The sequence below is a fragment of the Hippocampus guttulatus genome, chromosome 12 (assembly GCF_054856545.1).
Source record: "Hippocampus guttulatus isolate MCC_2025c chromosome 12, RoL_Hgut_1.0, whole genome shotgun sequence".
NCBI lineage: Eukaryota > Metazoa > Chordata > Actinopteri > Syngnathiformes > Syngnathidae > Hippocampus > Hippocampus guttulatus.
Window position 1 is genome coordinate 16,136,601 of NC_141272.1, and position 565,042 is coordinate 16,701,642.

Consider the following 565,042-nt stretch of genomic DNA (forward strand, 5'->3'; position numbering starts at 1 on the left):
ATGTACAGGCTGGTCAATTTTAAACAGCACGTCAATGCTTGGGAGTAAAATGTCATTAAAAAAAAAACCCAGAAGGTGGTCAAGAAAGTGATTGCCTGCTGTTTGTTTCTTCCATAAAAAAGAAACACACGATTAAAATTGCACTAAATTTAATAGTAATTCTGATTATATTTTTATATTGTTTTCACATAAATGTATTTTCCTTGTTTAGAAACAAAACAAAACAAACAAAAAAGTTCAGGGTTGAGCAATGTTGTGTTATACCCTGGTTGCCAGTATAACACAACATTGCTCTCATGTGTGGAACAGCTTGATGTGCAATAATATTTAGCATCTCTCTTCTTTTGTGTGTGCAAAATTAAAATGACAACAACAACAACACGGGTTTTTTAAAATTGCATAAAAGTCATTAGGCAGTAAGTGGCGTCGTGCTTGCCAAGAATGAGCTCAAATTCGGTGGTTTTGCTCAGGCCTTTCATTCGTTATAAATGCAAGCGCAGGATTACAGATTCAACAGAACATATCAATGGAAACCAAACAATGAGCCAATAAATTCCACTATTGCTACCGCTGATAAATAATTTAATGTATTATTTAAAATGTAATTTCCATTATCCTGTATTTATATATGCTTTACAATGGTCCAATTATTGTAAAGTGTTCAATGATTATGTCATTATTTTGTGAATACATACGATATCTTATTGACAGAAATGTTATTGATGCATACACAGTGTAGCACACATCGCCCTGTTCAAAATAGCTTTACCGGCCAGAACTTAGGCCTTCTGTGAACTGAAATGCAACAGACGAGGTGTGTATTTTACCCTATACTGTACTTGCTTAAGGGGGACAAGAGTTAGGGTGGTACTGTTCTCACAAAACTTGCATACAGTATAACATTACAATATCTTGTTCTGAATCTTTCCGCAAATCTATATATTAGACCTCACCGTACTGTACTTATAGTGGTGTGGCTGGCTAGTGTTTTAGTCACTTGACCTTTTTATACACTCCTGAGACAGCAGTTAAAACTCCAAGTTCACTCTTGACAAACTTGGGAGAGTATACCAACAAACATTATTGTGACTATTTTTGCTTTCATACAGAAATATTAGACGTTAACAATGTCTTGCTGTTTTGTTAATTCATCAGCAGCGATGTGAAAACATCATCACATAGAACACGGTTAACGTGATGACAGAAATCCCTCCATGGGTGAACTGAAGCAGAACTATGGAGGGCATTGTAAGAGTGAAACTTTTAATATTTGAGCTCCGAGAAAGGGGAACGGAAAGAAACACTCGTGCTGATTCAAACAATTGCCGGATTTTCTGTGAATCAAATGGTTGCATATTTTCCTGTTTGGAGCAGATGTATAGCAAACAGTGGTGACACCCCCCCCCCCCCCCCTCTCTTTTTGAAAAAGAGGTGATGTGGGAAACACTTGCTCCTCATTCTGAAACATAAAGAGAGAAAATATGTATTTAAATTTGTATGGGAAATAGACGACCCGAGTGTGACTTGACCGGCCGAGTCGCATCGCATGTCTCCCGTGGAGCATGCAAGCTGTCACAACCGGAACGAGAGCAGGTACAAGTGCATTTAAGGGCTAGCGCATGCGTGCGAGACAAAGGGAAACGTGGCGGGTCAGGGGGGCATGGGGTGGATCCAAATTCGTTGCCCTGAATGGGACTTGACCTCGTTTGTCGTCTTGATTGTAATCTGTCATCTGGGAGCGCGCGACAAAGGATACAATCACGGTTATTCATACGCACTCGGCGGAAAAGACGCAAGCAAACAAAACCACACGTTATTCCAAATTTAGGAGTCACGGAGGGGTGACATGATGTGAATGTGCTTTTCATTTCCACTCATATTTAAATGTGTAAAATATTTAGGCGCAAGAAATGTGCTTGTCTTGACGCATTTAACGCTCTTTTGCAATTTTCGCGCAAACAACTCAGTGAAAATAAATACGTAAATATAAAATGCCCACTGGAGCCGAGTTAATTTATGGCCTAATAGGAGGCTTACGTTTCATATAATGCGGTACATTTACAGTTTTATATTGAGAAAATACAGGTTTTACTTGGGGCTATTTGTCTCGAATGACCCACACTGTTTCAATAAGCACGTTTTCCGAGCAGCTACGCATATAAATAACCCTCGAAATACAGTATTGTTTCATCTTTTCATCCTGATTCCGCTGACGTTATTCTCAATGAGTGATGTTAATTTTATTAGGCCCATTTGTAAAACATGCACACACGCACACGTGCACACAAGGTGACAGGTTTATTCAATAGGTTGGTCATGTATGTAGTGCAATCACGGTTATTATGCAAAAGCAGCTAAAAGGCAACAATTCTATGCAAGAATTCTTCAGGACAGTTTGTCTGTTGTTTGTCTCGCTGCACGCATTCCAACAGCATAGCATGTTTTGTGAACAGCAAATAATTAAAGATTGCTGATTAATTAGACCAGTGCCATTCAGGGGGAGCTGTGCATTTTAAAATGTTGTCATGATACAATGAATGTTTATTTGTGAAGACCGCCGACTCAATGTTGATCTTAATGCATGGCTTATTGTTAAAATACAGCACTTGTGCACAAAGATAAACCACGTCCAAATAATTGCATGCAAAAAAAAAACCCCAGGGAAAAGTATTTGTTTATTTATTTATTTGTTAATTTATTTATGTGTTTGGACTCATAGCCAGTGGTCAGTTTCTGTTGGAGACTTGCCTTTTATTTATGGGGATATGTTTATTGTCTTGATGCATGCCTCATAACGTCACAGCATGTTTTACAGCCTGCAGAATATCAACTCCTGCAGTGCAGCACGCAATTAAGCAAGAAGGGTCACGTGATCTGCGCCTAAATGCTATACGTTCAGGTTTTGTATAGACTGTAGAATGTGGCATGGATTTCATGTTTTGATGCTACCTTATGCACGCAACGAATTTTTATATGATTCGGTTTAATTGCATTCAAACATTTTGCAACTGTACTGTTATTAATAATATTTTGCTTCTGTTCATGAGTAATACCTGAAAATCAACGCGGCTAAGTGGTTTGGTTGACTTGTGCGCAATGTCATTTTACAGTATCTAATAGAGTTCATGTCTGACTGTATACGTCTAGGATAATGCTCTTCCAATATACAACCATGTCATATACTCGCAGCGCTAGATGGATGTCTGGGTCAGGACCAAATCTAAGCCTGTGTTGGAGCCATGAACCTCGACTGGCCTTATCTCCCTGAGCCCCTGAGACATCCTGTATGCAGGCCCATTGTTCCAGACCTCCCGGGTGAACTGTCAACCTCTGTGAGCACATGCACACCTGCCATGCACTCAGCTTCACCGACACGCTCATTTCATACACGCATTCGAGTATCCTCTGCTCTTTATGTACATCTTTATTCTCTTGAGCTGCGCAGCTTTAGAGGACATATTTCAGTGCGTAGAGGAACTCTTTTGAACTCGTTGTCTCAACCTTAACAAAAAAAAATCATAAACTTCAAATTGAAAATGAAATATTTTGTTTTACTCAATTCAAATTCCGTCCTAAACAGAAATGTTGCAGTACTGCTAAAACATCTTCATTATTTTATAGTCACAGCTATATGACTAAATAGCTCATTTTCGTGCGTCAAAGTAAAATGTTTCCAAAGCGTCGTTTTGTTTCATAATTCTAATTTACTACCGTGTACTGTGAACCGTGAATCACACGCCTCCAAAAACTCAGATGCCCGTCCGTGCCTGATGGTTTACATAGTTGCCCGTCGCACACCCGCTAAAACATACTTTTAAACACTTGTATTTGTTGTTCTAAGAGGGGTGTTTGGCATACATTTGTCATTCAAACGCGTCCTTATCTCCTGCTTGTTTATAAAACATAAATGTGAGGAAACAGAGAATGTACACTGCTACATGCTCCCCTTGTGCACATGGATGCAGAAGTGCTGTTGTTGGTTCTATTTCGTTATGTAATAGAATAGTATGATGAACCGCGCGCAACAAATTGAAGCGATATTCTTTTGGGAGATGATCCTTGCAGAACACTGGGAAAGAAACATATCGATTCTGCCGACATGCACATTATCATATAGGTACAAAGAATAATCAATATAGCAATAATAAAAGACGTTGGACTGGTCGCCATTCAGTAATAATAATAATAATAACGTATTTGAAAATCAAATTTTTGCAAGGAAAAATCGAATGTCTATATTTCATTATTGTTGATATGCTGCTAGATAAAAATGTTTTTTTAAAAAAAGGTCAAATTTTCAAACTGTTACAAAGTTCCCATTGGTTTCCTTATTTCTTGACACTACTAATATAAGCTGTGATGTTTTGAAAAATGATGCTATGTCGTCTCAAATTAAGATGGTACAACACACGCAAAGTAAAAAAAAAAAAGAGGAAACACTGTTATTCCTTCACATGGACCGTAGATTTAATAAAGATTCCCCTTGGAGCAGACACACAGGAGTCTGTGTGTGCATTGATGTTGCACTTGGATGAAAAGTGTGTTGGACAGTCGCAGGCTGAAAATGAATGTGAGTGTGTGTCTGCACCTCAGAATGAAAACACGGCTGAGTTTCACTTTGAACATGGGCGCCAAATTCATGTGATCTCAGAGGGGTGAGCCCATAACTTCATTAATATTGAACTACATAAAATAGACTACACCTATCCACTTTCCTCCAAACAACAACCAAGTGGGCTCTAAATTTGCATCTGGGACTGAATAGAGCCTTAAGTATTGATTGTGAAGTCCCCGAAAGTTCAACTCAAACAGCAAACGTGCCAAACACAATAATTCTTATTTTGGAAATATGATCACAACGTCAAAGTGTTTGAAGTTGTAGCACAATATATCGCTTTATTCGAATGCTGTCACAACACAGCCGGGTTCCCGTAGGGGATTTAAATCTGTCTCACAAAAATACAGCCAGAGGACATGCCTTCTCTGTGGGAATGTCGCGCACGGATTCTCCAAATAGTTGCATGCGCGCAGAGAGCAGGACTGACATCTAACTTTATTGTTATTATTATTATTATTGGTTTTTGGCTTTGTCGTAATTGGCGTCCCTTGGGATTGGTGTGCTTTTAGCGTTGGCATGCATAAATTCGTCAATGTGATTGATTCTTATCATATTTCGAAAATTAGAAAAGGTTGAAAATATATGCATGCTTCATGTCTAATGTTAAATCGCCTGTTTTCAAATTTGCACAGTAATATACAGTATTTATCTTGCCTTTAATCTAATTTTATCCGCGGAGGAAAAAAAATGAAGCTGATGTTTTATGAGTTCAAATTAAACATTTTCCCCGGTACTATTACTAAGTATCAAGCTGAAAATGTGAACAACCCATGAGCATTTTTAAAGACTTAAAAAAAACCAACAAAATATTTATATTGTTAATGTGCCAGTGTTATTATTTTATTATAGAAACATCTGAAATTAAAGACCATAAAGCTTATCTGCAAATTATAATCAATACTCATTTAGAGTCATTTTGCGTGGATTTTGTAAAGTTCAAGTTGAGCTTTTTTTAAATTCTGGTGCAGTTGTAAAGGTTTTATCACCTAATGTGGTCGCCATTGTCTAATGTTTAAAAGAGATTGCTTCAAGAACACTGACCATATTTTATCAAACACATGTTTATTAAAACAATTCACAAATCTAGAAAATATGGAAAAGTGCTAATTAAAATTAAACATGGTCCCAAGATGAATGAAACAATATACAGTATCAAGTTTATTAAAAAAAGATAATGCAAAACCTGCTCCTGGCCTATTTCACGTAATTGGAAATTAATATTGAGGGATGGGGGGGGGGGGGACAAGAGAAAACATGGAACACCCTGAATTGTCTTAGCGACAACGAATCATTTTTTGAACTAAAGACTTACAACCATGAAAGGCCGGTTCGGTCAAAGTTTTTAGAAGGCTGAAGTTGAGATTCGATTCTAGATTTTAGCTGTTGGTCAAGCCGCGCGTAAAGTTGAGAAGTACGCATTGTCACAGTTCCGCAATCATTTCTCGGTCGAAATAAAATGAGTTGACACAACAAAATCATACACAGGCAGTCCAATTACAAATGTTGCGCTACCTGATGCGCCCTGGCGACCCTGTTTACACCCAGACTCCGGTTTCTCAACATCGGCACCTCCGCTGGCTGCAACCAAACTCGGTGTCCCAAAAAAAAAAAAAAAAAAACCCATTACGATCAAAATCACAGGAAACGACACCAGGTATCTCTCCGAAGAGTCACTTCGCATTTGTACACGGGTTACGTTTAGATATCAATCCTCGTATGCAAGGCCGAGTGTTTGCTCTCGTGTTCCCAGTACGAGCAGTGCATCATAGACAGCTCCGCCGGCTGGCGGGAGCAAGCGAACTGAAGCCCGGCTCCGTTACCGGACGAGATCGGGGGCGGCGTGGCGGTGGCTGGGCTCAGCTGCTGAGAGTGGTGCGGGTGGGCCGGGTGGTGATGGTGGCTCATGCCGTTGTAAGAGTTCACCATACCCGGGAGCGCCATGCTCTGCACCCGCGAGTAGGGGTTGTAGGAGGCAGGGGCGGACAGAGCCTTGACCGGGCTCACGTTGCCGCTGGCCATCTGACAGGAAGTGTATGGCATCGGGGTGGGCGGTTGGCCCAGCGACCACGAGTTATTCATGAAGCTGGACTGCAGGTACTTGGGTGGCGACAGGTAGCCGTATCCGTCCCCTCCGAACAAGGACTTCCCCGGCTGGAAGTGCGTGGGTGGCGGCCTGAAGGGTCGCTTCATTCGGCGGCGCCTCCGGTAGTTGCCCTTCTCGAACATGTCCTCGCAAGCCGGGTCAAGAGTCCAGTAGTTGCCCTTCCTTTCCCCGCCGCCCTCCCGCGGAACTTTGATGAAGCATTCGTTGAGACTCAGGTTGTGCCGGATGCTGTTCTGCCAACCTTTTTTGTTTTTCTCATAGAATGGAAATTTGCTGATGATGTACTGGTAAATACCAGAAAGGGTGAGACGCTTCTCGGAGCTCTCCCGGATGGCCATGGCGATGAGGGCCACATAGGAGTACGGAGGCTTCTGAGACGGATCCGGCTTCTCCGCGACTTTTTCCTGGACCGGCTCTTCTTTGGGTCGCTCTTTCTCCTTCGCGGTGTTGCTATCGTGGATCATCAATGCCACCGCGTCATCGTCCGGGTTTTGGTAAGTGGCCATCATTTCCCAGCGAAACCAAACCGGTCCAGTCCAAAAGCGCAAAAGCAAACGTGCTTGTCCCCCGATGCTTCCGTGGTGATGCGTGCACACAGCGGTGGCGGATGCACGGGCGAGTCTTTCTTTTGCGGCTCTGTAGGTGGCCACACATGAGGCTCTTTTTTCCCCCCACCAAATTGGTTTATGACCAAGGCGCAACTCAAGTTGTGATATGTGACTCGGTAAGCCCAACCCTTTCCTCGTTTTCCCCCCACGTCCACACTCAGGCTGCGTTCTCGCACTGAACGACGTAGTGCCTCGTGATTTGTGCACTTGAGAGTTCCGCCTCTACTTTCACAGTCAATTCAATAATATGTTTCTGCAACACCTACTTCATTACAGTAAGTCACTTTAGTACGTAACTAGCATGTGTACATTTTTACAAGCTTCTAAAAAGTCAACATGACCATGACATTTACGGCATATTGTTTATTATATGATGATGATAACTACTGCATGTAAATCGCTGCGATTTATTTTGTGTCTCAGAGCTATACAAACACTTTTTGATAAAGGGCTAATTATGCAATATTGCAACGCAATCACTTTTGCAGTTAATTGTATATTATCACTGTTGCAGAACAGCGCAAACCGGTTTAGCAGCTTTCGGTTTCAAAGAAGCACACCAGACTTTGCAGCACATCTGAAAGTTCTTATTCTTTTTTTATATCAATATGAATTTGTAACTAACTGAAAAGAAATCCACACAGCTCAAACTGCTGCTCCTACAATAAACACAATTACACGAGTACTACCCCTGACAGGTCCAATCAAAACTTTATCACATTTGCAAACGCAGAGCGTATTAAATGTAGCACTGTATAAGTGCAGGTCATAGCGTCGTGTGCAGAAAGAGAAAACGTATACAACAAGGCTCAGGGGTAATGGACTAAACAACAACAAGAACAACAACAAACACACGCATTGATGACAAAAAGAGTAATAATATAAAAGCCTATATGCATATGACGAACACGAGCAGCTATTTCGAACGTGCTTAGTGTAATTATGTTAGTGCTATTGTATAACAGACACAGACAAGCTTGTTACATATACTTATTGTAAAAGGTGCAGAGCAGAAATTGCTGTTGCACATGAAGGGCCAGCAAAACTATAAAAGATTGCTTCAAAGTAATTAATAGACTGAAAACGGGGGAACTTTATTACTGTCATCTTCCTAAAATAATAGCTCGAATATTTTTCTCATCGGAAAACACAATCTGTAGCATATACCGAATATATTTTATTTATTCGAAATTCCGCTAAAGTGGTAGATTTATATGATGTGTCTAGGTGATTTTCAGAGGTGGTTGCAGCATCGTGAGATTTGTTTGGGGAGGGTTGTCAATAATGACTATCGGACTCTTTTAGGACGGTAACAATGTATGGGCATGCACTTACTGAAAAATATTAAATAAATGGACAAAAAAATAATAATTACAAAACAAACAAAAACGAAACACACAAGAAAAAACCCCGTTGCGGATATAACAGGTCTTCAAATCTTTCCACTCGCATCATCATCATCATCCGCTTGGAAGCGTATTCGGCAAAGCTGCGAGAAGTAAAACTGAACAGAGCTTAATTAACGACGTTTAGAGAGGATGGAAAAGTCTACATTTTTCTGGCCACCCATGAGGGTCCCACCGGGGCCTCGTGGAGTGTATTTCCGTGCTGTGGGACTGTACGCAGGTGGAGCAGCATTGGCATGTGTGTCATCACCATGCAGACAGTCTGCACTCTGCAGCTTGGCCGCAGCAGCTGAACTGCGCTGAGAGCCAACAGTCTTTCAACGTGCAATTACCGCCGACTGGCACGTTCACGACTTCCACCCTGCATGACTTCTTTCTGTTCAAAGACTTAACGGCTCACGGAGATCATTTCAACACGGTTATTGTGCACTTGCACCGGCTTCAATAAACGGTACATTCTCCAATAATTTTATATGAAACCTCGGGAAAGATTCAATCACAAAGGCTACTCGTTTAGTATACGTTCCGAATAGGCCCTACGTCGTTCTGTGATTTGCTTTTAAAAACTAGGCGTTTGAAATCAGCTGTTGCTTCATTAGAAGACAGTCGATTTTCAAGTGATATTTTGAACATACAGTACTTAATTGTCCTAGAAGTTGAGCGGTCTTTATACTGAAACGTAAAAACAATAAAACAGCCCATCTTAAATGACTTACTGTCAATTACGATGCGTCCTGCAGTCGAGGGCAAATTACAATACAAAACAGCATCATATTTGAAACATAACTGCAACTAATAATCATCATCATCATATTAAAATATAAGTACAGCATACAGAATATTTAAAGCTTATTGCTAATTCTCACAGGGAACTTGCAGCGATGCACGACGATAAATGTAAATTGACCACAAATCTCTGTCTCTCTCTCTCTCTCTCTCTCTCTCTCTCTCTGTCACGCGCGCCACGTCACAACAATTGCACGTTTACCAGTGTGTCAACAATGTGTAAATAAAACAAAGGGTTTGAAACACGAACCGATTGAGGCGCTGAGGAATGTTAATTTGACATTAGCTTGTTTTCGTGTTACCGCCTTATAGCCTAAAAATAACATTTGGAATAAAGTCAATAACAGTACATGGCAGTATTTGTACCACCTGGAAGGGATTTGTTTCTTACATTTTTTATTTTAATGTGTCTATTTTTTAATAATTTTTTTCACGAAAATACAATTAGACGGAAGTAGTTTTAATAATGATATACGACTACTACTATCTATAAAGGTTATTACGCCCCCTGGCCCCCCAAGAATATTCGAGCACACTGCTCAATTTAAACGCATCACCAGCAGAAGACGTTTTTTATTTTTAGGATGGTCTAGTTGTTGCAGGTTTAATATTTAGACTCGGCAGAGTACAAAAGAGAATAATGGAATGTCAACATAAAAAAATACTGAGGTGCCTTCTTTAAATTATAAATAGAGACACTGTAATTGTATTGCAATTAATCTCCATCATCAAATGCATGTAGTCAAATCTATTAATTGTTTCCGAGCTGCAATTAACACACCAAGTGAAAATCAACAAACGTTTTGACAGTTTAGAACAAAATATGTTTTAGTGAGTGGCTTTCATTACAGCATTTAAAAAAAAATCATAAATCTTTGCTCTAATGTTTACTTGACAAAGAACCAATTGTCTTCTTGCCCTTTTTTTTCCTTATAGACCTATAAGGCCGTCACTGCAAAGGGCCATAATGTAATTTGAAAGTGTGGAATTCCTGTCCTCTTGCACTTCCTGCCCTTGCAGATCTGGGACTAGGATGTTTATCATTGCGCGTGCGGGTGGAATGTGGCGGACGGATCCGCCGGGTCAGGTCGGGACTGGAGAACAACCACCCGGGGTGGAGAGAACTCATCAAGGCAGTGACCGCATGTTTGCAAATAAAGATAATGAGGTTGTTGATAATTAGTACCACCAATATTAGCAATAACATAAATTGTGAGACAGTTTATTACCATGGCATCAAACATCCGAATGGGAAATGACTTGTGTGGATCAGTGGACTATTCAGACAGTGTGTATCCCTTGCAGGATTTATGTGCTTGCATGGAATATTAGGTTTGATGCAATTGAACGCAATGTAATTTGATGCAAGAGAATCTTTTTGAGATGCAAGAAAAGCATGTCAAAAGGAAGGATGGATGAACGGCAGGACGAGGGAAGGGTAAAAAGTGCGATGGACCCTCAGCCCTCATGCAGTTCCTTCAACATGGTCTCTCTCAAAAGAGATGATAGAGCAAATAAACAGTGACCGCCAGGTTTCCTCCTGCAGCTCGACAGCCCCCAACACAGATTACGTTTGAGGGAAGGATGAGGGCGCCTGGGAACACATTGTTAAAAAGTGATTTGACTCAGGTGGGGAAATACTTTTGTGATGTTGTATGTATTTATATCAGCAATAATTAAAATAAGATAAGATAAGATAAGATAACCTTTATTTGTCTCACAATGGAGAAATTCTCAATTTACAGCAGCAAAATTAGTAACAAAAAGTATATAAATAAATATAAATATAAAATATAAAATTAATTTAATAATTCTTATAAAAAGAGGATGTTCAGTGTCGGTGAGTGGTCTACAGGGAAAATGTCCTTTTTTGTTGTCTAGTCCATCTCCTCAACCTCAAACATAAATCCTCATAATCCCATCAGATTTTATTCATTTTATTTTGAAGGGCATGGTCTAATTTTGTACCCACGGTTCTTATTGGTTACAAACGTCAGTTGGTTCCAGAGAGTGAAGTATCACCATTTTCATACAGGTTCAGCACTATTGAGCTGGGGAAAAAAACAAGACATTCACTCTGAATGTCTACTAATAAAACCAAATAATGTGACATTAGACAAGCAAAGACATAAGAAAAGCAATGACCAAAAGCAACACAAGACATATTGTTTTTTAAATTCTCATGACACATTTTATACCTGAGGACAAAAAAATATATTTTGTATGACTTCATAGTCAGATTCTTCCCAAAAGTGTTGAATTACCAGTCGTACAAGACCTCGGGGTTATTCGGGTTTGGAGGATTCAGTGTATTACCTGACATGGAGATTAAAAATATGAAAAGATCTAATGAGGACAGTTGGAGGTCCAGACCCTAAACTGGTCAGATACAAGGTGATTGTGGTTAGGGCAGTGGGTCAGGTGCCCTAAAATCAGTGATGTGAACCACTGCCCTCCCCATGATGCTCATGTCCGTGTATTGTACTCCTACCACTACTACTATTACTACGACTATTACAACTAATAATAATAAAATGAAAAAACACACACAAATTAAAAGCAAAGTAGCTGGAGACATAATATGACACAGAATAACCCCGAAAACTGATTTTAATGCATACTGCATGTCCATATGAAATGTTCAGTATGGCAAGCATTTTCTTGCATGTGCAAGAGCAAGAAAATGACTCATAGTTGATAGTGGACTGATGGAATGGATAAAGAACCGGAGGAGAAAGGTGAAAAAAGAAGAGACACATTGCATTCTTGCTAACCTTAGTGAGGGTTGAAGTGCTGCAGCCTCATGCCTCATGATTTTCTTTGAGCTTTTCCTGAACTGCCGTCAATACTTAAATGATTCACAGGAGCAGAGCGACTGTATGTTCTGTACTAAAATGATGGGTCGATTTGCGTTCCCTTTCTGTTTTTTCCTGTTCTTGGTGTGCAAATCTCATGAGAAAAACAAAGGGTGTGAGGAAAAAATGGAGGAGAAAAAGGTGTGCTACGTAGCAACCGTCTAAACGCAGGCAGGGTGTGCAAAAAAAAAAAAGCATCAAGACCGACACATACTGAGCCAACATGTTCTCCTCACATATACACTTCCTCACCCGAGGAACTTCTTTTCACCCTGCCAACTTAACAAGCTACAGCCACAGCATTGCTCACACTTGAAAATCCCCAAGTAACCTCACACCCATTTCACATCCTGATCCCAGTTTGGGATTAGATTTCAGGCCAAATCAAAACAAGTCACTTCGTTAGAGGTAATTACACAGGTAGCCTACCTCGCTGGGCAAACAAACATGGCTGCCAGCTGACACTCTGAAGACAGATCAAAGCTGCAGACTGACAAGAAACAGGAGAACATTCAAACAAGGGCTTGTTAACCACTCCAATACTTTCATTTTCCCTCACACATGCACAGTACTCACTCTTCCTCATACCTCTCTTCAGTCTTCGCCTAATAGACAGACAACTGTGCGCAGTTGAAAGATGTCTCAGACATGAACAGAGTGATCTTTGCAGTGAGCTGCATCTGAAAACAATAATGCACGTTAGTGGTGCAGAACAGTGTGGAGTTGTGTTGTGCTGTGCTGTGCTGTGCTCTGCTTTGGTGGTCTGCTTGTCTCATAATCAACAATGTCTTTCTTTACCCAGTGGTGGTGACTGGTGGATTTTTCACCAGGGAGGGCGCTAGCTGGCTAGCTAACTAGATAGATAGATAGATAGATATCCATCCACTTTCAATATAGTCTTGGGGAGGTGCTGGAGCCTATCCCAGCTGTGTGATCGGCTTAAGGCGGGTCACACACATTAGGGGCAGGACTTGCTTATAAATCTCAATTCATTAATTGCAATGATTCTGTTCATGACTTTTATGGACAGAATTTCTAGGCACAGCTGAGGCATGAAGGGAGTCCAGTTCGGTGGCATCAGTATTGCATCACTGCTGATGTGGTATTGGTGGCTTCTTCAAACCATGAAGTCTAACTCTCACTGGAGCGATTTGCAGTAAAGTGGAAAGCGGTTGGCATGAAAATCAACAGCTCCAAATCTGAAACCATCGTCCTCAGATGGAAAACAGTGGAGTACCCTCTCCAGGTCGGGGATGAGATCGTACCCTAAACGGAGGAGTTCAAGTATTCTTGGGGTCTAGATCACAAGTGAGGGTGGGATGAAGCAGGACATCACCAGGCAGATCAGTGCAGCTTTTACTGTGATGCGGACTCTGTAGTGGTCCGTCTTGGTGAAGAAGGAGCTGAAAGGCCAAGCTCTCAATTTGCTGGTGGTTCGACATTCTTACCCTCACCCTTGTTCTCGAACTGTGGGTCATGACAGAAGAATGTCATCCCCGATACGAGTGGCCAAAATGAGTTTCCTCCGCACGGTGTCCAGGCTCTCCATGAGAAATAAATTGAGAAGCTCGGTTATCCGGAAGGGCCTCAGAATTGAGCCACTTCTGCTCCACATGGGGAGGAGCCAGTCAAGGTGGCTCGGGCATCTGGTTAGGATGCCTCATGGACGCCTCCCTTGTGAGGTATTACAGGCATGTCCCACTGGTAGGAGGCCTCAGGAATGACCCAGGACATGCTGGAGAGACAATGTTTCACCGCTGGCCTGGGAATGTCTCTGGAAGACTTGGTAGAAGCGGCTTGGGAGAGGAAATTCTGGGCTTCCCTGCAAAAGCTGCTGTTCATACAACATATGGAGCCTACTATATATGTTTTTCCACCAGCATAAACACAGCAAGCACTCTTACAGGCATTCATAAAGCAAAGCACAAAACACAACTATTAAGCTCTTACACTTTTGTGTTGTTTAGAATAACGTAATATAATGTGAAGGTTTCTCTCAGTCTCTCAGAATTGGTACTGAGGGCGCTCAATGAATAAAGCAAAGAGTCTGGAGGTCTACCACAGATAGTTTTGCACACACACACACACACACACACACACACACACACACACACACACACACACACACACACACACACACACACACACACACACACACACACACACACGCACACACACACACACACACACACACACACACACACACACACACACACACACACACACACGTACACAGCCACGCAAACTTCCATTTTAAAGACTGTGATCGATTAATTACATTTGTTTGAAGAGTCATTTAATTAGTTATCGATCAATCAAAATTGTAGACTGAAACAAAAAATCTCAGAACTGTGAGGTAGATAAGATAAACACTCATCCGAGAAAGCCAGTATCATTGGTTCATTTATTGAACCCGGTTCCCTTTCATATCAACAAATATGTATATATATAGATATATATATATATGTATATATCTATATATATCGTGAAAGTACCAAATGGGCTCACAGAAGACCCCATTAACAGTCCACAGTAAGATGCCATCATAATTTCAAAATAATGTCATTATCAAAAATCATCATAAAACAATGTTAATATCGCAATAGTTAAAGGACCTTTGAAGTTGTATCGGGCATCTGATGTGATTTATAATCGCTGAGCAATACTATTATCTCAAATATTTTTATTTATTATGTTTGTATTTTGGAAGAGGACTTTGTAGGAATTCTTTTCTTACTTTTGTAGCCTTTCTCACATGTGTATAGCTCTTCTCTGTTACCTTTATTATTATATTTTTTTCTGTTTTGCTTTGGCACACCTTCTTCTAAAACCACTGCTGTCCGGGCAACCACAAGGCTTTTCTTAATTTTCCTAACATGGCAACCAATTGGTGTTTAATACAACAGAGTGTAAGTAGATTTCACTGAATACGGTAGCTGATGTTATCTGATCAGTAAATGGAAAGAGAAGCACCCGAGATCAGACAAGTCTTCACAAAGCACCAGCTGTCCATTAGTGATTGTCATAGTCTTTACCCATATCACTTAATCTCTCTTTCTCTCTTTATTTGTTTATTTATTTATGATTGCTTTTTTTTCATTTTGAATGAAGCAAACAAGTCACACAAACACTGTATTTTTCTAGGAATCCAATACTTTGCCTTCTTGTTGCGCTACGAGCTTCATGAACGGTACAGTGAACATCAAGTCATTGGCACATTTAAAAACAAAACTGAAAATATGGTTTGGAGTCTTGATTGCTTTGATTTTACATGTCAGGAGACAATGGCAGCCAGTGTTACGACTTCAAACGGACACTGCAGACTGAGTAAAATAATATAGGCATGAGATTTTAAAACCACAAATAGACACACACTAGTCAAGCACACTGAGCTCTGCCAACAGTGTGTCACTCTCTGCAGGATCAGATTGCACATAGCACACCACACAAACCTCCTCAATTCCAGCTCTACTGCCGCTGTCATGACCACAATAACAAACAGGAAAACCAGGCAGTCGAACACACAGGCATGAAAGACAGCACACATCACACACATACACACGCACACGCACTCAGAGTGTGACAGTGACTGAATAGATGTGTTTGATTGATTATTTGGCTTATTTTAGAAAATACCCACAAAGATACAATATGAATAATATCATGACCGCTATTCTTTTTCTTCGTCTTGTTTTTATTATTTCAACAGTTTTATTTGTAACCAGCACATTAACTATTCCTTCAAAATAAATTAAATTCAAGTGTTGCCCCGCGATTGACTGCCAATGAGTCTCTCTCCAAATGTCTGCTGGGATAAGTGCCAGCTTCGTGGCCACAAGGAAAAGCGGTATAGAAAATGGAAAGATGGATACATTGAAATTCTACCAACATTAAAGCTATACCGTAGCTCATGATTTGCTGCTCATGAACTCAAATGTGAGTTTAGGCACGCATACCGCACGCCATAACGTTTAAATTCAGGACAATCTGCATCTTTCTTTTATAACGGTAACATTTTCAGTGAGTGGCTTGGATCTCCATAGACTGTAGGCGTGATCATGAAGAATAAAAAATATGTATCGGAGAAATGGGAAATATCAAATGTAAAAACAAATTGAACCTCATAACCCTCATTAATTGGGCTGTTAATGGGTTTATACATTTTCCATTCATTGCTGAGACAACAAATGCAATACAATATAGCAGCTGTCGAACATTTGGAGAAGAGGAGAAGTTATTTGGAAGGAGAACATGTCCCATGGAGAGTGGAGCAAATGCGAGGGCAGAAAGTGGGGGGATAAAAGGAGGGTGAGAGAGAACACTTCCTCTGGTGCATTGTCCCCCGAGGGCAGAGGGAAAGAGATGGCCGACTCCCCTGACAGATCTGAAGATGTCCTGTTTTGCTTTTCCTCAGCTCTCCCTCTTCCGGCAGGAAGCAACATCATGCTGGGCACCAAAGCTATGGCAAGTGTAGGACAGTCAGCTCTGGTACCGATATGTGCTGTCCACAAATGGGATGAGACAGTGCAGATGTGCGGAATGTCAAATGCGATCAAGATGAAATGTTGACAAAGGCCTCTGAAATGCCGAGTTTGTCCATATTTGGTAAATGGTAGAATGCCATTAGATGTATGGAATATAAAAAAAGATTAAATAAATAAACTCAATGACAAACCTCTATTACATGTTTCTCAAAATGTAGAAGAGAGTTCAACTGGTGTTTAATGAATCTAATTCAATAAATACATTCAAATATACTCTTCTGAGATATTTTTTAGCCTTCAGTTCCCATTAAAGAAAACATTTGCATCTCCAAAGTAAAGTGTATTACAGTAATCCGGCCGGGATGTGATGGAGGAATGAATTAACTTTCAAAAGGGGGGACAGACAAAGAGAACAGAGAAAAAAGAAAACAATGGAGAACAATAACAGTTCGTCATTTGACAAAAGGAGTTGGATTCTATCCATAGTATGAGGACTAAGAAGGCAATGAATGCTATGAGGATGCAATGAGTAGCGAATAAGGCAGGGCAGGACAGAACAGAACAGAACAGGACAGGGGTAAAGAGGCTATAAAGTGCATAAACACCTGTAAGAAATATCAGTGCAAGCGAGCAGACAGTCCTAGAAGTTGACATCATCATCAGCTTAAGAGCGGCCCTATACCAAGCGACTAAATCCCAAAAGTGTGTCTCCGGAGGCACGCGTGTGAATCAGCCAGCACAGGTGCATGTTTGTCATCGGAGTTGCTGTGCAGGCACATTGAAAACTGGCAGACTTAGCCTCACCCAGCGGAGGGACAAGCAAGCCGAGACGCCTACCCTGAGGGGACCATCAACACTCAGCGACCCAGGGTGGTCGTCCAGCATCATCAAAGTGCTCCCACAAGCCACCCTGAACAGGATGCACAGATCCCACTGCTGTAACCTCAGCCACCACCGCAACCCTCCACCAATCAATGAAATCGTAATTATCAGTGCTTATAATGTCACTCTTCCATCATCAAGTAAATTATTATATGAATTATTTCTCAATCTTGAAGTCCTTTTCATTCATCAACCGAGTTGCAAAATACTATATTATCATATCCATTGTCACCTTTATTTTTCTTTCCAGACGTTCGTCTCCCTAGACCAGGGGTGGCCAACCAGTCAGAGACTAAGAGGCAATTTTTTTACTGTGTTACTGCAAAGAGCCACACACACACACACACACACACGCGCGCCCACACACACACACACACACACACACACACACACACACACACACACACAAACACACACACACGAGCAGCAGTGGTTACATACTACTTTGGAAGCTACGAAACTCCCGCGATCGACCCGATCGCGCACGTACACACACACGTGGGTGCCCAACCACGCATACGTGTGCATACGCAAGCATGCACGCACGCCGAGATGAGCAACAGCCGGAACGTCACCGAACATGAACGAAATCGAAACACACAGACACACAAAGTTTTTTTCGCCCCCATTTCTCCCTCTCAACGCTCGCGCTCGACATGAGACCTGTCTGCTGGCTCCCGGTCGATCATGATTGACGTATTGGTCACCCCTGCCTTAAAATCGGAGGTAATTCGCTGACTACCTTGGCGCTGAGCACTGTTGTTTGCGCATGAGCGGTGATTAAGTTGTCATCTGATTGTCCGGCTTGTATGTCAATCAAATAACGGGATTGATGATAGGCTGATGTAGTAAGCTCTGTGTATTTAGCGCCGTTGTTTGAATGGCAGCGCCACCACCGAGGCGTTTTCGACGCTTGTCATTTGAAAGCCCGGGAGCCACATTGAGCCAGCCAAAGAGCCGTATGCGGCTCGCGAGCCGCGGGTTGGCCACCCCTGCCCTAGACCAACTCATTGTCTTTTTTTCTCCTCACATCAACCACATCGCACCTCCGCTCATGGCTATTCATTCACACTGGCTGCCTCTGTGTGCATTTTCCTCTCATTCTTGGTGTGAGACCTTATCTCTGGATCAGATAAGGCTTCAGTACTGGTTTTAAAACTTCAGCAGATCTGTCCAAACACATGAGCTCATGCCAAAGCCCTGCTGCTGCCTGTTAACTCCATGATCTAATATGTAGTCCATGTGTTGGTGGGTCATGCTGCTTGGAGGTGTGGTGGATTCTTTCTGCATCTCTCACTTCATTTTCCCCCTCCATTTTCCCCATTCCCTGTCCCTCTTTTACTAAATGTTTTTTCTTATCTTCGTCACTCTTATTGTCTTTCATAGTGTCTGTGCTAGATGGCTCTAACAGCATGAATGTGATCATGCTACCACTATCAGATGTGGGGATCTCAAACAAAAATGGAGTTGTCAGGACAACGTTTTGAAGCCACACAGGTAGCTGAGTCAAACCTGCTTGATGGTTTCCTTGGTGATCAGCGTCTCTTCCCGTAGGAGAGCAAAATGCTGCGAGTGCGAATGGATGTCAGTCAAAAAGCACTTGATGGGTTTCGGGTCTTTCTGCGTGCATCACCCTGTGTGGCTGCTCATGTGGACATATGCATTATATCCCTGCGGGAGGGGGTTCAAGGTACTAAGGTTACCCCCTGATAGAGGCAGTGTGGGGTCATCTCGTTGCAGGACATCTCTCTGGGGTGACCTCGCCGCCCCTCATGGCCCCATGAACAGACGAGACTTCTGAGGAGAGAGGAGGAATAGAGACACCCCCAGAGAACGGGACCCCTGGATTGCCCCAGACCCTAGACCCCAGCTCTAACAGAGTCCGACCCAGGCCCAATGTGTTCCCAATCAGGAGAAACACAAACAATTCTTTTATTAAAGAGATCGCTATGGCCAGCCGCTCGCACACAAAATCACACGTGGTACACAACGCGACCTGTGATGCATTAACACTGAAATAATGAGAACAAAACCTTTGAGGTATTTATCAAGAGGAGGATTATACATGTGTAAATCAATGTTGGCAAATAGCTGTCATATCACCAATAACACAGACGACCCCCCCCCCCCCCCAAACCTGTACCCTCCCTTTCCTATTCTGCCTGTTTTCTTCCCATTCTTCTTGGTCTCTATCCAGGAAAACAAACTGAGGGATTAGGGATTTGAGGAGGTGTAATGAGTGCCAGGTGGAGAAGTGTGACTGTGGGGGTCCTGTGCCAGATTAGGGGCGATGGGGTGGGGTTAGGGCTTGGGGATGACCCACCAATCCCTCACACTCCTTCCTAAAGGCAGCTAATGTTTCTTTTGAAGAAATAATCCTGTTTGGCCATCTAATAGCACTCGGCAATTATGAGCCTTTTCAGGGCATGTATGGTATTACCAGAGGTGGCTACCAGCGTGCGGAGGTGGAGTGAGCTTGATCAAAAGTCATAAAGGGGTTAGAGATGTTTTTGAACATGAAACTAAATACAGCTATGTGATAATAAAATAACAGAAATATTTTTTTAATCCCCTTTTCTGTGATACAAGGTCACCGTGTCATAAATATCGCCTGCGACCCTTGTGAGGATAAGCGGCTTGGATAATGGATGGATGCACTGCAAAAGTTTGGTCAGAATTGAGTGTTTTGGGCAAACGTGAAACTTAAATCATGAAATTTGACGAAAAGGAACAATTATTCCTCTACTCTACAAAGTCAATCAATCACATTACAAAGTAATGTTGGTTAGATGTACTGCAGGTAGGCAACAGAAAATTGAATATTAAAAGCCATACTTTTACATTCGGGGCGGCCCGGTGGCCCAGTGGCTAGCGTGTCGAAACTCACAGTGCAGAGGTATCGGGTTCAATTCCAGCTCCAACCTCCCTGTGTGGAGTTTGCATGTTCTCCCCGGGCCTGCGTGGGTTTTCTCCAGGTACTCGGGTTTCTTCCCACATTCCAAAAACATGCATGGCATCCTGATTGAACACTTCAAATTGTCCCTAGGTGTGAGTGTGAGCATGGATGGTTGTTTGTCTCTGTGTGCCTTGCAATTGGCTGGCAACCGGTTCAGGGTGCCCCCCGCCTACTGCCCGGAGACGGCTGGGATAGGCTCCGGCACCCCCGCGACCCTTACGTGGCAGTACATTGGGAAATCTTGGGCAAACATGTGAGATTCAATTTGTGCAATAACCTATCACGCAGTGTTGAAAAATAATCCTCAATAATAAAGATGTTGTCAAAACTTCAAGGAAGCTCATCTGTTGGCTGTATTTATATTGTGCCGCTATAATCCTAATTTCAATAAAGTTAATAAACAGTTCATTTATACCAAATTGAAAACACAGTTTTAATTTTGTAAATCATCCACGGAATACCAAAACACATGAATGAAACTGTTAAATATGTTATCATTTCGAAGCAACTCTTCACACATACACACGTATGTATGTGTGTATCTATCTATCTATCTATCTATCTATCTATCTATCTATCTATCTATCTATCTATCTATCTATCTATCTATCTATCTATCTATATATACAGTATATATATATACTGTATATATATATGCAGTGTTATACATCCCTAATACTTTCTTGACAACAATTTTTTAAAATATGATTTAAAATGTCATATGTACAGTATTTGTTATGATACATACATTCGGTCACAATAATAACACGAAGCGACAAAGTGAGACTTCAAATATTGCCCCCTTGTGGACCACTGGAAAGCAAAGAAACTGATCATTTAGTCATTGTGACTGCGCTATACGACTTTATTTGATCACGTTACAGTAGTGTATATGGCTAAATGAGTTGCCCTTAAAACGAGGAGTTGTACATGGTGACTGCAAAAATAATCTTTTCTCACTTGGAAGAAATAATGTGTCCATGAAAGAAAGTAAAAAAAAAAAAAAAAAAAAAGACCTTTCCCTTCAAGTTTGCTGTATGGAGAGGAAGAATTGCCCTAAGTGCAAAGCAGAAGGAGGCAAATGAGAAGTCAGACTTTTCACACCCACAGTGATCTACATTCACACACTCAAACACACACTCACGCACATGCGCATACGCACACACACGCACACAAACTCATGCATTCTCTATGCTAGCCCAAGCGTGATATCCACCAGACGATGAAGAGGTGCATGTATGTGTGTTTGTTTGGGCGGGGGACTCATGTAACAGAGCCTTATCTACCCCTGTCTATTCAATGTCTACAACATCAACAATTGAAGACAAAACTATGGGCTTTACGATGGACTTTACTTTAAGCCAAACTTGATTACTACGACTACTAATAATACAAAACTAAGAATTGCAGTCATGATTTACTGTTTTTGTGTGCTTAAATTAAAATGTCTTCTGTATTTCTCAAATGGTGGCCTTCACACCATGGATCCTATTTGTGTTCAAACCGTAAGCGTGGTGCAAATCACAGTCTAACTGTGCGCATGGGTGGAGTTTTCTTTGTTTTAGTATTTTGCTTGACTTTGTGCAGGTAGAATTGGGCGTAACAGGACGTTTGTGGCTTGGTGAGCTGTTGTGAGATGGACATACTTTTTTCCCAGCCAATCATCATGGCATCCCTCATTTGCAGAGGTGGGCAAAAAAAAAAGATACAACTTGTCAGTCCATCATTTGTCAGCATTTCCGTCATCATCAGTCCATCATTTTTTCAACTCGAACCAAACTGTAATCATCAGTCGGTCAGTCCGTCACGTTATTTTAACCGCACTTCCGTCATTGTTTCTGTCAGTAAATTTCATCAGTCAGCCCATCTATCGATCTTCAGTTTGTCATCTTCTTGTTCTCCTTCTTGGTTCATGGCACTTTGGTGCACACCTACTATCCAGGAAGCACAAAGCGTTTCCATACGTAGTCACTGGAGGCAACCCTGCTTCTATTCAGTGCCGTGAACAAACACACGAGACAGGAGGGGCATACTTCTGTCAGTCATCAGCAAAACCGGTCAGTGACGGACCGAGAGATTAGTGACGATTACACTGACGGATGTGCTAAGTCCATGATTTTTTTAAAGTTCCCCAGCTATCGTCAATTTTCATCAAAACATGCGTTCGTTAGTGATGGACTGATGGACCTTCCATCCACTGATCCTTTGCATCAAAATCAGGGCGTTCTGAGTGCAGTATGCCATGTTTAATATTGCGGAAAATAAGAAATGCTCGCTGGGGTCCATGCATGACATTGGCAGGTAAACTGCAATCTTTCCCCTTGCAGAGGATGAAGTTGGCCGTGCATGTGACAAGGGCAAAGACCAACGATTGTGCATCTGTGTGTGACACCCCACTGAGCGCAGACTGTTCCCAAATTTTCAGATGAATCAGGGGCGAGGTAACAAGATGCTGGAATGCCTAGAGCAGGGGTGCCCATTACGTCGATCCTGATCTACCGGTAGATCTAAGACAGGTCCCAAGTAGATCCGAGGAGTGTCGAGGAGAAAAAAAACAAAACAACCAGTTGTGTGTCTTTGTACATGTTAGTAATATATTTTTTTGTGTTAATGTACGATGCACCCTAATCATCCTATCGGTCTCATTTTCACAAAAAACGTTTTAAAAATAAAGCAGGTAAATCTTGAATTTACGATGGCGCGTGATTACGTCACCGGAAGTTGTTAGCGCTCAGCAGTCTGCAATTGCAGCTTGTGATCAGAGCTGTTGCACTCTATCTTTGATCGTCATTATTCTCATTCAGAGTTTGCTTCGTGTACAATTCACAGAGGGCACGGGCAAAGAATAGGAATCTAGGAGGGCCCAGGGAAGCACTTTAAAATGGTACGTGTGAGCTACGATGGTTAACAGGCTGCAAAAGTGCATTGCATGCCTCAGTTTCAAGCTGTTTCTCATCATGGCCTAGAGATACAACATGGCCTGAAACATGGTAGACTGGACTTGTGCCAGCACCCAAATGAAGTCACAGCTATTTTACCAGCAAGCACACGGGTGCCAGTCGACCAAAATAGGGCCCCAGGTCTCATTTAATCACTGGAAGTGTGGTAATCATATTAGACCATCAAAATAGACCTGTTTTACAGGTAGCGAGAAGTTATCTTCATTGACAGTATCACTAACCAAAATAGCAGACATCTAGCAGAACGCCCAAGCAGTCTCTTTGAGTTGAGAGGTGATGTCTGGCAAACTGCACATTGTATTTCGTGAACACGTTTCCCACAACAGTGCTTCTCAAAATGTTTGCACCAAGTGTCACAAAAAAAAAATCCTCGCTCTCCAAGTATCACCATCATGATCAACGTTAAAAAAACAGTAGAGCAGTAGTCCCAAGTGTTCATCAAAGATAAGACAAAGTACAGTAACTATTCCTAAAAGGTACATTGAATAGGGTATTAATGTATGCCACTGTGAAGGTGGATAGATGGCTCCGTGCGCTTCAGATAATGGGGACTGAGTATCAAATCCTGGTCTAGGCTAAAAGTAACATCAAGTTGGGTCCCTTGGCAAGACGATTTACGGTATTTGCCATTTCACAGCCACTTTTGAGGGTGGGCTGTGTCAGGAAGGGAATCCGGCGTAAAAACTCTGCTAAACATATCATGAGTAACTCGCTATGAGGACCCCCAACTAAAACGGACAAAATGAAAAGTCCATTGTCACATCATGCAATGTTTCAATCGTAACACTGCTCGGAAACACAGGAAAATAAAAATCTCTACTTACACATTAAAGTTAAATAAAAAAAACTTTAATTGAATATTTAGAAAAATAGATTATTAACTATTAAATGCAAATGTATTGATTTTAAAAGTGCTAACTCCGCAACAATGTGTCCATGTTTGCAGTAGGTTGCAAAAAGGTCCAGTCTAACAGACTCTGTGTATCGCCGGCACATAATTATTACCTTTAGTCTGCATTTTCTTGATTAAAATGTATACATATTTATAAACTGTTTTAAATTTTTTTTAATTATATTTCATTAGAATTATCTTAAGTGATTTAAGGTGATTTACCAAATTTTCAACCTTACCTATGAGAAAAACCTTCGAATCAAAAGTAACATTGTATATAATGCACTGGAAACTGAGAAGGAAAACATTCCTACTTCTGCCGAAGGCCAGGACTCTTTGTTGAGGAAAGGTTGAGACAAATATTAGTGTGTTATACATCAAAGGCCAACACACGCAAGCGCGGTAACACCCTAAACGAAAGCTGTGTAAAAAATAAACATCACCCTTTGTTCTGACAGCTGAGCCCTGTCTCACCCATGATTAGAGAAAGACCAAGAGCAGAGGAGGATACGGTGTGCAAGCGATGTAATGAGAGGCCCTATTGGCTATTTCTAATTCAGTATGTGTAAGAGTGGAACAACCGGAGGGTGTCAGTCAGCAGTGACCCCGTCGGCAGGAAATGTTACTGTGGCGGGGCGATGGTGGTGGCACGGCATAGCAAATCACAAATTGCTAATTTGGTCTCCCGGGCGTGATAGCTGCTGGCCATGCATTGTCGCTGCAGAGAAGGAAGAACTTGATGGGAAAACAAAAATGCATAAACAAACACATTGATGTGTACCATAAGAGTCTCTCTTTCATTTTATGAAGATGCTTTGAAGTCATTTGCTTAGTGCGCGTGTCAAAATTCCCATTTGTGCTTGTTCTGCCACTACCTCATTTTAGGCAGCTAAGGTCTCTTAAACAGGCAATGCAGTGATCCCCCTAGTGATTTATTTTTCACACGGCCACCATATCGCAGACTTTTAAGCAATTCTTTCTGGTGGGTTTTTGCAGCATACAAGTCCAAATTGAATTCAATTGAGTTACATATTTGTGATACGGCGCCAAATCCCAACAGAAGTTGTCGCATGGAGGAGGTCTATAACATTCCTCACACAGTAAGAGACCAACTAAAATTTAGATTTGGACAACTTCAGATAGTAGCATGCTATGCTGAGCAGCAACGTGCTAGATTGGATGAAGATTCCGCGTAATTAAAAGCAGGAAGAGACAGACAAGGGCCCTTCCTTTGTTATGGTGACAGTTGATGTTCCCACAACGCTGAGAGAGCGCGGGCTTGAAAGTGATGTTTTCTTTTATTGGTATGTGTTGCTGCTCTGTGTGTGTTATAGTCGTGGCAGAGAAGGTTTGAAGGCCCTGACGGCACACCGCCAATGTGTGTATAGAAGTCAATGAGTCTTGCATTCAACTCGCCATATATACACGTGCAGAGGTAAACAAACACGGCAAATATCATGACGCAGCTCAGAATCACACTTGTGGGTCAAGCAGTAAACCTTTCAAGTCAAGTCAAGCAAAGTCAGCTTTATTGTGAAATATGCTCTATGTGCAACATACAGCACAGATGCCATTTTTTTTCTCTCAACCACAGTGCAAACATGCAGTGTATTGAAACACACATTTTTATTTATTTCTGTGGCGAGTGATTTATTGACGGTTGAAAGCAAGAAGCGGAAAGGATGTCTATTTGCATCTTGATGTTAGCCGTAGGTTGCCTTTTTGGATCAAGCTATGCCAACCGATCACAATCACCATGTATACGGGAGGAACTCTGTCTGCTCACGCATAGAAATGAGCTACCCAGAATGTTCCAAAAAACGGAATTTTGACCTTAACCCGAATATTGTTGTTGTTGATGGCGGTGCGGGCACCCGCAGCGGCTCCTCTCTCTCCTGTGGTCGAGAGAAAATAAATTTCATCTGTGCTGTATGTTGCACATAGGGCACATTTGACAATAAAGTTGACTTCAACTCGAACTTGAATATTGACTGTATGTAAATATAGACTCTGATAATCTCCCATTTCTTGAACGCGAAAGAGTGAGAACTGGGCCTAATGAATAGTTTCAATTAGTTTTAGCATGTTTGAATAACTAAATGTGTTTAAAGCAAGTGGGAGGGGTAGAACTCTACTCTATAAACATTTTATATATATAGTCTCTCTAAATTCATTTCACCTGTGTCTGTAATGTTTCCTGATTGTAAAGGTGGGTTCAGTTTTCAAATTTCATTACACTGGAGAACATTTTTCTCTGAAAGCATTTTCCTGAACTTCAATTAATTACCCAGGGCTATTTTGTATAGTGTACAGTACAATAGAGGCATTGCCCTCTTTGTCTCATATCTGTTGTAGGATATGAAGAACAGACCACGTGCTATGCCAAAATCTTTAAGTATTTAATTTTGAGGGGGGGGGGAGCAAAAAACATAACAATACTGTATCACCCTCTTCAGGGGGATATTATATCTGACCGTTGTAAATCAAATACAGGTGGATGAACTCCCCTTTTTCCTTGCCAGACTTCCAACATGACCCTTCTTTTCTTCTCCCCTGTCAATCTTTTTTCTTCCAGTCCATATACACGGACACACACATCACTGAAGGGTACACCAGGGAGGAAAAACAAAGAAAGACATTTTGGTAGAATGAAAACATCCACGTAATCGCACATTTTGATTGATATTAATAGAAAACGTGTCAAGATTAAACATGTTGCAAGTTTATTTACTTCATCAGCTTTGGCTTTCCTTTTGCAAAGGCAATCCAATCTGAAGTTAAACATGCAGATAAAATGTGCTCGTAACTTATTAAAACACTTGTTTGTAGAATACAAGAAAAGAATCTGTGTTGAAATACGCTCCATGTGAGCCTCACTGACCAGGAACGTCTTTGTGTAGTCAAATTCGTCCAACAGAGAAACAATTCTCCCACCGGTTATTTGATGGCATTTTTTTGTGCAAGCTTTTAAGTTAAACGGGTCAATACATCTGCATTGGAGTGTTTTTTTGGGGGGTGGGGGGAACAAGTCGCAGAATGAAAATTATGAGTTTAAAAGTAACAGTCCTTCCTATTTTAAATTGCACAGTGTTCACAATTCAAAACAGAACAAACCTGAAATAAAGAAAGAAGTAAATGTGAAGCAATGAAAAAATATGACAAAAGGTTAATACGAATGAACATCTGAACCAGTTCAAAACAAAAATTAGAGATGGATGGAGCCACAAGAAAAGATGCCAACAGTAGAAATGTCGACTAAACAAAAATAGAAGAGAAACAGAAACAGCAGGATTATCCAAACAAACAGACAAACAAATGGAAACCAGCCATAAACAAAGAGTAGAATCCGATTCGCCAGCAGCAGTGACACAACTACAACGAAGTGGCAAATAATGCAATAACCTTGAGTCTTTCTTCTACCTCTGGTGCAACCTATCAACCCATCTGACTGCGAATGTCATTATGTGTGGCGCAGGAGGCCCCCAAGGAGATTGGGGAATCCAAATGCTATACAAAAAGATGTACTGTATTGTTTTGGCTGGATGTCACTTCTTACCGCAACCCTAATTTTTGGTTGTGAAACCTTGCATGCAATCGGAGACACGACATGTTTCACTTTTTCAGCCTCAGGTGCATATGAAATTATGAAATCCGTTAGGTATTATTGTCAAACACAATATGTATAATGTATACACCTTACTGGTATGGCTTTCAATGGTGGCAGCCTGCTGACTATTTCTTATACTTGAAAATGTATCTTTTGGTTGTTGAAGCTCACGTGAAAACGATATGCCATTTTGGATTTGTCCTTCCACCTGTAAGGTTCCATTCCGTCCAATGGTGAGTGAAATCTTGAATCACAGCAAAATGACTTGATCTTGAATCACAGCAAAATTACTTGTGAAAACTGTCATGTTCTGCTCTGTCTTTGTTTTTGTTTTCAGTACCAGCCGGAGTGGAGGGCGTGCCTCTTGAGCAGTGCACCCCTTTCTCATTCCCCAGGACTAAGGACTGTCAAATTTCCAAATCTGGTGGATTATTGACATTGCATACCATTATGCTCAAGTGACATTTTCTAGACTTCATAGTCATAAGGGGTGTTCACACGGCAACTTTTACTCCGGTGTAGCACCGGGGCTGCCCCCCGTAGAGCGTTCACACGTACAAAGTTATACCGGTGTAGCCCCTGAAAATAGCTTAAACTGGAGCATATGTAATTTTATTTTTAAACCACTCAGGAGGTGGTTTAAAAAATCTTTATCCGGAGTAAATTCTAGTTTGTGGGGCAGCGCCGATATAAAATCACTATGCGTGAGAAGAGTTGATTACATGCAGGTATTGCTTAACTTGCATTCTGGGTATTCTGCACTTTTTTCCTTTCTCTCTCTCATCCTTTTACGGTGTCTGATAGACCACAGCGTTGATTTGTCTGGAGGAGTGACATGGTTTTCGATATGTCACAAACAAGGCAGGGAAAAGGAAGTACACTTTATGCATGCGCATGTTTTATCGTATTGCACGGCCACAGAAACTGCCGTGTGAACGCAAGTGGGGCTGCACCGGGGTTAACACGCTTCTCTTTAGTAAGCATCTTTCTACGTGTGAACGCTCCACAAAATTTACACCGGTGTAAGATATATCGCAACAAAATACATCGGTGCAGCACCGATGCAAATGTGCGCCGTGTGAACACCCCTATCGTTGCTTCTTTTCTGATAGAACCTTGTTTTGTAATAATTTTGATTTACCAATTATTCTTGTCTGATTTAAGTTTCGTGTGTTTGAGTATTTGCCATTTAGTGTTCGGGTTTGTATGTCACACCAATTGCACGACAACAGGCAGTTTTGGTGTAAGCCAACACTTGGCGTTGTTTGTTAGAGTCTTTGCAAAGTTAACTCGGGATGCGAAACCCTCACTCAGGGAAAAAACTGTGACTTACTCGAAAGTTCAGGGAGAGCCACAAAGAGTCACAAGGAAATGTCTGCACAGGAAACGAAAACTTCAGGAGATGCCAACAGAGTTCACTATAAGTGGTAATGGCACAAACCTGCACAAGATCATGATCTACTCATGGCTCATGCAAAACTCAGATTCTTCATTGACACAAATCGCATCACATGGCTGATTGTTCCTCATCAGCACAATTCCCCTTTTGTCCCATTTATGTTATGTAGGCTACAGATGAACAATATTTTAAAAGCACAAATATTTTCCAAGCTGTTTTTGCTTCTAAGGCTAAACATTCCACATCGAAGGCCATCAGCTCAGACAGTGTCCTGTCATGAGCGGTGTACCAATGGGAGGGGGAAAGAGATTGCCACAGACATCAGATATTGAGCCAACTGTTCTCCAAATGCTTCTCAAGGCTAAAACCTTGATGATCTGTGCCATAGTCTGGCCTTTTAGGACAGTTTATTATCGAAAATTTCAGACATGACACATTTTGCATGGGGCATGGTTTGACAGGTGTTCTCATTCAATAGGATGAGAAAGTGTGTCAAAACCTTTGACCGTTAGTTTATTTATACTATTTAAATTGTGGGCGGCTTGGTGAGGTAGTGGTTAGCACATAGGACTCACAGTTCAGCAGCCTCAGGTTTGAATCTCGATTCAGGCCCTCCTGTGCCTGTGCGAATTTTTCTTGGTCCACCAGCTTCCTTCCACATTCCACAAACATACCTTGAGGTCAACTGAAGATTTTTAATTATCCATTGATGGGAATTTATGTCTTAATTTATATTTGTGACCAGTCCAGAGTGTACCCTGTCTCTCTTGCCCCAAGTCAGCTTCGGCTCCAGCGGCTCACCTGCAAACCTAATGAGGACCAGCGGTATAAAAAATGGACGGATAGTGAACATTTTTGGATGTGGGTTCATTGCAAGCCAATGGGACGTCCGTGACCTCTGCAATAACACAATTTGCAATGGGGTTGAACAATTGTGAATGTAACTGTACAAGCCCCACATCTAGCTAGCTCAGCTTCGTGACAAGTGATAAAAGGTGTATGTGGAACACACAAGGAGTTTGTCTCTGTTAGTACAGGCCAAAGTAGTATTGCGATGTAAAGCAACTATGGTCATGACATCTAAGTATCGAAAGACTTCGAAGGGTACCGTTGTGCAGTAGTACCACCCAATGACAGCTATGCAGAGTCATTGAGCAGAGCTAAAGTGATCAGTGGTGCAATACAATACTATGACTCTTATTCCAAGGAATAGACTCGCACACCCCATTGTGCAATACGGCTTTACGGTGCAATACTTTTGACGTGCAATACTGTCTTTACTGTGCCCTTACTGTGCAATACTGCTCGACGTGCAATACTGTTTTGTTGCTGGAACCACTGCCTCAAGACCTCAAGTGCTAAGCCTACAGCCCTACTCTCATCCTATGTTTTCCTTTGCTCTGACTGTCTCTATAATAAGCCGCTCTCGCACAACTCTAATTGCCCCACAGGGATAAATAAAGTTTCTGAATCTGAATCTGAATGACGGTTGTACAGTTGATGCAGAGAATTGTTGCACCATTTTTTAAGTGACCAGTAGCAGTAATTGTAGAACCACTTGAGGTGTGCAATGATCCCGAAAGTCCTTGAGCGCTTTAAAGTGTCTGGTGCTGTGGAATATTGATCAAGGGCAAATGTTCAAGTTTGCAGAGAGCTGTCAGCTACAATGATCATTGCGGTAATACTGTTCCACAGGGGGTGTGCAAAAAGGCAAAGAGCCACTATTTTTGCATCACTGTGAAAAGTAGTTTCCTGGGTAATCATGGCTGCGTATTTTGACAGATCCAACACCGACATTATGACACTCTGGAATGTTGAAAAAGCCTTTCATTGCTAATGTGATGGGACACCGCAAGAAACTCTATCCCCAGCTTTGCCCATCAGCTGTATTTGCATAAAAAAAAAATGGCAACAATAAAAATGAAAATCATAAAGGAAAGACATTTTTGATGCCTAATCTATGTAAAAGCATCAGATTATGACAGAAGCCTGGCAAGCGTATCCCTTATGACACACTCCTGAGCGGCTGTTACACAGGGTGTTATGAAAACATTTCGACTATTTGATGGATTGAGAGGAGTTTGTTCAAACAAACACACACAGTGTCAGTAGTCCTTCACTTCACCCGTCGGGTCATTTAAGAGCACATTTCTATGTACAAGGACAACGGGAGGGGATCGCGCTCTTAAACGGGAGTGGGAGTCAAGAATTTAGACAGAAGGAAAAAAAAACATTAATTATCGAAGGACAAAAACACTGAAGATAGTCACACGGAAAGAATAGCAATGCCAAACACTCTCAAAAAAAGGTCGGCGAAAATATGGTTCATTGGTGACAGAACGTGTGATAGAAGTAGGCAAGAGATTTTGCATCAAGCTAATCCTGCTGAATTTATGCATTTTACAGTCACATCCATCCATCCACTCATTTTCTGTTCCTCTTTATCCTCACAAGGGTCGCGGGGGTGCTGGAGCCTATCCCAGCCGTCTTTGGGCAGTAGGCGGGGGACACCCTGAACTGCTCGCCAGCCAATTGCAGGGCACACAGAGACGAACAGCCATCTGCGCTCACACTCACACCTAGGGACAATTTGGAGTGTTCAATTAGCCTGCCATGCATGTTTTTGGAACATGGGAGGAAACCGGAGGACCCGGAGAAAACCTACGCAGGGTGAACATGCAAACTTCACACAGGGAGGCCAGAGCTGGAATTGATGGTTGATGAGCTGGTTGATGAGCTAACTACTGGATCACTGGGCCGATTTTACAGTCATAAATGTTAAAATTTTAAAAACTAATTGAAAATCAACATCTTCATTGTCTATTATTATTATTATTATTATTATTTTTGGACAATTTTCCTTTTCACTTTTGGGGAACTGAAATGCCGGACATAGCTCAGTCCAAATAAGTGTTGTGCCGCAGCAGCCCAAGCAGAAAGGACTTTAATGTGTCAAATCAAATCACGGCGACTATCACTCGTCTGTTACATCTTGACCTAATTGTATCTGTCCCACTGGCGCTGTTGACACTCACAATGTTCCTGATAATTGGTACAACTAATTCTACAATGCCCCTCATCGCCCCCGATGACTTCTTCCTCATTGCTGCTGAGGCCTTGGGCCTCATGGGAACAGCCTATCTCTACCCAGTGCCCTATCAGATTGTTGACACAAACAGATATTCTGGCAATGAAAATATTTTGCTTCCCCTAACGCTGACATTGGCCTACATGGTCCTACATCTTTCCTTCTGTTGGGATAAACAGCTCCCGTGTAGTGTGTATGTGTGTGTGGGAGGATGTAAATTCTTGTGGGGGTCTGTATTTGCTGACAGGTGCGTTAAATACACTGCTCAGCATACTTGATATCGCTGATAGTAAAGAGTTTAGAAGTGTGTGCGTTCATAGCTTGCTTTAAGACCATAATTTAACAGTGGGAAACTAATGTTAAAGGACACATACTAGGCATTTTATTCCAGTTCCCATGTGTGTAATAGTTATCTGACATTCTTTGGTCAAAAGACACAAAGGCGAGGTAGATATGCGCGTCCATCTGTGTATCCAACATCATTGCTGTTCTGAGAAAACCAAGATACCCAACTATTTGTATACAAACAATTAAAAAGTCATTTTCTAGAATAATATACCTTTTTTAAAGGCGACCGCACCTCTCTCTCTCTCTCTCTCTCTCTCTCTCTCTCTCTCTCTCTCTCTCTCTCTCTCTCTCTCTTCTCTCTCTCAACTCAACTCAAGTCAACAGTATTTATAGAGCACTTTCAAACAGCCATCGCTGCATACAAAGTGCTGTACATGGAGCAATTTAACATATACAATAAACAGTAAAACAAATCGGTAATAAAGACGGTAGAAAGCACCGAACAGTAAAACCAAGAACAAATCTAAGTCATGCTGAGTCGAAGCCAAAGAATACAAGTGAGTTTTGAGGAGGGTTTTGAAGATGTTCAGTGGGAGGTCATTCCAGAGAGAGGGACCAGCAACAGAAAAGGCTCGATCCCCTCTGAGCCTCAGTTTAGTTCTTGGTACTTCTAATAAAGTCTCTCTCTCTCTCTCTCCTCTTGCATGATGCAATGGCGAAAGTACACCAAAGTAGGCACGCTGGGCGATATGCTGCAGATTGAAGCAAACCAAAACAACAATAAAGCAATTACAGTAAATGCAATAAGTCATGCAGGAAAAATGAAGGCTATGCACCTTTATTTAGCCTCCCCCCTGGTCTATTCCTCCACTTCTCCAACATGTTCATGACGGAAAGTGCAGGCCTGCATTTTAATAAATAAATAAATACATAAATAAGCCTTTTTGTCAATTATGTCAAAACTACCTAACAATCGTATATAAGGAGTATTCATCCATCCATACAATCATTTTCGGATCCATTTTATCCTCAGAAGAGACGAACAACCATCCGCGCTCACACCTCGGGACAATTTTTGACTGTTCAATCAGCCTGCCATGCATGTTTTTGGAATGTGGGAGGAAACCGGTGTACCCGGAGAAAACCCAGGCAAACTCCACACAGGACGGGCGGGGCTGGAATCGAACCCACAACCTCTGCACAGTGCAATCGACCACCTGCCCGCCCTGTAAGGAGTACGATCTCTGAAATGTATTTGTTTGCATAAGATACACCGCAACATTCATTGACTGCATCGCATTCACTGTCAAGGGTGCAGGTTGATACTCCAGAAAAGATAGACATTGCAAAAAGATGCACTGTAATCAAGCCTTAAATGGAATTCCATTTAGGCAGAAACCTTGCCAAATGAAACTTGGTGGAAATTGTCAGTTAATGCTGGCGTACTGGTTTTGCTTATCACATGTGACACGTTAGCGACCTTTTTCACCATCAGCACCATTCTGCGTGCTCGTCCTTCTGACTCACTCTCTCATTCATCCGATAAGCACAATGTTGATGCACTTTTTCCCACTATTGCTGTCATCTGTTTTATTTAAATTTGGTGACTTATCAAAGATATTCAATGGATGGTTGTATTGTCGTGTTTTTTGAATATGTAACAGTGATCAGAACCTCAGTGACTATCCTGAGGTATAGCGTGTTTTGAGGGTGACCACTAATCCCCAATCTGCTCAGAAAACGGTCGGGGCAATCGTATCGTCCATGATCAAGCTGTCCGTGCAAATCCTTAGGTGCGGCTTTGACCGAGCCACTCAGTGTGATGAGAACGTGAAATGGAACCGCAGCCAATTAGAACGGGACTGAGAGCTTGCGCTGTTGCCGGAGCAACAGGTTGTCTGTCTTTGTATGTCATGACTAGAAGACCGGCGGCCCGGTAGTCCAGTGGTTAGCACGTCGGCTTCACAGTGCAGAGGTACCGGGTTCGATTCCAGCTCCGGCCTCCCTGTGTGGAGTTTGCATGTTCTCCCCGGGCCTGCGTGGGTTTTCTCCGGGTACTCCGGTTTCCTCCCACATTCCAAAAAACATGCATTGGACGCTCTAAATTGTCCCTAGGTGTGAGTGTGGGCGTGGATGGTTGTTCGTCTCTGTGTGCCCTGCGATTGGCTGGCAACTGATTCAGGATGTCCCCCGCCTACTGCCCGAAGTTGGCTGGGATAGGCTCCAGCACCCCCCGCGACCCTCGTGAGGATCAAGCGGTTCGGAAAATGGATGGATGGATGGATGGACTAGGAGACCAGTTTGCGATTGCAAATTAATAATACAACCGTTGGCTTAGATGCTTTTATTTCTTCATTCAACACGTTCTTGATGTTTTTGAGAGGTCTGAATTCCCTTTGCACCATGCTACTGCTCACAGGTTAGTTTTGCGACTCGTCGTGCGTGTGGTGGGCTGCGTGGGTCATCTCGACACACAGTCAGCTCTTCAGTGTAATGTGTGGGCCACTCAAATAAAAAAAAAATCAGTTCAGGGGTTAAAAACTGGTATGTGTGTAGGCCAATTAAGCTGGAGTCAATGAGCATTCCCTACTCTTACCCAGAAATCAGAGGTTGCTTCAACTTAGTCTTATACAGTCTGTCCAACATTTCCCCTCAGAGACTCAGCAATAAAAACAAATCTGGACCCGAGCGGTCAAATGCATCTCTGGGACAACACGATTATTTTTACCTAACACAGGAAAGAGTCCTTTCATAATAAACACAGGCCGAGGTGCTGACAGATTGTGTTAACCTCAATCTGAATGAAAGAGGAGGAAGCTTAACCATGTCCTCAATGTTCTTTTTTGATGTTTAGCAGACTGATGAACACTTTTTTTCTTATAATATGAATATCTCATGGGAACTCTTGATGAATGAACCCGCTTGATAAATAGAGTTTTGTCTGTAATTATCGGGTGAGCCTCAATCTGTAATAAACTTCGCTTGGCATCTTACACCATCATGTATTTGTTCATGTTTTTAAATGACCTCAATGTAATCCATGTTGAAGGCCCCCGGGTTTCACATATGTTTGTTCAGTCTAATGCTGTACCAGCTACATCAACAGTAATTTTAGTGCAGCAAGTCACTGACAGATGTTATATGCGCAACGGCGGGTCAATCATACCTGATTCCAATAAATAAACAGAGAGCATATGGACACAGTATGTGTTGATAGAGCATCTGGTGTGATAACCTTACAAGGCAGGGTTATGGGTTTTCTCACTCTTACTCACTGATGGATTGCTTAACACATCACCGTATAGCAAATCCAGGATATTTTCAATTTATGAGTTGTCAATGTAAAAACGCTGACCCAAGGACACACCAGACAGGTGTATCAACCACAATTACATCCAGAAGTATTTGGACAGTGGCAGAATTTTCAATGTATGATTATTTGCCCTCTATATACCACAACAATTGATTTGAAATAAAAATAATAACCTCTCCTGATTACATTGAATAGGAAATTGATTCACAAATACGGGTGCAATGTTTTCATAGATTGAAAAAAAACAAAAAAACATTTTAGGACAATAGAATCCATCCATCTATTTTCTAACCCGCTTATCCTCACAAGGGTCGCCGGGGGCTGGAGCTTATCCCAACTGTCTTTGGGCAGTAGACAAGGTACACCCTGGAGTGGTTGCCAGCCAATCGCAGGGCACACATAGACGAAGAACCATTTGCGCTCACACTCACACCCAGGGACAATTTAGAGGGTTCCATTAACCCGCTATGCATGTTTTTTGAATGTAGGAGGAACCTGGAGCACCCGGAGAAAACCCACACAGGCATGGGGAGAGCATGCAAACTCCCCACAGGAAGGTCTGAGCCAGAATCAAACCCTGCACCTCTGCACTGCAAGGCACACGTGCTAACCAGTTGACCACCCTGCTTCCCACAGTAGAATGCTAGAAAATAAACGAAACATATCAAACTACTCGCGTGATTAAAATCTTCTTCAATTTCACAAGGAAGTAACACAGTATATATGGGGTTGAAGCTCTGAATGTCGTTTGATACACTGTTAGCAGGCTTTGATTCCCCTCTGTTATGCTGTTTCTTCTACTTGTACTTTTGTATTTTTAAAGAAGCATCATTGTTGACATCACCATTTAAATCCATCCATCCATTTTCTATACCACTGATCATGTGAAGGGTCATGGAAAGTTGGAGCAATCCCACTTTGGACAAAAGGCTGACAACCTGGACTGGTCTCCAGTCAATCTGAAGGCACATATGGAAAGAGCTAAACCTTTCTCACTTACATTCCCACTGATAATGAGTGGGCATTGAACCCATGTGGCCTGCATGGAAGTCAAGGGAGTCATCAGATTTCTTGAGCACCACAACTTTCTCTTTGCATTCAAAACATGTCGGGGGGCTGTCATGGTTCTGGATGAGTCAGAAACAAAATCGAATGACACAAATGTAGATAAGGATAAGATCTTTTATAACAAATTTTTATTACAAAAAAGGCAAGATTGGCAAAGTACAACAAATAACTCTGGTGACAACAAACCAACACAAAACGACATAAAGCAAAAATCTACGAAGCATGGTCAGGGACATCTAGAAAATACAAACACTTTCTACGAGAGTAGTGAGCATGGCTGAATAATCCGACAACCAGCTGTCGGCTTGGCAGCCCTTTAAAAGGCAGGTGATGATGATCATGATGATGAACAGGCTGGAGGATACGCCCTCCGATCCCACCTACTCAGAGAACAAAACAAACAGAACCATGACAGGTGCCCCTGTGCTCAACATAAAACATGCCGGATCCTGTTTTTTCTTGAATATGGCTATTCTCGTTGCCAACCATTTTCTAAATGGCAGTTTTTGAAAAAGACTTGACTGGGAATGGGTGATAGGATATTTTATTCTTCAACTTGGTGTCACTTTAGAATCAAGTGCAAAAGCTGTCATGAGCCAAAGCTAGAGCACCCCATAAGTGATTTAATCAACCCCTCCACCCCCAAAATCCCAAAAAACAAAAGCAAAAAAACAAAACATGCCAAGCAAGATGGCTGTTTTACTACCATAACCTCTTAGAAGATATTTCGTCAGCTAAATATTTGGAGTTTGGCTCTTGGTTAAAATAAAATAAAATAAAATGGGCAATTAATGTAAAATCAAATACAATGCAAGAAAAAAAAGGGGAAACATCACACTGACGACATTGTGTACTTGGCAGCTGGCCATTGTTCTGATGAGTGTCCGCTAGGAAATGAACTGATTCCTTCGCTGAGAGTTTAAACCAATTTCCTGAGGCTTGTCAACTCCTTTGATGAAGGCTGGTACTGAGAGGTTCCGTGTGCCATTGGGTTGCCAAGGTGATGGGACATCCTGGAAGGATAAACAGGAGGTCAGGCGGATCAAAGACTGATTTGAACCCCTCTTTGGGCGAATGCAGTCAGAGAAGAATCATGAGGAACAAGCGTACTTTGAAATTCAACAAAAAGACACACACACACACACATCCAGCCCAACCACATCACCAACATGGATGAGGTGCCGCTAACTTTCAACATCTCGGTGAACCGCGCTGTAGAAAAAAAGGGGACTAGCATGGTAACGATATGTAGAAGTCGGTTTTTACCGTTGTGCTTGGTTGCCATGGTGTACGAAAAGAGAACGTTTTTTTTCCTATGTGTCACCGTCTCTGTTGATCTGGGACTCCGTGCTCGGCCATCTCATCTCAAATGATCGTCTCGTCAGCAAACTGTACAGAAGTCTGATAACAAACTGATCATTTGAATCAGGTGTGTTGCAGGAGGGAAACATGTAAAATAGGTTGGCTTGTTACTCTTGAGGACTGGAATTGGGAACCCTAGACGTATAGACTTGCCGAGTGCGCTCTACCTGAGTCGAACTGTGTCAGATGCATCAAAACATAAAGTCTGCAGGCTGGAACATACAGGTATGTTCATTATTTGTTGGACCATTACTTGTTGTTGTGTCACCAGCAAAACAGCAACAAGCGCCAAGCGCGTCAGAGGCCCCGCTGGTCTTATTGCAGGCGGAGGAGGAGGAGGAGAAGGAGGAAGATGTGGTGGTCTTATTGGGGGAAAAGGAGGAGAATGGAGCAGGACCCAGCCAATAACCAGATCGGTACAGATGTGGGTTAGGATGCTGTAGTGTAGACAGTTGTATTATGCATGATAGAGTACATTACAAAACCAATGAGACCTAAAATTACGGTCACCACTCATTATGTATATATATATATATATATATATATATATATATATATATATATATATATATATATATATATGTATATATATATTTTTCCTCCCACATTCCAAAGAAATGCAAGGTAGGCTGATTGACCACTCAAAATTGTCCCGAGGTGTGAGTGTGGGCGTGAATGGTTGTTCGTCTCTGTGTGCCCTGCGATTGGCTGGCAACCAAAGACAGCTGGGATAGGCTTAAGCACCCCCCGCAACCCTTGTGAGGAAAAGCGGCTCGGAAAATGAATGAATGAATGAATGAAAAAAAAAGTATCTATATATCTATCTACAGTCTCTCTCTCTCTCTCTCTCTCTCTCTCTATATATATATATACTGTATATATATTCATTCAGTCATTCATTCATTTTCCGAACCGCTAGATCCTCACTAGGGTCGCGGGGGGTGCTGGAGCCTATCCCAGCTGTCTCCGGGCAGTAGGCGGGGGGACACCCTGAATCGGTTGCCAGCCAATCGCAGGGCACACAGAGACGAACAACCATCCACACTTACACTCACACCTAGGGACAATTTAGAGCGTTCAATCAGCCTGCCACGCATGTTTTTGGAATGTGGGAGAAAACCGGAGCACCCGGAGAAAACCCACGCAGGCCCGGGGAGAACATGCAAACTCCACACAGGGAGGCCGTAGCTGGAATCGAACCTGGTACCTCTGCACTGTGAAGCCGACGTGCTAACCACTGGACTACCGGGCCGCCACTGTATATATATATATACATATGTGTGTGTATATATATATATATATAGTATATATAATACCATTCAAAAAAACCAAAGGGGGGGGGGATTTCTACTCAGTCAGTAGTTTTAGATTTCTCAAAGTCAGGAAAGGTCGTCAAACCTTTGCATCAGGTTTAAAAAAAAAGTTTCCATACAGTGAGTTTTAGAACCATACACACCTCATTTAGTAGATCATTTTACTTTGTAAAATACAAGTTAGATAGTTAGCTGATGAGCTAGAAAAGTAGACAACCATACAGACAGCAAGACAGACAGACCTATCTTTTCTGTATATTTACATTCCCTAACCACGTCTTCAGTGACTTCTTTCCTCCTCCCACCCAATCTAGGTCTTTGACATACCAGTCAACGATACGGTAAAAGGCTAGAGAAGGTCAATGTTAATTCAAGTATCTCCAGCCTCTTTATTATCACACTCTTGAGTTCTCTACTGAGACCTTGGGCCCATTATCAGACACAACACCTGGCTGCCGACGAAAAGGACAAGCTCTCAGCAAAATGGAGGTTACAGAATAAAAACAATTGTTCCAATGTAAAAGCTATATGATTTGTCAAATTAAGAAATTGTTCTTAATTTTATTAAAACATCCACTTTCTAGTCGGAGCAAAAACCAAATGAGACGATCATTGCCATCCATATTTACCCTGGAAGTCTCAAGTTTTAATATTCAGTCATCTGGGTCTGCTCCACAAGTCTTTATGGATCCATGTAGAAAGGATACTGTTCAGACATGATATAAAACTTATGCATGCTCTTTGGATGTGTGTTACAAGGATATATTACTTCTTGTCATGTTACTATCCATCCACCCATCCATCCATTTTCTGATCTGCTCATGCTCACTCGAGTCGCGGATTGCGTTATACAAAATATTTTTCTCTGCTCTTGCCTCGCGATGAGATTCACTACAACAAAGTCTAATTCAACAGCGACCTCGACTGTTTCGTTCGGAAACGGTAACAGCAACCACCACACTGGTTTACACATGCGCAGTAGTCCAGGAAGTATTTGTTATTGTTAGTTTCAGACCCAGCAAGAACGTTGCATTGCTAAAATGGCTACAAAACGGACCTTTGGATGTCAAGCAGCTAAGACAAGAAGAGCTCTGACGCTGGAAGAGAGGGTAAAAGTGATCAAAATGAAAGTCGGAGGAAGCACAATAAAAGACATCATCCAAGAAATTGATGTAAGTGTAAGTGAATGCCGATCGTAAATTTCGCAATTTCTTTCCCTTTTTTTCTTTCTACACTGACTATATGAAGTGTCAAATAAGTTTATGCTCATTCTTATGCACTATTGGAATAAAAATAAAGAGTACACATCTGTTTGTGTGTGCGTGTACACATCCGTTTGTGTGTGTGTGTGTGTATGTGTGTCTGTGTGCATGTGTGCGTGTGTGTTTACATCTGAGTTCAAATTTGCTACAGTGAAAAACCTCTTGTTGTGAAAAACTTCTTGCTGCAAACATGATTTCGTTGTAGAGGAGTTTCACTGTACCCAGAGAAAATACACGCAGGCACGGGGAGAACATGCAAACTCCACACAGGAAGGCCGGAGCCCAAATGGAACCCAGCACCTCTGCACTGTGAGGCGGATGTCTAACCAGTCGCCCATGGTACCACAATGCCATGTGACCATTTGCCAATATTTTATACAGTATGAAATTTGTCTTTTAGACACCGGCACCCATTTGAAATAATCTCACACACTGTGCGATTATTGTTTTGTTTTCAATGTAGAGGTTTCATGAATATGCCATTTGGAATTACAGTACATCCATTTTATACAGAATGACTTCCTTTGTGTGGCTCAGAAGCGCAGTGGTTGACATAATAGCTTCATTTGTTCCATGACTACGCTTCTAACTGAAAACACGCGTATCTCAAATAATTTTCCACATTGAAATAAATAGATAAATATATGAAATGAATTATAGAAGTGTGATGGGGCCTCATTGTACTTGAACCTTACAAGTGGTTTTCCAGAGACTTATATTTCCATTCATGAACACATTCCTTGAATTTAGATTTTGACAATGATACAGGGTACCTTGACGTGAATATGATTGACTTCAGATGATATTCCGAAGGGTTTTTTTTCTTCACCCATCGCATGAGTGCTACGCTCAAGCCACCCCACAAAATGTATCCTGAGATCCAACGACACCTGTAAAAGGTGACAGTGAGGTGTTTGAGGGCTCATCACAACACTGAGCTGCTCATACATGTCCAAGGACAAAGACCTCAACACCTGTGCGTGCATAGGTCAGGGATGGGGTGGTTGGGTTGACTGCTTCTGTTTCTATGAGTAAATTTCAAGATGTCTGAAGGTAGGAAACGAGTCCATGTTACGGAGTCAAGTGTTTTGTAGGGAAAAGGATGTGTGTGTGTGTGTGTGCGTGTGTGTGTGTGTGTGTGTGTGTGTGTGTGTGTGCGCGCTGGAAGCTTACTAGAGACGGAAGGAAGCAAATGAGAAAGTGTTGAACGCTGAGACCCCTGGGTGCATGTGTGTGTACGTGTGTATGTGTGAATGGGGGGTGGGGGTACCGAGTGGGTATACACAGCTCTCTCCACGTCACTGCCTTTCCATACAGTCCAGGTGTGCATTTGAGTCTATTGTCACCCAACTGGACTTATCAGCCCCTCTTCCTCTTGACAGCTAGTCTTTGATGTCTGGGAAGTCTTTCACCCTTTTTCTGTGAAGGTCATAGAAACCTCGCACAGCCACAATGATGTATCCACACACACACACACAAACACACACACACCTGCACGTGCGCACACAGACATGAAGAAGCATGTGCAGAAATTCACACACACATGCAAACGCTTAGAGGGGAGTCAGAGAAGAGGAGAGTGAAGGCAGGAATAACAAAAGGGCGGGGGGGGGAATACAAGTAAACACTTGCTCTATTAAAAGCACACGCTTTAAGTTAGCTCCTAGTACGAAGTTCGTGACAGTGAACCAGTGGCTGTGGGATATTTCTTGGCTCATATAAAACCAGAAACTTTTCACATTATGACACGAATTTTGCATGCGGACGTTCAAAGGATGAATAAATATAATAGCAACGAGCACTGGACATGGATTCTGTCTGAGTTTGTCTCTTTTTCTGTAAGTGCCCACTTCACAGCGGTAATCTGTGATCAGCAGTTGGAGAGCCATTCCTTATGAATGTATTAATTATCATAATTCATGCTTGTCGATCTCCTGCATGGACTCCAGCAATGTTTGTCTGTTGTGCTGAATTTAAACTGAATGAGAGAAGCCACCTCCATCGGCCGGGAGGCAAGTCAGCTGTATTCATACCCACAACGGTACAAACGTCCTTTTCTTACTGAGCTTATTTGCGTAAACATTAAAGGAAAGAAAATTCCACCCATGTGCACAGTTAGACTGGTGCTGGGCATGATACTAGTTAAGTAGTTAAATAGTTAATATGTCTTGGAATTGGGTTTTATTTGAGGTTGTACAATTCTGGATTGCATGAACATTTTCTGAAAAACCCGACTTCCATCATCCCGAAAGAAGTTTTCAGCATGCCTCACATGAGTTTATTTCAGCAAACATCAAATGTCGATTGCTTTTGCTTCCACTTTTCAATCCTCCCCATTAATCAAAAGAATGCCAAATATTTCTAATATGACATTTGACACCAATGAAACGGATGCTCCTGACATTGCAACACGTTGCTTGAAAAAAATAAACAGCAGTTGGTGTCATTGCTGATAAGAAGAAACGAAAAAACATTTCAATAGAAAATGCCCCTCATGCTTGCCATTACTATAAAAGGTATCAATTTGTTATTATCCGCCTGTAAACGCCATGATGTTTTGTCTACTGTGATTCTCCCACCTCCTCACACTGAGCCAAAGTCTGTGATTATTTTCTTAGTGCTCCTGATGACCCGTGATGACAGATGACAGACTGTCAAGAGGGTCTAATTGCACAAACAGCTTCAGCAGCACACTTTCACTAACTATTAAAATCACGTTTTCATTCACTGTTTTACTGTATCGCCGTCCAATGTAAAGGCTGCATTTTTTAATTTGGATTTTTATGAAATGCATCTGAATCAAGGAGTCTTATTGTTTATAACATGCAGTTGGAAAACGAGTCTCATTTATAGGAAAATCCCAGGATGTAACTGTGATCATTTTTGAACCCAAGGTTCGTTGTTAGAATCCAACATGACATACATTTACATTACGTTAAATGTAAATGCCAGATGAGTTATCTCATTTTCACTTGGTGGCATGAGAGGAGGTGGCCCTCTGGTTCAATTTTACAATTTGACCTTTGAACTTCATAGTGTTGTTTTACAACTCAGGTTAATTGGTGTCCCTGTCAGTGTGCGTGCCGTGTGTATGTGTGTATGTTTGCGTGCACGTGTCACTCTCTCTCTCTCTCTCTCTGTCTCTTTCTCTCTCTTTCTCTTTCTCTGTCTCCCCCCCGCCTCTCTCTCTCTCACCAGGTGCACCAGAGCAGCAGAGACCTTTTATCCCAGGCATATCCCTGAGAATGTAGGGAATTTCTCCCAGACCCTCCTGGTCACACTGCCCTGGCAGCTCCTGCTCACTCATGCACACACACACACACACATGCACACGCACGCACGCACGCACACACACACACACACACGCACGCATACAGACACACACACACACACACACACATGCGCGCGCGCACACACACGCACACACACACACGCGCACACACTGCATTTACACCACCCCCACCCTCCCAACACAATTGATAGACACAGACCAAAGAGCAGACACCTGGCTGTACATGCACACACACCCACACACACCCTGGGGAACTGCAGGGATCAGCAGAAACACTCTAGAGAAACAGGAGAAGACAGAAGGAACCAGATGCAAGCTAGCACTCAACAAAACGGACTGAGTAGGGGGCAAAAAGGGTGTGCAGTGAGGCGTGGGTAAAAGGGTGACAGGAACAGACAAATAAAGGCAATTGAAATGTCAGTGTGTCAAAATGCTAAACAGTGTCAACTGTTATTATTATTATTATTATTATTATTATGTTCAGTGTGAATTATTTGTTAAATGGGCAAAATACAGTGTGGCACAAGCAGTACACGAAGTGAACGAAACAAGCAGCTCTTGCCCCGAGAGTCACGCCATGAAAGTGTGAACAGTTTATCCATGCTTGTCAGCGAGGGTGCAGCCTACCTGTCATTTCAGCGTTAACACCACCTGAGTGTTCTGTCAGCTTCACTTCCTCTCCTTTCTACTGCTTGCCAATCAAACATACACCCCACAAACCGCACTTGTGTGTGTCCAACGAGAGAGTATGCTGCGTGTGTGCGTGCATGCGCGTGCGCATGTGTGTGTGTGTGTGTGTATGTGTGTATACGAAGCTCACTTTTGATAGGGGTTTCATAGCCCCAGATTTTTGGGGAGTCGACACGAATGTCATGAAAGTCCAGTCTGTATCGACGAATCTCTGATGACATTGTGATTTCTTTTTCAGTACAGTACTACGATTACAAAAATAACAAGAGAAGGAGGGAAGCTTTTTTTTTTGCCATAATCGATAGTCACTGACTATTGGGAACCTCATACACCAAATGTCAACAGAACATACGCATTGAATTACATTTGACTTGGGGTGGGGGACGCCCCCTGTGGCGTGATGGTATTTCTCGCCTCTCGCATTTGGAAAACTTGGCCGAACCAAGAAACATATCCACATAGTAGGCCAACCACAGCAGTGGGTTCTGAATTGTGGGAAATTGCGGCATTTGCAAATAATCACAGACCTCTTCGTGTGTGGTGCAATTCCCCACTCTCCTCTCACTTTGATAGTGTGGGCTTGAAAAAAAAAAGTATTGAATGGAGCTTGTCTTTGTCCCATTTTCTTATTCCGCTGTCTCTTACGAAAGCTGCTCAATCTGAAGCAGAAAACATTTTGCAGTAAATCAATTAAGATGGCAGACTAATTTCACTTGGAACACACACACGCATCCGTTGTTGCTGCAAGCCTCACTGCCACCTCCTCCAGGAGGGCAACAAGAGCTGATTAGCAAATAGCTCACATCAAGTTCTGAATGGCATTGTGGAGTAATTAAGTCAACGAGACGATTTGTCTGAATATTGTTGTATAATTTATATGGAGAGAGACCAAAAATTGTGCAGTAGAATGAACAAATGCCATTAAGCACAAACACACACGCACACGCATATGCACACACACAATTTACTGTCCAAACACTGCGGGCATAGTTCCAGTCATCATCTCTTCTCTTCTCTCCAACTGCGTCTGAACCTTTGGGGCCAAGGTAAACACTACGTGTGTGTGATACAGTCACATGTCAACATCTAAATGTTGACATGTGGTCCAGAATGCCGCTGCTAGCCTCTTGACTGGTACTCGTAAGAGGGAGCACATAACTCCTACTCTGGCATCCCTTCACTGGCTCCCCATTCATTTTAGAGTTATTTTCAAGATCCTCTTATTTGTTTTCAAATCTCTGAATAATCTCGCGCCACCTTACCTCTCTGAGCTCATCCGCCCCTACACACCTGCCCGGCGCCTCAGGTCTGTGGACCAGACATTATTAGAAGTACCAAGAACTAAACTGAGGCTCAGAGGGGATCGAGCCTTTTCTGTTGCTGGTCCCTCTCTCTGGAGTGACCTCCCACTGAACATTCGGCAAGTCTCCTCGCTGCCCATCTTCAAAACCCTCCTCAAAACTCACTTGTATTCTTTGGCATTCGACTCAGCATGACTTAGATTTGTTCTTGGTTTTTCTGTTTGGTGCTTTCTACCGCCTTTATTACCGATTTGTCTTACTGTTTATTGTGCATGTTAAATTGCTCCATGTACAGCACTTTGTATGCAGCGATGGCTGTTTGAAAGTGCTCTATAAATACTGTTGACTTGACTTGACTAAATCTAAGACAGTGATTCTGCTGGTAAAGTCAAATTTGAAGGCAGGTGCAGTATGTTCATCTTGCTAGTGGTGAAGATCCAATCATACCTATAAATAAAAATACATTCCTTTGTGTGAATATAGATCCAGCAAACATAAATAAATTAAGGACTAGAGCTCAGGGTATGTGCTATGATTTTTGTGGGCGATGCCATGACATTACTGTTTTTCCAACCGAGATATCACCTATGATCTTCTTTCAGAAATGAATCGGAATATTTTGGTTGCAATACATATTTGGCCGACAAATATCCCGATCAACTCACATGTTTGCTTTTAGACTGACACTCTTATGAATTGTGGGTGTCCCGGTGGACGACTGGTTAGCCCATCAGCCTCATAGTGCAGCCTTTCAGGATCAAAATCAGAAACATCTTTATTGGCCAAGTATGTAGAACACACAAGGAATTTGTCTCCCTAGTATCATCAATAACAAGCAACTACGGTAAACAAGGACATGACAAATAAGTATGGAAAGACATTCCATAATGCAAGGGTCCCGTTGTGCAGTTGTACCACCCAATGACAGCTGTGAGACAATGTGCAAAGTATCAAGCAGAGCTAAAATGATCATTACTATAAATGGTATCGATTTATTATTATCCGTCTGTAAACGTGGTTGTGCAGTTGGTGCAGAAAATCATTGCACCATTTTAAAGTGACGCGTAGCAGTATTTGTAGAAAAAGTTTAAGTGTGCAATTGTACAGAAGTCCTTGAGCACTTGAAAGTGTCTGGTGCTGTGGAATCGAGATCAGTGACATTGGTTCAATAAGTACAGAGCTGGAGCTACAGTGATTATTGCGGTAATGCTGTTCCATAGGGTTGTGCAAAATTGCAAAGAGCCACTATACAGGTAGATTTGGGTTACTGTTTAGGGAGTTAATGGCAAAAGGGAAGAAGGTGTTTAAGTGTCTTCTGGATTTAGTGCGCATGGATTGGTCACGCTTGCCTGAGGGGAGTAGCTGGAAAAGGTGGTGGACAGGGTGCGGGGGGTCCAGTAGGATTTTCCGTGCCCTTGTCTTGGTTCTTGCGGTGTGGAAGTCCTCAAGAGTGGGTAGGGCGGTGCCAATGATTTTTTGTGTGGATTTGCATGTTCTCCCCGTCCGCGTCTGCGTCGGTTTTCTCCGGGTACTCCGGCTTCCCCCAACATTCCATGTTGGCAGGTTGATTGGATACTCCAATTTGTCTCTAGGTGTGATTATGAGTGTGGATAATCATTTGTCTATGTGTGCCCCGTGAGTGGCTGGCAACCAGTTCAGGGTGCACCCCACCTCCTTCCCAAAGACAGCTGGGATAGGCTCCAGCACGCCCCGCGAGCCTCGTGAGGATGAAGTGGCTCAGATAATGGATGTATAAATTGCTAAAATGTGATGCATCATAACAAATGGGCGGCTATAAGAATTATTTTTAGGATATTATCTTCTAATTAAAGAAAAAAAAAACAATCATTTGTATATTTGAATCATTGCCTAACGTGACACTCTTGAAATAGTCATTGGTGAGGAACGATTTGACAAATGATCATGGGGTATAAAAAAACACATCGACAAAAAAACCAAGCGCACGAAGGTCTACAGCATGTGAGTGACACTGTCGCCATGCAGCTGTGCGCTGTCTTTGTCAGTCGTCTGGTCTCTGTTTCACAGAGAATTCCTCTGTGGCTCTCTAATAGACTTGCAAACACCCAACCATTCCTTCGGTTCAAATCTTGACCTGCTATTGGTTCCCTGGGGTTCCGGGACCTCCTCCGCACTCACTGCACTTAAGGTGGTTGTGCAAAGGTGAAAGATCGAGTCATTGAACAGCTGTTTTGTTCCTGTGCAGACTGCGTTTTAATCGTGTGGGGTATGAAGTTGGCGTGACAAGCCGTCAATCCAACATTCATCTTTTCTTTATATGCACAGAGACATTTTGAAACAAAAATAAAGAAGAAACAGCTGAATGAAAATCGTGGCTGTGTTCCGAGGAGAACAATCTGTCATGTTTTATGCTGCGGTCTCATCCTGTGGGTAAAGGAGCGTCTTTAGAAAGCTCAACTTTGGAAACGATTATGCATGTTAAGCTGTTTCAATCCATAAAAATGCTGTAGGTGGAGTTTTCCTTTGACCTCAGATGATCCGGTTCAGCTTTCTGACACATGCTTTAGTTGCATGCTCGTTTCTTACATGAAGAAGGTATCCCAAGAGTGGATTCTCAGGTCAAGGTCTATGGGTCGGTTGAGGCTTTTAGTTGGAGAAGGTACCAAAAGTTCATCCTAACTGTGAACCGAGCAGCGTCTTTCGCCACATTTCCACCAAGCCATACATTTGAGTTTGCTTTTCCGCTGCACAGTTTGAATGCAAACTCTGATCTACTGTAGCTTTCGTTTCCCCAATTGGGCCTTTGGGGAGAATGGTCCTCATTGTGCCAGAAAATAACATGACAATAAAACAGTTGCACCAGTGCTAATCCCACCGAGACATGCTTTGAAAAATGGTGCATGTTGACAGGATCCATTAACAACAAACTCTAGCCCTGATGAAGAAGTCTCTCTCAGTTCTCCATCCGATGGCGAAGGCTTGTGAGTGTTAGCGAATGTTCTTTATTCGTCAGAGTTCATTCATGGTTGCAAAAGGGTGCAAAGATGTTCGCCAGACCTCAGCAAACAGTTTTAATGGTCGCGAAGAATTTTTCTCGTGGCAAAGAAAATATGAACATGTTCAAAATGTTCATTCGGGATGTGCGAACCTTTGCTGCTCGGTGAGCTACGGGCTTTGGAATTGGCTTCACTTGAGAGCACGGTGGGGGAGTGGTTAGCACACCAGCCGCACATTCACAACGTTCCGGTTTCGAGGACCTGGTGGAGTCGTTTTTCTCCACATTGCAAAATCATGCATGTGAGGTGACCTGAAGACGCTAAATCAGTGGTGTCAAACATATGGTATGCGGGCTGGAACCGGCCCCCAAGGAGGTTCGATCATTTCAAAGTGAAAAAAATGCATAAAAGACACAGAATAAATATTTTTAATAAGGTGCAATTCGTGGAGTATCCGCTAGGGGACACACTGTTTTGACCAGAGTAGAAGACAACATTGTTTTGATCAGAGAAGAAGACAACAGCAGTCTCAGTCTGTCACTGCGACAGACCCAACACAGCAGATGCTATCAAGGACATGTGAATACTTCTTTCCACATTTAATTGCACTCTCCGTAGTTTGTGAGGTGTAAGCAGGGATTGCATCAAGATTTCATATGCACATGTGTAAATGGTTGAAAAATTCCTTTCTTTATAAATCTCCTTTAATCTTAAAGTGCATGACTATATTTTTCAATACCAATTACTTGTTAAAGTTTTGTGCATTTTTACAATCAGTGGGATCAGTTGCAATGCATATATGTGAATGATAAAAGTAAATTGCACATTTGTATAACGAAATCTAAGGTGCTTCATGAAATGTTTTTTAAAAGATATGTTCATTACATTTCAACATTTTCCTAATGTTCTTGTGCTTCTTTAGACCAAAACAAAGGAAAGACATATTATTTTGGTTATTTATAGAAGAGTCTGGTATAATTTTAATGGTCCGGCCCACTTGACATCTACCGAGGCCGTATGTGGCCCACAATGTGAAATGAGTTTGACACCCCTGCTCTAAATTGTCCACCGGGGGATGAACATAAGTGTAAATGCTTGTCTCAATGTGCCCTGCGATTGACTGCCGACCAATCCTGGTACGACCAATGGAATGAATGGATGCTTCAAAAAGTTCCAGAGGGAATTGAAGAAAAAAACGGGTAAGTGGGAGGTTAGGGAATAAGAGACAGCGTTCCATCATTGAAATTTGTACTGGCAGCATTCTGACAGGAGCTCTCACAACATGAAGACAGAGGGGCACAAGAGGAAGTAGGAGTCAGCCATCCTTGATCATCAATCACCGTTTGTGGCGCTGACAGTAATTGTTCACAGACAAGACGGAAATTTGCTGGATACGAGCGGCAACAACATTTTGGCTTGGAAGCAGAGCTATGAAATCTTGGTAATATAATACTGTCCTTTTATTTTATTCATCCAATTTTTTCCCCCTTGTTTCCTTCGTATCAGATTGGATGGGAAAACTGTCACATAAAAAGTGAAACATACTGACTGAGTGAAGAGTGTAATTCATAGCAGTCAAGATAAATATAGACGAGTGTCGAGGGGACTCATGGAAAAATAAAACAAACTCTTCTCTAATCCTTTCTGTTTGTATTATACAGTGTGTGGCTGCTGGATGATCCCACTGAGGTAGTGCCTCTTTACCAGATTTTTTTTGTTTTTTTTAAAATCTGGGATCTCTGAAAAAAAAAATCCTATCAAGTATGTAAGCATGCTTTTCTATTATTTCTACTGTAAAATCAGACTTTGATTGACACTTTCATATTTTCAAATGAAATTAGTATTCATTCAAGTAATTTTCAATTGTTATGATTTAGTTTTATGATTTCTTAACCATCATCTCACCCTTCCCGGGAGACTTGTTTCATATAATCGTTTGATTTGCAGCTTTATTTCTCCTATTTTTTTAATAAACATTTTTAAATGATGAAGGCATAATTTGAATTTTGATACTAAAATATTCCCAAAACACGATAAATAAAACATTTCTTTGAGAATATCTGCAACAAAACAATTTTTAAAAACTTTTCTTTTTCTTTTTTTTTCAAAATAAGGATGGCCATTCTAAATCGTGCATACCCATGCAAACAGGAACAGGATGAATGTATGCGAGGGTGAAAATTAAAGACGGGAACTCAAGGACTGTGGCTCCTCACCGAGCGCTGAACAATATCTCCATCATCATCATGTCATCACTCAATTAAAAGGTTAGGCATGTTTATTCTTTCTATCAGCAAGATTTACAAAACATCAACAAGCACCTATTACTGAGACTCACTGCCTCCAGGCAGTGACCGCTAATTGTGGTTCTTATGTAACAGTCTGAGTGAGGGTGTTTGCATTCTCTGGAAATTATACGATGGGCATGTTTAATTTATTTTATAGCACACATTCAGAGCTTTTAAATTGCTTTCTTAGCTAAATCAATTCAAAAAAGGTGCACTTTGTTAAGTGCTACCGAAAATGTACATGGTAACACTATTTTATTATTAAATATTTTTTTAAATTAGACCCACCAGCTTTTATTCTGATATAGTGCTCTGGTTTTTAAATGGTCAACTAAATTAATTGGGGTCTTCTTCCTCCTCAACAAGTTGTAAATATAACACCTAAAAAGGCTGTATGAACCAAATGTAATCAAATGAAAACATCCATCCATCCACCCATTTTCTAATTTGCTTATTCTCAGGAGGGCCGCGGGCATCTTGGAGCCTATCCCAGCTGTGTTCAGGCCGTAGGCGGGGGGCACCCTGAACTGGTTGCCAAAATTCAATTGACAATTGTAATACGAGTACTTCCATCCATCCATCCATCCATTTTCCGACCTGCTTAATCCTTACAAAGGTCACGGAGGGTGCTGGAGCCTATCCCAGCCGTCTTCAGCCAGTAGGCGGGGGACACCCTGAACCGGTTCAGGGTGTTCCCACCCCCTCCAGCCAATCGCGGGGCATACGAGACGAACAACCGTCCGTGCTTATAGTCATACCTAGGGACAATATCGAGTGTTCAATCTGCCTGCCATGCATGTTTTTGGAATTTGGGAGGAAACCGGAGTGCCCGGAGAAAATACGAGTACTTATAATTTATTATTTATAAATATGTATTGTTATTGATAATGGGTGGGAATATATTTGACAGCAGTATGAGCCTCTGACTGTGTTACACTGCTCATCATGAGAACTACAGACAGACCTCGCTCGGATGCTTTAGCTTTTTGAATTAAAATAACGACTGTGGTTCAAGTCTAATTTAATTTTTTCTTGTGAATGAGTTTTTAATGAGAATAATTTTTGAAACATAAAACAAAAGTTGTTGTAAAATATGAAATTGAAAATATTGATTCTGAAAGGTAACACAGGATTTCCTCACAAATCTGTCTTGGTGTATTCATTTGCTAGATTTTGAAGATTATAGATTTGGAATATTGATGAAAATCTATTGAAAAAAGTTAAAAGTTATAAAATTTCAGCCCCTCCAACATTTTATTTGATATTCTAAAACATATTTATAAATTGTTTTTAGAGCCCCACCCCCATGTCCTTGTCAAGCCTCACTTTAGCCCCAGAAGAGAAAAAAAATCCTCAAGCCATGTCTGTCACTCTCTCCTCTCTCTCGCTTTCTCTCTGTCACACACACACACACACACACACACACACACACACACACACACACACACACACACACACACACACACACATAAAATAAACCCTTTTATTATTTAGGTTTTATTTGGTGTAAGAAATGGAAATGTCTTATACTCCTCCCACAGACCAAAAGCGTCAGTCATTCCAGGAAGATCTTGTAGTTGTCCTTCCAACCGTCGTGTTCATGCATGTGTGTCTGCATGTCATGAATAAGAGGCACTGCTTCAATTGTATTCTTATCTCCCTGTTCCCACGTGCACACACACACACACACACACACACACACAAGCGCGCACACTCACACACACACACACTCACACACACACAAGCGCGCACACTCACACACACACACTCACACGCACAGGGGATCTGGTGAACCTGCCTGTGTAATCCAATAATGTGGATGAAATAGTGTCACTGTTGTAAGCATGTTAAATGTTGTGTATCTGTGTGAGTTAGGCAGGAAATTAAGCACCCTGCATCATTACATCGGTGGCAATGACACGTGTGTGAACATGTGGATTTCTCCGTTGTGTACATGCGTGCGTGTGTGCGTGTGCGTGTGTGTGTGTGTGTGTGTGTGTGTGTGTGTGTGTGTGTGTGTGTGTGTAGACATAGTTTAGTCATATGGGAGGTGGGACCGGGTTCAGTGGAAGGACACTCTCAGCCATGCTGGTATTCGTGAGAGGCTCCCAAAACCTGTGGTGGTATGAGGAGGGAGCGGGCATAGGATGGTTGTGGTAGGGATGTGATCAAAACTTGGTATTTTATCTCTTTGAGATCAAAAGAAGCTCACTGCTGTAATACTATCATCCAATTGTGTTTACTTCCACTAAGGGCTACATGTTAATGTATGACATTATATACAGTATGTACCGGGTACTATATACTGTACACGGTTGAATCCATCCATTATCTGACCTGCTTCATCCTCACAAAAGTCACAGGCGTAATGGAGCCTATCCCTGTTGACTTTGGGCAGTAGATGGGATACACCCTGAACTGGTTGCCAACCAATCACAGGGCACACATAGACAAACAACAACCATTTCCACTCACTAGAGAGTGTTTGAGTCATCTACCGTGCATGTTTTTTGGAGTGTGGGAGAAAACCGGAGTACCCAAAGAAAAGCCACGCAGGCACAAGGGGACAACATACAAACTCCATGGATGGATAAAGTTGAGTTGATATTTTACTAAATTATTACATGACATCTGAGTTATTAAAAGCATTTCAATGTTTTTAAGAAGCCAAAAGTAAACACAATGTAATCCCGGTGAAACAGTAAAATCATCAACAATCACTGCTGACGATATTGATTCTACAATTCAGCCACAGAGCGACAGTCGTGACCTGCCACCAGATGGCATTCTTTAAGCAAGGCGTTGGATTTTAAGTGTATGTTGTCCATAGTTGATTAATTAGGTGCCTTCAATCGTTTTGACGGGAATGGCCCCCGACAACATGCCATCTATCCCTTAAGTGTACAAATTTAGCATATTTTTTTCTGACACTCTATTGTGGTACCTTGATTTATCATTTTGATTTTGTTTCATGAACATGCTTATAACGCAAATCACTCCCATTTAAGTTTTTCCCCCCATGAAAATACAAAACACACTGGAGTATATTCATGTGTTGTGGCTTTAAATGGTGTGGCCACCCTGATGAGTGCCTTCGAGCTCCCCCCCCCCTACATGGCAAGCAGGGATTGACGAGGGTTAACCACCAAGAGTTCCACAGATGCGGCACAGACGTTCCAGAGTTTCTTGAGAGCACATTCATTTGTATGTTTCACTCTCTTGAGAGCCAAACTGAGACACAAAGTCCAGCAATAAACAAAGATACAGTACCTGAAAAACATGAGAGACGGAGAGAAATATGTTTATACTGTGTGAGAGAAGGGATAAGTGAGCGTTGCATGTGGAATCATAGTTTTTGAATCCAAGCAATATTGGTCTGAAAAACATTTGTTCTTCAACATCTTTAGTAAATCTAAATAAAAACATTTGTAAAACCGCTCCAAGAAGAGACAAGTGTCAAAGTCTGGTCCTCGAGTGCAACTGTCCTGCATGCTGTGGATGTCTCCCTCCTCCAACACTCCCCATTCAAATGATCAGGAATGCAGATGATTGAAATTGACACCTGTGCAATAGGATGTACAGGGATCTAAAATGCAGATGTATATATTTTTGTGTTGGTACACACTGCACCTTTAGTATTCAATACACATTCACAAAAAAAGTATTTAAAAAATAAAAGAAAAGAAAAGAGCAGATCACCTTTAACCGGCGGTGGTGCATTATCTGCATCACTGGAATTTGTTTGCGTTCAGCAGTCTGCTGTTGCGATATATCTTTTTTCTTTTTTTTTTTAATGATGATTATTCTCATTCAAAGTTTGTTTTGTACAATCTGGAGCGCCAGGAGAAGCATTTGAAAATGGTACATATACTGTACGTACGATAGTTTCTGCACTTCACATGCTGCAAAAGTGCGTCCCATGCCTTGGCCTCAAGTCTCTACTCAAGTAGACAGTGATTTCTCATCTCAACAATTTGTGTTAAAAAACAGTTTCCCGTAAGCATATTTTTGGTGATGCGACCAATGAAGAGTACAGATGAGAGTAAAGAGAAGAAATTGGACAATAGCCTTAAAAATATAATGAGTTGTCTCCAACCTTGGAGATTTTTACGATGGCGTCATATTAGGATGCTTTTGTGCATTTGTGTGTGTGTGTGTGTGTGAAGTTTTTTTTTTCAAAAATTGCTTTGTTTATGTTTTAATCTATTTGATGATCTTAAAAATTGAAGTGAAGGAAAACTATGCCAAAAAGAAAGGATTTTAGAAGAGGGCCAATACTTTTTCAGAGCACCGTATATACCTACATATTCCCCGCCACAACTCAATCATGGGTACTCCTTCACAATCATTGAAGAAATAACTGTCTTTTTAAAATCCAATTAAGACTTAATAACCCAAATTGAAATCAGCTTCATGTGGTTCACCTTGATACAGTAGACACCATATGCACCCATTTGGACTGGATTTGCACCTTTCAAAAAACGTTTTAACACAGACCAAATTAAAAAAAAAAAAAAAACACCCAAAGTTACCGAACATCCATGCACACATTAACTTGGCACAGACAAGAGCCAAAGAAAGCTCCAGTGCCCCAAAACAAACATACAAAAACAATGAACAATACGAGAGAGTAAATCTTGCCATTTTTGGTTTAAAGCCAAGCATATCCTTTTTTTCCCCACTTTCCAAGAAACCATCTTGCTAATGTACCATGTGGTCGCTTTGGAAAATACACCCAACAGTCAAAGTTGTGCTCAACTACTCACTTGGGGGGCGGGGGGACGCATCAAGACACTAAATACCTCTCAAATCATCTCAAGTATTCAAGTTGATGCATGCTGTTGCTGATTTTTCGGGTTACAGTTTTCATGCAAAACGAGTGCATACGGGAGGGGCTATTTTTTAAGATAATGAAACCGCACTCCACTGTTTATTTCAACATAAATATCATTGATTTTTGTTTGCGCATATTTACTGTTCTTTGGAGAAGTTGAACAGAAAAATGAACAGGACAAAACATTGATAAATTGGTCAACTTCAAGTTGGAGGTGCTTATATAACAGGTAGGAGAAGTTGAGCTGTTTGTCTCCGTCCTCTTCCTTGTGTGAGGTTGACTACGAGATAAAGACCGCTCTCCTCTTAGATATGAAGATAAAGAGTGAGGGAAGGATATCAAAACAAACATCAAGCTAAATAGAGAGTGTCGCCCGAAACTCCTATCTCTCAAAAACGTTTGCTGTACTGTGGCACAACAAATAATAAGGCGACAAGTGAGAAAAATACAGTATAAAAGACTCCAGGTATATTTTGTTTAAATTTAAATGTGTGTTTAATTTTATGGCTTGGTTATTGCTTTCATTTTTTTTTTTTTTAATTTGACCAATAGCGAAATGGAAAAGGAAGGAAAAGCTAAAAAAGAAATTTTGTGGGCTGCCGTTTAGGCGAGAGGACAGGGTTGGAACATGCCGACAAGGAGAAAATGAAGCAGAGACATAAGATGTCAAGATAAAAAGCAGCCGGAAAATGGAGAGCGGTTCAGGCGGACCGAAGATGGAGAGATAACTTAGCCAATAAGGCCTTGAGAGTGGAAGAAAGAAACTTTTCTCTGCCGTTCAGGGTTCAGGTTGTCAACCCAAAACACGCCTCGTGCCAAGGGAAGGTTTATTCAATAAATAAAATCAAAATATTTCTTAGAAAAATATGATGAATTTGATGTTGAATTTTCAATGTATTAATGGTTGCCGAAACTGAGGATCATTGTACAGTATATTAATACAACATGAGAAATATATGAATATGGATTGTATGCCCACAATATATACTTAGAACAGCCATTCTCGTCTTGTCCAGGTGGTCCTCATTGAAAGTTTTGGTTTGTGACTTTGAATTTATTTTTTTTTGGAATAGGTTCATTGATTTATTTTTGTATTCTTTCCATTAGTGAGTTTGCCATTTTGTTCTTTTGCGACTAAAGTCTTTGGAATCCCTTTTGCTCACCGCCGCTTTTGCCTACCTGCTTGCCTGTAACCCGGGTCCTCAACCATGCTAACTCAGGACAGAAACGTGGCAAAATAAACAGATTGGATTTCCCGTATTGTAAATCTCGACTCTTCTGAGACCATCTCTCGCTCGAAGCAGCAAATCTACCAATTCTTGTTCGTTGTTTCACAATTAAGAAATCGGGGATTAATCATATCTTAATGAGAATTAGCCTCCGCTTCAATACAGTAGTGTCAACCAGCTCAACAAGAAGCAGATCTACTCGGCGATTGCTTCTCAACTCCCCGCTGTTTGACCTGAGTACTCTATCGGCCACCATCAGCAACCGAGCGTGCTCTTTGATTAATGTACGTTGCGTCAACACAAACACAAAAGCAGAACAACAAACTGCTTGCTACTGCACTGTTAACTATTTTTGCTTGTTATGAATAATATCAAACTCCATTTGCATTTTTGGGAGACAGGAAGATTGACCATATCTGAGTAGCATTGGATTTCTTACTCATTTGTGCCCCGAGGGGGGAAAAAAAAAAATCAAGAGAAATTAAAAGTGGAGCAAGAGTTTGGAAGCCAGGAAGTGTCCATTGAATGGGGAAGCAGCTTTAAAATATAATGACACACTTCGTTGCATTTGGCTTCAAGTGTGTATGGCGCGAGACCTCGGGATAACCCCGCATGACCCTCCGAGCCGTTGAACTGCGGCACCATCAAAACAAGGCCTCACCGGTCGACGCTCTCCTCTCTCTCCTCTTGTTATTTGCTCAGTATGAAGTACAAATTTCCCCATGTTGCATTCATAGCGGGATCAGCGCAACGAACTGTGCCCTACCTCGGTTTACCTTTTGGAGCTTGTTACGATGCCATAGAGAGTTCATGCCTGACAGATCCAATAACCCTTCCTCTGTTGTTCTCAAAGAAATTGCTCCGAGCTATCCTTTTTGGAAAAAAAAAGAAACCCCAAAAAAACTCTTGCTTCACCCCACGTTAAAGGTTATGATCCTTATCATAATTAATTCAATAAAGAGGTAATGTGCTGCAAAACCCGGCCCCCCCCCCCCCCCCCCACCCCCCTGCCTTGTCCAGTGTGCAGGGCCATATAAACTTTCAGGTCTGGGTTCTGGAACTGACTTTAGTGTCAGAAGTAATATGGAGCAGACAGGAGTTAGACGGCGATAGGTATGTCTGCACTGGTGCAAGTAAAGAGCCCTAATTGAATTTGTTTTAGACTTTAAAAAGATACTTTCAGGGGTTTGCGTTAATAACCTAATAAGGAGAAGAAATGGAAAGCTGATACAAGGGCAACGGTGGATGGAGGTCATTTCTAATTGGAAAAACTCGAGCGGGCTCGAAATAATTTGCTACCATCCTGTGTGATGCACGGGCACTAAATATGCAGGTTGGCACAACATTAAAGGGCCACTTGGTCAGGAACGGAAAACTGATGCCATTGAGATGAAAACGTGTATTGATTCACCTTGATCAGGGATACAAAAAAAAAATTAAAATAGTATATAAACGTAAAAATTGGTTATAATATCATATCAATGTGAAAATGTTGATTAATTGAGACATCGTTGAAATGTTGAAAGAAACAAATCACGTTGCAAAATACGCAAAACAGTTCACGTCGCCTCTTTACTCTGTCACTGGTCACGCTGGTAAGACATTTATCTGAAAATCTATTGACATTTTCTGTGAAAACATCATACTTGCAATCACAACATTTTTGTGTAATTGTGACCTGGCTTTAGTGAAAAAAAACCCCCAACCATTTGTACATATTGTTTCATATGGGCCTTTATTATTACTACAACTTTGAGTAGCACAGGAACAGTGATGCCAAATTAAAAATAAATTAGAGAGGACAGATCGACATTTCAGCTTTTATTGCCGGGTGTGGAAATCTGATAAACAACTCGGCGTGATTTGTCACATAACATTTTTACTTGAGCCAACGTATTGGAACCCATAGACCAGATTAAAATTAGATTAACACGAATGAGAACGAATAGTTAGTCGCAAATCCTTTGCTTACAAGAACTTGAGCAAACCTTGCTCACAAATTCTGGCATCCTTCTTTTGCTTTTAACGGGCTTTTGCCGCAACCTCTTTCAGTGGTCTTTTGTTTTTGCATTACTTCCTCAGTCTCCCCTTTAGCAGGTAAAAATTCTTGCTCCGGGTTTGATTTGACAAGTCTTGCACTTCCTTCTTGCCGGTTCGCTCTTTTTCTCACAGCATGGTGTGGATTTGCAACTTTCTTTCAATTCACAGAGAAACTGCTGACATTGATATCTGAGTGAATTGCGTTTTATTGCCGAGCTTATGGTTTGGGTTGAACTATCATGAAGTAGATATTGAGAAAAAATTTGAAAATGAAATATTGATCACTCGCTAATAATCATTTATATGTTTTCAGTCTACATAATAATAATAATAATAAAGTATTGCAAATATCTCCATTGTGAGACAAATAAAAGTTTTTTATTCTTATTCTTTTCTTATTCACTGTACCATTACCTTTTGGTGTGAAATATTTCAATTTTAAGTTGTTTATTTTTTTTCTTACTTCTCCGAATGTATGTTTTATGTTTCGGAACCAGGTACACATATGAAAAATTTAGATCAATGTCATTTTATGAAGGGTGTGTGAGTGACAACAAATTTCGACAAGTAAAGCCCAATTATAAAGGGAAAAGGCAAAAACATAAAATAGATTGTCAACAACTTTTCAGCTATGATGGGTTCGATTCTTGATCAGACTTTTGAGTGTGCGTGCGAGAATTTCTCTCAAATGACTTCTGTCCACATTTAGTTTCGTACAACTGTCAAGGTTTTCTTGTTTGTATTTGATCGCGGTCAAAAAGAGGAGACCGGTCAAGAGAGAGCACCACACAGCCTCTCAGAAATGAACTCAAGAACTTGTACTTGCGTGTTGATGGAATGACAGTGGTTGTGGGGTCGGCTTATTTCTTAGCCAGATCAGGTTAACTGACCAACGTTTGCACCCTCACACCACTCCAACCCTTCCCTCACTGCTAAATTGGATCAAGATGACACCAATAATTGGCTCAAGCTGGAGCCGGTGCGCAGAACCAATGATGCATATCTAACTCCTTTTGTTGCAACGGTGTCCCTTTTCCTGTGCCGTACTCCATTTGGAAGGGTTTACCTTGGCTCCCTCACAAGCGTTTTAGCCCAATCCCCTGCTGAACACAACAGCCAACTGACATCATGAGAGCAACGGAAAGGTTACATTTTTCACAGATGTCTGGGAAATTATCGGCAAGCTTGGTTTTTGATGGTCGCACAATGATTCCCTTTTGTTCAATATCTCATGGGGGGGCACACGCAGAGAGAGGATGAGGTGTTTTGGTATAAAATGTCCTGCCTTGATATCAATATCTATGACCTCTGGGGTGAAAATAGATTCGGAGCCACATGGAGTATTCTTCTGAGCGCTAAGAAGTACAGTGACTGGAATCTGTGTCGTATAAAGCAATTACAGACGAGAAAATAAACAAGAAATTGTACCCTAGAAAGTCCAGAAAAATTATATTAACCTAATAATGCCGAATAATAATTAAATAATGGAGAGGGAAAAAAATGTCTAAAGCCCAGGTCTTAAGTAGCTCACTGATTCATTCCTTTGACGGGACTAATTTATTGTTTTATGGATATGACAAAGTTAAATGTTTGAAACTTCAATGAATACAAAGTAAATTGTGAAAAAGTGCAGCGCGGAGAATGTTAGAACGCTTAATTAATAATAATATACACCTCACGGCACCAGCTCGCGACATGTGTTAAATTAAATAGAGATGACATGTTTGTTATGCTTGGACATTCCTGACTACTGGAATCTACTTACAGTCTTCGGGTTGCCGAATTTCCTGGCCACAACATCAGCTTGGCCTCGATCTTTTCCCCACTTCTTAAAAGGTACCTAAAGAAAGTCAAATTGTTTGATATTTGATAGCCACGCGAACAGCGCTTTGGCAAAAAAAACACAAAAAAAAGGTGACCTTCTACAGCACGGAGGAACTGTCTCAGGATGGTGTAAATTATCAGTGCGCAATCAGCGTTGTCTTTCTAACCCTGATTGATACATTCAATTCGGCTCCGTTAATTTATGCAAAGCTCGCGTGGGGCCTATTAGATGCTGAAAGTGATGTTGTAGATGGGACTGTGCACAAAACTTACCCCGTGATTGAATCAAAGCCTCGTGGATCCCAGCGCTTCTTGACCACAGAAACCAATGAGATTTCCACCTAGGAGAGGATTTTCTGATCAAAACGCTGTGACTTGACCATTAACTAACATGCATTTTATGTATGCAGGGTCAAGCACAGTGTAAAGGCTCAGGGAGAAACACTATCCTTGTCTTTGGGGAGCAAGCTGTGGGTAAAGCCACCAGTTGGATAAAAAGGCAAGAAATTGATCTCAAGAGGGTCAAAGGAAGGCCTCGGCTCTACTCACATCAGGGGACAATTGCAAAGTAACCCTGAAACATATGAAGATTTGCTGCAGTCGGGAAGTTTGGCGAGTGAAGTGAACGATGATGCAGGTTGAGCAGATTCATGCCATCGTGTAATAATTGCCTGCAATTCCCTGACACCTCGATCAATTCAGGGCCGGTTAGCGTGCCTTTAAAAGCGTCAAGGAGGGCTACAGTAATGCTTTCAGTCAGAGTGAAGCCAATCACTTGCTCCTCTGTTTATTGACACACGACTGACCTTTGAGCCTGACTTGTGTGCCAAGATGTACGACATTAGTCATGGTAATGCAAAGTGTGTGGACGTGCGGATGTGTGTGCGCGTGTCCTCGTGAATAGAGAGGGCATTTGTGAGCGAGGTAAGTTGGCTGAAAAATATTGGGCAAAGCCAAAACCGCACGAATTCCCAATATGATAGCTTTAAGAGGTGTAAACAAGCAGAAACTTAACTGTGACAAAATGTTAGCTTTATAAGAAAACCGTTTTTAAAACTGCCAACATCCGAAACTCTTGAAATTTGCCTGGCCAGCTAGTGTAGATGGGGGGAGCAGTCTTGTTGCATTGAATGCATGGATTAGTCATTTTAGAAAGTAAAATAGCTGTTTAGAGAATCTCTCTCTCTAGCTATCTGTCTATCTACAGTGAAACTCCTCTACAACAAAACCTACATGGGCGAAAATACCCCCTAGTGTGAAAAAAATCTTCAAGCATTAACACTATTTCCACTTTCCTGCCCCTCCTACAAAGAAAAAACCCCTTGTTGCATTATATGAAATCTTTTTCTCTGCTCTTGCCTCGCGACGAGATTCACTACAACGAAGTCTAATCCAACAGCGACCTCTACTGCTCCGTTCGGAAATGGCAACAGCAACCATCATACTGGTTAACACATGCGCAGTAGTCCAGGAAGTATTTGTTATTGTTCATTTCAGACGCAGCAAGAACGTTGCATTGCTAAAATGACCTAATGCTAACCGACCTTTGGATGTCAAGCAGCTAAGACAAGAAGAGCTCTGACAGTGGAAGAGAGGGTAAAAGTGATCAAAATGAAAGCTGGAGGAAGCAAAATAAGACATTATCCAAGAAATTGATGTAAGTGAAAGTGAATGCTGATCGTAAATTTCACAATTTCTTTCCCTTTTTTCTTTCTACACTGATTATATGAAGGGTCAAATAAGTGTATGCTTATACTTATGCACTATTGGAATAAAAATAAAGAGTACACACACGTTTGTGTGTGTGTGTACACATTCGTTTGTGTGCGTGAGTGTGTGTGTGTGTGTGTGTGTGTTTACATCTGAGACCAAATTTGCTACAGTGAAAAACCACGTGTTGTGAAAAATTTCTTGCTGCAAACATGATTTCGTTGTAGAGGAGTTTCACTGTATCTATTATTGGATATACAAACCCAGGCTAACTGGGAACAGGTGGGTGCCACAATGGGGTATATAAAAGGAGCTTCCCTGATGGCTCAGTCAGTCACAGGCAAAGATGGGGCAAGGTTCATCCATCCATCCATCCATCCATCATCTACCACTTATCCGGGGCCGGGTCGCGGGGGCAACAGCTTTAGCAGGGAAGCCCAGACTTCCCTCTCCCTAGCTACTTCTTCCAGCTCTCCCCGGGGGATCCCGAGACGTTCCCAGGCCAGCTGGGTGACATCGTCTCTCCAGCGTGTCCTGGGTCTTCCTCGGGGTCTCCTCCCGGTGGGACATGCCCGGAACACCTCACCAGGGAGGCGCTCAGGGGGCATCCGAATCAGATGCCCAAGCCACCTCATCTGGCTCCTCTCGATGTGGAGGAGAAGCGGCTCGACTCTGAGCCCCTCCCGGATGACCGAGCTTCTCACCTTATCTCTAAGGGAGAGCCCGGACACCCTGCGGAGAAAACTCATTTCGGCCGCTTGTAGCCGGGATCTCGTTCTTTCGGTCACGACCCATAGCTCGTGACCATAAATGAGGGTTGGAACGTAGATCGACCGGTAAATTGAGAGCTTCGCCCTTTGGCTCAGCTCCTTCTTCACCACGACAGACCGATACAACGTCCGCATCACAGCAGACGCTGAACCGATCCGCCTGTCGATCTCCCGCTCCCTCCTGCCCCCACTCGTGAACAAGACCCCAAGATACTTGAACTCCTCCACTTGGGGCAAGATCTCCTCCCCGACCCGGAGGGGACACTCCACCCTTTTCCGACTGAGGACCATGGTTTCAGATTTGGAGGTGCTGATCTTCATCCCAACCGCTTCACACTCGGCTGCGAAATGCTCCAGTGAGAGTTGGAGAGCCCTGTTTGAAGGAGCCAACAGCACCACATCATCTGCAAAAAGCAGGGATGCAATACTGAGGCCCCCAAAACGGATCCCCTCAACGCTTCGGCTGCGCCTAGAAATTCTGACCATAAAGGTTATGAACAGAATCGGCGACAAAGGGCAGCCTTGGCGGAGTCCTACCCCCACTGGAAACGATTCCGACTTACTGCCGGCAATGCGAACCAAACTCTGACATCGGTGGTATAGTGACCGAACAGCCCGTATCAGGGGGTTCGGTACCCCATACCCACGAAGCACCCCCCACAGAACTCCCCGAGGGACACGGTCAAACGCCTTCTCCAAGTCCACAAAACACATGTAGACTGGTTGGGCGAATTCCCACATACCCTCGAGGACCCTGCTAAGGGTGTAGAGCTGGTCCACTGTTCCACGGCCGGGACGAAAACCACACTGCTCCTCCTCAATCTGAGGCTCGACTTCCTGACGGACCCTCCTCTCCAGCACCCCTGAATAGACCTTACCAGGGAGGCTGAGGAGTGTGATCCCTCTGTAGTTGGAACACACCCTCCGGTCCCCCTTTTTAAAAAGAGGGACTACCACCCCGGTCTGCCAATCCAGAGGCACTCTCCCTGTTGACCACGCGATGTTGCAGAGGCGTGTCAACCAGGACAGCCCCACAGCATCCAGAGCCTTGAGGAACTCCGGGCGGATCTCATCCACCCCCGGGGCCTTGCCACCGAGGAGCTTTTTAACCACATCGGTGACTTCAACCACAGAGATAGGAGAGCCCACCTCAGAGTCCCCAGGCTCTGCTTCCTCCAAGGAAGGCGTGTTGGTGGAGTTGAGGAGGTCTTCGAAGTACTCTGCCCACCGATTCACAACGTCCCGAGTCGAAGTCAGCAGCGCCCCATCCCCACTGTACACAGTGTTAGTGGTGCACTGCTTCCCCCTCCTGAGACGTCGGATGGTGGACCAGAATTTCCTCGAGGCCGTCCGGAAGTCGGCTTCCATGGCCTCACCGAACTCTTCCCACGCTCTGGTTTTTGCCTCGGCGACCACCGAAGCTGCGTTCCGCTTGGCCAGTCGATACCCGTCAGCTGCCTCTGGGGTCCCACAGGCCATAAAGGCTCGATAGGACTCCTTCTTCAGCTTGACGGCATCCCTTACTGCTGGTGTCCACCAGCGAGTACGGGGGTTGCCGCCACGACAGGCACCAACCACCTTACGGCCACAACTCAGATTGGCCGCCTCAACAATAGAGGCACGGAACATGGTCCACTCGGGCTCAATGTCCCCCGCCTCCCCCGGAACATGGGAAAAGCTCTGTCGGAGGTGGGAGTTGAAACTCCTTCTGACAGGGGATTCCGCCAGACGCTCCCAACAAACCCTCACAATACGTTTGGGTCTGCCAGGACGGACCGGCATCTTCCCCCACCAGCGGAGCCTACTCACCACCAGGTGGTGATCAGTTGACAGCTCCGCCCCTCTCTTCACCCGAGTGTCCAGAACATGCGGCCGCAAATCCGATGATACAACTACAAAGTCGATCATCGAACTGCGGCCTAGGGTGTCCTGGTGCCAAGTGCACATATGGACACCCTTATGTTTGAACAAGGTGTTCGTTATGGACAATCCGTGGCGAGCACAGAAGTCCAATAACAAAACACCACTCGAGTTCTGATCGGGGGGGCCGTTCCTCCCAATCACACCCCTCCAGGTCTCACTGTCATTGCCCACGTGAGCATTGAAGTCCCCCAGCAGAACAAGGGAGTCCCCAGCAGGAGTACTCTCCAGCACACCCTCCAAGGACTCCAAAAAGGGTGGGTATGCTGAGCTGCTGTTTGGTGCATATGCACAAACAACAGTCAGGACCCGTCCACCCACCCGAAGGCGGAGGGAGGCAACCCTCTCGTCTACCGGTGTGAACCCCAATGTACAGGCACTGAGCCGGGGGGCAATGAGTATGCCCACACCTGCTCTGCGCCTCTCACCTTGAGCAACTCCAGAGTGGAAGAGAGTCCAACCCCTCTCGAGAGAACTGGTACCAGAACCCAGGCTGTGTGTGGAGGCAAGTCCGACTATATCCAGTCGGAAATTCTCTGCCTCACACACCAGCTCGGGCTCCTTCCCTGCCAGAGAGGTGACATTCCATGTCCCAAGAGCTAGCTTCTGCAGCCGAGGATCGGACCGCCAGGGTCCCCGCCTTTGGCTGCCGCCCAGCTCACATTGCACCCGACCCCTTTGGCCCCTCTCATGGGTGGTGAGCCCATGGGAAGGGGGACCCACGTTGCCTCTTCGGGCTGTGCCCGGCCGGGCCCCATGGGTGTAGGCCCGGCCACCAGGCGCTTGCCAACGAGCCCCACCTCCAGGCCTGGCTCCAGAGGGGGGCCCCGGTGACCCGCGTCCGGGCAAGGGAAACCTTGGTCCATATATATTTCTCTTCATAAGGGGTCTTTGAGCCGTGCTTTGTCTGGCCCCTCACCTAGAACCTGTTTGCCATGGGTGACCCTGCCAGGGGCATAAAGCCCCAGACAACTTAGCTCCTAGGATCATTGGGACACACAAACCCCTCCACCACGGTAAGGTGACGACTCACGGAGGGGGGCAAGGTTCATCTCTTTGTCAATAACAGCATGAGAAATTAGTGAAACACTTAAAGCCCAATGTTCCTCAACATACAATGGCAAGGAATTGAGGGATTTCATCATCTTCGGTCCATCATAGGTTCATCAAAAGGTTTCCGAGAATGTGGCGAAATCACAGCATGTCAGCGGCTAGGCCAAAAACCAACACTGAATGTCTTTGACTGTTGATCCCTCAGGCAGCGCTGCATCAAAAACCGACATCAATGTGTAAAGCATATTATCACTTGTGCTCGGGAACACTTCAGAAAACCAATGTCAGTAAATACAGTGGGGTGCTACATCCATAAGCGCAACTCCACTATACAAAGCAAATGTCATTCATCAATAATACCCAGAAAAGCCACCGGCTTCTCTCGGGCGGAGCTCATCTCAGATGGACTGATGCAAAGTGAAAACGTTTTCTGTGGTCTGATGAGTCCATGTTTTAAATTGTTTTGGGAAATTGTGGACATTGTGTCCTCTGGGCCAAAGAGGAAAAGAAACATCGAGACTGTTATGGACATAGTTCAAAAGCCAGCATCTGTGATGACATGGGTAACTTACATATCTGTGAAGGCACCATTAATGCTAAAGGTAGGTACAGGCTGCGATTGGCTGGCAACCAGTTCAGGGTGTCCCCCGCCTACTGCCCGAAGACAGCTGGGATAGGCTCTAGCACCCTCCGTGACCCTCGTGAGGACAAGCGGATTAGAAAATGGATGGATGGATGGTAGATATAGGTTTTGGAGAAATATTCTGCAATCCAAGAATAGTGTTTTTAAAGGACACTCTTATTATTTCAGCAAGAGAATGGCAAACCACATCCTGCATGTGATGCAACAGCGTGGCTTGGTTGTAAAAGAGTGCGGGTACTGGTTTGCCTGCAGTCGAGACCTGTCTCCCATTGAAAGTGGATGAAAAATCCCTGAGGTTTATTTGGCTGAAAATTAAACCCAGCTGTACTGTGGACTTTTTTTTTTGTATTTGAACTACAAAAAGGAGCGCGTGTTACCTAGCATCATATGTCGAGCTGACTTAAGTGACAAAAGCAGGGCAGAGTGACATTAGAAGAAACGTCACCTCGTGGCATTTTTTTATTGGCTGCCACCGGATGTCGTCTGTTGTAGGTCGCTATATATATATATATATATATATATATATATATATATATATATATAGGGGCGGCCCGGTAGTCCAGTGGTTAGCACGTCGGCTTCACAGTGCAGAGGTACCGGGTTCGATTCCAGCTCCGGCCTCCCTGTGTGGAGTTTGCATGTTCTCCCCGGGCCTGCGTGGGTTTTCTCCGGGTGCTCCGGTTTCCTCCCACATTCCAAAAACATGCATGTCAGGCTGATTGGACGCTCTAAATTGTCCCTAGGTGTGAGTGTGGGCGTAGATGGTTATTCGTCTCTGTGTGCCCTGCGATTGGCTGGCAACTGATTCAGGGTGTCCCCCGCCTACTGCCCGGAGATGGCTGGGATAGGCTCCAGCACCCCCCGCGACCCTAGTGAGGATCAAGCGGTTCGGAAAATGGATGGATGGGGTATATATATATATATGGTGAGGATAAACAATACAGACAATACAGAGAATAGATGGTTTATTTTGACAATGTTTTTAATGAGCTTATAATGGCCTAAGCGGCTGGACATATCTGGTCTTAATACTTTTGTGTTAACATTACCGTCATCTACTAGAAGGTGCCGTGTGGCAATTGAAAATGTGTTAAAGCGACTTGCATACCACAGACATTTTGCCACAACTCTGTTCATGGAAAGAGAACTGATAGATAGAGGTAGGAAAATTGGTGAGATGGAATAGAAGACAGAGACGCAGAGTGTTGAGTGGTGAGAGTTCGACTGATTCTATTTCACTTAATGTAACCATGGAGTGCTGGGAGCCCCAGTGCTGCCCGCTCTGGGCTCTTTAATGTAAATAGCCGTCACTGGCCCAATGCTCGGACACATGTGAATGCACCGGAGCCGTGTTATTTGACTCTGTCTAACCAAACAGCACTCACAGACCCCAAAAGAAATTCTTGCTCCTGCTCATTTCCCATCACTGACACAGAGGAGGAATGAAGTGAGACAGACAGAGACAGAATAAGAGAGAGAGAGATCATGGCGTTAAGGGAGGAAGCAGTTCTTCGGTATGAGGCAAAATACAATAGCAAGGGAGACATACTTTTCCAAGGCAGGAAAAAAAATCTATTTATGGAAGTAGACATGGAAACAGAGCTCTCCTGGAATGAAAGGTTCATGATCATGGTCCTGCATTGAATTTAGTGGTCCCGCAGAGGCCTGAATTGCCACGACGTGATTGGCTGTTGGCCTGAGTTTGAGACGCCTGATTGGCTGTGGCACATTCCATAATATGACCCACTCTGGATTACATTCTTATTAATCTGTTAATATGAGTTTACTGAAGACAGTTAAAACAATGCTAAATTTGTCCGCAGATCATGTTTAACAGGATTTACAAGCAATCATTCTCAAGTTACTATTAAGTAATAGTCACCATCATAATGGTACTATTCTTTACGATACTGACAACATCAATTTACAGACATCGCTCAGAAGTTCAACTTTAAGGTTCAGATTAGTTTCCACTTCCACCAGGTCAGCTCTTACTATGCCGTCAGTCATCGGCCTCATCACATGTGTCAAACCTTGACGTTTGCCTGTGGTAGCGCTCGCGCCCTCACCCGACAAGCTAAAACAATAGCACACATCCTTCCATTGTGCTGGGATGCCAAAGCTTCAGAGCAAGAGGGCCCCGAGCAACGTGGGCATATATGTGGGTGCCCATCCTGTCCCAAGGCATCATGCCTGACCACGCGCGTCTACCTCCGCTGGACCGGCGGTTAAGGGAAGTGGACATTCGCACATGCAAGCATAAGTGGGAATCCATTAAGTTCCATGATAAACAAACTCAAATCGTGCTGCTTCCTTTTCCTATAATGGAGAATTTTGATCAACTTTGACAGCTGGAGGCCCTGAGCCAGCACGCAGAGTGGAAAGACAGGGCAAGCCAGCGGGTACAGTGTATAGGTGACAGGTCAAAGACAATACCAATTACCACGCTTGTTATATAGTGATTGATGTGGCTGAGGGGCGGCTTTCTGTGCTCTGAGGAATTCATTAAACTGGGACTGTGTCAAAAGATTTTCTTTGCTAATGCCTTCTGTCCAGCCTCTAGAATCAAGTACTTTCCTGTATTAATCCAGTTACTGAGCTGCCTCATTACTCATACAAAATATTTCCAAAACCTCGTCGCATGTGCTCTAAAACTGGCAGGGCAAACAAATGGATCTTTTGGAAGGGAGGAAAGTCAAGGCCAGAGGTGAATTCATGTAACAAGTTCAACAAAAGAATGTGCATGTGCGGTCACTTTCTGTCAGCCTTAGCTTAACAAAAGGTTATTCTTCACTTGACATCATGATAAGAAGCGGAAGAGGTTTAGTCCAACACGTCCAGCAAATGGAAACAAATGGAGCCCTGAAGAAACTAAAAGTTTTCCACCACGCACTCCGATGACAACTTCAACCCACCAATGCAAACATCCCCATCACACAATGAAATGCGCAGTACAGTCCACACGTGGATATTATTCACAACAGTAACACCAGGCCCTCCCTCTGCAGTGCACTAAACTGAGCGAGAAATTTCCCAAACCTTTGTGGACCTTATCTCTACCACATCTTGGACTTCCACTCTTCATGTTAGAGGCACACATCCGAAATGGTCAAATGTACCACATGAAGATTGCATGTCAGTCAAACAGCCACATTAACACGCCATTTAAAAGAGATTTCTCCTTCCAGTTTGCACAAACACACACACACACACACACACACACACACACACACACACACACACACACACACACACAAAGTGTGGTTCTAGTGCTGTTTCCATCGTAACTTGAGACCGGAGAGGACTTTTCAAAGGAAGGCAGCTCAAAGCTAAGTGAGAGCAGCTGATGTTGCATCATACTTCAAACATTCTTCAATTTAACAATATGTCAAAGGCTATGGAGTGTTCCTTGGGGTGCAGGCACACACACACACACACACACGCGCACACACACGCACGCACACTTGCACACACGCACAAGCACTCTTAAGGATCTCGTTTAAGATTGGGAATAACCCCGACACCTCGACAAATAAGTCCACTCTATGTGTCAAGCACAATGATTCGGATGAATGGCTGTCACAAAGCACTATAAGACATCCAAATAAAAACAGGAACTAAAAGGTTCTCTTTCTACGCTATCAACCAGTTGTGTTATTCCAGGGATATGTTCTTAAGCAGCAGGGGGTGAGATTCTCGCCAGTGGTGGACATTGCAGATGTTTCTAGGACCTTCTGAAGCCATCTGTTGCAGTGTTTTCCCACCACATGAAGACGCAAGGCCAACATCAGTATCAACTGGCCCACTGTGTCACGTGACCCACTTTAAAGTGACCAAGGAAGGCCTGTTCGATGACCGTCATTGCGGCGGTCATCTCAACCGGGTCGGCCCACGCAAGCCCCGGGCCACTGATCTGAGGCTAGACGGAGAGAGGAGGCAACTGTCAGCAACATCAAACGCATGAAACCTCCCACTGGCGAGGCACTCTGCTGGCCTGCAGATACACACAGCATTGGTGAGCGAGACTGAGGTCAGCCACACAACTGGACAGCCGTACAACCACATTCTTCAAGACATGTACACTGGGTTCAACCAGCCAAATGATCAAATCTTGTTCTCTCATGTGCTTTTCAGGACTGTATATGCAGAATTCTAAATTGCTTTGCAATTGGCAAGTTATTGGCAACTTTTTGGGAAGCTCTCTGATCCTTCCATGGTGACTTCCCAGAAGTGGCCGAAGGATTTGTTTCCCGCGCTTTGAAACCCTGCGACTTTAAATGTCCATCCATTCATTTTCCGATCCGCTTATCCTCATAAGGGTCGCGGGGGCTGTTTGAAGCCTATCCCAGCCGTCTTCGGGCAGTAGGCCGGGGAAACCCTGAACCAATCAGCCAATCGCAGGGCACATAGAGACGAACAACCATCTGCGCTCACACTCACTCCTAGGGACAATCTAGAGTATTCAATCAGCCTGCCATGCATTTTTTTGGAATGTGGAAGGAAACCGGAGTACCGGAGAAAACCCACGCAAACTCCACACAGGAAGGCCGGAGCTGCAATTGAACCCGGTACCTTTGCACTGTGAAGTCGACTCGCTAACCACTGGCCCACCGCCTGACTTTAAATGTAACAAAGTTAATTTATGGATTTTTATGAACAAGCTTGATCCTGCCAATACTTTTACCAAATTTTGTCACAGCGGACCACTGAAAGGGTTTCATCCTGAATCTTCATATCAATCATGGGTTGCATGGAGCCTTGTATTCTGAGTCGAATGAAAATTCACGACCAAACGGAATTACTCTTTACATGTGACGTGATCTATTCCAATCTGCCGTTTACAGCGACATGAATCGGACCAGCCGTTTTACAGCCGGGTGACACGTGGAGATTGTGGTAAAGACCACGTGATTTATCAAGATGATGGGATTGTTTCAACACTTTTATCGAAGCAATCGCATTATCAAAATAAATTACAAGTAGTTTAGAACAAGTTCTCCCGACGAGTAGGACGCCAATTTCTGTTGATCTGTTTGGGACCAACAAGTGACTCTGTCAGGCTCCTCCCACAGCGGCACACCTGTTGATCATTATGTCATGAGTAGGTTTTCTGTTAAAAGGACTCCCGGCCTGACCACTCAGTGTTGGGTCATTGTTGCTGTCACTGTTTTTGTGAGTGTCTGTGTGCTCCTGACACATTCTGGTTTCTGTCATAGGTTTTTGTTACTTTGGTCCCTTGTGGTTTTCGGGACTTTGTTTGTGGACTTCAGTTAGGGTTTTTTTTCCAGGGTACTCCTGCAAGTGTTTTTTTTAAAATACATCTCGGTCAACCTGACTTTTCAAGGGCATAAACGACGACTTTTTTACGTATTTACGTTGAGTTTGCGCAGACTGGATGCAGCGGCGGATTACTTTTCTGCGACGCTACTGCGTACTTAGCCACGTTTGGCCTTGTTTGGAAAAAATAAAATAAGCTTTGCCAGTGGTTAATGCGTGTGACACCTTATCACTTGGCTAAAAAAGTGGCCTATATAAGGACATGTTCTTTTAATGGCTAAATTCAGCTGTTGCTGCTTTAAATCAGTTATGCTTTGTAATCCTGAAATTAGGTGAAATGGCTCTTTGCAAGATGTACATTAAACACAAACATTTTTTGTAGCCATTAACAAGTTCCCAACATAATTCTGGAAGGACATTTGACCGCTTTTCTTGGCAGATTTGGTCAAATGAATTTAAACTTCTGGCACTAACTGACTTTTCAGCACAGTCCACAAATGGGGTTGAGGTCAGGGGTTTGGGTAACATTTCAAGAATCTTAATGGTAGCCTCCTTTATGCATTCCCAAACCAGTTTTGTTAATTTGAGCTACGCATGAATAATCTGGATTTAGAACTCATTTGTCATTATTCCTTACATTTTGTGCAATGCACCAATATCAGTGGCAGCAAAATAAAGCCAAGGCACAGTAAAATGTACCGTCACCATATTTGACAGTTGGTGAGCCGCAGGTTGACTCCTCTCAGCATGATTTCTGTCTTCATGGCTAAATGAAATATTTGTGGAAGAGTAAGGGTGGTGTTTCCTCATTTTCCAGTCCATGGCAGGCATGAGGCCTCACGGTTTCTGGGCTGTTACTGAACATCCCCGCCAGTTTCCTTTCATCAGCTAACATGCTTTTGTGTGGAGAAAATATTTGAACCAATAGCGAGATTTTTGTTTCATCCTGCTTGGATTAGACAAAATCCGTAATTAATTCAAAATTGTGCACACATTGCTCTTAAAAACACACAAACAAAAAACCAAACAAAACGTTATTGAAGATATAAGAGGCATAATCCTTCAATCCTGGGAAAAAGAACAGTTGAATTTAATTATTGTAAAATTCTGAACACAACTGCAGCTGTAGAGAATTGGTTTATTTTCATCTCAGACCGCATCAGAATTATGGGCGAGTATATTTAAGTCGACATTCCCATGATCAGATTGGTTTTGCTTTTAGCGACAAATTAATGTATAACACATTTTAGAAGGGGAATTTAACTTGAAGCAGATTTTATGGGTGTTGTTCAAACAACAGTAGGCTGAAGTCTGGAGAAGGCTGTGAGCAATGAGGCGTGTGATGGTGTGGATCAAGGGGCACAGTGGGATTGAATATTAAATATTACACATTAGGGCACATTTCCTACCATTGAATTACTGCGCACAGTGGCCCTGCACAATGAGCTGACAGGAACATTAATACATTTCCCAAACACCACACATTTGAATAACTTGGAATCCACTGAATGGAATGTGACATTTACACGTTACATACAAGATAATAATGTCAAAGGACATTATGGGCACTATTTCATATGTCCAACACAATTCTAGTGCAAAGCGTAATCTGATTGTGTGCATTGGCGGAGTTTTTGTTCTTTTGGAATTTCACCGACCACACAGTTAGAAACGGGCATTTGCGCCGTAGTGGGCATGAACACAGCAGTCTTGCTTCCAAGCCATTGGAAGCGGCTCCTCTCATTCTATTTAAATTCAGTGCGAGAGAGGCGCAAGGTCTTCACGGCTGGAGTCCATGAAGGAGATCAACGGTTGCAAGGTACGTTTATAAGGAACTGCCAGAGGATCTCCATTTGCGAATGATGTAAATTTGGTCGGTACGATCACAGATCACTTCGGTTTAGTGGTCACCTGCAGACTGTCTCTCAGCCTCATCATCAGTCATTGTTTTTTGTAAAGCTATGTTCCATTTACTCCATACCAAATTTAATGAGAGACCTTCAAAAAAATTCAAATTTCATCTTGTCAGTCTTGGGAGTGCATAACATGTGCCTTTATGTTCTTTTGGATCATCAGTGGGTTTTACCTCAGAACAAATGCAAAAACAAGCATGCAATCGATCAAATGGCAATAATAACTGTTTTCGTCATTTTGCGTGTACCTCAGTTTCGCCCTCAGCATCAGCACCACTACATCCTCCTTCTTTTGCGTAATTCTACCGTGACAATCATGACAGTTATAAATCACCTCTTCTTCCGCCTTTTCCCTTCTGGTGATGGGATGTAAACGGCTGTGTGCGGGAAGCTGGCGCCCTGAGGCTAAACTTAGAGGCTGTCTCAATCAACAGCCTAATTAAGAGCTGTGCTTGCGTGCGTGTGCGTTGTGTTTGTGTGTGCGCCTGAGCACATCTGACTACTGATCTCTCGGTATTTCCTTCAATGTGACAAGGCTTCTGTTCGAAGATGCCATCCACCTTGTTTTTACCTAAAGGGTCTTTGTACAGATATTATATATGCTATATAAAGGAGGCCTCTTTATCTCTCCAAATAATTGTGGTCTCTCAAAACAACCCAAACATTCCCCAGTGGAGCACTGGTGACCTTTAACCTTTTTAGAAAGCAGAGTATTAGCTTCCTTATCAGTGCCACACTCCTCCTGTCACTTCATCCCTTGGTCAACGCAATCTTAAATTATTAAAACAACAAAGTAAGAGTGAAGGAGGGGGTCCTTGGACTGGCAGGCAGCCCTCGTGTTCCCTGCAAACCTGTGAACTCAGCCAGTTGTGAGTTTAGTTGGAAACAAATGCAACGCAGAGGTCTTTCTGATGTGCATGTATCTCAGTTGGTCTGACTTGCAACTTGATGGACTAAGGTGAGCTCCGATACGACAAGCTTGCATGTGTGGTTTATGGCTCCCCTGCTTTGCTCACTTGACTCAGCCCGAAATGCGACACTAAGTAACAAGTGCTCTCCTTTTTTTGGTTCAGATATGAAAAAAAATATAGTTGTTTATATAAAAAGTAGTACACAGTGCAAACATGTTTAATAATTCTCAACAGGAATTCAAGCCACAAATCCATTTTAGAAGTTGGCAACTTGGCAAACATGGGACGGAAAGTGAGACTAGCCTGGCTTTATTTAAGATGTTTGGATTGTGATGCATCTAATTTGAAACGATATTATACTTTACCTGTATTTGATTTGTGCATGGTTGTTTTAAAAGTGTTTTTAAATGATATTTTTAGGGGTTTTTTTTGTCACACTAAACTTACTGTGATATTTTTTTAAATCTTGCACAGAAGAAATACACACACACAAAAAAAAGATTGATGAAAAAACCCCTCCGAGACTATAACATAGCATTTGGGGAAATCATAAAACTAATAAAAACTAACAAACCTAGCTAACAAACTAAATTTAAAATACAAAAGTCAAAACGAAATAAAAACAAACCATCATGAAAAATCACCAACTCTGATAACCTTGTCACATCCAGAATGAACGGGCTTGTTGGCTGCGCACTGAGCTGTGCCAAATCAAGTGTGGCTTACTACAATGAGAACGCCCAGATCTTGTCGGATCTTGGAAAGGGAGATAACAGTTTGAGAGCCACAAATATGTGACCTGAGTGCAGCCAATTGAGCACCCCTGGTTGAGGTGAAGTCAATGTTTATTCCTTCCTCACGTCAACCCTCAGATCGACCAATTTAATTTGACATAACGTTAGCCCAGTGGTTCTTAACCGGGGTTGGATCGAATCCTAGGGGTTCAGTGAATCGGTCTCATGGGTTCGATGGAGCCTCTGCCATGAAGGTGAAGACACACCCAACTCAACATATCAATTAGTTATGACGCGCCCGCTTGGCCATCACTGGCTGCAGATGATCACATGACATTGCTTATACAATCAGTGCTGCGGGAAATTTAGTTCGCTTCGTCAGCGTGATTGTCATGATAGTACGTCGTAAAATAAAAACAAAAAAAACAAAAAACTTTTCTCTTGAAATTTTATTTACCGGTACTTTTTTCTGTTTTTAATAAATGTGTTTTTTAATGTCTTGAGTTTGTAAATATGCAGATTCGCCGAACCCTTCATTAGTGAAAAATAAATAAATAAATAAATAAATCTATATATATATATATATATATATATATATATATGTGTGTGTGTGTGTGTGTGTATACTGTATATATGTATTTATTTATATATTTTTTTCACTAATGAAGGGTTCAGTGAATCTGCATATATTATAATATATATATATATATATATTTAAATATATATATATAAAATGTATATATATATATTTTATTTTTATTTTTTTTTTCACTAATGAAGGGTTCGGTGAATCTGCATACATTATAAAATATATATATATATATATAAAATGTATATATATATATATATATATATATATTTTTTTTTTTTTTTCTCTAATGAAGGGTTCGGTGAATCTGCATATTAACTGGTTGGGTTCGGTACCTCTCAGAAGGTTAAGAATCACTGTGTTAGCCCTTTAAAGTGATGATGCCTCTCGTGAACCAAAATAATGTTTGTAAGGATTTATACTACCGGTAATCGGTTTCTCTGAAAAAAAAAAAGCTTTTGAATCAAATATGGTAAGTGTGTCACCATTTTCAGTTTTCAAATTCACACGTAGATGTTCCCATGTTTCCTACTTTTCTTGGTGCTATTTTTTTCTGACTTGCTGTCCTTTTAAATCTCTCTGGCCACGGCCCCAAGTTAGTCATTCAGTATAATAATAACTTAAAAAATGTGAAGGTGTTGCACATTCTCATTCTAATTATCAAATGGCTTCAGAGGGATCTTTTGGAGGCCAGATGTACAGTAATGTCACAGTGCCCCCTTGTCCACCCAAACTATCACCCCACTCTCCCCCTCACTGCTCCTATCATTGTGCCTCCTCTAGCCTTCAGTCTGCTCTCTCCCCATCCTCATTCTTCCTCCCCTATGGGGGAGGAGGGGGCAGGAGGAGAATAAAACTGACCTTGAGTGCTCACTCCCAAGCCACAACTTCTCACACACAGGTGCGCAGTCACACACCCACCCACACACACACACACACACACACACACACACACACACGCACACACACACAAAGACTTTGGCAAGTTGCTGGTGTGATCACGTTTTCACCAATGAGAGATTTCTAACTCTTATCGAGTGCTCTCCAATCATCTTAACAGAATAATTAAGCATTCGCTTTATATACAGCTTATCTTTGACAGGGTCGCAAGTCAGCGGAGCCTTTCCCAGCTGCCTTTGGGCGAGAATCGTGGTGAGGCCTGGACTGGCCGCCAACCAATTGCAGGGCAAATATAGGCAAAGGAACAATCATACTAACATTTATCCGAACGAACAATTTCAGAATCTTTAATGAACCTAACAAGCGTGGTTTTGGGATGCGGGAGGATGCGTGAGAAAAATAATCTTGCAAGAATGGGAAGAACGTGCAAACTCCTCATAGGAAGGATGGAGCCAAGCCTCTAACCCTCAATTTCAGAACAATGAGGCAGTTGCCATTGGATTGCTGTGCCAAAAGGAAATGCAAGATCTCCACTTCCAGATGAATTTGGGCCGCTGTGATGTGGGCACTTGGAGATTGCCTTCCACCCTGATCGTGTGTCCGTGTGTGACAATCGCAGCAGTCCCCCACCCTCACCCATAGTTGAGCCATGATCAGTGGGGTACTTTTGAAAATATATTAAACATCATATTTTACACACGTTAACTATTTTGTAAAGCGCTTTGTTACAGCTGCAGCTGTTGTGAAAGCACTATATAAATCAGGATGTATTGTATTTTAATGTATCATAATGATAATTTGTTCAATGAATTGATTCCTCCAATGATTCAGTGGGTTTGATGTATTCCATTGTCATAATTACGAATTAAATATGGTGACGTCCACCACACACGCCCGTGCAGCTCAGTATCTGTCTGGCTGCGCCTCGATCAAATCTACAGTAATCACGCTACACCACCTGCGCCACAACTTAGACCTCGTTTGACCTCATCTAAAATCAAGTCTACTTTCTATCACCAAACTAGTGTGAAATAGAAAAGAGCCCTCGGTCCTCTGGAATGCCCATGAAGGTAGAGAGCACGGTCTGCAAAATTCTCAAACACAATAAACTGGAGATACACTGGCACTTAAATCAAGATGAGCCCCCACTACAAAAAAACCAAAACAAAATTAAAAACGAAGAGCCTTTATTGGCATCCGTGGCTGTGGCACAAGTGCAAGTGACTTAGTTCATTTCTTCCACTGCAGCATGTAGTTGGCGAGTTATATGTCTGTACGCTGGAAATTCATCTTCCCAGGATGCCACAATTTATGGAAAAGGTCGGTGTCCTGATTTCAATTCCCAAGTGTGATGTATTCTGTGTTAATCGGTGTGACTCGAGATATGAGGTGGATGTGAGGTTCCCGTGGACCTGAGAAAGAACTGCTTTCACAGATGGGTCAACCTGCGGCTCGTTATTTCACGAAACGAACTCTTATGCTGTTTTCACTAACATTGTACGACACCATACTGTGCAAGACATGAATGTTGCCCACTCAACATATGTTGCCGCCTTGCTATCCCGGAAGGGGGATTTCTCCAGAGGTTTCTCCTTTTATTCGCCAAATGTCTTTTTGAGTATTTCCTTGCCCCCCATTGGGAGGTTTAGAACAGAGGATGCCACCCATTTGAGTCAACTGTGGGCTTGTGAAGCCTTTGAGATTCTTGTGATGATGGGCTACACAAATAAACTTGACTTGATTTAGACATTAATAAGTTTAAAACAAGTCCATCTGTTGGATCTCAATTTGGCATATCTACAAAATGCATTAATCCACTTTGCATTTCATCTCTTTCACTCTCTCTCTCTCGCTCTCGTGCACACACACACACACACACACACACCCACACACGCACACACACACACACACACCCCACACACACACACGCGCATGCACGCACACGCGACACATTTCCGTTTCACCCCACTCTGAACCTGTTCTCTGTTCAACATGAAGAAAGCTAAATAAACAAAGGAGGCAAGTCAGTGCCCTGCTATCACCACCGCCGCTCATTCGCCTGCCTGACTACCTACCAACCCACTGCCTTCCTTCTACGCTGCCTGGACCCCCATCCAGCCCCTCTTCCGCACTCAGGTTTCTCCACTCAGCTTCCTGCTGCTCCCAGTAAGGGTGACACATATTGCAGTTTGTGTGAAAACGACAAAAATGAACAAAAGTAGAATTTTATCAGGTTCGTGTAATTTTTACACAGTCATCTTGTTGACATGAGCATTGATATGGTTTGTTTGACATGAATGCAACAGATTGCAGCAAAATGTTATATTCACCTCCTTTTCTGATTTGCTGGCTCACGGAGGTGGCTTGTTCCGTATGAGCGCAATCATGAACAAAAGGATTTTCATTTTATGCATTGTTGTAACATTGTCCACTTATTATTTTATTCACATTAAGTTGTCATCAATGTTGATGAGGATCAACCTTTTTTGTCACACACAGGCTTCCTTCAAACACAAACATACACACGTGTGTGCTCTCTCTCCCTCTCTCACACACACACACACACACACGAAACCCACGAGTTCACACACAAGTGCTTTTGCTTCAGTGATGCATTAACTTTCCATCTGTAGTCCAGATGGAAAATAGATTTTTGCTAAATGTGCTGCATCTCTTCATTTCATCTTTGGTATTGATTAATGTGTGCACACAACATCCACAAATGTGAGACAAATTCTGCCACTTTTTCCTAAAATTAAATTATTGTGACTGTATCCACACACACACACACATGCATATCTATCTATATTTATCTATCTAGATAGGCAGATAGAGAGATTCAGGCTGATTCCATGAAGCACTATCACTGGATGAATAATGTTATTCAGGTAGGATGGGCTTGTCACTGTACTATTCACAAAGTGTAGGGTAATTCTGTACCAACTGGACATACCTGCCCACACTGTAACACCGCCACCACCATAAGCTCGTCTGCTGACAACAGTGGCTGATGCATACGCACTCTTTTTCTGCTTAACGTGAATCGACTTTCATGACAGAACAGCACTGAGGCCCACTGGTCCCTCGTCCAGCGTAAATGCTCCCTGGCCCATGCAAGACGAGACGTCTGTGCCTTCTAGTGTGGTCAGGTACCCTTGCAGGTCATCTAGCACGCAGTTCACGCTGACGTAAACGGTTTCGAATGGCCTGGCGTGACACTTCTGTGCCTCTCACCTCCTTGCGCCTGGAGTTGAGTGGGCATTCTTCATCCGGTTCCTCAGGGCATTGTTTACAATGTAGCGGTCATCAGCATTGGATGTGGCCACTTCTCCATCTTTCTGTCACTCTTACACTCTCTCGGTATCTCCATTGAAACCTGCTGATGACACTCTGTGACACTTTGAGCTCAGTGTCCACTTCTGTCTGAGAACGTCCTGTTTGAAGCATCACAGTGGCAAGGTACTGTTGAACCATTGTTAGGTGTCGTCTTGGTCTCATAATGTCAAAATGGGAACAGCATGATGAGGTCGACTGGTGAAACACCAGCTCTAATTGAACCAGGACATTTATTGTCAACGTTTGTTGTGAATTGAATTAAATTGAATACCACTTTATTAAATTCAATTAAATTATTTTGCCATTTACCTCCTCGTTGGAGAACAGCAACTTGTGCAAAAAGTACTGAAACATTTAACAGTTGAACATTTGCATTCTAAAGCTTAGTAAAGATCACATTACGTTCACGTGTAAAGGTTTGAATGCATTTTAGTCTCGTCTTGAAATCTCACCCCAAAGCCAATATCCATAACTTTTTGTGAGTGGTGTGTGTGTGTGTGTGTGTGTGTAATGGGTTGTGTTGTGTATTTCCAATAAAAGATAATTCTCTCTATATTTTCAAGTGGAACAATTTGATCGAGTTCGATTCTGTGCAATCAAAGCAATATGATGACTGGGAGAAACAGACAGACAGACTGACTGACCTTTGGGTGACATTGTAAAAAAAATGAGTGAAGTCAAAATGTAAAAGCAGCAAACTTTGATAACATTTGAAGATGGGCAGTTCAACAAAATATTTTAAATTTTGCTAAAGTGAAAATTTGCTACAACATTTTCAACAAAGAAATAAAAAGCAAAGTGTTCATAACTAATTGCCCTGTGTATATTGTCTCCCAGACATCAACTCAGCAAACTGGTTTGGAGCAAACAACTGCTTGCTTTGATGTGCTGACTAACATTGTTGCCATGAATGTCAATAATTTTGATTTTAAAGTTGTTCCAAACTTAATGTTTGTTTTAGCACCATCCATCCAAGTAGTGTTTATTACAGTGTGGTTACTTGTCTTCTTCTTTCAGCAATGTGACAGCTGGATACATTTGGTTGTGTTGTAGGGGCCTCTTGCAGCTCAATCAACACATCATTCCACTGTTGTCTGTGCTTCTGGCCTTACCACCTAACCATTCACCTCATTACCCACTTAAGCCACACCCCCATCTATCCCATTCATTTAAAATTCCATAGATTCGTGAGCGAGTGAGGAAATGGCAGAATAAGGTAATTTTTATAAGCTGCATTTGTTACATCCATAAAAAGTGTGTACATAAACAAACTAACAAATCAATCAATCAATCAAAAAACAAATAGTCGATTTATGATCCATTTACAAGGAATAGCAAAACAGAATAACTTACATCTTAGAAATAGAATGAATCTAAATTAAAACAAAAAACAATAACACAACAACAAAAGTAAGTGAAAACAGTCCATTAAAACCCATATTAATGATACATATTCGGCAGACGCCAGAAACGAATAGAAAGACTTGTATCACGATGCCAACCAATTGGGGTGGCAGTATTTGTAAGGACTTGGCTTTGGAACTGGTTTGAGATAAGCTGGGGACAAATGTAAAAACAACAAGTCGTTGTTGAAGAGATGCTAGTCTGTTTCCTGACGACTGTTGAGTGGTCCTTGAGCAAAGCACCATGAACCCCCCCACCCCCCAACAGCCTTCAGTTCAACTGGTGAAACTCCACTCCGCCCTCCGGTTCAAGTGGTCCTACACAGTTTGCACACCCCTTTCACTCTGACTTCACTTTGCATCCCTGCGTGTGCGTGTGCGTGTGTGTGCGTGTGCGTGTGCGTGCGTGGGTGTGTGTGTGCGTGTGTGTGCGTGTGTGCGTGTGTTCTCTCTGCGGTGTGCAACACGAATGTACCGGTACAGCAGAGTATGAGTTGAGGGTAAGACATTTAAATTAAATCAATTTAAGACTTTTACTGATTGTGGTGCACTTGCTTGAGTACAGTGCAGGAAGCCTGATGAGCGTCACTGAACAGACATTGAACCGTGGTGTGTATGCTAAGTGTGAATGCTTATCCGTTTCGATATGACCTGCAATTATCGACCGAACAGTCCCGGAAGTCAGTTGGGACATGCGCAAGCTCCCCGTGACCCTAAACAAGATATTCCATTCAATTCAATTCAATTGTATTTATAGAGCACTTTCGAACAGCCATCGCTGCATACAAAGTGCTGTACATGGAGCAATTTAACATATACAATAAACAGTAAAACAAATCGGTAATAAAGACGGTAGAAGATAAGCGGTTGGATTGCTGTAATTTTTTAAACTCCTACTAATAATGATAGTTGTAGGGCTACCGTGAATGGAGAAGGTGGTAACACTAAGACGTACACATTAAACAGCATATGGGAACACAGAAGACCTTTGGTGCTATGAGATTTAAAATAGTAAAATGAGTGCCTTGGCTCAATAATTTTTTGGGGAAACACTAATGACAGCTGGGATAGGCTCCAGCACCCCCCGCAACCCTAGTGAGGATCAAGTGGTTCGGAAAATGGATGGATGGATAATCTTAGGGACGAGTGTGACTTTTTAAGGAGTAAAAATAGCTTTGAAATTTCCAAACGTGAGTCATTATGCTCTCGCGTGTTATCATAGTGCCATCTTGTGGACAGATTACAGTATTTAGGACAACATTATTTTCCGTTTTGATATTTTTAAATCAGTTTTTTGTACATTAGTATATCATTTTCAACATACAATAAATAAATAAATAAGACAGACGCCACTTTTACAGTAAATACACGGGCCTAGATGAGATTCGGTATCCCATGATGCTTTATCGCTTGGAATGTTGTTCACTCTTGGGGTGAAATGTTATTTTACTCAAAATCATCACTTAAAACTCATTTAATGTCAAAACGTTTGCGAAAACTCAATCATTTCGTGCCGAAAAATATGAATAAGTTTTGGGTGTTTTTCATTAAAAATATATATAAATAAAGGGCTTCGCGCACCTCCTCGGTCAGTGTCGAGGCTGTGGGAATGATGTCAGTGTGATAAATCGCCATTAGATAGCAGGAGTGGCTTTGATCAGATATTGGTCGCACACAGCGTGAGTGGGTGTTGGGTGTGGTCCGGCGATACACACACACACACACGCATACGCATACGCACATGAAGTTCAACGTTCATGAAAAGGTCATGCATAGGTCATGAATCGGTGCAGTGTTTATCTTGCAATAAACTGTTATTTCGCAATCAAAATGGCCTTTTTTGTGTTATTTAGCAGGAAAATATTGATGAGATTTTTGAGGTATCACAAATGCAAAAATAATAACATCAAAGTAAAAGTGTTGCTTTAAATGCATACTTTCACAAAACAGGCTTTTTCTCTGAAATTTTCCTTGTAAACGAGTATTTTCAAGAAACTTACCAATGTTCAATGCTGTTTTCAAAAGAATTATAAAAGGTAGAAATGTGCTTTTCCCCCCTTGAAAAAAAGAGGTAAAGCCTTATTTTGGTTTGTTCCATGCAGCGAGAGAACTCAATTTTCTGTCGGCCTTCCACAATTAGTCAAGACGGTCAAAAATAACTGGCACAGGCTCTCCCAATTTGAGAAAAACAGCTGACATTTAATGAATTTTGAGGAAATTCAACAACGCATGATTATAGGCTAATCAGCATTATTGGTAGAAATGCAGGGTTACTGGATGACAATTTTTACATTGTACCTTGAACATGTCATTGAATTTCTGTATTTTTACATTTTACATTTAGGTGTCAATCATCTATCTCTCTGTCTGTCTGTCTGTTTGTGGTAGAGTGGTCGATTCCCAACCCACAAATTGTTGGTTCGATCCCTGGCCATTGCGGCCATGTCGAAGTGTCCCTGAGCAAGATACTGAACCCCAAATTGCCCCTGATGCTGCGTCATCAGTATTTGAATGAGGTAACAGTGTAAAGCGCTTTAAGGACCCCAGGTAGAATAGCGCTATACAAGTGGCCCATTTACCATTTACCATTTACCGTTTTTTTTTGAGTCACTTCTGTTTGACCTTTCCTGAAACAGAAGGTGGCAGTAATGTGATAAAAGCAACCGTGTGTGTCTGCGAGGCGTAAGAGAAGAAGAAAAATAAACGAAGAAGAAAAAATATGGCGGCCTTCGGAAAGGCACGGTGCTTATGTCGAGGCTACTCTTGGTTGCAAACTGTTAAGAGAAATAAAAACTTGCATGTAAAATGCGTCACCAGGACCTTTTGCCGCGATCCACAAGACAGCGGTATGTATTCAATGCATCATAACGTGCTGAGTAAAATATGTAAATATCAAGCTGACCTTGTCGTGTGTCGCAAGTACAAAACATCCACGTTTGGATTTGTTGTACAAACTATTCTGTTTACTGTTCACCATCCATAGCTTCTGCATTTTTCAATTGTGAAAAAGTACGTTATTTTTTAGTATATATTGCAATGAAACATTGTTTTTACAGCTGATGTTGTTTGGTTGGTGGAGCTTGATAGAAAAATAAATTGCAATTCAGAGTACCGGTAGCGTTCTACATTTATTATGGTGAAGATAGATTGACAATTGTGTCATGTTGCTCGTCAATTAAGTTCAGTTAACTGAATTTAGATGAATGTTTACCTTGAGCAGTCAGTCGGATGCATAATTAGGATTGCATATTTTCTTTTTCTTAGGGCAAAACACCGAAAAGCCCCAGTTCACAGACCCAGTTGTGCAGGACATCCTCACCAGGATAACAGGCCTGGATCTGCAAAAGGTGTTCCGATCACTTAAACAGGAGCTGAGCCCGCCAACGTATAAACTCATGACCGATGAACAGTTGGAGCAGGTGCCTTCAATTTTACCCTTTTTTTTACTTGTAATCTCATATGTGACTTTTTACTCAGTAGTCACTATATGCTTTCAGGCGATGAAGTTGGCCAAGGTGAAGGCAAAAAAGCTGCTCCAAATGTCACCCGTTTTACCTGAGAGGAAGCCCATCAGTGACATACTGTCTGTGGACAAAATTCTAGATGGGATGGATACAGCCAAATATGTCTTCACAGACATCACCTACAATATTCCACACAGGGTAAGTACATTCACCTTCATTATCTAAACAAAAAAAAAAGAGCAGGGAACATTTTGGTTAGACATTGCTTCAACCTATATTGGTGTAAAACTTCATTGAAGGCAAGGCAGCTTTGTACACCACATTTCATACACAAGGCAACTCAGTGTACTTCACATAAAAAAGAAACAACACCGAGGCCAACACCTGAAAGCCACAAAATATCAGAAATACTTCAGAATTCACAATAATGCACAGTAAATCAAATCTACCATACTGTATTTTGAAGACCATATTTGAAGACCTGTATTAAAAGGTGCATTGTCAGTTACAGGTGCTATTTCTGTATTGAACGCATACAAAAGACGCACTGCATTATTGGACACAAGCATGGTAAAACGTACGCTACCACAAAAATATGGTCGCATGCATGCACTCTAGCATATGTTTTTAAAAAGGCAATAGGAGCAAAACAGAGTTCGGTTCTTCGTGAAGAATTTCCCAATCCTCGATCCTCATCCACAAATTAATCAAAGTCCTCATCTTCTGGATCCGAAATGAACAGCTGGGCAAGTTGTCCATCAAACACGGCAAGTTCCCTCTCGTCATGGTCAAGGTCAGTATCGTTGCCGTGCGGCTCCTCAGAAATGATGCCGGCTTTTGCGAAAGCTCGAACATCAGTGCAAACAGACACGTTAACCCAAGCATCCCCAAACCATTCACCAAGAGTGGCGTATACGCTGCCTCCCAGTCTTAGTAAAGCTGTGTCACTCCCACGCCGCTCGCACCGATGTCCAACGGTTGGAGTTCCTTTGTCAAGCCTCCCGGATTGATAGTGAAGCCCAAGTGGGTAAGCTAGGAATGTGAAGATTGGTTGAGAGAACAGTCGGTAATGGAAGCCATAGTGGCAGAATAAAGAATTAAAATCTCCAAGAAAGCGTCTTAATTTAATGCAACGCAGAGCGTTACACGTTTTACTGCAGTAGGAGCGGAGGAATTGTAGACTGACATTGCTCCAATTCTTCATCAAGCAATGGATATGCATTGTCAGCTGATTACGGAAGGACTGCAAATCTTTTTCAGACACGCACAAAAATGTAATACGCTTTTGATTTATTTATTATTATTATTATTTTTTAAATCACTTAGTCTTCATGTATGACTTTGTTCTCCCCTCAGGAAAGGTTCATCCTTGTGAGGGAGACCAACGGCACTCTAAGAAAAGCCACCTGGGAAGAGCGGGACCGACTCATTCAGGTCTACTTCCCAAAGGATGGACGCAAAATCACTCCGCATCTGCTCTTCAATGAAGAGAACCTAAAGGTTGAAAATAGCCAACTCAAATATCCCACCCGAGCTGCGTTTTACTGTCAGTCATGTTTGAAATTGTATTGTAGCTGTTAGAGCTATTAAGGGGTAGTCCACCTCCAAATTTTCATTACAAGAATAGGTTCTCTGCAACCCGACACGTCTAAACATGGAATTCTGATACATATTGCCTTTATGGAATATGAGCCCCTTTCCGTGGTGGAGGGGCTTGTGTGATCCTAGGAGCTAAGTTGTCTGGGGTTTTGTGCCCCTGGTAGCGTCGCCCGTGGCAAACAGGTCTTCAGGTGAATGACCAGACAAAGCATGGCTCGTATGACCTCTTATGATGAAAACAAAAATAAGACGGCATTTTTCCTTTCCCGGACGCTGGTGACCGGGGGGACCCGGTCTGGAGTCAGGCCTGGATATGTGCCTCGGTGATGCCATTGTCTCACCGCTTGTCTGGGAACGCCTTGTGATGCCCTCAGGAGAGCACGAAGAAGTCTCTGGAGAGAGGGAAGTCCGGGCCTCCGTGCTAAAACACCTGTCCCTGCGACCAAACCCAGATAAGCGATCGAGAAAGGATAGATGAATGGATGGATGATTGAATATGAGTTAAGCAGTACTGTAACAAGTCACCTGAAAAGGACATCAAAGTTGCTCAGGGCTCACTTAATGCCCAAACATGGTTCAGCTTCAGCAATTTGGCTGAAAACGTGTGAATTTAGCTGCTTTACTCATTTTCCACAAATGGAATATGGACCAGAATGCGCCGTGTTTAGACGAGTGGAAGCACAGGGAACATATTGGAAAGACAATATTTGGGCTGACTTCCTCTGAAAACAACCATAACATGATGTAGCTGTATGTATTTTATTTTGCTACGGGCAGAAAATTAAAGTTCACACTGAGTCCCTTGCTTTTATTTTCTGTTTTACTTGCATACTCCTATTTTCTATTAGATGGTGTTCGCTCAGGACCGACATGAGGATGTTTTGGACTTGTGTCTAGTCCAGTTTGAACCCGACTCTTCACAGTACATCAAGGTCAGCGGACTGCTTCGCACACCATCTGAGCTCCAATTTTTAGACGGCCAAGTAAAGCAATGTTGCATTCACCAAACGTTTGTGTCAGGTGCATGCGGCCACCTATGAAGATCTGGACAAACACGGGAAATACGAGCTTCTTCGTTCTACGCGGCACTTTGCAGGCATGGCCTGGTACCTGGTCAACGCTCGTAGGATTGATGGCCTCATCGTGGACATGTTGAAGAAGGAATTGTGAGTTTGAGTGTGCTGAAATTGTAAGATTGATTTCACATCTGTACATGGGGTCGGCTTAATCCCAGGGAAGCAAAGTTTTTAAGAAACGATAGAAACAAGACAATATAAGATATGAATAATTGTTTTTCTTGTTTTTGTTTGCATAAAATCATTTTGTTTTAATTTATTAAATTCACATTGTGTATAGCAGTAAACCTTTTCCTGTCTAGGAGCAAAGCTAAATTGATTATCAAAAGCGCTGCTATAATGTAATTTTACAAATCAAAATTATTTATTTTTTAAAAATTCCTTGATATATTTACCCCATAAAAAAGGTCATGGTACAAGAAGAACCTGAACTGTTTTCTATTGAACAGTTTATAATTTAAGACCGGCATGTCCAGCTGTTGTCCTTGACGGCTGCTTTCCTGCGTGTTTCAGAATTTTTTTTCGTCCGCCAACACACCTAATTCAAATGATCAGCCCATAGGCAAGCTCTGAAGAAGCCTGATCATGATCCCGATCATTTGAATCCAGACTACTTTAAAATAAAACAACACAGAATCACTCCAAAACATGACAAAATATCAATTCGAATTTGTAAAAGAAAAATGTGGGTGAGGAATGGCATCCAGATAACGTTTGTATAGTAAGGATAGGGAATGCGAAAAACTGAGTGTCTCTGCTTTGAGCAGCTTTCGTCAGTCAGAAATTAAATGCCTTGTTTTGGAGAAGATTCTCCCAGGAGGGACTGACATTGCTGCAATTCTTCATCAAGCAACAATTGCGTTAGGGCCTTGTTTCATCACATAGGTCTGTATTATGTTATGTATTCTGTACAAAACTATGCTTTTTTTTTAACACTCCATTTGAACTGTGTACAGTTCTTTTCTGAAACGTTTATTTTGTGCAATGAAACACTTTTGTTTGTTTTTTCTCCCCCCCGCCCAATTTTGCTGCTGTAGACTGCAAATTTCCCCAGTGTGGGACAAATAAAGGTTATTTTATCTTATTACCAAGTTATAAAGAAAAATTTGCTGTCGCATATAGATTGTCACACAATTCATTTTAGGGAATGAATGAAAGGCCATGTATGGTCACACACCGGAAAAAGAAATGCGTTTGTGTGATTCAGGGTGGAGGATGCAGTCAGCCTCGTGTCTCTCTTCCACCTGCTCCACCCTCACAGCGAGTCGGCACAGGAAGCTTCCAACCGTCAGGCGACAAACACCGACCTTCTCAAGGTGAGAACGCCGCCGTCAGGAGCATTCAAGGTTAGGTTCATAGGCAGTACTCATTACTGTGGGAGTGCTTTTTCATCGATGGATTTACACTCTCTTTTTCGTTGCTTATTTATTTATATATATATATTTTTTGCATCAACATTTTCCCACATGCACCACAAATTGTCAGTGTACGTTGCAGCACGTTCCAGTCTCATCAGTTTTGAAGTTAATTCCGTGATGAGTTTGGGTTACTTCAAGAAAAGAATTCCAACAATTTTGACTGTGCCGTGTGTACAAAGAAAGGAACATTCCTTTCCACTCCTCCCCCCAGACTATTTTCATTAGTTTGCTTTTTTTTTTTTTAAATATCATTTGGTTGGATCCCAAAAATAAATCAGTGCCTGATTTTCAGGACTGCAGTTTATTTTACTTAACAATTTATTTAACAATTTGGTGTTTGTGTACATATGCCCATGAAAGTCATAAATAAATATATACCCCTGTCTCAACAGATCTATGCCCAGAAGGAATCCCAGAGGTCTGGCTACATTGAGTTGACCTTGCAGGCGTACGAACAGTCTGAGTCGAACAGCGCTGCCGTCTAATCGACCCGTTCCCATTTGGAATTCTGCAAATCAGCAGAGCAAGATAACCGCAGGCTGAAGGTAGCCATCTCATTTGACGGCTATGCAGCGAGCTCTGCCATTGTGGAGGAACGTGTGCTTCATAAATTAACAATTTATGGAGACATAATACATGATGTAATTGTGCTGAGAGTTGTCGTCCTAACCGCTTTGTGTACATAACGGAACAAAATTAAAGTCACTGTAATTAAAAGAAACATCTCTTTGTAGCCCTGGGTAAGTGGAATATCTCATGGCTCAAAAAGTCTCATCTTGTTATTGTCAGACCATAATCAATTTTTCAAGAGATTTCAAGTGTGCTTTTGTAAAATTTTGAAACCAAGGTTGAACCTTTATGCCTGAAAGAGGAAGTCAACACCAGCATTTTCTTGTTATCGTATGTTCTATGCACCTTCACAGGTCTAAACACAGCATTCTGATTCATATTGCGTTGGTGGAATATAAATGAAGTTGCAAAATCTTCCCGTTTTTAGTCATCTCGGGGTGGCCGTTTTGACACTGTCAGCTGAAAATGACATCACAGTTGCTCAGGGCTCAGGTCACGACGCAATGATTGGTCGTGACCTGAGCCCTGCGAAACTGGAGTCATTTTCATTCGACAGCAAGTGCCAAAATGGCCGCCCACTGAGATGGCTGAAAACAGCTGTATTTTACTGCTTAACGCATATTTGACTGAACGCTATATGAATCATAATGTCGTGTTTAGACTTGCGTCATGTCACTAAAATCTGGCATTTGAACAAAAGTGTATTACGGGTTCATTGTAATCCGAACTCAAGTACAAAGTAAGCACGGAACGTATCGTAATCGCTTGGCTGCCTCAAGTCAATGATGTAACGATTGAGCCAGGTCAGTCGATAAGTTTCTCTCCGCCTAAACATTGAAACATTTATATGAATTACTGTGTGTGCGCGCCATTCCGACCCAAAAACAGCTTTCCGTCTTGGCCTCTAAGCTACACTCAAATAAATAATACAATAACAGTGTAAATGCGAGCCTAACAGGAAATCTAAATAATGCACAATGTTTGTGAGTGGGCTGTTTTCGCTTTGATACGAATACATACAAAATAAGAGCCAAAGAGAACCTTATGTTTGGGATATAAAAGCACTGAGCAAAAAGTTCCATTGTCAGTTTATTACTTTCATACATTATAAATAGACTGCATTATGCAACATAGGACAACGTGAGACCTGAGCTCATCTTACTGGGCCTTCTTAAATACTTGGTGGCAGACTTTGTCCAGCACATGGATTTCCTAAAAGAAAGGACAGACACCTTTAGACCAACAATATAAGATATGGCAACCTTTCTCTTACATGTCAGATATTTTATCTGTAATCATCTGTTAATACAGCATCTTTTTATTGTTATTGCCTCAGACAGTGTAATGTAAGTGTGTGCTCGGAGAGATTCCATCAAGTGAATTGGGCACTAAACATGTTTTATCTTGCTCTCTCTTTCTAGTTTTTTTTTTTTTGAGCTCTCCAAATAATGAGGTTGGCCGTAATAACGTGTTCGTATTGTTTTTCTGTCAAACGTTGCTCCTTTCGCACCAGATGTAGAAGATCTTCCTCAATCCAGTGTTTCCAACCACGATTTTCCTTTTCCCCCTTCTGAACACACACCAGTTTGTCCCCGTCCCAGTTAACCAGGGTCTGCGACATTGCAAAACGAACAAATAGAAACATCCATGAATGTGATCCGCTGTTACAGTGATCCCTCACTTATCGACTGTGAGCACATGTTCAGGAGTTTTCTTTAGAGCAGGTGTGTCAAACACATTTTTGTCGCGGGCCACATTGTCGTTAGAGTTTCCCTTGGAGGGCCGTTATGAGTTTTGGGAAACCATATAAATGTTTAATCCCCTCCACATATTACATACACAGCGCACAACAAATTGATGAATAACTAGTTTTAAACTCAGAAGTCAAGAATAATGACAGTTATTGTGGATTACATATGAGAGTTTGAAATTTTGGTTCAGGCTTTAGCAAGCATCTTGGAACTTGACATGCTTGATTTGCTTTCGCAGGCCACATACAATGATGTGGCGGGTCAGATCTGGCCCCCGGGCCTTGACTTTGACACCCGTGCTTTAAAGTTTGAAGATGAGAAAAAAAAAGCATTACGGCGACCTGTTTAAAATTCAGTCAGCTGTTCTTACCATGACTTTTCGGTTGTCAAGACCCTTTGTCTGCTCCTCAAACTCCACTCCAACGGTAAAGTTGACCTCATAGTTTCTGAAGGTGCTCAACGTCTTGGTTTCAAACTTGTCTCCATTCTGAACAAAGACTTTTGTCTGATGCAGATGGGAAGCGATCTTTCTGGTGGCAAAGTCGATATCTGCGTGCATGGATGACGGAAGATCGAATGTCACTTTGTTGTCCTTTTTTCAGGATGCACATTTCATACTTCAATGTGTGGACTGAACACACACCGCACACCCGCTGTGATTCCTACGTATGCTTTGAAATCTTAATCAAAATGCAAAAACATTCGATGGGATAGTTGAGCGAAGTAATAAATCCACAGTTTGAAAAATTGGCCACGCTCTATAGTAATTAATGACTATTAATGAAAAAAGTGTGGCGGGGTAAGATATATTAACAGATATTGTTTGATCAGCAGACAAGCGAGCATATTAATAATTGTGTGAGTCTTTGTATGAGTACAATTCAAAGTGATGCCATGGAGGAGTCATGTTCCAGTGGCCATGATAATTCTCAAAGACACATGCCACTAATTTGGTGCCCTCGGACACCAGGTAGACCCCTCCCAAGAATCACATGAGGAGCCCATGGGCCTGTTCTAAAAAAAGCTCACCAGCAATGAGACATTTATTTTCTAGGAACGTTCTAGAAGAAAAATGTAAATAACATGTTTCTTTGCCAGATCGATGTCTTCTTGTCCTTGCATGATGATTAAAAAGTTGACCCATATTTAATTGCCACCCAATGAAGAAAGTGGGGAGCGGTCTTTCCTGACTCTTCCACTCATTGTGTGACACTAAAATTCTTTTACTCAACACTCCAACTTTATAAGGCTGTATTCCTAAACGTTAACACCAGTGGGTGTTTTTAATCCACCCCCTTGTGAACGGCTTCTTCTTTGCCAATCACCACATTGAGGAAATGAGAAGACCAACTTACCGAGTGCTTTCATGACCTCCTCAAAATTTTCATTGCTCACCATCTCCCACCGTCCATTGTAGTCTGCAGGCATGTTGAGTGTGTGTGTGTGGGTCGAGGTCGTGGTTGCTTCTTGAGACGGTTGTTGTGCAGAGAGAGAGAGAATTATCCACTTCAAACCTTTTTATGGACACTGTGTGCATGTGTGTGTTTGTACCAAAGGACAGGGTCCGCCTGATAATTTCCTTGAGTCATTAAAGGTTCATTGCGATATAAAGGTCAGGTGCTCCGTGAACACTATTTCACCACAGAACCGTGACTACATGTAGCGCAATCTCCACTGAAGTGTGTGTGTCAGTCAGTATGCTTTCACGTTCATTCATGATTCAACATTGTAATTCAAACTCCACTCCATCCAAGTGACCTGGCAGCAGAACCCACTGTACTTATTCCGTTTCAAGTGCCGGATGTAATAAAATATGATTTGACTTGTTAGCACAGTGGCACATCAGACGACACTGCAGTTATAGAAATGCTAGCAGTAACTGTGCATCACATACATTTGTGTAGAGGTTCAGACTTGATGTCCTCTGAAACAGGTGGCAATCATCTCTTTTACAGAATTTTAACATGGCATATTTTGATACAGACAAGCTTCCCTCCGCTCTAAAATACTGATGTATAATGTAGTGTAATCTTTCAGTGATAGCGGTTTGATTTTCTGCTGAGGCAGGTAGTGCGTTGTATCCATTGTCAGATAAGATAGGATAACTGATCCGCAGTTACACGTACACACACTGATATTAACTGAGATGAGAATTTAAAAACGGCATTATTTCCCCTCTGCAACGACAAAGGTCATCAGGACACACCCTGTGAAGAAAGACCACCAAAACTGTAGCGCTGCTCACTATTGTTTTTTTTTTTCCCCTGAGATTTTTTGAATAGATTTTTTTAACCTCAACCCGTTTTCGATTAGTTTTAGTAGCATGAGATAATTAGCAGTAGATTGTTCACACAAACAGGCCGAAAACTATGCCCATGAGCCAGATGGCCAAACAAAGCTGAACTCTACGAACCCTATGCATTTAAATATGGCTTTATTTATTTTTTCTTCATATTAGAGTACACGTAGAGTCTATTAAAAATTAGCAGGAATGACCAGTATAGGATTTAAATGGATTGGATTTCTTTTTTTAACTATAACATCCTCTCTCTATTTATGTACTACACAAGTGAATTCCCTTGTCTGTGGAAAGGGCTTATTATCGTGCCCTTATCTGTTCACTGTGGTACCTTAATTTGATGCCTTAATACATTTATTAATCCACCAATCCATCCATTATTATCTGCTTATCTTAGATTGGGTCACAAGGGCAGTAGCTTTAGCAGGAAAGCTCAAGATACCCCCAGACCAGCCGGGGGACACAGTCTCTCCAGTTTCACCTGGGTCGTCCCCTGGGCATCCTTGTGATGGGACATTCCCAGAACCAGTCATCAGGTAGGTGTCCAGCAGTCATCCAAACCAGATTTCAGGGCCACCTTATCTAGCTCCTCTTTAAGCATTGTCTCCTCCCTGGATGACACAGCTTCTCACCATATCTCTAAGGTAGAGCGGGTTGCCACGGTGACACGTGTCCAGGCAGAGGGAAATTGTCTTCCAAAACAGGTTCATCAAAGGCAGTTTCAAGCACGTGCTTTGTTTGGTCCCTCACCTACAGCAGGACCGATTTGCAAGGGGTGAAGGTCAGATCATGGGGGCAGCAGCTTCAGCAGGGAAACCCAGACTTCCCTCTCCCGAGCCACTTCGTTCATCTTCTTCTGAGGGATCCCAAAGCCAGCCGGTAGCCATAGTCTCTCTAGCGTGTCCTGGATCGTCCTCAGGACTCCTACCAGTGGGACATGCCCGTAACACCTCACCACTGAGGCGTCCATGTGGCATGGTAACAAGATGCTCGAGCCACCTCATCCTTTCAATGCAGAGGATCAGCGACTCGATTCTTATCCCACTTGGATCACTGAGCTTCTCACCTTATCTTTAACCCAGACACCCTGAGGAGGAAACTAATGTTGGCACTTTATATCAGTAATTTCATTCTTCCGGTCACGGCCCACAGCTCATGACCAAAGGTGAGGGTAGAAACTTAGATCAACTGGTAAATCGAGAGCTTCGGTCCTCGGCTCAGCTCCTTCTTTACCACGGCAGACCGATACAGAGTTCGCGTCACAGCAGACGGCGCACCGATTCGCCTGTCAATTTCCGACTCCTTCGTGAAAAAGAGCACAAGATATTTAAACTGCTCCACTCGGGGGAAGATCTCATCCCCTACCCCAGGGGTCAGCAACCCAAAATGTTGAAAGAGCCTTATAGGACAAAAAAACAAAAAACAAATCTGTCTGGAGCCGCAAAAAAATAAAAGCCTTCTATTAAACTTACAATGAAGGAAACACATGCTGTATGTATGTAGGAGACTCTACTGTCTGTACTTGTTTGTTATTCATTCCTTTGTTGTGTGTTCACAAACTCCCCCATAGAATTTATTTTGTGATTTCCTTGCTTTATTTTTTGTTTTGGGGCATTATTTTCGCTGTCAGTGAAGTGATCATGGATTTCCGTTTTTAGGCACGGAGTCGGAAGTAGACGTGTCTGTGTTTGTCGAGACCGTTAAAAGCATAAATAAAGTGTATGTTTTAAAAAACCAACACCACAGCTCTCCTTTTTCGGAGCTGCAACATGTATCTATATCTATTTGAGCTATATTAGCCTACTATCAAAATCTTTTTCCATTTTCAAACATTGTTTATAAAGCTCCAGGGAGCCACTAGATGTCGCTAAAGAGCCGCATGCGGCTCTGGAGCCGTGTGTTGCCGACCCCCGCCCTACCCGGAGAGGGTACCCCACCCTTTCCTGACTAAGGACCATGGTCTCAGATCTGTAGGTGCTGGTTTTCATTGCGTGCATTGCGTCTCATCCAGTTCTGGGTTGGAGACGAGTCCGACTATTTTTCGCTGGAACTTCTCTGCCTCGCACACCAACTTGGGCTCGTTCCCAGGCGGAGAGGAGACATTTCACATCCTTAGAACCAGTTTCTGTAGCCGGGGAGCAGAGCGCCAAGGTCCCTGCTTTCCTGCCACCCAGCTCTCTCTGCACCTGACCCCTTTGAGGTCTCTGCTCCCACACGTGTCTGACTGGGTGACCCTGCCAGAGCATAAAACCCCAGACAATTTAGCTCCTCGGATCATTGGGGCGCACAAACTACTCCACCACAATAAGATGACGGCTCACGGAGGGGCATTACAAATAATGGTAATAATAAATGAGCAGCTTTTCGGGCACGGTTTAGATTCAGACAAGGCCTCACTCAAATATGGTAGCTTACTTAGTTACAATAGCTTGTCTCTGGCCTTCCTCCGGGGAGGCTAGATGTTCTCCCTGTGCTTTCATCGGTTTTTATCAGGTTCTATCAGTTTCGTTCCACATTCCTTCCAATTGACTGGCAACCAAAGCAGGGAGCACTGTATAGACTGCCTCCCACTCAGTTGGCTGGGAGAGGCTCCAGCTCACCCACAGTCCTAATGAGGACAATCAGTATAGAAAATGTCGGGATTGATGAGTCACTTTGGCATCATAATGGCACTCCTCGTCTGTTCTTCATCCTCCATGAACCATGTAGTACTCTATTCACTAATGAGCAGATGGACAAACAAATTCAAATTGAACTGCTCAGCAATTTCATTCACCTTTAATAGCTGTTTGGTATTGGAGGTGGAACATAATAGAACAATATAAGAAATATGAGCAAGTAAAAAGTAACAAGGTTGTAGTGATGGTGACCTGACAAGCAAGGAGTGAAGGTGAAATAGGTGGAAATAGAAATATACTGTCCTGTCTAATTATTGTAATTTTTCCCCACAGTGATTTTTTTACCTACATGTAAAAAAATATATTACAGTAGTTATAATAAGAGTATTGTCCGGAAGCATGTACTAGTTATAGTTTTGACCTCTCGATAGTTGTATTCACCTTGGCTCACATTCACCAACATAAAAGCTTTTTCCCCCCAATTTGACCACACGGGAGCAATGTTGCTACACAGGAGCCAAGTCCTTGAGCTTTCATGCAGCCCTGAGTTCCGAGTGAAACAGCACCGCATGTTATCCTGTGATCTATGTTCAGACAACACAAAACCATCTGCCAACCAAGGGCCAACATGGTCGAAATCTGTTCACTGTGGCGTGTGATGTGGTCAGGTTGAGTGGAGTCTCTTTGCTATTGTAACTTCTGTAAATTGAAAACACATTTTTTATTTAACAATGACATCCTGGCGACATAAAATGAATAATCACATCATGTTGAATGTTTTCAAACATATTCAACTCAAAATATTAACTGATGGCAGAAGCTTGCACATGTATGCATGGATCTATGCTTACAAGCATGCACCAGGGCATGTGAGTATCCTTAATTTGGTATTTAGGGTATTTTTTTCTTTTTAAATAATGAAGCAGTTTCATATTTATTTCTGCCAAACCGGCTCCGAAGGGCACATCCTGTACCTCATAACCTTGCGGGAACGCGTCCGCACCGTGTTGTGGTCCCTTGAGTGTTGATCTTTTTAGCCTTCAATTTTAATTGAATACATTCAACAGAGATGCAATACACCTGTGATGTCCTGTGCGATTGCATAACATGTATTTCATTAGCATGGTGTTGAGATCTCTGCATACGTTTGCATCCCCTATCAACTCCACTGGTGTGGCCTTGTCAGCTCTTCTATCTCATTCTTGTTTGAAAGCATCAAAAGCTTCCATGAATCTCTGTCCTCCAAGGAGACAAATGACTGCGAGATCTGCTCTTTGTGATGAAGGCGTACTCGTGGACTCTCAGCGGTGACGCAATATAAATTTGTCATGTATTTTCCTCCCACTCATGGACGTGACTGGTGCACGACTTGATTTTGCCGTGTACTTTGATGTCCCAGCAAGAATACAAAGAGCCCTAGTGTTCCTACACATTTTAATGGCGTTGCCTTTTATCTTCCTTGTTGAAGCTATTTTTCAGGGTGGGGGGGGGGGGCACACAGCAGTAATGCTGCATGCATCAGTACTACATGAAAAGGAGAAAGATATATGCTACACACAAGCACAGAAAATGGCAAGAGGAAGACACAAATTGGATTAATGTTGCGGAACAACTTTTGTGCTGTTTTTCTTTTTTTTTGTTTTGTTTTGGTCACCGAGCAGTCCAAAGAGGTTTATTTGCGTTAGCAATTTTTTTGAGTTTGCATCTTCAAAAGTTGTTCAATTTGTGCTTTGTAATGCAGGACTCGACACGAACGTTTTCACTGGTAGCATTGGGGCAGCCAACTTAGGTGCTACCAGGAGAAAAAGTCATAGGTACCTCAAAAGAATTGGTCACATCCGTTCTTTTTTGGGGGAGGTAAAGCATGGCCATTTTTGCTGATGTAGAGTTGTCTTAAGATTGACAGTGACTCAAGCTATTGTACATTTTCCAAATATTTTACTGGCACAAAAAGTTAGTCTGCAACCAAAAGTGGCTGACAAAACAGGTAAATTATTTGTATCCAATTTTAAATGAAGACAATAGACCACAGGCCTTTGCTTTAATGTGAACATTATTTTGTGTAACTCAAGGGAGCAAGCTCTCACATTGGGGCCTCCTAATCCGCTTCCCCCCTAGCATCAAAGACTGGTCCCTCAAATTTGATTCAGATTAAGTCCTGCGCAATATCAATTTGCAGGCTTGCCGTGACATCGGACATAACTCTGTTTTGTGTTAAGAATTAGGCCATTGTGGTTGAAAGCAGTACTTTTTTTTTCTTAACCTATTGGCCAATTTATCCTGGACTTAAATTATCCTCAGAAGAGGATAGTTCGAGCGTGTTTTTTTTTCCCTCTCCCTACCCAGTGTTTTCCTCTCTGAATTCTGGCTAATTCGTAATTTCCCCATTGCGGGACAAATAAAGGGATATCTTAATATCTCCCTTCCCATCATCAGGGCCTTCTGATTTTGCCCCTCTTGCTAGCTCTCACATAAAAATCCACCTCTCTCTTGTTTTTGTTTGTCTCTCTTTGTAAAAAAAAAAAAAAAAAAAAAAGGCGATAGACCGCTTAATTTTCCTAATTAGCAAAGCTTGTTGTCATTCCGGTGGTGTGATGCGCGTGTACGTGGATGCAGCAGCCCTCCAATCATATTGCACCGGGTGGTGTCTAACTCGAATACAAAGTGTATTCAGAGAGGCAGCGTGCACTCCCCTCTCATTAATTCCAAACACATCCTCTGTTTTAACCAATCAGCAGTTCCAGCTCAAACTATTTGCATCTGTAGTGCCTGACGCACTGGGCACTGCTTGTCCTCAGTTGGAGCGGCTGCGGAGCACTCCGAAAAACCGAATGGGACCAAGCGCGCAGGAGGAGAAGACTGACTAAAGCTGTGTAAAAAGACATTGACTTTCAACCATGTCTTAAGCATCAGACTGCAGAAAACATCAGAGTGCATGAAAACATACACTCGCGCTACTGCGATCGGATTAAATTTTTACCCTCACGCACTGAAAACTTGGCCGCATTTGCGAGCATTTTGGCGGCAGGCCCTGTTATTTGAATTATTATTTTCCAAGATGGCGCCCGAGTAGGCAGCCTTCGGCAAGTGCTCTTCAGGAGCCTTGCTTTTTTGTTCTTTTTTGGTGTTTTTGTCTTTTGTTTTGTCACATGTTGTTTGTTGTTTCATCGTGTGGACCTGATATGGACTGTTTTCGGCGTTTTTTGGCCACGACATTCGTCAAAGGAGAAGTATCTGTGCTTGGTGGTTGCGCCTTCTTGGCAGCACGCCTGTACCAACACAGATTTTGATTGGGAGGAATGTCGGCGCCATTGACTGTCGGTGCTGGACAGACCTGGGGCGCTTGTGTTTTTTGCGCCTGTAATGGGCAGCATTTTTCACAACCCCATTTTGTTCAGTGGAGATGTCGGCGCTGTGGGACAGTCGGCATTGGTGCGGCTGGATGGATGGCTGCTGAAGTTGAGGATGAGGAGAGAGGAGCGTTGGCGCAGAGCGCCGATGCGTATTTGGAACCGAGAGTCGCCGCTTGGAATTGAAATGGATTTCCATGGGACAGGAGAAGTGAAGCAATCTCTTTTTTCGTCAATGGATGTTACAGCTTCTTGTTGACTTTGAAACTTAGCTTGTAGCCGACGTGTGCACATTTTGAACATGACATCTCTGATCCACTGGTTAAAGGACACTTTGATTCTCTCTTCTTTCATCTCAAACTGCTTCAAACAACAAAGCGTGTGACGGAAAAGTGGTTAGGACTGCACGACTGTCCGTGTTTTATGTTATGTGTTGTGTTTATTATTTTACTTTATGTTAACTCATTTGTTAAGCGCTTTGTTACAGCTGCCGCTGTTGTGAAAGCGCTATATAAATCAGCATGTATTGTATTGTATTGTATTGAATGCTAGAACCGAAGAGATGTTAGGTGATCACTTTGGCGACTGTGACCAGTTCAGGGCGCCTACCGCCCGGAGACAGCTGGGATAGGCTGCAGCACACCCGCGACCCTTGTGAGGATAAAGCGGATCGAAAAATGGATGGATGGGTGGGTTATGTAATATTTAGCAATTATGGGTGAGTTTAAACAACAGGTGGAATGTTTTTCTGAACCGTCATAGCAATAAATTACAACTCATGGTAGAATCTGTGTTGCGCAAGCTTTTTTGGTCAAACTTAAAAAAAACTTGAGGCATTTTTAAAATCTCTGCCAAAAACATTTCAAGGGACACATAAAGCTGCTGTTGACCAGTGTTATAGTTTGTGTCAAGGCTTTATGTACCATTACCATAGTCAGGGCATTTAATTTATTACTTTATCCCCTGACTTAATTAACCAGTGCCTCAATGATTATGTGAACGACACTTCAGAATTTTTCATTCAACTTGTTAAATGGAAATTTCGATGCACCTGCTTTTGATATCCCCTCCAAGAAATTTGTCTCATGTAGCTTATCTTCTTTTTGACTTGACATTTCATATATACTCTCAATGCCACCGTGCAAGATGAAAGCCATTCATTCAAACTATTTGTCCCGTTTTCACAATTGCTTGGCCTTGGTCAAATGACATGCAAGGGTTTGAGTGGTGTCAAAGGAAAATGCTTCAGCTATTCTCACTTGGAAGAAATTGCATTATTGTCGTGAAGTTGAGTGGCACGGTAGACGACTGATTAGCGTGTCCGCCTCACAGTGCAGAGGTACCAGGTTCGATTCCGGCTACGGCCTTCCTGTGTGGAGTTTGTATGTTTTCCCTGTGCCTGAATGGGTTTTCTTCGGGTACTCCGGCTTCTTCCCACATTCCCAAACCATGCATGGCAGGTTAATGGACACTCTATGCTGTCCCTTTGTGCAATTGTGTGCGTGAATGACTGTTTGTCTATGTGTGCCCTGCGATTGGCTGGCAACTAGTTCAGGGTGTATCCCGCCAGCTGCCCAAAGACAGCTGGGAAAGGCTCTAAGCACGCCCGCCACCCTTGTGAGGATAAGCGGATTAGAAAATGGATGGATGGGCTGTTGTGAAGTCATGGTGAATTGTTGTTTCCTCAAGTTGTTTGTCTTTGCCACTGGTCGTAACTTTGAAGATGTATTAGAAGATGTCCGATTATCTTGTCATAAATATTTATACATTTTCCATCTGCTCTTGCCGTTGGTTGTTTATCAGTTATGGATGTTAAATGGCTCGGCTTGCCTGACCATCATCTCTCAGCAACAAGTTTGCTTTGATCAAACCCTCAGCAGCCTCCATCCGAGCCCCCTCTTCTGACTACTTATAAGCGGCACAAATCAATCCCATGTTCCACCTCTGCAAAGTGCCATCCTGTTCCTTCAGGATAAATGTTGCCATCTAACCTCCACCAATGCATGTAATGTGCCCTCTCCTGCATCATCCCTAGAAAGCAGCAGAATCCTCATAATCATGTCGAGAAAACACCATACAAGCACTGTGACATCTTCTGTCCCCCCCGCCCCCCACCCCTCCCTCCCCTCTTGCATACACAACTTTTTGGAAGTTTGAGTCGGCATGTTCAGTGCGAGACTATGCTAAATTTTTCATGGTTTCTCCTTGGTAATTCTATTCGGTCGCAATGAGGCCTCGTTTCCCACAGAAACCATGGGACTGATTGCGGGAACCTGGAAAGAGTTTCTCTTATTTATTTATTTTTTGCGTCTCGGCTCCGAAATTGGCCTGGATAGTGATGCATTATGCATGGGGTTTCCTATGTGGAGCAAGATAGGGCTGTGGGTCCTAAGGGATCAACCGAGGAAAGGGTGCCCAGATTCACATTCTGCACTGTGCATCGGGCACGTCAGATGGAAGAGAAAGATTACTTTACTGTACGGCTCTTACTGTCATGTTTGGCTGTCAGAGGGCTACGGAATGGAAGTGTTATTTTGATATTTGTTTTGAAAGGTGAAATGTGGAAAATATGCTGATGTATTTTCTCTGTCTCGAGATTCATTACTTGATAAATATTCAGTACAGTGACCTCCTCCTTATGTATGCTAATGAAATTGCATGCTGTTGTAACAATCTGTTATACAACAGTTGCAAAAGCTGCACTTAAAGCTGGGATCTCTCTGAACAGTGCAGGCGAAGGTAGACAGGGTTGAATTTGTCAACGTTTTTCCACAAATGTTACTTCTGTCATTTGTAACTTTTAGTGATGCTTACAGACAACACGCGGATATTTGGGAACATGTTTATGAAAGACAGACAGGCAACTATTACAGGCTATTTGGGACATTATTTTATAGATAAGACACTATTCACCACTCCTTTGCCACTGTTTGGGAACCTTTTGGACAGTTGGCCAGGTCCTGGAGTAGCATCCATACTTTCACCAAATCTATGCACACAACTACACGAAAAGGTGTGCAAACCATCTCCAGGATTCAGTTTTCTGCTTTCCACCATGTTACAGATGTTATATTTACAGTTCACCACCACTCTTTGCGGGGAATAGAGACATACGGACTGCAAGTAGCAAAAATCTGCTTAGTATTGATGCCAATTTTTATTAAGTTACCGTAATGGCCCGAATATAAGACGGCCCTGATTATGAGACGACCCCCCCTTTTTCAAGACTCAAGTTTGAAAAAAAGACTTTTTGAACACCAAGTTCATTTTTATACAGAACATAATTACAGTACATCCTAAACAAATTATTATAACAATATATTTGAGAGAAAAAGCATGTTATTTTGCCTCATTCAAATCTAAAGTGCAATCACATTCGTAAATGAATGGATTCTGGTTTTTGAAATGTAAATTGCATCATACTGTAACTTCTCCTCAGTTGCCGGTTAACCTGGCCGATCTTCGACCCACTTTTCTCCAGATTGTCACTACGTTTCTCCATTTTCTGTTATCTCTTCTATTATTTTTTTCTCTTTTCCTTCTTACCGGTATTTTTTATTTTTCTTCTTCGTGCTACCGCTATTTTTATTTTTATTCTTCATGGCAGGGGTTCACTTTGGCCTGTGGAGTCAAGTTCAGCATTTGCTTCAATGACATCTGGTGCCATCTAGCGTCGTGAATGGGTATAATGTCTAGACCCCGAATATAAGACGACTCCAACTTTTCAGTCTTATTTCAATGCAAAAAACACCGTCTTATATTCGGGCCAATACGGTATATATCATGAGTACGGTCCAGTGGTTAGTGCATCGACTTCATATAGTGCAGAAGTACTGGGTTCAATTCCGCTAAAATGCTTGACACCCCTGCTCTATAGTGATCAACATTACAGGGGAAACAAAGCACACACAGAAAGGCAATGAAGAGTATGTTTTACAATGCCTGTTTAAAACAGTTTAAATGACTCAAATAGCAATACAGTATCTCGAAAACGCCTTCGTCAACACAAGATCCTCTTCGATAATTCATTGTTCATGAGATTCAACTCAAAACTCCCCAACGGCTATGGCATTTGTGACACCTGCCTTGCAGTGGTTCAAAAGGTATCGTCGGCATGTGTTTTTGCCATGGTTTTGAAGAAATTCCAATGTGCAAATAAATTCAATACATGAGTAAACAAACTTGATGGAAGTCAACGTGAAAGACAGCAGGCAGAAAGAGAAGAAAGGAAGGAGAAAGAAGAGCTCGAGTAAAAGCATACTTAGTGTATATTCTTCCGCATGGCAGCGAACATCATCAGCACCACGAAGATGCGAGCCGTAGGAGTTGAATGAGGAAGCCATGGTCCAGGTTCACGTCTAATTTTTCTTACTTATTTGGCCTTTCCGCTTGCGAAGCTTTCAATCTTGCAGGCCTTTAGGGGGTCCAGATTATCTCTTTCGTTTGGAAGAAAATGAGCTGAGCTGAAGGCTACATTACCCCAGCCTTATGTGAAGTCATTTTTTCCCACACCACCATTAGCTCACTAAAGCCATTTGGAGATGCACAGTGAAGTGGCTACATGCTCATCAGAGAGTGCCTGGCATTCCTTCAGTCAATTACCATCCAAATGGTCTCCGGGTGATTATTCTTTCCCCAGGCTTTTGTCTCCGCATCCCAGTGGATATATATATATATATATATATATATATATATATATATATACTGTATATATTCAAAATATTTGTTGTATATATATATATATATATATACAACAAATATTTTGAATCGAGTTTTGAATATATACAGTAAGTTTCTGTTGGTTTTACTTTTAGCCTTTATCAAGTCATAACTTCTCCAAGCTGCCTGACTGCGATTTGTAGTTTGATGACGTAGTTAAAGTGGAAAAAAAAAACCTTACCATCCGCCACACCTGATCTCATTCCAGTTGAGAACCTGTCGATCATCCTGAAAAGAAAGATCGGCGCGTGGTGAGCAGCACACCTCCAAATGGCTACTGTGGCAGGAAATTCTTGCCTGGGCCCAACTTGCTGCCTGCCATCATAGTCAGGGTTGCCCTTATCAACCCTAACAAAAAATAAAAAAGCAACATTCCCTACTTGCACACACACTTGCAAATCGTCACCACGCAGTCATATACGGGCTTTAGCGCTCACAAAGTGATGACTTGCACACATGAGCTCAAACTTTGAATTGGCCATGGAGGTCGGCCCAGCAGATACTATTCAGCAACTTTGCTTGCCGTGTTTGAAATCTCTTCTGTCTCCAGGCCCTGATGCATAATGATCTTCAGAATCTGAAAGAAACCTTTTTTTTTCTCTTGGCGTTATTATATCACCCAATGACAGAGCAAGAATGTATCATTGTAAGAGCAACCGAGCCGCGTGTTACGCAATCAAATGCAAACATTTGAATGCGATCCACCAAAGACGGTGAGAGAAAAAATAAATAAATGTATATGCTACGTATTCTCACTCATTCTCAAAATTCTAATTTGGCATCCGATTTTAGTGGGGGGTGGCCCGGTAGTCCAGTGGTTAGCACGTCGGCTTCACAGTGCAGAGGTACCGGGTTCGATTCCAGCTCCGGCCTCCCTGTGTGGAGTTTGCATGTTCTCCCCGGGCATGCGTGGGTTTTCTCCGGGTGCTCCGGTTTCCTCCCACATTCCAAAAACATGCATGGCAGGCTGATTGGATGCTCTAAATTGTCCCTAGGTGTGAGTGTGGGCGTGGATGGTTGTTCGTCTCTGTGTGCCCTGCGATTGGCTGGCAACTGATTCAGGGTGTCCCCCGCCTACTGCCCGGAGACGGCTGGGATAGGCTCCAGCACCCCCCGCGACCCTAGTGAGGATCAAGCGGTTCGGAAAATGGATGGATTGATGGATTTTAGTGGCTAATTCGCATCTCATTTGGAGTCACCATGCACAGCCTTCATGGATGGACGGATACATTGATAGACGGATACTGAAGACATCATGTTCACAGAGATACACGATCTACGATGGCCACATGCCTCAATGTCTTCAGTTCAACACAAACAAATACAACAAAATAATCTCTTCCGTATTTGTTGCACTAATGACGTTGACCTTTTTGGCACCATCGGACACAAATACAATTCAGTTCTGCATCTGCTGTTTCATTATTTGATCAACACAGTCATTGATTTACTCAGTTGTTTTTGTGATATTTTATATAACTAGCATGCATCTCTCTATATTGTAACTAAACTTTGGTGTATGTTAAGACTAAGTAATAACATCCAGGGTAAAAAGAAACAAACAAAGAAACCGTTTTCATTTGACTTTGTCGCTGCCTATTTTATCCTGTCCTGAAATCTGGAGTATCTATTTCAGAATCAGAACACATTTCAATTATGGTGTTGACATGAATCATTTGTTTGTGCTCTGTTGTTACCCCATCATGCATTATGACATGAGTTCTTTGTCTTTCCAGACTTGGATTTGTAATAACAATTCGGCTCTGCTTTTGGTAAGCAGAAAATGCTGCGCATTTGGCTTTGTCTTTCCTTGATTATATTGATTTCCAATTACCTCAGCTCATGTCTATCTCCGCTCCTTCATGTTGGTCTTTTAAAAGTGGTGCAATGGTGATTCTCTGTTTTGTCCAGTAGTTTTTGCCTTTTAAAATTTGCTTCTATCTCTTTGTTGGCTGTCCCTGACCCAGGCTGCACTGTCTTGGCTAACGTTTATTGCCAGTTATGGACCCTATGAATAATTGATCCTGAATCTATTTAAGAACCTGACTAGGACAAATGGTATAGGGCAGCACTGGCCAATAATCTCTCCCTCCACTGCACAAATAGGGCTCTTCTATACCAGCACTACAGCAGTCATTGTTCTTGCCTTTTATATTCCATCATCTGCTTTGCTTTCCATTCCTTTCCTATTCTCTTATCACACCCTAACTTATTCCTGTTGCCGTACAATATGCCTTCGCAAGCACTTCCGGGACAAACAAGCACTTTCTGTGTGGTCCCATAGTGGACTGGTCCTCCAGGGTCAAAACCAGGTGTGATCATTTGGAAATAGCATTACAGCTGCAAAATGCTGTGTATGTTGCACAAAGCCAATCGATACTTGCTGGCTGGCACCTTGTCTGTGTCAGGCGTAGTGATCCAATTTATTTAGTGCACGTGTGTGTAGCATATGAGAGTTAGCCTGCAAATAGGCACGCCGGAGTTCGGAGAATAGTTATCACACTCAAAATTTGAGATGCGAGTGCTGCATGGTTGCAGTGAATTCAACTCACTTCACAACAAGCAACAGTTTGGTGGATCGTGAACAAATCTTTATTAATACCCCCAGTTAAAGTCAAACTAAAACAAAAAGATACATCGACATTGTTACACAGTATATTTTGAACTACCATGTAGCTTTGTCTTTTAAAAAGCTAACAAATAATGCAAAATACCATAAATGGGCTCACAAATATCATCAGTGTTGCAATGTTTCAGAATAACTCTTTCAGCAATGGTGGACCAGCACATGTAGCTAGATAATGTAACCATACTCAGTGGCAAATATTCTTTATCCTCTGCGAAGATTAACTAATATTACTACGGAGGAATTGTGATGTTGCTTCCATCTACATGTACCTGTACAGTATATCTGTATGTCTATATTATACTGTCCCCAGGTGACCACCAGAAGGAACAGAACAATGCTCATTGAATTGAACCAAAAATGTGGCGAAAACTGTTTAATTGTGTAAAAAAATGTAATTGTGTATAAAATATTTAATCATGTAAATTTGAGCAAAATGTACATGAGTGCTTATTTTTAATTAAAAAACATTCTAAAAAATGTTTTTAGCGAGGCTGTATTCCATTGGGGAAAGATTATTTTCGATAAATCAACTTTATTTATAAAGCACTTTAAAACAGCCATAGCTGCAAACAAAGTGCTGTACATAGAGCAGAACATTGTCATACAGCAGTATTTCTCAAATAGGGGGGCGCGAGGCTCTGTCAAGAGGGGCGCGTTTGACCTCGGGGAACATGCTTTTTAATTTTTTTACTGTCCTAAAATAACATGCAGTTGCACCTCCACTACGTTAGGGGGCAGTGGCGCTCTCATTGGCAGAGTTTGCGCAGGGAGCATTCTCAGGGAGGAAATATGACGAGGCGTATGTAGAGCTTGGCTTCAATGTGCCTGCGGTGGCAGACGAGGGAAGATCGATGTGCTTACTTTGTCTAAAAATTTTGGTAGCAGACGGCATGAAGCCAAATAAATTAAGGCGTCACTTAAAGACAATACACCCCAATCACGTTGATAAGCTGCTTGAGTTTTTTTCAGCGAAAACGTGCCGAATATTGCCAACAATCATGCCGCTTTGTGACTGCTACTTCATCCATCCATCCATCCATCCATTTTCCGAACCGCTTGATCCTCACTAGGGTCGCAGGGGGTGCTGGAGCCTATCCCAGCCGTCTCCGGGCAGTAGGCGGGGGACACCCTTAATCAGTTGCCAGCCAATCGCAGGGCACACAGAGACGAACAACCATCCACGCCCACACTCACACCTAGGGACAATTTAGAGCGTCCAATCAGCCTGCCATGCATGTTTTTGGAATGTGGGAGGAAACCGGAGTACCCGGAGAAAACCCACGCAGGCCCGGGGAGAACATGCAAACTCCACACAGGGAGGCCGGAGCGGGAATCGAACCCGGTTCCTCTGCACTGTGAAGCCGACGTGCTAACCACTGGCCTACTGGGCCGCCCACTGCTACTTCAGTAAACTAATAATACAGGTCCCCGCTACACATTGAGCAGGAGCCGAGAGTTGCTGTGCCCTGCTTCAAACCTCGCTTTGAAAAGCTGTGCATTGCAAAATGTGCTCATTGTAGAAATTAATCCAGACATCATCTTTGATTTTTTTTAAAAGTACAAATTATTTTATGTTTTTGTTTTGCTGCTTAAAGCTTTTTAAAAATATTGTGCTCCTGAGATAATGTTGAATAGTTTGAATGCATTATTAGTTATTGATTTTATGTAATTCTATTTTTCAGTATTGCATGGTTTGACATGGTCAGTCCAAAAATATTTGTTAAATTAAGGATTTAATGTTATTTTTGAATTTCAGATGTATTTTAAATCTTTTCTGTTCCAGTTACTAAAGCTATTCTTTGTTGTAAGTTGGTCCATATTTCTTTCTTTTTTTATTCTCTTATACGTTAATAAGGATACAGTGTTATGAAAAGGTGTACTTATAACAATTTCATAGACAAATGATACTATTTATAGTCGTGCGGGGGTCGGGGGGGGCGCGAGATGTTTTCCTCTTCTTGGGGGGGGGGCATGACAGAAAATAATTGAGAACCACTGTCATCCAGGAACAAGAACAGTGACAACAATAATTTACACAAAAACAGTAAAAGATGATCAAGTCTGAACCTCCTCAGTACCTCCAGTAGCATCTGATCCGCTGACCTGAGGCACCGGCCGGGTACGTAGGGGTGGACGAGCTCAAGATTTGAAAACACATAAAACTATCCAAAAATGAATTCTTAAATGTACAGAGAACCAGTGAAGGGAAGCCAGAATTGGAGTTATGTGCTCCCTTTTACAAGCACCAGTTAGGAGGTGAGCAGCAGGACTAACTGTAGATGCTTGAGGGAGGACTGCTGACTCCAAAATAAAGTGTGTTGCAGTTATCCAGCCGAGATGTAACAAAAGCCTGAATTACTGTTTCAAAATGCTATTGAGAAAGGAGTGGCTTGACCTTAGCTGCCTAAGATGAAAGAAGCTGGATTCAATGACAACACTGATTTGCCGGTTCAATTTGAAATCACTGTCCAATCGAAAACCCGAGTTTCAGACTTTTGGTTTTAGCTCAGAAACCAGTGACCTGGGTCAACAGAATAGATGTATCAGGGCCAATGGGACCAAACATGTTGACTTTAATTTTTTTTTTTTTTTTTTTTTTTTACCAAGCTTTGATTTCATCTTGACAGGACAATGGTGCTCTTAAGGAGAATGCAGTCTTTTTGCTCAGCAGTTTATAGATCTGACTGTCACATAACAGTGGATGGCAATCCCATATTTCTTAGAATGGAACCTAGGGGCTGCAAATACAGTGAAAACAGCAGGGGCCTTTAAATAGAACCCTGTGGAACACCATTTGACAGAGGTACAGAGCAGGACACAGAGTAACCTCGGCTAACACAAAAGTCCTGCCAGTCAAACACAAACCCAATTCCAATAAATTTAGGACCATGTAAATAAAAACAGATGACATTGATGATGATAAAATCTCTCTATTCCTTGTAATTTTACATTCAGGAACATTGTCCTTAAACTGTTTGATCATTTCTTTCATGCAGTTGTTGAAAAAGAGGTGAACTTCGCCCAATTTTTGCGTGTGACTTACTGAGCAATTCAGGGGAGTATACAACACTGTATGATGACAAGACAAGCCTCTACTTCATAATCAAGCCCTCTGAATACTTTAAATTGGCCTTTTCTCTCTATGCAACATGAATGTATCAAGTGAATTAATTCCATTCCCTCTGCTACTTTGGACCAAACTGAAAGGTGATTGCACTCCTTTGCTATAGTGATTACACAGTATGACTAAATATCGTAAGCGCATCTTAGGATATGCTGCAATGCTCCTGCTATTTCTGCAACATGAGCCAGAATCGCCATGTTCTATTAGTGCAGGAGAAATCCTGGTTGTGTTTGTTTAGTGTCCTAATACAAGCATTGGACCAACCAAGCTTACATTTGTTTACTGAGGTGCTGCCATAAAACTACTCTGATGGTTGGGTCAGCGGGGAGACTTATGACAATGTCACAATCTTAGAATTTACATCACCAAGTTTTATTCAGTCACACATAACACTTAACGGGAACTGCTTCTGAAAAAATCAGCCACAGTGTGATGCTGAGACTCTTGTTCCCTCCACGATATGTTTTTCCCCACTTTTGTTCTCTTCTCAACATTCATTCCCTGCATTAATACCTCCCTGTGGTACAATACATGTAAAATGACCATTCTGAAAAAATAAATAAAAAGAATTGTGTACACCAAGAGTATTTTTTTTGACATGCCGAGTTCCAAGTTCTATCTTTGCCTCTATTTTATATGTAAAAATATTTTAAATATATATCATACCACGTAGTGAAGTTTGTCATAACATTATGGTAGCTGTCATAAACCTGGCATCCATCTATCCATCTTCTGTTCTGCTAATCGTCATTAGGGTCACAGATGAACTGGAGCCTATCCCAGTTGGCTTTAGGAGGGTACACCATTAAGAAGCAGGGTACACCATCATTTGTACAAAGACCAAAAATGTGAGTGTTTCAGTTTGTTGGAGTGCAATTCATTACATCTTGAATTTTTTACGAGGTCAACTGTGATTTTGAATAATTCAAAGAAAATCTGACTGCTTTCTTTCCACCACGTTGAAAGAATGCAACCAATAAATCCGTTCTGTCTGAAAACATTCATAACTTGTGTGGTGGAGCATGAGGGTGATGATTTGAGTCCTGCTACGATAGAAAAATATTAATGGTTTTGATTGGGTTTTGGCATACTTTGTGGTCTGTTTAGAGCAGAGGTGTCAAACATACGGCCCACGGGCCGGAACCGGCTCCTGAGGAGTTAAGATCAGGCCTGCAGGATAATTTAAAAGTGAAAAAATGCATAAAAGACATGGAATGAATATTTTAAATAAGGTGCAATTCATTGAGTATCTGCTCGGGGGACAACATTTTTTTGATCAGAGAAGAAGACAACCGCAGTCTCAATCCATCACTGAGACACACCCAACACAGCAGATGGTATCAAGGACATGTGAATACTTTATTCTTTACACATTTAATAGCACTCTCCTTAGTTTGTAAGGTGTAAGCAGGCATTACATTTAGATTTTATATGCACATGTGTAAATGGTTTAAAAATTCCTTTCTTTATTAATCTTGTTTAATCGTCCTGAGAGTTGCCTGACACTGGATCCACATCAAAGACAACACAGTGGCATTGGTTTTGACACTTTAACGGTAGCATGTCAAGAATCCCCCTGCATAGTGCCCCTTAGTTGCTCTTGCTGGCGGGTGACTCGTAGGGGGCCATGGCTGATATTGGTCCATATCTGTGGCACAAATGTAAATCCCATAGGCACTGAAACGAAACGTCTGGATTGGGGAATCTCCCCAATGGGGACTTTACGAGCATGCTTGTTAAAAAACACACTGACAACAAAATGAAGCCAAATAATCACTCTGGGCCTGCAGAAAGTATTTAAAACAGTGGATGAAATGTGAAAGTCGCCTTTAGTGTATGGTGGTTAATGTATTGGGTTTTCATTTTATGTACCAATTATTTGACACAAGATATCTTTGCTTATCCATCGTCCTGGTGGTACCGGGCTGTCTGGAGACACCCCTACTAATAGCAGTCATTACGGTACAGTGTGACGACAAAAAAGCCAACTACCGTTGAAAAAATTGTCTGATAGTCAATAATCGAAACACATCAGTGCGCGAGTTAACTTTCAGCAACAGCCCTGCAGACAGCATGTTTATCACTTTCAGTGTCTTTAGTGGTTAGTGAACACGTTGAAGTGACATCTCAGTGATGAGCACTGATCAATAGAGTTCTCTGACAATACCCTAGAGAGACAAAGACAAAGCAGCTTGATTTGCATACTAAGTGATAAAGACTAATGCAAAGACAGCAGAAGCCTGCATACACCTTCAAGTCGTTTGCATTGAACAGGTGTTGTTTTGCTTTCCAATTGAATTGAGGAGACAGTTGCTCGGTCTGTATTTGGCAGGTGAGCGGTTGGCGGTTTGAATCCCTATTCAAATTCACCCGCACAATCCATCCATCGAAACCTCCGACTTCAGAACCATGTGCATACATCTGTTTCCTCCCTTATTAAGCCATTAATTTTGTTCTTGTTTTCCCTTCAATTTCGAACTAATATGTAATATAAAGAAAGAAATGTGATCCATCCATCGATTTTCTGATCCGCTTATCCTGACAAGGGTCATGGGGCGTGCTGGTGCCTCTCCCAACTGTCTTTGGGCAGTCGGTGGGGGGGACACCCTGCCAGCCAATCGCAGGGCACACAGAGACGACCAACCATCCTCGCTCACACTCACACCTAGGGACAACTTAGAGTGTTTCATCAACGTAGACGGGGCACACCCTGAACTAGTTATCAGCCAATCGCAGGGCACAAAGACCAAAAAACATTCGTGCTCACACTTACACCAAGGGACAATTCAGAGTGTTCCATTAACCTCCCACACATGTTTTTGGAATTTGGGAGGAAACCGGAGTACCAAGAAAAAAAAACACGCAGGCATGGGATAACATGCTAATTCCACACAGGAAGGCCGGAGTCAGAATTGAACCCTGCACCTCTGCACCATGAGCCCACCGCGCTAACCAGTGGACCACCGGGCCGCCAGGAAAGTGATGCATAATGAAATAATTTTTGCAGCACCATCCCGCACCAATCCTCCCCCTACCCATTGGCTCCACTCACCTCCCCTCAACCCATCTCACATACCCCACCGAATTAATTAATTAATCTATGTAATATAGGTACTCATCAATGTTTAGAATTATGAAGTCATGGTTGATAATTGTTTTTCATGAATCTGTCACACAGTCAACAAATGTCCTTGTAATAGACACAAAGATAGAAAATGAACAATGAAGCTTGTACAATCAGACACAATATTACAAGCATTGGTTTCCAGAATATACTCTTCAGTCTAGTTTTGCTCACCTATTGTCTAGTTTTACACTCCAATGTGCAGAGGTGTGATGAAGAGGTTTTTATTTAAAAAAAAAAGTTGAAATTAAACCAGTTTTCTAAATGAGGCCCGGCATTCCTGGGGCTCTGACAGTGGGGTGCTGCTTTGGAAAAACTTTCACAGGAAACTGAAGAGCCACTTGGTGATTGTGCTCTAAGACATTTGGCCTGTTGTTTACTGTTTGTATTTGTATTTGAGAGCGAGCGAGGGCAAAGAGACAAAGTGACAGATCGAGAAAGAGAAAACCAAAGTAGTAAATGCCATGCAAAAACGATGGAAACAACCCCTACAGAGCCTTCCTTAAAAATGAGAAACAAAGCCATGTGCTTTATTCCAGTTTCTTCTTTCCCCGTGCATTCCTCTGAATTGATTTATTTATTGAGCCATCTGTGTAGAAATGTTCTGTCTCTGTTCTGCAGTACAACTTCTGATGCCCTTGTTCCAACTGTGCTGGATTCAAAACTATCAGAATAATTTGGGTTCAGTTATGACAAGCGTCTGTCCTTTCCATATGAGTGAGTGTGTGTGTGTGTGTGTGTGTGTGTGTGTGTGTGTGTGTGTGTGTGTGTGTGTGTGTGTGTGTGTGTGCCTACATGAGTACATGTGTAACCATGACGAAAGAACAAGGCAGGGATTGCAAGGCGAGGTGGAGAGAGGGCCTGCCTGAGAAACCTCTGTTGTGTGGTGGGGGAAGTGATAGCTTACAGCCTGGCGGTCTTTTATTTGACAATACATCTGTCCTCTCTATAAAAGTTAACGACATTTTCTCTTTGTAGTCAACTTTTTTTTTTTGAACTGTCAAAGAAAGTGAAAGTTTTCCTCTTTGTGGGTCGGAAGGAAATGGAAGAGCAGAGCTGCAGCTTCAGTTTGAGAAGGTAACAAGGGTAAAATGCCTTTGAAGGAGGCCGTTGAGACCAACAGGGAGCAACGTTCACGCACCTGCACTTGTTTGTAAAAAGTTGTTTCTCTCCCTTCAAACTTTTACCTGATAATTTCGGAGCCTCATATCTATATTAAGAAGAGTGAACTTTTCTGAGATGAGTTTAAAATATGTTACCCCGAATGCCTAAACACAGACGACAAACTGTCCCAACAGGCGCCATCACACACCTGCCACATTTTAAAGGTTGTTTTTTATTTTTTTTTACATTGATATTGCTTTTAAGCAAAAGGCTGAAAGTTGTGATTGTTGAACTGTTCAGATTTCCCTCCACATTGTCTACATCACATATCTCACTGAGCGATGGATGCTTGTGAAGTTAGTGAACGTTTTTCAACTTTTCTGACAAATGCTGGTGAGAATCATGGGGTGGCCTCTTTTGTTAGCAACATTCACATTCACCATATCAAATATATATTTAGACAACATGGAAATGAATTGTGTAACTGGTAACATTTAACAAAAAACAAAAACTTAATTACTTACAGGTTTGTGCAAGGTGGCCCTAAATTGTGCCGTCATCTCCGCTGAAAAATCGGGGCTGTGAAAAATGCTGCCCATTACAGGCACAAAAAACACAAGCGCCACGGGGCTATCCAGCACTGACAGTCAAATGGCGCTGACATTCCTCCCAATCAAAATCAGTGCTGGTGCATGCGTGCTGCCGAGAAGGCCCAACCATCGTGGCCAAAAAAACGCTGAAAACAATCCACATCGGGTCCACACAATGTAACAACAAACACCATGTGACAAAACAAAAGACAACAACAATAAACCCCAACAAAAAAAAGCAAGGCTTCCAACTACGGCACCATCTTCGGCATTGCACACAGAGTCGTGAGCAAGGCTTGATAATCCGACAGCCAATTGTCAGCATGGTATGTCTTTTAAAAGCAGCTAGGTAACGAGGATGATTGTTGTCAAGTGCGGCTCATGAGGGAACACCCACTCTCCAGCTGAAGACTGAAAAAATAAAGCAAACATAAAATGATCAAGTCATATTTGTTCTGATTTGACACTCCCACCAACATGCTTGACCGTAGAAAGACACATTCACCTTTGTATGGCTCACCTCATTGCCGCCGTGCATGCTTGACATCTTCTGAATCAAATCATGTTTCTTGGTTTCATCAGTCCGCTGGACAAACTTGCATAAATGCATGTTTTCAGTCCACTTGATGTCAGCAAACTCTTTGCGAGCTTTACTGTGCACAGGGCTGAACTTCCAGTGACCAGTACAGTATAATAGAGTGAGAGAGCGATAACACCAAATTTAATACACCTGCTCCCAATTCACATCTGAGACCTTGTAACACGAACAAGTGACATGGCTCCAGGGAGGGAAAATAGCTAATTGGTCCATTTTTGACATTTTCCCTTTGGGTTGCACTCACTTTGGTTGCCAATGTTATCGCCATTAATTGCTGTGTCTTGGGTTATTTTTAGGGAACATTAAATTGACACCGCGATGCAAGCTGCATGCAGACGATTTTATTTGTAGCAAAGTGTTATTTCTTCACTGTCGATAAAATGTTTCCAAAAATATGAGGGCTATGCTGTACTCAGTTTCGAAAGAAAGTGTACGTAGGAATGGCCACATTCTTCTTAATTAATTAGTTGCTAGTATATATTACTGTACATTGTAATTTCTAGACTGTAAGCCGCTACTAGGTTCCCCAAACTTTTAATGTCATGTGCTTTATTTATGAATTTTAACTGATGAGCTTCAAGCCGTCAATTGATTTACCCATAGTCTCGTCACAGCTGACCCATTAAATTACCGAACATGTCACAGTGGACCAATAAAACTGTCCGAGTGTGCCCTCATACTGAATATTCATCAGTTATTTGCAGTTAGAGTGCACACACGTGAGGGCACAGCGGGCTGCTTGAGCAGAGAAATGAGGACGTTTGTACACTGTAAAATATAACACATTGACTTTACTCAAAAAAAATATGCAAAGCTGTTGCCTCCCAAAATTTTTATTTGAACTTAAATTAGATTTCACTTTGTGAATATGTAGAACTTAATTACATTAGACTATATTTATTTACGGTGGCCTAGTGGTCGACTGGTTAGCACATCGGCCTCACAGTGCAGAGGTGCAGGGTTCGATTCTGGCTGCGGCCTTCCTGTGTAGAGTTTGGGTGTTCTCCCCGGGCCTGCGTGGGTTTTCTCTGGGTACTCCAGTTTCCTCCAAAAACTTGCATTGCACGTGAATGCAACACTCTACATCATCCCTAGGTGTGAGTGTGAGCACGGATGGTTGTTTGTCTATGTGTGCCCTGTGATTGTCTGGCAACCAGTTCAAAGTGTACCCCACATATTGCCCATGACCCTTGTGAGGAAAAAGCGGATTAAAAAATGGATGGATGGATAAAATGTGTTACGAGGACACGTGCCATCACTACTGTATCCACACGGCCAGTATGTCCCAGCTTTTTAATGTAACTGCACATCCACAGAGCTTTTCTGTAGAATGAATGAATCATGCGTTAATTCCTCGAGGCATTGCAGATCGTAGATTATTTGTGCATTGATAAATCCCAGACTTTGTGTGCGAATGTTGGTACGTGCGTGTTATGCACACTTCTGTGCATACACATGCTTGATAAATGAGAAGCATCCAGTTGCTAAAGCACAGCAGTAGCATGAAATAGATATCGGACTAGACATACAATTTTTCCTTGACATCACGCACCGCCATGTTGGAGGTTGATGCATTGTTTTGTTCAAGCGCTTATTGTCAGAGTTTGTGGAGTGTTCAAATTGTTTCTTTGAATACCCAGTATAACTGGGGGTGGCAACGGAGTGATCTGTAGTCGGAGCGTAAGAAGATTCAGTATGTATTCAAGGTAAATCTCCGTGAGATCAAAAAAGTTAGCCACCTAACAACTCCACATAGAGCGTAGACCGTAGGTCTCAAACTCCGATCCTCGAGTGCCGCTTTCCTGCAAATAATCGGGATTGTTCCCAGGCTGCGGTCCGGTGGTCCAGTGGTTAGCGTGTTCAATTTCAGCTCCGGCCTCCTTGTGTGGAGTTTGCATGTTCTCCCCGGGCTTGCTTGGGTTTTGTCCGGGTACTCCGGTTTCCTCCCACATTCCAAAAACATGCATGGCAGGCTGATTGAACACTCTAAATTGTCCCTAGGTGTGAGCATGCATGTGGATGGTTGTTCGTCTAAGTGTGGCTTGTGATTGGCTGGCAACCAGTTCAAGGTGTCCCCCGCCTACTGCCCGAAGACAGCTGGGATAGGCTCCAGCACCCTTGTAAGGATAAGCGGATCAAAAAATGGAAGGATAGATGGATGTTACCAGGCTGCTGCTGCAAGCTGATGAGCTGATCATTTGAGTCAGGTGTGTTGGAGGAGGGAAATATATAAAATATTCAGGAAAGGGGCCCTCAGGAGCAGAGTTTGAGAGCTCTGCCGTAGATAATCGGGCGATAGGTTGGCATCCCAGAGCGCCATAAGAAGGAGCAGCAGTAATTAGGAAGAAGAGCCTCAGGTGCTGACAACTCCAACACACACACACACACACACACACACACACACACACACACACACACACACACACACACACACACACACACACACACACACACACACACACATCCCTCAGAGTGCTGAAGTAGCACACCTGACAGCAGCTAGCTCATGGTATATTTGAATGGAAGATTTCCAAAATGGCAGACAAATACTGGTCATGTGTTGAAAAGCGTAGCCTATCCCAGCTGGCTAATCTTTGGACTGTTGACCAGCCAGTCGCAAAAAGAAAAGGCATGTGTTTCATAAATTAAGCTTAAAATACGCCTCCACACTCGAATGATATTGAAACTTAAACACACTTTTAAGTACATAAAATATTATTGATGTTCAACAGAAAATTCCGTATCGCTGAAGATAAATGATTCTGTGCCTTATTTTTGTTTTTTGTTGTTGTTTTTGTTTACTGCCATGACTCGCATCCAAATCGTGCCATTTGTGAGCATAAATTTTGGAATGTTGTCACCTCCACACACTTAACTGTATATCAAGCCCCATTTGTGGAAATATGCGTCCCACAGTCCAGAACAAAGCAGCAACACTGTAAACTGTGAAATAATTCTAATATCAAAAACCTGCTCGGACATAGTTCCGTCTCAGTAAATTTTCAAACTTGGGCCAAGGTCCAACACAAATGTTTCGTTTATAAATGACGGTCACTTTGTGCTGTTGCATCCTTTAATGTCTCTGGCGTATTTGTTATCTTTGTTTGACCAAGCAGGATATATCTGTTGTCAATCCACCCCCATTGATAGCTTTATGGTGGCTTTTCACTCATTTGCATAAGTAATCAGCTCATTGGTTTAGAACTTGTTCAGACTTCCAATGGCAGCAACTAATTGGAAACGGGAAGGCCATAAATAGTGCTATTTGAGGTGGCGTTCTCAACTTTATGGGGAGTGCTTGACTTGTTTTGTTTTTCTGGAAGCATATTGAAATACGAGCAGGTTTATTGCCTTGGCCGAGCTGCTAATAGTACAGATGTTTTCTGAAGTATCATCAGATAAAATCTACGGCTGCGCCATAAATGCTGACTTCAACTGTCTTTTCCTAGTTGCTTAAAGGGGGAAAAAAAACTGACAGGAAGTGAGAGTGACAAAAGCCCACTGTGTTTTCAACACACATCTGTGCCCAAATGAATAGACGGCAAAAACAGAAAAATAATCTCTTTGTCCGTAATCATAACAATTTGTGCTCATCATTACTTCCTGCTCCACGCTCACCCATAAACACCGTCCTGCAGGTCACAGTAAATTCATTTTAGACACACTCACACACACTACCTTGTGGCTCCACATGTGTCAGGGAACACAACTCTGTAAAACACCTGCTGGTTAACAAATGGGAATTTTAATCAAGTGTGCACAGTGGAGGATATACTGTACCATCACCTGGATTTACATTCCTGGAGCGACAGAATACCATTTTAGCCACACTGCTCCGAAATGGACCAATGATTTCTTTAGAAATAGAAACAAATACAACCGCAAACTTAACCCGGTGTTATCCTCCGCTCTCCTTGTGTCCTAGATGTGAAACCAAGAAAATGTGGGAATAAAACCTCATTTGACCTAATTTCCTCAAGATTTCCCTAATTTCCTTTATTTGTGAGCTGCCTTCTTAAACAAATGGACAATCTTTAAGATTTCCAATGCAAACTGTTAGACTATTAGAGATTAAAACAGTCATGAAGAAATATCACCGGTGATTTAGAAAGTAGCATCGTGTAAATGTGTGGCTCTAAATTGGTAATAATAATAATAATGTGTACAATTGTTTTTTTTTGTTTGTTTGTTTTCATTTGTCCCAATGTCAACGTATTCTATTGCCGCCGTACATTATGCTGTATGCTGCTTGGAATATTTCTGTCGATTGGGCAGCCAACAGAGGATTGTGGTCATCGCTATCCATATGCCACGGGAGAATTGTGAATACAAAACAGACTAGAGACGGGACAAGCGCTTTGAGAAAAAAAGAGAGATACCATTTCATAAAAGTTACAAGCAAGCATACTGTCATCTTCTGTCTGTTTGATTGTGTTTCAGCTCCAGCTGGAGTGAAGGGCGTTTCTCTCCAGCAGGCACACTTGTTCCGCAGTTCCCCATCAAGCCTTGCCAAGTATTTAAGGACTGCCAAGCTGCCTTGTCTCTTTTCGGATTTTTTGACCTTTGGCTTCGCGTTATTGGCTTCTTGGCATTTTGTTTGTTTATTCTTGGTGTTCCCTGGTATCTTGCCTTTTGCAAGCGCTTTTGTTTTTGCATTGTTTCTCTTGGCTCCTTGTGGCCAGTGATTTCTGTTTGTACTTTGTCGGTGCCCTTCTCCGTAAATAAATATTTTGTTATCGCACTTTGTCAGAGCCTACATTTCTGGAATCCCAAAAAATGATTCGGTTCGGTTCAGAACCTGACACATACAAGGAGACATTTTAAATACAGCTGGCTGGCAGCTGCAAAGAAATGCTTGAATATTTTGGTGAATTGCAAACATAAATAGAAAGTTATCTTTTCCCTTTGACATAACTGGCCTCCACCAAAGCTAGCATGTTATGTCTGTTTTGTAATACGATAATAATAAAGAAGAGAGGAATGAGACAGGAGTGAGGCAACCTTTCTTGCCTTCACAATAGAGCGGAGTTAATAAGATTTTACAATTGACAGAATAGTATACTTAGATTTTTTTAAGGGCAAATAATTCTTGATGACCCTTGACATTTTATACGGAGTTCAGAATGCACACGACCCCAACAAGCAGAACAATGGAATGCTCAACCATTAGATGACAATTAACGAGCGCCTTGGCTCAATAAAAGTAGGGCAACACTGATCCACTCTTGGCAATCTGGTGACTGTATGTTACAAAAATGCACCAGAAATGCTTACTCCTCCTCCTAACATGATCAATATTTTTAATTACCCCCATGACCATGAGATGTTAAGCATGCATTGGTTGCTTTAGAGGCTCTGGAAAATTGTTGTTGTCGTTGTCGGCATCATTGGCACAGCTTTATACTGGTTCAGATCCCACCTCCATGACAACTAAATCATGCAGTTGCTCCCATTAGGTGCCCCAGGGACAGTTTTTTTCTTAATATATTCAACAGGCGGCCTCCCTTGAGAAAAAAAAGAAGAAGTTGTTCTCAGGTCACTTCATACTTGCTGATATAAATATTCCACTAAGACATATTGTTCTTCATTGTTATAATGTAGCCTTCATCTTGTTTGTCAAATCAAAGTTCTGCAATGTGGTGACTACCTAAAATAGAATTTTCTTTGCATTTCATTTATGATTAAATGTCAGGATTCATTGGGCTCACCAAATTATTTTAGCAAGTTACTAACTTGTAAATGTTAGTTTTCAGTTCCTTTCACTGAATCCGTTCAGTGAACAGAACTCTGAAAAATACGTACGCAAACACACCATTTTATGTTCACCAAACTCAGAGTTTATTTGTGTTGGAATTGCTTTCTGTCGGCAGTATTCAAAAATGTCGAGTTTACTCAAAAACATGTCAGGTTCCGGTGTGAACCAGAAAGAATGGGATCCCACAAACTTTGATGAGGTGAAAAAAGAGATTCATTTCAGAAAAAATATATCCCACAATGAACTAGAACCAGGATAAAACAAAATAAACACAAAGTGCTTGCAGACGGCGAGGAGAATAGAGAACGCAAAATCACTTGCAACAAAGGGACAAGGAAGTCCAATTACGCAAAACTATGAACGAGCATGAATAATGAAATATAATCAAGACGCATAGTTGAAAATAAAGCAAGAAAACTAGAGGACATGAACAAGAATGTCTACGGAGTCGAACACTTGGCACTTGGATAGTGAGCAAGGTTGGATAATCCGACATCAAACTGCCCGAGTCCAAGTCCTTCTCAAGTCCTTTGACGCTGGAGGTAATTGCCCGTCACTCGCGCAGGAAACTGCAACAACAAAACAGAAATCAAAACATGACACATTCCAATCAAAACTGTTTTCTTGGGCAAATGACTGACTATTTATTGCTTCAACCAAGTCTCGCTGAAATTCCGTGCATTCAAACTTGCATCAAGTCCAGGGGCGCTGACAGCAGCTGTGTAGTAAATATCGGCAAATGTCTCAGCTTGCTTCAATGTCCACTACGCTGAGACCGCGTTCAGTTTTCTCCTTCTGTTTTTTTTTTTCTTCAGTAGCCATTAGCCGATACATGCATCAGCACCACCTTCTACCTCCGAGGGTGAATGAGTTTGGTGGAGAATGAGAAATTAATTTTGAAAAAAACAAACAAAAAACACGCGGCTGTTATTTTCATAAAAAAAAACAAAACGTCTTTATTTATTGAATCTTTATTTAACCAAGTCAGGAAATTGAGAACAGTTTTATGGCTGCAGACAGAGTAAATATTTGTAAATATTACCCTTTTTGAAACAATAGAAACAAGGCTTTATCATTAAATCCATCCATCCATCCATTTTCCGATCCGTTTATTCTCACAAGGGTCGCGGGCGGTGCTGGAGCCTATCCCAGACGCCTTTGGGCAGTAGGCAGGGGACACTATGAACCGTTTGCCAGCCAATCACAGGGCACACAGAGATGAACAACCATCCGCACTCACACTTATACCTAGGGACAATTTAGAGTGTTCAATCAGCCTGCCATGCATGTTTTTTTGGAATGTGGGAGGAAACCGGAGTACCCGGAGAAAACCCACGCGCGCCCGGGGAGAACATGCAAACTCCATACAGGGAGGCCGGAGCTGGAATTGTGAGTTCAACGCGCTAACCACTGGACCACTAGGCGCGCACCTATCTTTAAATGACTTAGTATTATTAAGTTAGACTTAATTGATGTTTTTAAGTTATGCATACCCCAAAAAACTACAATACAATACAATACATCCTGATTTATATAGCGCTTTCACAACAGCTGCAGCTGCAACAAAGCATTTTACAAAACATCCATCCATCCATTTTCCGAACCGCTTAATCCTCACTATGGTCGCAGGAGTGCTGGAGCCTATCCCAGCCGTCTTCGGGGCAGTAGGCGGGGGACACCCTGAACCAGTTGCCAGCCAATCTCAGGGCACACAGAGACGAACAACCATGCGCGCTCACACTCACACCTAGGGATAATTTAGTATGTTCAATCAGCCTGCCATGCATGTTTTTGGAACGTGGGAGGAAACCGGAGCACCTTAAAAAACAGTTAACATAAATTAAAATCATAAAATAGTTCCACCAACTTGACATCGGTTAGTAGTACTTTTTGTAAAGCTTTGAATAGTGTGTGCTTAATTTATTTAATTATTTTGAACATTCGGGCAAATAGTCTAATTAATGAACAGTCACAGTGTTTAATTGGTCTGATTTGGTGTGAAGTCTAATGGCTTTCAAATTGCAGATATCTGTGGAGCACAGACACATAGTGCTTCTTGAATTGTTCAAACAAACCAATTTGAACGGAATAAATGTTCTTTATCTGGAATGGTGATTTTCTCCTCTCTCACTAGTTCAGGATAAGTGGGGCTGTCTTCACGCCATTTTGTTGGCGGAACGCCACTTGAAGCCAGACTCAGAGGAGGGATAACAATAAACCGTCTGAGGCAGATGTGTGTTTATCGAGTTCATTTCTGCGGTTGGAATATAATTTCTCACTTTTCATACACGTGTGTGTGTGTGTGTGTGTGTGCTTTTTTCTCATTGATGCACACAACCCAACGAACTTCAGGTTTGCCCGCTGGCATTGTACGAGCTCTGCCTTTTTGATCCATCGCTGTGTCCACTCAAGGAAGTGTCTCTCCTGATTGATATCCTCTTGTGTACATCTGGACTGTAGTGCTGGATTTAGAGCAATCGAGTGATTGTGGAACATTTCTCACTCTGGTGACAGCAGGAGATCTAGCTGATTCTCTTGGATATGCTATAGACACTCAGGACCTTATTTTCATGCCCAGTGCAAGTCAAGTGCACAGCATTGTCTAACTGTGTGCATGAGTGTCGTTTTCTTTCTTTTGGTATTTAGCTAGACCGGCACAGGTAGAAGGGAGGGTTGGCGCTGTTGTGAGAGGGTAAGGAACCAACCTGTGTGCCATTAAGTGGAAGTGGCTCCCCTCATTTCCTTTCAATTCAGGGCCAATAGAGGCCCACGGTCTACATGGCATGTAGATGCAGGAGATTTGGCACGCAAAGTACATTTAAAAGGAACTCTAAGATCGCCACTCATGGATGATGTAAAGTTGGCCGCTCAGTGGGCACTTGCAGACAGCCGTCATCACGATCATGCGTCCATGACTGACATGCCCAATGAACCACCCACACATAATTGGGCCACGGTCAGGGTGGTATCATAAATAATGTGTTCAATGAATTGATTTCTACAATGACTCCCACACTGTTGTCACATTTATGAATAAAATATGATGACATCCAGCACACACATGCCTGCACCTACGACCCACCCACCCATACTTGTGCCATGGTCCGGGGCGCTTTCAAAATATTTTAATGATAATAATATTAATAATAGGCGGCCTGGTAGTCCAGTGGTTAGCACGTCGACTTCACAGTGCAGAGGCACCGGGTTCAATTCCAGCTCCGGCCTCCCTGTGTGGAGGTTGCATGTTCTCCGCGGGCCTGCGTGGGTTTTCTCCGGGTACTCCGGTTTCCTCCCGCATTCATGGTAGGCTGAGCGAACTCACTAAATTGTTTCTAGGTGCGTGTGTGGGCGTGGATGGTTGTTCGTCTCTGTGTGCCCTGCGATTGGCTGGCAACCAATTCAGGGTGCCCCCTGCCGACTGCCCGAAGACAGCTGGGATAGGCTCCAGCACCCCCCGCGACCCGTGTGAGGTTAATGCGGTTCGGAAAATGAATAAATGAATGAATGAATAATGTTAATAATAATAATACTAATATTTATCATCATAATGTGTTCAATTAATTGATTTCTACAATGATTCATAGGGCCTTTGCCTCGCTGTTGTCATATTTATGAATGACATACAATGACATCCAGGACACACGTCCGCTGAGCTCAGAATCTGTATGCCTGCACCTCGATCAAATCCAACAAAATCACGCTACACCACCTGCACCAAAACTTAGACCTACTTTGCGCTGGCATAAATTCTAGTCTACTCTCTGGCACCAAATTATCAGGTGCGCTGGGGGCGTGTCATGACAAATGCCCTTGGTCCACCCGAACACCGAGCAAGGCGCGACATAGATTGCTAAATTCCCCAAACATGGCAAATGAAACTGCGTCCGTTTTTATACCAAGCGTGCATACGGTAGTCCACCAAAATAAAGCCCCCATTTCAAAGTGGCAATCTGTATTTTGAATAATGTTGCTGGGTGCAAATTGGTGTGGAAGAGTTATATTTGGAGATGAAGGGAGTTATCCTGACCCTACTCCTGGTGATGAGGCTTTATCCTCTGACTGCGGTGATCCAGATGATCCTCCTTATAATCTGCGTAGCAACTGGAAGATGAACATTTTGTCTGGGGCGTGCACCATGAGCACGCATGCAAGCATAAATGGGATTTTCTCACAGAGGTAAGCCGTATACATCACTGCTCAAGACGGTGCAATCCTTTAAGAAACAAAGAGGCCTTGCTTTTTAGCTTGGCCTCCCATCCCTTTGCTGTGTCACTGTGGATTCCGTAATGTGCCACGGCTTGAAATCTCTCAGTGAATTCTTTATGTCCAAATATCTGAAATTGGACCTACTGCTTCTATCCTATCAGGATTTGCTTTACCATTTTTCCTCTGAGAAACGTGGCATCTTGATTTCAATGCACTTTCATAGAGCGCCACCTTCACCAGCTTAAATCAGCTCAATGAGTGGGCTGCCAATGGAAGGAAATCTTTTGACAGATGCTGAGCTCATTTGGCTGTGTGTGTAGTGAACATCCCAGAGAGTGTGGCCTTTTCAAGATATCGCAACAGCTTCAATAAAACAACCTGCTTTGAATTTCATGGACTGGAGCTGCATCAATCAGCAGTGGTTTATTCTGAGCATGCATTAGTGTTGATTCAGCTGGCAGCCAATACAGCGTCCACTTCTTCAGGTTCACGGACTCGGTGAAAGGATCTGAGGGACACTTTGAGGATCGACAACAAGGTTCATGTTTTAGTTCTTGCTGTCTTAATTTGCAGATGATCACTGTGCTTTTCTTTCGAATGTCCTTGGCTGCTTTATCAAAACTATGGACTGTTGAATCTCTCATATTCCTTGGATCTGTCAAGACTGTCAAGATGCACTTTTGTTTTATATACAGTGTTGGTACGTGAGGTCAGAGAAGGCAGGGTAGGCAGCGCCTCACCTGCACCATTAATAATTTGAGCAGGTATTCCAGTTTGAGGGGGCCAATGGCTTGAAGGCTTTCATGCCAATTTCTATAGTAACAAAGGGGACTATAAAGAAAAACTGGTCTGAATTTTATAATGTTTAATTGGATAACTGTGGAACAAAATATTGTTCCAAACAGTAAGGGAACTCAAAATGAATGCATTTAGAAAGAAACGGAATCCAGTGAAAACGTCGTCGATGTTCAAAAGAAAGCCACCCCAGTGTATATTACAATACACAATGGTGTGTAAAAAAAGAAAACCCGAATATAAACCTACATATTTTATTCTAGACCACGTGACTTCCCCTTTAAAAGGATGGAAATGCACTTGTCAACGTCAGCATAAACAATTTGATGTGACATGATGTTGCCGTAAATACCCAGCACGCCACAATAAGTGAATCATATCAATGTTCTATTTTGAAAATCCAATTCATCTTACCCAGAACAACTCCAAGCAAATATTGCATTAGGTTGTGAGTGCAGGTCCATATTATGTTTGAAACTGAACACGTTAAAAACATCATGCATATATATATATATATATATGTACAATATGTGGAGTACATTTGAATCATTTGCGTTTTTATATTTGAATAAATCCAAATTTAAGTTGATTTTGGTGTCACATTGCATCGATTTTGCTTTGCTCCTCTAAACATGCTATTCTCCAAGTCCATCCATCCGCCCACCTTCCATACCTCTTATTCACACGCCGGTCACAGGTCTGCTGGAGTCTCTCCCAGGTGACTTTGGGCAAGAGAATGGGCACATCCTGAACTGATCATCAGTACTTCACAGCACCTACAGACAAACAATGATTCACGTTCACATTCGCACAATCTAATTTATTTTAAAACATTACTGCAACGATTCTAAATCAAACACTTTCGCAATGAAATACAACAGAGAAGGTGAGCCAGGTCACCCTCTCTTGAGGCCAACATCCGTGAAATCTGATGTCACAAGCATACTTTCTCATTGATGAATGGACATACATTCCCAGAGGCACACTCCAGCGTCTTGGACAACATCTCATATGAGGAGTAGAATTATCAAGGCATGAATTGTTTATAAGCAATGAAATAGATTAAGAGAAAAGTTGTTTTGTTACACCGTATTAGTGCAACAATTTTTTTTTTTGCTGTTGTTCTCTTCTTACTTGAATATGAACATTGAAGTCACCCAGAAAAGGAATAACTAATATTCCACTTTTTGTTGGACAAGATAATCGCAATGTTACAACTTACCCATGTGACTTGTTGTCACATGGGTAAGTTGACTAATGGTTTTTTCGACCTCTGCATGATGTAGATAGCACTTGATGCACTTACTCTGGAAAGCTAGGGGGCAAACACCAGGTGGATAATGTTTTTGAGTCTCTCTCCCTCCTGGGCCACCTGTCAGTGAGAGTATCCTGAGTCACTGCACTTTGTCACACACACTTACAAGAAGGTAGGGTTGGAGAGGTGCTGACAGAGAGATGTGGATGCATTGACAATGGAGTGATTAGGCCATGTGGCGACGACCAGAAAAGGCCGAGACATTGGAGCAGAGCGGCTGCAAAAAGAGATACGGGAAGAAAGATGGAACACATAGAAATGGTGACTGGGGATCTCTGGAAAAGAATGAGCTCTCTATTAAGGGATTAATGAGGAGAGGAGGAAGGCGCTCGAGAAGGGAGATAAGGGTTTAGAAAAACAAGTTGAGAGGAGGAACAATTTGAGCAATAAGAACAGAAGGTTATGTGACTTTGACATGTCGAGCAAACTGAAGTTGATTTAATTTCCCAGCTTTCCACGGAAGGCAGGGTAAAAGCCCTGCCATACACTCAGACTAAAATGCTCGACTAAAACGTGACTAAATGAGAACGGAATGAAGTCGGCTAAATGTGAAAAACTCATAAGCATGATTGATACTGGACTAAAACTGAAACAAAATTTTAAAATGGCTGACAAACACTACACATCATACTCAAGTGGAGATATTCTGGTAGTTTCTTTGACTTTGCACATGCCAATATCATGCACAGACTCCTGCAAGTCTGTTTATGCTCCCACCTTGTAGACTGCACATCTCTCCTGTACTGAATTTGAAGGGAATGAAGGGAACCATTTGAATTGGCCAGGAAAGAAACTAGGAAGGGGTGCTCACTCCCACAATGGCGCAAACACCCCTTTGAAGCTGCAAGTCCACGAAAATACCAAGAGAAAGAAAACTTCCCATGCTCATAGTCAGACTGTACTTTGCGCTAGACTTGTGCTAGGCATCAAAATACGGCTCTTGGTGTGAAGTGAAGATCCATCGTCAGTTTCATGCTTATCGCGCAGTTTGCACACGGACAACCATTCACAGCTGAGGGCTATTTAGAGTCTAGTGCACATCTTTTTGGAATGTGAGATGAAACTACAGAGAGTACCTGGAGAAAGAAAAATACATGCAAACATGAGAGGAACATAACACACAGAAAGATATGGCAGATTCGCGTGTTTTCTGAGTCTAGTCATGTTTGGTTGTTAGCCCAGCCCTGAACAACAAGTGATCATGGTCGATAGTAAGTGGCAAATTGGCCACCCGCTGAGATGGTTTAAAACGGGTGGATTTTGCTGAGTAATTCATACTCCACAAAGGTAACATTAATCACAATACCGGGCTCAGACAATTTTTGACCTGACTTTCCCTTTCATTAGACAAAGAAAATGTTTCTGTAGCCTTCTGAGTTCATTTTGCTGCTATCGTCCGTCCATAAAATTCAGCCCCAAATGTTTTTATGCTCGTCTGTGTAAGCTGTACCTTGTATCTATAGCTGAAGATAAAAGTTTAAATGTCGATCTATTGTCTCATATTCACCTTTCGCAATCAAACTGCCCAACTGCAATAATAAAGGAATATACCGGTACTTCACTGCGGCGGCCCGGTAGTCCAGTGGTTAGCACGTCGGCTTCACAGTGCAGAGGTACCGGGTTCAATTCCAGCTCCGGCCTCCCTGTGTGGAGTTTGCATGTTCTCCCCGGGCCTGCGTGGGTTTTCTCCGGGTGCTCCGGTTTACTCCCACATTCCAAAAAAAAACATGCATGGCAGGCTGATTGGACGCTCTAAATTGTCCCTAGGTGTGAGTGTGGGCGTGAATGGTTGTTCGTCTCTGTGTGCCCTGCGATTGGCTGGCAACTGATTCAGGGTGTCCCCGCCTACTGCCCGAAGACGGCTGCGATAGGCTCCAGCACCCCCCGCGACCCTAGTGAGGATCAAGCGGTTCGGAAAATGGATGGATGGATATACTTCACTGTTCCCATAACTTACTTGTGGAGGGAAAGCGTATTCGGGTAAAATAAAATGTAGACATTTGCCAATAAACCATTATCAAAAACAAAATACAACAGAAATATAGATTTCTAGGATCAGTGCCCTAGAGCCACAAAACAAAGCACTGACTCTTATATCTCCTCACAGTGGAAAGAGAATCCTACTCGAATTTCTCCTCGGAGATCAGGGAAGTGTAATAAATATTTGGATACCGCTGTTTTACTCTTACTCATAAATCTCTGCAAAGCACTAAAAATATGTACTGCGTTCTGCAGCAGCAAAACAACTCATGTAAAGCATTATCCGGTGACTCACTGGATCCTTCGCGCTCTGTGGCAGAATATTATAGACAAAGGTCAAATGTAACTAATCTGGAGGCGAAAGAAGGCGAAGTTACTGTATGCTTCTTTTGCAAGAAAAAAGTGCAACTATTGCGAACACATTACACGGCACAATAAATTGCTCAATCATCGTATGTTGCTTGGAACACAACAGTGCAATGGCTTTACACATTAAACTGCTTTTACGCTGTGACCCCCTCAAACCCCCCTCCCCGCCCCCCCCCCACGACTATAAACACCTAAAGAAAAAAAGAAAAACACATTAATGTATTTGCGTGTATATACAGTGTGTATACAGAAATACATACACTCGTTAAAATGCATATATTTCCCTCGTCTGTGCACAAAATATCAGTCACCATATTTGTCTATTTTTTTTTTTAATCATTTAAACAAGTTTGGAAAACATCATCTTCCTAGTTCCATCCAGAACAATTCTTAACTTGCAGCGATGAAACCGAGAGAAATGTGGTTTTGCTCATAGGGCTACTCAGTAAAGTTGAGAAACGTAATGTTTTATTAATCCTTCTGGGTGGGTGGGGGGTGGGAAGCACTGGCACTCTCACACACATGCCAATAAAAGCCTACGCACACATTTAATGTTGAAAAACGGTATTATTTATTCATTGGTTTGCATATTTCAGAAAGCAATGACATGGTCTAAACATAGAGAGCATTTTAAAGCCTCACTGCATTAAATAACTTGATGCGAGGTTAACTATCTGAGCACAGTAAACAGAATACCAATAATATTTTTCTTATTTTTATTTGAAAGGCGAAGTCATGCCTTTGGAGAGGATATATTTTTTTAACGTCAGCAAAGAAAATACACTTTGTGCTTGGAATTGCAGTGGTGTAGAACTACATTTTTTAAAAGGAAATAATTACATGAGAAGAGCCAAATGTCTAAAAACACACCTCAGAATAATGTACATGCATTACATTTTATCCATCCATCCAAAACTGGAAGTACAGGGAAAACATGAAAACAACCACATGGGAAAGGCTTGTGCTGAATTACAAACCCCTCAACCTCAGAACTGTGAGGCAGAAATTCCAATCACAATTACACCGTTTGGCCCAGAATGCATTTCTACACCACTCCTAATTGCAACACAAAAGGCTAGTTTAGCCTCCCATCTCTCTCTCTCTCTCTCAAACCAGAGTACCGGGGAAAACCCCACGCTGGCACGGGGAGACCATGCAAACTCCACACAGGAAGGCCGGAGCCGGAATCGAACCCTGCACCTCTGCACTGTGAGGTGGAAATGCTAACTCACGTTTTTAAATTGGTCAAAAATGATAAAACTCCCCTGGATTAAGTGTTACAACTGAAGTAGTCACTGAAAAAAAATAGGCATATAATGGTCCGCATAACTACACAGTGTAATAGAAATTTGACACTTAACAATGTTAACTTCCATCTTCAAATTAACTGTTAAATTGTATCACACATACTGCTGCTATCTGTAAGTGTTGCTATGCAAGTTCATTGCCGTGCAAGGTTGTGCGTCAGACTTCAACCCTTTAAAAAAGAAATAAAATGGTATAAGAGGGGAGTCGCTCCATCACAGATCCGTAAATGGTGTTTCACCATCACTTGTAACCAAAGTAAATCTCATCATTGTACAAAGAGTTTCGTTGTCCTGGTTTCCCTGGACAAGACAACCGCAAGACAGAAATCAAACAAATCCCTTCCCATTTCATGCTGGAGTGAATACTACGAATTTGTAGTTTGGCTGTACTTCTCATGACTCCCCGAAATGACTTAAATAGTGCTTGTGAAGAAGTTTTTCGTGTTTTGAACCAAGGAAAACTACTTTTAAAAAATACATTCGCCTAACACTCGAAAATAATGGTTTTATTGTTTACAATTCAACTTCACACTATCCAACCATTTTAAAAAAAGCTGAAGATGACTTTTTTCAGTGTATACAATGGAGTGTTTTCATTGAAAAGCAGAAAATCTTCTAGTTCACACCAAACTTTGGAATCGTTCTGCGTAAGGCATATAACATAAAGCTCAACAACGAACTTGGGTATATTGTGTCGCCCGACCGTGCTGCCACGCATAGATCTCTTGTGAGCAAGCTGCATTAAACATACGGCCCACGGGCCGGAACCGGCCCCCAAGGAGGTTCGATCAGGCCCGCAGGATAATTTAAAAGTGGAAAAAAAGTATAAAAGACACGGAATTAATATTTTTGATAAGGTGCAATTAGTGGAGTATCCGCTAAGGGACATGCTGTTTTGATCAGAGAAGAAGACAACAACAGTCTCAGTCTGTCACTGTCATGATTCGGTTTAGGGACCAACAGGTGGCACTGTAGGGCTCCCCCGGCAGCTGCACACCTGTTGGTCATTTGGTAATTAGTTGTATAAAAGGACTCCTGCCCGAACACTCGGTGTCGGGTCATTGTTGCTCTTGCTACTGTCATGTGTGTTGCTGTTTGCTCTTAGTTTCTGTCATGTTTAGTTCATTGTTATGTTTTAGCTTTAGTCATGGTTTTTTGTTTGATACTTTGGACTTTGTTTGTTTTGGATGTAGTTTTCTTTGTTTTAAATACAATTCTTCAAATACACCCTGCTCCTCCCTCCTGCCTGCTTTTTGGGGTCCACCACCACCTTGCTACGTGACAGAATGACCCGACCACCTGGACCCCGCAGGTACTAAGGACTGGTCCCTGTTCCACCATGTGCCTGGCGGAGCGCGTCTGCGGCCGACACCCCTTTCCCCTTTCAGGCAGCGCTGGGGATGCGGCTGTCCTGTTTTCGTCTCGTCAAGCCGCGTCTACGGTGGGCCGAGCCCCGTCCGCGTCTACGTTGAGCCGAGGCTCGTCACGTGTCTGTTGGAGCTGAGTCGCATTCACGTCGACGACGAGCCGTGCCACGTCCACGCCCACGTCAGGCCGAGCCCCTGTTCACGTCCGGCTGTTCCATGTCCCCCGTTACGTCGAGCTCCGTCCACGTCAGGCCACGCCCAGCCAAAAGGATTGCCGTCGCTTTTGCTCCTGTTCCCTGGCGAGGTGAAGGTCACCGTCGCTTATAGTTCCTGTATTTCGACGAGGCGAAGGTCGCCGTCGCGTTTGTTCCCGTTTTGCGACGAGGCAAGGATTGCCGTCGCTTTTAGTTCCTGTTCCCCGGCGAGGCAAGCTTTTGGACAACTTTGGGACGTCTGGGATCCGTCCCTTGAGGGAGGGGTACTGTCATGATTCGGTTTAGGGACCAACAGGTGGCACTGTAGGGCTCCCCCGGCAGCTGCACACCTGTTGGTCATTTGGTAATTAGTTGTATAAAAGGGACTCCTGCCCGAACACTCGGTGTCGGGTCATTGTTGCTTCTTGCTACTGTCATGTGCGTTGCTGTTTGCTCTTAGTTTCTGTCATGTTTAGTTCATTGTTATGTTTTAGCTTTAGTCATGGTTTTTGTTTGATACTTAGTTTGTTTTGGATGTAGTTTTCTTTGTTTTAAATACAATTCTTCAAATACACCCTGCTCCTCCCTCCTGCCTGCTTTTTGGGGTCCACCACCACCTTGCTACGTGACAGTCACTGAGACAGACCCAACACAGCAGATGCTATCAAGGACATGTGAAAACTTTATTCTTTACACATTTAATAGCACTCTCCTTAGTTTGTAAGGTGTAGACACGGATTACATTTAGATTTTATATGCACGTGTAAATGGTTTAAACATTCCTTTCTTTATGAATCTCGTTCAATCTTAAAATGCATTACTATGTTTTTCAATACAGTAATCCCTCGTTTCTCGCGGTTAATGGGGACCAAAACCACCCGCGATAAACGAAAATCCGCGAAGTAGCGACCAATTAACATATATATATATTTTTTAATTCCACAAACGGTCCGCGAGAAGCTGCGAAAGTCAGCAAAACAACACCGAGTCGCATAGAGCAACATATAGAGTACTGTACTCCATGTACTGTATATGAAAAAAAATTATGAATATGTTTGAAAAAATCCGCGATGCACTGAAGCCGTGATAAATGAACCGCGGAATAGCGAGGGATCACTGTACCAATTATTTGTTTTGCGCCTTTGTACAATCAGTGGGATGAGTTGCAATGCATATATGTGAATGATAAAAGTAAATTGCACATTTGTCCAAGGAAATCTAAAGTGCTTCATGAAATGTTTTGTCAAAGACATGGTCATTAAATTTCAACATTTTCCTAATGTAAAACAAATGAAAGACATTTTATTTTGGTTATTTATAACCGAGTATGGTGTATCTACCGGGGCCACAATGTGAATGAGTTTGACACGACTGTAATGTAAGCAATATGCAATAAGCAATAAACCCCACAAAGGTGGCAACCATATCAAGAGTTTTTGTAACGAACTATTGCTCGTAAATTCATGTGTGAGCGTGTGGCGATGCGTGCAGCGGATAGGAGGAGGGTGAGCGATAACGAGGGAGGGCTTTTGCAAGGAGAAAGCGAAAGAAGGCATGGCTCTCCTCCCTATGACGTGTACATCGGTCCAGTCCCGGGCTATTGCCGGCTTCTCGTCCAGTTTCCACCAAAAGCTCTCCACTTGCTCCCTTTCCACCGACGCGAACGCTCCCCCACCCGCGTTTCCGTCTTTCAACAGCACGCTGCCAGCCTTGTCCCGCATCTAGTCAGAGAGGAGTGGAAGGGGTGAACAACAGAGTAAGAGCACGAAAAGAGGAAGGAGGAAGGAGGAGAGGAAAAATAGAGAGAAATATCCAAAGGAAAGTAGAAGAGGAAAAGAGGTCTCCGCCTCGAAGATGCTGACAGTAGCCGGTGTGTTGGCTGTTGTCGCTGTGAGCTTGAGCACGGCTCACTCCAAAGGTAGGAAAGACTGACTCTACTCGTAGTGCTTGGGATGTATGTGAAGGGCAAAACGTCACCGTACTGTGTGGTGGGATGCTCACTCGCTGGAGCCCATGTTGGTACAGAGATGCCCTTTCTGATGCAGACAACTAATTGCTGCTGTTTGCTCTCACCTCTGTTATTTCACCTCCTTGTCTCACCTGATAATAAATTGCACCCAATATTGAGTGCACTTACACAATGGAATACAATTTAATACACAATATATTATTATTATTATTATTATTATTATATGAAACTGAGAGCAGTTTATAATATGATGGCACTGTCATTAAGCCTATAGAGAGAGAGATATAAACCTATATGATACATTGTAATTCCACACGACTGCAAAACTACACCTGCAGTCCTAATCAGGCTGTTAAATTGAATGCAATCAATCACATTCAACGCTGAGCATTGCTGTTTATGCAACATCGTCAATACAACTCTCGGTTTTTAAATTCATTTCGGGATCGTGCAGGTGTACCACAAAAAGTGTCTGTTGAGAGTACATGGTGCTTTATAACACTCCGGGGTATCATTTTTGTCTGACAGCATCAGGACGGTAGTTAGATCATCGTTTCTTTATTATAGCCATTTTTTGGACTGATCTGGGTTTGTATTTGATTTGTAACATCGCTCAAGTTTAAAGTGAAATTCTTAGTTCATTTTAAAATAGTTGTTCTCCTCCAAGGTGTTGGGTAGATTTACTTTTCGTCCATAATATATATTATTGTAGACATTATATAATCCTTAGGGCGGCCCGGTAGTCCAGTGGTTAGCACGTCGGCTTCGCAGTGCAGAGGTACCGGGTTCGATTCCAGCTCCGGCCTCCCTGTGTGGAGTTTGCATGTTCTCCCCGGGCCTGCGTGGCTTTTCTCTGGGTGCTCCGGTTTCCTCCCACATTCCAAAAACATGCATGTCAGGCTGATTGGACGCTCTAAATTGTCCCTAGGTGTGAGTGTGGGCGTGGATGGTTATTCGTCTCTGTGTGCCCTGCGATTGGCTGGCAACTGATTCAGGGTGTCCCCCGCCTACTGCCCGGAGATGGCTGGGATAGGCTCCAGCACCCCCTGCGACCCTAGTGAGGATCAAGCGGTTCGGAAAATGGATGGATGGATATAATCCTCATTCTTTAGAGATAAGATTTATCTTATTTAATTACCTAGACCTATAATTAAGGGTACTGTTGTCAATTTCAGTGTGTTTGCATTTGAAACAACTGGATAAGACATACACAACAGTGCTATCATGCTGCACGGGAGGACATATTTTTCTTATCAACTGAAGGCGAAAGCAACGTTAAAATTTATTGAATTCAGTTATATCGTGATCTGTGGTTTGTTTGAATCACTAGTGTTACAGAAAAAATATATAAACAGATGCTTGGACTGTGTATATGTTTGTGGTCTCAAAAACTCATTACCACCACAGTAACATTGAAGTAATTTGGTTTTGTTCCGAGATCAATCTAGATTGTCTTTAGTTTACTTTAATTAAAATAAGATAAGAAAACAATTTGCAATCTATAGCAGCAAAATTGAAAGGGGTGAGGGGTAGAAAAGAAAAACGGGGTATTGCATGTACAAAGTAATGTTCAAGAAAAATGAACTGTAGACAGTACAGAATGCAATGTGAAATATAAAATATAGATACAAGCATATACATGTATGTTACTGCATATATGCTGCATAAGGTGGCTGTGCTATTTACAATGGGTGAATGGGGTGAGTCCAGGTTTTCATATGTGTTTGTTCAGCAGCCTGACAGCAGTCGGTAGGAACATACTGTATGTCGGAAGTCAGCATATGTATTAAGTACACTAGACGTAAACGAAACATTGATGGGATTTATCAACACACTAATTTAATATACAACTGGGATTCGCAAATGAGAATTTTAGATAATGGTGTCCATATGTCATAAATATGTGCCATACTGTTGGCAGTCTCACTTCATCGCTGAGCTAATTTTAGGTCTACCAGTGTCCCCGATGCGGCTTGTCTGCTCAATTCTCTCATGAGCTTGGCACTGTGCCGTGAGTAAATGTGGCAACAGGTTCTTGCTAATCAACTCCCTGCAGACTGAGCTTTGGCACTGGAGAATAATAACAAGGTGACACCTGTCAATTTGGTCTGTCTGCCCCGAGACACTACGCGTGTATAAAGGTGTCACCCTTGGGGTCTTGTGACACAGGTAAGAACCTCCCTGTCGGTGCTTGGCCAGCTGCAATGAAAACACACGCAGGCCTTGACCTGGCCTCCACTTTTAAGCTTTAACCTTGCATCTGTTGAACAAGCATCGTCAGACTGATGCGTATGTTCTATCTCCTGAATTGCTTTATTCGTCCATTTATCAGGGACTGAATGACCTTGCTTGTGGAAAGGAAAATCACTGATCACAACTTTTACACTGTGACATTCATTTTAGATGAGAGAACATTAAAAGAGTGAGCCCCCCCACCCCCCCAAAAAAAGCGATGGACTTTGATGTTGGCAATGCATTTTAAAAATATGAGCGTTGTGAAAACAAGCTAAAAATTACATAGAGCCACTCTGAAGGTTTCAAAGTTGCCTGCTAATTTTGTCAGGCTGGAAAACCCAGCGCCATTCACCGCTGATTAGAGACTGTACCTTTTTTGTTATGCACGATTGTTGATATGTGTTTTGATGTTGTCATTTTTTAAGTCAATTTGGGAAGATTTCTTGTGTGGAACATTTTTCCTTTGACCCATTTCACAATTGTGTGTTTACACTTTCCTAAATGCCAAATTTCCAGAGGCATCCACAAAATATTCAAATTTATGTCTTGTGAGAAGAAGAGAAACGAGAAGTTAAAAAATGCACTGTACTAATCGTTAAAAAAAAAATAAATTAAGCCAGGCATAGTTTTTTCGGATTATACGTCGCTCCCAATTATAAGTTGCGCCAGTCCAAAAAAATGCATAATTAAGAAGGAAAAAACATTTACAAGTCGCGCTGGAGTATAAGCATTTTTGGGGGAAATTTATTTGATAAAATCCAACACCAAAAACATATCCAATCCAATACATGTCATCTTGAAAGGCAATTTAAAATAAAAGTAAAATAGAGAACAACAGGCTGACATGCCAGGTAATGTCAGTAACGAAGCAACATATTAAGAGTTATTCAGATAACTCTAGCATGAAGAACATGCTAACAGGTTTACCAAACTATCAGTTTCACTCCAAATCACTAAATGCAATGAAATCTTCATCCTTGGTGTCACTTTTAAACAACTCCCCCAAATCGGGAGGTAGACGATGCGCCGCTTCCTCTTCTATGTCGCTTACGTCAGACTCATCGTTGATTTATCAACACAGGCCAAGAGCGCCCTCTTGTGGTTTAATTTGAAAATAACATGTGAAATGACATAATCATGTGTGAATAATTTCACGCATAAGTCGCTCCAGAGTATAAATTGCACCCCCGGCCAAACTATGAAAAAAAATGCGACTTATAGTCCGGAAAATACGGTACTATTTTACACATGTAGCTGACACTCAGTTAAGTGAAGTACTTGTATACAAGGACTCAACTGCCTTTTGTTTCTTTCTCCAGTCAAGGATAAAGAAACATCTTGTAAAAATGTACCAACCTAATACCTCTGACAGTTTTTGATATTAAAACCAAAATAGTGCTTTCATTTCATTTGCGTTGCAGGCTGCACTATTGTAGCGCTCGTCCGCAATGCTGTTTTCCAGATAACTTTGAAGAGCCGGTACTGCTGTCATTTTCTGTTTAGCCACCGTTTCGTTCCAGGAGAGCGTGGCTGTGCAGCCTCCTTTAACCGCTGTCACCCTCGAGTCATCCTTTTAAAGTTGCCGCGTGTGTCTAAATGTGTGTGTATCCACTTAGTATGTGCTTCAGAGTTGTCAGCAATCAGAGCTTAGAGTGCTAACATCCTGTGCTGTGCATGCAAGTGTGTTTAGGTGTGTTTGGCCAAGCACATGGGGGAGAGCGACAGATTGCGGCAAACATGTTGACAGCCACCAAGTATGCAGAAAAGATGTTGGTATAAACTAAAATATTGCCCTGCAGATACATTCAGCGGCTCGGACGCTTTCACCAGGACCGACCGTGTGTTGCCTCTCGACAGGGAGAATCATGAGGCAGTGAAGCAGAAAAAGCTGCCGAATTTCTGCCAGTGCTGCCTGGAGCCACGCTTTTGTGTAATTCCCAGCAATATAAACTCTGAATTTAGATAGCTCATTATCGACACAGTGTATTTTAATTCAGCTTCCCACTGCTTCTCTTTGTTGGTGGAACCATTTTGCTGCTTCCTTATGTCCAGATAAAAATGTGGTACATTTCTCCTGTCAGTTGTGCATGTAAGAAACAACAAGCAGGTTTTAACAAGCTTTTGACTCGATAATGATGTTGGGGAGATCTGATTTAATTGACACGGTTCTGGAATTTTAATACACGGCTTCTGTATGTGTGTGATGATGTGTCTCTGGTTGTCGTGTTTATGCAACATATGAAAAAGTGGGAGGAAGATAAACCCCGGTGCATTCATCTTTGCTTATTGTCAGGAGAATGTGCATTATATATATATGTGCATGCTATAAATCCTCCAGCAAGGCTTTGAAACAAGATGTGGGCCAAATCCAAGCTGGGCCATTGCAGTTAGTCGGGCAGGGCTCAGCTATATGGAGGAACATCACAGATATTGAATAATGCTGCTTTGCTCTGCGCCGAGGGCACAGATGGGATTTTGGAACTGGTGGCAACCAAGCTTGTCAATGTGCATGTATACATCATATTTGATACAGAATATATATGACAATAATATATATTTGTGCGTTTTAATATATATAATTGCTTTTATATTAATATTGGTGGCATGTGGGCCTCATGCACTTAACCGGTATCTGTTTTACACCTTACTATTTCTTGAGTAAATATTTATGATCAAAGAAACATTTTCAACACACAATGATCTTTTTTGTATTGTCGCCACAACTGACATTTTCAACAAAGCAAACTGCATGGAAATGGCTTAAAAATTCAGGGATTCATAATTTATTTTTTTTTAAGCGTGCTAATGACACAGATCTACAATACATGGAAATAAATGAAGTGGAGGTCCTGGATCATTGCGGGTCTCCGCCTTCAAAATGGCGGCCGCTGCACATCACTCCAATCCTTTCTCCAAATTGAAACATCTAGTGTTGCCTCTGGGCACACAGCGCAAAAGGGGCATTTTGTTAAATAAAAGGGGCACTAATTAAGTTATATCTATGATAGTGGCTCCATGTACAGCACTTTGTATGCAGCAATGGCTGTTTGAAAGTGCTCTATAAATACAGTTGAGTTGAGTTGAGAAATACAGTTGAGTTCACGTATATCGATGGTAAAAGTGAGTTCAGCGGCATATAGAATTCATGATTGAGAATGGAGAAAAACTGAAAAAAAGAATGAACTTTTTCTCAAAATCTACTTGATTTCTAGCAACAACAAAAAAACCCATAAGTTTTGTGTACACAAAACACGTCCATGTGACCTCCCAACACTCGAGCGTGGGAGGAAGTTGACACAGGGATTTCCATCATGCTGAGTGGCATTTCACAAATAATAAGAAGTAAGAATTACATTTCTAGTCAATGTTTGATGTTTATTATTCTCTGGTGGTAGTAGCAGATTTGTGTTCACCCATCCATCATTGTTCTTTTTCTGTTGGAGTATTTAATTCAACACCATGAATAAGTATTGAGTTTACATATATATAAACACGCACACACAGTGCTGTGAAAGTATTTGCCCCCCCCCCCTTTGATTTCTGTGTTCTTTGCATATTTATCACACACAAGATTTCAAACCAATTTTACTCAACTCAAGGAAATACAAAATGCAGTTATAAGAATAACTATATATATACAAACCAAAAGGTGTATAAATAGAATAGTATAGTATACATAAGGGTAAAAGCATTTGATGATATGTAGATTTTTCTTTTCTTCTTTGTTTTGAAAAATGATCAAATCAAATTGCTACAAAACAAGGGGTAGGACTAGATAAGTTACTTACTTCTTCCTACTCCCTTGAGCATACAACCGTGATGATGTGTGTTTTCTTCTTTTATCTACTTTCTAATTTTCCTTACATAATTTTTGTTTGACCTTTGTCAACCTGTTATTGTGTATACTATATATGCTCAATAAACAATAAAACAACAACAAAAACAGTTTTTGAATGCCAATTTAATTTATCAGGACACATGCACACACACACACACACACACACACACACACACACACACACACACACACACACACACACGCGCACAAAGAAAAATCGAAGCCTACTCGTCCCTATGTGAAAAAGTAATTGTCCCCTGAACCTAATAATGGGTTGTGTTGGCAGCAATAACTGAAATCAGGCGTTTTTGGTTACTTGGTGATGAGTCGTTCACATCGCTGTGGAGGAATTTTGGAGCACTTTTCTTTGCAGAATTGCTTCAACTCTGGCATATTGGAGGGTTTTCTAGCATAAACTCCCTGTTTAAGGTCACATCACAGCGTCACAATTGGATTGAAATCTGGACTTTGACTTGGCCACTCCAAAACCTGAATGTTGTTTTTTTTCCAGACATTCAGAGGTGGACTTATTTGTGTTTCTCAGATCGTTGTCCTACTGCATGATTCAAGAGCGCTTGAGTTTGAGGTCCCAATGTGATTGCCGGGCGTTCTCCTTCAGGATTTTCTGGTAGACAGCAGAATTCATTGTCCAATCAATCACAGTAAGTTGTCCTGGTCCTGAGGAAGCAAAGCACCAGACCATCATACTGCCAACAACACGCTTCACTGTTGGCATAATAGTCTTTTTATTAAACGCTGTGCCATTTTTACCCCAGATGTCACGGGCCACACATCTTCCAAAAAGTTCAACTTTTGACTCTTCAGTCCACAGAATGTTTTTCCAAAAGTCATGAGATCATGTCTGTTGGCAAATGTGAGGCAATCTTTTGTGTTCTTTTTGGACAGCAGTTGTTTTCGCCTGGGGACTCTCCCAGGGATGCCATTTTTGGCCAGTGTCTTTCATATGTTTGGGCCGTGAACTCTGACCTGAACTGGAGTTGTTGTCACACTCTTGGAGTAATTTTTGATGGTCGACTACTCCTGGGAATGGTTGCTACTGTTCCCAGTTTTATCCATTTGTGGATGATGGCTCTGACAGTGGTTTACTGAAGCCCCAGAGTCTTGGAAATGGCTTTGTAACCTTTTCCAGACTGGCAGATTTCAAAAACTTTTTTTTTCCCGAATTTTTCAGATCGTGCCTTGAGATCTTGTAGCCTCCTTCACTTTGTCTGACAGATTCTATTTATGTGTTTTATTGATTCAACAAATGTAGTGCTTGGGTATTGCCTGTGAAATTGAACTCAGCTTTCCCAAAATTGGGAAAGCTGAAAAATTTAACAAGGGGGGGGGGGTCAATTACTTTTTCACAGCATGAACTTGATGAACTGAAACCTTTGTATGTGATAAATATGCAAAGAACACAGAAATCAGGAAGCGGGTGAATCCTATTTTTTCACACCACTGTACCATTGATAAATATGATGGAGTTTGAAACTCTGCTCCTGCTTGATGTATGAATACAATACGTCATAAAAAAATGAAAGCTAAAACACACACACACACACACACACACACACACACACACACACACACACACACACACACACTCACACACACAAATACAATGTTGCTGCCAGAGAAAATATTCCTCTTGGCACCACCACTTCAATGCCACAAATTGAAAATACGGTCTTATGTCCTTTTTCATTATTGGTCATAATCACTTCATCCCACACAACGCACTTAAGAAAATTATAAAATCAAACATTTAGAATCACATTTAGTCGATGCAATTTGGAAAAACAGCCATTAAGTCAAATTAATTTCATGAATGTTATGTCGTTCTGTTTACAAGGATTATTGCTTGAGGATAAAAGCTGTTTATTAATCTTGCAGTCCTTGTGTTATTGGAACCCACACAAATGGCCGAATTTTGACTGAGGATTGTGAGCCCCGCAAATGTGGCCAAGAAAACAACAAAGCAAGTCTCTGGATTATGGAAGAAAGATAACAAGGATTTTAAAAACAATATTGTTATTTAAAAAAAATAATGATTAAGAATCTGTGTTGCTGTGACTTGCATACTTGGAAATCTTTCAACAAAAAAATCAACGGCAATAAAATCTGTCCAGTCTTCCAATGCCGCACTCTCTTTGGACAAATCGACAAATACGTAGTACCTTCTTTGCAAACACCATTAGTCTATATTTTTTTTCTTGTCAACGTGTATTTTTTCCCAAAAGCAAATTTTCTCTTCAACTACATAACACACTCACACATTCAGTCAATTCCCTGAAATCAAGTTAAAACACAACAGTCTTGTTGTTTATTTATTTATTTATTTACAAAATGAACCAATTCACATTCATTTGGTTGCATAGTAATTCTGCTTTGGTGAGTGAAAGGAAATAAAAACCTTGAGCCACCATTTAATCAACATTGATTTTGGCAGCACGCTGAGTCGACACATCTGTCTACCAGTCAAGAGATTGTGGGTTTAAGTCTTGGCTCAGGCCCTCCTGGGTTAAGTTAGCATGTTCTCCCCATGCTAACGTGTTTTTCCAGGTACCCAGGCTTCCCTCCGCATTCCAAAAGTATGCAGGTTAGGTGAATTGAATAGCATTTTTACGTTGTCACTGGAAAGGAATTTTTAAAAAAGCATTGGAAGACAACAAGAAACATGGCATAGTTTTCCTTGACTACTTGCTGGAAGTGGTTGCAGCGCCACATTTTCTTTTCATATAAGAGTACCACAGACAATTTCCTTTCCTTTTCTTTTCTTTTTGATGCTGATGGGGGTTTTTTTTCTTCTTCACCTTCCTTTGTCGTTTTAAATGTCAAAGCAGGTTGCTTCGTAACAGCCCAAGAATGTGTGCAAGCACATTGTTCAGTCGCTCGGAGTCCTGGCTGCATTGCACAGCGAGTGGGCGTCTCCTCATCATATTTTCCTTTTGTCCGTTCTCGGCAGCGGATAGTCATTCAGACAGCTAAGCCTAATTGATTTGCCGTACGAATTGGAGACCCATGCTTAATGCTGGACATTGGTGTAAATTTTTTTAAAAAGCTGACAAATTGATCAGGTGTATTTCATTCATTCATTCATTCATTCATCTTCCGAACCGCTTGATCCTCACAAGGGTCGCGGGGGGTGCTGGAGCCTATCCCAGCTGTCTCCGGGCAGTAGGCGGGGGACACCCTGAATCGGTTGCCAGCCAATCGCAGGGCACACAGAGACGAACAACCATCCACGCTCACACTCACACCTAGGGACAATTTAGAGCGTTCAATCAGCCTGCCACGCATGTTTTTGGTATGTGGGAGAAAACCGGAGCACCCGGAGAAAAGCCACACAGGCCCGGGGAGAACATGCAAACTCCACACAGGGAGGCCGGAGCTGGAATCGAACCCGGTACCTCTGCACTGTGAAGCCGACGTGCTAACCACTGGACTACCGGGCCGCCAGGTGTATTTCATGTAGCAAAATATTTTTGTCATTTGATTATATTTAAAAAAAAAATATATATATATATATATACAGTATATAATGTGATGGTTTTACATAAAGTTGGGTTGGGCACCCCCATTATAAAGGCCAACGTGACATGCGTTTCAATGTCCCTGGTCAATGTGTAGAAGTATCATTTTTTTCCCCATGCACATCAGGTTTACCCAATAATAATCATAATAATGAGGATGATGAATTTAGGTTTACATTAGCAAATGTTGGATTTTTATTTATTTATTTATTTATTTAGCTACAAATGATGGTACATGGTAAAATCGGCATTGCGCAAGATTTTAGATTTCCAAAATGTTGATGTGCTGGAAAAAAAAGGAACGACATTTTTTAAAATCAGCATCAAACAGACAAAGTTAGTTCAGCGACACAAGGTTATTTCTGATTAAATGTTGCTATTCACCAGTGTTCCAAATATTATCCAGTAAAAACCTGATGTGCTTGAGAAGATACAAGGGCAGATTCAGAATCTACTAAAACTAATTGTTTCTTTTTAGCAGATTCTGAATGTAAAACATTTACTTGCATTTTTGAGAAAAAGTAGTAAACAAAATCCTGACCAGTCTATTCAACACATTTAAAAACCTGTCATGAATAACATGTCACTGGGAAGTGAGACAAACAAAAGATGTGGAGGAGATATTGCCACTGTGCCGCTGAACATATCTACAAAAGAAAAGGGCAAGAATATTTATTAGAGCCATTCTCTGTTGAGGTTAATACGGTCCATAAACATGACTGGGCACAGGAGTGAACACGAGCCACATTCTTCCACACTACTCTTAAGTCGTGCAACACATTTGGGCGGTCAAAACATTTTTTGAGATTTATTTGACTCTGTGATAGCATTTTCTACCACAAGACTGTCAAAGCTATTTTACAAGAGACATTTTTTATTGACAAAAAAAAATTAAAAAAAAGAAGTCTTGTCTGGAGTTACGCTTGTACCCACTTTGAAATTATGGTAAAATATTAAATGAATGCTCTCAGCAGTATGTCTGAATGCATCATTGTAGGATTTATGCATGGGTGAATTATGCATGTTCATGAACACACACTGATGCAAATTACTGGAACCATTTTCCACTACATTTAGTGCTGGATGATTGTCTCCTCATATATTGATTTCTTGCAAAAATACAATATTCAGCTGGTTAACAGCGCTCAATGTTTTGACAAAGACCGAGGAGAATGTCTTTTTGTTCTTGAGGCCAACACCAATTTTATAGTAGATCAGCCTCTCCAGATTATCAGATCCCCATTTCCTCCGTGCTACTGCTCGGTCTTCATTGGCAGTCAACACACACGACTCAAACAAACACCATTATCGCTGCCTATTTGCTAATGTTTTGCAAGGTTGATGATTATCGACAGGTACTGGCAGCGCGCTCAAACATATTAATCAAGCGTTCATTGTTTCCTTCTTATTGCACGTTCCCACATGCCGCGAGCTGAGAAACACACGCACATGAACCCATCTCCATTATCCCTCGATGTTAAATGCTCACACATTGTAAATCTGCTTCCTTATATGTACTCGGTAACGACTCCATCAATTTTCGCAAAAAAGTAATTTGTTCTCATCACATATTCTAGCCTTTGACAACCTGAAGTTGGTCTGGCAGAGCTGATGGACTTGTACAGATCATCACAAGCATTTGTACAATACATCTTTATTTATATCATGCTTTCACAACGGCTGCAAACGTAACAAAGCGCTTTCCAGAACAGTTCACATAAAAATAACAAAATATGGTCATGTAACACAACACATGGACAGTCATGCAATCCTACCCATGTTCCAGCCTTTGCCTTGTTGTTTGAAGGAGTTATGAAAGAGGAGAGAATCAAAGTGTCCTTTAACCAGTGGATCAGAAATGTCATGCTCAAAATGTGCACACATCTACTACAAGTTAAGTTTGAAAATAAACTAGAAGCTGTAGCGTCCATTGATGAAAAAAAGAGATTGGTTCACTTTTCCTGTCCAATGGAAATCCGCTTCAATTCCGAACGCCGACTCTCAGGTCCACAATCCACGCCGACACTCCTCTAAGTATTTGAGCAGTGAATGCAGACATGGTTTCTATAAGCCATAAAAAAACGCAAATTATCCGTACATGGTTACTCAGCTTTGAAAATTCATCCTGCTTGACTCCACTTACACATTGATAAAAATGTTATTTAAGTATGAGCATCTTCTCAGTGTCTGTCCCGCTGGCAGTCATCCAGCAAATAAGTACAGTCGGTACATTATTAGCTGACGATAGCAGATCAAAATATTGATTAATATTGAAATATGACATTTTCCAAATGAACGAGAAAGATGTTGAAACGTTAGGTGCTTCCTTGGGAATGACACAGAATATTTTTGGGGAATAATCATGCTGCAGTGGGATAAATAGCAAGACGGAAAAGTGGAACACTGTCCTTGGTGCTGAAACGATCCGGAAAACAGCAACGGAGCAATTCATTGTCCAAACATAAGATGACTTTGCATTTGTCTCGTTACTTGTGCATTTTCTACGGGCGCCCGTGTGCATATAGCACTGTGCATGATGATTGGAGGGGTGGAGATGAGTGAGAAAACACTTGGGACTTGACAGGCGGTCACAGTTATGATCAGCTCCAGCAGTGATTGACGAGTGACAAATGGGTGGGCATAAATGGTGCGGGAATGTGCGACGTTTCAATGATAAAAAGCACTTGTGGCTCACAAAGTGACACCTGATGGTCATTTTTCTAGATGATAGGGTGCTCTCCTTGCAGACATGCAAAAAGGGAATGGAGTATGGAGGACAAGATCCTTCTTTTTTTTTTATTGCTACTACCAATCTATTATATATATATATAAATATGTATATATATAAAAAAAAATATATATATATATATATATATATATATATATATATAGAGCGTGACTCCCATTCGAGGCAGAAAGTAACAATTGCTCCATAAATGTTTCCCTTCAAATGCTTGCACTTAATAGGTGTTTATCATTGAGCAGTATATTGTGTTTGCTAATGAGCGGATGATGATTATACGTAACTTTCTTCATCTTAAATCATCTCAAAATAAGCAGGTGGGCTTTTAACGATGCATGCCCAGACTGTGTTTATACTGGAAATTGTCTTTCACTCTGTTATTGAGGCTTTGTAGTAGCTGCAAAGGAATAAACAAGTGGAGGAACTGTGTTTGTGTATGAGTTTCCTGTTGCCCATGAACTTGTCTTTGGTCTGGGTTGTTTTTGGTTTCAACATTATGCTAAAGACCCCATTACTCCCTCCGTGCTGCGAAAGGAAACCATGCGGGATGGGTGCCAACGCATGCATTTGTCCTCAATTAGAGCTAGTTATTGTTAAAAGAACACACGACCCCACACATTTGTAGGAGTGATATGGTCTAGTTGTTGGACTTTTAATGTGCCCCCTGTTTTCTCGGTGGTGTATTTGTTGCTATTCCTATGCAATATGTCTCTTCTTCATCCTGTATTCCCGCTCTGCAGACGCTGCCTTAGATTCCCTCCCATGCTAACGTGCAGGAGGATCTGGGTCACTGTGTACTTGCTCCTCCCACTACTTTGCATCCATTCACTCCACTCATTCAGCCATTGTTCTGTCATACCGCCATCTATGTATTTGACATCTCTGCCTTTGACAATGATATCACAAATGTAATCTCCTTCGTCATCTTGGGCGATCATCCTCTTTCACTCTCCCACTTGGTTTCGTGGTGAAGCATTAGCAAGGAGGCAATTACAGAGAGCAAGACTTACCCAGGTCTTATCACTATTCCTCACTTCCCTCAGGATGTGTCTCGCGCTTCATCTTTCACTCTCAATTTCAGCCTTTCCCTGAGAATTCACTGATATTCTCCATATCTGGAAAGGTTGAGAGTGAGAGCACTTATGAACTTATGAGGTTTTAATAAATCTCTCTCTCTCTCTGGTAGAGAGAGCGAGAGAGAGAGAGAGAGAGAGAAAGAGAGAGAGAGAGACTTCTGCCTACATCCTCTTCAAATTCTTGTTTGAATGGAGGTGTTAATCAAGGCTAAATGTTTATGACTGAGCCACATTGGTGTTTTCGTGTAAGAAAATGCTTCACAGCCATGTACAAATTCTTGCAATTTACGTAATGAATCATAAAAACATGGTAGGTCAGACATCTAATAGCTGAATTTTGTTTTCATGTGAATGTAGTTTCATGATTCCCTCAGTCATGAACAATCCTGTATTAGTGGAGGCTGGGAGCAACCCCGCGCACACCCACACACACACATGAGATTCTGATGGACCTTCCCTTGCCCTCAAAATGAATATCTTGTCACTTGGATACCCTGGAGTTGATGTGTGTGTGTGTGTGTGTGTGTGTGTGTGTGTGTGTGTGTTATTTTCTCACAAGCGCACCTTTATTGCTAAATAATGTATCCGTACTTGCCGCACAATGGTCATTGCAGTGCCTCCCTTAAGTGTCTTGTTTGTATGTGGTCACCTTTAAGATATTTGCTCTTGAGGTGTTTTGGGCATATCCATGCCTGTGCACAAGTGTTTGGACCGGCTACCCCCAGGAATCCTACCTTCACTCCCAGCCCCGGTGTTCTTATTACGGTAAGTGTAGATGGCTGAGCCGAGCTCAACATCTGTCTCCGAGAGTGTAGTGGCCCTGCACACCAACACCCTGAGCGCAAGTTACTTTTTGCTGCATAACAAGTTGCAGCATTTTTCAAATACAAGGTCATCCATGCGGCCCGGTGGACGACTGGTTAGTGCGTCGGCCTCACAGTGCAGAGGTGCAGGTTTCGATTCCGGCTCCGGCCTTCCTGTGTGGAGTTTACATGTTCTCCCCAGGCCTGCGTGGGTTTTCTCCGGGTACTCCGATTTCCACCCACATTCCAAAAACATGCATGGTAGGCTGATTGAACACTCAAAATTATCCCTAGGTGTGAGTGTGAGCACGGATGGTTATTCGTCTCTGTGTGACCTGCGATTAGTCCCCGCTACAAGTTCAGGATGTCCCCTGCCTACCGCCCGAGGACAGCTGGGATAAGTTCCAGCACGCCCCGCGACCCTTGTGAGGATAAAACGGATCAGAAAATGGATGGATTGATCCATGTAATTCAGTATATTCAAAAGCTACATTTTGTCATCCGATTACAAGCAATGATGACCTGTTATGATTGCAAGTAGTCCTTGGATTAAAGAACTGGCAAATAAAAACATGTTTTACATTGCATGATCAATAAGCATCTCTATTGGCTGCCTGCGGTATGCATCAAACACATTTCTGTTGAAGACCACAACACCCAATTTACTTTAGCTGTGACCCAACCCAGGAGTTTCAGAAACTATTCTGCATCAAAGTCTTAATTTATTGTTTCATCATAAGAAGGCAGAATATGCGAATGGGAAACTTTTTCTTTGTCCTTTTTTGTACCGCATTTCTTGTTTTATCTAGCAAGGGAAGACACCTACAGCATTATTTCACTTAATAATTTTCCATATTTATGGAGGCTTTCAAAAAGCAACAGTGTGTGAAGTGTTCATTGAGACATTGCCTCTGATAAAAAACAAGATACTTTGATGGTGCTATAGCCCTGAAACTTGTATTATTTAAAGAAATGTTTGTTTCTGTAATGACCCTCCTGGCCTCGCGGTTGAAAGTAATATAACATGGAGGAAGAGAAAGATTTCTGTATGTGGTATATGGAGACCTGCATCGAATGCTTGTGTGCCCTCCGTACATCTACATCTAACATGCACTGGGTTTTGTTTTTCTTTGACCTAATGCCACCATTCGAGTTTTGTGATGAGATTTTAGTCGATATCTATCCATCCATTTTCTGATCCGCTTAACCCCACAGGGGTCGAGGGGCGTGCTGGAGTCTATCCCAGTTGCTTCGGGCAGTAGGCGGGGTACATCCTGAACTGGTTATCAGCCAAGCGCTATATAAATCAGCATGTATTGTATTGTATTGTATCAGCCAATCGCAGGGCACAAAGACCAAAAAACATTCGTGCTCACACTTACACCAAGGGACAATTCAGAGTGTTCCATTAACCTCCCACGCATGTTTTTTGGAATGTAGGAGGAAACTGGAGTACCCGGACAAAACCCAGGTAGGCACGGGGGGACAATGCAAACTGCTCACAGGAAGGCCGGAGCCAGAATCAAACACTGGACCTCTGCACTGTGAGGCTGACATGCTAACCAGTAGACCATCGGGTGTGTGTGTGTGTGTATGTATAAAATAAAATAATTAAAAATAAAAATACATGAAAAATGCAACCAAATAATTTAGCGGGGACTTGAAAGCAATTTCGCGGGCCTTCAACCTCCATGTAACCTCTCTCTCTCTCTCTCTCTATATATATATATATATATATATATATATATATATATATATATATATATATATATATATATATATATATACATATATACAGTATACTGTACGTACATACATACACACACACACACACACACACACACACACACTGCTTACTATATTATGTGGTTGTGCTGTTTTAGTTATAATGGCTGTGATATGACAAAGCTTGTGTTGTCCAGATAGTTTGTACAAAAATGTGTGCACTTCTGTAACTGATCCTAAAAAAAACAGTGAACCAAGGTGTTTGCAAGCGTACCCGCATTCTGCATCACGTGAAGGTCTTTAATGTAATGCAGAGCTACTTGTTATAATCACTTTGACTCTGCTTTTGTTCAAAAGGCAAAGTCATGTAAGTGGGAAATAATGGGATGAATTGATTCATGTGCAGTTGCTTTTGGAAGTAAATTATTTCCAAAGTCAACTTTTTTATTATGGTATCCGATTTGCCAGATCACACAGGTTGCCGGAGGACACGCAGCTGCCACCCCATCTCCTCCACAATACACACAAAGCTGCACCATTTAAATATCAATGACCTCTCTCTTTTGTATGGCATCCTGCAGGTGCCCGAAATCATAGATTTTCTCGTGCTGTTATTTGACATTCTCCCGCTGGGATTTTGAAGCACTCCAAGCGTAAGAAATGGTTATTGGTTTCTATGTTTTATTTATGGGTCTGTGTCCAATGGGGGCTTTTGTGTTATGGAAGTGGTCTACAGTCATTTTGTGTCAATTTGAATAGGGAAAAGCCACACTTTGGCTGTCTCCCTCCCGTCATGCCAGACGCTGGAGCGGATGTCGTCACACATCCAATTATTAGTTTGCGGGAAGCCACTTCCGTGTGAATCACACACAGACAAAGACAAATCCCACTCGAGCGGGTTCTGTGTGACAGGCACTGGGTGATTAATTCCGGTTTGACTAGTATGTCTGATGAGTAAATTTTGCAGGGACCTGTTGTGAAAGAGGCTCCCGGTGGTCTTTATGGCCCTGCTGTTTTTCACTTTGTTCTCTTTTTGCCACCTCTGAATAAGTTGCCTTCATCTTATGTTTACTTGTGTGCGCCACGGCCTGATGTTTGTTGTGGTGCTCCACAGTTTGGCTGAGTGTGTCACATTCGCAATCGCTTTTGGAGCAATGTTTATTTTGAATTGACATCGTGATCACACGTTCCTCCCTATTTCCAGCGCCTTGAAATATCAGTTTTCATGAATATAGTAGAGAAAAACGATGGCAATCCGTGACTGTTTCAAGAGGGCGTCAGAGGCGAGGGTAGTGAATTGGTGAGGAGATGACTGACAGGTTGAAAATGAAGGAACGCCAGAAAAAAAAAGTGTTAGCGAAGAAATTTGCCTCTGCAAATTGTAGAGAGACATAGCTGAATTACGTTTAAAGGTGCTATCTGTTGAATTTTCATATGAATAACGGCTTTGAATTATGTGCCGCTGGTATGAATAAACATGAGATTCTTTTTTCTCCGGTTCTCCTGTCGACGTACACGTCGATGGTAGTTTATGGCTTGCAGAAAAATACCAGTGACCTCATTATTCCAAGTGCGTGCCAAAAGAGTTTTCAGTGTTTGCGCAAGAATACTCATGGAAACAAGAAAGTGATTATGAACAAGTGTATGCAGAAAAGTGGTGAAGATTGCACGACTGTCTGTGTCCTATGCGTTGTGTTGTGTTATTTTTGTTATTTTGACTTCAAAATGGCGCCGCGAGAGTGGCTGCCTTTCCAGCAGCTCCTATATTTTGTTGTTCTACTTCTTCCTTTCATAACTTTGCTGCTGTGAATTGGGAGTTTCTCCATTGCGAGACGAATAAAGGTTTTTCTTATCTTATCTTAACTCATTTGATCTTTACACCTCCTTCAGAGCATCATATAGCTACAACAATGGAGTGGAAATGCTCCTGAAAGTCACACAAAATGCCAGAGGCGAAACCACTATTGTGCTTGACATCTCATGAGAACTCCGATGAGACTTACACTAAAAAAAAATAAAAAAATAAAAACAGCAACTCTGAATTTGTGCATATTTCTAATTATTATTGGGCTTACAAAGGGGGGGGGGGGGAGAAGAAACCGAAGGTGCAAATGAACAAACATGGTAAAATAAAAACTAATTTTACATGAAGTCGGGCATGATTGCTTGTGTTTTTGCACATTTTAGAGACTGGCATTACCATTGGGAGTGTATTTGAATTGCCTTTCTTTTCCAGGTGCCACTCCTTTCTGCCGCCATAAATGAACCTTCAGTGGCAACCACGGCGTGTTTAGCTCCTCTATTCATTTGTTTTCATCTCTCCTGTATTCCCTGGAGTCTCTGGAACTGCATGATGAAACATAGAGGTGACTTTGGTCGTGTCACAGACGCAAAGGAATACTGTCGCTATAAAAGTGGAGTGATGCAAACAAGAAGCCATAATAATTAACGGGAGACACAATATTTAACAGTAGGCTTATTTAGAAAAGGTTTATACTGCCTTACAACTGTAGCTCATTCATGTGTGTGATTCAGCTGCCTTGGGTTGAATTCACTGTTAACTGAAACTCGTTATCAGGGCTGTAAGTAGTTAGTACAAGCAGCTCCACACAGGCCTTTACTTACTGATACGTTCTTGCTCTTCTCGTAATAATGGAGCATTGCGGAATATTCGGGTATTGGTAATGAAATGGCAGAGAGAGGATTTGAGTTAATATTATTTGCTATTTTATAGGCTCAACAGTCCCAGTGCCATTCCCTGCCCTTTTTTTCATTCTGGACATATGCTCTATAACATTACATGGGTGACTGAAATTGGCACAGTAGGATACATGTCAGACACTAAGCGTCTACTCAGATTGCCCCAAAATTCAACCTCCACAGTTTGTACCAGCCATTCAACGTCCCTCTTCATTCCTATTCAATGTTGCTGAAAACCAATACAATATTTCATAATAATTGTCATTGTTTACCCTGTAATTCACTGAAAACACACTTTCACCAGAATGTCATTTCCTTAACACATTTTAGCATTTGCATGGAACGCAATTAATGCGATTGAAGCAAAAACTAAATGAATCATCAGCATCAGCAACAGCAAGGTACTGTAAATTAGAGGCTGCCCAACTCCAGTACTTTCCAAGTACCCAGATGATGCTGATGTCCTTTCCTTCTGACGTGCTAGTATGGCATACTTGCACAAAAATATACAGTACATCAGGGATGTAATGAGAGCATCACAGAGGGGATTTTTATCATGAATCCAATACAGGCACCCATCTATTATTTATCAACAGATGCAATGTATCATAGGAGTGCAATGTGCCACCACAGAGAATAGAGTCTATTCCTTTCTGTATGTTTAATACAGAGTAGAGATTAAATTGCAACATTTAACTGTGTTACCAAGCAGATTTTAGAGTCATTTTCTTGGTGTGTTTTGAGCAGACATGCTACCAATATATTTATGACCAAATTATTCAAAACAAAGCAAAAAGCACAAAGTGGATGCTAACATGACACGACCCCCTTAGAGCACTTAGAATAGAGACGATCATAAAATAATGCACACTTGTTTTCCATTTGGATTGATCTTTTTCCTGCGGTTATGTTAAAACACAGGCACAGAATCATCTTCAAAAGTATCAACACCATGCATCTAGAAAGTACGTAACCATGAACCCATGTTACATGAATGACTGCATTCAATAATGACATTATTCATCACAAACAAATGACCTACAGATGAGGCTAGTATTGCTTCACATATCCATCCATGATCTGAGACGCTTTTCCTGATGAGGGTATAACCGTGCTGGAGCCTATCCAGCCGTCTTTGGGAAATAAGCGAGGTACATCCTGACATGCTTGCCAGCCAATCGCAGGGCACATAAAGACATCATAGCTAGGGACAATTTTGAGTGTTCAATCAAGCTTCTATGCATGTTTTTAGAATGTGGGATGAAACCGGAGTACCCGGAGAAAAGCCGCACAGGCACAGGCCACAAACCATGGAGTGCTGCACTGTGAGGTCGACGTGCTAACCAGTTGACCAGCGTGCCACCTGTTTCACATATTGGCCTTTAAAAACATATCTGCGTAAACTGATGTGACGTTACACGTGGCAAAGAAAAATATGAATATGTGCACTACCACTTTATAAATCAGTTCACTCAACTTTTGTCATTTGCACACAATACTAAATGTTAGGAAAGAGTGGCAAATTATAACAGCAAAGTAGTAAGTTGCACAAAGCCTGTTTAGGCCTTTTTGGATTAAATGTTTTCAATACAGGAAATGTTCAGTTTAAATTTAAATTAATACATTTTTGAAATTACCCCACTGAAAATGCTTCTACACAATAAAATACAGTTTGCTGCTATGCACGGTGTGGATTTAACAAATAAAGTCTGTTGATTACATAAAAATAGAAACAAATTTGTTGTACGTTATGAACTGAGATGTGTTAAGTAAATATCTTTTACCTGGAATACACAATTATTCTAGAGAATTTTCACTAGGATACTCGAACACTGAAATATTGAATAGATGCATCCCTACATTACAAATGCTCCATGAAGTGATTTAATAAAATCCTCGCTTCAGGTCCCTTGGACTAACCGGCAATAAATAAATAAATAAATAAATAAATCAGTCCTCAAAATTAATAATTTGTGTGCGTGTGTGTGTGTGTGTGTGTGTGCGTGTGTGTGTGTGTGCGTGTGTGTAAGACAAAATGCGATTGATGGCTCCTCACTTCTGACATATGTTGAACTTTGAACAACTTTATGGTTGAAATAGGTATTGATCTCCTTAATGAGAGGCAAGATGCCTCCATTGGTGTGGTGATGTCACAGGATAATCACTGCCACGTTTCCATCGCGGCTGCCTGAAGAAGACACCAATATAATTGATCCGTCACTTTGGTATACTTTCTCCTCGCATCGATCGAGCCACCTGAACGAAGACAATGATCTGAAAAAGATTAGAAATGGAAGAGAAGCTGGGAGAGCTACTTTTAAGCCTGCAACATAGTGTTCTTCCTTAACAAGCGCATTCACGGGTCACAGAAGGGCCATCCGACATGAAACACTTGCTTCATTTACTGAATACCATCTTGGCAAACGACAGTGAAGAATCAATGCTGTTCTCATTGGGCAGAGCATCTCTAAAAGCATTTTATATACGGTTCTACTGGTGCCAGCTAGTCATCTCTTAGCAGCCGACTGCCCGCCTATCTCACTGCATGTAGGATGTGAGCCTGAAGTGGTTTTATGCTTCCTTTACCCACCTAACAACCTTTTGGACTACATCTTGGTTTCCCACTGTTCCGTTTTTTCATCTTTTTCCCATAATTGCATGCTGATTCTATGAGCTATACAGTAGGTAAGAACTGGCAAGCGAGGAAATGGCTATTTTTTTTCCCATCAAAACATTTGAATGCAGCAGAGGTTGGCAACCACAGGCCCACGTGCCACAATTGGCCCAGGTGATATAGATGGAAAAAAAAATTATCATCACATTTACATTATGGTGGCCCGGTGCTCCAGTGGTTAGCGCGTCGGCCTCACGGTGCAGAGGTACTAGGTTCGATTCCAGCTCCGGCCTTCCTGTGTGGAGTTTGCATGTTCTCCCTGGGCCTGCGTGGGTTTTCTCCGGGTACTCGGGTTTCTTCCCACATTCTAAAGACATGCATGGCAGGCTGATTAACCACTCAAAATTGTCCCCAGTTGTGAGTGTGAGTGTGAGTGCGGATGGTCGTTTGTCTCTGTGTGCTGTGCGATTGACCAGCAACCGGTTCAGGGTGTCCCCTGCCTACTGCCCAAAGACAGCTGGGATAAGGTCCAGCACGCCCGCAAGCCTTGTGAGGATTAAACGGATCAGAAAATGGATGGATGTTTACATGATCTTTCATCTATAACTGCTTCAGACAACAAAGTGTATGCAGAAAAGTGGTGAAGATTGCATGACTGTCTGTGTCCTATGTGTTGTGTTGTGTTATTTTTGTTATTTTGACTTCAAAATGGCGCCGCGAGAGTGGCTGCCTTTCCAGCAGCTCCTATACTTTGTTGCTCTACTTCTTCCTTTCATAACTTTGCTGCTGTGAATTGGGAGTTTCTCCATTGCGAGACTAATAAAGGTTTTCTTATATTTTCTTATGATGTGTGCTCATGGCCAGACACTTGTTAATCCTCAAAATAAATAATCAAAAAGATTAATGCTCTTGTTATTTTTGAAAACTGCTAATATAAAGGAAATGGGCCAGTCTCCCCAGCCCTCCTTTTACCTGAATCCAGCTCAGTTTGACAAAATTACTTCAAATTGATGAATACGCGTTAAAAAAAAAAATCAAGCTCATATCCTAAATGTAGGATATGATTTCATCTGTTATTGTACAGTACATTTCCAAAAACACCGCACTCCCCACTGAAAAAAATAAATAAATTCCTGTCAGCCAAAGTGTAAATGAAGAAAAAAGAATATAAACAAACATAACCCTCCCCACAACTGCTCTGACAACTTGGCCTCACTGTCCATAAGTAAACATTCAAGAGAAACAGAGGAAGACCTCGGGAAAGTTGCCAAATCAAACTGCTTGGGTAATTTTTACATAAACATAGAAACAGCTGTTTTCCTTTTCAGAATGTGCAAAATGTTACATCAGAGGCGCACGGATTGTAACTCAATGGCTAGCTGAGAAGATCTCTCGGTCTGTCCATCCACATTTTTTTATAAGTGATGACCGCATCGGGGACTCGGTGGTGAAAGCCTGCGGCCGCGGCTTATTACGCTGCTCCGACGCAGACGGCTCCTTGAGATGGTGTTTCCATCATGCAGATGTCCTGCGCTGAACCTCAGGTTTCTTTGGTCAGTGTGTGTGTGTGTTGATTTTTGTGAGTTCGATTGGTTTGGGGTGGAAGGGTTGGAGGGTTGTTCTTAAAACAATTTGAGTTGCATACATGGTCTGAAAAGTGCTAAATAAATTAAGATTGATTGATTGACAATGATTGACCCGAGCGGGACCTGAAAATGTTGCATACTATTTTTCAGTTGTGAACACAGGGCGAAGCAAGAACGGATTCTTGCTCTGCGGCCTGGTGGACTTGTTTGTTTTGCTTGTTTTTCTAACTTGTCAGATTTTGCCATTGATGAAGGGGTTATTAGCTATGGGAGCAAGCATGACGAGCTGCAGAGTGGGGGTGACATGAGGGATTTTTCTTTCCAGCGCCTGATGTCCCGCTTCCACCGAGTGACAAAATAATCCCACGAGTGAAATCCTTGATGGAGAAAATCCCCCGTTTACTGAGCTTTCCCTGGCGCCGGGTGGAATCTTTGCACCACCAAAATCATCATTTTTAAGAAGACCCCCAAAACGACATGTTTGTTCAACCATTACCATGACATTGTCAAAGAGTGCAAGTCAATTTCAACACGTTAGATTTGTTAAAAATGTCTAAAAATTACACTTAGACATGTGGACAGACCGATAACATAGATATAATAATAATAATAATACATTTTATTTATAAGCGCCTTTCAAGACACCCAAGGACACTTTACAATAACAAAATGTCAAAAAACATAAAATTTACCAAATTGTGACATCGGAGGTTTCGGCCGAATGCCAATAATATAAAATTCATCATATTGTGGGATTTTTGCTCCTTCCGCTTCTATTTGTAATTTATTTTACATCTGCCTCGGCAGCAGTGATACAACTCACACACACACACACACACACACACACACACACAAAAACAAACCTTTATGAGGCAACAAATTTTGTTTTTAAGTTATATATTCCAGATACTGGACTGATCACACAATCCATCGCAACTCCATTGTGATAGGACGTTGGGACAACTACAAATAAATTGCCCAACATTGCTGCCGCTAATGGTGTGAATTTAACGTAAAAAGGAGGAGGGGAACGATGGAAACTCCATTTACATATCTGAAAAACTGTAAAGGACATAAAACCAAAAGGTCAACGCAGAGATGGAGTGTGTAAGCTCACATTCTAACTGAGTTGTCAAGCCCAGGTCCAGAAAAGTCCTGCCGCAGTTTGGCTTTTGCCACCAATGCTTCTACTCAAGCAGTCCCCGGGGGAGCTTGTTTACCTGCCCATTGAGTAGTAGCACCACTGGCGAAAAGCAAACTGTGGCAGTCTTTTTATTAACACTCTGCACCTCGGACTGCCACTGCAATCTAACATTTCAAATGAACACTGCTGCTTTCCACGCAAGTCCCTTCTCAGCACTGTGCACTTCTCTGGGAAATGCTTTTTAAAAAGTCTGAATGACAGAGTCGGGGGTGTGATGGAAATTTATGGAATATGGAGTCGGTTAGCCAAAATGTAGAGGAAAGCCGAGCAGTGAATAAGACTTCGTTTGATGTTGATGTGTTGGTGTACACTGAATACCAGTATTGTATCTTCCTTCACTGTATGGCCCAGTTGCAATGTACTTCATCTTTGCAGGTCAAACAGAAATGGGCTACTGCGAGTTGGAAAGCCTATAATGATCTCATTTGTTTCCTGTCATCTCTGAGGAGAACAGAATGGTTGTTCTACAAAAGTTGTGCAGATCTTGATTCAAGTTTTCCGGCTCGTCATGAGTACGATAACAATTAATTGGAGATATTATGTCATCTCCCGGTTGTGTTTGTGGGTAGAGGCAAGCTGACGTGTGCCTGCTCTTGCATGGGAACATTTCAACGCTGATGTCATGCATCATACAAACAGTGCTGCTGCGTTGCAGACATTCATGTAAAACATCTTCAAAGGCAATTTGGGTGGAGGCGACACAGAAAGCGATAGCAGAGGCGTCATACTTTGTCCTTCCCACTTTTACTTGCTTGTTGTCGGCTGCTTGGTCTGAGCCTCTTTCGGATATCCATGCAGTTAGAACCAGTATTCCGTTCGAAGATGAAAACGCTGAACGGGGAAACACGGAGAGTGCGCCGAGTCAAAAAAAGGGATTGATCCTCAAAGATTGGAGGCTAAAAGGAGAACTTTTTCCTTGTGATGCAGCTGTTGTAAGATTAAAGATGAGCACAAGCAATTTGACAGGATTATGCATTTGTTATGATGTTACGAGGACGTAACCTGAAACAAATCCATCCCTTGTGCTTCTATGGATGCATGGCATGAAACGCGCTGTGAACTTCCATTTTAATTTTTTTTTCAGTCAAACTGGTGTTAAAATATTTTCAAATGAAAATCGGGAACAAGATCCAGGTCAAAGTTTAGTCTGCTAATTAGCAGCTGCAGAGTGAAAGTAGAAAGGAGTGAAAAGCAGATGCGGAGCATCTTGAAATGAGATCTTTTGCCCCTTCTTCCTCTTGAATTAAATGACTCATTGGGCCAGCGCTTTAAGAAAAGGGGAATCAGCATCAGGTGATGAAAGGCAGCCCTCTGATGAAAGATTTTGATTTCATCACAGCGTGTCTCTCTCACCGACCAACAATTCCTCCTTCCTTTTTGTAAGCTGTGTGGGGCCACATCATCGAACTCGCAGTGGGGGTGTCAAACGGATTTTATTTGTTGTTGTCAGTGAACACAATCCACAATGGCTGCGAGTTCTACTCGGGCATTGTTGCATGTTTAGCTGAGCTGTTAAGAAAAATGTATGCGAGAGAGTGTCTGAGCGGCTCTGTATCATCGTGTGCAACTTTTGGCAAGCAGTCTGGTGCTTCTTATTGTGGCATTTCCTTCTGCCATTTCTGTTTCAGAGACTAATCCGGTCTATTCTGCGCCCCGCTGCGTAAAAGGGCTAAAGTCAGGAAGAACTTTGTCAAAGCCTTGACAAATGCTTTCTACATTTCAAGCTCTTGTCCACACAGGGCTGTGAACAACAGCTCAATAGCCACAAACAACACAACCATTAAGCCTCTTGTTGAGTACGGCGAGTGAAAGTTGAAGCTGCTGCTCGAGGCAGCATTCAACTAGAGCTTTGCCAGCAGACTAAAACCCATCAGCATCTGGACTGGTGCAATGTTTGCAGAGTCTATTACATTGATAAGCATCATTACACTGAATTCATAATGGAATCTGCTCCCTCCAATGACAACAATTTGGGGCCATTATGACTCCGGCCTCCATTGACTCATGTTATTCTCTTGTGTTTTTAATGCATTTCACACATGTATTCCCACTGAAATTTCCCTTCAGACTTTTAGCTGCAGAGTGTTACATCGATGTAGTGTGCTGTGAAAAACACATGCACCTCACAGTGCAGAGGTACCGGGTTCAATTCCAGCTCTGGCCTCCCTGTGTGGAGTTTGCATGTTCTCCCCGGGCCTGCGTGGGTTTTTTTCGGGTTCTCCGGTTTCCTCCCACATTCCAAAAAGATGCATGGCAGGCTGATTGAACACTCAAAATTGTCCTTAGATGTGAGTGTGAGCGTGGATGGTTGTTCGTCTCTGTGTGCCCTGCGATTGGCTGGTAACCGGTTCAGGGTGTTGTCCCCCACCTACTGCCCGAAGGCGGCTGGGATAGGCTCCAGCACCCCCGCACGACCCTTGTGAAGATAAAGCGGATCGGAAAATGGATGGATGGATATAGCTGAAGCTCTTCCAAAGCTAGAAAAAAAATGTACAGTACGTACACTAGAAGATTTCTTTTGAGAAGTCAAACACTGATCATGAGGTTGGAGCTTCAGTAGATAAGATGAGACCAGTGGTCGTTATTTTTTTGGGGGGGCGGGGGGGTCTTTGGCTTCCTTTCTCGCTCATAAACATGGACTCTTCATTTTCTGCATGTATGAATGAGTGTGAATGGTTTTCTGTCCATTAGGGTCCTACTTTGGTTGACAGGCTCCCGTGCGCTCTGTGTGAAAACAAACCTATTTTGGTGCCGGAGCAAATGTGATCTACCGTGTTTGTGACTGCAAGTAGACTACTCCTGGTGTAAAAATGGGCACAGCTTCATTTTTGTGGTGGTGGGAGTGTCGTTTCACATGTTTCTGAATTTGGTAGTGCACCTTTTCGATAGGCGTTCCAACATATTCAATTGCACGACTAGATTTTAGACTACCTAAAACAAGGTCCAAGTTTTGGCGCAGGTGGTGTAATGCAATTTTGGTGGATTTACACAACATGGATGTCATCATATTTCATTCCTAAACATGACAACAGCGTGGAACAATCCCTCTGAACCATTGGAGAAACACTGTAAATTCATTCAATGAATTATGATCATTACCATGTTAAAAATATTTTTATAGCACCACTATGGGCGGTGGTGGTGGGTGGGACGGGACATGGTGGTAGTAGTTTGGTGGTTCTAAACCCATAAAGTCCTCTCCACCCATGGCCCAGTACACATAGAACATAGATTGATGGATAATGTACGGTAATTCTATTATGAGGACAAAAAACAATACATGGCCAAAAAGCTTGGCGTAAATAGTCACTGCATGAATAGGTTTCTCATCTAGTGTTTTGTGAGCAAACCTTTGAATAATTCTCACTGACAAAATTACATGTTATTTTTTCTGTTAATTCACTGACAGCATAAAAGGTAAAGATGCATGAATACCCAATTGTTCTATCAAGAAGATGTCACCATAGATTGCTATGAGGAACATTTTTTTTTTCTGGGTGTGAGCAAGAGTCAGATTGTTGTTTGTCATAAGCTACAGCACTTGCACATCAAGCCTTTTTGATGCATATTGTTCCCCTTGGAGCAACTTTCAGCTTGCTAATGTGACTGTTTCAGGAAAGTGTAAAGTGTTTAATGGGAGAAAATGCCTACGCATAAGTGTGTCTATACAAATATTGTGTAGGAGTGACATTTAAACAAATATGCCTATATAAATACTTGAAATTGCTGTTGCTCAAACTAATGAGGTTTAAATAATGCATTTTAACTCCTCATTTTCCTTTTGTATCCCCGAGACACATACATTACTGGTTTAAAATGGAATATTTTATGATGTTGAGAACGTTCTAAAAATACATCGAGCATGTATAATCAAAGCGGGGGAAAAAAATGAAACAACTAAGGTGGGGGTAACACATCAGTCGATATCATATAGGCTATTTTCAAGTCAGCTCTGTGAACACCTCCACAATAAATTACCCAATACACTTCCAGTTGTTTCTTCAGTTATCACTTCATTAAATTTAGGTGGTGGTGGAGTATGGGGAGGGACTTGTGGAGTCGGGTGGGGTGGGGGGTGAGTTTGAAAGTTCTTCACACCATGGGGACCAGACTGGCGGGAGTTTATGGAAGTTGAACAGACGAGGCTGAGTTGTGAAAACGGGTGGGTTGTGATGAGATATTGAGGAGCAAGGTGATTGATGGCTTTGAATTGTAAGGAGCAGGATCCATTCTCTGATGATAGTGTGTAACAAGCAGCCAGTGAAGTTTCTGAAGACAGCACAGGGTATCTTGACTCTGGATAAGGTAAAGCTAAATCCCAAAGACTACCGAGGCCTTAAGAAACTTGGTCTCAGCTGGTGTTCATGGGTACTTCAACAGGATAAAGAGTAAAGACCCAAAACATACATCAAAATCTGAAGGGCTACGGAAAACACGTAGTCTGGAGAAGGCACCTTTCAAAACTGGTGCAATTTGCTCACAGAATGTGGTCGAAAATGAACAACTCAGACTGACAGCCTCATAAAATTGTTCACGGAAAATAATTATGTTAACATACTGTCACAGGAAAAAAATGTTAACACTCAAGTAGACAAGAGACAGGACAAGCCCTCGGAGAATAATGAGGGATACAATTGAATAAAAACTTAAATGCAAGGAGACAGTTCAAAGATGGCTGCTGCGAAGAAGTGTCAAAATGTTTCTCTTAAGTGAGGTCACATGCACAGATTAAAAGAAAAATGATTATCGAATATCAGAAAGCAAGGGACAGAGAAAAAGGCTTTTCGTGTCTTTGCACAAAAGCTAAAAGTTAAATGAGGTTATCATGAAACTAGAATGAATTTATAAGTGCAAAGGCAGATATTCTTCTCCCACGTATGTGAAGGATACCATCAACCAGAGCGGTTGAAATAAAGTACATGAAATAATTGCAAATAAAAACTTAAATTTCATTCGTTTTCCCTTTTGTCCACACACCTATTACAAGACGTGGGAATTGCATAACATTTCACGGGTTCGTCATTCGTCAGCGGCCTGGGCACATATCTGTCATTTTTCCAAAGCAAACTGTAATCATCAGATGATCAGTCCATTGTGTTATTTTAATAGCAATTCTGTCATTGCTTAATTTCACCTGGCCATCAGTAAGTGCATCAGTCCCTCGCCTAAAAACAAAACAACAAACATCATAGTCCAACAGAGGAAAAATCCAATTAAACTGGCAAATAGAATGCACTATCAGTGAATCTACTCGATACGGCGAATGCCCAATGAGCTCGACACATACATACACTCACATAGATTTCACATATACTTATTATCATATCAATTGAACTGGTGGCTGCCTGCATCTGATTGAAGTCCTAAAACATCAGAAAGTTTAAAATGACTTACCTGACCCAGAATCCAGGACCGTATTGTGACCAAGGGTAAAATCCAAGTAGATTGCACACCTACTCCTGTCTTTAAATGTACATAAACAAGATCAATACTTGGAACAGAAATGCAAAATGTGAACAAGAGCGCTGAGGGCACGTACATCGGGATAATCAAACACTTGCGACAAGAGCCGTGAGCAGGGCAAGTGAATCATCCCACAGAGACTTGGCATCATGGAAGTCCTTAAATACTTGCCTGATTAATATTGGCAGCAGGTTTGCAGGCTGGAGGGAAGGCACTCCTCTGCCACATGCTGGAGACATACAAAAAAAGAATCATGACAAATATTAGGGGAAAATATGCAAATCCAAGGACTGATGACAAAAGCAACTAATTGTTGGTGAGACACTACTCTGGTCCTTGGCTACTGTCGAGGTGTACTTTAGTAATGTTAAAAATAACAACAACCCGAACCACACTTGCCAGCCAATTGGTTTCTGGCATGTGAGCAAACTTTGGCGGCATTGTCCAGGGCCGTAGCTAGTCATTTGGATGCCCATGCACTTTTCAACCATTTTTAGAACCACGTATTGCTGATGAAAAGTGTCACTCATGTCACCCTCCTCTTCATTTATGTTGTTTGATGAAATAGCAAATATTGAAGCCATTTTTTATTAAAAGCATGATGACTAAGAAATTAGCTTTCATTGATTTTTGGACATTTCAAGGCAATTTGGGATGGTTCACAACAATCCTTAACCAATTCTTAGAAACTTGGGCTCATTTTATCCACATCACAAATCTCTATTCAATCGTATCCTCTATTTCGAGATATAGGTGGTTTGATTATTATTTTTTGTGTGTGTGTGTGAAATACCTATGTCAGCTAACATATTATGATCTCAGATTTTTGACAGGTGGGATACTGGTTTGGCCACCTTGTGATTGACACAAAAATTGCCCTGTGCGTTGGCTGTCTATCCGTAAAGGTACACGGAATTGCTCTCTGTCGGAGATATGCATGGTGACACTTTTCCAGAGTAAATGCAAATCTCAGGGCTGACGCTGAATCATGGACAATTCTTCTGAACGATTCTTTAGAATAAATTGATTCTACCGAGTGAAAAGGGGTCTCACAAGGGGCACCTTGCAAGCAAGGACCACCACTGTTCTCAGCTGAAGAGCTGCGGCCCTATTTGCGCCCGTGTTCCTTTGACTCCGACATCACTTTCCGTGGCTGCATGTGGTGATCTATGCAACACAAATATTCAGCAGTACGAGAGTGGAATTTCCCCTTGAGGGATTACCCCGAGTATAATAGAAATGCATGAAGTGGGTACCACCTACCATACACTACGAGCAATTCTCGTTCTTCATGGTTATGGCGATGGTGGTAATAATCCTCCATTTTGATTGCCTATCGAAGTCAGCGCTACAGTTTATAAATTAATATGTGAAATACAGTATACTGTGATAGAGGTCTCATTGTAATCTGCGGTGGTGCATTTTGTTATATTCATTCGATTTTTGGCTCCGGGAGATATTAAACATTTGAAAACATCTTAATATCCAAGGTGTCATAGATGTTTTAGTGTGTCCTGCTTTTTTATTTTCAGCTTAGCTGACTACTAACATCCGTAGTTCCAATGTTATTCCGCTTGGGAGGTTGATGATGGGCTATTACCGCAACAAAGCTACTGACAATGGACAACTAGACACACCAACATTTTCCTAAAAGTACTTGCACACCCCTGAGATGCTATCAAGGTCCTCAGAGGATGGGCTGTGATTAGCATGGTTACTGTGATTGCTATCATCTTGGCCCATCACGGTCGTTATCAGCAGAGCATTTCCCAGTATGCTCTTTTGAGCTCAGTGATGTTTCCCCTAATGTGAGCTTGGGGGAATATTGCAGGGAGGCATCCTCCATAAACACCTTGTTATCTCTCAGTCCTTCTCTAATTTTCTCGCCGTTCAATCACTCTCATTCATTTCCACATCTTTCAATGAGCTGTGTCAGGCCGCACAGCACGGTGGGCGACTGGTTCGCGCGTCGGCCTCGCGGTGCAGAGGTGCTGTGTTCGATTCCGGCTGCGGCCTTCCTGTGTGGAGTTTGCATGTTTTCCTGCGTGGGTTTTCTCAGGGTACTCCAGTTTCCTCCCACGTTCCAAAAGCATGCATGGCAAGCTGATTGAACACCCAAAATTGTCCCTCGGTACGATTGTGAGTAAGAATGGTTGTTTGCGTATGTGTGCCCTGTGTTTGGCTGGCAACCAGTTCAGGGTGTTTCCTGCCCGAATACAGCTGGGATAGGCTCCAGCACGCCCGCGACCCTTGTGAGGGTAAGCGGATTGGAAAATGGATGGATGGATATCTGGTATATATGGTATATAGTAACTACGTTTCTAAAGCAGCTCATTGCAGTACCTCACAAGTACAAGGGTATTTTTTGTTTTTGTTTTTTTGTAATTTAGAGCTTGGTGGGCCATGTGGCTGACATGTCCTCTTCACAGTAAATGGTCCTGGTTGGACATGTTGACCTTTCTAGATTGATTATGTTCTTCCCGAGCTTGGGGGATTTGGGTTTCGCTCCTAAATTCCGTACACGCTGCAGGTTCATTTGAAACTGTAAATAGCTTCTGAATGGTTGCTTGTCTAGCTTTCACGATCATGATTCACTGGTGTTCATTCCATGCTATATTCCTTCTCTTGCCCAAATTTAGCTGGACTAGGCTCCATCCCACCTGTTAAATGGTAGAATGGACAGATGGATGTGATTGATTGGCGATCATTTCATGCAGTGTCCCATCTTTCACCTAAAATCAACTTGAATGGGTTTCATTTTCCCCATGACCTCCACCACAATTGATATAGAAATTGGATGGATTTCTTTTATTTATTTTTTCCCCCCAAAATACAACTGTGGTCAAATATATTTGGAAATATGCATCCATCTATTTTAGGTTAAGGATGTGATCGAGCTGGAACCTGTCGTGAAGAGTGGGTGCGCTTTTAAGAAATTTACAAACCGTCAAAACTGGAGGTGTTCAAAGGTGTTTTTCATGCCTTTTCCAGTGTATGCCCGTGAGAGGTGAGCGACATTGCCATTTAATGTGTTTATTGGTTAAGTTTAACTCCTCCTCCTGGAGTTAAACATCACTGAGTTCCATTCATCCATCCATTTTCCCATCCGCTTTATCCTCCCAAGCATTGCTGGAGCCTATCCCAGCTGTCTTCGGGCAGGAGGCGAGGGACACCCTGAACCGGTTGCTAGCCAATCGCAGGGCGCACAGAGACGAACAACCATCCACGCTCACACCTAGGGACAATTTAGAGTGTTCAATCAGCCTGCCATGCATGTTTTTAGAATGTAGGAGGAAACCGGAGTACCCGGATAAAATCCACGCAGGAAGGCCATAGTCGGGATCAAACCCACAACCACTACACTGTGAGTTTGATGCGCTAACCACTGGATCACCGGGCCACCCACGTCACTGAGTTGTTGTATCAATATTTTATTTTGTTAGTGTCACAGTCTTTTTCATCATTTCCACAACATTTTGTAAATGTTGTCACTGCAACTAGAGAGGCCAGCAATCAACAAAAGAAGAAGAATATTGTGACAATATTGCGTTAGTCTTGTAGGGTCATCGGTCGATGCTACTTACTCATTTTTAGAAATTGTTCATTAGTTTCTTCAATTTCCTTTTGTCCATTCGGGGTGTTAATGGAAGCCCTTGTCAATTTTGAACAAATGGGATAGTGGCAATCTAAATAAGAGTTGATGGAGCTTGGAAAGGCAAATATTTAAACGAAGTGTGCTTGTCATGGGAATGTGTAATCCACTTAACGCTTACTTAAACAAACATAAACCGGAGATCCAAAAGTAATATGAAGTCTTGGTATCTTTGAGGACTGTCTCCTGCTGCTCTGTCAGGCTGAGAGAATAGAGACCTCCCACAATTATTGCCGGCAAAATACAGGCAACTGATACCTGTTTTAAAGGAAGTTGTTTTTGGCATGTCTGATAGCATGATTTCATGTGAATTGGATAATGTTTCCTGAATTGAATAAAAATGGGAGGAATATTTGATATCCCGCAATACACGGATATGCAAGCAGAACCATAACATTTGTATCAAGATGTGGAGTTTTTTATTTTTTATTTTATTTTCCCCCCCTGAAAGAAAACAGCCTGGTGTGACAAATTGAGGAACAAGGTCGTTCCGGTACCATTTATTACATTATTTCCAGGTGGGGGATCATAAATAAATGGCTCTTCATTTAAATAACAACGCTACTTTGAGCCGAAAACCACAAGGCTTTAAAATGTGCCTGACCCTGGAGGTTTTCACACAGCTAACATATTGTATAAATGGCAACTGAGCATTTGCGGTTATAATGCTGCTCCAGCTGTTCCTGCCTTGCTGTATATGCAGTAAAATTTCAACCCACAAGACAGTGAAGGATTTTTCCAGTTAGGTCGAAAGCCAGGAGGATTAGCAGTTGGTGTGCATTCATTTTTGTCTTCATTATTATAAACCATTCAGTTTACAGCATGCTTAGTACTTTTTGAATGTCCATCAAACATTTGAGTTGTGCATTTGAGGCTCCCCAAAAAAAAGTACAGCTACCCTCAGTATGTGAATGAATGTGTCTGTTTGCATTGGAACTTGCAGTGACATTTCATCGCAATCTACCATGTTAGCCCCCTGTCAGTCCGTGACGTTATACACACGTTACGACGGACTGATGTGTGGACGAATGTGTGAAGGTGTCATTTCAAGATGTGATCGTTTGTGATGTCGCAGATGGAGTCTGGTTTGTGTCGTCGTGTCATCCCACAAGGTTTTAGCAGCGAGGTTTAGATCTCTCTCTCTCTCTCTCTCTCTTTCCTATTACACACACGCACACACACACATATACACCGTGCGACCTTTCTTACCCCGAGCTTTTATCAGCAATTCATTTCTCATTATCTCAGCCATCAATCATACCCATTTGTCCTCAAATTCTGATCCTAAAGATGAAGAACAGATGAGATGTATACATAAGGAGAAACAGGCAGGCAGTCAAAGAGAAAATGGGCTTTTTAATTAAGATGACAATCGACAGGCCCGCTTTCGAGGTGAAACTTTGCTTGTCTCAGTTTGGGATTAGTTTGACCCCGATACTTTCCATCAAACCTGCAGAGCACTTTGTCGTGGCAGCCCCAGTCGCTCATATCGAGGACTCTTGAGGACATTGTTGTTAAGCCAAGATGGCACATGAATGTCACAAGTGTCAAACGAATTGGATGAAAAGTCAAGTACCACATTACTTGTAGTTATGAGCTAATTACTTTATTACTTAAATTGTGTGTGGAATCAACCGTTATGTAGTCATATTACATTCTAATTTCTTTTGCTGCTTCTGCTAAAGAGACATTTATTCAGAACCAAAATAAGCCTTGACTCACCACAACATTAACTCCACCTGCAACGTTACGCGATCTGACATAAAAATTGCTTCGATAAAACTTTTTTTTTTGACTGGCCCGTTTAGAAAGTCTTGCTTAAACATTGTGATCCATCAAAATGTGTCATCAAATTACAAACGGTACGACCAATTTCGATTTAATGTATGATTGAAGACCCTCTGTCCTATTATTTACTACTACCAATAATGTCTGTCCAACACTTTTCATTCGCGTATATTTCTCTCTAATGTCTGAAATTATCTCCTCGCTATGAGCCGCCTAATCTCATCAATGCTCTCACAACTCTAAATTTGCGATTGCCGATGTGCGACAAGTCATTGGCTTGATTATCAAGTGCCACCTATGAGTGAAAATGGCCACCGCTACACTTGTGTTCGTTGAGCAGAGCTGGGTGAGCAGCGGCTCATTTGCATGACATAGGACGGCTGGCTGTGCTGTAATTCTTGATCATTGGGGTATTTTGACCGAGGCACCTGGGAACATTTTTATAATTGTAGAGGGGTACGTTAAGATCATAATATCCATCCATCCATTTTCCGATCCACTTTCACTCACAAGGGTCGCGGGGGGTGCTGGAGCTGATCCCAGCTGTCTCCGGGCAGTAGGCGGGAGACACCCTGAACCAGTTGCCAGCCAATTGCAGGGCACACACAGACGAAGAACCACACACTCTCACCTAGGGACAATTTAGAGTGTTCAATCAGCCTGCCATGCATGTTTTTGGGAGGTGGGAGGAAACCAGAGTGCCCAGAGAAAACCCACGCAGGCCCAGGGAGAACATGCAAACTCCACACAGAGACGGCGGAGCTTGAATTGAACCCGGTACCTCTGCATCGTAAGGTCGACACGCTAACCGCTTGACTACCGGGCCGCCCAAGATCATAATATGTCTTCTTTAAGTACTCACGCTGTAAACAGTGAGCTTTCTGCCGCTGTCTTCTCAGGTTCTCAGCTCCGCACGACGATGATGCATGGAACGCAAAACATCTCAAGTTTTGTTTCTAACAAACTCAACTGGCCGTTACAGTAGCCTCTGTGTGTGTGTGTGTGTGTGTGTGTGTGTGTCTAAGTTCATATTTGCAGTGCATGTTGTACAAACCTCAATTCCAATAAAGTTGGGGATGTATTCTAAAATGTACATGAATTCAGAATACAAGGACTTTCAAATCCTTTTCAACCTACCTTCAATTGAGAATCCAATTTAAAAAAATTGTAAGTAATAACTGCAATAACTGAAGGGTGGGGCACTAACCAGTTGAGAATCTCTTTTGGAGAGAATATTTTCGGGACTTGATTTTGCCAGATGTGAGGACAGCATATTGGAAACGGCTCCAGTGCAAACTGCATCTGCAACGCACTGGCAATTAAAATGATAAAAACAATTAGCAAGATGCAGTTCTCAGAGCAGAACGAATACGCTGTATACACTGTGTAAAGACAGAAAAGCGCATCAATGCCGTTTATAGGGGTTATAATGGTGGTTCTTATTCACGCTGAAGATGAAGACAGATAGTGCAAAGTTTTTAATCTAAGATAGCCGCTTTCAGGGAAGACTATTTATCGAATATTTATGAACAGGGTACTCCTTTGTAGCCCAAGAACTTTCCTTCCTGTACTGAATGAAAGCATTCTTTTTCATTTCAAATATGTTGTTCTTGCAGTTTGCTCCGTTGGGTGCGGTATGTGCATTTTAGTACCTTTTTGAAGTATTGCCTTGTGACTTGTCAGACGTTACACAGATTGGTGCATAAAGTTTGTGTATAGTAAGTGCCGAAGCTGAATCTTCAGGTCATGCTGCAAGAATAAAAACAGTGTAAAAGCAACTTTTTTGCTGTGCATAGAGGTTCACGTTTCAAATAATAATACAAAAAAAACAGGCCCATTATTTGTCCCTGTCAATTGCTGTCCTTCAGCAGATGATAGAGGAAACTCGCACACTGACAAAGGAAAGATGACTTTCATCTATCTCCATTAGGCTTCCTCATTCTTCATTCTTCATTAGAACGGCGCAGTATTCTATTGTTCTGAGGCCGGCTGGCAACCACTTCAGGGTGTACGCAACGGAATGCCCAAAAGACAGTTGGGATGTGCTCCAGCACCCATGAAGGGATTTAACACTGCAAGGCTGTTGCATTTTGAAAATTTGTCTATGGTGTTTTGCATCGTTTGGTAGGATTAAAGTAAACCGAAAATATGAAGATAAAGCTTTGGGGTTGTTTTAAATACACAATGTGTAATTCTCTTTGTTTATGTTCAGTTTGGTAGTAAACTTTAACTGGATGTGTCATTAAACAGCTTCAAACCTCTCTTGGGAAGAATTGTTCCTCATATATCCGCCAAGCTGTTGCTTGTTGTGAAGTCAGTTACCGTGAGTTGAGTTTACTGCCACCGTGCAGCCGGTATGTGAAGCCGGAGGTCGGGTGACTCATATCTCAAGGCACAAGTGTAATGTAATGTTTTGGGTTACGAATCACACGAAACTTAAGTAGCATGTCAACCTCACAGTGCAGAGGTACCGGGTTCAATTCCAGCTCCTGTGTGGAGTTTGCATGTTCTCTCTGGGCCTGTCTGGGTTTTCTCCGGGTACTCCGGTTTCTTCCCACATTCCAAAAACATGCATGGCAGGCTGACTGAACACTCTAAATTGTCCCTAAGTGTGATTGAGAGGGTTGTTCGTCTGTGTCTGCCCTGCAATTGGCTGGCAACTGGTTCAGGGTGCCCCCCGCCTACTGCCCGAAGACGGCTGGGATTGGCTCCAGCTACCCCCGCGACCCTTGTGAGGATAAAGCAGATCGGAAAATGGATGGACAAAACGTACATTTTTACCAGAGTATCAGCTGCCAACAGTGTCATGGAAAGACTCATCGATGCTCTGAGTCACAATTTCATTTGAAATAAAACACTATTAATACACAAGCAGCTTTGTAGCTGAGAGTGAAAGCAGTGCCGCACCTCGTTCTTCTGCACTTTATAAGCAAAGGAGACTTGAATGTATTTTTTTTCAGGAATTCTGTTCTGTAAATATACATGTACAGTAACTTTAATAGCCAGCCCACGAGCATCATATTTCATCCTTGACATCAAAAAGGTTTCTTAACATCAAAGGCACAGCTAATAACACAATCTGAACTTCAATCTGAGATTTTCCTGAACCCCACGTAACGGAGGATGAGATTTATCCCCAGTCTTCATCAGAGACAGGTATGGATCTTTGAATCTTTGATTGGCAGCTCAAGGGTCTTACCCATTTCCTGTGTCTATATCTGTCTATAATACAGAACAGTGCAAAAGTCCGAAGTCATCGGAAGCTTATAACAACCTTGCAACATTGCATTCACATTAATGTCAAAGCACAGAAAATAATAGGCCATCCCGGTGTTAGGTTTCAACGCTGTGCATTGTATCTATCGCAAGGGAGGTCACACTACAGAGCAAATATGTTCTTATCTTACATTTTCATTATGTTCTCACATCATATCAGCCATACACACAAATGTATAAATCCATTTCAAAAGTGTGTACAATACAGATCAAACTCAAAACATGGATGTGCAAAATACCATTGAGAATCGTTTGTTATTTGAAATGGATACATAGTAGGACAGATCAGTTCTAGGAGTTTTTTGTCACTAGGGTGTCAGTGTATACGAAAATTATAATGGCACTGCCCATCTGCTTCTTATCCCTCCATTAGCTAGGAAGTAACAAACCTATCAAACAAAATGTCATACTGTGTAAGCAGTTCTTGAATGGACGCCGTACCAAAGGTTGCAAGGGACAAATTTTCCAAAAGTGTTTGTTTTTGCTTCCACACACAAAATAAATACGTAGGATTGAGATTACGGTACTTGATCGTTCGAGCGGCTATATAGAGATTAAGTTTTACACAGATGCCAAACAGCATTCATAATTCCACGTGTGGAATGAAATAGATAGGCACAGTCTTTTTCACCAAAATGCATCCAGCGCATCAAACCTTATTCATGAAAAAGTATAATTCCCAAAATCCAACCCATGTTTGTGTCCGCTGAAATGAACGCTGAAGAATCACTATATTTGTCTTGTTTACGAGCTGATGAAAAGGTATCATTTGAATGTTGTTGAAGCACACTTGTTATTAAGATGAGCATCTAAGGATGTTCCCCATTTGCAAATCTGACGCTTCAAGCAGTGACTTTGACAGGGACACAGACAATCTTCTTTTCCAGGAGCCCCCATCACTCATGGATCCGTCAAAAAGTTTTTGTACAAAAACGCAATTTTGTACGGCTTCTCTATTTGCAGTGCAAGGAAATGGGGAAATGTGATTCTTTTGTTGATAGCAGAACAAGTTAATCAGCTTATTTCCCCCCATTGTGGATTGACTTTGTGATGGAAAAGAGGCAGGTGATAAAAAAAAAAGTACAAAAATTCATTTGACTTTCAGTATTTTGCTGTTCCCTGCTTCTCCTTCTCTTGCGATACTTACTCTAGCTGTTGCAGGATTATCCTGATGCCTCCCGCTCCCCATCTCACCGCTTTCAGTTTCTCTCTGCTTTGGCTGGGCTTGGAAATGATCCCATACTCCTCGAACTGCTGAAGAAGAGAACAAGACCCTGCCAAATCCTCTGCCAGCCTGCCAAGCTGTGGGGGGTAGATAGAGGTGTTGTGTTTATACATGTGACCTGCTGTTTTCTGTTTGCCGATACAATCGACTGAGTCAAGAAACAACAACAACAAATGGGAAAATTCACCTCATCATCTTTGGGTAAATATAGGGGGCCTTTCACCATTCTCGATGACATCACAAGGCAGAACAGAAGTAGATAGGGGGTTTTAAAAATCATTGTTGCAGCACAATGAAATGTACTTTAGCAGCACACGTAGTTAAAGCACGAAAGCTTCACCGCAACCACGAGAACTATACTTATACAAGACAGGTGATAACAGAATAAGGACGATGCAAAATAGATTTTTCTCAGGTGTATTTGACAATGTTTCTTCAACTTTAAAATTCTTCATGGGACTGACGTGCTTTACAGAAAACTGTAGTGGAATTTGAATGGTCTGGTCGATAAAAAAATATATATTTTACCTTTTGTTGTTAATTGATATTAATTTTGATGAGTCTTTTTGTTTTGCTGATATGATGCACAAACCTGGCAGTTTTTGGCTCAGTTTTACACTCAAGTCTCTCTCTCTCTCTCTCTCTCTCTCTCTCTCTCTCTCTCTATATATATATATATATATATACCTGTATATATACAGTATATATATACACACACACACCGTAGCTAGCTAGCTAGATAGCGAGATAAATAGATGTTACTTGTGCTTTTACTTGTACTTACTATGTTTGCAAAATACTCACATTCTTTTTGACTTTCCATTTCAGAAATAGTGACCCCCATGATACATACATTTCGAAAAAGACTGTTATGATCAACGGAGCCTTTTAATAAAATGCTGAATCTGATGCATTTTTCTGATGTAAACACCAGACGTTCAGGCATTGTTACTGTGCAAATGTGCTGACAAAGTGATAGCCATTTGGGTAGGCACATTATCTAACATATGCCATAATATGCAAGATTTGCAGCTCTCAGCATTGTGTGGCACAGAATGATCCCACTGAGGAATGCTTTATATTTCAACAAACATTTCTCTTCCTGTTGCAGACAAGTATTAAACGAAGTGCTGTTTTCCTCTGGCTATTCAAATGACTCACCAATGTCATGAAGTGTACCCGACTTCATCAAATAACCACAGCAGCATAACATCCTGGGTGGCTTTAAAATGTAAACATCCTGCTATTCAAAGGTGAAACAGCATTAAAACATAGCCAACCCTAGTTGGCGCATTATGATGGAATCATCCATCCATCAAATGTAAAGCGGGATAGAAAACTGTAGTTTGTACTTTATTTGTTTTAGGATTGAAGAATTTACAGCGTAACCTCCCGAAGTCTAAGGTCATGTGGCATGGAGTTAAAAATATTGCCATAAATACAAAACAGAATAAAATGGCCACACAACACCATGGGCCTGATTTTCTGACTTTGTACATGGGTGGAATTATCTGGGTTTTTTTTTGGGGCATTTTCACAGACAGGCACAGTTAGAAATTGGTGTTTGCGCCATTGTGGGACTGAACACACCTAGCTTGATTCCTGGCCAATCAAAGTAGCTCCCCTCATTCCTTTTTGAATCAGCGAAGTAGAGGCACATGGTCTATTTGTCGGAAGCATAACGGACTTGCTGCGGCCGTGTAGGAGATCATCAAGCAAAAAGGTACATTTGAAAGGAACTGCAGAAAGATCTCCACTTGCGGATAATGTAAAGCTGCCAAGTGAGCACTTCAAGACAACCTTCAACACCCGATCATGCATCTGTGTGTGACAACCACCCCAATACACACTGTGTGTGTGTGTGTGTGTGTGTGTGTGTGTGTGCGTGTGCGCATGTGTGTGTGTGTGTGTGTGTGTGTGTGTGTGTATATACTGTATCAGTCCTAGCCAGGGAAATACTACAAGTTGAGAAAGTTCTCATGTGATTAAAAAAAAAAATCACATTGTGATATGACAAATTCATTAATTTATTTTTAAATCTAACCCTATGACTAGCTTTGGGCTCTGGACTCCAGAACTCAGCCTGACAATATTCTTTTGAAGTATTGAGCTCACCCTGCGATTGGTTGGCAACCGGTTCACCCTACTGCCCGAAGACACCTGGCATAGGCTCCAGCACCCCCCGCGACCCTTGTGAGGATAAGCGGATCGGAAAATGGATTGATGGATGGAAGTATCGAGCTCATATCAGGAGGAGCAGTGACAGGATAGGAAACACGAAGACACCCATAAAGGTGGAAGGATTTGCTGCTTATCATTTTACATATGGATAGTGTCAAGGCTACAATACAGCTTGATGGAGTAAACAACAAGACAAAAAAACCCAAAAACATGAGCTGTAAAGAACCAAAATGTTTACAGCCACAAACAAAACATCACTTCCTGGGAACCCTATTTTCTCTTCATCTTGAGACATTTATCACTTGTCTGGCATCCTGCCAACACTCCAAAAAGTCACACATGCTATTTGCAGAAGCCACGGCAAGTGTGAACACCGATGTGCATCACAGTTGTGCACCTTTTTGTGACTACAGAGAAATTGAATATATGAAGACAGCCTGCTAGGAAAATGGCATGTGAACACACATACTTACCTTATGTCCTCAAGGTCAAAGTGAAACACACACACACACACACACACACACACACACACACACACACACACACACACACACACACACACACTCACGGCATTAACACACTCAAGTCTGTCCTCTCAGACAAACATCTTGAAACCTTGAGGACCTTTTTTGTTAATACTCCCCATTACCTGTCCTCGCCTGTGGTAAATGGGAATTCTGTCAGCAGGCACTCTTCCTGTGTGGAGCATTTTGGGCCGAGTAGTTCAAATACTATAGCCTTAAAAGCCTTGAGATCAGCTTTTACAGCTTGTTTGTACTTCCTGACCACTTGCCTGCTCTATTTCCTGCCCACTTAAAGCCTTTTACCCATTTTTGAGGCCCTTTCACCCTACATGCATTGCAGCGTTATCAAAGGACACCACCCTGAGTTGTTAATCATGCTGATGGAAGTGGCAAATGGAGTGGTTGCACTCATTGTTGGAGTGGCTATGCTGTGAGGAATCAGACATTTTGGAACACACATAAAATGCCCTTGAGCAAGGTATCTTCTAAAACACCCTGGAAAGCTGTATACATGGGGATAAAAATCGATCTACCGTATTTTCCGGACTATAAGTCACATTTTTTTTCATAGCTTGGCCGGCGGTGCGACCTATACTCTGGAGCGACTTGTGTATGAAATTATTAACACATTATTGTGTCATTTTACATGTTGTTTTCACATTTAAACCACAAGAGGACGTTCTAGGCCCGTGTTGATGATTTCAAAATTGACATCAACTTAAAATAATACGACCGGTACTGAATAAAAACAACTGAGAAGGGCTGAACAAAAACGGCACCAAAAAGAAAACCATATTCTGCAGATTACAAGCTGCAAGTCGTAAAATATGCAGCCGAAAACAGTAATCGAGCAGCAGTAAGAAAGTTTGGACCATCCTGTCAGGACTCAGAATAGGCTGGAATGATTGGAACTGAAACTGACGATGACTCGGACATAAACGACGTAGAAGAGGAAACGCCGCATCTTCTAGCTTTGGAGTTAGCGGAGTTGTTTAAAAGTGATACGGAGGATGAAGATTTCATTGGATTTTGAGATTTGGAGTGACACTGATGGTTAGGTAAACTTGTTAGCATGTTCTTTATGCTATAGTTATCTGAATCATCTTAATATGTTGCGTGAACATACCAGGCACGTTCTCAGTTCGTTGTTTATGCGTCATGTAACATTAGCATATCAGTGCGACTTATATATGTTTTTTTCTTCTTTATTATACATTTTATGGCTGGTGCGACTTATACTAAGGAGCGACTTAAATACAGTATCTATCTATCTATCTATCTATCTATCTATCTGTCTGTCTGTCTATATATAGACTTAAGCTTGAAACTACTCAAACGTTGCTGTAATTTAAAAGTGCTTTTGGAGATAAAAAGTACATTCAACTCTCCTCTTGCTTCAGTCTTTCAACTTTAGTCTACCCCAGACCCACAAGGTTATAAACTCCAGGTTGAAGTGAATTTTAATTTGAGGTAATGATCACATCATCATGTGATCCGCTCTTTGAGGTCATTTGTGTTTTCACCCTTGACTGTCTCGGGCTGGCAAACTGCCATTAGGATTTTAACAGGTGGTGCGAGATGACTTCCACAGATGAGAGATAAAAACAACCTTCATTCTTTTAAAAATATTTGGTGTGGTATATCTGTGTATTTGGAACAATTGAATATTTAGATCCGTGTTGATAGAGAATTCTGCACATAATTTATGTCAACATATTTGCAAGTATAATTAACTCTCGCTGAGAAAGGACATTTTACATTATAGTGTTTTACAATGGTATCATTTTAATCTGATTCACTCTCCCCAGGGGTGGGGGGTCCTGCCTGTGGTCCTGACTCGTTCATTGGCTTAAGGCAGGGCATCACTTGTGCCACTGATCTCCGCCGCTTTGAGATGCACATGGCTCCTGTTGCTGATGGCGCTCCACGGTGGCGATTTTTCACTCCACTCTATGCTCATCCTCTCCTCGACAGCCATGTTATGTATTTCACAATCTTTTAAAAATGCAGGGACTTTTACCCACGGGTGTTGGGTATACCACGGGTCCGCAGATTGCGGGTGCATGAGAAGGAATGTGTTTTGTGAAGCACTTTGTGCCACTATAAATTGCGCTATATAAAATATATATAAGGTTTGATTGATTGATACATTTGTCGATCAAATGTTTTTTTTGAGGCTTGGACTTTGGGGATGTGAAGAAAGGCAGTCATGTAGAGTCAAACATTTGTATGACATGAGAAGCCAGCATTCCTCAAAATAGCATATGCTTTTTGAAACGAGTTGTTCTTGCTTTCTTGACACAGTGTCAGGACTGTCAAATCATGTCTACGCTGCACTACATCACATCTCAAAAAGGTTGCTAAGGATGTAGAGAAGTTGTGAATCATTTCAAATGAAATTCTCAAGCCTGCTTTTAAATAACAGTGAAAGCTGTCTATGATGTCAACGTCTTTAAAGATGCCTATACTTGCTGTCATAACATGATCCCGACAGAGGGCTTGGTTTCTGTTCACTAGGGCCTCTGTTGTGGCTTGTTTGTTACAACGGTTGTTACGTCCACATTTTTCCGGATATTTGAGAGCGAGGAAAAAGAAAACATGGGTCAGATGCTCACAAAGGTATAAAACAAGCACAAATAGTTGCAAGATAATCGCAATGTGTTTGACTTCACGCCCAGTTAGAACTATGAAATGAGTGCCAATGTTTGTGTCATTTACGGTTCTTTTAATTAAAAAATGGTGGAAGCATCTCCTAAAGCAGGGGTCCCCAAACTTTTTCCTGTGAGGGCCACATAACTTTTCCCTTCTCTGATGGGGGGCCGGTGTCAGTTTGTAACAGAAAAAGTGTGACGATCGTAGGGGAGCTTAAAAAATTTATTGTTTTCCAGAAAGCCACACATAACCAAATAACCTTTTCCAGGTTCTTTACAGAAAAAAAGTCAGGAAACAAATAATAACACTATTAATGAAATAAATAATAACTAAATAACCCTCTCTGAGTTCTTCACAGAAAAAAACAGGAAATAAATAATAACTAAATAACTCTCTCTGGATTCTTCATAGAAAAAAAAGCCATGGAACATTAACTTTCTGTTGTGCCATGCACAATCTTAACAGATAAAAGTTCAGCTCAGGTGTCAGAGCAGAATCTCTCTGACACATATGAGCAGTCTCTTAAAGTTCTTGTGTTCCTTCCTTATAATCCTTTTGTAGGTTCCAGTAGGCTTGTAGACACCACTGTTTGCAGTTAGGGTTTTTTTTGGGGCGTTTTTAACACAGTGCCGGGTCATTTTGACCCGAGGACAACAGGAGGGTTAGAGGGCCGGGCCAAATGTGCTGACGGGCCGTATCCGGCCCGCGGGCCGTAGTTTGGGGACCCCAGCCCTAAAGAGTTGTAATGATAGTCCTCATCACAAGTGAGTGATCCATAGAGTAGAGATAGTTGGAAGTAATTTATAAGGATTTATGAATATGTTTGAGTAACGTCGTGCCTGACTTCATGCGGGGAAGCTGTTTGTCTTCCGGAAAAAAAAAATGACGCATACAAAGGAAAACACACTTAGAGATGATAGAACCAGTGGAGGGAACATTAGCCTGTCAGTCATCATTCCTTCATTTTTTTCAAGCTTCATATAACCTATTACTATCTAACCAAAAGTGCAATTTTAGGTAAGGTGAAAATATACACGTGTAATTTAAAGTTCAGGACTGTCGTACATAACAGCATATTTACGTGCCACTAAATTAATAGATGCTCTTAGGGATTTACAGGATTTGCTCTCAGCCAGACCAAATCCCGGATAAGAAAACATTGGTAAATGTCAAAAGCACCTCTGCTAATTAGAATGATGCGCCATGTGCTTCCATGCTGATAAATTGTATTAATGAATCCAACATCAAACTTGTAGTGAGAACTTTCTTCTGAACAGACTAAAAAATACATGTAAAATTTAATGGTGACTTTATTTTTTGTGTCATCGCCTCAGGCTAACCAGAACTTCATGTGTAGGAGTGGGATAGCGATGTGAGTATACAGCCAGTTGACAAGGTTACATTGCTTGAAAAAAAGCCATATTGCCCTTCGTAAGGTAAATTAGCGTAATAGCTATCCAGGGTGGTCTAGTGCGTTGACCTTTGTAGTTAATAAGCACTTAAGCCACTTTATGACTCATATTTCGAGGGGGTACGTGTCAGCTGACATGAGCAGATATGAATGTATTTTATAACCTTCATAGATACATGTCAGAACAATTACCAATAGCCCTAACGTTGAGTTAGGGTTGGGGCAAGTTCATATACAGTCAAACCTCGGTTTTCGAACGTCTCTGTTATCAACCAAATTGGTTTTCAACCAGAAAATTCAAGATTTTTACGCCTCGGGTTATGACCGAAAACCGGTTTTCGACCAAAGTGAGCAAACCCGAATACGCCACTTGACTCCTCTTGGCTTCCTTACACGAGGAAGTGTCGCTTCCTCGTGTAGCGTTCATTGTGAGCAGACGTGTTTGTTGTGATTTAAGCAAATCTGACTGTTTTTAGGTGATTTCTGCTTAGTGTATTAGCCCCTAATCAGGGGCTAATAAAATAGTTTCGGATTTCGAACAGCCTTCTGGAACGGATTATGGTCAAAAACCGAGGTATGACTGTATCTCATTCCTGAATGGTAATATCATTCATTTCTGCAATCTACGTTCATCTTTTATTGGGTTTCACTTCATGGGGTTTTAAAAAAACAAAGGAATTGGAATCATTGTAACTAAGGCTTAGGGGAGTTTCCATGGCCAACACCAGGGATAGGCACATGCCCACATTTCGAGTGGCTGTCGATTAATTTACAATTGCTGAGCCATAGAACGAAGTAATCACAGTGTGACGTGGCAGACATCGCTCACCAGCACCTCCATTCCCGAGAGTGGAATTGTCAAGAAGTGCGTGTCATGGCTGCCACAACATCAATTCCACTAGTACATAAACACCAATGATGTATTTTTTTTTTCATTCATTGATAGTTCGTTTAAAGTGAATGAAGATTTTTTTTTTATTTGTGTCCTCCAAAAATCGGATTATATTCAATGCCGAACAGTGTTTCAAACGCATGTGATGGTTGAAAATTCTAACCCTATGACTAGCTTTGGTCTCTGGACTACATAACTCAGCCTGACAATATTCTTTTGAAGTATCGAGCTCACCCTGCGATTGGTTGGCAACCGGTTCACCCTACTGCCCGAAGACAGCTGGCATAGGCTCCAGCACCGCCCGCAACCCTTGTGAGGATAAAGCGGATCGGAAAATGAATGCTTATTGAATTTATTTTTTTGGTTGTTGGATATATGGGCTGACTTGCTTACATTCATAAAAATATGGGAGGCTGTTTATTTGTTGATAAAGACGGATCGCCTTGCGCAAGGACAGGCTCATGTGAGATTGCATTCAAAAGTAGACTCAATTAACGGATAAATAGCGCATTCATGAATTTTTTTGTGTCTCTTGAGCTTGACTGTGTTGTTTGTCGCCAGAGACTATCAATTGAAATGGAAAACCCGGAGATAAACGGATAGCACTTGAAAAGAAGAATCTACGTGGATTTGGCTTGAGTCAGCATTAAATGATGGAGGAACTCAGAGTGCTGCCAGGAAAACGGAGATCACTCAGCCTGCGCAGATAGACGTGAAGGCATCTTTTGGAATTCGAGCACACAGATGGTGGTGTTCCTGCTGAAGTGCACAAGCAAAACGTCTGCCCGCGGTGGGGGTAGAGTCACAAAAAACACCAATATTTCTTTTTGAGATTGACCAGCGAAGAATGAAGGTACCAAAGCGCATTCTAATACAAATATTAATTTGCTCTCTGGGGTTATGACTCGTGTGGTGATATTAAACATTTATTGTCAAACGCTCTACTTTCATTCTTTGTCCGCAATAAACTCCAAGAGATATAAATTACTGAAACGTATACTTTGTACAATAGTGTAGATGAGTAACACAATTACAGTAGACTCGTGAGGTCGTGTAGCACTGGTTAACCTGTAAATTATTGTAGTTTTGAATCCTTCTCCAAGTGATCACATCACAGATCTGCGATCTCTCTTGCGAACTTTATATCGTCTTCCCCAATAGAGGTCAGCTTACAGTTCCTTATAATTGCACTTCGGATGCTTTGACTTGTCACAGAGGGAGAGTAAATCAATTTCTTCTTCTGCCATGTCAAGTACGATCAGAGCACCTCTCGCGTGTGACAATTCAAGGGAATGAGAGGAGCTTTGTTCCATTGGCGGCAAATGACGTTTTGCTGTGTTCACGCCCACAATGGAGCAAAACGCCCCCTTTTAAATCCACCACACCGCAGCTGCTTGCGTGGGTCTTTGCAACTTCCAAAACAAGATGAACCCCAACTCCTCACAGGTTTAGAACGTGCAGGACTTGTGCTGGGTACCGAAATAGAACCCCAAGTGTTCATGACTCAAACTAATTTCAAACTTGGTCAAACAAGCTGCATAGAATTTGGGACACAATAAATGAAGTGGCGCAATTAAAAAAAAAAAAAAAAAACAAGTTCAAAATGGAACAGCAGGAGAATCCAGAGTATCCATCACTCACATACGATTATTTGTAATGGTTATAACGTTTGAGTAAATCTCTTCATATTTTTGTTCGGTTTGTTAAATCTATTAAGATTTGTGCAGTTAGAACTGTTGCCTCATATCAAGTCGCGCCAGCTTCTCATCAACAAGAAAATGTTTTTCTTTTGTTCCTTGTGATTTTTCTCGTGTTTTCTTTCTTTTTAGTTTGTGATTTTAATGAGAAAAAAAATGAGTGACCAAAAGGAATTACCGTTCATAGTTGGAGGCAGATGCGAAAGTGCGGCTCATACGATACATTTGAGCACACGTCATGTTTGATTGGAGCGGCACAGCGTGAACTGTCTGCCTTTTAGCAGGCTTCGATCCATTATCCATTTCTTGCCCTCTCAGTTTGATCATTCGTCTGTCCAAACTGCTCGTCAAGTTTCCTCAGCTCCTAATCAGTATCTAAATCCAATTAGTTCCATTTGACGGAGTGTGTGGGGAAAAAACAAAACTGTAATCTGTAACCGGCCATGTGTTCGTAGTTGCTGCTGTTTATTGTTCTTTGTGAATGTTATTGATCAGGGGAAATACGAGGGTAGTAAAGGACGACACACAAGACCTGGTTAGCTAAGTGTTTCTGTGAATGTGAATCTATTGCTGATTTGATTAGTGGTGTGGGATGTGGGGGCTGAAATCCATGGAGAGCAAACAATACCGTCATATACTGTCTGTACAAGCAACCTGATAGAGGGTGGAGAAAAAAAAAGCAGGTAAATATTGAAGCAAGGTGTATGGCTCAAAGTGGGCTTTACTGCCTTGGGCTAAATGTGTCGAGCATAACTGATGATACCAAGCTAGGCCAGTGGACATTATGGAAGCTATCATGGCCTGAAATATTAATTTCAAGGCGCTAACATGAAAACAAATAGAGAGTCATAAGCACACAAGAGCGAGTCAAGGAATTCTTGTAATCTGATTTTTTGGATTACGAAACATTTACAGCAACTTGTGTGTGTGTGTGTGTGTGTGTGTGTGTGTGTGTGAAATGTGCCACTGCATATTTTAAAGCTGTGAATCTGTATGGTTTGTTCTAAAACAAGTGGGAACCTAGGAAGTCAAATGTTTCTGAGGTCGTACGACTCAGGATTCGATGAAAAGAAATTAACAAATTACTACCTCATACTACTAAAAATTAAGACAACATTGAAGTTTAACCTCTGCCATTTGAGACAACTGCATATCGTCACTGTCCTGTGAAGAACAGGTCTGTCCATTTAACGGGGTGTCCGTGTTTCAGAATGAACATTTCACACCAAAAAATAAAATAATAAAAAAAAAAGACAACAATGGATATATGCGTTTTTAACAGGACAGTGACGGTATGGCATCTAATATAAAGTTCAGCACCCACCGAATGATTTACCCTGGGTGTCTGATCTGATTTTTTTTCTTCTTTTTGCGGCACTTGCACGCAAGGTAATATGACGAGAAGATAAAAGAAGCCTACAGCAGCGGTTACTGTGTGTGTGTAGACTCACATTAAAAGAAGTAAGACTCCATCCAAACAATGTGTCATCACTTGTTTGCTGATGTTTACGCGAGATGAGGTTTCACTGAGAGTGACACACCACCACATTAATGCAGATTGTTTTCATTTTTTCAAGAGTCAGTAATATATTACATTTTCTAGTTGAAGAATGTTCAACTGAAACAGTTTTTTAAAAGGTTTTTGGAGTTAATAAATGTATGATGTGGCAGTTTGACAGTGGGACGCCTTATCCATGCATCCATTTTCTATACTGCTTTGTTATTATCACTAGGGTCAGAGATGACTGGTCGCCACCCGATCATAGACACAATACCCCCCCCCCCCCCAAATGTCAAGTCTTACCATATCAACTTTGAAGTTTCAACAGTAATAAAACCAGGCCATTCTGGAGTTTACGGGGCACAAAAACAGATAGAGGCTTCCATGATTACCATTACAGCAATAAAATGAATTAAACATGAACAACATTTCTGTCCATGTTCTTGAGCAGTGAAGCTTTCAACTTTGACTGAGCAGACTTCCTCACTTCTTCTCTTTTTGTTTTCTATATGGGAACTTGTCCCAGCCTCTCTCGTGCTTGTGCCATGCTTTCACTGCTCTTTGTTGCTATTTCTACATCCCAACACTCCATCTCATATTTCTGATGCAGAGAGCAGTGTCACTGAATTATTTAGCACCTCTGGAAAAAAAAAAGGGCAAGTCAAATTCTGGTCTACACATCCATATCTGCTCGCAAAGAAACATGAATAGAGTGATAAATACTTGCTCCACATTACTGAATGGCGCCGGGGAAATTTTTTTTATATATATCTATCTATATAGATATATAGATATATATATTGAAGTACGACCCAGGAAGGAGAGAGGTAGATCAATCAGAGGGACCGAGCCATGTACCCCCGATTCTATAATCACCATCCACAGTCCTGTCCTGGTGCTGATGGATGACCATTCTCTCAACCGACCCTCTCTTTCTCAGCTATAGGTACTCAACACACATATGAGGCACACACACGCATAGTCACATACAAAGCTTCACTTTCTTATAAATCAAGAGCGCACACAAGGGTCCCCTTGGTCAAATCCTTGAGCGTCTCTTTTCATGGCTGTGATATTTGGACTGAGCAATCACGATGGGGTTGAAAATCTTCTCAGAATTTCCATCAGCAGTTTGTAGGTGTACTGTGTTTACACTCATTAGTGGCTTGAGAATCATTCCGCATCTGCTGGAATCGCTGTGGTCTTTCTGCCTCATGGGCTCCATATGTCGATGTCATTTTTTTTCCAGAGTTTGTCTAAAGTAGGGAAAATACAGAATGTCCCTCGCCTACTGCCCGAAGACAGCTGGGTTAGGCTCCAGCATGCCCGCGAGCCTTGTGAGGATAAAGGGCTTCAGAAAATGGATGGATGGATGCTTTCAAAAGGCCGACAAGTAGCAGGAAGACTCAGAAAGGAAGAGGTTGATGGGGAAAACGCTAGTTGTTGTAATGTTGTAAAATAAAGAGGTCACCATACAATGCCGTGTATTATACTTGAAAGGTCAATAGATCAAAAGTCAGTTTATTCACTTACACAGTGACTCGAACGTCATGAACGTGACACCAATGTGCCCTCTAATTTTCCACGAGTCCGAGAAAAGTCCCTGAGCATTCGTTGGATGAAGGCGAGCAACATCAGATATGCACAATTTACAACTGGTCAATTCAAATGGTGAACAAATAGTTAAATATATAATTGAACCACATTTTCCTGATGGCTCTAATACAGTGGTTCTTATCCTTGTGAGAGGTACTGAACTAAACCAGTTCAACTGCACATTCACCGAACCCTTCATTAGTGAAAAATAAAAATATGATTGTTTACAAATTCAAGACATTAAAAAATAACACATTAAAAGCAGAAAAAAAGTAAATAAGATTACACGGCATAAGTATAGGTTTTTCCAATTGTATGATGTACTATCACGACAGTCACACGGTGACTACAGAGCGAACTAAATTTCTCGCAGCACTGATTGGACAGGCAATGTCATGTGATGATCTGCAGCCAGTGATGGCCAAGTGTTTTGTCCGGTGTGTCTTAACCTCCATGGCAGAGGCTCCGTCGAACCCCTGCGACCGATTCACCGAACCCCTCGGGTTCGATCGAACCCAGGTTAAGAACCACTCCTCTAACAACTAGCATTTTGTGGAAACGATATGGCTTCATTCCTTCAGGTTTAACACAAAAAAAATAAAAAATTGCTACAAATGGCGTACATATGTGAAGTACCCCTTCAACTTAAAGCAAGTCATCATAGTTGACTTTTATGAGTCTTTCCCTTTAATCAGGGTCCAGAAATTCCACAAGGAACCTCATAGAAAAGTGGCACGAAATGAGTTAATACCCTGCAGGAGCATTCCTGCATTTTCTTTCTTTTGATCAAAGTCTGCATGGAAATGTACTGAGTGTGATTTCAGAGCGTTAACGTGCAAAGCAGAATTGAAATTGACATTTCATCTTGTCTTTATCAGCTCCAAAGTAATACTCGCAAGCACAGCATAAAACCACAGTCACTTCAAAGTAAAGTCACAGATCCGATTTTTTCGAAAAGAAAAACTAATTCAAGTTCAAGTCTCACTTGGCCTGCACACAAGTCAGGTGAGTGTACCACTACATCATTATCAAATAATAATAAAATATAATAATAAATTATCAAATACATTTAAAACATCCATCCAACCATCCATTTTCTGATCCGCTTTTTCCAGCCAATCACATGGCACACGTGGAAAAACAACCATTCGCACCCACAATCACACCTAAGGGCAATTTAAAGTGTTCCATTAACCTGCGGAATACCCGGAAAAAACCCACAGCACGGGGAGAACATGCAAACTCCGCACAGGAAGGCCGGAGCCGGAATCAAGCCCTGCACCTCTGCACTGCGAGGCCGACGTGCTAACCAGTCTTCCACCGTGCCGCCATTGTTCAACATTTTTAATGCAATGAAATTGATGAATTACAATTAACATGATTATATTTGAAGACACAAGCTTGACATACTTTTGATGAAGGAGTTAGTGTATATCTTCACAGTTGGCAGTTCATGTGTTGATCAGACGCTTCCCCAATATGGATGCACAACATGACCATACTGCATGAGCAAACTGATGGTTGCCCCACTATTGACTCCCGGCACATTGAACCAAATGTGTGTGCGCGCGTGCGTTATGTGGGTGAGCCTCTCCGAAGTTATCTGATTAACTCTCTGGAGCTCAGTGATGCAAACCACAATCGATAACTGGCCTCCAAAACCATCCTTCATGTACTCGGCTATGTCTGAGGCTACGTCTGTCCTTTATTTCGCTTTGTATCTCAGTTTTTTTCATTGTAAATAGCTACACTGTCAGTCATCTGAGAGAGAGTTCATTGAAAAATGTCATTTATTTATTTTATTATTATTATTATATGCTGTGGTACATTACTTTATATTTCGTTGTCTGCCTTCCACTTTCTCTTTCGCTTTCTCTCTGTAACCACCTACTAGTGATGAGTCGATTTCACGAGTCACTGGTGCGGACCGGGTACCGTCGAATATGTTGTGTGGAAGTATGAATAGCAATGGCTTCGCCTCATAGGAGAAACAGTAACTACAAAGTAGGACAAAGTTCATATTTATACTGTAAAAAAAACATGTTTTTTATTGTTACTGCAGCTGAAATGAAATATTTTTTTTTGGGAATTAATCCCATGAGGAAAATCTCAGCCAAATATTCTGTGCTCGCTTTGTATTTTACTGATCGAATGAGCTCTGTTTATTTGGCATTTTCTATGGTTGATTGAGTTTATGTATGCATAAAAAGGAATAAAAGCTGTGATTAAATAAGTTCAAAAAGGTGAATATTCTCATTCGTTTAGGAAAATTGAATAAGAACACTCTGGAAACGTGAGCATTAATTTGCCTCCTGTGATTGTAAATCCATGTTGGTGCAGCGGGAGTACTTTATCCACAATATACTGACAAGGAACCAAGAGAAAAGGAGATCATTCCTATTTTTTTCATTCATTCGCGAATTACATTAGATATCATCATCGATGTTTATTTCTGTTTTGGGAGCATCAAATATGTGCACAAAACCCCCCCAAAACAAAACAGTATTGCTTTGTACAAAATAAAGCCCTCTCACTGGATAAAAGCTCTCTAATCCTTATATTTTATTCGGAAACTCTATAAAAGGTTGACCATTTCTTTTTTTCTCTTGTAGCTCTTCCATCTATCCCCGAGTTTGGCCATCAGGTCTTTATTTTGTTTCATCCATCCGTCCATCTTCCGTACCCCATCTCCTCACCAAAGCTGCATGCACACAGGAGCCCCTCCCAGCTGACTTTGGGTGAGAGGCAGGCGCCCTGAACCGGTCCACAATGCACATGTCACAAACAACCTTTCGCGCTCACATTCGCACCTACGCACCATTTGGTCTTCGATTAACCTACTACGGATGTGTTTGGAATGTGGGAGAAAACCAACTAAATATTGACGACGGAAAGCATGGGGAGGATTTTCCGCAGTTTTTTTTTTGTTACTGTTTCCAGATAACGTCAGCACACAGCACAGTGCCATGTTGTGTTTACGTTATCTTTAATTAATTAGCAAGCTCCAGCTGATATAGTTCTTCCCATTATATCTGCACACCTCGAAATACTCGCCTGATAAGGCTTCGTGTGAAGCTCAAGTACAAATCGTTATCTTATGGGGACACAAAGAATCGAGTTTCTACCGAGGGTTAGCCATTAAACAATTACAGACCAAAACTGTAAAATTGCCTCTGTAAAAGGTTCTCTGAATATCAGAGAAAGGAACACACTTTCAGTCATTAGGTGATCACGGATGACAGTGTTTACTTCCACCATAATCTTCACCGGCTGCTGCTTTTTGATAGGCTGTCGGAAAACAAATAATTGTTTAGACAGACTAATCTCTCTCTAAATTCAATCTCCGCGCCACCCAAATCCTAGTGAAACACAGTAATGACATTTTATATCAGTTAATGGAAGATAATGGCAGCATCTGTGCCTTTTTTTTCCCTGTGGCTGTGTATACCCTTATGCTAGGGTTTATTGAATCTGTACAGTGCGCCTGTGTGTCTTTGTTTTTGACTGGCACGAAAACTCTTTTTATCAACTCTACCCTTTGTGCATGCGCTGTTGAAATGACTTTTTCTCCTTTAGCGCCTCCTAAAGCAGACCCCTTTTTATTTATTTATTTTTTTAGTCCTGCTCTTTGTCCTTGAGTGAAGATGATATACCGGTAACAAATTAATTGAAGGCAGAGTTTTGCATATGGGAGGGAGAATGTATGCTATGCTACAGGATGGACTGTCAAATTATAACCGTTTGACTTCTGCATAGCATCAAATAAATTTAGGCATTGAAGTCCACATCAAAAGCGGTACGGTCGACAAGTGGTTTGCACAGCCGCCTTACAGTTCTGAGGTTGGGGGGTTGGGGGGGGGGGTTCAAATCTGGGTTTCCGCCTTTCTGTGTGGAGTCTGCATGTTCTCTCTGTGCTTGTGCTGCTTTATCCTTTCCTTTGTTCCTTTTTCCTCTTTCCTTTCCTTCCTCCCACATTCCGAAAACGTACACGTTAGATTAAATGAAGACTCTAAACACTCAATGATGTGAATGTGTGACTGGTTGTTTTTCAGTACGTGGCGTGTAATTGTCTTGGGCAGGGGTGTCCAAACTTTTTCGTTTGAGGTCCGCATAGAATGAAAGGGCCACTTTAAAATTTGTTTTGGAACACGCTAAAGAAAGCAATTATATTTAGTCTGTAATGTCGAGTTCATTTCATCAGCTTTCTGTTAAGTGTTCAGGAAAATAGTTGATGAAGTTTTAGGGCACAGGTGTCAAACTGAAGGCACCTGATCTGGCCCGCCACTTCATTTGATGTGGCCCGCGAAAGCAAATCAAACATTTTGACTTCTATGATGGTTGCTAAAATTTGAACCAACATTTCAAATTCTCATATATAATATACAAGAGAGCTCTTGTAAGTTTTCTTGTAACCAAAACCCTCATGACAGTAACTTAAACTACAGTTGAATCAACCATGATCCTTGACTTCCTGATATGGTTTCACAGTCATAACGGCCCTCCAAGGGAACCGGGAACTATAATGTGGCCCGTGACAAAAAATGAGTTTGACATCCGTGTTTTAGGGGGACCAATAGCCATCTATCTCAGAGAATAGATGCAGCTCTGCACTTAACAGCAGCCGAATCCCATCTCCACATTCAGAAAAAAAGAAAAAAAAACGGTCGTAAGGTGACTATTTTTCAGTTACTTGAGGATTATTAACGTGTTGTCTTTTCATAAATCAGCCATTGAGCACGAAGGGGAAGAAACTATTTGTGCCTGTAAATTGAATTATCTTTATTCACTACAGTTTTTTTGAAGATAAATTGTGTTATTCTTCTCACTCTACCCACCTTCACCTTTTTTAACTCACCTTGTGGCCCATGTCAAATGTCATCTTTCGTGTGAGATTTATTGATTTATTTTTTTGTCATCTTGCGGGCCGCTCTAAATTGTCCTTTGGCGTGAGTGTGAGCGCGAATGATTGTTCGTCTCTGTGTGCCCTGCGATTGGCTGGCAACCAGTTCAGGCTGTACCCCGCCTACTGTCCAAAGACAGCTGAGATAGGCTCCAGCACACCCGCGACCCTCGTGAGGATAAGCGGATCGGAAAATGGATGGATGGATGGATGGATGGAATTTGCGGGCCGCTGAGAAATGGATGGCACGCCACAAATGTTCCCCGGGCAGTAGCTTGGACAACCCTGAGCTAGCGTGTACCCCATCTCTTGTACAAAATGAGCTGGGTTTGGCTCCAGCTCATCCGCCACCTTAGTGAGGACAAGTGGAATACAAAATGGACGTTCACATCAAAATAAATGAGATGTGTGTGAGGTCTGTGAACTGTCTCTGTGTACTTGCTCCATGTCAAGCAGGATACATTTAGAGAATGCGTTTTCCCATTCACAAAGTAATAATGGTGTATGCTGCCAATGATGGAAGGCAAACATTCAGTAAAACACTGATGACACAAGCGCCAGAGGTGACTGGGTTCAGTATCAAGCACAGGTGGAGTGGCCATTTGGAGCATTCAGTGTTGAATTGAGCAACTCGTTTATGGGGGTAGCTAAATTTCTCAGCTTGTGTTGCAACTATACCAAGAAAGGCACCATTTTAAAGGTATTCCCACAGTAAATGAGTGGGTGATGGGGCCATAGAATAAAAATAAATAAATACTGTATACTGAATATCGGTACATTAAAAAAAAACAAAAAAACAATTGGTTGCATTTATGTGGAAGCAGTACAGAGCTTCTTACAAACAGATTTAATGCATTAGCTCCAGTGGTATGCTAACATCGTTTAAGTGTCACTGCTTGGCCACAATATTGGACCACTAAAGTAAGTTATCTGAAGTGTACATACAGCAGGGCCTGTGTTCTTTCTGTTACAGCCCAATATACCATTGCAATGTTTTTAAAATGATACCTAGAGTAATGTACACTTGAATAAAAATTTAAAAGCTGTTCACGTGATATAAGCTCTTCCTAATAGTGATAGTGGCAATGAACACCTTCTAGTTTTTGTCAGTCAAACATTACTTATTGAAGATAAAGAGCATGTTTTCTTTTATAGGCAAATGAGTAAAAGGTGCACTAAGCTGATGTCTCATTAGCACAGTACAGTTAACATTGGCTATAGCATTAGTGCACAGAATTTATAGTTGTGAGAAAGCTTTTATTAAACAGCAAGCTGGATTGTATAAACTGCGCAATGAAACTGTGAGCGAGCCAGGATAATGCTGCCAGTGCAAGTCTTCTTCTACGTTAAAGTTCATTCATCCCATCATAATTGCAACTGTCCCCGTCGCTAATGGGATCAATCCAAACACTGCGCAATGCACAAACAGGAATTGAAGGGACGTGGGAGGCGCTGCCATGTGAAAAAGAATCACTTCGCACCCAACAGTTCAATGATGCAAGTTTAAAATATTAGTCAAACATTTTCTAGGGCCCATGTCAGTCAGGGTCCCTCAGAATCTCGCACTGGTAGAGGAATCTACGAACAGAATGATACCATTATTTAAAGTTGCATTTAATTTGGGCTTGTCTAGACGGGTTGTGTGTTTAGCGCCCCCAAATGTCTGTGTGCAAGAGTGTCGGGCCCGAGCGCTCTGAAGTCCACAGGGAGTCCGCCTTACAGCTTGGGAGTAAAACAGCTTCAGAACAAAGTGTTTTAGAACATCAAAAGACGGTTTGGGAACTGGTAAAAAGCGTCGCGGCCCAGGCGAACATTTGTCATCTGCGAAGTCTGCGACTTGCTTATTTGTGGGAGACCAGACATAAAGGTGTCAGAGTATCTGTGGTTCAAAGCTTAAAACAAAGTTAATCAAATCACCACCGAGGGGCCGGACTGGGGGCGTGGTATGCAAATATCGGGGGCAGTATTTTCTTGTATTTTGTATATGCAAACAATAAAAGACAGACGAGGAGCACGAGGAACTTTGAGTGTGATTGCGGAGCAACTGCCGTCGTTCGGTCTGGGAAATCGTACTCCCGTCGGCTGCACCAACAATCTTCCCTGAGTTGAGTTATTTTGTTTAAACTTGTCCGGGTATAATTCTAACACACACTTATGGCATCCCTGTATCAAGAATAATAATCACCCATGGCATGAATGACCTACTTGATACCCAAAGGGTCCCACCCTACACATCAGAACAAACGTTACATTGTGACTTGCATGCAAGCGTTAGTGGGCGCAGCAGAGGTAATGCTCATCTGACTCTTTTGCTGAGTCCACAGCTTCATCATCATTAGGCTGCTGCAGTGATAAGACAAAGTGATAGCGGCCGAGAGGGATGTGGGGGTTGGCGTGGCTGCAGAAACAAACGTGATGTGGTTCTTCAGCCGAGACATCAAGGAGATTATCAGCACTACTCCCACCTACCTAATGGACTCTTTCACCAGGTCTGATGAAAGGCACAGCAATTTTTTTAATTAACACTTGACAACATGATCCAGGAAAAAATGTTGATGTGAGAGAGTAAAAGTTGAGTCGGTTGGGAGATTTACTTGCAAAACATGAATTTGCATTCATGTTCACCCACCCGTTTTCCCCTTAAGGTCCCCGTCCCGATTCCATCTCTGTTTTCCGAACGCCTCCAATAAAGTACTTCGAATGTAAACAATGTGAGGGATTATCTTATACACACTTTTGGAGAGAAAGTGAGAGCGCGAGAAAGAGCGCCCCACCTCAATTACCATGTTTATCAAGGTGGCTTAAGCATGGATTCTTATCTTGTGTCATTTGGAAGCTCCATCTTCTAGTCTTTGACATTGACCTCTCTGTCTTCAGGGCACTCTGACTTTTTTCATGCAAGTGGGAACAGGCGGTTATGGAGATAATGTTTAGGCATGCCATCACAAAGCTGGCCGGCTCTGCTGCTTGACAATGATTGGATTTTAATTGATTAGTTTCATCCTAAGTGGCTGATAGGCTGACACCCAATGAAAGTTTGAAAAGTGAGAGTCCTCCATTGAAGCAGTGAAGTACCAGAAATGTATTCACTAGGCCAAGGTTACCATTCATTATTTGGAGACTTCACAAGTGCTATTTAACTGTGTTTAATTTACATGATATTGATGAGAAACCTAATGATGTGGCTTTGTGGGTTATGAGGAGGAGGCGGAAGAAGTTGTTGAAAGAGGAGGATTATTAACTTCTCTTAAACTAACTGTTTTCCAGAGGGGTGGAAATAATTGACTCATATATTATGTGACCTTGACTCACCGCTATTAAATTGTTAAATTTTCAACCGATCATACTCAAACAATTGCATTTGATAGAGAAAAAAACGTATATCTATCTATCTATCCATCTATATATATATATATATATATATACCGTATTTTCACGACCATTCGACGCACCGTATGGTTGGGCGCAGTCTCATTAATGGGTGCTATTTCTGTATTTTACACATAGACAAAACGCACTGTATTATTGGGCGCGATTTTAAAGTGGTAAAACATACGCCAGTTTAAACATACGGCATGCATGCGCGCACGCTAAAAACACGTTAGCTTGTAGCATACGGTAGCATGCCAAGACATACAGATACAAGCTAAAAACACGTTTTTAAAAAGGCAACGAAGCAAAACGGAGTTCCGTTGTATTTTATTTAGCCATCGTACAATGTACTCACGTTTTTCGATCAATCATCACCCAGAAATCCATCAAAGTCCTCATCCTCTGCATCAGAATTGAACAATTGTGCAAGTACCGGTAATCCATCAAAAACGCCGTGTTCCCTTTCGTTGTCAGTCACTCTCATTGCCATGTGGCTCCACAGAAATGATGCCGGCTTTGCCAAAAACTCGAACAACAGTGCAAGCAGACACGTTCGTCCAAGCAGCCACAATCCATTCGCAAATTGTGGCGTAACTCGCCCGGCGCTGCCTCTCACTCTTTGTAAAGTTGTGTTTGCCATCGATCATTCATTGTTCCCATGCCGCTCGCAACTTTACTTTGAACGCCCGGTTGATGCCGATGTCCAGCGGTTGGAGTTCTTTAGTCAAGCCTCCGGGAATAACGGCAAGCTCAGAGTTCATTTGCTTGACTTGGTTTTTCACCGCTGCTGTGAGATGGGCACGCATGCCAAAAGCATAACCGATGGCTTGAAGTTTGAACTGAGCTTCGTAGGCGTGTCTCTTTGTAGAATTTATTTTCGGGGGTTCTTAGAAACCAAAACCGAAGTTGTTTTGCAACAATGCACATAGCCACACTCTATACAGGTGTTGGTACCTGCTTGTAGCGTCGCTTTAGCGTCCACTTACACGCCCACCCTTCACTCATTGGCGGCCTGCTTCCCCGCATGCCTGTCACTCACGTCTGCCTTTTCTCTCTCTTTCTCTCCATATATGTATATATACACGCCCACCCTTCACTGATTGGCCGACTTCTTTGCCGCATGCCTGTCCACAGTCACTTCCGCCTTTTCTCTATATAAACAGCGTGTCGGCTTTCAGTCAGGTTTTGGAACTCAGCGCATAGACAAGACGCTCCGCCTCATAAGGCGTCCTGTCCATTTTGGAGAAAATTTTAGACTTTTAATGGCGCCTTATAGTCGTGAAAATACGGTATATATATATATGAGCATTGCTAATTAAAAAAATATATTTTACGTTTTGTCTCCTTTGTGAAATGAAAGGAGTCCATATCACTCAGAACATCTGGAGTGTTGGAATATGCAGCCTTGAAATCACTTTCAGGACTAAATTAAAGGCAGTAATCTGTAGTTGAATTTCAAGCATTAAAAAAAACTCATACTGAATGTACTTTTATTATTACTATTTTTTTTTTTTTTGCAAAGGGCAACGCATCTACAGTTTTTACTATTTTACTTACCTTTACTTTCTGTCAATTTATTATTGTATATGTTTTTATGTTCAATAAACAATAAACAAACAAAAAGTCCCATATCCTCCAGCGAGCATTATTCGTGCTTGTTTTTTTTTTTTTTAGAAAAGCATTTATCCAGTCCGTTCCCCACCCCAGAGTTGTTCGGCATTGTGATCTACGGATTCAACCTTAAACAGTCAAGTAAAGATGGATGCTGCTGCTTATTCTGCAGGCGATCTGATAAATAAAGATCTAAGCTCTTGGCGATCATTAAAGGGATCACTCTGGGAGCAATGAGGGATATCTAGAGGGAAAAGAGCAGCGGGTGCTGTGTCGCAAAACAGGAAGCTCGCTGCAAAAGAAGGAAACTTCTTGCAATACATGCTGCTCTGGTTTATAGAGAATGCATTTTTGTGTGTACTTGTATGTTTGCTTTACGAGAGATTCTGTTCAAATCCATTGACAAAGCCTTTTGGCATTGAACAAAAGCAGGTCTGACTAAGGAGAGCAATTCAAACACAAAATCCTTTCCTTCAACATTTATTACCGGCTTGCTTGCTTGGGGAACAATGAACTACTGTACCACTAAACTCAGTACGCGGCTGTCACCTGCTTGTGAAAATGTAAATGTCCCGTCCTGTCACGAGTATTAGAGGGAGAGTAAATTCAGCTACTGGGTGGGATTCTTATACTCTTTAATAGATGGGCTCCACTGCATGCTTGCTAAAATGTAAAGCAGCTAAAAAAAAAAAAGATAAAATAAAAAATATTGTCACCGTGCCTTCCGGTTCATTCGTACAGCCTCCTGCTGGGGTCAAGTTCTACACATTTGGATCCAGTCTAAATGAAGCCGCTTTTGTGGCACATATACATTTGGAGGTACCGATAGGCTAAGTGGAGCAAAAATGTGTGAAAAGACCTACCCTGAAAGAAAATGTGTTTAGTTAATAGATGTAGAGTCTAAAATGTATCTGGATCCATTTTGTGCAATCCTTTGACAAAACAAAATTGAGTGAATTCAACAAAACTTATTTTCAGTGTACCTTGATTCCAATGTTAAAATTGTCAAGATTTGTTTTTTGCGGAAGAATCACAAAGTCAACACTTTTTACATCGTTCTGTTTTAGTCAATATTTAACCAATATTGGGGACGGCGGGTACTTACACATGCTAAGAGGTGAAGCTGATCAAACCAGCCACATGATATCATGATAGCATGTCCCCTCTTGCATTAAAAATAGAAGCTGGTTATTATTTGTTCCTTTACAGAATTATAAAGAGATTATATAATTATAAGAAGAAAAAGATGATAAGCCACTTCCAACAGTTGGAATTTTTTTCTTTTTAAATCTACATAGTGTCTTGTTACTACCCAGCGAGCATTTGATGTTAATTCAACATCAATATGACATCCAAATCCAATATTCAACATGAAATTGATATCAAATTGATGCTATGTGCCCTCTGGGTATTTATGTAGCTGATCCAACTATTATCCTTCACAACACATTGCGGACATGCTTGCATGGACACTTGCAAAACTATCTGAACAGTACCACTTTGCAGGATTTAAATTGTCAATCAACCTTCAGGTTGAACTATCGTCTGTCTATATGTGTCAAGCAGTGATAGACTGGGAGACTTGGGACAATTCGGGGGAGTTATGCTTCACATTCCGGTGATCTCGCATGATGTATGGTGAACACATAAAATTGGATCGGCGAATGATTGTGATATCACATCACCTCTTGGCCTCTTATATTACTACCATTTTGTTGCAAGGTCATTGATGAATCCATAAATATGTTTTTCTGACTATGCCAAAAGTCAAAATCACAGTTCAAGCCATATTATAGATCACTGTTGTTTGCTTGTGTTTCCATATTTTTGGATCACAGTGATCCATCCATCCATCCATTTTCCGAACCGCTTGATCCTCACTAGGGTCGCGGGGGGTGCTGGAGCCTATCCCAGCCGTCTTCGGGCAGTAGGCGGGGGACAGCCTGAATCAGTTGCCAGCCAATCGCAGGGAACCTTTTTAAATATGTTTAACCATCCTCCATATACACTGGTCATAGACCCATCTTCCGTCTCTTTTTCTTTCTTCCAAGAGGAGATTAGTCTTTCCTCTATGAAGTACATCTTGACCTTAACCCGCCCTATTTTCTCCCACACCACCTCTACCACTCCTCTCATCACCAGTTGATGTAAATGCAAATGATTCGTTATCCTCCCGGGACACTGTATCAGCAGTCTCTGCCTGGGAAGAGGGGGGATTGGGGGTTGGGGGGAGGCTTTTTATGGAGTGGCTCTCCTTTATGACGAGTTAAGTACTTCACACTGAGCCTTTCGAATATTACTTGAACATCACAGTGCAATGTGCGTCCAATCTGCGAGCTATTGATCTATATCAATTTCAGCTTACATCTTAGTGAAGTGTTAAAACAAAAGCAGCCGACATTTTAAAAAAATAACAAAAACATTGTTGGTGTCATCACACCTCTGCATCTCAGTGGGCCTGTTTTCTTCACCCTGACTATTTCTAACTTTGCGGCTAGCAAGTATTTGGTCTGTTATCAGGTAAATCAGCCGAGCGCTACTCCTTCTGGGCCACACTTGGACAGAAATGGCCGACAGTGTGGAATCACTACTGAGAAACTGAGGAAGAGAGATCTTAAAGATGATGAACTGATCCAAAGGGGAGAATGAGATAAACGACTAAGCATGGGGGGGGGCATTTCTTTGTTTGATTCCTGTCGTTCAAACGAACTGCACATAAAACACAATTTGATCACACTATCAGGTGCATTCTATCTGTCTTTTGTACAGCATCATCTCCTCAACATCATCAAGATAGCATGTACATAATTTGGACATAATTAGCCCCTGAATGAATATCCAAAATTCAAAGTACTGTATGTGTACATAAAAGACAATGGATAGCGTGTTATTTTTATGTCTTGAAGTACATTCACATAGCCATTGATCAGCCCAGATGCTTACTTTTTAATTTGACTCCATTTCCTCTGAGGTAAATATTACATGTCCTATTTAACTACGTGGTTTCCTAGCTGGCGCTAAGGAATGCAAACAAACCTCCCTGAATATGAAATAACTATACAGCAGAACAGCAAATGGGGCAGATATAATGGAAACTAACCCGCATTTATATCACTGAAACTCATTTGTAAGTTTAGGAGGATTTATAGAAGAGTCAAACGGCAGATGAGGTGTGAAGATATCACATTTGGCGCAAGACTGATTCCACGGCAACATATCTGTTAATAAACTGTTGTCGGTGGTTCGGAACTTCTGAAGCTGTTACAGCCTCGTCAGGGTCGAACAATTCCTTCCCAACGAATGGTAATTATTGCCTATTATCATGCTTATCTTACAGAAAGTGATGCTAAGTTTGTCATTTCACTTCACTGACTGTATATCCCATAGCGACTTGGGAGTAAAACTGAGCAATGATTAGACAACCTAAACCGCACATCATTTACACACATTGTTTCATTTGACTGGTGATCAAGATTCCCCGGCTACGTGGAGGTTTGTATAATGCAAGGTGGATACACAGTTCACGGTGCCTGCAGAATATGAAGTGAAGGGCAAATGCAATTCTGGCAGCAAATAAACTCTATGCATGCAATGCCTTTAAATGGAGGGGATGAAATATAGGCGGGGAGAAGTGGTGGAGGTGTGGATCTCCTCCCTTTAATGCATCTCATTAATAAGGAACACGATGCTTTGTAATATTGAACTGGGAATTGGTGTAAGAAAGGCCATGGGGAGGAGAAAGAAATGTGCGCAAGGTGCGAGCAGGTAGTCAGGCTTTAATTCCTCTTTTTTTTTGGTTTAATTCATACTGAGGGGTGTCTACATGCACAATAATGGAATGGTTTCCTCCGTGATGCATAGGCACTTTCATATTTAATATTAAATCATGTACATAAATGCAAACATACATCATTAGACTTACAATTTAGATTCTGTCAAAAAAAAAATCTGCAGCTTCGTGGGAAATGAAAAAGATAAATATCGATTAGGTTACTCAGAAATGTCATGACTGTGAAAGACTCCAATTTGTTCTTGTCTGTGCCATGAAAACACGTGACATGCTATCATGACTAGAGTATGTCACAATGACATGGGCTTTGTATTGACAAACAGAAAAATGCCTCAAGCATCTCAAGTTTTTTTGTCACCCCTGGGAAAACTAGCTACATCTATCATGAAACAGATCTTTCAATTCTACCCCTGGAATTAAATTATTCATAAATACTGTACATCAATGACTTAGACTAATTTAGGAAGGTGATGAGAAATGGGTAGAAGTTAGCCTGACCGAATTGTGCTTATATGTTTTTGTTTCAAGTTTTGTAGCCCCATAATGAAAAGTGAAGGCACATTTGATTTCCCTAAATAAGCAGTCACAGTAGGCCAGCATCGAGCTGTCAATTTGTCCTTTTTGTTCCACTCCCCGAATCTTGAATTTAATAATATATGGCCACAAGAATGCTTGAACGACTGCCTTCCAGCTTTGTTGAATTATGAGCTGGTAAATGCCCTTTAAAAATTGCTGAACAGTGAATTTGTGCCAAATTCAGCATGGTGACTTTCAACCTTTTCAAGTCATTGTTTTAAAGGACGGCACTGAATGGCCGAGTCCCTCAATGCTTGACTATAAAACACTGCGAAAGAAAGAAAGAAAAAAAGAAAGACTCTGTGAGGTGTGTGACTAATGCAACATATTTTTATTTGATGTAATTTTCCTTGTGCTGTAGTCTTTATTCTTATGATTTGTTGGAACAATGAATTTAAAAAGGCCGTAATAGCTCACTGACGGCTGAATGTTATGACCTCCAAAATGTGCTGTTACCGGGTGTGATGAAGCATCACTGACATCATCTTGACATAACATGCGCAACCGACTGGCTAATCTACGGTTGATGCATACAGTATATGATGACACCGGGCTTAGTCTGTAATGCACAGGGCACACTGTATCCTGTTGTTCATGACATTGAATCGTGGCTAACAGACTGGTGCCCGTCCACTGGGCTTTATCCGGTTCCTCAGTCGAATCATAAGTAGAGCCCTGAAGTCAGCAAATTTCATATTGAAATTTGCACGACAAGAAATGTCAGGATTTGAGAAGATGGCATTCTGCAGATCAAGCAAGTGGTTTTACAGCCATTTCTCACTTTTTCTTTTCCTTCATTTGCCCCTTCTTGTCTCCCTCCCTTTATTACATTTTACGAAAGACAATGACGTATTGCGCAGAATACCTTGTTAGAGGGAATAGAAACATACTATTTATTGGTGTCCCCAGTAGAAGCATCAAGGAGACAATAAAAAAATAAAATAAACCTTCATTTTTATTTATTTTTTTGGTTTGCCCCCATACTTGGCTTTTTGATCTTAGGTGAGATATCAACCACAAAAAAGTTAAAAATCGCTGACACGTTGTTGCTTCAGCAAGTATATTTCCCTTTCACAACACCCCCAAATCTTAATGAGGTTTATTTGGCCGAGCTGAAGAAAAGAGAGGATGATACAGAGGAGACAGATGGAAATTTGACCTTTCTTTAATCAACCCCGTCTGCGTGGATGTGGTCGAATTTGATATGAGTATTTGCCTGAATACATTACAAAGAATAAGCCAAGCTGCCAGCTTCGAACCAGGGTCGCACAAGATGATATTTATCCAATTTTACAGATGAAGAGCGCTGCGCTGGGATAAGCAAGCTGCTGACTTTGATCATTATTTCTATTAACCAGAATGACCTGCACTGACTAACAGCGCACTGTAAAGGTGATTGATGACTAAATCAGCCACTGCAATGCAAGCTTAGATTTTATTTATTTTTTTACGGACTCTTGCTAAATCCTAACAAACCGTCATAGAATTACACTGTAGTTCATTTTATTTGCATCCACTGAAGCATCTGTGTACTTCATTTTACTTCAAGCCAGCTAAAAATAAGACGCAGTGGGAGAGGTCTGAATCCTGACGAGGCTTTTACTGAGAATATCTAGCATGCGCTCCTTTTTGATGCTTTGGGGCCTTTGAGATGCAGCCAGTATCGCTGCTGCTCTTGGTGGCAAGTTGGTAACAATGTCAGATAGTCATAGGGACCAGGCCTCACCCGGAATACAGATGGAGTACTACAGAGGTCTCATACAAAGCCAGGGTCGCACTACTTTCATGTGAACTCTGTCGGAATGTTCTGCCTGAGACAAAATGCTAAAAGAGCTGCCAGTAGAATCTATGATGTAATTTGATTGCAGTCTATGATTGATACTGTTGCAATGCCCAAGGACTTCCCTTTGTATCTCTCATCAGTTTGGCTCATAGTGCTTTTGCTCATTATAGAGGAGGCAGTAAACAATGAGGTGAAAATATTCCATATATTTCCATGTTATGATTCCTGTAGTTCTCACTGTTTCTTATTTCTCAGTTTGTTGGGGGGCGGGGGGGATTGTGTTCCACACCTCATTCTAGGTAGCAGTATCAATTCCCACAGAAACAGAGGGACTGATGAAAGATAATTCAACAGAGCCTACATGTAATTCATTATATATTATTACATTACTGCATAGCATGGTGATCTCCAAATGCCATCCAAATATGCATCCTTTGTGTCACTTTAGCTATGCTGTACAAAGTCACCTGAAAAGACAAGGCACTGTTGCTGTATCTTCTTCAACAAGAATAATATTCAAAATATCGTTTTCTGCTCTGCATTTACTTGTTTTTTGTTTTTGTTTTTTCATTTCCTGTTCGTGCGTCAGACAGTTAAGGTTGCCTCAAATTTTCCTCAAAGGCCAAGAAATTGTCAGGTGGTAGCCTCCTTGCTCCAGTGCGAGGTTCCCCTTCATCATGCATCAACTCATGACAATTTTTTTTTTTAGCCAATGTCATTTGAGACGATTATAATGATAGCTTCTTTCCACTTCAATCTTTCATTGTCCTGACAACACATTGACAGTTGATCAGCATAATACAATATTCTAAGGAACACATACTGTATGTTTTCAGCCCCTCTTATATTTGCAATCACACACGCGCATTAAAAAAAAATAAAAAAAATCCTCGTCTCACCCCTCGGGTGGTGTCCGTCCCTCATTCAGCTCGGGTCCTCTACCAGAGGCCAGGAAGCTTGAGGGTTCTGCGCAGTATCCTTGCTGTTCCCAGCACTGCACATTTCTGGAGTGAGATGTCCGATGTTGTTCCCGGGATCTGTTGCAACCCCTCATCTAGTTTGGGGGTCACTGCCCCGAGTGCTCCGACCACCACAGGCACGACTGTCACCTTAACCTTCCAGGCTCTCTCCAGCTCCTCTCTGAGCCCTTGGTATTTCTCGAGTTTCTCGTCTTCCTTCTTTCTGATGTTTCCATCACTTGGGACCGCTACATCCACTACAACGGCTTTCCTCTGCCCTTTATCTATGATCACGATATCTGGTTGGTTCGCCATTACCATCTTGTCAGTCTGGATCTGGAAGTCCCACAAGATCTTCGCTCTGTCATTCTCCACCACCTTCGGAGGTGTTTCCTATTTTGACCTTGGGGTTTCCAGTCCATACTCCGCACAGATGTTTCGGTAGACTATGCCAGCCACCTGGTTATGGCGTTCCATGTAGGTTTTCCCTGCCAGCATCTTACACCCTGCAGTTATGTGTTGGATTGGATCGTTTCAGGTGCCTCTTTGCACAACCTACACCTTGGGTCTTGTCTGATGTGGTATATCTGGGCCTCAATGGCTCTGGTGCTCAGGGCCTGCTCCTGAGCAGCCAGGATGAGTGCCTCTGTGCTGTCCTTCAAGCCAGCCCTCTCTAGCCACTGATAGGACTTCTTGAGATCAGCCACTTCAGTTATGGTCCGGTGATACATACCGTGTAGGGGCTTGTCCTCCCATGATGGTCCCTCTTCCAGCGCCTCATCCTCTGGTCCCCATTGTCTGAGACATTCTCTGAGTACGTCATCAGTTGGAGCCTTCTCCTTGATGTATTCATGGAGCTTGGATGTTTCATCCTGGACAGTGGCTCTCACACTCACTAGTCCCCGGCCTCCTTCCTTTCGGCTTGCGTACAGTCTCAGGGTGCTGGATTCGGGATGGAACCCTCCATGCATGGTTAGGAGCTTTCGGGTCTTAACGTCCGTGGTCTGAATCTCTTCCTTTGGCCACCTTATTATTCCTGCAGGGTATCTGATCACTGGCAGGGCATAGCTGTTTATTGCCCGGGTCTTATTCTTGCCATTGAGCTGGCTTCTTAGGACTTGCCTCACTCGCTGGAGGTATTTGGCCGTAGCCGCTTTCCTTGTGGCCAGTTCGAGGTTGCCATTGGCTTGTGGTATACCGAGGTACTTGTAGCTGTCCTCAATGTCTGCTATTGTTCCTTCAGGGAGTGAGACCCCTTCAGTGCGGACTACCTTTCCTCTCTTAGTCACCATCCGACTACATTGCTCAAGCCCGAATGACATCCCGATGTCGCTGCTGTAGATCCTGGTTGTGTGGATCAGGGAGTCTATGTCCCTTTCGCTCTTAGCATACAGCTTTATGTCATCCATGTAGAGGAGGTGACTGATCGTAGCTCCATTTCTGAGGCGGTATCCATAGCCTGTCTTGGTGATTACTTGGCTTAGGGGGTTCAGTCCTATGCAGAACAGCAGTGGGGAGAGTGCATCACCTTGGTATATGCCACATTTGATGGACACTTGGGTAAGTGGCTCGCCATTGGCTTCAAGTGTGGTTTTCCACATCCTCATCGAGTTCGCAATGAAGGCTCTTAGGGTCCTGTTCACCTTATACAACTCCAAGCATTCAGTGATCCATGTATGTGGCATCGAGTCATAGGCTTTCTTGTAATCAATCCAGGCTGTGCACAGGTTGGTATGTCGGGACCTGCAGTCTTGTGCGACTGTTCTGTCAACCAGGAGCTGATGTTTGGCTCCTCTGGTATCTCTACCAATGCCCTTCTGTGCTTCGCTCATGTATTGATCCATGTGTCCACTTATCTTAGCCGCAATGATGCCTGACATGAGCTTCCATGTTGTGGAGAGACAGGTTATTGGCCGATAGATGGATGGGACTGCACCCTTTGAGGGATCCTTCATGATCAGGATCGTTCGCCCTTCGGTTAGCCATCCTGGGTGAGTCCCATCCCTCAGCACCTGGTTCATTTGTGCTGCTAGGCGCTCATGGAGTGCTGTGTTTCTTTAGCCAGTAGGTGTGGACCATGTCCGGGCCTGGTGCTGTCCAGTTCATCATATCTGAGACTCTTTCCTGTATGTCTGCCACTGTTATGGTAACTGGGTTCTGTTCAGGGAGGTTGCTGTGCTCCTCTCTCAGGGTCGCCAGGCATTGTGCACTGCTGTTATGTGCAACCTCCTTCTCCCATATGCCTTTCCAGTACCTTTCAGTTTCCAGTCTTGGTGGGTCAGCTCTGTTGTTCAGACCCTGCCACTGAGCGTACACTTTCGCAGGTTGTGTTGCGAACAGCCTGTTTATTCGTCTGGCCTCATTCTCTTTCGTGTACCGCTTTAGGCGGCTGGACAAGGCTTGGAGCCTTTGTTTGGCAGTTTCGAGTGCTTCAGGTATGGTCATCTGGATGTACCTCTCGGGTATCGGCCTTTTCATCACACTTCTCTGGGCCTCCGTCAATTGACTCACATCTTTCCGAGCCGCCTTGATCTTAGCCTCCAACCGTCTTTTCCAGGGTGGGTAACGTATCTCATGGCTTCCATGGTTGCTCTTACAGCCAAGCATCTCTAGGATCACTGATGCTGAAGTGTATATCAGCTCATTGGTTTCCGTGATCGTTACGGTAGGGATCGCCCTCAGTGCTACATTCACACTTTCCATGAGACTTTCAGGTGGTACTTCACATAGCCGTTGTAATCGGTTTCTAGGTTGCCCAGCTTTCATTCTCGCCATGATCTTAGCTTTCAGGTCAGTTGCTGCCTCGCTCAGCATTTCATTCATTGGGGCTGGCGTCCCAATCTCATCATCTGCATTCATTGGGGCTTGCCTCCCAATCGCTGGTATGACCTCCTCCTCTGATCTGGCAGCCTGGGGCCCTTCACCATGGTACTGCGTTGTACCTCATCAATCTTAAGTTGTGACAGCAGTTGCCGTTTGTGGATGTTGGAACACTGAGCTACTAGTTGTTTCGTGGTCAACCGTGACTGTGGGTTTCGAAGTAACCATTTAGCCCACATTCTCTGCATGTAACCCCTCTGACTAGGGTTGCTTGAGTAGTAGCATTCCAACAGAGCCATGTTATCGCATCTCGGCATGTCATTCGTTTTATTGTCTCTCATCATTGTATGAGGTAGGCATTAGCGTGAAGGATCTTCACACTGGATGGTGTTATGTGCTCATTTTTGCCCCAAGCGGGATTCGAAACACCGTCTCCCGTACGCCAAACCGATGCCTTACCAACTGAACTATCCAGCCGCTATATACATATATACACGGACTCGTGTTTGCGCTGTCCAATTTGTCCTGATTGTCCTCATTTGGGAAATGAGCCTGGTACATGTCCTTTATGAACCTGCAAGTATGTTGACAAAATGCACGTGTAACAACACAATCAATAAAATACAAAAATATACTGTCCAAAAACGGTTTATATAACAAAAACTGCAATACAGGTGTATCCCAAAAAAATCACAACAGTAAAATACGTACAGTATTTTAATTTTTTCTGTCTTGGGAAAAAAATGTGTATTTTGGATTGTTTTGTTGGAAGCATTCTTCGGTTTATGACAATGTTTGCCTGCGTGTCATACAGTTTTCTTGCTAGTTGCAAGTAACTGTCCCGTTGATCACCGATGTCTGGTAATTCTTGTCTATACTGAAGGATTTTTGTTGTCATTTGCATTGCTTCCTTGCTGGATGGTGGCTTGTCATCAGGAGTTGAATCGATGCCTTGTTTTTTAAAGTTTCGTAGAGTTGCGTCTTTCCGACTCCAAGTGTCTGCTGGATCTTTTTAACTTTGTGTCCAGCCTCGCTCAAACGGATGCATTTCACTCGCTCCGCTCCAGTCGTTACAGTTCTTCTACGTTTCGTTGCGATGATCTACACGACGTTGCGTGTATTTAAGCTCCCGCGGCATTACACCTCCATCCGGGTTACGGGTAGTGGAATTTCCGCTTACGCAAGTTCCGGTAACACGTAATATCGTAGTTAAAATGTTAATGCATAGGTTTTTATTCCGGGTGAAGGATATTCCTTTCCATAGAATTCCGGGGATGGGAATATTTATTGTATATATATATATATATATATGCGCGTGTGTGATTGCAAATATAAGAGTCAACAACAAGAGTTTCTAAGAGTCAACACATACCGAACCGAAGACCATGAGCACAAAGATGAGTTTCAGAACCACCGATGTTGAACATTTAGAATTGCCTGTGAAATGCTAACAATTCGATGCAATCGTATCATTTAAACTCTCATTTGCCCAATGAGAGCTCTTACTGAAATTGCTTCGTTCAATTTTCTGCCAGGTCTGAATACTGTTCTGATTGCTTTGGAGGCTAATGCATACAGCGATTGAACCTGAACGATATTTCATGGTAAAAAATCCCGTCCATAATGAGGGCTATTTGAATGAAATTAATCTGCTTTGTGGTGGAAATGGTACCCTAAAAGCCAACTGCCGTAATTGCCTTTGTTGACCTGTCATTGCCAATGCAAAATAAATGGAGTCAAGCTGAGATGGGTGCACCGCAATGTGAAGCCATTCATATCACTTATTTGGTGGTTGGAAATCTGCAATTACATTGTGCAATTCATTCCCTAAAAATCTTCTTTGGCTAATTATCACAAGCAGCAGCTTACTTCTGCACTGTGAGGCCGCCGTGCTCACCAGCTGACCACCGTGCCGCCCAATGCTGTTGCTGTAAAAGAAGATACGAACAAAAAAAAGGCAACAACACATGCAAAACAAAAGAACACACAAAACAGCTGCAAAACAAAAATGCTGCAAATGGTCAAACATAAACACATACACCCCCCCACAAACGAATGAAAGATATGCTGCAATCACAACAAGCATTACAAACCATAAAATGAATGCGCTCTCTCTCTCTCTCTGTCTCTCTCCCTCTCTCTTTGTATATATATATATGTTGTAATTGAATGTATGTACCGGTATGTGTGATATATACAGTAAATATTCCCATCCCCGGAATTCTATGGAAAGGAATATCCTTCACCCGGAATAAAAACCTATGCATTAACATTTTGACTACGATATTACATGTTACCGGAAGTTGCGTAAGCGGAAATTCCACTACCCGTAACCCGGATGGAGTTGTAATGCCGCGGCAGCTTAAATACACGCAACGCCCACCCGATGCGACGGAAAAGACAACGCTGAAACAAGTTTTCACTTCGCGTTTTTCGATCATCAGATTCTAAACGACGACGTGCAAGTGAGTTTTTATTGCCGTGCGTTTTACTGTAATTGTGAATGATTTTAACTTTATTCACTTACGTCCTGTAGAACGCGGCACTAGCTTAAAAGCAGCACCCACTCGACACGACCGAAGAAACGTGTTCGCTTCGCCGTTTTCATTCATCAGATTCGAAACGAAGATGTGTAAGCGACTTTTTATTGGCGTGCGTTTTACTGTAATTGCGAAAGATTTTATCTTTATTCACTTACGTCGTGTAGATCATCGCATCGAAACGTAGAAGAACTGTAACAACTGGAGCGAAGCGAGTGAAATGCGTCCGTTTGAGCGAGGCTGGACACAAAGTTAAAAAGATCCAGCAGACACTTGGAGTCGGAAAGACGCAAATCTACGAAACTTTCAACAACAAGGCATCGATTCAACTCCTGATGACAAGCCACCATCCAGCAAGGAAGCAATGCAAATGGCAACAAAAATCCTTCAGTATGCACAAGAATTACCAGACATCGGTGATCAACGGGACAGTTACTTGCAACTAGCAAGAAAACTGTATGACACGCAGGCAAACATTGTCATAAACCAAAGAATGCATCCAACAAAACAATCCAAAATACATATTTTTTCCCAAGACAGAAAAAAAATCAACATTAAAATACTGTACGTATTTTACTGTTGTGTTTTTTTTTTTTGGATACACCTGTATTGCAGTTTTTGTTATATAAACAGTTTTTGGACAGTATATTTTTGTATTTTATTGATTGTGTTGTTACACGTGCATTTTGTCAACATACTTGCAGGTTCATAAACGACATGTACCATGCTCATTTCCCAAATGAGGAATTTCTGTTATCAGGACAAATTGGACAGCGCAAACACGAGTCCGTACTAGAGAATATTTACTGTATAGTGTGCCTATTTTATTTTATAAGGTCAGTCAATAACCAGTATCTGTATGAGGATATTCAAATTCCGAACTTTTTGGGGCCGAGAAAAACTACCATACAAGGGAGTCACAGCTCCTGGAGAGAGGGAGGTTCATCGGGAAATCAAATCACAGATTCAGGGGATTTGGGGTTGACAGATGGTGGCTTTGACTTCACGTGTGCTGAAGTAAAAATCCCAAAAGGACTCTGTCACTTGGATGCAAGAGATGGGGAGAGGGCATGGAAAATAGCCCAATTACAGCCCAATTATTTTCATGTGGAAAAGGTGATTAGCAACAATGACTACAAAATACTGACAGAAAACTTACCCATCAGCTTCGTACTCACATGCAGAAATGAGGACATTTTTGGATGGTGGATGATGACGTCGTGATGATGCCGTGCAAGAGCACGATTGGCCATTTAGACAATTGTACAAAAAAAACTACTGTTTTCTGCTAACTGCAAATAAATGTCATTATTTCAAGCCAGGACACAGTGTTGCACAACTTTCAAATCACCACAAATGCAAAGTCTTCCATTTCAGATGTCTCCAAAGCCTTTATTTCTGGCTTTTTATTTACTAGCTTGGCTGATTAAAATGCAAAGGCCTCCTTTAAAGCTTAGCAAGACAGAAAGGTCAGAGGTATAATGCACCTTCATTTGGATGACATGCTGTTCTCTCTGTGCTTTGAAATGGCAATGGTTTTAGAATGCATTATAGGTGCCTTTTCATATCGGGCACAACACAATGCACCGGGAGCAGGTGTCTGGATAACTCTATTAAACTTCATGCAGTGTTTTTATTTCCCTTAACACATCTTCATGGAAACTAACAAACACCAAAGCTGAACTTGAACTCCACTCGAACTTTTATTGGAATTCTGATGGTGAGGAAGACCCAGGTGCAGATACGAGTGATTACTATGTTGCAATGCAAAGCTATTTGATTGTGGCTGGAGGCAAACTTTGGGGGCGAAGAGGTTTGAAGGACTCTGGGCGCAGTGTAGAGGCAGAAAGGGACAGTTTCAGAAAACAACAGGAGGCAGGCTTGGAAAGAAAAATAAACATGGAAGAACAATACCATGGATTTGCAATGTGGGCTGGACACAACAAAAACTTTCCGAAGAGCATTATTGTTCTGGTGACATGGTGACGTCCAAAATTGGTTGAAGAGCAGGCATCTGCTAAGATGGAAAATGGACAGCCGCTGGTAAACTCCAACCTGCCCACATCCAACAAGGTAATCAAACAGACACGCACACAAAATTTAGCGACAGATTGCCCTGCATTTAAAAAAAAAAAAAACATTCTCAACCAGTCAACAATCAGGCTTTGGCGGTATGCACCAACGAGCTAAATTCTGCCAATGAAGAGGAAGAAGAAAGAGAAGAAGAAGACGACAACAACGACGACGAGGAGGAGCATTTAAAGTCAGGAGATACTTGGATTGGATTTTACCCTTGGCCGCAATGCACAGCAGGAGTCTGGTTAAATAAGCCGTTTTAAACTCTCAATTAAAACTTTTTGCCGTTTTAGGAGTTGAAACAGCTTCACAGTTCAATAGATTGGCAAATATGTGTATGTGAAATGTATACTGTATGTGTGTGTAAAGCTCTTTGGGCAGGCACCGCATGAGGTACATACACTGATAGATAGAGCACTTCAATGAACATTTCAATTGGACCGGTGTACTTTACTGACGAAAGCGATGACAAAAACGCTGGTAAAATAATATGAGACAGACAGACAGACAATAACACTTTGGTTTGTCTTGAAAAAAATGATGCCCAAGTCACTAACGGATGACGGACAGCAACATTTTGAAAACTGCTCCCCTCTGCCTGTACATTTATTCTAGGTGTATCTCATTATCGTACATGTGCAAGTGAGAAAAGCAGGAAGCTGAAAATGCCAAATTACAAATTGCGCATACAATAATGGATTATGTTGAAGGCACAAAATGACACACAGAGGAAATATTTGTGACTGTGAAGTCATTTTGATATAGAGGGGTCATGGCAGCTGCCGTTAATGGCATCGAGTGTGTATTTCCGGCTTATACGTCCACTTTTGTTCATGTTGACGGAACCTTTTAGGCTTTTTGTTTGTTTTTCGCCATATTTTTATATCCATACCACATGTCTACACTATATTTTCCTCTTTGTTTTTCTCATAAATCTCCTGGGTGCTAGGAGCAGCAGATCAGCAGAGTAATAGTGCAGTCAGCCTTTTCCCCATCTCCCAAGGTTTAAAAGTCCCCATCCGAAAGTGGATTCTCATGCAGTGACATCATCACACAGCCGGGAACAGCCCAGAGGCAAATTTGACATGTATATTTTGTTTTGATTCTTGTAACAAAGGGTTCCACTCTAGCCAAGGAGGATGGAAAAGACACTCATGGTAAATGCCTGACCTTTGTCTGGGCTCTATCATTTTGCTGCCGTGACAATGGTGCCAGATTTGAAGGGGAGAAATGAAAAAATATAAATGCCATTGTTCACTGAAGTACAAAAAAAAGCCAAGTTTTGATGTGCAGGGTCAGACTTCCTGCCTTCCTCTCAGTGTTTTCTGAAAGTCTGTCTCGTCAACAACTATCATTCGATTTTATTTGCACAGCAAGGTCCCACTGTGGTTTCACAGGTCTGCAACAACATCTTAACAAGATCATCTTAAACTGACCAGCCTGTTGTTGAACCACCACCACTGTCGTGTAACGTCTACAAACACATACACACATAAACAATGTTGACTACCTGCTCGGCTGCGCATCATCAGCAGTCAAGAAAGGTTAAACCCAAACATGCCCTCATTCTTCATTGAGCCACGCTGTTCAGCACAATCTGTTGCGATTCTGAACGATCAATTAAATTTCCAATATAATCGTGAGTTTCGATTCGCAAAAGCTGCAATATAAATGGTCATTGAGTTGTGGAGCAGTGGATAGGAGGGAGCGCCAGAAAGGGTAGCCGTTTTCATGAGGTGCTATGGTAGAGGACCAAAAAAGCAGGGTGAACAAAAAAAGTAAAAAAAGTCACAAAAAATGCTGCCATGACAAACAAAACAAAGTGAAAGCAAAAAACAAAACAAAACAAAAACATGACAGTCGCACAACATTCTGACCGCGAGTGGTCGGCGTGGAAGTCCTTTTAACAGAAAAGAGTCAATGACATGATGACAAACAGGTGCGACGCGATAGGAGAAGCCCTCCAGTGCCACCTGTTGGTCACAAACGGAACGGAAACATGACAGTCGGCAGAGACGTCATCTATTTTACTAAAGCCTGCCGCTGCAGGTGCGTGTAATTCCAAGAATTGGATATATAGAAGGTCTTGGTCAGAGCATGGTAGTTTGTGAGGTGGAACAATCGGGCATCTGTCACCACACCTCAAGGTCCAAACAGTCCAACAGGCTGGAATCGATGAATGGACATTGAGCTTCTAGACAGTGGCTAACTGCTCTGAGTTGTGTATTGCGTGATTTTGTTAGCGAGACAACCTTTTCGAAAATATTTTTCATGTTCCCTGAAATTTACTTTGCTAAAGTATGGGCCTTACTCACATTCTCAGTGGAAGAAAACTTCCACTGAGAATGTAATGCTCATGTTTAAAATCCTTTAAAGCTACAAAATATATTGGCACGTAAATACAGAGGTCTCAGTTAACTCTTGCAGAAAGGTGCGGGAAGAGCTCAAGTATTTTTATATTTTTCACATGAAGGGAGCGACAGCCAACACAGACACCCAGCGGGGCCTCCAGCCAACGTTCAAGCAGGGGCCTCCCACCAGGCCAGTACTCTCCCGCCAAGCCGACAGACCACCGCCGGATGGCCTGCCTGCACCACAGCCGGAATCGGGCCACTTTCCACTTTTCTGATAGCACAACCATTTGCACTTTTCACTTTCTTGGGAGACATACTGGGGGCTAATTTAGAGTTAAAAAAAACTAGTTAATCGTCTTCATGTGTAATACCGAGTTTTACGGAGCAAATCTCTTTCACGGTGTGTGAGCGAAAACAACAACTAAGCTTCTTGTGAGGAATGAATCTGTGATAATTTGTGAACTGAAGCATAGTTTGTCCATTATTTTGCACTGCTTAAATCCAAACTAATACTGTGCTTGGTGAATGCATAATGAGGAACACAAGACTGACGTATCATGTACTGGAACAGCATATTCGCACATTGGGTCATTAAATAATTTTTATTTTGGAGATAAATACAGTCAACCACATCACATTAATCAGTCTATTTATGTTTATGAATTCACAGACAATAATACATACACACGGACATAATGTAATTGTTAATTTGGGAAAAGAAATATGAACTGGAACTTGCGTAACTCCTAGCTGGGTGAGACCTTGAATTTAGTCAGCAGCAACCACACTTTCAAAGAAAAAAACAATAATAATAATAAATAATAATAATACATTTTATTTATAAGCGCCTTTCAAGACACCCAAGGACACTTTACAATAACAAAAAACACAAAACAATACGGGTTGAGCAGCGGCAGCCAAAACGCGCCAGCGTTCACTCAACCCGAAGGTCAGAAAGAAACCACAGGGGAGGGAGAGAGGGAGAAAAAAACCCACGCTCGAACTACCCTCATTTTGAGGATAATTTGAGTGAGGCAAAAAACTCCTGCACAAGCATATGACAGTTACAACAGGTCACAAGACATAAACAATGAAGACGGTGAATCAAGGGAATGTATGAGGGAGGGGGTGATGGTGGGGGACTAGCTTCCGTGCATATTTTCATCAGGGGAAGGTCGAGATAGTAGATGTTGTTTTGGTAGCAGGCTGCCCAAGAATTTAAGACAGCCTTGAGTCCGTGGCTAATGTCTCTTTAGTGGTGTCGATCAGCCAAATCCATGATTTCAGTCAGTAATTGAACACGTATTCCAGTTTTCTCCAAGTTGTTGTCCATCCTGCTGTGACGCTCCAAACCCGCAACAGTTTGTGGTTGAGCACAGTCTGAGTCTGAGTGTTGGACATCCGCACTATGCCATCCTTAGACCGGCAGCCTCTTCACTTCCAATAGAGCCGCTCCAGTCGGTTGAATTTTCGATAGATCAGGAAACTGCTCACACCAAACAGCAGCATACCTGTTATCGGAAGGCTGAAAATGTAGATGTCGTCCAAATCCTCAACGGACAGTGTTGACAGGCACACCATTCTCCGCTTCCTCCAAGGATCTAGGGTGTACCCAGCAGCAAAAGTCCCCGAGGGGCAAGTAGGCTCCCCACTGCCTGCTCTTCTCATCGAGAAAATGTTGTCGATGGCATCGAGAGACCAGCCAACCAATTCCATGTTTGTTTTTAGGATGAAAATACGACAGGAGGCTAGGAAAAGTCAGACAAAAGACAGCACAAGGACTGAGTGGCGAGCAGGGAAGGGCAGGGGTGGGGTGGGGGACAGCGCAGAAAGCAAAAGCGTCCGCCTCCGTCGAGAGCCAAGCAAGAAGTCAATCACTCAATTGTGCACAGATGTCCCTCAAGGTCCTGCATGATAGGAACGTGCTGCTTTCCAAGTTTTCATAACTATAAATGATTTTTAAAAAATAATAATAATCTGGCCTAGCACTGACAAAGATGTACAAAACAAAGCTCGAACACACTAGTATGGTTTGAAAATTTATGGCAGATCTGAAGCTAGAAAAACAGAATGATCCAACAGCCTCAAATAAAAAATCTTCTTTTCCCTTCGGCTTTTCCCTTCAGGGGTCGTCACAGCGAATCAGTAGCCTCCATCTACCCCTGTTTTGTGCGTCCTCTTCTCTCACACCAGCTACCTTCATGTCCTCTTTCACTACATCCATGAGCCTCCCTCTTTGGCCTTCCTCTTCCTCTCCAAGTACTTAAAATCCTCCACCTTCTTTATCTCTTCTCCTTGAAACCTCACTCTTGTACTTGGGTCCCTCTCATTCACATGCATGTACTCCGTCTTGACCTTCATTCCCCTCCTTTCCAGGGCAAACCTCCACCTCTAGTTTCTCCTCCACCTGTTCCCTGCTCTCACTACAGATGACAATGTCATCTGAAAACATCATAGTCCATGGAGATTCCTGTCTAACTCTGACAGGCTGTCCATCACCATAGCGAATAAGAAGAGGCTCAGAGCTGACCCCTGGTGAAGTCCTACCTCCACCTTGAATTCCTCTGTCACACCTACAGCACACCTCACCACTGTCTTACAATCATCATGCATGTTCTGCACCGCTCTAACATACTTCTCTGTCTATATTAAAAACAAAAAAAAACAAAGCAGCCATTTCTCCTTCAAACAATAAGATGTCCTTTGTTAGTCCCACACTGGGGAAATTTACAGCCTCCAGCAGCAAGAATGTAGGCAGAAAGAAGAAGAAAAAACAAACAAACACCGTCCAATTAAGTGCAATATAAATACAAAATGGATAAATCGCAGTGCTATTTACAGTTGTTTTCCACATCATTCAATTATTAAATATTATTGTTGCTATTTTTTATTCAGCAGCCTGACAGCAGTTGGTAGGAACGAGCGTCTGTATCTCTCCTTCTTGCAGCGCGGGTGTAACAGTCTCTGGCTGAAGGAGCTACCTAGTGCTGTCAGGGCGGGCTGGAGAGGGACTGTCCATCATAGCTTTTAGCTTAGTTAGCATCCTTCTGTTGCCCACCTCCTCCAGAGTGTCAAGGGAGCAACCCAGGACAGAACTGGCCTTCCTGACCAGTCGCTCCAGTCTCTTTCTGTCCCGGGCTGAGATGCTGCCTGACCAGCAGACAATGCCATAATGGATGGCCGAGGCCACCACCGAGTTATAGAAAGTCTTAAGGAGCGACCCCTGAACCCCAAAAGACCTCAGTTTCCTGAGTAGGAAGAGTCGGCTCTGTCCTTTCCTAATCAGGTTGTCCGTGTTTGTAGACCAGTCCAGTTTGTTGTTCAGAAGAACACCTAGGTACTTGTAGGAGGTCATCCTCTCTATGTCCATACCCTGGATGTTCATCGGTGCCGGTGAGGACTGTTTCCTGCAGAAATCCACAACCAACTCCTTAGTTTTCCTAGGGTTGATCTGGAGGAGATTCTGCTGGCACCAGTCCACAAAGTCCTTCGTCATTCCCCTGTACTCCCGATCGTCCCCCTCTGTAATGAGGCCAACAATCGCAGAGTCATCGGAGAACTTCTGAAGGTGGCAGGTTGGAGTGGCGTGTCTGAAGTCCGAGGTGTAAAGGATGAACAGGAATGGAGCCAGAACAGTCGCTCCAGTGCTGCAGAGAAGCCTGTCCGACTCACAGCTCTGCAACCTCACGTACTGCGGCCGATTTGTGAGGTAGTCCGTGATCCATGCTGTGAGATGGTGGTCCACTCCGGCGTTCTGCAGTTTGCCTCCCAGCAAGTTGGGCTGGATGGTGTTGAAGGCACTGGAGAAATCAAAGAACATGATTCTCACAGTGCTCCCAGCCTTCTCCAAGTGTGACAGCACTGAGTGGAGGAGATAGATAATGGCGTCTTCCACGCCGATGCCAGGCTGATAGGCAAACTGCAGCAGGTCCAGTGCCGGGCTCACCAGCGGTCGAAGGTGGGCGAGGACGAGTCTCTCCAGCGTCTTCATCAGGTGAGACGTCAGCGCCACCGGTCTGTAGCTGTTCAGCTCCTTAGGGTGGGGGGGTCTTGGGCACTGGGACCAGGCACGAAGTTTTCCACAGCTGTGGAGTTCTGCCCAGCTTCAGGCTCAGGTTGAACATGTGCTGGACAATGTCACACAGCTGGTCAGAGCAGGTCCTGAGGAGCCGGGAACTGATCTTGTCTGGACCTGCTGCCTTCCTCACATTCATCTTCCTCAGTTGGTTCCTCACCTGCTCTGTTGTGACGGACAGGCAGGAACCAGGTGACAGACTGGGTTGATGAGAGCTGGTTGAAAGAGGAGGGGGAGGAGAAGACGCATTTCACCGCAAGCAGTAATAGGTCTCAGTTTAATTTGGTGGTGTGTGTGGTGGTTGGCAACGACAGGGATTCCAGATGGACGAGAAGTTGTTTTAAAAAACGAAGCAAGGACAGAAGAGGGTTTTCGTCCGCCCCTTTCATTATATGTGGTGTCGGGAGGCAAAATAATGAGGCTAGAGTGTCGCCAAACACTGTATTTTCTAAACTGTGCCTATTCTCCTCCACAACAATTACCCTCACAACCTCACTATGATCAGGGTCATCTAGGTCACAATATACCAGAGGCTTTTCATATTCCGTAATTATTACACGTTCCATAATGTGACATTCATGTGCAGAGTGGTAGCAGTTTTATTACCTTCCAGACATATGATGCATATAAAAAAATCCTTGATTGAGCTCACATCAAAATTGTATGTTTGTATATCTGTAGGTGTGTACTGTATATACAGTAAGTGAACATTATATTATATATACAGTATATACTGTATATATATATATAAAACAGACTTGCAGTATTGACTCATGTACTGTATTTATGGGCCCATTACTTGGATACATTTGTACAGCAGAGTATATTGTCAATGAATAACCTATTATATTAATATAACATCAATCAAAAATCATTTAGAGAATGAATGGTAGGGGTAGAATTTTATGTTTACTTCATCCATACTCATGTAGCGTAACCTGTGAAATTTAGTTTATTACTACTTTTTGAATATTTTTGTTTTTTGGCTATATTTTTGGTGGTGCAGTGGCCGACTGGTTAACACGTCTGTCATGATTCGGTTTAGGGACCAACAGGTGGCACTGTAGGGCTCCCCCGGAAGCTGCACACCTGTTGGTCATAACTAATTAGGGCTTTAAAAGGACTCCTAGCCCGAACACTCAGTGTCGGGTTATTGTTGCTTCTTGCTACTGTCATGTGTGTTGTGTTGCTTTTTGCTACTGTCATGTGTGTTGCTGTTTGCTTCTGTTATGTTTAGTTCATTGTTATGTTTTAGTTTTAGTCATGGGTTTTGTTTGATACTTTGGACTTCGTTTGTTTTGGATTTAGTTTTCTTTGTTTTAAATACAATTCTTCAAATACACCCTGCTCCTCCCTCCTGCCTGCTTTTTGGGGTCCACCACCACCTCGCAACGTGACAACGTCCACCTCATAGTGCAGAGGTCCAGGTTTTATATTCGGTCTCTGGCCTTCCTATGTGGAGTCTGCATGTTTTCCTTGTGTGTTTTCTTCAGGTACTGTATTCCGCTTTCCTCCCACATTAAAAAAAATAAATAAAGCATGGTAAATTGATTGGACATTCTACAGTATATTGTCCCTCGGTGTGATTGTGAGTGTGAATGGTTGTGGTTGGTCTTCATGTGCCGTGCGATTGACTGTGCCGTGCGATTGACTGTGCATCCATCAATCAATACATTTTCTAATCCGCTAATCCTCATGAGGGTCCTGGGCATGCTGGGCAGTAGTCAGGGTACACCCTGAACTGGTTGTCAGCCAACTGCAGGACACACATCGACGAATAACCATTAGTGCTCACACTCACACCTGGCGACAATTAAGAGTGTTCCATAAACCTGCCATGCATGTTTTTGGAATGTGAGAGGAAACCGGAGTACCCGGAGAAAACCCACGCACCCTGCACTTCTGCACTGTGAGGCAGACGTGCTAACCAGTCACTCACCGTGCCGCCTCATCCATCAATCCCAAATAAATTACCCCATGTACTGTAAAATCTGCTTCATGCCTTTTGGATAAAGCTATTTTCTGGATCATGTCTAGCTTGCACGAGGATGCCAAAATTCAGAGATGAGTGCAGAGATGAGATGATTCATAAAATTGTGCAAGGCTCAAAGATAGCAGGGATCATTCAAATGTTGAGGGGATGAGAAGTGAGTCTCATCCTGTGATGTTACAACAAAAGGCTGAATGTCTGTCGTTTGCTGAGGGCCAGTGATGGACATCTTGGAGGGACCAGCTCGTTGTTACTGTAATTAAATATTTGTTGCTGTGTTTACTGTTCATGTTGCTGACGAATTCTTCAAAGCACTTTTGTTGACCTTGTCAATCTGGGTTCAATTTCTTGCAGATGTTTTTTATCCTTTTTTAATTACAACTGTTTCTTTTCCTCCGTTGCCCCACCCCCAACCCCTCCCGGCTCATGTTCTGATTGCAACACACACACCACCGAGGAGATGGTACCCAGTGGCACTGTTACGGTGGCACATTGTGGGCTGGGTCAGAGATTAATCAACCGTCAAAGCACCTCTTTCCACGCACGGAGACTCCAGTCAATTCCACAGCTCCCTACTTAATTGCTCAGGACATGGCAGGGGGAGATAGTCCTGCTGCCCGGCATCTGAGCTCCAACATTTATCTTTCATCCGTCACACAACGTGATTATATTAGCATGTACTGGTTTAATAACTGCTCAGGACAACCCCTGTGGCTGAATTTAATTGAGCAACAAAAATGGTTCAGTGGCCTATAACTTCACTCATTTGTGAGGAAACATACTTAGAGATGGAGCATAAGATTATGTGTAAATAAAACCTTTGCTTTTACAATTTAGTAAGTTACTGCAGGACATATGCAACAAGTGTGGAAAAACTGGAAGCTGTCAAGAAGAGATCCATCGACATGTATGTGTGCTGTGTATGTTTGTGTGCATTTACGGATGTTTCCCATTTGGAAAACTCGGACAATTTCCTGGCGCTCAAAATTTCAGTTCAGAACATTTTTTGTTTCAAGGCAGTTATGATTCTTAGTTTATGTGCTTAGAAACACATCAAAATGCTTTGGTCTATCACGATTGTTTCAAGTCCCCACCCCCTCAGCCCCACCCTTCTCTTGCAATGGACGATTCCATCTTCTTGATTCAGGAAGAGTTTAATGAAGTGAAAGGTAGTGAAAGTGAAACTGAGTTGTCCGAGTGACGTAGAGAAGAGGAGAAGGAAAACTTTTTTGATTACAAATATCAAATATCAACATCCATTTTTCCATCCATTTTCTGATCTGCTTATCCTCACAAGGGTCACGGGGGTTGCTGGAGCCTATCCCGGCCGTCTTCGGGCAGTAGGCGGGGGACACCCTGAACCAGTTGCCAGCTAATTGCAGACCACACAGAGACAAACATCCATCCGCACTCACACTCACACCTAGGGACAATTTTGAGTGCTCAATAAGGCTGTCATGCATGTTTTTGGAATGTGGGAGGAAACCGGAGTACCCGGAGAAAACCCACGCAGGCCCGGGGAGAATATGCAAAGTCCACACAGGGAGGCCGGAGCTGCAATTGAACCAGGTACTTCTGCACTGTGAGGTCGATACACTAACCACTGGACCACAGGGCGGCCCAAATATCAACAGCAAGAGCCGCCCAACTCGGGAACGACCTCCAAGTGGTGTTGGGCATGTCTTCGGGCTACGAACAGTTCTCAAACAACAGCCGACAACTGGGTCTGCAGGCACCCGGGTCGCTTTAGGAGCCACTTTGGGACCCAGTTGGAGGTTGCTCAACAGCAACAACAGCAGCAACAGCAAGAGCCAAACACTCTCACCAGTTGCAGTAGATAATACGATTCTAATGATTAGAATTCGTTCAGTGAATTGATTTCTACAAAGATTCAGAGGCATTGTCCCATGTTGTTGTCACACTTACGAGTGAAATAGATGGCATGCACCAAATCCGTCAAACCTGTCTGTCTACCAAAACATGGCCCGAATATTCAAAATCTTTGTCGTACACCGACGTCGAGAAAACCGTGACTGGGTTTGCCTCGGGACGCCCAAACGACTTTGCGAGAGACAAAGAATATTGATTATTCTAACAATGCAGCGGTTTCCCCCTTTTTGCTTATTGTCTCCGTGGAAGGTCACGGTATTCAAAGCTCTGCTTCGGTTTTAAATTAAACTCAACGAATGGGCGTCTGGCCCAAGTCCTTCAGTTAGCGCCAGATAAAAACAAGAATGGTGTGTTTCATTCCATTGACTGCTAAAGCCTTTTCATGACAAGCCTCAGGAAACTTGCCCTCTTTCCATTCACGACAAGGCATTACGAGACGCCATTTACTGGTTGCTTTTAGGTGCCAATGAATGTTGTTTGCTTCTAAAAATTGGGGTCACTTGGAGTACAATCTGAAATGGTGTGTTTTTCTTTGGCAAATCTGTAAGCATATATCCTATTAGTAGCTTCTGGAGCCTCAAGGCTGCCGTGTAGATGAATACTGGCCGGTTCAATCAAAATGTCAAGAAGACAAATATTGCCATTGAGGTGAGTCTGTTTAGCAATGAGGGGCAACCTGACAAGGTATTTATTGTTCAACTTTCCTGATGGATGTTTTAAATTGTCTCACTTACTGATTCATTCGCCAAAGATTTATAACCAAGCTTCATTTGTATTCATTCTTTTTGTTTTCTTTTTATTTATTTATTGATTTTTCTTTTTTAATTGAAGCGTCATGTTTGGGTACATACACAATGTCATTTAAGGAAGGCTGGTTAGCCACTTTTGCCAGATAACTACTGTTGTGAGAAGCCTTTTTAAGCATTTGGGCGACACTGATGCTTCATTCCATCCGTCACTGAGGAAACATCAATGCTGTCTTCAAATCCAATAATTGTTGGGGTCATTTGAAGACATGTCAGTGAACACTCCGTAAAAGTTCAATTCGGATCAGTCTTTGACACATTGTTACTCTGTGTGGCATGCAAATGAGACAGCAATCTGTGAAGCTATCCTAAGTGTCAAACTGTAGTTCTAGAGTCCGGCCAGGCAAGAGGCTGAAATGCTTCTCCTGGGATTCTTGCAATTGATGGGTTGGCATTTTCATTTGTAAACCCCTTTCTCATCTTTCACAACCTGTGGTGGACTGAATTGTTTGCAACAAGAGTGGAGCATCTGGCTGAACTCCAGGGTTATGTGCCGTGGTGTCAATCCAATGATCCCAGTGAGCTCTGATCGCTGAGATTTCTTGTCTTGTCTGCGAGGGAATGAAGGTGGTATCCAACTGAGACACTGCAGAGATGACCGGATGTGAGCAATTCACTCCTGATCGGGGGAAAAAAAATATCAACACGGTGGGGTCAACTTCGATCTGGCCTTGAGCCATCATTAACCAGTCAGAACTGTACTGTTGGTCACACCTGGCCAAAAACAATGTCAATGTCAAGATGCGACTGGAGTGATGTTATCTCACATGTAAATTGTGAGCTTCAGTTTCCTGCTACCTTTTCTATGTATGTATTTTATGCCCGGATAGACTCTCTTGCAACATAACATCGCTGATGAACTGGAAACGCATTGACAATCACAGAAATGTTTCGACGAAACGTTCAGCCCTGCCTTTGGCAGTCTTAAAATAATCATGCATCGCGCCACTAATTGTCATGTCAGGAATAATTAAAAGGTCGGCAGAGCTCCAAAGCTGTTTTATAACTCAACGTGAAGTCACTAAAAGACCCAGATTCCACAGTAGATGTCACACTTTGCGATCCAGTTCATATCTTGTATAGTTATCATTGTCAAGTTGCACAAAATACTCCCTACCGGCAGATTTGGCAGCAGTGATGCATAACAATTCCCCTAAAATCTATTGTACAGAAGCACCGAGTTAATTGATCCCTAAATGCCAAGGCTTGGCTTTTATAATGATTTTTTTTTTTTAAAGTATAATTTCACCACTTACTTTTTGTAGCAAGCCCATGCATATTCATCCCATGATAACACTGTATAACGTTTCCATCCATCAGCGCTTGTAGTAGCTCTATCAGGGCTGTGTAATTAGCCACTATTTACAGGCGGAAACTTAAAACGTTGGCTTCGGTAATGTTAAGCGTGTTTTTCTCCGGTCTCTTGCCGATTCAAGAAGTCCTCAGAAACATTACTAAAACGCACAAACCCAAAAAATAAAAAATCCATGCCAAATTAAATGATCAATTCAGGCTCTACATCAGAGTATGCTCCATTTTGAATCATGATTCTGATGTTTAAAATGGGAACATCATATTTTGTACATCTTTTGCTGCAACCCTCTGAACAATAACAGGTAATGAACTATCGATCTTACCATCCATTTTCTTATCTGCTTATCGTCACAAAGGTCGCGGTAGTAAACTCTATCGACAAAAATATCGGAGACACCTGCCCATTAAAACTACAAGTGGCCAAAATATGCAAATACGTCCAACCTGAACTGTCATTAAAACAGTCTTTTTTTAAATGTTTTATTTTTTGGTAATGGTGATTTTAGTGAACTTCCAGAGCTTAGTTAATGTTCCTTATTTTTAGTACACCATTAGAAAAAAAATAATGCTGTTACATGGCAAATGGACGTTTGTGGAATTTTATTTTGTTTGTTTCATTTAATCATTCTTTTCAGGTTGTCAGTTATTTTGCACATTGCTACCAAATCCAGGGTACTTTTACTCAATTAAAGCCCTGAATTATACCCGAAGCAAAGAACATTTGTTTTGAATGGACCTTCGATGAAGCTCTGCTGGCAGTGCATTGATGGTCATTGATCGAGCAAGACCCACTGCTTTGATTCGGATGTTTCACAGGAAGATACTCTTAAATGAAAAAAAGAAAGGGAATGGGAATTAGTAAACTGAGATGTCTTGAAAAACAACAAAAAACAAACAACCATTCCCCAATGTTTCAAATGAAGATGTTTACACATCTCCTAGCCTGTAAAGTCTTGCCCTTTCTGTTGCTGTGGCAGTGTATCACTCACACTGGCTACTTTGTCCCCCACAGTGAATAAACACAAGCCATGGATTGAGACGTCATACCATGGGGTCATCACCGAAAACACTGACGTTGTTCTGCTTGATCCTCCTTTGGTGGCTCTGGATAAGGATGCTCCCATCCCATATGCAGGTAAGAACACATTGATGCAACAATAAGTGCCCAACTATGAATTCCAAGCAATACTACACTTGAAACAACCACTCCAAAGCCATGTGATATGTACAGTATGTGAATCTTACGTTCAAGTTATACATTGTTCAGTGATTCGAGTTTCAATTTTTTTTTTCATATCAGCCGCTCCCATCGGGGGGCAAACATTAAATCCAATAAGTCCTTATGAACACACTTCACAATTATTCTGTGTGCCAAATCAGCCCTGGTGGGTGATGAGAAGCGCGAGGAGAAGAAGAAAAGATGACTGTGACTGGATTTGAGGATGCCCACTTTGTGACACTTCCAGCTTGTCCGAACGGTGCCAGGTCTTGTGGGAAGGTGTTAGTTCCAGCCAGACTGCTAATTTGCCCCTTGCATATGTTTGGAACTCCTTCAAGGCTCTCAAGCTGGGCATCATGGGTGTCTGTGGTCAATGTGTATGTGTATGAGTGCGTGTGTGTTGGCGGCGGGGGGTCTGGTACACAGATTCATGATGGCCTGAGGAGACTCACTGTGTAAGCTACCCTTCAGGTAAAAAGGAAGCAAATGATGTAACAATATGCGAGATCAGCTGGTTTACCACCATGTGACTTAGGTCTTGATAGTTTTAGTGACGTGAGATAAGATGACCTTTATAAGTCCTCCAATTTAGAAATATGCAAGTAATTTGTAAGGCAGGGTCCTCAAACCCATTTTTTTCGCAGGCCACATCATAATTACTGTTTCCCTTGGAGGGCTGTGATGACTGAAACAATATAAAGAAGTCAAGAACGTTTTATTCATTCTTTTGGTCAAGGAACTGTAATGAGGGGTTTGGTAACAAGAAAATGCTTACAGTACGTCACTGATTTATTATATATGAAAATTAGAAATGTTGGTACACATTTTAGCAAGTATGACGGCTTTTGCGGGCCATTTAAAATGATGTGGTGGGCCACATCTGGCCCCCGGTCCTTGAGTTTGACACGTGTTGTAAGGGAACACCCATAACACACACATACTCAGGTATACATATATTTCTTGACTCACCAATGAGCAGTACAAAGTAATTAATCAAATTTTTAATGCAGATGAACAATTGATTTTATTTTATTTTTTTCATGGCAAACTTTGTTTTTGGGCTGTCATATTTTTTGCTTGCATTTGACTCTTTCGAGCGACCGCACAAAGGGACATCTACTCAGGGCACAAGACTGTGACCAAAATGGTCGCATATACAATTGTTTTCAGCGTCTGCAAGTAAGATTTCCTCTGGTTGTATTCATGCGAGTGCATATAGTTTAATGCTTCCACCAACACAGGTTTTGTAAAACATTTTCCCCACATGTACGTATGTTTATCTGTGACCACACTAATGAATGAATTTTGGCTGCAACTACGTAATACATTTTGGGACTGCCTGTCAATGTCACCGGTTTTCTTTCTTTTACTGCTTTTCCTGGTCCTTGTGTGTGTCTGCCATCGCGCTTCTTTCTGATATGATACTGCAAATACAGTACCTCAAATGACTGACATATACAAACTATCAATATTTACATTTGAGAATTGATCCAAAGACGTTGCAGAAGGTATGGATCCACATTCTCCTCCAGCAGCAAGTGGCATGGCCATCTTGTCCCAGCACACTTGGCACTCTTTCTAAAATGATTATTAAATAAAATAAGTTTGGTCAGCCAGTGCCTTTGGGAACAAACTTCATATTCTGCAAAAATGAAATATTTTGCAGATGCAACTTGAGTCATTATCAGTTTGTATTTCATATGAAGCGGCAGTATGCCAATTACGTATATCACACATGATCATGTTATTAACACCCCATTAAAAAAATGTTTTTTTTTAAAACGGTGTGACCGACCAAATCATGTGTGGGTGTGACAAATCAATATCTTTCGCTCAACTGGGAAAGTTAGTGTCGAGTCCTGCTACTGTCGATGTTAAAAGGCACAGACGGTTGTATTGCGTTTACAATGAAAATGTTCTGTTGAAAGCATGCGAATCTGAATGACTGCCTTGCTTCTGGGATTCAAAATGGCCCGAGTAGTTTGAGTTCAAGATGACGAAGCAGACCCTTTGCCATTGTTCACATACTCAGTTATTAATGAACTACTAAAATGCAATCATCTTCCTCACTGAGCCCCACAGATGAAGCAAATAGCCTTTGTAATGAGATTTTTCTGGGTTTTTAACATTTTTGTCTTTGATGGGTAACAAAATCAATGGAGGAAGACAATCTTTGTGTTGCTTTGAGAGCAAGAAAAAAAATAATGTTCTTGGTTTTCCGCTATCTATTCATTCAGGCTAGAGTGGAGAGGTTTCAACAAAGGTGGTGCTTCATTAAAAATTAGAAACTGATGGAGTAAATGGCTGATCTTCTGTGGCTCATTTTGTGAAAATGTGGGTGCTTATCCTCTGAGTGAAGCTTTCATATACTGGAAGGGCTTGTCTTGATGTCATGAAGATATAATACATGATTGAATTATTATTACTTTTATTATTATTATCATCAGACGCAGGGTAGTAGGAGAACATTCTTGAAGTAATAAGTGTATCTTGTTTGACATTTGATTGATTGATCAATGGTTTGATTTCCATGCACTTTCATCAACAACCACAAATTCCATTGAGGCAATTTATTTTTCATTTCATTTTGCGACTTGAACCAATTTCTGATAAGATTCTGATATAAATTTCAATCATGGTCCTGCAAAGGATGTGCAGGCAGAGGAATGTTAAATGTGAGTTGTGAAAAAGATAACAGATTATGTCATGTCCCCCTCCCCCCTCCATACTTTCTTTGCTTAAAGTGTTAGTAGAAATAGAAATCGCTGGTCACAAGGAGCCAGGAGAAAAAAAAGGATGAAAAAAGTGCTTGCAAAAAGCAAGGTACTCGGGAATAAGAAGCCAATAACGCGAAGCCAAGGATCAAAAGCAATAGGAAAATATTAAAATACTTAACATCAAGAATCAATGAATAACGAGAGCAACTATGGAGAGTCGATAGAGATTTCGAAAACAACAGCTGAAGCACTCCAGCAAGCAAGGTCAATAATCTGACAAGAGACAAGGCAGCTTGGCAGTCCTTAAATACATGGCAGGCTTGATTGGTAAATGCTGAACAGGTGTGCCTGCTCGAGGGACACGCCCTTCACCCCAGCTTGGGCTGAAAACAAAACAAACAGACATGACGTTAAACCAGGGGTGGGCAAACTTTTTGGCTCGGGGGCCGCATTGACTTTTAAAATTTGACAGAAGGGCCAGGTCAGCACGAGCTATGGTACATTAAAAAAATAAACTGCATTTGTTGACAGTCCATATCAAACATCAACAGAACAAAAGCATGAAAGTACTGTATTAATATACTTTTTTAAAATGACGACAGTGTTGTTGATGACCTATTTTAGCCTGTGCATTTCTGCAGATGGGTTGTGATCAGACCAGTAGAAGTAGAGCGATACAGAGGTCCTAGGTGGTCGAAAAGATCCCCCCCCCCCCCCCTCCCTGTGTTCTGCAACTTCAAGTCAATGCACCACCTGGCGGTGAAATGCCTGTCATTACAAGTCCAATTGAAATGAATGCAATCATTTACATCGAACCTTAATTGTGGACCGACCTTTGGCGGGCCGGATTAAAAGGACAGATGGGCCGGATTCGACCCGCGGGCCGTAGTTTGCCCACCTCTGCGTTAAACAGTAATATACTTCAAGAAAGGTCCGTGCAGCGTTTGAATATTGAAATATTTTGGGTTATGTATAACAGATGCAAGCATGAGTTGACAAAGCGCAGTTTGTTTCTATTACACTTATAAGACAATCTGGCAAGCCAGCACTCCCGAACTTTTTGCTCAGTGGTTATTGCTCTGCACTCCCAAGCCGGTGGCGTGAATTCAATGCCCAGGGTGAGTGGCCACGGTAACAATAGAAAACACCACTGGTAACACATGTCCTCTGCAGATAGTGGATGAATGAGAAGCCTCTTTTGTTCGAAAACGAATGATTACCCCCCGTTGTCCAAAAACAACGCTGAAACCTCTTTGTTCCCTGCATCTACTGTGCTTTCGCACGCCCCCGGTTTAAAGCACTACTTCCTGTACATGCAGTACACACTTCTGGACATACATTTCCTATTTTTCTTGTCAAACTAAACGTTAGATCTTTACCTTTGCTTCGGTTAGCTGCACTGCCATATAAAACACACATATCAGTTTGGAGTTTTCTCAAGAAACTCTGCCTGTAATATGAACCATCCTTCGCACAAAAGATCTCTCAGAATTCCTGCAATTAAAAACTGTGAACTTACATGAAGCTGGAAGATTAAAGTATCTCCTTCGAAGCGGCCATTCTGTAAAGCTGCCGAAAAGAGAAATCCTATCCCACCGTACTCCTGAGGGCTCACATGGAGAAACAAGTATGTCTGCGACTTCCGGTAAAATTTAGATATTTGTTACAGCGGGTTTCATTTCACAGCGCTTTATTTGAACATTTATTTCTCTGCACCCTTTTTTTGCGATTATAAACCCCCAACGCATTGAAAAATGTTTTGCGCGGCTTGGGAACTTGCTGCACGGTTGCCGGTTGTACTAACAAGCACAAGAAGTTGAATTTGTGACTACAAGTGCAATGTTTTGAACCGGCTGCCCGGACGACGAGGCGCTTTTGTTGTGACTCGCTACAACTTCCAGCAGTACACTGGGAATGAGGAACATAGAAAACATTAGTCTGACAGGAATTTGAAAAGACCACCTCAATCATGTACATGTGCTCCTCTTCATTTTGTGAACAAAGAGCACATCACCACGCTCGCTTTGAAATTTGTGCGAATGTGCTTGCATTGCAACCCCCACAGGAGAAGATTTGCTGTTTGCCAAGTGCCACAATACCATCAGGTATGGTTTTAACGTGTGTTAGAGACGGTGACAATCTGTATTTGTAAGCCTCTGAAATTCTAAAAAAGATCAGTGCAGTATTTTGGATTTTATAGTCAGTAAGCGTTTTTGTCACTAGTGGCGAAAAAGACTGAATTGAAAGCGAGGTCTCAAGAAGAAAGACCAAAATTCCTCCTGACGATAATGCACGTCTGAACTGCAAGCACAGAAAAAAAGACATTGCTTTTTGATAAGGGCATCATACTAAGAGTGATTTTAAACATCTGAATTATAATTTGGTCATTCGAAACGTAACGTTTTTTGATACAGTCATATAACACTCGTATTGGTCCAGATAGAACAGAGGTATTTTGTTTCAACTAAATTTCCATTTTACGATTGCATTATTATTATTAGTGGTGTCAAAAATGGAACGAGAGGAGTTTCTAGTGAATGTAAACCAGAGGTCCCCAACCTTTTTTGCCCCACAGACAGGTTTCCTGTCAGACAATATTTTCAGGGACCGACACTTATGGCCGGATAAATACAACAATATAATATGATGTGACCTGCATGAAAAGTGTGGTATTTTCGAAACATAATAATAAACACGAATCATGAAACGAGGAACATTCTATCTGGCGGCAACATTCTCTGGTCGCTACAATGTTTCAACGTACCTTAAAAATAAGATACGCCGCAAAAAAATACGGCTCACCATCGCCGCTTATTATGCAGAGTTGGCTTGGTGCATGTGAATCTCCCGTTGAGATAAAGCCGTATTTGAAATAGGACTCCTGATACTGTCTATTAAATGTAGCCTTCACTTTCTTGAAAGTCGTAGGCTCCTCTTCTGTCCCCTGGCTGGGCCTTTTCCCATTTCCGAAAAAAACATTTCAAAGACGTTTATTTTTTATGCGGTAACCTATCACATGACCGAGAAGCGCACATTCACCTGCGCAAGAGTAACATACTGTAGACTGATATAACAGAGAATCCGGTAATTTTTCAAAATCTTTCAGATTCCAAAATGAATAAAATGAAAGGAATGTTAATTATTTATTCTTTCTGTGCGGCCCAGCACCAAATGACCCGCGGACCAGTACCGGTCCGCGGCCCGGCGGTTGGGAACCCCTGATGTAAACAGTTCTGAATCCCGTTGTCAGAGTGGTTTGACATGATTAAAAAAACAACAACAACAAATAGACATATGGTTGGGAGTGCAGCGTGAAGAAGAAATATAAGGGACTAAAATCAAAATGACTTGAAATAGAGTTGCCCTCTATTTAAATGTGGCTGCTGTAGACAGTCTTGTCGCTGTCACGTTGCAAAATTCTGTTGTAAGACACGTGAAATGTACAAGATCGCTCACCTGAATCCAATATACTCCGATAGCCCCAGTCATTGTGTGGCTTGACGCAGCCCGAGAACTTGTGACAGTCCAATTAAGTACAACTGCATATCAGGAAGCTTAAATTATTGTCATCCATCAGAGCATAAAATTGAGGAGCAACTCGGGAGAAGTAGGCAGAGATCTGCACATGCACGATTGGCATGCATGATTGAGAATTGTTTGTGGGTGCCAGAATTGCGAGGACAACATTCAATATGATGACAATGAACAGTCGCATATTCACGGTTCAGCATTCCTAATTTTGCTATTCAGCGATTGTAACAAAGAAAGGTCATAAAATTGTTCTTTTGCTTATTTTCTCGGTGAAATACTATCTGCAGTATTATGATATGAATAACTCGAAACAGTTTGTGCATGCGTTGCCAAATTAGCTGACGGTGCAAGCAAACATCTGCTCAACACAAATGTGTGGTTTGGCAGCACTTCCATGTGCAAACACTCGCTTAACCAATCACAAATCTTTCAGCAGCCGTGTAGGATTTTTGATTGACATCCAGCAGTAGGACAGTTGGTCGTGGCTAGATAAGATGGCGAAGCTCATGTCTGTGTTTGCATGCGTAGGAAACACGGCAGGAAACAGTGGAATCTGAAACAATAGCTCCGTGGAACATCGCTAAAATAATCCACGGCCGCCACTTTGTGTTGTCATTGTGTGGATCATCGCAGCGCTATACTGATCGCTCCTTTGGAGGCGCACTGATCTACAGTAATTCCTGCGCTTTACTGTGCAATCAAATTGCATTCGTTGTTTTACATCATACTGCACCTCGACAGTAATTTATCATCATCATGATAATCACCATCATCCGTGTGATCATAATCATCACAATTGCTGATGTGTACATGCAGGTAACATGAAGCGTTTTAGTGTACTGTATTTTTCAGATTATACGTCGCTCCGGATTATAAATCGCACCAGCCAAAAAATGCATAATTAAGAAGGAAAAAACACGTATAAATCGCACTGGAGTATAAATCGCATTTTTGGGGGATATTTATTTGATAAAATCCAACACCAAAAACACATCTCATCTTGAAAAGCAATTTAAAATAAAAATAAAATAGAGAATAACAGGCTGAATAAGTGTACGGTATACTAACGTTACATGACTGACATGCCTGGTAATGTCAGTCACAACGTAACATATTAAGAGTTATTCAGATAACGCTAGCATAAAGAACATGCTAACAAGTTTACGAAACTATCGGTTTCACTCCAAATCACTAATCCAATGAAATCTTCATCCTCTGTGTCACTTTTAAACAACTCGGGAGGTAGACGATGCGCCGCTTCCTCTTCTACATTGCTTACGTCAGACTCATCGCCGATTTATCAACACAGGCCGAGAGCGCCCTCTTGTGGTCTAATGCGAAAATAACGTGAAATGACAATCATGTGTTAATAAATTCACACATAAATCGCTCCAGAGTATAAATTGCACCCCCGGCCAAACTATGAAAAAAACTGTGATTTATAGTCCGGAAAATACGGTATTTAAAATAGTACAACCATGATGGAAGATGTTTTTAACCATGAATGTGTTTTGTGGTGATAGTTTGTGATATATTTGTTAATTCATAATGTTAATTCAGGCAAATGTAACTTTCAGGTGAGCAACAGTTCTTTGCAGAAATTTGCTCTTAAGAGTGGATACCTGCATACAGTATTAGCGGTTTGGCATTTGGGGAGGCACCTATTTGCAGAACATATCCCCTTTTATTCACACAAGTCCCCGTTTATTCGCTGTAATTTGTATTCCTAAAAAAAAAAAAATAATAATAATAATTAAATGCGGGCGGCCCGGTAGTCCAGTGGTTAGCACGTCGGCTTCACAGTGCAGAGGTACCGGGTTCGATTCCAGCCCCGGCCTCCCTGTGTGGAGTTTGCATGTTCTCCCCGGGCCTGCGTGGGTTTTCTCCGGGTGCTCCGGTTTCCTCCCACATTCCAAAAACATGCATGTCAGGCTGATTGGACACTCTCAATTGTCCCTAGGTGTGAGTGTGGGCGTGGATGGTTGTTCGTCTCTGTGTGCCCTGCGATTGGCTGGCAACTGATTCAGGGTGTCCCCCGCCTACTGCCCGGAGATGGCTGGGATAGGCTCCAGCACCCCCGCGACCCTAGTGAGGATCAAGCGGTTCGGAAAATGGATGGATGGATAATAATTAAATGCTATTTCAATGAGAGGCAATTATTTGCTGAATTTCCCTGTTTGCGGTCAGGCCCAGTCCCTATAGCCCACGAATGTAGGAGTCCACTGTATATGTGTCCTATAGTCACATTATTTCTTTCACTTAAATACTTTCTCCATTTGAGGTGTCTCCACTCCATCTTTTGCCTGTTAGCTGACATTTTTTATGTATATCGTTTTTGGGTAATATCATACAGGACCCTTTGCCATTGAATAAATGAGAAATTCCTCATCCTTGGACAATAACGTCTTACTGTCTGGCCTCTGCTTTGCCAAAGGCATGTGGATGTTTTTGGCCACATGTAACGGAGAGAAGAAAAAAAACACATAGTGAGGTCTGATAGGTGAGAGCTTGAGTTGCAGGCTATACATACAAGCCAATGAAGACTTTTTTGAATCTCCATGTCTATTTTTTTTTCACACAATCCTTCACTTTTGACCCCTCTTACTGCTGAAAAATGTCACTGTATTAAACAGCTTCTCCGAGTGTCCCTGCATGACATTTTCGCTTGTGGAAATCAAATATTCATGGGTGTATATTTTTGACTGGATAAATCTGTTTTATACCACAGCAGCACCATTAAGGATTATTATGCTAAAGCTTCCTCTGTTTAAGTTTTGCTATGCCAGGGACTCATTGCTATGCTGGAGCTTGCCACTTCAAAGGTGAAGCAGAGCTCAAGACCAGGCACCATAAGGCAGTTTCTCTCTCAGGGGTATTGATACTACTGTATGCTCTGCTTCCGGGCATGCACAGTCATTATCTTGTCGACATTGTGTCTATAGGCTGTCCAAAGCCAATCACATTGTGACATTTGGGTCTTCTGTGTTTCCTGCTCAGCATCAAGAGTTTGTGACTGCTTAGAAGTTACAAATACTGTAGTAATTTAGAAAAAGTGATTGAATGAATGAATCCTTTATTGTCATTGCACACTTGTTATAACGAGATTTTGCAGGGCCCTCCACCCCCTAAGTGTATCGTGAAATATATAAATACATTGCACTCCCCTAGACATACACACAATCACATATACACACGTTTAAAAATTGAGATTCAATGTTCTGGAATGGATTTTTAAAAATGGTGACTATACACTGTTCAAGGAAGGGTTAATATAGATTGTCTTACAAAATTATATGAATTTGTATGAATGAGGCATTGACAAGAGAATATGTAAAATATTCGGCACTAATTAAGATACAGTCACAGTTGTCTTACAAAATTATATGAATCCTGACAATATGTGGACTATTTCGGGTATTCTGTAAAGGCTTTCACTTCATGTCGTAGAATGAGCTTGTCCACACTGATTTGATTTGGGGTATTAGCAGTACATTCACACTGAGATACACAAGCATATTCACAAAACAGATATTTTGAAAAGATGAATTCTATCATCAGTTTTTCTCTAAATTTAAATGAACCACAACTTTCCATTGTGGTTTTTCCAGTTCTTCATAAAATTCATATGTTGTATGCAACACACACTAAATTAATTTAAGCATAAATAACTATCCAGTGGACATAAAAAGTTCCATTCAAAATGTGTCTTGGTACAACATTTTTTCAAAGAATACAGTGAAGTGCAAAGAATTCAATCGCATACAGCAGTGCAGCAAGTAACATTTCGGATTGCCCACCACTTAAGCAGAGTTTTAGCAACTCTTTGTCATCTTGTTCTAATGGCACTGGTTTGGCTTCAGGCTTCCGTTCATTCCAAGCTACTGGGATGGCTTCTGGAGGAAAAATAACTTCATTCTTTAAAATGGTCTCAACCTTTCTAATAAGTATATTTTATCGCTTCGAGCTGGCGCTTTTCAAGGTGGAAATGTCTTTCTAAGTTGTGACTTTTTTTCAAGATGAAGGTCTCCCTCCTCCTGTCAACTCTGTGGTGCGCCGACCATTAAGTTAACCCTTTTCAAAGGAAAATGTTTACCAGTGAGCCAGTATGACAACTGAGACAATTTAACATTTGCAAGATTGAATTTATTTGATTCTTTGTGTCCAGTCTAAACCCATCACAGTTGCCCTGAATCTCTCTACTACAGTACAATTCAAACAAACTATTTAAAATAAAATGCTTCACAAAGATAATGTGCCTTATAACCCACCCGACCTGATGTATAAAAATGTTATGAAATAAATCCGTTCATTGATATTGTGCCTAATAATGTCGTGTGCCCAGTGTTCCGAAAAATACAGCACTAAAGAGTAACAAGTAATAATTCCGAGCTATAACACTGAACTTCTCCATTATTGCCAGTGATGACTAATACAATATGCATGTTAAACTCGCAGCGTAACCCCGCTCATCAGCATTATGCCACTTTATCAGGATAGAATCTGATCTGACAGATGAACAATTGTGTTGAACTCCCGCCTTTGCCCAGCGGTGTCATTTTCATGTCCCGAGCTCTTCCATGCCATTTCCTCCCCCTTGCCCGATTCCTTTTGAGATACCGACGGCTATGCACAGTCAGGCAGAGTGAGAAATATGGTAAACACTCAGTGCCGTGCTTTCCTTCATTGAAGCTGTCATACTTCATTGATATGAAGAGCCAAGGGGGAGCATAAGAAGCTAAGGATAAAGAAGTAAAAACAAGCTTGTGAGGGGACTAAAGGGCTACGGTGTTTATCATCATCTGTTCTGCACTGAAGAAAAGTGACAAGCGGTGGTGATAAGAGAAATATAGAAAGTGATATATGTGGCTTGAGTATACACTTTAACGGCCTAACCTCGAAAGGGAGCAATTTGCCAAAATTTAATTAACAGTAACGTGATCAATCACAGCTCCAAAGGATGGAGCCCTTCCAGTGGGGCATGCCGCCAGCCTTTCTTCATCCTATAGCTCATTTTGCCTTCACTAAGCGGCAAAGGAATGCAGCAAATATTACACGTGACTCTTCTAGGTGCAATACATGGAATATTGCATTGTCCCATCACTGACAGACAATTTCCTTTTCAAGTCATATGTTTTGATTTGAGGTTTCCATGCCACAGGGGAACTATTTGATCAACATCTACGTTTCCGCCTGGAGTTCAGTACAGGGAAACAGGCAAGGCAGGATTTCAAAATTCGGGTTGACGTCAGTGAATGATGTTTGAATTGAGGTTCGTCATAACACGGTAAATGGAGTGCACTTTTATCACGCTTTATCTATGGCCATACAGGGCCCAGTGCGCTTTACAAAGCCTCCTATTCACTTACGGTATTTGAAAACATATCAGAGTCTACACCGGCGTGACAACCTATGGAAAAGTGTGTGTGTGTGTGTGTATTTGTATTTTTTTTTGTCATTTTTATTTGCACGTAGACAACAAAATAATATAATAGGCAGAAATATTCGATAAAACATATGTGCTGTTGAGAACAGAAAACTCACATAGGGTTTATAGAATAGATCTCACACCTCATATATCCATATTCAGACAGTGTATATATATATATATATATATATATCATTTTTTATCACACCCAATGCACAGTTAGTTAATGGCTTTTCAAAAATTCTGAATTTAAATTTTTTTTTTTTTTGGTAACTTTTTTTTTTTTAATTTAGCTTTCCTTAATGATAATAAGCTTGCGAGGATGAGAGATCTGAGGGTTGTTTTTTTTTACAGTTTTTGTGGCTGTCGACCAGAGCGACAGGAACAGGCCAGTCTGATGTTGGGGTCGCGACACAAAGTGCTCATCCATTTAGGCCGACAGCGGTGATGCTGAGCCCCAATGGAGCTGCAGGAGCAAGGCATGAGGTTATGGCCAATCTGCTGAGATGAATGACAGCTGCAGTAGCAGTGTTGGCACTGAAGGATGAGTGCCACCGGAAGTGAGCACTTGCTAAGCCTTAACTAGTGTCTTGTACCTTGCCTTTGTCCTGCTTAAATGACCAACCAAGTGCCCAAGTAAAGGTCAGGGGAACAAACAATAAAAATAATATGCAGGCATAAATAGTTCTGAAACTGCAGTTGGTGACAAAATCACACAAAGATGAGGCAAACTGCACCAGGGAGAACAAGATAAATCAATCATATGGCTTCAAGTCAGAATCTGGTTTGGTTACATAAGCTCACCTGCGAGTGAGAAAAATCAGTTTGCAAAAAAAGTGCAGAAAGGAAGGTTATGCGGAAAGCCGAACAGAAAAAAAAACAATTACAAGAGACACCGGGAAGACAAGATGGTGATAGCGTGCAGATCGACATATGTGCTCTCCGCTGGGTCTTTGTATGCGCTGGCAGGTCAACCTAACCGCAGGGAATCACAAAGGGCAAAGCAGGAGGGCGAGATATTCTCAAACAAAAGAAAAATGTTATGACTGGCGCATTTCAAGCTTGTTCCAATTGCAAATTTAGGTCCAAAAGCTGCCTTGAAAACAGAAGTTAACTCAAATAGAGGATAATTGTTTCAGCTCAAAACAAAGTTCATCAAATCGCTTTTATAATGTTCTAGTCATTTCAATATTAACTGAATAAAATTCATTTTGTCTCTGACTTATAAATGAACTTTTGGACCGTTTATCTCAGGCATTTTTTTTTAGGTTGTGACTTACTTCTTTCGAGTGTCATATGATGGCATGTGACACGTCTTCAGCTGATGTTCAACAAAGGCATGACTCACCTGTCAGATTTGACAGCCGAGAACATCACACACCATCATGTGACACTCAGAAGAAGGCAAAAGACTTTCGTCGAAACATGTCAATAAATGACAACCTAAATAAAATATATTACGATAAAGGAACCATCCATCCATCCATTTTCTGAATCGCTTTATCCTCACAAGGGTCATGGGGGATATTACATGATTCTTGGAATGTGGGAGGAAACTGGAGTACCCGCAGAAAACCCCACGCAGGCACGGGGAGAACTCCACATAGGAAGGCCGGAGCTGGGATTGAACCCATGACCTATGCACTGTGAGCTCGACATGCTAACCACTGGTCCACCGGGCCGCGATAAAAGAACCAAAAAGGTCAATTATCTCAATATTGTTCTACAAGTTGTGAACGATTTCACTTTTAACCGCACGTCGTGTCAACTTTTAAAAACAAGTTAAAACAAAGATTTGTTGTCCATTATAAGAGCATCCATCCATTTTCTAATCTGCTTATTCTCACAACGGTAACGGGCGTGTCGGAGCCCATCCAGGCCATCTTTTGGCAAGAAACAGGGTACATCTTGAACTGGTTGCCAGCCAATTTCAGGGCACAGAGAGACAAACAACGAACCGCGCTCACACTCACACCTCGGGACAATTTACATTCCATTAACCTGCCATGCATGTTTTTGGAATATTCGTGGAAACCAGAGTAGCCGGAAAAAAATGGAAGATGGTTGACAAAAAGGTGATTAAGGTCATTGGACCTGCGAATGTGGAACAAAATAACTTTTAAGAGGGTTAGGGTATTTAATGAAACAGTCAACATGCAGTGTATTTGTACCTGTTGTCGTCCTAATAAATTTGAAAGTACTACCCTGTGATCAGTTTTTATTCAGCAAGCCTAAGGGTCCTACTAAACCGAACAATAACATGCACATAACAAGCCACCACACCACTACTCTTGACAATTGGTTGCACACACCTACACTCACACACTCACAGTTATGCTACGATCACAACAGACACTCTGTTGAGTGACTCATCAGCGCCGATCCATTCCTTGTGTTAATGACAGAAACATGATCGATAACCTCCACTAAATGATGACTCAACGTGTGTACAAAGCCCGTCAACTGATAAGTGCAGTCAATGCACCTGCATGATGGATGTTGCGAGTGTTCTTGCCATCAGCACTGTTTTACAGGCAGTTGAGTTGTGGTCACTCTGAGCCCACCCTATGTCATCCTGGGGCTCAGCCAGCTGCTAGCAGACCTGGAAGAATCTGGATTAATGATGACAGCAAGATTGATTCAATTATTTTAAAAGGGGCATGCACTATTTATTCTAAATGATCATGTTTACCTTACAAAGCTGTGTTTTATATACTGTAGTGCAGTTTACATACATACTATGGCAGCATGGTGGACGACTGGTTAGAATGCCTGCCTCATCGTGTGCCCCTTCTTGTGTGGAATTTGCATGTTCTACCCGTGCCTGCGTGGGTTTTCTCCGGGTACTCCGGTTTCCTCCCATATTCCAAAAACATGCATGGCAGGTTCATGGGACACTCTAAATTGTCGATAGGTATGATTGTGAGCATAAATGGTTGTTTGTGTATGTGTGCCCTGCGATTGGCTGGCAACCAGTTCAGGGCTTACCCCACTTACTGCACAAATCAATGGCTGATGGCTCAGTGGCTCTCGTTTTAGTTTGGCAAATTAGAATAACAGAAGTGAAAATCAGTTGAAGCAACATGGTCAAGCACACATTACTGTATCAATATCACAGCGCACCAGCATGTATGACAAGTTGTTAAACGTAAAGAGAAATGTTGGAGACCTTCACCCATTCATGCTTTTATGTTGCTTGCCCTATTCACGTTGTGGGTAAGATGGAGCCTATCCCAACTGGCTTCGGGCGAGAGACGGGGTACACCTTGGACGGGCGTCCAGCTAATCGCTGACAGATATAGACACACACAAAAAAAAAAAACTACACTTGACAGTTTTTGAGCAATTTAGAGTTTTCACTTACCCTAACATGCCAATTTGTGAGGGTGGGAACCAGGGACGTTGCTAGGCATAAAGCTCTACTGGGGTACAGGTCAATTACTACAGTGATACCTAACTACCACTTCGCAGCCTGTCAGCCAGTCTGTGGGACAGTCGGTACCGCACCGCACATTTTCGGACCATGAACCAGTGAATGGCAGCAAAACGTTCACAGAACACTGCCCACTCTACCCCTTTCCTCCAGACACACACACACACACACGCACGCACACTCACAGACTTCCCGAACCCCTCTGCTGCACTCTTACTAAAACTACTACTTGCAAGATTAATGAATGTACAAATATACATTTCAATAACACTTTGATCACAACAACAAAAGTAAAGCAAAGCTGATTTAGTGTCGCTTTAGCAGACCTCAAACTGGATGGAGTCTGCGCTCACTGTAAAGCTGTGTTTTCGGGTGCAGTGGTGGTACTAGCTTGGTTGGCACCTTTTATGTGTACAAATTTACCGGTAATTAATTCCTACTTTAATATGAAGAGGATACCTGTTTTTGTTGTCCCAAAAACGTTATAGTATATTAATAATATTTTATTGAAGAAATGAGAAAAAAAAATCGAACAACTGTGTTTCACAATTAAAACTCTGAGATCTGTATAGAATAATTAATAAACAGTTTTTTTGTATTAACAACTCCAGTTCTTCATGTTATGTCTTGTTTAATGTAACCTTTACCGCTTACAGTAAAATAAATACAATAATAATAAATAAATAATACCTTTCTATCCCAAACACAATTTTGTACCAGTTCGAACAGGCCAAAGAAAAATTAGGCGTGGTATCAATTTTTATAGTTTAAGCAAATATAAGGTATTACTCTGCTAATACAGGAGAAATGATCATTGTCAGAACAGACAGCGAGACTAACTTTTCGCAGCCTGGTTAGAATTAGAACATAACTATTTTGTGTACAGTATTTACATTTTACAAAACATACAAACTTCATTGGAATTGGGGGTTGTATTCTTGGAGAAAATGAAGGAAAATGAGTTCCAAATACTTTCTTTTTAAAAGGAAGTTAAGAGCCATGCTTTGTCGGGTCCCTCCCCAATGACACAGGCAGCGTGGCTTTTGGACCCTAACACACAAGGCCAACTGTTTTTCTGATCATACTGCACAGCTCCAAATTTTTAATGCACCAGCATGTTTAAAAAAAGGTTATTGACTTGAGTAAACATAAACATGGTGCCGCTGAAGTTAGTTCTTGTGACGATCCACATTTATAAATGTTTCCACAGGCCGCTGGATATTGTTGGATTATTGGCGAGGTCTAAATCTGCACATGCGAGGGCAAGACTAAATTTTACTACTTTTGCAGACGCTTGTAACTGCATGCAGTGTGCTGAGAGGCACGAGAGTTAACTGATTTGCTTGTACCCTGCGGCAGGATCGACACATACAAAGTATGCTTTGAAGGAACTGCGAGCAAACCTCCATGGGTGGATTATTGACACTTGGAGCTGCCTTCCGGCTCAACTGTATTGTCTGTGTGCAACCCACCCGCCATAGCATAAAGATGATGGCAATAATCATAATAATAATAATAATGGATTCAATAATTTATTTCTGCAATGATTCATATTATCATATTCTATAGAAATTGCTTCAAAATTTAAAAAAGGAATTAAATTAAAGAAACGAGTTCTACTGTGATGTAATTTTGAGAACGTTTGCAGATCTCAAAAGTCAAAATTAAAATTAAGGACTGTATTGTGAAAACACATTAATATTACTGCATGTGTCCAATATACCATCCATACATGCATTATATGAACCACTCACCTCTACCCACCCATTTTCTGAATCGCTCATCCTCAATATTAATCAATTACATACGGTACACCGCAACAATAATTTCCTGTGTGTATAGCATTGTTTTGTACCATTTTCTCTCCACACACTTAAAAGAATTGTTTGTACGTGGTTCCAGTGGGACCTCTGTGAAAATTGTACTCAGTCAACCAAGCTTAATTACAGTCTTTCACAATAACATTAGGTTAGTTTAGCAATTAGCATCTTCTGTTAATTACCCCTTGAAATCCATCAATGAGAACGATCCTCGTAAGTAGTGTATCTTATATGCCTCCATGGAGGTTGTGATAACTGACTTAGGAGCGAAACCACAACGTCTTGTTTAGTCACCGCAACGATAGGCAGCCAATGACCGTTGCTAAATAACGGCTGAGGTAAAAGTAGAACTGCTATATATATCATTATATCACCAAGCTCTAATTTCCTTTGATTGATTTGTGATCATTATCCTGGGGAGGAAGTCAGTGGAGGTTAGCTGTTAGTGTGTTTCTCAGTGTATTTTAATACTTCTCTCGACTACTTTTCAGAGATTTCCGCGTGCAACCTTGAGGGCTGATTACGATGTGGATGCAAATGAATTGATTCCCGTACAAATGAACTCAAGATACTAATTCTATGCTAAGTGGCGCCTGTTTAATTTTATATTGATAAATGAATGGCTTGGCTGAGCTGAGAATAATGCCTTCTAATGAGATCAACTCTAATTGCCAACACATTGATTGTCTGTTAAAACAATCTTGCAAGGATTGTGTTGGAACAATTTAACAAACTGTTTCTGTAGAATGGAGAGATTGTAAAGTACAGGTGACCAAAGTATGGCCAATTGTAAATTTCTGAACGGATTAGGGCATTTAGATAGAAAACGCGTCTCTTACAACATTTTCTAGTTAAGAAATTTCTTCCAGAACCAATTAATTTTATAATTAGAGGTACCAATGTATTCATTATTTGATGTCCAAACCAATGTTTTTGGTCGACAGAAAGACGAGGCCTCATTCATGATTTTTGGAGGTGAGTTTAAGTTTGGTGAGCGTTCCACATGTTCTTGAAGTATTACAAACCACAAAATAAGCCTCATTTTATGGTACAGCAATAAAATCGGATGTAAGGAGAATTGTGACAAATCCTTACTCATTAAAATATACTCAGAAATGTTGAATGTGAAGTTGCCTCACTCGTACTTTCTCATTGGATGCATTTAATGCTACAATGTAGCAGCTACATGCTTACTTAGCACATCCTGAAAATTGTGTGAGCGTTAATTCACACACAAAAATGCTAAAAGTGTTCTTACAGTCTCATGCCAAACTTCCCACGGGAGCATCTGTGAAAGGATTCCACTTTCAAGCTCCAAGCAGTGATCTCCCATGTCTTCTATTTCCTCATCGTTTTCACTTGGAGATGATAAAGGAACTTCCCACCCTCCCAATTCTCTCTCACTGTTCTGATCTGTTTCCAGCAATATCAAGACTGAACAAACATGGAAAAGAGCAGATTTTGCTTTTTCAACAGTCTCAAGGGAGAGCCTGGGAGAAATGTAAGGGTTACAACAGAAGCAAGTCTAATGCCATGAAAGAATAGTTAGACTACATTTTGATTTGCACTATGCAATGTACAGTCTGCAAGTAGATTATCTCTGTTTGAAAAATGATTCTTGCCAGTAAATTTCTCTGAAATAACACTAATTGTAAAGAGGTCTGAGATGAGCGGCACAACTGAATAAAGTGAGCCCTTGCTATAAGGCGGTTCACCTTTCACAACTTCGCTGTTTCCCAGATTTTTTTGTTGTTTTGTTTTGTTTTGTTTTTTTGTGTGCATTGTGTTCTGCATCCTGATTGGCTAAAGGACTGTAGACCAATGTCAACAGTCTCCGCACCTCGTCTCTGTGCAGCTAGCCAAATTTATGTTTACAACAAACCACATTTTGATCTTTGGTTTCTTTCTATAGTACAGTATTGTAAAATGATTGTAAAAAAGAAATAAATAAAGCTGACTGTAACTGTCAGGATTCTGAATTCGTGGGAATACTGTATTCAAAAAATGTACCTTTCTTCCTGATGGTAAAATGACAATGTATGTTATTTGCTAAAGACTCCACACTTATTGAGGTTATTGTGCCCGCTGCTGTTATATTTGAGGGTTGCATTGAGTGGGCCGGAAATGGTTAATGTGAAAGTGTGAAGTGCATACGGCAACAGCTTCGATTTCTTCTAATTACTCCTACATTCCCGTTTAGAAGGTGAAATGATCTGTGGCCATGACTAATATGTGTTTTGTGTTGTTGCCATGCATGTAGGAATGTTGTACATTGTGTAATTGTAGATTTTGGTCCTAGTTTTTCACCCCAAAATGGTACCCATCAGCGATGGATGTGTGGACAATAAAAGCTGTTGAACATTGGTTGACTCGTCAAGTCTTTCTCAACGTGGAAGAAAACCTTGAGGAGCAGCTACACTGACTGCTTCACGGATATCGACTATCGCGGGTTGTTTTTGGAACGTAACTCCCAGAAACAAGGGTTCACCGTCCATGCATTCCACAAAATACTCCACATCTTCACTCGCTGTGCCGAACAACTTGTTCTGCTGTTGCTACTGACTCTCGTTTTGAGTATTCACCAGCCAGTGATGTTCGATACCATCAGTTGCATTTTGGACCGTTTGTCAAAAGTTGTATTGACATTTTATTCATTTAAAAGTAAAAGTAAAAACAAAATAATAAACATTATTTCATTTTCATATAACATTTTAAAATTATTTCAGCGAGATACGTATTACTCAAAGCAGAACTCAGCGCTTTGTTGAAGCATCTCTCGATTTTTTTACTTATTCCATAACCTAATTAACCAGAAGAGGTCCCAAACCAACAGTGCTTAGTGCTGCTTCAAACTCCACCGTTTCTCTCTCTATACCTGCGTAGTGCCTACCCGCAGCATTGAAGGAACAACTCAGTGCTCTCCTCTTCTGTCTGCAACGCTGCCTCATCATGAATGCTTTGTATTCTGTGTTGTCAGTTAACCTGAGGCAACAGCAACAACAACAACTCATTACCGTTTCTCCACAAACATTACAAACCGCTTCTTGGTTGTTTAGAGCTACAATAGATCCACGCAAAACTCTTTGTTGTCACACTGGGACTGAGTGAGTGACTGAGCAGTGTGGTGCATCGCTTCATACACATGACACACTTACACAAGTGGTAGAAAAACAAGGTCCCACCAAATGTGTGCCATTTCAGACAACATCTCGGTACGGTACTTAAGTTACTTTCCGGGGTGTTTCTGCTAAAGACATGCTGTACATTACTGGTGGAATGACTAGAGTATCAAAAGTATCAGTATTTTGATATGTTATATTCAGGCCGCTAGAAATCGGACACAGTGACCATCAGGTTCATGGTCAGCTCCTTGACAAAGGACTTTCTCCTCCGCTTGCTTAGTTTAAGGGAGCGGCCAGTTCTAGTCCACATAAAATGAGAACATTTAATATTGAATATTAACCAAAATGTTCACCCCAACCATATTGTTTAATTTTACAAAAGTCAACTGTCTTAATGGATCCATATGATGTGAAAAGTTATAGGTGGGCTCATAGAAATTGGCACGGATGTGAGAGTAATTAGAAAACATCTGATACTTTACCACAGCCAGAGCACACGTACTGTACATGCATATCTTACATTCTCTTATACTCACAAGCATTTATTATCACTCATCTGTATGAACAGCAACTGAAGCTCAGTTAATGACATTACAGCTCTTCCCAGAGATCTCCTTGATACCCAGAATGTTGGTTAAAAAAATCCTATCCGGGATCATCGCCCAGTCCACCAATCTCTTATGAATGTCTTCACTGTATAGTTATAGGTTATTAGTTCCTACTCTGTATTTGACTTTCACTGTGCAGCAGAAAGCATTCAATTATCTAAGCCAATGCGACAATATCACCCAATCCAATTTGCAGTGATGGAGTCGGCCAGTTTGATCCTGGTCTTTGATTAAAACAACTCTGGGATGACACTTTAAGTACAGTGGGTAGTTTGAAGATACTCATAGCCTGAGTGCTGAGCCTGAAATACCAACACACGTTCTGAGGCGTTCTAAAAGAAAAGGTTAGAATCCGGCCATTAGTCACCATATCATTAAAGTGTTGCGATACGACTTTTGCAAGACTTTTCGCAATAAACGGGAGATTTGATACAAGCCTATATTTACAGAAACTCTCTGGGTTGAGGTTTGGTCGCTGAAGGAGGAGTTGAATAACAGCAGTCTTAAACGCTGCTGGTTCAGTGCCAAAGGATAGTCATAAATTAATAATATTTAAAATGGATGGTCCTGAGATCATAAACAGATCTTTGGCGAGTTTGCCAGGAACCAGGTCAAGCACCCAAGTTCTCTGTTTTGCCACACTAACCTAGCCTAACTGTGGTGTCCGCCACGTCTAGTTATTCTGCTCTAGATTACGGACACATCCTTCTAGCAGGCAAAGCCTATTTTATCATATTTCCATTCTTTCTTCCTTTCACAATACTTTTTGTGATGTACCATTTTCAAATTCCCATGTAGTTTTAGAGAGTGCAGTAATCCCTCGTTTATCGCGGGGGTTACGTTCCCAAAAGAACCCGTAATAAGTGAAATCCGTGAAGTAGAATTTATTTTTTTTTTAAAAATCTGAAAAATGTGAGAGGGAAGACATTTCAAATGTGCTGTATATTTGACAATAAAGTTGTACTTGATACTTGATAGTCAGCTTTATTTTTTACAGTTATTATACGATACTGAACTATGTATACAATACAGAGGCGATTGCTCTAAGACTGCTTCCCCTAAAATGTCAAAAAGTAAGTGATCAAATATATCTGTGTCCGTACAATTGTGTGGACGTGTCATTGACTAAATATGCGCTACAACGCTCTCAACTTTTGTTCGGAATCAGCTTCTTATTACTGGTTACGACACAACTCTCTTCTCATTCTTTCCCGCAGCTTCACTGTGCTTTAAACTGTGTGGACGCTGAGCTGTGACCACACGGATGCTGGGCATCGAGAGAGTTCGGTGTAGTCAGTGACAAGTCATTGGATAAATGCTGCTTTTGTCCCGCCCATTGGACGCTCAGCATATCGGCTGGCCCAGACGCTCAACTTTTCTGCATAATGATTAGATGATCTGTCTGAGGCTGAATCTCTTATTGATTGACAGTGAAATGAGCCAATCACCGATCTTATGGTGAAGGCAACGTTCTCATTTATTTGAAAGGAACGGAGAGTAGAATTCACGTATCAACTTTTTATGATGTAGGCTGAAATTGAGCTTCCCCTCCTTGACAGACCAGCATCCGCCACTGATGCAATGAAACCAAAGACCAAAAATTTGCAAAGGTAAATTTGGCAAGCTCTACAGAGATGAGGTGCGTAGACTATTCATGTTGGTCAGTCCCTTAGCCAACCAGGATGCAGAACACAATTCACTGTTTAAAAAAAAAAAAAACGTAAAAAAAATGGTACTAAAAAAAATCCGTTAAACATCGAATGCACGGAAAGTGAACCGCGTTATAGCGAGGGATTACTGTATACGTGCACGTCATAAAACTACATCATGTGCTGTGTGTGTTTCAATTATGGTTGTTAACCTTTTGAACTGAAAAGTCTACAAATAGACCATCCTTCTAATTAATGACTGATTTCAAGAGGTTTTTTGTTGGGTGCCACCTTAACTATCAGCACCTCCTGTTTTTACATTGCGTCAGCAAAACATTATTTCAGTTATTGACGTTCCAGTTGACTCTTCATCACAATGCATCTCAGTTATTATTTTTCAAACCATTATCATTTAATATTAGATGACATTTTGCTTCTTAAGATAGAAAATGTTGTATCTAATGAAAGCTTTCATTAAAAAAACAAAAAAAAACAGTTTGAATACTGTTATGAATATTACGAGACCTTCTGTCTGGGAAGGGAGATCTCTTTGTGCATCAAAACACTTTGGGTTCCCTAATTTGGATTCAATCCAAAGATGCCACACTTGACATGAACACTGCTTGAAAGAGTAACGTTTCAGCCTATTAAATCAAATCTTAGTTTTGTATGTAATGCAACATCAATCCATTCTCTGTACATTTATTTTTTTTCTACTGTGTTCAGGCAATGCAGCTCGATCCATGTACCTATGTATGATGGAGTCTTTTGTCCTGTCAATGTTCCAAACTGTATACAGCTGTGACTCTGGCCTTTTATGCTAGGATGACACAGAATTAGCCCTGACATGCCAACTTTGGATCATCTGTATGATTCCATATTGTAACATTTATTGCATATTTGCCTTATTTGTGCTGTTTTCCTAAAGAGAAACAGTTCGGGCAGCTCACAGTGAAGGTGTGTAGTTATAGAGTATGCATATGTAGATCTCTGGGGAGTGTGCAGCCAGCGGATGAAAACAGACACATGCACATGTTTTTTTTCTGCACGAAGAGATACTGAAGGGCGAGATATCCTAATTGGCTGGTATGATAACGTCCTCAGAGAAAAATGATTGAAAATGACAAGTGTGACATTTGTTCAGCTTTGCCCATATTAAACATCACGATGATGATATTATCGTTGAAAGATGGCTTTGCGTCCTCTAAATATAACAATAGCTGCTCTATGCAAACATGTTGGCATGCTTGAAAGATTTCTCATTATCTCTTTCTATCTCTGTCTTCTGCTGCTTCGTAGATTTTTGCTCCATCGACAATCAACCATTCACACTCAGAATCACACCTAGGGACAATTTAGAGTGTTCAATTAACCTACAGTGCATTTTTTTGGAATATGGGAGGGAATCGGACTACCCAGAGAAAACATGCAACGTGCAAACTCCACACCGGAAGGCCGGGGCCCGGAATCGAGCCCTTGACCTCTGTACTGTGAGGCAGACGTGCAATACAGTCAACCACTGTGCCTCCGACATTGTAAGTAGCATATTAAAAACACGTTAGCTTACAGCTGACAAATGCAGTTGATTGCTGCCTTTGACACAGGGAACCACGGTTCAAATCCACAAACGGTAACGTCCCAATGGTTATGCAAGACCCTAATTTTAGACCACTGCCTGTGTTAAAAATGAGTGAGATGCACCAGGAAGGGCCTCCAGTGTTAAAATTATGCCAAACATCAACAATCACTGTCGTGACGCCTGACAGGACATGTTCTGAACAGGGAAAATCTCACTGACTGCATTGTTACTTGCCACTAAGAGAGAGGATGCTAATAGGCTGTGAAAAGGTCACGAGTGGTTTCGATACAGAACAATTGACTTGTGTGGTCTGGAAATGTCTGAGTGGATGGCGTACAATGGTACAGTGAAAGAAAGTACTTCGTACAAGGGCTCAGCCAGGGACTCCGCCGCTGATGCCTGTGGAGAAAAAAAGGGAGAGAAAAAGAAAGGATAAACTTAGTCAAATACATCCATTCATCGTCTTTAACGCTTCTCTTCAGTGATGTCATTGGAGAGCGGGAACTTATCCGATCTGCACATATATACAAAATAATAATTAACACTCACATTCACGTCTATGGAACTATTTCATGAACGGTTTTTTTTTTTGTTGTTTTTTGTTTTGTTTTAATGTGTGAAGAAGCTGCAGTGCTCAGATACAACACATGCAAGAAACAGTCCAGATTCAAACTCAGAAGCTCAAAACTGTGAGGCGGAAATGCTCCCAACAGAGCCATTCTGCTGTATCTCATATTGACTCGCTGACAATATAGTGACATTTGTCCTTACTGTTGGAGAACAGACTGCAATTTTTTTTTTTTTGGAAACAAATTCCAATGTTGTGTTTTGATAAATACGTCCAATGCATTTTATTGAATTGTCTGGGTAAAGTCCATTAGTTTGTAAAGTCGGAATCAAGGGACAGGAGAGTCTCTGTCAAAATGTTAGGAACTCCCATCCCAGTGTCAGTTACAGTGAGTAGATTAATGCAGCCTGGAGGAGTTGTACCATTGCAGAGGTCTGTGTGGGCATAAGCCATCGCTGATGTTATTTTGTTCTTCAGGCCATAACTAATTGAGAAAGAGCTGAAAGCACCAAGCATGGTTACAGCAAAGCAGCACATTACATTTTGTCTACATACCTTTTCATTCATTCTCCATGATTTGTTTTAAAAAAAATGTTGCTATCTGGGTGAGCCAGAACTAAATGAACTCAATCACCTGTCAAATGGAATACAAGCCTGTGTTCTCCAACAGGAACGCTCACAGCCGTACCTCATCACTTTAAAATAGAATCAGATGGAGACATCATACTCCCTGTATAACCCTCTCTGTTTTCAGTATTGTATTGTATACAGGTACGTAATAATTGTAAAAAATAAACATGACTACTTCACAGATTTCACTTATCACGAGTTCTTTTTGGAACGTAACCCCCACAATAAATGTGAGATTACCGTACCCGGAGAAAAACCACGCACACATGGGGAGAATATGCAAATTCCACAGAGGAAGGCCACAGCCGAAATCTAATCGCTGCACCACTGCACTGTGGGGCGGCACTGTGTTTTACTGGTTAGCAGGTCGCCTCACAGTGCAGAGGTGCAGGATTCGTGTTTTATTCAAATTACGTAATTTAGTTTTAAAATCATCTGTCATTGCCGTGGTAATTCCAAATCACTTACATTAGTGGTATCGAAATGACTCATTGATGATCAAAACATAATTAGCAATTCTAAGTGTGCTCCATTTACCATTTTTATTTGATAATGGATTAGTTGTCGAGTGATCAATTAATCTTCACCCCATTAGTATGTAATAGAGAGTGTTCACACGTACAAAGTTATACCGTTGTAGCCCCTGAAAACAGCTTAAACCAGAGCAAATTTAAACCTGCTCAGGTGGTGGTTTAAAAATTTACTCCGGAGTCAATGCTAGTTTGCGGGGCAGCACCGACATAAAATGGGACGTGTGAATGCTACAGGGGTAGATTTGCTACTCATGAGAAGAGTTGATTACACACGGGTATTGCATAACCAAACAGAACTGCATGTCTTCATCCGTGGTGTTTTCTCGGCATTTGGTGACACCATGGCAACCATCCACATGGCCATGCACGACACGATGTCGTCAATTTATTGCCGAATGAATCGTAGAATGCGTTACTTTCGTGCTTTGTTGTACTTACGCCATCTTTCCTTTCTCTCTCTCATCCTTTTACGGTGTCTGATAGACTACAGTGTTGCTTTGTCAGGAGAGGTTTTTCGATATGTCACAAACAAGGCGGGGAAAAGGAAGTACACTTGTTGTACACACTGTTTTATTTCCGCATTATTACTATCGGATCACATGGCCGCAGAAACTGCCGTGTGAACGCAAGTGGGGTTGCACCAGTTCAAGGTTAACACGCTTCTCTTTCGTAAGCAGCTTTATACGTGTGAACGCTCTACAAAATTTACACCGGTGTAAGATATATCGCAACAAAATACGTCAGTGCAGCACCGATGCAAATGTGTGCCGTGTGAACACCCCAAAAGAAAGCAGAATTGCACAAAAAATACAAATCAGATAATGAGTCACAATGGAATTGGCTGTGGACATTCTGTGGTTCTCTTGCCTCTTCGTGAGGCATGTAGCATCCATTTTAAACATCTACTTACATTACTCTATTATGGTGGATTTGCTCTACTTGTAATTCTTGGATGATTGGGTAATTGAGTTAAAAGAGCGAATGAACAGTCATTTCAAGAAAGGAACCAGATCACCTCATGCATACACCGAGGTCTGTTTTGCTTTATAGATGTCGTGATATAAACATAAAGTCATTATTTTTGTCTACCCTGGAGACATTTTCCAGACACAGAATCAGATTTTCTCTGCGGCTATTCTCTATCATACACATGCTTGACTTCACTGCATTCTCTCCACCCACCCCGCCATCTTTTTCCTTTCCTCTTGACTTCCTCTCTGAAGATACAATCTGCCAACAGTAGTAGTCGAAATGTCACCTGAGAACATTGTTTTTCACAGCCTGTGGCGTCCACCGCGTACTGGAGTGACTTCATCCATCCCACTGGCTCACTGAGCCACCAGATTTGACAATGGCTGTGAGCCTTTTAGCAAGACGATATGTAATTTATTCTGAGTTAAATACAGCAAGTCATGTTAAGGAGGAATTTAACCTCACAAGTCTCTGTTGTACAGTGCAAACATTCTTAGCACCTACAGTTCATTGCCAGTTTGATCATGGAACCACAGCAGTTTTATAATAATCTCAGACATATTTTCTATCTCAAGGTTCAAGTATCTATCTATCAGGTATGTAGTTTATTTCCATCCATCCATCCATCCATTTTCTAATGTGCTTATCCTCACGAGGGTTGCGGGCGGGCATGCTTGATCGTCTCCCAGCTGCCTTCGGGCAGTAGGCGGGGTACTCCCTGAACTGACTGCCAGCCAAAGGACATTACGTTTTTCTTCTGGGTGGGTGACCTTTGAACCGGAAATAGTGGTATATATATGAGCAATGTGGCTTATCTTGCCATGAGCACACCTTCTAAATACAAGAAAATGGCTTCTGTTATATTTCTTTAATTAGGTGGTTGACTCAATTCCTGTTGTATAATTGCTCATTCTAGTTTTTTTTTTCTTTTATTGGCCCTGGATCTAATTAAACCTGTCCCGGGTCAGAGACAGCATTAGTGAGGTAAACGATTTTGTATCTTTGTGAAGCTGTACTGCGCAAAGAACATCCTCAGGGGCATTATTGGGGGTCATAAGTTCTTATAGGGATATCTGTACATGTTGAACTTTTGCTGGCCTTGCTCACACAGGGAAACAAGCGATCACCTGAGACCATTTCCGTTAAAATAAATTGAAAAATTTAACTGCGAATGTGTCACTGTGATTATTTGTGATTGAGTTGTCTGCGTTTCTTTCTCTTTTTCTTTTTACATACCCAAATGTGAACAACCCTTGGGATTAAAAAAAAAAATATTATGGCCATAAGATCAGTGACACCTGAGAAATAAGATCAGTCCATGACAAAATGTATTATTATTATTATCTATTTATAAGCGCCTTTCAAGACACCCAAGGACACTTTACAATAACAAAAAACACAAAACAATACAGGTTGAGCAGCGGCATCCAAAACGCGCTAGCGTTCACTCAACCCGGAAAGTCAGAAAGAAACCAAAAGGGAGGGAGAGGGGGAGAAAAAAAAACCACGCTCGAACTACCCTCATTTTGAGGATAATTTGAGTTAGGCAAAAAACTCCTGCACAAGCATATGACAGTTACAACAGGTCACAAGACATAAACAATGAAGACGGTGAAACAAGGGAATGTATGAAGGAGGGAGTGATGGTGGGGGACTAGCTTCCGTGCATACTTTCATCAGGGGAAGGTCGAGATAGCAGATGTTGTTTTGGTAGCAGGCTGCCCAAGAATTTAAGACAGCCTTGAGTCCGTGGCTTATGTCTCTTTAGTGGCGTCGATCAGCCAAATCCGTGATTTCAGTCAATATTTGAGCACGGATTCCAGTTTCTCCAAGTTCTTGACCATCTTGCAGAGACGCTCCAAAACCGCAACAGTTTGTGGTTGAGCACAGTCTGAGTCTGAGTGTTGGACATCCGCACTATGCCATCCTTAGACCGGCAGCCTCTTCACTTCCAATAGAGCCGCTCACGTCGGTTGAATTTTGCGATAGATCAGGAAACTGCTAACACCAAACAGCAGCATACCTGTTATCGGAAGGCCGATAATGAAGATGTCATCCACATCCTCAACGGACAGTGTTGACAGGCACACCATTCTCCGCTTCCTCCAAGGATCTAGGGTGTACCCAGCAGCAAAAGTCCCCGAGGGGCAAGTAGGCTCCCCACTGCCTGCTCTTCTCGTCGGGAAAATGTTGTCGATGGCATCAAGAGACCAGCCAACCAATTCCATGTTTGTTTTTAGGATGAAAATACGACAGGAGGCTAGGAAAAGTCAGACAAAGACAGCACATGGACTGAGTGGCGAGCAGGGAAGGGTGGGGGTGGGGGGACAGGAGCAGAAAGCAAAAGCGTCCGCCTTTGTCGAGAGCCAAGCTTTTTTTTTCAGATAATCACAGGTGCCGCAGGAAATGATTCAATTTCACTTAATTTGGCAGAACATTTGTATTTACAAATACTGTAAAGCTTTGGCATCAGGCTGAGATATCACAATTTCGTAAATGCCATATTTTTTCACAAATCAATATTCCTCATAAATCCACATGTGTGGGTGTTATTTTTTTACCTACCAATGTACGGTTCTGAAAATGGCTTGCTGTCTTTGACAATGCAATGTTCATGGTGGTGCTAACATGCCGTTTTGGGGTCTCCTGAAAAGTGATGATTTTGGAGGTACAAGGAATCTGCTCAACTCCTGTCCTATCCACTTGTTGCCATTCGTACACCAGGATAAATCCTGTGAGTATTTCACACGAGCTTTGCACTTGTACAAAATTCAAGATCTGCTGGCATTCGCACCCCACCGTGGATGCCCCGTCGTCAAAAATTGAGCCGAGTGATCTTTTGCTGCCACAAATGTGAGTTGATTGACATACATTGTCCTTCCCCCTACACACACATGCACGCGCGCGCACACACACACACACACATTATTAGAAAACGGTAAGACGGTACTGAAATTAGTGAGAAGAGCCTTTATGTAATTAAGTGAAATGGAAGGAAAGTGACAGTAGGTCAGCAAGCATGGGTGAATAATCACACGCTCTTCTATAATCTCAAACACACACGCTCCCACACACACACACACACACACACACAAACAGAAATGGTGTGTCTTTAATTAAAAAATATATCTCGCTGTATACACACACATGATACAGTACATAACCATACCACATGTCGCATTCTAAGTCAGAGCGTGTTGGTTTAATTAGGTTTAATCGTATCTCCATGATGGACAGCAACTCTGTAGTTTTCTTCAGTTTTGTTTGGCAGGCTAATTTCATGACGAGCCTAATCTAAGCATTTCGAATTTTGTCACATCGCAGAGTTGACAAGGCTTTGACTGTCTGTGTGCCGCAGCAGAGAGAGTTTACATCTCTGTCGCGTGATTGCATATCCATTGATCCAAGTGCGCTCGTGGCCAAATGAGATCAGGATACGGTGACTTCTGTGGATGACTAATAGCTGAGTTAACTGCTTGCTGAATCCAAATTGGAAAAACTGAATTCATGACAACTGTGAAAAGCACTGGCAGTAATGCCTCTGCAAATTGGACTGATTTACTAAAAATGGCAGGTCTAAATATTGCGATAGAGATAGCCAAGTATTGCCTGGTGCATAATACATTTGTCGAGAATAATCAGATTTTGTCTTCTGCTCTCGCTGGTGTGACGTAATCCGGCGGTAGGAGGATGAAAGGAATAACAACTCAAATTTAAGATGGTAAACTGGCACATTTTGTGTGTGCATCCATGTCTCTGCTTTGGTGACTCTCCAGAATAGAGAGATCAGCCCTGGCTTGAGGCGATGGCTATTTTACATCCTCCTCCATATTCTCCTTTCCTTTCCTTTCCCTTTTGCTGTCATTTTAAGGCCCCGTGAACAGCTGCAATTCCTATGTAAACTATGCACTTATTTGCAAGAGTGACATTTCAGGAAAGAAAAGCAGCTTATGCATGTGCGCATAGATCAAGGCTGGCAGCTCATCATCGATGGTCTGTCAGGTTTGATTAGAACTTGGGACCTCAAGTTGCAGCGGACCCTAATAATTTGTCACAGTCTTGCAATTTTGCAAACACCGTCGCCAGTAAAGCACTGCTGTCTTCGCTGATAATGAGCTCAGTGTCCTCACAGACAGTCGTGTGTGGACGGGTGCCAGATTCCCATGAGGTGTTGAGTACCACATGACTTCAACAGAACTTGAGCTTAGTTCCTGAGTACACATTGCCAATAACCAATATACAGGCATTCACTGCGATGTGATTAAATGAAAATAATGATGCCCAAAGGGCAGCCTTGACGCCACACAGAGAGAGAATTAGCACTTCAAAGAATGAGACGGAGAGAGGACATTTCCCCTGAAAAGTCAACTGAGTTATTAGCAAAGTTTTCATGTGCGTTGGTGATAACACAAATTACTGAATTACTGCCAAACTATTGAATAAATAGCAGAGCAAAATCCACTCACATTAATATGCATCCATTAGTTTTGCATGGCCAGGCTTCAAAAAGACACATTTCTCCCATAAATTTGCTGTTTAAAAGCCTAATGTGACAGGGAGACATATTTGGATAATAGTTTCGACAAAGCCATTAGCGTTTGAAAGCTCTCTGTCTTTGCCAAGTGCCAACATCTGTTCTTGGGCTCAGGCGGTTTAGGCCAACACTTTAAAACGCCCTCCCTCTCGACTGCGTCTAGATGGGTGGCAGTGCACTCAGTGGGTGTGGATTTAAGTGAATGTGAGGCAGGGAAAACTGACGAGCTTTTGCCCTTGAATTGTTTGTGTGCCCGTGTGAGTCATAGAAGGAGGAGAGTACACATCTTGCAATCAGTGTAGCTCATCTTGACCCCTCCCTCTCTGCTGCCCTTCAGCTACAATTACATCATCAGGGGCTTTTGAAGACCCCTCTGTCTCAGCAGTGGTTGGAAATAGTTACTGCGTGATATTGCTCCTTATTATGATATCTTATTCATAATTCTTTGTGGTAATCACTTATGTATTCTTATCTCAGGTTCATTCTAATCACAAAATGAAGAATCCCCATGGTGACAAATATCTTGGCTGGCGTGTTCATTTTGTGGACCCTGTTGCGCGTGTTTGTGTGATATGTGCCGCACTCTTGATTCTCAACAGTCCTCTCAACATTGGTGTGATGTCCAGAATAGCCAAAATCAGTGGTTCTTAACCTTGTTCGAGGTACCGAAACCAACCAGTTCATATGCACATTCACCGAACCCTTCATTTGTGAAAAACAAAAATATGACTTTTTACAAATTCAAGACATAAAAAATGCATTTATTGAAAACAGAAAAAAAGTAAATAAAATTTCAAGACATAAGTATAAGGTTTTTGAAATTTTATGACGTACTATCACGACAGTCACACGTTGACTACTGAGCGAACCAAATTTCCCGCAACACTGATTGGACAAGCAATGTCATGTGATCACGTGCAGCGAGCGTTGGCCAAGCGGGCGTCTCATAACTAAATGACGTGTTGAGTCGGCTGTGTCTTAACCTCCATGGCAGAGGCTCCGTCGAATCCCTGAGACGATTCAACAAACCACTTACGTTTTATCGAACCCAGGTTAAGAACCACTGGCATAAAGTGTCCATATTTTAATCTAGTGAATTTAAACTTCAGAATCTGAATGAAAGCATACATTCAGCGAGTACTGGTGAAGACATAGTGTGTGTGTGTGTTTTTTTTTTCATGGAGCACTGGGTGCTTCTTTGATGTATATAGGACATTACATATTATTAGGGGACATACTGTAAATGTCCTTTTAATACATTCACCTTTTCACATTCATTTTTCAACTGACGGTGACTTTCTCTCATCCCCAGGGGAGATCTGTGCGTTCAACATCCACGGGTTGGAGGCTCCGTTCAAGGCAGTAGTGCTGAACGGCACATCTGGGGAGGGCCAGCTGAGGGCTCGTGGCCCGGTGGACTGCGAAACGCAGAAGGAGTACACTTTCATCATTCAGGCTCATGACTGCGGCTCAGGCCCAGGGGGCACACAGGGCAAAAAGTCCCACAAGTGAGTAAAATAGTTTATAGTAATGTCCGGTTTACATGGAGTTCGATTTAGCATCCAGAATTAATTGCTGCCTTGAGTTTTACATCGATATTTAGACTTTAAGACAGGAACACAAGTATCATGTTTAAAGTACAATAATAGGGTCTAAAACAAACATGGAGGTTGGACTGCATATGTCTCATTATTTATACATTTCAATTTATTGTCCTGTCATTGACTGATTGAATGAAGTGTGTCACAAGCCGGATTCATGCCGGCAGTGTGTGTTCATTTCCCACTCAGTGAAGGTGTGAATGTGAGTACTGTATTGCTTTTTTCTACATACAAGGGTTGGAAGATATTCAGATTTTGACACCATTTTCTTTTGGGTACAATACTGCAAATTAAGTGCCTCAAATGACAGAAGTATCAACCGTATCGAATTTGAACTTTTGGTAATTTATTTTAGTGGTATCAGCTACAACAGTATTGATTCTCCCTACCGCTACCCAGCTAGCATCATGGCTGTCTTGTCGCAGCACAACCGGTGCTCCTTTTTGTGTCTTGGCGTGTTGACACAATACAACATGAAACACTGCATCTTCTATTTAAAGTGTGTGTACTGTATATTTATTGTCATACAGTTGACAATACATCTACATTACAGCAAATCTACATGCAATAAGGGCCACTGAAATTCATGGGGGGGGGGGGGGGGTTGCTCAAAACAATGATGAACCTCCAATTTGCGTCTTTCGTGAAAAACGTAAACCTTCAAAAATAGTTCGAAAACAAATAGACAGGAATGTGAATACAAGGATGCCGAACGGCTAATATAAATATGCTTCAAGTGTGCAATACTATTTAGCATATTAAAAGAGAGCAAAAGGACTGTGAAAAGGTTAATTTGTTTCTGCATGAAACTGATTATTCTGATGCAGAAAATACACAAGTTGCTTCATATCTGGCTTTATAATTTTTTTTAATGAACTTTTTTTTTTAATGAGCTAATCGCGAATTGGATGTGCATTCAATCGGTGTTCCAGTAAATGAAATGCAATTTAGATACCCGTTGCACTTTTTCCATAGGAATGAATTCACAAAAGCACTCACAAGATGAATGAAATAGCATACAAACCTACAGGCATAACTCACTCACGCTCACTCCCTCTCTCCCTCTGAATTAATGGGCAAAGTTTAAGATGATGTACTGTACATTAATGCATACATGCCAAGAATTGAATCATGATGTGAATATATATCGGCAGATAATTCGAAAAGTCGCTTTAAAGTGAAAATAAATGTGTTGTGCATTTGATACACGACAGTAAAGACCGTTACTTTTCCGACTGAGGACCATGGTCCGAGATTTGGAGACCCACCTCAGCGCACCACCTAAGGGTGGTAAGAATAACGTAGGTTGCAGCCAACTGACATACAAACCAACACAAAACTCAGACGGAACATCCATCATCCATTTTCCGATCCGCTTTATCCTCACAAGGGTCGCGGGGGGTGCTGGAGCCTATCCCAGCTGTCTTCGGGCAGTAGGCGAGGGACACCCTGAACCGGTTGCCGGCCAATCGCAGGCAGACGGAACATGACAGCCAAAAATGTGAATAAAGAAAAAAACAAGACTAAGATCCACGATTCTCTGAAGGTTTTAAAATTATAATCTGAGTATTTTGCCCAGTGTTATGGTGTGACATATTTTCACATCTCAGTCATTGGAAGATTAAAAAAAGAATCATTCTCAATCAATTGGAAACATTGCAGAGAGCAGTCTGAAACTTTGTTTTAATGTTCAAAAATATTAAGTAATTCGAGCAATTGACCAAAAGAATTTTTATCTTCAAGGGTGCAGTTTTTGTGAAACTTTTGAAATCTTTGACATCAGTTCATGTTTTTGTGATGTTGTTGGTCCTTTCTCTGGCAAATGTTCACTTTATACGAGATGAACAGCAGAGATGAAATAATGACCTTTTTGAAGGAAGAGCATGTAGAGGACCACATTATGATTTCAAATTTCCATCTATCCTGTCTTCTTTGGTGCTCTTCTTGCGGCTTGTCTGCCGCTCGACTTCTTCCTACCTTTTGTTTCTCTTTCTGGCTGGATACAGCTGTCTGAGTCTGTCTTCCTTCACCGCTGTCTCTGTCATCGTTGCCAACATATTAATATTTAACATGACCACCTCTGTGATAAAGGAATTTTTCCCTCCTTCCTCTGTACTGTATATAAATCTATCTCACAGAGTGGCTGACAAGAAGTCAGTTGCTGTGTTTCCCTTCTTCAATGCAGGGATGATCAACTTTGAATGCCTGCACCCTAGTGCAGAGCTTAAAAAAACATTTCGTCAGTGATACTATCAGAAAGAATCTTCACAGACACGCCTTGAACTTATTCCCAGCAGAAAAGCCTCGTTCATATGACTCTCGCTTGTTCAGGTAGCACATGCATTCCCACTTACACAGAATTCCCAAGAACCCGCAAGTGGGCAATGCATTCACACCTAGAAATTTTAGTCCAAATAAATTCTGTGTGGCGGATCGGTGGACCAGTGATTAGCGCGTCGACATCACAGTGCAGAGGTACCGAGTTCAAACCCCGCTCCGGCCTCCCTGTCATTTGCATGTTCTCCCCGGGTCTGTGTGGGTTTTCTCCGGGTACTCCAGTTTCCTCCCACATTCCAAGAATCATGCATGACAGGTTAATGGAACAGTCGAAATTGTCGCCAGGTGTGAGTGTGAGCGCGGATGGTTGTTCGTCTCTGTGTGCACTGAGATTGGCTGGCAACCGGTTCAGGGTGTCTCCCACCTGCTGCCTGAAGACGGCTCCAGCACCCCCCGCGACCTTTGTGAGGATAAGTGGATCGGAAAATGGATGGATAAATTCTGTGCGATAACGTCACAGGTACTATTAAAGCCATCAATGACTACACTTCGAGGCCAATCCATCTGCTGGAGAGTATAATTACCCCACCTGACAATTAGCTGAATGGCAATTATGGAGACATGCACACACAAATACTTTCTGACACACTTTCAGGGTATGATTATTTTAAAGCATTTGTGGTCAACTGAAAAACTCCAGTGATGCACTCGAGATGTGCATCAGCAAAAGACACTGAATGTTACGTGATGAACACGAACATAATATGACAACACATTAGTGGAGATGTCTGTGCTAAGTTTACAATACTGTATGACAATATTACGCACTCTGTGTTTGAGGCGGTGCCTCACCAGATGCCATTATAATGAATACAGAGTTGATTTGTCTCACAACACGAACACCACAACTTTTTTCAACCTATGATGGGATGAACCGTTGATTTTAGTCATCCTGTCTGCCCTCTGTCCGATGTACATTGTTACATGTTTTGGTTGATAATGCTCTTCATATTTTATGCTAACCCGTTTTACTCCAATTTTAGAGTGCTTCGTGCAATGGCTAAAATGCTCATTAAATCAATTTGGCTGATAAACCCTTTGTCCAGGGTTAAGGCATCGTCATGCCCCATTAAACCAACAATCTTTGTGATAATAATCACATTGGGTTATATTGTATTTGAACCACCGAATGTATTCTGAAAAAAAATAAAACATAAGTTGCTATTAGAAAAACAGTTATATTCTAGCTCTAGAGGGGAGACAAAGGCAGTGACATTTTAACCTAAAATGCCAGAATGAATAGGGAACTCAATTGCAAAACTGTCGCGCACACATTTAACCCTTTCACGCACCCTGTACCCTGATAACATGATAAGCTGTCCACTATAGTCACCGCTGTCCCTGAAAGGGTTGATTCAACGGAGAATCACTTGTTCTGTCAAAACCTGTACAATGAAGTCATAACGATTTAGGAACAATAACATACCCCAAGCATGTTTATCCTTAACTCATTCAGTACCAGCCAATTCTGGACCAAGTCTGAAAAGACGTTTAAAAACGTCTTTGGGAGTGAATGAGTTAAGCAACACAACGTAATGCAACGAATTGTTCTATGCCTTTGAATTATGAGCATGGGCATGCAGGAAGTGAACAATCTGTGCCGCTCTGCTTCTTCTTATTCGACACACAACGTGGCATCAGTTTCATTTTCAGATTCAAACTGGAACTGCATCTTGCAATATGTCAGCAGATGTTTGGAAATATTTAAGGGTGGGGGGAGACATGAGTGCTTGTCATTCAAAGATTTATTTTTCTTCCCAAGGAGTCTATTGACAAAGATGTTTTCATTAGCGAAAGAAACACGCACGCACACGCACACACACACACACACACACGCATGCACGCACGCACGCACTGCACTGTAGAATTGAAGAGGTACCAGAACCCAGTTGTTGATCAAAAAAAAAAAGATGGGATATTTTCTATTCTCTGTGCCATTTTCTCTCTCCTTATCCCTTCAGTTAGATCATATCATGAGATTGTGAACACGCCAGTCATGCAAATTTGCATGCAAATGTGTTGAGATTATGTGAATCCCAATTGTGAGATTCTTCTTTATCTTCCCACTCTGCCCTTGTTTCCTGCGCAATGTATAAAATTGAATTTTTCATCTTTTGAGGTATGAACTTTTTTGTCTTGTTTAGTTTTTTTAACTGAAGGAATCCATTCGCAGTTAAAATAACACAGCCGACTGACCGACTGATGATTACAGTTTGGTTCGGCTTGAAATGATGACCGACTGACGATGGACTGGTGCCCAGGGACCTAACAAATGACAGATCGTCCAAATTTTGTAAATTGCCCACATCTGGCAACGATAATGGCAATATTGTGGCAATATCGTCATCATCATGTTAGAATATTGAAAGCAACATTTCCGTCAAAAATATTTGTTCTCGCCCACTTAAATTACGCACAGCATTATGAACTACAATGATACTTTGCGCCACTGAGCCAATAGGGACACATGACAACAAAACTACTGGCCGAGACTATTTCTTTGTCAGTAATATTACAAAAAAAAAATAAGAATAATATTGCCAAGTTCAAATTGTGATAACATTGTTTTATGATGTTTGGATATGATTACATTCGTAATAGTATTACTTTTAATATCACATACAGTACATCCGTATGGCGGCTGTAGCCGATGAGCAAAATGATTAGTTGACTGTAATAAAGTAAGAGATTTTATCATTTATATTTTAAAGTTCTTGGTCACCCTCTTGTGATATCAACAAAATACATGTGAATTGTAAAGGGTGGCCCCGCGGTCCAGTGTTTAGCGCGTCGACCTCACAGTGCAGAGGTACCGGGTTCCATTCCAGGAACTCCCTGTGTGGAGTTTGCACGTTCTCCCCGGGCACTCCGGTTTCCTCCCACATTCCAAAAACATGCATGGCAGGCTGATTGAACACTCTAAATTGTCCCTAAGTGTGAGTGTGAGCGTGGATGGTTGTTCGTCACTGTGTGCCCTGCGATTGGCTGGCAACCGGTTCAGGGTGTCCTCCGCCTACTGCCCGAAGACAGCTGGGATAGGCTCCAGCACCCCCCTGCGACCCTTGTGAGGATACAGCGGATCATGGATGGATCATAAAGTGTTAAACGAGGAAATCATTAATTAAATGCAATTTTAGTTAATTGACTAGTCTTACTGCCATATGTTTGTTTGTTTTTATCTCAAAGCTATTATTGACTGCTAACTGAAGATATGGCATGTGTGTACAGCAGAATGAAAACAATGTTCAGCCTTTCCACTTTATTGCCCTGAATAATGGTTGCTCATATTTTGTTGAGATATTTATGACTTATAACAGTAAATTATCTAGCACTGACTCCATGGTAATCACACAAACCACACAGTCATTGTGTCTCTTTCTTACTTGAAACATCCTACTCAACCTCCAAGTACATCACTCTTGTTCTTGGCTTGCAAGCATCTGTTGCTGTTTAACGATTCCGACAATGGCTTTTTCTAATCTGCTTTTTCTCTGCCCGGTCTGACGTCTATGATAAAAGCTCTACGGAAAGCAGATTTTTTTTTTCTGATTTTGCTTCTTTATAGTCAAAGATCACACATTATGTACATATTGCTCTTCTAAAAGCATTTGTCACACACACGATCAGGTCCCAAAGTTTCCATTGCACATACCTGCAAGTAAAAATACAATGGGAGCACTGAGCAATGAGCAACGTAAAAATAATCTACCAGTAGTGACATAATATAAAAACAACAGGTTTTTTTTTTTATTAGTTTTGCTTGTTTGTTTGTTTTTAACATCTGGGGCTCCATTTTCATAGCCAAGGGCATGTGCGCTCAACATAAAAACTGGTACATCTCATTTTTGTACAGGGCCAAGTCTAGTATACCATGTCTGAGGATTTGGCATTTCACACTGCACCTTTCTTGGCATTCTGTATTATTCAGACCCATCACCACGGGTGAGCCATCAGCCTACTAAGATGCTTATGCGCCCACATTTGTGGCACGGACTTCGAAAGACAAACTTAATTTTATCACAATAGCTATTTTTTTGTGTGAAGTATTAATATTGAGTTGCTTATCACTAAGACATTAAAAATAGAAACCGTGGTGTGATTTTTATTTGATTGGTGGCCAGTCAAATCTGCAACAGTCATTCACAGCCTTACTGAACATGTTCGGCATGCAAATGCATATGCAACGAATATGTCAATGTTAACATTCGATAGTCCTGCACATTTTTCAAAGTGTGGTGTTGTGTAATGTGGCAAGACATGTCGATAAGAAATGTACGCATTTGTAAATTATCAGAGCCGAGGGCATTGCGGTACTCGGGGCAGCAATCTAAAACTCAACATAAGCATTAAAAAAAAAAAAGAAAAACTTCTGTCACTTAATATGCCAGAAAACTCGAATTGCTCATCCTAAAAAGGTATGTGGATAGCTGTACTTATGCCCACATCAACCTCTAAAAGTATTGACCCAATATCTTGTATTTTATGGTCAACATGTTTCTCTTATTGAGTGATATATAAGCTTGCAATGGAAGGCAAGGTGTTACTGTAGGTATTGATGAGGTCCCAAATGTAAGTATGTAAACTCAAAAATAAATTGGATTTGAATGTAACAAAAAGAGGGGAAAAATACTTTAAGTAATTGAAAACACTAAATCAACAGACCTCTAAAACTACAAGGTTCAAAGTAATCAAATACTAAGAAAACTCCTTGACAAGGTAACACCAACATGCAGGAAACACAACATGACTTGGACAATGCACCGGCAAGGACTGAAAGAAACCAGGAAAGTTAAATACAAGCTACTGAAGAGACAATAAGAAATACCTGGACAAGACACAAGTGGCTGAGGGAACTGATTGGATGATCTAAGTGAGGACAAGCATGGCTAGACAGCCATAGATATAATGGGACGCAAGGAAAACATGACAAAACTAAAATCGAATCAAAACCAAATCACCAAAAATGACACAAGCTGGCTGTGTTCAATCCCGTAATGGTGCAAACTCCTATTGCTCCCTGCTTACATTGATAAAAATACCAAAAGAAAGAAAACTCCACCCAAGATAACGGTTAGACCGCATTTTGCACCAGACTTATGCTTGGCACGAAAATAGGGCAAACGATGTTTGGTGAAGTGAAAAACATACCTAACTATTTTAACAGTATGTCAACATTTCATCTAAGTAAATGCGTGAATTCCATTTCCTATATCTGTTGTGCGCAGGGCAGTGGTCCATATTCAGGTCAACGATGTCAATGAATTTGCGCCAGTGTTCCGGGAGCCCGAGTACCAAGCTGCAGTGACAGAGGGCAAGATTTATGACAGCATCCTACAAGTGGAAGCCACGGATCAGGACTGTTCACCTCAATACAGCCAGATATGTAACTACCAGATTACCACAACTAACACACCCTTTGCTATTGACCGCAATGGTAAGTAGTTGACAGAAACTCTGTTGTATTATCACTTTAATATTCACTTGATAATGCAAAAATTGATGTTTTTGTGTGTGTGTGTGTGTGTGTGTGCGTGCATTTGTAAGAAAATATCTTACATGCACCTGATAATTTGCACATCCGAGTCAAAGGGAAACACACTTGCACCATCTCATACAAAGAGTGGTTTTGTGTCACACTGCAGTGGGAACTTTCATAAAGCAAACTCCATAAATGTTTAGAGTAAAAGAATTAGTATTTACTGTATTGCATGTCATCTTTAAAACTCGTCTCAAAACTCATTTGTAGTCTTTGGCATTTTACCCGGCATGACTCAGACTTGATCTTAATTTTACTGTTTTGTGCGTTCTACTGTCTTCGTTATTATTATTTTTTTATTGTTGTATCGATGATATCTGCTCCATGTACAGCACTTTGTATACAGCGATGGTTGTTTTAAAGTGCTCTACAAATACAGTTGAGTTGAGAATTGCTGTCCTTGCTGTTGTAGCGCAATAAAATGTCTGAAACTCAAACCGAGTTGTGAAGATGCAGGAGGAGGCTCTTTTCTCTTGTCTTGTTCCGCCACTGGCTGCTGGAAAAAGACGAAAAGCTCTTGAACTCAAAAGCACTTCAGTGAAAGAGAAAGAGGGCGGAGGCTGGGTGATGGCAGTGAGTGCCAAAGAAATCAGGATTGACCTTTAGCAGAGGATGAATATGAATAGGTCTGAAAAATACCCTGTAGTTCTTGTTTTTTCTCTCTACAGGTCTCAAAACAAACCAAAGAACTGATCTTTACTGGTGCATGATGTGACACGCCTGATTATTTGTTTCACAAGTCCATGAGGAAAAGAGTGGATAGGAACAATTTGCAAAAAGACCAGAGGCTGAAAATGTAGAAGGTGATTGTTGGCCCCATTCCTGAATGGCTAATCAAATCATCAAATAAAGGAGTTGAACACTTTGCACTTCAGAATACCGCACTCACTCCTGGTACTTATCGTCTGGCTGTTACTCTTCAAAGTACACAAATTGAGCTATTGGTCATATAACTTCTCTGTGATATCTCACCTTATCGTGGTGAAGTGTTTTTTTTTTCTGTCCCAATGGGAGTATTATGTTTTGGACTTCAGATTTTCCTTAACCAATACCATGTTCACATTGACCAGGATATCTAGACCATGTTTCGATGAGCAACTTTGTGGATGTGTAATCGGCTTGCGGACGCATGTCTTGGACACTCAGGTGAAAAGTGGGCCGGAGCTGTCAAGTGATCACCACCTGGTGTTGGTGAGCCACAGCGGGAGCCATAAAGTAGTCGGTTCCTGTCATCGTGCTGAAGGATGCTGTCAAGCTCAAGACGGACTGCTATTGTGTCTATTTGGCCTGTGGGCATCCGGAGTCAGCTGATGGGTACTGACTGCCCAAGCAAAATATAACTTGGGCGGTCGCTCAGGCCAAAACTCCGGTGTAGCAGGAGTTTAGTGAGGCCATGCAGAATGACTTCTTGAGAGCTTCAAGGAATTTCTGGTCCACCATTTGGCATCTCAGGAGGGCAGACGTAGTAACGATGAAAATTGTGTGAAATGAAGATGGGGTGCTGCTGACCTAGACTGGACACATGAGTCCATCCGGAGAATACTTCAAATATCTCCTCAATTCCACTGACACACCTTCCTTTGAGGATACAGAGCCCAGAGACTCTGAAATGGGCTCTGCCATATCTGGGTTGAGGTCACAGATGCGTTTAAAAAGCTCCTTGGCAGGCCCTGGGAGAAGAAGAGAGAGATCTGCACTGAGTGCCGAAAAGCTGTGGATGTTTCCGGGCTTTCTTGGTTGACGCTCCTCTGCAACATAGCATGGACATCGGGGACAGTGGCTCTGTGTTGGCAAACCGGGGGGACCTGAAGTTGTTTTGCAACTACAGTGGATGTGCTCTACACCCTCACAGGATCATCGACGGTGTATAGGAGTTTGCCCAACATGTGCTTTCTTGACTTGGAGAAGGTGATCAATCAACCATGTCCCTCTGGGGGTTCTGTTTGTGGCATGATCCAAGGCGTATGGAGGACATTCGATACAGCCTGTTTGGTCCCTGTTCGACTGGTGTCAGGGTTTTGTCTGCATTGCCGGCATTAAGTCGGATTCAACTTGGACAGAATTTCTAGGTGTGGTCAAGGCCCCTATCGGGTCCGGTTTGGTTGCCTAAGTATTGCAATTTTGCTTTTTGCACATGATGTGGTTCTGTTTGCCTCATTCAGCCACAATCTCCAACCCTCATTGGAACGGTTCACGTCTGAGTGGAAGGCGGTTGAGATGAGAATCCGTGCCTCCAAGTCTGAGATGAGGATACTCAGTTTGAAAACGGTAGTGTGCCCTCTTCAGGTCAAGGATGAGATCCTGTCCCACTTGGAGAAGTTCTAGTATCAAAGGGTCTTGTTCACAAGTGAGGGGAGAAATGAGCGGGGCATCAACAGGCGGATCGGTGCAGCATCTGCATGTGATGCAGACTCTGTATCAGTCTGTCACAGTGAATATTTATCACTCGATTGATGTTCCAACCCTTGGGTTGTGACCAAAAGAAAAAAAAACAAGATTATGGACACAAGCAATCGCAATGAGTTCCCTCCACAGGGTATCTGCGCTCTCCTTTGGAGACAGGGTATGAAGCTCAGTCATCAGGGAGGGGCTCAGAGTAGAGCTGCTGCTCCTCTGCACCGAGAAGAACTAGACGAGGTGGTCTGTGTATCAGGTTAGGATGCCTCCTGGTCCCGGTGTGCTCGTGTGCGTGAATGCGTGTGTGTGAAGTCTTAATTTAATGGATGGCCACCCTCGCTTGTCCTCACAACAAGCACGGCCTATTGACATTGATTAGTTGCTGCTGTAATTGAAAGAGGTAGGTTGAAATTGTCGCACTTGCTGACTATATACTGTATGTAATGTTTTCCACATATGGGAGTGTGTTTGTTTGTATAATTCTATTTTCAAAGATCTCCAGCAATATATATATATTTATATATATATATACTGTATATATATATATAGTTATGTATTTGGTTATTTATTTATTTATTTTTGGGTCAACTGAAAAGAATTTAATTTGGAAATACACATTTTTCAAAATTTAATAGAATCAATCATCTTTTTTTCTAGGCGCTGACCTGTGTTTTATAGTAGAAGTTTCTCGGATTAGTTATTCTTTTTGTATTTTTAAGTTTAATAAACCTTTCAAGATTATGTCTGCAAATATTTGTAAATTTGCGTTCTTCAAAGTTGGAAAAGTTAAAGTAAGTGAAGCGCCGTACTGTAAATTGAATTTGAACGGTTATTGTCAGAAACCAAAGCAGCCGTGCCATCCTTATGTCCTGCTGTCTAGAAATTTTAATTTAAAAAAAATACTGTATATAAAAAACATTGTCTGATCATTCAGTTAACAAGAAAAATGATACAGTACTTGGACTTCAAGCACCAAAACTTGAATCCTCAAATTAAAATAACGAAGTACTGGAGAGTCAACTGGTCCATTGGCCAATGTACTGATGGTATAGACAAGAAATCCTCATCTACTTTTTACAATGTATCCACATAAGGCTATTCGACTTGGAGACAAAATAAATGCCATGATTTACAATATGAATTATATTTCATAAGGAAATGTAAGGCAGCTTTATTTATCCAACACATTTCGTACACAAGGCAACCCAACGTGCTATATGTTCGCAGTCAAATCCTGGGTCTATATGGCTTTCTATAAACCCTAAATCTGTAACCTACTCTCGTGTATTTCTGAATGAACTTGTCCGTAACCATCCCGTGTCCAGGTAACATCCGAAACACAGAGAAGCTGAGCTATGATCGAGAGCAGCAATATGAAATCCAGGTGACGGCCTGGGACTGTGGCCAGAAGAGAGCCTTGCACGTCGTCCCTGTCCGAATCGACGTCAAACCTGTCTGCAAACCCGGTTGGCAGGGTAAGATGTCTTTTTTTGCCTCTTGTTTGCGCGCAACAAATGTGGGTGTTTATTTGCTCCGAATCGCAAATGCCTTTGTTTGTTGCCTTTGGGTGCAAGACTGTTTGTCAGATTTAGAAGTAAGAGAAGTGTTGCACAAACAGGAAGTGCTGTTTGTGCTCTTTTTTTTTATCCTTGCAGCAACGCAGATGTGATTATTTACATGATTATATGTGTTTCTCTGAATGCGCTTGCTGAAGTCAGCATGATTCCTTCTTCTCAATTTCTAATCCCTTTGCTGTCGTCCATCATCCTGTTTTTCCTCTGCCAGGCCCATAAAGCTTTGCTCTCCATTTCTCTCCCTTCTTCCCTAAAGAATTGTCCTGTCAAATTTCTTTTCTGTGATCAACAGCACTTCAGAAAGAGCACTCTGACACAGTCAAGATGGCTCTTGGCACATCAAAAAGCTGTCAGGACAACTCTAACAAGAGTAATGCAAAGTGTCTGTTTTGAGCGCCACGACACTCAAAAGTACACCCACACACAATAACTGTCGAAGCAAAGGAACGTCAGGACGAGCAATGGGAGAGATATGAATTTGCAACCACGTGCAATCCTCGCTCCTCTGTCACTGAGTGACTGATTAATTGGATTTCTTGGTGTTAATGCATCCATGGTCACACTGGATCTGACGTTTAACACTGGAAAGCGAGGGCCGCGGTACACACCGGGTGGCTCTGTATTTCAGTTCTGCAATCCAAGTCATTTGGTGTCTGGAACGATTCAATAAAAAAAGACAAAGGACTTCTAACATGATGAATAACGATTCATGTATTTCGCGAGAAAAGAAATTCTTAGAACATCTTTCTGGCGCAATCTGGTTCTTAATGGTTTGTTCTCTTCGGTATGTTTTGTCACGCTCAACACGCTGCAGAAGGCTCGGCTCTGCTTTAAAAATTAAGAGAAATCAGGTTACAGAGTCAAACAGTGAGTTGCAACAAGACTTTAGATTGTTATTTTTTGTTCCTTTATTTGTTTTCAGTCTCACTTTGAAAAAATGTAATTGGTCCTCACATTCGAGTGACAGCGCGAGGTACCATGCTGTGCCGTGCATCTATTTCTGTTCTTAACGCCGTAGGAGTAAAGGAAGTGCAAACAAGGATCATAGTACAAATTGTAAATGCAGACTTTAAATACAAAAGAATGCAATAATGCAGACACTCAGGAGAATCAAGCAAAAACGGATGAAATAAAGATAAATGATCACAATACACAGCAAACTTCTCTTGGCATCAAAACAATCAAACTTTTTTTTTAATTCAGATGAGAATGTGAGGGAGCTGGGTGTGAAGGTATACACTCAATGTCAATTATTTTCAGACAAATTGTTATTTTTTTTCCTGGTAAAGACAAAAAAAAACATGGTCGTGCTTTTTTCATTTTGGGATTTTCAGATAGATACAAACATAGATAACACTGATAAAAGGGCATTTGTCCCTTTGAGCCATGGTTGGCAGGAGAGATAAATGGAGAGGGAGAAGTAAATGTCACCGCCACAGATCAGGGGATTTTTAATAGGCCTTGGGGCTGTTGCATTAGAGTAGAAGAACCTCTTGCAGTATCCTGTCACAATGTCAGAGAGTCCCTTTTTCATTTAATAACATGGCTGGCCCACCGAGCACTCGGCATCAAGCCTCATCTCAAGGCCTGGTTCGGGCTGTCGGGCGTCCAAATCGGACCCTACAAACATAGACTCAGGAAAGGAGAGCCAACAAAAATATTTCTTTACAAAAAAAATAGGAGCAAAGCATAGTAAGTACAAAGAATGACACTGGACAGAGCAAGCCAGCAATAATGCAAAGAAAACAAAAACCGCTTGCACAAGGCAAAGAAAAAAATCCGATTGAAAATAGCCTGTCACAAAAGTACAAGAAAGACCAAACAGCGTAAAGAACAAACCGTGGAGAACACCAATAATTACTTACTTGAATAATGAAGAACATAAGCAAAGGCAAGAGCCAAAAATGGAACGAGAGTACAAAGAGAGTGTTACTCTCGAGACGAAATGCACATGAACGACTTGAGCAAGGCGAAATTGTCCGGCAGCTTAACATGGGTCCATCAGGCCATGAAATAGTCCCAACAAATGTGATGGCAGACAGGTGCGCAGCAGGAAAAACAGGAGCACCTCTGCCACCTGCTGGACACTAACATAACGTGATTGTGATCTGTTCACGGGATGCGGGCGGGGTGGTGACCATGCGAGGGAAATCATTGACCAACGTTTTTTAGCATCTTTAGGGGTTTTTGAGCCGTGACGCAATTGAAAAAATAAATAAATAAAAACCATACTTGTACACGATTGCTAACACATGTTCACTCCACAGTTACTACCATAAACAGTCAATTTTAATCATCCATCCATTTTCCGATCCGTTTTATTCTCACAAGGGGCGCAGGGCGTGCTGCAGCCTTGTGCAGCCGTCTTCGGGCAGTAGGCTGGGGACACCCTGAACTGGTTGCCAGCCAATCGCAGGGCACACACAGACGAACAACCATCCGCGCTCACCCTCACACCTAGGGACATTTGAAAGTGTTCAATCAGCCTGCCATGCATGTTTTTGAATTGTGGGGGGAAACCGGAGTACCCGGAGAAAACCCACGCAGGCCCGGGGAGAACATGCAAACTCCACACAGGAAGGCCGGAGCCGGGATTGAACCCGCGACCTCTGCACTGTGAGGTTGACGCGCTAACCACTGGACGACTGGGCCACCCCTAGATTTAATCAGTTATTGCAAAAAGTGCAATGTTAATTTAGAACATGAGCAGGCTAAAAGTTAGCTGACACTCAGTAAATAAGATTAATGAAAGCAGTGCCACTAAACTGAGAGCGTAGGGTCAAGCGCACAAGCTCAAAGGATATCAGCGAATTTAACATCATAATACAGGACCCATACACGAGTTTGTTACACCAAATGTAATGTTCTCAGCACGTCGTTATGTCAACATCTGCCACGATGGCTGTGTCTGTCACAGATGGAGTTAGATTCTGACCCTCGCGAATGTCTTTGAGCTTTGAGGTAAACGGTGCGTGAGGATCCCCCGATAGAGAGCAAAGAACCTGCGGCAGACCTTCTGGGGAGGGATTACAGAGTGTATCCCAACTAGCCGTACATTCCCACTGGATATACCCTGAGGAGATAGAAAACATGGCAAGCGGCCCACTTAGTCTTCTGTCATCTCGAGCAGAATGTGAAGAAAAATACAGAATTCCCAGTATGAAATTCCTCCAGTCGCAGCAAGTCATGTGCCTCGTATATTTGACACGGCAAGAATTAAATGTACACGTTTGTTTCTCCTGAAAGGGAGCTGCTTCATTTCACTGCTTTCTCTACGCAAGTGAGAAAGTGCATTTCATGGGGAAGAAGTCAGTTACATGCTTTTGTAATGCTTTTTGACTTATTGATTAAAGAGTTTATTCCCTGGTGTCAGACAGATAATGCTTCCGAGCTTGTATTAATTAGACACTGGCTACACGGAAACCTCTTGAACTAATCAGTTGGCGCTGCTTCTTGGCACCTCCCAGACATTTTGGACAATGTTAAGCTCCATAAAGGCATCTTAGCAATGTTTTTTTTGTTTGTTTGTTTGCTTTTGGGTCTGTATGATATTAAATGATTGTATTTGTTGAAAGGAATACTTTGGAGGATCGTGGAGAACATTCAGGATGGATGAGGAGACATTGTATTCAGAGAGGTGAAAAGGGCCAGTGTGCTCTTTTAAATTGAAATTGTGAGGCCAACTGATGGTCAGGATAGGAAATGACAACCTTTTAGCACACAGACAGCATGAACATGGTGTCTCCATCGAACAGGCATACAGTGGAAAATGAGGCAATTCATATATTGCACTTTCATGTCCAGAGACAACATGAAGCGTGAGGGACCAACATGAAAATAGAAATACTTTTTTTTTCCATAACGCACTGTTACTTTTCTCAATCTCACTCTCAATCAAACTCGTTCTACCAGTGCACCACGTCACATTTCATTCTGAACGATATCATACTCTGTTGAAATCGTCTTGACCACTGTTGTGTAGATGAATGTGTCTATGATGATGATGTGTCTATACATTTATGTTGATTGTTGAAATATAATTCTGATCGGTAGTATTAATCTAGTCGTGTTAATTTAGAAGAAAATATGCCATGGTGTGTGCTTCAATAACAACAACATTAAAACACAACATAGTCAAACTGTCGCCCTCTACATTTTTAAAACCTGCTTTACACAAGAAAGTTTCTTCAAAGCTTTTAGTATTTACTTAGAATGTTTTACTTTTCATCTCTTTGCATTCCAAACTTTTGATATCATCCTTCCGTCCAGTATCTGACCTGCTTCTCCCCACAAGCGTGTGCTGGAGCTTATCCATCTTCGAGCAGTAGGCGGGATACACCCTGAACTAGTTTCCGTCGTTCACGCTCACAATAACACCTAAGGACAATCTAGAGTGTCCAATCAACCAACCATGCATCTTTTTGAAATGTAAGCGGAAACTGCAGTACCCGGAGAAAACCCAGAGGCATGGAGAGAACCCATGACCATTGTGAGGCGGACGTGCAAACCAGTCGATCACCGTGCTGCCACAACAATCCGTTAACGTTAAACGTAAATATAAACTGATGGCTGTACAAAAGTGTTTGAATTTAGACTTGCTTTTTGCATATTAGAATACATTATCCCCCCCGCCCCTCTCAAAAAAACAAACAAACAAACAAACACACACAACAACAACAACTTAAAACAGCAATAAAATATTCCCTGACTAAAAGGTAAGATCAAGCACATAACAACGAGCACACAGTCAAGCTTTAATGATCGCCTCCACCATGAAAAGTAGTACATCTGCACTTAGCGCCACAGGACTGTTTTCACGTCTGCCTTGCTTCCTTACTCTCTCATCTCTCTTTCCTATTCACAAAGAGAAGAATTTTAGGGCCTACTTTGCCAATTTCATGATGTCTACTGCAGGCAAACAGCCAACTCAGGAGAAAGCAAAACCCATCCCATTAAACCCAGATCAAGGTTCAATGCACATCAAGAATGTCATTGTATGACAGCATGTAACAGAGTCCACTGAACTCTCATTGAAACATATAATTCTGAGAACAGTTTAGTACTCGTTTTCACTCAGACATAATAAAAGCCTCAGATCAATCTAAGCATTTTAGTTCAAGATTGAAAAAGTAACATTTCCTCTTGTAAAAATCCATAAGTGAAAAATGTTCATTGTGGCCTTTTGGTAAGTTTCATGACTGTCCTTTGCCTTGCCCACTATCTCTTTACTCAGTGCTGACGTGTTCTGTGACAGTTGCCGTCCTGGAAAGTCAAACGTCGCCGATATGCTATTGATCAAAGAAGTCAATTGTGACCCCACACCTGAATTGAGCCCCATAGCTGACCTATCAGCCACTCCAATATCATAATGGCTCTGAACCATCGGTCACTGAGTTTTATCAAAAAAATAGGGAAGATGTGATGGGTTGGTAATAGTTGGATTGACAAACAGTTGAATGCTCGCAAACAGTTTTTTTCTTGTTGACATCAAATTTTGAACAGGTTCAAAATTTCTTTGTGACAAGAACAACTGTTTGCAACCGTTAAACTATTTACAAATGTCAAGGGAATGTCTTTGCAGACAGGTGCCCGACGAAAACCCAACAATCGGGCCACGTGCAAACACTTGCAAACCTGAAGCGCACAGTGAGATACGGGGGTCTCTTAGTAAAGTCAAATCTCCTCAACTTTATGCCACCTGTCCTTAACCTTTTTTGAATTATGTCTTCGGGTTTAAAAGAGAGGAAAAGGTGCTTCCTCTCAAACCCAGGAAAGGACAGCACTGATTCAAATGAATTTGTCTCCACTTTTCCTATCGAGTATTGCTGATGCAAGTCTCTAGCAGCTTAAGGACTGCAAAATGTTAGCTGAATAATAAAACGAAAACGACACAGATTGTAAGTGTTGTTTTTGTGAAGGGTCACTGGTGATGATTTTCATCCATCCATCCATTTTCCGATCCGCTTTATCCTCACGGGGGGAGCTGGACCTTATCCCAGCCGTCTTCGGGCAGGAGGCGGGGGACACCCTGAACCGGTTGACAGCGCTCACACTCACACCTAGGAACAATTTGAGTGTTCAATCAGCCCGCTCTGCCTGTTTTTGGAATGTGGGAGGAAACCGGAGTACCCGGAGAAAACCCACGCAGGCCTGGGGAGAACATGTAAATGACAGGGAGGCCGGAGCGGGGTTTGAACTCGGTACCTCTGCACTGTGAGGTTGACACGCTAACCACTGGAACACCGGGCCACCCATGATGATTTTCATTGATTTTGTAATTGCACATTCCCTAATAAATAACAGAAAGGTGTTTATAATTTTATTTTGTTTGTGTGGAACCACACCTTTCCTTTGGCTTTTGAATATAGTTCTTGGCTTCATATAACAAAAAAGTTTTCTTTATGTAAAATTGGTTGGTGTGCGTACACACACACACACACACACATCACCCTCCCCCCCCCCCCCCAAAAAAAATATATATATACCGGTATGTATATAAAATGTATGTTAATACGCAAAGAAAAATTGCCCCCTTCCCGATGATATATTTTAGGTGTGAAAGTCGAGTGTCTTCATATAGTGACTACCGGTATATGGGGTCGGGAACTCCGGTTCCTCAAGAGCCATATCCTGCCTCTTTTAGATCCCTCCTTACTCCAACGGACCTGATTCAAACAGCAAGCCCTGTCAAAGCCTGAAACGATCATGATCAATTGAATCAGGTGTGTTGGAGTAGGGAGAACTCTAAAACAGGCAGGATATGGCTCTCGAGGAACCGGAGTTCCCTACCCCTGATATAGTCTGTTAACTCTGTCGATGTTCTGTTGCTTTAAATAATGCTGCTGTAAAGAATTGTAGGGACTAGCTTTTCATTAACCTTGGCCTGAAGTAACCTATGATAAATGTTGCTGAGGCCAAGTTCACACATAGACAATCAATCAGTCTGTTTTGGTGCCAAATTTGCCCCTTCCAGACATAAGGATGCCAAACGCCTGACAATCTCTTATAAGGTTGTCTTATAAATTCATCCTTATGTGGGAGTTGTGTTAAGAGTGGATTTGTCCCGATATGGTGTCCAAAACCACTTTGGGACGACATTCTTACGTAATGAATGTGTTCAATATTTACGCACAGAAATCTTTGTGACAGTACCCCACACACAATATGACCAAAACTGTTAAATGTCCGATTTAAAAAATACATTTTTTAATGTGATGTCTGCCGAAGATACGTCTTTTAAGATTAGAAAAATTCTATCTAGAATTTGAACGATCTTATCTTCCGAGTACTTTTGTGTTATCTCACTTGGATAGGATAGGAAAGGAAACTTCCGAGGCAGGAATGAGAATCCAAAAAAGCCCATGGGCAGAACGCCTGAATGATGCTTTTCCATTTTACCCTTTTGTTGTCTCCTGGAGTGGCTGAGCAGACAAACATAAATGATGGAATTAAAAAAAAAAAAAAAGAATAATACCGGGATAATCAAAAAATATCTTGACAGCACAGGATAAAAGCATGACATGTGAGAAAACCTAATTGAATAGAATCCACTTCACCCACGAGCCTAATGAGGATTAAGTGTTACAGTAAAGGAATGATGGAAGGACAAAGTATTTCAAAAAGCATTTAACAGAAGGATTAGGAACAAAAAGCCATGTGTTTTTGCCGTGGTTAACAGAAAAAAAGCGGCAACAAAAGCAATGAATAACAAATATATTTACTTTCCACCTAGGGCACTAAATTCAATACTTAGCATCATATTTTTACACTGTGTTGTTCTATTTCCGTCTCTCTAGGGTGGAATAAACGAGTCGACTATGAGCCAGGAACAGGAAGCAAACAGTTGTTTCCCAAAATGCATCTGGAGACCTGTGGTGGGCCGCTGTCTTCTGTGAGAACTACAGTGGAGCTGCTGACCAGCCACATTGGGAAGGGATGTGACCGAGAGACCTACTCTGAGAAATCCCTACAGAAATTATGCGGTTGGTTCCCGTGTGTCATTCTGTGAATTGGATCGAGAGTCAGATACTTGCGCAAGACAGATTGAAACCTATGTCACCAACGTAAATAGCTAAGTGTAAGGCATAAGGTTATATTTTGGTTTGCATCTTGGCAATAGATCATTGTTAGAGGGCCAGGATTGCACAAAAGCAACTCAACTATTTTGAATGAAATTTTGTAACGGTAAATTCCAAGGAAGTATTATGAAAAAAAATCTTGTTTATGGTAAATGCCACCCACTTGACAATGCACCCACACACTTAGCTTAGTCAATCATGACTTTTTCATGAGCCTATGGTTATAGTTTGATAGAAAAACTGTCACTGAGACCGTGGTACCTTTCAAATGTTGCCAATCTTTCTGCCAATTGCTGCTCCAGCAATACATTGGGTGCGGTTATTATATTTGACAATCATGTTTAAAAAAAAAAAAGGCAATTTTCTGTGAATACCTGACTACTTCTGCAGTCCTTTCAACCGCATGGACGGTCCTACAGTCCTTTGCAGATATCTCATAATAATTACATGATAGCAAGAAAAACACATTTTAATTGCCTTTTTAAAGCCTAATCAATTTGGGATTATGTCCAACAACATCGGGGAAAAGTCTGCAGCAGCATGCTGGGAAAGTCAATGCCTATTTATTTATTGAGGGAATCTGATTAACAGAGCGAGAATGTCAAGGCTGCCTCGTGTATAGCATGAAGAGACGTGTTTCAGGCGAGAGCAAACATTAAATATGGTGCACTGCAAATGTTTTGTTGGACACTGTTGTGAAAAAGCATTTGCCCCCTTCTTAATTTCTGTGTTCTTTGCATATTTATCGCATACAAAGGGTTCACTTCGTCAAATCGAATGTAATATCACACAGAGACTAACCAAGGAAATACAAAATGCAGTTCCCAAATGACAATTTAAGTTATTAAGGCACAAAAAACATCCAAAACTACCTGTCCTGTATAAAAAAGTAATAACCCCCCCCCCCCCAGCTCATTTTAATTAACACAACGACCGTGATGACAACAGTTTTGGGAAAGCTGAGTTCGATTTCACAGGCAACACCGTAGCACTACATTTGTTGGATCAACAAATCACATAAATAGAATCTGTCAGACAACATGAAGTAGGCTACAAGATCTCAAGGCATCATGCCACGATACAAAGAAATTCAAAAAGAAATTAGAAAAAATTATTGAAATCTATCAGTCTGGAAAATGTTTAGGTCATTTCCAAGAGCCTGGGGCTTCAGCAAACCACCATCAGAGCCATTATCCACAAAGGGGTGAAACTGGGAAGAGTGGCAGACATTCCCAGGAGTGGTCGATCAGCTAAAATTACTTCAAGAGTGTGATGACGACGACTCATCCAAAAGGTTGCAAAAGAACCTAGAAGAGCATCCAAAGAAATCCAGAAATCACTAGCCTCAGTTCAGGTCAGTGTTCACGACTCTGCCTTAAGAAAGACACGGTAGTTCCCAGGCGAAATTCCTTGCTGCCAGCAAAGAATACAAAGGCTTGTCTCACATTTGCCAAAATACAGTTTGATGATCCTCAAGACCTTTGGAAAAACATTCTGTGGACTGATGAGTCAAAAATGTAACTTTAGGGCAGATGCAGGACCCGTTACGTCTGGGGTAAATATGGCACAGCATTTGATAAAAAGGCCTTTGTGCCAATAGTGAAGCATGTTGGTGGCAGTGTGATGGTCTGGCGCTCTGCTTCCTCAGGACCAGGACAACTTGCTGTGATTAATGGGACAATGAATTCTGCTGTCCACCAGAAAATCCTGAAGGAGCATGTCCGACAATCAGTTTGCACCCTCACACTCGAGCACTCTTGGATCATGTGATCCAAAACACACCAGCAAGTCTACCTCTGAATTGCTAAAAAAAAAACTAAATTGAGGTTTTGGAGTGGCCAAGTCAAAGTCCGGATTTCACTCCAATTGTGACGCTGTGGTGTGACCTTAAACAGGGAGTTCATGCTGGAAAACCTTCTAATATAGTGCCATTGAAGCAATTCTGCGAAGAAGAGTGGGCCAAAATTACGACACCGCGATGCGAAAGACTCATCATCAATTACAACCGACACTTGATTGCAGTTATTGCTGCCAAGGGTGGCACAGCCCATTATTAGTTTCATGGGGCAATTATGGGACAGGTAGGTTTGGATTTTTTGTGTGTGTCTAAATAAGTTAAATTGGCATTTAGAAACTGCATTTTGTATTTCCTCGGGTTGCCTCTGTGTGATAGTAAAATTGGTTTGATGAACTGAAATCTTTGTGTGTGATAAATATGCAAAAAACACAAATCAAAAAGTGGGCAAATACTTTTTCACCGCACTGTAAGTAGGAATGACTTGATCTGCAGTGTAATAGTTTTGTCTGTATTTGGCAGACATAGTTTTATCGTGCGCTTTTATATCTGGACGGAAGTTGTGATTTAAAGTACACCGAGAATATGGCACTAAATGTTTGTCAAGGTAACATAGAACAAAGTCTTCAGGACTCAACATATTAAAGTTATTGTGTCATGAATGTAAGTGATGACAGAGTTGCCTATAAATACAATGGAGTGATGATGAGTAATTAGTAGGATATATAAAGGTCGCCTAACAAAAGTAGACAATTTATGCGATTGGGCGCTTCAGCGTGTCCTTGCTTCATTTCTTTTGTGCACCTTTACAACTCATCAACAGACTGCAGCCGCCGGTTTACAGTGTTCGACTCACATCTCTCTCCTTTAGAAAGTCAGTTTCATTTGCCGTGAATCAATAGTCACATAGTCTATAAATTCTGGATCATTGATTATGTATTAAGCCGTGCCATCTGCTTTACTCAGTAAAGTAATCATAGCCAAGGTTGGACCAATAAACGGCACATCCACTGTAATTGTTGATGACACTTCTCTTCCATTCTTCTGTGAAATCTCTCTGTTCCAATGTCAATGACTCCAGGGGCCTCATCAGGCAGCACTGATCTTCTCCCCGCCCCCTCCTCTGCCACTAACTGGACAGCTTCTCTGATGACAGACAGTGGGAAAGACACTGACTTGATCTTCAGTTTTGATGGTCACCAGTCAGCTAAAATCCCAGACTGGGTGGTGCCCCAGAACTTGACGGACCAGTTCACGATAGCGACCTGGATGAGGCATGGGCCCAGTCCGGGTATCAGAGCTGAAAAGGAGACCCTTCTTTGTAATTCTGACAAGACAGGTGAGTGTAAACGCCTCGACTCACCGTGTACAATAGAAATCCTTCCGCGCTGGCCTTTATTGGCCACGTTCAATGGAAGGCATTTGTTCACATTTGCTGTTTGTTGCATTCATCGCGTTCACATTTTCAGTCTTGGGCAAACCATACACTTGCTCTTGTTTCAGTACATTAAAAACAGACTGCAATGTTGATCATCACAGCTGTTTTTCTTTCTAACTTTACGACATCTGCCCAAGCGTAGTGTAGACTGGAAACATTTTTTACTGTATGTAATCTAATCCTGTCATGTATCCATATCACATTTACTATACCAACACGATACGGTACTCCAGGCAAACAAAAATGTAATATCTGGAACCTTTCTTGAATGATCTGCATATCGATTCATTTTCTTATCATTTGCATCCCCATTGAAGACATCAGTAGCAGTGACAGTCTAAGATCTGCCCTGATAGTGATGTCTTCATTGCAATCAGTCATCAAAAAATAAATAAATAAATAAATCCAAATAAAATACTATCAGTCTTGGGGGGAAAGTAAGGGATTAAATATCATTTTATTAATTCCAGTTTGTCTTTGCAATGGTGCTGCATGACAAATTCAGCAACCAAACCGCTAACTTTGTACTCAGCGAGAATTTTCAATTAACTATTCTAGCAGAGGTTTGTCGCAAGCAAATGTGTTGATTTGTGTCCAATCCGATCATTCTTTTCCCACCTACAGAGATGAATCGCCATCACTACTCCCTGTATGTCCACAACTGCCGCCTCGTGTTTCTGCTCAGGAGGGACTTTACTCAGATGGACACTTTCAGACCTGCCGAGTTCCACTGGAAACTGGATCAGGTAGGGAGCATTCAGTGGACAAGATCTTTTGGGTGTCATAAATCACTCACAGACACGGTAATGCTTATAGATTGTGTACATACTTTAGGAGTGTGTCACTGCAGTTTGGATTGTTACTGTAAATGTATAATTTCTTTCCGATAGGCTTAAACTTTGTTCATGCATGTTTTAATTACCGTACAGAAAATTGTCGGTTCATTTATCTCGCTTTATTCAGACTCTGCGTATGAAACGCATGAATCACAGGGGTGAGTGAGTGTTTTTTTTTTTTTGTGGGCAGTGAAAATGTTTTTCATTGTTTGACTCGACTGGAAATTCTCATTAAAAATGATAAACCATTAATTATTTAAAAAACAGTTATAGCCCCTGCCCCTACTAAGCAAACATTTCGAAAGTGAATTACCTCATATTCGTCATATTAGACTTTCTTGTTTCTGTATGAATTCCAGCTAAGTAGCGAACACCGGTGGAGCCTCGCCTGCTGCCCAAAAATAGCTGGAATAGTCTCTAGCACGCCCACGACCCTTGCGAGGATGGGCAGAAAATGAATGGATTGCTCCAAGACTGTGTTTGTGTGCGTTTTGAGTGGACAGCAGCTGTCTGATGATCAGAGATGCTGCCTGAAAGTCAGATAGGTCACCTCAACGCACCAAACGAGGATATCTGCTTCTGACGAGAGATGCACAGCTGAGCCTAAAAATCAGAGTGCAGCACCCAGAACTAATTTTACCTGACAGATCACCTCAAATGTCTGCCTTTTGGCTGCACACCATGTATGAGCGGTCCCATTTGAGACATCTACTCTGAATCATTCCCATAATTTCATCCAAGGTTGTATTTAAGTAGTAAATTCAATGAAAAGAAAAATATTCTGTCAAGTGTGAACAAGTGAGAACATAAACTTAATGCACCCCTGCAGCGCTCTTTGCGCTTGTAACATAGGTTAGTCAAAATGGGGAGAAGCGCCATCTGCGGTGCAAGGTTTGAATAATAATAATAATTTAATAAATCTATGTATATACTGTATGTATATATATATATATATATATATATATCCTATGGGAGGGGGCTGTGGAGGGTGCTGCAAAACAAGTTATGCTGTTTTTTATTATCATGATACACATGCAGTGTCATGGTGGTCAACTGACTAGCACAGTTCAGAAGTGCAGGGTTCAATTCCGGCTCCGGCCTTCCACTGTGGAATTTGCATGTTCTTCTCGTGTCTGCCTGGGTTTTCTCCGGTTTCCTCCCACATTCCAAAAACATGTACGGCAGGTTAAAGGTACCCTCTGAATTGTCCCGAGGTGTGAGTGTGAGCGCGGATGGTTGTTAGCCTACGTGTGCCCTGTGATTCGCTGGCAACCGGTTCAGGGTGTACCCCGCCTACCACCTGGAGATAGCTGGGATAGGCTCCAGCACGCCCGCGACCTTTGTGACAATAAGCGGATTAGAAGAAAATAAAGAATGATACTCGTGCATACGTATGCATTTTCATGAGGGAAATAAATCCCCTTCAGAGCCCCGTTTTGTTCAGTGGAGATGTCGGCGCTGTTGGACAGTCTGCGTTAGTGCGGCTGGATGGATTGCTGCTGAAGTGCGGAGCGTCGGTGCGGAGTGCAGATGCGTATTTGGAACTGAGAGTCGCCGCTTGGAATTGAAATGGATTTACATGGGACAGGAGAAGTGAACCAATCTCTTTTTTTCGCAATGGATGCGACAGCTTCTTGTTGACTTTGAAACTTAGCTAGTAGCCCACGTGTGCACATATTCAGCATGATGTCTTTGGTGAAAGGACACTTTTATTATCGCCGCTTTCATCTCAAACTGCTTTAAACAACAAAGTGTATGAGGGAAAAGTGGTTAGGATTGCACGACTGTCCGCATTTTATGTCATGTGTTTATTTGACTTTATGTTAACTGTTTTGTTAAGCGCTTTGTTACAGCTGCAGCTGTTGTGAAAGCGCTAGATAAATCGGGAGGTATTATATTGTATTGCATTTAACCCATCAAAGTAGTGAAAACAGCAAACACACCCTGTTAGTGACTGGAGCAGGGTGATTTGTAGGGCCAAGAAGAAGCAGCTCAGGGGTTCAGTTTCTTGCTCAAGAGCACCATGGCCTTAGGTCTGGGTGATTTTGGGGCTAGAGAAGGGGTTAAATACTAAAAATATATAATTGAACTAAATGTTACTCACATTACTGTGGATTGACAGAGGTGGAGAGGAAGCGGTTATTACAGTGGACAGCTTATCATGTTATCAGGTTACAGGGTGCATGAAAGGGAGTGGGAGTGGTGGTGGAGGACCCCAAAAAGCACACAGGAGGGAGGAACAGGGCGAACTTGACAAACTGTATTAACAAAACAGTGAGAAAACAAAATCCAGACAAACAAAATCCTGAAGCCAACAAGAATCCAAAGTAACAAACAAAAAACGAAGTCAGACGCAACAACAAGGTGAAAGCATTACAAACAAAAATCCATGGCACTGAGGCACAAACACTAACCAACAGAAGCAGTGACAGCAACAGAAACGATGACTTGACACCGAGTGGTCGGGCCGGGTGTCCTTTTACCAGAAAACCGACTAATGACATGATGACCAACAGGTGTGCCGCTGTAGGCGGAGCCAACTGTGACATTAATGAACATATTGAATGAAAGAAATAATAACTTGAGCAAACAATTTGAGGAAAATTAACTTCCAGGTACACCCAGATTGAGAACAACCTCCTCATAACTTTGCAAAGCTTGATTAAGTTTTAGGGTGATTGCATAATGACTATAATGATTGAAAAATTCTTGTTGCAAATATTGGTTTGTCCTGCTGGAAATTGCTGTGTTATATCTGTTCACAGCAGAAAAGTCTCAGTCAGTCTGCTTGTGTGTCTGAAGGCCCGTTGTATTTAGTGTGATTCACTGCTTTTTATGCCTTACTTTTTTTTTTTGCTCTGGGCTTTGTTGCCATAGTTTTTATTGAGCTGCTTAAGAGCTTTTGCGTTTCTGTTGACTGTTCAAGCATCTCAAATAAGCGGACTGACCATTGTAAATGTGTTGTTGGCAGTTGCAAGCATTGTAAAAAAATTGATTTTGGCTGCATATGTAGAAGTAGAAGGGAAGCACGCAGCTCAATTGGTTAGCACGTCCGCCTCACAATGCAGAGGCGCAAGGTTCGATTCTATCTGTGGCCTTCCTTTGTGGAGTTTGCATGTTCTTGTCGTGCCTGCCTGGGTTTTCTCCGGGTACTGCGGTTTCCTCCCGCATTTCAAAACATGCATGGCAGGTTAATGGAACACTTTGAATCACACGTGTCAAAGTCAAGGCCCAGGGGCCAGATGTGGCCCGCCACATAATTTTAAGTGGCCCGTGAAAGCAAATCAAAGATGACAACTTCCATGATACTTGCTAAAATGTGTACCAAAATTTCAAATTTTCATATCTAATAAATCAGTGACATATTGCAAGCATTTTCCAGTGACCAAACCCCTCATTACAGTTACTTAAACAATAGTTGAATAAAACATATTCTTCACTTCTTGATATAGTTTCAGTCATCACGGCCCTCCAAGTGAAACAGTAATTATAATGTGGCCCGCGACAAAATTTAGTTTGACACCCCTGCTCTAAATTGTCCCTAGGTGGGACTGTGAGCGCGGATGGTTGTTGGTCTTTGTGTGGCCTGCGATTGTCGGGCAAGCAGTTCGAGGAATCCTGCCTACTGCCCGAAGACAGCTGGGATAGGCTCCAGCACCCCCCGCGACCCTAATAGGCATAAACCGATCAAAAAACGGGATGGTCGGATGGATGGAGAAGTAAAAGCCTTGCAGGCACAAAGGAAAACCACAGGCTATGTGACCAGTTCCTCGATATGGCAAATGCTATCATTAAATTAATACAATAAATAAAATTGCACATTTCCCCATTTTGGCACTAACAATCATAAATAACATATCAGGCAATGTTTTACTAAATTATCCAAACCTTTCAAAACCATTTTATTTGCATTTCACATGATTCTTTTGAATCATTCTCTTGAATTTTTTTTTTCCATCCACGATCGGAATTGACGGAGAATAATAAATGTTTACTGACCAAATCTGCTGCTGACAGATGTAATTATGTTACAATCCTAGGATTGGTCGTGTTGTGATTGATGTCTTTGGAATGTGGTATGTTTGGACATATTTCAAAATAGGTTACTGAGATTTTTATACGTAGGGGGAAAAATCGTGATGGAGTTTTCCAAACATTTCAAGAACAAAAAGAAAACTATATTCGTTTGATTTAGATCATTCCATGATTTATTTCTTCTCCTACATAGAGAAAAACATGATTCTCGACTCAAATTCTTATTGCTTATATGGCCTAATTTACAGCAGCCACAAGGGTTTCTGGGACTCACGAGTCTATTAATCAATCTCTTCAATGTTCCCCACCATCTCTGGAGAAAAAATATCCTTTTGTGAGCGCTGAGCATTGTGCAATGGGCTTATCAGCCCTCTGCTGACAAAAGCTCCCTGCTGCAGGGTGATCAGAGCGGTAAGACCAAAAGAACTGGAGACTCCAAAAACCAAAAAACATGGAATTACAATTAAAATTACCCCCAAAACAGTTAAAAGAATCGAAATAATCAACATGAACATTGGTAATTATCCGCTTACATCTAACTATTATAACATCATCTGACCATTAATAATTCTCTCTACCTCCCCAAAATAATTGTAAATGTTAATTATTCAACTTGGCTATGCTTTGACAATATTAAAGCGTCCACATTCTGAATCGCAAAAAATATTGAAGATCCACGTCTTTTGTAAAATACAGACACAAATGAGTCCATACTCGAAAAAGTATTGTCTTTTGTAGCCACACCCTTATTGTGTGAAAAATGCAAAAGACGTGGATTTTGAAGCATTCGCCATTGCCAGTTTATAATAGGTGACTTTACAGCAGCTCCTATGCTTTTTGTTCTTCTACTTTCTTCCTCTCATAACTTTGCTGCTGTAAATTGGGAATTTCTCCATTGTGAGACAATTAAAGGTTTTCTTATTTTTATTCTTATTATTCTTATTACAGAGCACCGATTCATAAGAATTCAAAACACTGAAATGACATCACCCACTCATGCAGGATTTCGCACATGCTAAAAGTATATTTCATGGTTTGGAAGTATACTGTGAAACCTACCACACTTCGTACCGTGCTTTGGTTGAGTCTGGGAGGTGGAGTTTTTTGTGCTGGTGCTGGGCAGCGGCTGGCGATTTCCCCTGGTCCCTCACAATTGGTGCAGGGTTATAGGATGTTGCTGGCGGCGTCCTCCCTCTCAGCCGTTGGGCTGAGACACACACGCAGTTGTGCATGTGCCACAGCGGATGCAGGTAGACATTCGGGCTGTTTTAATTGCAAAAGAGTGTGTTTTTATTTCTTCCTCAGAAATAATGTCAATTGGTTTAATGCAGTGCAGACTCAAGATGTTGCCTTCAATAAACCCATTCATTAATTGTGCAGACAATGTTTAAATTAACATATCGGCATTCTTAATTGCTGTGCAAGTATGAAGAAAAATTTGCCCCTGAATAATAAAACAAAAAAAAATTATCACAACTCACCCAGTGAAGATGTGTGACAGACCCAAAATGGAGCAGAAAATTGCTCATTGTTTTTATCATGAGCCAGTCAGTCAACAAACATGACAGAAAACCAGCAACATCAAACCAAAATCACATATGTGCATTTAGAGTCAATAAAAGCCTTTCAAACACACAAAGCCAAACAAGGTAAATTGTACCAGCATGGACTGAAGTGGGCCGTTGTCCCATCTCTCAACCCCACCCCCACAATTAATCAAAGGATAATTGGTTATTAAAATGGTCTGCATTCCATTATTTATTTTTTTGCCACTTGCTCAAATAAATGGTTGTCATTTTCACGAATTTAACTGTGTTGCAAAAATCAAGTGTATTTTCTGGTTTGACAACAACCCCCCCCCCCCCCCCCCCACACCCCCTGCCTCAATCCATTTATTCTTACCCTGCAATTGACTGAACTCCATGTCAGACTCTCCAGAGCACAATTTGAATGCTGAGCATCTGGCACGCTCAAATTGCTGATGTGCTGTGATGTACTGCTGCCTCTAAAGCCCCATGCTGGTAAACTATTGTACGTTTAGGGACCACATTTACTGATGAAGCCAGAATAGAATCGAAGCGAATAGAATATAGTGGTCACAAGAATGCTAAAAATCAGGGATGATATTTTTCTGTTGAGTCACTAGATAAGTGTACATAATGAGGTTGCTAACAGGTCACACTGGTCTCATTGTGTTTAGATTTATGTTTGCAACACTGTTTCAGTGATCGCTGTTTCTCAACAATCTACTCAAGTTCAAAGTACTCAATTTGGCGTAGTGCAGATTAAATCCACTAAAAACCGCATTACACCACCTTCAACACAATTTAAACCTTTCTGACAGATTCTCAGAAAACGAAAACTCACTGAAGTGAGCATGCTGTAACTGAACTTGACTTGGGAAAAAATATGTGTGGTTGGGAATGACCTAGAGGCTGACTGCAAGTCCGGTGATAGTCATATGAATACATTTGTCGACATTCTTACCTGCTGAAATACGTTCCTGCTCATATTGCAAAACTCAATTCTACCCTGTGGGATCTATATGACATGGAAAGGCATATAAACGTGTCACTATTAACGTGCGTAATCAGAAACGACAGATTTTTTTGTTGAAACAATCTTGATATATTATTCACAGATAGAAATATTTACCGTGTTACAGAGGCACTTCTCCATATCCTCTATCACAGTGTGCTTCCCAAATCAAATTAGTCTTTATTGCAAACACCTTTTAAAGCGTTTTCTTTCTCCCTTTCACATCCCTCCATCAGTATTCTATATAGCGTCGAGACTCCATTTCCCATTTATCCTCCCAACGCAGCACTCGCTTCTCACAGGAATTGTTTTTGCGCAGTTTGAGTATTTTGTTGGTCAACATTGCAAAAGTCAAGTTCATTATTGCTTAGACGACGGAGCAAGAACGTTTGCGTTGTGACCAAGGTCATTAGTGTGATCATTTGCTTGGTTAGTAAAGTACTAGGTTTGTGATGTTTAGTCACGCTTCAAACATCAAAGTGTATGCAGGACAGTGGTTAAGATTGCACGATTGTCGGTGTCTTATGTGTTGTCTTGTATTATTTTGTCATTTTATGTTAACTTTTCTTTTGATGGTGGCGCGGGCACCCACAGCGGCTCCTCTTGTTGCATGTTGTCTTGAGAGGGAATAAATTTCATCTGTGCAGCACGTTTGACAATAAAGTTGGATTTGACTTGATTTGACGCATATAGTTTATAAAGAGGAGCTTTAAAAAATATTTGTCCAGATGCTCACATTTTTACAACCAATAATTGTGGTCCACGCACGTTTGTTTTGCCAGCCACGACAGCGCGAGACACCGAAAACGGATACTTAAAGAGTTTGTGAATGGAAAGTTTACTTAAAAAAGTTGCCAGATTGTTCCACTGACAAGACCAAAGTTACCTGGATGTTTTGCAGTTGTAAACCGAGCTATCATCATAGCACGTCGAGTCTGAAATACAACTTAATGGCCAAGCACACAGCTGATGTGAGTACTCCGCCCCCTCGTCTCAGACAGACAGCTATGGATCATTTCAAAGCACAGAAAATGGATGACATGACGAAGAACAAATTTGCTGAAGCCAGAGCTAAATGTATGGCTACTGCATGCAAGCCTGTCAACATTGTCCACAGCTCGACTCAAGCTGAAATCATTCATCTAACGACTCCACTACGGATTGCCAGTGAGAGCCTCCATTACAAGCTGTGTACAGAGATTGTACTTAGTGGAGAAGGCTAAGGTACACCAAGCGAGAGAAGACACTGTTTCGGGAGAGAAATAAGAGACTAGGTTGATGAGCCTCTGGTGAATAAAGAGCAGGTAGCCCGTCGAGTACGATGTATGCCACTGACGCGATTGTTACTTGTTTGTAACTATTTTGTGTGGAAGGTTACAGTGTTCCGTGTCCATATAAATAAAGCGGGTGGAGCTTCTCTGTGTTCGTCTGACAGTGACGGTGCGCTGAGGCACATCGAGAGTTCAGCGGCGCAGTGGTAGCGACCTTGCGAAAATAAAACGTCTCCAGTGTTGTCATCGAACCAAGTGGAGTCATCTGAAATGATGTCTACACAAAACCGTAGAGAGACTTCCCCGCAAGAAGGACCAACAGAATCAACATAGCTGGACTGCTGTGTTCAAAGCAAACTGGAGAAAAACGAAGTATGCAACCATGGCTTAAATGCACTGTAGGCTGAGTACTAGTTTACCTGAGATGTGCACTTTATAATGTTATATTGCTCTGTTTTGATTCCATAAAAAGAGCTGTTAAAGCAGCTGTTGTGTGACAAAATATTTTTTTCACTGTTGTTGATGGACAGTAATATTGTGTGAGAGATTGTGTGAATAACTGCTCCAAGTGAAAAATGTTCATGTAAAATTGAAAATCGAAATTGTTATTTCAGTAAATATTTGCATTTTGCACATAGAAAACTGATTCATGATTCCATGTTGATGAGAGCATTAAATGGGGGAAAAATAGGACAAAAATATATAAAAGGAAATTCAGAAACAATAAAAAATGCGGGAGTATTCACGATTCATTTTTAGTGAATTTGAGTTAATTATGACAGTTGCATTTTTAATTAGATGAAATATTTTAATTGTTTGACAGCTCTAATATATATCATCCTCGTCTCACCCCTCGGGTGGTGTCCGTCCCTCATTCAGCTCGGGTCCTCTACCAGAGGCCAGGAAGCTTGAGGGCTCTGCGCAGTATCCTTGCTGTTCCCAGCACTGCACATTTCTGGACTGAGATGTCCGATGTTGTTCCCGGGATCTGTTGCAACCCCTCATCTAGTTTGGGGGTCACTGCCCCGAGTGCTCCGACCACCACAGGCACGACTGTCACCTTAACCTTCCAGGCTCTCTCCAGCTCCTCTCTGAGCCCTTGGTATTTCTCGAGTTTCTCGTCTTCCTTCTTTCTGATGTTTCCATCACTTGGGACCGCTACATCCACTACAACGGCTTTCCTCTGCCCTTTATCTATGATCACGATATCTGGTTGGTTCGCCATTACCATCTTGTCAGTCTGGATCTGGAAGTCCCACAGGATATTCGCTCTGTCATTCTCCACCACCTTCGGAGGTGTTTCCTATTTTGACCTTGGGGTTTCCAGTCCATACTCCGCACAGATGTTTCGGTAGACTATGCCAGCCACCTGGTTATGGCGTTCCATGTAGGTTTTCCCTGCCAGCATCTTACACCCTGCAGTTATGTGTTGGATTGGATCGTTTCAGGTGCCTCTTTGCACAACCTACACCTTGGGTCTTGTCTGGTGTGGTATATCTGGGCCTCAATGGCTCTGGTGCTCAGGGCCTGCTCCTGAGCAGCCAGGATGAGTGCCTCTGTGCTGTCCTTCAAGCCAGCCCTCTCTAGCCACTGATGGGACTTCTTGAGATCAGCCACTTCAGTTATGGTCCGGTTATACATACCGTGTAGGGGCTTGTCCTCCCATGATGGTCCCTCTTCCAGCGCCTCATCCTCTGTTCCCCATTGTCTGAGACATTCTCTGAGTATGTCATCCGTTGTAGCCTTCTCCTTGATGTATTCATGGAGCTTGGATGTTTCATTCTGGACAGTGGCTCTCACACTCACTTGTCCCCGGCCTCCTTCCTTTCGGCTTGCGTACAGTCTCAGGGTGCTGGATTTGGAATGGAATCCTCCATGCATGGTTAGGAGCTTTCGGGTCTTAACGTCCGTGGTCTGAATCTCTTCCTTTGGCCAACTTATTATTCCTGCAGGGTATCTGATCACTGGCCGGGCATAGCTGTTTATTGCCCGGGTCTTATTCTTGCCATTGAGCTGGCTTCTTAGGACTTGCCTCACTCGCTGGAGGTATTTGGCCATAGCCGCTTTACTTGTTGCCAGTTCGAGGTTGCCATTGGCTTGTGGTATACCGAGGTACTTGTAGCTGTCCTCAATGTCTGCTATTATTCCTTCAGGGAGTGAGACCCCTTCAGTGCGGACTACCTTTCCTCTCTTAGTCACCATCCGACTACATTGCTCAAGCCCGAATGACATCCCGATGTCGCTGCTGCAGATCCTGGTTGTGTGGATCAGGGAGTCTATGTCCCTTTCGCTCTTAGCATACAGCTTTATGTCATCCATGTAGAGGAGGTGACTGATCGTAGCTCCATTTCTGAGGCGGTATCCATAGCCTGTCTTGGTGATTACTTGGCCTAGGGGGTTCAGTCCTATGCAGAACAGCAGTGGGGAGAGTGCATCACCTTGGTATATGCCACATTTGATGGACACTTGGGTAAGTGGCTTGCCATTGGCTTCAAGTGTGGTTTTCCACATCCTCATCGAGTTTGTAACGAAGGCTCTTAGGGTCCTGTTCACCTTATACAACTCCAAGCATTCAGTGATCCATGGATGTGGCATCAGGTCATCGGCTTTCTTGTCATCAATCCAGGCTGTGCACAGGTTGGTATGTCGGGACCTGCAGTCTTGTGCGACTGTTCTGTCAACCAGGAGCTGATGTTTGGCTCCTCTGGTATCTCTACCAATGCCCTTCTGTGCTTCGCTCATGTATTGATCCATGTGTCCACTTACCTTAGCCGCAATGATGCCTGACATGAGCTTCCATGTTGTGGAGAGACAGGTTATTGGCCGATAGTTGGATATGTATATATATATATATATCCTTTTTTTTTCTTTTTGCCTTTTATCACGTTTTGGCAAAGAACTCTGTAGATAGACACACATTTGCAAACCAGTCATATTTTAGTACTAACCTGGCACACTTTGTTCCGCCGATTAGTCATTGACCTCATTGCAGAGAAACCTTTAACATTTCCTCTAGCATTCTACGTTCCAATTACGTTCATCTAACATGCGTGCCCCTCCTCCACCCCATGAAAAATGCTTATTTCACTATTTCTCTCTTAAACACATACTGTATAGACAGGTACACACCCACACACATACACACACACACACCCAAACACGCACGCAAGCATTTCTTCAGATTGCTACTATTAGCATTGTGATGTAAATGAAATGCAGTGCTTAACACATTCATTACCACCATTAATTGGCACTCTTGAGGTTATTTGTTTCAGTGACCATCTAGCAGTGTTTTCATGTTCGTTTTTGTTTTTCAACAGCAAAGACATTTAAATTGAATACAATGTTTTTATACTCAAATTTTAGGTGGCTTCAATGGTTTTCTGTGAAGATCTAAGAGTAAAATATTATGAATTGGCTATTTCCCTGTCTCATGATGGTGCCCCAAGGTAATTTAAAGAAACACTCATCATTCTTCTTGTTATAAAATCAATAATTATTCTGAATAATTCATACAACACCTTAGGCGTGGACTGCCTCGCAAAAACCTCTTGTGCAGTATGCATTACTAATCCCCAACTACCGGTAATTGTATATCTTTTCTTCATGAAAATGTTTGATAATGAAGGTCTGTTCAAGGCCGAAGTGTAACTAAAAAAATAGTGCTATAAGATATGAAGAAAATGAAGATATTATTTTGAGATTCCTCATCTGTGTGGTTGTTTGAACTGTGTCTCTATTCCATACAACTTGTCAGAGATTTTCTCGGACAAAGTTAAAGAAATGACTCGGCACACAGGAAAATTGTCTTCAATATCGGCGGGAGCGGATCTCTGAGAGCGAACGACGGTTAGTTGCTCCGATGATACACACTCGGCTCCCTCTCCGCTGGTTCGAACTTTTATTGCAAAATACAAGCAAGACACTGCCCAAGAGATTTGCATACCGCGCCCCCCGGTCCGGCCTCTCGGTAGTGATCTGATCTACCCGAATACACAAGTCACAGATTTTGCTGATTTAATGTCCACCTGGGCGCGACAGCTGTTCCCAAACTGTCTTTTGGTATTCAACAACTCTTTGTTCCCAATTTGTTTATTCCCACTCTGTGATTGAATCTAGCCTTCGCCCCACCTTGCTTTGACGTGATTACTCAAGAAAAGGCCCTCCGCCCAAACGGCCAACACCTCTGTGCTGAGCATGTCCAGACATGCCCAAATTAACCGAAACTTTAAACATGATACAATTTTGTTCATAGATTTCTCTATCACAACTTCAAGGCAAACCCTCAGAAGAGTGTGGGTTCCGCCCTTGTCTAAGGTTGCATTTGTATAAGCATAACAAATCAAGTACAATACGACTAACTCGCCTCAGTTTAAATGATTGTGAATGTTGAAAGACTAGCTGAAAGAAGCATATATTGTAAAGGAGGCAAATGGTTTCTAATGGCCGATTCATTGATCTCTTGGAACATTCCGACCTGCAACTGCGCTTCAGAAATATCCAGTAAAACATTGTACATGTCCAGCACACAGCGCTTTCTGAGGGGGGAAAAAAATCTGACATAGTGGTGCTAAAACAGTCAGGTTTGGTCAGTATTTAGCATACACGTTATTTGGCTTGATATGCACATACGTCCCCAAGTTTTTGGAGCCATGAAAATATATCCACTTAAAGCCTCCAGTGGCTAGAATATGTCCTACCGGGTCGTTGCAGGGCTGTTTGCAACTGCTCGTGACCAACTAGCTCAAAAGCAAACAGGCTTGGGCATAGTTATAATAATTAACCTCATTCAGTACGAGCCAATTCTAGACCAAGTCTGAAAAGACGTTTAAAAACGTCTTTGGAAGTGAATGAGTTAAGTATGCACTGGATAGCCACTCATGCTAACAGAGGCGCTGAAGTTCTTCTCTGGCAGGGTAAACGAGGCTCATGCTGGATGACTACACGCTTCACTGAACTGTATTTTAGCCATGGATCAAAAAAATCAGGAATACAAAAGTGGGGATGTACAGTTTAATGCTCTAGCTCCATAAATGAATACTAAGAGTCTTTGCGCATGTTTTCAGCAATTATCCTCAAACATGTATAAGGTATTCTGGGACAAATATCTCAATTCATTTTAAACTGTCTTTAAAAAAAAAAAAAAAAAGTAGCAAGGGATATGTGGAACAACAAAAACCGACACCGAGACAAGTAAAAGCATCTTGCTGATCAACAGAAAACAAATGTATGACAATGTAATGTATTCAAAGCAAAACTTCATAGTGTATTAAAAAAAAAAGTGAAAGCTGCTGTTATATGCAATTCGTCATATTAATGTGAAACAAAGTGCATCCTCCCTTTTCTGCGTCGCCACTCTTTCCTCCCTTAATCGCTCATTGTTTTTGTGTCCAACGCATTTGTCTTACTTTTGGGGCAAATGGCAGTTTGAAACTTCCATTCCAGACTTCCCTTTCCACTCAAATAGTTTTTAAGAAGAAAAGTTAAGGTGCAACTTGGGTTTTGCTTCCAAATGGCTAAGGCGCCTCCTGGAGGGCTGCTGTCAAACGTCTGCAGTGAAGATTTATTGTGCACATCCCACCCTGACCTTAAGCGTGGTCCGAGAAACGGATAAGAAGAGTTGAATAGAAGGCTGCTGAATATGGTGTAGGAGTACCAAAGGTACACGTGTTGTCAGGGTTTAGGTAATCAAGAGCGGGCGTGTGATGGATGCTGCGTGTCAGTAGGCGAGTTTACACAGTTTTTATCACAATTCTGTCTGATTCTGTCACTCTGCTTAAAAGCTTCAGTTTGTGTGTTCAAACTGCAGGATTAGGTACTCGTGTTCTTTTACGTCAGGGATGTCACACTCCTTTTTTGTCGCGGGCCTCATTGTAGTTACGGTTTACCTTGGAGGGCCGTTATGAATTTTGGGAAACCATATAAATGTTTAATCACCTCCACGTATTATATACGCAGTGCACAACAAATTGATGAATAACTCATTTTAAAATCTGAAGTCAAGAATAAGGACTTTTATTGTGGATTACAGATGACAATTTGACATTTTGGTGCAGACTTTAGCATCATGGAACTTGACATGCTTTATTTGCTTTCGCGGGCCACATAAAATGATGTGGTGAGCCAGATCTGGCCCCCGGGCCTTGACTTTGACACCTGTGTTTTACATATATTGGAACCTCGACTCTTACACACATTGGATCGTGTCAATATGTTTAACCAACATTTTTGAGATAATCTGCGATTGGCTAGCAACCATTCCAGATTATACATGGCCCCTTACACGAAGGTCACCTGGGATTGGCTCCAGCTCACCCACAGTCCGAATGAGTTGTAGAAAATGGACGGATGGACGGATGGAAAATTCACTGTGTGAGGTCACTATATGAAGGTATAACAAATGGCTCACAATTCAAGTGAACAAGAATGTGAGATTTAGAAAACTGTACACGGTAGGTGACCACGATAAAGACCAAGCAGTGTCCCCAAGGGTGTTCCATCTGTTTGTGTTGTTTGACAAGAAAGGGTGGTGATTGCAAATATAGTTTATGCAAACTACTTCTACAAGATACCGTATTTCCTGCACTATAAGGCACAGCTAAAAGCATTAAATTTTCTCAAAGGCCGACAGTGCACCTGATAATCCGATGCGATGATGTTACTGTCTCTTTATATTCCCAATTGAGTTGTTTCCCTGTTACTGTTCCGATGCCATCTAGTGGTGATTATTAGCAGGAACCAATTGTAACGTAAAAGGATTCTGCCCGGCACTAATTGACATGTGCATCCAGCAACACACACTCAACACACAGCCATTGCCACAGCGATTGTGGGGTATGCTGCCTTGGAAAGGAAGAAACCAGTTCACTCAATCATTGGGGATGTAATAGGAGTTAAGGAATCACAGAGTACGGTGAAAGAAAATGTATTGGAAGGTTAGTGTCTCGTTTGAATGAAGTAAGTCAGCCCTCATAATATAAAAACTGGAGAACAAAACTTGTTTTTCCTCATTAAAATAAATGGCCTCACCATTTCCAATCAAGAGTGGATATGTGGAAATCCATTAATCGGTGTTCAAGTTCAACAAGATCAAAAGGGTTCACTTATATGGCCGCACAAAATGGATGCAATTGTTTTTGCAAAATGGAGGTTTGTGGATGTTAGGTAGCAATTCTGATATTGAGGAGAAGTCATTTGACTGCTGACTCCCGTTCCAGCTTTGAGCAGCTATATAATTGCTACACTAAATAGATACTTTTACAAGTCAGTAATTCACAGTCAGCTTCAAGTATATCTCCCTGACACAAACACACAGACAGAGAAACAACAGAAACGGCTGCTGCGCTATCGCACTCATGTAATTGTTTCTTCCATTTTCATAATTATATGCCTTGCGCGCTACAAATTTTGGGCTCTTACATAAGTGGCCCGATAATGGTTTGTATATTTAAACAGTTGAGGGTGTCGGCAATTTTTCTTTTAATAAGAACAAAATCCCACCAAATGAATTCGTCTCTACGGGCCAAAGTGGGATGATTCAAATTGCGACAGCTCAAATGCTGACATCTTTTTTTCACGTTCGCTTTGCATATGTATTCACATTCTCACTGTTTTCCATACGTCACCTCCTTGCGACTTCTCCAAGTCACCTTGATTCCCCTGCCCATCAATTTCTGTTAATAAGAATCAATCGCTCCACTCTCCCTTGACTTTGACCCTCCAAATAATTTTGGTCAGTTTCTTCTTCCCTCATTTTCTGTGCGTGTGGCTCTTTGTATCCATGTTAAAATCTAAACAGCAAAAGAAAATAAATGATCAATCATGTCTCTGCTAAGACAGATGCTGCATACTGTACATTTCATAAATGTTTCTGTTCACTTATGATCACTTTTTTATACCCTTTAATGCAACATCAGTATGTGTTTTTTTGGCGTGACAACTTGACTTAGCTTCAAATTTAGGATGCACCCTGGTCTCATAACTTCGGAGCATGAATGAAAATATTGAAGCAAATGCAAGGCTCATCATTTCTGGTGGTTTCATTTCAAATACAGATTACATTTACTATTTCTAGCCCCACAAAAATCTAAGAAAAATGCATTTCCATACTTGAGATGAGAATCTGCTATAGGCAGAATGTCACATGTCCAAACCCGAAAAGCATTCACCGTTGACTTCCTTCGACTGCCACCAGCTGTGATTGCCCATGAACTTCAGCCCTTAGGCACGATGATGTAATTCTTAGTCGACAGCAAAAAGCAAAATGGCCGACCCCTTGAGATGGATAAAAATAGGTGGATTTTGCTGCTTAATTCATATTCCACAAAAATGAAAAAAATAATCAGAACTCAGTGTTTAGAATAAAGTGAGCGCATGGAACATATTGTAAAGAACATTTTTGACTTGAATTCCCCTTTAATAACATTTTGCTGTTCGTCAGATGCACGGGTTCACTATTATCATTATTACTAAGAGGCAGGTCTTCATGAGAGGTTAATCAGGTCGCAGACTCCATTAATGAGAGCAGAGGCACTGTTTGAGAAAACCAGTATAATAAAGCACATTGCCCCTTTTAAGTTCTAGTCATGTTTGTTTTCCAGGGATCTTTCCAATAACTTGGAAGTTGTCTTTCATCTAATTTTATACACCGGTTTTCTTTCTGCACTCTACCCCGATCCATCTGTGTCATCTCTCCGGCCACCACCTTTTCGTCTCACACCACCTCATCTATCTTTTTCTTCCATCTCCCCTCTTAAGTTAGTAGGAAGGGTGCAGATAGACTTTGAACTCCGAAGGACATGAGGCGACCGCTCTCAGTCAAGTTCGAATAGAGAAACAGGCAATGAAGAAAAGCGAGCAGGTAAACGAAAAAGAGTGAGATGGAGGTGGGCAGATATCAATTCTGTTTTCTTCTCACCGCCAAGTGCCCCAAGAGATGATGAAAAATCTTTGATGTGCTATGCTTTTGTTCTCCCTCTCTCGTTTACACTTTGGTTTGTCCTCTGGTTGTTATCAGTCCTCCCTTTCCTTTGTTTGCTGGATTATTTATTGCATTCAACCTTTCCGTCAGCCAATTTGCATCAGGTAGAGACTTGGGGAAGTAATCAGGGAATACATAATTTTTTTTTCTCTCGTCAGAAATATGTGATGGAGATTTACTACTGAACGCCAACTTTGGATGTGAAGATTTTGCTGCTCAGTTGATGTTTGTGTGGGCAAACAACTGCTTGTGGGTAGTATGTTATCAGAGCAAAAACATGTTCGTGGAATCTGCGTATTGATTCCTAAACACATGTCGTGAGTCTGTGTTTTGGTTTTGAATGTATTTCCCCAATTCATGGACTGGAAAGGCTTCCATGACTTGATACTGTTTGAGAAAGTTTTGTGAAAGCAGAGATTTGACTCTGCTATCATGTTTTGTGTTTTTTGCAGTAGTTCGGTTGCCTCAGGTAGAGTAGGAACCAAATTGGACCATCGTCCACATAAAGGTTTCTGGTACCAAATTGCACTGCGTCTTGGCCATTTTCCTCTTCTCCAACTTGAGCTGCTCTACGAAGCCCGTAAATGGCAACACAGGGAGATGGTGGGTTTCGAAACACGTGATCAGTCATACAGTACTCTATAATTTCTTTTGTAACATCATTTTCCCTGTGCCAAAGGAAACACAGGAAGTCGCAATGATCTTCTCGAGTAGCGAAACAGTCGAACATTCGCTCCGCACTTGCAGTGATTGCAATGGGCTCTCGATGCAATCTTGTGAGTACCCTTAGCAAGGCATTGTTGAGCTCTAGGCCACTTAAGAGGACGTCGCTGAGTGCCGTACCCACGTGTTTGGCACTCGAGTCAAAAACCACTTTGATGCGGTTTTGGTGGATGGTACATGCTGAATAGTGGAGGATATCAACACTGCTGTTTATGCTTTAGGTTGAGTGAGGTGGGGGTGGGGGGGCGGGCAACTTCTGCTTGCTGTCACAGATTTTTGCATGAACTGCACAGTGTTCTCTCATAATAGTTTTTTTTAATCTCGGCTTCATTTTAGAGTATGCAGACGCTTTCATGCCTGCCCTCAATTGTTTGGTAAGCACTGTCTGGGAGTACTAAAGGGAAGGGGTGCAACCCAGCTGTTTGTCTCACCCTGATACATTTTATTTTGCATTAAAGTGAGAAAATGTTCATCTTGCTGTGAGGGTGCGAGTTTTTTTTTTTAATCATTTGTACCCTTGATAAAGACTGATTCTTCAAGGTTGTCTATTTGTGTTGTTTTGATCTTGTATCTGCAGGACGTCGGTGCACGGATTGAGATATGACGGTCGAGCATTCATCATGTTAGTTTTGCTAGGTGCTACTGGTTTGTGTGCAGCACTTAAACACATTATCCATAATAAAAGAGCCAAGGTCAAGGTACTGGCCAAAAGGGGCGTTGCTGGACCCATTGCACTGCTCTCTCACTTTGTGCAGTCTGAGGATGTCCATACTGAAGGGCAGTAAAATTTGTGTATTTGGGACTATGGGATATATCTTGGGAGACGGTGCCTTTACATGTGGGTGATATACTGCGCAATCTCAGGTGAGAGAATTTTGGGCCAATCTTCACATTCTAGCATTGGTGGCAGTGGTACTGTTGTGTTACCATCCACAGACGCAATAATAAAGTTTCCTTTCCCTCACTTTTGAAATACGGTACCTGAACATGTCTTTAAGTTATACACCTCCCTTGACATTAGAGTGATCAAAAATGTCTGCGCGTGCAAGGCACTGATTACTCTGCTCATCCAAAACTACATAAACGTTTATGCCTTTATCCTTCTGCCGGGTTGGATAAACATTGGCCAAGCAAATTTTAGCACAGGACCTTGGGCCACATAGATTTTGCTGTTTTGAGAGGCTGGACCTGGATGCAGAGCTGTGCTGTCTCTCGCTCTCACATTCTTTGCAGGTGACTTTAAGATGACAGTTTTTGGTTTGGTTCTCGATTGATATTTGAAGCATATGTTTTTAGCTTAGTGGCATGGTAACTGATCATCATTTCCGCCTCACAGTGCAGAGGTCGTGGGTTCAAATCCAGCTTCGGCCTTGCTGTGTGGAGTTTGCATTTTCTTCCCGTGCCTGCGTGGGTTTTCTCCGGAATCTCCGGTTTCCTCCCACATTGTGACTGTGTGTGTGTGTATGGTTGTTTGCTATGTGTGCCCTGCAATTGGCTGGCAACCAGTTCAGGGTGTACCACCTATTGCTGGGATAGTGTCCAGCATTCCCACGACCTTTGTGAGGATAAGCGGCTCAGATCAAGGATGAATGGATGTTTTTATCATTCAGATATACTTTTCTGTTTTCGAAAGGATTATTGTGTAAATTGCAAAATTTTATGACAGGATGTGTTTTATCTAGCGGATGATGTTTTTATTCCTAGTCCTCCATGCCTTCTGCTGTTTCTCTACTTTGAGCTACTTCGGTCTTTTTCACTGAAATCAGAGAGTGAGTACTGCTTTTTTGATCTAATTTAGCCTGAACTGCTGACAAGAAGGAAAAGCCAGGATCTTTTAATTTGCGTAATTTCCCCTGTAAAAAGCATGAAAAGACGTAACTACTCTTTGCAAATCATTTTGATATCACCACATGGCCACAGGGACACTTCAGAAAACCAATGCCACTAAATGCAGTTCGGCGCTACCTCCATCAGTGCAACTTCAAACTCTACAATGCAAAGCAAAAGCCTTTTTTCAACAACACCCAGAAACGCCGCTGGCGTCTCTGGGTTCGAGTTTAGCACAAAGCCTTCAAGCGTCTGGCACAAAGAAAAATGTCAGGAAAAGCCTACTAGAACAGTTGAACGTTATTTAGGGTTAACCAAAGGCATTTTTAATGGTAGTTGTGTGCTGACTCCCATTCAACATGAGTTTCATTGCTTGATTCTGAACACAGGCAGATCCTCATTTATCAGAGATGTGAACACTTATAAAGTTGTTTTGCTTTACTTGAGTTGGACAGTTCATAGGTCAGGTTGATTGTGGAAAACATTTTGAAATAATTCCATGGTCTAATTTTTTATACCACAAATACCTAGACACCAGTGCTAGCTTTTATTCAGCTTTTTTTATTTTATTTTATTTTTTATCCAGCTAGCTATAGAGAAGATTCTGAAAATAGAGGAATGAAGTACACCCTGCAAATTTACGATCCTCTCCTAAAATGATATCAGAGGTGTAACTGGTGGAGTATGAGGTTTTACACCTGAGACTCACTGCCTAAAGCCCTTTGTGTTGAAGGTTATCACCGCTAATTCAATAATCTTATTGCGCCTGTGTGAATGCCCATTTCGGACATTGCAATGATCCGCTTCAGCGAGTTCTGTCAAAAAGAGACAGATGAATAAATCCCGGCTCTCCTGTTACGCCTTTGATGCACCAATTTACCAAGAAGGCAGTGTGCAGGCGACTATAGAAACGCAAGGTGCGACCTTGGGCTGAACCTCCAAGTCAAAAAAAGTCTCACTGTTATTGATCATAAAAATCCCATGATGATTCGACATTGATTCTCAGCACGAGCTGCAGGTATTGATGTTCTGTGTCAAGCAGCAGTGGCGAAAGATCACACCAAGTTGGATGCGGTGCCTCATACAACCAAAGACAACCATTGATTCCAACTCACATCTGTTGTGCTTGCATGAGCGAAGAGTTAGGTCACCCAAAGTCAAGTGTTCCTAGGCTAACCCACATTGAATGAGAGGTGCTGAGAGGAAGAGGTGAAATACAGCTCAATAAGCATTGGCACGAGTGTGGCAAAACGGAAGGAGAAATGATGCAAAACAAACAATAGACTCGAGGGTGCTTGTGCAATCAATTACATGGTCAAAAAATGGTCAAGCATGCAGATGAGTGGCACAGTCAAAAGCTTTCCTGAGAAGAGGGTCAAACGCTAATGTATTGCAATCAGCATCATCTTTTATCACATTGCTCCCACTGTGGGTCCTCTGACTCTTCTGCTCAGCTCCATTGTAGTTTAATATGAACAAAAGTAGTGGGCATTAAAAAAAAAAAAAAATCGATGTCATGCTTTAGTAGTTTGATTCCATCCATCCTTGTCCTCATTAGCATTGCAGATGCCTTTTTCCCAGCTGACTTTGGCCGAGAGGCACAGTGCACTCTGGCCCTGTCGCCAGCAAAACGCAGGGCATGTATAGTCAAACTAGCATTCACACTAAAATTCACAGCTATTTTGAATCTTCAATCAAGCAAACATGCACATTGTTGGAATGCAGCAGCAAGTCGAAACTCCTCATTACAGTCGACCTCCAGAGCAAAGAATCAAGCTCTTCCTCATAACTGTGAATCGGGCATGCTAGCCACTAACTAGACTACCATTACACCCAATTGCTCTGTCTAAATCAACATGCTTCTTCTATAAAGTTGAAATACAATGTCGAGTGTGACATCCACTTCAAACACCTCCTCTCTGTTTCTCTGCCAGATCTGCGACAAGGAGTGGCACTACTATGTCATCAACGTGGAGTTTCCAGGGGTGACACTTTACGTGGATGGAGTGACGTATGATCCCTACCTGGTGACAGATGACTGGCCCATTCACCCGTCCCAAATTGATGTACAGCTAACAGTTGGCGCCTGCTGGCAAGGTGATCAGAATTGTTTCAGCTTCATTTTGACTGTTCCATGCTCCTAAGGAGAATAGCGTTTCTTTCATTGCAAGCCATATCAAAAGTCAGCTAGCGTCTTGCAACAATTGCTGATCAGAGTTGTGAGCCATGCTTAGCGAAACTAAGGCCATGCATATTTCAGTTTTTGTTTTGTTGGCTTGGCTTCTTGCCCAGAATTGGCTGGCAACTTGTCCAAATTGCACCCCAACTCTCAACCAAAGTCAGCTAGGCTAGGCTCACCTGCAAAATTAAGGGCAAACAGTTACGAAAATGCATCGACAGACTGACGGATGTATGGCTTGGCCTCTGTAGCTTCAAACCAACTCTATGAATCCATAATAACTGATAATGTGTATTTGCCACATTGCCTTAAAAGTACAGTACTTATAGTGCAATGGTGGCTTTCAGAAAGAAAAATATGTATGTTATTTTTTTTATCAAGCAATATTCCATCGAAATGTATATTGTTTGTACTGGTTGTATTAAAACAACCTTGTAATAATTTACATTATCTTTCTGTCCAAGATGGCAGCAAACACACGCAGACACACTTGCTCCTTCTTGGCACCTCGAGCGGCATCGAAAAGCGAGTCAGAATCGCTATTGGCTGCCACACACTCACACCTAGGGACATTTTTGAGTGTTCCATTCACGTGCTATGCAAGTTTTGGGAATGTAGGAGGAAATCGGAGGACCCGGAGAAAACCCACGCAGGGACGGGGAGAACATGCAAACTCCACATAGGAAGGCCGGACACGGAATCAAACCCTGAACCTCTGCACTGTGAGGCCAATGTGCTAATCAGTCGTCCACCGTGACATGTGAAAGATTAAAATCTGAGTCACAGTAAAATTGTCATTAAATGAGGCATTACGCTGCTTTAACACCTATTTCAAGTACAAAGACACGACTCATATTTTTTTTGACACATCATTACTACGGGAACCAAAAAGCATGGCTCTTGTTCTTTGGTCCCGAATGAACAATTCAATTACAAAGGACACTTAGTCTGTCTTTGATAAATGATTGAAGCAGTCAGAGAAAAGTCATACAATTAAACTGTCCTGTAAACGGACAGCTGACACTAATCACACCAGGGTACAATAAAGGGCACTTTTTTTTCCAGAGTACAGTTGATTTGATAGTCCAAAATGAAGCTTGGCACTAATTCTTTGCCTCAAATAAAAGAGTGAAGATGTGATTTGTTGAAGAAAAAAAGGAAAGGAAAATGGAGTGCAGAGCCTATTTCTGCTTTTCTTGTTCAAGCCAAACTAAGTTTTTGTAAAGCAATCCTGAAATCTTGACCAAAGGGCCATTAACCTCTGCGGATTGTCTTTTCAAAAAACTTTGCTTTAAGTTTGTTGACGACACACACAGAAAGGGATAAGCTCAGTCAGTCTCCAACGAAGTCTTGTAGGTTTAGATGTTAGTCTATTATTTCCAAAAAATGAAATGCTGAGCTCAATATGTGAAAATATATCCAAGGCTCAAACCTTTTTTTATTTTTTAAAAAAACACTATGATGTAGAGATTAAGTGAGAATTTATGTGTTGGAAAAAAAATTCAAATTTTGAAACATAATTTAAAAAGTTACAACTGGCTCGTCTGGATGGTGTAAAATGCTTCATTCCATCCAAAAACAAAAACAAAAACAAAAACAAAAAATGAAGAGCGGCACTCACTCGCGGAGCAGTAATCGTGAAAAACATTTGTGATAGTACCAACATTTGACAGCTGTTTGTCTTGATATTATGACATAACAAGATTAAGAGGGAGCAGTGTCGTCCAAACTGTATTTGATTAAAAAATCGATTCAGAGGTGTTTCCCAAGACGTCCTTGGGACTTTTGTCTTTGTTTGTCGGCAAGAGTTCAGACAAGAGAGCATAAAAAGACAAGTGATGGGTGCAAAAAGAACAAAAAGAAAATGTCAGCTCAAAACAAGCTTAGTTGCATGTACCAGTGGCATATTCATAATATTCCTTGATGTAATTTCATGGCTCATAACCATTAACCGGCCAGTCAGCATTGTTTGACGTCAATAGACTCTGTCATGACCACAACAAGTTAATATAATTGAGAATGATCACATTCTTGATATTTGTAGTCGGAGCTTGGTGGCACAAGGCTGTAGCCTTTTAATAAGTTGAAAATTAAATCTGTACCATCCCACCATTAGCAGCTGAGAACAAGCATTCATCAGTTGTGCATGAATGTAAGTGTGAAATAATGGCCTGTTATAAATTCTTTTTTATCAGCTGATGGAAATGAATAGCGTTTGTCACCAAGCACAGCCATGCTGAAATATGCTGATAGACTGACATCATACATTAGAGCAGCATGAGCGTGACGGATGACTGGTTTTGGTCCTGGTATCTTTCTAAGCAGAAATTTACAATGCAATGCACATCTGATAAATTAGCAATGTGAATACTCAAATCAATCTAACTATCCATCCACTTTCTACCGCTTATCCCGTTCGGCATCACGAGTTACATCGTTCTCTGGAACCTTTCCCAGGTAATTATGGGCTAGAGGTGGAATACAACCTCAACTGGTTGCCAGTCACTCATTAAATTAATAAAATGTATCCTCCTAACCTCCTACATTGTTTTATCAGCCCCACATACCTCATGACAACATACCTCGAGGGACATATCCAATCAATACGTTATAACGGGCGTTCGTTGTAACCATTTCCAATAAAAATGACCGCCGACTACGATGTATAATGTAGTATGAACATTTGTAGATGTAAAAACATGAACATGTAATAGGGTATAAACATGTCAACGGTGTGAAGAAAAACATATTTTAGAAGGCATGAAAGAAACAAATGTAGTATACTGGAGATGAAACTTGAAATAAATATTTTCGGGTTATCAAAATAACCAACTGATTCGTTAACCTTACAGGAAGGGAATCAGGGACAGCAAATCCTGCATTCGCATTCATGTGACACATTTATGTTCATTCATTAGCGCTGAGTTCTGCATTGTTTTGGACAAGTCCAATGTGATTATATTTATAAGTTCTTACATTGATGAAAATGGATTGTGAACTGCTATATTGTAGTGCAAAGGTTTGGAGTTGTTGAGGTGATGTCCAGGAAGATAAAGCTATGTTATTTTTGCTTTAGTATTGGGGATGGTATTCAGCCTCAAATATATGAACTGTTGTTCTTTATTGCTATAGATTGCCCTCTTTTGAATGTGGATATAAATCGCGATATGTGCAGCGGAGATTGCTTGGGAGGAAGTTTACTGACAATCGTCCGTGAATCTGCAACTTTGTTATTAGCAACAGTTTAGTAACACGCTGTGCAGTGTGAATGTAGCCATAATTATATAGCACTTCATTTTCATTTTTTTTAAACATTAAGAGTTGGATTAGGTCACGAAATACCCAATGAAGGCCCAGGTCCGAAACTCACCGCCCACCACTGATTTCAATAGATGGCAACAAACCCATCGCCATGCTTTTTGCTGCGCGTGAAAATACACTCCCAGTGCACTCTGCCTCTCAGAACACGCCATTCGCAGAGTCATGTCAAGCGTCAGGGAGAATTTTCAAATACGCCCATTGCTGCATGAACCTTGTGTGACCCTTTCCAGCCCATTTGGAAAATGGAGAGTGTAGCGAAGAAAAGGAAAGTTGACAGAGAGGGCCCTCGCTTCCAGGGCAAGTAGAATTTGGCATCATTTTTCATTGAAATAGGAAACAACGATGTCTGCTTTATTTGACAAAAGACTGTGATGGTTTTGAGGACTTCAATATCAAGAGACAAAGTCAAAGGTCCGAATGTCAATGTTGGCTGTAATTGCAACCTGTGGGAACAGTTGCCATGTCATCAACTTTGGAAGCACACTTTTGCATTGCTGCTTCTAGAATCAGAAAGAGAATAGAATGAATCTTCATTGTCCAGCAGGTGTGAAAATTTGACTTTGACTCGCCAAATACAGAGAAGGAAAGAAAATATAAAATCAGATACAGGTACGTCATAAACACTGAACATTAATTATCAAGAGCAATTCATGTCATGGCTGTGGTCCACATCCTATCAGTCACTTTGCAGAGTTAAGAAAACTCATAGCGTCAGGGACAAAGTATTTCTTAAATACATTCTTAGTTGCCAGAGAGACACTCCAGCGTCTTCCTGAGTTTAAAAGCTAAAAGTGGCTCAAGAGGGGATGAACGCGATCTGGCAAGATGCTCCTTCTCATTCTCTCGGTGAAAAGTTGAGTCAAAGACTTTTGAGGTTTGCCAATTATCTTGCTTGACACTGACACAGGGCCTAGAGAGTTTGTTCATAAGTCTGCAATTTAGCTGACCGTACCAAGCGGGAAGATGAAAGGTTAAAACACTTTCCTCAGTTTTATAAACAAGTGCCAAAATCTGCTGACTAACTCCAAGGCCACAGAGTTTCCTGAGGAGATAAAGACGCTATGCACATCTCTTAGAGATCAACTCTGTGTTTCTAGAAAAGCACAGTATTTAAAACTATCCACAGTTTCAACATGTTGACCATCAAGTGAAACTGTTTCTGTCTTCAACTCTTGTTTTGTACAGATGACTAACTCTTTCCTATGTGCCCTTGTCCCAGTTACGTGTGAACTGCAGAGAGTCGAAAATAGCCGCCACAATAGTGGTCAGATGACTGGCTAAATCTTGCTCCGACGTTTTACAAAGTGTGGAGGTTAACGCAATTGGGCAAAAAATCATTTGGCGTTTTTGCGCGTGGCTTTTTAGAAATGGACCTAATTGCTGGGAATGTCCACCATTTTGGTGCTGCATGTTTAGCGCGTCGGCTTTTCTCCGGGTACTCCGGTTTCCTTCCACATTACAAAAACATGCGTGGCAGGTTAATGCAACACTCTAAATCAGGGTTGGCCAACCCGCGGCTCGCAAACCAAATGCGGCTCTTTGACTGGTTCAATGGGGCTCCTGGGCTTTCACACGACAATTGTCGAAAACGCCTCGGCGATTACGCTGCCATTCAAACAACGGTGCTTATTACACAGAACGTACTACGTCAGCCTATCATCAATCCCGTTACTTGATTGACATAGAGGGCAACCAATCAGATGACTGAATCACCACTCATGCGCAGACAACGGCGCCAAGTGCTAAGCTAGTCAGCGAATTACCTCTATTTTTAAGGCAGGGGTGCCCAATACATCGATCGCAATCTACCAAGAATTTGTAACAATTCATGTTAGTTGAGGAGCACAAAATCTTTCAGACCATCAGGGACTCAACTTAGAAAGTCTAGAGGCGACATCATCTCGACCAATAACTATCGATGTTTCTACGGGGAGTTTATTGCAAATCTCATCACATTCATCTCTGTCATCCACAAAATCAAATCTACCATAGAATTCATTATAGCAGCATGCAGGAGAGTTATTCCCAGTTTCGCGAAATGTGACTTTGTCCTTCCCACAAGTAGACGCAAGTCATGATCACATTTCTAGTTCTCCTTGGACTAGCTAGCATCAGCTGCCTCTCTTTTGAAAAAAAAAAGATGCAAATGAAGCTGAGCAAGATCTTCAGTGAGCACATGGATGCAGAGCGAGCTTCAGGGAGTGATCGTCTCATCAGCTCATAAACAACAGTCCCTGTAAAGTGGCATACAGTATTCACTTGTATCATTTCTGCTCCACAGCAGCTCCCACTCCTTTCATCTGTCTGTGGCCTACACTGATAACATCTGTCAAGGAGGTACACGGTGGATCGTTATCTCAAGAGGAGGCGTGAAAAACCAAGACTTTATAAACTGTGCGCACAAAGCAGGCAAAAACGGAGGTTGGCTTACTGCAGCCTTAGACCATTTCTGCATTTGTTTTATAATATTGCCTACTCAATTGTAAGTGTGGCTATCGGCAGCGACACCATTTGAGGATGAACAGAGGACAATGACACAATTCTTTTCAGGGAACCCCAAATGCCTAGCAGGGCTCCTGCCCACCATTATATGGTTCTGTATCATAGTTTTGAAGAATGATTTGCAACCGGCGTGCCATGACATAGTATGCTGTGAGAAATCATCAGGTTTGCCTTGAGAACCGATCTTTTTTTTTTTTGCCTACCCGTAATTGGTCCAAAAAATATCCAAATTAGGTATAGTTGTTCATCTGTTGATGTCAGTGATGAATAGTGTGACGCATAGGACAGTACTCTTCCACTAACTAGCAAAAGGTACATAATTGACTTGTGTATCTGCTTTTTGTGACATTTGTGTTTTGCTGTGTGCCTTGAAATGTTCGTAATGCCTCAATAATGGACGGTAAACACTGACGTAGACAGGGGTGCACATAAAAATTTTGATGTAGCTCTCGAATGAGCACTCAATTTTTTTTCCCCCGATTGATAATCTCAAGGATGGATTTAAAAACATACAGAACATCTGGGCGAGGGAGGGCCTGTGGGTGACATCCGGCTCATCCACAGTCTCTGCGGCCTTTCAGAAGGAAACCAAAACGTCAACTGCTTTTATTTTGATGTGCATTGGAGTTAGTCGTGCAAGCGAACAACAGCAGCGAGTGGCTTCATTGTTGCCAATTTAAATATATTTTTTGTATTTTGTGACTTCTCCAACTATTCTAGCAGCCGTTGAAAAACCAAACAAACCAAACAACAATAACAAAAAAGAACGGCAACGTCTACCGTGATGGGAAATGCATATTTGTGGCGATAGCCACAGGTGCTTCTACCCAGCTAATATATGTCCAAAATTATTCAGACCATTTATGGATAATTTTGTACATGGATTTTTATTAACTTACAGAATATAAACAATTAAATACAAAGTTAATGAAGAAATTTGTTTCAAAATACAAATGCATGTGTGATCATTGCTGAAACCTGTGCAAAGGCTGAGAACAATTTAGCTTCGAATTGTGGAAGATGTAAGGCCATATTTTCATGCCCAGTGCAAGTCTAGAGCAACACCCAGTCTAACGATGCGCATGGTCGGAGTTTTCTGTTTTTTTGGCATTTTCGTAGAAGGGTGCAGATAGAAATAGACATTTGTGCAGTTGTGGGAGTAAACATACCTAATTCCGGGCCAATCAAAGCAGCTCCCCTCTTTCCCTTTAAAGTGAGCGCAGGTGAGGCGTGCAGTCTACATGGCTCGGATCAGCATGTGCAAAGTACGTTTGTAAGGAAGACCTGCTCTTGCGGTGGATGTAAAGTTGGCCGCTGAAAGGCTGTCCAACCCCAGTCGTGTGTCCGTGTGCTAAAATAACTGTCCTGTCGTGTGAGTCACGGGCTGAATGATGGGCCTCTGTGTAACAAACACTTGACTTTCCATAAGTGTATCTGTTGTGTGGATCCACACACCGACAACCCAGAACGAGTCGTTAACGCAGCAGGCAAGCCAGCCGTTTGTCTCTTGGAGGAGAGGAGTCCGGGTTAGCTCGCTAGCAAGCTGTTGGCTAACGCTTCTCGTCCGGGCATGGAAAGCCCTGCGACAACTGATGGAATATGCTCCAGCAATTGTCAGCTTGAAGCCAGAAGCATTTCCTGCTGAACCCACGACCAGTAATTTAATATACTGTATGTGGCAAATTTTAAGGTAAAACACTGCTTAGGTTTTCCCCACCAGGTAAATAAGTGTATGTTCAATTGTTTCTGGTGGTGGTTTGCCGGATCTGCACCTGCACAGACTGAGCTTCTGAGCTTACAGATGCATCATTCTGAGCAGTGATACATGAGCCTGCGCTGTCAGCTGGGAATTAGGGTTAACTGGGTCAGGCTGGACATTGTCTGACAAAGTGCAGGGAAGAATGCTGAAATGAGGCTCAGGCTCCCCCTGACTTCAGTTGTCGTTGGGCATGATTGCTTCTGTTACCACCCTGATTGCTCTTCGCAAGGCTCAACATTGATAGTCATTCAGCAACCATGGCTGAATGTTGATTTGTTCTGCTACTTCACAATCTGAGTAAGTTAGAGCAGTTCAATGGTGATTTCACTAATATACTCTTCCTTGAATATTCAACTACTGGCCTTTAAAAAGTTCCAACTTCAAATTCAAGTCACGTGAATAATTTAATCCGTACAGCAAATGCACTTTTGCAGTCTCAGAGAGAAGGCATTTCTGGTGTAGGGAAAGGAGAATGAGACATTCTCTTGTGAGTTATCAAAAGCTCACTGACACCATTTACCCCTTTTTGAACATCAGGCTTTCTCGCATATCAACTAGCGACCTAGCTCTTTTGTTTAAAGTGTTTGACCTTCCAGTTAACCTGACCAGTTTGTGAACCAATCTTGCCAGTATTGGTCTTCGAGAGTTTAAAGGACAGACTTAAAAGGTCTACTCACAACCCCCAACCTCGCAACCCCCTGAAGTCCCGGCACACCACATCATGCTCTTGCCTGGTACACTTCAGTCGAACACTTGAAAGAGGTGAACTGAGGTGCAGCACAGTTGCTCATGCAAATTGTTAATGATAACTGCACCTTGCGTAATGGTCTCCAAGTCAGTAAGGTGTCAGTGATGTAGTGACCTATCACGACATGATGATGTTTTCAAATGAGGTCACAGGGTTGAGATATGGTTAACTCCGGCTCAGTACGTACAACTGGCACAGAGTGGGTGTATTCTGTAAGGGGGCATATTGTATGACACAATTTCACGGCACTGTACACATCCTGAGTGGCGCGACCATGAAATAAGGGCGTTGCCTGTCAAATTTTGTACTGTACGTCTTCACCAAGAGCATAATTTCTTCTGCGCTCAGGAGACCATCAAAAGGACTATTGTCTCTTGAAGGTGAAACATCATATTACACGTTTTGATTCAATGAACTGCTTTTGTGCTCCGCTGGTTAGAGCCGCATGACCAAGCGGCTGCTGACTAGTGCTGGTGGCATGGAGTTTGTCCGAAAGCGCCACTCACAACTGCAGTCATTGTAATGGTGGCAATGGTGCGGTAGATTTTTAATCTATTGTTTTCATTTAATAAATGCTGGTTGCGAAATCCACAGAAGTGATGCACCCGCACGCGTGACCAGACACATTGCTTTGCACTGCTTAATGGAACAGTTCCAAATATGCATTCACATGAGCACAGTACCCTGACAAAAAAAATGTGAATTGGATTTATTAAATACAGAATGTGTATAAAAATGCTCCTACAAAGTAGCCTGTTAGATGAGTCACACACACACACACACACACACACACACATACATCCACCCCTATGGATCTACTACGCAAGTTTATTACACACCTCAAGTGTGACATACTGCAATTTGCAAATAGATCTCCACGGAATTCACATCTCATAAAAATTCCAAGATCTGGGAATTAGGGTCACCAGTAGATTTCACCGAATCACGTCTCTGGTGGTTGCATGTGTATTTTCAGGTTACACGTGTTGAGTGTGTCAGAAGTCTAGACAGGAGAATCGTGGCACCGTCAAAGTGTGCAAGCAAGGCGTGTAAGAAAGGACTCTCATTATTACAACAAACATTGCAGAGCACCATATTGTGTGAAATAATAACTACGAAGAGGGATTCCCCCATCTGCACCCCCTTCTCAGGGTTTCTCATTTTTCCCCAGATGCTTTTTTGTGGGGGAGGTTTCCTTGCCCTCCCGTGATTTTAAATCATATTTGTCAACTGTGGGCATGTGAAACCCTTTGAAACATTTCTGTGAACAAGTGCTATACAAAAAGATCTGATTTGATTTGAATACATTTACTTAAGCACGATTGGGAGAATATGTCTCTAAATCATGATAACATTTAGTTACAGGATGGGAACACAAGCAGAACCTCTCGGCCCATTTTTAGAGTAAAAGGCAGGTTAACATATGTCATTACGTACTGGTAATGTGACTTCTCTGGTATTAAAGAAAAAAACATTGCTTATCAATTTTTTTTACATTCAGAACAGAAAATTATCATAATTCCCATTACTTCTGGATGTTTAATATGCGCAAATGTATTATGTGTTTCTGTTTGTCCGTGTGTAGGTGGTGAGGTGACCAAGCCAAGGTTTACTCAGTACTTCAGAGGCAGCTTATCTGGATTGACCATCCGACCAGGAAAGATTGAGAGTCAAAAAGTAATTTCATGTCTGCAGGCTTGCAAAGAAGGACTGGACATCAACTCCCTTGAAAGCCTGGATAAGAACATCAAGGTAAACATAGCAGGCGTAACAAGGCAAGGGCAAGGCATCTTAAACAATTTCAAGTCACATGTTCTCTAAAAAAAAAAGCTACTTCCCAATTATTCGATTCCTGTAAATTGTTTGTCTGCTTGCCTGACAATTATGTTGAAGTGAATTCATCTTTGGGATATAATGATACTGTATTTATCACAGTACAATACAAAAAAAAAAAAACATCTGTCGTAAAATATAACCTACTATCTTTTATAACATTCTTTTCTATTTTACATGTCACGTTGCGAGGTGGTAGTGGACCCCAAAAAGCAGGCAGAGAGGAGCAGAGTGTATTTGAAGAAGTGTATTGATAAAACACAGAAAACTAAATCCTAAACAAACAAAGTCCAAAGTAGCAAACAAAAACCATGACTGAAGCTCAAAACTAGCAATAACAGAAACATGACCAGAAACATGACAAACAAACAAACAAACAAACAAACAGCAGCAAAAAGAAACAATGACCCGACAATGAGTGGTCGGGGTGGGAGTCTTTTTAAAGCACTAATTGCCTAGTGACCAACAGGTGTGCAGCTGCAGGGGGAGCCCTACAGTGCCACCTGTTGGTCCCAAACCCAATCATGACATTACATTTTTGATTTTTCGATGTAGACCCTCCGTGTGACTGAAGGGAAAGTATATTTTTTTCCTCATGGATGCGAAACGAGTAATCCATCACTAAGAGTTGTCACCGTTTGATTGAACATGACAGCCACGTATTTACTTGTATAGCCATGTGCCACTCAACACTACTTTTTTCCTCATCTCTTATTTCATCATTCTTGTGAACATCTTTCACACTGAAACATCAGTTAGGTAAAGTAAGGACTTCAGAAGATGCAACAAACTTGTGTAAAATATTTTCCTAAAACTCAACCTATCAAACCATTTATTTATTATCTCTTTTACTTATAGAGTTCCCGTTACTGCATGCCTATGTCTAGAGTTCCCATGCTTAACAAAGTTGCACTGTTTACAGACTGCATACGTTTTTACCATAACCACAAAAGCATTGATTGGGTTTGCAATTGCACAAGCATTTCTATTTTTTCCTCTCTTGTCCATCATGTTGGTCCATTCGTCCCCTCCTCAACACTTAGTAAAGCACCGTGACCACACATTCGTAGTCGGAGAGGAGCAAAGGTTCTGTCACGACTCATAAGACAAGGCAAGCTTAACCCGGAATGTCAGAATGATGACTGTGGTGGCGTTTACCTTGAGAGGTTATTTACATTCCTAGCTGCCATCCATCCATCCATCCATTTTTCTCAACCACTTTATCCTCACAAGGGTCGTGGGGATTCCTCTCTGCCATCTTCCATAATTCCTTGTGCGTCTTAAGGACATCATCTGGCGAGCCTGTAGATGGCTGCTACAGCAGGATGAGAGGTAAATAATAGAGAAAAGAGCAACTAGAGGAGGTGAAGAGAAAGGAATTGCAGAAGGCGATTCGAGAATGGTGGCATGAAAGGAAAGCTATGAAGGGAAAATCAGAGGGGGATGGTAGACTATGAAGACCCCCAATGGCGCTGCTAAGAGACCAAAATCACCAGACAAGCAACTCGTTTCTGAAGGAAGATTGGTTACAAAAATAACTATGTTCGAACTGTGAATGCAGGAAAACCAACAAAACTATCTGTCCATATAGCTTTACATTTTTTTCCATTTACTGTATTTTCCGCACTATAAGACGCAGACAAGTATAAGGCACACCTTCAGTGAATGGCCTATTTTAAAACTGTTTTCATATATAGGGTGCACCGCATTATAAGGCGCATAAAATAGAAGCTACAATAGTGGATGCGGTTTCGTTATGCATCTATTAGATGGAGCTACGCTAAAGCGAATACAATACAATACAATACAGCTTTATTGATATAGAGCTTTCACAACCACTGCAGCTGTAACAAAGCGCTTTCCAGAACAATCAAAATGCTACATCCAAGAAATCTGAATATTGATCCATGTATAAGGTGCATCGGATTATAAGGTGCGTTGTTGGCTTTTGAGAAAATTAAATGCTTTTAGGTGCGCCTTATAGTGCAGAAAATACGGTACTTAAAAAAAATAAACTTGGATCAACTGTTATCATCACTGATAAATGAAGACAATATGGTTCCAGTATATTGATGTCCAATGACTCGATCAGAGATTTTCCACATAGAATGTTAAAAAACTTCAAACTCAATGTTTGTCAACACAAAAAAATGTCACATTTACTTAATTTTATTTTGTCAACCGACTGCATACAATAGCATCATCAGGTAGATTTACAGTTGACTTAAAAATGTATATGCTTCCAAATGGTTTTATTTCATGCAACCACTTGGTGAAAAGAAAATGGAATGAATTCAACACACCATGTTTTTTTCCGTTTAAGGAAGGAGCAATTTCAGTCATCATTTGATTGCTCATTTCACCTGAAACAGGGCCCATGGTGTCAAACTAAATAAATGCATATATATTCTCGTTTTTTTCAAGCTTTTCTCGATCAGTTTTCTCAAAACATGAACAGTGTGAATTTTAAAGGACATATTATCACATGCTGCATTTCATGGGTGCTCAATTTGTATGTGATCCTAGAAATTCTCAAAGATGTTCTCCCTGTGTCACGGCAAGAGACAAATACAGCCATTCATGTTCTTTATACCTGTGTATTGTAAGATGAAACATTCTGGTCCAGAAGTCCTAACCTTTTTGTCACATGTACAGATGTGTTAGAGTTTGATCCTCAAGGGGAAAAACAAAAAGTAAATGCACTTCATTCATTTGTGCTATTGCATTAAACATCACTAATGTGTTTGTGTGTGTGTGTGTGTGTGTGTGTGTGTGTGTGTGTGTGTGTGTGTGTGTGTGTGTGTGTGTGTGTGTGTGTGTTCTTAGTTTCACTTTAACCCAGCTCAGTCTATCCTGGTGATGGAGGGAGAGGATTTAGAAAACATGAACGTTGCAGTGCGGAAGGTCTCTTACATAAACTCTCGACAGTTTCCTACTCCAGGAGTGCGACATCTTCGCATCTCTACTACTGTCCAGTATGTACAAAAACTTTTTTTTTCCTTTTCTTTGAGCGTCTATCAGCAAGTTCTCACGCTCTGAAATTTTCTGAATGTGTTACTTGCCAACGTTTCTGCGATGTGTGAATACAAGACAAAGAATAGCACGAGGCATACTTCTCACATTGATGTCAGCACTTTTTTCCAACAAAGATCACTGTGGAGTGTGTTTGCATGCACGTGTGTGTTTACTGCAAAAACCGGAGGTAGCAGGCAAATTGGTTTAGCCTTTGAAGCAAAATTGTTTGCGATTCCTTGATTCCTATTATGCTGTGCATGATAGCAGTCGAAATAGCCAAACACTTCCAATATGCACTTGATATCTTTACCTCATGAATTGCTTTGAATTTAACTTGGATCTTAACTTCTCCTGAGTTATGTTTCACAGAAAAACAAATTACATTTGAAAAACCCTGCATTTTATTTTGCATACTGTTAGTTTTTGCGGGGTTGCAATTAGGAGTATTCAGAATGCATATGTATGTCGCCATGCTCACCTATGCAGGCACTGATAATAATTAATCTTTAATCATAGCTGCAGGGATTTTTTTTTAAATTAGTGTTTGTACTGTGTCACTTCCATTTAAAGATGAACTTGCGTCAGGATGCTCATACAGCTGTCAATATGCTCCATTGTATGATTTTAGTTGCATATCTCATGCTCAAAACAAGAGAGAGATTCTCCTCAGTTGCTTGTACAATGAGAGGTCCCCACCAGGGACAGCTCAGCAGTCGACAGCTGCCACAGACAGTATCGCTCCACGCAAATATACATTTAAATAATTCAGAATTATGACAAGCGGTTCGGATCGGGAATGGAAATTATATTTGTGAGAGTTGATTTCGAATAACTACAAAGTAAGGTAATCGGGGTTAATCTCTGGAACAGTTGCTTTAGGTTCCCTTGTTATATTTCTTTATAATTAAGTTGGACCTCCTCCAGGTTTCTGTTTCAGCTCCGCCAGCCAACACCGCTTCTGAACTACTGCATCATTGTACTTCCCGCAGCCATTACACACACACACACACACACGCGCACACACACACAGCTGCACAATAGCCCACAACAAAAGAAAGAAGAGATTACATGGCGCCCTGAAAGAAAAAAAGCGTCAAACAACTGGCAGGATCCATTCAGTGGTCAGGCACGCCTGTTTAGCGATTATTTTTACATTTCAAGAGTATAAAGAACTGTGTTTCCCTCAGAATTACAAAACTGAGTGGAATAATAAATAACACATTTAGATACTTAAAGGCATGTCATCCATGTTTTTACGAATGGTCAACTCAGAGTCCAGTCATTCATCTTATTATGCATGTATCATTGTACTTTCAGGGACTGAAATTGGGATTCTATTCCACACCTATGGGCGTACAGTATAGTATTGTAGAAATATGATTCAACCAAATTGAAAGAAACAGTCATATGAATATAACCAAGGCATCATTGTAATCAATAAATTTGTGATCGAAGTGCAGCTTTGGTCTAAGTTTTTATTTATTTTTAATTATTGCAAAATCTCAACGTTATTTATCACACATGACAATTTGACATTTCAGTACAGATTTTAGCAGGTTAACACACATGATTTGGTTTCGCGGGCAACATAAAATGACCTGGCGGGCCGGATCTGGTCCTTGAGTTTGACACCGGTGTCAATTGTAGAGCGGTGGACAAAGCACTTGTACAGAACACTTAAAATACTACTTCCAAGAAATCAGAATATTGATCCATATATAAGGCGCATCAGATTATAAAGCGCACTGTGGGCTTTTGAAAATTTTGAATGCTTTTAGGTGTGCCTTATAATGCGGAAAATACGGTATGCATGTCATTTACCATCAAAGCATGACAGCAATTTTACTCTCACGCAATCGTGACAGAAAAGCAAAAGCATACATGAGTTCAGAACTCGCTGTTTTATCTGTCAGAATAGTCGAGAGAAAAGGCTCTTTTAGGCACCTACATCCGCACTTCATTTTTCAATTTATCTGACCCGTTTAGGGTAACATCATGATATAATAGCACTGTTTGTCATGTATGCATGATCGTTTAGAGCTCTAGAGTTATTCAAGGTTGCCAATGAATGTGCTCCATTAAATCATCTGGACTCTATCAAATCTTGGGCTACATCTGTCGCTACAGCCAAAGCATACACACAGCATGACTCCTGCGCTTGACCATTACAGAAAGTATTTATGAATAAATAATATTAATTAAATACAGTATTAATATGATTGAATAATTGCACACATAAAGGTCACTGTTATGTGTGGATCAGTATTGAAATATGGATACCTCTGACACCAGATCTTCATGCTTTATTCTAAAATCTCAAGTAAAAATGTTGACACGTGTAACGGTTCAGTCATTTTAGATAATACACAGTGAAAAAAAAAAACACAAAAAAAACTATCTAAAATATTCGGAACTTGTCCAAATGTTATGCGGTTGGTGGGAAATACTGTTCCGCCTGGGTAGGTGCTTCATGCACAATCCCAGGGGCGCACCACTCTGCTTGTCAGTCACTTGATGTCAGTCTGACCCGGGCACTGGCATAATGGACGGATGGAAACAGTCGTGTGGAGCTATGTCAGCTCCATAAAGAGCCATAATGTGGTTGTATTTTGTGGAAAATAGTAAAGAGTTGTGGCAACACAGCAAACCTTTTGAAACACTTCAGTTTAAACCACTACACAGATTAAGAGGCATTTCTCATGAGGCCGCCATTAGAGGAGAGCGCCGTGTTGTTCCTTCGGTGCTGCAAGCAGGCACTATCCAGGTAAGGAGGGAGGAAATGTGGAGCTTTAAGCAGAGCTAAGCATTGTTGCCGTGGGGAGGAATTTAACTTCATAAATACTGTATGGTTATGAATTTAGTCATGAAATACATATACTGTATATACTCTCACAAATGGCTGCATGAATTGATTTTGGAGTAATAATCCTGGATCTGTATCACAGAGATTATTTCACATTAGCAAAAAAATGCCAACATTTTCGCAGGTAAGGCTTCTTTGAGAATTAAGTGATTAAAATGTGGAGCTCCAGCCGTGGTGGCCACTCATGGAGCCTCGTTCCCAGATACACCTGTCACTTGAGAAAGTTAGCATGTGTTTAATCTGCAGAGGCAGTCCGGGGAGTGGCTCCCTCAATTTTATGCTTATAAAATTGAGCATGCAATCGTTTTCTTGGGATTAGGAGGAGTTGGTGCTTCGAGATGGGTGAATGGAGGAAAACAACATTTTGTGGGTGTTTTTGATGATGAGTCACCATTGGTGAAAAGCTAAAAAGAAATAATTTATTTTGCATGATACAGGCCTTTTAACTTCACAGCAAAGTTGCCTTAAGTAACTGCTTTCTATCATTTTTTTTATTTTGCCAGACATCCTCCCTAATCCAACCTTTTCTCTTGTCTGATATCTAGGTGTTTTGGAGAAGACACTTGTATCACCATCCCTGACATTGAGGCAGTAGTGATGGTGCTGCAGCCCAGCGAGCCCATGATAACCATCACTGGATTAGAAAGACAGAATCGGCCTGCTTCTGACCTCAGGAGACCGGAAGGTGTGAGGCTCTTCCAACAGCTCCACATCATCAGTACGGTCACCAGGGGAGATTCTGCTGCCCATAGCACAGGTAACGTATGGTTAGCATTAAATGTGACATGCCGCAGTGTTTTTGTTGGCCAGCAACCTCCCACGAACAAGTTTGCACTTGAATGTATAGTGGCAATTATGTATCAGTCAGCCATTGTTGATGACAGCTACTGTAGCTTTTTAGAGAGGTTCCAGGAAGGGTGAGTGTGCTCTGAAGAACTCCTCACTTCAGAAATTAAAGTGCCATGAAAAAGTATTGGCCCCTTTCCTGATTTCTGTGTTCTTTGCATATTTGTCACACACAAAGGTTTCACTTCATCAAACTAATTTTAATATCACACAGAAACTACCCAAGGAAATATAAAATGCAGTTTCTAAATGACGAATGGGGGGGGGGGGGGTAATTAAAACCTGTCTGGCTCTGTAATAATTTTTTTTCAAATTTCTTTGGATCGTGGCATGATGCGTTTGTTTCTTGAGATCTTGTAGCCTCCATCAAATTGTCTGACAGATTCTATTTATGTGATTTCTTGATTCAAAAAAAGTAGTGCAAGTGTTGCCTGTGAAATTTAACTCAGCTTTCCCAAAACTGTTGTTAGTCACAGTTACTTCGTGATTTAACAAGAGGGGCAATTTTTCACATGGAGACAGGTAGGTTTGGATATTTTTGTGCCCTAATAAATGACATCGGCATTTAGAAACTACATTTTTTATTTCCTAGGGTTGTCTCTGTGTGATAATAAAATGGGTTTGATTAACTGCAACCTTTGTGTGTGATAAATATGCAAAGAACACAGGAATGAGGAATGGGGGCAAACACTTCTTCATGGCATTGTAGTAGAGTGCAAGAAGGTAGAGTTTTCAGGATAAGTGGTATAGAAAATTAATGGATGAAATTCACAGAATATGTCATTGGAATTTTTCAAGTTGAATTAAAATTGTTGCCAAATGCGCTACAAACCAAATCTGGATAAAATGCGGTTGACATTACAACTTCAGAACTTACTGAAACACCCAATTTTATGCAACTCATTTGAGAGGTGGACGATTTATTTTTGAAAAACCAAAATTTCAACATATTGTGTGGATAGAAACCAAAACAATGCAACCATAAAAACCGCTACGGGCAAAATGTTCCATTCAAAAATCAAAGATTTCACCATGAATGCCGAACTCCGAACGGATGCCTTCAAATGCCACAGAAACCCCCTTAAGCACCATCTGTTTATCCAAGTATCTTCCAGAGATGGGCATTTTACCCTATTTTTCCAATCCATCCTCCGTTCGTAACCCGGGAACCCTTCCATCATCACTCCCCCACTCTATCCTTATTGATAAAATAATCGTCCTCCATACCCATCCATCCTCATCCTTTTAAAGCGCTTCCATCCTTACACTTCACCAGTCCATCCCTCCGGCACCCCTGCAAAAAAGTCTGTGCATGACGCCATGGGGGCGAGGCTCACGGCAGAGGTTTCATAATTCATAGACATGATTTAAAGTTCAAGGCGCTGTGTTCGGCCCCCTGTTTCGCCTCCTCAAAGTGCCCCCTTCTAGGTGGGGTACCCCAATAGGGACATGTTCCCCTTGAGGCAAGACCAGCTTGTCAAAGCTGGCACTCGCCAAGGCAGTCCTCTTTGGTCGGAGGATGTTGATGGAAAAAAAAAACCCTCTCCACAGCAGCAGAACTAGGGAGTGGGGTGTTGTACTTAATAAATAAGTCCACCCACGTCTCCCTGTGCTCTGAATGCAGTACGCACGGTTGGGTGACCAGTGGCGCGTTTGAAGCGTTCCAAGGCAATTTTTGTCCTTTGCCCATTTCCCCCAAGTAGATTGAAATGAACATTTGGCCGCCTTGCATCGACGTTGAAAACGTACGTAGTATGTCATACGCATGCATGTCAATAAGCAGACGTAGCTGAATAATGTTAACCCCCCCCCCCTCCCTCCACACACACACAGTGAAAAGAAATGTGAGACAACATTAGCTGTGGGGTGCGACGGAGAGGCATACAACCACCGTCGGTCACCAGACTGACTGGCGATGTGTAAACGTTTTTTGTTTTTTTACAGAGGATCGTGATGTTTTACAGTCCGTTCTTTAAAAAATAAACATTTCGTCCTGGTCCACAAAATGGCCACAATGCCCATCTCAGATATCTTCGATAACACGGTTACACACACGCAATTGCGTAAACTCACACACACAGAAGCAAAGATAAAAGTTTAATTACCCATGAAATACTGTTAGTTTGTGTCCCTTGAAGGAAGATTTTGTTCGTATTTATTCATTCATTTTACAGTGAAACTCCTCTACTACGAAACCTACATGGGCGAAAATATCCCATAGTGTGAAAAAATGTTCATGCATGAAAGCCATTCCCACTTTTCTGCTCCCCCTACAAACGAAAAGTCCCCCTGTTCCGTTATATACGACATATTTTTCTCTGCTCTTGCCTCGCAACGAGATTCACGACAACGAAAACAAACCTTCCGCAAAAGTCTAACCCAACCACAGCATGTCACAGTGACCTCCACTGCTTCGTTCGGAAATGGCAACAGCAACCACCACACTGGTTTACACATGCGCAGTTGTACAGGAAGTATTTGTTTCAGACGCAGCTTGAACGTTGCATTGCTAAAATGGCGACAAAACGGACCTTTGCATACCAAGGAGTTAAGAAAAGAAAAACTTTAACCCTTGAAGACAGGATAAAGGTCATAAAAATGGAAGATGGAGGAAGCAAAATAATAGTATTATCTATTCTTGCATAATAGACATTATGCAAGAAATTGATGTCAGTGAAAGTCAATGCTGATCGTAAATTTTGCAATTTCTTTCCCTTTTTTTCTTTCTATGCTGACTATATGAAGTGTCAAATAAGTGTATGCTGATACTTATGCATTATTGGAAAAAAAATAAAAGTACACATATACGTTTTTGTGTGTGTTCGTGTTTACGTCTGAGATAGAATTTGCTGAAGTGAAAAGTCCCCTGTTGTTAAAAATTTCTTGCTGCAAACATGATTTCATTGTAGAGGAGTTTCACTGTATCTGTATTGCAATATCAAAATGACTGCTCAAAAAATACGATTAAAACGACAAAGCACGTAGTGACATAGGTACTATGGCGTAGTACTCATCGTCAGAGAGGCAAGAGCTCCATCTCCTCGGCCGTAATCTGCAGTTCAAGCTAAAAGTCTTGTGTTGAATGCATATCTGCTTGCCTTGCCATTATGTTGAGTCACGCCTGCAGCAGCACTTTACAGGGCTCACCCCCAGGGACACGGGTTTAGTCTACATGAGCTCCTCTCCACTTCGAGTAAACCCTCTCAGTGCTGATGTCAATGCAGCTTGAGACCTATGCCCACCAGCTCCGAGAATCACTCAGCTAAACCATTGAAAAATGAGTACTTAAATCCTCTTGTCCATGACCACTGCGGCAGGAACATCCCGGTTTGGCTTGGCCCAGAGCTAATTAGAAGGAGATAAGAGTGAAGGAGGTCTGGGCCTTCCATCGTTAATAATGCAGTGAAGGAAGCAGAGCAGAAAGGAGCATCGCTGCAGTGCTTTCGGAGCTGGAGTCGTGGAGCTCTTTCTGCTGGTGAAATAGAACCGCCAGCTGGGAAAAGTGATTAGCTGGAAGTCAAAGAAAGAAACAGTTGGAACGAAAGAGGGTGAAGCAGAGAGAATGTGTTGGTGACACACAAGATGAAGTTCCCTAATGAGCAGATCCTGTGATCTCATGAGTTTTAAAGGATTCAAGAAAAATCTTTTTAAAGCCCAGCAATACATTTCTTTTAGACCCATTTAATCATTCATTGTCCTCTTGGTTGCTTTCCATGTCATTCATTTACTGCAGACTTGGCCTTGCTTCATTTCCCTCATTTCCCTTTTCCATCTCGGAAAATCTTACCAAGGCTTATAGACTGATGCATTTCTCAAGGCCAGCCAAGGTCCTTAATTCATTAACTTGTAATCAACATTTAGTCACTGTTCATACCCTTGCCTCAAAGTCCTTCTGTACAATGTGACTTCAACCGTTCCTCATTAGTTCCTTTACCCCGGGAAGTTTCATGCCACTTGCTATCCCTGTGGGCCACATTATTGCTGCTTTTCCACTGCAGATTTTCCGACTGAGCTCTCTTCCTGTTTTGGTGCAGTAAATTGTCCACTTCAACATATTATCAAAAAATAAAACAAAAACATGAAAGCAACACTGTGTCCATCAATAAATAACAAAGGATTTAGACGTGAAACCCAGATTTTCTGAGATTGACTAATTTATCAAGTGGTGTTTGGCCATAACAAGGACTGTATTATTTTTTTCTGACGAGACAAAATGTTCGAGTGTGTCCACAATGACGAATCTGCCGGTGAGCAACCAGAAGTGGTTTAGGCCAGCCGGTGTGGTATTGACTTGACGCTCATGGGGACACTGAGTACAGTGATCCCTCACTACTTCGCGATTCACTTATTGCGGATTCAGTGCATGGCAGATTTTTCAAAAAAATATTCATTAAAAAAAATTGGGAACATGCCGCAAAAGTTCCACGAGAGGCAGCGAAAGTCAGCAAAACAACAGCGAGTCACATAGAGCAATATATACAGTACTACATGTATATTTCATGTTTATGTTTACTGTATTTTGTTATTTATACACGAACCTAACCTAACTTATACATCTTATACATGTATAGATACATATTTATTAGTATATAGCATTAAGTCATGTTAATTACATCAAACATTTACTTCTACATGCATGAATACCATTAAATTTGGCCTTATAAATATTATATATACTCATTAAAGCTGAAGTACTATGCAGTGGAGAAGGTATTCCCACTGTATAGTACAAGTCACATCTTGCAAATACAGTGTACAGTGTATACTGTATTCACAATTAATTGTCACAAAGTGGAAAAAGAAGTTCAGTGACTGCCAATAGCAAAATGTGAAAAATAAACAAGAAAAAAGTTTTGTTGTTGTTGTTTATTGTTTTATTTTATTTTTTGTCTTTTTCAACATACCCTGCTGAGGCTGGTCCTTCTTGAGGAAAATGTGTTGCCAAAAAAAGAAAAAAAATCGCAACGAGTTGAAGAACGAGCCAAATCTTTGCTCACTGAATTGGTGATCATGTGATATGTTTTTCACTTGTCATATCATGCACAATAACCACTGGACATGTTTTTTCCCTTAGTTGAATTCCAATTTGTTCAACCGCAAGGGGATTCCATTTGAAAGTCGGCATTTATACCAAATGTATCATCAGTCTGTTTTGCTCACTCATCCCCTATTCTCTCCTTGATCTCTGTTGACCGAACTAAACACACACACGCACACACACACACACACACACACACTTGCCGCCATAAGCTGCTGTCGTAATGAGTCCCCTCAGACAGCAATTGCCGTCTCACTCCTCGTCTAAGTACTTGCAACATGACCCGGCCCTCTTCTTCACCGTCCCCTCCCAAGAGTGGGAAGCAGCTTTGCACATTTAACAGCCTCTTAAGACACTGTGTGCGTGTGTGTGTGTGTGTGTGTGTGTGTGTGTGTGTGTGCGTGTGCGTGTATTGAGGTCGTAGTTTGTCCTGTTTGTTGTTCAGAATGTGTACAGACCTCTCACAGGAAAGCCTCAACGGAGCAAGTCAGAAGCACACCAACATGTACAAATAGTCAAGTCATCAATAATTTATTCAATGACACCGTAGGTGTTGCTTAAACCGAAGGGCCCTCCGTCATCTGTCAAAACAAATCGCTAATGCACGTCGTCAGCTGAGTACATGTGTGAACATGTTATACATCTTTTAAAAGCTGAGTTTCTGGAGATTTGAATGGTACCTTACACGTTACAATTGTCGAATTTGAACCGGAACTTGGGGAGACCTCAAGCTTTGATCCTGTAGTGTTTTCAAGTCCTAATCAACATTCTAAATCCATTTTCAAGGCAGATTTTGTGAAAAGAAATTTGACGAACATAAGATTCGCCTTTTTTTTCTGTTTTCGAACATCCATAGTTCATTGACAGGAGCACTTACACAGATTCTTACTGTATGGGAGAAATATTCATAATGATAACATTTTGAATATTTCAAAAAGAGACCAAAACTATGCTGATACTCCAAATGGTTCAAGAACAGCTACAAATTTACTTTGGGTGCACCTTTCCAAAGGCGTTTTAGGCAAAGTTGCCCTCGGTTTAAGGGGCATGATATAAAAATGTGTTTGTGCATGTGTTTGTGTGTGTTTATGTAGACCAAAGACACGGACTTCTGGAGGAGATCATTCACAATTTGGACTACTGTGACATCCTGGTGTTGGGTGAAGAGTTGAGGCCTGACCAGGAGTCACTCCAGCTGCAGCGCAGCAGTCTACTTGGAAAGCACCTCGATGCCACAAATTCCACATCTGGGATGTCGGTGTATGGTAAATTACTGTTACTTTACATCTGAGATGTAACTGCTGAGATCTCAACTTGTAAGCGGCAGTTCCTCCAGCATACTTAATTTCAAGTGAATTTGGATATGGTAGAAAATGTCAGTTATTTTATTTCTCCAATTCAACAAGTGAAACTCGCATATTATTCAGATTAATTAAACACATACAATGAGCATTCAAATTCACTCCGCTACATAATTGCCTCGATGTTCACGTTCACGTTTCCCGACAGGTGTGGACTCCATGGCTAACTACGAAGATGTGATCCGAGAGGTGCGTTACTCCAACTGGCGACCAGCACATCTAAGAGAGAGAAGGTTCCGGCTCACATGTTCGGAGCTCAATGGACGCTACACCAGCAATGAATTTAACCTGGAGGTCAGTTTAACGACAGCTTGCCTGATCATTAATGAGCGAGAGCGACCAATATTCACAACCTGCACATTCAAGTCGTAAAGTAACATGAAGTTAAAAATCAATGGCACATTCTGTTAAAATGTGAACGACTACCGTAAAGTTACTAATTGGGTTCTGGGGTCTCTTTCCCCTTAAATTCACTTTATGCTTTATGACAGGGATATCAAACTCATTTTCAACCCAGCGTTGAGGCCAACCTCAAAGGCCTGCTTGTAAATGGAAAATTGTATTTCTGCTCATATTGTTACATAATTGCTTTTGTCTTTGCAAATTATTGATTTCAGAAAAAAAAGCTGACGTTTTGAAAAAGAATATCAAGCAGATAGATATCCACGTATTTAATTGTTGCTATTTAAACCAGGAAAGAAAAGAAAGAAAAAGTATGTTTTTTCTCAACTGATACAATGCAGGAAAATGCAAGTATGAAGCGACATGCTGACACAGTGGTAAATTTATTGTGTTTCTAAAGCTACTGGGATCATTGTGTGACAGCCGGCAACAGTTGTGGCAAATAAATTCCGCCCACATAGGAAGACACACTAGTTCATCTGCTCCAGCATAAAAAGGAATTTTGGGACCAACCACTCTTTAAATGTATTTGTAATATAGGTAATGGCTGATGTTGCAATACAATAAAATAAACTGGGTCATAGATTGCATGACAGACTGTTCTAAAAAGAATAACAGAGGTATCAAACAATACAGCCATATACCGTATTTTCCGCACAATAAGGCGCACCGAAAAGTCTTCCATTTTATTAAAATTTATTTTGTGATTTCCTCGCTTGATTTTCTGTTTTGATGCATTATTTTCAATTTTCGTAGTTTCATTGAAGTAATCGTTAATTTACGTTTTTCGGAGGCGGTCATGAACGCTTCTCGAGTCGAACGGAAGGAGCGTAGCTCCATCAAGTGGATGCATTGTAGATTGCGTTTTATAATCCAGTGCGTCCAATATATGAAAAAAAATTGCAAAATAGACCATTCATTGAAAGTGCGCCTCATAATCCAGTGCACCTTTTAGTGCGGAAAATACGGTACATTAAGTATAAGTACAGTACATGTTTCTTTTGCGCCGTATGGTGACATAGTGGTCACAATGTCTGTCTCACAAGCGACAGGTTCTGAGTTTAAATCTTTGCTCAGGCCACCTGAAGTACTTGTACTGCTTGCATGAGTTTTCACGAGGTACTTACTTCATCACAGCCTAAAAGTATGCATGTTAGGTGAACCGAACACTCGAAATTGTCCTGAGGTGTGAATGTGAGTGTGAATGGGTGGTTGTCTATATGTGCCCTGAGATTGGTTCCAAGTCCAGGGTGTACCTCTTTGAAGACAAGTACTCAAGAAAGTGGAACGGACGGATTCTTTTTTTTTCCCTTAGTGAGCTAAACCAAAGCCCTGCCAATGGTTTGCGACTCCACAAAGCTATGTGAACTAACACTTGTTTGTACTGTCTTAAGACTATTGTTCTTGAACCGAAATGATATATTCTGTCTTTTCGCAGGTGAGCGTACTACACAGTTCAGAGGTCGGTGAACACGTCAGTCAGACTGTGGCCCTCCCTCAGCACATGCAGTTAGTTCACCATCCAGCCATTATTGACGAAATCTACCCTGAGCATGGCTCAGGTAGGAAAACATTTGAAATGCTCTTTATGTCATTGTCAGCAACTTGTCTCTCATCATTATTTGTCATTCTAAGTCACGTTGATTTTGAGTTTGTTTTCGTTGATATTGTCTGGATGTTCCTATGCATCTTGATTCCCAATGTCCTCAGTAATGAGGTAATGGGCAATTTAGGTTTGGGCTTTAGATGTTAGACTTTTATCACATCTGCTCAATCTTTGTCTCACTCTTAAACTGTTCTGTTCTTGGGTTTTCCCCGTTTTATGTTCCACCGCTTTTAAATTTGAAATACATAATGTCCATTTTCCTACGGTTGGCTGGCTGCATGGTCTACCCCGCTGCTCAAAGACAGCCGGGGAAAGCTCCAGCACACGTACGACCCTTGTGAGGAAAAGTGGTTCAGATAATGGACAGGTGGAAATTCTATTGTTTCCCCTTTCATCTTGCTTGATACAAAGTGGATCGGTTCTATGTCAGTGATCTGAAATGATATGTACTTGGCAAGGAAAGTCTTGAAACATTGCATACTTCGCAAAACTCTGGTTGATTTGATTTTTATGCAAGTTGTGGCCCTTCTGCATTTTGCTGTCTTACGTTGTTATAGTTGTACTGAATGTCCACTTCACCAGGAGATGCATGGGTCGTTGTGGTCCATAGGAGTAGCCAGCCAGGAGTCCCGATTTAATGTGACATTTTTCTTTGGGGTCTATTAAAAGAGCAAGAGGCTGATTGAACGCTCTAAATTGTCCCTAGGTGTGAATGTGAGCGTGGATGGTTGTTCGTCTCTGTGTGCCCTGCGATTGCCTGGCAACCGATTCAGGGTGTCCCCCGCCTACTGCCCGAAGACAGCTGGGATAGGCTCCAGCACCCCCCGCGACCCTAGTGAGGATCAAGCGGTTCGGAAAATGGATGGATGGATGGATAAAAGAGCAAGTCCACTATACCAAACACTTTGAAAGAAAGTGAAGAGTGAGTATGAGAATCCGAGTGTTCCATCCCAAAAGAGTTCCTGGTTTATGTAATTTCTGGACAGGTCAAGAAATTGGTAACACATTCTGCTCCCCATATTGATTTTACATTTTGGTTTTCTGAATTCTTGAAGGTCACAATTGAGAGAGCAACAAAATAATCCCTCAGACCACAAATCTTGCCAAACTCACAATTGCTTTGTTTTGAAGTACACAATGTAACTTTTTGAGTTTGTGTGAGTGATAAAGATGAGAGGCTTCTTAATGCATTAACACGGTGTCAGCTCGGGAGGCCATATCGACCGATTCTTAAAGTGACTCGGACTTAGACTTAAGTGAAAAACATGTGATTGGAACATCCCTGCATTTGAGTTATTTTTCAGCCACCCAACGCGCGTGTGTGTGTGTGTGTGTGTGTGTGTGTGTGTGTGTGTGTGTGTGTGTGTGTGTGTGTGTGTGTGTGTGTGTGTGTGTGTGTGTGTGTGTGTATACATGACCATTTGCGGTCATCATTACAACTTGGGACAATTTGGAGTGCCCAATCAACCTACCATTCATGTTTTTGGAATGTGGCAAGTAACCTGATAAAACTCAAACAGGCACGTGGAGAACATGCAAATTCCACACAGCAAGGCCGGAGTTGCAATCAAAACCTGCTCGTCTTCCCTGTGAGGTCACCGTTGACCACCATGATGCCCCATATATAAAATTCTTTGCAGTTCACTGATAGCCATACAAACAGTACCCAAATAAAATGGTAACCAACTGAAAGACTCGTGCAAACATTTGCACTTCTATTTTCTTTTTCAAACCACTGCCCCACTGGAGTAAAATTGAAGCTATGAAGATAATTTTCTTGCTGTTTTTCCACACAGTTACCATAGTTCAATCTCTTCGACTTTCTAGTTCCTTTTGAGACTGCTAATCAAATTGCTACTCTCGCGCAGTGGAAAGTGGAGTGCCACATCCAAGTGCTCTTAAGTAAAGAAAACATGGCGATACTTTGGTCTTATGCTGCCACACGAGGTTTAATTATTCATCAGACCCCAATGGATTCTACTTAGTACTGCAGATATCACAGTAAAGTGTGTGTGTGTGTGTGTGTGTGTGTGTGTGTGTGTGTGCGTGCGTGCGTGCGTGCGTGTGTTTCTGTTGGTAGAGTGACAGAAAAGAAGGTCAGATAGAGGGCCAAAGTGGGTAATTGGTGGTTTATACCAGAACTACAAAATACTAGTTACTGCAGTTGATGTTTGACCAGAATCATCACTGGTGTGGCTGTTTCACGAGATTCAGGAGGTCGGGGGGCAAATGCAGGGACAGCTGATTGATTTTTTTTCTCCCCCAGAGTAAAGGGGGGCTTGACTCATCCATAAGGGTGCTGAGAAAATAATTTATCAAGATATTTTTGAATATCAAATAAAATGCTGAAGGGCCTTAACTGGTGCTACACAGATTTCTGACAGGGCTAAATATGACTAGCTATAGCGGGTACAGTTTAAGGTGTCAACAGAGGGATATCAGCAGGGGTGCACCACATATGCACATAAACACACACACATACATACAGTAAATATTCTCTAGTACGGACTTGTGTTTGCGCTGTCCAATTTGTCCTGATAACAGAAATTCCTCATTTGGGAAATGAACTTGGTACATGTCCTTTATGAACCTGCAAGTATGTTGACAAAATGCACATGTAACAACACAATCAATAAAATACAAAAATATACTGTCCAAAAACTGTTTATATAACAAAAACTGCAATACAGGTGTATCCAAAAAAAAATCACAACAGTAAAATACGTACAGTATTTTAATGTTGATTTTTTTTCTGTCTTGGGAAAAAAATATGTATTTTGGATTGTTTTGTTGGATGCATTCTTTGGTTTATGACAATGTTTGCCTGCGTGTCATACAGTTTTCTTGCTAGTTGCAAGTAACTGTCCCGTTGATCACCGATGTCTGGTAATTCTTGTGCATACTGAAGGATTTTTGTTGCCATTTGCATTGCTTCCTTGCTGGATGGTGGCTTGTCATCAGGAGTTGAACCGATGCCTTGTTTTTTTAAAGTTTCGTAGATTTGCGTCTTTCCGACTCCAAGTGTCTGCTGGATGTTTTTAACTTTGTGTCCAGCCCCGCTCAAACGGATGCATTTCACTCGCTCCGCTCTAGTCATTACAGTTCTACGTTTCGATGCCATGATCTACACGACGTAAGTGAATAAAGTTAAAATCTTTCGCAATTACAGTAAAACGCACGCCAATAAAAACTCACTTACACGTCGTCATTTCGACTCTGATGAATGAAAACGGCGAAGTGAAAACGTGTCTCAGCCTAGTGTCTTTTCTGTTGCATTGGGTGGACGTTGCGTGTATGTAAGCTCCAGCGGCATTACGCCTCCATCCGGGTTATGGCTAGTGGAATTTCCGCTTATGTAAGTTCCGGTAACACGTAATATCGTAGTCAAAATTTTAATGCATAGGTTTTTTTTACGGGTGAAGGATATTCCTTTTCATAGAATTCCGGGATGGGAATATTTACTGTAGTCCATCCATATGTTTTTTAGTGCTGCCGAGTGTGACTAATTCATTAGGATCTGTAATTAATTAATCTTATTAATCTATATTTTAATCTCATCTAAGAATTCACAGAGAAACCCTATTTTCATTTTAAATTCGTTACATTATTGAGGCAGATCAAAAGATAAAAGAAAAAGTGGCATTATAAAGTATTTTATTGTTTTTCAGCAGACTTGGACAGATGCAGTCCTAGCCATTTACTTTCTGCTGTATTTGAGACGAGTCAAAGTCCTACCTGCAACCTTTAGTTTCGACCATAAGGGGGAATATCACTGTTTTGTTTGTTTTTGTAAATCTCCAAATAATTATAAAATAGAACATCAGGTCCTTAAAAAGTGCTTGGGTTAACATATCAAAAACAGTAAGAACAATTTTCTGAGCAATACAAGTACCGGTACTCAACATTGAATTTGCTTCAGATAATAATAAAAAACAGACCCTTAAATCACAGTGCTGCAAGTTAGCACTTCAGAAATAACACTGTTCATCATGACAAACTAAAAGTGCTGAAATAAACATCAATCACTTCTAGTAGTCTGCAGAGGACACATCAACTATGCCTTGTACGTAGGGTGTTCTCGAGTTTAGTTTGCTGAAGAGCTTTGCTATGTATGGCTCGCTCGCCATACACAGGCTACAAAAGAATGTAACGTAATCCACTACAGTTACAGATAAAAGATGTAATGAGATTACGGTCACATTTATTCAAAATGGGATTCTTTCATAAGGTTAAAATTTCCAGCCAGATAGAGATACACCATCAGTTTGGTTTTTTTTTTTTTTTTTTTAGACCTGAGCGGAACAATTAGTCTGGCACATATGAGTCACCTGACTCCCGTCGCTCAGTTGTTTCTAGCAAACTGGAAGCGGGGAACTTTCTGTAATGTGTCCTCCAAAGTAGGCAGCATGGAAGAAAGCAGGAAGTGCTGACGGGTATACACTGTTTGGAAGACACTCACTGAAGGACCGATTTATCTCAAATAACATTTCCAAAGAAAAGCTGCGCTGTCACAAGGACTGCTTCGTAGGGCTGAGCTATAGCTGGGAGCCACTGCAACCCTAATCTAAATCAAGCGTTACCCCTTCCGTCACAAACCACCGCCATTTTGACTATTTCAACACCACGCTAACAAATAAAATGGAGCTAAACTTGTCACAGGGATAAGAGCAGTATCGGTACATTTTAGTTTATTGTTCAGCCTGAGTGTAAATCCAGCCAGAATGTGTCTATTCATGCAAAAGTGTGTGCTACTTGCCGCAAAGAGGCTGCATGAAGTCTGGAGCCATGAAAGTCATTAGTTTTGGGGTCAGATTCTCAAGAAAGTGAAGTAAATGATCATCAGAAAAGTACTGCGAGTGCCTGACTCATATGAAACCCACACACGCGCGCGCGCACACGCACACGCACACGCACACACACACACACACACACACACAGCGGGATAGAGGGCCAATTCATAAATGTTATGCTCTTTCAGAAGGATAAAGATCAGAGCATGAGAAATAAACATTTTTGATCAAGAAGCGCCCTGTATGTGTTGTTGTTGTGAATATGCTACTAAAAGGGGTTTATGCTCCATTTTTTCCTGGTGTGGACTGCACAGCAACCACATTTAAATGTGGGTGATTATTTCTATATACTTAACAAACATACATACAGTACATCACATATATATATACAGTATATACTGTACATACTCAAAATTGGGAAATATAGTATAGGCCAAGCTTGATGGTGGTTTGTTGAATATTGACCTTTGCACAATCTTCTGAGCTTCCAAATTTTCTAGCAGGGGTCCAAATTTTTTCCACCAAACATTTATTTGGTCACTAACTACGCAGAGTATATTGGGGGTTTTTCCAGCTCAGTTCCGTGCATGCAGCATGGGCTCATCTCCCACTCAATGGCAAAGTAAAGGTCAGCGTGAATAGGTGTCTCTCTATACACAATATTTGCCCTCTAAATGACTGCGAGTTGTCGAGAGTCTAGTGCAAAGGGCTCGCTTGTATAAAAATTGCCATTCAAGGATGCTTAACAACAAATCCACATTAAATGCAATTACTCATTTTGTACGGTTTTTTTTTCCCCACGAAAGACAAATCACTCATTTTTATTTTTTTTGTGTTACCATGTTTGGCCTCCATACCATTTGAAATATCACGAACAATATTAGGCCTACTACATTGTAGTATTGGGCAGCATACGACCCAGAGTATGCACAAATATGACATTTCTACTATCAAGTGGAGACTGGTGGTATTACAATGTAAAACTACAGTCCTGTGCATTCTCGCAGTTTGGTACCCTTGAATTCGCATATATGCAGATTCCACCTCCCTCCCACCCCATTATTTTTCCATGGATTTTTTTGTGCCATTTTCCTTTCCATTTCTCCATTTTTGTTTGTTTTGTTTTTTAATTTAATGGAAAACATACAATTGAATGTAGTCAGGGATGGCTCAGTGGTCTACTGGTTAGCACGCTGGCCTCACAGTGCAGAGCTGCAGGGTTCGATTCCAGATCCCCGCTTTCCTCCCACATTCCAAAAACATGCATGGCAGGTAAATGGAAGACTTTAAATTGTGAATGTGACTGCAGATAATGTGCCCTGCGATTGGCTGGCAGCCAGTTCAGGATGTACCCCGCATACTGCCTGCAGGAAGCTGGTATAAACTCTGGCATCCACCTCGTGAGGATAAGTGGACCAGAGAATGGATGGATGAATGTTTATCAGTAATTTTGGAATAATTTGTTGGATTTCTTAAAAATATATATCTCTATCTTTTTATTTAATCAAGGGGTCAATCAGAATATGGTGCGAGCCGCCAGTTGCCCATCCCTGGTATAGAAAAGGGAAGGATGGATGAACGGTTGTGGCATTGTTTGAAGTAACAGGCTTGTTGTCTGCTTAACGTTCTGCCGTCCCCTTGTCCAGTACTTGAAGTTCACGCTTTTTTCTTCAAAATGTCTTCTTTGTATATGCCTGACATACAGTCCTCTGTTTTATAATACATTCCTAGCGACCAACTGGCAACCAGTCCAGGGTGTACCCTGCCTTTTGTCCATAGTCAGCTGGCATAGGCTCCAGCTCAACATTGACCCTAAATATGATAAGCGGTAGAAAACAGATGGAAGGATGGACTCTATCCAGATGTAATGACTGTCTTTGTCGTCTGTCTCATCATCAGGGATGCCGAATGCCGCCACAGTGGTCATTGTGATGTGCATCGCTACCCTGGTGGTGGTGATAGTGTTGGGCATCTACCGCATCCATCTAACCCACAAGCAAGAGGTCAAGCTGTCTGAGACGACCAAAGAGGGAGGCGAGACTTGGGATGACTCAACCCTGTCCATAACCATTAACCCAATGGAGGTAAACAAAGGAGAGGAAAAATGGCGGCCGGTAAAACTTGGAACAAAATAGACGGAATATGGCTGCTATTGAGATGAAATGAAAATGTGCATCTGTTGTGCTTTTTACATCGGCGTTTAAAAGAGAAAAGATAACTTATTACCGTTACAACTTCTTGGATGTCATTTGGTACCTGATTCTATCAGAACCTGCAAGATCCCCAGGCCGCCGAGGAGGAGGTGAGCGAGGAAGAGGATGAAGACGAGGAAGAGGAGGATGACATCACTAGCGCAGAATCAGATGACAGCGAGGAAGAAGTTGACGTCCAGTTACCCAGGATGCAGGGAACAAAGAGCCTGAAGTGGGAAAAAACAGCAATATTTTATTGAAACTCCCAATCACAAACATTTACATGATCTCGATGTCTAATAAAACACGACGTTGAAGGGTGACACACAAACGCAATCAGGTAGACATATACACTTTTTGGCATTGAAAAATGAAGTAAGAGCTCCCCCTACTGGATTTGATTACACTCAAATAAATTATGTTTAGAAAAAAACAACAAAATATAAAAAGCTAAAAAGCTAAAAAGCACAGCAGGTAGAAATCTAAATTCAACAAAATATTGAAATGAGCAGTAACATATATTTCCTGTTCATGACAACAGTGAGTATCTTTCACAGCGGTCACACAAGTGAGTAGCGCTTGATGAAACACATTCTGCAAAGATTTCTGATACAAAAAAAAAAAAAAAATGCAAAATAATCTTCAAGATATACAAGTTTCCGAAATTTATATTATTACTCCATTTGGGCTTGTAAACAATGTATAATGTATCCATCTTTATCCCGGCCCTTGTGGCAAAGTCAGGTGATTTTACTGAAATAGCGTATTTTAAAAGGATCTCAAAAAGTAACAAAATAAGATAAGGAAAAGAGCACCGCGGTGTCCAGATGTCATGTTCAACTCAACAAAGGATTTGAGTTTTGTGTTTTGACGATAGAGAATTACCCTTGTACATTTTTATACACTATCTTGTAAATAGAGAATACAGTAAGTGATCTCCCCCCTCCGTACCTTGCCATCAAGCATACACACTTTACCCACAGACTTTCCTCTCCACTTGTACACAACAAATGTCATCTTGCCTCATTTTTCATGTCAGCACTTCAGAATATTGATTGTGTAGAAGTAGTCGGTGGCGCCGCAGTCCCTTTATGTCTGTTTCAGCTCAGTATTGAGTTGGATTTGTTCGTTTGAGTGTTTGGATGTGTCACTATCTCCATGGATACGAGAACGAATCGCTTGGTCCGCTAGGAAAGCTGTACATATTTTCTCTAAATAAATATATAAATATATAAATAAGCGGCCTTATGAGTGTCAACGTGTATCATCATGGCACCTGGGCAATACGATGGATGAAAGATGGCAGCACAGTGATGTCATGTGTGTGTCCTGCACTGCCGACAAAAATCAAAACTCAGCACATAACACTGTCTTTTGTACATTCAAAGTACCGTACGGTTACTACAAACAGTGGTGCGAGATTTGGCGTGTAACACGGCTGTTAACACAAAGATGGAATCATACCCGCAAATATTTACACATGAACATTTACACAGGAAACGGGTAGCCGGCGGGGTCACAGATTTGGCCCGATACGTCCCAAAAAGAGACATTCATGTATAAAATAGAAGTAAAAATAGAGTTCTGCCTAAAAATTGGATACGTAACTACAAGTAAAACAAGACTAATGTTTTTTTATTTCTTCTTTCCCATCTGCCCACGAACCATGACAGGAAAATAAAAACTGATCAGCAAATATTTGATGAGCGTAAGTGATATTACATTTTGGCTTTCCAATTGGTGATTCACTTCCACATCCAGTCTAATCTGTATTGACGCAATGGATAACGATAAAGTTGTGTCTCATCAACTGGAAAATATACACAAACAGGAGGCAAATTGCATTGATCGGCCTGTCGGATTCCGTGTTCTGTATGGTCAATGTTAAGGATAACTATTGATCGCCCTTTTAAGGTGAGCACAAAGAAAGTTCAAAACAAGTCTGGGATAAATATGACAGTGGCACGTTCGATACTATAAAACATTTAAAAAGCAGTTTCGCTGGGTGGTTTTTGCATTTTTCTCCTTTTGCTGCAACCCACCAACACAAGAAGTTGATATTGTCCGACATTGTTAAAAGAATGCCCCCCCCCCCATCATGGAGTATGTGTATGCTGTCGCACTACTATATGTTCATGTAAAATATGTTGTTTAATGTTTAAAAGTTGACCATATCCATAAGTCTTGCCAGGTCATCCCTTTCACTTCCTTTACTCATCTCCTGAAGCCTTTTGGTGGGTTTTTCATCAAGTCCCAATGTTGACCTGATGTGTGTTTTAGAAGAGGAGGACAATGCAGTTAACATGGAAACCTTGTATATTGTGTAAAATGTTGTTTGAATTAATTTAGTTAATTTTCCGGACTCTTTTGTCTGTTTTGCTTTGGAATGGTCAGTCACGACAGCACTTTCTGTAAATTGACCAATAAAACCTTGTTTTGGAATCTAGCCGTCATTTGCACGTTGAGCTTTTTCGATTAGTCATTAAAGTCCCATCCATCCGCTTTCGATATTGCTCGGCCTCATTAAGTTCACTTGATGAGCCAATCCCAGCTGACGTTTCGATCAGAGGTGGACATGAGTTGCCGGACACTATCGAGGCACAGACAAACCACCACTGAGTTTTCGTCAACTAAAACTATCACGAATAGGAATGACTACAATGTGACGAAAACTAATCGGCATTTTTACCCAAAAGACTAAATCTAAAATGGCTGCACTGTTTGCAGTCAGTGCTGATCAAGATAAAGAGAGCAACACAGTCATTTCTTGCAAACGCTTGATGCAAAAGAAAATCAGGGCCTCGATGAGCATTGGACCACTTGAACACTTTCCTTTTAAAATACAGTATAAACAAAAAGAACGACAACAAGTATGTAAGACTGTCCTAAGATGACTCAAGTATCTCAGGAATTGCAAAAACTAACATAGGCCGACATGATAAAACCAAACCAAATGTTTATTTAAAAAAAATACAAATCATCCTTTCACCCCTCCCCCCAAAAAATATTTTCTCAACACTTATGTTCATGAAGTCCTTCCGGTCTGAGGTATTGTACTGTATACACCACCAATGCCCAACGGTATGTTTAGCGAACAGAGATGAATGCGGACACTCAGATAGGTGGATTGGCTTAACTAGAATCATGTGGTTGTGCAAAAGTGCGTCATGACACCAAGAGAACACACATTGCGAGCAGGTGTGTTTAGCCAAGTTTATTATTTTTCACATTTAAAAGATGCTTAAAAGCTTTCCCGATTCCTGTGAGAAACATGTCCTTTAGACAAATCAAATTATGTTTAAAAAAAAAAAGCTTACAATGCTGTTTTTTTTTAAAAAAAAAAGCACCATGTAAAACTCTGAAGGTAACACTTAAATAAAATGTCAAAAAGAAGTGTACCGTGCTTTTTTTGTGCGTTTCTAAAGTAATGTCTCAAAAGCAGGCACGTTAGATGCCAAAGTTAAAGACCGTCAAATCATCAATTGAGGAGCAAGGATGTCACATTCGCCCTCTTGATGGAGGATTCTGGCGATTAAGATGCGAGAACCGCATGGCACATAGGGAAGACTGATTAAAATATGTATCCACGCTGCTACCGCAAGCCAGAATAAACACCCTTTCACACTCTTTATCAACCTGGGGTCACAGCCAATGTCCTTGTTGTCATATTCAGCAGCTATCTTGTGTTTCAATCAAGTTCAGTTTGGAAGGTCGCGGTGACAAGAACAGGTGTACCTCCCACCTCTGAGTGAGTGCGTGCGCACTATCACTGGTACTGGAGGTAGTTCTTAAGAATCTGAGGCAGTGGGAGTGAGTCAATGTGATGGATGCGCTCCCCGCCCAGAGCCAGGCGAGCTTCTCTTCTGCATAGATCCATGAGGGGGAGGGGGTCCGCTGTAAAAGAGAAACTTTAAAAGATCCAGTTCTCGGAATTTTACCAACAAAATAAACTGTGTCGTCATTTTCATTGTATACTGTATATTGGGGCCCGGGTGATTAACTGGCCGGCTGATTTTATTGGCCGATGTTGGGTCTTGTCAAAAGAATCGGCCAGAGTTTTGGCAATTAAGCATTCATAATTGTACTTGTTCGTGTACCAGTAAATGCTGTTCAATATGTAGGGGGAGGAAATAAAAGACATGCATGGCTGACAGAACTTTTCACTGTGTGAATGACATCATTCTCCATCCTCTCATGGGCATTAACATGTCCAGTCACCGAGTACATATTGAGACAATAGCAATGTGGAAAGTTCCCAAAAATGACAGTCTGTCCAAAAATGCAGGGTCTGGTTGTAAGTACAATGCACCAAGAATTTTGAAAATTGGACATTGGGTTCTGGAGATTTTTGTGTTGGACAAAATGGCTTCTGAAGGAACGTTTTTGTGTGGCAACGCCTGAAGAAAATCATCTTTAAATTAGAATAAAACAGTATGACGATTATTTCTCAACGCTCTCCTCCACCCTTTTCGTTCATTAATAAAAGAGGTTTCAAATACTGGTTTCCATTTTGATACTAATGATTTGATAGTTCTACGCCCGGTATTTTACATTACTGTGTGCCGTCTTAACTAAATGTTTTGCTGTGCTAATAAAAAACTGCGACCACCACCAGCCTGGACTATTTTCATCTTATTGTCCAGCTGCGGGAAAAGTCTTCTGATCGCGCTTCCAATTGAAGGTATATCCAATGAGTTAAAGGAATGATAGGCAGCGAGAAAACTATAATAATTCAACAACATTAGCAAGCCCACAAAGAGACCATCCATTGTTTTTCTGAAATATTCACGCTTTGAGACTAATTTTCCGTTTTGGCTTCAAGCTGCAATTTAGCACTGAACCAACCTGAGTATTTTTATCTCCTCTCCGGCATAAAAATGGCTAATCTCCCCTTGTATGCCGCAGTGAGAAGCCAGAAAAGAAGTAACAAGATAAGGGTGTTGATAAAGTGACATTTACATATTTATGTTAAAAGGGTTTGCTGTTGGAGCACTATTAGTACCAAAAGTGAAGGGTAACTGTGCCCGCTGATAGGAAAAGTGCTTACAGACCATTTGGGCTGTTAAAAAAAAAAAAAATGGGTTATCAAGTCCAAGAAACACTAATTTACGTACATGCAAGGAAGGCCCATAACAACATCGAAGCAAAGTTGATACAAGTTGTAGAGGGGAAAAAAACAGTACGAGGACAATCCCAATAACATGTTTAAGCTATTGAATGGTGATCAATTTGTGCTCATTGAAAAACAAAAAAATGTTTTACAAAAGTTAAATGACAATGCACAAACAATCCCATGGCAACCAGCTTTAAAGTATGAGGGGCATTCGCAAGTAGTGATCCCTGTTCAATTTACATGCAATACAGTATTTTTTCCAGAAATGTCAACAGTAAAATACTCACCGAAAAACTGTTTAAAAAAATATACAGTATATATATATATTTTTCCCCTTTTTTCTTGGAATGAATGCACTGTCAGACATTTTAGAAATGATGTTATCATTACATGTCCAACAGAAGCAAACATATTTCCTTGCTTTGGAAGGCAAACCACCAATAATTGAGCATTTTAATTACACACTGCTGACATTTCTGGAAAAAAAAAAAAACTATGTTGACTGCCCCTCGTGTATATCGCTGCCTTAATAGCTATTTCGTGTCAGATGAACTTACGATCAAGTCCGTTGACGTAGCGGATCGTCACTTCACAGTGTCCCCACACAGCACTGACGATAGGATACAGCTTCTTGCCTTTTAACCCTCGAAACGCAACTCCCAGATGCTGTCCGTCTACCATGAAGCTCAATGAGCCCTCATCCATGTCAAGTATGACCGCCAGGGAGTCCGGGAGCACAAAAGACTCATCTGGCTCAAGGAAGCAGGGGTACATGGGCGTTGAAGAAATGAGCTGATTCTTTCCATCGTGGTATAGTCTGTTTCGACCCAGGTCCCAGCCCCAGGACTCTGAATCTGATCCCACTAAAGCAGTGTAACCCACCGAGTGTAAAGGTGCTTCAATTGTGGCGACTCCTACAACGGCATGGGTGCCTCTCTGCCTTGCTGGCCAGTGAATCCTCCAAACGTGGAGGCCCCGAGAGTAGCCCACTTTTCCTCGGATACAGTCTGTGCTCTGTGCAACCGGGTGTCGGTGGAACGTCAGCTTCTCATCTTCTTTAACAAAGATGTTGAGGGACCGATCATCAGGATTCCAGGCGTGGTGTAGCTGAGTCTCAGGACTGGCTGGGGGCATGTCCAGCAATAAATCCAGTCGACGTGGCCAGCAGAAATCTGTACCTCGGACTTCTCGTTGCACTAGCCTGGATGAAGGCTCCCCACGCAGATCCACTGACTTAATGCTCAGCGCAATCTTCTGGCCCATTGTTAGGTGGTTTCAAGGGAAAGGGAAAAGAGGCTCCCCTCTTGAGATGAAGGCACGAAGGATCCAAAGAAATAAGTGGGGAATCCTGCTGTTAACTCATTCGCAGAGATGTAGTTGTACACTCACTTTTCTACCAGGTAGAATGTGACTCCTGAAAGAGACAGCATAATCTCACACACTGAAATGATCATTTGCTGTCAATAAAAAAACAAAAATGTATGCTGAATTGTTTTTTTTTTGAATTCCGGGTAAGCACTTTTAAATTGTCTCATTTGCCCACTCACATAAAAACGACAAATGTGCATCACCAAATTCGACATTGTCTATCATAGAATACTCACAGAGAATGCAGCTTTTCAATCAAATTAGCTCATAGATAGCTAGCATTTTTTTGGAGAAACACACTGAAGAGTTCTCAGCCCTGGGGGACCAACAGAGGATTTTCAATTACGAACTAAAAAAAATTGTCATGTTAAAATTCCTTCCAGAATTTCAGTGTTGGGAATAATAAAATAGGCGATGACTCCGAAAGAGTTTGGGAACACTGTAGCACACAGGAAAAACTCAAGGTACAAGCCCAGCAATATTTAAGACAACAAAGAAATGGGAACCCTAAGAAAATGATGGAAGACAGAAAGCATCATGGGGAGAAAAAAAAAAAAGTTATGAATGGCCTGTGAAACGACAGCTTACCATGAAAGCATTTCACCGAGCAGCCAGGAGTCTCTCACACAAAAATGAGAACACACAAGCTGCCAACTGAAAGAGTGGAAATAAAGTCCTCAATTCAGAGGGAGGTCAGTAAAGAGTCAGCAGCAAGACGTAGACAGCAAAGAGTATGTGTGTGTGTGCGTGTGTCATGAGTCACTAACTTCCAGCTTGTGACGCAAGAATGGAGCAAAACAATTTGGCTTCCCGGTGACCAAGCAAACAGCTGCTGGAAGGAGCTCGGCAAGGAGGAAGTGTAAAGAGGAGGGCTTACAGAGGAGCACTCTGGTTCTAAAGAGTATACAAGCAGCTACTCCATAGCAGTTTCGAAATTGGTGGCGCATCAGATGCGTAACAGAGTCAGGATTTATTCTCCTGGCCCTTTCAGGCAGAACTCACACAACGCACACCTCTGTTATTTCCGAAGTACACGTTTACATAGACAATGCGGCTCAGGCATACGAAGTAAATGAGGCAATTAGATGTGCAGCAATGTCAGCGCAACAGCCTTCAACAAAAGGACACGGACAGTGAGTCTTCTGTGGGGGTCTTGGTCACTTACGTTTCAGACCCACCCTGGTCGCCAGATGACGGAACACGTTTGAGTTGCGCCACAAATTGACTTTATTTACAACGTGTGCGTGTTTTAGCAAATATAACAATACTAAGTGTTATTAGTGATTCTAGGTCATTTATGAACATTGAGGTCAATGTAACCTTTACCGTTTAGACTGACAGATATATATATATATATATATATATATATTACTGTATATGTACACACACACACACATACGTAAGACCTCAGCTAATTCGCAGTGCCAATAGGAGCACATGACAACGAAATGACTGGCAAATTTGTTTGTCATTTCTGTTATTATGTACAAAGATAATATTGTGCTCCCCCCTTCACCCCCTGTAGAATATTGTGACTTTGCTTTCCACAATCCGGTGAATTATCATATCGTGAGGTTCAGCTTGAGGTAATATTGTATCGTGACGTTTGGATATTGTTACATCCTAGTGTGAAAGAGGCATTTGGAAAAAAAAAATATACAGTATATATACACAGGTATATATATATATACACATATACATACACTGGATATAAAACTGAATTGGAGTGTGTGAGCATTGCCATTCAGACCTTTTTATTTCTTTTTTAAAACAGGACTATGGACTCATTACATTATAGGTTAAACTCTTCAACTTTTAATTCTAATCCCCAATTCTTTTATATTATTTTACCTCTTTTTATCGTTAACATACCTATTCATCCTTACCCTTACCTTTTTTTTGTGGGGCCTAATAAATTGGCCAATTATTTTTGTTTCACAAACTGCATGGAAATTGTTCCAACTGCATTACTGTTCAATGCTTCAATAAATACGCGAAATGAAACTGCTCCTTTACAACCCTAGAGGGCTGGAATAAATTATAAACATAAGAAGCAAGTAAGTATGAAAGTAATTACTGTAATAAATTCTAGAGCAGGATTCGAACCCATAACGCGAAGGAGTAGGGGCATCTTCGGGTCGACCGATCAACCCACTCATCCCCGACTTGGCACGAAATTTTCACTTGTAGTTCTCCATGCGATTCATGGGGGGCGAGTTGCCGGGCGAGGCAAAAATAACCACTACGTTTAATATAACACAATGTAAGCATGTGAGCATCTATATATAAATATCGGAAAACGTGTTCACTTTTGTTATGGTGTTGTGTGCTTTCAAAGACAAAGAAAGCAAGCACTAAAAACATAAGATCAAGTTTGGAAACAGCTTCGACCGCGCCGAGAACAGCGTTCGTAAACCCAACCAATTAGTACGTTTGGAGAAAACAGCTTTATGCACACAAGAATATTGTATAGTTTTTGACACAAGATGGGAGTCGTGGAAAGTCCAGAGTTTTTAAACATACCATGAGTGGACGCTGTCCTCCGAGGCTCCAACAAACTAAGCAGCTTGCAGAAGTCGTATCAAACCAATGAGTTTCCCGGCTGCTCAAAAAAAAAATCCCAACACGCCTCAGACAATAACTACAGTTCTTAAAACAAACGTAAAACGTGCTTGATAACGTAAAGCTAATCAGGCAGACCATACAAAGTAATCAGCCTTCTTCGTTCCCCTTGAGTCCGTCTCGTTACGGGACTTGGTCGACTATCACCGTGCAGGCGTCCATGTGTGCTTCGTTGTCGCTGATTGGCTGCAGGTTGGGGATCCCGAAAAGGTGACTTGTGTCAAGTAATCACGCGTTGTCCTCTCGCGATGTTTTCGACGTTGACCGTTCATTTGGCGTTATGATCTTCTCCACCCAACACTATTTTATCAGTCATTGCGTTAGATGTTTTCGCCTTCACCGCGGAACATCTGCCCCTTGTTTTGCACGTACTATGTGTGTTTTAAGTAACTTCCTGTTTGAGTCCAACAAAGAGACGAATATTTGATACAGGGTGGAGACCGCATTATTAGTCTCCTCACTTTAGAGTGAATCTGAAACTAAAATGCCATAAAATGTGAATAGGTCAATTACCATCGAGTGGAACTGCAATTTAATCGTTCTGTAAATAAGTTGCTAGCATTGATAGATGAACAACAATAAGGTTACATGTTTGTAGTTATTGAGTTTTGGACCAATGAAGTGTATTTGGACAAATTCCTATGGCACACCTAATCTCTGAGAGCAGCACACTAATGTGTGAAATTACAATCTTCAAGGTTCAAAGTTAAGTCGAAAAAGTTAATTACAATAACATGTTCTATGCAGCCCCATTAGCGAAAACACAGTACAGTATTCTGATTAATGTTGTGTTGGTGGACTACGAATTAAGGAGCAAAATTCACCTGTTTTTATCCATCTCGGGGTGGGAATTTTGCTATTTGCTGTTGACTAAGGGTGGCCCGGTGCACCAGTGGTTAGCACGTCGACCTCACAGTGCAGAGGTACCGGGTTCAATTCCAGCTCCAGACTCCCTGTGTGGAGTTTGCATGTTCTCCCGGGCCTGCGTGGGTTTTCTCCGGGTACTCCGGTTTCCACCCACATTCCAAAAACATGCATGGCAGGCTGATTGAACACTCAAAATTGTCCCTAGGTGTGAGTGTGAGCGCGGATGGTTGGTCGTCTGTGTGCCCTGCGATTGGCTGGCAACCGATTCAGGGTGTCCACCACCTACTGCCCGACGAGTCGGCGACGACAGCTGGGATAGTCTCCAGCACGCCCTGCAACCCTTGTGAGGATAAAGCGGATCAGAATATGGATGGATGCTATTGACTGAAACGGGCTCAGCTAATGACCAATCACAGGAACTGTGATGTCAGTTTCAGTCCCATGAATGCAGTATTAATCAAAATGCCGTGTTTAAACTAGTGGGCAGCATAGAACATGTTCTTGGAAAAAACATTTTTGACTACAGTATACAGTACTTCAAGAAGGAGCGGTACCACTGCTCGTTCCTGCCGACTGCTCTCAGGCTATTGAATGGACAGATCTGACCTGAATGTACTCACCCCCACTCAGCCATTCCGAATATGTTTATATTTCATAATTTATATTCACTTATATACTTTTTGTTCTTCTACTTCTCCCTTTCATGATCTGCATAATTTGTCATGCCAAGTTGAGCAACTCTCATCTCGGACCGGCAAAACTGAAGGAACACTTCTTGAATCATGTTTTTATTTTTCACTAAGGGTACGGTGGATGCGCATATGAAGTGGTTGGGTTCGGTACTTCTAACAAGGTTCAGAACCACCGGTCTAAAAGACTTGGACATCGTGAGAAAAGACATCCGAAAGGCAGCAAGACTGGACAACTACTACCGCCTGCTGGCTAAAGGCCGCATTACAAAACTAGACCCCGTGAAAACATGGCCACGCTTGTATTTGCACTCTTTCCACTTTAATGACTCACTTGTTCAACAAAACAAGTTATGAAAATGCATAGACAGGGCCACACTTTCAGTATGCTCATCAACGACAACATGGAAAAAGGGCAGCAGGAAAAAGGCAACCATTTATTTAAAAAGATAAAAACCTGCATTTCGAGTGCATACGTAATATCTCGTCTCTTGCGCTCAGGACACGACTGAATCACATCAGACTGTCATTTAGGCAAGCACACACAATACATACATTCACAAGCGCACGATGCAAACATTGGTGCAAAACGATGACGTGAATGAATGGGAGACTACATGAACAGCAGGCAGACACGTTGTACAATGTAGTTGAAAAAGATGCATACTCGTATTAATATATTTCCAGTTCTGGTTAATTTCTTTGAAAGATAGAGGATTATATTCCTTGTGACACTGGGTAATGCATATCACTTTGACATGTCAATTTCAGAGAGCTTTCAACATCTTTTTTTGAGGGGGTGAGCCAACCACCATTTTCAAGGTTTGTTAAAATTAACTCAGCCAACCTGCGTACATTAGATCGTCTCGTCTGACTGACCAGCTTTGAGCACGCTCACCCAACTGCCTTGTGCCTGTCAAAATGCTTTCAAGGAGGAGGCCAATGTTGCCCTTTCACTGAGGTTAGTTCATGAGAATGGGTCAATGAAGGTGACCAATCACAGCAAAAATGGACAATTCAATTTACTGGTTGTGAGCATTGTGAATTTAGGCCAAGGGCTACAGCCGGTGACAAAAGTTGACACGGCAACAGTAAATCTTTGTTAACAGGTGAGAAATATTGTTTTATATATATATATATATATATATACATATATATATATATATATACACACACACGTACATATACTGTATACACACACACACGTACATATACTGTATACACACACATACACACACTTTATATAATCAGCAATGGACTTCACATCAGTAAAATGTATAAAATGACAGCTCAACAATTATAATGTGTATTTATTATTGTGCGCTTAAGACAGTTATATTACTTTGTAACACATCTACACTAACTGACCCTCAAATTTCCAGGCGAGAACTGACAGGATTGTCCTCAACGAGTTTGGATTTTCAAAATGAGGAAAAATTGAACGCAAATCCAAGAAAGAAAAAAAAACATTGCGAGACATCATGAATATAGGTTGGAAAATCAAATTTTCACAAGGGAGCAAATGCTCTCTCTCCAATAAAGATGAATGACAGTTTCATTTACCTTACCAGTCAAACAAATTGAATCATATTATTTCAGCCGTATTAACATTGCAATTTGTTAAAACTAGTTAATTCATGAATATTTATTTTTAAAAACCTGGGTCAGTGTTTCACTTCCTTAAACCTGCATATTTACATTCCAGCAAATACAAAGCAGGCCAAGTGATGTGGTTTCATTTGGTGATTCAAACACACAGTATAGCGATGGATATTATTAGTTATGTACTCTAATTCAAGCATAATGAGCGAGTTTCCTTCTGCTATTATGTGCGGATGAGAGAGTTCGAAATGCATGAAGAGCAAGCGAAAGAGGGATCAGGTGGTTGCAAAATCCAAGTCGACGCTCATGTATATTCACAACGAAACCAAAGTTTCCGAAAGGGCCCGAACCTTCACAATACCTGTGTGCAATGAAATTATTTCACAATGTGAACTACAAGCACATGTGCATCCTAATTTACGTCGTGCCGCTTTACCCAAGGCACATTCCTCTCCAACTACACGTTACTCCAAATTGCTTCATTTTGAATTTGACGGCACAAAGAACAGATCGGCCATCTGGACATGAAAATGTCAGTCAGTAAGCAGTATTACTTCGAAGTGCAACTACAATTTTCAAAATTAGTATTGTGGCAGTGTGAGTAGTATCAATAGTCATGGATGAGGGAGGGCTGGTTAGAATTGTAAGACCCCCAAAAATCACCATTGGTATCATTCAAACTTCCTTGTGCCTTTTGTGATCAAAGAAAACATGCCACTTAAAATCATCACTAAGACATTGTCGCGATGCTGCCTCAATCATCTCGTGAGCCTTTGTTGCAGCTTTCAGTAAGGTCTTGCTTTTTTTTTCTTTGGTGGGTCCCCCCCCCCCCCACCCCCCGTCTTTTCAACACTGAACAAGGGCTGGAATACAAGGATGAGTTCTAGTCAAGGAGCGAACACGTTAACCGTTCAGGATGTAGACCACCATCTCGTAGGTGCACATCATCATGGCGGTGTTGGGGATCTGTCGTACCAAGTGGGTGGTGAGGCCGCGGTACAGCGCGCGAAATCCCTCCTCTTTGGGAATTGTTGTTAAAGTCTGGAAGAAGGAGCGATATTTGCTGCCCTCCTCACGTAGCCGTGTGCGGATCACTTCTGCAAATGTAGAAGCACAGAAGAGAGATGAAAGAAAATTCACAGACAAATAAGCGGAGTCATATTTCCTCCCACATTCCAAAAACATGCATGGCAGGCTGATTGAACGCTCTAAATTGTCCCGAGGTGTGAATGTGAGCGTGGATGGTTGTTCGTCTCTGTGTGCCCTGCGATTGGCTGGCAACCGATTCAGGGTGTCCCCCGCCTACTGCCCGAAGACAGCTGGGATAGGCTCCAGCACCCCCCGCGACCCTAGTGAGGATCAAGCGGTTCGGAAAATGGATGGATGGATGGATATTGTTTGAATACGAACTCCCGCTCTCACCATGAGGATAAGCAATGGATGTGGCACATGTCTTGGAAGTGGCGGCGGCAAGCATCATCCCCACAAAGTCTGAAGCGTCCTTGGATACCTCCTCTTGCTCGTCCACATTCTGGGGGGCTTTGGCCTCCAGGAGCCGCCGTTTGATGTTTTCATAGATAACAAAGTGGATCACAGTCTCTGAGATGCCGGCGTAAGACGCTGACATGCCCCTGTAAAAGCCTCGGAGGCCATCCGACTGATACACCCGCCGCACACATTCAAACGCACTCATCCGACGCTCCCCTCGATTTCTGGAAAAAATCAAAAAGAAAAAAAAATGTAATTCTCTCTCTCTCTCCAAAAAATATTCTACATCATTTCCAAAACTAAAAATTCTCACGCTAATCCGGCGCATTTGACTGCAATGCACATATATTACTTTTTCCTCAATGGTGTAAAAATGAGTGCACATTGACCTTATGGCTATGCCAAATTTTCAAAGTTCAAATGAAAAATTTCCAAGGGTTTAACGACAGGTGAGACAAATTTTAATACTTTGAAAGTGGTGTGTGAGTTCTGTGCAAAATGTATTATGACTAAAAACAAAAACTTCACAAAGGGGGTTTACTCATTTACAGGATATACGGTATGTTGAGTAGGGGTGTCCAAATCCGATATTGATCCGATATCAGAAGGAAAAAAAAAAAAAAACAACAAAACAGTATTAGACTTCTGGTCTACATCCAGAATCTCCAATATTGTTTTTTTTTTTGTCCCGCCTTCTGTTGTTCCCACCTTATACAGATTGCAAAAATTGACTCTGAATGTTGTGAATTAAACTTGAATTGTTTTTTTTTATGCTTCAAAGATTTTTCTTTGTTTTTATTGACTTATTTACAGTTATTTCTCATAGTCCTTAAATTTATTTTGCATTAATTTTATTGCAATTAAGTACATTGTCATGTGTGAGGTTGAATTTATGTGACTAAATCTTTGGAATAAATGGGTCATGTTTCCTCACAGCTACTGTTGCTGACTGCTGTTCTTGGTTTTGAGTATCTTCACTTGATCCAAGTCTTTTCGAACATGTCATACTAAATTCCATGGGACAGGAGAAGTGAACCAATCTCTTTTTTCGTCAATGGATGCTACATACTTGTTGACTTTGAAACATGTAGCCGACGTGTGCACATTTTGAGCATATGTTATGTGTTGTGTTTATTATTTTACTTTATGTTAACTGTTTTGTTAAGCGCTTTGTTACAGCTGCCGCTGTTGTGAAAGCGCTATATAAATCAGCATGTATTGTATTGTATAATAATAAATATAAGGATGTATCATTCCTGTTGATATCGTATAGTACTCGAGGCTGTAAGATCCGCATCGGAGGTGAAAACTTTTATCGGGACAGCCCTAATGTTGAGTACTCTAAATGCATTTTATTGTCTTCCTTTTGAATTCTGTGATCGATGATGTTTCTGATAAAAAGCCATCTGTTTTGTTTTGTTTTTTTGTTTTCTGCACCAGATAAAAAAAGAAGTACGATAATATCATGATGTTGACATTTCACCTGGCATCCAGCTGGAGACGAGTCTTTATAAGCCATATTGGATTGGTTGCTGTAATGGCTGTAAAACCTACAGAAAGGTAAAAAAAAAAAATAAGCTTTAGAAATAAGGGAGCTATCAGACTCATTTGCAGCTAGTGACCAAATAAACTGCCAGAAGACCACTTTTATGATGACAGTAATTTTTAACAAATGTGAAAACCAGCATTAGCAAAGGAAGACACTTTGACAGAAACGTGACAAAAGACTCTGTGGCGCCACTGGATAGGCACTTGGCTTCATTTCACAGACAAAAATAAATACCGGCAGTTGTTAAAATCACCCTTGTGCAATTGACTGACAGCCAGTCCAGGCCAGGGTGTAACCTGCCTCAGGCCCAAGTCAGCTGGCATAGGTTCCGGCTCACCCGCAACCCTAAAGAGGACAAGTGGTATCGAAAATGATGGATGGACATCACCCTTTCTGTCACCAGTCACTGCAGCCCACTCGGCTCTCATTGCAGTTGCCCAATAACTAAGTCAATGTGACTAATGCCGACCTTGACCGCAACGTTCTGAGTCACGCTGTGCTAAAAATGACACGGTCGTGTACCTGTGAGATTTAGCTTTACGCTGACACTTGACATTCAGACTGGAGCTCCGGCAACATGAATGACCCACATTGGTAGTGATGTGCCTTCCCAGCTGGATCAAAGCTGCACAGGGCTAGATAAACGCTTCTTGACATACAGTATGTTTGGTTTGGTTTGGTTTGGTTTGGTTTGTTTATTGAACATAAAACATATATACAGTAATAATTTGACAGAAAATAAGGTAGATAAAAAAAGAAAGAAATCAATCTTCATACAACACAGTTATTATGTTCAAGGGAGTAGGAAGAAGTAAAAAACTTATCTAGTCCTACCCCGTTATGTGATTGTATCTAATAAATCATTTTTATATCAATCAGAAAAGAAAAAAGTAAGAAGAAAGAAGTCTCCATTAAGGCTCATACTTTACCCTTAACCGTGATATTTTTACAACTTTTGGTTTGTATCGGGATTATATACTTCCACACCCTGACACTCTTGTGTCAATTTTCTCTTGTATTCATAATGGATATTTATATACCTTTCTCTATTTATCAACTTAGTTCTGATTTATCATTATATTTAATGTTTTGAATTTATCATTTTAACTCTGATTGATGTAGGTTGTTTGTACTATTTTTTTGAATTTGTTTTTGAACTCAGCAAGCGATTTACTCATTTTCAGGTCCGTTTCGAGATTATTCCACAGATTAACGCCTTTGATAGATACACTTCTTTGCTTGATGTTTGTTCTTGTTTTGAGTTTTTTGAATAAGTTGGTACCTCTTAAATCATAGCTGCTTTCTCGAATTTCGAAAAACTTCTGAATGTTTTGGCAGAGCAGGTTATTGTGTGCTTTGTACATTAATTGGGCGATTTTAAAGTCAACCAGGTCATAAAATTTCATCGTATTTAATTTGATAAATAGTGGATTTGTGGGTTCCGTATATTTTGATCTATTAATAATTCGAATTGCTTTTTTTTGTAGGTTGAGAATAGGGAGTGTGTTTGTTTTGCAGGCATTTCCCCATATTTCCACACAGTAGGTCATATATGGTAATAATAATGAAGTGTATAATGTGTACAAAGATCTCTTATTTAGCACTTCCTGTGCCACAGTAAAACCATGTAGCGTACTGGAAAAGGGACTTTTGACATGTTCTGTTGTATGAGGCACAATTCTAAGAAACAGGTCATGACAACATGACAATGGGGGTCGCCAAAGAACAGTTTCGATTGTCGTGCAAAACTCTTCCCCTGACTCAAACCCAACACAAAAAGCGGCACTATTTTATTGCAGCTGCTCAGCCATGGTACCTGCTGAATGCAGCACAGCACATACTGTACTTTTCATCACACCCTGCCAAACTTGAACTTAGTAAGACAATGTGCACAGGCAACTGCACATCTATCCACACAGCGTTACAATCTTTCAAATGAGCATTTGCACTCAGCAATTTCTTACTATTGCTTCTACATTAGAAACCGAGTGGGGTATTTGTGTTCAGAACACTGCATCGCGACGACGACATCTGTGTGAATACACATATTCATAAACCTAAGTGATTTGCATGGTCTGCATGCACAGTTTTAAACTAATAAATTATTGCAGCATTGTTGTTCTTGTTGTTGTTGTCTTTTTTGGCAGGAGTCTATGAGTTCAGCATATTTTAACGTCTCAATATTTGCTCCGTCTTGTTTGATTGGATTGAAGTCTGTTTTTTGACTGGGCTGTGAAGAAACCTTCATGATGCCATTCTTTGGAAGAATTGGATGTGCGTTTTGGGTCAATTGTCATGCTGAAAGTTTCTTTTCATATGAAACTTCTAGCCAGCATTGCTACCACAGCATTCTGCAGCAACATGCCATCCCATCTGCTTTGCGAGTCCATCATTTGTCTTTCAACGGGACAACGATGCTAAACACACCTTCAGGTTACATAGGAGCTATTTGACCAAAAAAGAGGGTGATGGAGTGCTTTGTCTGAGGGCATGGCCTCTGCAATGGCCTGAGCGAAGCCCAAGTGAATTGACTTGGGATGAGTTGGACCGCAGAATGAAGGCAAAGCAGCCAACAAGTGCTCAAGAGCTCTGGGAACTCCTTCAAGACTTACTGTTGGAGAAACATTTCAAGAGACAAACTCATCACTTGTTTCCCACAGTACTTTACAGGGCTGGCAGGCCACCAGGCTTTTCCTGCTTTTCCTTTTCCAGCAACTGCATAAGGAACAAACAAAAATACAAATACAATATTTATCTTCCGTCTCTTATTATTATACATGACTGTTTAAGTTCGGACCTTGTGCAGGTCATTGCAAATAACTTTCCTTGGCAGTTTGTATTTTGTAATTCTCGTTGTTTACTGTTGGTAATATTTATACTTTATGACTTGTAAAATGTTGGACATATTTCTTTTTACTTCATTCTTTTTGGCTCATTTGTTTTCAAGTCATCAAGTCAAATTTATTTATACAGCCTCGAATGACAAAAGAGTCTAATGGCTTCACATGCCCACATTTGGCAAATATTAATGAGATCCCCTGATCTTAATTCCGAGGAGGGCAATGGGAAAAAAAAGACCCATCTGGGCAAACATGAGAAACCTTGAGAAGGGGCCGTACATGGGAGAATCCCCCCTCCAGGATGACCAGGCTGCAATAGATCTGCAACATTTCACACAATATGATGCTATACAACGTTAGTTAGAATAATGTAAGAGTTCATTTAATAACATGAAAGGCTGCAGGACTACCACACCTCCGCACTACATGAATAGTGTCATGACACCAAACCCCAAAAACATGATTTAACGATTTGAAGCCGGAAAAAAGAATGTGGTTGATATCTTTGAACACATTTTAAATACTGTACACACACTTGATTTATTCATCCAAGTATAGGATAAAAGTAAACATAAACAAAACCGAATAAACATAGGCCATCATCATCTTTGGTGAACCATAAATGACTTTGTGGCCTTTTGACAATCTCACTGGAGACAGTGCATCTGAGACAGGTTGCAGATGTACAGGATGAAGCAGATGAGCAAATTAAATGTTCGTGACAATCAGTGTTTCAACTACAGTGAAACTCCTCTACAACGAAATCATGTTTGCAGCAAGAGACTTTTCACGAAAGCAAATTTTATCTCAGATGTAAACACACACACACACACACACACACACACAACATTTATGTGTACTCTATTTTTATTCCAATAGTGCATAAATATGAGTATACACTTATTTGACACTTCATATAGTAGAAAGAAAAACACGGGAAAGAAATTGCAAATTTTACGATCAACATTCACTTTCACTTCCATCAATTTCTTGCACAATGGCTTTTACTTTGATTCCTCCATCTTTCATTTTTATTACTTTTATCCTGTCTTCAATCGTTAAAGCTTTTCTTTTCTTCACTCCTTGGTCTGCAAAGGTCTGTTTTGTAGCCATTTTAGCACTGCAACGTTCGGGCTGCGTCTGAACCTAACAATAACAAATACCTCCTGTACTACTGCCCATGTGTAAACCAGTATGGTGGTTGCTGTTGCCGTTTTGGAGCGAAGCAGTCGGAGTCGCTGCGGCAGGCTGAGGTCGGATTAGACTTGAGCGGAAGGCTTGTTTTCATTGTAGTGAACCTCGTTGCGAGGCAAGGGCAGAGAAAAATATTTCATATTACGCAACAGGGGAACTTTTCATTATTGGGGGAGCAGAAAAGTGGGAATGGCTTTCATGCATGAAGATTTTTCACACTAGGGGGTATTTTCACCCATGTAGGTTTCGTTGTAGAAGGGTTTGACAGTAACAAGTAAGCACTCATTGATTTCCGTCCCAAAATATTGACAACCCGTAACATTTGGCAACTCCGTGCGCCTAATCTTGACTAGTTTTCTGACCTAACTCACATGGTACCAGTAGGGTCGGAATTTCTCTGCGGTTCATTTTTCATGCGTTTTACAGAAGTCTAGAAAAGGTCGCTGGGTTGAAGCACATGAAAAGGATGGAATAAGGGAGCTACGCATGTACCTGCCATTCCAGCTGATACCATGTGAACCTGTGTGGAGTCAGGTTCCAGCACATTGTTCAATTTCTCTTTGGCTGTGGAGTAAGCAGCGAAGTAGATGGCTCTGTTGACACAAAACAAAAAGGTAAGTACATCTGAAATCACGAGCAAGTCAAACAATTTGTTTTATGCCGTTGTATTATGTAAACTGTCTTAGTCTCATCCAAGAATGTGCCTCCAACAGATGCATAACACATTGACAAATATGCCTCAATTTACCCTGCAGGTATAAGTGCCGACATTCTTACTCGTATTGTCATACCCGTTAACATCTATTTTCACCTGCCGCAGATCCGATACCATTGCATCCATTTACTCAAGTGAAACTCCCTACTTGCGCATATAACTTTAATCTACTGAACCAGCTAGTTTCAACATTGGGTGGCGAGTCGGCTTAAGTACAAAAGTAAACTGTCGCCGGTGATACTCAATGAGACCTTCGCACCTTTTACCGCTAAACTTGACTCGCTGTTTGTTGTTGTAGCACACTCCAGACAAAAAAAAAGCCATAAGATAACAACTACTGTTCAGTCCAATAAAAATAAGTTCAGATGAATCCCAATGGAGTTATTGGCAGAACATTCCCCGCTGTAAAGACTGGCTTCTGCAAGCAATTAAACTCGTATCTCAAGCCACCGCTTTGGTAGGGAGGAAAACAAAACATAAGCGTGGAGTCAAGAGTGCTAATCTCATCGATAATCACTGGCTCAAAGTTCCCACCCCTCGCTGCTCATGTGAGGAAAAAAAAAGATACATTGTTATCAACTGACCTGGACGGTGCCACACCCACCAGGTTTGGTCCCAAGCCTCTGAAGAGTGAGCGGGGTCCTTCCTTCTCTAATATTAATCTGAAAATAACATGAACATAGAAAAAAAAAAAGAAAGGCGTCAGGAAGTCAACTTTTGCTTCATGTAAAACATATCAATTGGCCTCGTCAAACTATGGACTTTTGCCAACGATAGAGACGTATCACCATGCATTGCTGTCAAACTGTAACAAATAGCTTGCTATGAAGAAACTTTTCACTACCGAAGTGTGCACTCGTCATTCTTTAAGGAACTATCCATTCATTTTAAAACACTGCTTCTTCTGAACAGGGTAGGGTCACTTGGGGTTGCTGGAGCCTATCTCAGAGCGTATCCAACTTTGATCAGCAAAATAGCAAGCAATTCAATAGGCGTCTGCAGAGAAAATTTATACAAAATCATGCCCCCGCCCACACACACACACACAGCTAAACAGGAAATGGTCTGTTCGTCAGCCGGGAGGAGTAGCCTCGACGATTAAAAGTATATCAATATTAAGGATAAGCAATTCCAGAAAATGGATGCAGGGTTTGCGCTGCTCGTTCACCACATCCCCAATAATGGCAGGTTGAAATCTGAAGTGGCATGGTTAATATATGCAATATTCGCCACTCTGGCGATAAGACAATTCGTCTGTCAACATTGTCCCCGTAAAACCGCATCAGAAACCATGGCTACAGCACAAAGTACCGGTACAAATAATTCCACAATTTTCTTGGCGGCCAGGTCCGCATATAATTTGTTTCAGGAACACAACATGGCTTGCCAAATAAAATTTACAAAAAAAAATTATGCAATGTTTACATATGCAGGCAGGGGGTTGGCAGCGCAGTTGCCGGGGGTTACAAAGCTAGCTCCTTTGTAGTCTGTTGGATTTTGCACCAAAAACCATCATCATAATTCTTCAGTCGCGCAAAACAACTTTGAATCCTTTCACGTCAAGAAAAGAAAAAAAAAGCAGGACAAGTGACTGTGACACAATTTTGGATGTGAGTCAAAGCTCTATAGCATGCTACATAATATTGAATTGAATAACTGAAAACATACTTTATATGTTTTTGTCATATTGTGAAACAAGTTATTTTCCTATATCACCAAGGCCAGTATTCAAAAAAATCAAACACGCAGTTCGAAATGTTTACAAAAAAGGGTGCTATTGGACTTGTTGATCTGTCTGTCAAGCTCTTGACAGACAGGAATACAGAAAGGATGTGCATTATTGACTCAACTCACCAATGCCAGATGGATTGACCCATACATAAATGCAACATCCAGCAGACATATTATTGAAGACTCACTTGAGGCAGTGCAGGGGACCTGGTGGAGACATCCGGGCCACACTGGGCCCATTCACGGTACTCAGCTGAACCTCAGAAACATAGAGACTGATGGATGATGACTGCAGACGCGTCTTCACTACTTCCAGTGGGCAAGTCAATATGGCACCTACTGTGCCACCACATCTGGTAAGAAATAACAGGCAAAAAAGAAAAAGATTTTGAATTAGGTACTTACTTATAACTAGATGTGGTCTCACTAGATTTGACAGTAACCCTTTTCAGTGACCATTGAGATGATCATGGAAATAGCAAGCATCAATTCTGCAGGACTTCTTTCAGGTCAGCGTTGAGGTGCAGCTAGATGTGTCAAAATTCACAAATTAACTGACAATGAATCCATCATCCATTTAATTGACAATTATTTTGATAATCAAATAATCTTTTAGAGACAATGTTTAACGTTAATGGTCATAATCCTCAGATTTCAGCATCCCAACAGTAAATATTCTCTGATTTCTGTAGTCTTTCATAAAAGCAGACCTACTGTATATTGTTCGTCCATACATCCCTTTGCAAAAAACTGCTTTAACTTTAGAAAACAATGCTCAACATGTTGGCCTACATTTTGACATGTTACAGACCGAACCAGTAAATAAATCACATGATCAAATTTTGGAAGAATATTAATATCAATGTAATCTATTACAAAAAATAACAGTTATTTCAGCCATAGTATAAATAGCCTGCAATTGACAGGTAGCTAAACCTAAAGTAGTCACAAAGGTATACAATGTATAAAGGTATTAAAAGAAAAAACTCTCTCAAAGAAATAGCTCTCGGTTTCAAAATCGGTGAGTACAATGTTGCTCCCTCTCATGTAAAATTGCTGAATTGTTGTTTAATTTGGTTGTGTTGAATCATTAAACAATCCCACATAAACAACAATCACTGATTCATAAAAAGTAATCTGAATAAAAATACTGACATTTATATATTTTTACTCGGTTATTCACTTAATTGATGAAATCGTTTATAGAATAATCTACACTATAAATATTGATTAGTGACAGCCTATCCCAGCTGACTTTAGGCAATAGGCAGGGTACAACCTGGACTGGATGATCGCCAATCACAGAACACATTTACGTTTCATAATGTTACCAGTGTCTTGGTGGAATTCTAACAATCTGCAGCATGTTGGCTCGCCCAGGCGAGAGAATCAGACTACTTTGTGTTGCTGGGGAAATAACAACAAGCTTCTATTCAGTGTCACAGTCAATCAAATGGTGGTATAATAGATTCAGCAAAGTGACAACTGAAGCAGATATCTTTTGTCTTTTCTCATTGACAAGTTTGAAAATTGAGTCAAGTACACACTGGAAATTCAATACGCTGGTACCTTTCTGCTCATTTACTACTTTTTGTATGGAAGAAGCAACTATTATTATATTCAGGTCATGTTTTGTTGGTACATGTACGTTATGTTCATATTAATCTTAATTTGTGAAACATATAAGTAATGAATTTGTTATAGATTATAGTAAATGTTTTGACACCACGGCTTGATGAGGTTGCTTAAGCAACAAGGTAAAGCGGGTGGATACAAATGTAAAAGCCTGTTTTGGACATACAAGTTAAGTAATTTGCTCCTATTAATAAAGGGAATGGAATTTATTTAATAATTGGAAATTATGTTTTGTGACCTAAAAGAAAAAAAGGTTAGGGTTTTTTGTGTTTTTGTTTTGGCCGAGCAAAATATCTGAAAAGAATACAACGCAAATTTAACACAGACTACTGGGTCAGGTCATACCATAATAGAGAACGTGCGGTTATCTTTAGTGACAGGGTCGTTTTCAACACGAAAGATAAGAGTTGTCAACAAGGTTGGACGGAGTTTGGGATTGCTCTGGTAGTGGGTGACTGTACAAGGCTCAGAGAAAGCAGCACATTGATAGAGAGGATCGGCAAATGATTTTTATGTACAACGGTAACGTCATGATGATCTCGACATTGAACAAAACGCACGGTTGTAATATACGGTAGTGCACACGAACGCATAGTCATGACCTTGATTTTTAAGAAATGGTGCATTTTTAAGAAATACGACATAACTATCGTATTCGGCGTTTGTTAGTTTCACTTTGACAAAAAAACTGCGTGACGTAACGTGTTACTTCAGTCGCATACCTACGCTACGTACTTTTTTGCACTTTTGCACACGCAACAAACAGACGAAGACTACGTACGATTTGAAACGATCCGCTCGGGTGCCCTACCTCAGACGTCCACTTCAACCTGACATTACACCGAAACATTGAACTGTCATTGAAATTTTAGGCTTTCACTTGGCTGTTAGCTTGATGCAAAATGCATGGCCGAGAGAAGCAAGTTAACATACGGTAAACAGAACACCACAAGGCAAGTGAAGCACATCAAAACAATCGTCGAACTAATTTGGGTCTCCAAGGACAAGCGACGACAGACGATGGCGTAGAGCTAGCGATAGCACTCGCTGTAGATGGCATGAGAATACAGTCTACTCACCCTCCTGCAAACAGATGAACTAGGGTATCTCTTTGACTCATTGTGTCTCATATTCGGGAACCGTCAACGGGCAACCACGCGGGAGACAACTGGAGCCGGGCTGAAGAGAGGGGCCAACAGAAGCCCCGCTACCAATACTCTCTGCACCTCTGTTACGGTGTGTAGTTGTGAGGTCAGCGGTGGAGGAAAAACGACGGCATGCAATGGCTACCCTTGCTAGCTTGCTTGCAAGGCGAGCACTCTTCCGGTGTCAAAATCGATGTCAGAGCGAGAGGTCTGCGCCGCCACCTTTACAAACTGTAAAATTCTTCATTATATATGGGACTTGCGAACAGTGTTTATGGTTAGTTCTAACCGCTCGCGCGGGACAGCCACCGATGGACACAGTGCGTCCGGACTGACAGCCGTGGACGAAGTGTACTGCTTCACGTTGAATGGGAAGCCAATACAAAAGCGCTGATTGGTTTAGGACTTTCGTAGCCCCTCCCATCCTCCCGAATGTGATACTGTATTTTTTTCTTTTATTTTGTAGGGCAAAGATGATCAACTGGAAAGATGCCAAAGTCTGTTCTTTCACGGCTGTTGTTACTGGGACCGATCCCAGCTGAGTTCGGGCGGAAGGGGGACTACGCCGTGAACTGGTCGCCAATCAGTCGCAGGGCACACAGACAGACAACCATTCACACCGTCACCGAGTGGGAGGCTGCCCTCACGCAAGTCAGACGAGTGTACCACTACACACTATCAGTAACTATGTCTTTTCGAGACAGACAAATTGTCATTGTAACTTATGCGTGTATAACTGCCTTGTTCAGGGGGCAATATCACTGTATATAGCCTTTAGTTACGTAGTGAGATTCACTCAGTTAATGATGAATATTGTGCAGAATAGTGAAAATCTGAGGTCATATTATGACGAGCAAAAACATCTTCACTCTGGCCAGTGCGATACATAAATAAAAATAAAATGTGCTTTTTATTACTGGATGTTCAGGATGTTGGCATGTTCCCAGGGCCAACACTGAGGGTCATTCCAGATTTGGAGGACAATTTACGTCCCACCCATTTCCAACCATTTTCAACACCGCTTAACAGAGGACTGCTGGAGTTTTGAAAGGTCCTTGGTCTCCTCCCTGATTTAGGGCCTTCTCCTCCTGATTCCTCAGTTTAGATGAGTGGCCAGATCTAGGAAGAGTCAGAGCTTCCTATTACAGATGATTGAAGCCACTATGCTCATTCGAGCACAATTTTTTTCTGTACCCTTTCCCACAATTTTGTCTTAGAGGTCTACAGATAATTCCTTTGACTTCATGCTTTGTGCTCTGACATGCACGGTCTCTGTGTGTGCTTTTCCAACTAATGTCCAATCAACTGAGTTTACCACTCGTGGATTCTGGTTAAGCTCCAGGAGCTTCTCAAGGATCATCAGTGTAAACATAATGCAATTGATCTCAATTTCGAGCTTTGTGGGAAAGGCTCTGAATGTTTTTGTGTCCATATATGATTTCTTATTTTCTTTACGTTTGAATGCATTTGGGAAGAAAAAAACTGGAAAAGGTTTTAACGTGGAAAAAGTGGAGCACTGGGAATACTTTGGGCTCAGGACAACAACAGTGAACAGTGGTGGCTTACATCAACAGGAGAGTGGTTTTGTCCCACCGCAAAGGTAAGTTTGATCCTCAATCCTTGTCACCATATCGAAGTGTCCTTGAGCAAGATACTTACCCCTCAGTTGCTCCTGATGCTGTGTCATCAGTAGGTAAAATGAAGACATAGTGTTCAGGAGCTTTGAGAAGTTAATGGTCTCTTTGAATGAAAAATACTCTTAACATGTCCTTGACAGTGTTCTGTATTATTTAATCTATTCAAATAAAACATTTCCATACTGCAAAAATTTGCAAAACATTGCAAGATGTGTGAACTTTGATGAGTGTTTGTTTTGGTTGTTTGGTTGTTAAAGACATATATCAGCTAATATCTCCAGATTTTCCATGTAGGTCTTGTCTAGAAATGGTCAAATGTTATTTTGAACTTTGAGAGCAAACATTCTTTTGAGGTTTTTGGTTGGTCCTTGAACACAAACAGCAACAGTGAAATTGTATGACCCAAATATAGTTTGTATGGTTGATAATGACCCTAAGGACCTGCAATGTTTTCACAGATTATACAAACGACAGTCCACCTCGAGGCTTGCTCAAACAGCAACAGCTAAAATGTATGACCCAAAATATCATTTGTATGGTTGATAATGACCGTATGGACCTGAAATGTTTTCACAGAATATAACAATGACAGTAAACCTCTAAGCCTTGCTATATATCGGGATAGACTGAAACCCATGGCAGAACAGAGCAGTTAAAGTTTAACTATTTTTTTCGGGCATTCGGTTCATGCTCCAGCCAGCACAAATGACTTGTGAGCAATCAGTAATCGTGGCCCACATGCCTTCTTACCCTGATATCATGCCTTCAATTTTCCTTCATAGGTGGAAAACACTCATAGAAACTCACCCCTTGGTCTAAACATATAAGTTTCAGTAAATATTCAACTAAGAAAACAGAACTGTATCACATAACACAATGTACACTCTTGTGACAACTGACCTAAATGTTAGCATGCACTAGTTGTGCAGCTAGCACATTTGTGAAGTTGCTCTCTGAACAAACACATATTGTCATGACATAAGTATTAAATTTTACTTTTGTGAATGTTATAACAGCTCTGGCATGAAAGTCTCCCTGGCCAGACAGGGCAATCACACCGAACACCGGCACCCCCACCTATCCCTGCCGCTTCCGAAAGACAGCAAAACAGCCCAGACAGGGTAAAAGTAAAAAGATCTATGCGTTTATTGTACTTTACCAGACAAAAACAATATCAAGCGGTGCAATTTAAATATGTAAAACACAGTATAAACATAGCTTAGTTGACTGACATAGCATGAATTATTGTTGACAATGATACCATTTATTTTAGTTTTTCTCATACACTGACATTTTTCATGGGTTTGGAGGCTTAAGGCGGATCCAAGTGCAGAAAAGGACCTGTGACCAGAAATAAATGATTTACTTTCAAAAGACAAACAAGCAAACATGGTGTGTGGATATTAAATCCATCCATACATCCATTTTCTTCTGCTCGCGAGTGTTGTGGGCATGCTAGAGCCTATCCCAGCCATCTTCGGGCAGTAGGGAGGGTACACCCTGAATTAGCTGCCAGCCAATCGTAGGGCACACAGAGCCAAAAAACCATCCACGCTCACAATCGCACAATTTTCATAGTGTCATGCTTGAAGTCTTCGGCAACGATTGCCTCCGCCGTATCCTCCGCCGTCGCCGATCGGACCGGTTCCCTACTGCTGCCCTTCGTGCCTTACCAGCGATTCTCCAGCAACACCGACTCCGTTGGTTCGGACATGTGGCATGCCACCAAGAGGGCGAGCTGATCAACGATGTTCTCCTTCCTGCCCCTTTGCCAACCTGGCGCAAGCGGCGTGGTGGACAAGTCAAGACCTTGGCCGCCACGATGAAAGAAGACCTCGCGTACCTTTCCGGCCCCCAGGTAGTGGGTCTGCGACAGTGGAACCAGGACTGGCTGAGGCTGTCGGTTGACCTGGCACAGGATCGCCGCGCTTGGGCCGCCATGAGCAGAGATGTCGTGCGAGCCAAGGAAAAAGCCGGCTCAATCCACACATGATGAAGGCTGCCGCAAACAAAAAAAAAACAGGGTCATGCAAGGGTTGTTTTTTTTTTTGTGGGGCGGGGGGACCAGAATACCCAGAGAAAACCCACACAGGCACAGAGAGGACATGCAAAGTCCACACAGATAGGCCTGGGATCAAACCCTGCACCTCTGCACTGTGAGGTGGATGTGCTCATCGGATTAAGGATGGAAAAAAAAAATACCAAGAGAAAAGAATGCTCAGCTCCTTTGCGTTGCCACTATCTGTCATGATCGCTCACGACACACATATATGACAGCAGTCCTGTCATATATACCGGTATATAAAATACGAATATTTTAACCAAACAGATTTAGATTTTAATGAAACTTGGCGGCACGGTGGCGACTGGTTAGCATGTCCACCTCACAGTGCAGAGGTGCAGGGTTAGATTCCCAGCCTCCAGCCTTCCTGCATAGAGTTTGCATGTTCTCCCCGTGCCTGCATGATCACTCCTGATCAAAATAAAAGTGTCTTTAATTTAAGAATTGAGGCCTGATCCAGTGGATGGAGCTGCACCCATGGCATGGCCTTGCATGTAAACACGTTACATCAAGTTAGACGAACATATTTCGGTCTGCACTCTATTCAGTGCTATTATCATTTTAGAGGCCAGGTCTGAGAAAAGTTTTGCAGGTGTAGGCACATACTGATATTCTTTGAGTGAAAGAATTAAGTCACATGCCAGCAGAGGTGTACTCAACCACTCATGTGCAATTGCATGCTATTCCTAATCAGCCTTCCTTTCTCAGCCTATCCCATGACTTCTATTCCCTCAAAAAGGGCTAAATGGTTGCACATTCACAGATCAGAGCATATGACTGCCCTTCCTTCAGAAATTACTGCGTGAAACGAGTCATCTGTACACAATGACCTCCCAAAGGTCTCTAGCTTCCTGTCTCATGCCTACTGGTAATTCAATCATCCATAATTATATACAGGCGGTGGACAGCCTGGTGGACCAGTGGTTAACGCGTCGACCTCACAGTGCAGAGGTACCGGGTTCAATTCCAGCTTCGGCCTCCCTGTGTGGCGTTTGCATGTTCTCCCCGAGCCTGCGTGGGTTTTCTCCAGGTACTCCGGTTTCTTCCCACATTCCAAAAACATGCATAGCAAGCTAAATGAACACTCTTAATTGTCCCTAGGTGTGAGTGTGAGCGCGGATGGTTGTCCGTCTCTGTGTGCCCTGCGATTGGCTGGCAACCGATTCAGGGTGTCCCCCGCCTACTGCCCGAAGACAGCTAGGATAGGCTCCAGCACCACCCGCAACCCTTGTGAGGATAAGCGGATCGGAAAATGAATGAATGAATGAATAATTACATACACACAGGGATACTAAAAGGGAGAAACAAGTGTTGGTTTTTGTAAAATTTCTTTTTTTCAGAGAGAGATGGAGGAGCTATAACACAACCCACAATGGGGCCCATCGAGAGAAACACAAAATGACTTCAAGGCTGATTTAGAATGACAGTTTCAGAAAGTTTGTGTTTGTGAACAGCAGAACCGCAAGAGATTTGGGAATCAGGGAAAACAAATTTGGGCACCACCACTTCAGTGCTACAAATTGAAATTATTTTCTAGAGCCTCTGTCAGTGATTTTGTCCTCATATGGGGCCAGTGCATGTGAGGCCTGGAAGCCCAACTACAGATACTGTATACTATTGCTTTATTATTTTAGCCAGCAAATACTGTAAAACAAGAGGCCGCTATAAATCAGCATGATTTTATACCTACTACTACTACTATGACTACTACAAACTGAATTGACCACTACTTTTATACTACTGAGTGAATTTATATAAAACGAGTATAATGCATAATGTATTCCTTTAGTGCATTTTTAACCATAAAATGTTTATTGATGCAGCCAAGGCAAGGGGATGCTAGCGGTGGTAGCAAACCAAAAGAGTTCATTGTGAAACAGCCAGTTTTGCAATAGCACAAACACAAGGTTGTCTTTGAAAGGTTTCTTGGTCACACTAGCAAAAGCTATATGGGAGTGAAAAAAAGGAAAAAGAAAACTGCAGTCTTACTTTGCTGATGCAACAGAAGACAGGCATGCTGCTGGAAGGGTGACATTGATTAGCAGATGCCATGTGGTCGTCTGAAACACAGTTAGCATACCGTTGTCTGCAGAGGATGAGACTCTTAACTTTGTATCAGGTTTGTCATTCAAAACTTAGACTCAGTTTTGTTCATCCATGACAGCAGAAACTGCCTGACATTAAAATAACTGTTAAAATTGGGCACCGTGTCTCATTCGTTTTCATGTTCCTGGAAATCCTAAAAGTATAACTGACATCATATGGATTTCAGATCCAGACATTTTTTTAAACTCCAGAACATTATATTTTATTGTGGGATGAGAGCTGAAATCACTGCACTGTTTTGTAACATCTGCCATTTTGGCACACTAAAACTGAATTCTAAGGGTTTTTGTTGTTGTTGTTGTTGTTTTTCCTGTCCTTTTCTGGAATTTAATGGGTTGCAAAGAATTGCTTCAGATAAATATATATAAATTATTTCTGAGCCAACAACGTAGCATGATTCATCTATCTATCTATCTATCTATCTACATACCTGTCAACTTTTCGGAGCACCAACCTGTATAAACTACCAAAAAAATCCGTATAAAGAGCAAAAAATCCTTATAACATACCAAAGCATTTTATGTCAAAATAACGGCACAGAAAAAAACCCACGAAATGTTCAATTATATTTATTGTAGATCTCCATAATACAATGTCTGGTTAATGTCTAATCATCATTCTACTTAGTGGCATTACTGTGTTCAGAGTTGTATTCCTGCGTTACTTTTTTCACCAACTCCAAATAAAAAAAACGGAAATTTTCAGAATCCGTATGATTTGTGCGATACGGCCATATACGTAAGATTCACCACAAAATCCGTATGAACTATGGCTAAACCGTATGACTTGACAGGTATGTATCTATCTATCTCTAGAGAGAGAGACAGAAAGAGAGAGAAAGAGAAAATACACGCGCACACACACACGCGCGCACACACACACGCACACGCACTAATATGCTTCCGAACAATTTTGTTTTTTCTTTGTGTGTCTAGTCGTTCAACCTGATCAAGGTCATAATGATGACAAAGCTTGAATTAAACCAATTGGTCCCTTCTGAAAAAATACTTGGGCAATTTTGCAATTAAGGTAACGGGATATTTGTTCTCTGCTCTTTACACTTGACGCTGTGAAGGCATCTCATGCACTGCTCACGGCGCTCCACTAGATGGTAGAGTGGGGTTGAAGTTTACGGAGTGCGTTCACCGCTCTCACAAATACAGTAGCCAAATCCTGGTTCGCCCAGCTCAACACCAGACAATGCGAAAAACAACACCGGATATATGCCTTGCAAAATAAAAACTTGTTATTTGTTCCATAGTGGGTCGGTTTCTATTATTTGTTCCTTCGTGGAGCGACTTCTATTTTCTCAGACCAAACAGTTAAATAAAGTCCAGGAAGATCTTTGTTTTGTTTCAAAGACAGAACATATTATAGGGACCTCTGAGATTTTGAGGGGAAAAAAAATCCGGAATGTAATTTAATCCTTCGGTTTGAAACATCATATTAAACACACAATAAAATACGCTTAATTGTCTACCATTTATAAGTAGGAGTATGTTGTATTTGTGTTTACACAATTATCTTTCCCAATTGTGAAATAAATATCCAACATTATAATTTTGATGGATACTTGCATTTCGTTGATGCATAGCCTACTTGAATTCATTGCAGCGAGAACAAAATTTAATTTAAAAAAAATCTAATCTTGAATCCAGATCGATTTCAAATTCTTGAAGTTTAGCACAGCAGAGCAGTCATTCGCAGTTACAGTATACATATTGTGTATTTTACAGTATTGGTGTTTGGTCTACTACGACGCCTAAAAAGCGTGCGGAAAAATTTATCAACAACCTCAAGAATAGCAATAATAATATTATTAATAATAATAATCCTTACATAATCTGTTCATGGAGCGTTTGAACTACTACTACGTTTGAACGCATGAGCCGGAAGTGTAGCGTGAGTTTAACGTTTCAACAGCGACTTCACGCTGATCGTCGTCGTCGTCGGAGAAACCTAGACAGTACAAAGTACTGTCGAGCAGTTCACAGTTTCCGTGTGTGGAAGTAGCCCAGTTTCTGCAGGTAAAAAGCGAATGCCTTCATTTTAAAGAGTGATGTGCAAGCGTTGCAATCGGGCGCGTTTCTACACTGGTCATATTGTTTTTTTGACATTTAAAACGATTGTCATGCGCAACTTATCTGGAGTACTGAATGTGTGGCCGGCCGGCTTCCACGCTCACAGTTAAAAAGAAACACATCAATCGTTCATTTGTTTTATGTGCCGTACACAAAGGTAACTGTGGGGATTACTTGTGCTTTCATTAAGGAGCGTAACGTTTTCTTTTTTTGCTAGCTAGCATTTCGTTGGTTAACAAGCTAACCTTTAACTAGACACGTCAGTGATGCAGTACTGACCCACAGTCTTGCGCATAAACCACATACCTGCAGAGAGATCGTCTCGCGATGTTATCGCACAAAATAGACTTCAAATATTTACTGCGACGTTACTGTACAACGAAAAACCTAACGTTCGAACAGTCCACAAGAGAATTACCATTTTTCAATGGATCCAACTGGTGATATTCTCCTTACCTTACGTCAGGGGTATCAAACTCTTATTTGTCTCAGTCCACATTGTACAGATTCGCTCGAAGTGCTGTTATGACTGTGAAACCATTTACATGATGAATCACCTCCTCATTTTATTACATCTCATTTTTATTACAAAATTCTGAAGTCAAGAAAAATAGTTTCTTCATCGGGTCATGCGAGTGTTAACAGCGAACCGCCAGGCTTCCCGTTCTCTGGACGAGTTGTAACTAGGAGAGTAAATTCCATTTGTGCCTTTGTAGACCTTGGTTAATAAATTCAGATTCTAATTCTTCAACTATTGCTCAAAATGTTACACAACATCTCTTAATATTTATTACATGTGAAAATTTGAATTTTTGGGACATATTTTAGCAAGCTTCATGGAAGTTGACATGCTTGATTTGCTTTTGCTGGCCACATAAAATTAATTTGGCCCCCGGGCTTTGAATTTGACACATGTGCCTTACGGGATAATTATTTCTTTATGGTCTTTTTTTGCAAAATAATTGGAACATGTCAACCCAATACCACTCACAGCCTACAGTATATTTGTCAAATTTGCATGAAATCAATCCCATATATTGTCAGCTTTGATGGGTTAACTACAGTGGCAAACACATTGCAAATGGTAGAATGCTGCAAACAAAGGAATGCTGTGAACACTTCCCTCCTGCTCTTCTATAATACTGTAAAATATATAGACCAGGGTTTTCACGGCCTTGTCAAACTACACAACATTTGTGTCGTTCACGGCAGTCGCGCTGACAAACAACCAGATAAATATCATTCTGTGTTTTGGACTTGGCGAAATGTCACATTACAATCAGTCATCGACCAGACTGCCCAATCATTGCATGCTTCTGTCAAGATTCAATCCATTAGGGCAGGCTCATCAGGGAGGGGGGATAAACACTCGTCAAAGTCATATTGTTTGTTGGAGGAGGCATAATGTGCATGTGCGTTTTCTTTGTTCAGAAAAGGGGGGGGGGAGTATGGACCCATTCCTGGATGGTGGGGAGAAGGCGGTATGGACTGTCGATTCTCCAAAAAGAACTTAAGGTTCTGAATTTTTTTTAATGACACCACATATGCAAATTTTTTGAAAATTTTTGTGTTTGTTATCTTTGTTCTAATGCATTTCAATGGCCGTGAATTATGGATGTGAATTTTTGCTGTTCATGGGCCGGTCTGCTCCTGATTCCCTGTGAATGGTCGGGGTGGACTTTAACAAAAATATACAAGTTGTTTAAATAGGTACATTGCTCCAGCTTCTGATCAAATCGGTGATTGGTTATTCATTATAATAATAATAATAATTATTATTATTATTTGTATTTATTTATTTATATAGCTTTGCACATTTAACAGCCTCTTAAGACACTGTGTGCGTGAGTGTGTATGTATATATATATATATATTTTTTTTAACAATCTCCCTGATTGCTAATCACCCCCCAAATCCTGATCACATAATGCCTAGTAATTTCCAATTGAGCAGTATTCCAAAGTTTTTTCCTCCATGGAAACGTCTAACTCCCAGGTTTTCTGCAATGCTCCATCCATTTTCTAATCTGCTTATCCTCAGGAAGAAATTTCATCTGTGCTGTATGTTACACATACAGTACATTTGACAATAAAGTTTATCCAATCCAATCCAATCATGAGGGTTGCGGGCGTGCTGGAGCCTATCCCAGCCGTCTTCGGGCTGTCGGCGGGGGACACCCTGAACTAGTTGCCAGCCAATCGCAGGGCACACATAGACGAACAACCATTTGCTCTCACACTCACACCTAGGGACAATTTGGAGTGTTCCATTAACCTGCCATGCATGCTTTTGGAATGTGGGAAGGCTGCAGGCGAAATCGAACCTTGCACCTCTGCACTGTGAGGCCAATGGGCTTACCAGTCTACCACTGTGCCGCCCTGTGTTTATACCGTTAAGGTAAAATAACTCTGTTTTGGACATCCTCTGCATGTTGGATGAAGATGTGATGCATCTTCTAGCACCATGTTTGTGTGCACAGTCAGTGAAGGGGGGCTGGTCAGAAGCAGGCATCATTTCATGGTGCTTAAGTGAGACCTGAGCTATATTTAGAACAACTAATGGCAGGGTATTTTTTGGATAGGCCTACATTTACTGGAGTTTTTTCCCCCTCTCCTGTGTCAGCATCATTTCCAACCTTCTATTTTTTTCTCGTGCCGACCATTTTTAGTATGCATGTGTGACTGCTGCAGTTGGCGGAAAATGGAACAAGCCTCCCCAATCCAGTGGAGTCATCAAGTGTAAAAATGAAAGGGTATAATCAAGCTAAAACATACCCAGGGTCCCACATCGTTTTTGTGTGTGTAACGGGGCCACCATGAGCTAAGTTTTGATGGCCCTGTCAGAACTGGGACTGGCCCCTTATTTTTCACAAGACGATGAATTGTCAGGATTATTCATTCAGCGTCTCGTTTTATGACTCACTCAAATCAAGGCAATTGCAATTGCCGGCTCATTCTGTTTTGTCGGTTGGTTTTGTCTGTTATTTTTTCATTTCATTATTATTTAAATTACGGTAAAGAAAATACAATAAAAATATGAGGAAAATATGAGTGGCATTTCTTGTATTGCTTATTCAACTGTATGTTCCCAGACTTCACGTGTTTGGCTGAAGGCTGCATGGCTGACGGACAGGGACGTAGACCAATCACATGACACTATGTTGGCTCGTAACTGCTTCCTCCTCTTAGTGGTGGTGAGTGGAGCAACATTGGCCATCATCAGTTTCAGCGTCCAGTTCTGTAAGTACACTTACTATTTGCGATGGTTGTGTCAACTTGTAGAAAATCAGAGTACATTGTATTCTAGTAAAGAGAAGTACCTTGTGTATTTTCAAAGCCGCGCACCCTCTTATTGCTTTCTTGTTGAAGAGACCCCGTTCATTCCAAAAGATATTCAAGTCCCCTTTAGACATCCTAAAAATACCCACTACTTTGAGAGGATTTCTGGGTGCTCTGCAACACCTGGAGAAGCCGTGGTGGCTCCACCACATCTACTGTGGAATGCCCTTTTGTTCACAATAATAGGTTTTCCACATTAAGTCATTGTTCAGTATTTCCGTTACAGTCGATACTGGGTATTGTATTGACTATTATCCCCTTAAAGCCAAAGTAAATGCAAGGAAACAGCAACTGCATACATTGAGACTCTTGCCACTGTACTAGATAAGAGCTATATGTGTATCGAGCAGACAATATAACCCACAGGATGAAGAAGCAGACAAGTGTGATTTAAAATGTAAAGAATACATGTTGTAGGATATTCCTGAAGAAAATATGCATTTGTTTTTCACTTGTTACAATGTTTTAGGAGTGTCATTTTTAATTAGCTGGTGTAGACAATCTTGTGATTCGGAGAGTGATCCAGGCAGTGGGGCCTGCCAAATCTTTGTGACCTCTGCTTTGGTTTTATCAGGAACGGAGACATTCTCATTTAAGCTCGACTGTCGTCAATGAAATGCAATTGTTTTCTTATTGTGTTAATTGGAATGTTAACACTTTTAACCTGAAAAAGCTAACACATTGTCAGGCAAGCACATGTAATTTTTGAAAATAGATTGTAAGCTACTTTCTGATCTTTTTGCTCGTTGTCATTAATTAGTTGTTTTGCACTTCTCTGGTTTCTTTGGTGCATGCTGCCACCTGCTGTACATATACAATCCATGACATATCGCCGACATTCATCTGACATACTGAATTCTGTATTGTTTACTTCTACTGAAATAATTCATGTGCTTATTGTTTCAGCACAATTAGACTCATTCCTGCTGTGTTTGTGACACTTACAAAATGTAAACAAAAATCCTACATGCTCTTTTGTATGGTCTTGTGGAATTTTGGGAGTGTGTGTATGGCACTATGCTTTATTTGGAATTCATTTGTATCCATAATGTGTTTCAGTCCTTTACAAAAGTCCCTTTGTGTATGTGCCTGGACAGAGCAGTTTCCAAAAGTTTGTTTAACTGACGCAGGCTTGGGTCAATTGGTAGGCGGGGGTGACAAAGTATGGAGCACACACTGGCTGCGGTTCTGAATGGACTGCAGTGTGTGTAGCTGGGCCTCAAGTCTGGGTGCAGTCGACAAAATGGTCTCCGCTGTTGCAGCACGCGTTCTCCTCTCCCTCATCATGGGTACGTTTGGAGATAAAATTCAGATGATAGGATTGTCTAAATTACCTACTGGTAGAATATTGTGCTTTCTATGGAACTGACTTGCTTGAAATTCCTTGAAAACGAAGTTGTGATGTTCTCAAGTCTGTAGTGCAGGTGTATTAGTAAAGAATGTTTTCCTTGTGCAATTTATAGTGGTGCTGTCCTGCTGACACTAATTTTGAGTGTCTCTGCATTTAAAAACATATTAAAATGATATTCTTTCTTGGCTAGCTTGAATGGCTCGAATAGCTCTTATGCCTTTGGGAAACCTTTCTTGACACTGCTGTACATTATCTGGACTACACACATGATGTGAAGACTATGCACAGACAATTATAAAGGTGGCAAGAGTAAGTAATATTTTTATTTGTTGTGATGTTTCCTCCAAAGGCAGAATGTCTCACACGGCATTATTTGTACAAATGCCTCATCTTTTTTGAATGACGTGTTCTTTCTGTGAATTATATCTCAATATTTATATTGCTAAAGAGGAGTGGGGCCAGTTTAGCTTCTTTTGCTTCCGAGTTGGGTCCTTTAGAAAGAGTCTCCCAATTCATACAATGCCTCTGCAACCGAATGGATTTTCTCACAGTGATCACAGGTCATTGGTGTCCAGGCAACTGGCTGGTTGCAGTTGAGGGTTTTAATTTGTTCAGATGTTGCCTTGGGAATAAATCTCAACTCTTCAATGAAACACATATATTTGTTTTTATTTATTTTGCTTCATTTATTGATTTTGGATCACTAAAGGATATTTTGGAGTTTAAATCATCTTCATTTTCACTTTCCTTAATTGTCTCAAATTGATGTGGTCATTCTGTTTTTTTCTTTGTGTGTGCCATGTTTGCAGTCAATTTACTTCCTACGACTCCTCTTGTGGAGGAGAGACCTGTCCAGGCTGCTGATGGAGCTGTTCGGGTGGCCCAGGGCAAGACCAGAAAGCGGGTGTTCCCAGTGCCCCACATTCAGAAACCCAACCCCATATCTGAAGCCTACGGCTACTGCAACACCCCCAGCCCTACTGAACAAGCCTGGGAAGGTGCTCGCTCTGACAGTCTGACAATATATTGGGTTGTGATCAGTGAAAGTAGTCACTTTAGACCATTCACCACTCGCTGAACTCTCTTTTGTTGCCTTTGTTAAGCTTTAGATGAGAAACAATAGTCAATTATCCCTTTGGCGTGCTCAAGTATGGTCTTCTGGAATGTCATACATCTCATATTTTAACTGAGACAACCAGCTCATTGTTTATTCTGCCGTGCGTGCACTCTGCTGCTTCTCCAATGGCATGATTTTATGAAAAGAAATTCCAATAAGGTTACATTTTAGTGGTGGGTGTTTTGAGTTATTTTGTGAGATGCTCCTACCTAAATAAACCTCTACTAAATTGGCGTTTTTGATGATTCTGGGTTATATAAGTTTGTAGAACTGCGGAATTGAATACATCCTTTCCCCCTCCAAAAATTGCAACTTAAAATATGTAAAGATTTACCCCCCTCTCGTAAAGTCATTTTGTTGACGTTTACTATGTGATGTTGATCATCGTCCACTTTCAGGTCACAGTCCAGCAGACTATAAGCTCCTGTCTGTCCATGTGATGATTCGCCATGGCGACCGTTATCCTCTCTACTCCATCCCCAAGACCAAACGGCCAGCCATCAACTGCACCCTGTCCACTAGCAGGTACTCAGCCCTATATTGATTGGCATGCCATCAACAAAATAAAGATGATTGGATTTAATATGACATGACATGTGCAGCTACATAGCTTGGTATTTTTTTTCTTTCCTTTTGCCTTTGTTGTGACTTCGCTTTCAAAGTCTGGCACTGTTAAAAGATGTACAGTATACGGTATCTGCTGATATTGTCTACGTAACTGTAATTATTGAAAAACTAATTTCACGGAACTCTTGTGAAGTACACAGAAAGATGAAGTACCGTAAATTCCGGGCTACAGACTGCACCTGATTAAGAGCCGCATGCTCAGATTTATGAAGAAAAATCAATTTTGTAATTAGATGCGCCGCACCGTACTATAAACCGCTGGCCAATGAGTAGGCGGGGGTTTGCTTCTGCGTCCCTGCCGCCGTGGTGCGGCTCCGGGTGAGGCGGCTGACGCGGTCCCCCCGCTGAACCCCCGCAGAAAAAACCCGCAAAATTTCTTAAGGTTAAAATAATCTCCATATTTTTATGAGCATGATAAATGCATTTGCACAACGAAATTACGCTGAAACACATAAGAGGCCAGACGAAGAGATCTTGATGTGCATTTGCGTAATTACGAGGAGAAATACTGCAGCCCACTAGGCTTTAAGTAGAATAATGGAAATCATATAAATGGGAAAAGATATATGAACTTATTTCTATAGTCACCCGCTTAAAAATGATCATCGTTGGCAGCTTTAGGCCCGATGCTGCGCGGCTCAAAACACAGGTAAAATGTGTTCTCTCGTGGCCGCTTGTTTTCAGTATGACGGGGGGGGGGGTCACCTTTTTTAATTACAGTCCGAGTGAGAGGCAAATCAAATGTCAGAGGATCTTCGTCCATATTTATTATTTCATCTGGGCTGATGGAATTCTCCGCTATCTTTGTTTGTGTGAATGTGCGGAACGAAGCAAGTTTGTCCTCGTAATTGGGAGGGAGCTGCTGACACAACCTCGTGCGTGCCCAAATAGACAGGCTTTTCCGTTTCATGAATCTATAACACCACGACGGCCCACCTTTAAAACCGTTGCTTGTCTTTTTACACTGGCTCAGTTCTTCTTGCTGGAGCCTCCACCTTCGCACCATCGACTCGTCGATGCCAAGATTACGGGCAGCAGCTTGATTTCCTTCTTTAACTGCCAGAGCGATCGCTTTTAGTTGAAAAGCTGCATCATATGCTTTTCATCTGGTACTCTCCATGTTGATCAGGGTTAGAAGAAAGACTGAAATACGGAAGATGTGATTACCTGTAATCATACAATTTCATTGGACCCCTGTGTACTACTCATTCATTTTATTGGTCGACTGTTGCCGGGTAACACATTTTCCCCCCCGCTACGGCAAAAAGAGCGGAAGTTGTGATTCGTCATACAATCTCATTGGACCTCAGTGAAAGACTCATTCATTTTTTTGGTCCATGTTTTTCCCGTGATGGAAAAAAAAATTAAAAAGCCGCTTCATATTACACGCCACAGTGTTGAAAGTGTGGAAAAAAAGTAGCGCCTTGTAATCCGGAATTTACGGTAGTCTTCTTGACGTCACAACTCTTCGCTGCGCGCCGTTTTCAGGGCAGAGTTCCCCATATTGCCAGACGTTGTAGAGCCTTTTGAATGTTTCAAGACCCACAGAATATGTCATCATCAGGTTTTCCAAAAGAAAGAGTAGAATCCTTTTTTTACCAGAAAAAACGTTTTTGTACCTATTTACGTTTTTTTCATAATCAGCAGTAGAATATAAGTTGGTTTCAACAACATCTGTTTCCGACCAACAAACGGCATGGCGTCCGTTATTCATTCCAGTAACTGCCCCCCCCCACCCCACACACAAACACACAAACACTTTTTACTCAGAACCGTGACACATACTCTGTTACAAACATACACACACATACTCTTGAGTGTGAGGCTTCAAAACATCTCCCGACTTCCAAATTGTTGGCATGTGTCTCATTGACAGGACAAGTGGAAATTCGCTGCCTAATTAGGTGATACAATAGAAGTCCGTAGCATTGAATGAGTTAGTAAGCAAAAGAATCACACGAACCAAGAGCAAGGCAAACTCCCTTTGACATAACAACCTTCAGTTGCAATCGCGCTGCTTTGGACTTTGCGTAATGTTTTCCTCGCTATCTTGACATGACCTTTCAAGAAGGTCACACAGACTGTCAGCAGTTTGAGATCTTTGCTTGCAATTCTATTATCAAGTCTATAGTATTCCGTTACTCGACCAAAATCACAACTCATGTCACCCTATTTTTAACTGCATTCTTGGTCCAAAAATGTACACAGTCCACATGCAAAAGTAAGACAAACTTGTTTTTTAAACAATTAAAAAAAAATTATAAATTAGCCTGGCGGCCCGGTAGTCCAGTGGTTAGCACATCGACTTCACAGTGCAGAGGTACCGGGTTCAATTCCAGCTGCGACCTCCCTGTGTGGAGTTTGCATGTTCTCCCCGGGCCTTCGTGGGTTTTCTCGAGGTACTCCGGTTTCCTCCCTCATTCCAAAAACATGCGTGGCAGGCTGATTGAACTCTCTAAAATTGTCCCTAGGTGTGAATGTGAGCGTGGATGGTTGTTTGTCTCTGTGTGCCCTGCGATTGGCTGGCAACCAATTCAGAGTGTCCCCCACCTACTGCCCGAAGACAGCTGGGTGTTTCTAGCACACCTATGCTAGGGATGACATTCCTAACCACCTCACAGGGCCGTTAGTTGGGGGATCGCCGATCTTTGAAATGTTGCTCCTTTAACCCCATGACACATGGTGATCTTGGAGTGATGGCAGGGATTTCTCTTGCCACCGTTTGCTGTTGCCTCACTCAACCCCTTAATACTATGCATACTTAACAGCCCCCCGGCCAGCAGCTGCCTCTCTCTGCCTCCTGTGCCAGCTGAACTGCTTTCCAATGCCCCGTCCATGCGTATTCATTTTTTTCTGGGAGCAAATGAGTTTGAGTAGCCAACCAAGCCCCCTACGACTCACTTCCATGAGACATATGATGGCTTTCCAGCCAGCTGTCAGGTCGGAGTACTTGGCGCTTGTGCTCATGGGCAGCCTCCACGCCCTCCTCCCACAGAACAATAAGCCCCACAAAAATGATCTGTCTTGTCTTCTTCCTGGCTTTGGGCAAGTGCCACCTTACTTCCCTACAACGTAGGCTGGAGGCTCTCATCGATGGAGGCAGTTTTCTTGCGGACCAAACCATGGTGGAGGTTTCACAGACAAGTTAAGGGCTTGTATGTGGCTCAAGACATCGGTCTCCCAATGGCCTCGAAAACTTCGGCCGGCTTTGGAATGGGTTCAACACAGCAGCAACAACAGGAACAGTCCAACAAAGCACAAACACATGCTACAGCTTACAGCTGAAACTGTTGTCTTGTGTCTGACACTGACTCCGGCTGCATTTTTTTGCAAATTCTGTAGGAAGCAGGGCCTATTTAAACAAACAAACAAAAACACCGGGCCAGGTCAGCTTGGAACAGAACTGGCCGTTTGGGAATTTCCCAATTGTCACCTTGGACTTTGAAAGAGTAATTCATGCCTCCGTCACATTCTGGCTGGATGACTGTAATGCACTTTACTTTGGAGTTAGTCAATCCTCCCATAAGTGTCTCCAGTTGGTCCAGAATGCTGCCGCTCGCCTCTTGACTGGCACTCGTAAGAGGTAGCACATAACTCCTACTCTGTCATCCCTTCGCTGGCTCCATATACATTTTGGAGTTCTTTTTAAGATCCTATGATTTGTTTTTGTTTAGTTAATTCCGTTTTTTCACGGCCCTCTGAATAGGGATCGTCGGCCAGCATGGAAGGATCACTCTTTCTGTACTTTTTTGATAGATTTATTGGGACACTTTGCAGCAGAAGTAGATGTAGTAGTAGATGAAACGGAAGTAGTTGCAGTAGCTGTATCAGAAGCAGGTAATAACCTAAAGCACACATAAATGCAGTAAAAAATGAATACATCTATCTTTCTGCATCACGATGTAAATATGTAAATAGAATTTACATTAATTAATAGTTTTATTTTAACAATACATTTAATAAGTACTTTAATCAACCATGATTTCATTATGTATTATTATCGTCATTATTTTAAACATAAGAAACCATACATCACTAACATATCAAGTCGACTCGAATAAAAGAACTACAAGTCTCAAAAGGTCCAACCCGGAAGTGGAGCGCCGGCATGATTAAGCCCAGCTGCAACGCAATGTACTTTGTTCAAACATCAAATTGCAGCTGGACAAACATGACAACTGTGCAAAATGAGTTAAATAAAGACACCACTGTTCTAGACACACTTTGGCCCACGCAGTCTAAATTGCCGATTGCGAACGGTAACTAACTGTGATTGCAAACATAAAGCACAACGGACACAACGCAAAGCAGACAAACAAAGCAACCGATCATGATCGAATCTAAAGCTAACTTTACATACAGTATCTGGTAAAGAAAAGCACACGCGTAGCTTACCATTGGGCCATGCCGACGACGAAGCGAGTGTATTCACTAACGTAACATAATGCGATCCTGTTTTTTAGACGTCGCGCGAACGGTCACCTGTCAGTGGCAGCCCCGCCCCTCTTAAAGTGCCAGGTTAATCCAACAGTTTTCAAATCTTTAAATGGCCTCGCGCCCGCCACTTTACCTCTCTGAGTTTATCTGCCCCTACACACCTGCCCGGCGCCTCAGATCTGCGGACCAGACACTATTAGAGGTACCAAGAAATAAGCGGAGGCTCAGAGGGGATTGAGCCTTTTCCGTTGCTGGTCCCTCTCTTTGGAATGACCTCCCACTGAAGGTTCAGAAAGCCCCCTCACTGCCCATCTTTAAAACTCGTCTCAAAACTCATTTGTATTCTTTGGCATTTGACTCGGCATGACTCAGACTTGATCTTAGTTTTACTGTTTTGTGCTTTCTACCGTCTTCCTTATTATTTTTTTTAAATTGCTGTATATATGATATTCTCTCCATGTACAGCATTTTGTATACAGCGATGGTAGTTTTAAAGTGCTCTATAAATACAGTTGAGTTGAGCTGGTGTTGATGAACCCATTGCTTGTGAAGTATCTGGTCCTCCTCGTATAAAAAATTACAACATATTCATTTTGCTTCACTTCTATGTGCCTTCTAATGCGGTACGCCCTATTTTTGGAAACAGTTTTAAAATATGCCATTCATTGAAGGTGCGCCTTATACAAAACAAAAAATACGGTAATTGCAGTGAATTTGTTGATGCCCTTCGTGAGACAAGCGAATGAGGTGCCTGGTCTTCTACTCACTTCAGACATATGTGCGGTTTTCCGGGTTTTCGTCCAGTGTTAAATGTGAATACTGATTTAACATGCTCATGTCATGCACAATTCAGTTCTGTGGTGGACAAAATACCCTCTTAATCTCACAGCATTGCCGGTCTGCATTATCTGAATTAAACTCCTACTTTTTTTTTTTGTCAGTACTCTAAATGTGCCATTTCCTTCTCAGATATATCCCTCCAACAAAAGACAATTAGACATGAATCTCAATACATTTCAAAATGGAACAATTTGATTTGGTTTGATTTGACACACTTGCATCTTTTAAATTAAAATAACGGTTTTCCGGTTCAAACCGTTTTTTTTGTTACACCCCTAATAATAATAATGACTACAAAAGCGCTTCCTTCAGTGTAATACTTTGGTGTCAAAGTCACAAGAAAGGGTTGCTTTTTCAAGGGTAAGGTCTTGATCCGACCTATGATTACTATGGAAACAGTTGTGTGCACTGCCACAGATGCCCCCTCGGTTGTTTTTGGTCAGATTTGTGCTGCAGCTCCAACAGATTTGTTGAATTGAAGCTTAATCCCCAATCATTTCTCCAAATCAGATCAGCAACTGCTCCTCTTGCTGCCCTCATTCCTGCGTTTTCATTTATCTCATGTGTGTTTGAGCATTCCCGCGAGCACCCGGCTCTGCGTGCGTGTGTGTGTGTGTGTGTGTGTAAATGTAGTCCAATCGCAACTCATTCTGTAATCTTACTGTAAACTCATGTTACCGCCAGCCATTTGCAGGATTGGCACCCAGCAGTGGGTTTTAAGAGACACCTGGTGGTGATTGAGGGGAAAATAATGTTGACTCGCATGCCTTTTTATACGGACAGTGCACAGTGTAAGAGCAATTTTAAATTGTTGAAAATAAACCGTTCAAAATTGATTAATGGTTTATCCATAAACCTATTTTTTTTAAATTTTACAGTTAAATTATGTACATGTAAATGGTTTTATTGTTTTCTGTTTGAATCTTAGAGTGAAGAATTTTTTTCCCAACATTTTCTTCAAAACGTATTCCCATTAGAGTGGTAACAACACATCCTTAAAATTGTCATTGAGGAGAAGTTTACATCGTGTCACTATTGTAAAATGAATATACTTGAATTTTCATAGCCGCTATTTTATTTATGCGGCAATTGGTTTGTGGGCCAGTGTTGCAAGTTACCTTGAAAAAGTCACTTACCGGGTTTTTTGTTCATGAATTTGCCGTGGCCTTCAAAAATGTCATGTGGTGCCATTGTGATTTACCTTAAATTGAATTCATTTCCTTCATGTATTCATCCCTGTATTTTACATGTTCTCTTTTATTTGAAGTGCTTGGTAACAAACATTTGTATTTTTTTTTTCAGTTTTTGTCAGAAATTAAACTTTCGCATTTCCTCTCTCAGATGGACTTTGCAAGCTGATTGTTTCTTTGATTTTGATAAAAATTCTGAAAATGATTACTATTCACCTAAGAAAAGTGCACCAGGGATTCATATTTCAGCAACAGAAATTTGCGATATTATTTTGAAATAAATATCGCACAGGTGTCAAAGTCAAGGCCCGGGAGCCAGATCTGGCCCGCCACATCATTTTATGTGGCCCACGAAAGCAAATATAGAGTGTCAATTTCCATGATGCTTGCATCTGAACCAAAATTTCAAATTGTCATACAGGTATGTAATCCACAATAACGGTCATTATTCTTGATTTCTGATTTTAAAACATATTATTCCTCAATTTGTTGTGTGCTGTGTATGTAATATGTAGAGGTGATTAAACATTTATGTGGTTTCCCAAAATTCATAATGGCCCTCCAAGGCAAATCGTAACCACAATGTGGCCCGTGACAAAAATGAGTTTGACACCCATGTAATATATGGTGTATATTACATATATTACCCCTGTAATATATGGTGTGACTGGTAATAGCAACTGCTATTACCAGTCACACCATATGATGCCTAGTCGCCCCAAATGACAACAATATCCTGAATCCTTTTCCCATACTGCCACCTACTGTACAGGAAGCGCAAAGCGTATCAATGCGTAGTCAATGGAAGCAACCCTGCTTGTGTTCAATTTAGCCCCGTGAACAAACACCCAAGAGAGTCATGAAAATGCCATAATAAAACACGTTGATGGTGGCTGTTAACAGCTGCCTGTGTATCCACGCAGCGTGTATGTAACCTCCCAACATGGCTGCGGTAGGAAAAAAAAAAGACCTCCCACAATGCCGTGCTCTGAGATGCATGCAACCGACCTATTGAAAACTGAAGCACTCACTCTCACACACATAGACAGTATATTCAATGCAGTCCTCTCTAAGGAATGCCCTCAAACAAACACACGATACAGGCGGGGGCGTATTTCTGTCAGCTATCAGCAAAAAGGGTGTCCAAAAGTGATGGAAAACCACATATGGACTGTATGTCCCTGACTATCGCTGTGATGATCAATGACTTGCGCCTCATGATACTCACTTCAATAGTCTGGAGGCAATTGTCTGCTGCCGCCCTCCCTGAAGATAGAAAGTCTACACTTGAAGGTTTTGGCACAAATGAATGTCTTTGTAAAGTAATTTTCATGAGACGGCTCCATGAGATCTGATCACTCGAAATAGCAGCCATTATTGAGTAACGCTTTACTTACTGACATATTACCAGCATCACTGTTGTGAGCAACAGATATTATTGACACCTTCAGAAAGACATTGGTGGAGGAATGTGGATAATATCGTAATTGTTGTTGTCAGTGTTGTCGAACGGAGTCAATCTGAAACTGAGCCCTGTATTATCTTCCCTAGGAATCCCTCACATCCTCTGCTGAGATCCTTCATAAGTCACATGGGCAAGGGAAACCTTGGGCACTGGGAGTCCCCATTGGCATCTCTCCCTCGCTTCCCCAATCACAATACTTGTGAGATGGGAGAGCTCACACAAACCGGTAGGCAATATGACATGTTCTGTAACTCCAGGGACTTTGACAGCTCCTTCAAGAAATTGGGTGATCATTGCAAATGTTGTTTTAAATACCTTAAATACGATTGGCTGGCAACATGTTCAGGGTGTACGCCGCCTACTGCTAGGATTGGCCCCAGCATGCCTGCCACCCTCGTGAGGATAAGCGGATTAGAAAATGCATGGTTTTATATACTACGATATTTTTGTGTGTGATTTGATGTAAGCTCCATGTTACAGAGAAACCTAAAATTTTGCAAATGCTCTGTTTAATCCCTGTGGAAAATTTCCAATGTTAATGTTTGACAGATTTTCATAGCCCTGGCTCTGTAAATGAATCCGCTTGTGATAGGAAATTGTCATGGTTTGATGCATTTCCTTGTTACTTGACATGTAAGCCTTCAATATGTATGCTTCACTTCAGGTGTGGTGCAGCACCTACGAAATGGGAAACTCCTCCAGCAAGCCTACCGGCCTCACAGTCTTGTCCCCTCTGACTGGTCACCTCAACAGGTATGGGTGGAGACGACAGGGAAGAGCCGCACACTTCAGAGTGCACTGGCTTTTTTCTATGGCTTCCTCCCAGAGTTCAACTGGAAGAAGCTGACCGTACATCACCAGGGGAGTACGTTGTTCTGCGGCTCTGCCTGCGATTGTCCTGCCAGGAACCGATACCTTGAGGAGGAGCAGAAGAGACAATACCGGCTCAGAGTGGCCGATGCGGAACTAGAAAGAACTTACGCCGACATGGCACGCACGTTAGGTATTCCAACACGTAACCTCCGGGCCGCAAACCCAATAGACTCTCTGCTGTGCCACTTGTGCCACGGCCTTTCTTTCCCATGCGTTTCCAGGAAAGACGGTAGCACAGGCGAGTGTCTAACAATGCCACAGTTTGCTGCCATACGTCGACAACAGCTCGATGACGAAAAGGATCGCAGAAGAGTGGGACTGTATCGTAAATATGCAGTCCTGGCAATGTACCCCTACCTCAACCGAACCGCCACCAAAATGGAACGAGTGGCCAAGGCCGCCACAGGTAGCCGGCCGCCAAGAGCGGGAGGCGAAGAGATATTCACGCTCTCGTCTGCTCATGACGTAACCGTGGCACCTTTGCTGAGTGCCCTGGGACTGGAGGAGGCCAGGTTTCCACCTTTTGCAGCAAGATTGGTATTTGAATTGTGGAAAAGCACCTCAGCGTTTCAGGGACAAAAGGAGCCGAAGCTTGGCAAAGGCGGGAGGCCAAAAACAAGAGATGGCGGATGTTTTATCAGGGTATTTTACAATGGAGAGGATGTAACGTATGATACCACGTTCTGTCGCTCTCTTGACCGTCATTCCAGTCAGCCTCTCTGCCCTCTGAAAAAGTTCCTTTCTTTTGTCAGGAGAGACATCTTCAGTGTTGTCAATGCTACTTCCTACCAGCAGGCCTGTTATAGTCGTACAGGTTAACACAGGGTCAACCATCATGAATGGGTTGGTGGCTATGCAACCTATCTTTCTTGGTGTCTGGTTTTGTTCTTTTACTTTTAATGATGAATGGGATAGCAACGTTTTTTTTATGTTGTTTTGGGGGCGCACAGACATAATTCCATTTACTAAAAAAATAAAACCCAAGAAACAAAAGGCTAACATTCCAGAGAACAAACACATCTACCACTGCAGTCGATGAAATATTTGTAAAACCTGATATTGTTTACATTACATCAAACTGACAACGATCTGCCTTTTTAGCAAGGGCATTTTTATGAAGCTCCTGTTTTTATAGGAAGAGTGAGGCCGGGCTCTTGAGTTATTTTAGCAATAAAATTCTTCTGAATTCTCTCACAGGCATACTGGTAAAACATGGTTCAAGAGAATGGATGTAGCACTAAGACACTTTATTCTTCCAGTCCAGATATGGAACCAGAAAGGAAATAGTAATTTTTAAACATTTTAAAATGCTTGAAAAAAAGACAACACTAAAGACTGATATTGTATGCTGGATGAAACATTTCTAGAATTTGTGTTCGCTTGTGTTTGTGTGCAGTTTTTGTTTTCTTATTAAATCTTTTTCAAAGGTTTGGGCAAGTTTGCAGTTTAGAAAATACACTTTTTGACATTCATGTTAAAACATGACCTGACAAGAGAATATTATTAAAATCGGCATTGGAAAACATCTGTGGCCCTTATGCCTCTCATTTTACTTTTAATTATTGTTTAAAACCGTGACGCACAACTGGCGTGCTATAAAACACCACATCTTGACAAGATGTGACTATAAAGACAGAGGAAGAAAGCGGGGAATTTTGTCAATCATTTGCCATGCATGCATCCGCACAGAGACCGTTAAGTCACCTTTTTTTGTGTTTTCAATTTATTATTCAAGTTCCTCGTTTGTACTCGTACACCTGGAAGGAGTATGTCAGATTGCGTGACCCTACAATTACAAACGAATTGATTCTGTTGAGATTTATTTTATACGTTCATTGACGAATACAGAGATCCACACATGAATTCAAGTGAAAATGAATCCGAATGACAGACCGTGTCCACATTTTTCAGTGGTCGCGTCTGTAGAATAAAATAACTCTTATTTAATTTTAAATCATTTGCCATTTGTTTGCATCCCCCATTATAGCTGAATTTATTTTAAACGGAGCTACCAGTAGATGGCACTAGTGTTCCATATTAGTCCAAATACATCTGCTACCGTCAGTTCTCGAATTTGTGTTTTCAATGGTGCTTGCAGGACCCCAAAACACATATTTGCATTTATATAAACGAGTATAACTCTTTCTTTATTAACAGTACATAACTCATAATGGTTGTTTCTGTAGCGAGTGTAGCAGTGAGAATTTCTTTCGGAATCCATATCAGAAGTGTATTGACTCAGTGGACTTCGTAGCACTACACGACAGAGCATGGAATTGACGTTATTACTTGCTATAAGACCAACATCTTTGCGTATATTTGTATTTTCATTTGACCAAAGGTACACAGGAGTGAAATGGCTGATGAACTGAGACACTTCTGAATTTAAAAAAAAGGCAGGGGGGGGGGGGGGGGGGTTATTTAATTAAAAGGCAAATATCCTAATTCAGACCCAAAACGATCTCCCAGGCCATTTCACGTGTTGTTCTCTGATGTCAGGATTGTTAATGGGTTGTTAATGATAGTTCTCTGACGGACTCGACTTACTCCACTGTTATCCTGGCCTCTCCCTCCAGGCTTAGAGTCCTCTCTACCGCACTTCTGACATCATTCTGCCAGAGTGAGGTCGAACTGCATCATTCCACCACTCCTTGCTTAATCTTTGATGTTCTCTGTGTTTGGCTGTGTCTGCGTTTTGCTCTTCTGTTTGTTTAGCCCCAAATCCATGTAAACATGAATCAGCTCGGCAGCAAAACCACAAATACAAATGTCCAAACACATGCAGCAGCACTGCAGTGATTGGGAAAAATACTCTGGCTAGGCAGAATGTTTTCTTAATTGCAGGACATTTTAGCGCTATCCAATATGAGAGCTGTGTCAAATATTCTGCTTTTAAAAAGATGATAATACAATACAATACAATACATGCTGATTTATATAGATGCTCGGTTTGCAGTGACACTGCCAGAGGGCTATTCATTGAACAGCATTAGTGTAGTTGTGGTTGTGCCTCTGATATTTTAGGTGGCTCATTCAATCAGGTAACCAAAATAGTCGTCATACTTTTCAGCCTGATACAAAATAACATTAACAAACAGGTTCAAAAGTTTAAAGATAACTCTCTGGTTTTGGGGTAAGGGAGCCAGGCGAGGCAAGCATACTAATGCTTCTGTTGAACGAACTCCAAGTGGTTTCGACGTTCAATGTTCCGCTATAATTCACAATCAATGCGGAGCCTTATTTGGTTTTAGGTTATATTACAGTTTACAATATGTCATTGAGACTTCATTCCAATCCAATGTTGCAATTCATTTTCATGTCAGCAACATTTGCTTTGTTCAAAATCTATTTTTTTTAGGGAGATTGGAAATTGCACAGTGGAAGTAGATGCTGTTATGTAAAAATCACATCTTCTTGAGCTTGCACTCAAGTTTTCATTAAGCAAGCAAGATTTAAAACTATTAAGACTGGAAAGCCAGGTAAAGCAATCTTCTCGGCACGTAACGGTGAGGTGGCACAGGAGGCAGTGTGTGTAAAGCTGGGGGTCAGCTAATTGGGGTCCGCTATGTGTGTATGTCCTGTCCGTCAGTGTCTAGACTCTGCTGCTGGTGTGTTTTTGCAGATGTGAGGCTTTATTAAGCCCTTCACTTGAGGAAACAACCAGGTCACCGTCAACGTGTGTGTTGGTGTGCATCTGCACTCACAGGTCACAATATTAGATACACCTACGCATCCACATAGAGCCAATAAAAGGGCTGTATATAAAATAAAAGTTTTATTTGACAGAGCTAATTGCTGGTTGTTTGTGGGGTAGCGCTGCACTGTATTGTAAGGTGGTTACTTTATTTACGGTAGCTCCATGAGAGCGGCACAATATGTGGAACATTTTCGGTATACTGACATGTTGTCCTACTGTAAGCTATGGCCACAGTAGTATATATTTAGTTGCATTTATATCCCAAATATAAGCCCAAATCACAAAACTGGGTCTTGCATTTTTCTTTCTCAAGACTTTTTATATTTGTTTAACTGTATTATTGTGCGCACATTTACCTGTGTCACTAATTTGTGAGTTTATTGTAGATGGTTAAAATAATCAGGATTTATGAGTCTCTCTGGCCATAAGTGGTGGGCCAGAGAATTCATCACACGTATCTACGTGTGATGAATTATCTCCCATCAGGGTATATCTCCCATCAGGGTATACAGTATCTACTGTATAGGCAGCCACACTAATTGAGTTTTGGACATTACTGTCATTCATCTGTGTAGTGCTTAGTCAGTCCGCGATTATGCTTCACGCTTTTTTTAGGAGTAAAGTATTTGTCTTTTTGAGTTGGTGTTTGTGAAACAGCTCATCAAATCGAAATGAGTCAGGAACTTTCTTACCATTCCACAGGGAAAGCAAGATGGACAGATGAATCAAACCCATGCATATGCCAAAGGCAATGAGGTGACAGAGATGCATACAAATGTGCAGAAAAATCAAACTAGAAGTGAGATGGGACGAAAGTGAAGGGGAATAAAATTGTGTGGAAAATAGGTCAGGACTGGCTGCCAAACACATACACGCAGTGTGCTCCCACCAGAGTGAGATTCTGACTATACTGCATACTGTTCAAGAAAACAAAAGTCAAGGGGAAGACACAAGAAATGGTGCAGAAGGAAAAAGCAATGTGGACGGAGGGAAATCAAAACAGTTCATTGCACACATGCCACCTAATTGCGAGTTTGTCATTGTGATGACTCAAATCAAGTTTTTTTTGAGAGCATCAATTAACCTAGGAAGAAGAAAATATTTTGCATTCACCAATTCTCTGGTGCAACTCTAAATAGTTATCTACAAAATTATTATGAATACACCTCTGCATAACATTGCATCCACATTAATATATAAAAAAAACAGGCATTTAAATTTACTTAACAATAACTTTATGAAGTCTCTCTCTGCCTTTCTTTTCATCAGTGTTCACTAATTTTCCATGCTGTCTCTTAAGAATTAGTTCACTGCACTTCATAGCTACGGTTCAGTGCTGTGTGCACGCATGATCTGATCAAAAAAACTCCAGAAAACAAACAAAAAAACCCCCGATACTTTAGAGCTTATAATCCCTGCGGACACCACTGACACCTACTGTAGTGGATGTGCAATTACACTTTATTCTAGTACGGCAAAAAAAAGGAATAAAAAATGTCCGTGGTCACAGCACGATTTGACAATGACTGCTTTAACCTTCTCCACCAGACTTCCCAATTTCCATGGAAAAAATTCCAACAACTTACAGTTAAGGAGATATAAATAAAAATTCATTATTTTCTTCTTCTGATTATTATTATTATTATTTTTGTGTTGTTGAATTTGTATATCAGGTTTTATAATCATCATCATCATCTTTAGAAATATTTATGAAGGATCAGCAGCTTCAGCATAGGTGGATTTTTTTCCGATGACGTCATACACTGCATGGGAAATTCGTATTACGTGAGCTTTGATAGGTTAGACTTAAAAGAAAGAAAGAAACCTGATGTGCTGGACCAAAATTACAGACATTTTTAAATCAGTGTCCAAAGCATGTTTAGGGACACTAAAAGCCATCTCAGATTAAAAATTGTTGCTGACCAGTGTAATTTGTCAGAGGAAGGCATGACTATTGAATGAGCAATGATTAGCTCATTCAATAAACTGAATCGGGGGCGGCCCGGTGGTCTAGTGGTCAGTGCGTTGACCTCACAGTGCAGAGGTGCTGGTGGAACGCCCGCGGTCAATTCCAGCTCCGGCTTCCCTGTGTGGAGTTTGCATGTTCTTCACGGGCCTGCGTGGGTTTTCACCGAGTACTCCGGTTTCCTCCCACATTCCAAAAACATGCATGGCAGGCTGATTGAACACTCTAAATTGTCCCTAGATGTGAGTATGAGAACGGATGGTTGTTTGTCTCTGTGTGCCCTGTGATTGGCTGGCAACCAGTCCAGGGTGTCCCCCGCCTACTGCCTGAAGACAGCTGGGATAGGCTCCAGCACCCCTCGCAATCCTTGTAAGGATAAGCAGATCGGAAAATGGATGGATGAATAAACGGAATTGGCATTGATTTATTATTTATTTTTTTAACTTCATAGTTGCACCGTTGCTGAAGGTTGCTAGTGACTTGGATTTTGGCTTGCAACACAAAGTAGAATTTGCCAAGTCTCAACTCCTCAAAAACGCATACATAGGGGCACTTGTCAATCAAGTTACCGCCGTGCATTACTGTTAAGGAGTTTTTTGGGCTCCTGAATATTCTTGTCATCACTGTCATCACAAAGTGACACTGTATCTACACTGAAAAAAAACCTTTGGTTCCATTGGATTTACTTATTTCGGGCATGTCCTTCGATTGTGCATGATTAGAACATGTTAAATTGAATATCTTTGACCACATTTGAACGTTAAGTACTTTTTTTCAGTGTACAATGTTTTAAGATGAATTTCATCACCTGTAACGTTGGAATTTTGAAATACAATACAATACAATACAATACATGCAGATTTATATAGCGCTTTCACAACAGCGACAGCTGTAACAAAGCGCTTCACAAAACAGTTAACATAAAGTAAAATAATAAACAACACATAACATAAAACACGGACAGTTGTGCAGTCCTAACCACTTTTCCGTCACACGCTTTGTTGTTTGTAGGATCACTGTATTATTTCCATGAGAGTAGAGAAGTATGTATGAAGGGCAGAAAAGCCACCGATTCTGATCTGAAATCCCAATTGTGGCTCAGGTGTCTGCTGTGAAGGCCACACCAGTCATTTTTTAGGGTACACTGCTGCCTGATGAAAGGCCACGGTGAGTTTGTTCTGCATCAAAGAGAGAAGAAAGGAGACTCAGACAGACTGTCACTGAAGTGAGAATTTCTGTTTGACAGCTTGGCTTGAACAGATGAAAGGGTTAATCTCATTTAGTTTTTTCCTCAAGCATGGCCTTATTTACATTGCATCCTCAAAAAAAAAGTCTTGTTTGCCGTCATTGCATATGGAAGTCTGTTGCTTGCCTTCTGTGTGTGCCTAAGTAAACATGTGTTAGGAATAGAAGCTAATCCATTATGGGTGTGTTTTTCCTCAGACGCTGCTGTGCTGTGGTATCAGGTGGAAGGGTTCAACTTCCCGTCTTTGTGGGCAGGTTCCTGGCCCAACAGGGACAATCTCTGTATTGGTCCCTCGTGGAGGGAGCATAAACCTCAAGGGTTTCAGTCCAGCATTGGTTGGTGCCATTAATTAATTTGTGGGCATGTGGTAGTATATGCTATGGCCCTAAACTATATGGACAAATATCTGTGGACCAAGATCATTATAGTTAATCGAATCTAACAAAATAACTAATATGAATGAGAGTGCTTGAAAAAAACCCTAACAAACTTTATTTTACATTTCTAAAACGACTGGTAAGTAAAGCTAACTCTAATTCGAGCAAAAAGGTCATTTGTTTTGGTCTTTGTCAATGAATTTCATAAATGCTTTTAAAATGCATGCGTGTATGTGTGTCTACAGAAAACAAAAAATTTTTGTAAAAATCCAAACTAACAAACCCACTCTGAAAACGAATCAAATTAACCAAATTAAATAAAAAGCAAGAGTCGAAATGAAATGAAAACAAACTAGAATGCAAAATCCATAACGATTAACCTTGCTTTGGGCAGACCTGATTAATTCGCCAGTGGTCCTTGGTTATGAACTTGTCATTTAACCAATACATAAGAGTTGCCCTCCGTGTCAAAATGTGCCATAATGGTAGTGTCAGACAGATTTAATTGACTGCCATGTGGGTCAAGAAATAAGAGTGTTTGTCAGTGTCCCCACCACAATCCACACACCCACCCTTAGACACACACACCCATATACACACGTACACACAGGATGTATGCTCTTCGCTAAACTGCCTGGATTTTAAATTGAATCTCTCTTGTCCACGCTGTGGGTGACCTTCCCTTTCAGGGCTGACGAATACATGAGAAAGTCATCGCAGCTTCTGTGATTTTATTCTTACAGAGCCAGACAGTGACAGGCAGTGAGAGAGATGCAAAGAGAAACAGGGACTAAGATGTTTCTAAATTCATACAGCAAGATAGGATGAATAACTAATTGTTAACCTGTTCAATGTTCAATTAGTATATCATTACATTTGTCTTAATTACATGCATCATTTGCAAAATAATACAGAGCCACAAATAGCCCCATTTTGGTCATTTTACTGCTCCGGGATAGATGAAGCCTCTTATTCGGCTAAATACCATTTGCCCAAATAATTTTAATTTGAGAAACTAAGAGGAACACACACACACACACACACACACACACAAGATTTGCATCGTAAAAATATTCTGTTTTTCAGACATTATAACGATTACACGTGCCGGATCTCATTTACTAAGATTCCAAAACGCAGGGCTACAATTACATGTTCAATTGGACATATTGCATGCACAAATGGTGGGCACGATGTGTGCAGGATCTACTCAGATTGTCCTAACATTGCATAAGTAAATCAAAAATACTATATACTATTATTATTTTAAGTACTACAGTACATGTAATGCATCCTGACAAGGCCGGACCCAAATATTAGTCCCCCCCATTCTGTCTATTGACTTGTAACAAGCCAATGAATTTAACTGGGCCATACAGAAGACAAGCAACCCCCCCTTTCCCCAAATAAATAAATAAATACAAATTCATCCATTTTCTGAACCACTTACCCATCCATCCATCCATCCATTTTCTAATTCATTTCTACTCACAAGGGTTGCAGGAGTACTGGAACCTATCCCAGCTATCTGCGCCCAGTCGGCGGGGTTCACCCTTTACTGGTTGCCAGCCAATCGCAGGGCACACATAAACAAACAAACATTTACACTCACAGTCACACTTAGGGATAATTTTGAGTGTTCAATTACCGTATTTTCCACACTGTAAGGCACACCTAAAAGTATAAAATTTTCTCAAAACCCGACAGGGCGCCCTATAATCCGCTGCACCTTATATATGGAATTACAGTCTCTCTACATTCCCCATTGAGTTGTTTCCCTATTACTGTTCCTATGCCATCTAGTGGTGATTATTTGTAGGTGGTTTTGCCCAACACGAATTGACATGTGCATTCGCCAACACACACTCAACCAGACAACTACCGTATTTTCACGACTATAAGGCGCCATTAAAAGTCTAAAATTTTCTCCAAAATGGACAGGACGCCTTATGATGCGGAGCGTCTTGTCTATGCGCTGAGTTCCAAAACCTGACTGACAGCCGACACGCTGTTTATATAGAGAAAAGGCGGAAGTGACTGTGGACAGGCATGCGGCAAAGAAGTCGGCCAATCAGTGAAGGGTGGGCGTGTATATATATACACATATGGAGAGCGAGAGAGAGAAAAGGCTGATGTGAGTGAGGACAGGCATGCGGGGAAGAAGTCCGCCAATGAGTGAAGGGTGGGCGTGTAAGTGGACGCTAAAGGTACGACCCAAGCAGGTACCAACACCTGTATAGAATGTGGCTATGTGCATTGTTGCAAAACAACTTCGGTTTTGGTTTCTAAGAACCCCCGAAAATAAATTCTACAAAGAGACACGCCTACGAAGCTCAGTTCAAACTTCAAGCCATCGGTTATGCTTTTGGCATGCGTGCCCATCTCACAGCAGCGGTGAAAAACCAAGTCAAGCAAATGAACTCTGAGCTTGCCGTTATTCCCGGAGGCTTGACTAAAGAAGTCCAACCGCTGGACATCGGCATCAACCGGGCATTCAAAGTAAAGTTGCGAACGGCATGGGAACAATGAATGATCGATGGCAAACACAACTTTACAAAGAGTGAGAGGCAGCGCCGGGCGAGTTACGCCACAATTTGCGAATGGATTGTGGCTGCTTTGACGAACGTGTCTGCTTGCACTGTTGTTCGAGTTTTTGGCAAAGCCGGCATCATTTCTGTGGAGCCACATGGCAATGAGAGTGACTGACAACGAGAGGGAACACGGCGTTTTTGATGGATTACCGGTACTTGCACAATTGTTCAATTCTGATACAGAGGATGAGGACTTGGATGGATTTCTGGGTGATGATTGATCGAAAAACGTGAGTACATTGTACGATGGCTAAATAAAATACAACGGAACTCAGTTTTCCGTTGCCTTTTTAAAAACGTGTTTTTAGCTTGTTTGTTTGTTTCTTTGTTTATTGAACATAAAACATATATACAGTAATAATTTGACAGAAAATAAGGTAGATAAAAAAAGTAAAAAGAAAGAAATCAATCTTCATTCAACACAGTTATTATGTTCAAGGGAGTAGGAAGAAGTAAAAAAACTTATCTAGTCCTACCCCGTTATGTGATTGTATCTAATAAATTATTTTTATATCAATCAGAAAAGAAAAAAGTAAGAAGAAAGAAGTCTCCATTAAGGCTCATACTTTACCCTTAACCGTGATATTTTTACAACTTTTGGTTTGTATCGGGATTATATACTTCCACACCCTGACACTCTTGTGTCAATTTTCTCTTGTATTCATAATGGATATTTATATACCTTTCTCTATTTATCAACTTAGTTCTGATTTATCATTGTATTTAATGTTTTGAATTTATCATTTTAACTCTGATTGATGTAGGTTGTTTGTACTATTTTTTTGAATTTGTTTTTGAACTCAGCAAGCGATTTACTCATTTTCAGGTCCGTTTCGAGATTATTCCACAGATTAACACCTTTGATAGATACACTTCTTTGCTTGACGTTTGTTCTTGTTTTGAGTTTTTTGAATAAGTTGGTACCTCTTAAATCATAGCTGCTTTCTCGAATTTCGAAAAACCTCTGAATGTTTTGGCAGAGCAGGTTATTGTGTGCTTTGTACATTAATTGGGCGATTTTAAAGTCAACCAGGTCATAAAATTTCATCGTATTTAATTTGATAAATAGTGGATTTGTGGGTTCCGTATATTTTGATCTATTAATAATTCGAATTGCTTTTTTTTTGTAGGTTGAGAATAGGGAGTGTGTTTGTTTTGCAGGCATTTCCCCATATTTCCACACAGTAGGTCATATATGGTAATAATAATGAAGTGTATAATGTGTACAAAGATCTCTTATTTAGCACTTCCTTGGTTTTGTAGAGGATCCCTACGGTTTTGGCTATTTTTCTTTTTACGTTATCGATATGTGGCTTCCAACATAGTTTTGAGTCTATTACTAATCCGAGAAACTTGGTTTCATACGCTCTTTCTATCTCAATTGAGTTTACCATAATTTTAGCTTGGTGTTTGATTGTTCTTGTGCCAAAAACAATTAACTTCGATTTTTTCAGGTTAAGTGACAATTTATTTCTGTCGAACCAGTTTTTTAGTTTGTTTAATTCGTTTTCTACGGTTGTCAGGAGCTGTTTCAGATTTATTCCAGAACAGTAGAAAGTTGTATCATCAGCAAATATGACACATTTAAATTGTTTTGAGACCTTGCAGATATCATTTATATATAAGATGAATAGTTTTGGACCAAGCACTGACCCCTGAGGAACTCCGTGAGTGATTTTCAGTTGATTCGTTTTTTTATTGTTGAGTTGCACGTACTGATATCTGTTTTCTAAATAACTTTTTATCCATTTTTAAACTACACCTCTAATGCCATATCTTTCTAGTTTTTTCATTAATATACTGTGATCTATTGTGTCAAAAGCTTTTTTTAGATCTAGGAAAACCCCAACAGTAAATTCTTTGTTGTCTATATTAGTGGCTATTGCTTCCACAAACTCCATAACTGCCATTGAGGTGGTCCGTTTTTCCCTGAAGCCATATTGATTCTCACTTAACAGCGCATGCTTTTGTATAAAGCATGTATCTGTATGTCTTGGCATGCTACCGTATGCTACAAGCTAACGTGTTTTTAGCGTGCGCGCATGAATGCCGTATGTTTAAGCTGGCGTATGTTTTACCACTTTAAAATTGCGCCCAATAATACAGTGCGTTTTGTCTATGTGTAAAATACAGAAATAGCACCCATTAATGAGACTGCGCCCAACCATACGGTGCATCGAATGGTCGTGAAAATACGGTACCTTGTGAGCTCTGTGCAGTCATTATGAAACAAAAATCATACCAAAAGCATAGTTATATACTGACTAAATGACGGAAGAAGGAGACCAGTAAGACTTCAAACGATATTTAGCCCCTTGTGGCTGTGACCACACGAGGTTTGTGTGCCTTTTTTTTTTTTTCATCAATTGTCATCAAAACATCTGTCTTTATTGTTTTGGAATGCCATTTGTATGTTTGATACATGTTTCATGTCCATGTTTGTGACCAGTTCTCATGGCTTTATTCCAGCTGCAGTGGTTGTGAAGGCTCTACATAAATAAAACTACTGTATTGAATTGTATTCCCTTAGCATAGCTCCATCTAGTGGATGCATAGCACAACTGCAGCAACTATTGCAGATTCTATTTTATGCACCTTATAATGCAGTGTGCCCGATATATGAAAACAGTTTTAAAGTAGGCCATTCATCGAAGGTGCGCCGTATAATCCGAAGCGCCTTATAGTGCAGAAAATACGGTAATCTATCATGCATGTATGTGGAATGTGAGAGGAAACCCGGAGAAAACCACTCAGGCTCAGGGAGAATATGTAAACTCCACACGAACCCTGCACCTCGACACTGTGAGGCAGACGTGCTAACCAGTCGATTGCCCTGCCAGCCACCGCTTATCATCACAAATAAATACATTTTGGAGCAAAACATGCCCTATTTCTGATGAGCAGCTGCTGCAAACTGTGAATCCATGCTCATCAATTCAGAACCCAATGTAGTTTAGGAGTTTGCACTTTTTTGGGCTGTTTTGCAGCATATAGGCCAAACAAACACAAAGGAAGCTAATGGGTCTCTCCATTTGTTCACATTGTAAGATTTTTTACTCCTATTATCCCTAGTCGCTTCACCCTTGCAAGATTAATGAGCTTATCTTGCCCAGTGTTGCTCTCCATTGGCTGGCAACACCTTAAATCTAGAGGAGACAAGGCCGATGTGAATGACACACAAACGGTAAACCAAGCAAAGGTAAAAGACAGAATTAGGAAAAAAAAGAAATGGAGTGCAATGCAGCAAAGCTTGTTTAGCCCCCGAAACTACATTTTGATGCTCTTTTGTTGGGACGAATGAGAACCCCTGTGGGAATAAGATCAATAAGTCTTAATTTTACTGTGAGCCTGCTGTTACAGTAAAAATCTATAATGCTGTTTTCAAATCATTACAAATCCATTACTCTTGTTTTTCCCTCGCGCTGTAAAGAGGTGGCAAGGTTGTTTAAACAATGAGAGAAAATCAATGACTACGGCAAACAAAACATACCCTGCAGAGCCCTCAGCATAGGTCAAGCCATGCCATGCGGCATTATGATGAGTGCGATTCAATATTTCCTTCTTTGCTGAGCCTTGGGAAGAAGTCCACACTCTACCCCGAGAGGGGATAGAGAATGAAACCTTGTTGAAGTATTTTTCAAGAGGTAATGAAGCCATGATCCCCCTGACTTTCTTTTTTCTTTTCATTGTGAAACATCCACCCGTCAAGCCTTTTACCCATTCCAGCCATGTATTTTTTTAAACTCTAACAACACGTCATCAACACTCTTCACACTTAGATGCACGATGGACCATACCTACACTTTTCCATGAGCGGGGTCAAAAAGGGCAAATAGTTTGGGTGCTCTTCATCTGAGATGTCGAATCCCATAATAGCCTTTGCATCTATCAGGATCATTTGGACAGGAAGTTCTCAGCGAATCCTTGCGATCGTGATGCTCTAGATCAGAATGTAATAGATGTTTTTGAGACACAATATCGGGATTAGGGACATAAGACAAAAACTACGAATCAATACGTACCACTACTTGTACAAATACATGCACAAACATAAACGTACACACGTATGTGTGGTAGACACACGTGGACAGACACACTTATATAATTTAGTAATCAATAATAGTTGGGCCTATAATAAATCAGCTAATGGATTAGAATTTATTACAGAAATTTGAAGAAATGATTTGTCTGGGCGTCTGATTCTCTACACAACAAAAGCAAAGCTGTTAGCCAACGTTAGTTCAGTTTGAATAGTATCACATGATGACATAGGTTTGGGGAAAACAAAATGTAATTCAAGAACAAGCGTCAAAGAGAAAGCAAAACATGCATATGGAGTTAATCCTGTAGCTGCTCAATGAAATATAGTCGGAGAACAATTTTCACATTAGTGGCCAGGAGTCGAAGAGAAAGGGAGGATCCTGGGAATGCTTGAGAAATAGAAGACAGCTGACAACGTTTCTAGACCGATGCCGTAGCTCTCCGAGAAACCAAAACTGCTAGATTTCTTCAGAAGGAGGGCTTTCACACCCAACTGACTCACTTTTTCGACAGACATGCATGCACAGGAGACGTTTAGATGGAGAATGACTACAGATAAAATCTATCACTCCTCTCCTTAAGATTTAAGGATCCATCCATCCATCCATCCATTTTCCGAACCGCTTGATCCTCACTAGGGTCGCGGGGGGTGCTGGAGCCTATCCCAGCCGTCTTCGGGCAGTAGGCGGGGGACACCCTGAATCAGTTGCCAGCCAATCGCAGAAGATTTAAGGATTGCAGTGTTAATGCGCTCAAGGCTTCTGGCATCACAGTTTTATATTGTGAACCGACAGGACCATTTATACACAAGGGACACATAAAATGAGTAGAAACAGGAGGCACACAAAATAAACTGTAAGTAATGCAAGAACCGACTTGGGCTAATGGTAACGTGTGCTTTCCTCGCTCAGATACATATCGGTAGTTTAGTTAGTATTGTATGACTGTAACGTTGCTATGTCTTTCAAATGGCGTGTGCCCATGTGTATAAGCTCTCTAATCCTATTTCCTCTCCTCCGGAGTTCCTGTATAATTGTGCAGGAGCACAAGTAGGAAGAAAAGGCTACAAAGGTTTAGAACACAGACGTTACACACATGCCTCCCCACACGTTTCGAATGATTGAACAATCTTTGGCTCCGATGGCTAAGTACTTTAATGACCGCATGACGCAGCATCACGGGGTTTATGGATGTGGGGCCCATTTAACTCACTCAAAGGTTTATCAGGAGTTTTTTTTTTAATTTTAAATTAAAATTAGTACTGACATCTTTTTAGCAACATATTAGTTACATGCTTTTTTTTTCAAATACCCCAAGAATAAAAACATATATGTAGTACACATTATACACCCCATTTTTTGTGTTGCTGAAATTAATCTGCTTCACGGGACTGGCCAAAATTTTAATTTGTCGATTAATTTCACATTTTCTGGATGGTCACTAATGTTGAATGTCTGATGTAATAAATAATAAATATTCTAAGTGGATTAATCGGTGACATCATTGTTCGAGATATTTTTTGTTTCAGTATAGTGCAGTAGACTCCTACTGTTATTGTGACACTGACCGTTTTCATGTAAAGACAGATTTTGATGGACAAGTATAGAAACAAACAAAGGCAAGTGATTGAAAATGTAATTACCCACTATGCTAATTGCAATTGTGGGAGTGCTGTAAATGCTTCTCTTCAACAAACCGACTGGTCTCCTCTTGGAAACCAAAACATTGTGTCACCTTCAGTGTCGTAAAGCAACAAAAGTGTTGCGATGTTGGTGCGTGTATTTTCAAAGAACTTCAATGATTAATAAATTTCTTGTTAGCATATAGTTGTTGTCTGTGTATCATTGGAAACATCGTTTTGGTAACAACAATAGTGTTTCATTTTACGCTGCTACCCTCCTTCCTCACTGCCAGCCTCTAGATAAAGCTGATATGAATCTTTTAAGACGAACAACAATCGGAATCGTCAAAGATTTGCAATGCTGACCACTAATGTCATCCACCACAAGCTTATTTTTGTACTGTCTGACCCGCGCAGATGTACGAAGACTGTGTCGTCTTGTTGAACGGACTTTTCGCAATCTGGTGATGGCAGTCGAAGAAACACAATAAGCGATTTGTCAACTTCAAGTGTAAAAAACATTGAGGGGGAGTTGTAATCAACTTGTCCACTAATTCCCGTGACCCCTCTTGGGCAGTAAAGGACTCAACTAAATTAAAACTTCCAGGATTAAAGCATTTGTTGAGACGTAGAAGTGCTAAAGGAGTTATATTTCATTCGTGCGTGAAAAGACATTAGTGAGAGGAATGTCCTTATTCTGTCATATTTGTATTTGTACACATTTTCTGGAATTACACTAGTTTTGTTAAGACCCAGAGGTTTAGAGTTCAAGTGGCCCATGACGTCATGACGAAGGAGGACAGAGAATCGACGGAGGCTACGATGAAGATGTGGAGGTAAAAAAAAAAAGAAAAGAAATACATAGTGAATGACTGCTTGCTCTTATATGATTAACGTAAACCCCAACTGAACTGGGGATATAAAGTTGTCCAAACGAAGAACGGAAATGCATCTTTCTTTTGAAGGTGCAACACATGCATTATTTCCTTTTGCGTGAAATTATGTTTTCAGCATCTCAATTGACACAAAGTGTCATGCGGTTCTCAGATCAGGCTCAGCCAATAAATGGACGACTCTAAGTGACATCCATTTTAATCATTTGTTCGCCAGCCCATCCCTACTTGAATATATTTCCTTCAAACAATGACCATTTCTCTTTTCTCATTTTTCCCCCTTCTTTTCAACATTCCCTCTTTGATGTTCCTGTGGTGTACTGCGTTCCTCTCCACAGACCCATACTTAGTTGAAATTGATTGAGTCATCACAGTTTTATTCCCCCTTTCACCTTGTTTGATGCCGCCCCCGGGCAGAGCTCCAGCGCCAGTCTTGAAAGAGACATGCTCTGGTTACATGTCGACTCCAGAAATATTTCATTTTTCGCTTATCATCCTAGGCTGCAGAGTGCGGTTGAAACATTGTCCTCCCATCACCCCATCCATGGATCCACTTTGATGACCATGTGTTTCTAGACACACCTGAGGTGAAGACTCAATTTAGGAGCGCGTACATGCATTTCATCATGCTTTAAAGAGTTAGGTTCTCTTAAGCATTCTGTAGCGGTGGTCTCTTGAAGTCATGCCGATGTGTGATGGTTTGAATTTCAACTTTGGTTTTATCTTATACGACGGTACACTTTCAAATAATAACAGTTTTTGCACCTGGAACAGGCAGGAATGCTGATGGAAAGTTATTACACCCACACTTGACGCTCAATTTCCCAAAACAATCCCAGAAGGGCCTCTGCAGCCGGAGCAATGTCATCCAGAGCGCCCTTACTATTTATGTACAATTTTCACTTCTTGAATGAAAATTAATTATACTCATTGCACTCGGTACAGAATGGTATCGTTTATAAGAGACTCGGAAAGAAATCTGTTAATGGCAGGCTATGCAGTACTGTGGACTGTGCACGCTAGACGACATCACAGCAATCATGTCCATGATCCCATCGCAAGCAAATCACTACCGGCTGTAGAAGAGAGCTGACGGCATGGGACACACTTTTGCAGCCTGTTAAGTGCAGAAACTATCGTATGTATGTGTACCGTTTTCAAATGCTTCTCCTGGCACTCCAGATTCCCATTCTTTGCCAGTGCCATCAGTGAATTGTACGTGAAACAAACATTGGATGAGAACAACAACAACAATAATAATAATAAAGACATATCGCAACAGCTTTAATCGCAAGCTGCAATTGGAGGCTGCTGATCGCTATCAACTTCCAATGACGCACGCAGATCATGTGCCACCATCGGTTGAAGGTGACCTGTTTCTTTTTTTTGTTTGTTTTTTGTGTTGAAAATTAAATTGGTAGGATGTTTTGGGTGATGTGTTTACTAACACAAAACTATGTAATATTAATACGCAGACACACACACACACACACACACACACACACACACACACACACATATGTATATATAAAATTTATCCCCCCCCTATGCCCCCATTTCCTTCTACACCCCTCGCAACTAGTGACCAGTCTCCAGGCTACCGGTCAATCGTGATCAAAGTATAAACGATGTTGTACTGAGCAGACAGGACAATGTATCCTGTTTTTCACTCTGTCACAAAAAAAAAAAAAAAGATTTCTGGTCCTATGTTCATGTTCTATCAACACATAATTACTTTATGTCCATACTTGTATATTTTTGTGATCACATACAAAAGCCATGATCAAATATAGATCTATAATATTGATAGATTTATCTCACTGAAATGAAGTCTCAACAGATATATGCTAATGTCCTGCGATGGTCTGAAATGATGACCTTTGTTACACAACTTTTGACAAATAAAATGTATTGAATTACACAACGGTATATCAAAGGTAGTTTGCTTTAGAAGGTAGTTTGCTACAAGAATGAAAACATTGATAATGCTGCTCCTAAAAACATTTCAGCAACACTTTTTAGCTCAAACACCTTGGTTTTCTCCTTGTAGACTCAGTCACTCCCTTTCACTTCCACAGGTTTAAAAATGTGAGTGCGTGTGTGTGTGTGTCTCTCCATTGGGCATGCGTGCGCATATGCAGTAATGTTTAATGTTCAGTGTCTCACTTGGCTCTCCCACTTGTCGTGACAGGAGGGAGTGTCTGCAGCAGACTTCTGTTTATTTAGCCCCAAATTCCACTACTCCTCCATGAATGAGAGAAGCAGTGACCCTGCCCCACTTCCTTCTGAAAAGTGTGTGAAGAAGCGTGTTTCATTGCTGCCGTATGAAGGTGCTGACATGGTCCTAATGACAGTATCACTCTAAAGTGTCTCGATAGAGCTTGTCTTCGTGCACACCCTCACCTTTAACAGGCTGTCATCGTCATACCCTCGTTGCAGCACTACCAAAGTCAGGATGTGGGAGCCAAACTTGTCGAAAGATTGCATTTTTTTAACTCCTCACGATGAGCATCACACTGAAAGAAGGAATAAAGCATCATTTTCAGGATGTTCTGTCCAGTCTCACCTGCAATGGGAGTTTATTTACCTTTCACTTTTCATTAGGCAACTGAGTGTGGGCCCGCTGCACGGTGGCCATTTCGGATCATTGACTAGCCCACAGTCCACAGAGGCCTCTAATAAGTCAACTAGAGTTTCTGTCAATACTGCCCAAACGTATGTCTTCATTTGCCTCTGTTTAGGATTTTCTCTAATTGATATTGAGTGCTGACTCGCCTTTTGCTGGCCTTGTGTTGAGTTGTTGTCACTCAAAATTAGCAGTTTTTAACAAGCCGTAATGTGTATTCTGAAACCAGTTCCTCATGTGTGTTTAGTGTCACTGTCTAGGATACGTTGGATACACTTTCTCTTCCTTGACATTTTGCTGGGGTTGATTAAAAAATGCTTTGGTTTCCGTTTTATTTCTTCTGGAAAACCCAGAAACATATTTCAGTCCGCATTGGGACTTTGGAGCCAGAGTTTTGTTTTTCTCATCAGAAATGGTCCAACGTCATAAAATCCTTCTGTTCGAGCTTATTTATTTTATGTGCACAAATGTACGTGTTTCAAGCGGACATTTGATTCAGATCCGCCATGGACTGTTATTGTGGGAGCGTTTCAGTGGAGAATGGGCATGTTTCTGTCGACCGCTTCTGGTTTGTCTCACTCATTACCTTGTCATAACAAACACTCTGGTGCTGTATGTCAGCTTACATGTGCATCGCCAGAAAGTACGCACTTTGAGTTTATTCTCACCTCATTAAGCTGCAGAAGAGAGAAGAGAAGCAGAAGCAAGCTGGAGGACATGAACAAAATGAGATAACATAGGAATTTTAAGTTGTCAGTGAAATAAAAGTGCTAGGACAGATCTCTCAGAAATTCAGAAAGGAAAGCCTGGGAAATGAGAGTGCATTCCCACCCATGTTATTTTTTAAACTGTACTGAACCTACCATTCATTTTCAGAGTCTGGGAGGAAACCCGGAGCACCTGGAGAAATTCTACGCAAGCTTGAGGAGAAAATGAAAACTCCACACGTAAAGGTCTAAGAATCAAACCAGAACCTCTGACTTCAAGTCTGATATGCTAACCAAAGGCTTTCTACACATACTCAGCAGGGATGAGATTTTTCCGCTTTTTGGTGGAATTCCGCTTTTTTTCTAGTCAAAATGGACCTTTTTTAAGGTCAGGTGTTATTTCTGGGCTGCCGAACTTACTTGTCTTCGGCAGACTCGGGACTAGTAATGTTTACAACTAAAGTTTGCAAGCATCCATTTTGAATACCGTTTTTCATGGTATTTCAACAAAAATTGTAAAATTTTGTTGATAAAATTAATGGTTTTAAGGCTTTAAAATCTCTAAAACCCATCAGCTTCGGGGGCTTTGCCCCCTGGCCCCCCATCTGGGGGCAAATCGACCCCCGGCTGATTTGCAGATTTTTTTCATCACTTGCCACTCTCATCCCTGACTCAGTCAAGTTTTGTCTTCTTCCATTAATAGTCCTTAACATGACTTATGTCACTCTATTATTGACAACACAACAAATAATAGGAATAAAACATCTTTTATCCCCCAGTACACATTATATATTGTATAGTGATGATTGGGATTGCACCACAGACGGGGGAAAATACATTAAGGGGATGGCAATTCCAAGCACAACTTTAATAAAATATACAGTATATACCAACACCTTGGGATATTTCAGAGACCTTAGCATACCCTGTCACTGTATCTCATTGAGAATCTCAAGGATTAACTCCACATATGGATTTTGCTTTCTCTTGGACTTTATAGGTATTATTTTTGTAGACAGGCGCACATGAACTTCGCGTAAACACTGGCGCTACAAGTACCAGCGGATCGAGGGCGTAGACTAGACTTAAGTTTAGACCAAGCAGGTCTAAATTGTGGCCCAGGTATTGGAATGTGATCTGGGTATATTAACAAATACGCACAATTGGGGGTGCAAGGCAGTCTCCTGGTGCTCACTGTAGAGCAGCCAACATTACAGTACATCATCCGCATGTGGAGATTCTTGCCGTTCCTGACGAATTTACTTCACACACGCCAATTTCCTGCATGGACCTGAACAAGCAAATCCATTTTGCTTCCGCCATGTAGAACACGTGCCTCACCCGCGCTGCATTTTAAGGTAATGAGTGGAGCCGCTTGGACTGCCCAGGAATCAAGCCGGCTGTATTCACTCCCACGATGGCGCAAATGACCATTTCTAACGGTGCCAGTCTACAAAAATACCAAAAGAAATAAAACTCCATCCATGTACGCAGTTTGGCTGCCCTCTACGCAATACTCATTTTATGGTAAATATTACTGTAGCCGTTGTGTTATTTCCTGTCAGAGAGCTGATTGTGTTGGTTTGGCATTTTGACAGGAGCCTTGGTCGGGAGTGTGATGAAGCTGCAGCCTCAGGGTCTGGATACCAATGCAAATACCTTGCCTGCTTCACCCCTGGGCTGTGCCACACTGACAGAACCAGTGAGAAAATAACATATTCCCCTTCATGCAGCCCACAGCAAGACAGATTTATCAATTTCAATCTGGTTTTGGTCTTGGCAGCAGCAGTGATAGACGTGTCATACTTCATCACTGTCAGTCAGAGTGGCTCTGATGGATGACGGACTAAATTACACTGATTAAATGAACTCTTGAGTCATTCGGTCTGGGTAGTGCTTTCCTGTTGATCCCGGCCAGAATGATGGCCCGCTTGAAGGGATACTTGACAAAGGTTCCTTTATTAGATTTTAAAAATGGACTACACTGACAACCGTACCATACATTCTCTTGTAGGTGTAGAGCATGGGTGTCAAACAAAGCAAATGATTTAATGTGGCCTGCAAAAACTTTTCACAATTCCTCTTTGATATAAGTCCCAAACTCGTATTTTCTGCAGTATAAGGCACATCTAAAAGCACTATCTTCTCAAAAGCCGACAGTGCGCCTTATAATCCAATGTGCCTTATATATGGATCAATATTCAGATTTCTTGGTCGTATTTTACATTTTCTGGAAAGCGCTTTGTTACAGCTGCAGCGGTTTTGAAAGCTCCATATAAATAAAGCTGTATTGTATTGTATTGTATTGTATTCTCTTTGGCTCCATCCCATGGCTGCATAACGCAACCACAGCCAATATTGTAGCTTCCATGCACCGTATAATGTGTGCATCCTATATATGAAAACAGTTTTAGAATAGGCCATTCATTGAAGATACGCCTTGTACTCCGGAGCACCTTATAGTGCAGAAAATATAGTACCGTACTTATTAAACTATGATCATCAAATGCATGGACTATGATATAATATGATGGGGAAATGATTAAACGTCCCACACGAAGCATTAGGGTAGGTAAAAAAAAAAAACTAACTGCTGTTGGAGTCGTGCTCAAATTCATGGCACGTGACATGCAGAAGTTGAAACGGTACCATGGCATATACATATTGGTACAGCCTGAAAAAAATATCATGTTGCAATGCGACACCCAGCAGCTTTTAAACAGCCTCTCGTGGCTCTTCATTTGGAGCTAAAGCAATAACAAATGCCATTGTTCCTGTTTTTAGAACATCAAATTTTTCTATTTTCACATTATTACCATTGCCCGTGGTTGCATTCTCAGTGTCCCACAAAATAAGTTTCACTTTTCTAAATATAAAATATTTCAAAAGCTGTTGAAGTTCAATTTAAGGTGAAGTTTACGCTATGCTCTTGGCAGCAACTGCAGCCTTGTTTGGCTGAAATGTAGTGCACAGTGGGATTCTACCACAGTATCTATGATGGGTCATCAGGGGGACAGGGCTGCTGAGTCCCTGAGGCTCATATGCGCACCACGTTTCAGCCTGCGGTTTACCGGGGATGCTAGATATTCAGATAAAGTTCCCTCTCAGCCTTTCTATTGGGATGCCGTACGTTTTTCACATTCTGTCAAGGCGTTCTGTGGCCGACATGCAAATGCCGCAGACTGCAACTCAATAAATGTTTACCAATATGAGTTTTTCACCAATAAAATATTTAATTAATGCATCGCTTGTTCGAAAACATCCAAAACTGTTCATTTTTACAGACACATTGCACAATGAGCTTGCAAGTACGTGATGTATGGCTTTCTCACACTCATACACATTTCTTCTAGATACCCGAGTGAGATGTGTCTGGAACACATCAACAGGGAGGTGTCCAGCAAGCACCCTGAACAGATGCCCAAGCCACCACATTTGACAGAGGCAGCGGCTCTAGGCCGAGCCCCTCCCGGACGGCCGAGTTTCTAACCCAATCTCTAAGGGAGAACCCGGATATCCTGCGAAGCAATCTAATCTTGTCCACTTGTATCTGTGACCTTGTTATTTCAGTTACGAGCTGTGGATCGTGATTGTCACGACCATCGGTGACGCGCCTTTCAGCTTTGCTTCTTCTTAACCATGACAGACGAAAACAGAGGACACATCACTGCAGACGCTTCACCACCTGTTGACCTCCCCTCCATCCTTCCCTTACTTGTTGCCCCAAGATACTTGAACCCCTCCACTTGTGGCAGGATCTCATCCCTGACTGAGAGGGCACCCTGAGTGGTCGATATTCCGTCAGTACTGATGGAAGGTCAATCATCCATCAGTGACTAACGCCTGTTTTGCTGGCAAATGACAGACTTTGCACCAGCGGAAGTGGGTTTCATCCGCCACCGGAATCGTCACTAACCGGGTCCCATGGACCTTCTCAGTCTGTCACTGATGGTCTCCCGTTTCACTTGCAATTGTTAGAAACACACACTACGTGTCTCGCATGTGTTTGTTGGGGGTGACTCACCGGGGTTGCTTCAAGCAGAGATGAGGAGGGTCTTATCATCCTCCAACAACAACAACAAAAAAAGGTTGAACATCGCTTGTCAATTGGGTGGTTTATGATTCTGTTGGCTGCTAAATCTCAGTTCTCATTCTCCAAGGATGGACTGATGATCATAGATTAGGTCGTGAGTGGTTGTTACCCAAGCCTTGCGCAAGTGTGATGTCATTTTCAGTCAACAAGGGACAGAATGGGAGCCACCTGAGATGGATTTGACGAGTGGATATTCCTGCTCAATTCAAATTAATGAGTTGACCTTGTCTTCTCAAATGTTCAATAATTTGTTTTTCTATTTTAAAAACGTTAAAATATTGTACTCATTCATATTCCGCAAACGCAACATTAATCTGGATACTTTGTGACTCGTTGGGCTGCATAGAGCATATTTTTGAAACAAAATGTTGAAGAACGAGTTTGTGAAGAGGACACGGGACAGGCGTTTCCTTTGTCTCCTGTGACATATGGCTGGGCATGAGTGCGGACTTTGAAATGCGCAGCTGCTGCTGGCTGTGTCTTTGTACTAATTTCATTTATGCCAGGATAGTAAATTAGTGATTTATTTGTATTTTTTGGGTGGTGGTATGTTGACGTGAGTGTACAATGGTATACGACAGAGGTATCTTACAACTTGAATGAAGTGATGTAATTTCTTGTACTGTACATTCTTTAAGTGATTTTAATACTGTATCTTTTATTATCAAAATTTGTTTTTAATGTCTTTAGTCATTTTGTTTTTAATGCTTTTAAATGTTGTATTATGCGTGTCTTTGCCTTGCCCATGACAATTTAAAATCTTTACATCTTTAAATTAAAAGAAAAAACAACAACAAAAAAACATACACATATGGTTTACATAAAGGAAAATCTTTTTGATTAAATCAAAAGGAACATTTACATTTTGTAATGAATCCAATTTCATCATTTTCAATTACCGGTATTTTACTTTGCCTGAATAAATAACATTACTTCAAGGTAAAACCTTCAGGTAAAACCAAATGAAGATATTTTAATTGAACACTTGGAGTTGCATTGTGCTGTTTATGTTCCCTTTATTTATTTTTGGAGCAATATACTGTATATACCCGGTACCTCTCTCTCTCTCTCTCTCTCTCTCTCTCTCTCTCTCTCTCTCTCTATATATATATATGGTGTGTGTGTGAGCTGTGTTTCCTCCTTTTGCCAGTTGCTCCCCATGAATCTTCCTTCCACTTTGTTCCAATCATAACTAGTGGAGAGAGGGGTTTAGCTTGAAGGACTTGGAGGCAGGATGTGATAGATGACTTTGTGTATCACGTATCTTGTGCTACAGCTGCAGACAGGAGAAAAAACAACAGGCTGGCATGGGGTGAAATCAGATACAGAGAAGCGCTCACATAAATAATAAGTCTTAGATTACGAATGATGCTGGTGCGCTGCACTTAATGGACAAAAGCATTGAGACACAGTTCTTAACGATTTCGATTATCAATCATTGGGCGTGCTTGTTGACCTCATGTGGTAATTCTTGAACAGTCTGGTGTTTCCAACTCAGCTCTCACAATTTGGAGATGCCTCTTTTCTGTGCCAGCATGACTGATTATGCCGCAGTGGAAGGACGTGACTTTGCAGGACTGAGCCAGGCACTCTTGTCTAACATCAGTGACCTGGGACCTCACAAACGCTCCACATGATGACAGTTATGGCTTTTATTCAAGAATTAACAAACTGCTCTGTGTACTGTCTATAAACAACTACCAGTCAAACATGTGGACATGGTTTCCCCATTCAGTAGCATGAGAAGTGTCTCTCACTCAGGAAAACAAGATAGAAAGAGCTGCTTTGATATTTGAAGTTAAAACGAAAAAAAAAGAAGCAATTTGGGGGGGGGGGGTCATAAATACCCATTTTTCAAAATGCCTAATTCAAAAGAGGAATTAATCAGTCATTGGCAAACAATGGAAACCGTCTCAAGTTTTTGCCAGCAGCAGGATCATTGTTTGTATATTATTGCACATACTGTATTGTAAACAAACCCATTGTCCACCTTTTCCTGTGAAATTATACCATTGATTGTTCTACACATCCCCCTTCTGACCATTACGTTTTTAATCATCCATGTTTGTTTTGATTTAATCATGAATTAAAAAAGTTGCATAGCCAGGCTAAATGTTTAAAAAAACAAATCTAAGCAAAAAGAGATTGTTCTTTCGGAACAAGTTATGGCGGTAAAACAAGAACAAATAACTTCAATCAAAATTAAATAGCACGTGTTGCTGGAGCCACTCTTTATGACTTTTACTTTATTCTGGCAGGTTATAAGAGTCATACTTTTGTTAGTATGGCTTAATACTCGAATACTGCTCTACATTAGCCACACATTTAATACATGTGGGGACTTTTTATTTAAAATGTTAATACATTACGGCGGCACATCCACCTCACAGTACAGAAGTCCGGGGTTCGAATCTGCACTCCGGCATTCCTGTGTGGAGTGTGCAAGTTCTCCGCGTGCCTGCGTGGGTTTTCTCCAGTTACTCCGTTTTCCTCCCACACTCCAAAACATAAACGGCAGGATTACTCTCGATTGACATTGTCAATGGTAGCTCGGTTATGTGTGGCCCGCGGTTGGCTGGCAACCAGTTCAGGGTGTACCCTGCCTACTGCCCAAAGACGGTTGGGATACTCTCCAGCGCTCCCGGGACCCTCGTGAGGATAAGCGGCTCGGATAATGGATGGATGGATGGATGTTAGTAAATACTTGAAACAAAGCATAACAAAAACCAAACAAAAAACGTCTACACAGCTTTGCCCTAGAAAAAAAAACATCAACGAAACGAAACAAAACAGAACTTTGGCAGTCATAAGTAAAAAGCTGTAATCAAGCAGATCATTGAAAAAAATCTGATTCAAAATCAGAAACAGCACCTCTCTCTTTCTGTTTCTTATCCCTGCTCTGTATGGCTAAAAAGGAGCTGATTGGAAGTGACTGCACAGGGTAAGAGGGGTTTCCGCTTACACGAGACAAGGAGTAGCCTGTGTGTTTGTGCTTGCGTGTGCGATCCAAGTGACGAGATTCGATGTCGCTGCCAGAGTGGGCAAGTGGGCTTGTATCAGTGGCACTAGCAGCCACTGCTCGCCATGGAGCAGAGGGGCATGACTGAAAGAAAGAAGTGAAGCAGCAGTTGACAGTCGGGTCTTTGTAACATCCCAAGAACATGAATCGTCGCAGGCCGAGAGGTCAGAGTTCAGAACAAAAGTTTGTCGCCATATTTGAAGTTTTTCCAAAATAGGTGCAGAATAATTTCAGAACATTCAAATGCAACCAGAGTCACAAACATAAAACACTGGCATTCTAATGAAAACCATGCATGCGTGTGTGTGTGTGTGTGTGGCTTGTTTAGAAAGGGAGAGCTGGTCTCTTTATTTCCTCTCAGGAAGAAATGCCATACTTGTCTGGTTTGTCGCCACGTGTGAAGACTGAATGGTCTTGGCAGAGTGTGGCTAGGATTTCACATAGGCCACGTTGTCAAAACGACCTCATCAAGAAAGTCAGCTATTGATCTAAGCAGCAGACTGCCATGTGATATCAGTCATGAGTCCCGTCAGACACTCAAAGACCCGCACTGACTTCATTCAACATGGGATGAATCAATTCTCTGCTGTGGACCAATTAATCACTTTGGGGCGACGGATACATCCGACACTGCTTTTGTGTGTTCAATAAACAACAAGCCAGTGGCTGTACGCCTGTCAACATACTTTTTCCTTCTGAGATCGGTGGAAGCAGCGAACGAAAAAACTTAAGCCTCAGTGTGCAACCGCCTGCTGTTTATACATGTCCAAAGGCAGCGTTTTGCACAATACGGGTTTTAGAATGCATTGACGTACCAGAAAAAAATCCATATGTTGCTGAACCTACCCTTAATTAAAAAATATTACTAATGACTACCGTATTTTTCGGATTATACATCGCTCCGGATTAGAAGTCGCACCAGCCAAAAAAAATGCATAATTAAGAAGGAAAAAACATATATAAGTCGCACTGAAGAATAAGTCGCGTTTTTGGGGGGAAATTTATTTGATAAAATCCAACACCAAAAACATGTCATCTTGAAAGGCAATTTAAAATAAAAATAAAACTAGAGAACAACAGGCTGAATAAGTGTACGATATGCTAATGTTACATGACGCTTAAACAACGAACTGTGAATGTGCCTGGTATGTTCACGTAACATATGAAGAGTTATTTCGACAACCATTGCACAAAGAACATGCTAACAAATTGACCAAACCATCAGCGTCACTCCAAATCACGAAATCCAATGAAATCTTCATGTCTTCATCTCGGTGTCACTTTTAAACAACTCCGCCAACTCCGGAGGTAGAAGATGCAGCGCTTCCTCTTCTACATCGCTTATGTCAGAGTCATCGTCAGTTGTTTTTCTCAGTTACCGCCAACGTGGAAAGTATCAACACAGGGCAAGAGCACCCTCTTGTGGTTTAATGTGAAAATAACGTGATGTGTACAATGTGTTAACCATTTCACACATGAGTCGCTCCAGAGTATAAGTCGCACCCCCGGCCAAACTATGAAAAAAACTGCGACTTATACTCCGGAAAATACGGTATATTTATGATGATGAAAACCTGGTGCACTAGTGAAAAGAAGAGGGCAGTTCAGGAATTAGCACCCCCAAAAATAGTTTGTCATGTATGTATTGACGAGTATTTGCTTTTGCATTGATTATTATTATTATTATTTTTTTTGACTATGCGGTCGGCAGCTGTGTTGGCATTGCAAGTGTTTTCAATTGCCCTACTTGACTAAATAAAGGTTGGTAAAATGCATTCGAGTAGTCCAGTATAACATGCTGCACATTTCAACACAGACGATGCATGTTTGATTTCCCAGTCACTGCTGGTACCAAGCCTGAATTAAAAAAAATAAAAATAAAAACCCGTCCCAAAACTGTGCCAAACAAATTATGTGAATGACTCGCTTTGGTGACCCCTGGAAGGGAAAATTCCAAAGTCACATCTTGTTCATATGAGGTCTGAAGTGCAGGGAGATCTTGATTTCAGGGTGAATGCTCCATTTCAATGGACAGGAGCGGACGCAGACTATTGTTGTGGTTCTTAAACTTCTTCACTTCTTCACCTTCTCTCACCGCACAACATAACTGGCAAAATAGCATAGGAATGATGACACCGCTTTGAAATGGTAATGCTCACAGTTTATCGATAAAGCGTTTCAACCACACACACAAAAAAAGAGATAAAAAATAAGATATTTGCAGCTTTTTAGTTATTTAAAAAAAAAACAATCATATATTGCCCATTTTCCTGTCAAAATATTTTCTGTGAGTAAACAGTGTGCACTGTTCAGAATGTTTTACCATGAGCCGGATGTAAGCTGCGGTTGTTATTTATAGGAAAGGAAATATCACTGTGGTGTGTTTTTTCAGCCTCTGCACAACTTGCTTTTGTATTGTTTTGCACCCTTTATGGTGCACTTTGCTCTCGAAAGCAGTCGCTTGAGGTTGATTGGATTTTCAGATTTCTCTTGCATATCCGTGAGCCTTATTGGGGCTTATCTGCTGACTCAGCTTTGATGATGTTTAGCCAGCCCTTATTCTCATAACTTACAAAGTTTTACCCCAAAATTCCCCACGATTAGGAACACACCCTGAGGAATAGACCGGAGGGAGCAGAGAAGTAAAGTTAGAGAGGTGGGGGTGAGGAAAGGATAACTACTCTCCTGTTCTCTGCAGTGGTTCATAATTACCTGGTGAGCGAAGTGTGTATGTGTGTATGTCTGTGTGTGTTTAAAGAGGGTACCTTTGGGGTGGTCCTGTAGGCTTTGTGCAGATGAAATGCTGATGCAGTGTGGAGACAGCTGGGCAGAGTGGAACTACGGTCATTAAGGTTCTACTGGCAAGAGCGAAAACAACCATCTACGCACACTGATTTCCCCCACCACTCAATAAGCCTTTTACTTTAGAAAACAGAGGACGCAAAAAAAAAGAATGAAAACTTGGCTGGTGACAGGCTCTCTATGGGGTCTTAGAGTAGAAGGATGAGGGAGAGGGGAGAAAATATCAGGGAGAAACAGTGAAGAAGGGTGCGGGGAAGGCGGGGGTAGGGTCTTGAGAAGCCAGACAGCAGCAGAAGTGTTTATTTGGGCAAGCAAAAGGTTGTGAGTGGGTTCAACACAAAGTAGGGGATTATGGAAGATCAGAGGAGAGCCTCTTCCATGACACCCGCTGTCTTGTCCTACTCCTCCCACTCTCTCCATAACGGCCCTGTCAGCATGCAGCCCCCAGTTCACACCGGGGTTCCTGCAAAAAAAAAAACACTCCACCTTTGTGTGACTGCTTTGCGAGAGGAACCTCAGTGTATTGTCAGCAACAATATGTTTACTGTGCAATACTGACGATGAGTTTAAGGAACATGATCGACAGCAAAGTGTTGACTTATAAGGCGTTATGAGAGGCTAACCCAGGGGTGCCCAAACCTTTTGAACCGAAGATCTACTTTTCGATCAACTAACCTCCCAGGATCTACCCTTACCGGCACACACACACACACACACACATGCACACACACGCACACACGCCATCATGAGAAACAGCCTGAAACTGAGGCATGTGATGCACTTTTGCAGCCTGTTAACTACCATAGCTCACACGTACCGTTTTAAAGTGCTTCCCTGGGCCCTCCTATTCTTTGCCTGTGCCCTCGGTGAATTGTACACGAAGCAAACTCTGAATGAGAAAAATGACGATAAAAGATAGAGCGCAACAGCTCTGATCACAAGCTGCAATTGCAGACTGCTGAGCGCTAACAACTTCCGGTGACGTAATCACGCGCCACCGTAAATTCAAGCTTTACCTGCTTTATTTTATTTTTTAAATATTTTTTTTGGGTGAAAATGAGACTGATAGGATGATTAGGGTGCAGCGTACATTAACACAAAAAAATATATTACTAACATGTACAAAGACACACAAATGGTTGTTTGTGTTTTTTCTCCTCGACACGCCTTGGATCTACTTGGGACCTGTCTTAGATCTACCGGTAGATCAGGATCGACGTAATGGGCACCCCTGGGCTAACCATTCCCATACACATGTAAAATCGCTTCACGCAACGCTGGGCACCCCCGACATGCATTCTTAAACAGGACGTACAACGCAAGCGTCAACATTCAAATATTTGCGTGACACTTGTGCACGCTATGATTCAATCAGACTCGAAATTAAAAAATGCCGGTTAAGTATTCGTTTTTAATGGCCAACTCACTTCTCAGTCATAAAAAAAGGGGCCATCAATGAAATAATATCATCGAAATTGATGAAAACAACACTGGCAGGTGGTCAGCATTGGAGTATTTCACAGAGTTGGTTCCTTGCTTGCCACCATTTTACTTAGCATCATTGTATGTGTTTTTCTGCAGCTATTGATTTATTTGATTGTGCTTATCACTTATTTGCTGATTGTAAACATAGTTACTTCTCCCTCTGTTCAGTCTGATGTAGTGTAGATTTGATTTTGTTTCTTTGTTTAGGCGTTTGTCACATTTGCAAGGTGGTAGGTTAGAGGACCCTAAAAAAGCAGGGAGGCAGGAGGAACAGGATGGATTTAGCAAAATATATGAACAAAAATACTTGCAGGAGTATACTGGAAAAAGTCATTGAAGTATACAAAGGCCTGAAAACCACAGGAAAGCAAAGTAACAAAAAAATAATAAAAAACCTATGACAGAAACAAAACATGACAGGAGCACATGGACACACCATGATCTAACAAAGACTGACCGAAGCCAGGGAATTAAATACAAACAAAATGACGAGACAACGAGAAACACCTGGACAAGACACAAAGGGTTGAGGGAGCCGATTGGTTAAACACGAGGGACCCGGATGACGAGAACAGGTGAAGACAAAAAACCAAATGTAATCTAAGCAAAAACACAACAGTGTTGTCTTTTTGCTCTTACTTGTTCACCTCTCTAGTTTAGTTTTAATATATTGCATTTCATTATTTTCCACGTCGGGACGGCACAGTGGTCGACTGGTTAGCACGTCCGCCTCACAGTGCAGAGGTGCAGGGTTTGACTTCGACTCCAACCTTCCTGTGTGTAGTTTGCATGCATCTCCCTGTGCCTGCGTGGTTTTTCTCCGGGTACTCCGGTTTCAGTTAGATGAACCACACCACTGCAGTGTGTGGTGGCTGTCAGCCACAGCTATACCTTCCAATCTAATGTTATTAACACTGTGATTTGTTTCTGTTTGTGTGCTGCAGTGTTGGGAGGGGCAGCGAGTGGAGGGAAAGACAGAGTGTGCGAGCGGAAAAAGAAAGTGAGAGAAAGATGAATGAAGCAAAGTGCGTGTGAGAGAAATAGAAGGCTTTGGAAGAGCGATTATTGCGGTGGTATCCATCACTGGAACTGCACTGCACTGGTCGATTGTCAAAGACACCAAGGAACAGTTTATCATCTATATAAACACACTGTACACAGCATACACAAATCCACCCAACAGCTGCCCTCCAAGAACACACACACACACACACACACACACACAGAGCATACTCATAGGTACCCATCCATTATTTCTAACAGTCCTCCTCGAACAGGATTAACTTCCACCACTTCTTTTTCTTTTCTCAACTTTATTGTTCACGGCAGTGAATTTTTTGCAATAGTTGTGCCACATGGCCAGGGCGGTGCTGATGCTAATTATAATTCATTCAATGAATTGATTTCAACAAAGATTCAGATGGATCGCAACACGTTGATGTCATATTTATGAATGAACAACAATGATAATCTGCCACACGTCGGCGGAGAATTGAACCTGTCATCCTGGAACTCAAGAAAAATCCACCAAAATCGCGTTACGCAATCTGCGCCCCACGTTATTCCTGCTTTATGTTGTCTAAAATTGAGCCGACTTTCTCATTAATTTGCGAAATGCGCACAAGCCTCATCTGTAACAAACACCCTGTGAGGCATAGCACATCTAAAGAGATTTTGGTCTCTTTATAAATACACTAGCTAAACCCCGGTGGATGAAAAAAGATGTCGTGGACAAGACTACTATTGGAGTAGAAAAAAATATATATTTGGACAAAAAAAGGAAAAACATACAGATTACGAAAGAGATCGTGTCCGTCCAACCTCGGGCGTCGTGTCGTCTCTACTAACTTCACTGTTGTCTCGGCTAGGCTAGCTGAGCTGGTGTCGTAGATCAAAACTCTTTGATGTGTAAAGTCCGTTGCGTCAGTGCTGATTGGTTGAGCCAAAAGACGCGCGCGTGCGTACATGTCCGCGCTGACGCACAGACAGCAGAGAGCAGTGGATTATTAATTGCTGAGTCGCGCTTTGCTCGAGTGGCGTCGCTACACATCTACCCAATTCGCAGACACACTAAACTACACTTGCCCCAGCACGAAATTGCACATGCACCCGTTTTTATGCCGAGTGCAGTCTACTTTCTACAACCAAATTATCAGGTGCGTCGGGGGCGCGGCAGCTCTGTGCGCCAGAATGCCCAGGGAGTTGGCGGCGTACACCCTAAACTGGTTGCCAGCCAATCGCAGAACACACAGAACAACAAACATGTATATTTACACTGAGGATTGAGAGGAAGAAATTTTATCTATGCTGCATGTCATACATAAAGCATATTTGACAATAAAGATGACCTTGACCTTGACACATAGACGAACAACCATTCGCACTCATACTCACTCCTAGGAACATTTTTGAGTTCTCCATTAACCTGCATGTTTTTGGAATGTGGAAGTAAATCAGTGTTCCCAGAGAAAACCCACACAGGCACGGGGAGAACATGCAAATTCCACACAGGAAAGCCAAAGCCGGAATCAAACCCCACACCTCTGCACTGTGAGGTTGACGTGCTAACCAGTTGCCCACAGTGCCGCCTTCAAGTTGTATGTGGGCGCATTCATTTAGGTACGAATACTTGTGTGTGTGTGTGTATGTGTGTGTGTGAGAGAGAGAGAGAGAGAGAGAGAGAGAGAGACATCTATGTATGGGAGCAATTAGAAGTAGAGTGTGTGTTTAGCTGACAAGGAAGTATTAGGCCAGATTGAACCCATTACATTCATCCGTTGGCTGCTCTTTCTGAAAGTCCCTCCTCTCCCTCTTGTTTTGGACCCTTATCTTCCTAGCAACTTGCAATTTATGGTTACAATGCAAATACTTGAAACATAATCAGAAAAACTAAAATATTACGGAGAATCCATCTTTCCATTTTCTGGTACTGTTTGAATTGTACAAGCAAATTCTACTGTGCTCTTTTACATGATTCGATTTAAAAGGTCAAAGGTAATTTTGAAAATTTTAATCCACTGAAATTTTGAACATTATTTTCAATCCCAGAGGGAAAGTTTTGCTTTCATGATGCTGGTCTGGATTCATGATGCAGGCATAATCAGTGCAAATTTGTTTCAGTCCACCCACCAAATATTTACAATTAATTTATTTTTAGACTCAACCATTTTAAGGTTTTCCTTTTTAAATTTTACTTCAATGGTTCTTTAGGTGTTGACAAATCTTTTTTTTTTCATTGCTAATAATAATAATAATACCGATTCAGGGTGACCCCCGCCTACTGCCCGAAGACAGTTGGTATAGGCTCCAGCACCCCCCGCGAACCTACTGAGGATCAAGCGGTTCGGAAAATGGATGAATAATAATAATAATAATAATAATAATAATAATAATAATGATAAAGTTTAGCAATGACTCTCTCTGACCGAAAGCAATCCAAATGCAGATAATGGGAAACACAGAGGGTTGCATGTTTCCAAATCAAGAAGACAAGAACGGACAAAAGGTTTCTTCACTGCTGTTGGCGATGGTGTCTGAGTAGGATTTATTTCCTATCAGGGCCCAAGGTTGGCAGAAGGAAGACGACAGTGGCAGAGTCTTGCTGCAGGGCCAAGCGCGAGGCATCAATCAGCCACCTGGAAGAGCAACAAAGGCTGGCATTGGTTGTGGCACTGAGCCTACTGGTCTACAAGCATGAAATGAGGGAAACAGGTAGTGATGGAGGAAAAGAAATCAGATTTAACTTCCTAGACTGAAACAATGCTAACATCCAACATTTTGCAATGTCTCCACCGAGGGAAGTAAAGCCAAAATGTGATAAAAGGCCACAGGAGAGCGAGACTAATTGGTCATAAAAAGAAAATGAGGTCGAGGACAAAGGCAAGAAAAAAAAAAGATATTTGAATCCCAAAGATGATTACAAATCAGCATGGCATCAAATGCCAAATACAGACCAAAAAGACGTGTATAAACAATGCACAATCTCACCTATGGTCTGTCAGTAAGACATGAAAAAGTCCAAATCCTCTCAATCATTTGCCTCTTGGGTGGAGAGGTGAGGAGGAAAGTTGAATGTACCGGTACTTCGAACGTACGTTTTACACAATCATCTCCAACAGAGCGGGGTAGTGGTCAGACGATTTTAAAAGCATCTCAGTGCCCAAAAGGGTACCTAATTCATGTCATTCTACTTTCTATTAACTAATGAGCAAATCTGAACATTCAGTCGCAGAAACTGCAGCAGATGTTGCAACTATGCAGTAGGAATCACATTACTTTCGTGAAAGAAGTCAACTGAATAGCTGACAAAGCTTTTGGAAAGTACTGTACTGAATCAAATGTAATTTAGTATCTGCAACGCACTCAATGGCCACAACCGGGTCACATCTCGGACCAATTTTGAAAATACTAATTTCAACAAAGCCCGGTCGTCCACTGGTTAGCGTGTCGACATCACAGTGCAGAGGTACCGGGTTCAATCCCAGGTCCGGCCTCCCTGTGTGGAGTTTTGCATGTTCTCCTCGGGCCTGCATGGGTTTTCTCCGGGTACTCCGGTTTCCTCCCACTTTTCAAAAAATATGCACAGCAGGCTGATTGAACACTCAAAATTGTCCCCAGGTGTGAGTGTGAGCGCGGATGGTTGTTCGTCTCTGTGCGCCCTGCGATTAGCTGCCAACCGTTTCAGGGTGTCCCATGCCTACTGCCCGAAGACAGCTGGGATAGGCTCCAGCACGCCCCGCGACTCTTGCGAGGATAAAGCAGATCAAAAAATGAATGAATAATTCCAACAATTTTTATGATATTGAGATCGTGAGCCACACTGTGTCACGCTGGGGCTGAGAATTGCAATGCAATGCATTTGCAGACTACAAACGCAGTTATTACATTTTATTGATTGTGGAGTTTTACCTTATGAAGTGGCCAGGGAATGTATTCTCTGACAAGTACTGATTTTAAGTCTTACATTCATTCCGTTTCCTACAACTCTTCAGGGAAATATATTGGTTCAACCAACTCAGCAAGACTCACCGACAGACCCCTCTGCACGAATTTTGCTAACTTTTATATCAACAGCTGCCTCTAAATGCTGTGTGGGCTGTCACGTAGCAAGGTGGTGGTGGACCCCAAAAAGCAGGCAGGAGCAGGGTGTATTTGAAGAAGTGTATTGATAAAACACAGAAAACTAAATCCTAAACAAAGTCATGAAAACAAAACGAATCCAAAGTAACAAACAAACACCATGGCAGAAACTAAAAACATGACCAAAACAGGACTGAAGCTAAAACATAACAATGAACTAAACATGACTGAAACAAACATGACAGAAGCCAAGAGCAAACAATGACCAGACACTGAGTGTTCGGGCTGGGAGTCCTTTTAAAGCCCTAATTACCTATGACCAACAGGTGTGCAGCTGCCGGGGGAGCCCTACAGTGCCACCTGTTGGTCCCTAAACCGAATCATGAGAGTACCCCTCCCTCAAGGGACAGATCCCAGACGTCCCAAAGTTGTCCAAAAGGCTTGCCTCGCCGGGGAACAGGAACAAAAGCGACGGCGACCTTCGCCTCGCCGAAGTACAGGAACAAGAAGCGACGGCAACCCTTGCCTCGCCAGAGAACAGGAACAAAAGCGACGGTGACCTTCACCTCGCCAGGGAACAGGAACAAAAGCGACGGCAATCCTTTGGCTGGGCGTGGCCTGACGTGGACGGAGCTCGACGTAACGGGGGACATGGAACAGCCGGACGTGAACAGGGGCTCGGCCTGACGTGGGCGTGGCACGGCGTCGACGTGAATGTGACTCAGCTCGAACAGACACGTGACGAGCCTCGGCTCAACGTGGACGTGGACGGGGCTCAGCCCACCGTAGATGCGGCTTGACGAGACGAAAACAGGACAGCCGCATCACCAGCGCTGCCTGAAAGGGAAAGCGGTGTCGGCCGCAGATGCGCTCCGCCAGGCACATGGTGGAATAGGGACCAGTCCTTAGTACCTGCGGGGTCCAGGTGGTCGGGTCATTCTGTTACGTAGCAAGGTGGTGGTGGACCCCAAAAAGCAGGCAGGCGGGAGGAGCAGAGTGTATTTGAAGAAGTGTATTGATAAAACACAGAAAACTAAATCCTAAACAAAGTCATGAAAACAAAACGAATCCAAAGTAACAAATAGTGATGGGTCCAGCGACACCGATGCGTTGACGCATGCACCGGGCTCAGAGAGCAAACCACGTGTCGGTGCATTTGCTGCTTCATTACGTCACGTGATTGACACGTGAACCGCACCGGTGCAGTTTAGACTGCATCGGCTGCGTCGACACAGTCCAGGCTGCTAATTGACACGTGAACTGCACCGGCGCAGTTTAGACTGCATCGGCTGCTTGGCACAGTCCAGTTTGCGCCACTTAGTCCAGGGGGCGTTGACTCAGTGCAGGGGGTGTTGACGCAGCAAAAGCCCGCACAGTGTCTCTAAATAGGAAGTGCGTTTGGCGACACGATGCCGACTGCCGAAACAAGCCAGACCTCACCCTCGCTCGAATAAAAATATATGTTTGGGCAATACGGAAAACACACTGATTATCAAAAAAAATGTGTCCGTCTGACTTCGAGCGGCATGTCGGCTGTCATATAATAGGCTATTATTATATGAGAAGTGCTTTATGAACGTTTGTACTGTACGTCATACTCTAGTTGATTGAGAGGTCCCGCCTATAAGGGGGAGTTCCAGAAAGTGACTGCGAGTGAGCACACCGCATGCTTGATGACTCTGCCACGTTGTTATTAAAAGTCATATAAAACGTAAACCTTGTCTGCTGACCATCATTACATCGGCTAGGCTAGCTTAGCTGTTGTCGTAGTTCAAAGCTTAATATGTGGCGTGTTTTGGGTCGGCGCCGCGAGTACGTGCTCGCGCTCACCCGCGCACAGCTGAGAGCAGCACACTATCGACTGCTGAGACGAGCTTCACTTGAGTGACGTTGCTACAGTACGTGCATATTATGGAGCAGCTTCCGGACAAACACAAATTGTCCGCCGTGTAGAGCCATTTTGATCTCCTTTTGGAGAATAAGGTATTTATTAAAATCTCCTTGTCCCACCAAGTGCCTCTCGGATTTTTGACATGTCTTATTCCATTGTGTTGTTGTGTGTTCTCCACAACAGGGGAAATAGCATGCATTAAACGCAACAGACTGAAATTGAAAACACTGGAGCATCTTATTTTTCTAAATCAAAATTTGTGAAGACAAAGCCCACAAGCATCCTCATTCACATGATTTTCACATTACTGAAACACATTGAATGATACAATATGAATGCATGGATGTGAATGATATTGTCAAGGGTCAATGTCATCTTTATTGTCAAATATGCTTTATGTATGACATGCAGCATAGATGAAATTTCTTCCTCTCAATCCTCAGTGCATATATGCATGCAAACATGCTGTGCATTAAACACACACAGCTAAGAAAGGATAGCAGCTACACTGTATAAAAAAGACATGTAATCTGAACAGTATCGACAATATAAACAATATAAACAGCATAAACAACAACATAAACAATGGCGCTTGTGGCTATTGTGGGTAGAGTGAGGTAGTGCATTGTATACACTTCATCATCAAATCAGTTAGTTCAGCCTGTCAAGTGGGTTGGCTGCAGGGATTTTTAAGGTCCAGCAGGTGGCAGTGGTCAGCGACACAGTATCAGCACAGTATCAACACAGTGTGTCATTGTGTCGACACGCCTCATGAGGCCTCATGGACCCATCACTAGTAACAAACAAACACCATGGCAGAAACTAAAAACTCTCAATAACAAAAACATGACCAAAACAGGACTGAAGCTAAAACATAACAATGAACTAAACATGACTGAAACAAACATGACAGAAGCCAAGAGCAAACAATGACCCGACACTGAGTGTTCGGGCTGGGATTCCTTTTAAAGCCCTAATTACCTATGACCAACAGGTGTGCAGCTGCCGGGGGAGCCCTACAGTGCCACCTGTTGGTCCCTAAACCGAATCATGACATGGGCATAATGCAATCAGTTGTTTTCAGGCCCACACTATTTTTCAGTGTTTGATGAGCCTGATGAGATTTGATGAAATCAATGAAATTGCAGACGTATGAAAACGCGAGTCTTTGTGCTTGTCGCAATTTGCTTAGATCATGAACCACTGGCAAATGAAATGTATATACATGTTTAAAAAAAAAAACAAAAAAACAAAAGTTTGAAGGAAAAAGCATACCAAGTTTGGAGAGACATGATTTTGAAGAGAAGAGCAAGAACACGCTTTGATCAAGAACACTTTGACAAAATGACAGCTCTAAAAATAACGACAATTTCATATTACCTTATGGAAAATCTGTGGCAGTTATTGATTGCCTGATCTGGAGTCCACAGTACCAATCCTGAAGTTCGTTCTTGGAGATGCTTTGTCTTGCCTTCACTGAAGTCAGCTTCATTTGCGGCTCCAGCTGTTTTCACTTGTATAGTTACGAAGTGAACAAAAATGTGCTGTTATGATATCTACAGTATGTATGGAATTTCTGAGATGAAATCTTTTTGTTTTCTCCCAGTGTTTCATCCAAATACTCTGGCTTCCTCCAAATTTCCAACAACAGTTGGCTCGGCAGTGCTTTAAGTGGAAAAAAATAAAGTGCTGGCACTCCCGTTATTTGACTCCTGCCAGGTAAATTAAGTGGTGGGTAACAGCACAAAGTTAATGAATAAATAAATTAATAAATGCCATATTTAGTCGTTTGACCAGCCGTCTACGCAATTATTATTGACATCGTTAGCGACAAGTGAATCAGGAGCAGTAACGTTTCCGGCTGCTCTTGACATCCAAGATTAACAAATGCCATCACAAACCATTTCATCACCAGTCGAGGTTCTCTTTGGGCCTTTTAGGAGCCACAACTTTTGTGGGTTCAACCAGCTACTATGTAATGGTAATAAACCCGTGATAAGGCAAACCGAAATGTCGAAAAGACAAGTCAAGCTAACTTCATGCAACCATATGGGCCAAGTTCAAAATAAAATCCCCTCTTAGGCTATTGCATTGGTGTCAATATATTTTATGTGGTAACTTTTATTTTGAAGTTTGCTTTTGCATTGGCAGCATGTTACATTCTGAGGATGTACGCAGCTTACTATACATGACAAAATGACTAAGGTTTTTTTTTGTGTTTTTTTTTTCTAGGTACCTGAATTACTGAAGGAGTCGTACTAGTATCACAAAGGGCAACAGAGAAATAGAAGAAGAGAGAATACTGTGGGCTCATGTGAAGTGCAGGTACGCCGTACGCTAGAGGCTAAAATTAAAAAGTGCTGGTACACCGCCCTGCTGCGTACCGGCCCACTTAAATCACTGATGCTAGGTTAACTGAAGACTCGATAGATGTGAATCTGACTGTGAATGGTTGGTTGTCTGTATGTTCTCTGTGATGGACGAATTAAAGGTTCATGCCTCTCACCCAAAGTCAGTTTGGATCAATGTTCCCCCTAAGCTGCGCGCATGAGCAGTCGCGCGCTGCTCTCACCATCTCAGCGCACAGCAAATGTGTACAGCATTTAAAAAAATATATAATAATCATCATAAAACCTGGGCTGTGTTTGCATGTTGTATTTTCATATTCTCCTTACATAAAGAAATGTAAAATTTTACTTGGCACATGCGGTTGACGGAGCAGGAAAGAAAAATATGAAAAAAAAAAGACTGAAAGGCAAGGCGAGCACTAATGCTGTGTAATCATTGTCACTCAAATATTGCTCTTTGCAGAAGCCACATGAATGAGCAGACATGTGGTTGTCCAGTGGGGCGCCATCGTGAAGTGCACCATTATTGTGTCCAAGTCAAATTCGAGTCACAAAGGTATGACTCCAAGTTAAGTCCAAGTCCACAAGGTCTGAGTCCAAGTCATGTCCAAGTCCAGTTGAGATCAGCAGTTAACCTTAAGCCAGAAAAATACGATCTTTACTCCCACAAATTCACAGAAATTTCATTTTACTCAACAGTCTTCTTCGATGACACGGAACCCTTTGCTGTATCAACCATGTGAGGCAGATAAACACGAAAAACAAGTTCAAATACAATTAGAGGTAGTCATTCCATCAGTACTGATGAAAGGTCTGTCAGTCCATCAATGACAGATGCCCATTTTGCTGACAATGGCAAATGACAGACCGGCAAAATTGAGTAAATTGCCCATCTCTGAAAATATGTTGATTTATTGATGGTGTTTGACCTTGGGGGAGAGACAAGGAGGAGATTGGGCACTGGGTAGCAGCAAACGCCACCTAGCAGTGAGAAGTGGGTATAACACAGTATCAAACTCAAAGCTAATGAGTGAACATGAACGAAAATTGAGGCCATTTTGTCCTACTTTTAAAATCGGTTACACTGATGTGACATCTTAATTTAGTCTAATAATATTTACCACCAGAGATTTTAAATATTAATGTTGAGCATCATTTAAAAAGTAGGAATTTCTCCGCGTACTCCGTTTTCAGTTAGATGAACTGCTCCACGACAGTGTGCGGTGGCTGTCAGCCACAGTAATACCTTCCAACCTAATTTTATATATACATCCATCCATTTTCTAATTCGCTCGTCCTCACGAGGGTTACGGGCTTGCTGGAGCCTATCCTAGCTGTCTTCGAGCAGTAGGTAGGGGACACCCTGAACTGGCTGCCAACCTCCGTGGGTTTTCTCCGGGTACTCTGGTTTCCTCCCACATTCCAAAAACATGCATGGCAGGCTGATTGAACACTCAAAATTGTCCCTCGATGCGATTGTGAGCGTGAATGGTTGTTCGTCTCTGTGCGCCCTGCGAGTGGCTGACAACCGGTTCAGGGTGTCCCCCGTCTACTGCCTGAAGACAGCTGGGAAAGGCTCCAGCATGCCTGTGACCCTCGTGAGGATCAGTGGATTAGAAAATGGGTAGTATAGCTTTTCAAGCATGTTTATACTCACAGATTGTGATGAAAAGCCTCAGTCTCGTCACTCTCAACTTGATCATAGTTTTTTGGTTATCAGGTAGCAAATATAGATCCAAAATCTTTTCACAACTATGATTATTACAAATTTCCAATTTACTTACACTGATTTCTAGACCTGCGATTGGCTGGCAACCAGTTCAGGGTGTCCCCCGCCTACTGCCCGACGACGGCTCGGATAGGTTCCAGCACGCCTCGCGACACTTGTGAGGATAAGCGGATCAGAAAATGGATGGATGGCTGGATGGATGATTTCTAGACAAGTCACAAAAATAAAAAATGCCATAAATCCTGAAGCACTCTAACAAACTAGCGCTAATTTTATTCGCATCACAAATCTCTATTCAATTCTATGCTTTTTTTTAGGTTAGAGGTGGTTTGACTTTTTGATAACAAACATACATCGTGTAAAATCTGATGACAATTTCCCACCTGTTTTGGACAGGTGGGAAATTGGATTGGCCACCATAACAGTGTCTGATGTTGCTCATCGTGGTCCAAGGAATGCTCAGAAAGTTTTTGTGAATGCTCGGAAAATAAAGGGGAACATTGGATAACATAGGATGTAGCTTATCAGTGACCGTGATCAGGAAAATGGGGGAGGGGGGTGGGGGCAGAATCTCATCTAATTTTATAATGTTCATTTTATTATCCTTTGTCTCGCTGGATGACAAAATGAAAATGATTTCCATGAAATTAATTGAACGATATGAAATCTTAATGAATTCCCAGTGAAGGGTTATAGTAGAGTGTCATTTCACAAATATTACATGCACCATGAATGCATGAATGCACTCAGTTGTTCTTTCAATGTCTCTGACACACGCACACACACACACACACACACACACACGCAAACACACACACACACACACACACACTTATTTCAAACTCCATCAGCAGTCAGGGGGGTTGTTGAGTGCCAGCGGTGCTTTCACATCAAAGAGACAAAGAGAAAGAGGGCTAAAACAGAATCAGGTATAGAAAAGAGACAAAAAAGAGCAGAAGAAGACATCACCAATGAGGGATGGAGAGGAGGTGATTTTAAAAAGTGAGCAACACAAGCTTTGATATTTGATGCAAGTGAAACAGAGTGACAGGTAGAAAGTGAGGGGTGGAAGGAAAGGCTGGGAGGGGCTGAAATATGACATTGGGCTATTTCACAGAATACAAACTTCAATCCCTGGGCGTCGCTCTGACAAGCTCAGACTGCTTATCACTTCCGCTGTTGGCCAGGGACTAATGTCTGCCGAATGTTCTGGTTAGGGAAATGATGTCGGGGGAAAAAAATATAAGGTGGGCCAGAGCAGCAACAGAATAAAAGATTGGGGTTGAAATAGCTGAATTTATGATAATGGTCAAACATCAGAGTGATCACCTCAGTTCACAAGGTGAAAAATAGTACATGGACAAAAGAGTATTTGGGGCTTTTAGTGGTGTGATATAACAACTGCGTGGGTGTCCACTTGTCTGTGTGTGTGTTTAATAAATATGACAACGGACGCTGACTTCCTCTGAGCTAGACTCACTGTCTCAACCAAATGATGTCACCTGTCTGCGTGTGTGTGTGTGTGTGTGTGTGTACCAGGTCACCCGAATGACGGCACCTGTTTGTGAGTGTGTGCGCATGCGCACCAATGTGTTTGCTCAGGTGATGTTGGTCATTAATGAAAGAGCGTTAAAGAGCAGTGTTCATTTTCCCAGTCGGGAGGTTTGACACTAAAATGTCCCAGCATTAAGCACAACATACTTAGAGGTCCATTTTAGCTGTTTCTTTCTTCATATTTACTGTAAATGATATATTTTATATTCAACACAGCTCTGCAATCAAAACATGACATTTTTGGGTACAAGTTAACATCTCTGAATCCATATGGCCTTGTGCCTTCCATCCAACCAATCATTTCCTTATTACTTACCCTAGTCTGGGTTTCATCAAAGTTAGGGGCTGGGGAGTGGCGGTGCCAATGGCTTAAAGTGCTGTTTTTCTTGATGCATTTATTCTGTATCTGTTTGGAATTTGACATGACCAGGCAAAAGAATCGTGTGAACCTTTGCTGCTATGTCTCATAGATAGTGAGGAAGGAAACGCTGTTCCAATTTATTAGCATTGTCGGTGTAGTTTTTTTAAAACACGTACAATTTGTCAGCTTGTATTTGGATTTTTTTTCTTCTTGCATTTACTTAATTCTGTATCGTCAAGTCCTCAAGTGGGTGCACGAAATAGAATTATCTGGATCCAGTACATTTTTTTTGTATCTGCATCCAGATGATTCTATTCTGTGCAGCCACTTGATGAAATAAAATTGAGAAATTCAACACACCATTTCTGTTCAGCGTGGCCTACCTGCAGGACATTAAGCTGGTGCCCTACCAATTCATCCATATTAAATACACACTTCCTTTCATTAGCAACTGTGATTCTCGTGACGTGAATTCATGTTTCATATTGGTTCTCCACAGTTCGCAGCTGACAGCACCCATCAAACTGGCTCTCATTCTATCCCAATCTGCTAAAATGCTTTTCATGCAGCAATCAGTTTTACAAGTCACATAGTGTGTGTATAAGTGCAGTAAGTGATTTTAGTAGGAAGCTTTTGTGCTCATCCAACACATGTGACTCAGACAGCTGCAACTCAGCAGGGTTCCTTCCACCATGGGCACAATGTCTTACCACTCTTGACACGATACACAAACGTGAATTTTCGAAATGGTGTCTCGGAGGACAGCGGCACGTGTTCTTTTGTGTGTGTGCGCGCGTGTGTGTGTCTGTATATCCTAGTTCGCAGACAGTAGTCAACACTGTGTGTCTCTTGAACGTGTGTGTATTTTTGTGTTTGTGTGTGTATTTGTGTGTGTGTGCGCGCGCGAGTGGGTGTATAACCTAGTTTGCAGACAGTAGTCAACACTGTGTGTCTCTTGAACTTCAGTGTGTTTGTGTGTGTGTGTGCGTGGGTGTGTGCATGCGTGTATATCCTAGTTCGCAGACAGTAGTCAACACTATGTGTCTCTTGAACGTGTGTGTGTGTGTGTGCGTGCATGTGTGTGTGCGTGCATGTGTGTCTGTGTGTGTGTGCGTGTACATCCTAATTCGCAGACAGTAGTCAATACTGTGTGTCTCTTGAACGTGTGTACCTGAGCTGTTTAACCGAGTTCGGTCAACAGAGGGCACTACCACCCCTGTGTGTGTGTGTGTGTGTGTGTGTGAGAGAGAGAGAGAGAGAGAGAGAGAGAGAGAGAGAGACATCTATGTATGGAAGCATGCACAACTGCCACACGCGGTACTTACACACGCGCACACACACACACACACACACACAGACGCACAATATATACAATAAGCAGACCTGACACATACTGATTGACTTTTCTATTGAATAGTCATGATACTTCCTTGTGGTTTATTTCATTGCAAATTGAATTCTTGGCAGTCATTTTTAGACAAACAAACGTGTACATGCGGAAACCGTGACACGAGAGGTTTTGTACACACGTTTAAAGAGACACCGCAGTTGATTTTGTTGACAGCAGCATATAGTTATCTCACTCTATTTGCACAGGTGGGGATGAGAGACTCTCTTGACATGTTTCGTGTAATTTGGGGGCTATAAATAGCAATGCCATGAGATGGCGGGCTCTTGAGATGGCAGTCAAGAAGGCACACAAACTGTTTGCACTGTTATGATTGGAACACACACACACATGAAAGCTGAGTGAGGGTGATAGAGACAGATTCGTATAATGTATGCTTAGCGTTGACATCTGTCACCCCTTGATTGTAGGACTCATTTATCTGCGTGTGTGTGGTTTTGTCCATACATCCAGCATTATGTTTACAACAGAAAATTCCAGGGCCAAAATTACATGTCCAATGGCGAGCTATCATACCACTAGTCTTACTGAAGGTGTTTCTTAATGAATGTGTGTGTGTGTGTGTGTTCAAGTATCCTCATGAAGTTCTTCCAGCTTTCCCTCTTCTGTTTTTATCGATGTGTTGTGGCTGCGTGGATCCTTCTAACTTTCACTCGTCTGCTCTCTCATGGCAACAGTCCTAATTACCGAGTCACCCCGCTCCTTCACATCCTTTGAAGTTATGACAGCACAAATTCTCCAAAGCTGCACTGCAGACAAAAGAGGAAAAATCTCGCATTTGAGGAACTCTGGAAATGTGTGTGTATGTGTGTGTGTGTTCATTTTGTATTTCTTTGTGCGAACTGCATCAGCAGCATATCCAGTTTCACGTGTGTTTACGTCTAAGTGAGTGTGTATATTGAGAAGCCAACAAAGCAGGTTTGTGCATGTGTCTGTATGCTGGGTGAATTAGAGTAAAGTCGAGTTCCCGCTCCTATTTTGAGATAATATCAGTATACTCCGGTGCACGTGTGTGTTTATAAGTGTGTGTAAGTGAGTATGTGTGGCTCCGTGAGCAATTCTGAAGCTCATGCCCTCATGCAGGCCTTTCATTGAATGGCCTTCCTGTTTGTCGCAATTGTGTTGAAGTGAAAGACTCACAGAAGACAATAGAGCAACAATCTCACGCTTACTAAAACATGAACTACAAATCAACAAACTTATGAAAATCATCACAAATATTCAAACAACCAGATGTTGTCATGCTCGTCCAGGCTGCTTTGTCTTGCTTGCACACTTCAAGGCAAAGAATTTACAATCAAATTGGAGGCATTGTTTTAAAGTTCATTCAGTCTCCAGACATCTGATTTCATTTGAAAACAAACAAACAAAAACAGACTGTTGAGCAAATACTGATACTGGTACATTTGCTGACTTGAGTGCAGGCGGCATGGCTTCAGTTCCAGTGTGAATGAATTTGAATGGATGTCTGTATAAGTGACCTTCAACTGACCGGCAATCAGTTGTCGAGAATGGATGGATGGGTATAATCATGTACAGTGAAACTCCTCTACAATGAAATCATGTTTGCAGTAAGAAATTTTTCACAACAGGGGTTTTTCACTCTAGCAAATTTGATCTCAGATGTAAACACACACACTTATTTGACACTTCATATAATCAATGTAGAAAGAAAAAAAGGGAAAGAAATTGCGAAATTTACAAGCAACATTCACTTTCGCTTACATCAATTTCTTGGATAATGTCTTTTATTTTGCTTCCTCCGACTTTCATTTTGATCACCTTTACCCTCTCTTCCAGCGTCAGAGCTGTTCTTGTCTTAGCTGATTGACATACAAGGGTCCTTTTTGTAGCAATTTTAGCAATGCAACGTACTTGCTGCGTATGAAACTAAAAATAACAAATACTTCCTGGACTACTGCGCATGTGTAAACCAGTGTGGTGGTTGCTGCTGCCGTTCCCGAAAGAAGCAGTAGAGGTCGCTGTTGGATTAGTCTTCGTTGTAGTGAATCTCGTAAGAGCAGAGAAAAAGATTTTGTGTAACGCAACAGGGTTTTTTTTTTAATTGTATGGGGGGCAGGAAAGTGGGAATGGTGTTAATGCATAAATTTTTTTCACACTAGGGGGTATTTTCGCCCATGTAGGTTTCCATGTTTACTGCATTGACCAAATTTTTCGTAAATGCAGAGCTTACAATAGCAAGTCAACATAATATTAAATATTTAGATGTGCGACTTAATCGCTCAGAAAATACGCTTAAACTTAATTTTTTCGTATGACTGATATGTCTGAGGCCTCAATTCATCTTCAACAACGCCTTGTTCCTCAGAGCTTAGCAAAGTATAATTTCCTCAAGGGTTCTAAGTGTTTTATTATCTTCTGTGGCGGAAGAAAACTGCAGAAAGAATGAGTAACTCCTGAGAGATGAGCGACATAGGAATGTGAGTGTTTCAAGCCAAATAAAGAAAAATAATAAGTTGGCAGCAAAGCCACGTGGGACAGAGAGAGACTGAATGCCACCAGTGGGAGAAATAAAAGACAAGACGAATAACAGAGAGGTGTTGGATTTACGTGACAAGTGTCGAGGCGTTTGGAGAGTTGACCGTAATTCCCATCCGACCCTGCTTGACCCGCAAATCACACACAAATGAGAAACACAAACACTTGCATGTGGCCCAGAAATTGCGCATCGGTGCTCACTTTGCTGCCCTGGAGTTATTCCAAGGCCTTTTTTCCCCTCTCCGGTATCACCTCAGCACTTTGAGCAAACACACACTCGTACGCTACACACACGTTAAGCGTCCTATGAGAAAAGAGGAAGTGCTGGTTCACCACACAAAATTACATTGGGCGCAACTGGGTTGTGGATGATGGGCTGGGACCCAGTGTGAGGCAGACGCACAGTTGGACTTCGGCAGTTGTTGCTGCCGCACTGAAATGCAGTCCCATATGGGGGTATGCAAAGGCACACACATTCATGAGCATGAACTGAACAGACAGTACACATGGAACACTGCATGTGGAAGTAAAATCATTCCACTTGTGTACAGAGGATTGTCTTTTACAGAGAAGTTAATAAAAGGAATTAAAAATGGCTGATTTGAAGAAAATTGGAATCAAACTATTCTTCACAGAATTATGCTTATTTCAACAACTCGTGAGGAATATGTTTAACATCAAAACCAGTGCAGACATTTTCATTTCACGGAACCCTCAACGTTTTATTATTCAAGTTTCTTAAAATGGTAGCTTTGGTCATATTTTATTTCTTTTTTTGGTGGGGGGGGGATTTAATATCTTGTTGCAATACCAGTCACCTCTGCTCAAACCAGCTAAATCAAAAAGATCATTCAGTTCTTCCCACCCTCAACTTCTGACCCACTTATCCTCACATAGGTCGCGCGCGTGCTGGAGCCTATCCCAGCTGACTTTCGAGTCGCCAGCCAGTCGCAGGGCAAACAATCACACTCACAATCGGGACAAATTAGAGTGTTCATTCAGCCTGCCGTGCATGTTTTTGGAATGTGGGAAGAAACCGGAGTATCTGGGGAAAATCCATGCAGGCACGGGATGAACATGCAAACTCCACACAGGAAGACCGGAGACGAAATCGAACCCTCCACCTGTGCACTGTGTGACGGGCGTGCTAACCAGTCGGCCACAGTGCCAGTCCATCCGACCTCTGAAACTTATTCATCATTTGGTTCTATTTTTTTATGTTCTTTTAAAAAAAAGAGAAAAATTACCTTTTATTCACACATTTTAGTCAGCTCACTGTGTTTCTCTGAGATGTCAGAAAATCTTTAAGCACAAAATGAAACCACCAAAACCATGATGGTGTAGTGATACACTCTCCTGACTTGTCCGTGGGATGGGTTCCCACTCAGTGATGGTTTGGACGTGTGTTTGTTTGTCTCTATATGTGCCCTGCGACTGACTGGTGACCAGTTCAGGATTTAGTCTGCCTTCCACCCGAAGAAAGCTGGAATAGGCTCCAGCAAACCCCCGCGACACTGTTCAGGATAAGCGGCATTGAAAATGAATGGATGGACATTTTTTTATCAAAAATATAATATAGTTTGCTATTGTTGTCATTTCTTTGTAGAAAAGAGTACATTTTCTTTAAGGAACCCTCGACTGGGCATTGTAAGTTGTTTATTCTTGTGGCCACGAAGTGGCTGTGTGTACTGCATTCACTGTATTGTAACATACAGTAGCTGTGTCTGTCTGGTCGGCAAATGAGTGCACATCACCTCTACAAACAGTGTGGTCGAGGTAGAGAAGTGTGTTCAACCTACACATTGGACAGAGATAGAAAGATTGAATTTGGATCTTGGACTGGAGATGAGCTGCAAAGTATTTCTGAGAAGTTCAAAATTGCAGGCTATTGACAAGACAAAATGAGAAAATACCCTGACAGTAAAGATGGTGGATATTGCAGTTTCGAGTGCGTCCGGTTACTCGGACTTTCAAGTTATTCATGGGAAGCTGGAGCCCATTGTCAATCGTTCACACGGTATGTAGAGGCCATGGGTCGGCAACATGTGGCTGCAGAGCCGCATGCGGTTCTTTAGTTACATCTAGTGGCTCCCTAGAGCTTTATAAAAAATCTTTGAAAGTGGAAAAAGATTTTGATATTCGGCTGATATAGATACATGTTGCAGCTTCGAAAAAGGAGAGCTGTGGTGTTGTTTTTTTGAAAATGTACACTTTATAGATGCTTTTAACAGTCTCGACAAACACAGACACGTCTGCATCCGACTCCGTGCCTTCTCGCTTCTCGTTCGACTCGAGAGGCGTTCAAAGACAGCCTCAGAAAAACGGAAATTAATGATCACTTCACTGACACTAAGAAAAGCGAAAATAATACACCAAAACAAAAAAAAAATCAAGCGAGGAAATTACAAAATAAATTCTATGGGGGCGTTTGTGAACACACAACAAAGGAATGAATAACAAACAATTCTGAGACAGTCCAGTCTCCTACCTACATACAGCAGTTTCCTTCATTGTAAGTTTTATAGAAGGCTTTTATTTTTTTTGCAGCTCCAGACATATTTGCTTCTTGGGTTTTTTTTGTCCTATATGGCTCTTTCAACATTTTGGGTTGCAGACCCCTGGTATAGGCTAACATCCATGTGGGCAATTTTATTCTTCACTCGACATGAGAACTATGTCGAAGGATGCAAATTCACATAAGCATAGAGAGAAGACGCCTCAATGTTTGGCCCAGTTGGAACATTATTTGGGGAATTATCAATGCTGTTCAATAGGTTATCTGTGGCATAAACTACACAGTGGATGGTAAGTGCGCTTCACTTATAAATGTGTTCGAAATTACACGTTCATTTTCCAGCACGTGAAACAGAGCACAGTGTTTGTTCAATGTTGGAAGTTCTGTAGCACATCTTGAGCATTTAAACAAAAAAATCAACAAGCATGCCAAAGACTGCTGGGATAGTCTCAAGCTCACCCGAGATTCCAATGAGGATAAACAGTTTAGAAAATGGATGGATGAGCAAACATACCATACATGTTACAACATCCATGCTAAAGTGATGGCTTTGAAAAGATTGATTGACGTTCCCTGGTGCAAAAGCTTTCTAATAGCAGTCATTTGCGGAGTGTTTTTATGGAAAACCATTTGGAAAACTGCCAAATCGCGCTTTTTGCACCATCTGAAACGTGATCAACCCTGGTTGGGTACCCCTGATAGAGAAGAAGCGGAGGACTCACACAGCGGTTCATGTTCGGCCCTAGTTTACGGCTGTCAAAAACTCATACTTTATGCCAATAAATTGAATCTATCTGGCCAGACGAGACAGGGCATTGAGTTTCTTTTTCTTCTCTTCTCCCTTACGCTCCTTCCTGCTAAACACGCAGACGCAGCAGTGCAGATGACTGCTTGCCAGTTCGTTGCAAGAATTGGGTCAGTATCTACATCACAGGAGTCGAAAGGAAGGCAAGCAGAGACAAACTGTCTGCAGCCGAACTGTGATCCTCGGTCGGCTTGGATTGATGTTGGTTCGACGAAGTCCGTGCTATGTTCAAGGAACTCGGCGTAATATTAATCACAAATAATTCCAGGGATGTCACGTCTTGCTGCGCGGAGCACATACACTTTCATTGGACTGTACTCCCCCATTAACATTCCAAAAGATACGTTTACTCCGATATTGATGATAAGAGTAGTCATACTATATATGCTACACCTGCCAACACTCTCATCAATCAAATTGATGGATGACCTTCCAAAACATGTGGCTCGACTGTTGCCAGGACTGATTCTGCTCTTGCTCATCTGCATTGATCAGTCAGCCTGTAATAAACATTGATTGCCTTGTTGGCACGCGACACCAAACATTGACCTACCACAGTGATTACGCAATACGTGCTGCATTCAATACATCCATCATTTCACAGTCAAAATGCAAATAACAACTCGAATGGCAGACCTCCGCGATGCTTCCCTGACACGTTTGACTGATTAATCATGACACCCGGCGATGCTCTTACACTCCAGTCCAGCAGATGGTAGTAGGGTCAATGATGCTAGTGGCGAGTTAGTGGCCCACTTGGTCGCAATGCAATAAGAATACTGTATATCAAAAGTGCTAATCAATTCCTTCATCTTTATCTTAATCTGATCTTCAACAAAATGTAACAAGTTCTTTCATGCACCTTGTGCAAAGTTGTGTGGACATCTGTTAACTCACTCACCCATTAATAAATAAACCAAGACATTGTGATCAAAACACAGGCGCTTGCTTGTGTTTCTTATGCTTGGCTGAGGCAATGACAACAACTCCAACTTTTCGCTCTCACTTGTCTCTGTGGGTTTGATTTGAGAGACTTCGGTCCGAGTTTCTCAGTATCAGAGAGACTGAGAGGTGACCCACAGCAATGTGAAATTCAAAGATCCTCTTCCATATCTGGTTTACTTTTCCAAGACATAACTGAACTCAATTTAACATCAATGTGAGATTTTCACAGTTTTCCGATGGTGTGTTAACTTGACGTCCGTAAAGATGGCCTTGCTTTTGTCTGAGATGGATCATAGTTTATGATCTTCAAACGCTGATTTCTTCCACTGCACACTTCATTTGTGTGAAAAAAACAGCTCTTTCGGTGGCTAAGATCCAAAAGGCAACTTGATTGGCTTATAAATGAACTCTTACAATTTTATCTCAGTGATCGAGTATAAGTGCGAGTTTGATCTTTAGGCATGGACTTTTATTTTGTCTTGCTCATAAATATTTGCCAAGAATAGAAGTCTTTTATAAGCAATCAACATGGCGGATCCCAAGATTATTTCTCAACCTTAACGTTGCACAACGTATGTGCCACTGGACCGTGTTTGGAACATACTGTACAAATTATGAGTCATACGTGCTCAATACAGGAAAGAAAGTAAGGTTGTAAAAAATAGTCCCGAAGTTCTTAGCTGGAGCCAGCCATGCACTTTATTTGAACAGATGCGAAAGGAGTTATTGAACATGACATATTGTTGTCACATACTGGTTCCTGTTCCATCTTTCTCCTTAAATATATATGAAAGAAAAGTCCAACAAAAACAGGGCTGAGGATGAAGGATACACAAAAATGAAAAACAAATTTTCCTTTCATACTTGTTGTGATATCCCACAACCATTCTGCCATTCATCGGGAGTTTAATATGAAAACAATTATGTGTCTTGAAGCAGATCCAATATGCAGTATTGTATACACGCACACACACACACACACACACACACACACACACACACACACACACACACACACATATATATATACAGTATATACTGTATATACACCGAGCGAAGATCCTGTGGGACTTCCAGATACAGACTGACAAGTTGGTAATGGTGAACCAACCAGATATCGTAATCATAGATAAAGAGCAGAGGAAAGCTGTTGTACTGGATGTCGCGGTCCCAAGTGATGGAAATATCAGAAAGAAGGAGCATGAGAAACTCGAGAAATACCAAGGGCTCAGAGAGGAGCTGGAGAGAGCCTGGAAGGTAAAGGTGACAGTCGTGCCGACTTCGGGGCAGTGACCCCCAAACTAGATGAGTGGTTGCAACAGATCCCGGGAACAACATCGGACATCTCAGTCCAGAAAAGCGCAGTGCTGGGAACAGCAAGGATACTGCGCAGAGCCCTCAGGCTTCCTGGCTTCTGGTCGAGGATCCGAGCTGAATGGGAGATTTTATACATATATATAAAATCAGTTTTAGTTCATTTACAGGAAGTACATGAAATTTTCCTGTTTAGTGTTTATAACACCAGCAATTGATTTCAATGTTCATCCTCAATAAAAAATAAAATAAAATAATAAAACAAAAAAGGTACTGTATAACAAGGGCACACCCTCTAGTGGTCTGTAACAAAATGAATACAAAAATCAGCACCACACAACCCCTCACCCCAATCATGACCTTCCAAAGGGAAAAATATATGTTAGGCTTTGTTATTAAATGATCCAGCAACATAATATTATGGTGAGCAGCTGTGAGCTCTGAGCATATTTACTTGATCAGACGCGAGGGAAGCGTGCGCGTCAGAGGCCAACTGTTCTGCCTCTATGTGGGTTCGCAAGTATATCAAGTAAACAGAAACATGTAGCTAAAAGTGCAGCTTGAACATAGTCATGATTTGGTTTTGTTTGAAATGAAGCTTTATGACAAAAGAAGTTGTTCACGATTGCTTGTGTTGCAGTATCTCCAAAGCGACGTAGAGTGAATGAACCCATTCTGCGTGGTGCGTCCTCAAAAACAGACTCCACAACTATCTAGTTGAATCATTTTAACAAGTATCGCCCAAGTGGAAAACATGACAATGTGAGGGGATTGTTCACAGCCTGCATATATAGCATTAGCGGTTTAGCCATGACGAACATGCCCGACTGTCATCGGATCAAAGCAGCAATAAATAATGTAATCAATGGTTTAATCATGTCCATTTGTAAGTGGCAGTGATGTTGACACCATCATCATAACTTAGTAATTATGTGTGCATTTTAAGGCATATTCATAAATCCTGAGAAGTCCATTTTGGGGAGTTCACTGTGTTATTTTATATTGCTCTCCATTCAGTGTACTGGTGATAAAAAAAAAGTACATTTTCCCTGTTCAATTTTTTTCATGAAAAAAAAGATACCAATTTCTAAACAATGTAAAATCCCGTTCATGATCGTGATTTTGTTTATTGCCAAAAAACAAAAATGACAACTACAACCTAAACAACAAAAATGCAGATGGGAATAATATACTGCTTTGAATATGAGTCCTTTAACTTCACACAATCATCCATCCATCCATCCTTGCTTTTACCTATCAGTGGATGTTCTAAAATTGCCCACCTCTGGTACTGAGGAAAACACAACTTAACTAATGTGTTTCTTTTTCAGTGTGTTATTGTCTTGAAAGCTTTGCATTGTATTCACATTTCTTTAAAATGTAAAATAAGAATTTTGTTGGGCGGCCCGGTAGTCGAGTGGTTAGCACGTCGACATCACAGTGCAGAGGTACTGGGTTCAATTCCAGCTCCGGCCTCCCTGTGTGGAGTTTGCATGTTCTCCCCGAGCCTGCGTGGGTTTTCTCCGGGTCCTCCGGTTTCCTCCCACATTCCAAAAACATGCATGGCAGGCTGATTGAACACTCCAAATTGTCCCCAAGTGTGAATGTGAGTTTCTGTGTGCCCTGCGATTGGGTGGCAACCGGTTCAGGGTCCCCCGCCTACTGCCCAAAGACAGCTGGGATAGGCTCCAGCATCCCCCGCGACCCTAGTGAGGATAAAGCGGTTCGGAAAATGAATGAATGAATAATTTTGGAAGTGGCACTGTGGTCAACGCTGTCATGAGATTCATGTGCCTGCATACACATCCTTTGGGTTGTCCAGCTTCCTCTCTTTAAAAATAAATAAATTAAAACAAAAATGCTCTGAATGTTGACAACTTGTACAGACTCCACTTGTTTAAATGGGATTGACAAGTTGAGCTGTTGCTGTACAAATGATGATCACAATCATCAACTAAAACATCTAAACAATGCTGTCAAGGAGAAATTCTGCTTTTGAGGTGTTACGAGACCAAGACGTCTCACTCTGTTTTGTCAACGCTTGCCTTGAGCACAGCTTAACAGCTCCTTCCGCTGCTCCACACCAGCTTGCTCTGTCACATGAATTATGGATAAGTAAAATATTGTTGGACTTTTTTTTTAAGAGTCCAGACGTTCTGGATTACCTCTGGTTTTCCAGAACCAAACCAGTGACAACCATATGGCCCACTTGAGCAAAATGAAATAGGACAGCTCAAAGCAGGACACAACTCAGAAAACTGTATATCATAATGAATATTCAGCAGAATGATATTGACCATTGGCACTTGCCATTATAAAAGAGCTCAGCTTGCTGATACGAACACACGCACACACACACGCACGCACGCACACACACACACACACACACACACACACACTTGTAAACAAAAAAATGTTGATATTTGAGATTTGCTGGATGGTGGCAGTGAATTCATCGTCAACTCAACTCACTTCACAATAAGCAGCAGTGTGGCAAATAGAGAACAATTCAAAACAGGCCTCAAAGTGTTTGCTGTGGTATAAAACTTTTTTGCATTTTGTTATTACTCTGATAAAGTACTATGGAGTGATAATTTACAGCAAATTACGTTTTTTTTTTTTTTGGGGTGGCAGGCTTCCACAATTTAATTCATTTCAATGGGGATCAAGGATTTGAGACATGAGTGATTTGAATTGCGAGTGCAGTCATGGAATGAATTAAACTGATACATCAAGGCACCACTGGATTTGACATTCTTTCACCCCCGGGCTTCCCTGAGCAACTGCAAAAAAATTTCCATCTGCTCCTGCCCTTCTTTCTTGTCATTTTTTTCTCTACATTCTTTCATCACCTTTTGCTTTTCGGCATTGCCATCTTCATGTTTTCGTGGAGTGCTGGCAACCTGATTCTTGGCTGACACTTCGCAACGTACAAGTGACTCTTACTAGACACAAGATGGTCATGTCTGTTGAACATGCAATACACAAAATGATGTATTTCTTGGAAATCTGCTCTTCTCTATACTGTAATTAAGAGGGGCTCAAGTAAAAGGCAAAAACGTACTTGAGCTGTATAATGGTAAAATTCTATATGTACAGTTTGTGTGTGTGTGTGTGTGTGTGTGTGTAATCAAATCACTATCCAGGCTTTGATAGGTTGACCAGCCTCATCCATCCACAGTTGGTCCACAAAAAGGCCAAGGGGTAATGGAAGAAACTTGGTGTCTACTTTGTCTCTGTCATGAGCCTACTTTGTTTCTGTGGCTTGTCGTCCATCATTTTTCCAAAACCTGAGTATCAATTTTGTCAGCCGTTTTAATAGTAGCTACTGTCTCGTCACCGCTATTGGCTGGCGATCAGTTCAGCGCGTACCCTGCCGACCAGCTAAAGTCTGCAGGGATGAAAGACCCTCGGCTTTTGGCTTTATTATTTAGAAATGCACCAATATCATTTAATCTTTTTTTTCCCCCTTTATGATGTTATGTATGTGAGTGTGTATGCAGTTTCAGTAATAGTTTGGTTACACTTTGTTTAATTGAATGCGTCGGCATGTCCAGACATTTGGCTGTATGTTTTCTGTAGCAACAACTAAAAGCTGTCTCCCATGGGACAAGGAAGGAACTTGAGAGGAAAGGAAAGAGGAAAGTTATCGTCAGTCGATGAAAGAGACGGAAAACAAGAAGAGGAGAGGCAACTTGGGACTCATTTGAAACTGTGCCTCTTAATAAATCTGTCAGAACAAGAGAGAAAGAGAGCACGAAAGACAGAGCGATGCAAAGAGGGAGACTTTTAGGACAAGGAGAGAGGTCCCTCTATTGAGGTCTTCACCTGCTGGTTGAAAGATTTGAACGATTGCTCTCCCTCTTTCCCTCTCACTTTTCATTGGTACTGTACATCAAATTGTTGGAAAGCATCCCACTGTCAATTTATTTGCACTTTTGTTATCCTGTATTCTCTCAAGTCAGTTTTGCACTGCAAAGTCCTAAATTGCCTTGCCTTGGCTTCGGGCTGTTTGTTTTTTCCACTTCAACAAAATATGGCGAGGAGCCACGCCGCTCTGAGCCAAATCAAGACATGCTCATATACACCTAAAGAGGAGAAAAGAATTTCTCCTGTATTAACTTTTCAACATCTGACTATTGGCAATGATAGGAAGACAAATTTTATTCCAGAGGAGACAAAGGACAGCAAAAAGTCCTGCGTTAAAGCCAATACATCCACTTGAGAGGTGCAGCAACTGGCAAAGCTAAAAATGTCAATATCCACATTTATTTATTTACTTCTTTCCTTACTTATTTATTTATTTAGTCAGCTGTGCATCCTCCAAATTTACACGGATGCAAGGTTGAAACTGCTTTTTCCATAAATCTCGTATCAGTCCAGCATGTCGGCAGAGAAGTTCCAGTACTTCGTTGTAACCCAAGGGGTTGAAACAGAGTTTAAAAGCTGCTTTCAAAATGTGACCACAATAAACTCACAATGCCCGTGCCGAGACAAGAGTATATAATTTGGTTGATAGTATTTCACCACAGATGACCAGGTTCTCTGTAGCATATATTTCAGAGAGAAACCATGTACTGTAGACACGAGAAGAAAAACACACCCAAGTACAGACCGTACAGTCCCTGCTTTTTCAGCCAATGCTTATCACAATACACTGGATGGCAAATTTGTAAAACAAACCACTTCACTAATAGAATAGAATAAATAACTACGATCATTTTTACATGATTATTTAATTTGTTAGTTGAGCAAGTGACTGATCTCTTCTCTTGCCTATAGTATTTCAAATGTGATCGCATTAGAGGAGCACTCACTGTAAATTATTTCATGTTTCAAATACCGGTAATACCCCGAATTGAATTACATCTACGGCTTCATCCTTTGCCTTGAACAAAATGAGAAACACATTTTTCTTCTTAATCACTCATTAATTAGTCCCCAAATACAAGTAATTGATTTTCTGGTACACTTGCTACATTTCTTCTCTTGTCCTTGTAAACCATGATTAGATTCACAAGTCAATCGTGAGGGGTCTTGAGGGAGGAAATAACAACCCAAAACATTTGTGTGTCTGTGTGTGTGTTATTAACATGATACATTTTTGTGTTAGTGCACACGGCACCCTTAGTCTCGGATCAGTCTCACTTTCACAAAAAGTATTTAAAAAATAAAGTAAAATAAAAAAGCAAGTCACCTTGAACCTACAGTGGCGTGTGACCTGCATCACCGGAAGTTGTTAGCAGTCAGCAGTCTGGAATTGCAGCTTGCGATCAGAGCTGTGACGCTATATCCTTTATTGTTATTATTATTCTCATTCAGAGTTTGTATCATGTACAATTCACCGAGGGCACTGACAAAGAATGCCAATCTGGAGGGCTGAGAGAAGCATTTTAAAACGGTACACGTGAGCTATGATCCTTAACACGCCGCAAATGTGCGTCCCATGCCTCAGCGTCAGGTCTCGATGACGGTAGGCAGTGATCTCCTTTTCACAAACCCACAAACTCCATCTGTCTAGTTAATTTATCTGTTTCGTTCATCTTTGAGGCCGTTATGGCTGTTGATCATCATGGCATGCGCGTGTGAGTGTGTATGTACGTCTCTGTTATTTTTCTGTTTCGTTCATCTTAGGGGCCATTTTGGCTGTTGATCATCATGGTGTGTGTGCGTATGCTCGTCTGCGGTAACGGGTCGATCGCTGGAGGTTGGTTGATCGAAAAGTAGATCTTCGGTCAAAAAGGGTTGGGCACCTCTGGTCTACATATACTGCATATACTGTATAATCACATACTGTATGTGATACCACTTTCAAGTATGTCAAACCTCTGAGGCAGAGAATATAAAAACAGGATACTGCTTACTTTATTTGTTATTTCTCATGATTTATATTTAATATTGCGTCGCATGACTTCTAGTTTATTGATGACACCCAGTTGGAGATTAAGATTGTGTGTACCGTAAATGGCTTTCCCATTGGTAGTACGTATAGCTCAGGTTGATGCTATTTCATTTTGCAGCGCTTAAGGGTAACCTCAGGAAGCAAATGATTGGAAGAGCTCTTATTACTTTTCATTAGGCTAATGTGACGTGTGTTGGGATTTATAACAAAGGAGGAGGGTGCGCACATATTGTAACGCACTTTACTGCAGCCACATCACTGTGCGCACAGTCCACTTGGAAGCCGACATAAATGCAAGTCATAAATTCAATTATCGACAAAGATGTTTGTGGACTACACATGGGAAGAGAGAGTCTAAGTGGAGCCTTGGGGATTGGGGTTATGACTTTTCCGAAGGTCTGTGCTGACTTCAAACAAATGAGGAAAGGGAATGAGGTGTAATAATGAGTACGTGCTCACTATGGATTGAACACCATGTTAAACATGAAGGTATTCTTCATGCACTCGGCATCAAAACACCCCGGGCTGCAGCTCAATAATCAACTTTTGTTCGTGTCAATGAACTCGCAGCTGCATGCCTTGGGCATCGGGGTGGAGAGAGGGTTCGAGCTGTCAACTGACCACCACCGAGTGATGTGTTGCTCCCGTGGTAGAGCAGATGCCGGTACGACCTGGCGGATCCAAAAATATCTTGAGGGTCAATGTTTTAACTGTCATATCTGACAGAACTTTGAACACATCCTGTGGGAGGTTGTAGACATTGAGTCAGAGTCGGCCACGTTCCTTGCCTTCGATTTTGAAAATCCTGACAGGAACTTTATCCTCTAGGTTGTTGGTGCCTGCTCCAGTGGCAGTCTCTGTACCCATTGTTGGAGGCCAATAGTGAGAAATTCCGTCCAGCTGAAGAGGGAGTTCTGTCAGGCCTTTTTGGCATATGGGATTCCAGAGGCAGCTGCTCAGTATACCGGCAAGATAAGTGGAATGCGTCTTTGCTAAGGCAAAAACTCAGGCATGGAATGGGTTCGATGAGGCCATGGTGATCGACTTCTGGATGGCTACAAGGAAATTCTAGTCCACCATCCCGTGTCTCAGAAGGGGGAAACAGTGCACCATCAGCAGTGTGTATACAGGGGGATTAGCACTTCTCAGAATTCCATTTCCTCTACTGTCGAAGATGAGCTGCAGACTTTTCCTGACTTTGGGCAAGAGGCGGGGTACAGCCAAGACGGATCGCCTTGGGTGCATGTTTTTGAAATGTGGGAGGGAGCCTTGGTGTTCAGAGGGAAAGAAAATCATGCACGAGGACCTCAGCTGAGATTCAAGCCTGGGACGTGCAAACTATCATCCCATTACTGCAAACAGGACAATGTAAGGAACATTGTACTAATGTACTAAATGTAATGTATACTCTCAGGAATGTTAAACGTGGCAGTGTTAAAACCTGACCGCCATTTTACTTTCATAATACTATTTTCAAGCAATGTAGTCATAACAAGGTATAATAATAAAATGGTTACAAAACTCTACACAGGCAGGATATTCATTTCGAAGGATTTCAGCTCAGTTCCACATCGTTAATCTAAGTTCGAATAAAAAATGCTTTAATCAACCTTTTACCTGTTTATAGTTGATTACTTTTCATACAAAAGTCTAATGAGGCTCCAAACTGACATCGGTTAACGAGCATTACCAACCTTCCGCAATTCAATGTTATGAGAATGATGGGGTGTATTACAAAGCTGCAATCCACCTGAATAAAAGAGGCTGATGCATCTTACTTCACTGTTTCATCTCCATCTGCTCTCCAGGCAGCGAGGCCCCTGATGTTTAAGTCCATCATTTCTTTTCTTTCCTCTCTCCTTCAACTCTTTACAGTAAACACCTGTGCACGCTCTGAATGGAAAAAAAACCATGATGAATAGCTTCACTGAAAGGCTGCTGTCAGCAGTGAAGCGATCCTTTTCACATGCGCAAACGGTGAAAAAAAAGGAGGCGGGAAACCAACCGGCATGCTCCTAGAGACACTAGCATAGTAGACATGGCCTCAATTTACATACACACCGTCATCTGTCATTGTAGCACAATGAAGTCCCATGTTTTGTCCTAAATTGCCACCTTTTCTTTACTGACAATCACTCATTGTTTTGCTTTGAACCACCAGTGTCTGATGAATGTTTTTCAGAAGATGAGGATGAGAGTGTTGAAATGCTATGCTCGAAAATTGTAGTTTTAACGCACACCTGAACAGGAACGTTTGTTTTCTTTGTTTCTGTTATTTTTCAAAAGTCTATTTTGGCTTTGTAGACTACAGGCTTTGAAAACTGGATACTTCCCCCTGATTGGTGAAGGTAAACATCCCATTATACAAACAAGGATATGAAACTCGGGAATACGATGAGATATTATAGAATTCAAACTTTTATAAAGACGTCCTTGGTAGCATAGTCTTTCTTCAGTTGGAAAATTGTCAGTTGAGTCACAGCCAATATCCCCTTAAAGCTGGAAGTAACACATTCAAAGTGCCAAAACTTTATTCAGTTATTTTTTTAGCATCAACAAAACTAAAGATAATAACAAAACCACACATTTGACTGCAGAGCTCTGCCAAGACGTAATTCCTTTGTGCTAGTCAGCACAAAGCGCAGATATGTGGAACTGGGAGTCGCCGCTTAGAATTGATGCGGATTTACATGGGACAGGAGATGTGAGCCAATTACGTCAATGGACGCTTCAGCTTCTTGTTTGCTTTCAAACTTGGCTTGTAGCAGACGTGTGCACTTTTCAGCATGACGTCTTTGATCCACTGGTGAGAGGATACTTTGATTCTCTCATCTTTCATCTATAACTGCTTCAAACAACAACGTGTAAAAAAGTGGTTACGATTGCACGACTCTCTGTGAGTGATATGTTGTGTTGAATTATTTTGTCATTTTATGTTAATTTTAGTCATTTTATGTTAAATTTTCTGTTGATGGCGGTGCGGGCACCCGCAGCGGGCACCCATAGCGGGCGCCTGCAGTGGCTCCTCTCTCTTCCGTGGTCGAGAGGGAAGAAATTTCATCTGTGCTGTAGGTTGCACATTTGAAAATAAAGTTGACTTGAACTTGAAAAAATGCACCATGATCAGTTGTATACAATTATTAATGAAGTCTAAATTCCTTTTATTGTTTATTTATTATTATTATTTTTTTAAACAGCACCTGCTTGTCATATCTTGGACTGATACTAACTACCTGTTAATAGCAGACCAGCAATGGCTAGGGAACTGAAATACCCTCTTGAGAAAACCCACGACAAACACACTCCAGAGTTCCAAGCCGATATTCAAAACCAATGCTTTCTTGGCAGACGAGACAGACGTGCTAACCACCATGAAAAGCATATTAAATATAATGTGGAACAAAAGTCTGCCTTTGGGAAGTAACTGCTGAATAGAATATCCATCAAAGAAACTGCGCCAAAGAAACAAGTGCCAGACACGTTTCTCGGAGCTGGACAAACAAATGGGAACATCCTTGCGGTAAGCACAGGCCAACTCATGTAAAGTACAAGAGGTATTGTGGCTGAATCACAATGCATGACAGGACAATACAATACAGACCCAGTGCTTTCATTATCGCGCTCAGCTCCCAGAGTGGTCACTATTTTGATATACACCTGCTCTTTATACACTCACTGGCTCTCAAATATGCTATGGAACCAATGAATAGTATAACATCAAAGCAAGACCCTTTTACAGATAGAATTGCAAATCAAGTCAAACAACTTTTGCCGCGTCCTTTTTGTGTGTGTGTGTTCTGCTTCCGTCAGCTGTTAGCTAATGGCTTACTTTTTATACTTGACCAGTAACAGCTTTGATGTCGTCTTGAGCTTTAATGGCTGGAATGTATGAGGATGGTCTGCCGCCTCCTTTATACAGTGATAGGGAAGGCGTTGGCTCATTCATACAAACGCGGCCTAAGGAAAGACTAGATCTTGACACCAAAAAAACCCCCAAACAACTGACCTTTACAGGATAACAAATGAGGAGGCTGGTGGCCAAAATCGCTCCTTGAGTACCACTGCGGTGCCCTTGAGTGAAGCACTGAACCTCTTGATTTGTTCTGGGGTACACATCTGTGCGGAGCCCCATCCTGCTGTCTGGCTTGCATGTGTGAAGTCATTCAATGCAGAGTGTATGCATGTCGTAACCAAATCAGGGTTTCAAGGGACTTTCTGCACATGGCCCGAATAAAGCGCTTTTGTTCTCTTCTGGTAAATGCAAGTAATATTTTAAATATACATTTTTTAAACTTTTTTCCCAGGATGAATATATTTAGAATTGATTGGGATATTTTTCAGGATAATGTTACGAATCGGAAACATTGGATCTTGTAAATCAAGCCCAATGCAAAGCCTCAGCGAAAGATGACGCAATAGCCTTCCGTGAATCAACACATTTCCTTTCATCAGGTTCTCACGGAGGGGAGATTTTTAAATGTTCAATTAGAAAATGATATTGTCAATAATTTTCTTTGTGTGATTTTATTTTTGATGACAGCTAGCTGATCACCCAATCCCAAGAGGACAAAAGCGTGAAACACTCACATTGTTCACTCTAATCATACTCTGTGTGTAATTCATCATAATCTCTCTCAGATGTCCTTCCCTCTAAATCCCCAGCTGCACCGCATGTTGTTTCATTGCTAACGTACAGGACACATGCCACCGATGTTCCCTCTAATTTTCCATCCGTCTGAGCATTCACACAAACTCCTTGAGCACTCCTTGGACCATGGTGAGCAACAGCAGACATGCACATGGCAGCCAAACCAGAATCACACCTTGTCCAAAACCTGCGATCATAACAAGGTCGTATGTTATGAAAAAAATCCAATTACCTTTATAGCAAAATAGAACATACTGTCTTCATAAGGTGTTACAGTACTATACAGTAGACATATTATTCATTACAGTGCTGTTATGCTTCAGGTGCATTCTACAGAAGTAAAGTTTGAAATCAAATTCTAGATATTGAAATTTGTTTTTATATAAGAGTAGAAATGACTTTTTTTAAACCAACAAAGTGGAGTGATGAATATTAAAAAAATGTACGTTAATGTTAAACAATACAGTGTCAAATAAGTGTATTCTCATATTTATGCACTATGTGGAGGAGTTTCACTGTATCATCAAATGGAGATTTATTACACGAATAAAATCGGCCCGTTTGTTACTTTTATTTTAGCACACATGATATTTTAAGCATATATTAATCAAGCCAATCTATACAGCTATGGTCACACATTGTCCACTCATAAATAATGGAAAACACATCATTGAATAAAACACACAACTTCCTCGTCACCTGACCTTTGAAACGTGGGAAAGAGCCTCATTCAAAGGGCTCTTAAACAATGTCCATGATTGGACTTTTAGAATGGAGCGGTCCGCACGCCGCCTGCAGCCTCTCGTCTGTGGTGAGTCTGAGTGAATGTGTGTCAATGTATGCATCAAAACTATCGTAGAACAACTGAGTGCGCACCCTTGGTCGCACTACCGAAACTGTAATGGAAGTGGGAATGGTGTGATGTTCTGTTTCTAGATTAAACTCTTGTGGAAATGACAGAATAAGTGTAGAAATGTAGTGTGTACGTGGTGCGCGCCAGCTATCACAGTGTGCGCTGAGAGGGTGAGAAAAGTGCGCAATTGTGCACGCGTGCAGTTTAGAGGGAACAGTGCATGCCACACACACTGTATGCTGCTGGAGACAATAGCTTTTGCGGAACCGCATAATCTGATTTGCCTGGCACACTGCATGTTAATATGTTGTTATGCTATGACCCCAACGGTGCTTTCTCGTTATTGGTGTCTTGTCATTGGCACGTCACTGCCTTCCATCCATCTGCTGATCCCCCTACACCTCTCCAGGGTGTTTCTGGGATATCCTCCTAATGACCTCCGTGGCATCACTGAGCTGCTAAGCCTCGCCACCTGATGACTGCACTTGGCGAAAAGGCAACCAGCGTACCTGAAGGACATTCAAGTGTCAGCATTCTATTGTTCTAATTCCTGATAAATGAAACACATGCACACACACTGCTGGACGTAAACAAAGATGTTTCCATGGATACACACAATGGTTGGAATTACATGACAATTATTTACTTTCTGTGTCCACACATAGCCTGATGATGCGTTAGAACTTAAAAACAGATGTCAATCATTTTGCCATTTTTATGCCTATCAAGAGCAGATGCAGGAAAAAAAAAAGCTTCTTCATTTGGGTTGGAGTAGTTTGACATTCTATTCTGTCTCCAAGGTATAGCTGTCATATTTAGTTTCGGGTCCCGATGGAGAGAAATGGCAGCAGTGCAGAAAGAGAGGACGGAATCTCAGAAGGCCAAGCTGTCTGCTCGAGATGGGAGGGTGGCTGAGGCGGATAGTGTTACACAGCTCACGTTGGGGACAAGGTGATCTGACCACAGGGATGGAGAGTCATGTGTTGTCATGGAGATATAGACAGTAACTTGGAATTCAATAGAAACGTAAAGAGGATCCAGCGTAAGCGCTGTTGACAAACGGCGATTTTTGAATTGTGTCTGTTCAATATTCGTTTTTTGGGCGATTGGGGGGGGGGGGGCGCTTCTCCAGCACTATTTGGGAGGCAAGCTGTTCCCATGCTCTCTGTCTCACCTCCCGGCCTCCTCCTCCTCCTCCTAAAAGGGTGAATGTTTGGAAAGAACTGAAGTGGCTTCTCTATGATTTGAATGAATAGCATCGCTCTCCCCAACTTTGACATTGTGACATGCAAGATAGCATGAGATGAGAAAAGGGACATGTGGAAGAGGTGAGGTTGTGGGGAGGAGGAATGGTGCTTGACAGAATGGAAAGTGTTGAGGAATGTTTACTTTCAGCGGAGATGAGAGCTGCTTTTAAAAAGATTGAATGTAAAATAAAAAACAAATTGCTGGAACTGCAAAAGAGAAAATTGGTGGGATGTGAGAAAACCACTTTGATTGGCAAAAGTTCCAACACTGTTGTAATACTTCAGCTAATTAAAATAATAACAGAGCTTTCAGCATTTACACCATGATACAAATAAACCTTTTTTAGTTACAATAACATAACAACAGAATGGGAACAGAAAAGATGAACAAATAACATCATTATTATCATTCGAGAGTACTGTGCCTTTAAATAGGATTATCTGCTCATTGGTTTAACATTTGTTGTAGTTTGCACTAAAGCAGGGGGAGGGAACCCCGGTTCCTAGTGAGCCATATCCTGCTTGTTTTAGACCCCTCCCTACTCCAGCACACCTGATTCAAACGATCAGCTCATCAGCAAGCTCTGGAGAAGCCTGAAACAATCATGATCAATTGAATCAGGTGTGTTGGAATAGGGAGGGATCCAAAACAGGCAGGATATGGCTCTCGAGGAACCGGATTTACCTACCCCTGCGCTAAAAGCATGTCGCGACGTTGCAGCATCCAGGGGTCAAAAAAACAGCCGAGACACTATTACCGGTCGTTATTTGCCTCTATCAGACTGGCTTTATTGGTAATATTCTTTCATTTTTACTCAATCGCTCCTTGCTTTGATTTACAAACTGGGTCGCTTCCTAACTAATTGAGGTCAGTGCAGAATTGAATTGGGTTGATATGGGCTAATTTATACGTCTATTTCAGTTGACAGGTCAGGGAATGGGATTTGCGCTCTTCTAATCCTTCTTGGGTTTTGTGCACTGCTAATACAGTGTGAACTGTCAGGTTATAGTCCTTTCATATTCACACCGGCACTGTGTTCTCATCTGTTATGTGTGAGACATTTCAAATAGTCTTAGCCGACAAAAGGGAGTTTCTTCCTCACTAATTTTTCAGATTTTCTTGTCGCTGAGCCCCATTACACTTTAAAAATCACCCTTTGCCCATTGTGTGTTTCCACACGGAAAAGCTCACATAAAATATCGGGATTGTTGGTGCTGGAGGGAAGCCATATGTTCTCTTTGTCGCTAAAGTTTCTCTGATCCTCCATCAGGGTCACAGGAAGCTTTTCTACTACTCGGCGCAGCACAGCTCGACTCATAATTAAGTACCAGATACTATAAGGTACTATTTGTAGTGCTTGGCCAGCAGGGGGTTGTAAGTGATCTGATAGCACATGGTTGAGATTAAGGACTTCCGACCGCTTACTGGACAAGCAGACTGGCATGATATGAGCCTACCTTGTTCAAGTGCTTGTGGTAATACTCTGGTCGGCTTCTTGTTCACTTTTGGAGAAGACCCTCATTCTAGTCCATGCTTGTTTTTCAGCTGTTTTAGGCTCCGGCTCACCCGTGACCCTTGACCCCTTGACGCAGATTGCAATACAAAGTGGACAGATTGATCATGCAAAATATATTTAACGCAGGGTTGTCAAGCAGATGTCGGGTGCAAAATGATGACGTAATTTGAGGAAAATAGCATTTCATGGTAATTTTGCCGGTATTCAAACACAACGAGCCCCTGACTATATTTAAAATGGATGGTGTACTTCAAGATTCTTCCCTTTGTTGCCATGGTAAAATACACGTAAGGGCAAGTCACAGAGAGCTCTTTTGGAGTGCCAGATGTCCATTGCCCACCTGCACACAGTCTGTTTATAAATGAGCGTGTGGGAGAGTGTGTGGGTGGGATCAATCGATGCGAAAGGATATTCAATGTCAGAGTGTTAGCGCTTCTTTGAGCCAAGGGAATATACATGAGTGTTAAAGAGCATCTAAATTCCACACCAAGTGGAACGTATACTAATTGATCGGTTGACTTTGTATCTCGCACGTATGGCACGAAACGTGTTGGGAATATAGTTTAAGATGAGATTCTTCTTGAAGAATGCAAAAATAGGACAAGGTGGGAAAACGGAATTTTCTCAAAACATGCTCTCTAAACTAGAATTTAGTAGTGAGAAAATGTTTTTTACTTGTGCACCAACAAGTCCTATAGCACTGTAAAATGTTTGACACAGCTGGATAATAAACACATCTTTCCGTATTCTGCGTGTGGGATTTTTAACGAATCTCATGTTCAAACAGACCATCTTTGTATATAAAGCATAACTAACATTTTACTGCCGTTCCATAATCATCATCTCCATCTTCATTGCGCTTTAATTTCCTTACACTTTTAGTTCGCTGCAATGGAAGTCACTGCCAGCTTGACCACTTAAGAAGGAAAATGACTCATCATTCTCTATTAGCAGGGATATGTTGTGTGTGTGTGTGTGTGTGTGTGTGTGTCTTGTGTCCAGCTCAATGACTTCCAGATGTTCATCCATCTCTTTAGGTAGTCCACACTGAACGGTGAACTCTCTGCTGTCTGCAAGGGATGGGCGGCCATCATTCATTCTTATTGCCCTCCAAGTGATGACTGTGGCCACACACACACACACACACACACACACACACACACACAAAGTTCAACAAACAAGATCCACATGTTAAACTTGGCATTAACCCATAAACCATTATAAACTTGTAAGATATCTATGTGAGCGGTTCCACACTTGAGCACACAAACACAAGCGCCGATGCACAGCAGATTTGAACCACACCGCCCACTTCCCAAGCACACCCGTGGTGGAGTTTTACTTGCGAACTAGTCTGTCTTCTTGCCACTTTTTTTTCTCTGACCTACCTGCACCATAAACTTCTTTTATGCGATAATAAGTGAGTGCCAGCGGAGACCAATTCATCAAATTCCTCTTAGTGGGCCTCAGTGGAGGAAAGGAGCTAAAACCCCCTCGTAAGAATTATCAGTCCAGTCTATTTTTAAGTCGAGGTATGACTTGAATTCCAAGTCATAATGACAAAAAATGATGGACGATAGCTGATTGCATTTATTTTTTCATTTTCCCCATTTAGTATGTGGCAGTACTGTATATTGCCTGTAAGTTCAGAGCGTGAGTAGAATATGGTAGAAAGAATGGACAGTCGAATACAAAACCACTAAAAGAGAAAATGAAAAGTGAGAAACGAAAGAGTGATTGCACAGCGTGGAAGAATATAAAGAAAATGAAAAGAATGTGGCCGACTGCCTCTCTGTTTGCCGCTCTGACTGAAATCACAATGACAGGACTGTAACACACTGACACACTGGCAGGCGCACTCATGCAGAATTTGGAAAGCACGAGTGGGACTTTCTGGTTTCTGTGTGCATGTATGGTTCCATCCTAATGTCTTCCAATTCACCTCGGCCGCTCATCTGACTCCTTGACATTTCTGACTTGCACATCTCTTGACCACACTCAATAACTTCTGATCTAGGATGCTGGAAAAAAATCCAGATCACTTTATTATGTGCACTGCAGAGGTGGAGGACTCCAGTCAAAACTTGGATTCATTCATTCATTCATTTCTGATCCGCTTTATCCTCACTGCGGGTGCTGGAGCCTATCCCAGCTGTCTTCAGGCAGTAGGCGGGGGGCACCCTGAACCGGAGCCAATCGCAGAGCACTCAGAGACGAACAACCATCCACGCTCACACTCACACCTAGGGATAATTTGGAGTGTTTCTTTAACCTGCCATGTATGTTTTTGGAATGCGGGAGGAAACCGGAGTACCCGGAGAAAACCCACACAGGTCTGGGGAGAACATGCAAACTCCACACAGGAAGGCCGGAGCTGGGATTGAACCCACGACCTCTGCACCGTGAGGTCAACGCGCTAACCACTGGTCCACCGGTGCGCAACTTGTATTCAAATCACATATTTTATGATTTGCAGCTTTAAAAATGCATTATTCTGCACAAATACCCGATATACATGGATGTAAATTTGTTGGTTGTTTAATATTTAGAGATGTGATTTTTTTGAATGAAAAAAATATTTTATTATCACTTGAGTATACTGTATGTTATGACTGTGCAAGTTTGTATGACTTGACTTCCGATTGATTTAAACCAAGTAATGACTTGACTCAACTGGCTTGAAATTTGATGGCATCGGTACTACTTTTTTTTTTCCAGAGTAATTTGGGACTTGTTTGAAACTTAAAGGTTTAGGACTGGAGACTTGCTTGTGACTTGCACATATAAATATCATCTCGGGTTCACAATGTTACAATGTTGGTATGTTTCCAGTTTATGGTTAAAATGGTCCGAAAAATGATTGGATAACATTTAGCAAGAGTAATCGACTGGTCAAGCCAATATTTAGCAATGCAATGGAGGAAATATTTCATAAAATTGACTTTTTAAATGTGTATAAATTGGTCTCTGAATTGTTTCCCCACCAGTCAAGTGTGGAATTATATCGCTAAGTAAATTTTGTGTTATCTGCTATTCCTGAAAATGTGTCTCGAGCAACCGCTTCTGCACTTCCGTCAAATTAGTCTCTCACAATGACAGATGTTGCCTGCATGGCCCTGGCCAAATGATGGAGACGATAGCTAATTGCTCAATTACAAGCAAAATAATCTGGCCAATCTCATTTTCTGTGCATCCCCCCCCCCCCCCCCCCCCCCCCACTGCCCTCTGTGCGAGCCACCCGGCATCCATTTCCTGACCTATCTGCTAAGCATCTGTAAGGCTGAATGGAGTCAGAGAAACAAGGTAGAGAGATACTGATACCGCTTTTATATCTAAATAAATGTACTGTATTATATGGCAACGCAGACAAGTTGTGACCCCTGATTAAAATATGTGTTTCTGGTGATGTAAGTTTGCACTTGCATGAATTAATAGCATTTTTATTTTTCACCTGTTACACTCTAAAAACAGTTTTTTGGGTTATTTCATGAACAAAATTTTTGGATTTTGTGTTGGGTCAGAATTCTGGGCTATTTCTGAAAGTAAACAAATTGTTGGGTCAAATTAATCATTTCTTGCGTTACATGCCACCGATGTTTTTGTTGTGACAGCCATTGACATACTGTTCATATGTCTACATGCTCAGCACCGTGTTCATGTCGACACTTTTGACATTTGGATTCCTGCATTTATCACTGTTTAGGTAAGTATTTTACACATTTCAATCTCATGTTGCCTTGTAATTGCGTCTGTGTTGGATAGCGCCAATGCGGGAATCATAATAAATAAATAATAATAATAATAATAATAAATAAAAATGTAAAAAAGCTCAAACACCTCGCGATGGTAACACATTGTAAGCTTTATTTTCTGAGTAGATTGGCAAGGAGAAGTGACCACATGTAACTCAATGGCTACATGTGACCTTAGTTGCCAATGCGGTGAGTCAAATAAAAAATAAAATACAGAGTGGCTATTTTGCAACTTGCCACCAAGCGTTTTTTGCTCCTGTAATAGGCATCATGTTTCACAGCCCCGTTTTGTTCAGCAGAGATGTCGGTGCTGTTGGACAGTCTGTACTGGTGCGGTTGGATGGATGGCTCGTGCAGCCGATGATGAGGAGAGAGGAGTGTCGGTGCAGAGCACGGATGTGCATTTGGAACTGAGAGTTGCCGCTTGGAATTGAAACAGGACAGGAGAAGTGAACCGATCTCTTTTTTACGTCGATGGATGCGACAGCTTCTTGTTTACTTCCAAACTTAGCTTGTAGCAGATGTGTGCACATTTTGAGCATGTTTTCTCTGATCCACTGGTGAAAGGACACTTTGATTCTCTCCTCTTTTATCTAGAAATGCGTCAAACAACAAAGCGTATGTGGGAAAAGTGGTTAAGAATGCATGACTGTCCCTGGTTTATGTTATGTGGTGTGTTCTATTATTTTGTTATTTTATGTTAACCATTTTGTAAAGCGCTTTATCATAAATATATAAATAAAGGTGTATTGTGATATATATATATATATATATTCTGGTAAATTCATTCTGGTAAACAAAAACAGACCAGGCTGCAGACTGAGCACATGGCCCCCCACACACACACACAGACATATATATATATATATATATATATAAACATGTATTGTGATATATATATATATATATATATATATATACATTAAGATTTAAGATATCCTTTATTTGTCCCACACTGGGGAAATTTACAGTCTACAGCAGCAAATTTGGGGGGTAGAAAGAAGAAAAACAAAGTGTTTGCAAGCACCAAAATAAATGTAGATAAAGAGAGCTGTACACAGTTCAATATGAGTGCAATATAAATACAAGCATATATGCAACTGGTATAAGGTGGCTGTGCTATTTACAACTGTTACTGGTTTTTCACGTATTTTATTTTTTATTTCGCAGCCTGACAGCAGTTGGTAGGAATGAGCAGTGGCATCTCTCCTATACATGCACACACGACTGTATGTATTGGACTCTGTGGAAGTCCCTTCTTTATTCCAACCCCAATGAACAAAACAACATTCACAAATTTACGCTTATAGGGCTTTGATGTAGGAGAGCATTCGTGTCCTACACAGATGGCTAACCTCAATGCCAGCCAATTCACTTAGTGTTGGCTAGAATCGCGATTGTGAGGCATGCAAACCCTCTCACCTAACATCAATGGCCTGTGACTTTACATGTGTTCTTGGGTTGAATGTATACGCATTTTCAGACCCACGCCAAAAACAATGAAAGCTAGGATTTTTCACTTTCGTTTTTAGTTCATGTCAACATGATCGCCACAGATGCTGATATTTTTTTCAGGGGCGTAAGAGGTGGAGGTGGTTGCTTCCATGTTCCTTTGTACAGTATGTACGTGAGTATGGGGGTGCAGCAACACCTGTCTGGAAGACAACGAGCAGGACAGGGATGTGAACATCAACTGAATGTTTCCAAATGCCATTTTGTCAACGTGTCGGAAGGGCGGCATACAAAGACGCGTTAGACTGGAGAGGAGCAACAATCCAGGGGGAAATCATTGAAACAGTATGTGTGTGTGTGTGTGTGTGTGTGTGTGTGTGTGTGTGTGTGTGTGTGTGTGTGTGTGTGTGTGTGTCTGTGTGTGTGTGGGGCCATGTGCTCAGTCTGCAGCCTGGTCTGTTTTTGTTTACCAGAATGAATGCCTGTTTATACTGACATCAGATGTATGAATAACCCGTGCACTCACAACATCCGGCTAATTGTTTTAAAAGCAATTTAGAAATTACTACACTTTAATTACAAATCAACAATTTAAGTGAGGTATATTTACACAGCCTTTAATCACGAATCCATGGGTTTCACAAACTTGTAAGAGTCCATTTGATGATATGAGGGACTGTAGCTAGACGCCCATAGGGAAGTGGTTCTTCTCAGGGTCAAGAGCAATGACTTGAAAGATGGCGTACGGCCAAATCCAGAAAACGTTGCATGCACCAAAAGATCCAGATGTATGAATTTGTGCGTACGCATGATTTCTGCAAGCACATTCCTTTTGCGTATCTCTATCAACGCGACAATGTTGGACTACCAGATCCCTCCCTCTCCCTGCCCCCATATAAATATGCAAGTTGGTGTACACAGGGCCTGTCAGTCGGAATGATTGCTCTGCAAAAAGAGACACTAGCACGAAAAACTATTACTCGTATTTTCGGCACACGGCACTCTGAAGTCAACAAAAAGCAAAATCGTTTGGGATATGTTTGCCACCACTGATAGTGGAAAGTTACATGCACATATTAAAGGTACATCCGTTTTTGATTGTGGGAGCCCAAACTGAAAAAAGACATGTCTGCACGCACACTCTCACTTTTCTCCAGATCATTTGTGAATTTAAAATGCAGATGTCACCTACGTGGGCACAGTTAAGGCAGTATAAAAATATGTATCGTTTTGGAGAGGATATGCCAGGATAAGGCTCCACACCATGCATCGATCTGTTCATCATCCATTAAATAGTTCAATTGAGAATATACACCCCTATTATGTTTATATTTTTATATTTATGTATTTGTCTTTTCATGCAGTTCAGTTTTGCTGCCCTTATTTTCAGCTGTGTTCAATGCACTGCATGTTTGCACTGTGGTTGAGAGGAAAGAAATTTCATCTGTGCTGTATGTTGCACATAGAGCGTATCTGACAATAAAGCTGACTTGACTTGATTTGACTTGATTCTGGTTGTTACAGTTAGTGTAACGAGCATTAAAGATAAGTGACCAGTGAAAGTTCCCAAAACCTTTCAGTCGGATTTCCAGTTTTCATGGATGGGGCCACTCAGGACTACTGAGGCTGAAGAGAGAATGTTCTTGAAATTGCTGACTTCTTTTTGACTCTCTGAGTAAAAAAAATGTAAGTATAAGCGTCATTTTTAATTCCAGACATGGGAAGATGAGAATGCAACACAATACATTAGTCAAAGCAAGATACAACAAATACATCAACTAAGTTCTCAATATTGTGAAGATAAAGAAAACACGGTTCTATTAATGTTCTTAATTTGCATTTGAATTGAGAGCATATATGACTTACAATACAACTTTCAAATTAAAAATGTAAAATAACATTCTGACTGGCAATGGCACACTGAGTCTATTTTCCATATTGGGACAATTAGCCATTACACCAACAGTATAAGAAGTAAGGTTATGTCCACATGCTTCTGGTGTGTGGATCAATACTGAAATATTGATACCTCTGATACCAGATCTTGATTCTCTAAAATCTATTCTCAAATCAAAACTTTGGGCGATATAAGTCATCAACAAAAGCACAGTGGAAAGTAACTAAATAATGTGGTTGCTGGGAACAATTTTTTTTTTTTTGCCTGGCTGAGTGTGTAATACATCAGTGTTGGCTACTCAGGAAAAATAAATCGCTCAGTTTCAGTCTGTAGAAACAATGGAGACGTGTGGAACTATTTCAGCTCCCTAAACGGCCAAGATGTGGTTTGTGATGTTCGTGGAAAAAATGGCGAGGTGTATGGCAGCACAAACACCTCAAGTTAAACCGCAGGACAGAATACGAGGCATTTTTGATGAGGCGGACAGAAGAGGAGAGAGCACGGTGTCAGGTGATGCGGCAAGGGAAAGACTGACGTCCTTCGCTGCTGCACCGAGCACTCAACATGTGGCGCCAAACATTGTTGGCAGTGAAGTTGTTCAAGTTCATTAAAACAATTGTGAAATAAGCAAGGAAATAAATACATGCTTGTAGAAATAGCTTTCTAAGTTTGGCTTCAAGTAATAATATGTGTACTTCTGAGGGAATATCACAGGGGCAAAAAAAATAAAAAAAGCCAAGACTTATTCTGATAAGGTGTCCGAAATGTTATCAGGTTACAGGGTGGATGAAGGCTTAAATAGTATCATGCAATTGCAATAATTGGGTGAAGAATCGGCACACAATCGTGAAGTGGAAAGAAATTCATACGTTATTTGAAACTTTTTTTGGGGGGGGGGGTTAAAAATAAAATAAAATAAGAAAAGTGGCGTACCTTCCAAACTCTGTCACTTCAGACGTGAAGCAATGAGCAATCTGAAAATCTCGGAAGTGTCGCAGTATCGTCACAGTAAGAAAGTTAGTTGGGTTTTGTGAAGAGAGGTTGAACTCATTCCTATTTACCTTCAAACAGACATTGACTCTGGCCAAACTTCCAACTTCCTGGTGCATGGTCACCACATGACCATCCCGCTTAATGTAAACAAGCTACACATCGCTTGATGTCATGAAACTAGGATCAATTTTCAAAGTTTGTGAACAGTTCTACTGATGTCAACTTCAACCGCCTGCTGAAAATATAAGAATGATCAGCCCCGACGTTTGGAATTTTATGAGCATAACATCTTCCTCGCCATATGCGCTTTCTAAAAACGCTTTTACAGTTCATAAAATCCAAACAGGTTGCGGCAATCCTTCGAATGATTTCTGAGGTTGACAAATACTAAAGTGTCGTGTTCCCCACTCACATAAAAACAATACCTAATGTTGTAGTGGTACTTGGCAACAAAATGAAAAAGAAGCACATGTACAACATTGAGGTGGTCTTCACAAATGACACAAGCAGACTAATTTGTCGGTGTTGCTCTTTCTGTTGGAAGCTGTCGCGAGTCATAACAACACGGTCTCCTCATCCAGGCAGCCAGTTTAAAACGTTGCTCTTGTCGTAACAGAGTCAACGTCTTCTGCTTGTTAGTACAAGCGCCAACAACGCAACAAGTTCTCAAACCGCGCAAGACATTTTTCAATGCAATAGGAGCTAAAGATCGTTTAGGAACGGGATTAAAAAAAAAAAAAAGAAACATTCAAATAAACCTCCTATAACAAAATTTTGCCAGAGGTGTTTTACCGGGGGTCATGCTCATTTTTCATGAGAGCACTCAGGAATTTAAAGAAAAACAAAACCAAAACAAAACTAAAAAATCTCAAATGTTAACTTTTTTGTTTCATAATGGTTTTATACCAAACCTAAATATTTTCATCTGACATGAAAAGCAAAGGAATTGAGCCCATAGTTCCACTACCTTTGGGGAGTAAACGTTCTAAATCTAAACACTCAGCACAAAGACTCAGAGAGCAGTTCCGATGCCCGTTTGTGCACCTCCAGCTCATGTTCCTGTTCCCCGTTTTGGCGATTGTTGTCGTCAGGTATAATGAAGCTTCTGTCGATCGCTCTCCTCATCGTGGGAAAGACACAGCATGGTCTCCCCCCCCCCCCCCCCCCCCCTCTTCCCTTTAGTCATGGTTTTTGGTTTCGCTCTGTGTTGTTTCTGGATTACTTCTGTCCGGCCTTTGTAAAATGTTGGCCACTTGTACTTACTGAGGTTGCTCAGCATTCAGTACAAAGGTAACTGTTAAAGAAGAGCTGGAATTACATCAGTCGCAACAGAAGTACATTGCAATGAGGATGAGATGGGGTCGAACGCTCATCCGATTGCTTGCCAGCAGTGGATGTTGTTCCCACTTGGATATGTGGCCGTAAATTCTAATGTGTAGTAAATAAACTAAGGAGCCTTCATGGTTGTCGGTCATATTCAAGCGAACCCCTGTTGTGTTCATCTGCAGCTGCTCTCCACAGTCATCCTAGGGAGAACGTGTGAGAGACAAACTATTTTGCAATACAGCAAATGCCCGTGTGTAGTCACATATTTGGTCTGCGTTGTATATTTGGGACTTTCCTATTTTCCTTCAGCATAATCTGACCCGCTTTGTTCCAAATTCAAATCCCATCTACCATGTCCAGACACGTTTTTTCACTCATATAATCTGAGCACGTCAGTGTTTAAATGATCCCAATGAAATGTTCAACAGAAATAATGAAGTTAATAGAATCCTCCACGATTTCAGAATTCTAATGGGACAGTTTGAAAAGTTTCCAAGAAAGTGAAAATGTCAAAAATAAAGACAGCATTCCTCTACCAACATGTTTAAATGATTATTGCCATCGTCATAAATATAATAGTACCACCGTTTTACTCAGACTGCCTTTTTTTAAAATACTTGACTGCTCATGGATGTCTATAACCTTCTATTTTATAAAACTATTGCATTAAAAATGCCCCATACATGGTCTGGATTTGACATTTCTCTCAAATACTCAGTTTCGATTCCTCGAATCAGATTTTAAAGTTGTCCGAAATTCACACCCCCATATTTGTTCCCCGATTAATAACTATTAACATTAGCAAGTGGGAACAGTCTTCATACTTCACTTTTTTGCCTGAAGTGTTATATAAACAGTTGACAGTACTGTATACATCCCGGGGCCCCTTCAGCTCATTTGTTAAGACATATGGGGTCGACAAAGGTAGGCATGTGTGTCTGTGTGTGTGTGTGTGTGTGTGTGTCATAAGTATGTGTGAGTGAAGCAGGACATTTGCAGTGAGTGCGTATGATGGCTTGTTTGTGTGTTAGAGGGTGACACGGGAGTGGATTTTCAATCCTGTTCCATCCCTCTCCCACAGAAAAATATCCCTTACCGTCCCATCCCGGTCTATGGATAAAAACAAAACAAAAAAAATGTATATATATATATATATATATATGTATGTATGTGTGTGTGTGTGTATTGTCCCATTAGCCTCTATTGTGTCTCCACATAAGATCCATGAATACCTTTGTGTTCATGCACGTGGACTGTCTACACGTGATTATGAACCTCTGTTGACTGTGGTCTGATCACAGTTGTGACAAGGTTCTCTGAATAGAACAGATGGAACGCTCATAGTTATTCATGATGCAATACATGGCTTCCTGAACCTCAGCAAAACTTTGTGATGTGCCACAACTGTTGACATTCTATCTAAAATACAGCTGACCAATGACGCCATGAATAATATAAAATATGGCACACCGCAGCACCAGTTCCCACACTTTTACAGATGTTTTTAATTTTTTTTTTTGTTTTCATGACATCGCTAAACACCAAAGTATTGTTCAATCACAAAAAAGCCTTTCCATTTGTTGACTGACATCTATCGTGCTGATGCTGTATCAAATCAACCCAAATATTTGAACAGTCAGTCTCGAGCTTCCCAATGTTTTTCTTTGTTCTTTTCTGTTGTTCTGTTCAGTTTCTGTTTTGCTCCGAGTGTCAAATCCTCCTCGATTGCCTTCGGTGCCTTTTATGCTTAGAAAATAGTATTTCCGTCAACATCACGCTCCTCCATCAATCTCGCTTGTCTCCTTTCATCTTGCTCCTTTTGTGTCTGTCAGTGTTTTTCTGTGGCTCCATCTCACCGACAGAATCTCTCTCTAACTTCCTGCCTGAACCTTGACCTCCGTCCATTTTGGCGCTGACAGAAACCAGGCCTCACTGTCATCTCCATCACTCACTGTCGGAGGAGAAACATGTGCTAAATGTATGCTTTTGTCAACAAAGAAAATATATACTGAACACACATACAGGTAGTATTTTCCTCTAGGGCATCATTTCGGGTGAATGACGACCCAGACAATGTATTGCGGTAAATAAAAATAAAAAAGCTGCTGTAAAATTATGCAATCTCCGAGGTTACTCACACAAGTATCGTGTGGAAAAAATACTGCTGTGTGATTTCATTCCTTGCTTTGTGTTCAATTTTACATGTGTCCTCCCAGCAAATGAGCAAATTGTTGAAGTTAAAGAATCGCAAACCAATTCCCCTTAAAATGTAATCCCAGCCTTCCTCCGGTCTTGAGAGGTTTTGGTTTTCACTTTCTCTTACTTCTTTTCAAACACTGTGACTTGTGTCTTTTCTATTTTGTATTTTCAAATAGACTTCATTTGTTCATCAATTCAGTTATAACACAGTTTCTGTCATGATCGTTACTTTACAATGAGGCTGTTTTTGTTTGCCCGGCCTTCAAAAAGAGAAATTTGCATGGAGAGTGACCTCAGGATGGCCACATCATGTTTGGGTGAACAATGACAAAACTGTCAGATAATGGCTGTATAATATTGATATAGAGACTGGTATGACCTAAAGAGGAAGATACGTCACAATGTGATGAAAGATTTCATGCCAAGTGAGGTACAGCGACCACAGAGGATTTTAAAATCGCTGATGCAAGCTGTTTTGAAGGAGTTAGTGCCAAGGGAAACAGCAAAGCATACACAAATGCATTACAGAGGTAAACCTGAGTTGTCTCTCTTCACAGCCAATTCATGCAGTCGGGCATCAAAGAAGTATAATTGTGAATGACGAGAAAAAAAACTTTGACACATCAGAAGATTTTGATTGCAGACAGGAAGACCAATCAGATACAGACAATGCACCCTTGCTTCACCGGCAGCAAAGTGCATCCTGAAGCGTGGATGGCAAAGGAAGCCAAACAAAGCTCACAATGCAACTACATGTGAATCATCTGAATCAGTAGCCTGATGGCATGAGAAGAAGAAAAATAATGTGGAGTCAAGTATTACCATGTAATGAGACTCTTAGTAACTCTGCGGCATTGTACAGCACATGCTTCTTTTATTTTTATTATTATTTTTTTAGCCCTTTACAAGGCAAGGAACCAAACAGCTTCCTTCCGAGTGACCTTGAACGTTAGTTTCACCCATCCAGTTGGTGACGAAAAGTCACACTGAAATTTGAATTCGATTATTTTAACATAGAGCCTGCAATACACCAACAAATATGAAAACAGGAATTCCCATGTTATGTTGGGTGAGTCAACATGTCTCTACTTATCTTACTTATCTCAAAACATAGACACAGTCAACTATTGTGTGGTGTGATGAGACACATCTGTTTCGTCAACTGTACAATCATTCTAATTTTGTTGTGTGAAATTTGATCAAAAGTCAGATTTAGAAAATAGAACAGAAGGGGTCCATGAACACAAGTAACACAAGTTAGAATCTCAAAATCCCAAAATACTATAGAGGCCCTGATAAGCTGTTTGTCTGTGTGCCAGGGTGTCCCCTGCCTACTGTCCGAAGACAGCTGGGATAGGCTACAGCACGCCCACGACCCTTGTGAGGATAAACATTGTTATATTGACACGTTTTTTCTTTTGTGTTGCACTGTCTGGTGACTTGTTTGCCTGTCGGTTCAATTATTTCCCAAAAAAGGATAGAACACAAAGGTGCTGAGTCACAAACAGCTCTTAATAGGCATCCACTAATTTACAGTACGTTTTGAAGAAAACTCCACATAATGCTTTTGTCTGTCATGTCATTATTACGTAAGTAAAAATATGTTTTTTTTTCTTAAGGACTTTGCTAAGAACAAACTTAAGAAATATAAGAAACTAGTTTCCAAAAGGAGCGAATGAGGCCCAATGTCTTTTAAATAGTGTGCTTTACATCTCGCCCTGTCAGTGAGAACAAAAATATGGGCTTGCGCCCCAAGTTGTCATGACCATGTGATCATCAGGCACAATTAATGCTGACGTACATAATGATGGATTGTCGAGTTATAGGAGACCATAGAGGTGAGTTCTGACAGAAAAAGAAACCCAAAGATCTCCAACACTTGCAGTTTTTGGACTCAGGAATGTCTCCTGACTGAACCTGTGTGTCTTCATCCATCAGTCGACAGGGCATCCAATCAACTATGTCCTCAGGTTGGGCCTGCGGCCAATTAGAGAGCCCATCCACCGATCACTCTTCCCAGCCCACCAATCTCCTTCATCTGGAAATGCCGTCATTAGCCAAAATGTAATAATAGGAAGAGTCCTTGGCCTGTCATTACCTCGGTGTGATTTGCCTGGTGGGTTTTAGTTTACACTCACGCACTAATGCTTTCTCTTCATCGTTACCTCATGCATATTTATCGGTATCAAAGAGAGAAAAAAACATATTTCTATTTGTGGAAATGGTTTCTCGAAGCTTCCCAAATGGTGTGTTCCTCTTTGAAGTTCTTAATCCAGTTGGTGTACCTTTATCGATTTTTTTATGTAAAAAATCACGGTGGTTAACAGGTTAGCACAAAGCAGAGGTGCATGTTTCAATTCTGGCTGCGGCATTCCTGTGTGGAGTTTGCATGTTCTCTCCGTGCCTGCGTGGGTTTTCTCCGGGTTCTCTGGTTTCCTCTCGCATTCCAAAAACATGCACAGCACACCCAGAACACTCTAAATTGTCCCTGGGTGTGAGTGTGAATGCAAATGGCATGTGAGTTCACTACACTTACACTGAATGATACATGGAGTTGAGTGGCGTTCGTCATCATAGGTTTTCTCAGGGAATTGTTCACAATGAAGCCATCATCAGAATGGGATGTGGCCAAAGGACGTCCACTTCTCCATTTTTCTGTGATTCTTCCAGTCTCTCGGTATCTCTGTTGCAACCTGCTGAAGACGCTCTTTGACACTCTAAACTCAGTGGCCGCTTCCGTCTGAGAACATCCTGTTTGAAGCATCACAATGACAAGGTACTGTTGATCCATTATTAGGTGTCGTCTTGGTCTCATGATGTCAAAACGTGAACCGCCAAGATGAGGACGAATGTTTTAGCAGAAGCTCAAATTGAACCAGGACATTTATTGGTTGGTGCTGTAGTTTAATCTTACCATTTTTGGGACAACAACAAAAGACACCCTCTCCATTTCAATTTAGGACTTTAAGTTTTTACACATAAAAGGTACCATTCAAGCTAGTAAAGCCACTGCATCCATGTGCACAGCTTTACCTGGAGTGCGGAACACGGAGCACACAATGACGTTTGAGGTCTGCTCATTTGACACAAAACTGCTTTGCTATGCTTTTATTGACATGTTCAACGCATTCATAGTTGCTGAAATATATCATAATAGATATCTATTTGTACATTCATTAATATCACCAGGAGTTGTATTAGTATGCAGAGGAGGGATTGGGGCAGTGTGTGCGTGCAAGTGTGTGTATGCAGGAGGAAGTTGGTACAGTAGGGCAGCAGACTCCAAACTTTTTTCTGCTATGGACAGGTTCATGGTCCAATGGATATTTCTTCACCCATCAGTTACATTCCTGGTATGTTAATAAGGTACATACTGTATATTCTCTACTCCAGATGTTTTTAATTATTATTTTAAAAAATATAGATATACCAGGCCAAGGACTAGTGTAGTAGTGGGCCTGTGGCCTAGTAGAGCTTTATGCCTAGCACTGCCCCTGCTCTGAACACTTTTCAGGAGTGTCATCACGGGGCCACATCATAGTTATTGTTGCCGTCAGGGGAACAGTTATATTATTTTTAATTTATCCTTTATTACCTGCATTGTTGTTTTTTTCCCCAAACTGCTTTCTTTCTTGTTATACTCAAAGAATGATCCAGCCAAATGTATTGCTATTGTGCAAGAATCCAAAGAATGTCTCAAGAATCTCATATGAAGCATCAATATAAAAATGAAAATACCCAAGTTTTCTTTTCAACATTACCAGTTGGAAATATCTCCTCTTCTATGATGTTTCTGACCTCTTGGAGAAACGGAATTAAACCGTTTGAACTAGATGACATGAAACCCGGTGACAGAGTGTGAAAAGGGAGACCCATTCAACAGAGGAAGTGTGATGACAGCGTCAATGAGCAGAGAAAAAAGGGTCTCACAGATTAATAACGTGTCTTGTGGCTCTTGATCTGAAAGACACATTGAGCAGAAGGCGATAGAAACCAGAAAGAAGAGTAAGAAAAAAAGGAAAGCATGAAAAAGCAGAAACATACCATGGAAGATCAAAGCAATGTGGCTGCCGTCGCGAAAACAGCCACTCCTAAAATCAGTGGCAAAGAAAAACGCCTTGTCGTTTTGTTATCTGAATCACCGTCGTGATCCCGAGCCCTGTTCTACTGCATGCAGACAATGGCTTTTAATAGGACCACTCTGTGATGAAATGTGCTGGTGCTATCTACCATGTGTGTGACACAAGGCGTGTGATGGTGTTTTTTTTTCTTCTATGGCTTAACATTGCATATGTTACATCGTGCATAAGTGTGACTAAAATTGTGTCTTCTTTTTCGTTCTTCTCTAATGGCCCAAACTTGTCTCAAAGAAATGTGATACTTGACCCCTTAGTGTCAGTGATCCCGGAGCTGCTGCAATTACCCATTGAAGTGTATTTCACACATATATATGCACAATGACACACAATTTCATTTGCTCCTTGTAGTCTATGCTTCTCACAGAACATTTCATCTTGTGTAGGAAGAAAGAGGTGGGAGATGAAGATGATGGTGATGAGGAGGAGGAGCACGGGAGGAGGAAAAGGTTACCATCTTCTGATTTACAAAAGTCAGGTCACGTGAAGTATGGCTCCTCTGTATAGATTATACACCAAAGAGCCGTGCAACACAATTTCATCTCTCTGGAGGAAAAGACACACATGCTCATCAACTTCCTCGACGATGCTGTAGTAACAATAAGAAAAATGCCTCTTGAACTTGAAACACTTCATACAAAAGATAACACCTGATAATAATTCATTCGAAATAATGATGTTTCATATGTGTCCCGTTGAGTGAGAACGGACTTGAATCCAGGACACTGCAGAAAGCTGTAGTGATCGCATCTCCGGTAGGTGAGCTACTGGAGCAGCCCCACCTCATAGCATAGGATTCTTCATGGGCTGAGCTTGTTCTACCTGCTCTGTGCTACGTTACACAGTTTTCACAAACTTCACCTCCATAAAAGTTCAGCGCTGCTATTGTTCAACAAATCGGTTCAACGTGCAACGTGCTGCATACCGTATCTTCCGCACTATAAGGCATTTCGGAGTACAAGGTGCACCTTCAATGAATGGCCTCTATGTTATAAAGTTTCATATATATATATATATATATATACATACATGTATATATACTGTATATGAAAAAATTCACACTGCATTATAAGGTGCATAAAATAGAAGCTACAATAGTGGCTGCGGTTGTGTTATGCAACCACTAGAAGGAGCTATGCAAAAGGGAATACAATACAATACAATACAATACAGTACAGCTTTATTTATATCAAGCTTTGGCAACCAAGCTCTTTACAGAATATTTAAAATACTATGTCCAAGAAATTAGAATATTGATCCAAATATAAGCCACATCGGATTATAAGGCGCACTGTCGGCTTTTGAGAAAATTGAATTCTTTTAGGTGCGCCTTATAGTGCAGAAAATGAAGTAATAACTATTACTTAATTTTCGGACACAAAGGACTAATTGAGTAAAAAAAAATAAATCTTTTGGTTATTTACTGATTTCTCCAAAACAAATTGATACATGGAAAAATGCAAGCTAATATCATTTTCCTGATTAAAAAATATAAAACATGTCGGACTCGTTTTGTGATGTAATGCATAAAACAGTGGAAGAAACTGGATTTTGATGCAAGGGCCCCAATTGTAAGGTTTGATTGGAGAAGCAATATGCTCAGAAGTCTTGAGAAAGATTTTGTCTGTCAATTTAAATAAAGATGTAATTGAATAGCTATGGAAATCCTTTGTCATTTGGCAAAATTAAGAAAAAAACTGCCAAAACATCAAAAGACTTCACCAGCAACGAGAAGGGAAGCATTTGATAGGCTCAGTCCACCGTCAGAATTCAAACCTAGAGAGCATGCCTTTTGCTTCCGAGAGAGAAAACTGAAGGAAAATAATCAGAAAACAGAAATGTAAAATGTTGTGAATTTAACTGAGTTTCATGTTCTTTGTAGGACAACAGATTTGAAACTCAACTTCTGTCTGTGTTAAATCGGTCTGTTCCTAAACCTTTCTCACCTAAAAATTAAGGATGGTGAGACTTGGAAATGAATGTCAAAACGTAGTCATCTATTGATGTTAAATACAAACATTATCAGTCGACAGCAAAAAATTGGAAATAGTCCTATATTGGAGGGGAGTCTCTATGTCTTGTGGCTTTGTGGTCAAATCCGTTTGGTTTGGACATTTACTCGACAGTTAATGGAAAAAAACTAGTCCAACAGTCTGTGAGTGGAGCAGGTGAGGTTCACCCCTAAAAACTGCAGAAGGGGAAAGAAACAAGTCAAGCAACATGAAGAGTCTGAGCAGGCCATTAGTGGGCTTTGTGGTTTTAGCTGTCCAACAATTTACCAAAAGGAGAATGGCTTTTCAAAATGTTCTCTTAAAACTCATTGTAACATTTGGCCTATAACCTCAATAGAAGTCATTACTGGCATGAAGACATCTGTTCATCAAAGACACCATTTCACATTAAATACTCAGCGGAGACATTGGTATGAAGCTCGTTTCGGAGTAGACTTGATTTACAAGACTGAGCATGTTGTTCCTGATTTGGAACCATTCTGTAATGGCCTGCTTGTGTTTTCAAGTGGCTTCTAAGTTGCAATTGCTAGACCTGGCCTGTCCAGCAGTGGTAGTGGAATTAAATGTGCCACTATTTTCAACTCACACTGCCTGATGTTGTGTAAAACAAAGTACCTACCATCTTATTTCTGTTCTGTCTCTCTCGATAGTTTTGCAGCCAGTCTGTTCTTTCTTTTAAATTATGTTCATAATAAAAGATAGCTCCTTGGTAGTGGTTATCGGCTACTGTCGTGCAGCTGTCATGGGTTGAATTTCCGTTCAATACCCCATTCGCAAACACCCTGGGATTTTTGGGTGTCTAATTCCTGGTGCAGTGCGCCTTTGCCCTCTTTCACAGCAGTCATTTTGACATAGTAACGCAAACAATAGTAGCACATATACAGTAAGCAGGCTTGCACAAAAAATATATATATATAAAAAAAATTGGCTAAAGGACAACTTTTATTTTTTGTGAGGATCTGCACATAGGTGAAGAATCATAAATGCAATGCATCATAAATTTGCATTCAACTTGGTGCGGAGTTCACCCTTAGTAGAGATTTGTATTATACTAAAGTCTATTCTACTTGTATATGGTCAGTACAGCGTTGCTACAACAGTTAATGTCAAGTCAAGTCTATTTCTAGAGCCCATTATCACAAAAGTGTCTCAAAGGGCTTGACCTGCCCACATTTGACAAATATTCACAACATCCTCGGATTTTAAAGCTCCAGATTTTTGGGGAGAATGCCATCAGTGCATTGCAGATCAAACACACTTTAAATGAGAATAAACATAAAATAGATACATCTCAATGGCTCTGATCACAAGCTGCAATCGCAGACTGCTGACTGCAAACATCTTTCTTCGATGTGGGTTATGCACCACTGTAGGTAAAATCTGACTAAAAAAAGAAAATAAAATAGTTTTTTGGTATACGTGAACCTGATATGATACTTAAGGTGTAGTGTACAGTCACAATCATATAATATCAATAACACACACACATATGCACACACACTTACACTCACACACACACGCATACCTTTATTCATTCACTCATTTTATCCCCTATCGCCTCGCAGTCAACTTGGGACCATTCCGGTTGACCACAATCCACTGGTCGGGCACTCCTGTGTTTGACCAATTGGCAATTATAGTTCATCTATCACTATTATTTGTTGGATCAATGATCATGTACATTTCAATACATGCAAAAAAATAATACTATCACAGGAAACCATACCTTTCCCATGTATGTAAATTAGTTTGGGCATGTTGATCATTGTATTAGTAGTCTACAGTCTGGGATTATTTATTCATTGGACCAAGATCTATCAGTTTCAATGTGTATAGGTTCAAAAATACATTTTGTTATTGATGCAAATATGAATTAAAGGCAGTGATCTCCCACCATGGAGTTGAATCAGTAATTTATGGCTCTGATGGTCATATTGTAAAGAAACATATTACTTATAAATGCCACTAGTTATATGAAATATATGTTATTCTGGGAATTATTTGCCCAGCACCATTTATGGGTCACTTATTGAAAATGATTATTTTAACCCTGGAGAACCCACGGGGTCAAATTTGGCCCCTATGAATTCTGCTACTCAAATGCTACCCTTAAACCGCAAAGGGTCAAATTTGGCCCTAATCGTAAATTAGGATTAAAGCATTGAATTTTTTAAAAAACATATATTTTGGTGTTCAGTGAACATGTAGCAGTCATTTAATGTATAATTCATCATTTTCCAAATAAGAAAAGGGGTCTTGGGTTCTCCAGGGTTAAAAAAAAAATTAATAAAATTGTCCCCATTTCCACATGGCTGGGCTCAAAGCATTGACACTAGTCCTGCACAGCACGTCCAGCTCGTTAAGAGATATCGCAGTATGCAATGAGGGTGACATCGTCTCCACCCTCCTTTTTTCCCCTCTTTGGTCTCAGTGAGTGTTGAAGCATATATATAAGGAGGAGTGCTTTCTTTTCGGGGAAACGAAAGCCGATCAATATCGCTCGTAATTGACCTCTCCGTGTTGCCGTTTTTCAGCTTCTCCTTGGAGGCCGTTTAAGCGTTGGATGAATAAAGCTGCCATGGCCTATTCCGCCCCTTATCCTCTGAAGTTGTCACATCCAAGGCAGCGTTCGCTTTCCTCCATCTTCCTGCTCAATCATTGGCTTGCGGGGGGTGGGGGGGGGGGCTTGGACGGTGACTAATGAAAGTCAGTGATTGGCCAAGGATGATGTGAGGACGAATGCATACCCCTGTTGATTGGCCTGGGACAATTGAAATTATTTGGTAACCGGGTGAGAGATGGGTTAGTTTCCAGAAACTCGCAGTGATTTATCTCTGGGTGGTGTTCGGTTGTGTTAGCCCATCATTAAAAGTACCTAATTCAATGATCAGCTTTGGCATGCCTCTGGGGAATTGCACTGCATGAAAAGAACGGTGGAATGAATCTGATGCAATGATGCATTGTAATTGTCACATAATTACATTATTTAAGACTAGACTGGACCTTTACAGAATTTGCGACTTGGAATCATACTGAGAGAACTACCAAATGAAAAAAACTGACTTGAAGCTAAAGTGCATTGCCACCAATGATAAAATTAAAGAAATTACAAAAAATGTCAAAATAAATCAAATCCCACTTGAAATAGCCTGTTCGTTTGCGTTTATTGTTGTTCGTTTTGTTTGTGATTTTGCATTCACCAAAAATGTTGTTTTGCCATTACATTTGAGTCGAAGTGTCCTTCACAAGGACAAGTGGCATAGAAAATGGATGGCTGGATTGTTCAAAATAATTTTAACTTTACTTCCAGTCAGGGTGACTGTAAATGTTTGTGACATCACGCAGTTGCCAACAAGGCTTGTATTCCTTCATGTTTACTATATGTCCATATGTTACAAATAAGAAATCTATATTAGAACCGTCTTCTTGTTTTGATTCTGCACCATTGGGTCGTTAACAGCTCATTAAACCCTGATGACATAATGTGGTTTGCTTGGTCACATTCTGGTTTACCAATCACTTCTCTGTCACTCTTTTGCCTTTTCTTTCCTGCCAGTGTCGGTTGATGTAGTGAGTGGTTGCATTCCTGAACCGCCCGTTGCAATAACAGCTCAGCGAGCGCTTTAAGCAAACTTTCCTCACCGCAAAACTGGCTCCTTATTTCCAGCCTTACATTGCCTCCTCAAATGTTCATTCCATCATCACATCTGATGTGGGGACAATTTGATGACAAGCCAATCGTAACAAGAGGTTGCCATGCACTATCCAGATTGCACCACAGCTGAGAAAGGTTGACAACTACTGCAATTCATCTTTTTTTTTTCCATTTACACCACTCTCACCCATAGCAACTTCACTCACGCTACCATAATAGAGAGAGCCACAATAGAATTCGATGAGGGAGGCAAAATACTGTGTTAGGAACACCGGTTGGTATTGTGTGTCTGTACACCCTTGTAAACTACAACCATTAATAAAGTCCCCAACCTCTGGGTTGGGAGACAATCACTCTGCTACTGAGCCATGACCCCCCCCCCCCCCCCCAAAGAAAATCCATTCTAAAGTGAGTTTTAAAGAATTCGATCAAGACATGTGATGCCCCTTTTTGAAAGAGAGAATAGTTCAAGTGTTTCAAATACGAGTGGAAGTGTAGTTTGATACGCGCACGCACGCAGACATGAACTTCAATTTCTGCCATGCAGAGTGGTGTCGAGCTTGGTATGTCTTCAAAGAGCCGTGCAGTTTTCCCACAAGGCATCATCCGCGTATCTAACTCCCTCCAGATTCTGCAAATACTGGTGCTGTGTGTGTATGAGTGTCATTATTTGTGTGAGCACACTTCAATAGTGTGATTAAGCTCCCAAAATTGAGGACAAATTGCTCTCAGGTGCAGATACTTGGGGATGAGATGATTTTTTTTCCTTCCTCTTTGGATCCTCTTTTTTTTTTTTTACCCCGCTTTACAATGTTGGATTCTCTCGCTTCTCTCCTCCTGTCCCTCCCATCTCCTCTTTCTCAGCTCACTCCCCCCCCCCCCCCCCCAGATCCTTTTTCATCCTCACCCTGTGCCCCCCCCACCCCCTTTTTCATTCCATCACACTCTCTATTTTCCTGTGTTCTTTTTTGAAAAACTCTCCACTTCAGCATGAGTGCAGGGCAGGGAAAGGCTCTGTTTTTGTGCAGAACAGATTGCTTCCAACTGGACTCGATTGGTACTTCTCCAACTGATATCAAAGTCTGCTTCCTTCTTTTGTAGGGGAGACATAAAGGCTCCTTTGTCCGTGTGTGTGTGTGTGTGTGTGTGTGTGTGTGTGTGTGTGTGTGTGTGTGTGTGTGTGTGTGTGTGCGCGCGTAGTGATCTAAGTTTCTTTGTGTTTAAGACCAGACCAAGTATACTTGAGAACCATTTAGTACAAACTGTGGTCTTTGTTGCTCTGTTTTTGAAAAATAACGGCAATATACAGCGACGTCAACAAAGTAACCCATATTTACACAGAGCAAGAAAAATGCCTGACGACGTTAGAATTTGCACACCATGCTCTTAATGTGCTCATACACCAAATACTCCCAATACCCCCCCCCCCCCCCCTTCTCAGAAAGCCCATTTTTCATCCTCTTCAGTGTGGAGACAATAGGAAATTCAGTAGGAGTAAGTCCAGTGGTTCACATTCCTATTCCTTTTTACTCACATAAATTGTGATGTCATGTTTGGAATTGGTTGTCTTATTCACTTCAGTCAATTTCAAGTCAAGTTATTTCAATGATTTTGTTAACTTCAAAATGTTCACTCTTCGAAGATGTCCCGTATATTCTGCATTATAAGGCACTTCGGATTATAAGGCGCACCTTCACTATGTGCATTATAAGGCACATAGAATAGAAGCTACAGTACTGGCACTATGCATCCACTAGATGTTGCTACTCAAAAGGGAATACAATATCATACAATACAGCTTTATTTATATCGAACCTTCACAACCGGGGCAGCTGTAACAATGAGAATTGGTCACAAACATGAAACATAATAATACAAATGGTGTTACAAAACAAAAAATTAAAGACAAATGTTATGAAGACAATTGATTCAACAAAAGGGCACACAAACCTGGTGGGCTCACATCCATAAGGGGCTAAATATCCTCAGAAGTCTTGTCTCCTTCTTCCTTCGTTTAGTCAGTAGTTAACTATGCTCTTGTGGTTATCTTCATTTCATAATGGCTGCGCTGAGCTCATAAAGTAGTTGTTTGGTGGCGAATGCACATGTCAATTACCGGATTTTCCGCACTAAAAGGTGCACTGGATTATGAGGCGCATCTTCAATGAATGGGCTATTTTTTATCTTTTTTTTCATAAATTGGATGCACTGGATTATAAGGCACAATTTACAATGCATCCACTAGATGGAGGTACGCTCCTTCCATTCAACTCGGGAGGCGTTCATGACCACCTGCGAAAAACGTAAATTAATGATTAATAAATTCTATAGCCCCCCCTACAGAATTTATTTTGGCATTTCCTTGAGCGTAGCTCCAACAGAATGATCAAATGTCAGTAAAATGTAGGTGACTGGACTGTCTCAGAAGTGTTTGTTATTTATTCCTTTGTTGTGTATTCACACATGAGGAAATCACAAAATAAATCCTGTAGGGAGGCTATAGAATTTATTTTGTGATTTCCATGCTTGATTTTCTGTTTTGATGCATTATTTTCAATTTTTGTAGTTTCATTCAAGTAATTGTTCATTTACGTTTTTCGGAGGCGGTCATGAACGCCTCTCGAGTCAAACGGAAGAAGAGAAGGCACAGAGAAAGACAAAGACGCACCTGTATTTGTTGAGACTGTGAAAACCATGAATAACGTGCCTTTAAAAAAAACAACAACACCACAGCTCTCCTTTTTTCGGAGCTGCAACAAAAACGTATTTAATAAAGCAGCGACACAGTTCACTGAACCAACAGCAAGTTCATACATTGTAAGCTTGTCTCCAGCAAGGAGCCATTTTGGGGTCACCGAATTTTAAGGTGCGCTGTGAGCTTTTAAGACAATGGAAGACTTTTTAGTGCGCCTTATAGTGCGGAAAATACGGTAGTGTCGGGCAGAACCCTTTTACGTTACCATTGGTTCCTGCTAATAATTACCACTCGATGGCATAGGAACACTAACAGGGAAACAACTCAATGGGGAATATAAAGAGACTGTAACACCATATATAAGGCGCGTTGGATTATAAGGCGCACTGTCGGCTTTTGAGAAAATTGAATGCTTTTAGGTGCGCATTGTAGTGCGGAAAATATGGTATGTTAGCTGCTGATGTCTTTATGTGGAAAGAAAACCTGAACTGTCTAGTCTCACGATTTTTTTTTAAAGTTTTTAATTTGTTTTAACTTGAAACCCTTGAAACTATTTTCAGCCTGCAAAACAAAAAAAGTTTCCTACTGTTTCAGTACTATTAGAGTGGAGTGAACATTAGGTAAATATTGTTGACATTTATTTTGGTATTGATTCAGTGGTGAATTTTTACCCTCGGTGGAGGTCTATAGGGGTGTTCACACGGCACACATTTGCTCCGGCGCTGCACCGATGTATTTTGTTGTGATATATTTTGCACCGCAGCAAATTGTGTAGAGCGTTCACACATACAAAGCCGCTGAGCGTGTCTGCACCGGCACAACGTCGGTGCAGCCCCACTTGCGTTCACACGGCAGTTTCTGCAGCGGAGCATAACAACAGAAAACAAATGAGCTGTCGTGTTGGTTCTTTTTAAAACATATACACAACTCAAGCGACTACTGGACAGGCACGTCCTTCTCCTTCTCAGTCTCCGTGCCTTCTGCTCGAGAGTGACCGTCCACGAAAACGTAAATCAACGATGACTTCAATGACACTCAGAAAAGCAAATACTAATGCGCCAAACAGAAAATCAAGAGAGGAGATCACAAAATAAATTATATGGGGGGCGGGGGGTTGTGAACACAAAACAAAGGAACAAACTACACAAACAACTCCGAGACAGTCCAGTCTCCTACAAAAGGAAAGATGTTACCAGCCAAGTCTTGTGTCGTTATTAAACAAACACATGACGGAAGTCCGACAGAGCACGAAAGCAACACATTCTCGCCATACGTACTCTTCACAAGCATTTGCTCTGGAGCAAATTTAACCCAGTTGCGTTCACACGTGCAAATTTACATCGGTGCTGCTTCGCAAACGAGCAGTTGCTCCGGAGCAAATTTTTAAACCACCTCCCTGAGGTGGATCAAATTTGGTCCGGTGTAAGCTGTTTTCCGGGGCTACGCCGGACCAAATCTTGCCGTGTGAACACCCCTTATGTCTGCTATGTGTGCCCTTCTGTATAATTTTTACTTCTCGCCAGTATCCCCTTTTGCTGCTTATTTTATTGTTTTTTGTACCCTTTGAGTTCTATAGGAGTCATGATAAGTTACTGCCAATAAAAACATCATTTTTCGGACCTTCACTGGAAAAAAAAGACTTTATTTGATTTATTTATTTATTTTTGGACAAATATATAGGATCATAAATGTTTACATGCTGGTTTGCAGTCATTGCTGCAATCTGTCTGGAAGGAATGATATGGGATGCAAACACTTGTCACACACCATGTGAAGACTTGTATTTATTTGTATTTATTTTTATGTATTTCATGTCTGTGGGCCCTATTTTCATCCTGGGTGCAAATATAGTGCAAAGCGTAGTCAACTTGTGCGCATGGGTGGAGTTTTCTTTCTTTGAGTATTTTGCAAGACTTTGCGCTGGTAGAAATGGACGTTAACAGGACGTTTGCGCCTTTGTGCACCATTCTGGGTTGGAACGTATGTTTTCCCGGCCAATCCTTGTTGCACCCCTCATTTGCATCAAAATCATGGCGGTACGGATCGCACGCCCAAATATGCCGTGATTGAACGTTGTGGAAACAGAGAATAGACTTGCTGGAGTTTGTACATGACAGTGTCACATAAAGTGTAATATCTTCTCAACTGTGTGTGTGATGTGCTATTGGAGACCGCCTCTCACCTCCCAATTATGCGTCCATGTGTCCTGATAGTGTCAAAAAAAAGAACTTAGTAGTGTAAATGCATCCAACCAAAAGACACACACAAGAAATATATAAAGTCTTCACATTTTAAGTTGAAGCATTTCATTACCATAGATTACTGACGTCAGTCCATGTCTCCATTGTCCGTCTTCTGTGCCATTGCAGCTGTCACCTTTCTTCTCTGTCTGTTGACGGTTGCCTTCTTGTCTTTCTGTCATCTCAACCTTCATTCTCTTGTCTGTCTGTGCTTGTCAGTCTTTTCTCCCCTCTTTACCTTTTTACTTTTTTTCACAGCTCTGTTTTTATTGCTGGGGGAGAGTTCTGGAAGTCCTGCGTTTTACCCAGCCCTACTTTGGTGCTCTTTTCCTCTCTCTAACTTCTTGCTACCAACTGTTGTTTTAGTGTGCGCACTGAAGAGACACTTGGTTGATTATTTTTGATTATTAGTGTCATTTCAGATTTATGCAACACATTCAATTCATTCATTTTCCGATGCCCTTTATCCTCACAAGGGTCGCGGGTGGCGCTGGAGCCTATCCTAGCCGTCTTCGGGCAGTAGGAGGGGGACACCCTGAACCGGTTGCCAGCCAATCGCAGGGCACACAGAGACAAACAACCGGGCGACCCCAAATTATTATTATTTTTATTATTATTCTTTTAACGAAACGTAATAGTTTCTCACTATTCTAACTATATACTGAATTGGACCATTATAGAAACTACCGTAGTTATAGTTGGAGCCAATAGCTCTTGCTAACCGTGAAATGCTTCCTTATGAGTGGCTATCCCAGGGGTGGGCAAACTTTTTGGCTCGGGGGCCACATTGATTTCTAAATTTGACAGGTGGGCCGGGTCAGCACAAGATATGGTTCACATAAAAAACTGTATATGTTGACAGTCCATAACAAACATCAACAGAATAAAAGCATTAAAGTATTACTTTTTTTTTTTTAAATGAGAACAGTGAAACAACTGTGGTATATGTCCTGTATGAACGTCCAAGTATGTTAACAACATACAGTACATGTGTGACAACACAAGCAACAAAGTGCAACAATATATTGCCCCAAAACTGCAGCATACAGTACAGGTAGGTGACAAAATATAACAAAGTTAGGACTACTTGCTACAAAATGACACGAGTAAAAGACCTGGTGGTTTCTTTCCACTCACTCACTGTCTCGAACTTGACCTCTCCTCGATCACCACACAAGACAGCGTTGCTCAGCTGATGTCGTGCAATGAATTTTTGATGCCAGCCACGGGACGCTTCGAAGTCTTCGATGCCCATAGTTAGTGTTATGGAATTCGCGTTCTCTCTTTTTAGCGGTCCAGTTTGTGGAAAGTTTTTAGCACGATAACAGTCAAGCCATACCAGGAAATGTGTATTTACTCGACTGTCCGTCGAGCCGCAAGTAATTCACTCTGAGCATGGAAATAGCCAGAATCAGACTGAGCAAGAATCGCTTCCTCGTTTTTCAAAGTCTCGTAGATTTGAGACTTTCCGACTCCAAACGTCTCCTGAATGTTTCGTATTTTGTAACCTGCTTCGTTTAATCAGATATACTTCACTTTCTCTTCCGCGGCCATTACTGTTCCTCTTTGTTTGGATGCTACGGAAGAGGATTAGGGCCAATGAAGAAAAAAAACGTATCCTCTTCCGTAGGATGCCATGATCTACAGGACGTAAAAATATTCGCAATTCCAGTAAAACTCACTGCAATAAAGAGTCTCTTGCATGTTGCTGTTTTGGATCCAATGATAGAAATCGCGGCGCGGACAGCAGGACACACTTATTCCGTCGTATCGAGCGGGAGTTGCTTGAGTTGGCACGACTGCGGGCTTCTGTGTCGTCTCCACCTCCCTCCCTGTGCTCTGCAACTTCAAGTAACTGCGCCACCTGGCGTTGAAATGACTGTCATTACAAGTCCAAATTAAATGAATGCAATCATTTACATCGAACCATAATTGTGTACCAACCTTCGGCGGGCCGGATTAAAAAGACCAACGGGCCGGATCCGGCCCGCGGGCCGTAGTTTGCCCACTCCTGGGCTATCCTCTTATTGTAGTGCAAGCTACAGTCAGGGTCTATACATGAGCTGTGGCAGACATCAAGCAATTTGCGTCATACTCTTGAGGCATTGGCACTTGTAGAGAGAAAAAAATATATACATACTGAAAATGTGACAACATGCAGATTAATTGTGCTAATATTAGTGTTGGCATTCTTCATCTTCTGTCATTAGGATATCACGAACAAGTTCAGGCTTCAGGACAAAGGCTGGTTCTGGAAACAGCACTCTCATATTGAGGTCAAATTGCCCTGTTGTTTCCAATTGCTGCTCAAATCCATAAACTCTGCAGCTCCCATAACCCCTCCACCCCCCAAAAAATATTTCCATAAGGAAGAGGAAAGCGGGGCGGCCTGGTGGTCCAGTGGTTAGCACGTCGACCTCACAGTGCAGAGGTACCGGGTTCAATTCCAGCTCCGGCCACCCTGTGTTGAGTTTGCATGGTCTCCCCGGGCCTGCGTGGGTTTTCTCCGGGTACTCCGGTTTCCTCCCACATTTCAAAAACACGCATGGCAGGCTGATTGAACACTCTAAATTGTCCCGAGGTGTGAGTGTGAGCGCTGATGGTTGTCCGTCTCTGTGTGCCCTGCGATTGGCTGGCAACCGGTTCAGGGTGTCCCCCGCCTTCTGCCCGAAGACGGCTGGGATGGGCTCCAGCACCCCCCGCGACCCTTGTGAGGATAAAGCGGATCAGAAAATGGATGGATGGATGGATGGAAGAGGAAGGCAATCATCAACTTGGAAAACTCTCAGAACGATGATGAAACACGAACCAACAAATGATTTTGAAATAAAAATTAGCCATGTAATGCTGATGATTGTGACATAGCGAAAGGGCTACAGACAGTGTAGAAAATAATACTGTAATTCAAATAGAGAACACAATTATGGACCGTATCTCTGTTGACCGTAACTTTTAACACCGAAACATCATTGTGCGGTGCGGTGGTCCACTAGACCAGCAGAAACAATATAGTGATTCTGTCTGCAAGCTGTTTTACATTCTCATTTATAACCAGAAGAACTACTTTGGGTGGCATGGTGATGATTTGTTAGCTCATCCGCCTCACAGTGCAGAGGTCGTGGGCTCGAATCCGGCCCTGGCCTTCCTTGAATATTGTCAGGCCACTAGTGGCATGTACTTTACATAATCGCTGTAAAGGATGCCCTTTCAGTGGTTGTCCACTCTCTGCAAATGATTAAATGGCATTGATCACAGTATATTGAACAGATCATAAAATCCTGCAGATTGAGTCTCGGGGTCAGAGTTCAAGTTAGGGGCGTGTTAAGATCACTCTCTCCCGATGTTGTTTACCTCGTCCGATTGAAAAGTCAGAAAGGGCCAAACAGGATTTCATTTCACCCTGTCGCTGACCCCACGTTTGCAGTGGCAGTTCAAACTTGGCATGAGGAGGAATTATTGCTTTAAGTCCGGTTCTCTTCACATCTGCTTGATATTTAAAATATCAACTACTGGCTGGATGGCTTTCAGCTACGAGATGCAGTTTTGTAGAGGGCAAGAATAGGCAACTCCAATGACCGTAAAGGTTAAATGAACCGATATTTTGGTTTAAATAGTTAAAAGACAGTCAAAAACATTCTGAACAACCACTGCAACCTACTGCCACTCTAAGAAACAAACTGCAAATTTAATAGCTCTCTAACTGTGTCAATCAAAACTGATCCTGAAAGCCAGAATACTCGATACAGTTCTTGCATTGGATAGCATTCTATAGTTCTAATATGAGTAAGGGAGTCCTAAAAAAAGGCCTAAAAATGTGTGCACCTTTATTTTATTTTTTTATTATGCTACAACAAACAAATAGAAGGCATGATGATAGTCTTTGTTTTATAGAGGACAGTAACTTGGCCTGTCAAACTGAATACTAGGTTCATTCCCCCAAGGCAAAATCACAATAACAGAGCGTACGACTGTATTTTTGTATTTTCTTTGACTTCGCCATTATTTCTACGGCATATTTTATTTTACAAAGACATTGGTAAGCAAATGTTTAAATGAAAAGTTCATAAAACAGATCATAAAACGTTTTTCAAAGAGCCCTTACAGGCTCTTCAGATTTACTACTCATCAGTTAGCATGTGAACTGCTCGCCCTGGAATGTCAGCCTTGCACCTAATTGACTGTCTTGACGACTCTCCATTTCCTCATTTCTCCTTTTTAGTAGGATCCAGGGGAAATGCTATTGCAGACCCGAGGTTGTGTTGACAGAAGCCCAGACAGCACCAAGCACACGGCTGCCCTTTCACCTTTCACCTCCTACAGACCTCCCTCGATCCTGGAAACACGGGAAGAAAAGCAAGGTCACAGAGATGATAGTGTCTGTCAACACACACAAGGAATTGAAAGTGGGCCCAGAGTTGGAGAAGGGGGAAATAGTAATGACAGCGAATTGGAGGGTGGGAGTGGGGGGGGGGGGGGTCAGCAAAGCACAGTGAGAGGAAAAAGTAGAGGTCTTGAAAGATTCAGGTTTTGTTGCAAAAAAGCACTACACTTAACAATTTGAACGCGTGTGAGATGAATCACGGTAGCAGTTTCTTTTTGTTCAACATTTAAAAGAGTTGTCATAACAGAGACAAACATTTTATTTAATTCACACTGAGAGTCATATTACTCACATGTCCTGAAAAATATAAAGAAGAATCGGGGTTTAATAGACAAGTGTAATCCTCCTGTTCGCAACAGAGAAAGCAAAACGGTCGTGTTTGAATTTTGGTGGTTGTGTCCATCTAACTTTGCTACCGGTTGCTATATCTTTTCCCATAACGCCTTTTACTTCAGACTCTTTGATTTCCTTTCAAAAGCAGTCTGTTCGCAAAAGAAAGGCAGCTATATGTTTTATATTAGTGACCAAGTCGTAGTGTGAAAAAGAAAAAAACATCAGTGGGTAATTTATGGATTGTTTTATCCATCCATCCATTTTCTGATCCACTTATCCTCACAAAGGTCATGGGGCGTGCTCTAGCCTATCCCAGCTGTATTCAGGCAGCAGGCAGAGGACACCCTGAACGGGTTGTCAGCCAATCGCAGGGCACATATAGATGAACAAACATTCACACTCACAATCACACCTATGGACAATTTAAACTCTTCCATTAACCTACCACACATTTTTTTGGGGTTGTGGGAGAAAATCGGAGGACCCAGAGAAAACCCATGCAGGCATGGGGAGAACATGCAAACACCACACAGGAAGGCCAGAGCCGGAATCGAACCCTGCACCTCTGCACTGTGAAGCGACGTGCTAATCGGATGTGCACCGTGCCACCCCAAATATATCTTGGAGCAATATTATTTTTATTTTGTCTTTGTGTGATCACAAAGACACCAAATCATATTTGGTTTTGGAGTAATCCATCACTAATTGAAAGTTACATTACTTTCATATTATGGTACTTGGTTTATGTTGCAAACTAATTTTTTTAACAGGTAACTAGTTACTGTATCGGAATACATTTTAAAAATAACCCTCCTAACCCCGCATGCTTACATGTTGAAGGTACATGTATTACTCCCCAAGCCTGGCGAACGGCGGTGTTGATTTCTTAGAACAGTTTGAAAACATAAATATCAATGTGCAAGACTTTATAATTTATTTATTTATTTTTTGGGGTGGGGGGTTTGAATTCTGCATTTTCTAATGATCACTTCTACAACATTGCAAGAAAATCAAACTGTCCAATCACAGCAAAGCAATTTTTTATGACTGGCCCGCAGGCTACTCATGTGGTCTTTGGGTGCCACACGGTGCCCAGACACGATGTTGGTGACCCATGTCCAAAACTATTCTCTAAGGAACATCCAAAACAAACAAGTAATGGAACACAAAGGACAATTTTGATTTTTCAGTGAACCTAACATGCATGTTTTTGGGGTGTGGGTGGACACTGGAGTACCCAGAGAAAACCCATTCAAGCAAGTAGGAAACATAAACCCCCCAAAACATAGGCCATAACTCTGGTTCGAGCCCCCCTGCCTCAAAACCATGAGGTGGATTTACAGATGATCCTTGTCATGCTCAACAGATGAGAGACCTGCACACTGTGGAGCACCTGGACGAAACACGACCACAAAGTTTTATTGCACTAGTCTACGCATTACTTTTGTGAACAAACAAAACATTAACACATTATGATAGAACATGTGTGCAGTGTAACAAATGCTTTTTCAATATTAGATTTATGACCAATTGCACTCAAGACGTAAATAATAATAATAATAATAATTTTAAAAAATTATGTTTCATGAGTGTTTGATTTGTGCTTGTCCATTTTTTACAAGTGTCCCCACTTTTCCATAAAACCATAGCCAGGCACATTGTGTGCCTCATATGTTTATGTAAGGAGCATCTGTTTCTACTGCACGGGCCTTGTAGACAGACCTCAGTGGACAGGAATGCTTTATTGTCTTCAAGAGATAAATCTACTCGATACTGTGCGCTCTGTACTATCCCGACATATGCCCCCCTGCTGCATATTGGCCATTGACGTTGTGTGTCTAGGATCTGAGTTTGCATCCTTGCGGTGATACAGGGTGTGCGTGGCCGAAGAAAGCAAGCAGTTTTAACCCTTTCAGGGACAGCGGTCACGACAGTGGACATCTTATCAGTTATAAGGTTGCAGGTTATCATTCTTGGTGCATGAAAGGGTTAATTTCATGAGGGTTTTTGTGTGTGGTTTTTTTGTCATTTACATATACTGTTACCATAATATATAATATATTCTATTTAAAAAATGATGAAAGGAAGAAGGACATGAATGAGGAAAAGCCACACTGTGCGAAGAACTTAAACCCTGTCTGTTTGTTTTCTATCCGGGCCACTTTCCCCGTGTGATAGCATCAACTCATTTGAGTAACTTTCCTCCTTGCAGGCATCTCACCTTGTATGCGCAGTCATGTTTTCATACATATATATCCACATTTCCAATCTTTCCAATAATATCGTATTCTGCCATTATTGGCTCGTCTTCACCGGGCAACCGAACACATGTTATCACAAGTGTGTCTTCTTGTGCTTTTCGTGTACACCGTCTCGCATCAACAAAGCCGCGAGCACAACATGATGAGCTTGAAAAGGGAAGGTAACCTGTTCCTGCGCAGGGTTGGTTTGTGTTGAGTCGGTTCAACACACCTCCTGCAATGTTCATATGATACTTTTGTTCCAAACGAAGACATTGAGAGACCAATTTTGACACTTTGAAAGGCTTTTAAAAAAAGTTGAAATATGAATTTAAAAGTGCCTTCATAGCACGAGTTAGTCCAGGTTTTATGATTGGAATAGTTTACCCTTATAAGTTCCACCTTTGCGACCTTGCAGAAGGGTGTTGTGAAGGAACGGCTTGCTCCTAGTTGGGACTAATTGTACTGTTTGTCTAAAGTCATCATGTTTTCCTCCTCGCTCCAGTGAAAAAGATACAAGCGCCATAACCTCTGATCCCTTTGAGGTAATGTCCTGGGGAGGAGCTGAGGGCAGAATGAAGGTGAGGTCACACTGCAACATGTGGTAGCCTCGTTTGGGGCAGCCAAACGGGTTTTTCTTTAATTGGCCGTGCGAGCTGCTCCAGCTGGAATGGATTAGATGGGGAGGATACTTTGCTCAGAAAGAGGGCAAATGGAGGTTGGCATACAGCATAGTAGGAAAACATCTCTAAAACAGCTCTGAAAGACAAAGATGTGCTTTTGTTCACACATTATCGTTGAGGATAAAATGGGCCAGAAAGCACAGTCACACAAAAAAACCCCCAACAACAACTTTGATCTTGCTTTAGGACTTATGATGGCAACCATTCTACTTTGTGCATCTTTAAAATTTATATCTCTTATTGCGAGTGGTTCTACTTGGAATAAGTCATCCAGAGTAAACTGATGCCAACATGAAACCAGACATGGTCACATTATATTATTGTTCAGATGTCTAATATGAAGACAATGAACATTAAAACACTTAAACACGTATACACTTATCATAACTTGAACAACAAATAAGGATTGGTAATAAAGTGTTGCTGTTGCACATCATGCATTTTCTTTTTAATATATCAGATGTCCCACAAGGAAATAAAACTGGCCACATAAGATAACCTAGCACTCATCCGAACGGAAGTAACATCCACCCGTCCATTCATTTTCAATACCATTTGTCCTGTTTAGGGTCACGGGGTGCTGGAGCCAATCCCAGCTGACTAAGTGGCAGACGTCATCCTGAACTGGTCACCAGTTAGTCACAAGGCACAGATAAAGAGGAGCAAGTTTCCATTCACTGAGTGGGAACTGAAACCACACTAACTGCACACATGTCAGGCGAGTGTACCGCTACACCATCAGTGACAACGGAAGGAACAAGCTATATCTAAAAAAAAAAATCAATCAATCAACAAACCAAACAACACTCATAAACATGGCTTGACGGATGCAGAACATGTGCTCAGTCATGCCACTGAATCCCTGATGAATGCAAAATAAAAATATTAGTCCAGTTGTGGTGTTCCCTTCTGAACACAAGAGAGTACTATCCGTAAAAGAAATATGTAACAAATAGTAGATGGAAAACACAGTAGAGTCTTGGTAATATAAAAGTTGGTATCACAGATTCCACTTTAGGTCTTCTTTTCGATATTAGAGTGCAGCCCTCCTAAAAGCCGAATGACGACAAGTGATGTGGATGGATTGATGCTGAAATGGAATAAAATGGCCTGGGTGTTGAATAGCAAAGGACATTTGGTGGTTGACAAGTCCAAGTGTAACCACTTTATTTATTTATTTATTTATTTATTTTCTGTATGAAACTACAGACGCTTCATTATGGTTCTTTGTTGCAATTGTGATTTCCACGTTTGAGAGAACAAACAAGGCGTGTGAATAAAGTATGACTTGAAGCAAACTTTTGACTTGAGTGGAAAAGCACGGCTGACTAAATATCGGTGACAGAAAGACACAAAACGGGAAACAATCAAGATTTGGGCCAAAGCAGGGACAACGTTTTAACTGAGCTACAGACTCACAAATGGAAATAGTCACTGCATATTCGCTTGGTCTCTGGGTCCAGCTGACTTTGGGTCGCCTTGCCAGGTGAGTTGCTCTATCGTACATAATCAGAATCAGAATCATCTTTATTGGCCAAGTATGTAGAACACACAAGGAATTTGTCTCCGGTAGAACACTGCATTAGTGTCATCATAAATAAGGACATGACAAATAAGTATGGAAGGACATTCCGTAATGTAAGTAAACCGTTGTGCTATGGTACCATCCAGTGACAACTGTGAGACAATGTGCAAAGTATCAAGCAGAGCTAAAGTGATCAGTGGTAGAATAAAATACTATAACAGTTGTACAGTTGGTGCAGAAAATCATTCAACAATTTTTAAGTGACCAGTAGCAGTATTTGTAGTACAACAACTGTGCAATTATGCAGATGTCCTTGAGCGCTTTAAAGTGTCTGGTGCTGTGGAATGTAGATCAGTGACAGTGGTTGAATTGAGTTCAGAGCTGGAGCTACAATAACTATAACGGGATGCTGTTCCACAGGGTTGTGCAAAATTGCAAAGAGCCACTGTACAGGTAGATTTGGGTTACTGTTGAGTGAGTTAATGGCTAGAGGGAAGAAGCTGTTTGAGTGTCTGCTGGATTTGGTGCGCATGGATCGGTAAGCGCCTGCCTGAGGGGAGTAGCTGGAAAAGGTGGTGGGCAGGGTGTCGGGGGTCCAGTAGGATTTTCCGTGCCCTAGTCTTGATTCTTGCAGTGTGCAAGTCCTCAAGAGTGAGTAGGGTGGTGCCAATGATTTTTTCCCCCGTCCTAACTGTCCGTTGAAGTCGGATTTGTCCTTTTTCGTGGCGGCCCCAAACCAAACCGTGATGGAAGAAAACAGGATTGATTTGATGACTGCAGTCCAGGGAGACAACATTTTGACTCACGACTAACTCTGTGACCCTGCTAGAGTTACAGTGTATCTTGTCTCATAGCACACTACCGTAATTCTCCACAAGTTGGGAACAATTTCCCCACAAAGGCTGGGGTTCATGCTTCAGGGGACCTCACAGCAGCCGCGATTGGGAATGAGCCTTTCACAGGCTTCATTACTGCAGGAATTGTAAAAAAAAAAAAATAAAATCAAAAAGCATCAACACCATCAATATATATATATTTTTTTAAATAGGTAAATGTTGCAATGTCAGGGCAATGCAAATTGCTCGCCCTCACAGTGTCCTCTTTGTTATTGGCTCGCCTGTCGGGTATGCACGTGTGGCATTCCCAGCTGTCTGCTTATTTCCCTTTGACAGCGCAGTGTATATGTGCGATGGGGTCTTCCTTCCTGCCCTTGTGGAATGTACAATATCCTGTGTGTATTTGCAAGTATATGACTCGTATGCTAATCTATCCTTGATGTGGTTTTCTTTGGTTGTACAGGTGTACCAAAGGCTATATAATGTGTCACAAAAAAAGGGGGGGGGGCATGTACAGGGAGCTTAATGCCTCATCGTATTCAGGTGGATGACTGAGAATGAGAGCTGACGGGTCTGTATGAAATTGAATGTGGATGAGATTGGTAAGATCATCTCTATTACCAGCGCGTTCAAGAAGTACTCAAGCTTCCACTTAGCCATCACAGCTGACACCGAGGTGACTGTCTCATCAGGATCAGAGGAAGCATGGGAGCAGAAGTGGGATGAAGGCTGCAGGTTTGAATGATATTACGGCTAATCAGTGGACTGCCATTCTGTCTCGAAAAATTCTGTTCAGCATGACACACTTTTTTACATGAGTGTATTTTCAGGCATTAGTCAAAGCTTTTTTGCCTGTTTTATCCCCCATCCTCCTCCAAACAATATATCATTAAGCACCGCAGCAATAAGCCACTTTATATGAAATTCTTAATTCCACTCAGGATAGGTAGGGGCATAAAAGCTTCCTGGGTTTTATCCCATTTGTATTCATAATTAATCTCTGACCCAACTCCCACAAAGCTCTCCATGGACTGCATTGGCATTTTTAGCGCCGCTGACGATTTAGATTAAAACTGTTAGGATAATCCATAGATTTCCACAACAAATTCACAAGGATGTGTTCCCCAAGATACCCGCCTTGCGCCATGTCACTTTATCACAACTTCCAGCTTCCCTTAATGAGAATTTAATATTTTTTGTCAACCCCGCAGAGACCGTGTCATTAACATAGTTTCCCTAATCGTCCTCTATCCCTGGTTTGGAAAGAGTCAGAGCCTTGAGGATAAAAATGTCAGACGGTGAGGTACTGATGAAATGGCAGCAAAGAAAATATTTCAGTTGAGATTTGATTACTCCAGAGCACTTACAGAATAAAATAAACAAGAATCCTACTGTGAAACTATCCAAATAAAGTGAATCGAGCATCAATATTATGAGAACACACATAATGTGAGGAGCTCAGGGATCCTTGTATATTTTTAAGGGCTCCACTAAAGCTTTGGAGGTTCACTGGAAATGACTGAGATGAGACCTTTCAAACTTCACCACCAACTTCTTCAACCGCGATTAGACCTGTGGTCAGGTTCAGGTGTTAGTAATTAGAAGCATATGTAATAAAATTGTTGGGACATGGTTTTGGAAGCAGCGCTATGGAATTCGATTCAAAAAATCTGTCTGAGCCCTGAAATGAAAGACGCGTACAGTGGCTTGCAAAAGCGATTTCGTGTGCTAGACCAGGGGTGTCAAACTCGTTTTAGTCACGGGCCACTTTGGAGTTACGTCTTCCCTCGGAGGGCCATTATGACAGTGAAACCACAAAATTATTACTTGTACACAACAAATGAATAGATTACTCATTTTGAAATCAGTCAAGTCAATTATAATAGTTTGTTCAATTTTTGTTCAAGTGAGTGTAAGCAGGGTAATAAAATTATTGCAGAATCTCAACGTTACTTATTCCTCATGACAATTTAACATTTCGGTACAGATTTTAGCAAGTTGACACACATGATTTGCTTTTGCGGGCCACATAAAATGACGTGGCGGGCCGGATCTGGCCCCTGGGCTTTGAGTTTGACACCTGTGTGATAGATCAACATCAAGAAGCACATAATTGTACATTTGAAAGAAAATAGTACATGGTTTCAATTTTTATTCCTTTATGTCTTTATTTTAATGACCCTTTTATTTTAACCCCCTGCGAGACTGAGATTTGGGGGGAAACTTTTTTTTTTGTTTTTGTTTTACAGTTATTCTTTGCTGCGATGGACTGCAAGCTAACCAACACTAATTTAAGTTGCGTTCGGAAATTCACTCGCCCGTGCATTACTCTGAGAGTGGGTGTGTTCGGAAGGATAGAATGTGCTTCGCTTTCATTTATTTCCGAATGCAGCCAGCAGTGGCGTATTGTGTCCCCTGTTGGAGTGCCTAGTGCCCAGCTCCGATGTTGTTGCTCTCTGAATAGCTGCACGAGAAATTTGAGCAGTGCTCTAAATTTCCAAACGATCGCATTGAACGAGTGCGCGCAGGAAGGTTATTTCCAAACGCACCCCTAACATGCAAGTAACAAAAATGCTCACCCTGCCTCTCTCTGCACTCAAAAACACACATTGGGTGCAGCACGAACACAGAAATATGAATTGTATTGGAAAAGAAAGACTGAGTAGTTGTGAACTAAAAAAATAAAAGTTATAAAAAAAATAAGTTTCAAACTTGTTAAATGTATAAATAAATACATTCCGGGGGGGGGGGGCTGAAGGAGAGCCAGACAGATTTTTGACAGGGGCCGCTTTAGCCCCAGTGTAGTGCTGCGCATGTATATTATACAGATAAGAGCTGAAAAGTTTTTGGTTGAGTAATGACAATATAATAATAAACCAAACTTGCACTGAGTTTTTCAAGACACTCAAGACGCACAAATTAGATGACAACAGCAGTGAGGGGAGAGTAAGCAAAAGTACTGGTGCTGATTTTAGTGACACTGTCTTTGGCAAGCAAACATGTCTTCCTCTGGAGCCTGAAGTTGTTTTTTGTATGTTTGTTTGTTTGTGTGTGTGTTTGTTTTTTAATTCCATGGAGAAGAAAAAAATGATTCACTGAACTAATCACTGGAAACAAACTATAATTAAGTCATTGATTAATTACACTCCAAGAAAAAAAACAACTCTTGTTCCCACTACTATTAACAGCTCGAAGAATGTTTTTGGAGGTTTTTCCCCCATTGTAGAGGGATTAGAGACATGATTCTGTAATGCTCACATTTGTATCTGTTATTTAAAAAAAACAACAAAAAAAGAAAACGATTGCTAGTGCTATTTAAAATGTTATTCTCCAGGTCGAAGACCCCTGTGCAAATATTAGGGCACTAATGGAGGTGAAACAGCACTACACCTTTTGATCAACTCACACACTGAATGTAGATAACACGAGAACAAAGCCCACTTTGATGCAATGTTATATATATATATTTTTCTGAAGGCTCTCGAGTGTGTGCAGGAATGTTCACCTCACATATCCACAGGAAGACTTGGGTCTCTGGAGAAAATGCCCAATCATTAAGTGTGAAATTCGCCTACCAAGTACATCTTTTAGAAAAATTTCCATTCATTTTCTGATCCGCTTATCCTCATGACGGTCGCAGGCGTGCTGGAGAATATCCGAGCTGTTATTGGGCAGTCAAACCCTGAATTGGTTGCCAACCAATCGCAGAGCACACATAGACGAACAACCACGCGCGGTCACACTCACGCCTCAGGACAATTTAGAGTGTTCCATTAATGTGCCATGGATGTTTTTGGAATGTGGGACGAAAGTGGAGTACCCAGAGAAAACCCACACGGGTACGGAGAGAACATGCAAACTCCACACAGGAAGTCCTGGAGCCGGAATCGAAACCTGCACCTCTGCACTGTGAGGCGGCTGTGCGAACCAGAGTGTCCCCCGCCTTACTGCCCCAAGGCAGCTGGGTTTGGCTTCAGCACGCCCCCGCGACCCTTGTGAGGATAAGCGGGTCAGAAAGTGGATGGGTGGATGGATGTATAGCTCAGACATATCTCATCGACCAGTGGTTATCGTACATTTATGAGACAGGTAACTGGCTGAATGTGTTTTGGTCTTAGCCACAGTCAACAAGGACAGTCAAAAGGAAAGGTGAGTGTTGTTTAATTAGCATAACCGTCGGAGAATTCATTTTAAAGATGAATAAATATTCATTCATGTTAAATAACATTTACAAAATAACATGTGAGCTGTCGGACTGCTTGTCACCAAATGAGGAAATAACAGGCTCACACCACGCCTGTAAGTTGGAAGTAAACACCTACAATTTGTCGCGTGAATTATTATTTTATTTCTTTCACTTGTGACATCATGTAATATCGTATTCATGCTTGTATGTACGAGACGGGGGGGGGGGGTGTGAAAGCAACTCCTCTTTTTTTTTTTTTTTTATTAAGTCATGAGAAAACGTTTGAGAAACTATGAAGCTTTCAAAACTAAATTTCCCTCATAAGATCTATGTATCTCTGCAGCATGGCGCACAAGTGCACTTTGTGTAGCAAAAAAAAAAAGGGCTACTGTATTTTGACCCCCTCAATGTGGGTTTAATGACATTATACTGCCCCGGGTGTAGGGAACTACAATGAAGTCCAACTGAAACACATCACTGTTTTAAGTTAGCTGTAAGATACCAGAAAAAAAAAAGAACTGTTCAAAACCATCAATATGTCATGACACCATGACATCCATATCCACTGAGAGTCTACTGTATATGTAAACGTGTTACCATATCTATAAAGCTTGAGGTTGTGTCTAAAAATAAGGGTAATAAAACACAGACTAACCAGATGCTTTGGTCAAACTGTATCTTTCATCCTTCCTTCCTTTGTTTACCTTCCTCTCATGCACAACTTTTCCTCTGTTCAGCAGGTCAGTGTTCCACCAGAGTCCATTCTGGACTCGCAGATACAGTGCTAATGGAGGACACACTACTCCCACTCTCCTCTGACACTACCTATTAGTCTCATTTTTCGGAAATTCTAAATTAAATGGCATAACTTTCACAAATAAAAATATATCCATCCATCCCCATTTATCCTCACAAGGGTCACGAGTGGTGCTGGAGCCTATCCCCTTCGGGCAGTAGGCGGGGGACACCCTGAACCTAACTTAAAGACGTGTCTTAATCAGTGCCTTTGTTACTTCATCTCAAGCAGAAGGACAGAAATTTCCACAAACAAGTGACTGAGAGCCTTTCTATTCCAGCACGGACGTCACAGGGGACTGCTCACCTCAACTTCAGACGGGAGGTCCGACTTGTGGCTTCTTGGCTGGCTCCTGTGCAATCATTGTACGGGAACGTTTTCCTTGAGATTGTGAGACACTGATATACAGTTTATATAAAAAGTTTTTTCAAATGTCTAGAATTCCTCCTTTTGGTCCAGTTGCTCAAATAAGAGGTTCAAGTCCTCTCTGAGAATGGTTTGAGTCCTTTCCGAGCATTTGAGCCCCTCAGAACAAGGTCAAAAGACAGGTTCGAGTACTTTCAGAGGAGGGTTGAAGTCCCTTTTGAGTGTTTGGGAGTGTTTTAATTTCCTGAAAAGAACAAGATAGAGATGTTTGCGTCGCCTACCAGAGTGTTTTGAATCCACTTAAGATAATCGGTTTGAGGCAGCTAATAACTGTTTGTGTGTATACAGAACCTATGACTCGTAGTAATGACTGTGTATGTATAGCACAGTGGTTCTTAACCATCAGTTAAAATGCACATTCACCGAACCCTTCATGAGTGAAAAATAAAAATGTATATATATATATATATATATATATTATTTTTTTTTTCTAATTCAAGATATTTGAAAAACACATTTATTAAAAACAGAAAAAAGTAAATAAAATTTCAAGTGATAAGTATACAGTATATATATATATTTTTTTTTTTGTACGACGTAATATCACCACACTCACACGTTGGCTACTAAGCGAATTAAATTTCCCACACCACTGATTGGACAAGCAATGTCATGTAATCATCTGCAGCCAGTGATGGCCAAGCAGGCGTGTCATAACTAATTGACATGTTGAGTCGTGTGCGTCTGACCCTCCATGGCAGAGTCTCCGTCGAACCCCTGAGACCGACTCACCGAACCCCAGGGGTTCGATCGACCCCAGGTTAAGAACCACTAGTATAGCATGTATGCAACAGTATTCACATGACGTGAATGGGGTTTGATCAAAAGTCATGGACCAAGTACAGTACTGTGAAAGTCTTACAAATAGCACAAGGAAGTTTGGATTTCCAGACAAGTGTTCATTATGTACAACACAAATCGCAATATTAAGAATCCATTTCAATTTAAAGATAACTTCATGAAGAAATTCATGATGAGGGTGGATGTGTATCTAAGGGGGAAAAAACAGTTACCAGGTACACTGGCAGTAGTAAAGAAAACACGAGAGCAACCACAGGAGAATTACACAAATCAGAAAAAGAATACAGGGTATATCATGCACTATCTTGTCTCTTAGAGGTTATGGCGGCCGTCACCTCAATGTTGCACCAACCCCTCCATATTTTTCATGAGAAAAGTAACAAACCGAACCGAGAAAACAATTGGATCCCCCTGAACATTAACTTTGGCCCAATTCCTAGCCACACGCACACGATCAAAAGCCAATTCTTGAACACGCTCACAATCCACATCTTGAATCGTAAAGGGGACCAAGGACTTGCCTTGCACACATCAAACAGCCTGTTGAGTCAGTCGAAGAATATTATCAACCGATCCACATGGTTTCTCACACCAATGATGGCATTTCAGAACCGCTATATTGTGGTGCAACCTCAGACAGATGCACCACACGAAGGCATCCCTGGCAGGTCTCTGTCCTGATATTTGCAGGGAGACAGCAATTTTCACAGCAGCATAACAAGGATGTTTGCTCCATGACAGCTGACTACATGTGGCAGATGTCTGTGAGTGGTTGAGCGCAAGAGGGAGGAAAATAAAATTGGATGGCATTAAAAAAAAAAAAGTGTCCAATTCTGTCAAGCATTACGTCTGAAGTGTTTTACACCTGAGTGACTGCCAAGAGTTCTTGGCCTGCTTCACACTGAAATTAAGCAGACGAGGGCTCAACCTGTGTCCGAGGAGTAAAACAAAAAAAATAAAGTCCAATTAATGTCAGTACTTTTGATGCATGCGCAACACTGGTATTACCATTCACAGTTTTTAATTGAAATTAAAATGGCTGACTGTGCATGTTGATGGAATTGCCCAAACCAACAACACTGGTTAAATGTCGACCAAAGCGTCCAGTAGGATTACACACAAACATTACCCAAGCAGTAGCTCGCCGTACACATCTGGAAGCTAATGGCCACCACTTTGAGCATCTCTTGTAATTGTAGAGAGAGCCATTAACCTGTATTTATCTTATGATGTATAAATGAACGGGTGACCCGGTGTTCAAGTGGTTAGCGCATCGAACTCACAGTGCAGAGTTACCGGGTTCAATTCCAGCTACGGCCTACGTGTGTTGAGTTTGCATGTTTTCCCCGTGCCTGTGTAGGTTTTCTCCGGGTACTCCAGTTTCCTCCCACATTCCAAAAACATGCATGGCAGGCTGATTGAACACTTTAAATTGTCCCTAGGTGTGAGTGTGAGCACGGATGATTTGTTGTCTCTGTGTGCCCTGAAATTGGCTGGCAACCGGTTCAGGGTTTAACCCGCTTACTGCCCGAAGACGGCTGGGATAGGCTCCAGCACACCCCGCCCCCCTTGTGAGGATAAGCGGATCAGAAAATGGGTGGATGGATAAAATTAGATGAAAACATCATTAGATTTCATCAACTCAAATTAGACTAGACTAAAATGCAGAGATGGCAAATCCTTACCTGCCGGTTAAGTAGAAGCACCTGTGACGAAAGCCAAACTGTGGCTGCATTTTTACTTTGTGCACCTGGATTTGCTGCCTCTGCAAAAATGTCATCCGTTTTCATCAACCAAAATCTTGACTCAAATAGTCATGGACAATTCTGACGAAAATCAGACTAAAATGCTGAGACTTTTCACTGACTAAAACGGGACTCTACTCAAAAGAGTAGGACGCCAACTGAAAGTAATAAAAACAAAACATGACAGCTTGACGCAAACTAAAACTAGAACAGGCCGCCAAAAACAACACTATCTGCAAGCGGAGACCAACTCTATAGAAGCTTGTGGAATTAGTTACTTTCTATTGACATGTTCTTGAGACCCTTACATGTAAATCGAAGAATCCTTTGTAAAGCAGCAAGCATTGGGCCTCCCTTCACAACATACAGTATGTTTTCTCAAGTGTTGCTCTTTAGAAAGCATTCCCAAAAAATGACATGCTCTTCAAATACAGAAATATTCACATCACCATTCTTGAGACAATGAATCTCAGAGTCCCCATAAAGTGGAAGCCTGTGTTGCAATTATCCAAAAAGGAGACTGGCTGGCTGGTAAAATGTCAGCCAAGTTCTATAAAAGAGCTTGAGACTTTCCATGTTTGTACATGAAACTGAAAAATTGAGACAGGGCTCAATAAGAAACGAGGGCTCTGTAATACAGTTGTACAACTTAAAGTATCTTCACTTTTGAAGATTGCACACTTTGCTTGAACCTCCCTCGAAACCTGTGAAGACGACTGTATTTTCAACTTCTTAATGTACACCATCATGGATACCAGAGAGCTGTCGATGGGTGGGGAAAAAAAAGGAGAAAATCAATCAGTTCTGTGACAAACATTGCATCCAAATTCGATGCAAAAGCTAAAATGGGTGTTCGATTTTAGATTGGCCAGGTCAGTCAAAAGAATTCAATAGTGCATGCATTTTACCTTGTAAAGTGGAGACTTAAAGGGATCATCCAGCCGGGATGGTCCATTTTTTACGAACGGTCTCAATTTATTAAAAAAATAATAATATATATATACATATACAGGTATATATATATATATATATATATATATATATACCTGTATATGTGTGTGTATAAATATATATATATGTGTAAATATTTGTCCATTCAAAATCATTGTACATACTGTACATTGCTTATAAATGACAAAAACAGCGAGGAAATTTGTGTGGACATCGTTACGTATGGCCACTTCAACCTCTGAAAATATAAAGGATTGCAATTTATGAGAGAATGAGGAGGAAATGAGCAATTTACATTGATTTTCTCCCATGCCAGATTTGCTTTCTTTGATAAGTCCCCACGATATGAAAACATGTGTTTCAAAAGGCTTTTTGTAAGCTTAGTTGTAGATGGGTCACTATATATTAAAACAATATTACAACGCCTGCCTCCTGACTTGACTGACGTAGTCTGGCTCATGTGTCAATCAAGCAGACTCTTTCCTGTGAGTGTTACAACTTGTACTAAAATTAGTCACAAAAAAAAATCCTTAAATCCCTAGTTTTTCAGAGGGTTGAACTTTAGTGCATCATTTTTACATACATACCTATATATATATACAGTGTATATGTCAACATTCAGCCCAATCAGGTGTCCATTTAGACATACCTACACAAAACAAGCAACACCTTAAAGAGGCAGACAGTCTGGTCATAGCAGGTTTGTTGCAAAGCAAATAATTTGCAATTTCATCTTTAAGTCTTATTCAATCCGCTCTCATAAAAATATTCAAAGTTTGTATTTCATCTGGATGCAAATACCAGGAAATGCAACCTGAAATGTTTTGTCTCCTCTTTATATCTTGAAGTCAGTTCTCAGTCTGTGTACCATAATGTGGACAATTTTGTACAGTAAAAACAACAAAAAGTATGAATGAATATATTTCAAGAATATTCCCGAACTAAGAATTATATATGTACAGGTATTATATAAATGGCTTATGATGGTGAGTGTTTTAGGGATCCGGATTGTGTCCATATTATGCATTGCTCCTGTATGATGCCAAAATTACACCTGCACTCCCATTCAGACACTTATCTCATACTAAAGGAGTGATTGCTTTCTTATCATGATCTAATGATGTCAAAGATTGGAAGACTGGGAAGAAAATAATGCTAATGTCACCCCATGTGTTTGGTTTTGTAGTTTGCAAAAAGGTTTATTATTGGTTGTCATTCATGTGCGGGAGACATGAAAGACTATCGCCTCTATCCGTTCTGTCTCTCTTTTGTTATCTTTTCCCTCTCTCCCATCCCTTTCTTTTGTCTCATGATTGTACATGCAGACTTAACGGTGAATGCAAACAAGGCTTTTAGTCACACTGAATTAATGTTTCCAGTGCATTTCATGAATATGCATCCTTTCAAATGTCATATTTTATGTTGCTGCTCTGACTCCATCAGCTCCGGTGCGTGCATTAAGATGTCATTGAGTTCAAACTGCAGTAGCACTTTTAAGGTTCATCTATGAATTGCAGGACTTTCTCGGAAATATAATCTTAACATTAAAACATGGCCTGGTTTGTGAAATAATTGTTAAAAAAAACATGAAAAATGCATAAGCTATCATAAAGGTGGATGTTATAGTTTTTGTTTGCGTTTGAAAAGTAAACTTTTCAATATCTAAACAGTCCTGAGTATAGGTTGAGATCAAGGCAACTCCTGCTTGTTATCCGAGTCCACCGGCTAAAGCTTCACCGCCTGAGGGGTTCACATTATGAGTTCAAGGGTCGAACTCAAGTAATAAGGGAGCAGAAGGTCATAGGTGAGAATTGAGCCCGTATGCTCATTTCACTGTCCTTGCATATCTGTGTGTGTGTGTGTGGGGGGGGGGGGGGCTACGCACAGCAACTGCAAATTCAAAGTGAGTCAACAATAGCACTGATGAAAATGAGATGAGTGAAACTATGCAAATTTCACCACAGTTATCAAGGCTAGGAAAGGATAAGACTGATGTAGTAATGAATAGAAAAATACCATTGATTAAATCTTTTAATCCAATCATTAGATGTGGTCTCCAGCAAATTTGCTAAAACACATCCGTGCACACATCAGTCTCATGATCAATGACTGCAAAGACACTGTGTAAATAGCACCGTCAGTGAGGAGATGCAAAATCAACACCATAGTAGGGCTGCAAAATAATGAGTTAGACTGGGCCGTTGCGGATCCGCATACATGGACCTGTGGGGTCGAAGTGACTCGCACACCGTGATCTGGAATTGAAATAATTCTTTGCTCACAGATATTTAAGATCCACGCATGAAAGGGGAGATCATGTTAACGCCACACAGGAAAGCCTGAGCCCAGATTCGAAAGTCAAGCTTCGGAACAGTGAAGCAGACATGTTAACCACTATTCCACCATACACTGTAAAATATCCATCCATTCATTTTGCTGGAAATAATCCCATCTGATTTTGGCCGATCTGCAGCCTACACCCAGTCACAGAAGAAAACCTCTCACACATTCACCTCATCAGTGAGTGGGCACTGAATGCTCACCAACCGCAGGCTACACACAGACAAACAACCGTCCGCACTCACAATCACACCTCAGGACAATTTAGAGTGTTCCATTAACCTGTTGTGCATGTTTTTGGAATGTGGAAGGAAACCGAGTACACGGAGAAAACCCACGCAGGCACATGGAGAACATGCAAACTCCACGCAGGACGTTTCAGAGCTGGAATCAAGCCTTGCACCTCTGCACTGTGAGGCCGACGTGCTAAGCAGTAGCACACGGTGCTGCCGCATTTTAGATATAGCCATCTTAAATTGTAGATACTACTGTATGTTGCCAGGTGGTGTGCATTTTATTGAAACCTTGCAGTTACTCCACTTTAACCGAGGTATATTATTGGGTCACAAATACTGTAGGTTTTGAGCTATTTTCTGTCGAAAGAAGCTTCTTGTGGAACATTGCAATAAGTCTTACAAAGATTTAAATATTTTCTCCAAACCGCTAAATAATCTGATTTATTTATTTATTTATTGCCTCCTCTAGTACGCCACTTGTCTTCCCTGTGTATCTGATACATACTTCTTTTTAAAGTCACAACCCTTTCCAATCGACACAGGACTCCATTGTGCTCCCATACAAGCCAGCCATTGTGTCTCTGACACAGTAACAAGGGACTGCCATGTCAACACCAACAGTGTGTGGTAGTGGATCATTATGTCTGACCACAGCCTTGGCCAAAGGGGAAAGGCCAGAGGTTAGAGAACAGTGGCCATTAGCGGAGCCTCCTCTGTCAACACATTTGTATATGTAACATGGTTTCCCATCAGTGCTCATCATCAGTTTATCGTGTCATTTGATGATGACATTAATCACGTTGTGGGAAATTGCTGGACACTGAATTACGATGTTGATGGAAATGGAATAGACTGTAATTTATCCTGTTGAGGCTCTATTTTTCCCCTCATCCCATGTTGGCTATTTTATTGTTTAAAAGATGCAAATGATAGTGCTCTTCACCTTGAAGTCATTTCTTTATGTCCCCTGCTTCCATATTTTTATCTCATCCACCGTGGATAGAAATTTGTGTGCAACCACTGTAATTTCTGAAGCGGGGAGTTTGATGAGAAATGGTGAATTTATTTGAGATCCATGCCCATGTGGATCAGCCTGAAATGGTGACGGAAGCAGTGATGGACTGACGGACCTTCCGTCAGTCTGATGGGATGCCCACCTCTGGTGAATTGACGCACGAGTGACATGCATGAGGTATTATTTTCAAAAAGATAAGTGTAGAAGTCTTATATTGTCATTGCGCAGTGTAGCCAGGCCTAGAACAACAAAAACATTCTATCGGGTGTCCAAAGATTGAAAAGAGAACATGATTGAAAAGTGTCTGACATTGCTCTGGAAGGACTGCGGTTAACAGAAAGTGGATGACGGTTGGAGAGTTGGACTCAGACTTTGTATGGCAGGGAGTGCAAAGGAGGCGGGAGGATCGGAAATGATAACCTTGTCTCTCATTCGTTTGTGTCTGCTCAGGGATTTAATTTGGTTGCACCGTCACACCTGAGCAAAAGCTCATCCATCACAGGTACTACAAGATCTCTGCCTCTTTGATTTTTTTTTCTTCTCTGCATCCTTCCTTTCACTGTATCCTTTTTTCATGCTCCACATAAATGTTTTTATACTCATTTGAAATCGTAAGCATACTCTCCACCATACTTTCTGGGATTCTGTCTCATTCCCCCCTGGCTTTATAATGTGCTGTGCAGAGTAGGTGAAAAAAAAACAACCCAGAAGAATTTGATAAAAACATCTGTTGTTAAAAATGTGTCAATTAGAGGAAATGTGTCTGGACTGGGGCAACACGGTGGCAGACTGAACATGACAACTCTGCTGGTGTCATTGGGGACTCTGCCTTGTTTCCGCTGACATGTCACATGTACACAATATTTTGTTACTGTGCAAATGTCCATCGAGTGTCTAAAAGCACCCATCATGAATTGCACACATTTCTATTGGAATGTATGAGCTGCATCTATGCATGAGAAAAGTCAAGTTTGTTAAAATTCCAGCCCCGTTTCCCCGACAGGCTGAGCTCTTCCATTGTTCGCTGTGCTGTTTCTCAGCGGGTCTAACACAAGTTTGCCCAAATGTCACGTTGGTGGCCACAGTCCACTGAGCATCCAGCAGACCACCTGACTCGCCAAGGCCAAACTAATCAACACATCCGGCAGGGGACACGGGAACCCGGCCACAGAAATCATCCATACACACCTGAGCTCAGCCAAGTGACCATGAGGCACCGTTTGAAATGCACACGGAGTTCTGCAGATTTAAACCCGTGCAAGTATTGAATGTAGTATATTATGACTCGAGTTTTCTGTGTGTGTGAGTTGTCAACCTGTGCATTGTGATAAACCTGAATTGGCATATTGCAAGGGCCTTGGGGCTAGCAGCCAGCTGACTCAAGCTGGCTGCAATTGGCTTACTTTGTTGTCGAGTGACCTTCAGCCACTGTGCATCGTACAAGGGACAGCAGTGGTCTGACCGCACTCAAGAGTCCTCTGATGGAGTGTGAATTCTGACATTGACTGTGCTTTATGCACATCACTGGATGTGGTCTTTATTTGTTTAACTTATGGATGAAGGAAGATGGATTCTAACATGCCAATAATTGGAGATGTTGCCCAATATTCTGTCACAAAAAAAAAAAAACTATACTGATCGGTTGGTGTTTTAATACAAATTGTGTTTCTTGTGTTCCAGCTATTCTAATCGTTCTATTATTTGAGAGCATGCCAGGTTTCCGTTTCATCACATGCTCAATAATTCAGTATGAGACATATTCGCCCATTGGCGCACAATTCAATTCCTTAGTCACGCACACATTCAAGATGCGGCTAATCAGGAAATTTGATGGAACAAAAATATTTATTGACAAAAATTCAGCGCAAGGCCGACAAAGTACAAATAATGACGCTATACATCAAGCCAGGAATAATGCGAAGAAAACAAAAAGCGCTTATACAAGGCAAGAAAAAATATGCTGTCACAAAAGTACACAAAAGACCAAACCGTGTGGAGAACTAACAGTGGATGCGCTTAAACATACCAAGAACTACTTATTTGAATAACAAAGAACATACGCAAAGGCAAGAGCCAAAAAAATGGAGAAAACATCAATGTAGGCAAAAGCCAAAAATGGAACGAGAGCCATAAGAGAGCATCTAGACCAAATGCACATGAACAATGACGTGAGCAAGGCGAAATTATAAAACAGCTTGACATGGGTCCATGAGGTCCTTAAATAGTCCCAATTGTGATGCCAAACAGGTGCGCAGCAGGATACCCGGGAACGCCTCTGCCACCTGCTGGATACTAACAGAACGTGATCACAACAGAATAATGTGCGTATCTACCAAAGAGTGTAGCCCTAATTTGGAGATCTTGGAGTTTTCATGAGACATGACAATTCCATAGAGATCCATTTGGAAAATATGGAACACTTTGATTGTGAAATGAATTTGCATCATGGATCCGGAATTCATTACCAGTGATGTGTCCGACATCTCCTCCTTTGAAGAAGCATGTTTTCTTTCATAAGTTTTTAATAAATCCAATCAAAGCAATTTAATAAGAATGACATGATTATAACTCAAAGCTTAGGAGACAGTGAAAATTGAAAAGTTGACCAACTAACTAACTAAAAAATTAACGACCCCCCCCACCATACCTGTCAACTTTTCGGAGCGCCAACCTGTATAAACTACCAAAAAAATCCTTATAAAGAACAAAAAATCCTTATAACACACCAAAGCATTTTATGTGTCAAAATAACGGCAGAAAAAAACCCACGAAATTTTCAATGATATTTATTGTACATCTCCATAATACAATGTCTGGTTAATGTCTAATCATCGTTCTACTTAGTAGCATTACTGTGTTCAGAGTTGTATTCCTGCGTTACTTTTTTGGAAAGTTGCCGGAAATGAAAGCATTCGAGTAGACTAGCACCATTCTGGGCAAAAGCAAACGGAACTACCTGTTAGGGGAAGAAAAAAAAACTGGAAATTTTCAGAATCCGTATGATTTGCGCGATACGGCCATATACGTAAGATTCACCACAAAATCCGTATGAACTATGGCTAAACCGTATGAGTTGACAGGTATGCGCCACCCACAAAAAAAAAAAGATCTATGACTTTATTGTTTGTGACTGGCGCTTCAACTGCAAGTCCCATCAGCATGTGGAAATGCTCCTCACAGGCGAAGAAAAACGTCCACTGCCGCTAATCCTTCTAAATATTGGAGGAAATTACAGAACTTGTGAACTATATACAATGTCACTACAATATTTTTTAATTAATAATAATATAAAAATTACAATAGAATAATATAATATATAATAAGAGCGGCCCGGTAGTCCAGTGGTTAGCACGTCGACTTCACAGTGCAGAGGTAACGGGTTCAATTCCAGCTCCGGCCTCCCTGTGTGGAGTTTGCATGTTCTCCCCGGGCCTGCATGGGTTTTCTCCGGGTACTCCGGTTTCCTCCCACATTCTAAAAACATGCATGGCAGGCTGATTGATCACTCTAAATTAGGTGTGAGTGAGGGTGTGCATGGTTGTTCGTCTCTGTGTGCCCTGCGATTGGCTGGCTACCAATTCGGGGTGTCCCCCGCCTACTGCCCGAAGACAGCTGTGATAGGCGCCAGCACCCCCGCGACCCTAGTGAGGATGAAGCGGTTCAGAAGATGAATGAATATATAATAATAATATAATAATATTCTTTTTTTTTCTCCCCCCCCCCCCCCAATTTTGCTGCTTTAGACTGCAAATTTCCCCAATGTGGGACAAATGAAGGTTATCTTATCTTATCTTATATGATGTTATATCAACATTCAGATGTCACTGCAAGAACATATATACAGCCACTGGGCAGTCACTGAGCGTATATGGGACAGTTGTGCCCCGACCAGGCCCCCCGCACCCCTACGAGTCAGCTCATGAATCATCGAGTGTCGGATGGTGACAGTCATCACTCGCTGTTAGCAGCTGTGAAATAACTCGAAAGGGTGCAATATGATGTTTTTGCCTTTGAGAGCCACGAGAGCTTAGTACCACCTCTGGAGTGCAGAAGCCAAAAATGCTGAAGTCCACGGGCGAATGCACGCACAGACAGATGATGTGCCAGGGTCATAATGTCCCCTGTCTCCATCCAGATTGCGTGTATTTCATGAAGCTCCACGTGCGTGCGTTAGCCGACCTCTTCTAACCTGAAGCCCTGCCCATACAAGGTGCCATCTGCGCTCATTCGCTCTCATTATTTCTCAATCCGCACCTTGTGTGCGGGCACATTTTTTGGGGTTTGTACAGCACTGCACAACCGGCGCTGAGCATCAAAAATGTTCAATAATTTTGTCACTCAGACACCATCGGCTCTGGGCATGCGGGACACTGGAGCTAAGCACACACTGCGATTATACGCAGTGCATGTTCTCTTCATACATCAAATATGGCGCACTCTGTGAGTACATTCCTTTCTAATGAGGGGCTCTACATTCCAAGTACATGTTCGAATGACCCTCTGTCCACACAATGATACAGTATGTATGGGGTGCAGCGCCCGATGGCGCTCGGCTTAAGCCACCCGTTGGAATATGTCACGATGTACACAAAACAAACATTGAAACACACAGTATTGCATCAAATATTTAAACCAAAAGTCATGCTATATAATTTTCTTGTGGTATAATACCAGGTAAATCAGCACCTTATCTCTGTCTGTAGAGCCAGTTTTGTCTGTACCTAAGTGATGAGTTCAGCACTCAACACGTTTGGTGATGAATAGCATGAGAAGGACTTTGTTGGAAATGATATTATGGGCAACACATGTAAGATATGGTGTGGTATAGGTATTGATTAAAACACTGGAAACCACCAATGCATTTCTTAGCATGTCAGTTCTCAGCGCGCTGAATTGCCCGGCACGTAGTTCAGTGAATCTTAATTCGCAGGCATGAACAACACAGGCCCTGTGTGTGCATATGTGCTCTCCAGGCATACAGAACTGTAAACCCGTAGTCGTGTGCACGAGATTGGCATTCCATTGCCTGTATGCACACACCACCACACATGGGCCCAGTGATTTAGTTGCTGACAAAAATCTTTTAGATCTTTTTTTTATTTTTTAGACACTAATTCATTTCATTTACAGTTCTTAAAAGCTGACTGCCAGTCGTTAAGTGATTTACAATGTGAACGTTCATACAGTTGGCATGCGAGTGAATTCCACTTGATGGCCCATTGACTGGTGGATAAATTGTTGATGGGAACTACCTTAAAGAGTTTGCAGTGATTAACCCTTTCAGGGACAGCGGTTACGACAGTGCAGAGCTTATCATGTTATCAGGTTACAGGTTATCATCATTGGTGCATGAAAGGGTTGAAAACACACACACACAAGGGGTTAGGTAACAAGAAAATGCTTAGTCTTACAAATGAGAATTTAAAATTTTGGTCGTGATTTTAGCAAGCATCATGAAAGTTGCCATCTATAGTTTGCTGTCGCGGGCCACATAGAATGATAGGGCGGGCCAGATCTGGCCCCCGGGCCTTGAGTTTAACACATGCTATCTAGATTTATAAAGTATATATCGACATGTCATATATGTTTCCAGAAACAGATGGCATGAGCGCCAATCATTTGCTCACAGGCACCACCGCTCACAGAAGCTCACACATGGAGAATTTTATTTTATTTTTTTTTGTGGTTTTAAAGATGTATTTGTTATTTGTTTGTTTATTGTGAAGAATGAAAAAAAGTTGTGACATGCATGCTGTGTACTTTACAGGCTGTTCTCATGTCTTGTGGCTCTCAAAGGCAAAACATCAAATTGTACATTTGGAGTCCTTTCACAGCCGCTGACAGTGAGTGATGACTGTCAACGGCCGACTCTGCTGATTCGTGCTGACGTGAAGACTGGGCAGTGAGGCCACACCTGTCCCAGAAACACACACCAACTGCCCAATGGTTGTATACTCTCTGTGGCCCTACTACATTAGAATGATGTCTCATGAACACTCCAAGATCCGGAAATCAGCGTCAGCCTCAGACCGAATCATGCCTCCTTGGTGGATGTGCACAAAATTCCAAGTTGTGCCAAGCGGGTGTGTCATAAGCCTATAGAGGAGAACTGCCGTGCCTTAAAATACGCCAAAAATGTGCGTAAGGAATTGACTTAAGAGTAAACGGGGTCTATGCCCCTTAATGAACATTCTGCTGGAGAAGCCTAATACAAAGTATCACTGCTTCCACCACGAATTTTGATTTAAAAATGTTCATTTTGGTATTTTATCTTCAGGCTGCCAAAGGTTATACGGTAAACTGATGAAACAACAGCATTTACATCAATTTTTAGTAAAAAAAAAATAAAAAAAAATTAAATACTGTAAATAGTCTTCTGTAGCAACACATAAATCAGACAACACATGGTAATCCAGGAGAAGGGGGAGTTGTTACTGGCTGGCAGCTGTATGCATGACATCATTACAGCCTGCGAGAAGGCAGTCTTGGTGCACCCTGACTTCACTGGGGTGAAGCTCCATAGCAATTTCAGCTCGCGATGCCAAGACTGTGAGGCAGATGTGTAAGCCACATACCCCACCGTGCCATTATAAGTGGTACTCATGGAGAAAGTATAGTAACTACTGTATAATAAATACCAGCTTTGGTTTCGTAGGATGTTTCCAGAGAATCAAAAATCAAAACAGCAGTCCATTCATCTACTGCAGATACACTCAACGTGTCTGCTAAAGTAAATGTTACAGTACATGTTTGCTGAAGCGGAATGGCCATGCAAATTTGCACAAATACACTCAAAATATATATGTTTAGGCCATTCGTTTAGAACAAGTGGGTGACTAAAATCACAGTGTTTACCTTCTTACAGCTAGACTGAGATACGTGTTCTCTGAAGGAGGCTGACCTCTCATCAGATTAAAGAGAACACGAGAGGTTGATAAAGTGTGGTGGCTGAGAGAGGTGAAGACAAGGGGAGGTTTCGAAGACAGATGGAACAATAAGTAAGTACACATCATAGGAAGATGGAGAAGGTGATGAAGAAAAAGGTTGGTCACAAACAGAAAGACATGAGGAAGATTGTGATCTAACACAGCAAGAGCACAAATAATTTCCGATCTGTCATTCTGATCACTGGTCGGACTGTCAAATCAACGATTGAGTGTTTTCTGTTTCTTAGACCATCTGTCTCCCAATGAAAAAAAGCGTATAAAAGTAAATAGAAAATGATAAAACTATCCACTTCAACCTGGAATATCAACATGCTTGTATTCAATTTCAGTTGAATGCTTAAGTGGTAAGAGAATATGTGTTTCTATGTGTAGTAAGGTGCTTGTACAATCACTCATCAAACACGTTGACCAATGTGTCAGCGATCAGGCCACATTTCTTGTCGTGTCTGTAGTACTCCAGCATCGGGGCAAAAATAAACATCAACATTTTAATTTTGTCTGTCAACCAGGGCTGGAACGAAACTTTTTGTACTGTAATATGATGAGGCTGTCCACTGTCGTAACCACTGTCCCTGAAAGGGTTAATACTGTATACACTGCTTGTCAAAGGGACAAATTCAGATTTTGGGCCGATAGACCTGTGCGATTTTGGTTTATCTCTTTGGCAGGGAAGGAGCCTGAGCTGGTGTGTAAGGACGACAAATTCAGACTAGATATGCTTTGAAGTCAAGATAGCGCCCGAGTAGGCAGCCGTCAGCAAGTGCTCTCATGAGCCTTGCTTTTTTTTGTTGTTTTTGTGTTTGTTTTGTCACTTTGTGTTTGTTGTTACGTCGTGTGGAAATGATGTGGACTTTTTTCAGCATTTTTTGGCCACGACATTCATCAAGGAGGAGACTCTGTGCCTGGTGGTTGCGCCTTCTCGGCAGCATGGGACAGTCCCGGGGTGCTTGTGTCTTGCGCCTGGAATGGGCAGCATTTTTCACAGCCCCGCTTTGTTCAGCGGAGAGATCGGTGCTGTTGAACGGTCTGCGGCTGGATGGATGTAAGTCTTGAGGAGCCGACGATGAGAAGAAAGGAGCGTTAGCGTGGAGCGCCGATGCAGATTTGGAACTGGGAGTCGCGGCTTGGAGTTTGAAGCGGATTACGTGGGACAGGAGAAGTGAACGAATCTCTTTTCGTCAATGGACGCTACAGCTTCGTGTTTGCTTTCAAAACTTAGCTTGTAGCAGACGTGTGCACATTTTCAGCATGACGTCTCTGATCCACTGGTGAAAGGACACTTTGATCCTCTCCTCTTTCATCTATAACTGCTTCAGACAACAAAGTGTATGCAGAAAAGTGGTGAAGATTGCACGACTGTCTGTGTCCTATGTGTTGTGTTGTGTTGTGTTATTTTTGTTATTTTGACTTCAAAATGGCGCCGCGAGAGTGGCTGCCTTTCCAGCAGCTCCTATATTTTGTTGTTCTACTTCTTCCTTTGATAACTTTGCTGCTGTGAATTGGGAATTTCTCCATTGCGAGACTAATAAAGGTTTTCTTATCTTATCTTATATGTTTGTGCTCGCCTTGGTCTGTGGTACCAGTCCACTTGAGAGGGGTAAGACAGTATGAAGAAGAATTGAGATTGGTTTTATTATAAATGTTAAATTTCAGTTTTAGCACCATCAGATGTAATTTTCTTTAACATTTTAGAATTTTATGACAATAATAATTTGACCTCATTCTCGCATGGTACTGGGATGTCATTGCAATGTGTGTGTGTATGTGTGTGTTTCCATGTTGGAAACAGACACCCACAATCCAAGGACGACAAGTGGGGGAACGTGAGACTGGAATGCTAACTTTCATGTAATCATCTCCTGATGCTAATGTAAACACTGAATCTGATTTGAGCTAATTGGGTTTGTAGTCAGGGTAAATAATGTAAAGAGAAACCACTTGCCCATACTGCAAGATGTTTCCCAATTACTGCTATCCCCTCTGTCTGATCCACTACTTGAAGATGAATACAACTTTGAAAACAAATTCCAGGATTTATTTTCACTACGTTTTCTTTTCACACGTGAGTCGACATCCTGGCTGATGTACACTGCATTCATCCATCCATCCATTTTCTTTTCCGTTTATCCTGACAAGGGTTGCCGGGCATGCTGGAGCCGATCGCAGCTCTCTTCGGGCAGTCGGCGGGGTGCACCCTAAACTGGTTGCCAGCCAGCAGGTCACACATAGACAAACAACCATTGGCGCTCACACTCACACTCACACCTAGGGAAAATTTTGAGCGTTCAATGATCATTTTTGCAATGTGGGAGGAAACCGGTCTACCCGGAGAAAACCCACGAGGAGAACATACAAACTCCACACAGGAAGGCCGGAGCCGGAATCGAACCCTGCACCCCTGTGCACCAGTCGACCACCGGGCCGACATACCCTGCAACAGAAGTTAATTCATTTCTGGTTCTATTTCTGTCTACAGCTTCATGTTTGCTTTCAAAACTTAGCTTGTAGCAGACGTGTGCACGTTTTCAGCATGACGTCTCTGATCCACTGGTGAAAGGACACTTTGATCCTCTCCTCTTCATCTATAACTGCTTCATACAACAAAGAGGATGCAAAAAAGTGTTTAAAATTGATTGACTATCTGTGTCTTATGTGTTGTGTTGTATTAATTTGTTATTTTAACTTCAAGATGGCACCGCAAGAGTGCCTGCCTTTACAGCAGCTCCTATATTTTGTTCTTCTACTTCTTCCTTTTAGAACTCTGCTGCTGTGAATTGGGAATGTTTCCATTGTGAGACTATGAAAGGTTTTCTTATCTTATCTTAACTAGTATGATTTTCTCTCTAGAATCCCGACACTTGTTGTCTTGCTGTTCAAAATTGGATATTCTCCGCTTTAACACGGTTCCAGCCAGATGTCTGTGAAAGGTCCAATCGATCATCCAAGCACTGAATTTTCTCTGTTAAATGCGCTAGTTCTGTCAAGCTTGGGTAAGCTTAACATTTAACATGGCTTTTCTGTCTTTTCTCGTCATCCCTTCGTGAGTATGACCCTTGTCAGAAATGTAGCTTATTCTGCACCATGCAGGCAATGATTATTGACTTAGGAGCAACTCTATAACATGCTTAGGCACACTCGTGACTAGCCGAAGCTGTTGCTTTCCAGCTGCTTCTGCATAAGGAGCACATAGCTTCCCTACACCTCCTACTACTCACATAGGTGATGTGAGCCAAGGTTTTGGAATCGTCTTTTTTTCCTGTTCTTCTTTCATTTTTTTACTCAGTTCTGCTATTCTAAATGTGAAGGAAAATGCAAATTTTGACCCGCAAACTGTGATGGGAAACCGCTTATTTGGAACCTTGATTTGCATAAAACTATGATTTGAATTGTGTATTTTTTTTCTTTCCTTTTTAGAAGAGGGTAAAAAAATGGAGCTCAAAGAAGGGACGATTCATGTTTTTAAAGAAACTTTTCAATATACCGGTTCAGTTAATGACATGCTTCACATTTGAGGTTATGGATCTCAAACCCTCTCGTTGGCATTCATAGGGGGAGTCTTGAAAAGTTTTTACCATTCATCTTGTCACTCACATCTGCTCTCTCTCCGTAACGTCGTCTCACTGATTGCATTCCACCCACTAATCTAATTTTCCTCGTCCACCAACCTTCTTGGAGTGGATCCACATCACCGACCCCCACCATGACACCAGATTCTAACTTTGGACTGAAAGCACACGTAAGCGCCGTGCCTGCCTAACCACTGCGATCACATTACTGCCTGCACAAAAACAAACCCGACTTCAGCTAATTGCTTGGTTGCCATTCAACATCCACAGGAAGCAGCAGACTCCAGTGATCGACTCCAAAAAGAAACCCTTACCAATCCTGACCCTGCAATTAGGATAACATTAATCTCCAGTCAGCATTGTGTCATTAATTTGACCACAGTAAATGCAGTTAGCACAAACATCAAAAAGAATGTAGAGATGACACGAATATATTTAAGATTGTGTTTTGCCTTTAAAACAAGCTTCATATGGCCTGATATTAGCGTAAACAGAGGTTTGCAGGGCTTGCCTCAGGACAGGTCTCCTCAAAGTCCAGACTGGTTGAGATTTAAAATGAGCGATTTAAATGTGGACCCACCTCCAGATCTTTTATTTTTTTATTTTTGGTGCACTAATTATATGTGATGTATTTCCTCCTTTTAAGACATATACTATTATACTACATCAGGCAAGTTGACATGCTGCATGTCTGCATGTTTTGAGCGACAGCCAATAAACCTTTTAAAACTAAATCTGAGATTACAGTCGCTGGGGAGCAAGCAGAAGGCGACTCGGCTGTTTATATGTCCATTAGTATTCACGACAGTGATTTTGATTCCAAAGAATATCAGCTATGTTTCACATGCCTTACTGAGAGCAAAATGTCAACGAAATGGTCAGAATATGTGTGACTTTTTGTAGTGAATTAAAAAAAACATTGCGGTTTGGCGCAGGTAATACATTCTTTAATTCCTGGATGCCAATGCTGTTTGGGTTTATGCACACCTGATGCCACAGGTGGTTGTGTATGTCTGTCACTACACCTGTCCTCTCCTCGGGGAGGCGCTAGCCAAAGCCAGCTGGCAGAGGAACACTTGGACAAAGGATTGGACAGATTGGCTCAGCAGTGGGACATCGGAACAAGCTGAAAATATGACCGAAGGTGAAGGTAAAAATAGAGACAGGGAAAGGTAGAGGGAGTAAAACTGAGGATGTATTTATTGTATTCACCACAAATCAATCAATATTCTTCAGTGCCATTTAAAAACGAGATGGGAAATAAATGTCCCTCATAATTTTCTAAATGAATGTTAGAATGTGGGCAACTCAAACAAACTGCTGTGGAGCGGGGCAGCAATTCAGGACATAAAAAAACCCATCTAGTTAATGTCTTTTTTTCCCCCCCTCAAAATCACGTCACTCAAAGTTAATTCATTCAATTAATTGATTTCTACATTTATTCAGAGGAATTGTTCCAAGTTGTTCTCATATTTCTGAATAAAACATGATGACATCAACCACACACATCTATGAAGCTCAGAATCTGTGTGACTGTGCCGTGAGCAAATCACGTTACACCATCTGTGCCCAACCTTAGACCATGTTTTAGGTTGTCTCAAATCTTGTCTACTTTTGCCCACTAAATTGTCACATGCACTGGGGTGTGCACTCAAATATGCCAGAACATCTATGGAGGTGCAGCGCAGTCTACAAAATGCACTCACACACTAAACATGTTCTTCCACTTCTTCCTTACATAACTTTGCTGATGTGAATTTGGAATTTCTCCATTGCGAGATGAATAAAGGATTTATTATCTTATCTTATCCCCTGGCACGAAAATCAAGATGTGCCTGTGTTTAGCTAAGCGCAGTCCACTTTTCGTCACCAAATTGTCAGCTGCATTTTTTTTTTTTTGGTCCAAATAATTGACGTCCAATTTCTTACTCTCTTATGTCACACTCAAGTGCGGCACACTGGTCGAGAATCAACTAGATGTGTGCCAGCATGAAAATGATGATGTACCATGGGCAGCTTTAGATTAAAACACATATGTGTGTGTGTGTGTGTGTATATATATATATATCCATCCATCCATTTTCCGAACCGCTTGATCCTCACTAGGGTCGCGGGGGATGCTGGAGCCTATCCCAGCCGTCTCCGGGCAGTAGGTGGGGGACACCCTGAATCAGTTGCCAGCCAATCGCAGGGCACACAGAGACGAACAACCATCCACGCCCACACTCACACCTAGGGACAATTTAGAGCGCCCAATCAGCCTGCCATGCATGTTTTTGGAAATATATATATATATATATATATATCACTCACTCAGGTCCTCATCCTCCCTCCACCTTTTTCTACCCTCTGCCCGTCTCAGTACAATGGGGTGCAGAGCCTTCAGTCGCTCTGCCTCCAAACTCTGGAACTCACTTCCTCCCAACATTCGTAATATTGACTCTCTTTCCATATTCAAAACCCAGCTCAAACCCCACCTATTCAGACTTGCCTACCCGCCTTAAATCTTTCTTTCTTTGTTTATTATTTTATCTGTGTTTTACTATTGCTCTTGGTTGTACCGTGTCCTTGAGTGTTATGAAAGGCGCTTACAAATGTGATGTATTATTATTATTATTAGACACACACACACACACACACACACACACATGCTTTCCAATGTAAAGTAAATGTGATATGTTCCTGAAATGAGGATGACAATGAGGTCTGCAATTGTATTTATTTTCCCTGAAAAGTTCACAACAATTTCTTCCCCACTTAGGCCAATCACTGATGGTCCCGCGTGTCATCATACTTGAGTGTGTAATTGAAACATGTGGACCAACGTGTCGAGGAGGATGTCAGCATGTCACAGCAGCAGTGGAATGTATCAAGTTTGCAGTGTTGTCCTGAAGGAGTTCCAGTGGTGACAGCCTGACTTTATCAGGCTAAATGGACCCCTAATCCACTTTGACTCCAAGTCAGTATGTCATCATGATAACCTCATATACACGTTTCATATGCTTGTATCTAATATTTGGTTTTGTGTCTTCCATTCATTGGCTGTTAAGCCTCACTTCATTGTCTGTAACTTCATCTCTTCGACATCAACTGTCCCTTGGGTCTAGTTAGAGATTGCGTGTGTGTGTGTGTGTGTGTGTGTGTGTGTGTGTGTGTGTGTGTGCGGGCGGATGGGCACACGTTGGTGTGTGTCTGTAAATGTGAGTGTGTGTGTGTGTGTGTGCATGCCTGCTTGTGTGTGTGTGCCCACTGGTGTGTATTTATCCCTCTTTGCTGCTATAAGGCTGAAGTATGAGACAAGGGAGTGAAATGCCGTTCTCTATCCGAATACATTTGATGCCTGCACTCACTCTGCTGACAACAGTCATCTCACACACACACACACACACACACACACGAACAGTCCCAAACGTTTAGTTTCACCTTACAATGATAGGATTTGGAAGGTAAGACATTACAGCTGATCTGATTTAGTCAATCAGATCAGTGAAAGGTCAAATTATTATTTTAATGATTTTTTTTCTAGTACAAAACACTGTCATAGTACTGACGCAAATAATAACATTATTATTGTTATTATCTGCCAAATGCTAATTACGGACAGCATGTTGGTTTATGTGTGCATGAATGTACGTGTGGGTGGCCTCCAATTTGATTTGTTTTGTTTTGCTTGGTTTTATTGTGTAAAACACTTTGCTCTCCATTTCAATGTGTGAAAAGTATGATATAAATTAAGTCTGATTGATGGATTGATTGTTGGCAGAGGAATATGTCACTGAAAGATTCACATTCATGTATTATAACGCCTTCACAAACACACACAATTTTTTTTGGTTCTGTGGATTTCTGAGCGTTTTTTTTTTATTTGTTGATAAAAGGTAAGGTAGTTCTTATGTAAAATTACTGTTAATTTTAAAAGGTTGGTGACCACTCTTCTCAGGTTTCATTCTGCATATTCAGAACTTTAATGTAGCCCATCTCTCTCTCTCTCTCTACTTTTCTTTCAGACTTGTGATCCATAGGCAAATAATTTTGGGAATATAGAAAGAAGGGGGACAGGCGGTAAGACAGGAAACAGTTAAAGCTGAAAAACATGCTTGACTTTCGGTTGCATATGATTCAAATGTAGTCCACTGATGTCATTTTATATTCCTTTCCTCCAAAAAATGTTAACAATAAAGTTTATTTTATATCTGCTTCCTACTTCTGAGGTTCGAAGGCTTATGCTAGTCAGAATTGAGGGTCATCATAGCTGACTTTCAATTGCAGGGCATATACTGTATATATAGATCCCAATGTGCTCCAGTGCCCAGTGAAAACCCATCCAAGCCTATGAAGAACATGCGGACTCTACACAGGAGGGCCTGGAGATCTGAACCCTAAATTTCAGAAATATGAGGTACCGGTAGATGCGCTTAACACAAGCTCAATGTGCTCTTCCTCCATCCAAAATGTGATTTCTCATGCAATATATTTGTTGGGCTGCAGGTCATAAATACAACGACTAGAAGTTAGGGAGATACTAATTGGCTTCCCGACGACTGCAGAGGTGCCTTTGAGCAAGTCACACCCACAAACAGTAGCTCATGGGGGTGTCCTTCACTCTGGCATATCTCCTTCATGTCTATATGTGTGTGATCTGCTTCTCTGTGTGGTGCGCAATATAAAATATACAGTAGAGTGTAAATGTAGTTTCCTTTTGAGGGATTATTTTCAGTCTAATAATTTCATCCATCATTTCATCCCAAGGGTCACGGGCGTATCTGGAGCCTATCCCAGCTGTCTTCGGGCAGTAGGTGGGGTACACCATGAACTGGTTGCCAGCCAATTGTCTCATAAATTGATTCACACAATTAAGGTCTATAACATGCTGAAATTGCATTCTCCTAAATTCACAAGATGATTTGTTCCCATAACCTCAGTAAAAATATCCACATCTCTACTGTTTTGCAATTTGGCTATAAAAGAATGTAGCTATAAATATTTTTTTATCGTCACAATGTGTGCATTTCCATGGAGATGCATTAAGCCAATGCTGTCACATACAATCAGCACTCCTCTCTTTTTACCGATGCTCGTCTGATGGTGTTTGGCTGTGATTGAAACAAACTGAAAGCAGCTTTATCCATAGCATGGCAGGGAAAAGGCAGTCGTCTGACTCGCCGGAAAAGCTGAATACGTTGGAACCAAAACCAGACGTGCTTATAAGAGATATTGGGGGAGGGAACTGAATTCTGCTCTCTGAAAGGCATTCACATTTAAAAAAAAACATCAGGTCTGGTTTGCTTTCCCTGTTTTAGACCTGCTGTTTCACACACACACACACACACACACACACACACACACACACAGTGCACACACACGCACACACACACATACATACACTCGTCCGCACAAACATGCACACACACGTGCACACACACGCACACACTCTCATCCTGGAGTCTCCATGCTACGTATGGTTTGCATTGGTTCTGCTGCTGCCCTTTGTAAACAAAGCTAACTGCTTGTGTTTGCCAGAGTCTTGCAAAATTTTCATACTCCTCCACCAAAGGCTAAAAACATCTGCACCCCACTGCTTATGTCTCTATGTTTTACTCTGTCTCACCCTTTGACCTGCTTTCGACCACATGGCCCGCCATAAGCATGCGCTCTTGTCACACCGGTTTAGGTAAGTCTGTGACATGTGATCCATGCAAATCAATGCTTATATACATTTGCTGTTGAGCCCAACTGTTCCCGAGAGCAGTGGTAGGCTATGAACAAAGCATTAATGTGCGTCCTTTGTATCCCTTCCTGAATGGATAATTTGTGGAATTTTCCGATGAAAGGCTTGGCAGTTTTAAATTACATCAAGATCCGACTTGGCCGTATGTTTGTGTAGATTGGTATATGCGTGCAATCAGGAGTACCATTGATGAGGGGAAAATCCAATGCTCCTCAGTTTTAGATTGGTACAGATAAAGTTTTCCATGGGAAATTACTGGCAATACTCCAGCAAAATGTAAAATAATTTTCTATTTTTTTAATTGACTTAAGGCGGTGAAATCATCATCTGTTGTTTGAAACTCTGTTTCTGTCAATTTACTTCGAAGCTGCAATTAGCTAAACAAGTAAATATTAATATACTGTAATCATGATATACTGTACCTCTTTCATATGCTTAATGCATCATGGCAGTAAAATAGCTTGAGGTAACAATCATACATATATTCGAATGAAGCATAAATTACATCATATGTTGGACCTGCAATCATTTTTAAATCACGATAAACTAATGTTGCCCAAGTATTGTCAATGAGAAGAAAGTTTGGTCCAGCCAGTCATTGTTGATTACGTTATTTCACGATTATTGATTATACAGTAATCCCTCATTTATCGCTGGGGTTACGTTCCAAAAAGAACCTGTGATAAGTGAAATCCATGAAGTAGTCCGTGAATGCACAGAGCCTGTCGCACAGACAAACAGAATATATTTCTGGGTTTCAAGACATAGCCGCATGCTGCCATACGATAGGAATACAGTATATCCAATAAACATATTGTGTTTTACAACAATACTTAACCATAGTCGAAATCTATATGTACCTATAAATGACAGCTTGTGATAAAAAAAAAAAAAAAGGTATGTGAGTGGCATACGCACCATCCCGTTTATGCATGAAACTGAATGGGAGGGAGCCCACCTTTCAATATATCCCCATTTTTCATCTTTTTTTTCTCATTCATGTCATCTTTTTGTAGCAACCTGTATCTCGCTTGACTGACGCTACTTTTTCCAGGCTATTATTTCGGCCGCTTGCATCCATACTCTTCTTCTTTCGGTCACAACCCACAGCTCATGATCATAGGTGAGGGTGGGAAATATCGATCAAACAGTAAATTTTGATCTTTACCTTGCAACTCAGGTCCTTCTATTCCAAGACAGATTAACACAGAGCATCAAGGCTGAATCTACACCTGTTAATCTTTTGCTCCAACCTTCCCTAACTCATGAACAGGACCCCATGATACTTGAACTCTTCCACTTGGTCTGTAAAACGCAGGGACATAATATTGAGGCGAGGACGGTTCCACAGCCAGATCAAAAACCCCATTGTCTTCCTGAATCTGAGGTTTAAATTCCTTATCAATCCCCATGTTCCAGACCGCTGAATAGACATTACTGGGGATTTTGAGGAGTATGCTACACATTCTGGTCCCCTTTCTTCAAAGGGTCTGCACCACCACCCCAGTCTGCCAATCCAGAGGCACTTTCCCCATGTCCATGTGATGATGCAGAGGCATGTTAACAAGAACAGCCCAACAGTCATAGCCGTTGTGAAATATCTGTGGCTCTTATACACACCAGGGGCCCCACCACGGAGTACCGAGACCCTGTTTTTTCATTGGAAGGCGTGGTGGTGGAAGAGAGGAGGTCTTAAAAGGATTTTCCCCACTGAGTCACAATCTCCCAAGTTGAGGTCAGTTGCCATCACCCGTTTTATAAGATTGATTGGTGCACTGCTTCTCCATCCTGAGATATTGAATGGTGAACCAGGATTCCATCCACAACTTCTTCTCCATGGTCTCATTGATTTCCTCCCATGCCTAAAATTTGGCCTTGGCAAACACCGCTGTTATCCATCAAGTTTCTGTGGAGGCCGAAAGGCCAAAAAAGCCTGATAGGATTATTTATTCAGCTTGACGGAACTATCGTCCCCCACCATTGAATCCTCTACACACTATCAGGTGGTGATTGGTTGACAGCTCTGCCCGTCTCTTCACCATTTTAGGTTCTTTCTCTGCCACAGAGGTGACATTACTCGCTTCTGTAGCCAGGGATCGGACCGTCAATCTCCCAGTTTTCGGCTGTTACCCAGATGACAATGCACACAACTCTAGTGGCACATTGACTTTTCAGGCGGTGTCCGACCAGGCCCCATGGCTGACGGCCTAGCCAGCAGGTGTTTGCCATCAAGGAATGTTTGCAAAGGGTGCCCTCGTGCAAAGGGTAAATATGGTGCAATGCTTTTGTTTTTCAAGTTTTCTGAACGATGTTTTGTCTCGTACCTCAGCTAGGACTTGTTTTCCCTGGGTGATTCTACCAACACTGGGACACTTGAATGGCGTAAGGAGGGGACATACTGTCACGAAGAAAGAAATGGGGGTGGGGGGGTACATTTAATTACAGTGATACAAACATTATTTTCTTTTTTCCTTTGCTCTCAACTTGAATGCAAGAAATGAAAGCTAAGAAGAATGAGAGATACTAAATTTAATTTTGGAGGGCTTTATGCAAGAAGATGAACCCACATCTTGACTATATTAAGCCAGTAACCCTATCCATGTCTTACCTTCACCCCCACACACAGGAAGTGAGGTCATGAGGGAGTGTGTGTGTGTAGATGTGTCTCCGCTCCCCCCAGGTGTCTCTTTTCTCCAAAAGATTAGGTTTCAGCCTTCACTGAAGCTTGCTAATTAATGTCACAACTTGCTAGCTGTGTCAGCACCACTTTACTCGAAACACACACACACACACTCACAATTATACACGCCAAAAATAACTCCCAACTTTTTCCCTGTCACAATTAATGTCATACTTCATGGCTTCTGATTTGGGGCTTTTCTTTTCTCCCAGCTACCTCACCTTGCTACTATCACCATGAGCGTAGCTTTTTTTTTTTTTTGCTCTTATTTCTTTCATGTCTGTCTTTTTTCACCTCCGTCATGACTAATTGTTTTGGCTCTAAGCCTCGATAGTAGCACAAACCAAAAACAAAAGGTCAGCTTATCAAACAAGACCTCAGCATACATCACAAGGGCTCATTTTGGCTTTTGTTTTGTTTGAAAATTTCAAATGTTGTTTCCTTACTTGGGTTTTCATCGGGTACTCCAACTTCCACCCATAATTGCGCCCAAAAATGCATGGATGGATGTATGTTTCAGTCTGGGGATGTCTGGGATTCTTATTCCAACCAAAACTGGAACTATTTGCCTCTTTTTCACACGCAGATGGAGAACTTCCACTCTATATTTTACTTTATGTTGTGCAACATTCAACAGCATTCACTAACATCAATCAATATTTTTTGTTTGAGTTTTTCTTCCTGCTGGTTGTTCCAATTCCAGTTTTACCCTGCTGGTGTTACTCAACTCAACTGAATTTATAGAGCACTTTAAAACAACCACCGGTGTATACAAAGTGACGTACATGGAGCAAATATCATATACTGTATCCAACAATAAACTTTGAAACAATAAATTAATCACGAAGACAGTAGAAAGTACAAAAACAGTAAAATTAAAAATCAAGTCTGAGTCATGCTGGGTCAAAAGCCAAAGAATACAAATGAGTTTTGAGATGAGTTTTAAAGATGGGCAGCGAGAGTTAGACATACACAGTAACCAGGATGTAATGGAAAATAATGGAAATTGTAAATTTCATCTCAGTTAAGATAGTTTGATGTTTTTATTATGTACTGTAACATATTATAGTCTGCTGTGCTCCTCAGGCCCAGGGTGACCCCAATGCGCTTGTTGAAGATAGTTATATTTATGTGTGACCTTGTGTTTAACTACCTCACTCCCCCATGCCGGTAATCAATAACTCGTCATTTGTCAAGCCAGTTGGACTGTCACTTTGTGTAGGTTACGTCTTTGTCTGAGTGTGTGTGTGTGTGTGTGTGTCATGATGCACATGCATGTTAATGTATCCCTGTGTCTGTTTGCCTCTGTCATTAGCTCAAATGATTGACAATGTCCTCCCATTTCCACCTCCCCCTCCCCTCTCTGCTTCCTTTCCTTATTGACCCTCCTGTCAGCAGCCTGTCACCATGACTTCCCCCTGTCATCAATAGCAGGACTTTATCTAGATAGACAGTCAACTCCTCTCATGTTCTTATTGCTTAACTAGTCTACTGTATTTGGCAGAGAGGTCACTTGGGCTTTGTGTCAGTGGTAATGTTTGTGCATTCTTAATTTTTTCTCTGGAAAATGATAATAATACCATCGTTAGTTCCATTCAGTTTGGGCAGAAGCCGAGTTTAAAAAGTGACAAATTACAGTATATGTTGAATTACAGAGGCATATGTGCCAGTTTTTTCAGACCATAAAATTGTTAAATTTTCTCAAAAATTAAAAGTACAGCCCTATTGATATTGCCCTTAGACAAGGTTGTGGGGGATGGGGGGGTTGACTCCGCAAAAACAGGGCCCGGTACCAAATGGGCTTTGGCCCAGTACCAATTTGCCGATGGTTGGGGACCACTGCTGCAGAGGACTGGTTTACTCTTAGAACATACGTACGTACTGTCGTTGTGTCTGTTGAGGAGCTGTTGTATCAAATGATTTCTTCCAATATTGTTGTCTTCAAGTGTGTATATTTATACAGTATATGTGTGTGTGTGTGTGCGCGCGCATGTATTGATATGGCGCCAGTATTTATCTTGGGCATTTTGTGTGGATTCAACGTGACGAGTGGGGCTGCTCCTGCTCCTGCTATTCTTCCTTCCATCCATATCGTCATCACTCTCCATATTGACATAAGCAGTCCGTCTGTTCAGGGCCATTCAGGCGAGTGTCTGGTTGCATATTTGTTTTAGTTACGCCATATGTTAACTTAAGATCAGTTGGGCAGTCATTTGCTGATGACCCATCATTGAATATGCAGATTACCCGGGCACGTTCTGGTAAATATTGCTCAATAAAATACAAACCGTTATAAAAAAAAAAGATTATTTTATTTTACAGTGTTGCTGATATTTATATTTTACTTTATTCTTGAGCTTTCGAAAAATAGTCTTGCTGGTCCCTCCTCAGCAGTCTGGTTTGAATCTCGTACCTCCTGTTTCTCCCGTTTTGGCTGTGAAGTCCTGAGCTAAGGTGAGAGGTCTCAACCGAACAGGTGTACTGAAGCTGGCGAGAAATGGAAGAGCTGGCGTGCTATCGTTGCCTGTCCTACAGTTAAACTGGCAGCATCTGAGCACATTTTCCTCTGAGATCTGCTAACTCGCTTTTTCATCCATCCATACGTCCATTTTCTTTAATTTTTTTTTATACTGCCGAACCTCATTCAGGTCGCGAGTGAGCTGGAGCTTATCCAAGCTCACTTTGGGAAACATGTTTCGGGTAATTACAGAATTTAAGGACATTTTACATCCCACCCATGCAATTTTAAATAATCTACATACAAAACACTAAAACATGCCATTTCTGATTAAGTTTACTTGTCCTTAGACTAAATGTAAAAATCTAATTCAGAAAAAATAATGTTTGAAAATAGTTTATAAAATACCAAATAAGTCTGCAGTGCTCCCGAAAATGTCATTTTTCTTTTGTTCCACCCCTCCAATGTCGAAATTGAATCTTAAATCAAACGGTGAGTTTCATTGCTGTCTCTTGTGACTGTGGGAAAAATTTTTTAATAAGCATAATATTTGAAAGAGTAAGATAAGATAAGAAAACCTTTATTAGTTTTGCAATGGAGAAATTCCCAATTCACAGCATAATCATGAATTACGGAACGAGTGTCCCACAGCATGCATGAAACCTCGTTACCATAACCTTCTTAGCATATTAGAAGAAGAGAAAGGCAGGGAATCATATGAAATGCTGGACTTGATATCATCAAACAGTTTTCCAAAAAAAGGGATAGAGCAAATGTATGTCCTCCCTTCTATTTTTCACATTTTTATAAAATAGTTAGCCTTGATTGAATATCTCGCTCTCGCTGATGTAACCATGTTTTGCATGTGATCACAATAAGACAATCCATCCATCCATTTTCAACACCGCTTATCCTGAACAGAGTCGCGGGTGACGGGCTTGAGCCTATCCCAGCTGACTTCAGGCGGACGGCCGACTACACCTTGAACTGGTCACCAGCCCAGCACATATAGAGACAAACAACTATTCACACCCATATCCACACAGTGGTAACCGATCCCACGCTGCCCGCACACAAGTCAGGCGAGTGTATCACTACATCATTAGTGACTAGAATAAGACAATTATTTTGAAAACATTTTCTTTACTTATTTTTCTAAGTTTGTCCACTTGGTCAGCAGTAACAGCTAGCTAAAAGTCCAGCTTCTTCACACGAGTGAAAGCTAACATTCATCCAGATTTGCAACCCTGTTACTGTTATTACCATGACGGGTATTGTCAGGACCAAATAAATCATGGAATCAAAATTGTACCATAGATCTAAGATGAGATAATCAAGCCTTTGATAGTTTATTGCCTATCATTGATGAATATGAAGCAGAAAATCTGAACATTTTGAAGCCAAATGGATTGACCCTTTGCGATGTCTCCCACCTCCAGCACACCTGATTCAAATGATCAGGACCATTTTCAGGCTGCTCACAGCCTGGGAACTTCGGATATGGGAATCATGTCATCTTGGAGGAAATTACTGTTCACTTTAATACTGACTTCTATAACTGATGGCTACCGTGGCACTGTTACCTTATGCCGCGGTTGAATCAAGCACGAGCTAAGTGGTTTTGATGGTTTCCAAATATAGTCAATTTGCGGTTGCGTGCCGGGCAGTGTATTTGAAGCAAAAATTGTGCCCCTTCACACATTTCACTCAGGTCGGCTGAGGCGCACTTTTGGCGGCAGCGTGTCGGTGACAGCCAATCAGTGTCGATAATGTACTTTTCGACATCACAACAAGCAGACTCATCGTTTTTAATAAATAAAGTTGTTAAAACAAGAACAAGAACAGACACAAACAGCATGGTGAAATTTAAATTTAAAAAAAGTGGGACAATATCATTGCGGTCTGTGCGACCGAAAGGTGTGCAACACAGCCTGCTTCCTTAGCCCACCCGGAATGAGACAAAAAAGGAGCAGGCTTGGAGAATGTTCAGGAAGAAAGTTGAGATATTTGGTGAGTGGATTGATTTGTTTCCAGCGGTTGAAGTGTCAACCAAGATAGCATTTTGCAGCCAAGATAACCACAGGTCATGAGATTGACTGCTGATGCTCAAACTTTTTCTTTCTGTTAGAGGACAAGAAGGAGCCCCTCTTCTTCTCTGCTCAAGGCAACTCCAGTGTTGTCACTTTCACGAACAAACATACATGATGCACGTGGCTGAGGGTGATATTTCTGAATGTAGCATTATAACATTTCCAAATTTGTCGAACCTGCTCTGGAGGTTTGATGTCTCATGCTGTAAATGTAAAGGGGATGATGCAACTGGATTGTTCAAAAATGCTTCCCACTCAGGTCACTTTCTTACACAAGATGGGTCAATTCTGAAGAAAATCTAATATTTTAAACATGAAAAAAATGTCCACAGCTTTGTTTCCAGTACAACAACCTAAACATGGAGCATTATCTTATCTTAACCCAAAGCTGATTTGGAAATGCTGTCTGGCTCCCTTCAATTGTGCAAAGTGGCTCATAACAATAAACCAGGGATAAACGTCAGAGCAAACATTTTTTTTGGGGGGGGGGGGCATGTTGGTGATTTAAATGACTTTCAATTGAGGATCTGGTGAATGTAAGGGGAAGATGATGATGAACACAGACATACAATTTTAAACCAATTAAAGGTCATGTATAAACCAGAAGACAGGTCTAAGTATGCATAAATGGAACCTGTAACAGGATCATGGGAGTCTATGTAGTGTCACTCCAATACAATTGCATCTCTTGTGCTTAGTTCTGGAGACACGCCGTTTAATGAATACATGCAATTATTCGCGGTTGGGTAAGTTTGAGTAGAATCTTCATTCAGCGTGTGAGAGAGTGGGAACTGTGGGAATTGTTTGGGGAAGGACTTTTTCTGGTCTTTCACCCTTGTGCCCCAAGATCAATAAAGGCGTGCTTGGGTTCATCTGATGTGGAAGAACTTGACGGGCCTGCACAGGCAAAGCATCTAACCCCAACCTCACCTCATGACCATTGGGATTAACATGTATCAAGTCAGTCCAAAACAGTAAAAGCTACAATACATTTACTCAAAGAGGACCAACTCCATACTGAATTTTGTGTTTTGTTTTATTTACATTTTTCATTTTGTTCAATTCCTTTTTGTTGAAAGACCAGGTGTCTCCTAATACTTTTGTCCTCCACTTGATTAATTACTTGCAATGAGGCCTGTCCATAAAAGAAAGAAAATAGAAACTATAATGTAAAAAAAAAAAAAGAACTGTTTATTGTGTTCCACATTTACACACTCAGTAACAAATCCGTGTAATGTCAATCAGTGAGGCATGCATAGCACAGTTCTTAATGAGCGGCTCTAAACACAAACAGTAAGTTTTTATTTTAAAGTTCAAACATTTATATGAGCTCTCCTTTGGAATTAGATGTGCAAAGGTTCCGTCACCCGGGAAACAAAAAAGAAAGTAAAACAAACCATTTTATCTGGAACAAGCATGAGGAATCTCACAATTAATTCCCCTTTTTAAGCCAAAAACATGAGCCGGTCATTAAGAGTCAACATGACATTCAATCATTTTTTTTCATTTCCAGGAATGCAAATAATTTTCATTAAATAAAATAAATAGATAAATTACACTAAAATAATTAATGTATGCCCACAATAATTTCACTTTAGCATTTAATTAAAGGACAAAAAAAAAAGTACCAATATGGATTAGATAAATACAACGCGTGCCCTCAATACTGCTTTAACAATGCAAGTCATGATACTGTATCATTTACAAAATATGTTTGCATACATCGTTACTGCACATACTGTATACATTATTGTGCATTATTTTGCAGTAATATATAGGGAACGGTATCATGTTTTTTCTAATCAATACTATCTTCTCCCAATAAACTACAGTGTGAGCATGCTTTGAGTCTTTGAGAACTCTTGAAAACCAAGACCCCGTTTCCTTCCAACTCTGCAATCCTGTATTGTCTCGTTTCCAGTTCTACTCAACCCATCTCAATTAATCTAGGAAGTCCCGGTGAGATAAGGGATCTGTTCCATCTTGGCAGCCAGTTGTCACTCTCCTGACGAATATACTCACCTGTTTTGCTAGATTGCAATCAGCGGTGCTTGATTGAAAGCCAAGGACACAAAAGGACAAAGACAAAATCACTTATGCAGCCTATTAGGCCAGGAATTGGCTTCCTACAACCATACAGTAGACTGTGAGAGACTCTGCAGATAAGGACAAAGTAAAACCTTTTCTGTGTGTTTGTGCATGTGCAGGTGCTGACATTAAGAATTGTCTTGTTTCTGTGTCAACGTGTGGGTGTCTGATGATTGCTTGCCCACACTCTACTCACCCCCCCTGGGGTAATTGCATCACTGGCCAATAATCAGTTTGACAGAGGGATTACCATACTGCACTTCAAAGCCACATTCATATTGAGCATAATATACTGGACTGTAATTCACACCACCAAAGCTTTACTGAGATGTACAGTACCTGATGCCCCTTATTTCAAAATGTTGCACAAATTCCCAAACCAACAAGCACACTGTATGGGAGTTCATGTGCATGTGTGCCCTTCTAACCCCTTGCTGTACTCATACTGCTTTCTGCCCTAACCTGCTTTTTTACTTTTATCTGCTTTGCTCTGTGTACTGCAACACAATTGCCCTTAAAAATGTTGGACGTTCACCCCCTTCTGGAATGGTATTATTTGTTATTATCTACATCATCTTTAGCATATTACAATGGCTCTCATGACCACTTCAGAGTCCAAGAGTGCCGGTACAGATCACGCAGTGAACTGCCACTTTATTGTATAGTGATTTATGAGAGCTTCTCCACCAGGTGTTTGTTTAACAGTCACTTTTCACTGATACATCACTCCCCCCTGCATTTCAAATCCATATTACTTTGTACAGACCTCAGATGTCACCACTGAAGAAATATTTTGGGGAAGAACTCCCCCCCCCCCCCACACACACACACGAATAATAGCATTAGCACAGGATCCATCATACAGCTTCATCTATGCACCCAAAATCATATACCTTCCTTTGACTGACTAATTAAAGACATGCCCATTTCCAGTTGTTGCCCATAGGCTTTTTTTTCTAAAGTTCATGATTTGGGTCACTGTGGACGTCTTAACCCTTTCAGGGACAGCGGTTACTCAGTGGACAGTTTATCATGTTATCAGGTGCCAGGGTGCATGAAAGGATTCATATTTGGGGTGAATCAGGGGTCACTGCTTAAGACCTTCTATGACTCTGTGGTGGCTTCAGCCATTCATTATGGTATATGCTGGTCAGGCAGCATCTCAGCCAGGGACAGAGAGAGACCGAACCGACTGGTCAGGAGTCTCTGTCCTGGCCTGCTCCCGGGACACTCTGGAGGGAGGTGAGCAACAGGAGGATGCTAGCGAAGCTAAAAGCTATGATGGACAGACCGTCTCACCGACCTCCAGGACACCCTGACAGCACTGGGCAGCTCCTTCAGCCAAAGACTGATACACAGTGAAAAATATCCATCCATTTTCTGATCCGTTTATCCGCACAAGACTCACGGGGCGTGCTGGAGCCTATCCCAGCTCTTTTCGGGCAGTAGGCGAGGGACACCCTGAACTGGTTGTAAGATCACAACTTGGTACAAATTAGAGTGTTCCATTAACCTGACATGCATATTTTTGGAATGTGGAAGGAAACCGGAGTACCCAGAGAAAACCCACGCAGGCACGGGGGAACATGTAAAGTCCACAGAGGAAGGCCGAAGCCGGAATCAAACCCTGCACCACTGTACTGTGAGGCAAACGTGCTAACCAGTCGACCAACATGCCGCCTCAGCGAAAAAACTAAGATTTAAAATATAAAATTGGTGCCACTAGTAACCAAAAATGTGGTTTCTGATTTTTACTAAATGCACTTCATTGCTGTCCTTGCACATCCTACTAAATCAGTATTGTAGCATTTTCTACGTAGTAACAATGTGTGTGATTGTGGTTTGTTCAGGTCGTACATGCATGGCCCCACTGGAGTGACAATTGAGGTAGTGAGGCATTGACGACCACCCGTGCGTGGTTAGTATCTCCGTGTCTTCTATCTTCTCTGAAATCTTTTCCTTCCACTTTGCAACCTGAGTTGTGGAACTCGTGTCGCCGCCCACTTACCCACAGGCATCAGGTGCATGGGACCTTTCATTACCTGTTAATAGCTATCAATCACATCTCTTCAACTTCCATCCAGTGTCTGATTTTTTCTTCAGATTGAGCTACTTTGCTTTTTATGTTCTGTAACAACGTTTGTTCTTCACGCCCATTGCTATTTTGTCCTCACAATCAATTTGCACAGCATGCTCATTAATTATTAGTTTACCTCAGCTATAATGTCCTGTATTCAGTAATCATTATGTTCTATTTTGGTTAATAAGAGAGGCAGTGAAGTGTGCATGCGGTTCTCCCATTTTAAATTACTCAATTCGGTCGTGTGTGTCTGTACGGTGTAACCATAGCTGTGAATCCGTCCACACCTAAAGCATTGTTGCTCATCGTCTGTTAAAGTTGACGCAGTACGGTGATTATAAAAGTCTGAAACATACACGCATGCACACAGGCAAAGGAACACATTCTTTGTGTTTCCCTCTAGCATTTTAATTCAAATCCAAAAGTCCCAAAAGTTTAAATCCTTGTCAGCTTCCATATCTGTCCTCATCTATCCTGTGCTATATGATATCAGTTTGCACTTCCACGAATTCCTGCCAAGATGACTTCTTCTCCCCCTTTCCCTCCTCTTTGTCCTTCTTATTCTCCTTGCTCTATCCTTCTTTGTTCACACTTGACTTGCTATCACACCGTGCATACAGTCTTTCGTTTCTCATCGGGGATCGAAGGTAATTAGAGCGATGTAGGTTAATGACAGCAGAGACTTCTGTTGGCTACTGTGTCTGGTGTCTGGAAACACGCCTGGAATCCAGACGAGGACATCCGACATTCTCTTGTCTTACTCCATGCGCCGGTGAGCTCCGGGCACCGCCGCATTTATTATCCTGTTAAATGTCAGGTAAAGCGCGAGGAGACAACCCACAGTTTGTTTGCATATCATCTGGGAATTCATGTGGCTAATCCAGAGTGTATGCCACCTGACTCATGCCATCACTTACCAACATGTATGAGTTTTGCAACCCATAATTCCATGTTGTTCAGCTGCAGAACTGGGCCCACCTAACAGTCCGGTTCAGGAAGTATGCCCGATCAATGTCTATAGCTTCTTCGCAAAACAGACCCCCACTCAGAAACCCCAAACAAGTTCTCACACTACTATTAAGAATGTCCAACTCACCATGCAGAGTTGGCACAAAACCCTCCTTTGTCTAATTGGCTCTTTAAGATTAGAATCTGCCTGGTGGCAGAGGAAAGTCACTGGCTATAGTGTGTCCCGCTGAGCTATGACAGGCCACTGTTTACTAAAACTCTCCCCCTCCGTCATCATTGCTTTCTTTGCGCATGATTCTCCCACACAAAGGGAGTCTGCTCAGAGCAGCGTGGAAGCCCCAAGGCAAACAGAGGACAGGACAGAGGGCCATTGATGACCGATGTTTTGACAGGAATGCCGAAAGACACCTCCGCAAGTTGGGTTGAAAAGGACAGCTGGAGGAAACTGGAACAGGAGAAAACAGCATGCAAATAAATTCATCACAGTCCAAAAGCATTTGCCTCTCGACTGAAGTCTCTGGGAACAAAGTAATCAGCCAAGAAAGGTTATGATTGCAGAAGGTTGCCTAAGAATAAGAGTCTAAATATCACATTTACATTGCTGTCTTTAACCTCTTCTCTTCGTCTGGAAAAATGCAAGAATAAAATGTTAAACCAATCAGCAAAATAATGAACTGAGCAGACAGTGTTATGTGATTTTTGCCTAACCTATTCAACAAACAAACAAAAGCTCTTTGGTGTAGTTAAAAATAGACTTTGAGGCGGACTATTGGCTTGAATGGCTGTGTTTTTAGTTGTAATTCAATAACTATTGTTATGACTGTTTTTTTTGGGGGGGGGCAGTCAAGTTAACGTGCTCATTCCCCATTAAAAATCATTGACAATTGGAAAAGTAAACTGCATATGTGTCATGTCAATGCGTTTGTGAAAGCAAGCACATTCATAACACTGGTGAGATTGTGGCAGAGGCCTGGCAGGTCGACATGCAGAGGAAGCGATCTACTGTACTGCGAATACATCAACACATTTCCCAGTATATCCCCCCCCCCCCCCCCCCCCCCATATAGTATCTGTCATTTTACTGTTTTCTCCAGAGGCAAATTGGAGGTATTTCAGAAAATAACTGGCAATCTACCCATTATCCAGACAATTATCCGCCACTAATAGCGTGCTTAATCTGTCTAATTTGATCAGTTATTACTGTTTAAGGAAGTGAGTGGCAGATAATGTGCATTAGTAGGTTGAAGAGAGAATGATTTGGTAGATAAAAAGTAAGCTGTTCAGGCTGGTGCATTGTCGTGCACTGTGGAATTAATTGCATGTGAAAATGTCTGTGCACGTGCGCGTGTTTGTGTGTGTGTGTGTGTGTAAAAGTGGGTTGACTGTGTCAGAAGAGCTGTGTAATGGTGCATGGTCCATTTTGATATGTCTTGCGACTGTGACGGCATGCAGCGTCATAGCGCCTGGGGACAATGCTGCACTCAAAGCAGCTGCCAAAAGTACGGTGGGTGCACACGCACACACACAAAACATATATGAACGCATGCTTAAGTACATTTCTACAAACACAAATTCAATACTCGTACCCAAAACATATGGCAAAACGCATGACCAAATCCTGACAAAAACAAAGTCCCTGTAATAGCAGAGTGACAGCCTGTACTTTCCAAGAAGTTTCCTGTCGCTGCCAATAGATATCCAGCAAAAAAAGCAGTGAAGGGCACACGGAGGACACGGTATCATTTTGAAAAGGAGCATTTTTCAATGTGTGTGTGTGTGTGTGTGTGTGTGTGTTCTGATGAGGAAGCGATGGCGGTGTTGCTGGAGCGTTAATTACCGGTGTGCTTCTCCTGGTGTCACAGGAACAAAGGTCACCCCCACCGAGGGGCTAATTATTAGGAAAAGAGCTTTCTAATTTACCGCTGTCTACTGCCATTCCAGGCAGGAAAGGGACCATGTCGTGTTGAATTTGCATGCTAGAGTTAGGTTCAAGCACTCTAATGGCACATCTTCCTTGCACAAGTGGCCTTTGATCTGACACCTTGACCCCCAAAAGATAGATTCACGTAATATGGGGGCCTTAATGTTTCAATGTGACCACATGAAGCAGAAGTGGATTATGTGACAGTGGATTTAGTCAGGCAAAAATGAATTTATTTTTTTGTATTCTTTTTTGGGTTTTTTAGGATGAGAAAAATACTTTTTGCAACTATGTTGACAGGATAAATACGTTTTTATCCAATATGAAGCAATTTTGCAACAGCAAGTTATATGAGCTTTTAATGGGCTCTCCTGAAACATATATTGCTTCATGGCTAGTGAGTGTGTTGACATTGTGCTTTTGCATTTTCCTATGGCTTTGGGTTCCATCTCTGATCGTAGAGAGAGGAAGACAAACTGTGAGCTGATTTATTTAAATTTGATGAATATTGCTGTATATCTGCCCCATGGAGCATCACTTGTGATACTGTGTTCCCATTTGTGTGATGCGCTTCAGAAAACTTTGTCCCATGCTGACAATTTTGTTTCACCACAGACAACGCCGTTACTGTTTAACATGAACTGCACGTTCATCATGTTTTGTTTGTTTGTTTATTGAACATAAAACATATATACAGTAATAATTTGACAGAAAATAAGGTAGATAAAAAAAGTAAAAAGAAAGAAATCGATCTTCATTCAACACAGTTATTATGTTCAAGGGAGTTCCTTGCAGGATTCAGTCCGCCCATCTCTGTGTCAATCTGTGTATATAGCTGTCAATGATTTGACTTCTTTCGCTTCAAAAACTTTTTGAACGATTATTCCGCAGTCAACAATTTCACATTATCTTTTTCTCTAATCATTAATGTGCCAGTGCTTTTTTTAAAAATATGGTATTTGATAAGCTTTTCATAATTTTGCAACAGCTGTAGTTATTTATTTACTTTATAAGGGTGCATTTTTGAGCCTGAATATCTAATGACTGCAAAACCCACTCGCATACATGTACATGCTGAAACTCACTCCATCCCCCCATAATTATCGGACAGTCTTCAGCATGCACCGCATCACGCTCACAGCAGGGGGGAGGGATGAAGCAAGAGATCAGTGGATTTTTCAATCAGCAGCAACCCAATGACATTCTCTGACTGCAATATTTTATCAAATGGTTCCCTCCTCGCAATGCTCCCATCTGTCCGCCTCCTTCGAAAAGGAATAAGTGTGAAGCCGACCGCTCGCCTCCTCTCCATTGCTTCACCGACGCCACTCTGTTTGCATGCCAGCTTGGGGTCCTATTGAACTGACACCCAGCGATCTCTCAATCGGAGTGGAATGAATCCATTTTTGTCTTTGTCGGTGTCTTTATTACCCTTTACCGACCCACCTCCGAGTACCTTTCCACACCTCGTGTTGCTCTTGCCCTCAAGTCTAATGATTTTGCATGAGTGGATTTAAAATGCAGCAGGTCTTAAACGATCAGTAGATATCCGGTTTAGTCTTTTTAGCCAAAACGATTAAAACGGGTCAATCAGAACATCTGCTAGTTGGATTGTTATTCTTGGAATGCGTCATCAACACAAACACAAAAGTTTAGCCGATTGTTACAGTATGATCACTTTGTTTTCCTTTTTTAGATGTGCTCTGTCATGCAATCCATCATCTTGCACCATGCATAAACAAGCATGTTCAATGTTTGGAGAGAACCAGAACGTGAGCGAGGGGTGGGTGGGGTGGGGTGGATTACTCATGCCTAATTTCAGTCTCCAATGCACCAATGTGGTGTGAATGAAAAAAAAACAATAGTTTTCTGTTAAAGATGGTTCCGAAGTCAGCTGGTATAATCTTCCCCCGGACCACAAAAGACTGTTTTTGTGCATCATGTCTTCTGGCCCAAATATTTTGGTATGCTGAGGATTAACATTATTTTGAATTCTTCTTCTTCTTATTATTATTATTACTATTATGAAATACAACACAAACAAAATGTGCAGAACGGTGGAGGTGAACATCTGAATGAAAGGACAACTAAATATGTCAAGCTAACACACACACACACACACACACACACACACACACACACACACACACACACACACACACACACGCACACACACGTACAGAAGATGGGCAATTGTTGCCATGGGAACCAGCTGCCAAATCCCAAGTGAGTTGTATTTAAATGTAAATCTCCACCCCCTCCCTTCAACCCCAAACAGAAATCCAGATTCATTTCAGGCACTGTGTGACACTCTCCCTCACTCCCCCTCGTCTTGGTACGTTTGCCCATAGTTGGTCGCACTGCAGAAAGACCAGATATTTTGAAGAGATTACTGACGGTAGATGAGAAGACATTTCTGAAGAAGAGGAGCGTTACTGACCACTGAATTCAAACTACATTTGAAACTGAAATAGAGACATTGTAGTTCATGTTGGATTTTAACAAGTGCGGTGAGAAATTTGACCCACCCTCGCACGGGACAATTTCATTGGAAAACAAATTCCTCTGGCATGTATTTATTGAATAGATTGACCATTGCCGACAACTTTATGCACATGCCTCTAAGGTTGACAGTAAGATCATTTAATCTAGAAGAGGAAAAAAAGGAACTCTAATGAGGGCGTACAGAGTGACAGGAAAATTAATTCATGTTACTCATCTTAAAGAAGTCAATATTTTAGAGTAAAGTGGCTCTTCAAATTACAAGTGAGCCAGCTGACAAATTTTGGAGATATGAGCTGTTGATTGGCTGGCTGATTTATTTATTTTTTTTTGTCTTCAGTTGTGATAAAAAATTGTGAGTAGAAAAATAATAAAATTGGCAGATCGTGAGCAATTCTTCAAAAGGGGTTAAATGCTTGCTACAAGCTGTTTCATGCCACTCAAGTGGAGGTTTGCGAGACAACTCAAGATATTTTGCAAAGAAAAGACACACCCACATTAACTTTTTCTTGTGAAAGTCTACTAGCTTAACGCCAACACACAATGCAAAATGACAAAATACTATGAAAGTAGCATTGATGTTGCAGTCATAATAAACAGTTTTTTAAAAATGTATATTTGAACAAAAGTGGCAGCAACACATGTAGACAGGGCATAAATCATTGGTCATTGGCATATATTCTTTATCCCCTGTGAAAAAGAACCGTTTCTTCATCAAATCTATCTGTATGTCTGTATTCATTGTACTGCTCCCTGGTGGCCTAAGTGTAAACAGCTGAATGAGCAGCACAATGACCATTGAATTAGCATGCCAAATGCTTAATTCTGTACTTTCAATTTAATTATGTTACGACTGTATGCTTACTATAAAATACAACACTATTGAGTGCTACTTCTCTTACTGAACACACATTTTAAAAAGAAATAGTTTTTTGGGGGGACCGCTGGGACAGGTAAATGGCATTTCCATTCATTTTAAAGGGAAATTATGTTAAACATGAGTGTTTTGAGTGACAAACATGGTCATGCAACATGAGTATGTGCGTCTGTGTGTGCATGTGCATGTGTGTACTGCATGCGAACAGATCACCGCCGTCTGCCTGCTTTTTAATTCCCACAATCGGAAAAGTGAAAGCTGCAGTAGACACTGATAACTTGTCCCATTAACGTGAGGAAGCACTCAGTGCTTACGGTGATTCCTCTCGTTTTACAAGCTCCACCACCCACATCCTCGCTTTTTAGTGTTTATCTATATGTTCCACTCTGACAGGAAGAACAAATTAATCAGCAGGCGCTCTATTGCACTGCAAAAAAAAGTGTTACTTGTAAATAATGGTAGTTTCTGGTGAAATTGTACATGTACCATGTTTCACCAGTGGAACAAAAAAGTGTGTGTGTGTGTTGATGCAGACATTCATACAGTTATATTGAATTTACTGCACTCCCATGGGCAAAGAAAACTGCTGTTCCTATGACAGTATTAATAGATCACTCCACTGGCGGTTGCAGCTGCTTTGGCTTGTATTAATAGTCCGGCAAGTTTTTAAATTTTAATATGGATCATTTAGACTGACTATACCGCTGCAGACTCTGTGGTTTGGGAAAAGTATTGAGACATTATGAAGCCGTGGATTATTCGTTTATTGTAGCCTATTGGTTCTGTCAAAGCACGAGATCACAACTTCTCCGTGAAACACATCGAGAGACCCATTTGCATTTTGTACTGGATTTATGGCAACAGATACTGCCACAGAGTGTGACACATCGCAGACCAAATTACACAGGCAACCTGCCTTCAAATAAGAATAAATCTGCATACATTCAAAGATCATGTTGCATGACCTCATCAGAGCACCTTTGTTAGATTACATTAAGTCAGATGATTGGCATGACTGCATCAGCGATTATGTATCAGCAACATTTGTTTTGTTAAATGTACAAGGGTTGACTAAATTGTCTTCAGTCAAATTAGAGGAGTCTAAGTGTGTGTTTTGGTCGGTGATAAAAAAAAAAAAAATGGAAAGCGGAAAATGTTTTGAAATGATTGACTGTGTATATATGTAAATGAAACGCTAAAATAGAGGGGTTAAAACTTTGAAAACTAAAAAAATAATAATAAAATACGAAACAAAAATATACAGGTATATATATATATATATATATATATAGTATATATAATGTGTATATACTGTATACACACACACACACACATTCAGGACTTCATCTCCACATTGTGAAAGTCTGTCAGCTGTCAGTCCCATAGGGACCCACTTGACAATAGATATGTACACTGAAAGAAAATTCAGCCATAAAAATCTGCCGTTTGGCCTCCAGCCTAACTTTGCACTCTAATGCCCAAGCCAGTCTGCAGCTGGATGGATTTCAGGACCGAGTCCAGTTGACAATGTGTTTTTCTTCTATCCCAGAAACTTCCTAGTATGTAGTTCGGATTTTTTACGTAAAAAAAATAAAATTCGAGTCATACATAACAGGTGTCCTGGTGGTTTAGTGGTTAGCACATAGACATCACAGTGCAGAGGTACCGGGTTCAATTCCGGCTCCGGCCTTCCTGGGTGGAGTTTGCATGTTTAGATGGAGAAGAAAACCTATTTGACACTTTCTGCATGATGAATAACAGGATTGTGTTCATTTAATCAAAATATAGCAATCCCTCATTTTTCATGGTTAATTGGTACTGGACCCCTACGAAAATGAATTTCAATAGCTTGCTTGATTGTCTCGCCATCAATGGGCCGCGCTTCAACCCACATTCCTAACACGTGAATGTTTGGTTCATCAAAGACCATGTGCTTGATTTTTTGTAAATTTGCATATGCGACTTGTTAATGTTTGCCGACAGCCTAAGTTAGCCGCGAGACTGTAGGTTCCCACTCACCCATGGAGCCTGAGCAGGGTAAGTGGTAGGAAAGGGATGGGCGGATGCCTTGTTGTTTGTGCAAGGTACAACCTGTTGAAAGTGGCGATTCACAAAAGAAAAGAATGCAGGAGGAAATTGAGCCTGAGATCGAGGCCTGATCAGTCCATTTCAAACAGAAATTCGAACTCAGTCACCCCAGTAACAGATTGTGAATTTAAGCTGCTCGCTCGCAGGATTTGCATGCTCAACCCTGACTTGCAAAAAAAGCTAAGCTACTTCCACGAAAAGGATCTCTGTGATCCTAACAACACTGAGGCACAATTAAATCTAAAATGACATACTGGCATTTCCACGTAAATTTCGGATCATGCAGTACAGTATTGCTTTTCGATAAACTAATTTTGTTCAATCAGATAAAAGCTCACAATTCCCTCTGAAGCTGATTGCGATGACACTATGTTTTCCGGATATTGCGCAGACTGAATTGTCTATGGTTATTTGCCTTTCTATAGCAGGCATTTTTTTTCTCCTCTTTTTTTTTTTTTTAACATTGGTTTCCTTCTTTCTAATTTTTTCTGCAAGTTTATAAGTAGTTTATGCCAAGACTTTCCCGGGCCACCCAGGCCTGCCGCACGCCAGAGGATTCCCGGGCAACCCTCAAACACGACACACATTCACACGTCCCCAATTGCTATGACCGCACAACAAGACACAGAGTGAGCGCAATGGTAAACAAACAATAAAAAAAGTACTTCTAGTAATCATGAATGATTTAAAACATTATTTAAAACTCATTTGATGTGTTCGGGGCGGCCCGGTGGTCAAGTGGTTAGTGCGTCCATTTTCAATACCGGGTCATGGGTAAACTGAAGCCTAACCCGTCTTTCTTTGGATAGGAAGTGGGGTACACCCTGGACTGGTCACCAACCAGCAGCCATTATATTTACATATGTAGATATTTTTTTATTGCGGCCCGGTGGGCCAGTGGTTAGCGCGTCAACCTCATAATGCAGAGGTACCGGGTTCAATTCCAGCTTCAGCCTCCCTGTGTGGAGTTTGCATGCTCTCCCCGGCCTGCGTGGGTTATCTCCGGGTACTCCGGTTTCCTCCCACATTCCAAAAACATGCATGGGAGGTTGATTGAACACTCTAAATTGTCCCTCTAGGTGTGAGTGTGTGCACGGATGTTTGTTCGTCTCTGTGTGCCCTGCGATTGGCTGGCAACCGGTTCAGGGTGTCCCCCGCCGACTGCCCAAAGACAGCTGGGAAAGGCTCTAGCACACCCGTGACACTGGTGAGGATTAGTGGATTAGAAAATGTATGTATGTATGTATGGATGGATAGATGTGTTCGGCCCCCTGCTGCTTCTGCTCCTCAAACGGCCCCTTATGGATGGCGTACCCCAATCGGGAAATGTTCCCCTTGAGGAAGACCTGCTTGTCAAAGCTGGCACTGGCCCTGCCCATGCCTCTTGTTACTCTGCCGGCGCGTTCCCAATGCAGTCAATGCGGTTGGGTGACCGGTGGCGCAATTGAAGCATATCATGGCAATTTTTCTCCTTTGCCCATTTCGCCCAAGAAGGTTGAAATGAACTTTTTGGCACCTTGCATCTGCGTCGAGAATGTACACAGTGCGTCACATATATTCGCATGAATAAGCAGCCGCAATTGAATAAAATAAACACATAACACACTTAAAACTGCTCTTGATTTACACAATACTAAAGGAACGATGAATGAATTCATCCCTGTTAAAAGAACATTCATATTACTATGTAAAAGGTGTGACCAGTTCAAGAGAGCAGACTTGCCGATCACATTTTTGCAATTTGTACAAAAAATATTACATTTAGGTGATAGGTACATACACCATTTGCTCTACCCAAAGGTTGGTTGCCAACAGCAGCAATACAAAGCGGGCAGTCATGTTTACTGAAATTTTAGCATTTCGTGTATTTTAATAAAACTGTTTAGTTTGGTAAATGACATACTTTGCTGTGGAGAAATGCCGTCACAATGAACTCAGTCGGATTATTGTAGGATCAGTATTTGTGCAACTCGCCAAATCATGTAACATAGATTTTATGAATGCAAATGACTGTATCTCTGCTTTGCGTACATTCTCAAGAGAGGCAAGCAAGCTCAGCACATTCGGGAGCAATAATAATGAATCAAGGGACATGTAGACGACTCAGAGGTGCACGTTGGGCTGATGCTGGCACTTATGAATCGTAGCAGCAACCGGAGCAGCACGACGTGACAGCATAGCTTTCAGTAAAGGACCTTGACTACCAGGATAAGCCATTGTGAAAGCATCCAACTTAAGAATTAGAATTCGACAAAACATTGTCCACCTATTTTTTTGTTTGTTTGTTTGTTTTGCTGCCCCCCGGTTCATGAAGGGTGACAACAAATTGGCACGTGATCAGATCTGCATTTTAGCATGTGCCAGACATTTCTGCCAGTCTTCTTCACCGCAGTGAGTATTCTGTGCTGTATTCTTGTCATCATCTTGACAGGAAGGTGACTTCTTAAAGAATGTAGTGACAGTGCCGAACTCTCTTGATTTGAACTGCAGGGATCTTTCTTATAGTGTGTTGAACATCACTGTTCTTCGAGATACCTGCGTTACCCATTTCACTTTCATCCAAGTTAACAATTTCTAATTAAAAGGACTTCTGCAGGCTCATTGAGGAATGGTTCAAATCTGGCATTGATTCTTGAGAATCAATCTCTGCTTCTTGAATATGGCAGGGCAGTTTTGACCAATAACTCCAATCTCTCATCATGTTGATTGGACGCTTGCCTTGAGTAAGTAGCCTCAGGTTTCACATTCTTTTTCCATCCTGTTCTGTGAATGTTTACATGGTGTGTCCTGTATAAACCTGAACACATAATTGCTCATGTGGAATTAGTTTAGGCGGACTCCCAGTGTCCTTTGTTGTGTCTTAGATGAAGATTAGATCACATTTGATGACCAATGTATGCAAAAATCTTCAACAGAGCACGGAAAGTAAACTGGACTCTCTCCAACAACCAATCTCACTTTACATCATACTGGTTAATAGTGAGTTTTTTCTGCACTGCACACCGACTCAAATTTGTAACCTCCGTGGATGGTGCGCGTGGAAAAAACATGGTGGGCAATCAGATAACAGTGTTCTCTCCTTCACGATTCATTGTTTTGTTTCAATTTATTTTGTTAAAAATGTAAGTTGACTGTTCACCCCAAACCATTGCCGTCGATAGTTAATTGAATATGATAACAACAATTAATTACAATGTTATTCATATACCATAGACCAGAGATAGGCAACTCTGGTCCTCCAGCATATTTTAGATGTTTCCCTCCTCCAACACACCTGATTCGAATAGTCAGATCATCAGTAAGATCTAAAGAAGCTTTAGAATGATCCTGAGGAAAGAAACATGTAAAAATAAATAAATAAATAAATAAAAGAGTCGGATTGTGGCCCTTGAGGACCGGAGTTGTAGTCTGAGATTTCGACTTGCAGGGGCAAGCCGCACATTGTAAAAGAGTACAAAAGGCTCCAAAATTTGTGCCGGCCAGATTCCGCATGTCTCATTTCCACGCGGAACTTAAATTCATCAAACATAACTCAAACAAAAATCTTCTCCTCCGGTCATCAAGTTCTGCCGTAGCATGTTTAGTTCCCGGTCCCCATGGCTGTTGGAGAACCCACTACAAAGACAATAAAGTGTGAGTTCCCTGTCATCCTCTGTGAATTGGGAATAAAGAAAACAATGACTTGCCATCTGTGATTTATGGAGCTTAGGACTTTGGCAAAGGTTGCCAATTTTCAGTTGAAAGCCTCACCCTCTCGATTGTGAAGTTGACTGCATTGTATTCTGGCTTTGATGCGACTTGACGTGACCGTTGAGATTGTCTCTTTTAAAATCATTTCCAACTCTTTGGTGTGCTGCACTTGGCGTTTTAATAACAGTCTCTGGCCATATATCTGGAACCCCACATATGGCAGATGTGCACTGACAAAAATGCAAATTTTGTGCCTCACACGCTTTTTTTTTTTTTTTGTTAAATCAATGGGAGTTTTCTGTTCAACAGTGGCAAGCTAGAGCATCCAAAAGCAACGCTGTGTCCAAACACCCTCCCATTTAAATGCCTGGTAACTGTAATGGCGGTCTTCCCTTGGCACAAACATGTAGAACACATTCCACAGCATTGCTGGTGACTGATTTAGAAATCACTTGGCTAGACACATACTTTGTTTTAGTATATTGTGACACACACTAACACGGCATAGAGTGGGATCATTATAAGATGTAGCTCAGGTATGGCCCAAAGGCCGCATCCATCCAGTCCGTAATATTTGTTACATTCATTCAGCTTCTTTTTTTGTTGTTCATTAATTTTTTTTTTAATCATTAAAAAAGTGTATGTAATGAGTAATGTTTCATTTATATTCATAAATTTTTGGCGAAGTAATGCAGTTGTTAGAGATTGATTGCAGTACAGATGAAATACCCCACTGTATTCATTCATTCATTCACCGATCCGCTTATCCTCACAGGGGTTGCAGGGGGGTGCTGGAGCCTATCCCAGCCATCTTTGGGCAGTAGGCGGGGGACACCCTGAACCGGTTGCCTGCCAATCGCAGGGCACACACAGACAAACAACCACCCGGCTAACTCTCACACCTAGGGACAATTTTGAGTGTTCAGTCAGCCTGCCATGCATGTTTTTTGAATGTGGGAGGAAACTGGAGTATCCGGAGAAAACCCACACAGGCCCGGGGAGAACATGCAAACTCCACACAGGGAGGCCGGAGCTGGAATTGAACCCGGTACCTCTGCACTGTGAGGTCGACGCGCTAACCACTGGCCCACCTGGCCGCCCTTACCCCACTGAAGTGCACCAAAAAAAAGAACAGGCTCACCTTTCATGCAACTCTTTTGGTTAAAATAGAAAACATTGAGCTTGCTTGTGACACTGTGGTGAGTGTAGATTGGATGGCATCAGTTTTTACATGTTTTTCTTCCGAAGAAGAATGTGGCGACATTATCTGCAAACATATTTCACAATAGCAGTGATCGTACAGTTGTGTGCTTGTCATATCAGACAACAGTTGTCAACACAAGTCAACATGGATAACAGTTAATGACGATTTAGAGGCAAAATAACTCCAAACTTACTTTTGTTATGCTTGGAGGTTGGGTTGGGTGAGGTGTTTTGCACAAAGTCTAGCATTGCACTACAAAAAGGCAGCAAAGAAGTGGTTGACTGACTGCTGCAAGGAAATGTCTTCCACTGTCCTTCTGGGAAACAGAATACTGTCAGGTTATTTGTGGGAAAAAAACAAAAAAAACGCACCCTGTCTTTTCAATCAGGCCCAGACGGCAACGCTGTAAACGAACTGGCAGCAGTTCACAGTTGCGTTGTAAAGCAGAAAAGAGCACAACATAAGCATAAAACGTTTCAGTTAGCGGCATGAAGCACAGCCTTGTGCATTCGAGCATGTAATAAGTGTCCAGCCTCAAATGTCTCCCCGCTCCCTTATAACCCAGTCACCTTGCCTGCCGACACACCTGGTTGTCGTTGGCGCCATTAGGACGTTAATGCGTTGCACCTGTGCCTCTTCGCCACAACGGGGCACTCAGCCAATCAGGATCAAAAGTTGTAAAAGTCGTCCTATGATGGACATGGCTTGTAAAAGTCTCTCAAACATGAAAACTGTCCCGGGATTGATGCGGCCCTTCGGGAGAAGAGTGCTGGTGAAATGCCTGCTTGGATGTCTTTCTTTCTCCAATAAATACATTTTAAAAAACACAGCTGAAGTGCAGCAGATGATTTAAAAACAATGCATTCATTCTATTATTTTCAGATTACTGTATTTACATGTCCATTTTTTTTAAGCGTGCCGTTCTCTTTCTGTTCTTTCAAAAACACAGGACCAGCTCATTATCGGGCTTTAGTCGACCCACACATCTATACAAACATAATTACACACATATGCATAGTCATAGGAATATGCAGGAGAAATCATCTGACAGTGGAGGGTTCTGGTTCTTTTCCACCTCCTCCGTGTTGTCAATCCTCCCCCTCATCACAGGTTCATGGTGAGGGCAGATGAGACATGAAGGCGATTGGGAGATGGAGGAAGTGAAGGAGGTATCGCAGCAGAGGCGGTTGTCAGCAAATGATCGGCCTGGCTCTCGACATACAGACCACCGTGTTTGTACCAAAGAGTTTGCACTGCTGGAAGCAATATGTTCAAGATAATCTTGATTTTCTCATCATATGACCCAATTATTGCATAAAAGGTAAGTGGCCTTTATATTCCCGTATTGGCCCGAATATAAGACGGCCCTGATTATAAGACGACCCCCTCTTTTTCAAGACTCAAGTTTGAAAAAAGACTTTTTGAACACCAAATAAATTTTTATACAGAAAATAATTACAGTACATCTGAAACAAATGATTATAACAATATATTTGAGAGAAAAAGCATGTTATTTTGCCTCATTCAAATTTTAAAATCTGAAGATTTAAATATGTAAACTAAAGTGCAATCACATTCGTAAATGAATGGCTTCTGGTTTTTGAAATGTAAATTACATCATCACTTCTCCTCAGCTGCCGGTTAACCTGGCCGATCTTCGACCCACTTTTCTCCAGATTGTCGCTATGTTTCTCCATTTTCTGTTATCTCTTCTATTATTTTCTTCTCTTTTCTTTCTTACCGCTATTTTTTTTATTTTTCTTCTTCGTGCTACCGCTATTTTTATTTTTATTCTTCCATGACAGGCGTTCACTTTGGCCCTGGGGAGTCAAGTTCAGCATTCGCTTCAATGATATCTGGCGCCATCTAGCGTCGTGAATGGGTATAATGTCTAGACCCCGAATATAAGACGACCCCCACTTTTTCAGTCTTATTTCAATGCAAAAAACACCGTCTTATATTCGGCCCAATACGGTAGTATGTCTATTAAAAAAAACAACAACAACAACAAAAAAGGGGCCACTGAATGGCTTTTTTGCAACCACCAGACCTTCTAAACATTGTCACTGTCAGTTCATATAAGATTTGAAGAATTCAAAATTAAGCCTTTATGAGTGGCGGGTCCATGATTTTGGGGATAGGTCACATCAAACTATATTCAGGTGTCCAACAATGAAGTCTATTAATTTTCCCAGGCCTGGTTCTTATTAAAAGAAAGAGAAAAAACCTCATTGGAGACAGAAAATATAAAACCACTTAATTTAATTTTACATTTCTACTCAAGTTATGTTTTGAAAACAGTTCCAAGGAGAGAGGTCAGATTCCCCTGGACGTGTATAGCCCTGAAAGAATTCTATTCTTCTCCAAGGAGCTGAAAAGAAAAATAAATATTCAAAGGATCATCTGCTCCACTATAAATTTAAAGCAACACAGGAGCTGATTCTGCACATTTTGTTGTCAAAAAGCGAAGCAAGTGTTGGATGCAAAGAGAAAGCAATTGAAGGTGGAAAGAGGAAGGAGCCTGAAACTCAGACAGCCAAAAGCCATGTTTCTTTTATTGCTACAAGCTTTTCACAGTGAAGGATTGTTACAATCATTAATGCTTTTTGTGAGCATGAGCGTTTGTCAGCAAGAGCCAGAGGTTGCGTTTAACAGCTCTTTTATTTAATTAGTCATTTCTGAGCTTTACGTTCCTCTCTCAGCCTCTCTTTCTGCCTGCAGTCCTCCGATCAAAACCACTCTGTGTACTTCATATTGCGCCCATAATCTCCATATAAATCCTGGCTCCGGTGTTAAATCATATGCAGTTTGTTCTGATGGTCGAAAAACTCTGGGAAGTGATTTAGAGACAGTAGAAAACCGAAAGAGAGATAATGATAACAGTTGAAAGAGTCAGTACAGTTTGCGCCATTAACCAGGTACGTTGACTCTTCTATAAATGAAAATAGTCTTGTGAAGATATCCATCGATCTATTGAGAGAGTGAGAGGGGGAGAGAGAGAGAGAGAAAAAACATTGATATGATTATTTAGTGAGCATGTGTTACGAAATAACGACTATCCGATAATAGGCATGCAGCACAAATGTGAGTGGAGGGGGGGAAAGCACCTCTGTGTATCTGGAATTCTATTTCAGGGTAAACATATTGAGTCACCGTCGTGTTTTATCTCACAAATTCATTACATCTTATCACATACTCAGGTTTCGGGTCAGTCATAGAGCACCCATATGCGTACTCGGTGTTTATTATTTTTCTCCTCCGTATTATTGCACTCTGTTGTTTTCATAACTCGTGTATAGGGCAAAGTTGTGTCAGAGTGTGTCTGCAGGCATGAATACGCATTTGTTGCATTTACGTTTGTTTGTGATATACCAACATCCTCACATTGAGGGACAATCACATTGGAAAGACTGTGAAAGTATAGTGCACAGATGTCAAATTCAAGGCCCGGGGGCCAGATCTGGCCCGTCACATCCTTTTTTGTGGCCTGTGAAGGCAAATCAAGCATGCCAAGATCGATGATGCCTGCTAAAGTCTGAACCAAAATTTCAAATTGTCATATGTAATCCACAATAGCAGTCATTATTCTTGACTTCTGATTTTAAAACCCGTTATTCATCAATTTGTTGTGTGCTGTGCATATGTGGAGGTGATTAAACATTTATATGGTTTCGCCAAATTCATAACTACCCTCCAAGGCAAACCATAACTACAATGTGGCCGGCGCCAAAATGAGTTTGACACCCCAGCCATAGTGGGTAAGAACTTAACATGTCTTGAGTTTTGTGCACTGTTATGGCCATACCTTTTAGTGAAAATGGTAGTGATGTGTCGTTCGCGAACGAGCCAGCTCTTAGAAGAGCCGGCTCTTTGAAGTGAACGATGGGAGCCGGCTCCTCATTGGGAGCCAGTCCGAATAGGAGCCGACTTTTTTTTTCTCCTGTTTTTTCCCCCCTTTGGTTAAAGCCACACGTGATTGGTCAAGATCCGTGGTAGAAGAGGAAGGGGAGGGTTACACACACACACACGCTGCAGTTTAGAGAAGGGGGAGGGGTTAGAGAAGAGACGCACACAGCAGCACACTGACCAGCACGCGAACAAGACAGACGAGGAGACGAGAGAGCTAGTTAGCGAAAAAAAACAACACGGTGGAAAGCGGCCCCTCCGTTAGCCGTCACCTTACCGTGGTGGAGGGGTTTGTGTGTCCCAATGATCCTAGGAGCTAAGTTGTCTGGGGCTTTATGCCCCTGGCAGGGTCACCCATGGCAAACAGGTCCTAGGTGAGGGACCAGACAAAGCACGACTCATAAAACCCCTTATGATAAATAAAATCAATGGCACTCAGTTTCCCTTGCCCGGACGCGGGTCACCGGGGCCCCCCCTCTGGAGCCAGGCCTGGAGGCGGGGCTCGTTGGCGAGCGCCTGGTGGCCGGGCCTACACCCATGGGGCCCGGCCGGGCTCAGCCCGAAGAGGCAACGTGGGTCCCCCTTCTCATGGTCTCACCACCCGTGGGAGGGGTCAAAGGGGTCAGGTGCAATGCGAGCCTGGCGGTCCGATCCTCGGCTGCAGAAGCTAGCTCTTGGGACATGGAATGTCACCTCTCTGGCAGGGAAGGAGCCCGAGCTGGTGTGCGAGGTAGAGAAGTTCCGACTGGATATAGTCGGACTTGCCTCCACACATAGCCTGGGTTCTGGTACCAGTTCTCTCAAGAGGGGTTGGACTCTCTTCCACTCTGGAGTTGCTCACGGTGAGAGGCGCAGAGCAGGTGTGGGCATACTCATTGCCCCCTGGCTCAGTGCCTGTACATTGGGGTTCACACCGGTAGACGACAGGGTTGTCTCCCTCCGCCTTCGGGTGGGCAGACGGGTCCTGACTGTTGTTTGTGCATATGCACCAAACAGCAGCTCAGCATACCCACCCTTTTTGGAGTCCTTGGAGGGTGTGCTGGAGAGTACTCTTGCTGGGGACTCCCTTGTTCTGCTGGGGGACTTCAATGCTCACGTGGGCAATAACAGTGGGACCTGGAGGGGCGTGATTGGGAGGAACGGCCCCCCCGACCAGAACTCAAGTGGTGTTTTGTTATTGGACTTCTGTGCTCGTCACGGACTGTCCATAACGAACACCTTGTTCAAACATAAGGGTGTCCATATGTGCACTTGGCACCAGGACACCCTGGGCCGCAGTTCGATGATCGACCTTGTGGTTGTATCATGTTTTGGACACTCGGGTGAAGAGAGGGGCGGAGCTGTCAACTGATCACCACCTGGTGGTGAGTAGGCTCCGATGGTGGGGGAAGATGCCGGTCCGTCCTGGCAGACCCAAACGTATTGTGAGGGTTTGTTGGGAGCGTCTGGCGGAATCCCGTCAGAAGGAGTTTCAACTCCCACCTCCGACAGAGCTTTTCCCATGTTCCGGGAGAGGCGTGGGACATTGAGTCCGAGTGGACCATGTTCCGTGCCTCTATTGTTGAGGCGGCCAATCTGAGTTGTGGCCGTAAGGTGGTTGGTGCCTGTCGTGGCGGCAACCCCCGTACTCGCTGGTGGACACCAGCAGTAAGGGATGCCGTCAAGATGAAGAAGGAGTCCTATCGAGCCTTTATGGCCTGTGGGACCCCAGAGGCAGCTGACGGGTATCGACTGGCCAAGCGGAACGCAGCTTCGGTGGTCGCTGAGGCAAAAACCCGAGCGTGGGAAGAGTTCGGTGAGGCCATGGAAGCCGACTTCTGGACGGCTTCGAGGAAATTCTGGTCCACCATCCGACGTCTCAGAAGGGGGAAGCAGTGCACCACTAACACTGTGTACAGTGGGGATGGGGCGCTGCTGACTTCGACTCGGGACGTTGTGAATCGGTGGGCAGAGTACTTCGAAGACCTCCTCAACTCCACCAACATGTCTTCCTTGGGGGAAGCAGAGTCTGGGGACCCTGAGGTGGGCTCTCCTATCTCTGTGGTTGAAGTCACCAATGTGGTTAAAAAGCTCCTCGGTGGCAAGGCCCCAGGGGTGGATGAGATCCGCCCAGAGTTCCTCAAGGCTCTGGATGTTGTGGGGCTGTCCTGGTTGTCACGCCTCTGCAACATTGCGTGTTCAACGGGGAGAGTGCCTCTGGATTGGCAGACCGGGGTGGTAGTCCCTCTTTTTAAAAAGGGGGACCGGAGGGTGTGTTCCAACTACAGAGGGATCACACTCCTCAGCCTCCCTGGTAAGGTCTATTCAGGGGTGCTGGAGAGGAGGGTCCGTCAGGAAGTCGAGCCTCAGATTGAGGAGGAGCAGTGTGGTTTTCGTCCCGGCCGTGGAACAGTGGACCAGCTCTACACCCTTAGCAGGGTCCTCGAGGGTATGTGGGAATTCGCCCAACCAGTCTACATGTGTTTTGTGGACTTGGAGAAGGCGTTTGACCGTGTCCCTCGGGGAGTTCTGTGGGGGGTGCTTCGTGGGTATGGGGTACCGAACCCCCTGATACGGGCTGTTCGGTCACTATACCACCGATGTCAGAGTTTGGTTCGCATTGCCGGCAGTAAGTCGGAATCGTTTCCAGTGGGGGTAGGACTCCGCCAAGGCTGCCCTTTGTCGCCGATTCTGTTCATAACCTTTATGGACAGAATTTCTAGGCGCAGTCGAAGCGTTGAGGGGGTCCGTTTTGGTGGCCTCAGTATTGCATCCCTGCTCTTTGCAGATGATGTGGTGCTGTTGGCTCCTTCAAACAGGGCTCTCCAACTCTCACTGGAGCGTTTCGCAGCCGAGTGTGAAGCGGTTGGGATGAAAATTAGCACCTACAAATCTGAAACCATGGTCCTCAGTCGGAAAAGGGTGGAGTGCCCCTTCCGGGTCGGGGGGGAGATCTTGCCCCAAGTGGAGGAGTTTAAGTATCTTGGGGTCTTGTTCACAAGTGAGGGCAGGAGGGAGTGAGAGATTGACAGGCGGATCGGTGCAGCGTCCGCTGTGATGCGGACGTTGTATCGGTCTGTCGTGGTGAAGAAGGAGCTGAGCCAAAGGGCGAAGCTCTCAATTTACCGGTCGATCTACGTTCCAACCGTTCCAGCAGCAAAGTTATGAAAGGAAGAAGTAGAACAACAAAATATAGGAGCTGCTGGAAAGGCAACCACTCTCGCGGTGCCATTTTGAAGTCAAAATAACAAAAATAACACAACACATAGGACACAGACAGTCGTGCAATCTTCACCAATTTTCTGCATACACTTTGTTGTCTGAAGCAGTTCTCGATGAAAGAGGAGAGGATCAAAGTGTCCTTTCACCAGTGGATCAGAGACGTCATGCTGAAAATGTGCACACGTCTGCTACAAGCTAAGTTTTGAAAGCAAACACGAAGCTGTAGCGTCCAAATAAAGCCATATAAATAATAAATATTTGATATAATGTCTATTTTTTGCATTAGTAATTCATTTTACACATAATATTACGTTATTTTTGGTAGTAAATTAATTTAAGCAACAAAAAAACTGAGGAGCCATTTTTAGGGAGCCTCTAAAAGGAGCCGGAATTCCCATCACTAGAAAATGGAGGGGAGACAAAACTTTTTCGGATATGATTAAAATCTTAAGCCGAACGACGTATTGGAACTTCACTGGTTGATACTACGTTGTCTAACTGTAGGCTTGAACCATCATTTGTGTGTGTTTTAGTCTGCTCTCCTTCACCTCACGAAGCAACCTTGGCCAAGCTATTTTTTTGATCACCCGAGCTTTACTGTATATCTTACTGTAGCTGGTATCCTTGGTCCACTTCATCAATGTGTTGACATAGCAGCTATCTACAGTTTGGTTGTTCCGCGTGCAACAAATTATTCACCCGGTAAGTGGGAGAAAGCCAAATATGTCAGACCATCAGACCAGTTTGCATGTCGTTGTTTAGAAAGAAACGTTTAACAATCTGTGCTGCTCACATCCTTAATGAATTTGCTGTTAATGAGCCATTGCAGGTTTGCTTCTCGACTGCATCTGTTCCACAGTCACTGGAATAGAGGCACAAGTATTTAGCTGGGGTGAAGAAGAGGAGTGTTTTTCTGTGTGCGCAGATTGCTATTGTGCTATGATAACCCACAATTTTAATTGTGCAATATTTTGCAATGTCCTATCAACATTTGTAGCTAAATACGAATGAGGATGTGTTGAAACCAATAAGTCCAATCAGTCTTTTTCTACATAATGAATCACTCAAGAATGAAGAGACATGCCTGTTCATGATCAATAAATCAATACTGACAACCTTGGCTATTGAATATAATCAGGTATGGACGCAACAATTTCGGCCTGGTTCTCTCTCTCTAAGGAGCACCAAAGATTGATGGTTGATATAAATTTCTTTCGCAACCCATCCACCTTACTAGATGGCCTTAAAGACTTACAGTCAGTGGTATTTCCTGGCATGTGAAACAGCACAGGGTGGAATTCCTGGTAGCCAAGCCCTCACAGCCCCCCACCCACACCTCCCAAAACTGCAAAAAAGGCATTTCACTCAGCAAGACTGCTGAGTGAAATGACGCTCGATTTAATCAGAAATGGCACATGACAACATGGATAACAAACAGGTGAACAAAAGATGACATGGATAAAAACGTGTGTCGTGAGTGCAAATAAAGCAACACTGAAATCACGCTGGAGGGTGGAGAAGACAAAGAGGAGTAAAAATATGAAATAATAATCAGGGCCAAGAAGCTACTTGAATGAAAACAAAACTAGTTACAGTAGAAGTGTTCACAACACCGGGAAGAGATCCTAAATAGCAGTATGACATATGAGAACAAATTCAGTTGAAGAAAGCGAGTGACTAAGAGAAGCAATAAGTCTCGATCAAGGCCAAGCTTAAATCTCCCACCTGATGAAAATAGGCCACATGTGTGGAAAGGCAGACTCCACCCTCCAGTGATCGCCAAAGCGACTGAAAAAGAAAAGAAGAAAAGGAAACAGCATAGAACCAAAACATGACACCGTTGGTCCCTCAACACGTGCGGGTGTTATTTTTAGAAATTACCTGAGCAATCTAAATGTTGCTTCCTTTGACAATGCAATGTCAATGGAATGGTCAATGGTAACACCTACACGAAACGCACACGGCATATATGACAATGACAACATTGCAAATGTGACACACATGGTTGTCATCAGGCGGTACGGATATGCTTGTAAACGTTTGCAATTGAGGGCTTGGTTCTGTGGCGGGAAGGTCCGGTGACTGATGCTCTGTCATTCCTCTCTGTTGGTGTGAATAGATGAGCACGACTGCAACACACTCAAGGCCAAAGCTGCTATCATCAATCCCTCCTCCCTTAGCTCTCTTTTTGCCCCTCCCCATATTGCCCATACCATCCACTACCCACCTCAGAGCCACCATCCCCACCCCTTACCCTGTCTGCTCCGCATATACTTGGCTTGGCTCTTGTTACCTAAACTCATCTTCTCATTGTTTTCTGTGCTGATGCAACAGAGAGAAAGAGATGCTGAAAGTTCGCAGTCAAGACAGGCAGCTCAAAGTTGGAACGCACAAATATTCAAGGCCTACTTTAACATTGAAAAAAGTTCATTGTTTACGCTCCATGCCAACTTCTAAACATTATCTGCATTGAAAAATAAATAAATAAATAAATATATATATATATATATATATATATTTGATACCTGAAAGTCATGAGAGGGCACGAGCCTCGCCACTCCAAAGGTGAACAGATTGTGTATTGTAACCCTTGTTCCACATTTCAGTCTGATATAACATGCACTGCCTTAAGTGCAGTTTCAGTTACTCCCTCTTGTCATACTCCAATGGAATTGATTTAAGCTCTAATATTTGATGCATTAGCAGATGCTGCTTTGACTCAATTTATTCACACATCTAATTGGACATAATGACTTGTTTCAAAAGCACACATAGATTAATCGCATCAACTCTCAACTTATCCCATCACAAGCACCAACACTAGCGAGCAAAGAATCCATCCCCTTTTGCCATATCTGACATGGCTGTATAGCATTTTTATTCTTCTTATGTCCACCCCAAAAAAATAAACATAACTCAAGCAGCCTATCCACTCCAGATCATAAAGGCGGGGGTGGAAAGGAAGAAAGGCGAGTGGCTGTTTTATGACTGGGTGTGGGAAGTAAATTTTACACAGGCAGTCAAGCTGGAACGCTTGACTATTGAAGGCCTTGGAAGTGTGGGGGTGGGTAGACCTTCAAACATAAGAAAGGTTGCACACATATGCTCAAAAATGCATAAACATTGAGCTAACACCATTGTCATTGAGTCTGCAGTTGTATGTAGTTATCAACTACATACATGCTTTACGACCAACAACTTCACTGAAAAATGTACTTGATTTTCAGCTGCATTTGATTAAAATGTGTTAAACTAATACATATCAGGTGTTTATTGAGGAAAACATGGGGTAGGTTTCCCACATTTTAATCATGTGCATGTACAGCTTCGAACAAAAGGATCTTTTTTTTTTTCGGTGTACATGTCTAACTAGCCTTGCTAGAGGACAGAGCTGAGAGATTAGCTACTTGCTGATGAGTGAAGTGGCAGGATTTATGGGTCTGTCATAGGCTTGTTATGAATTATACATGAGCCCTCATTGCTATACAGGAGTACTGAACGTAAATCGAGAGGTGTTCGCTCATGATTCCGCTTCTAAGAACTCCCTTGTCCCTCGTACTTTTTTTGTTGTCTGTTGCTGTGTCCTCATCCCCTCATAATAATGTTTAATGATACACATTCGAAGGAAACCATTCATGCGCCTACGATAACTTGATGGCACTGTTGGTTTAAATAAAGAGGTTTATGAACAGGCAAGATTAGTGTGCTTTCAGCCCCAAGTTGAACAGAGTGTGCAATCAAGAGGAGTCATAAAATACAACTGATTCATGAAGCAAATTTGAAGCTTCAGTTTCCTATCTCTACTTTTTGACTGTAACCTTTTATAAAGTCTTGCACAAAGACATACACGGTACTGAACAAACGAATACGAAGACTGAAACTAATCGAAACTCAAGACATTAAAATAAATAAATAAATAAAAATTGAAGTAATAAAAAAACCCACTCAGAAAAATAATTCATATTAACTGAATTTGAAAAGTGCCCCGGTTCAGGATAAGCAGTATTGAACATGAATGGATGGATGGATGGATGGATGTTATTTAGTAGATCAATAAAATTGTCATTCATTTGATTGTTTTGTCACCGCTCCCTGAAGCTCATAGAAATTTCACTCAGAGCAAGCCCACCGTATAACACCTTACCAGCTGTCAGTACTTCTAGTAGGAGTAGCAGTGTTTCCAAAACAAAGGGTTCCTATATAAGGGCTACCTGAGACACATCTTTTAAGAGGTTACAAAGATAATTGCCTGAAATATCAAAAGTATTATTGTGTGCTTTTATTTATCTGTGTGTGTGTGTGTGTGTGTGTGTGTGTGTGTGTGTGTGTGTGTGTGTGTGTGTGTGTGTGTGTGTGTGTGTGTGTGTGTGTGTGTGTGTGTGTGTGTGTGTGTGTGTGTGTGTTCCGGGCAAGAAGTAGGAGTGAAATATACGAAAATGTCTACGCAAGCATAATCAGGTAACAAAGGGACCGACGGAAGGACATTTGGAGATAATTACATTTTCACACCTTACCTTCTTATTGTTATGGATGAACTAAATCCCAATAGGTCTTAGGCATATTTACAATGTGTGTAATGAAAGTGAGGTTTGTTTTACTCATATCAATGACATACTGTGATCAGCATGACCAGAAGAAAGTAGTCACTGAGAGGGGGCCACAATGCAAACCATCTCCAAGAAGGTAACTAGAAAGAAAATGTCATTGTTCATGGGCTCCAGATGTCAACTAGTCCTTAAGTACACATTTTTCGACCCACAAATATTGCATGTTTTTTGTATTAACAAGAATGTCAAATGTCCAAATACTTTTGAGCACCTGAAAATAGATATCTGCCACATTTGAAAATCCTCTAAATTAAAAACTAAGGCAAAACTCCATCAATTTTCTGATCCACTTATCCTCATAAGGGTCACCGAGTGTGCTGGAGCCTATCCCAGCTATCTTCGGGCTGTAGGCAGGGTACACTCTGAACTGGTTGCTAGGACACACATAGACGAACAATCATCAGCGCTCACACTCACACCCAGGGACAATTTAGAGTGTTCCATTAACCTGTCATGCATGATTTTGGAATGTGGTACGAAACCGGAGTACCCAGAGAAAACCCACACAGGCACGGGGGGGAGAACATGCAAACTCCACACAGGAAGGCCGGAGCCGGAGTTGCGCACAGCACCTCTGCACTGTGAGGCCAACGGGCTAACACATCGGCCACCAGGCCACCCTGACCTGATCTGCCACTTCTTAATGTCAGGCATCCTTTTTACTTTTCATATTTTGACCTTGATCTAAATTTGACAAAACTGGATGCATGCCTCTGACATTGCAGTTTGATTTGTATTGCCAAGTGAAGGATGGCGCTTCAGATACTTTTCTTTGAGTAGATTCTAATTAATTCTACACAGATGAGCGTCTCCTTTCTCATGAGCACTTTGGAACAGTAATTCAGGCCTTCATCACATCCAGGCTGGATTACTGTAATGCACTTTGGAGTCAGCCAATCCTCCACTAAGCATCTCCAGTTGGTCCAGAATGCTGCTGCTTGCCTCTTGACTCGTACTCGTAAGAGGGAGCACATAACTCCTACTCTGGCATCCCTTCACTGGCTCCCTATACATTTATTTTTAAGATCCTATGATTTGTTTTCAAATCTTTAAATGGTCTCACTCCACCTTAGCCCTCTGAGCTCCTCCGCCCCTTCACACCTGCCCGGTGCTTCAGGTGTGCGGACCAGACATGATTAGAGGTACCAAGGACGATGCAGAGGCTCAGAGGGGATCGAGCCTTTTCCATTGCTGGTCCCTCTCTTTGGAATGAGACCTCCCACTGAACATTCTGCAAGCCCCCTCGCTGCCCATTTTTAAAACTCGTCTCATTTCTATGTTTTGGCCTTTGACTCAGCATGACTCAAACTTGATTTTTAGTTTTACTGTTTTTGTGCTTTCTACTGTCTTTGTTATTAATTTATTGTTTGAGTTTATTGTTGTATATATGATAGTTACTCCATGTACAGCACTTTGTATACAGCAGTGGTTGTTTTATAGTGCTCTATAAATACAGTTGAGTTGAGTTGAGATGCTTCATTGACATTTTGAACATCTGTCTGAGCTTCTTGGGTTGGATTAAAGTCTGGTAGCTGTTCAGCATGAGACATCCTGTGAAGTGGACCTCCTCCAGACGGATTGTAAGTGGTGCTTTTTTGGGGCTCCCAGTAATCATGACCATCCTGTGGTTAATCTCTTAGTAATGAGTGATCTCATGCAGCTGTCTGTATGTGTTACGCTTAAAGGTATTTTTTCCCCACTCCTTCTGTTAATTGTGATCGTGGCTTTTGCAGGGGGAAAAAAAGTTTGGCAACCCACAGACCTCTTAATCAACTGAATCAGATTGAGTGTGTGCTACAGCCCTTTGTTCTCCTTGAAGGCATTTCGTTCAGTTCTATGTTTCCAACATTGTCACAATAGTTGTTGGAACAGTTCTCTGATCCAACGTAAGTGCAACCAAAAGACATCAACAATGTTGGGTACTTGGATACCTACTTGAATAACTAGGCTGTGAAAGAAATAAGTACCCTGCAACACATTTCAGATTAACCTGAACATAGTCATTTATGCATTTGGACACTCCAAATTGTCCCTAGGTGTGAGTGTGAGCATGGATGGTTGTTTGTCTCTGTGTGCCATGCGATTGGCTGGCAACCGGTTCAGAGTGTCCCCCGCCTACTGTCCGAAGACAGCTGGGATAGGCTCCAGCACCCCAGCGACCCTTGTGAGGATAAAGAGGATCGGAAAATCGATGGATGGATCTGCCCTGCCCCATATGTTAGCCAGCATTGCTCCCTCTTCTCATGGATAAACCTTAAGGTACCCACTTTCGGATGTAACCCCACAATCCCACTGGGCAAGAGCTGTCTTCAGGCAGGCAACCCCCGTCATTGAGGTTTGGTCAATTAAAATCCACAGCCCCACAGGTCGGCTCAACAGTAAAAAAAATCTAAGTTGAATCTTCCGTTGGTGATCTCTGCCACAGCATTTCAGACTGTATTCTATTCCTAATACGGTGTGTTTTCTTCCTCTTTGGTTTCACACCAGTTGCTTTTTCACCATTCATTTGGACCCCAACATTCCAAGGGTTGTCCAAAGTGATTGTCCACATAATCTCTTCCATCCATTTTGCTGACTCTTGATGATAAAGACTTGACTCTTCTTGAGCTTCTGTTCACATGCGAACAACACTTGTTTCGGTACCTCTGGAGCAGAGGTTGATATCTGGTCTGAAGTATGAGCTACCTCCTTTGGGAATTTGAACTGCTTGTGCTGCTTAAGATGCTCTGTTTATTGTTCAGGTCTGCCTTGTATCTTCCTCAAGTTCTTAACCTTCGCCTTCCCATGAACTGTTCGGATAATGGTAGTTTATTTAAAAATGCAAAACAGGCCTTCGAACTGCCCATTTAGTCATATAGCCATCCAGTCCTATTAGTATTATTTTATTTTTGGGGGGGCAGGCCCTCTGTGTCTGTGTGACATGGTATTAAATGTGGGCCGGACTGGTCCCAGTTCGGGACCACTGTTGTAAGTGTATCAATAGAGGGAGGGTGAGTTCAACAGTGTGGTAGCAGAAATTATGAAGTCTGGTGGTGCGTGCTTGCAGCACTCTGTAACATTTGCCAGGAGGGTGGAGGGTGAATAGTGGGTTTCTTCCAGGGTGTGTACTGTCCTTGATGATGGCTGTGACTCTCTGGATGCAGCATATTTGATAGATGTGGTCCAGCCTGGGAAACCGATTACTCTTTCTGAAGTTTTGATCAGGCGAGAGACTTCTTGTTCTCAGTTGTGCAGCCAAGGTACCACGCTGTGACGCTATATGTGATAATGGATTGTCTGGATGCCCCTGTAGAAGTTCACCGAAAGCTGTTTGGGGAGTTTTACTTTCCTCAAGTACATCAGGAATTGGAGCCTCTAGAGTCCCAATCCATCACTCTCGTATTGACAGATCACTTTATGTCATGGCAAAGTGGTACAGATTCATCAATGTTGGATTCAGTTCTCTTTGGTGACTGAAGCGTGTTGAGGTTCGGAGCAACAACACCCACCTACCTGAGCTCAAGCACTGATTGCTTTACCATGAAATTGTACTTTAACCAGTCATCATTACTTACTATACTGTGTTTGTCACCCCGTCCCCGTATAAGGGAGGCACAAACAACAACAACAAAACTTTAATTTGCAGCTACTGTCCTATTCCTGGCTGACCGAGCCAGGTCAAATAACAGTTGTTGGACATCACTGTACAACAAAATGTTGCATTTCACTGTCTGTAATGGTAATGGCATTGTAATGTTTTAAATAGTGCAGTCCTTCATCACAGAGTTATTCTCCAGACCAGCCACACCATAGATGAAATCCACAAAATTGCGGCCATATATTTATTTTATCAATGCTTATTTTAAAGCTTTATGATCCTCTCCACACTCTTATTTGACTGGCTCACAAAGTAATTGAGCTGAACCATACTCTTATCAACAATTATTATACCCTTAAACGCTGTTTATATACTCAAGCATATCGTACATAGTTTTAACAGCATATACAATTTTATATGGGTACTCGGTATCGAAGTTGAAGGTGATGCGATGATGAATGTACTTTGCGCAGCAAGGAAGAGTATTACAGCACTTAATCAGGCATTTTGACAGGTGGTTATCAAACAAGCACTTGCAGGCAATAAATGAGGTTGGTCTGGTAGGAGAAACAGTCAAAGACAACATCCAAATCTCCCCTTTTTTTCTTGATGTCCATGGAGAGGTCAGCATCTTTAGAGTTTAATACATTGCTGTGTCATATAATCGGGGCACACTTCATCACTCTAATTGACGGGAGGGCGTTGTTTGCTGCTGTTTTTGTGCTGTTTTCATCAGGTACGTTGTGTTATGTGTGATCCCTTAACACCTGCGTGACCTCTTGTCAATATTGGTCTTCATCCATCTAATGACCATTTTGCTTGTGTAATGATGGTATGATGGTGAGGATGAATATCACACAATGTGCACTAAAGGTTAATATACCATAATTTCCTAACTATAAATCATTACCCCCCCCCCCCCCCCGCACTTTGAACCATGTGGCTTTGTTAATTTATGGTTTTTGTTTTTCTAAAATGCTTCATGCTCCCGATGGATTTACTGATAGTCTTGTCACATTTGACCAAGGAAATTACCAAACACTAGTGTTGTCGAATTCAAGCTCTGTCTTGGTTTGTTCTTGAGATTGTTCTTGAGACCTCTTTTTAAGTTTCCCTGTCTCAACTCGGGGTCAAAGGCGTTTTTAGTCAGTCTTGTGTTGGTCAGACTCTGGATTTTTAATCAAGAATCAAGACCGGTCGAGAACAGACCAGTACTACCGTGATCAGTGAGAAATGCAGAATGTGGAAGCTGCGCTGCCTTCCCCGACTCGCCTGGAGTGCCACGATCCACAGACATTGTGGATTAAGGTGACTGGAGGTGCAACGTCCATAAAAAATTTGAAAAACATGTTGGCAAACTCATCAGTAATTAAGTTTGTTTTCCAAAACCATACGTTTAGTTGCCAAGCAACATCAAAGCGTAAACACTCCAACATGCAAATTCAGATTTAATGCTTATATCATTTGTAAAAGTGAAACAGCAATTGCTGTCTGGTCTTGAAAATGGTTTGGTGCCGATTGGTGCGGTCTTGACTAAAACAATCACATCAGAGTTACCAATAAAACTGTCAGACTCCACATTCATACTGAATATTAATATCAGTTGCGTGTGTATATCAGTGAGAGGCTTGGATGAAGAAATCTTTTAGCAGTGTCCGCTTGCGACGAGTGAAGCTTTAAAGTAAAAGTTCACACAGTGATGATGTATGCAGTTGCAACGAAGGTCACGAAGGAGCGTTCACCAAGAATTGGGTTTTTTGTCAGTTGAAGACTGTTTCTAAATGCCCCACACGCAGTATGCTACATTGGTGACAGCGGTGGCATTCGTGCTGTGGCATTTGGAATTCTCTTCTCATCAAATAAAAACACTCAGGAACTCGTACCCTTTTAGAGCCATGAAAAAATATATATCTTATATATATATATTTACACACACACACACACACACACACACACACACACACACACACACACACACACACACACTCCAAAGGCTGTAGAGTTGACAGTGTTATCCCCACAAACACCATTATCCATATGGACACACATGCACTTTGTTCCTGCATTTTCTAGTGTCTCCTGGGCCGATTGTGTATGCAGACACAAACATGATGCAACCTGATGGCTAGTCAGCCTCGCTTCTCTTTGGGCTCTGGAGGCTAGTTAACAAAGGCTAGCATCAATCATTTACCCGTAGAGAGCGACTCAGTCAATGAGGTCGTGTATAGGTGAAGAGCCCGGATCAGCACCACAATCCTTCACTCCAGTGGTAGTGGTGGGGCACAGAGGGTGGTGGTGAGAAGGAACCAGGATGACTGCAGGGGGCCAGATTCCAGAGAGTGAAGGATGTCTTGAATGGGATTCAAGGAAGCAAGCTCAGCAAGGCCGACTCGTGAGGCTGGAGATAAATCAGAAAGTAAATACCAATTCTCTCCACTGGCTTATTACAGAGGCTTTATTGCCTACTCAAAGTTTTACTGTCCACAAATCCGTGTTTTGTTTCAGAAAAGCAGATTACATTGTTCACAAACTGAAAAGAATGAGACAAACCTTGTCTCGTTTTGTTTTCTTGAGGGTTATTTTCACATCACAGTTTTTTTTTCCAAATAACACATCTAGCAAACTGTTTTTATCGCATAGCTACTGTTTCTCGCAGTTGCATATAATTAGATTCTAAATGGTTTTGCAGCTGTCAACAGGGATCATTTGAATAGCATTGTTGAGTGTGAAAATCTTCAAAATGCAAAGACTAATAGCATTCTCATTCTATACGTGCCATACAATGTTGTGGGTGCTCTGTTTTTGTTGTGGTTTTTGGGGGGGATCTCAGATGTTGTCAGAAACATGATACATATCCATGGATTCTGCCAAATTTTACTGACTGACCTTGAATTGCGCGCACTACATCCGTACTGTATGTAGGGATTCCTATCCATATCAAGTTCCATATGTTCGCTTTGATTCTCATGTCATCCATATAGAAAAGAGAAATTCAGATAAATGTGTCCCTGTAATGAATGAAAATACTTAATTCAAATCGCCAACATGCTCAAAAATCTGAATTACAATTGTGCCCCCGTGTCCATATCTAAATGTAAATGTGTGTGTGTGTGCGTGTGTGTGTGTTTGCAGGTGCATGTTTCATAGCCCACACGAGAGCAGCAATTAGAATCTTCTTGCTGTCATAGGTCTAAAAGCAAAAAGCTACACTGAACAGCGAAAATCCCTTCGTCCGATCCTCACAGCGACATCCGCGAGCTCCGTCTTTCCTCATCTTCCCTCCTTTTTACTCACCATCTAAAACCAGCAAAGGACGGATGACCCTTGTTATGTCATTTGCCGTCTTTCCTTTTTGTTGAAAAAGGAAAGACTAAGCATGTTCTTCATGCTGAGAAGAAAAAAACATGCTTGTCTTCCCAGTTTTGGGAAACGGTTCAGAAGACTGCCTCACAACTCCATTTTTTTCTGATCTAATTGTGTCCTTTGGTCTATATATATACTGTACATATCTATTGGTATGTCCGGATTTTCCACTTATCTTTCTCGGGGATAACCGGGTTCCTGCTTGCACTGATAGCCTGCTGGACCATCATCAAGGAGCTGTTAAATGGTGGAGGAAGAGGACTCAGCGATGGTGGTTGAATGGATTACTTGATTAAGAATCTTGCCACCACGGAAGCCAATCTGCATCACCCAATTACTTTCCCTTTAGAATTTTTGGATCTTCGAATCGGAGGCAAGAGCCTTGGAGACTTGAGAACGCTTGCTTGGTTGCTTTCTCTTGAGAATAACATGTTTGTGTAGGGATTAATCTATATGTTCATGCACAAGATAGGTCAAAGGTCAGTCTCTCGGGTTGGGCTGACAGTGTGGCCACTGATGAGAAGCAATTGAGTGGTCAAGTAGGTGACCTTTTGTGGCCTTCATTTGGGCATAGGCCACCCGCTGACACTCTTTAGCCAGGAGGTGAGATTAGTCTGGCGGGGCTGATAAAGCTCCGCGTTCTTCCAACAGGGAAACACTCAGCAAAGGATTATGCTGCCTGGAGTGAGGCGCTTCATACACAAAGCAGGTGGGAAGACGGGAAAACATCTTTACTTTGGGGCTCCTCGTGGCGCTGGTTTGGGGTCTGTCGCCTGGAGCTAAAACATATCGAGTTGAAAACTTGTCAAGTTTTCAAGTTTAAAACAAGTCAAGATGGCGCCCGAGTAGGCAGCCGTCAGCAAGTGCTCTCATGAGCCTTGCTTTTTTTGTTGTTTTTGTGTTTGTTTTGTCACTTTGTGTTTGTTGTTACGTCGTGTAAACCTGATGTGGACTTTTTTCAGCATTTTTTGGCCACGACATTCATCAAGGAGGAGACTGTGCTTGGTGGTTTCGCCTTCTCGGCAGCATGGGTATACCAGCACTGTTTTTGACTGGGAGAAATGTCGGCGTCATTTGACTGTCGTTGCTGAACAGTCCTGGGGCGCTTGTGTCTTGCGCCTGTAATGGACAGCATTTTTCACAGCCTCGCTTTGTTCAGCGGAGAGATCGGTGCTGTTGAACGGTCTGCGGCTGGATGGATGTAAGTCTTGAGGAGCCGACGATGAGAAGAAAGGAGCGTTAACGCGGAGCGCCGATGCAGATCTGGAACTGGGAGTCGCGGCTTGGAGCTTGAAGCGGATTACGTGGGACAGGAGAAGTGAACTAATCTCTTTTCGTCAATGGACGCTACAGCTTCGTGTTTGCTTTCAAAACTTAGCTTGTAGCAGACGTGTGCACATTTTCAGCATGACGTCTCTGATCCACTGGTGAAAGGACATTTTGATCCTCTCCTCTTTCAGCTATAACTGCTTCAGACAACAAAGTGTATGCAGAAAAGTGGTGAAGATTGCACGACTGTCTGTGTCCTATGTGTTGTGTTGTGTTGTGTTATTTTTGTTATTTTGACTTCAAAATGGTGCCGCGTGAATGGCTGCCTTTCCAGCAGCTCCTATATTTTGTTGTTCTACTTCTTCCTTTCATAACTTTGCTGCTGTGAATTGGGAATTTCTCCATTGCGAGACTAATAAAGGTTTTCTTATCTTATATATTGAGATGTGCTACAAATAAAAGACCGTATTTTGACATACAAAAAGCTGGGATAGTCATTGAGTGTTTGGCTGCTCAGATCACATAGTTTGGCTATCAATTTCTGTGTTTCTCTTACTTTTTGTGTTCTTGAACTTTACACAGATGATCAAGACCATCAACTATTTGGAAACCGAAATGTTTTATAAGGTGTGGAGTAGACAGTTCATGAACGGAGCGGAAAAAAAGTGCATGCTCTGCTCCCAGATCGCCCATCACTTCCTTTTATTTTGCCTTTGTGTCCTATCACACTCGTCTACTGTGTAAAATTGTAAAAGGACCAGAAACGAATTTATCAAAACAACATTCTTCAGACACCTGTGCATACACACAGTATAATCACTGGATACTTCATTAAGTACAGCTACCCCCCCCCCCCCCCCCCCCCACAGCATAATGGGATCCATCAAGGCTAAACAATAAATCCAGATTGTGGTTGATTTCCCCATATTACTGTAAGAAAGAGATATTTGCATTTAACTCCTATGCGAATGTCCCATGGATCGCTCCTGTAAAATTGCCATTTATCATTATCAAAGCCAGACAACAAAGATGGCTCCTTTGGCTTTATAACTTTGGCATGCGACTGATTGGACTGGAATAAAATATTATCAATATCTTCATCCTAATTTAAGACATTCACACTGCATGTTTGTATTCTTTAATAACAGCCAAACGCTTCAGTTCTTAGACTTTTTTTTGCACCTTACCACCAACTAATGGAGCTGAGAGGGACATTATCGACTCTTGTCGATGACTGAATTTAAAAAAAAAGTCTATATATAGATATAAAACTATAATGAAAAATCCAAACTGTTTTAACCTTGCTCCAGAACCACTTTTAAATGTCCGTCCGATTACTCTGTCAACAGCAAAGCCAATAGATCGCAAGACACAAATTGAGTTAGATGCACAGATTAGCATTAGCTCAATCAGCTTTGGCTAAGTGGCTCATATTTGGTTCATCATTGACGGGACTTCGGGCATATTTGTGTTTGACGATCTTACATACATACCCCAAGTGTAATTCGGTGGCTTTGTGATGAAGTGTTCCCATGAAAGGAAATTCAATCCATATTGTCTTGTTGATGCTTGCGTGCACTTTGCAGTTTTCAGTCCCTGTTTTACATTCGCTGCTCAAAGCGCAGCCACGCCTCACATTCACATGTTTTTTTTCTTTTTTTGCTGAGGAGTACCATACACATTTTCCAAACCTTTTTCCTTGCCTTGTAAAATTAATCAACGATGTCTGCACTATCTTCATAGTTGTCACTCATCGCCAAATGGAATGGTTCTTTTTTTTTCCCTGCTGTTCCATTTCAAAACTCCATTATTATTATTATTTTTTGTTTAGTTCACTGACAGATACGCATCTCCTGTTCACTTCCATTTCTCAGTCAAAAGAAGAAATACTTTAACGCCGTAGAGCCACTAAGAGGGAAAGCTTTTATGTCTGCTTTCGTTAGCGGGTGTTTTCAACCATACTTTCTGCCTTTAGTGTTTGACAACAAGCTCTGGGATGACAGATTTTAAATGCATTCCACACATTCCTTTTCTTTTGACAATAAGCAAGTTTCCCAGATTGTTGTAACGGTTAAATTTGTGACGGTTCGCCTCTTGTTACATCTGTGCTTCAGGATTGAAAATAAGATTGTTTGCTTTTTGTTTATGATCCATCCAGGACTTTCAGGTCTTTGGATAGAGGGCTTTTTCAATCCCTAAAGTTAGAACGAACACGCACGGCAACGCGGCCTTTTATTTTCATGCCCCATGCCTGTGGAACAACCTTCTTGAAGATCCGAGAACAACTGCTGGTGTGGACATTTTTTAAGGCCAAATTTAAGACTCAATGTTTCAACCTAGCTTATGAAGAGATTTTATTTATGGGTTTTATTAGACAACTTCTCCTCTTAAGTACATATTGCCATTGAAATTGTTTTGTTGAATAGCCTTTGTTATTGTTGTGGTATTTTCGATTAAAGTTTGTGTTCATAAAATGCTTAACTTTGAACTGTTATATGAAGTCAGCTATATTGTTGAATTATGATTTTTTTCCCCCTTAGCTGATTGGTGTTTCCTCACTTCAAACTGCCAACAGAAATACAGTGTTTCAAATATTTTCCTCCGAGTGTGCATATTGTATGTTTTGTATGTGTGCGTCTGTGTGTGTGTGTGAGGGGGGGGGGTATCTGTTAATCGTGTGAGTGGCACTGGGTTTAATATTTTTCTGTTTTGTTTAGTAGCAAAAGTGCTACACTACATCAATATAGATTAGATCCGAATTTCCCGACTTTCGTACCGGAAATGATGTCATACTGTACTATTTAGCACAGGGGTGTCCAAAGTGAGTCCTCAAGGGCCTGTTTTCCAGCTCTCCAAAGAGCAAAACATCTGATTCAAAAAATCAGAAACGTTCTAATGCTGCTTCAGAGCTGGCTGATGAGCAGATCATCTGAATCAGGTGTGTTGCAGCTGGGAGAGATGGAAAACAGGCAGGACAGCGGCCCTCCAGGCCCGGAGCTAGACACGCCTGATTTAGAAAAACCATTCATAAAAAAGTGGATATAAACGTTCATTTCGTACCTTGTGTCATCAATTGTCGGAGCATTTGGTTGTTCTGCCCTTTTACTATCAGTGGTTGGCATAGATCAATTGAAAAAAAATTCTTGGCAAAATAATTGACTTTGGATGTTTTTCCATGGAACACCTGATGTTTCCATACTGCACAATAATA

The 565,042-nt window shown here is 41.7% G+C and overlaps 7 protein-coding genes and 1 long non-coding RNA gene across 10 annotated transcripts; 3 read left to right on the plus strand and 5 right to left on the minus strand.

Moving 5' to 3' along the window:
- Positions 1–5,659: 5,659 nt before the first annotated feature.
- Positions 5,660–7,479, minus strand: foxl2a (forkhead box L2a). The gene has a single exon (XM_086126049.1). It carries the CDS (start codon positions 7,229–7,231, stop codon positions 6,317–6,319), a length of 915 nt encoding a protein of 304 aa, XP_085982175.1. The 5' UTR covers positions 7,232–7,479; the 3' UTR covers positions 5,660–6,316.
- Positions 7,480–85,576: 78,097 nt separating this feature from the next.
- Positions 85,577–91,173, plus strand: mrps22 (mitochondrial ribosomal protein S22). Its single transcript, XM_086125662.1, has 8 exons — positions 85,577–85,729; positions 86,148–86,302; positions 86,381–86,545; positions 87,704–87,847; positions 88,795–88,878; positions 88,967–89,112; positions 90,230–90,338; positions 90,833–91,173. The coding sequence occupies exons 1-8, from the start codon at positions 85,603–85,605 to the stop codon at positions 90,923–90,925; spliced, it is 1,023 nt and encodes a 340-aa protein (XP_085981788.1). The 5' UTR covers positions 85,577–85,602; the 3' UTR covers positions 90,926–91,173.
- A 995-nt stretch (positions 91,174–92,168) lies between these two features.
- rbp2a (retinol binding protein 2a, cellular) lies at positions 92,169–94,189 on the minus strand. The gene is made up of 4 exons (XM_086125663.1): positions 94,117–94,189; positions 93,132–93,310; positions 92,521–92,622; positions 92,169–92,222 (listed from the first exon to the last, which is right to left on the minus strand). The coding sequence occupies exons 1-4, from the start codon at positions 94,187–94,189 to the stop codon at positions 92,169–92,171; spliced, it is 408 nt and encodes a 135-aa protein (XP_085981789.1).
- A 41,580-nt stretch (positions 94,190–135,769) lies between these two features.
- Positions 135,770–339,154, plus strand: LOC147197654 (calsyntenin-2-like). Its single transcript, XM_086125572.1, has 17 exons — positions 135,770–136,122; positions 225,960–226,082; positions 258,600–258,795; positions 266,451–266,659; positions 270,484–270,633; positions 278,529–278,714; positions 281,687–281,944; positions 282,668–282,789; positions 304,188–304,350; positions 314,348–314,514; positions 317,422–317,570; positions 321,019–321,230; positions 327,452–327,622; positions 327,867–328,012; positions 329,559–329,682; positions 336,416–336,600; positions 336,786–339,154. Exons 1-17 carry the CDS (start codon positions 136,059–136,061, stop codon positions 336,966–336,968), a joined length of 2,808 nt encoding a protein of 935 aa, XP_085981698.1. The 5' UTR covers positions 135,770–136,058; the 3' UTR covers positions 336,969–339,154.
- A 1,270-nt stretch (positions 339,155–340,424) lies between these two features.
- On the minus strand, positions 340,425–343,184 carry LOC147197655 (SPRY domain-containing SOCS box protein 4-like). The gene is made up of 2 exons (XM_086125573.1): positions 342,379–343,184; positions 340,425–340,602 (listed from the first exon to the last, which is right to left on the minus strand). The coding sequence occupies exons 1-2, from the start codon at positions 343,082–343,084 to the stop codon at positions 340,475–340,477; spliced, it is 834 nt and encodes a 277-aa protein (XP_085981699.1). The 5' UTR covers positions 343,085–343,184; the 3' UTR covers positions 340,425–340,474.
- A 4,607-nt stretch (positions 343,185–347,791) lies between these two features.
- LOC147197656 (solute carrier family 25 member 36-A) lies at positions 347,792–361,623 on the minus strand. The gene is made up of 7 exons (XM_086125510.1): positions 361,201–361,623; positions 358,675–358,839; positions 357,340–357,417; positions 356,533–356,633; positions 351,941–352,007; positions 350,392–350,681; positions 347,792–350,066 (listed from the first exon to the last, which is right to left on the minus strand). Exons 1-7 carry the CDS (start codon positions 361,239–361,241, stop codon positions 349,873–349,875), a joined length of 936 nt encoding a protein of 311 aa, XP_085981636.1. The 5' UTR covers positions 361,242–361,623; the 3' UTR covers positions 347,792–349,872.
- A 3,158-nt stretch (positions 361,624–364,781) lies between these two features.
- Positions 364,782–369,693, minus strand: LOC147197657 (uncharacterized). The gene is made up of 3 exons (XR_015102499.1): positions 369,609–369,693; positions 366,955–367,025; positions 364,782–364,902 (listed from the first exon to the last, which is right to left on the minus strand). It is a non-coding gene; the product is annotated as an uncharacterized LOC147197657 (long non-coding RNA).
- Positions 368,993–385,915, plus strand: pxylp1 (2-phosphoxylose phosphatase 1). 3 transcript variants are annotated; one of them, XM_086125822.1, is made up of 7 exons: positions 369,026–369,098; positions 370,584–370,667; positions 372,244–372,391; positions 374,651–374,839; positions 375,357–375,483; positions 383,604–383,743; positions 384,182–385,915. In XM_086125822.1, the coding sequence occupies exons 2-7, from the start codon at positions 370,617–370,619 to the stop codon at positions 385,207–385,209; spliced, it is 1,683 nt and encodes a 560-aa protein (XP_085981948.1). In that variant the 5' UTR covers positions 369,026–369,098; positions 370,584–370,616; the 3' UTR covers positions 385,210–385,915. The 3 variants fall into 3 exon arrangements, with proteins under 3 accessions (XP_085981951.1, XP_085981948.1, XP_085981950.1); XM_086125825.1 differs by lacking the exon at positions 370,584–370,667 and having other exon boundaries at positions 368,993–369,098; XM_086125824.1 differs by lacking the exons at positions 369,026–369,098; positions 370,584–370,667; positions 372,244–372,391 and adding an exon at positions 372,430–373,779.
- Positions 385,916–565,042: the final 179,127 nt, after the last annotated feature.

Excerpts from the sequence above, each read along its gene's own strand:
- rbp2a (XM_086125663.1), bottom strand. The coding sequence starts at position 94,189 with ATGCCTGCAGACTACAATGGACGGTGGGAGATGGTGAGCAATGAAAAT. Across the intron at positions 93,311-94,116 it reads GGAGGTCATGAAAGCACTCG|ATATCGACTTTGCCACCAGA; the intron begins GTAAGTTGGTCT and ends CCATGCACGCAG. Across the intron at positions 92,623-93,131 it reads TTGACAACCGAAAAGTCATG|ACCCTGGTTAACTGGGACGG; the intron begins GTAAGAACAGCT and ends GCAATGTCGCAG.
- pxylp1 (XM_086125822.1), top strand. The coding sequence starts at position 370,617 with ATGGTGGGGAGAAGGCGGTATGGACTGTCGATTCTCCAAAAAGAACTT. Across the intron at positions 370,668-372,243 it reads TTCTCCAAAAAGAACTTAAG|ACTTCACGTGTTTGGCTGAA; the intron begins GTTCTGAATTTT and ends GTATGTTCCCAG. Across the intron at positions 383,744-384,181 it reads GGGAGAGCTCACACAAACCG|GTGTGGTGCAGCACCTACGA; the intron begins GTAGGCAATATG and ends GCTTCACTTCAG.
- LOC147197654 (XM_086125572.1), top strand. The coding sequence starts at position 136,059 with ATGCTGACAGTAGCCGGTGTGTTGGCTGTTGTCGCTGTGAGCTTGAGC. Across the intron at positions 266,660-270,483 it reads CTTTGCTATTGACCGCAATG|GTAACATCCGAAACACAGAG; the intron begins GTAAGTAGTTGA and ends TCCCGTGTCCAG. Across the intron at positions 321,231-327,451 it reads TTCTGCTGCCCATAGCACAG|ACCAAAGACACGGACTTCTG; the intron begins GTAACGTATGGT and ends GTGTTTATGTAG.
- LOC147197656 (XM_086125510.1), bottom strand. The coding sequence starts at position 361,241 with ATGAGTCAAAGAGATACCCTAGTTCATCTGTTTGCAGGAGG. Across the intron at positions 357,418-358,674 it reads GGTCCCCTGCACTGCCTCAA|ATTAATATTAGAGAAGGAAG; the intron begins GTGAGTCTTCAA and ends TGTTATTTTCAG. Across the intron at positions 350,067-350,391 it reads ATCCATTGCTTATCCTCATG|AAGTGATCCGCACACGGCTA; the intron begins GTGAGAGCGGGA and ends CTACATTTGCAG.
- foxl2a (XM_086126049.1), bottom strand. The coding sequence starts at position 7,231 with ATGATGGCCACTTACCAAAACCCGGACGATGACGCGGTGGCATTGATG.
- mrps22 (XM_086125662.1), top strand. The coding sequence starts at position 85,603 with ATGGCGGCCTTCGGAAAGGCACGGTGCTTATGTCGAGGCTACTCTTGG. Across the intron at positions 86,546-87,703 it reads CCTACAATATTCCACACAGG|GAAAGGTTCATCCTTGTGAG; the intron begins GTAAGTACATTC and ends TTCTCCCCTCAG. Across the intron at positions 88,879-88,966 it reads ACTCTTCACAGTACATCAAG|GTGCATGCGGCCACCTATGA; the intron begins GTCAGCGGACTG and ends CGTTTGTGTCAG.
- LOC147197655 (XM_086125573.1), bottom strand. The coding sequence starts at position 343,084 with ATGGGCCAGAAGATTGCGCTGAGCATTAAGTCAGTGGATCTGCGTGGG. Across the intron at positions 340,603-342,378 it reads CTACGTCAACGGACTTGATC|CGGACCCCCTCCCCCTCATG; the intron begins GTAAGTTCATCT and ends TCTCTTTTACAG.